This window comes from Microcebus murinus, chromosome 13, assembly GCF_040939455.1.
Source record: "Microcebus murinus isolate Inina chromosome 13, M.murinus_Inina_mat1.0, whole genome shotgun sequence".
NCBI lineage: Eukaryota > Metazoa > Chordata > Mammalia > Primates > Cheirogaleidae > Microcebus > Microcebus murinus.
The window spans coordinates 57,240,325-57,730,825 of NC_134116.1; the positions used below are offsets into that span (position 1 = coordinate 57,240,325).

General features: G+C 38.9%; 2 protein-coding genes, 1 long non-coding RNA gene and 3 pseudogenes across 4 annotated transcripts; 4 read left to right on the forward strand and 2 right to left on the reverse strand.

Annotated features, from left to right (window-relative positions):
• Window positions 1-15,126: 15,126 nt before the first annotated feature.
• RGCC (regulator of cell cycle) lies at window positions 15,127-28,053 on the forward strand. The gene is made up of 5 exons (XM_012765007.3): window positions 15,127-15,352; window positions 15,820-16,005; window positions 24,442-24,552; window positions 26,357-26,419; window positions 27,673-28,053. The coding sequence occupies exons 1-5, from the start codon at window positions 15,313-15,315 to the stop codon at window positions 27,678-27,680; spliced, it is 408 nt and encodes a 135-aa protein (XP_012620461.1). The 5' UTR covers window positions 15,127-15,312; the 3' UTR covers window positions 27,681-28,053.
• A 55,552-nt stretch (window positions 28,054-83,605) lies between these two features.
• On the reverse strand, window positions 83,606-411,887 carry VWA8 (von Willebrand factor A domain containing 8). The gene is made up of 45 exons (XM_076009415.1): window positions 411,580-411,887; window positions 389,328-389,405; window positions 372,600-372,730; window positions 369,017-369,127; window positions 352,481-352,648; window positions 347,593-347,757; window positions 347,182-347,231; window positions 346,349-346,457; window positions 344,247-344,351; window positions 334,388-334,519; window positions 332,309-332,443; window positions 332,142-332,219; window positions 306,906-307,066; window positions 304,532-304,645; window positions 294,882-295,050; window positions 293,306-293,383; window positions 287,088-287,203; window positions 280,488-280,594; window positions 277,428-277,534; window positions 272,142-272,213; window positions 255,911-255,987; window positions 236,243-236,318; window positions 234,045-234,180; window positions 231,543-231,662; window positions 225,700-225,905; window positions 223,995-224,146; window positions 207,790-207,898; window positions 205,908-206,046; window positions 203,586-203,785; window positions 197,467-197,577; window positions 196,462-196,526; window positions 195,902-196,027; window positions 194,730-194,839; window positions 193,898-194,052; window positions 187,221-187,416; window positions 177,255-177,336; window positions 172,074-172,278; window positions 131,484-131,592; window positions 128,179-128,335; window positions 121,934-122,042; window positions 109,081-109,206; window positions 106,350-106,508; window positions 92,427-92,525; window positions 91,352-91,590; window positions 83,606-88,696 (listed from the first exon to the last, which is right to left on the reverse strand). Exons 1-45 carry the CDS (start codon window positions 411,734-411,736, stop codon window positions 88,588-88,590), a joined length of 5,715 nt encoding a protein of 1,904 aa, XP_075865530.1. The 5' UTR covers window positions 411,737-411,887; the 3' UTR covers window positions 83,606-88,587.
• On the forward strand, window positions 94,599-94,971 carry LOC142874964 (large ribosomal subunit protein bL35m pseudogene; annotated as a pseudogene).
• LOC105871597 (AF4/FMR2 family member 4 pseudogene) lies at window positions 101,084-102,361 on the forward strand (annotated as a pseudogene).
• On the forward strand, window positions 128,276-250,268 carry LOC105871599 (uncharacterized). 2 transcript variants are annotated; one of them, XR_012922446.1, is made up of 6 exons: window positions 128,276-128,363; window positions 169,649-169,702; window positions 171,722-171,804; window positions 195,925-196,065; window positions 231,547-231,584; window positions 247,663-250,268. It is a non-coding gene; the product is annotated as an uncharacterized LOC105871599 (long non-coding RNA). The 2 variants fall into 2 exon arrangements; XR_002225028.2 differs by lacking the exons at window positions 195,925-196,065; window positions 247,663-250,268 and having other exon boundaries at window positions 231,547-237,405.
• Window positions 382,516-382,627, reverse strand: LOC142875326 (uncharacterized; annotated as a pseudogene).
• Window positions 411,888-490,501: the final 78,614 nt, after the last annotated feature.

Consider the following 490,501-nt stretch of genomic DNA (forward strand, 5'->3'; position numbering starts at 1 on the left):
TAGATGAGAATAAAAATATAGCTCCTAGAATATTTGTTAGCATCATTTCTATTCGTGAAAAAGTGAAAACAATCTAAATGTTAAAAATGGGGGAATTGATGAAATTGCAGTTTACCCACATAACTCTTAAAATGACAAACAATATTTAAAGACATAGAAACTGATCGTATGGTTACAGGTTATGAACAGTATATAAAATATGACCCTATTTAAAATATACACGCCAATTTATGCTGAAGGAAAACACTGAAAAGATATAAACCAAGGAGAAAAGAAAGGCAGCACAAATGATTAGAGTGCCTCAGGAAGGCCATGGATAATAGAGTAGCAGAGACAGCAAGCAGAGGAGGGAAAAAACAGACACAAAAATTAAAAAGTGAGGAAACTATTGCTTTGAAGGAATGAAAAATGTAAACCTGAGTCAAATCTCAAGATTTGACTCAAGATTAAATCTAGAATGAAGATTAAATCTAGAATCTGAAAAACATCCAAAGCAGGAAATTTGTTACTATTATAGCTGAATTGAAAGATTTCATTGCCCTGAAGAGCATATTCAGTGAGACCAAATAACATCAGAAAAGTATGTGCTAGATCTAGGGTTCAATCTATGCCTACTATGTGCCAGACACACTGTAGATGTGTCTTATTTAATCCTCTTCATAACCCTGGGATAAGTGGAGTTGGGAAAGCTCAGGTGGTCGAGGTCACATGGCCATGGCAAAGTGGAGCTGGCGTTCTGAGTCTTGTCTGGGGTTTGCTAGTGCACCATGGCAAGAAATACATCTATTAAAATGGTAAAAAGCAACATAGAAAACAGTTGGTAGCAATAATCTTCTGTGATTCTGAACTTAAGTCCCAACAATGGAGGAAAAGCCTGGCAAACTATGGTATAATATGAATGCATCATCAGTATCTCAACAAATGGCAATGTTGTTGGCCATCTCTGTAGGTCAAGTTGTACGTATGAAATATCACTAAGTGGATACGACAGAACCCCAGATGGTCTATGCACACTGATTATAGCTCTTCATATGCACGTGCTTATGTTGACAAAGACAGGAGGTGAATTTATGCTGATACATGTTGATGGGTTATTGAATGTATACGAGGCTTCTGTGCAAGCCAAGGCCACTCCCTTCTATTATGCCTTTTTTTTTTTTTGAGACAGAGTCTCACTATGTTGCCCGGGCTAGAGTGCCGTGGCATCATCCTAGCTCACAGCAACCTCAAACTTCTGGGCTCAAGCAATCCTCCTGCCTCAGCCTCCCAAGGAGCTGGGACTACAGGCATGCGCCACCATGCCCGGCTAATATTTTCTATATATTTTTTAGTTGACCAATTAATTTCTTTCTATTTTTAGTAGAGACGGTATCTCACTCTTGCTCAGGCTGGTTTCGAACTCCTGACCTCGAGCGATCCTCCTGCCTCGGCCTCCCAGAGTGCTAGGATTACAGGCTTGAGCCACTGCGCCCTGCCTATTATGCCTTATTTAATGTAAAAATGTATTACATTGTTATAAATATTATAAATATTTTGAACAATTAGCATTCCTTTATTCATTAAAGTTTATATTCCTTTACATATTTACGTGTGACTTCCACGACTAATAAATAACAATTTTTGAATTTTGACAAATTAAAATTCCCCGTGCATAGGAAGATTGATTAAAAACTGCCTTATCAATTTTATCTAAAAATTTGATTAAGTCATCCATCCAATAAACAAATTCCTCTTAAGTGTTTTATTTTATTTTATTTTTATTTTTTTGAGAGAGAGTCTCATTGTGTTGCCTGGGCTAGAGTGTTGTGGTGTCAGCCTAGCTCACAGCAACCTCAAACTCCTGGGCTCAAGCAATCCTTCTGCCTCAGCCTCCCAGGTAGCTGGGACTACAGACATGTCCCACCATGCCCGGCTAATTTTTTCTATATATTTTTAGTTGGCCAATTAATTTTTTTGTATTTTTAGTAGAGATGGGGTCTCGCTCTTGCTCAGGCTGGTTTCAAACTCCTGACCTTGAGCGATCCGCCCACCTTGGCCTCCCAGAGTGCTAGGATTACAGGCATGAGCCACCACGCTCAGCCTCTCATAAGTGTTTTAAACATCTGAAAAGCTACTCAACACATATAAATAGCCCAAAGATCATACAGTATTCTTTTATGTCTAGCTTCTTTTGCTGATAATATTTTTGATTATTAATCTGTGTCATCACATATATCAATACTTTCTTCCTTTTTATTGCTGAGTAGTGTTCCATAGTATGGATGTACCACAATTTGCTTATTCATTCACTTGCTGATGGGCATTTGGGTAGTTTCCGGTTTGGGTTATTATGCATAAAACCATGATTAGCATGCATGTGCTAGGTAGGCTTTGTGTGGATATGGGCTCTCATTCTTATTTTGTTCTTATTCTCTTGCCTTCTCAGAGTTATCTACTTGGAGTTACAATAATTTGATCTGATTTTACTTTTTGTTTTTCCTAAGGTTGGAGGAATCTTATCAGATTATAAAGGTAAAAAAATTAAATAAAACAAAACAAAAATTGTATCTTCTGTGGTTTCAAGATCTGTGTGGTTTTGGTTGAGACCTCAATTCGATTTTATAGTCCAGGGTAATGCAAACCTGAGGCATTAGCTAAGTGCCTCATAAGCTTAAGGCACCTTGTGTTATCAATGGGAATTTTAAGTCTAGGACTTTCTCATAGATTGTAGTTTGTTGAAACTTGGTATCTTCCTCAGAAATGTATTGGTTTAGGTTTCACATGGCTGACTTTGCCAAACTCATTGTCCTGCCATTATGATATATTAACCTTGTTTGATATTTTGATTAAAAACATATCATTGCCTTATGAGTATCTCAGTACAATGAATTACTAATTATAGAAGTTTTCTTTTCTAGAAGAAGAAGGACCAAGTTAATTCTCTTCTTTGGGCTATTTGGCTAGTTTATCATTTTAGAACACAAAGATTTTGACTGTCTCTTATGCAATACTGGTGTTGATTGACAACTGGATCCCTTTCTACCTTGTTATTAAGTATGCAGCTGGTGCTGATTAGTGTTATCTGCTTTTGGCATAGTTCTTTTTCTGGAGTTGTTTCATTAATTTCTGGATTTTTTGGTGTGTGTGTTCACTTATTGCTTACACAGATTTAAAAAGAATTATGCTTTATAAGCCAACATGTACTTAAAAGGAGATATAAACCTCCATATATATTAATATCTATAATAAGTTTTTCTAACCACTTTTCTATAAATCTTATATTGGCTTTTCTCTTTTGAGTATCATAATGAACTCATAGATGCTCACAGACTCATCCGGTTAATTAAGATCATTTATACCAATGGTTCTCAAAGTGTGGTCTCCGGGCCAGCAGCTGTAGCTTCCCCTGGGAACACGGTAGAAATGCAGGTTCTTGGTCTCTCCTGCAGACCTACTGAATCAGAAACTCAGGCAATGTGTGTTTTCATGCCCCCAGGTAGTTCTGACACGCACTCAAGCTTGAGAATCATTACTCTGTCTATGGAGGTGATGATACTTCCATTGTCATTACGTGGCCAGTGGGAGTTTAATCTGAGTCGCTCTACACCAGACATTTTTTTTTTTTTTTTTTTTTTGAGACAGAGTCTCACTTTGTTGCCCAGGCTAGAGTGAGTGCCGTGGCGTCAGCCTAGCTCACAGCAACCTCAATCTCCGGGGCTCAAGCAATCCTGCTGCCTCAGCCTTCCGAGTAGCTGGGACTACAGGCATGCACCACCATGCCCGGCTAATTTTTTGTATATATATTTTTAGTTGGTCAATTAATTTATTTCTATTTTTGGTAGAGACGGGGTCTCGCTCAGGCTAGTTTCGAACTCCTGACCTTGAGCAATCCACCCGCCTCGGGCTCCCAAAGTGCTGGGATTACAGGCGTGAGCCACCGCGCCCGGCCTACACCAGACATTTTTAAAAAGCATCTTTTCTTTCTGGAAACAAGAAGATATTCCAGATTCAAAGTGATCTCTTTTCCCCCTTCACACAGACATTTAATCGGCTGCCAGTCTCCAAGCAGTCTTTTTTCCTTTTAGTGAAATCAGAGAACAAATTCCTAGCGCTAGTGATGCTCACATGTACGGGGTAGGATGCAAAGAACAGCTGCTGATGTTGGGCCACATTTCACGAGAGCTTAAAGGCTCTGTACTCACACGGATCCCGCTGGCCCTCGTTCAACACAAGTTACTGTATTCCACTTAGAGTGTGCGGTTTTACTGACCACTAAAATTTTCTGCTACCTTGACAACACGGAGCTTAATTTCGTTGTTTCTTTCTCACGCCATGTTACCCAAACCTTTGATGTTTAAAAAGTTATTAAGTTAGATGACATTTCCTTCTCAAAAAGTCCTCTTTCCAAAAAGCATGAAAGTATCATTTGGGGAGAGACGAGGACAGCTGTGCAGTGAGTGCCTGTCCCTCACTCGGGGGGTGACAGGATGGGGTCATGAGCAGGGTTGCTTCCACAGCCCTGCGAACCCGTTTAGCGGGTCTGTTTCTCATTATCGGAAACATGTCATTGCCTTATTCATATTTCATTACAGTGAGGATGATCATCTAGAAGTTTTCTCCACCCGAAGATTCTGGAAAAGGATGCTGCTTAGAAGGGAAGTTTGCGTTCTTTTACTTCCCTACCTCAATTCCAAACCAAAGCAGATGTGCATCTAACATAAACTCTGAGTGTGAGGATGGGGGTAATATGGATGTGGACAGGGGAGGTCAGGTACGGATCAGATGAGAATTTGGCCCATTATGAAAAATTTTAGATTTCTGAGTATCTTTTTTTATTCTGACAGTGGTGGAAATAATCTCTTGCATTAATAACCTATTAGTTTTATTGTATTCTAATAATATTGGACTATGTTTTTGAACTAAGTGGTGTTTATTTGAAAAGGTTTAACTAACACCACTTATATGATAATCAAGCGTGTTGAGTTTACCATCCCCATTGGAGCAAGGAGGAAATTTACATTTGCTTTCCACGTAGACTTACAAAGCCCATCTCCACATTTAGGGGTGTCAGAAATGCACAGAAGTACAATGAAGAGGAAAAGATACACCTGTATATCTTCGGAAGTGATGGCCAGATTCAAATTTGCCAGAAAAATGACCCCCTGAGTGATCGTTGGAGACTCAATTAACCTTTCCATGTTTCATTGTCTTGGTTTACTAGTGTTGGCAAAAATTTTCTCTTCCTTAACTCATTAACAACACAGAAGTAAATGTATGAGACAGAGCTTCATTTCTGGAAGACAATGTAATAAAAAAGCCATATGTATAATTATTTTTATTTGCTAACACATTAGTAAATAGATTTGTAAATGTAGACATTGTACATTTGTGGCACACTGATAATTTATAAAGGATTTTGCATGTGTCATCTAATTTAAATGTCCCTAAAGCTAAAGAAGTCAGGTTGATTTTCTAATCTGATATATGAGAAACTTGAGGCTCAGGAAGGTTCTATGTCCTGACCATGGGTACACGGCTAGTTTAATGGCAGGGCAAATGCCACAGTCCAGGTCTTCTGACCTCTAGTTCGCTGAGTGCTCTTGCTGTGAACCAACTGCATCTCTACTGTTACTACCTAGATAGGTGTGTGTGCTATCATTCATTCATTCCACAAATGAAAATTACCAAGTGGCAGGCACCAGGGCAGAGAAACACTGGTGGCATACGTCACAACTTGCAAAGCTGCCTTGGGTTGCAAAGGAAGTGCTAGCTGATTTGTACCATTTGAAAGTCTTTTTCCCCCCCTCTGTGATGTTAGGATGCTACACAGGGCTGGAAAGGTTTAAGTCTGTGTTTTCCATCTTCCCCACTGAGTTAAGTCTGTGGCTAAACCACTCTGAAGTTCCTCCCCTGTAATCAGGTAAGCGAAATGGCCTCCAAATGGGCTGTAGGCTGTGGGTATGGTGGCGTGGGGACAGCCTTGCTGAGACAGCAGAGAAATCAGGGCAGACTCTGGGGACACCTCTTGTCTTTTTGTTTTCCAGATGGTGGCAGCAGAAAGTTGTAGAACTTGGCTATGGCGAAACTCCTGCTTTGGGGCTTTCCAAGAAGTACTGTGTTTGCTTTGGTTTAAAATCACATTAAATTGCTTTTCTTTCTTTAAGAGTTAAAAGTTGACTACATACCTACCATATGATCTACACTTTCTACTCTTATGTGTTACCCAAGAGAAACAGAAGCACCTGCCTGTACTTGTATACCAGCTCTATTTGTAATAGCTCAAACTGGAAACAACCCAAATGTCCATCAACAGGTGAAAGGAAAAGCACATAGTGGTATATCCATACAGCAGACTATTACTCAGCAATAAAAAGGAGTGAACTATTGATACACACAACAACATGGATACATCTCAAAATAATTACAGAAGGAAGTTTATGCTGTATGATTCATGTAAAATTCCAGAACATGAAAACTGATTGATAGTGATTGACAGTGGATCAGTGATTGCCTGCGAGGAGGGGGGGGCAGGAAGGGATGGGGAGGGGACAGGAAGGTGTGGAAAAGGATCACCAGGGCTCAGAAAGAAACCTGCAGGGGAGGGGTTGGGTGTGTTCACCACCCTGTGAACGTGTGTCGAAACTTATCACTTCATGCACTCTGAATTTGGGCTGTTCACTATTAGTCAATTATATTGAAAGAAACCCATAAAAGATTGCACTGAGATATTTTTTGTTCTTTAAAAACCCCCTGCCTTCTCCGCCATGCTGGATCTTGTTTAAGGAGGGCCCTAACCTCTGGAATATTCTGCTTACATTCATACCTCATTTATAATAAATCCCTGGTGGTCCCTGCCGGGAAGCAGGCCCAGTGCCAGGAGTTAGGGAGGCAGTGTGGGAGGGGGTCACCTGCGGTCACGGAGGGGGCCAGCTAAGGAGTCAGACAGGTGTGGAGCGAAGCGCTGCCTCCCGTTAGCTGGGTCATGTCGGGTGCGTTCTTTGCTGTTCAAACCTCAGTTTTCTTTTTTTTTGTAATAAAAAATTTTGTATTGATACATAATATTTGTACATATTAATGGGGTATATGTACCATTCTGTTACATGCGTAGGATGTGTAATGATAAGTTGGGGTGTTTAGAGTATCCATTACTTAGTGTATTTATCATGTCTATGCTTTGGGAACATTTTGAGTCCTGTCTTCTAGCTATTTTGAAATATAAAATACTCAGTTTTCTTACTTGTAAAATAGAGATCCTAATACCGACTTCATGGGCTCGTCACAAGGACAGGAGAGGAACGTAAAGGGTCGGAGATGTGTTAAGTGCCAGGGTTACTTCTCATCCCTCCTACAGACTGTGCCAGGACTCCTGCCGGCCAGAGAAACCCTGGCTCTCCTGGGACTCTTTAGCATGGTTAGAACAGTGGCATTTGGGCTTGAAGGTAGTGATTTTGTGGGCCTGGAAGCAACGAAGGGTGTGTGCTTGCTCTTGAAAAGGGAAACAGAGCAGAGCTTATGAATACAAGATGATCAGGGACAGGAAACTGCATAGCGGCTTCCCTTTGTTAAAATGTTATTGCTGAGGTGTGTTTTATGTACAGTAAAGTGCATCATAAATCTTAACGGGTTTTGACAAATGTATATACACCTGTTGCAACAATCACCCAAATGAAGACGCCGAACATTTTCTGAGCATTCCCTCGTGCCCTTTCCACGGGGGTGCCCCTCCCTGGAGCAGCCCTGGACTTGACTCACAGCTCCACAGATTAGTTTTGCCTGTTTTTGGACCAGGATTCATATGCATAGGATCCTACAGTATGCACTTCTATTAGTTCTCTAGTTGCTGCTGTAACAAATTATCTATCACAAACTTAGTTGCTTCAAATAACACGAATTTTAATAAAAATTATGATTTAATAAATAATATATTTTTTTGCATTAGAAGTCCAACAAGGATCTTGCTGGGCTAAAGTTAAAGTGTTGATGGAGCTGTGTTCTTTTCTGGAAGCTCTAGGGCAGAGTTCGTTTCCTTGTCTTTTCCAGGTTTTAGAGGCCAGCCACATTTCTTGGCCCATGGCTTTTTCTTTATCTTCAAAGCCGGCAACTTTGCATTGCATCACTACCATTCTGCTGTAGTCATGACCCTGCTCCCACCCCCAACAGCCAGGAAAGGCTTTCTAACTTAAACAACTCATGTGGTTAGATTGGACCCACCTGGACAATAATATCCCTATGTCAAAATCCTTAACCTTCATCACATGAGTGCCAGGTACGGTAACATAGTCACAGACTGTAGGGATTAGGCTAGACATCTTTGAGGGGCCATCATCCCACCCTACTATAGCACTCTTGCAAACATAATGTTTCTAAGATTCATGCATGTTGCTGGGTGTCTCAGTAGTTTGTTCATTCTGTTGCTGAGCAATATTTTCTTGTATGAATATGTCACAGTTGTGTGTTCATTCTTCTGTCGATTGTCACTTGGGTTTTTACCAGTTTGGGCTCTTATGACTACTCATTTTTACATTGTTTTTCATTTCCCTGGGGTAAATATTTATCATGTAGGAGAATTGCTAGTTTATAACGTAATTGTGTGTTTGACTTTTCATGTGTTTACTGGTCATTTATACATCCTATTTTGTGGGGTGTATTTAAAATTCTTTCAGGTTGTTTGTCTTTTTATGAATAGTTTGTAGGTGGTCTTCCTGTGTTCTAAAAACAAAGCCTTTGTTGGAAATATGTACTGTAATATTGTCTTCTAGTCTGTGGCTTGCCTTTTGCTTTTTGTAATGATGCCTTTGGTGAGCAAAAGTTATTTGTTTTTTTTTTTAATATTGATGAGGTCTAATTTTGCAAATTAAAAAAAATAATTAGTGCTTTCTATAACCTGTCTAAAAAAAATCAAGGCCATGAAGATATTCATCTCTGTTTTCTCCTGAAAGTTTTATAGTTTTAGCTTTTACATTTAGGCATATAATCTATTTCAAATTAATTTTTGCATGAGAGGTATGATAGATATTTTAGTAAATTTTTTTCTGCACAGATATCTAGTTATTCCAGCACCACTTATTGTAGAGGCTTTTCTTTCCTAATTGAATTACATCGATGCCTTTCTTATAACTCAATTAACCAAATACATGTGTACCTATTTTTTGGACTCTATTCTGTTCCATTGGTCCATTTGATTATCCTTGGCAGATACCACACTGTTTTAATAATTGTAACTTTATAGTAAGTCTTGAAATCAGGTAGTATAACTTTATGATGCTTCTTTAATTTGGTTACTGTAGTTTAATTTTGGGCTTTTGTCACAGTTATAGATAATTCAGGGGTCCTCAAACTACAGCCCACAGGCTACATGTGGCCCACCAAGGACATTTATCTGGCCTGCCGGGTGTTTTTGCTGCCATTGCCTGTCCTGCTTAGCAGCCGACTTGTCCCGGCTCCACAGTGCACATGTGTGGAATGTGCGCTGCACTCTCCAACGGCCCTCCAACAGTGTGAGGGACAGTGAACTGGCCCCCTGTTTAAAAATTTGAGGAGCCCTGGATTAAATTGTGTCTTCCCCAAAGATATGCTCAAATTCTAACCCCCAGTACCTGACAATGTGACCTTATTTGGAGATAGGGTCTTTGTAGATGTAATCAAGTTAGGATAAGGTTGTACTGAATTAGGGTGGGCCTGGTACAATATGACTGGTGTCCTCATAAGAAGAGACACAGACAAGGACACTCAGTGGGAACACTATGGGAAGACAGAGGCAGGGATCAGGGAGATGCATCTACAAGTCAAGGAATGGCAAAGATTGCCAGCAACCACCAGAAGCTAAGAGAGAGGCATGGAAAAGATTCTCTCCCCAAGCCTTCAGAAGGAACCACCCCTGCCAATATCTTGATTTCAAACTTTTAGCCTTCAGAAGTCTGTAAGAGAATAAGTTCCTATTGTTTTAAGCTATCCAATTTGTGATGCTTTGTTATGGCAGATCTAGCAAACTAATACAGTCATGGAAACAGAACTCATCCTTGCTTAAGCAATAACAAGATAACTGTCTATTAAACTTACAAGTCCACACTTGAGAGGTTCCAGATGAGATTTATATGCAGTATTAGGTATGAGGATTAGTTTCAATAGTAAGGATCAGAAACCCTCAAAACTGTGGCTTACACAAGTTGGACATTATATTTTATTTCTCTCTTGTGTAGGTGTTGGTAGTTCAGGGTTGGTTGATATAGCAGCTCATGACATCAGGGATCCAAGATTCTTCCATCTTTTTCCTGCCATCTTCAGCAAGTGGCTTCCACTCTATGGTGTGAAATCTAGTGTCATGTCTGCCTTTCATAGAGCAGGAAGAAGCAAGAGTGAGGTTGCCTGCCCTCTTCTCTCAAGGAGACATTCCGGAAGTTTCACAGGATACCTCTGCTTATACCCTGTTGTCCAAAATTTAGCCACATCACCACTCTTGCAAAACAGGCTGGGAATACAGTGTTTATTTCAGGAATGCATGGGTCTATTCATTACTGAGCAGCAAGGGAAGATCCGATATTAGGAAACAATTAGAAGTTTCTTCCATAGGGTGTATGTAGAGGAATATCAGGTACAGAAGACCTATAGGGATGAGATATAAGAGACTTGAGGGAAAAAAGAAATCAGATCTCAGAATAAAGATTCAAAAGTTTGTGAATATTAGTTACAATTCTGAGAGAGGATGACATGGCCTGGAGCGAGCGTAGCATGAGAAGAAAAGGTCAAGGAGAGACCTGTAAGGAACCACTGAGTTTAATGATCATACAGAGAAGGAGAATTCGGCAGGGGCCAGAGAAGAAGTGATGAGGCAGTGAGCTGGATACTCAGGGCAAGTTTCAAGGGGAGGAGAAGAGATGTTGCTATGGTCTGAGAGTGTCCTCCAAAATTCATATGTTGTAACTTAATTGCCATGTGATAGCATTAAGAGGTGGGGCCTTTAAGGAATGAGTGGCTTCATTTCCTTCTTTCTCTTCTGTCTTGTAAGCACACAGCAAGATTCACCAGACACTGAATGTCAGTGCCTTGATGTTGGACTTCCCGGTCTCCAGAACCCTGAGAAACAAATTTCTCAGGCTGTGGTATTTTGTTATAGCAGTACAAATGGAGTAAGACAGATGCCAATTAAGATAAAAAGCTGGTCTTTAAAAACAAAAGAAGTTGTGGTTATCCTGTTTCAAATCAAAGAGTACCTCCAGTCTTTTTCTAGAAAAAGATGTGTGACCGAATGACCTTCTAGAACTTGGAATGTGTGTAAATGCCACAGTAAGAATGTGATGGTTATTCAGGCTCAGGGCCAGGCACAGAAAGACAAACATCACATGATCTCACTCATATGTGGAATCTAAAACAGTTGATTTCATGGAAGTAGAGCATAGAATAGTAGTTACCAGAGGCTGGGAAGGGTAGGGGGAGGAGGGAGCCCAGAGAGGTTGGTCAACTACAGTTACAGTTAGACAAGAAGAATAGGTTCTGATCTTCTATTACACTGTAGAGCAACTATGGCGAATCCCAATGTAGCGTGTATTTCATTATAGTTGGAAGAGCAGATTTTGAATATCATCTCACAAAGAAAGGATAAATGTTTAAAGTGATGAATGTGGTCATCACTCCGACTTGAACATTATACAATGTATATGTGCATCAAAACATCACAGTGTACCCTATAAATATGTACAATTATTATGCATCAATTATAAATAAAAATTAAAAATTTAGGCTCAGGTCCGGTGAAAGCTCCTTGTCCCCTTTTAGTGAGGGACAAAGTCACACCTGAACAGTGAGGTCATTCATCATCTCTGTCACTATAGTCAAGTGTCTGGGAACAAGAGCAGGCCCTGGGACAGAAAATGGAAGCCAGACCGAAAGCTCGAGGGACAAAGAATTTAATCTTTGCTTTTGTCTGCTTCTAGGGGAGGAATTAAGATGAACACAGAAGTGGACTTACAATCACTGCTTCATAAAAAAAAATAAGGAAATATGAATAAAAAAAGAAATAAAATAGATGGAAATTTTAATGTTTTTTTTTTTTAAAGAAGTGGACTCACAAGAGGCATGTACAAGGATGTTGTCTGCAGCATTATTTGTGTTAGAGAAAGACTGGAAACAACCTCAGTGCCCCTCAACTGGTGGTGAATCTACACATTGTGCTGTAGTCTGTCAATGGACTTCTGGTTGGCAAATAAAATCGATAAACTAGATCTGTGTGAATCAACATGTACAAAAACAATACCAAATGAAAACACAGCAGGTTGCAGCATGAAAGCAATTATGTAAATTTGAAAACCACATAAAAAAATACTATAAGTTTTTTATGGAAACATAAATATAGTTTAGGTATAAAAACATGGACTGGGAGAGTATTTGGCAAATTCATGGTAGTGGTTGTCTCTGGGGAAGAAGGGGACTAGGACAGGGAAGGGTGTGACCCAGGGGATTTCAATTTTATCTGTATTGTTCTATTTTTCTTATTCAGAAAAATTTTAAGCATATTAAACGGTGGTTAATTTAATTGCTTATTAGGGAAATGTAAATTAAAGCCATAGTAAGGAGCAGGAGGAAGGGAGGGGAGAAGAAATAAAAACCCTAGTAAGAAACCAGTACACACCAGAATTGCTAATATTAACAAGTCTAATACATCATGTTGACACAAATACAGAGCAACTGGAACTCTTATACATTGCTGGTGGGAGTGTATATTAATTCAACCACATTGTAAAGCTGTTTGGCAGTATCTTTGCACTATCATGCACCTATCCTGTGATTCTGAAATTCCACTTCTAGATGTAAACTCAAGAGAAGTGAGTATATATGTGCACCAAACGAAATGTACAAGGATGTTCATAGCAGCTTTATTTATATTAGCCAATGGCTAGAGGTAATCAAACCAATTTGGTTATTCTCCTAGATACATACCACAGAGATTTTTAATTATATACAGAAGGAGACAGGTGCAAGAATATTCATTGCAATGCTATTTACCATAGCAACAACAACTCAAATGTTCACTGTCAGGAGAATGGATTAATATTGCAGTAACATGGATGAATCTCATGGAGATTATTTTAAGCAAAAGAAGCCAGGCATGAGTGAATACATACAGAACGATTTTGTTTAAGGAGTTCTAGAATAGGCAAAATGAATTCCTAGTGACAGAATTCAGAATAGAGGTCATTTATGGGATGCTATTGACTTGAAAGTGGCATAGGAACCCTTTTGGGTGACGATAATATACTACATCTTCATCTGGATGGCAGTTATGCAAGTGTAGACATAGGTAAAAATTTGTCAAACTGCACTCAAGATTTATGTACTTTATTGTACATAAGGTATGCCTCAAAAAATATCTGAAGCAAACATGAAAATATGTTAACATGTGGTGAGTACAGAGAGTGTTATTACCCACTTCTATATATTTTCCTGTATATTAAAATATTTATAATTAGGAAAGAGAGCAGATACTAGTCCTCTGTAATCAAAGTGACACCCATAACATAGGAAGTGACATTTTGAGTTGGGGCCCTTTGCCTGGCCATCTCCCCAATGCATGAGTGGGTCCCCTTGAAATGGGGTGGAGTTGACACCGGCCAACCAAACTCGCCTGTTTGGAGACTAGGTTATTATCTTCATTGTCACTCTCTCAGCTAAAAAGTAGGGCTGTTTGTGGGCTCTTTTGAAGATCAGCTTGACTGATTCTGTAGCTAAGAGGGACACTGAGCTATCATGCAAGGGCTGAGCTGTCTACTACCCTGTACCCAGCTCTGGCCAAGGAGGGTACTTTTGGAAGGTACCTGCTTGCCCTCAGCTCCTAGGTTGGCTGCTGCTCTGTTAGCTCAGGGCATCACCAGTGGGTGCCATGAGCAAATGGAAGAGAATGAGGGAGGGAAAGAGAGAGGGGATGGGTGAAAAGAATTTAAAGAAGAATAAAGAAAAGAGGAAGGAAAAGATAAAAGGAAAGATGCAGGTGCCTTGCCCTGTTGAATCAAGGGCCTGAGATGTCTGCTTTCTTATTTGGAGCCACCGCTTCCTGGCTGCTCAGTTCCCAGGGAGGGTGCGGTGAATCCGAAAGCGGCTCTGAAACCAGGCAGACCTGCCTATCACCAAGTGACTGCAAACTACTTAACCTGTGCCTGTTTCTCACCTGCAAAACAGGTGCAGTAATTCTGTCTCTCAGGACTGCTGGGGTGGTTGGAAATGGTGCATACCAGGTCTGGAAACTTACGAGGCCCTGGGTAACTGGGTAAGATGCCTGCTTCCCTCTGAGGTCAGCCTGGGGGTCAGAGACACCCTGCGGAGCTGTCCGGCAGAACTTTCTGCGGTGATGGCTACTGAGCACTTAGAATGAACGTGTCTCGTGTGACTGCGGGACTGAATGTTTGACTTTATTTCGTTTTACTTGCTTTACATTTAAATAGTCACCTGTGGCTAGTGGCTATTTCGTACTGGTCAGCGCAAGGTCTAGGGCGTTTGCCCAGACGGCAGTCACTCTCGGCCACGACTGGGTCCCCGGCAGGCCTCTGGGCAGGGTGACTCATTCATGTGGACACTGCAAGGCGCAGGGGACTCGCGACATCACGTAGAAATTTCTTCCTCTAAAAACCCGCTCCTGGCTAAAGTCTGGGGCTGGCGGAACGGCGATCGGGGATGGGAACAATTAAGGACTCCACCTACTCCTGTCCGTCTCGCCCCCGCCCGACTCCGCCAGCCCCAAATCTTGTCAGTCCCCTTGGGGAAATGGGGCGGGGACCGCGTCCGCGACACCCGGCGGGGCCTCCCCGGCTCTGCTTTTCCACGTGCATTTCGCAGCAGAGGAAACGGGGCGGCGGAGGTTTAGGCCGGAAGCAGCGGAGCTCCCCACGAAGGGCAAACTTTGCAGATCTGGTGACGCCAAACACCCTCCTGCGGGGCAGGTTGTCAGGGCGCGCGGTGAGCGCGGCGGGTAAATATTTGGGCTGTAACCCGGGCTCCTGCCACTCGTCGCCCCTGCGGTTCCGCGGCGGGCGCGTGGCGAGGGCGGTGCCTCGGGGACAGGGGCGTCCCCGGAGGGCGGCCGGCACCGACCCGGCGGCCCGGGCTGCAGCGGCCCCGCCCCGGCCCCGCCTCCACCGCCGCCCCCGCCCGCGGCTATAAGACGGCGGGCTGGCGGGAGGCCGGGGCTGGCGAAAGGGCGGGTGCGCGGACCGTGCTGGGAGCGGCGCGGCGAGGGCGCATCTGGGCGGACGACGGGACCCGCAGGGCGGGAGCGCGCGGGAGAGCGACCCGGAGCCGCGGCGGAGCGCGAGCGCACGCACCGTCCCCGCCGAGCCGCGCCGCGTCATGAAGCCGCCCGCCGCGCAGGGCAGCCCCGCGGCCGCAGGTGAGTGCGGGGCCCGGCGTCCGCGCGAAGCCCGGCACTGCGGGCGGTCTCGGGCCGGGCGGGCTCACCTCCCCGCCGCCCCGGCCGCGCGACGTAACGGGAGCGTCCTGACTCAGTCTTCCCACCGCCCACGGGGCGCGCGCCACCCCGGGGGCACAAGCGTGGGGACAGGTACCCGACCGCGTGTGGGAAGGAGTTTGGCTGTTACGACGAGCTGGGGGACCGCAGGCGTGGCGGAGGCTCAGTTTCCTTACGGGTGACGTGGGCTCGGCCACAGGACGCACCTCAGAGGGCGGTTGAGGGCGGGATACAAAGACTGCAGGCAGCAGCACTGCGTGCCTGTCACTTGGCACGCGCGCAGTGAATGTCAGCTGTCCTCAGGGATGGTGGCGGCCCTTCCTGGCCCCGGGAGGGAGCGATGGCCACCCCCGACCCCCATCAACTGAGCCCACCGTCCCTGTCCCCAGCCCCGGCCTTGGACTCGGCGGCCGCCGAGGACCTGTCGGACGCGCTGTGCGAGTTTGACGCGGTGCTGGCGGACTTCGCGTCGCCCTTCCACGAGCGCCACTTCCACTACGAGGAGCACCTGGAGCGCATGAAGCGGCGCAGCAGCGCCAGCGTCAGCGACAGCAGCGGCTTCAGCGACTCGGAGAGTAAGTGTGAGCCCCGCGCCCCTCACTAGGAGGATGCCCCAGACCTCCCGGCTCCCAGTACCTGGCCCACTGAGGCCTGGGTCTCAGTTTGCTTGTCTGTAAACTGAGGCACGGGCTCCAGGAGCCAAGCCCTAAAGCTCAACGCAGCGGGCCGAGCGGTAGCGGGTCCCTGAGGCTGATCACGGGAAGGCCGTTGAAGGGCAAGTCGCTGGCAGGTGTGTCGTGAAGCAGGAGGGTTTGAGCAGCTTGTCCCAGCTCAGTCAGATGGGACTCCTGGAACCCGAGCCAGGCTTTTCCGGTTTCTCCTCCTCTCCACCTCTCCTCTCTCAGCATAACTTTGCAGAGCCTGTGGAACAAGTGTCACTGGAGTGGGAGGGTGCGGTGGGGACATGGGAGGGCACAGTACAGAAATATTTGTGAAACCAGGAAAGGTTTCATAAGCTGCTGTTCTTGGGATATTTGAAATTTCTCCTTGCACTTTCTCCTGGTCCTGAGACTTGTTGCTCCCAGACTTGTTGCTGCATTGCATACAGTTTTGCAAGAATCCCCGGCACTTTTGAGTTCAAGTATTTTACAAAGTGTAGCTCTTGTAACCACGTCCATCACCCAGGCTGGAGGGGGAGCCAGAGAGCAGATGGGCATGGGGGCTTCCTAGTGACTTTTCTCACGGGGAGACTACCCCATGGTCTCTTTGTCCTAAACAACTATGTAGGAGAGAGAGAGAGGGGGAGAGAGAGAGAGAGAGGGGGGGGGGGGGAGGGGGAGGGGGAGGGGGAGGGGAGGGGAGGGGAGGGGACTCAAATGTTTTGGAAGAATTATGGATACCTGTTTAGGTATCAAACAGCAAATTTAGTCATCTTTTAAAATTACATGATTGTTGGTTTTCAAATCTTGGTTTTCGAAGTGAATTTTAAACTCTTCTGTGATATTCTTCAGCCTTTAATCCCTAAGTGGGTTATAAGCATGAATGTCAACCCCTTTGCTCTCCTTGACTCTGGAAGTAAAAGTAATGGCCTTTCCTTGTGATTCTCCTGTTTTGAAATCTGGAGCTTTCCCTGTTACTGGGCAAAGACTCAGTGGTACACTTGAGCGCTAGCTGTCCTCCCGGAAAGGGATAAAATGGCAGTTGCCACCCTGGTGGTGGTTTGAGTCAGAAGCCTGAGTTCCAGCTTCAGTTTCCTTGGCAGCAGCGCCAGAGGTTTACACCAAGCTGCAGCTTTTGAGGTGAAAGGGGAGGGAAGAGTGTGTTGTTAATTTTCCACTTAGGATTTTTGGAGTTTGTTCCTAATGATCAGGCCACTCATTTTCAATTTCAAAGGGAAGTCTTAAAAGTTTTGAAAATGTGTCTCAAGACCCGTGGCCAAACTTATCTATGTCTTCTTCTACTGGGGCGTGGAGCAAGTTATTCATCAAATACAAATTCTCTCTCCTATGGAAAAGAAAGCTGGGACAGTCTGTCACTGCTGCTCTGTGGCATAGAATAGCTTTCTAAGTCACAGCCTCGCTCAGCTAGAATGCAGTCTGAACTCGCCCATTCATGGCTGAGTGCAGCTTCCACTGGGTGGGATTTCAGACCTAGGATCTGTTTTCAGGGGCCTCAAAGAGAATGTCCTAGAAACACATTCTTAACAGTTTGGGGGGAGATATTTGAGATAGAGTTTGTAGTTTTTCTTAGGGTATATGTGTGTATTTTGCTTTCTGTTTTTGTTGTTAACTGTGAAACTAGCCCTTGGTTTGGTGGTTAGGGAAGTCATGGGAAGGGGATAAAGAAGGCTCAGATGACATTTGTCTTTACTTTAAATGTGTAGTTCATCCCCTGCAAGACTGGTTAGAAATAGTCTTGGCAGGGGCTGTGTGTATCTAAATAGTAATTTCTTGAGAAAGCATAATATGTACAACTTAATTGCTGCCAAGAACTGAGCACAGACATTTGTTATACTCATTTGTCTGTTTTACACTGTTCTGTGGAAGAGAATGCTTGAGAGAGGTAGATCCTAGATCCTACTGAAATTGAGCTCACCAAAAGGGAGACACACCAGGGTAATGGTAATAACAGCAGCTCACTTTCACCAAGCTATTATGGTCTATTAGCTCTTACTATTGGTGATCCCTTTGCTGTTCTTTGAATGTGTGATCTCATGTGATCTCTATCACAGTCCTAGAAGGGAGGCACTGTTATCTGCATTCATCTGATAAAATAGCAAAACCACATGGGCTTTCTCTCTAAGGCTTTGCTTTATCACCATGGATGGGTGGCTAGAATGGGAACCAGGTCTTCGGGAATAGACCAAAGTCCCATTGAGCCCAGATCATGTGCCAGTTTATCAATGGTGGTTGTTTTCTGAAGGTGTCTCTTTGAAGGGTCTTCATCTAGAAGGGTCAGTGGAGCCCAGGCTGAGCCCTTATAAAGGCCTTGCGTGACAAGCAGGCCAAAGTATCTCTAGCTGCAAAATTGAAAGGATGCTATCTAATCGTGAGATTAGAAACATTCATAAGCTCATGATTAGGAAGAAGATATTTTCTCTGTTTCATGCTTTCAGAACAACACTAACATGCACATACCAGCTGTATCACACAGATCAGACACATGGGAGCCAGTATCTTGCATGAGAATGTGATATATGAAACTATCAACCAATGTTTCTTGGGTTTTTGCTTTTATAGGTCTGTTGAAGGCACACCAATCTTGCAAGGTAGATCAAAATAGTAATTCTGTTCTTTAAAGAACACTTCTTTTTCTTATTTTTTTTTTAATTAGGTTGCTTACATCCAAAGGAAAAAAATAGACATTTCTTCTTCTACCCAAAGGAGCCAGTGACTTAGGAAAGAAAAGCAGATGTTTAAAAGGAAATATTCCTTGCTATTCCCACTTCCAGAGAGGCCTCCTAAGACAGGAAGAGGACCAAAATAACACTTGCAGCATAATGGCACACGAGAGGTGGGAGTCAAGTGGTAGTTGTTCAAAATGGGGCTGTTCCTGTCCCGTAGACTTGGGTTCCAACAGGTAACGTAGAGCACTTCAGTGGGAGTCATTTTATCTTCAGCAGTAAAAGGGCAATGCAATTAGGAGTTAGGGCAGTGTTTTTTTTCAAACTGGATCAGCAGAGGTGCTTTGGAAATTGTGAATATCTTTGGTTGGAATTTATGTTTGAAAACATAGCTTCTTTACAGTACTTTCAAAACTGTAAAAGTACACCCCATGATTTCTCACATTTTTAAATGAAATTTTAACTGGATATATTCCAAATTTTAAGCAGCTTGTTAATTTGTTTCCACAGGTTGACTTTATAAGACATTTATAATGTTGACTTCACTTTGAAAAGTGGTGTGAACTTATATCTTTGATGTATTGGGGTTTCACATACATTTTTCCTTCGAAGGGGAAAGTGTTTTGCTACTTGATAGAAAAGGTCTGGGTTGGCCGGGTTGGTGGCTCACGCCTGTAATCCTAGCACTCTGGGAGGCCGAGGCGGGAGGATTGCTCAAAGTCAGGAGTTTGGAACCAGCCTGAGCAAGAGCGAGACCCTGTGTCTACTAAAAATAGAAATTAATTGGCCAACTAAAAATATACGGAAAAGAATTAGTCAGGCATGGTGGCGCATGCCTGTAGTCCCAGCTACTCAGGAGGCTGAGGCAGTAGGATTGCTTGAGCCCAGGAGTTTGAGGTTGCTGTGAGCTAGGCTGATGTCACGGCACTCTAACTGGGGCAACATAGTGAGACTCTGTCTCAAGAAAAAAAAAAAAAGAAAAGAAAAGGTCTGCGTCTACTGTGTGTGCTAGGGCTGTTAGGATATTGGAGGACCAGGCTAGGGAATGAGGGACTGTTGGGGCCTGGCTCTGGGAGAGGGGACCTTATGGGCCCTCAGGGGACTCGCATGACAGGAGCTACTGAGACTAGAACCTGAACTTGTTCAAGCCATGAATGGATGAGGCCAGGTAGGAGCCCTCAGGATGCCCTGGTACTGTGTTAGGGATTCCAGGTGGGTGACAGGTCTCACTCTGATCCCTGGCAAGGTGTCTGGAGGGCTGGAACAGTCGCAGAAGAGGAGCTGGGACAACAGTAGAGAAACAGACATAAGGGGCTCTTTTTAATTCCATCCTACTTTAGTGAGGTTGTCAGAGTTTAGCTTTTAAGGAGGAGGATTCTATACACACCCCTGTCCCCCCAGCCATTCCCTGTGGCACAAGGGAGAGAGGTCCAAGGCTTTCTCTTTCTCCGTTAATTACTATGGTTTGATTGCTGTGAACGTGTGGGATGGTTCTATATTTACAGGCGCTCTGGGCATGGTTTACTCTCTGTGGTTTTACTTCCTTCTAGAGTAGCACATTGACATGTGCTAACCCTAAATTACCTTTCTCCCAACTCCCCAAACTAAGAAAACACACCTACCTTTTAAACCAGCCTCTGTATTCACAGCATAGTTTATCAAGCTCTGTGAGTGCTCCTAAAGTTAGATGGTTGTATATTTAATATGCTTTTATTTCTTTCGATGGTGTCTTAGAAAATGTGGTCCTACAATTTGAGGTTCCTGGCTTCAGTACACTAAGTGGACTGGCCTAGAACAGTTCTAAGGGGGATTTGAGATGCTCATGAGATGGGACTTCGGAGCTGATTGAAGTAGAAGTTGTAGGTCCTAAAATGTCCAGCGCCACCCCCTGCCAGGGCTCCCCAAATCATCACCGTTATTAGTCCCTTGAGCCCCTATTAATAGCAGCACCTGATGCCCGGGTGGGGTGATAATACGTTAATTTGCTATCAGCCAGTGACACATTGCTGCCATTTCATCAGACTAACTGCCTGTTATTTTGCAAGGAATACAGTTCAGCAGAGTGAACAGAACAGGAAGTCAGGCCTTGCTCACCTTTTAATCTACCTCAGCGCTTTGCATGCGAGATTTTGTTCATTCTAAGTTCTTGAAAGTCCGTTGAAAGAAATTCTATTGGGGAAGGGGTAGAGAGAGGTCTAAAGCTTGGGGTACCTGTATGCTGGGGGTTTGTCCTTGGGTGGTTTGTTCTAGGAGGCCTCTAGAGAGAAACTTAGGAATTTTTCTACTCTCTGAAGAAGAGAAAGAAGCCTGAGCCCAGAATCCTGATTCTTTTTCTTCTCTACGATGACCTTTTTCCTCCTGAGCATGCTAGTGTCCATTTTGGCAGAAACTTTAGAATGAAAATCATTAAAACTGTAGGCATCATACACAGAGTGCCTACGTTATTATTCTCCTCTTGCCAAGGAAGAAATGGGGTGACTTGCACAGAGTCATGTAGTTTGCATGTGGCCTGTCATGCTGCACTCTTGACGGTGGCTCTTGAGGTTGGGGCTTTTGGGAACTCTTGAGGTTGCTGTTTTCATCTTTTTCATAAATGGCAGGTAGAGTATCACCGTAACAGGTAAACTGTTGGCAGGTTTGGCTCAAGGATGCTGGGGGTTCATTTCCTCTTGACGGTTGAAGGCTGAACATTTCAGAAGCTGGAATCGGGTCTGCCCCAGACGTGTACCTCGTGGAAAGAGATGGAATCCCATGTGGCAATGAGCCGGGCGTGGGCTGATGTGCGTGTGCGTGTGTATGTGCATGTGTGCGGTTGGCTAGGGCGGGGCCGGGCAGGGAGAGGGGAAGTGAGCATGCTGTGCTGACGTGCCTCTGTGCACGTATGTTTATATATAAATACATATGTGCAACTACCATGTTTTTCCCTTTCCCTCCTGCATTGTGGAAGTAACAGTGAGTCTGTCTGTATATTTTCTGAGTTTGAGAAAAATTCTTGGATCAAGAAAGCATTTAGTATTTAGGGCAGGCTCTAAGGGGTCAGAGGGAAGCCCAGGCGATATCCTGGAATGATGGCTGATTCTCTACAGAGTCTCCCCAAACCACTCGCATTACCTTTAGTTTTCTTGAAACTTCACTGGATTCCTTTTTCTCCTACCATCCTCTTTTGCAATGGCCTTTTCCATATCTAGATTGTTCCTTCCCCAGAAACGCAATAGCGTTTGGTCTATTTGCCAATGAGGTGAACATACCATGGTGTTCCCCCTCTCCCCCCAAAGGATGAGTATATGTGGATATAAACTTGCTGGAGATGAAGTCCAGGGCCAGGAAAGGCCTGTGGTACATGCAGGGTGGGGTGCAGGGCGGGGTGGCATTGGAACTCGCTCTGCAGTGCCGGCTGCTCCTGGCAGATAGAGACCAGAGGTGTGGCTCCCGAGATCTGGGCCAGCTAGTCTCTGGGCCAGGGTTGGGAGCAAAGCTCACAAGTGTCCTTCAGAGCCAAAGATCATGTGCCAAGGGCATTGTTATCATTTCCTTCTGGCTTGGGAGTCTGGGCACGAGGTCTGCCCCCCAGGACCCTGTGTGGTTTTCTTGCCCCTAAATCTCGCCTCATCTTCTCCCCACAAGCTCCTGAGGCTGTTTGTAGCGATTCTCTTGGCTGTCGCATGGTGGCAAACAGTGCTGCCCCGTGGGTCTGCAACGTGCATGGCACTTTCCTGTACAGGGGAGAGGCTTTCCCTTGGGAAGACCCACTGAAGTCTCCCCACTGTAATACACATAAGAACGACCAGGAGTGTTTGGCGTTTCTCAAATGTCATTGATCGCACAGCTCTTATTTTCAAAGGACCAGTATTCCGAGGCATGTAGTTTTGGGGAAGTGTGGGAATAAGGCTCAGTGTTTGGATCTCAGTAGGGGTTCCTCAAAACCCTGAAATGACTGTGGTCCTCTTAGGCGAGCTGGGCTGGACCTCAGGAGCAAGAAAAGATTGCGAGCGTTGGTCACAAGGATCTTAGGGGCATTTTTGGAAAAGTGGACGAGATGGATGTGCAGGCCAGGAAGATGAGGTGGCAGCTGGGTCACCTGGTCAGCAGAGGGAGGTGGGGAAGGCAGCCCGGGCAGGCACCTGAGACATTGTAGCAGCCACACAGGGACGAAGCTGAATTCTCTTGGGACCAGAAACCTCCGCTTCTGAAAATGCTGATTCTTTTGATACTGAGCTTATCTTTTGTGACTTAGGAAAGTCCATTTTGAGTTAAGGGGACAGAAGAGAGATGCTTTTGTCCCCTGCTGAGCTGGAGGTCATTGGCTGAAAGAGCAAGGATCTCAAGGAGGGGCTGGCCGGGCCCCATCACACCTGAAGAGCGTTTCCAGGGCTCACCTGTGCCACGACCTCGGCTGGCTTTGTGTGTTGTTTTAACCAGGAAGGCTGTCCCCGCACAGCCTCATTGGCCACATCCTGCTTCCGCTGTCTGCTCTGCCAGCGGCTCCTTTCTGTGTCACCGCTGCACAGCGGGGCTGGCTGCGGGCTGGTTTCCTTCCTCTTGGCAGGACTTAGAGAATCTCAGAACTTCAGAGCTGGAAGGGGCTTTAAGGATGATTTAGTCCATCTTCCCATTTTGTTGACAGGTAAGCCCAGAATACCGTCTTGCTCAAGGGCACCTGTGTACTTAGTAGCTGAGCTGGGTCCCTTGACTCCCAGCCCAGCCCTGCTTCAGGGACCTCACCCTGCTGTCACTCAGGTGTTTGGGCATGCGAGAGGGAGCCACGAAGTCACTCCAAGTGTCTGTAATAGATGGACCTCCAGGAGAAGGAATCTCTGTCTTTGACCTTCTAGCTTATCCCCAGATTGCAAACCTCTCTTGAGCAGGGAGAGAAGATTATTATTATTATTATTTTTTTTTTTTTGACAGAGTCTCACTCTGTTCCCCGGGCTAGAGTGCTGTGGCGTCAACCTAGCTCACAGCAACCTCAGACTCCTGGGCTCAAATGATCCTTCTGCCTCAGCCTCCTGAGTAGCTGGGACTACAGGCATGCGCCACCATGCCCGGCTAATTTTTTTCTATATATTTTTAGTTGGCCAATTAATTTCTTTATAGTGGAGACGGGTCTCGCTCCTGCTCAGGCTGGTTTCGAACTCCTGACCTTGGGCGATCCTTCCGCCTTGGCCTTCCAGGATTACAGGTGTGAGCCACTGTGCCTGGCCGAGAGAAGATTATGAACTCATAGGATACCTTATGTTTGTATTTTGGGGATTCAGAGGACAAGAGGGCCACTTTTCACACAAGATGATTCTTTTCGCCTAAAATTCTTGCCCTCCCCGTACCCCACCAATTAGGCAGGCATCGGCTTAGCCTTCGGTGAGACACCTGGTCAGCAGGCGCTTGTGTCTGGTCTTGGTGATCCTGTCATACCCTTCTCTTTGTAGGGAAGCAAAGACCTTCGGTGTACTTGGTTGAAGACACACACACATACATACACACACTCTCCCCTGTCTCAAATCATTTTGGGGTATAAATATAAAATCTGAAAATCAACCTGTTTTCTTTACTATAGATTTGCAACTTTTGCTTCTTTTGGAGACAAACTGTTGGGTTATCAATAGGCCATAGAGTGATGAATCTCTAGCCTAATGAGTACTATGTCTAATACGTGTGCTTTCTTTCATGAAAGGTGCGGATTCCCTTTATAGGAACAGCTTCAGCTTCAGTGATGAAAAACTGAATTCTCCGACAGACTCTACGCCAGCTCTGCTCACTCCCACCATCACTCCTCCTCGGAAAGGTGAGCCCATTAGCTGGGCTGTGAGTTTTTTCTTTTTTATTCCCTTCCTCTTCTCAGTCCCTTCTCTCTCCCCCTAACCGATCTTTCCCAAATGTGCAAAACAGACAGATAAGACTAATCTCTCAGTACAATAGAGTGTGGGATGGAATTTGTTGTTTCTCAGCATTTTGGTCAGGGTGAAAACAAAATCAGGTAATTTAGGGCAGAAAACCTGAATTCACAGCGAGGAAGGAAACTTGTAGAGCTTATTCTCTGTCCCATGGTGTGGCCGAGAGTGCAAGTGACAGTGGAGTCTCCTCCCAGACTGGTTGGTTCCAGAATTTAAAACTCAGCAGTTCACCTTTGCAGAAAGTAGGATTGTTTTTATTGCGTTAACTATTTAACCAATGCTTTCCAGTGACCAATTTAGCAATTAAATGGCGTGGTCCTTATGAGACAAGTGATGATCTAACCGGATTCGAAATAGCAGCTCCAGCCTGTCTCTACTGTGGTATTAATAGACCTAAAAAGTTTTGCAAGATGCATGAGCAGTTTCTTATTTTTTTGGAACTGGTCAAGTGTCTCCAGCTAGAGAGCTGAATGTTCTCTTATATTGGACAAGCGCCCTTTTGAAAACAAAAGGAGTTGTTTTTTTTTTTTCCTTACGAAAAGTTACACTTGCTGAAAATAGTTGCAGAATGCCATAAAAATGGAACATAGTTAAAAAGAAATATGATGATTCCATCTCTTTCCGCACTCTGGCAATAAGACAGAACTTCTTGCTTTTTCAAAAGAGACATTTTAAAATTCTCTTCTCGGCAGAGCCGTGTTAGCGGCTACTGGGGGTTCTGCCACTGTCCAGCCCCCCATCTGTAATGGATCTGTTGAATTCAGAGACGGAGCCATCTAGAAAGTGGCTTAAAACGTGCCCAGATTTGTTACCTGATCCTCAAGACATGGGAATTAAAGAGGGGGGAAAAAAATTTCCCTGGTGGCAAATTGACTTGAAAAGCTAAGAACAATGAGCCATTTGTAGCCAGCAGGGGCTAATTAATAAAACTATCCAGTGCTGGATTTCAGGAAAGGCAGGAATGATGAACTCCACTGAAAAAAATAAGATAGACAGAAAAACTACACATCTCAGGCTATGGAGAGAACAGAGTCAGGGTGAGGGCTTGTTACCTTGTCCCGGCCTCGCAGCCTCATACGACTTTCCCTGTACGGTTTTGACAAGCAACAGTCGCCTGTCATGCATTTCAGACTGGAGGGACTCTGCGGCCTGCAGTGTTGCCCTGGGGTGATAGCACAAGCAGAGAACATGCCAGAAGGCACGTGCGGCAGGAATGAAAGAATCTGGGTATCTGTTTTGCTCAGTGCTGTGCTCACCGAATAATTCTGACTGATAACTCAAACCCTACGCAATCAAAAAACAAAAACTCTGTATCTTCCCTTCCTGCAGCTCACTCTCCCCCAAACTTTTAAGACAACTAAGGAAGATTCTTCTCCCAGGTTAGGGGGAGGGAGGGTGGGATGCCAGTAGAAGGAGGTGATGAACTAAAAAAGGAGGAAACATTGAGTCTAGTCTGTAGAATCAGTTTCTGAACTGATTACTGAACTGGTTTCTGAACAGTTACTGGAACTAGACATTGGAGCAGACGCAGAGGGTAGGTACAGGACAATCTTTAGTAGTCTCTGAAGATAAAGAGATAGATGTAAAATGGAAATAGTCCATTCCTAAGTTCTAGGAATTCCATAATCCTGGAAAACATGGGGTCATCAACTGTCTTTGACATAGGAACTGAACTCTCTCGCTCCTGTTTTACAGCAAAATTAGGAGACACAAAAGAGCTAGAAGACTTCATTGCTGATCTTGACAGAACATTAGCAAGTGAGTACATGCCTGGCATTAAAAAAAAAAAAATCAAACAGAAAACTAACCAACACCTCTGAAAAAGTGCTGTAATGCTAACCAGCTTGCCTAGGGGCAGACGGTTTCATCATAAGACTCCTTTAGGTTTAGAAACAGGACCCTAGTGGCTTGGAAAGAAACTCTGAGGATAAGCTTGCATTAAAGTAGACCATGTGCCTTTCCAAACAGTGAGAACAGGTCACTAGCAAACAATGGTGCTTTGTTTGAGAAATTGAGAGTGAGCAAGATTGGAGTTTTACTATCGTGATGGCCTGCAGGCTTTGCAGAAAAGAAATGAGCTGATGAAACACACAAGCATTACTCCAACTTGAGCCAGAGGGTTCCACCTCAGGGGCCAGGGTAATTTTCCCAGGTTAGATAGATCAGGGGCTTGGTAAGGTCTGATCTCTAAGAGATAATTGGCTTGGGGGAGACCTTGTAACCAAAGACCCATGCTGATTACTAAACAGCCTGGATTAAGTATACTATATTTGCTTCCCATTTGGGAATGACATTAATGGTAACCCATTTTGTGCGACCGAAAATGTTGCGAACTGAAGACATCAGATTATAACTGCAAAGGAGTAGGTCTAGAGGAAGGGACGTTTGCAATATATATACACGCTCTATTTCAAAAGGATAGGATTATAAAAGCCAAGAGGACCACCTTGAGCTTCTGGGATAGAAGTGTCAGCAACTCTACTCTTGTTGAACGGCAGAGTGGGCCAGGAGAATTTCACCCAGCCCTTTAATTTTTCAGTGAAAGGGTTGATTTTCTGTAAGAAGTATTTTATGCTATACTTTGCTAAAGAGCCAGGTAAACTCTGAAAAATTGGATCCAAAGCTGGTTATTTAACAATAACTCTGCTCTTAACACTCTATCAGACAAACCTAAATGTCAGATAGAAGGTCTTTGCATTATGTCTATTGAAGATTTCATTGCCCCTTTGTTTACATGCTGCACCATCCTACATCAGAAGACCAAGGCCTGTTTTGGCAGAGATTATGATACTAGCAGCACGATTTGTATTAGACCCGTGTAATAAGCCTGTGTAATTTATGGAAATTGCAGTGGGCCACCCCCGCCGTTCCAGTTCGTCAGACACACATTACGTGGGAGGGTCTGGCATTAAGTTTGGTGCTTTGATGCATGTCTAGATGGTGTGATGTGGTTAAGCACAGGAGTTGTGAGGTGCTGTGAGTGGATAACCATACCTGTCTCCCATTTACAGGCATGTGAAATGAGTTTTGGGCGAAGCTTCAGAAAGCTCCGAGGACCTGGTAAAATCGGCTACTAGAATTTGCTGCCAGAGGGGACAGAGATGTGTGCTCACCTTCCACCAGGCCATTCTCAGGCTCACCTTACCATCAGCCCTCGAGCCCATCTCTGGGCAGTTTAAACAGTGACGCTGACTTTGTTTACCTCCTCGCGGCACATTAGAACAGATGATCCATGCTAATGTTGTATTTTCTCTGAAAACGTAGCTTTCCTGTAATTTAAAGTGCTTCTATGAAAATATTTGTAATTAATTATATATAGTTGGAAATAGTCATATGCTTTTCCCATTATAATATATTTTTGTATACAAATAAAATTTGAACTGGAGTCTGTATTTTATAAGCTTCCTTGTCTTTTTCTTTATTTCTTTCAATGTATTTCCATTTAAATGATATTCTTGTGGGCATATTAGGCATCTTTTTTTATGGTTTATTTATTTTTATTTTAGCATATTATGGGGTTACAAGTGTTAAGATTACTTATACTGCCCATGCCCCCCTCCCTCCTCGAGTAAGAGCTTCAAGCGTGTCCATCCCCCAAACGTTGCACATCTTACTCATTGTGGTTGTATATACCCCTTCTTCCCTCCCGACACCTGGCATATCAGCCATCTTGATTCCTTAGCAGAGACCCTGGGTGTTACCTGATTGCAGCAGACAAGAGGATGGGACCTTAAGGAGGTGTTCCGCTGAGCTCGTTCAGTGCTCCAGAGGGACATGATGGCAGGTGGGAAATTTTAATTTGAGGATTGTGGTTTTTCTGGAAGTTAGACTTCTCTTCTGTCTTCTCCCTTCCTTTGCAAATCTTGGCACCTTTGTAGGTGGCATGAGCTCTTTCTTTGAATTAGGGGAAATAACAGGTGTACTTACAACCTAGGACGGGGGTCCTCAAACTTTTTAAACAGGGGGCCAGTTCACTGTCCCTCAGACCATTGGAGGACTGGACTATAGTTTGAAAAAAACTATGAACAAATTCCTATGCACACTGCACATATCTTATTTTGAAGTAAAAAAACAAATGGGCAAAAACACCCGCATGTGGCCCGCGGGCTGTAGTTTGAGGACGCCTGACCCAGGACTTAAATTCCTGAGGGAAAGTTGGAGACTCTGGAAGACTTAAAAAGGTGGTGCTTCCATAAGATGTATGCACCGAGGAGGACCGGATGGGGTTGGCCTTGATGGAACGTCCAGTGACTTCAGGTTCAAGCCTTTGCACATAGAAACCGATAACACTTCCCCCCCCACTTGCCTCTGTGGGGGCTGAGGAGAGGCATAAAAACAGAAGAGTTCATAATTTTCTTATCTGTGCTCTTCTATCCTTGAAACTTCATCTAAAATAAGCAGGTATTACTTTATAAGCAGAATTAAATTATTTAAAAGCTTTAATCCCTGTATACCTAAAGGACATACATTGAAAACATAACTACTCTTCTTATGTCTTTAAAAGCTAACTATTTGATTTGTTTTTTAGGGAATTGGGAAATTAAACTTCATTTTCTTTAACATTTTTATTTTCTTGAAGCTTCCTGGAAAGCATTTGGGTTGAACTCAATTATTTCCTTTGTTTCTTTTTTTAAAATTGAGATCTAATTCACATACTGTAACATTCAATTCAGTGGTTTTTAGTATAGTCACAGATATTGCAATGATCACCACTATCTAATTCTCTATGTCCATGGATTTGTCTATTCCGGACCTTTCATATAAATTGAATCACGCACTATGTAATATTTTGTGCCTGCCTTCTCTTACTTAGCATAGTATTTTCTAAGTTCATCCATGTTGTAGCATGAATCAGTACTTCATTCCTTTTTTATGGCCAAATAATATTCCACGGTGTGGATATGCCACATTTTGTTTATTCATTGGTTGAGGGACATTTGGGTTGTTTCTACTTTGTGGCTAATGAGTAACACTGTTATGAATATTCATATACAAGTTTTGGGGTGGACATATGTTTTCATTTCTCTTGGGTATATAACTAGGAGTGGAATTCCTGGGTCATATGTTAATTCCGTTTAACCTTTTGAGGAACTGCCAAACTGTTTTCCAAAGCAGCTGCACCATTTTACATTCCCAACAACAATGTATGAGGGTTCCAGTTCCTCTACATCCTTGCCACCACTTGTTACTGTCTGTTGTTTAGAATACAGCCATCCTAGTGGGTGTGAAGTGGGATCTCATTGCAGTTATGTTTTACATTTCCCTTATGACTAATGATGTCTCTTCTTGTGCTTATTGGCCATTTGTGTATCTTCTTTGGAGAAATATCTATTCAAATCCTTTGCCCATTTTAAAATTAGGTTGTCATTTTAATGTTGAGTTGTAGGAGTTTTAGATGTATTCTAGAGATAAGTTCCTTATCAGTTATATAATTTGCAAATCTTTCTCATATTTTGTTGGCTGTCTTTTCACCTTTTTGTCTTTTGAAACATAAAAGTTTAAAATTCTGACGAAGGTTGGGTGTGGTGGCTCATGTCTATAATCCTAGCACTCTGGGAGGCCTAAGTGGGAGGATTGCTTGAAGCTAGGAGTTTGAGACAAGCCTGAGCAAGAGTGAGACCCCGTCTCTACAAAATATTTTTTTTTTTTTAAGGAAAAATATAATCTGGTTTACTAAGTTTTAGAAAAGAAGACACAACAAAATGGAACTCTTTATCTTGAACAAGAAAATAATATTTAAAGTACAGTAAAATTTTAGATGCTACTTTCTACTGGGGACACTGTCTCTACAAAATATTAGCCAAGAGTGGTGGCGTGGTGGCGCACACCTGTAGTCCCAGCTACTCAGGAGATTGAGGCAGGAGAATCACATGAGCCCAGGAGTTTGAGCTATGATGATGTCACTGCATTGTAGCCCAGGCCACAGAGAAAGACCCTGTCTCACACACACACAAATTTTTTTTTTTTTTGAGACAGAGTCTCACTTGTTGCCCAGGCTAGAGCGAGTGCCATGGCGTCAGCCTAGCTCACAGCAACCTCAAACTCCTGGGCTCAAGCGATCCTCCTGCCTCAGCCTCCCGAGTAGCTGGGACTACAGGCATGCGCCACCATGCCCGGCTAATTTTTTTTCTATATATATATTAGTTGGCCAATTAATTTCTTTCTATTTATAGTAGAGACGAGGTCTCGCTCTTGCTCAGGCTGGTTTCGAACTCCTGAAATCCTCCCGTCTCGGCCTCCCAGAGAGCTAGGATTACAGGCGTGAGCCACCGCGCCCGGCTCACAAATTTTTTTTATGAAGTTAATTTTTTGTTGTTGTTGCTTGTGCTTTGGGTGTCATATCTAAGAAACCATTCTCTAATCCAAGGTTACAAAGAGTTACCCCTATGTTTTCTTTTAAGAGTTTTATATTTTTAGCTTTTACATTTAGGTCTTTGATGAACTTTGTGTTAATTTTTGTATAGAGTTTGAGATAGGTGTCCAACTTGATTCTTTTGTATGCGAATATTCAATCGTCATAGTACTATTTGTTCGAAAGACTATTTTTTCCTTATCGAATTGTGTTGGTACCCTTGTTGAAAATCAATTAACTATAAATATATGGGTTTATTTATAGATTCTCAATTCCCTTCCATTGATCTATATGTCTATCATTGTTCTAATACCGCACAGTACTGATTTCAATAGCTTTGTAATAAGTTTGAAATTGGAAAGTTTGAGTCTTTCAACTTTATTCTTCTTTTGCAAGATGATTTTGGCTGTTCTGGGTTCTTTGTATTTCTATATAAATTTAAATATCAGCTTGTTAATTTCTGCCAAAAGACCAGATGGGATTTTTACAGGGATTGCATTGAATTTATAGATCAGTTTTGGGAATATTGCCATCTTAACAATATTAATTTAGGTCTTCTTTAATTTCCTTCAACTGTGTTTTGTAGGTTTTTTAAAAAAAAATTTCTTAGAGACAGATCTTGCTCTGTCACCCAGGCTGGAGTGTAGTGGCATGATCATAGCTCATTGTAACCTCAAACTCCTGGGCTCAAGTGATCCTTCTTCCTCAGCCTCCTTAGTAGCTCAGACTGTAAGCACACACCACCAGACCTGGATACTTTTTAAAATTTTTTGTAGAGATAGTGTCTTGCTATGTTGCTAAGGCTGGTCTGGAACTCCTGGCCTCAAGCAGGTGGTGTGTGCCTGTAGTCCCAGTTACTTGGGAGGCTGAGGCAGAAGGATTGCTTGAGCCCAGGAGTTTGAGGTTGCTGTGAGCTAGGCTGATGCCACGGCACTCACTCTAGCCTGGGCAACAAAGTGAGACTCTGTCTCCAAAAAAAAAAAAAAAAAAAATGAGCCCTTGACTTGTTTTCTAAACTTGATTTTTCCCTTACCTGGATCTGGTTCTTGTTCATGCTTGGAAGCCTTTATCTGCTTTGGACAAATCTTTCTTTCTCATCAGGACTCCAGTGGCTGTTAATTCTCACTGTAACTTTATTATTATACTCTTCTGCAGTTGAAAATCTAACTGCATTTGGCGCCTCTTTCTTTGTGAGCTCCAGGGAGCTGGACTCCCAAAGTCAGGAGTGTTGGGTGTGAAGCTTTGTGGCGTGTAGTGAGGATAAGGTCAGTGGTTTGAGAAAGAGAAATGGATTCCTTTAGATAAGTGTGCGTGTGGGTAGGTGGGGTGGTGGTGTACTTTGTACTGTATCAACCTCTGTTGTATGATGACTTAGGGACAAGTGGGCTGTGAGTCACAGCTTGGGGTTCTGGGAGTGTTGAAAAAAGTGTTTTCAGAGTTTCCCAAGATGTGGTTCAAGGAGCACAGTCCTAACTTGTTTTGAAAAATCAGTATTAAGGTCATGTATGCTTGAAATGCTGCATGCTATATACTCCTCTTAGAAATTTAATACGCACATTAGTGTGTAAATTACTTAGAGGATAGTGTAAGTTGCTGGACCAGAGATACAAAATATAGTGACAAAATCAGATGGCAGTCTCTTTCCAACAGTCCAGGGCTGAGCAGAACAGGGTCAGGAGGGTGGCTCTCTGGTCCAAAGTGGCTGCTCCTACTCTTGTCCTCACATCTACATTCCACTCAGCAGAAGGGAGAAATGGCAAGTCAAGCACAGGCTTATTTCTTTCAATGACATGGCCAGAAGAGATGCATCACTTCTGCTCACATCCCCTTGTTCAGATCTTAGAAGGTCATTGCCAGCTGCAAGGGGGGCCGGGCGGGGGGGAGTCTCTAGGCAGATATGTGCTCAGATAAAATTTGAGAGTTCTCCCTTTTTAAAGAAAGAGGAAGAGAATGGGTATTGGGCGACAATGAGCAATGAGTCATTTTTGCCACAATATGTTGAAGGTTTTGAGAGATCCTGCAGCTAAGAGACCTGTTATTTGTGTGTGTATGCGTGTGTGTGTGTGTGTGTGTGTGTGGGTGGATGGGTGGAAAGCTACCAATAATCCACAGCATATTAATGTTCCTTGGAAGATGCTTTGGGAAATGCCATCATAGGTAACCTCACTTCACCTCCTCCAGGACCTGAGTGCTGGGAGGACGGCCCTTGCAAACCATGGGATTGTTATCTGGAGAGTGTCAGCTAATGGGCTTTTCTGGAACAGAACGAGACTGGATATTGGACGTGCAAAGCTGGTATGTTTTGAGTTTGGGAATTCTCCATTCTAACTTCTGGAAGGAACCGCCAAAGCAAAACAAAACAAAAAATTGTGGACACACCCAAAACTGAGAAGCTCTAGTGCCAGCCCAAATATTCATGCACAAGCCAGCCTGTGGAACACCTTTTCCCGGGGAGATGATGACAGAGGTGGGCTATGTCACATCTGCCCCCATGTGTGAGAAGGCACGTCAGAGCCGAGGGGCAGTCGGTGGTGACGGGTGGCCTATTGGCAATCAGACTGGGCAACCAGAGGAGGCTTCTCCAAGGAAATGTACCTCTGGGTATGGGATAGGGAGAGGAAGAGAAAGTGTGGGATTTCAAGCCAGACCAAGTTCAAATCCCAGCTCTGCCACTTAGTAGCTGGGTGACCTTGGGCAAGATCTGTAAGCTTTCAGAGGCTCTGTGTCCTCATTTGTAAAGTGGGGGTGTGAGCCCTTGTCTCCTGGGGTCAGCGCAAAGATCAAATACAGAACGTGAGAAGTGTCTGGCACTCCTCCTCCTCCTCTTCGTAGGACAAGGACACTGGGCTGCTGTCCCCGAGGCAAAGTTAAGCTCCACTTGCAGTGGCTGCAAAGGGCAGTTCCAGCCCCATTATTCCTTGTCTGATAGAAGAAAGCGGCAGATCTGGTCTGATGGGAATTTTGGGAAGAGTGAGGCAGAGGAAGGACACCGGACCAAGAGCCAGGAGAGGCACTCCAAGCCCCCGCCCTGCCGTTCACCTAGCCCATCCCCTCCCTGGGCCTCAGTTTCCTCCAGGTTAAGCACAGGAGTGGGGCTAAGTGCAGCCCACACAGCGGGTGTGCTCCGGCCCCTTCCTCAGACTTGCCGCTCTTCTCTGAAAAGCGGGTGGGATTGTTCTTGGTTCTTCAGGATGTGTTTCTTCCACACCCTTCTCCAAAATGTTTTCCTGTGTTCATTTATTTGGCTAAGAAGGTCTGTGGTGAGAGACACCAAACAGGAAACGGCTGTCATAGCTGCTGTCTGCAAGTTTGTTTTTTTTTAAGGCCTTCTCCTGCAGAACTCACCTTCTCTGCCTGGCTGGGTATTAAGTGCAGGGGAAAGAGGAAGGGGAAAGGGAAAGGAAAGCATTTTTAGAAGGGAACATTTTCTTTCAAGTTCAAAGTTCACTGGAGGTTAAGGATTACGCTTGTCCACAGTGGCAGCGTTAGGTGGCTCCTTCCCACCGTGGGACTTCTGTACACTGAGTTCCCTCTGCCTGGAATGCCCTTCTGCTCTGCTCTGCTCTGTTTTTCTAGTTGTTTTTTTTTTTTTTTTTTTTTGAGACAGAGTCTTGTTTGTTGCCCAGGCTGGAGTGAGTGCTGTGGTGTCAGCCTAGCTCGCAGCAACCTCGAACTCCTGTGTTCAAGCAATCCTCCTGCCTCAGCCTCCCAAGTAGCTGGGACTACAGGCATGTGCCACCATGCCCGGCTAATTGTTTCTATATATATTAGTTGGCCAATTAATTTCTTTCTATTTATAGTAGAGACGAGGTCTCACTCTTGCTCAGGCTGGTTTCGAACTCCTGACCTCGAGCAATCCTCCTGCGTCGGCCTCCCAGAGTGCTAGGATTACAGGCGTGAGCCACCGCTGTTTTTATAGTTAATTCCACTCCTTTAGTGTCAGCTTAAGCATCACCTCCTCAGAAAGCCCCAGTCTTCCGATGCCCCAGTCTAGGTTGGTTTGTTGGCACTGTGTTCTTGTAGAGCCTTGCTTATGTGTGTTCATCTTGGTTTTCAGTGACATGTTCAGTAGTGTGATCTTTTTGGTTAATGTCTCCCTATCCTCCTGTAATTGTGCCACAAGCCCCACGAGGGCAGTGGCCTCACGGCTGGCCACCAGGTCCCCAGTGCCTAGCATGGCGCCTGGCTCACAGCACACTCTCCATCCATGTCTGATGAAAGAATGAGCGGAACTTCTCACCTCGTCCACGGCCCAGGCAGGCATGACGTGATGCCTGTGGGGTGCTTGCTGGCCTTGTCCCCAACTGGGTCACTCTCCTCACACAGGTTTCTCCTCTTCCCTTTCTCGGGGGCCTTGTTACCACCCAACCAAAGCATCTGAGAAATTGGCCCCGGGGCCAACACTGGTGCCCCGAGACCCACAACAGCCCTTTCCCGGCTGGGGGAGAAGGGGACCTGAAGATGGAGAGAAATTTGAGGCCAAAGGGAGTGAATCTCTAGATGGTAGGACTTTGGGTACCCTGACTGGTCCTGATCCTAACACAATATCAATAACCTTTTCCTAGAACACAAAGACTCTGAAGTCAGCAAAATGTCCTGAGCCCCACTGTGGGGAGAACACTGTGCTAGCACCTGTGGGCACGTGCACGTGGTATGCATGTGTTTGTGTGTGTGTGCACACGCATGTGATGAATCAGAAGGAACAGGGGACAAAGACATGGCCCTGACTTGGAGGACCCACAGGAGAAGGCAGGGCCCCCAGCGGGGCTGGAGCTGAGTGGCTCACCAGCCTGGCCTGCCGGGGGCTGACCCTGTTTGGCAACACAACAGCACGGGATCGCATTCCTAACTGGGGTTTCACGTGTCACTGGGAAGGGCCCATTCCTGTGTGCTCCCGGGAGGTGTGGGACCCGCTGTCTCAGGCCCAGAGCCAGAGCCTGTTCTGGAACCAGAAGAGTCAGGGCTTGGCTGGGGATTCTGAGCCAAAGGAAGTCCCCACCCAGCCAAAAACAGGTCTGGGAGGGGCAGGACTGTGGGGCGACTCCTCCCTTGTTGAGGGTGTCTTGAGGGTGAGGCCTGGAGTACCAGAAGGAGGCCTGGAGGGCCCTGGGTGGGGAAGGGAGAAACAGAGGGTGACCACGCCATTACGGAAGGGACTCCCAGTTTGGGCCTGGCCCTGCGTAGGGAAGCAGGAGGGTGGAGTAAGTTCTTGGGACAACTTGGGCAGCTAGTGAGGAACTTGGGAAATAGGATGAGGTCTCTGGGAGGTGAGCAGACTCAAAGGAAAACGGAGTTCAGGGTCATTGTAGAAGGTGAGTCGGTAGCATGTCTTCTAGACATGAGAGCTGCAGGCGTCTGATCCCTCCTCCCACCGCTCTCTCTCCTTGGGCATCTGGTTAAGCTGCTTCATTTTGGAGTTGAGAAAACCAAGGCTGAGGACAGAGGGTTAAGCGAGCAAACACTGCATCTCTCAGTCAAAAAAGTTTCAGGAAGGTGACATCAAAGACGTGAATGCGCTACAGGGAAAACAGCTCCACGAACCAAAAGTACAATTAGCCACCATAATCTCAAGTGATCTGGGACTAATAGAGAGATTAGCTGTGTCCAGAAGGACTTTCGCTTGCCAATTGCTCGTGTGCAGATAAGACAGGTTGCGTAAGGCGGAGGGAGCCTGGAGTGGCCAGACAAGGAAAACATATGGGCTGGGAGGTCACCTTGAACCCAGGAAGCCCATTGTGCTAAGATTAGAGGTGGCCCTCACAGAGGTTACCAAACAGGTTAGGGCCACGACCCTATGGTCCCACGCACATAGGAAAACAAAATATGGGATCCTTTTTACATTCTTAAATCTGGGTTGAGAAACTGAAGAGATTGCTTCTCTTTGGCAAGCTGCGCACTGCCGTTTTTTTCAAGCCCAGCCAGACTGCGCACAACTGTTTGCAATTTGTGATCTGAGATACCAAATTAGTAACTTTTCCTGCGGGTGAATTCTGTGTTTTCAATCCCACCTCATCCTGAGGTTCAGAATTTGTCTCCTGCTGTATTTAGCCCTGTTTTGAAAGGCAAAACTGTTTGCCTTCCCCTGGGAAGAAAAAGAAGAGACAGATTCATTCACATATTCCGAAAGGTCAGATTAGCATTTTCTCCTGGTGATTAAGACTGCACGCTAGACAATCACTGCTTTATTTCTTTTAAGATGATCGACACCTGGCCTCTGTGTCTTTCCTTGGAGCGTAGACACTTCTTTATTGAGTCTCTTATTGGCTGTACCATCTAAGAGAGACATGGAGAATGTGGAGACGGAGGGGTTGGGTGATAAGACCCCCCACTTCAAAGGGGTAGGGTTATGTACCGGTCGTCTGGAGAACAAGAGGCTGAAAGGCAATTTAATGCTACTCAAAAAAGGTCACCTACTTTCCATATCACCAAGGATGGAACAAGGGATCCTGGGCGTAAGTGACTACACAAGATATCTAAGTTGGACACACTTATCTGTGGGGAGAGAATGAGAGGGTTGGGTTTTACTTTCTCCTGGGGCTTTTTCATTTCTAAAGGATAGATTATCATTGGCTCAAAAGGATCCCTTTCCAAAGGCAGGGCGTGGGCCTGTGAGCCCCGAAGGCTTTTGCTGTCCTGGGGCTGTTCCTCCCAGGCCTCTGTTCCTCATTGCAGACTTCTTGAACTACTCCACTGTAGGGAACCGAATGCTACTTCCACGGTGGAACTGCGCACACAGAGCCTGCAGGGCAGACTGAAGATGAGAATGTGGTTTGGGTCTACCTAAAGTCACTGTTTCTGCTCCATCTCGTCCATGCAATAGAATAAGATGACTGTCACATGAAACGCGCCCTTTCCAAGGTAGCATGATAGTGTCAGAGCTCACACCGGGGTTTCCGAGGCCAAAGACATCGTGTTCTGGGATTTAAATAGACAAGTCTAGCATTTAAGGAGCGTGAAGTCATTTTCAAAGGGGGCTACTTAAAAAGGGATGTTTATGTCAATGCGATGTCAAGGAAATCCACTCCAGAGCTTTTAAAGAGGATCTCTGCATGGCAACACCAGTTGACAACTCCCGTGTGTGGCATTTCCACGAGAGCTCTCATTTCATTCTCAGAGCAGCCCCGCAGGGCAGGCACGGGAGGAAAGGAAGGCTCGGTCACAGCAGTGGCAAGTGGCCTCGCCCCACCCCCAGGCTCACCCTGGTTAGTGTTTGGGGTTAGGGGTTAGGCACAAGCTCTTTCTTTCACACAAGCGGCTTCCACGGAAAGATCTGGGCCAGTTGATCTCCTGCCACTCAAGGCTCAGAGGTTGTCCTCCCTGGGACTTTGATCAGACAGAAATCTCACAGACTTTGCCCCTTGTCAATGAAACCCAGTGTTTTCACTCATATCCAGCCAATGCCTGACAATCTGAGAAGCGACCAGGGTCAATGTCTCTGCAGTTAACTTGTGACTTCCAGAGAAGGGGCTGAGGAGTAAAGCACCAGCCACTGTTTGTGGCTTCCCAGGCTGGGCCCAGGGGATATATGGAAAGGAGAAAAAACAAATTTACCTGGAGAAATGCAGAGAAACAGCTTCATCAGGAACTGAGCAATTACAGACAGCTAATGTGGCCGCCACCTAGCTTGGTCCTCAAGACGGCCAAGGGTATTGCGGATGGGATGAAGGCCAGTTGGAACCATGGCTGCCCTGTTAGCCGTCTCAGCACCCTCGGTATCTCCTGCTCAGCACCCATTTCATCCTCTGCTTCCGCCTTGACCAGGTTAGCACGCCCTGGCTCTTCCAGTAGACCACGAGCTGTCGGAAGGCGCAGGGGCACGTGGCAGATGGAGGCTTGGCTGAACTGAGCTGAAAGGAGTTCACGTTAGAAGCAGCTGAGAGACACTTCTTGGGCACAAACCGTCATCATAAAGTCCTGCAGTTGGAATATAAAATTAATAGCTCCCTCTTTTTATTTTATTTTATTTTTTTTGAGACAGAGTCTCACTCTGTTGCCTGGGCTAGAGTGCTGTGGCATCAGCCTAGCTCACAGCAACCTCAGACTCCTGGGCTCAAGCAATCCTTCCGCCTCAGCCTCCCAGACTGCTAGGATTACAGGAGTGAGCCACCGCCCCTGGCCTAGCTCCCTGTTTTTAAACCAGCCTGAAATAATGGGAATAAAAGTGGACCATGAACGAGGAGAACTGATTCAATCCCGGACTCTGCTGCTTTTCTAGCGGGGTGATTAGGGGCAAGTTATTTAACCCACTCCAGCTTGAGTTTTGGGCATAACATTTGTGTCCTAATTAATCTGAGTTTTATTCAGAGAAATGAATGAGATCACAAAGGTGAAAACACATTTGTAAATGGGAAATATAAAGAAGATAGTTTTTTGTGCTATTGAAAAAATATAATGAGTACTCCAGTTATCATAGCAGGCCTAGAGTTTTGTCTTGTTTTTGATGTAGTCTTATAGACGGACACATATACACACTCACACACCCCTTTGTAACCAATACTCAAATCAAGATGGAGAATATTAGCAGCCCTGGAGGATCATGTTAGGACCCTTCATAGTCAATATCCCCCAAAGGTAACTCTAGATTGGATTTTCCTATTCTCCAGTCTTGGGATTTTACCCAAAGAGTCTTCTTTGTTTGGTTTCTCTCTGATGCTCCAGCTCCTCCGCCCCTACCTTGCAGTTCTGTGATGCCTACTGGGATCTCCCGCCCAGGAAAAGTTACACCATGAGATGACAGATGCAAGGCCAGCCTCAGGGTCCACAGACCTCGGAGTGAGCGCAAACTGGAAGCCCCTTCTCACCTCCCAGGCTGGATGCGTGTGTATGCCTTTGACACCTCATTTCCATAACTTAGCATCATGTTCCTATCCATTCCACATCCCTTGGTCCCTGGCACATAGTAGGTGCTTGTGAAACCCGACTGAGTTGTAGAGTTTTGTATAGGACAGATTATCAAATTTGGGAGGTACTAAATCCATTACCTGAATCATCAATCAGTAAAGAATTCATCTCTAGGAAACTGGTCTTTTCAGCACCAAAACCTGGAGCAAGTTTCTGAGGTTCTTGCAAACTGATTTTGGAAACTAATTTGCAAGACATCACCCTCTGCTTCAGTGGGAGACATCCTGAGTGAATAGCTTTCCGATATGTGCAAGTATTTATCAATATTTTTAAAGAAAAGCAACCAAACATCAGGGAGCCCCAAAGCCACCAGCCAATGTTACATAACTTGGATTGTCAGAGTGGCATCGGCTGCTGTGACAGGAGTGGCAAGAACCTTGGAAACTTGCTCCATGTTTTGGTGCTGCAAAGACAAACTCCCTGGAGGCGAATCCCTGAGCCAGCAGCAAGACCAACTGAGCAAGTCCTTAACTGTGCTAAACTGGCTTAGAAGTAGGCCTGGCACTTCTTATGTTTTGCTTGCTCAGCTCAGCAGATGGGGTTTTCCAGGGAAAGCTGCTAAGCTGTTTCCGTGCCTTCTCCATTTTTTTCCATCCTTTGACCCAGTGTTAACTCACCTGGAGATTTTTTTTTCCCCACCTGCCCATCACCAGCTCAGCTCAACCCCATTCACAATGAAGTGGAGCCATCACCAAATCCATTACCATGTCCCCTGGCCTCTACCTCCCTGTCATCTGTTGGGTCCATGCCTTTTTTCCATCCCGGCCACCAGTGCCTTAGTTCAGCTCCTTGTTACATCTCACTGGGATCAGCGAGAGTCTTGGTTCTCTTCACTCTTCAATCCACTGTTGACATTACCCCAAGTGTGACATCTGACCACGTCATCATCACCTGCTTAAAACCCTTCTATGCTTCCCCACTAGCGTAAAGATAGATTTTTAAATATCAGCTTCATTATAATGCAGAGAGCTCACCCTTTAAAAGTGTGCAATTCTGCAGTCTTTAGCATAGCCACAGTGTTGTGCAATGTCACCACTATCTAATTCCAGAACATTTTCATCACCCCCCCAAAATTAACCCTGTACCCAAAGCACTCACTCCCAACTTCTCCTTCCTCCCAACCCCGGGCAACCACTAATCTACTTCTTCCTCTGTGGATTTGTCTATTCTGCAAATTTCATATAAATGCAGCCTTTTGTGTCTGGTTTCTTTCATTGAGCATAATGTTTTTAAGGTTTGTCTATGTTGTAACATGTGTCAGTACTTCATTCCTTTTTATGGCTTAATAATATTTCATTGTATAGATATGCCACATTTTGTTTATCCATTCATTAGTCGATGAACATTTTGATTGTTTCTACTTCTTGGCAATTATGAATAGTGCTGCTATAAACATTTGTGTACAGGTTATGTGTGGGCACATATTTTAATTTGTTTTGGGTAACCACCTAGGAGTGGAATTTCTGGGTCACATGGTGTTTAAGGTTTGGTTTCAACTCCTTACCATGAAGCCAGGGCCCTGCCCATTTGAAACCTACACTTGGGTTCCTGCCACTCTCCTGCCGGGGCAGACAACCGCAACTCTCAGAACACACCACACCCGGATGCTTCCTGCCATCCACCCGCTGGGCATGGCCTGCTTCTCTCTCCCCTCTGCAAGTGGATAACTCCTTCAGAGCTCAGTTCAGGCCTCACCACCAACCGGGGAGTCTCCAACAAAGAAAGCAAAATCCCTGCTGTTACAGAGCTCATGTTAGAGTTGGGGGAAATAGGTAAAAAGAAATAAAACTATATATGAATAGTTTTATTCATGTCCCTGTACTATTTCCCAAAAATGTATGCTTCCCTTTCCACGGTGTGGAATTATTGCTGTCCCAGCAGGAATAAGGATTATATTTTCCAGCCTTCTTTCTATCCAGATGTGGCCATGTGACAAATTCTTGTTAGCTGGATGGGATTAGAAGAGATGCGTGTCATTTCTGGGGAGGGACTTTTAAGAAGTGGATGAGTTTTCTCCATGATCTTTCTTCCCCTCTGCAGTTTGGGTGCAGGGGACTTTGAGGCCACACGCATGGCCGGTCCATGAGATGGAAGGAGCCTGGAGGCCTGAATCACCACGTGGACGAGAGCCACACACTCACTGGGAGCACCACACTAAGGCTGAGAGAGGACTGAGAAACTAACTTCCGTTGTCTTAGGCCACTGAAATGCTGGGTTCATTTCATAAAGTAGTTAGTGCTTCCCTAAGACAATGGAAAGTGAGAGGATTTCCCCATCAGCTACAATCAGACAGAATTCATATTTTCCAGAAACCATTGGATGTGCACTGATATTTGCTTCTGCTTTGGTGCCTTGTATGTAAAGATCCTCTAAGCTAAGTCCTGAGAATGTTTCCATCCATCAGAAGTTTTCCCCAAAGCACCCTTAGCAGAGCTGGCCAACTGAGAGGGAACGTGGATTATTGGGGAGGGTAAGGGAGGGGAGGCTGTATTTGGCTTTTATACTAATGATTCTCCCCCCATCTCTTCCCAAGTGTCCTCACCTAAACACATACAATGTTCTTGTCCAGCTGTTTCAAGGCAGAAGCACGTTTTCTATTCCAGAGTTCTGGAAATGAACTCTCCAACACTGTCTGGCAGAGACCTCGGCAAATGGAAGCATAACCTGCCCCCTGGGCCCCAGTTCCCCCCTCGAAGCCCATCTCTGCACGTTGCACAGGCTCAGCTTCCTGAGCCTGAAAACCAATGAAGATTCCATGTGGAGACACGGGAGAGGGTTCCATCTCGCCTCCAAGAACAAAGCTTCCCAACTCTCGCTTTGATTGGCTCTGCTCTTTGCCCAAATTCTCTGTTTATAGCAGATTTCCTAGGCCCTCCTCTTCCTCCCCTCCTCCCTCACCGTCTGCTCATCTCTGCCTCGCACCTCTTCAGAAGGCCCTCCCGCCTCCCCCAGTGTAGGATCCTCGCTTCTGGGTCTCTCATTTTTCTTATAGGAAGCAATTGTGTTTCCCATTTTACCCCCTTTGTCCTAGTAACACAAATGACCTTTCTCTGGACCGGCCCTCCTTAAGCAAAGTAGAACAGGAGGGTTATAAATAACCAGAAGGTTGTTATCCTAGTGGGAACTAAAACAAAAAATGCCTATTTTCTTCCTTTCTGTCTTTTATATGCCCCAAACATCTGCCAAACAGTATAAACTCCACATATCCTTATTGAATGGAATTGAATCGAGGGTGCTTGGAAACATACTGAATTTGCCAAAAGAAGGCACAATTTATTTTGAAAGTAGAGAGTTGTGATGGCAACCAGTACCTTGACCAGTCACAGGAAAGGGTTTAAGACGACGCACCCAATGATGCAGGAGGAAAAAGCTGCTTTGCGCCATGTGGCGGCATCTGACAGATACAACAGGTGCTCCTGGCTCGGCGCTGGGGGACTGTTGCTTCACGTCTCAGTTCACTGGCCACAGACACCTGCCGTTTTGCATGTTCTTGCTCAGACCACAAAAATCCCCATCGTTATGTTTGAGTACCCTGGAGTGGTTAACTCCACACTGACCCCAGCACTTTCCTTCCATCTCCAAGGTGGGACCAGTCTTTTCAGTGTTTTGAGTTCTGTAGACATGAGACGTGTGATGCAGGGTTCCTGCTCCTCAGCGTTTGCAGGGATTGGGCAGCTTCCAGCTGCAGATGTGTAGTTTCCCCAGCAAATTATTATAGCTACACTTCGTTGAGCTTCACTATGTGGCAGTAATAAAGTGCCTAAGCACGTTCATACTTTATCTCGCAATAGCCACACAACAGTCCTATGAGGTAGCTACTATCCTCGCCCGAATTTTGCCCAGGAGGAACCTGAGGGGTTAAGCAATTTGCTTAAGGTCACATGGTAAGGAAGAAGCAGGAGACAGGTTTCCATCCAGGTCTGTCGGAGTCTGAGGACCCAAACTCTTAGCCACCGTGTTTCACAGCAGAAGGTGGAACTCCTGACTGTTATGAGTGACATAAGAGTAAAGCTAGAATGTAAATCTTTTTTTTTTTTTCTTTTTTTGAGACAGAGTCTCGCTTTATTACCCAGACTAGAGTGAGTGCTGTGTCATCAGCCTAGCTCACAGCAACCTCAAACTCCTGGGCTCAAGCAGTCCTGCTGCCTCAGCCTCCCGAGTAGCTGGGACTACAGGCATGCGCCACCATGCCCGGCTAATTTTTTCTATATGTATTAGTTGGCCAATTAATTTCTTTCTATTTATAGTAGAGACGGGTCTCGCTCTTGCTCATGCTGGTTTCAAACTCCTGACCTTGAGCAATCCGCCCGCCTAGCCCTCCCAGAGTGCTAGGGTTATAGGTGTGGGCCACCGCGCCCGGCCTAGAATGTAAATCTTTACTGTGGTGCATCTCTGGGCCCCCAGCTCTGTGGCTGAAGGTTCAGGTCTGCTTGGCAGGTGGCTTGGGGAGAATGAGGGGGAGGAGGAGTTGTTTGTGGTTTTCAGGCTGCATTTAGCATGTTCTAAGGCCACGGATGAATGCTCTTTTTCATGTTTCAGATGAATGGTGGTCCCCTCAGTGATGACAGAATCCCCCAATCTCCCATTTAGAAGGAACCTAAAAGCATGTAGCTCAGACTTCCACCTCCAGGAAAAGTTGGACAAATGACCCTCTGGACCTGTTTCCTCATCACTACAACGGGGCGTGGGGGTGCAGGGCAGATGGGTGGCCTGAGGGTTTAGGGCCTGGCTTAGGAGGCCACAAGTCTTCAGCCTCTGGTATTCCTGGGATAGAGAAAGCCAAGGATTCCCTTTTCTCTCCAGGACGATGTCCTTTGCCTGCTGACCCATCCAGGCTGGGTCTCTGTCTCCACTCTCTCCTCTGGGACAGATGAGTAGGAAAGTGCTGGAGGACTAAGTGTTGGGGTTTTGGGGTTCAGGTTTCAACAGAGGTGTTGAGAAAGTAACCAGGAATAAAAGCTATTCATGATTAGATGTTGGTTGAGGAATCCACTCTTGGTAAATTAATTTTTATCTTCCATGTTTGCATTTTATTTGTTTTACCTTCTTTACTGGTTGTGGTAGGTGGATTTATTGGCTTGGATTTTTCACCCTTCCCTGTGTGCACACTGTCCTCCATGTTACTTTGCAGTTGGTCCCACTGGAGCTGGAGCTTACTTACTTGTTCCTCACCTCTGGGTTTGCCACATGACTTCTTTTGGTCCGTGGGCTGTAAAACTGGACTTGATATATCTTTGCATGGTTGGGCTTACTTTTTCAGGCATTTGTCATCATCATGAAAAGAACGTCCAAATCTAGCTTACTGGCTTGAGGAGGATAAGAGACGCGTGGAGAAAGTCTGATCCCAATTTGCAGCTTAGAGTGGCCAGCCAGGCCCAGCCTGAATCAGATCGCCTCCAGCCAGTAAACAAAGGCATGAGCAAAACATCGTGTTACCGTGTTATCGTGTGCTGCTGAGATTTGATGGTTGTTTGTCATGTTGCAACGGCTACTGATAAATTAGTGTAAGTTTCTTTTGATGCACTCCAATGTTCTCTTTGCTGAATGCATAAGTAAAAAAAATTTCCCAAACCTTGACTAGGATATCTGCTGGCGTCTAGATGCTCCCAAGTCCAGGAGGCCATCTCCAAGTCCTGGGTAGGGACGCAGCGGGTCTAGAAAGGAAGAAGGACTGGGGAGATGCTAATCATTCTGGAATAAGAATCTGTTATTACACCTTGAATAAATAGTTTGTTGTAAAATGAATGACTCCATTCTATACTCAGGTTAAAGCTGTAGAGTGTTCGACTCTGATGAAGTAAATTGAGACTGCTTGGGAGGGAATTTTTGGATGTGCCTGGGGTTTGCACAATCTGAAATGTGGGACAGGGACAACTCCTATAAACCACAGACTGGAAAGAATCGAGCACATTCTTCTGCTTCCAGGAAGGATTATATTTTTAAAAACAGTATTTATGTTCTATGACAGAAATGCATACACATTTTGGAAGGTACAGAAAATAATAAAGAAAATAGAAATCATCTATAATCCAGCAACCCAACAATAATTACAATTGGCAATTGTAATCAAATTAAAATTTTCCCTGAGTTTTCTTAACGCATTTTATCCTGTCTTTTAAAAGAAATACATAGCATTATATCTTAAGAATTCTTTCATGTTGTTAAAGACTCTTTGTAAACGGTTTCAACGCATGCTACTATTTTGTAGATGGTTGTCCTGTTATTTATGTCACCAGTCTCCTAATGTTAGGAATTTAGTTGTTTCCAATTGTTCACAAGTACAAACAATACTTAAATATTTTTGCGCACAACAACTTCTTGTTAGTATTTATTACCTTCTTAGAATAGATTTCTAGACACGTAAAATGAATATTCTTAAGACTCAGGATATAATTTCTGAAGCTAATTAAGCCAATTTACACTCTTACTCTTATGTGCGACAGTTTCTGTTTCAATTCTCCTTGTTCTTTGAAGATACTTTTTAAATCTTTGCTGTTAGAATGAATTTTTTTTTAAAATGGCATTTTATCTTAATTTGTGTTTCTTTGAACTGTGTGTCTACCCCACGCTGCTCTGGGGTGGCTGCTGGGGGTGGTTTCACTCAACCCCATGGCTAGTGACCTCAAGTGCGCCCTTGGCTTTGCCTGGCAATCGGACTGCATTTTCCACTTGCCCAAACTGCTATTTCGCACTTTCTCCTCTTTCCTCCAACCTCCTTTCCCCTCCTCACTCTCCACGGATGGACGACTTTGCTCCATATTTCATTGAGAAAATCCAGGCAAACAGAACTTCCACAAGTTCCCTCCACCATCCTGCTTGAAGGCCGTCTCCTCTGCCCCCCACCCTCCTTCCTGCGGCTAGACCGTCTCTGCTGCTTCTCTGTATCTCAGTATCTTAGGGTTGGAGGTGCTGAGGTTCAGGCCAAGGCTTAGTGCATCTCCTCTCTTTACCACATTCATTCCTTTCTGATCAACTTAGTCTCATGACTGTAAATGCCATCTATATGCTGATGACTCTGATTATATCCTCTTCCTGAACTCCGGATCCACGCACCTAACTGCCTGCTTGCCACCCTTTGCCACAGGGTCACAAAATTAACACGTCCAAACAAACTCCTGATTCCATCCCTACCCCAAGCATGCAGTCTTCCTCTGGCAAGCTCCCTCCTTCCACTTGTTAAGTCCAAAAACGTTGGCGTCAGCTTTGGTTCTTCTCTTTCTTTCATACTCCCGATGCAATCTGTCAAGGATCCTATTGGCTCTACCTTCAAAATAATCTGGGTCCACCTCTCTTTGCCTCCAGCACAGCTCGCTGGGCCAATCCGCCATTGTTTCCCTCCTGGATTACTGCAAAGCCTCCTAGCTAATCTCCATGCATTCAGCCTTTCTCACGCCTTCTCTGATCACGCTCTCCCACAGCTTCCCATCCATCCTGCACAGAGCAAGGCTGAGGTCCTTGCATGCTCCAGCCCCACTAGTCTCTGGCCTCATCTCCTCCCGCTGCCCCCTTGCTCAGTGGGCTCAGCCACGTGGATCCTTGCTGCTGCCCAATGCATGCAACAGGCGCCCGGGTCAGGGCCTTTGCGCTCACTGTTCCCTTCCCTGGGTGTCCTTCCCCGGCTGTCTCATCGCCTTCAGCCTCCTTTCCCTCAGATGTGGGCCTGTCTTGGGTCCTGCCCCAGAGAGGGCCACCTTGGAGAGAGGCCTTGGCAGAAAGGAACAAACAACCAACCAGGTGACAGATGCACATGTCAAGGAGACTGCAAGAGAGCGCCCCACTGACTGGGGGTATCTGCTAAGAATCCATGCTTGCCCACCCACGAGAGAATGGCCCGGCTTTTAACACCTTCTCATCCCAGAGAGAGCAAAGCCACCTCGGACATACAATACCTGGCGAGGGGGAACCTTCCTTCCTCTCCCGTTCCTCTCCTCCTCCCTCTTCCCATACCCGGGAGGCATCAGAACTGACAGTCCTGCACGGCGAGGGAGGAGTGAGAGGACATCTCCTTCCTATACTCCAGCCTTTCTGCCCATAACAAGGCCGAGTGTTAGGTAGGACTCATATCTGTAGGTGGTGGGGGTCGGCCAGGGGGGTGGCTCCTAGGGGCGGAGAAACTGGGGTCCAATCAGGAGCAGGAACGGCAGAAAAGAGCATAGTTAACGGAAAACCAGGAATCTGAGGTCCTGAGGTTTACGCAGCAGCTGTGGAGTGGAAGTGGGTCAGAACACCTGATAATCATCTGGTAACATCCACGCCTCCTGTAAGCCTTGCCCCCGCCCCGGGCCAACAAAAGGAAACCAGCTGGGCGTCCTTGACATCTCTCTCCACTCTCAGGGACTGACCTGTTCCTCTCCCTGGCACATACTTTCATTTTGTATAGTTTTTTTTTTTTTCTTTTCTGTAATAAACTGTGTGGGATTGCTTTGTATTTGCGATCACGCTGTCATCGGCTCAACTCGGTACGAGCACCCACTGGTGACACTGGGAGCTGAAGACCAGGGAACACCAGGACAGACCTAACGTGAGCTGGGGGAGGGGAGAGGGCTGTAGCTGGGATTTTAAATGAAGTTGGTTCTTTGACTGTTACAAGGTACTGGACATTCTATTAATAATCTTTCACCGGAGGGGCTTATGTCACCCAGCAGTGGACAGAGCAGTCCTGAGGCCTGCTTGAGTTTTCAGCCAGGGTGGGAGAAGAACTAAACCAACAGGATGGTAGTAAAGGGAGGCTGGTTTACAATTCCGTGTCGTGAGGATTGCGCACTCTGTGTACGTGTATAAAACATAAGGCGCATGATAATTCCATCCACAAAAGTCATTCACCTTCCTTGTCTCTGCTAGGGGTTGATTTTTCAGTCTCAGCCCAAATAATCAGCTTGTATGCACTTATATGTTAAAAGAAAAAAAACCAGCAATCCAGTTAAAGGTGAGTTTTAAATTTTCTTTGCTTTATGTTTTGGCTTCTAAGGTAGAGTCAAGAGTCGTCTAGAAGCTCCTAGCTGGGGTAAAAAAAATTTCTGTGAGTAGACCCGGGGAAGAAGGAAGGACCAGGAAGAAACAAGGGAAAGACAAGTGAGGAAACAGAACGAGAACTGAGAAACTAGACACAAAACGTTGTCTTTTTCATGGAATTGCAAAATGCCACTAATATTGCCACAGGGCACCCCATTTAGAACGTATATTTTATTGAGATTTAATCTATGCATATCTATTATTTAGTTATTTATTAATTTTATTTAGATTTATATTCCTGGGGGAAAGATGGCAGGTGTTAGGCTGAGGTCTGGGTAGGTGACGGTCCTCTTAACAGCTATGACTCTGGGAAAGGTCCCTTCCTGTGAAATTTAAGAGGATTTTTGATGAGGGAAGAGAAGGAACCATTAGAAGGTTTAAGGACCTCCAGAGAAGGCAATTTTACACGTGCAATAGGTACACCTGGGTGAGACATCTTCTCTGCATCATGTATCTGCAAAGCAGGGGTGACATGGCTTCAGTGGCTGCGTGACATTTCCCCCACCCCCCAACTTTGTAGACTTGGAACTTAATTAGGAAATTGAGCTTCTGGAAGAATTTGGCCTCCTTCTATTTATTCTTAAAATCCACCAGTCAATTAAAAAACCTCATTTGAACTTCCACTTCCTGCCAAGATGGAATAAGAGGGACGGAATTGCCCTCCTGCAGGCCTGTCTTAAGGGATAAGAAAAACCAAACAGGGAGGCCGAGGCGGGCGGATTGCTTGAGGTCAGGAGTTTAAAACCAGCCTGAGCAAGAGCGAGACCCCATCTCCACTATAAATAGAAAGAAATTAATTGGCCAACTAATATACATAGAAAAAATTAGCCAGGCATGGTGGCACATGCCTGTAGTCCCAGCTACTCGGAAGGCTGAGGCAGCAGGATTGCTTGAGCCCAGGAGTTTGAGGTTGCTGTGAGCCAGGCTGATGCCACGGCACTCATTCTAGCCTGGGCAACAAAGCAAGGCTCTGTCTCAAAACAAAAAACCAAAAAAATGAAAAACCAAACAGTTTTTTCTGCTCTGACACACCACTCAGCATAATGCTTCTGACACCAGATTCTCCAGTGGACACCAGCTGGGTGTCCTATAATTCAATCTGACACTATATTCAGATAGTTGAAGGCTCGGTCCCACCAGATGCCCCCTCCCCCGCCCCGGACTTCAGATGCCAATTGCAAGTCTCAAGTTATAACCTGTACTTTCCACCAGTGGGCTAAGTACACCATCTCCTCCTTGAGTTGGATTAATTTGCTAGAGTGGCTCACAAAACTCAGAGAAACACTTTCCTGACATTCACTCATTTATTAGAAAGGATATTACACAGGATACAGATGAACAGCCAGATGGAAGGGATGCATAGGGCAAGACACAGGGAAGGAGGGCAGAGCTTCCATGCCCTCTCAGGGCATGCCAACTTCCAGGAAACCCCTTGTATTCAGCTATCTGGAAGTTCATACGAAGCCTTGTCATTTTGTGTTCTTATGGAGGCTTCGTTATGTAGGCATGGTTGACTGCATCATTGGCTATTGGTGATCAACTCAGCCTTCAGCCCCTCTTCCCTCCCTGGAGATTTGGGCGGGGGACCTGAAAGTCCCAAGCCTGTAATCATGTCTTGGTCTTTCCGGTGACCAGCCCCATCCTGGAGCTATCCACAGGAGACCGAGAGGAGAGAAAGCTGAACAGAGAGAACTCTGGAAGTCTGCACAGGGGTCCCTTGAGTATTAAGGTGAGTACTGATCACTGAGTACTGAAGCATATACGTGAAGAAGAAACTAGCCAAAATGGGTAAAGAACAACCTGGAAAGACTCGAGGGAGGGTCTTTCCAATAAATGGTCCCGGAACAATTGGGTATCCATGTATACAAAGAATAGACCTGAATGTAACTACAAAACTTTAGAAGAAAACAAAGAATCTTTGTGATCTTGGGTTAGGCAAATATTTCTTAGATAAAACACTAAAACCAAGATTCTTAAAAGAAAAATATGGGTAATTTAGACTTCATCAAATTTAAAAACTTCTACTCTTTGAAAGACACTGCTAAGAAAGATTTGTGCACAAATGTTCACACCAGCTTAATAGGTAATGATAAAAAACTGGCTACAGGCCAGTGTCCTTTTCATCTACATCCTCACCAACATGTGTTATTGTCTTTTTTAATTTTAGCCATCCTAGTGGGTATACAGTGGTATCTTATTTCCCTGATCACTAATAATGTGAAACATATTTTTATGTGTTTATTGCCCATTTATCTATCTTCTTTGGAGAAATGTCTTTTCAAATCCTTTGCCCATTTTTAAATTGGGTTGTAATCATATTTTTTGAGATATAAAAGTTTTTTTTACATTCTAGATACAAGCGCCTTTATAAGAAATATGATTTGAAAATATTTTCTCCCATTCTGAGAGTTGTCTTCCACTTTCTTGATACTGTCTTTTGAAGCACAAAGTTTTTGATTTTGATGAAGTCCAATTTATCTGTTTTGTTTTTTTTTTCTGTTTCTTTTGCTTTTGGTGTCATATCTAAGAAACTATTGCCTAATCCAAGATCATGAAGATTTGCATATATGTGTTCTTCTAAGAGTTTTATGGTTATAGTTCTTACATGTAAGTCTTTGATATATTTTGAGTTAATTTTTGCATATAGTATTAGGTAGAGGAGGTATGTTCTTTTTCTTGATTATGGTGAGTTTCACTGGTGTATATACATGCTAAAACTTAGCAAATTATACACCTAAATATGTGTCATTTATTGTATGTCAATTATATCTCAATAAATGTTTTTAAAAGAGTTATGTTTAATGATATAACAATAATACATATTTATAATAGAAATTTCTTAAAAATAGAAAAATAGAAATAAAATCACCAATAGCCCTATATTGACTGTTAGAACTTTGCTGATTTCCATTTTGTTTCAGTCTTTTGTTACCTTTATTTTTTTATTTTTTTTTATTTTTTTTTTTTTTTTGAGACAGAGTCTCGCTTGTTGCCCAGACTAGAGTGAGTGCCATGGCGTCAGCCTAGCTCACAGCAACCTCAAACTCTTGGGCTCAAGTAATCCTTCTGCCTCAGCCTCCCGGGTAGCTGGGACTACAGGCATGTGCCACCATGCCCGGCTAATTTTTTTATATATATATTAGTTGGCCAATTAATTTCTTTCTATTGATAGTAGAGACGGGGTCTCGCTCTTGCTCAGGCTGGTTTCGAACTCCGGACCTCGAGCAATCCGCCCTCCTCGGCCTCCCAGAGTGCTAGGATTACAGGCGTGAGCCACCGCGCCCAGCCTGTTACCTTTATTTTTAAAATCTTAATCACATTTTAATATTTTTCAAGAATACTAAGAATATTCATAACATCAAATAAATAATGAATATTTTATAATTTAACATTTATTTAACATTTAGTTAACATAAAATTAAAATTTAGTGTAAAATACTCCATTAAAAATTAAAAAATTAAAATTGAAATGAAATAAGATCCCATATTTCATAGGTCGTAGAATAGGAAGGGACTAGGGTCTTAGAGAATCCCAGCTGGGAAGAGACTTAGTATCCTTAGATTCCTTGTATTATTTAATTTTTTAACAATGTGCACATTACTTTTAAAAATATTTTGATTTCCATTGAAAAGACATCTGACCATTTTTCTGTCTAGATTCAGAAAGAGCATCTATGATTCAGACATGTTCTTACTCCTGGGTGTTCTCACAGCTGCTGTTCAAGGATGCTCTTTTGTTCTCTTGGCTTCCATTGGGGAATTTTCCTGGAGGCAAAGTAAGTGAGGGGAGCCCGCAAGCCACTCCCAGGCAGTGCATGGCCTGGCTGCCATCACCTCGTGCTGGGCACTGTGGAGTGAGGGTGAGAGGAAGTCCTCTGGGAAGTCCTCTGGACAGTCTAAAATAACTTAAATGGGCCAACTGTGCACATGCCAAGGTGGTTCCAGCCTGCCCCAGCTGGGACAGTTCTCACTGTGTGCTACTTTCACCTCCTCAAGGTCTCTCTGGGCAGCTGGTGGCTGCGGAGGAGAGGCTGGGGCTGAGCCTGGGAGCCACAGGCCACGAGATGGACAAGGACATCTTCTTGCTTTTCCCTTAAGCTCTTCACATTTTCATGTTTTATAGAAATCTATTTTCTAACAATATAACAGCAGCTGAATTTCCAACCAGAAGCAAAGAAACACATCATCTGAGAGTTGGAATTGAAATAGATTTTAGATTCGCAGTTCAGCAGACAGTAACTGTCTTAGTCTGCTCTGGTTGCTAAAACAAGGCACCAGGTGGCTGGCAAGCAAGAGCAATTTGTTTCCCACAGCTCGGGAGGCTCTGGGATCGGGGTGCCGACACAGGTTGGGTCTGGGAAGGACCCTCTTCCAGGCAGGGACCGCAATCATCACATGGCCGGCAAGAGAGCTGTCTGGGCTCCCTTTTATAGGACACTGATCCCATTGATGAGGGCTCCACCCTCACGACCCAATCTCCTCCCAAAGGCTCCACCTCCCAGTACCAGCCCCCTGAGGCTAAGGATTTCAACATATGAATTTTGAGGGAGGGCCACAAACATTCAGGCCGTAATGGTAACTGAAGGCTCCATGCCAGGCCCTGTGACTGGGGTTGGGGCCAGTGACATGGATAAGATTGACGAGGCCCTGCTCTCAGGGATCACACAGGGACTCAGGTCATGCAGCACAGGGAGGTGGCCCAGGCTTGCAGGGCCAGGGAAGGCTTCCTGGAGGAAGTGGCATCTGGGCAGGGATTCGAAGCGCAAGCAGGCATAGCTGGGAGAAGGACAGAAGGAAGAGGGTTCCAGCTCAGGACACAGCACGAAAGTGGCAGCCAGAAACCAAGACACTTACCATCTCTGTGCCTTAGGAAAGTCGATAAATGTTCCACCCTGTCGTACGCGCTGTCTTGTGTATGGGTGGGAGATCCTGCGCTTGCACTTGGGTGACTAGTTTGAGGCCACACGTGATGGCTGTGGTCTTTCTGGGGAGGTCCCCGAGGAGCAGGAGTTCTCCAGGACATGGGGCTGGGCCTTCAGCCAGTTCTGTTCATGTTGAGCTTCTCACTCCACTGCTGGCCTCGGAGGACCTGGGGACAATTTTGTCAAGGGAGATGGCAGGTTTGTTTACATACTTTGACACAGTTTGGCTGATCAGGTTTTTTAGTCTCCAGGCAATGGGGTGGGGTCTGTTACACGGAGGGACAAAAAGAGAGTGTTGGAGCCGATAGCCGGGAGCATGGCCCCGGAAAGAGACCAGACCAGCAACAGTGGAGGTGAGCATGAGTGTGCCTGGGGCTGCCCCTGACTAAATAATAATACCTAATGCTTATTGATTATTTATGTGCTACACATATATTAACTCCATAGATGAGAAGATTATTACATGGGGAAACTGAGGCGCAGAAAGGGTAAGTAGCTTGCCTAACATAGAGCTAGTTAGCAGCAGAGCCAGGATTTGAACTCAAGTTATCTGGCACTATCCTGCCTGTGACGAGGATGGAGATGACAGTGGTGTTGACCTGCACAGTGTTAATTGTGCCCCAGCTCCTACTCATGCCAGGCGTTGCTCTGAGTTCGGGAGATGCAGCAGGGAATAAGATCATCAAAGTCCTCACTCTCATGGGCTTATGTTCTAGTGGGGAGACAGATACAAAAAGAAGTAGATAAAAAATAATTTCAGAGAGTGACAAGTGCTATGAAAAAAACTAAAGCCAGGGGAATGTAACAGAGCACAAAGAGAGACGGTCCATGAATGAATGACTGTGTGAATCTTGGGGCCTGGAGGTCAGCAGGAAGCTAAGGAATTAAGACAGGCCCCTGTCATTCAAAACGTTTGTGTCCTGAGGACTCTTGCCCAGATAGCTGCTGTGAGGTCAGCCATGCCAGAAGTCACTTCATTCATGCCGTTTTTATTCCTTAGAGACCGAGCAGCCAGCCCAAAGTTGTGGCAGTCTTAATAAATAGAGGAGTGTTTTTTAAAAAATCGTTTTCCCATTTGTCCGGTGATGTCAGACTTTTAGTTTGGCCGTTCATTCTGCACGCATTTTAACATTCAATGTGTTACTACTTATACTTGCAAAGAGATCCCTCAGGAACCAAGACTCTTAATGTTTGAATTACAAGCAAGCTCCCCTCTGCTGATATCCCGAATGACTGATTCTTACGGAGGTGTTTATTCTTCTGGGATGGGCCGTGAATGGAAAGGGGAAATAGCACAGCTTTCATGCAGTTCAAAGTAAATATCAGAGAAAGGTCAGTGTCTTTGCATGCATCCTCTCTTTTCAAAGGAAACACGTGGAGCATGAAAGCACTTTGGGAGTTTTACAAGACCAGCACTATTGGCTCCTAGACTGGCCCCAGGAGCATGAAAATCTGCAGGACAGGGTTCTGACATAAGTCATGGTTAACTCTGGGCCACTGGAGGGAGAGCAGGGAATAAGGAAGGCACGGTGGCCAGGTGCAGCAGACACCTCAGTGCCTGTGAAAGTCCCCAGTGACTAGGCAGAGGGGACAGTGCACTGCAGCCTGGGACGCCAGCCCGATGCAGGGTTCTCGACACCCTTTCACTCTTCCCTGGGCCTGTCGCAGGTCACTTCCTTCTGCTCCTCCTTCCTCTTGCCCTGTCTCTGGCCACTGCCCCGTGGAGTAGGGCAGGGTAACTACAGCCCGTGGGGGTAACCAGAGCCGGGACCCTGGGATGGAAGGGAACAGGCAGGACGAAGGTAGGCAGCAGTGGCATCAGCCAAACCATGGAGTTACAGCCAGTCCCACCAGCGGACTGAGCAGGGGCTGGCAGGATGGTGGCACGGTGGCTCAGGTGATGCGTACAAATGCCCGGGCAGGGCAGCCCGTCTGGCCTTCCTGGGGAGCAGATGAGGGGCCGGCTGGTGTGGAGCAGAGTGGACAGGGCGGCTGAGACCCAGCTCGTTGGTAGACCGCTGCGTGGGCTAGGCAAAGGGTTTAATCTCTTTGGGCCTCTGTTTCCTCCTCTGTCAAAAAGGATGAGTATGTCCTTCCTCACATGATTGGGCTCATGCCTTAAATGAAGTAACCGGAGTAAAGGAGGGCTTGAGTCTTGGCGATGGTGTGCCTGGATGTGACGCCTGGCGCTCTGGCAGTCGTGCTGTGACTGAGAGAGCAGTGGGATGAGCCCAAGGGAATGATGGGTAGAACCAAGGTCCTCGGTAACTTTGCCGAGTCACCCGACCAGCCCAGCTTGGAGCCTCCTGCCTGTGGGTGTCTTGCTGTGTATAAGCCAGTGACTTGGGTTATTCTGTTACTCGAGGTCACTGAATCACCTGGTGCCAGATCTGTGACCTGGGGGACTGCACCCCTGGGGCCACTTTTAGTTCTCCCTCTTGGTCCCGTGAATCCTTACAGAGTTCTCTGCATTAGTTTCCTATTAATCTACTACAAATTTAGTGGCTTAAACTAACCCAAGTTTTTCACCATTCTGGAGGTCAGAAGTTTAAAATCAAGGTGTTGGCAAGACCGCATTCCTTCTGGAGGCTTCTGGAGAATTCTATTGCTTGCCTTTCTTAGCTTCTAGGGCCCCCAGCATTCCTTTGCCCTCTCATAAGGCCCCTTGTGATTGCGTGGGGCCCAGCCAGATAACACAGGATAATCTCTTTATCTCACAACGCTTAATTTAATCCCATTTGCAAAGTCCCTTTTACCACGTAAGATGGCACATGCATGGGTTCCAGGGAGGAGGACGTGGGCATCTCTGGGAGGGCATTATTCAGCCCGGCAACCTCCCTCACCCAAAGAGGTCCATGTGTCCCCCTCCTGGCTCATGGAGGCTGCTCGTTCCTGATGGTGTCCCCTCCAGGGCGTGACTTGTGTGGACCCCAGCCTAGCATAGCCCACCTGGCTTTTCCTACCAACCAACTGTGAGGCCTTGCCCGAGCTTGGCATCCACTCCAAGCCGGGGGGGTGGGGTGGCGGGTGGCTTATTATTTAGTCAGAGTGAGAGCAAGAGAGTGAGAGAGCAAGGGGGGGGGTCGTAGAGACAGACTAATACAGAATAAGCTTTAGCTACTGCAAAGGGAGAGAAATAGAGACTTTGTATTTTCTCAGTAGCAGGGAAGCTGAACAAGATGTTGCCAGAGGTCTACCAGATGGATGAAATGAGAGTCAGATTGTCCTTAGAAACTCGCTGCTTTTGAAGACCCTCCACAATGTCAGAGCCCCAGCAGCTCTGAGTGGATTGGGGTGTCTTGGTGTCTCTCAGGGAGTGTGAGCACTGGAGTTGGACCCCAAAACCAAGAGGCCACTGATCTGCTTCTCATCCATCCTGGACACATGTGCTGGGAGAACTCAGAATTGCAGGGTCAGTGTTTGGGAGATTACTAGCTGTTTTTCTCCTTTATGCCACATGCTGGGCTTTGGGCTGGACCAAGGGGCCCCATTTGTGAATCCCAAGTGTGTTCTCTAAAGCCCTGCAGTTCTCATACGTCACAGCGTGGGGTTGGTAAAATGGATATGGAAGAGAAATTGTTAGAGGCAGAAGCAGTGAGGACAGAGCATTCCAGGGACTTTCATCTACACCATTGACCCCAGAAAAGGACAGGGTGGGAAGATGCGCTAAGGCTGGCTCTGAACGGCCGTCCCGGATGGCCTGGACTCGCTTGTGTTGTGCTGGCCTCTGAGCACACAAAGTCCAGGCCTCATGGTGACTCCACCTTGCTCCACGTCCACACCCCGCCCTCTGCACAGCTCCCAGGGGTGGGAAGATGTCCCAGCTTTGGAGTAGACCAGCCCCACCAGGAGAAGCAGATCCTCGACCCAGCAGATGGCGGATGGAGCGACAGAAATCATGTTTGGAGAATAAGCTACGTAGAGAGCAAGGCTAGGACATCCTTTTGCTGGTCTAGATTCCATTGACGACCCCCTCTCACTCTTTGCCTTGCGAGTCCCTAGTGAACTCTGCACTTCCAAAGAGTGCGCTGCTTAGTAGCAGAAAGAGGGAGAACTAAAGTGAGGAAATGGAGGATTTGTCCACTGAGGAGTACGCAGAGCTGATGAGGACGCATCGCCAGAACTGGCAATGGTGGCCCGAGCCGGCACGTTCTGGCTGCTTGTGACCACTCTGCCACACTGGAAGTCCCTGTTGCCCTGTGAGGCCTCAGCTTTCCCAGCTGGGTTACAAAATCTAGGCTCTTACCCCACAGGAAGTTGTGGCACAGCAATGGGATAAGGCATGGGACAAAAGAGCTCCTGGGAAAAGCTGAGAATGTTGACCCAAGAGCCTGCCACTCTCGTGGGAGCGGCTTGGGCACAGTCTTTGCTGTCTGGCGCCTGCTGCCTCCCAGCCCCAGAGCCAGCTTGAGTCCCCCCGCAGACCACACGTGTAGTCCGTGTGGGGACGCCTCTCGGAGGCACCAGGATTTTCAGACATAGCTGGACATAAAGGAAGAAAACCCACAGTTGGGAGGCCCAGTGGACTGAGGAGGCCGCGCTAACGCTCGGCTTGGGTGTTTGCCGGTGTCGTGGTTAGAAAGGCATCCTGGGCTTGCCTGTTCAGTGGCTTGGGGTGTCTGTGCCAGGGGTGGTTGGGGACCCCACTGAGGATTTCCTAGATCTGCAGGGTCTGATTCATCCTGTGTCAGCCTGAGGTGATGACAGATTGGTCTGGTTTCAGGCAGAAAACAACAAACCAGTGTTTGTAAGAGACGAACCCACTAGATGCTTCGGGAAGCTTTTCAACATTGTGCACCGCCCCCCTCGCTGTGTCTTCTTTCCCACACTCTGCAGCAAAACAGCCAGAAACCCACAGGCTCCAAGGAGTCCCTGAGGAAGGGGACGGTGGTGGCGAGGGCTGGGTTCTTACAGAGCCAGGGTGCAGCGGAGAGCGGGCACACATGCACACTGTGACACTTCAGTCACCACAGTTAGAAAGGTGACCTGTTTCTTGGGCTCTGAAAAAGGGGAGGTGGCAGAATCAGGTATCAGGGCTCAGAGAGTGACCAGTGGGAGGCCATTCCGCCCACGGTGGCCACTGGCCAGGGACACTGGATACTTCATATATGCACAAGGGGCAGGTTTGAGGTAAGGTGGCCTAAAGGAGTCCCCCTCACTAGCCAAGAAAATGCAAGGTCCTTTTTTTCAGTTGGGGTTCATAATTGCAATCAAAAACAGCTGTCCCTGGCTGATGAAGCAGAGAGAGATTTTATTAACAAGACATTGGGCAGTTCACGGTGTCCCATGAACCCCAGGGCACCCACTTTGGAAGTTGCACAGCCAGGCAGAGCACCCCAACTCCTGCCACAGAGCCTGTCCAGGGAAGATGCATTTGCTCTGCTGCAGGCCCACTGCCCATCCCCCAACTCTGGGTGATACCCCAACACTGGGCGCTGGCTGGAAACAGAGCCCTGCTACCCTTAGAAACTGGACATTGTGCCACCATGATCAGCACTGTCCATCGCCTGAACACATGCTGTGCAGGGAGACCTGCACTTCTTGTAAGAGACAGAGGCCAGGCCACTTATGTCACCTACCAGCCATGGGGCTGGAGAAGCCAGTGTTTGGCGCTTTTGTTACTATAGTGAGAGGTAGGGGAGTCTCCATGGTGACCAAGTGGATGACAACTGTCCCTGAGAAGGCATGAGGTGAGAGGAACTGACTACAGGGGATCTGAGTCTGCTTCCTTGTGGAAATGGCCTCCTTTGGAAGCTAATTACTTACCAGCTCTCTCTTCTGAGGGTGGCAGACATGGTGTTCACACTTAAGGTCAGTCGTCTGTTCCTGAATATCAGCTGTTCTATGTACTAATGCTAACCAGGAAAAAATTCCTGTTATTTTATTTTCTCCAGCTTTATTGAAGTTTCATTATATACACATTATATATATTCAATATATAAAACTGAATATATCCAATAAAAATTATATAGGTGTATAATTCAATGATTTGATCTATATATACATTGTGAAATGATTATGGCAATCAAATTAGTTAACACTCAGTTACCATTTGTGTGTGTGTGTGTGTGTGTGTGTGTACGATAAAGGACACTTAAGAGCTACTCTCAGTAAATTTCAAGTAAATACTACAGTATTATTAACTCTAGTCACCACACTGTATGTTAGGATCCAATGTTCCTGTTAGTATAAGATTCTTGTCAAAATAATGATCCTGTTATTCTAAATGGAAAAAATTATAATGCATACATCACTAATCTACTTCCTAAATGTAATAAAACATGGTAAAACATCTACATCTGTAATAAACTGCCACATTAGGATGTAAAATGCTTAAAACATAACTTAAAACACCAATAATCAATGTGGTGTTGGCGGCTGCTTTGTACAAAGTGGTGCTGTGACATTGTCAGCACTGGCAACTTCCGAAATGCTTGTCCCCTTTGCTGACGTTCAGCATGCTTTACAAACCTTCCACGTGCAATTCTGACGTTCTATTAGTTATAATCACAATGCTTCTCAAGACTTTATTGACACATGGTTTTGTTGAAAATGCAGTGTGTTCAGCAAAAGAAACAATCAACAGAGTGAAGAGACATCCTGTTGAATGGAAGAAAATATTGGCAAACTATTCATCAGACAGGCGGCTAGCATCCAGAATATTCAAGGAATTCAACTCAACAGAAAAAAACCAAAAACAAATAATCCCATTAAAAAGTGGGCAAAGGACATGAATAGGCATTTTTCAAAAGAAGACACACGAACGGCCAACAGGTATATGAAAAATGTTCAACATTACTAATCATCAGGGAAATGCAAACCAAAACCACAATGAGATACCATCTCACCCAAGTCAGAATGCTATTATAAAAACACATAGAATAACAGACATTGGCAAAGATGTGCAGAAAAGGGAACTCTTCTTATACGCCGTTGATGGGAATATAATGTAGTACAGCCACTATGGAAAATAGTATAGAGATTTCTCAAAAACTTAAAAATAGAACTATCATTTGATTCAGCAATCCCACTACTGGGTATCTACCCAAAGGAAAAGGAATCAATATTTCAAAGAAATACCTGTACTCACATTTATTGCAGCACTATTCACAACAGCAAAGATGTGGAATCAACCTAGGTGTCCATCAACAGATGAATGGATAAAGAAAATGTGGCATATATACACAATGGAATATTTTTCTGCCATAAAAAGAACAAACATTTGCAGCAACCTGGGTGGAACTGGAGGCCATTATGTTAAATGGAATAAGCCAAGCACAAAAGACAAATATCACATGTTCTCACTCACAAATGGAAGCTCAAAAATCTGATCACAGGAAGGGTAGAGAGTGGAAAGACAGAGAACAGAGATGGGAAAGGGTGATGGGGGAGGGAGAGGATGAAGAGAAGTGGGTTAAAGGGTACAACATACAGCTAGATAGAGGAAATAAATCCATTGTTTGGAAGCATAGTAGGGTGACTATAGTTAAACCAAAACATACTATACTTGGTAGGGAGACACCCTAAATACCCTGAATTGATCACTATGCTTTATATACATGTAACAAAATTTCACAGTACCCTCATAAATTTGTACAAATAGAAAAAAGTAGTGTGTTCTGTTTCAGCGGTGTAAATATAAATTTAGATAAATTTTGGTAAGAAATGTTATTGAGAGAGATCACGTATATCCCCTGGAATTTGGATTTTAAAAACCAAAACGCTGATTCTTTCTTATCTGGCTTCTTGGTTGAGAACTGGGGATGCTAGGACTAGTTTATGGAATCTATATAGAACTTAGGAAAACCAACAAGAAAAAAATAAAACAACTCCATTAAAAAGTGGGCAAAGGACATGAACAGAAACTTTTCAAAAGAAGACAGAATAATTGCCAACAAACATATAAAAAATTGCTCAACATCTCTAATCATCAGGGAAATGCAAATCAAAACCACAAAGAGATATCACTTAACTCCAGTGAGAATGGCTTTTATCAAAACGTCCCAAAACAACAAATGCTGGTATGGATGCAGGGAGATAGGAGCACTCATACACTGCTGGTGGGACTGCAAATTAGCACAACCTCTGTGGAAAGTAATATGGAGATACCTCAAAAAACTAAAAATAGAACTACCATTTGATTTAGCAATCCCACTACTAGGCATCTACCCAAAGGAAAAACGTCATTCTATAATAAAGACATCTGCACTTAAACATTTATAACAGTACAATTCACAGTTGCAAAGATGTGGAAACAACCCAAGTGCCCATCAATACATGAGTGGATTAATAAAATGTGGTACATGTATACCATGGAGTACTAAGCAGTCATAAAAAACAATGGTAAACTTGCACCTCTTGTATTATCCTTGATGGAGCTACAGCCCATTCTTCGAAGTGAAGTATCACAAGAATGGACAAATAAGCACCACATGTACTTACCAGCAAATTGGTACTAACTGATCAACACTTAAGTGCACACATGGAGGTAATATTCATTAGCTGCTGGGCAGGTGGGAGGGGTGGAGGGGATGGGTAAATTCACAACTAATGGGTGCAGAGTGCACTGTCTGGGGATGGGCAAGCTTGTAGTTCTGGCTTGGGCAGTGCAAAGGCAATATATGTAATTAAAGTGCTTGTACCCCCATAATATTCTGAAATTTAAAAATAATAATAATACAAAAACCCACAAGGCATCCTGCGAGAGGAATGTATTATGGGGAGTGTCTCAATTTGAAGAACGTCTCCCAAGTGTTGAGGACTTTTCACATATTAGCACTGGTTCTTACTATAACCCTAAATTTACAATAACGCCTAATTTCACATGTTGAAATGCCAAGGGTTTCTCAGGGCTCCACTGGGGCTGGTACTCAAATCCAGCTCCATGATCTCCCCACAGTACAATTCTGTTTCTTAATGTTTCCTCTTAGCATAGTGGAACAAAGCTGAAAAATTCCAAAGGAACTTTCCCAAAGTAAGAAAAATAGGAAAAAAATTGAAGGTAATAAAATTAGTCAAGTGTATGAGGCATGGGCTGTGTCGCCCAGGCTGGAGTGCAGTGTTGCGATCATAGCTCAGCCTTCAACTCCTAGGCTCAAGGGATCCTCCTGCCTCAGCCTTCTGAGTAGCTGAAACCAGAGGCATGTGACACCATGCCTGGCTACTTTTTAAATATGTTGTAGAGATGCGATCTTGCTATGTTGCTCAGGCTGGTCTTGAACTCTTGGGCTCAAGTGATCTTCCTGCCTTGACCTCCCAAAGTGCTGAGATTACAGACATGAGCCACCATGCCTGGCCAAGCATGGATTTTTTTAACCTTAAATTTCTATTGCTTATCGATCCCACTTAGCATGTTGCATTCCATGTTCTGTCTAGGACAGTGGGGTGACAGTGTGTGAGCTTTGAAAGCAAACAAATGTGGGTGCGAATCCTAACACCATCGCCCACTAGCTGTGTGACCTTGGCACTTTATCCCTCTGGACCTCAGGCTTCTCACCTGTCAGACAGTGATGATAACATTTGCCGCACAGGATCATGGTGAGGACTTAGTGACAAAGTGGATGGAAAGTGATGCTAATTTCTGGTTCAAGATGGTGAACTGAGCATACTCGTTTACTTTTGCTGCCATCCAGGATTCCATAGAAATTGCAGAAAAGCTGTTAAAAATAATAAATTCATAGCTTGCTGGGCACGATAGCATGAATGTAGTCCTAGCTACCCAGGTGGCTGAGGTGGAAGGATTGCTTGAGCCCAGAAACTTGAGACCAGCCTGGGCAACATAGTGAGACCCTGTGTCTAAAAAAATTAGAAAGTGACTTAAAAAATTCATAACTATGCCAGAAGAAAGGGTGTCATCAAAAAATTGAGAGAGTTATTAGAAGATGGATAGAAAATGGTGTTGGAGTGGGGTAGAAAGTGGACTCTGTTTCTCATTTCCTTTCAGAGCTGCATTTCTTGAGAGTTATTTATATTCATACTTCTTTGTCTTGTGTTGAATCTAGGAACGTCTACAATCCGGATTCTTCCACCAGGATTCCATGGAAACCGTTCTTATGAGGGCATCTCATGACCTCCCTCTTGCTAAATTCAGTGGTCATCTCTTTGTTGTCATCTTAGGCAACCTGTTACCTTTGTCACGGTCAGCCACTTCTTCTGGAAACGGTGTTTTCCTCATTCCTCTGCCACCTCAGCCCTCTGGGTTCCTCCACCTCACTGGTGGCTCAGGCTCTGTCTTTTTGGCTGGCTCCACTTTCTCTGCCTGATCCCCGAATGTCCCTGGTCCCCGGGACGAGGTCCTGGCCCCTATTTTTGTCATCTTGGACATTCTCTCCGTGAGCTCATCCATTCTCACGACTAAACACCATCTACGTCCTGCTGGTGCCTGCATTTCTGTCTCTAGTCTAACTCTCTTCTGGGGCTCCAGATTTGTATACTCAATTGTATTTAAAAAAAACCAAAAACCTTTTTATTGAAAGATAATTTCAAACATAGGGAAAGGTTATGAAAATAAAAATAGCACAAAAACACCTGTATACACTTTACCCAATTTACCTTATTAACATTTTATTCCATTTGCTTAATTTTTTTCTCTATGTTCCCTCTGTGTGCATATGGATATATAGTATATGTGTATGTATACGTGTATGCATGTATATACATAACCATTACATCATGGTCCCTTACTCAAACACTTCATTGTGTTTAGAGGTGAAAGATATTCCCTTACATAACCATGGTGCAGTTTTTAGTGTTTTTAGGGGTGAAAGGTATTCTCTTACATAACCACAGTGCAGTAGCAACCTCAGTCCATTTAACATTGCTAAGATACCTTATCTAATCTACTGTTCACATTTCAACTTTGTCAGTTAACCCCAAAATGTCCTTTGTGGCATTATTTTTTTTCTGTACTGTAAATGCAGGATCTAGTTTAGGGTCAGATGCTGCATTTGATTGTCATGTCTCTTTGGTCTCCTTTAACCTGGGCTATTTCCACAGCCTTCCTTTGTCCTTCATGACATTGCCATTTTTGAAGAAGACAGTCTCCACTTTTTTTCTTTCTTTCCTTCCTTCCTTCCTTCCTTCCTTCCTTCCTTCCTTCCTTCCTTCCTTCCTTCCTTCCTTCCTTCCTTCCTTCCTTCCTTCCTTCCTTCCTTCCTTCCTTCCTTCCTTCCTTCCTTCCTTCCTTTCTTTCTTTCTTTCTTCTTTATTTTTTGAGACAGAGTCTCACTTTGTTGCCCAGACTAGAGTGAGTGCCGTGGCATCAGCCTAGCTCACAGCAACCTCAAACTCCAGGGCTCAAGCGATTCTGCTGCCTCAGCCTCCCGAGTAGCTGGGACTACAGGCATGCGCCACCATGCCCGGCTAATTTTTTATATATATATTAGTTGGCCAATTAATTTCTTTCTATTTATAGTAGAGATGGGGTCTCGCTCTTCCCTAGACTGGTCTCAAACTCCTGCGTTCAAACGATCCGCCCACCTTGGCCTCCCAGAGTGCTAGGATTACAGGTGTGAGCCACCACCACTTCCTAAGCCTATTATTTGTTTTTTTGAGACAGAGTCTTGCTCTGACACCTGGGCTAGAGTGCCGTGGCGTCAGCCTCACTCACAGCAACCTCAAACTCCTGGACTCAAGCAATCCTGCCTCAGTCTCCTCAGTCTCAAAATCCAAATTCTTATACATAAGCAGAAAAACAGAGCTAGCTGGGACTACAGGCATGTACCACCATGCCTGGCTGATTTTCTTTTATTTTTAGTAAAGACAGGGTCTTGCTCTTGCTCAGGCTGGTCTCAAACTCCTGACCTCAAGCAATTCTCCCACCTTGGCCTCCTAGAGTGCTAGGATTACAGGTGTGAGCCACCACACCCAGCCAAGTGGGGAAGTTTTAAAGAGATAGAAAACATCTTCTGCCCTGTTTTTTGTTTTTTTTTTCTTCAGGCCATTCCTTCTGTTACTGTCATACTCCCTGCTGGCGTCCCTTTCTCTCTCTCCAGCCCCAGGTTGTTGGGTGACCCATTCATGATTTGCATCCTGCCCTGGGCAACCGGTTTCTGCCCCCTCCTGGAAGGGTGAGGCTGGTTATGTCATCATGGTAGGGATCTGGCAGGAAAACAAATTCTCTCATGAATATGAATCTTTCTGGGCATAATAATAATAATAAAAGTCTTCTTCGCCACCAGGGCTGAGACTTAAGAAACAAAACTTGAGTAAGGACAGAAAACTCATCCTGCCACTATATACTTCCTGCCTAAGCAAAGGTCTGTTTAATGAGGATTTTGTTTGTCTCTTGGCTCTTACCTGGGCCTCAGATTGTGTGTAAGAGAGAGAGAGAAAAAAAAAAACTGGACACACACACACACATACACACAGTGTCACCAACCACTATTAGAGTCATGCAACTAGGACTCTTGCTTGGGGTCCTTTTCTAAGAAAGCTACTCTGTCTCTCCTCCAATTGCCCCCAACCCATGGGACAAGGAAACCGGAGGGCCAAGGAGATGTGTTCACTGGAAACCATGTCTTTCTTTCTAGGCCCCACCCCAGGCACTGAGGCCCTGCACCTGCTTTCCTGGGTTCTGGGTCCTGGGTTCTGGGTCAGTCCTCCTGCCAGGGACACATTGTGGGTGTGGGCTCCCTAGATCCGAGGGGGGTGCAGGGGCAGCTGCTGGGGGGAGGATGGGAGAGGTGCATGCAAGGACAGAAGCGGGTGGCCAGGTGAGGGGGGCCCCACCAAGGGCCAAGGTGAGAGTGGACCCTACACGTCCCGGTGTATGGAGCCACGAGCCCTGCCGGCCTCGCCACGTGACTTTTTCCAGAGCGGTTGCTCAACAGCAGCCCAGATTCTGGGGCTATTTCCCCACTACATTTTCTCATTGTTGAGCAATTGCTCCTGCCCAAAGGATCATCCTCCCAGAACTCGGATTCGAAAGTGGTTTGTGGGGATGATTCACGTGGGGCTTCATCATGGAGAGAGCCGTGGTTTACAGTTTGGTTTTGTCTGTTAGGCAAAGAAGGAGGTTGTGAGACGCGGGAACAAAGTTCTCACCAAGTCTCCAAAGAACACCGGGCCTAGGCCCCGCTGTGGTCTCAGCTTAGCGTGCGGGAGGGGGCCGCTCCATCTGCCTCGGAGCTGTCCCCAGGCCACCAGGCAAGAGGGCTGGGGATTAGCAGCGGCAGCAGCCCTGGCCCCTTTCTGGTCCCTTCAAACTTCCGTCTTTTTGCAGCTGTGGACCTGGTTATGTTAGGCTTTAGTTTTTTCGCTCTGTTACCTTCTCGATCTGGGTCCAAATGGGAAGTCTGTCCACACTCGCTCTGCCATCTAACACGTGGGCCCCTCCTTGTCACAGGCTGGCAGACACCTCCCACAGGGGGGGCTCCAGCCCTAAGTGCCAGCCCTGCCAGGGCTTGCTGTGACCACACTCCCCGCCTGCCTGTGTCCCCTGCCTCTGGTCATGGCGCGCCACCCTCCAGGCTGGAAAGGTTGGCTGAACCCCCGGCTCCCCGACCCCTAATTGGGACAGCGGCAGCAAGTGGCTTAATCAACTTTACGCAGCTGGCAGGGGGCTCCAGGGGAGGCTGTTTAACTCCCTGTCTCTTCCCATCTCCTCCTGGGCCAGGACGCGGAGTGCCGGCGGACCATGCATTGGCAATCCTGCCTGAGTCAATTCTTGAAGCTCCAGGTTAGACTGGTCCTTCCCGGCAACCAGACGCTGACCCACTGGGCCTTGGGCCCTTGCCCAGCAGGATGGGATGGGGGCCAGTGTGGCTTGGGCATTGGAGGGCGGGAGCCAGTCAGCGCATTTGCTCTCCCTACAGCCTGGCTTACACTCCCAGGAGGACCAGCCTTTGACCCTACACAGCAGCCCAGGGCTCTGCAAACAGCCCTAACCCCAGAGGGGCTCCAGGGTTCCACCGAGGACTCCTGCACTCAGGGTGTTTCTGCCCTGAAGCTCCAGTGGGCCTCAGAAAACTGAGGGCTGCCTCTCAGGGAGCAGCCACAGGCATTTCTTGTCCTTGGCCAAGTTCCTTAACCCTCTCTGTAAAGTGGGGATGGCACGAGTCCTTTGCACCAGAATTGGGAGGATTAAGTGAGTTTACATCTGCCCAGCACATCACAAGCTCTTAGTAATTACTGGTGAGTACATTGCTGCTTCCACTCATCCCTCCCTCGTGTAATTAAGTGTTTGCCTTCTGTCTTCCCCAGCAGTGCCTCACTCCGTATCTGAGAGGTGTACCGTCCGCCCATCTGACCGCAGAGCCCAGAGGTCAGCACGTATTGTTGGATGGATGGTTGAATGAATGAACGAATTCGTTGCTACGAAGATTAAGCGAGATACCGTGAAAGCTCTAGGAACAGAGTGACCCTTCATCTGGGAAGGGCGGTGGCCGGGCTGTCAGTAGCTGGAGCTGGGGCGGGCCCAGGGACAGGCGTGAGGCCCGCATTGCAGCCTCTGAGCCCAGCAGGAGGGCCCAGGTCTCCAGGTGCTTCCGAAGCAAGTCGGTGTGACCGCAGCGGGTGGCTCCTTACTTCTGACTGCTGTGTGTACCTTCTGCCACCAACAGGTGTGGGTCGCAGGCCACCCCAGAGGGTGGAGAACTGGGTGCACCCACCTTCTGGCCCCGTGGCCTGTCTGAGGGGAGCCGCCCTCCTAGGTCTGAGCAGTGGTGACGGCCACCGCGGGCCCACAGGGAAAAGGCCATCTCTTTCCCGCCAGTGCGAACTCTCACATTTACATTTTTGCCAAGCTGGGAATAACAATAGCATAAACACGCCTCAGCGGCCCTGTCCCTCTGTGGAGGGAGAGGAGGAAAGAGCACAGCCCAGTCCGGGAAACAACGTCCCTCTGTTAGCAGACACGGGCTTCTGTTTAAGTCCCCAGGGCTCCCACGGTGGCAGGGGAACGAGCTGGGGCCGCCACCAGCCTGTGGAACCGGGGCCCTGGATGCCTCCCCGCGAGGAGGGCTGGGGGCTCTCCACCCCCTGCCCTGTGCGTGTGGCCGCACGCCCTGTCCCAGGGCACAGAGTGTGCCCGCACGCCCCGCCTTCAGAACAGCCTCCTTTGCACTGTCTGCTCAGGAAGCAGAAAAGGTTAAAATTTCCATCTTCTGTCTTAAGGAGATTCCTGCTGGGACTTAGTTTCTGACAAGGGTCTTTTCTTTCCCCTTCCTGGGCGGGGTTACAGCTGAAGCCTCAAAGCAGAAAGGCTGACACAGTGGGACAGGCTTGGTCACCCCGCTGGGGACACCCCTCTTCTCCTCCCTCCCCCCAAATGTGGCTGTGGGGACAAGCAGCCCTGTCCAAGGGACAAGGACAGCCCTTCTGGCCTCTCTCCCAGGCACAGCTTTGGGAGCAGCCAGCCTCCCCACCCAGCCTCCCCCTCATGTGGCTATGGCGCCCTTTCCTGCCTCCCCTGAGGGGCCAGACACCCCTCTGTCCCTGGCTCTATTTCCTGTCAGCCTGCCTGCTCTCAGTGCATCACCCCACGGCCCTGCTGCTTTCTAAAGGGACAGTTCATTTCTAAAGAAGCCCTTGCACATAGCTGGGCGTTCGTGGAGCTGCACCCTCAGCAGGGCCTGGGCAGCCTGAGCTCTCAAGTGAGAACCTCTGCGCTGCTCAGGCAGCCGCCGGCCTGACGACTGTTGCCCGGGGACCTCGCTGGGCACCAGCGCCTGCGGGTTCCAGGAGGACGTTTGACCTTCCCGACGGCAGAGCGGAGCCAAGTCATCCTTTGCATCCTCAGCGAAAGGGGGAGAAGTGCAAGACTGGCAGCGCCAGGAACACGCACATTGTCAGCCGATGTAAATCGTCCCACGGGTATTACAGCTTTCACTGCAGTGTGGGCATCCCGAAGGGTGTTTCGCCTCTTTCAGAAATAAAACAAAGAAAAAAAAAATGGAATGAGAAAAAAAAATTCAAAAAACAGATAAGAATCTCCGGTCAAGGCCTGTAAAACTGAGCCCTGTGTTCTCAGCGAGAGTCCATGGGAAAAGCAGCACGATGTGTAGTCTATCTCCTGTCTCCAGCACACGAGACTGTCTCTTGATTTTTTTTTTTTCTTTTTTTTGGAGACAGAGTCTCGATTTGTTGCCCAGGCTAGAGTGAGTGCCGTGGCGTCAGCCTAGCTCACAGCAACCTCAAACTCCTGGGCTCGAGTGATCCTCTGCCTCAGCCTCCCGGGTAGCTGGGACTACAGGCATGCGCCACCATGCCCGGCTAATTTTTTCTATATATATCAGTTGGCCAATTAATTTCTTTCTATTTATAGTAGAGACGGGGTCTCGCTCTTGCTCAGGCTGGTTTTGAACTCCTGACCTTGAGCAATCCGCCCGCCTCGGCCTCCCAAGAGCTAGGATTACTGGCGTGAGCCACCGTGCCCGGCCTGTCTCTTGATTTTTTATAACCGTAAAAATAAAAATTTGAAAAACAGGAAAAAAATTTTTTACAGAGTCCTGTTACTTAACATGCTACAGTTATTTGTTTGGATGGCTTAATTTTTATTTTGCTGAACTACTTACGGTTTAAGTACAATATACGCATTTATGGAGTCTTAATAACAATCACGATTGCAACACTGCTGGCAAATTTTATCAAAACCCTTTAGACAGAAAAACTGAGGCTCTTAAAGGGAACCTCCCCCAATCATTCCCTTGTTTCTAATTTATGGAGCACAGTAAGTAAACGTCTCTTTCGGAAGGGATTAAAGACAAATTAGAGGAATAAATAAAGAGGCAAATAAACAAATTAAGCACTTACTATCGAACAGCTCAGCGGCTCCCAACCCAGGGGTGGTTTTGCCTTTCAGGTGACAGTGGCAATGTCTGCAGATGCTTTTGGTCGTCACAGCTTGGGGGAGGAGGGCTGCTATTTAGCTTCCAGGGGGTAAAGATTAGAGATCCTACCATGCTCAGAACAGGCCCCTACACCAAGAATGATCTGGTTTAAAATTCAGTGGTGCCGAGGTTGAGAAACCCTGATGTAGAAACTATGAAAAGTATAAAAAGGCAAAAGGCACAGTTACTGTGCTTCAGGAATTTGCAAGCTAACTCATTTTCAAAATGCCACATAATGGAAACAGCCTTTAATTTTCCATATTTCTTTCCCCTGTTCTGGCCCATGTTTCAGATTTATGGGAAAGCCAGGAGTCCCTCCATGCTTCTGAGCAAGGCATTCTGTCGCTGGGGGGTCCGTAGTGCTTGCCCTTGTTAGGCCCTGTGGGTGGCGCCGAGGGGATGGGCATGTGGCTGTCATCCGCGGCTCGCAGATTCCAGTGCACTGGAATCTGCACTGTTCTCGGGAGAACAGTGAACGACTAGACCTTCAGATGGCCCACGGCTCTGAGGCCACCCAAGGACGCCAGGGCCAGGAGATGCGGCTTTGCTGGGGGAGGTGACCAGAGGGGCAGCTGGTACACAGAGTGGCGCTGTGGCTGCTCCAAGTCCAGTTGGCGTTGGGAATCTGCTCCTGTGTGTCTGTTCGTGATTCTCTCGCTTTCCTCCGGCTTGTGGCCCCACCACGTCTGTCCCTGCGGAACTAACCCCTCACGGCCAGCCGGGCGCTCTCTCCTCTCTGCCACACGCCGCAGGTGGCCTTACCTGTGGGAGGCGTTCCCAGGCATGGCCCAGCCCAGATTAGATTTCCCCAAATCTATCAAGTGTAGTATTGTAGTTGAAAAGGGGAGTCCTTGCTCGGAGAGCTACGTGTGAAGTGCGTCCAGGTGAAATGGCACGCTGTCTGGGGTTGGCTTCAGCGTGACCTGGCGAGCAGTGTGCAGACAGCGGGCGAGTGACGGGAAACTAGGCGGGCCGTGAGCCCTGGGTGATGGTCTCGGCGGGTTACTCTGCGTCTCTCCCTGCTTTCGTAGACATTTGAAATCTTTCATCAAAATACCTGTAATCCAAGCTTAGCCCTCAAAGGCATGGAGTCGGTGCCGGCTGGAGTGAGGGCTTTCCCGTTTTCTTTTGGAGAGTGTTACTTTTTCCATTTCTGAGTGCAGGCCTGGGTTTGGAAGGAGAGTTTTTAATATCTTGTGTTTATCTGGGAGATCGGGGCTCCTGCCAGGGGGTGGGTGGGAAGGTAGCAATGCCAGCGCCAGGGCAGGGGGAGGCAGTGAGGACGGACTTGTCTGTCAGGAGTTGCTGGGCGGGTGAGGCTCAGGCGACCCTCGGAGCTGCCCTGGGAGGCTGGAGCGGGAGGCTGTGCAGGCATGTGGGGAGGCCGGGTCCACATTCAGGTGGCTTCAGAGCGCCGAGCTGACCTGCGGCTGGAGGTGGCCCTGGGCCGAGGGCGGGCCCAGCTCAGGGCTGCAGCGGTGTGAGTGGTGACGACAGGCGGTGACTCTGAGGGTCTGAAGCCGAGGAGGCCCAGGTGAGGAAAGAGGATATAAGTGTGTGCGTTTTAATCCCACCCACAATAACCAAGAAACAGGCTCCCGAGGCCTCACGAGGTGACGTCTGCCCGATTCCTCCCGTGTCCCCTGCGCTCACACGTTGTGTGGCACGTAAAATCTGAGGTGACCTGAAGACACGTGTGTACCACGAGGGACACTGCGGGCAGGCCCTCCAGAGGACCCTGGCAGGGAGGTGGGGACAGGGGCAGCCGTGGCCCCCACGCCTGGATTCCTTGGGACCCTCTTTCCTCAGAGAGCCTGCGCTTTGCTCGGCAGGACAGGCGTCAGCAGCTTGCAAGGAGCAACCGCTTCTCATTTCACCTTACCCTGATCAAGTTTTTGGGTTTTGTCCACAGAAGCATCCGGGAGCAGGATGGCCGAGGAGGAGTCACGGCCACCGCAGGCCCGGAGGGGCTCCCATGCGGCACGTGGCTGTCCGTCACCCGTGGGGCAGCTGACTGAGGGGCCTCAACCAGGGAGAGGACGGTTAGTCTGGAACAGAAGTGGGATCTGTTTCCACCTCAGTCTGCCTCAGTCTCTCACCCTCCTCTGGCTCCTGGCTGGGAAAGGAGCAGGGCTCAGCTCGCATCTCTCGCCTCTCTGCCACATTCCACACGACAGCGGGCATGAGCCACACATTCTGGGCAGGGCTAGGCCAGATTGCCTTAAAAATAAATCTTTGCAGTACGCCCCACCTTCAAAGCAGGGCAGGGCATTGGGGGGATGTGTAGAATGATGCCAGGTGGACTCACAGTGTTTTCTTGGAGTTTGATTGATTTTAGTTCTGCGTGAGAGAAGAATGCCCTGCAGCCTGTGTACGGTTCACTGTGACTTCTAAGGACAGGGGCGTCTCTGCCATGGGTGCCGGCTCCCCACACACACGCCGGGGTTGGTCGGCCTGGAGTGCGGCCTGGGCAGAACTGCCCCGTGTGTGCAGGAGGGCCAAGACGCCTGCTCTGATGCCTTTTCCTTCTCCCTGCTTGAGGGAGCCTGCTGGTCCCTCAGCTCTGGTCTGCTCGTGGGTGTGTCCACAGTGTTGACTCTTGTCACTACTGGGACCTGGGTGAGCTCTGCTAGTTCCCAGGATGTTCAAACAACGAGACCGGAGGAAAGAGTCCACCACTGTGGAGAGTCAAAGGATGACACGTGCAGAGGCCTGGCGATGGCTCAGGGACCTCCGCTGGAGGCACGTCACGCCACGGCTGGGGCTTCGTGCTGTGAGGGAGGAGCGTGGCCTTGGAGGAGAAGGTGGGGCCAAGGCTTACCCCTTCTGCTCTACGGGCTTGGCTTTCATGCCGCCAGTACTGCAGGCCAAAGCCTTGGAGTCATCTATGATTCCTGTCTTTCTGTCACATTCCATATCTAATCGTCAGCAAATCCTTTGGCCCCACCTTCTAAATATATCCAGACACTGACCACTGCTCCTCTCTCTGCTACCATCTGTCATGTCTGAATTATCCCAATGGTCCCTCTGGTCCCTCCCCACTGGCCCCTCTGCTGCCATCCTTGGCCCTGCATAGTCTACTCAATGTGGCAGCCACAGCGATCCTTTCAAACAGCAGTTCCGAGTACGCCACTGTGCAGCTCAGAACCCTTCACTGGCTTCCAAACTTACATCGTGTAAAATCCAAAGTCCTTACTACGGTCTTTAGGGCCCACCTGCTTGGTGACCACTGGCTCTCTGGGCTCACTGTCTGCTACAGTGTTCTTGACAACGAGCCAAACTGGCCTTTCTTCTGTTTTCTAAGTTTGTGAGACACGCTCCCACCTCAGGGCCTTTGCACTTGCTGTCCCTCTGACTAGAATGACCTTCTCCATAGGTGCACACCTCACTACCTGGCTTCCTTCAGGTTTCTGTTCAGTTATTATTTTATCAGTGAGGTCTGTGTATGTTACTTAAAATAGTGTCCCCCGACCAAATCCTAATCTTCTTTTATTTTTATTCTCAGAGTTTATCAAGACCTACATGTTATATATTTACCCGTTTACTTGCTGTGCACAGGAGCCCTGAGCAGCTGGGAAAAGGCACTGCACGGACCCCCAGGTTTACTGTGATTACTCAGTTGCTCTCTTGGGTTGATACCACAGACCGCGGCGTAGCCTCTGGGTTTAGTCTTCTCAGAGCCACTCATAAACCACAGAGGGCCTCCTAGCCAGCGCCGGCCTGAAATGCAGGTGGACAGAGTGGTGTGGTTAGAGAAAAGGGTTCTTCTGCCTTGCGCAGGCGGGCTGTGGTCTGAGACGGCTGTGGCTGCTTTCGGGCTTGTTGAGCCTCTCCCGGCCTTGTGCACGAAGCTGCGTTCAGACCCTCTGTTACCTACGGGGGTGACATGCTAGTAATTAACACGTCACCACCTGGCAGAGAAAGGACACCGAGGGAGAAGAACACTTGGGAAAAGGAAGTTTTGACAGACAAGAGTGAAAGGGAGGGTTTGGGGTATGAGGAATTCACTGTCGGCTCAGGCTGGGAGTAGCCAGAAAGCTCTTTGGGTGAGTCATTGAGCTGCACTGGTGTATGCTCTAAAGTACGGTTAGGCAGCCACTGCGCCTTCACTACCACTTCCTTCCTGTTCGCTGCTGATAAAAACTTTTCCTGTGCACCTACTAGTGCCAGGTAGTGTCAGGTGCTTTACCACATATCTTGCTAATTATCTCCAAAGAACTGTGGTAAGATAAGAAATGCATTTTATAGTTGAGTGAATGGAAGCATAAGAACTTCTTTAAGAGGAGGTGATATCAGTGAAAATGTTGCAATAAGGACTTCCAAAAACACTTTCCTCCGTAAAAGCAATGAGAACACTAGCAAAAATTGTCAGATTCAACTTTTTCAAAACTCCGGAAATTAACCAAAGACTTACAGCTATCTGGGGAGCATTTATTCAAGAAAAAAATGGCTTAATCTCAGTGAGAATAGTGAGCTTTGTGGTGTTTTAACTTGCTCCATTAGAAATAATAACAGATTTAGTAAAGTTGTAGGATACAAGATCAATATACAAAAATAAATTATATTTCTGCGCACAAGCAATGAGCAATCTGAAAATGAAATTAAGAAAATAATTCCATATATAACAGCATTTATACTTAGTAATAAATTTTAAAAAGAAGCACAAGTCTTAAATACTGAAAACTGCAAAACATTGGTGAAAGAAATTAAAGAAGACCTAAATAAATGTGAAGACATCCTGTGTTCATGGATTGACTCACCAAATATTGTTAGATGGCAATACACCCCAAAGCAATCTATAGATTCAATAAAATCTTTACCAAAATCCCAGCTGAATTTTTTTTTCAGAAATGACAAACTGATGCTAAAGTTCAAATGGAAATTCAAGAAACCCAGAACAGCCAAAATAAACTTGAAAAAGAAGAACAAAGTTGGAGGACTCATACTTTCCAATTTAAAAACTTACTGCAAAGCTACAATAATCAGGACTGTATGGAAGTAGCATAAAGATAGACATGCAGATCACTGGAATAGAATCGAGAGTCCAGAAATAAATCCATACATTTATTTATGGGTCAATCAATTTTTGACAAGGGTTCCAGGACAATTCATTTAGAGAATTGTCTTTTCAACAAGTGGTGCTGGGAAAACTAAATATTCATATGTAAAAGAATGATGTTGGGCTGGGCATAGTAGCTGATACCTGTAATGCCAACACTTTGGGACCAAGGTGAGAGGATTGCTTTAGGTCAGGAGTTTGAGACCAGCCTGGGCAACACAGTGAGACTCCATCTTTACAAAAAATTAAAAAATTAGCTAGGCGTGGTGGTATGCACCTGTTGTTACAGCTACTCCGCAGGCTGAGGCAAGAGGATCGCTTGAGCTCAGGAGTTCGAGGTTGCAGTGAGCTATTGTCACGCCACTGCACTTCAGCCTGGGCAACAGAGAGAGACCCTGTCTTAGAAAAAAAAAAGGAATGAAGTTGTACCCCTACTTCACACTATCTACAAAAATTAACTCAAAATGGCTCAAAGACCAAAATGTAAGGCTAAAACTATAAAATTCTTAGAAGAAAACATAAGTATAAATCTTCAAGACCTTGGATTAGGTAATGGTTTCTTAGATATGACACCAAAAGCACAAGTAACCAAAGAAAAAATAGATAAATTGGACTTCATCAAAATTTAAAACTTTTGCATTTCAAAGATCACTATCGACAGAGTAAAAAAACCCATGGAGTGGGGGAAGCATTTGCAAATCATATATCTGATAATGGCTAGCATCCAGAATACATAAAGAATGCTCACAACTGAACAATAAATAAATAACAAATTAAAAATTGGGCAAAGGATTTAAATAGATATTTCTCCAAAGAAGACATAGCATCAAGCACATGAAAAGATGCTCAATATCATTAGTCATTAGGAAAATGCAAATCAAAACCACAAGGTTCCACTTCACAAGCACTAGGATGGGTATAGTCAAAAAGACAGAGAATAAGTGTTGGCAAGGATGTGGGAAATTAGAACCCTCATATTCCTGGTAGGAATCTAAAATGGTGCAGTTGTTTTGGAAAACAGTTGGACAGTTCCTCAAAAAACTAAACACAGAGTTATCAGATGACCTAGCAATTCCGCTCCTAGTTATATACCCAAGAGAAGTGAAAACATCTGTCTGCACAAAATCTTATATGTAATTCACAGCAGCATTGTTCATAACCAAAATTCCATCGGCTCATGAATGGATAAACAAAATGTGGTATAGTCATATAATTGAGTATTATTTGACCATAAAAAGGAATGCAGTAGTCATTCATAATACAACATGATGAATCTTGAAAACATTATGCTAAGTGAGTCACTGTGTCCTCTGGGCACAGCTCCCTGAGCATCTGCTTGTCACCAGGGGGTGACCTGGACACAGATTCATGTTCAGTGTCATACAGACATCCTTGTCACTGCCACTACAAAGATACTGTTACGGAGTCAAGCTAGTATGTCTGATTCTCTCTTCTCTTGGGATGAAATCCTTTCCAAGTGGTTCCTTACCTCTCACGTAGATGGATTAGGGGTGGCCTGTGCTGCTGCCCTAGCAGATATGGCAGAATTCCTGCTGGGGCTAAAGCCGAGATTCCTCCTCTGCCATCCCGTTATTATTGTGGGTATTGATAAGAGCCCTGGAAATCTCCTTTCCCTGAGGCATTTTTAAATGGGGTAGACTTTCTCCTCTTCAACCCATCTGCCCACCCACTCATTTATCCATCCATCCATCCATCCATCCATCCATCCATCCATCCATCCATCCGTCCATCCATTTATTCATACATTCCATTTGACTAATCCATGCTGTGCCAGGCTCTTTGTAAAGTGACTTATGGAGCACAGTGTTGCCTGGGGTTTGGGAACATGGGCCAAGTGATTTTTTTCTAAGTCTTCTAGAGATACATGAGTGTGAGTGTCTCACTGGGTTGTGTGCAGGGTGGAAGTGTTTGGGCAGCTTCACAAGGGCTGAGATGATTTAGAGCTTCTCCACCAATCCTTTCCTTTCCTTTCCTTTCCTTTCCTTTCCTTTCCTTTCCTTTCCTTTCCTTTCCTTTCCTTTCCTCTCCTCTCCTCTCCTCTCCTCTCCTCTCCTCTCCTCTCCTCTCCTCTCCTCTCCTCTCCTCTCCTCTCCTCTCCTCTCCTCTCCTCTCTCCTCTCCTCTCTTCTCCTCCCCTCCCCTCCCCTCCCTCCTCTCCTCTCCTCTCCTTTCCCTCTCCTCTCCTCTCCTCTCCTTTCCCTGTCCTCTCCTCTCCTCTCCTCCCCTCCCCTCCTCTCCCCTCCCCTCCCCTTCCCTCCTCTCCTTTCCTCTCCTTTCCTTTCCTTCCATTTTCCTCTCCTCTTCCTCTCTCCTCTCATCTCCTCTCCTCTCTCCTTTCTCTTCTCTTCTGTTCTCTTTTCCCTCCCTCCCTCCCTCCCTCCCTTCCATTCCATTCCATTTCCTTCCTTCCTTCCTTCCTTCCTTCCTTCCTTCCTTCCTTCCTTCCTTCCTTCCTTCCTTCCTTCCTTCCTTCCTTCCTTTTCTTCCTTCCTTCTTCTCTTTGCCACAGAGCAGTCATTTTCAACAAAATGACTTGCAAATGTGAAGCTGCTCCCTGAGGATTCCTTCTGCACAGCACAGACCTTTCATCACCAACCCAACTTGTAATCTTGGGTAAAGAAAGTTTTCAGCTCATTTTCAAGGAGAAAAAAAAAATGCAAGCAAAACAAAACAGCCACATCATGAAGTTGCTCCACGTAATGAGGCTTGCTCTGTGGAGCTGTCGTTACCCTGGGTCTAGGCGGGCCTCCCACCTCCCCTCTGGCGGGTCTGGGCTGGGGTCAGCCGCTGGGCTGGGCGTGAGGAGAAAGCTGCTCTTCAGGGCGGGACCTTGCCTAGAGATGCTTGGCTGGCTGGTGGCAGCCGAGGAGGGGGCCTGGCAGCTCAGCTGCCTTCCAGACATTCTGCATTCGGGCTCTTGCTCGGACTACTCTCACCCTACATTCCTGGGGTTCCAGGACTCCTCTTGGATCATGGGAATCTTGGCTCATGGGAACTAGTTCTGCCTCCCAGGCCCATGGTGCCTCCCCATCCCACAGCTGTTCATTCAACAAAAATGTGCTGATGACTTCTTCAGGGCCAGGCCAAAGATGTGGCTCCTGCCCTTGTTCCCCCCATGATAGGATAGGCGGATACGGACACGACTTGGGACAGCTTGCTGAGCACCTGTGACTATTCTTCCTGCTCCAAGACCGCAGAGGCTGGCCTCAAACACCAAGTGAGCTATTTCTTCATGCTCTCGTGGTGGTGCTTTCTGTCTTCCCAGCTGACTGTAAACACCTGGAGGGAAGGGTATCAAACATGTTCTCTCAGTTTCTTAGTGCCTTGCACGGTGGTGACCCACTATGTCCTTGAATTAAAAAACTGTCTATCAGTGAGGAACTGCTTCTTCAATCCAAATTTTGCTATAATTTCTTGGTGTTTGTTTCAATCTGGGAGCATTAGGCTAAGAGAAAGAGAACAAACAGAACCTTCTATATTAGTTTTGTTGTTATGCAAGTCTGTGGGGGTCTCTGCTTCATCTTTCACCCAGTGTCTTAGCTTGGGCTGCTATAACAGATTATCATGGGTGTCTTGGTGGCTTAAACAACAAACATTTATTTCTCACAGTTCTGGAGGCTGGGAAGTCGCAGATCTGGTGTCTGGGGAGGGCCCACTTTCTGGTTTGCGGACACCTGCCTTCTCATTGACTCCTCACATGGTAGAGAGCAGAGAGCGAGAGACAGTGAGGGGACTCTTGTGTCTCGTCTTATGAACACACCAATCCCATTCATGAGGGCTTCAACCTCATGACATAATTATCTCCCAAAGGCCCATCACAGCCGGGGTAAGGATTTTGACATATTAATTTTGGGGGACACATTCAGTCCCTAATGCCCAGAAACCCAGGCTCATGGAGGGTCTGCCATCTTAGAGCTATGTCTAAGACATGTGATTTTCTCAGTCAGCCCAATTCTAAGAAAGAGAAGAGAAGCTGGAGGGATGCACACTATTGACACATCACTTCTGCTCACAGCCCGTCGGCCAGAACCAGTCACATGGCCCTGACCTAATTACAAGGGGCCAGGGAAATGTGGGGGGTGTTCAGTGAACAGTGACTCTGCCACACTTCCTGAGCTGGCTTAGTGACAGGGGGATGTTGGCAGGACACCAGGGCATCGCATGGATCTCTAGTAAGGAGGATACATCTGAGCCCCAAACAGAACTGCACCCAGGCATTGGAGAGCCAGGAGCCATGGCCATGCTCTTAGGTCTCCAGGGTGTCATGTTCACTTCCTTCTCCTTCAGTCAGCAAGTTGGATTTTTCTCTTCTCCTTTAGGGTAGACTGGTTATTCTTGCTTTTTAAATAAAATGGGAATAAGAACAGTACCTGTCTCATGGAGTTGTGAGGATATGATGAGTTTATCTATACAGAATGTGCAGGAAGTGTCTTGCACATGGGAAGTGCTAGATAAGAGTCCGTTATTGTTATTCTGTGGAACAATAATCATAGTAATACTTATCATTGTCCCTGCACACCCCAGAACATGGCACCCCAGGTTTAGCCTTGTAAGACTTCCCCCAGCCACCCTCTGGGAGGGACTGTCAGAGACCAATTCTCTTGGGAGAAATCTGAATACCCAGCTGCGCAGATTCTCCCTGGATTTAAAGAAGGGGTGCAGGCCAGGAGGACATCTCGGATGGATGTTTCTATTACAGTCTTTATAGTGAAGGCAGTTCCAATGCTAACAGCCTCCTCCAGGGAACCCTGTTGCAGTGCAAAGTACTTGGCCATTCCTAAGAAAGGCCATGTCACCTCGTCTAGAGACAGACTATGGCAGGGCCTGGGAAACAAAGTTCTGACCAGGAAACAAATTCCTGATCACAGCCACATCTGCAAACAAGGCACAGAGCATGGGCTCTGCACCACCCTGGAGGAACACAGAGTCCTGGGAGCTGAATGGCCTCACGTCATCTGCCCCTGCAACTCCATTCCTCTGCCTGGGGCTTTTCCTTTATCTGGTCCCTACTTTGTCTATCACAAGAGGCTGTCTTGGCCCTGCATCTGCTCTGAAGTGTTTGACCAGGATGTCCTGGTTCTCAAACAAACTTGGTCAAAGGGATACTCACCTCCTGAGGTCCGACTGCCCTCTGTGGGTCTAAAACCAAATGTCTCTTGCCTTTGGGGCGGTGATGACAAAGGAGCCCCTTCATCCCGTCCAGAAGAGAAGCGGAAACACAGCAGTGCCTGGTGCGGAGCCCCAATTCCTACTTCGGGGGTGGGAACTGCCCAGGCTGCTGTGAGATCACCGTGGTCTTTGGCCACGCACAGATGGCAGTTTTGTGTGTTGCCTGTTCCACCGTCCTCTGCCAACCCACCAGCAGGGTTTGCGGAAGGATGCTCCTTCGGAAGGAAGCAGCACTGAATGCACTCTGAGTTGAATGGGAAACCATTCCAATAAACACGTTTGTATAAAACAAAACCCAAACCCACTGCCCCTTGAACTGGATAGCACTTTTGGTTTATGAGGTGCTTTCATTATTTTATTCCAATTCTCACAGGAACCCCAAGAGACGGGATTATTTATCCTCATCTTAGAGGTAAGGAACATGATGCTCAAAGAGACCAGAAAACGTGCCCAAGTCACGGGGTTAGGAGGGCAGGTCCAGGATTCCACCCTGATCCTGCGGACTCTGAAGCCTGTGCCATGTAGAGTTTGGGATTTCTCGGTGCCCACAGCCTGGCAAGATGGAACTTTACTGAGGAAACTAGGGCGAGTCTTATCACAAATGTCAACTTCTCTCTTCCTTCTGTGCCCATCCCTTAGCTCATCTGACTTACGGAATATGTTCAGGGTGTCAGCCATGTGGCCTCTATTTACAGAAGATGATGTTCAAATGACAGGACAGATTAGACTGTCATGGGGAAGAGCTACAGTGGTTTTAAGAAGGAAATTGATGTCATAGGTCTTTTTTTATAAGCACTTTGTGGGTGGCAGTAATGAAGGGGAGGGCGGCAGTTGGTGGAGCAAGGATTGGGAAATGCAAAACTGGTTCCTCTCAGAAGAGGAAAAAAGAGAATCATCATAAAGAAGCTATTTTTTTTTTTTTTTTGAAGAGGCCACATTCGTTTTTCAGAGACACTTGGTCTTTTTCACACCAAGGAAATAATACTTAAGGGCTTTTAGAAATAGTTATACACAGCTTCTTCCTAAAAGCAGAATCACAGACACTTCAGAAAGCTTCTTTCTGGCTCCATGGACATGTGCTCAGTACTGTCGCTTGGCAGGAGGGATGGATTTCCATTTGGAGTTTGACAGGCTCACACTGATCTCAGTTCAGTCTCGACCAGGATGGAGCTCGGGGATTCCGAAGCTCTCTCCACAGGAACTTCCCCGTGGCTTGGGTGCTGCTCAGTGGAGCCCGACTCAGGCCCTGCTTGTGCAAGGGAAGGGAAGTGGCTTGCAAGAAGGGCTTGGGGTGTAAATTCTTTTCCTAGAGGTCCACAGCATGGGGCAAGAATTCTTCTCTTGGCAAACTAAATTAGAAATAATTCAGTTATTTCTAAAGACTAAATTAGCTCCAGGGGCTGTGGGGTAGGTCTCCTAATTTAAAGGCCTTGCCCTTCCTCTGGGCAGGGGGCCTTTCACTGAAGCTTGGAAATTATCTCCCTAACATGGACGCTGTGTCTGCCTCTGTAACCCAGAGGTCAGAAATGCACAGAGCTTCCACGGGATGGAGGGCAAAAATATAAATGGAAAACTGTGTGTTTCTAAAAAAAAAACCAAAACCAAGACTTAAGAGAGAACCCAGCCGCTGCCCATCCAAACGTGGCACAGCCTTCAGCGAGAAGTGCTCTCAGGAGGCCCAGGCAAGAATGTCAGCCCTGATGTGCGCATGTCTCCTGCCCAGACATTGTGTCTCTGTCGCAGCTCCCAGTCCTCTGCGGGGGGCGATGCTCCCAGCAACCCCCACCCCCCTCTACCCCCTCTCCCCATGCATCCCAGCGGGTTAGGGAGAAAGCACATGTGAATGAAAGAATTTGAACCAAGACGTGCATGATGGATACCCTCTCAGGGCCGTTTCTGTTTTAAAAGAGAAGCCCCTTTTGCAGGGAAACACCACTCTGGAGACAGACGTCAGATGTCGGGGGGCAGGGAGCCAGGCCAGCTGTGGGGAGCTGTATTCCAGCCAAGTGACTGAATATCTGCTTTCATGTGGTTTTGTGGCACTGCTACAATCTTCCACCTCTGCAGAGAGTATACCCGTTTCTTCCAGTCGCCACGAAAGGTCACGGAGAGAAAAAGAGATTCTTCAGTTCTGGCAACTACGTATTTAATATGCAATCTTTGTGCCTGAGCCCGCGATGAACGAACATGCATATTCTATCAGCCTTGAAAATAACTGCTCAAAAGTGTCAGAGCCCTAAAGGAGACTTTTCAGATAGAGATCCCTTCTTTGTCAAGTGCCAAATAAACAGCTTTATTATCCAATCCATGTGTCCATTAAGGAAGCCCTGGCCTTCCCCGGATCCCTTTTATTTTTGTGCATAACACCCAGGAACCTGAGCATCCCGGCTTGCCAAAGAGGGCCCTGATTCCTCAACAGCCTCGGGCTCTGTGGGAACCACTCCCAGGAGCCAAGGCCAAGGCCAGTCTATGAGGCTGCCTTCTTGGCTTTGCCATTTGATTTCCACTGGGCCAGTGAGTATTCCTTTTTGGGCCATTTTCAGGGCTGAATTTCACATGGGCCATAAAGTCTTTTGTAAAGGAAAATGGATCAACCAGCCTTGTTGAGACTCACTCTATTTCTAGAGCCCTGATGATGGGAAACTTGATTAGTGGTGGAATAAAGACATGGGCAGTCTCATTAAATTAGTATGCGTATTTATTAATACAAATACGTTGCACTTGAAAATCAATGCAAATTTAATGTCTTGTCGGAGTAAATATACTCATTTTTCTTCAAGTTTCAATCAGTAAGGCTTCATGTATGGCCATGATGTCATGAGAGCAATAACACAAAATGCTCTTGACAGGCTCATTATTTTTTCCTGTCATACTCTGGTCTGCGTAAGAAGCAAACTCGCTTCGGGATGTTCAGAGAGACATTGTTTTCGTCCATTTCCAGGTCAGACTCCAGCTACCATTACTAAATGCTCCAGAGCTGCATTTCATTTTAATACATCATTACATTCTGAAACTCCTCTGTGGAGTCTGAATTTATTGACGCACATTCTGCTTGTTCCTTCAGGGAAAGACCTAGCGGCTCCAAAGTACTTCCACGGAAGCCGCTGAAAGGTGAGAAGACTCAGGTGTCTCTGGCACCTGCCAAGGGGGAGGACCCAGAGAGGTGGCTGACGCTCCTTAGTGCTGACATGTCCCCGTGATGAGATTTCTTACAGCAGAACATGACGTTCTTGCCATCCTCGGGATCCAAACCACTTCAAAAGAGCGTTCTACTTTGCTCTGAGTGGCCAAATACCACAAGCACCACTCGATTTTAAGATTATGTAACCCTGGCATTCCAAAGGCAACGTGCACGGCCTTGCAAGAACAGACGCGGCCTCTGTTTGAAGGCAAACGCCCCAGACAGCGCTTCATCTCACAAAAAAAAAAAAAAAAAAAAAGAGTTGTCATATCATTCCTAACTTGAGATGTTTGCTTGGCAAGCATTTTTTCCTCTCTGGAGGAGATTTTTGTTTACAGGATTTAACAATTAAAAACACAATCGTGCATTGTTCAGCTACAGCACAAAGGTCAGCTCTGGGCACACAGTAGTTTTCCAATTCCTGGGTTTTTTTTTAGTCCCACTGTGCAGACTGGCAGGCGTGTCATGCTATTTTAAGGCAGCAAAGTACAAAGTATGAGACAATAGACATCTTGTGAATTACTACAAAGCAGAAATATCTGTTCGGCTGATGAGGGAAAGCCCCCCTTGTCTAATGATGTTTGTGTAACTTTTTGTCTGCATATTCAGTCAATGCTATTTCGTTAGGGCAGTTGCTATAGGTGCCAAAATCTTCTGTCTAATGGGAGGGTTCTGGAGTGTGTAAGGGTTCTGAGACGAAGTTTTGCTCAAGTCATATGGCTCTTGTGAGCTATACGAGGGAACAAGCCAATTCCCCGTGTGAGATAATGGAACACGGGATTTTAGTGTTAGGGATCATTTTGTCCAACTCCTTTAATTCATAGATTTAATTCAATTGCCACCCACAAGTGAGTAGCTGAAGTTTACACAGGTGGTTAATAGCTACGCAGGCTCCAGAACTTCCTTTCTACAGATGAATTCTATCAAGAGTTTGTAAATTCTCCCCAAGAATGGAAAATTGGAATTCTCTTCTGTTATCTGTAGTACTTTTGCCACAGCAAGTCTGAGGAAAAAAGGTAAAGAAAAGGCAATAGGTACAAACTTTTTGGCAGAACCCTGACCACAAATTGGACTCTTCATGTAAGTCTTTTTAAAAGCCATATATGTGAATGGGAAGAAAAAAATTCTTAAGGTGAACATTTTATTTCTTAAAAAGATGAAAAAGCTATGTACAATTTACTAAATACAAGTGGACATTTGGACTATTCCTGAGATGCAACTGCAGAAAAGTTGTCCAGGCAGGAGAGGCCGGCTTAGAATTTGGGGACTATCTATGACTGCAATTGCCGGAAACAGAGAGCAATGCAACAAGCAAGCGACTATTCCTGCTGGTCCCTTCGTCCCTGTATGGCTCCGCTCTATTCACAGAGGAATTTAATTTTGCCTGATCTGACAGGCACAGGAAGGAGCCAGGTGGAGGGAGGGTGGAAGCCTCCAGAATTGGCCTTTCAGGAACACTGACAATGCTGTCTACTGAAAACCAGTTCTAAATGGTTTTCAAAGCCCTACAGTTTGTTTAGAGAAAAAATCTTGCTGGCATTGATGGATTTTTCCTCCTCTGAAGCTCACAGGAAAGTGTGTAAAGAATTAAATGATTCATTCCAAACATCTGATGGGTTTCCTTTAAGTACTCCCGCTCTGATCCACTTCTTGTGGGTGAGCTCAAGCTGCCCCATCTGTGATGAGGTCATTTTGTCGGGCACACAAAGGATTCCAGGGGGAATATGCATCATATACTGTGGCTATTCACAGCATTCATTCCTCCCGGCTGCTCACGGTAACAATGAACCTTCTCAGCGTTACATGTGCTTAGTAAGGGGACAGGGGTTAGATGCCTTTCAATGGAACCCCCCTGAGGCACACAATGCATTTATTATAACGTCCTGGCCCTAAGAAGGGCCTGGGAACAGCTTGGAGTGGCCCATAATTAAGTACATTTAATAATAAATGCATACACTTCTTAGGTATTGCAAGAAGTGAAAATAAATCTCACTGTCCACTCCCCTTCTCCCTCATCTTTCCCTTTTACAAATAAGAAAAGCCAGGAGTTCTTTTATTTTTTTTTTTTTAAATAACAATTGCAAAGGATGTCTAGCCAGTCTGGAAAAGGAAATTAAATTACTTGAGAACATTTTTTCCATGTCAAGAAAATGGCTTCTGCTTACTCAGGTAGTTATGCACGGGGAGGATTTGTTAAGAGGCTGTTCTTTTAACCACTCTTGGATTCTACTTCCAAAGGCTTTCAGGGGCAGTGACCCACTAGCAAAGGGCACCCTTTGGGGTTAAGCTGCCAGTTGGATGGATACTTCTTCAGTCCACTGCTGTGCCCAGGAAGGAAGCAAGAAATGTTCCCCTGGCGGTGTTCCATGTCCTCTGTCCCCACACCTCCGAGTGCCTGATTGTGTGCAAAGTTTTTAAATACAAGGGAAAGGAAGCAAGCTCTGTGAATGAGGACACAGTACAAGAAGAGAGGAGAAAAAGGCAGCAGGAGTGCGACATGTAGGTCTGCACGCTGCAGCACAAGGTGTGGGACTGCAAGAGCGCCAGGCACGGAAGGCTCGGGCGCTGGGAGCCCACTTTGCCCCTGCCTGGCTGAGAGCACGGCTGATGTTCTTGAACTTCTCTAAGCCTCAGTTTTTTATTGTAAAATGAGATGTTAATAGTACGACGAATAGTTACTCAATAGTCTAGTATCATGAATCTTGGGATCGTGACAAGCTCTCTAAGCCTCATTCTCCTTATCTGTAAAATAGGGTTGAAAATATCCATCTCACATGTTTTGATTGTGAGGACTGAATGAAATGTTTGAAATCACTCAGTGTATCCCTGGTACACAGCAAATAATCAGTAAATGCTAGCTGCTGTTATTATTAATGCAATTACATTTTTTAAGGTGCTTATTGGATTGAAATTGTTTGCATCATTGGATGATTCAATACACTGAGTAAGCAAGTGGCTAGAGAAACAAGAAAGCCATGCAAACTTACTGGGTAGTACTTCGTTAGAAATCTGACTGCTTTTATTTCTTTGACAGCTAATGATAGGGAGATGGGGTGGTGGAACAAATGGGTGTTACCTTTTCTTCTGTCCTATAATTAAATAAAATGAAATTATGGACTTGTACAATTTCAATATACACGAGTGAACAGGATAACATTATTAACAAGACTGGTTTTACCAACTTAAGACCAGTTTTTCTAACTCATTAGTGCCCTGGCATTTCTGATTTTGCCATTAAATGAAGGAGTTTTTTATTAGATGGTTGAAGACAGAATGACTTCTGCTGAAACATTCGATTTTAAACAAAGTGATACTGAGTCTATCAAAAATAAAGGTCAGCCCAAGAGTGGGTGGGAATAAGGTACACTTTGAAAGAAAAAAGAATGAGGCTTGAAAAATAGGTTTGTTTTTTTTTTATAGCTAGAGAAATCTCCAATCACTATTTAGTTCAAACATACTGCCTTGTTTTTACTTTGCCATAGGTAATTTTTAAAAATTATTATTTTATTTATAATTGACATATAACCATACATATTAATGGGATATATGATGTGGTGTTTCAATGTGTATCATTGAAAAAGTATCATGATAAAATTGTACACATTATCATGATAAAATTGGGGTAATTACCATATTGCCTTAGGTAGTTTTTATATGAACGTTCTCAATAAATAATTTTTCTTACACGCATATGTTACTTTGAGCATTACATCTTGGACACCAGAATGGAGTAGTGTGAATCTTTTGAGAAACACTTAGAAGAACAAGAAGAAACAGGAAACTTGAGGCAAGACATCTTTCTTTTTCTGTTCTAGCAGCAAGGAGAATAGGATATTCGTTATTTATTTTTGAAAGAGCCTTTGAATAGTCACGTGGGAAGGCAAGCACTCCAAGGATCATTTGATTCCTTTTGGCATTGGCCAAGAAAATGAAATTATTGAGAAAATCCAACCTTCTATAAAATACTGCTGTTGGAAGGACTTTTCCTCTATAGGTTAAATCCTATAAAATCATTGTTTGCTAGGCGATGCAGAGCAAGGAAAAAATAAAAGTAATTATCAGAATGTGGTATCAAAGGCTCAGTTTGATGGGGTTGCTTGTCTTATCATAGGCAACCAGATGATGTGTTAAGGCAAAAAGCAAGGTATTCTTTTTCCCTCAGGTTTTTGGAAGTGGACCAAGCACCATAGTTCTCAAAACCACCTTCCTTTAACCCTGACCTTTTTTAAAATGCAGGTCAACTTGCTTCCTCTAATGACTTCTAAAGCCATCAATGGTTGTAGATTTCCAAGCACAAGTTTCCTTCTGGCTGCTTTCCTGAATTCTGATGACTGAGCAAATGTAGGAAGAAGACCCAGGAATGCCAGAATTATCCAGTCACTGCATGGGCTCACTTTACCGATGCCTTTTTTCTTTAGAATACTCTTTATTCCTGTCTTATTTAAAATCCTGGGGTCATCAGGGTGGATGAAAGACACTTCTTAAACACTTGACAACATGGTGGAGGTGAAGATCTGTTGTAAAATCTGAGGGATGTTCTTGGTATCCATGGCAACGAAAGACCGGCCAGCGGGTAAAGTTCTCTGAAGCCTGCCAGGGTGGAGAGGGAAGAAAATTACCATTGCAAATTGGGGTTCCCCTTCCACCTCCTGCCCTGGCAAATCACAGCCTCTAAACGGTTTCTTAGGAAAGGAAGTGTTTACTTTCTAATACCTTGCTCACTGCGGGAAGCTGAATTGGCTGTCACTAAGCAATGAATGGCTTGGAAGAGCAACAGGGAGAGACACAGTGAAAGCAGTGAACCGCAAGTAAGGTCTTTTCAGTGAGAAAAATCAGCAACTTCGAAAAGAAAAAATTTTCTTCCTTTTATTACTGTTGTTTCTTGGTATTTCATATTCCCTTGGTAGAACGGAGCCTGAGGGACTCATCTGGGTCCAGCAAATGTGTTGGCCTCACACTGTACTTCCAAGAGCTTTTCCTTCCTTAGAAAATAGGCCTCGAAAAATGTGGCCCAGCCAAACCCCAAGTGGTTCTTTCTCTCTTCCTTTTTCCTTCTCTCTCTCTCTCTCTCTTTTTTTGCTCCACATCATGCATGTCAAATGCAATCTGGATTATCCAATTGCTGCTTTGATGAAACTGAGGTTATATAGGCTTATGATAATTTTTTCCAACTAATTTTTAAAAACTTATAGCAGGTTTTGGTTTGAATCATCCTTAAAAATAACATGCCATGGAAGTTATGACAATTTTTTAAAATACCAATTTATCATTTGGAACAAAAGGCCATTTCCGAAGGCAATAAAACTGCAAGACACAGTTCTCTTCAAAAGGATGCCTCCTTTCACTATGCCAACAAAGTCTGGTTTTGGAATGACATTTAATAAAAGTCAACCATCCTGTGTCGTATCATACATTTGGCATGCCCGGTAGACCAGCTAATTCTGCAACATATCTTTTGCCAGTGATGTTGGACCATTTCCCTAGGAAACCACAAGGGTATTATTGTGCTTTCCTAAGTATTCAAACAGGATCTGTTCACTAGAAAGACAAATTAGCTATTTCGACTCAACCGGTATTTGTTGAGCTTGCTGTCTGCCTAATACTGGGCTGATGCTGAGGAAAATCTGGGCAGAAAAGGCATGGTTTGCGTTCAAGGACACCGAGCTTCAAGAAGGCACAAAGTGCTAACATGTAAAACTAAGAAAAATGTACATTTGTAAAAAAGTGACTGTAATCACATGATATTAAGGTCTGTTCTCAACCTTACTGTGCAAGCCTGCAGCAAGGCAAATGGAATAGAAAGGTTGTCAGCATTTTGGATACTAAAACATTTCCTAGTTTATATAGCATTCTACACCACAGAGTAAGACAGGTAAATGAGGGGAGTAATAATAAAAAGGTAGGCCCTTTGTGCTTTGGGCAGTTTTTGGGGTTTTTTTTTTTTTTGCTTTTTTTGGGAAGGAGCTATACTGTATACTTTCACTTGCATTTTCTGTTTCTTTTTTGATATGGGGGGTCTCTCTCTGTTGCCCAGGCTGCAGTACAGAGCCACAGTCATAGCTCACTGTAGCCTTGAACTCCTGGGCTCAAGTGATTCTCCTGTCTCAGCCTCCTGAGTAGCTGGGACTACAGGTGTACAACACCACACTCAGCTAATTTTTAAGTTTTTTGTAGAGAAGCGGTCTCGATATGGTACCTAGAGTGGTCTAAAACTCCTGGCCTCAAGTGATCCTCCTGCTTTGGCCTCCCCCAATTCTGGCATTACAGGTGTGAGCCAGCATACTTGACCATGTTTTCTGCTTCTTACAGGGGGTATTGTAAGCAGAGAAAAATCATAAAATCATAAAATGTTTTGTAAAAATCATAAAATCATAACATGTTTTGTAATTTAAAAAGATAAACATTAGTGTGTTCAAGTTATGAAAGTATTTCCAGATCTCTCCTTTCAGATCATACCCAGTGGTATTTATTGTCTGACCATAAATTTCTCTATTGAATATTCTGTATATTCAGTGTGGCATCTAACTATATATCTATGTATATTGTCTTATGTTGTCCCTAAGTGTTTCACCTACCTTGTCTCCCCAGTAAAAAGGGATATATATGTGTGTCTATGTATGTAGATACAGGCATATATATGTGTAGCCTTACATATACAGGACTATATCCCTTCTTATTAGGGAGACATATCTATGTAAATATAATATATGTGAGCTGTCTGGAAAGTATCCCGCTGTGTAACTGTTACTGTTATATTAACAGTGGCTGGATACTTCTGGAAAGCCCTTGTTTATGTGTATGTATGTCTACATATGTATGTCTACATATAATACATATAGGCTTATATACAGAGAGACACACACATTATACCTTATGCTAAGAAAATAGTAGATGTTCACTACTTCGAATATGATTTGAACACAAAATGATTAGACTGAGCTTGGGACCTTAATGTAAAGTGCCAAATATATAAAATACTATCTAATTTACTAGTGGACAAATCAAATTGCTATTTATTTTACAATATAAACTAAAAAGTAATTAATTTGAAGTTATTTTTGTTTATCCAAACAAAAGCTAGCACATATCCCCTCAACTAGATTATAATGAGCTCCTTGAGGGCAGTGACTCTAGTTTTTCCTCCATCTCCCCACTTGCCCCTCACTATGCTAAGCCCATGAAACACTGAGTTACTACTCAGTTTCTCTATACCTGCTTTTTGCTATATGCCAAGATGACACTTACCTGGTTGCTTGATCACCTAAAGATCCAATAAAAATGGCAAAAGCATTTACTTGAGGGTTACATGTTAGGATTTGTGCAAACTTGGCAGGATGTATTCCGTATCGTGACAGATTCGCATCACTCAAGACTATGACAAAGTACTCATCAGCTTCTTCTTTGACAATTTCCTTGATGGCGTGTTCTGTCCCCTCTAACGTGTGGTCCCCACTCATGCAGAACTGAGAGTGGGCATGCATTGTCTAGAGGTAAGAGATGTTGCACAAAAGCCATGGGTGAGACATTTCTATGACAAACATGATGATTTTTCTGTTGACCATGAGAATGCATAAATACCAATTATTACACATGAGTAATATGTCTCCAAGTTCTATTTAATTTGTACATTCGAGTAACAATAGTTCATAGTAATATTTGTATTTGGTATAGACTTTCATTAGAAACAGGAATCATTCCAAAACTACCTCAGTTGGCACTTACTTTTAAAATTCAAGCTTTCATTTAAAGTAAGAATATGTTAAAAAATGTAAAATGTGGTATCACACTGGAGAATAGAGATAAAACAGGAGAAAGATAAGGAATGGGTTGAGTTACCAATAAACAAAGTTATAATACTAAATACTGTATCATATCAATAGCAACGGAGGACATTTATACTTTAAAATTACGGTATGTGTGTTTATATCACAAATATAAGTACATGAAATAGAATTTATTATTAGAAAATACCAAGAAATACATAATATTGAGGATAGAGAGTATCCTAAAAGGAGTCATTCTTTTCCTTCTACTGAACATGTAGGGGCTGAGAAGTATATAGGACATATGAGGGGACCCAGGTTGTAGACTGTAATCTAATACTGAGTACCATAAAATATGTAGGGAACAAATTTTAAATTGCATATGATGGAGAAAAGTATTTTAGGGCACAATGGGTGTTTTCTCAGTTTAATGCCTGAATGCTTATGAAACACAATCTTTTTCTTTCCTGTATCTACTGTTTCTTCAAAGAACCTTTTTAGTCTTTATCTACTCTGATAGAAGCTTTCAAAATATAGAGATAATTGAATGTATTTACCTTCAGAACTTCTAGTCTTTGCTTATTGTCCTTGGGGATTTTGTTAATTGGAACTAGGCCAATGTTGTAGCCATCTCCGGAGTGCCCAGTGATGTCATACTGTATGTAAGAGAACCAGAGAGTTAGAAACCTCTAGCCACTGAAGAACTGTCATTGGACCTACAAATGTCCAAGTCTTTTGACTGCTGTGGTCCAAAGTTGCTCAAGACATGGCCACAAAGAAGTGCAGTGAGATAGATGTTTATCAACACAGGCAAACAAAATCCAGATTCCTTCATTTCTGATTCATGCTCTTCTGTGATCTCTGTCCTCCAGCAGGAGGCAGAAAGTATAATGAGGCTTTTAGGGTCTGCCACGAATTTCATTCTTAACTTTCAGGGCAGGCTTAAAAAAATTACACACACACACACACACACACACACACACACACACACACACACACACACACACGTGATGGGCAGAATTCTAAGATCCCAGTCCCCTGGTGGATATGCTCTTTATGATCTTCTCCCCTTATATGTGGACAGGACCCATAAATACGATGCGATATTACTTGTGATTATATTAACTTATAAAGCAAGAGGTCGTGCAGATGTAATTAAGTTTGACTTTGAATTAATTAAAAGGTAGATGATCTGCATGGGTCTAACTTAATCACATGAGCCCTTTAACAATAGAGTTTTTCTTCTGGCTGCTGGGGAAGGTGGGGAAGCAGGGGAAGATGGGAAGATCTGAAGCATTAGGGGGATTTGACATGAAGGAGTTGCCTGTGGCTGAGATGGAGGGGACCACAGGGCAAGGACCTGACAGCGGCGTCTAGGAGATGAGGGCAACCCTGGCTGAGACCCAGCACTGAAACAGGGATGTCTGTCCTACAACCACAGGGACTGCACTCTGCCAGCCATCTGAATGAGCTGATTCTTCCCAGAGCCGCCAGTAAGAACCCAGCCTGGCCGACACCAGGATTTCAGTCTTAGAAGCCCCCAAGCAGAGAACCCAGCTGAGACCGTATAGACTTCTAAACTACACAACTAAGAGTTAATAAACAAATATAGTTAAAATAACCTGCTATTTGTGATAATTGTTATACAACAATAGAAAACTAAAACATAGAGTTTTCTTTTCTTGGAAAAAGTACATTTATTGTAAAAATTATAGAAAAGCACAAAAGAAAGTAAAAATTACCTTTAATCCCATTACAGATGGTTAATGTTTTGTTGGATACACGGCTAGGCTTTTATTCATTTTTGATCTATGTGTAAGAGGTTGCACATTCACATACAAACAAACCTACATTGATAACATTTTTAAATAAAAAGGATAATGTTGGCCATGTAATTTTATACTCTGCTTTTCCACTTACCAGTGTATGACATATCTTTCAATTTAGAAAGTGCCTTTTTAATTCCCTATCTTGCTATGTACACGAGTAAGTCCTGTCTATTGAGAAAAAGCTGAAGCTGGGAGTTGGGTGCAACTCTTTTACAGAATCTGGAAAAAAGTTTTGGGCCTGAGATAAACTGAAATCGAGGCAAGGTAGTTCCCTTCAACTGTTGGGTTTGCCAGCAGATTCCCTCTTCCCTCCTCCCTCCCACTAAAAATTTTTGTGCTGCTGATGTAAAGATTAGAATAGACCTTGGGGCATCTGAGCATCTGCAAAGAAAATCTTGACTGTGGGTCTAGGGCAAAAGATTTTAGGGAGCACTTGGAGTACTGTGGGATAAAATGTTTAAGAATCATCGATATACCAACCAACCATCAACCAACAGACGGCTTCTGAGCACCTACTGTGTACAAAACACTACTCTAGGTGTTGCAGGGGAATGCAATTATTTCTTTTCATGTCTGTTCCTTTTAAAGTGATGAGTTCTTTGAAGGTAAGTCCAGAGCATATTTATCTTTGAATTTTTAGTATCTATGAGAGTGCCCAGCATGTTTAATGCACAAATGCTTTAAGAGAGTTTGCAATCAAGTTGGGGCAATAAGAAGCTTTCCTTTTGCATGCGGGCTACATTTTTCTACAAATAAGCTGTTTGGAAGCTGGAATGCAATTTTTTTTCCCCTTAGCAATCATGGGATAAATGGTGGTTAGCCCAAGCCAGCTGACAAAAAAACAACCCATAACATAACTGAAACCATTGTATTTAAAATGAAAAGAAATAGGAGAGCAAGATGGCTGCCTCTGCTCTTGCTGGTGCTGTGAGAGCAGTTTCAGATGTCCTGACGCTGCCAGTCAGAACCGTAACACACGTCAGTACACTAAAAGGCAAGAGAAAGACTGTGAAAGCTGTTGACTATAGGTTTCTTTGACTTCACTCTGGCCTTTGGATAAGGAGAAAGGCTGGTTATAAGAAAAAACTATGGAAGAAGACACCTGCAAGAAAAAAACGCTTGAGGGAATTTGTGTTCTGTAATAAAACCCGGAGTAAACTCTTAGATAAAATGACAACGTCTTTCTGGAAGAGACGAAACTGGTATGTTGACGATCCTTATCAGAAATATCATGATAGAACAAACCTGAAAGTATAGACCAGAAGTTTTATGATTTCCCAATTATTAAATAAGTATCTTTGCATAATGATGTCTTTGCAAAAATGAATAACTATAAAATCTGATGTAAGTTGTATCAATTAATATGTAAACGTGCAATGCCAACATTAAACTTATGAAAGTTTTGAAACTTAAAAAAATAAATAAATAAAATGAAAAGAAATAGATCATTTCTGTTGAAATCATTACTGTGCAAAAATGAGAAGTCAGATAGGGGGTTATCTGGAGAAGATGAGCTCCATGGTAGGCATGCTGAACTTGTACACTAGGGGACAGATGTGGCCGCAAGTGAAGACTTAGCAGTCATTCCCAGGAGGGTGACATGAATGGAGGCCCATATATGATGTCTAAATACATAAAAGCTATAAATCTAGCTATAAACTGTAAAATAAAATAGGATAAAATGCACAAAGATTTTAGGGATACTCTGAAAAGTGTGAGAAATCATCATTATAAAAACTTTGAGCTAGTCAGAAAAAATTCTGATCTAAATGTTAGGTGGTTTGATAATGACAGTGACGCTCTTGTTTATTGACTCCTATGGTTCGTCCATGGAAGCGTGCTCAAAAGTTGGCCCTGACAAGTCTGATCTGACAATGGTCACGGCAGGAACTGTTTGTAGCCAAGAAGAAAGTTCTCCTAGGAAGGTGCCAGGCAGGCTGCTTACATTATGGGGTTGGTGAAGTAATCTGTTAAACAGGGTCTTACACCTGAGGAAGATCTGTTCCCTACATAGCAGTAGGTTTCTTATACTGGGCTGAGCTAAGAGGGCTATGAATGTATTTGACTTTTTCCTCCCTTTTACCTGATGGTTAGAGTTCTTACTACCAGATGACTATAAAAATCTTTGGCCATGTGGTCTGTTCACAGGGTCAATGTTAACTGGTCACTGCAAGGAAAAAAGTTGCTAGTTAATTATTAAACAAATAGCAGTCAACAAATAGAGTTGGATGCTTATCAAAACGAGATACTGGCTGATTAAAACCTTCAAAAACTGCTCATCTCTATTGATATGGGGGGAAAAAGAAAAAACCTTCAGAAACATTTAGCAGCTGTCCATCTAACATTTTATTTATTGATTGATATGTCTATCTAACATTTAAATACATGCCCAGGAGGAAAAAAGCATACTATAATTTTCCAGGCAAATGAGACAAAGATAGGTGGTCTGCAGACTTCCTTTTTTCCCTCCTCCCTTTGTTCCTTTTTTCCTCCTTTTCCCCTTTTCTTTATTTGTGGGAAGGGAGTTCTATTTGCAGCAAGATCAGTCTTTGTCTGTGCCTAGAGAGTATTGCAAAAGCTGGAGAACACACCTAAGGGAAAGGATGGGGCTTATAAAATGGTTTGCAGGCTCTGGTTTCTCATCTTCCAGATGGGCTTGGGGATTATTCTGTGTCTAAAGTCAATAAAATGATTGAGAGGAATCCAAAGTACATACAAATGTGGACCATTCCCTGGTGTTACTATAGATCATTTTTAGTTTCCATTAAAAACAATACTTCTCTGTCACAATTATCTAGTATCTGCTATCCAAGGATTCCACCATGTTTTGCAAATAGTAATTTGCTAATCACTCAAAACTCTCTGGGTTCAAGGAAGAGGTACACAATCTCATTCTTTTGCATCCTCTAACTCCTAATTCTGCCACTCACCCAGTCTTGTTCCTGCTGTGACCATCGTGAAATCTGATTTGACAGGGCCTTAATTAAGCGCACTTCCATGGACGAACCATAGGAGTCAATAAACAAGAGCCCCACTGTCATTGTCAAACTACTTAACATTTAGATCAGAATTTTTTCCGAATAGTCCAAAGTGTTTATGATCATGATTTCTCCACTGTTTAGAGTATCCCTGAAATCCTTGTGCAGTCTTAAGTTTAGCATTCGACACAAGTATTAAGCCACAGTAGTAAAGAAAAGCCTCAACTAGAGAAGACCAATTTGAATACTTTTTTTGCTAGAAACATGTTTAAATGCCCTTTTGCTATATTTTCTATAGAAAATCTCATTTATTTAGAGAAAGGTATAACAAATGAAAACAAATGCTGAGTTTCAGTCTAAGATACAAAGATTTATCATCAAATAACAAGAATAATTTATAATACTTAGAATACAAAGAAAGCTCTGCTTAGAACAAAGTGCTCTTGGCATTTTTATGAATAAGATTTATGTGGAAGTTTCTATGAAGGATGATAACCAGTTGGTAGGAGAGGCTATGCTTTATTATGTGTCCACATTATAAGTAGCTATGAGACAATCCTATGAGGCTATTTCTGAAAACCAGTACGTGTCAGATTCTAACCTCCTTTTAGAAATCCAAACACACCATTCTGAGATGGCATCACTGAGTGTGGGCTGCAAAGGATTAGAAGACAAATCTGTAATTTAAAAGGTCAAGAGAAGTGCCAGCAGAACCCTAGGGTGTCAGTTAGCTAATAACTTATAGTATTAGCTGGCTAATCTTTCTTCATATCATAGAAGTCAATGTGAAAAGAGCAATCTTCTGAAAGGTCAAGGATTCTAGACTTGGCTCTGACATTAACAAGCTTTTTGACTTAGAGCAAGTCACTTAACCTCTCCAAACCTTGTTTCTACCTTGTAAACAATGTTGGCTTAGAAGATCTCTAACACTGTATATGCTTGTAAATCACTTATTTAACTTGTCTGACAAATAGGGGTAAACCTGTTTTACCATCTCACAGGGCCACTGAAAGGATAGGACAATACAGTTAAAGACTATAATGTTTAATGCTTGCATAGTTTGTTGCAGTTTACAAAGTGCTTCAATATATCTCATGTCATTTTGATTCTCTCCACAGCCTTTGGGGTGGGTGTCATCCCCATTTCGCAAATGAAGAAATTGATGCTTAGAGAGATTAACCGACTTTTTCAAGGTCATAGATCTGGTGTTGGCAGAAGTGGAAACCAAACTTAGGTGTTCTCATTCTACATCCAGTGTTTTTCACTACAGAGAAATAATCAACATTCCAACTATTCTCCCCTCTCATCTCTACTCAAGCTTCTGAATGGTTGGCTTGGCCAATATTTCTACATCAACAATTGAATCAATTCTGAATTCTTATTTAACTTTGAATGGACTCAGAAAAGTATGCACATCCTTCTTTGGTCCTATCTCCATATAGCAATAAAAATTTATTAAAAGCCTTAACCTGTTGGCTGGTCTCTATTTCTAAACCTGTGAAACATTCCTGAGGCATTGGGGAAAGGTCAATTACAGACAGTAAACTAAGCTCTTGATAGAAGAAATTTTCCCAGTAGGTGCTGGTTTGTGAGTCACATCTTTCCACATCCTTCTGGGAGTTAACCCAGCCTTTCTGACCAAGATATCTTTGAGAAAATCTTGTCTATCACACCTCCTTGGGGTGGTGAGGTGCCAAGGGCAGAAGACAGAGTACTTTATGTAAATGCTACCCTTGCTCCTGAATTATAGTTTTTAAAAATGCCAACTGCATAGAAATAAAATGGCTATGAGAAATAGGGATAAAACATCAACTAAGAGCCCTAAAGCAGGAGTCAGAAGTTCTGGCGTTTCGCTGTAGCCATGTGACTGTGGGCAAAGCATTTAACCTCATTGCATCTTGGTTTTCTTACCTATAAAACAAAGAGGTTGGTGAAAATAATTTCCAGGATAATTCGTATCCCCCAAAGTTCTATTAAAATGCAATGGTGTGTCCAGGAATTAGAAAGAAAAAGCCTGCTTCTCTTAGTTTTAGGAACACCTATGCCTTGTTTTTTTCTGTCAAGGGAGGAGTGAATCATCTAAATCTGACCAAGGATCAATGACACCTTTTCCAAAAAGAAAGCCCTCAGAGTCTATAAAGAAATAATCAAATATTGGCCCTAGAATAGTGGCTTTCTAACTCTTTCCTTCCTTTTTAAAAATTTTAGCAATGGAACTCTTTCTTCAAATGAAATATTGCACAAAAGCCCAGCTTATGGAAACATCGCGCACTATCAGTACACGTGGAATTGTTCCAGTTGAATTGGAGATGAAGAGGGATGGGGCAAAAAGTGCTGCCCACTTTCTCCACTTCCTAGACAATCTTCAAGGGCTCCCTGTTACACTGTCAGAAAACCACTGCTTTAGAATATGGCTTTATGCCTTCATAGAAACAACAAATTTGAGGTCCTTTCCTTTTTTTCAAAGTCCAACTTATGAATAACTGAATAAATCTGTTTTCTGGTGCCACTATTTGAATGTTTAGCAGAGAAAGTCACCTAACTTTTATGTCATTGATTGCTTTGAAAAAAATTAAGGCATTAAGAGCTTTTGAAAAGGAGGTCTATTTTAAGATTACAGTAAAAACATTCCCATGGGCTTGGAGAAATCATGGGGAACAAATTGGAATGAAGGTAAAGGACAAAAACACTTCCTGATTAAAATAAAATGTTTCACATAATCATTACTATTCCACCTTTTACTCCAGTGTTTAAGCATTCTATAAACATTAAAAATTATGCTGATTATAAGATTAGAGGAGTTTATGCTGATTATAAGCAAATGATGTTGCTCTAGTCTTAAGTGACCTACTGTGAATGTTATTTCTGGGGATAACTGAATTCAGTTGCTAGAACAATTATGAGAAACTTTAAAAACTCCAAATGGCTTAGAAATACATCTTGCCATTGAATTATCTTTCCTTCTCAGTAATTCTTGCTTGAGGGTCCCTGTGGTTTGGCACAGGTCATGATAATGTAGACTAGCAAGCAGAGGCTGACTTCAAATGAGGCTGCTGGGCCTAAATTGTAATGACCCACCACTCAGGAGCTGAGCCCGAGCCAAACAAAACACAGAGCAGTTGCCAAGAGAGACAGGGAAGAGTCCAGATCACCAGACCAGGCCAGTGGCTTCTGAAGGTTTCAAAGCAAATGCAGACTAGACACCTTTACAACTGACGGATAACTGTAGGGAGACAGCGTTAAGAACTGTCTGGAACTGGGAGGGAGGGAATCTCAGATCACCCTGCTGAATTCCTAGAGATACCACATGTGATGTCATTCTGGGCTACAGAACATCAATTTGTCACCAGGAGCTCCTCAAACTGTCTTCTGCTCATGTATTGTTTCCTATTTTCTGAGTAAATCAAATCCTTTCATTAGTTATTCCTAGTCCTTACATGTCTTTCACAAATGAGCAAATTAAAGTACCGAGTTGAATATGATCATATAACTTAAGGAGATGGAACAGAATGCACGGTACATGGCCACTTGGTGTATAGGCATCAAATATTTCTGAGAAGAAACCAAAAAATCCATTAACAGTGGTTGCCACTGTAGAAGGGGAGCCTGAAGCTGAGAGGGGGTGGGCAGAGGCTTACTCGTCACTCTTACTCCTCTTGTACCTTTTACATTTTGTATTATGTGTACACATTACCCACACCCCAAAATACTGACGGTCGGCCCTCCCAGCCCTCCCTATGTGCAGATGTGGAGCCTGGGGATATGGAATGCTGATGGGAACACTTGAGCATCTGAGGATTTTGGTGTCCTCAGGGGGTCTTGGAACCAATCCCCTGTGGATACCAAGGGACGACTCTCATTACAAACAGAAAAAGCTCTCACAGAATGTAAGTAGCTCCATCCCACTTCCTCTTGCCCTCTACAGAGGAGGCCTGGGAAGCTCTGGCAGAGATTAGGTGGCCTGTATCCACTCAAAATCTCAGACCTGTTAGCAGGGGTGGTAGGAAGATGTTACAAAGTCTCCAATGTGCCTGATATAGAAGAAGGGCCTGTTAGGAGTTCTGGAAATACAGGGGGTATTGGAACAAGTTAAATGACACCATGAGAAAACAACCAGACACATCCAGGGCAGGGGGCATTCTATAAGACAACTGGTCTGGACTCTCAAGAAAGTGACTGTCATGCAATAAAATAAATAAATAAATAAATAAAAAATAGGCCTCAGTCAGCCGCCCCGGCCCGGGCCCGGCCGTCATGGAGCGGGGCGGGCGCTCCGCCTGGGCCGTGTGAGGCGCGTCGCCGCCACTGCCGTTCCAGGCCTGCGGAACCCCCGCCGCCGCCCCCGCCGCCCGAGCCCCTCGCCCCGGGCAGCCTGTCGCTGCCCCCGGTTAGGCTCGAAGGCGCATCTGGTGAAGGTGCAGGCCGGGCGCCGCCGCTGCGCAGCCGGGAAATGGTTCGGGCCTAGAGGAGCCGGGACTGGAGGGAATCTAGAGCAACAACAAAGCTGAGGTCAAACTGCCATAAGGATGGACACCAAGGAAGCTGTGTTTGGGACAAAAAGAAATCAAGATAAGCAACATGAACCGTGAAGACCGGAATGTGCTGCGTATGAAAGAACGGGAAAGGCGGAATCAGGAAATTCAGCAGGGTGAAGACGCCTTCCCACCTAGCTCTCCTCTCTTTGCTGAGCCGTACAAAGTGACTAGCAAAGAAGATAAGTTATCAAGTCGTATTCAGAGTATGCTTGGAAACTACGATGAAATGAAGGATTTCATAGGAGACAGAGCTATACCAAAGCTTGTTGCAATTCCCAAGTCTACAGTACCACCGACAGCAGATGAAAAATCTAACCCAAATTTCTTTGAACAGAGACATGGAGGCTCTCATCAGAGTAGCAAATGGACTCCAGTAGGACCTGCACCCAGTACTTCTCAGTCTCAGAAACGGTCCTCAGGCTTACAGAGTGGACATAGTAGCCAACGGACCAGTGCAGGTGGCAGTAGTGGCATTAACAGTAGTAGCCAGTGGCATGACCGCGACTCATATAGCAGTAGTGGGAGTAGTAGCCGTAAAAAAGGCCAGCATGGATCAGAATACTCCAAAGCACGCTCTTCCAGCCCTGGAAAACCCCAGGCTGTTTCTTCACTAAGCTCCAGTCATTCCAGGTCTCATGGGAATGATCACCATAGCAAGGAACACCAGCGTTCCAAGTCACCTCGGGACCCTGATGCAAACTGGGATTCTCCTTCCCGTGTACCCTTTTCCAGTGGGCAGCACTCAAGCCAGTCTTTCCCACCTTCGCTGATGTCGAAGTCCAGTTCGATGTTGCAGAAGCCCACTGCCTACGTGCGGCCCATGGATGGACAGGAGTCCATGGAACCAAAGCTGTCCTCTGAGCACTACAGTAGCCAATCCCATGGCAACAGCATGACTGAGCTGAAGCCCAGCACCAAGGCACATCTCACCAAGCTGAAAATACCTTCACAGCCACTGGATGTAAGTCACACTTAGCATTGTGATTGTGTGAAGCAGTAGACTGTGAAATTAGGATTGAACTCGAACCGCCCTTTGCCTTACTAGTAAAGAGTATAAAAGTTTAAAGATGAAAAAAAAGTTTAAAGACTTGTGAGTGACTCTCAAGTGGATCCATTGAGCTTTTAGCTTCCCCTCTTGGGAAATATGGCATTCATGATTTTAAATATCAAAATGACAAGTCAGTTATAGAATAAAAGCATAATCCAGCAGTAAAAAAATAAATAAATAAATAAAGAGGTGAATGAGACATTACAACCTAAAGTAAGGCGTGGACGTTGATTGGATCCTGGATGGGGGCAGTGTGGGGAGCAGGGACAACTATAAAAGACAGTTTTGGGATAGTTGGGAAAACTGAATTTGAACTGGACATTATAAGATAGTAGGGGATTACTGAAAATTTTCTTAGGTATGTTGATGGTATTGAAGTTGTATTAGAGAACGTCCTGACTCTTAGGAGAAGTATAATAAAGTATATGGAGGTAAAGTCTTATGCTGTTTATGTAATTTACTTTCAAATGATTTAGAGGGGGGAGAAAAAGTACTGTAAATATTTGGAGAAGACATAAAGCAAGTAAAGGCATAATGTTAACAACTGGCGAACCTAAGTGAAGGCATATGGGTGCTTATTTTACTGTTCTTTTAACTTTTTTGTAGCTTTAAAATTTTTCCAAATAAAACAGTTTTGAAATAAAGGGGAAAGTTTAAAAATAAACCAAACAAAAAAAAAGGGAAAGCAAACAAAGGAAGAGTCCTGGGCTCTATCTTACTCTGTCTCCAATTAGCCTTCCGACTTTGGGGAAAGTCCTTCATTGTGTCTGGGTCTTGGTTTCCTGTTTGTGGAATGAGGAACTCCAATAAGTGACCTCCAAAGTGACCCTGGCTCTAAAGTCTGTGGACATGACGAGGAATTTGCAGGAACAGGTTTCATACGTCTCCCTGGGTCACCCTGTTCCTCCAGATACTCCCCAAACACCAGTTTTCCTAAAAGAGGTTCAAAGAGCTTCTTTTGTGAAGTCTTAAGATCTTCTCCTTTGTTTGGGAAGATACAATGGTTTCTTAAGACTTTTTTTTTTTTCCTTAAAAAATGTTCTAATAGAACTGTAGTGAAGGTGAGGGCTATGTTTACAAGTGCAAGAAAATGCACAAAAGCAAAACCATTAAAACACTTCCTGCTAAAAATCTAAGAGCATAAAAAAAATGATAAAGCTACTTCAAGCCCTGAAAAAAGTTTACTTTATCTTGGTGTCTTGCTACAATTTCATCTGGATTTGTCAGTCAGATATTACTATGGTTACCTTCTCAATATATCTGTGGTTACACTGGTAAAGACAGAGGAAATTCCTTACACTGTAGGGGCAACTGAAGACAGTACAGGACAGTACTGCAGTAGGGATGATCCTCTACAGAGGAGTGTGTGAAGAGGTTGTTTGCCTCCACACTGTTCATACAAATTTGTGTTGCAATGTGGAGTTTTCATATCTCCCTCACTTGGCTACAAGCTCAACTTTGTACCTAGTAGAATGCTTTACTCTTAGCAAGTGTTCAACTAATATTTGTAATTTTATTGAATTTCATTGACTTCCAGCAGGTCATATGGCAAGTTTGGTTTGTAACTATCAATAGAAAGCAAAATGAAACAACTTCTTGTGAAATGATCATTTTCTTGATATTGTTCCCTTTTGGCGTGACACATCCAGTTTCATTAACAGCTTGTCCAGATGATAGACTTTTAAAAGTGAGAACTGGACAGCTAGGAAGCTCTCTGTACACTCCACTGTGTGAGATGCCATGAAATACTCAGCCCACTTTGTGATGATCACACCATCTACTTGGAGGCATCAGAATGGCTCTCTGAACCCTCTAGTAGCTTTGCGACCTTCTGCCCTCTGTCTTATCTTTTACCCAGTCCTAGGGACCTGTGTCTTGGTTAATTCCTAATTTCTTGGTTAACTCCTAATAAATCTTCTTTCTAAAAACTTGGAAGAAGTAGCTTTACATGTCAGAGCAGTTCTGTTCTCAAAGATGTAGAAATCCTTTAACTGGAAATTTTATTTTAGATAACTATGAATTTTCCAATTTTAACAGTGGTATGTTTGCTATGGCCCATACCAGGTTAAAATCTCCACATAGCTCAAAAAGAGCTGAGGAACAGTGAAGTTCAAGATCCATAAGAGAAGCAGATGGGCTCACCCAAATATTAGCAGACCCAAGGGTTTTAAAATATCAGGTGGGATGTGGGTATTTTTGCTGATACAGTGGCTGTCTAACCACCCATTGGTCACCAATGGTCAGAGATTTAAGAATTATACTCCACCTTATATTAGAAGGGATCTAAAATATTTTTAAATAAATATTTTCTATAAACCCATAGAACATTAAAAAGGAGCAAAAAATAAAAATCAAGAAAAAGGTACATCTGAAGTGAGGGAGGGAGGGGCAGGGGAAGGAAAGAGCTGAACACCAGTCTGCGAGAGACATAACAAAGTTGTCATAGCTGGTCTTTGATTTTGGCTCTGAGCTTCCTGATAATGAAAACCAAGGGGGAATCTCGAGCAGTTCCATGGCTTTCACTAATTGCAAGGGGAAACACATTCCAGTTCTTCAAGGGAAACAAAGCTACTCCCCACCGTGAAAGTCCATGTCTTATTTGTATTTGCATCCTGTACTGGTACTGAGCCTGGAGACCCCTAGCCACCCTTTTCTTATCACTTAATTCTAAAAGGAATTTCTTGAACAGAGCTTCATACAAAGGACCCTGGGGAATTCAGGGAGCAGAATTCTTAATGACAGGACTATAGTAAATGAAGTGACGGGTTTCATCAATCTGTTTCTTGCTGTATGCTTCATATCACAGAGAAATGGCTTAGGGAGGCAATTCTGGGGTACAGGCGGGTGTCAAGCATAATAATGCTCTCAGACTGCTGATTTCTGAAGGACGTGTTTGATCCAGAATAAAATCTAGACTACCTATGGATATAGACTGTGTATCCTTTACACATGTCTGCACATCCACCATTCCCCTCAACTGAATTTTTGATAATAATTACATGGCATGTGATTCTACATTCAGGGTTTTTTGTTCTGGTAAGGGCTAGAAGTGCAGGTGCTCTTTGTGGCTGGGATTAAGAGCAGATTAATAGGTTCATAGTGGGCAGTAACACAGCAGTGTAGGGAGATCCTTCTCCAGACTCAGACCTCTGAAATGGAGAATGCACAGAAAACTGAGCAATAGCAAAATGGAAATAGCTTAAATGGGAGGCTGCATTTCTCCCAGGGTAATCGGCCTCACTGTCAGCTGGGGAGACATCTATGACCATAACCCATGCCCACGTGGGAAGGGAAGGTGGTGCTGACACAGTGTGCTTTGAGGGTAGACTCAAACCTCGGAAAGCTGGCTGGTTGGCAAGTGGGCAAGAGTAGGTTGGGATGGGGAAGTAGGATAAAGACAGGAGGCTCTGAGAAGTCTGGGAACAGACTTACGGTGCTTCTAAGCAGGTGGTTTTCCCCTAACTTTATTTCTAACATCATATAACTTGTGAAGTATAGTGCTTTCTTCTGTAATCATTGATACTTTAAATTATGGTACTATTTTCTTTCTTCTTCTTCTTCTTTTTTTTGAGACAGAGTCTCACTCTGTTGCCCTGGCTAGAGTGCCATGGCATCAGTCTAGCTCACAGCAACCTCAAACTCCTGGGCTCAAGAAATCCTTCTGCCTCAGCCTCCTGAGTAGCTGGGACTACAGGCATGCACCACCATGCCTGGCTAATTTTTTCTATATATATATATTTTTTAGTTGGCCAATTAATTTGTTTCTATTTTTAGTAGAGGTGGGGTCTTGCTCTTGCTTAGGCTGGTCACGAACTCCTGACCTTGAGTGATTTGCCCGCCTTGGCCACCCAGAGTGCTGGGATTACAGGCATGAGCCACCATGCCGGGCCCATTTTCTGATTATTAAAGCAGATAAAACAAAAGCTTCATTTTCTCTGCACTGATAAATGGGCTGGTGAGAAGATGAAGGTTTTTGTCCACTCTGGATAGAGTCTGCATTCATCTATCCAGCATCATGCCCCGACTCAGGCTGACTCCTGGGCGGATATGGTCAATGACACCTCTCATTACCCTTAGTTCATGCCATTACCTTGAACTTCTCCTCATAGTTCTCAAAGGCTTCCATGACCATACACACAGCCTCCATTGAGCGCTCAAGCCGGCCGTCCACCCCGTTGAAGCGGTACATGCTTCCAGACACATCCACCACCAAGCTCAGACGCTTAGGTTTCTCCTGCGGGCTGCCCAGCTGAGGGAAGGAACAACAGAGAAGCCTTGTGAGCCAGCAAACCACCCCTGGCTGCTGTCCTGCGGATCTCACCTAGGTCCCAGAGTGCTAGCCAGGAGTTGGGCAGATCCGCCATAGGCTCGGCCCCATGCATGGCTTCCTGGCAGCTGGGAAGGTGTCCACGGATTGTATTTCAGAAAATAGAATTTCAGACTTATGCTGGTAGTTGGAGCCATATGGAAAAGATTTCCCTTTGGAATATAGTTCTTTCGAAGCCCACTCTAGTCTTGTAAAGTCGCCTTACTGAGGCTGCTGCCCCAAAAATAACACGAGGTATTAAAAATAATAATGTGGAAAGATATAAACTGCAACATGTCACCTTCACTTTGTGCCTTAGAGTCGGTGACTTTAGCAAGAGTTTGTGCGATTTCCAAGGGAAGCCCACATCAATTTCACTCGTACCTGTTGTGTAGTGACCTGAAAATAATTTTCAACACAGGCCACAAGCAAAGTCAGATTCCTGAAACAAAGTTATAAGATGGGTGGCAAAGAAAGTAAGGAAATTATTTTCAAAATGTCTTTTTGTCTTTAACAAGCTTTAAGTTTTCCTGTCCTTCCAGTTACTGAACTATGGCTTCTCTTTTCTTGGCAGTTAAAAGCATGAAAGTGGTATCTAACTGCTGTCTAGAAACAATTGTCAAAGTAAAATGTGAAACAAACTTCCAGTTTGATTTTGGACCCATGAATGCCAATTTGTAGATTATTTTAAAAAAAAGTTTGTCAGTTTATTGACAAAAATAGAGAAAAATTCCTGATTATTCTGTTATTATATACTTGCTGACATGTATGAAGATTAATGAGCAGAGTTAGTAGTTTCGAGAAAATACTGTCAGTATTAAGAGTATAATGGTTTGAGGCAAATTCAACATATTTCTTAAAAACTTGTTGAGTCTGCCCAAATTAATAACACTGCCACATATGCTTCTATGACTACTCACAATTTCAGATGTATCCAAAGACATTTGTTGACCACAATGAGTCAGTAAAGAAAGCAGTTGTTGACTCATACCAATGACACAGAAATAAGAACTCCCCAAATCAACACCAGATCCTCTAAATAAACATCTAAATGCAGTGACTCTCCTTCCCCCCACCACTCACTGTACCCCCGGCTCTCAGTGGCTGCTCAGCAATTCTGGTTATTCAGGAAGGGAGGGGATCATGGAGCTCTCCAGGACACTCAGTATTTCATCCTGTTGCTATATATATATATATATATATATATTTTTTTTTTTTTGCCATTGTACTGGAAATATTTTTAAATTATGGCTGTGTAAAACTTTACATATTATAATTATAGTTATCTAAGGGGACTTCCTTATTTCCTAAAATTTTCTTCAGCTGTATGATGGACACAGCTCTTTCAACTACTAGAACAGTAGAAAACTACCAAGATGCTCTATTGTTTTCACCTGAAGGGTCCTCTGGGATTAACAGACATACAGGGCTTCTTTAGTTTCCCCTCCAGGGCACCTTCTGTGTCCTGGGAGCTGATCTGTATGGACAGTGGTGGGGCTTAGAAAGTGATACCCCAAAATATGGTGCTTTGACATGCTGAACATAAGCTGCCTCCCAAGGTCTCTCTGACCCCACCTCCCCCGGTCCCCCAATTTTCTCTCTCTTCCACAGCACAGCATGAAGTGAGGAAACACTGAAGTCTGTCAACACATCTGGACAGACTTGTCACAAACCATTGTCTCCTCCGGAGGTCCAACAGACTTTGTCCCAGGACATGATATGTTCTTCAAGCCCATTGGATTCCACTAAAAATCATTTACTACCCTGTAAAATCATCTACACTTCCCCAATTTCCTGTCCCCCTAAAAAGAAGGGTATATAACAATCTGTACCCCATTGAGTGGTGGGGTAATCACCCTGATTGTCTTACTGTCCATGTCAATAACTTTGCATGCCTTTTCTCCTATTAATCTGCCTTTTGTCAGTTGATTTTCAAAGAACCTTCAAAGAGTGAAGGGGAAGTTTTCCCTTGGCACCTACATCCATATTAGCCACACTCTTGGCTGCTGGCTTTCAGTGGGTTCTGCTGATCACTAGCAGGTGATCAGAGGGTTGGGATATTTGCTCCCTCAGCTCCTTCTCTGCTACTGGTGATGGGATAGCTCTGCTACCAAATGCCACAGCACCATCAACTACTTTCTCCAGGTTCCAGTAACTGCTCTCTCTCTCCCTCTGCCCTTTTAGACACAAGGATGAGTTAGACCCTTACTATTGGTAGGGCTGCACTGTTTATTTTTGGTTTTCCTAAACTCCACCCTCACCTTTGTAAATGGTCTTTGTATTGAGTGTTCCTTAAGTTACCCAATTTTGGCATGTCTTATGTTTCTTGCCAGGACCTTGACTTGTATAATAAGTAGTATAATATTTTTGTTTCTTCTTCTTCTTTTTTTTAATAATGCTTTCCTTGGTTGCCATATTCAGAGTTGATGATATTTTGACTCAACTCAAGAAAGCAGGTTTCTGTAAAGAAGGCCAAACCATGCAGGTCTGGGGCTACTAGTTCACCATTACTTACTTGTGGCTCGAGCTCACCCCGACGTTTGTAGATGGTTTTTTCTCCAGTCAGCCCATCAATGATCTTGGCATCATCTAGTTCCCCAGTAGCTTGGTGTCTTAGCCACTGTCTTTCTTTACCTTTAGCCTACAAGGACACACACACAGAGCCTTATTTTAATTAGGTCTGCAGGATCTCTGACACACTTTGTGCATCAATAACAGAAAACACACCCGGGATCTTTTCAATAAGTGAAGGTTCTGTATGAACACAGCTGCATAAATGGACTAGTTTCTGCTCTGCTGACAAAGAAATGCCCTTTGTGGGATTTTGTCAGTTTTAATTCTTTTAACATATGGAACAATAAAATGAACTCACTTAAAACACACATGAACAGGAAAATGGTATGCAAATGAACCCCTGGAGATACGTTCACTATCTGGAAATGTAATGGTGATGGATTTCTTATGGACTTTCTGTCATAGTGCTTCTAGAAAATTTATTAGTTAACAAAATAATCAGCTTGAACTTGTTAACACTGTCTGCAAGCCCAGAGAAAATATGATCTTCAGAGCTCTTTCCTTTGGAAAAGAATTTGTTACTCCAGTTCTCTGTGACTTAGTGTGCAAATGGAAACAGCTGAAAACAATAGTATGTGAACATTTTGTACCCCACATGTCTCTCTGATCTTCTATACTCAGAAATCTTCTGAATTACTTTCCTAAAGCTATTTCTACATAATATTTTGTCACAATAACTTACAACTATGCCAGATGGGCTAAGACAGTAGTAAAATTATAAAGAATTATCCCAATCAAGGCATATGTTTATTATATGCCTTGGTTGGGATAAGTGGAAAGAATAGCTAAAATATTTTTATGCATGTGAAGGAGCTTAGGAAATGTCATCCCAAAATATGACTCTTTGGTATAGAGTATTTTGAATTAAACACCTTTAGAGATCAACAGGCCTTGGAAGGGGCTTTCCCTCCTTCTTTATGAAAAAACAGACCCATCAAAAGAACAATCTTCCCTTCCCCTCCCTGTTATCTCAATATATTACAGAAAAGAAGATCAAGAGTGCAACCAGACCTGGCCCAAATAATTTTAAATATCACACCTGTCTCTAAGGTTAAATTTCTAAAGAGACTCATTTACAACTCGATCTGTTCCCCCCACTCATCCATTCTCCCAAGTGTCTAGTCATTTTCTCTAATAACCATTTTTTGCCCCTAAACAGGATTATATATATTCCTCCCATCCAAGTACTAACTAGGCCTGACCCTGCTTTGCTTCTGAGATCAGATGAGATTGGTCATATTCAGGGTGGTATGGCTGTAGATTAGATTACCTATATTCCTTACCTTCTCCTCCCCTCTAAAATGAGTGAATATAAACTTCTGGACTCCACTGGTATATTGGATAATCACTCTGTTTTTCTCCCTGTGTGCTCAGTAAGTAAGCCAGTAAATAAATAAATGAATGAATGAATTTCATATCCAGGGAAGTATTCCATTATGCTATTCTATACTCCTAAGACTTAAATTTAAATTGCCAAAGCATACCACAGACAATTGTGTGCTTTATGCTAATGAGAAAAGAGTATTTTACATGCAAATGACTTAGTGGATTACCTTGCAAATATAGTCATAAAGATCCCACTGTAATAAAGTGATCTGGAGTAACTACACTTTGCTATTTCAGATATTCCTATATTGGACTAAGTTATACTAGGACGTTTATCATTTACCAGGAGAATTAAGTTTTTCTTCAATTCCCTGTAGTAGGTTTGTAAGATAGAAGTCTTACTGGTTAGCTCTAGTTGTTAGCTTTCAAAGCTACTTTATAAGACTGTGAAGTGAACAAATGTTAACTTCCTATGGGAGGTTTGTGAAGTCCTCGTGATCAGCCTTAGAGCCCAGAAGGTACCATAACAGGCTAAAGGCACAAGAACCCGGCGCGGCAGATGGGGGGGACGCAAGGGGAAAGAGGCATGGGTGATGAAGAGTGATCGAGCCAGGATTCAGCGAAGGTTTGCTGAACCACAAGTCCCACAATACGGTGGGAGTCTCCCTCTGGTACACATGCTAATAATGTTTGTAAACATGATAAAAGGGATTCCTGTTTAGGACACGTGTTCCTATCATTGCCCTTGGTAAGGCAGTTACAGAATTATAAAATACTTACTTTTCCCTTAGAATATTATTAAGTTTTCGGTCTCTGGATTCACCATCATCTAAGAGTCTAGGAGTTTTGGGGTCTTAATTTGCTTGTGTTGATGTTGCTTCTTTTCCCATAATGATTGTCACACCCCTTACGGTACTCTCTAGCTTGAAGACTTTGTTTCCATGATATAGGCCGATAAAAGAAAAGTGGGAGTAAGGCTTTTCCCAATGAATCTGTTATCTTTTTCTTCCTTTTGTGGGGGTCAACTTTGCAAATTTAAGTATAATGTACTTGTAATAAAGTACATAAATCTTAAGGACAGAGCTCAATGAACTTTTACAACGTGAACACACCATTTTAACCACCCACATCTACCAAGTCTCCCCAGTGCCCTGCTCTGGACTTTACCTTCCTCCTGTCAAAGGAGATCCCTATTCTGATCTCTATTACCATAGATTAGGTTTCTCTGTTTTTGTACTTTATAAAAATGGAATCATACAACATATACTCTTTTGTTCCTGGCTTCTCTGGCTCAACATTCTCCCCGAGAGTTATTAATACCATGTTGTGTGCAGCAGTACTTTTATGGGGTGTCCCAAAAGTTGCCATATACAGGGAAAATAGGAAATTGTAGCTAAATGTACCTTTATTTATAAAATATTCATTACAAAATTTTACAACATTTTTCCTGTGTATGGACACTTTTGGGACACCCTGCATTCTCTTTCCCCCTGTAACAGTGTTCCATTATATGACTTTGTCACAATTTACCCATTCTACAACTCTGCTGCTTTCAGTATGAATAACGCCTCCATGAAGATTCCTGAACATGTCTTTTGGAGCAGGTATGTGCATGTTGCTGTCAGGCAGAGTCACAGAGTATGGACATATTCAGCTTCAGTAGATACTGCTAAACAGTTTTTCCAAAGTGATTTTTCCAATGTACATTCCCATGAGCAGTGCATGAGGGTTTCATTTGCTTATGTCCTCACCAACATTTGATATTGACAACTTAAAAAAATCCTTTTCAGCCATTCTGGTGGGTGTATAGTATACGCCCTTCATTTAAAATTTTTTTTATAGATAAATGAATTACTTTGGGCACTGCTTGTCACTGATATTTTTAGGAACATGAGCCAGTAGTTTTTGTTTTTGAGAAGTAAAGCTGTGTATCAGTCTTTTGATCCAGAACTACTGGGTACAAAGACATTTTCATAATAGCGCTGTTCATTAGGTTTCAAGTATGTAACTTGCAGATGAATATGGGCAGAAAATTTATTTTCTATCCTCTAGCCAGCCCACCAATACTTGGAAACTCAAAACAGGAAGAGGACTGTCAGAATGGATGCTCTTGGGGGCAATGGGCTGGAGGGGGAGCTCTTTAAAAAGTTACTGAAGGCTGAATAGAAATATTTATTACTTTAGACTGTGAATATAAAGGCTTCTGTATTTTATGGGACTTACTGAAATATTTCTTTAAATAGTAAGTTCCTACTGTATTTAACTTTATGCTTTTATTTATAACAAAGGGCCAAATATGTTATTTATTATATATTCCTATTGCATGAAGTAAAGTATCCTTGTAAATAATCCATCTGTTTTATATTATACGATAAATTCATACTAATGAGAACTCATTAAATATAAAGCTAGGTTGCACTAGTAAAAAGTCTATGTTATAGACTTTTTGAAAAAGAAATACAGTTTTACTACTTTCACATAAAATACCCAGAGAATGATGTATCCTGGTTAATTCATTTTTCTGGGAAATATGTAGTTAGCCAAAAATTATACACAACACACACACAGAAACATACACAGACACACATACGTAGCACTGAGGGCAGTAGAATAAATAAACTTGACAAAAACAAATTATCTTGTGGTTTATGACACTTTGTCTTGTGATTTCAGCACTGAAAGCACTCTGATTAATCTTAAGTCTTCACTTATATGAGTTATGGTTAATCAAGAGTTTCTTTACCTACAAATTCTACATTCAAGCCAATATGCTCTTATTCCTTCAGAATTTGTTTAATGAAGAGATTAGGAAGAGTTAAGCAGTAATTTTTATAGAAAGTATATACAGTCTACAGAATAAAGCACAGAAATACTTGGGTGAATGAATAACTGTAAACAGTGTTTGGGAACAGTGTTTCTCTTATGAAATATTAGCTCCCATTATTTTAACATTTCTCTATGCTCAACCAACATATACTAATTATGCTACTAATCTATACCATTAGAACAAATAATTATTGGACTAAGGAAAACTTCTACATAGTATTTATAAAATAACAAATATTAAGTGGAAACAAAAAATTTACTTTGTGGTTCTCAATATTTTGACATAGTTGTTACAAATATTTGAGTAAATATCTGTTTAAGTTCCTGAGCGAAAGAGTATGGCAAAGAAAAGATATGCATCTTCTTATCCCAAGGAATTCTCCGTTGTATGAAATAACGTCTCATGGCGAGGGAAAACGAAGATTTGTGTACTTCACAAAGGTGATTCTCATTAGAAGAGACTCTAATGGATGCTCTTGGATGCTGATGTGGAGCTGAATCATTACTTTGCATGACAATTTCCTACCTTTTAAATAGTTTTTATGAACAAAACCAATTTCAGGCTTTTCTTTACAGAATTAATTATTTTGTAACTCAAAGGATCTGTGAAGTGCACATTTTGGTGTACATCTGTAAGAGGCATCTTAAACGTAAATTCAGAACTAAACCCTGGATTCCACCCCTCGAGGCCTGCTCTCAAAGCCCTCCCCATCTCCATTAAAGGCAATGGGCCTTTCCTCCAGCTGTGCAGGCCCACACCTAGGAGCCTCCTTGACTTCTCTTTCACCCACACCAAGTCCACTGGCAAATCCTCTCAACTTCTGCAGTATCTGACCACCTCTTACCATCTCCATGTCCAACGTCCAACGCTCCATCCTTAGCCCAGCCCGCATTTTCTCTCCCCTGGGCCATGTCAATGGCCTCCCACTGGTCTCCCTCCTTCCATGCTTGCCCCCGCCCCCATACAGTAATCACAAAGCAATCAAAGGAGTTTTTGTAAAATATGTTGTCATTTGCAAGAAATATATTAAAAAATACTGGCATGATAACTTTAAGTCTTTAAAAAGCCTGACAGGAACTTGTATTTCTCTATTTTCAGGAATGAAAGAGTATTTGCCTCTCTCATATGTAACATGAATTATTCCACTTTGACTTCATTCTATTCCTCCTCTATACCAACTTAATTAACCAAAATCTTGATTTTTGGTTAATTTTAAAAATAATGCAAGAATTTAAACTGTTTATTATTAAATTCATGATTTTTAATATTGTACATTATTAAAAAGAATTATTCTTGCTTTTGAGTTTTCTTTTAAACTTGTTTAGCACAATTATTTAGTCCTGATTCTGTATTTAACTATCTCCAATGGTCATTACTGGTCTTTTTATACCACAAGGTTCTCATTCTTAAGGAATTGATTCCTCTTTTAATTGGCTAGAATATTCACATGTGTATAGATGTGTGAACATACATGTATATACATATTTCAAAATTATTTTCAAAAAGGGTACTTACAAGTCTCTGAATACTTGAAAATGTCTTTCTGTCACCTTTGTACTTTGGCTGAGTATAGACTTTTTGGGTCACAAGAATTTTCCCGTGAAAATGCTATAGACATTATTCTACTATCTTCTGGCATTCAGCATTTCTGGGACAACTAATGTAAAATTAATTTTTCTTTCTCTGTCAATAGCTTGTTTTTGTCTGCTTGTATGCTTTTAGGATACTTTCATTATTTTTGCAATGTTAGACATAAAGCTGTGGTGAGGTACTTAGCTCTTCATTAATTTTGCCTGGTACTCAGTGAAGTTCTTTTGATCCATAGACTTAGGCCTTTCTTCACTTCAGTATAGTTTTGTCACTACTTTGATGACTGTTTATGCTTCTTTGGTAATATCATTTGCCTATTGAGCATGGGTTTACTGAGCACTTACCCTGTGCCAGGTACTGTCCTACCTAATGGGGTGACTCATGGCTCTGATGTTAGCTCTCCACTCTGTTTTTATCGATCAACTTCTTATGGTTTTTACCTCTTTAATTCCTTTATAGTCTGGAATAACTTTTCAAGTTTGTCATTCACATTAGTACTTAGACTGTAGACTGGATTGTGTCTGTTCTTTCTACTTTTCATGTAGATTTAAGTTTGGCATTGCATTTTTAGTTTTTAAATATTTTCCTTATTGATTTCAACTCCCTTATTATTTCTGCTTGCTTCTTAGCCAGACCTTTTTGAATCTATGTCTTATGTCACACGCTTTAAGTTTCTTTGAATTATGAGAACACAAAGCAGATGTTTTCTAAAAATTGTATGTTTTCAGAAGAAAATATTCTAGCCCAGCAGCATCTTCTTTTGTATCTTGAATGCTTGTTATTCTATTTCAATGAAGAAACTTCTCATATGCCCATGCTGTTTTATTTTTTTCTGTGTCCTTATTCTCCAATGATGAGATGGCTATACAAAACCGTTCAGGAAGAGATTGCACGGATTCTCCTTGGTTGCATTCGCTTTCCACTTCGTTACTACTGGAATTCTCCTTGAGGATTTTAAAGTGGTGTTAGTTGAACTAAATCTACAATGCCAGCTGAAGAATTCAGTGGGGAAGGAGCTGGAACTGTGGATAGTCCCAGCATGGGAACTTCATCTTCACATCATTTCTTATTTGGGTTTGGAAAAGCCATTGCAATGGGGCCAACTTCTGGCATTTGGCTTTTGTTTGATCTAATGTTCAAGCCAAGTATAAGCTGGGGCTTGTCTGGCCTCTTTCCCTGTGCTGTTCTCCTTCCAGCTTCTCACTTGAAACCCCCCTCCTCCCTAGTGCCGCTGCTGTCACATGCTGCTGCTTGGCAGGGACAAAATGGAGGTCAAGGGGCCTGCTTCTCACCAGTTGTAGGGCCCTCTTCTTTCCCCTGCTTCTCTCAGCAAGGGGTGTTAATGAGATTTTAGGCCTCTTGCACTTACTTGCTAGTAATGCTATTTCTCAGGAAAGTTTTTGAGTAGCCTTTGACAGGGGTCCCACCACTCTGTACTTAGCAAAAATTCTTCAAAGCTTCTTGCATGTCACCTGTACCCTTCCTTAATTTCTACTGTCCTGTGGGCTCTTCACTGTTTATAGTTTTTTACTATTTTAATCATTTTAATAGTCATCTGGCAAAGACTGTACAGCCCCAGAGTCAGGACTATATTTCCAGGCTGCACTGGGTTGAAGTTGTCCTCTCATGGCCACCACATGCCGAGTGATGAGCCATTCACATGCTAAGAAAGAGCATCTGGTACTTTGCTGCTCTACCCTGAAATGCAGATGTTCTTTGACGTGGCTGTTTTCACCCTTCCCCTCTCTTTGCCCTATACTCTTGCCTTAGTCAACACATCCTCTCTCTTGTCTTGGGCTCTTCCCCTATACAGATGACCATGACAGTACACACATATGAGCAAAGTGGACTCTCAGAAAAACGTCCAAGTTCCTTACCTGGCACCTGCCTGCCTCTCAGCCTCATGTCCTTATTTGCATTTCCCACTGGCTGGTATCTTGCCTGTGGCCTGCCCTCAGCTCATTTCTGAGATCACACAGTGTCATGCCTTTGTCCATGCTGTGCCTTCTCCTGGGGCACTGTTTCTACCCTCCTCTGTCTCGTTAATACTTGTTTGTCCTTCAAGACTCAGCTCATGTATTCTTTCCTTCAAAATCTATACTTGAACCCCTTTCTTCTGGGCTTCCATCACAGCCTAAGAATCCCTCTATCTAGGCACTTGCCATATTAAACTGAAATTATCTGTTTAGGTATCTTCTGCTCTGCCTCTCCAGATAAGAATTTTCTTACACAGGGGCAATATCTTATCAATCTTTGTGTTCTCAGTGCTAAGCACAGTGCATGCCACACAGTCAGTGTTCAAAACATGATTTATGTGAACAAAAGCTCATTTTGAGACACTGGAGGGGGAAAAAAAGGAATATAATTGTTGGTTCATAGCGATATCATGCTAGCCAAAGCAATCAGAGAAAGGCTAATTTAGTTTAGCCTTAGAATGAACTTACTGATTGCAGAGCAGAAAAACATTGGAGAAAAGATATGATTAAAATCAAGTGGTTTTCTGTGGGAATGGATGTTTTCCTTTGTTAGAGAATGCGGCAATCAGAGATTGAATTTCTGAACCAAATATAATGGAAGTACTTATAGACTCTACTATTCTAGTAAGCAAACTCTTCCTATTGATTCAGAAAAGGGAAAAAGTGCAATAACTCAAAAGAAGCCCAGGAAGGTCAATGGTGACAGCTGTCTTACTGGAGAAGAAAGACACGTGCTGTAACCCGGGCACATGTTGGAGCAGATGTTAACATGGGCAGCAACAGCATTTCCTGCTCCTCAAATCTCAGCCCAGTCACCCGGAATCAACGCGTGGGCCTGAAGCTGTGCTTTGGAAAGTCATCTCAAATGATGATTTGCTAGTTCCTGGCCAGAGTTTGTGCTGCTCACCAAGGAGAAACACCCATGGTTACTGGGATTATGCAGCAACCTCAGAACAGCTGGAGCATATTAGTCAATCAGAGCCACACAGGACTGGCAGAAGATGGCAAAAACGGGACCAAATCAAAGTCTTCTTGCTTTTGCTACAATCTAAAATTTCACATTCTACGTAAGGCCCTGTCCATTCTTGGGCAGTAGCTGTGTTTTTTTTTTTTTTTTTTTTTGAGACAGAGTCTCGCTTTGTTGCCCAGGCTAGAGTGAGTGCCGTGGCGTCAGCCTAGCTCACAGCAACCTCAAACTCCTGGGCTCGAGCGATCCTTCTGCCTCAGCCTCCCTGGTAGCTGGGACTACAGGCATGTGCCACCATGCCCGGCTAATTTTTTTTATATATATATCAGTTGGCCAATTGATTTCTTTCTATTTATAGTAGAGACGGGGTCTCGCTCTTGCTCAGGCTGGTTTTGAACTCCTGACCTTTAGCAATCCACCTGCCTCGGCCTCCCAAGAGCTAGGATTACAGGCGTGAGCCACAGCGCCCGGCCTAGTAGCTGTGTTTTAAACTAGCCCTATCTCCCTAAACTGAGGACTAGAAGGCCCACCGAAGAATAATTCCCCTATGAATTAAAAATAAAGATTCAATAAGAGAAACACTTGAAAATGCTGTGTTGGCATTTGGATAATGATGAAAAATGTCTGAGTATATTTAAGAACTATACTTTTTTATGGAATTGCAGAGTTGAAAGGTAACAGAGACCTAAAAAATAACTGGGACTTGAGCTTTAAGCTCAAGCACCTGCTTCACTAGCCATATAACCCAGGACAAGCGATGCTATCTTTCTAAGCTTTGGTTCTCTAAATCATTTATAAAGTGGGGGCAAAATATTTATATTTCATAGGATTATGAGAACTGAGATAATTTATGTCTCATTTTCCACATCTATCAGATATAGAAAATAATACTTATTGGTTTTTATAGAGATTAAATAGCACGATGAATGTAATGTACTTGACTGGGTCTCTGGCCTGTTGTACCGGCTGATGAGTAGTAGCAAGTACAGTGAAGGCAAAAATGAACCTAATCCTTCTGCAGAGAATGCTGTACGCTAGGCACTGTTTTAAATGGCTTACATGGATCATCTGAGTTAATCTTCATTAATGCCACATTCATTACCTGTCATTCCCATTTTGCAGATCCAAGCTGTCTGGTTACAGAGCTGGCACTATTAGCCATTAAGCAGCGATGAAGGAGGTGATCTTGATGATGATGATGATGATGATGATGATGATGTAAGGCACCTAGTAGAATGCCCGGGGCCTGGTAAATGCTCAGTAAATGCTTGCTATTATTGTAATTCTGGTATCATTTGTAAAGATTTCTAGAGATGGAAGTTCTATATCCATTTTAGTTACTCACTCAAAGATTAAATCGCTTTTATCTCCTTTCATATATCTTAAAACTCTTTCTTGGTATTATTTAAGCCTATTTTCTCTTTTTTAGATTTCCAGAGAAGAAGAGAATAAAAACTTCCCTGAAATAATTAGTTACTCTCTTTGAGGATACTTAGTAAGTTAGTAACCCCAATTCCTTTAAGGATTTTTTTTATGGGTGCCACCTTCTTGTTTTCAATCCATTTAATCTTATTTGTTGCTTTTCCCTGAGACCTTTATAGTTTTCTTTTATTTCTCTTTGAAAGCTGAAAGCAAAACTGGCCACTGTTTTTTGATACTGGTCTCATCACTGTGGTGATTACCAAAAAGAGTCATTCCTTACTGCTAACCCTAATTCTAACCCAGGCTTTGCGTGTGCTACTGTGAGAAGTAACAGCAGTGGATATGATTTTTCTTTTTGCTGACCTTAGAAACAAAATGCCATTTATCTTAAAGGGTTGATGTAGGATAAAATGTGATGATGTTTATATAAGTAACTATAACACTGTGCCTTACAAATACCAATCAAGACATTAATTAATACCAGAGTATTAGTTATACTAATACCATGAGGAATCTGATGCCTTCAATTAAATATGTATTGTTACATCCCTGTCTGGTACTGTCAGTCCTCTCCAGACCTCTGTCTGTCCACAGGGTAGAACTCAATGTTGTCTGCATGTGCTCAGGGCATCCAGGGCTATTCGGGATCTGGTGCCTGTGACTCTGCCAGCCTCCTCTCTTGTCCTCAGTCTCCCACCAGGTTGTGCTCTTCTTAGCCAATCTGAACACCTTGCCCTCCGCAGCACTCATCGTGCTCTCCCGCACCCCTGTACACTTACACATGTGTTTCCTCTGTCTGGATTGTCCTCACTCCCAACCACCTGGGAAATTCCTCAGTATCTTTCAAGAGTGAAACCAAGCATTACATTCTCCAAGAAGCCTCTCTTCATTTGTCTCATAGTACCATGTACAAACTTTTCTAAAGAATTTAGTAAATTGTTTGTCTTCTTTGAGTTCCTTCTTTGAGGGAAGGGGCTATACTTTATTTATTTTTCTATCCCTAATGCCTGATGTGCATCAAGAACTTAAGAACTGAATGAAAGACTAAACTGCATTCATTCTCTAGTCCTAGTACAAGCACCATCTCCCACTACCTTCCTCTCTTCTGAACCATGCAGTTTGGCCCTATCCGACTCCTGCCTTGCCCTGACGCTCAGAGCCCACCTGGCAGTTCCCAGGTGCCTTCAATGCCCAGGGCAATGAACATTTGTCAAGTGAGTGGCTATGGAAGAAAATCCAATCATTTAATGTTATGTTGTTCACACAGTTTACATAAACTCTTATGTTGTTTTATCCTACATAACTGCATTTGGAATTTTTTTTCAAGCAAATCATTTAATCTTTACATTCCTCAGATTTTGAAATTAGGTATCTATCTATCTATTTAGAGACAGAGTCTCACTCTGTCACCTAGGCTAAGGTGTAGTGGCGTCATCATAGCTCACTGCAACCTCAAACTCCTGGGCTCAAGTGGATCCTCTTGCCTCAGCCTCCCAAGTAGCTGAACTACAGGTGTGTGTGCCATGATGCCTGGATGATTTTTCGATCAGTAGAGATGGGATCTCACTCTTGCTCAGGCTAGTCTCGAACTCTTGAGCTCAACCAATCCTCCCACCTTGGCCTCCCAGAGTGCTAGGATTACAGCCATGAGCCACTGCACCAGCCTAGCTAATTATTATAAAGATTTTCCCTCTTGGAAATGATGAAACTTCTCTTAATTTTCCTGATACAATTTAGATCTTTTGAAAAATGAGGTTTTCCTGGAGTTTTAGATTAAACTGCATCACAGAACTTCTAACTCCCAATACCTAGCAAAAAATATCAATAATAAAACTTCCCTCAGAAGAACAACTACAAACAAGAACCAAAGAGGGAAAAGGTATGAACTGAAGGCAATCAACTTCAAACTCGTCATGGAAAGGAACATGAGATTCCAGGGCAGAGTGGAAAAGCACGCCACAGCCCGGCTCTGAACCCTGCCCCTTTAATTCTGAAATGAGGCTCTGCTTTCTCTTTAGATAAAATAATTTGATTTCACTTGTGATTTTAGGGAATACTTACCTCTTCCTTAATTATTTGTGCAAATTGACCAGAGCACGATTTCAGATGTAAAATCTCCAAATAAATGGTCACTGGTTAGGAAGCACTGAAGAATCTTAATCATTATTTTTAGGGACAACAGCAATATCAACTGCTTCTGAGGCACCAAAAGTTGTTTTGGGAAAGGGCAAAAAGGCAGGCCATGTGAGAGCAGGGGGAGGGCAGGAGGAGGAGGAGCCAGGGGGCAGAAAGAATGCACACCCTGGATGAACCTAAATGTTCCCCTGTTTCTTCAATGACAGTAATGTGATTTGTAGGAAGAGAATTCTATTTGTGAATTTCCAGTAGAGGTGTGATGCTCATAGATCTTATATGAAGGGACTCAGGAAGCTGGGTGTGTGTCTACTAGGGTTACTGGTAAAATTACTGCTTCCTGGACAGGAGGAGAGGTGAGGTTAAATATTTTTCTTTGGAGAACTCAACTAGGAAAGCTATGGGATGAGTCCACAGTATTATACAAACATTTTAGCACTGATTAATTTTTTCTGACTGGCTGATTAGGGTTCAGATGGCTCTCTCCAACAGTTTTGGGATGGGTTGAGCTTTGGGCCCAGATTACTTTCTTGGTCTATAAGTGGAAGATTACCTGTAAATTATCCAGGATGATTCGGAGGGAGTGCACCTGTCGCCGAACAGCACCCGAAAACCTTTCGTAAGTCGCAGCGTCATATTCACTCATTTGGATCTCCTTTAGCCTGAAACCAAAAGAGCACAGAAATACAACAGCTTGTGCATGTGGGTCTTTTACTTTCATTCACCTCCTGCTAGAACTTTAGCAAACTCCTTGGCAACTTAGAATGACTCTGAGAAAAAGCAAGAAGTGATGTGTCCAGCTATGTTTATAGATTCAAAGGAGAGGAATGTCCAGTGTTGTGCTGGTAAATAGTTAACAGTTGGCCTTCCAGGATTTGTTTTTTTTAAGCCTTGACTTGTAGTATTTGCTGATTTTCATGATGTAAATATTGTCACCACGATCAATGTCAAGCTACTGACACTGAACACTGAGTTATAAATGTGCACAGTTGGGTCTCCGGAGAAATGTGCATGAATTGGCTCCACAGCACACCATTGCTATATCCCAAAGACACGCTGTGAGGTTGGCAGCTGATCAGTTCATGTGGCAAATTCCTAAGAGAGTTCCCATGGGTTGCTTTTTAAGACGAAGGTCGTCTAGTTGGTTGGCCAAGATAACAGTGCAGGCCCAAAGAACATAATTTAATGTGTTGCTATGTATGCTTATACAAGAGTTTTCTAAAATTGCTGACAGTGTACCTTAAATAGGAAAATTACATTTTAATATTATGTGGCTCTGAAATTCTGTCCTCCCAGTATGCTGCTCCTTTTTATCATTTTTCATCACTTGCTTTAGCTACAGTGCCACCAGTGCACTGACAGTCCCCTGCACACACCACACACCATCGCCCATGCCGTGATGCTCCCACAGGTGCCTCTCTCCCACCTGAGTGCCCTTTCCTTGCCTCTTTGCCTGCTAACTCCACTTACCCTCTAAGACTCAAATCAATTATTGTCTCCTCCAGGAAGCCTGCTCTGACCCCTAGGTCTGTCTTCTGTGCTCCCATCTCACTTCATTCCTCCGTTAGAGCACCTACGATCTTTGATATAACTGCCTGTCTTTTATCTCCCCAGCTGGGCTCTATGCTCATGTGGGTCAGGGCTGAGTCTCTCTCATCTTTATATGTATAATGCCTAGCATGGTACCTAACATGTAACAGGTGCTCAAAATAAGCTGAAATGAATGACTGAAATAAAAATACGACCCAGGATTATTTAAAATTCAGCATCTTACATTAACTATAAGTAGAAAGTTCATTCACAGGGTGACCGCTCTTGGGTTTTACAGAGTTGTACCCATAATACACTAATTGAATCACACATTTTCATAAATTTCTATGAATATAAAAGGTGCTGATACTAGGACAGGGGATAATGAATGCATATCTCAAAAGCCTAAGCATAACACAATCTTCTAAACCACTGTGTGTGTGTGTGTGTGTGTGTGTGTGTGTGTGTGTGTGCATGCATGCAACATTGGAGGTGTGGATCTTAGGTGTATAGCTGAAACTCTTATCGAAAGTATATTTTTATCTCCTTGGGCTAAAACATAAACCCCAAATACTGAATGGGAACAAATGGTCTCAATTCCTTCTGTCAGGCCAACCACTGGGAAGAAGGCATTCATCATGGGGCAGAGCACTGGAAGCGTATTACAACTATGTAATGCTGGGCCTACCCTACCACGGGGCAGATTTGCGATTCCTGCCCTATCACCCAACTGGACTGGCTAACACCAACTCAGGTTTCAAGACTCAGCTCAAAGGTGACATCCTAATAAGTCTGGCTTGATCCTTTGGATAAAACTGACCATTCCCCTTTTATATACCTTATATAGACATCTACATGGAACCTGTATACTCAATGCTTTAATAGATAGGTCTGTTTCCCTTTATCATGGTATTTTTCAAATTTTCTTTTCCAAAGTAGGAAATATGGTTTACATTGAGATCTAGTACACACAAATGCATGTGTGTGTGGGTGTATAACTGAAAAATATGTTCATTATATGTGACGTACTCTGATGTTTTCTATTCTATTCCTTTAGTAGAAGGACCACGTCTTATTTTTTCTTTGAATCTCCAGTACCTAGCAGAATGCCTGGCACACAGTGGCACTCAATAAATGCTGTCAGATAGCACTTTGAAAACACTATCAAAAGGTAAATATAGACAAGGCCATTATAAAATCTGAATGGTTGTATTGTGAGTTGACATGCCAAGGTGCTCTTCTAAATCCAATTAACTCTCTATCCTGAAGAACTAAAAGGAACACATGTATAGGACTTGATCTTCTAACAATCCCTCTTATGTTTAGTTTTGGCAGTCTCTGAAATCTATGAATTTTCATTAGATTAAGTTATGTCTTAAGTATCAAGGCTGATAGAAGCTGGGCACAATGAGCACTGTAGGATATGCTACCTACCCACTTCATACCTAGGAAGTCAATATGCTCTTTCCCCAAGGAGATTAGAACTGATTAGAAAAAAATGTGGATTTAGCTATACTTGGGGGGAAGGGAAGGTGAGACAGGGATGGAGGAGAGAATGTATACACATACATACATGCACGTGTATACATACACACATATGTACATATGTACACATATCTATACATATACACGCATACAAACATATAGATACATATCAAGGAAGGAGCCAGGCAGTTGGCAAGTCACCTTGAGCAGACAGACCATTGCGGAGAAATCAGAATTAGCTCCCAGATCATGCTGCACCCAAAAAACACACCACATGCTGTTTCAATTATGAAGAAATCTGGAAATGGTATTCCAGATTGTGTCAGCTTTCAGAAAGATCACCTACAAGGTGTTCAAAGCTGATAACAAATTCTCAAAGATGAAGACCAAAGCAGAGAATGGAGAAGGAAAATAGGAAATTTTAGCCTTTGGATCAAACAAGATTCCCACTGCTAATACTCTCAAGCCCACAAAACTAGCTGAAAAATAAGTCTTTCTGCTTCTTTAACTGGGATCAAAACTGCAGGGCACAGCTGCTTCGCATCCTAGTAATCTATGTGGACTAACTGTACGTTGTTGGCACAGTATATTTTTAAAGGGTATATTTATTGTTACGTAAGAGTCTGGGAATTTTAGCTCTCATTTTACTTTTTCTTATAGGTCAGACTTAAATACTATAATTTTGAATCAATTACGAGGAAAACAAACATAAGCTGAGATTCACTGTGTGAGGCTGATTAGTTTTGCAAATGGTAGTGGATGCGATTTCCACAGCTGGTGCCCACCCTAAATGCTTTTCTAAGTGTGTACAAGTGCCTCACTGTCTATTTCATTCATTTTTCACTGGTGTACTGTTTCTGTTCGGCTTCATGCATGTCCTGTGCTTATCTCCCCCTGTTAGTCTGCCTGAGTTAGTATATTCTGGATATGTAGGGGCTTGTCTCTAGCCTCACACCAGATCCAAACGGATGCTAAGGAAATGCTATGTTGATGATGCCAGGAGCCCATCTGGAGTATCAGGCTCTGCAGGGCAATAGACTGGACCTTCCAGCTGATGGCTGGGACTGCCTCGTTTCAGCCAGTCTCTAAATTAAGTACTAAAGGGTGATGTTATTTCTTGTGCGTATGCATGTATTATTCATTCTGCAAACACGTATAAGTGTTTGCCATGTACCAGGTTCTGCATGCAGGTCCTGGAGCTATACTAGGGCACAAAACAGATAGATCCCTGCCCTCAAGGAAATTATAGGCTGTGGAGAGACAATCAACTAATCATACAAATCACAAAATGTGAAGGATTGATAAGCGATATGGAAAGGAGGTAAAGGCCACTATAAAAGCATTAAGGGTGGGACCTAACCTCATTCTGCATATGCCTAAAGTGGTAAAATAGCTTTAAAACTAATTACTTGATGATGGCAAAGAATTATTCCTTTGTAAAGATATGATAATAGTATTGTGGGTTTGTATTTTTTTCAGTTCTTATATTATAGAGATGCACGCTGAAATATTTACCATGAAATGACAGAATGTCTTGGATTGGCTTCAAAATAAGTGAGGGGTGAGGACTGGGAGTGGAGCCAGATGTTTCTTCTTGAAGTTGGGGGGGGGTCAGGTCTGTAGATTCATTATATATTTTTCTCTACTTTGGTTTTATGTTTGAAAAGTTGAAGGAAAAAAAATTAAAGAAAAATCTTCAGCAGTACTAAATGGAACAGTCTTCAAATGGGAGAGAAGTCCTGTTTCTACAGGAAAGCAGAAAGCAACATTTTTCTCTTGGTGTTTTTCTGTGCCTCTCTCTTTCTCAGGATTTCCATGTGTTTTTATTTCCTCCTCCCTTTCCTCACACCCTTGCCCACCTCTTCTGTCTTTCAACCCCCTATGGTATTCTCTTTTACTTCCACTGAGATTCTTCTCTGCTGTACACAAGAGGTGTTTGGTTTTCTTATTTGCTCCCTTCCCCACATCCTCTCTTTCCTCTCTGGCATCCACTACATCCAGTTGCCTTATTAATGCAAGATGCCCCTTGACTTCTTCCCCTGTGGGCCAATGGCCCTTCAGAGAACCAGGTTCCTGATCCCCATATGGCAACTGGAGACGGGGTTGCACACTTGTGTCCACATTCCACTGCAAGGCCCTTCTGCCTCCCTGTGAACGTGTGTGTGCCAGAACACTCTATCCACTTGTCCACCTGTGCAAAAATTTAGACTGGACAATTACTTGGGAGGTTTTGAGGGTGGCAATCATAGGAATTCATGAGTTGGGGAGGGGACAATGACGCATATCTAATTGGCTCTTTTCCTAAATGGATACTCCATTATTCATATGAAATGTAGGGTAGTATTTTAATTCTAACAAGACTTTTCATTATAGTATTCCTCCCACCTTATTTTGAGAAGTTTCAACTGCTTTCATTCCTAACATAGTTTCTGTCCTCATAGCCTCTCTGGAAGAAAAGAGAGTGAGGCCCCCTAGCTCCAGAAGAGCAAATTCTGGCATAAGGAGGATAAAGAAACTGTCCAGGGAAGCCAGCAGACGGGCTGAGAGCAACACTCCTGCCTCTAACGCACACAAGTTATTTACCTGCTGGGCCCGGGAGGGTCCCGAGGCTCGCAGGCTTTCCTGAGGGCGTGGCAGGCGGGACCTGCATTTTTGTCTCTATTGTTCTGCGCTGTTTACTTGCAGGATGTGAAAGTACAGCATGTAACGTGATACCAGATGTTCTATGTGGGAGGAATTTCATAACTCACATACCCTTGAGCATACTTTTTCCAACTGCACCCAGCTCCCTTCATTGAGCACAAAAATGTCAATCTACTTCCCAAACCACCACCAGGTCCCTCTGTCTGAAAGGAGACACTGCTGGTTCTTTGGCATTTCTCACTTTTAGCTGAAGAACACACATGGATGTCTACAGAGAGCATTATGTGGATTCTTATTTTCTAGACGGGTCCAATGAAAATGGCCAGGACAGCTGTGGAACGTCTAATGGCCACCACAGGCACGTGGGCCTGCATTTCAAGGCCTCCACCTGCTGGCGAGGCCTCCCCACCCAGCCTCACTGCCCACTTCTCCCTGGAGGGTACCCCTTAACCTGGCTGGGCAAGCTGGCTGCCTCCGCCATAGACACTGCGCTCATGCTGCCCTGGTGCCTCTGCTCACCTAGTTTTCTCTTCCTGGAATGTTCTAGCTCTTCTTTTCCCACTTCCAAAACCTGGGTGAACTCAGGCCCCACCTCACACCAGCCCACTGCCCTTCCCCTCTCTGCACTGTTGGAGGACACAGCCTCTGTGTCATGTGACATTAACACTCAACAGGGTCTGTGTGTGTGTGTGTGTGTGTGTGAGTGTGTGTGTGTGTGTGTGTGTGTGTGTGTGTGTGTGCACTAGCCCTGTCTCCACACTAAGCCATAAGATTCCCGAGGGCCGGAAGAACGTCATGTGGAGTTATCTGAATTCCCTTTGTGGCCTATACAGATAGACGTGGATGGAGTGATTTAAACTTTAACTTCTCTGAAGAGAAATATCTTTGGTTTTCCTTTCTCACATGCCTAATTCTTTCTTCTACACAGTCATATGTGATCAATAAATTTCAAAGAGCCTGAGTAGGAAGAAGAAGGGATTTCATTCACTTGGCTGTCTCCATTAGGGAGAGGGTGTGGTTATGGAATTCAATGTGTGGTCCAAGTTGCTGCGCGAGGCAGGAAATCAAACGAATCCTGGTTTACCCACAATCCACTGACGTTTCACCCCAGCAGCCAGCGCTGTTCCAGGGACCACTGACCTCCGCTGAAACGCCCTCTGGCCCATCTCTCTCGCGGCTCTCTTGACCTCCTCCGGAACCGCGTCTTTCTCGGCCTGAGACACTTGGTACACTGTGTGGCCTGCGTCCAGCCGGTAAGGACCTCCTTTGCCACCCAGACCTGCCGTGTCTCTTCCCCCTGGAAGGAAAGCATGGAAAGCCAGGCGGTAAGTCTGAACCTGACCACAAAACTCAAGTCAGATCACAGCTTTAAGACAGTCCTGTAAAGTATATTCAGTATACTTAACTAGTAATTAAATATTCAAATGACTTTCTGGAAACCTAGGTGTTCCCTGTTTAGGATGTTTTTCCTTATTTCTCCATTCATCCGAATCCTACCTGTATTTCAAGACTCAGTCCAAATTCTATGACAGCTTATCTGATGCCTCTACCTCATAGGGAATCAATATTCTTGTGTACAATTTGTTAACCTTTAATATTTATTTTGTTTTCTCACCAACTACATGATGGATGGGATCATATTTTAATTATTTTTGTACCTATGTACCTATAAGTGTGTCCTGAATGTCTTAGATACTTAGTATATATTTGCTAATTAAATGAGCAACTCTTCTCTTCCCTCTTGTTAGCTTATTTTTCCTTAAAATACTGAGTGACAACTAGACTACAAATACTGTTTCTTCTGGCTGGCAAATTATAAAAATGATGCACAGAGAGGTTAAGTGGCCTATTGATGACCTTTTATCACTGCCTTAGCCAAGATTACAAGCCAATTGTTATATCAACTTTGACTTTAGCTTTGAATGATATTCAACAGATAAACATCACCAGCTGCAGAACAGTCTTTCAATATAAACTCAAGTTTTACATGCTTGTAAGTATATAACACTGTATGAACCATTTATGCTGTAAATATAAATCAAATGCCTAGCAGGCCAGTTAGGTACTTATAAGATGTTCTGGGGATACTGGCTAACTAGAGAGTATTACCTTGTCTGAATTTGTCCAAGTTCAAATTATTTTAAAACATGGTAACCAAAGAAAAAATACATCTATTGGCTAGATTTGGCCTTTGGCCTACCAGTTTGTTACCTCTGCTATAATGATTAGGCTACTAGGAACTGGTTTCTTTTGTTCATTCATAGATAACTTGGGAACTTAGAAGCGAATCCAATATTAGAAGGGCAGTATAGTACACTACAGCATGGAGTAGTAGTATTGTATACTATTGCATAGTTAAGCCAGACTGCCTGAGTTTGAATCCTGGTTTCAACTCATTAGCTGTGTGTCTTTGGGGAAATGACTTAACATCTCTGTGTCTCAGTCTCTCATCTATAAAATCAGGATACCAATATTTAATATGTTTACTTCATGGGATTATCATTAAGCTAAAACACTTAGAACACTCTCTGGCTCATAATAAAAGCTATATAAAGGACTACTTTTACTATTATTATTTAAATAACCCCTAGTCACACGAATTAAACAATTTCTAGTTTCATAAAGTAGACAATTTGAAAGCTTTTCTCCTCTTCCTCCCTAGCTTTAATTGTCTAATAAACTAAAAATGAGAACTCAGTATGAACTGCTTCCTTTATGAAAGTCCAGGTAGGGCATTTCCTTTTGGGAAATACCATGAGAACAGCCTATTAATTACAGTATTTTTATCTTTTGGTTGGAGCGTATCTTATTTTACTTGTACTCAGAAATGAGTGGTGGAAAATCCCTTCTTGGATGTATGTGATTCCCAGCTCTCACTCAGGGTCAGCCTATAGACAGACAGAGGGGCGCAGGAACTGGAAATTGACAGTAAGATGCGGGTGGAAAAGTAGTTCCTGGGACCTGATTCCCATCACACAGGACGTTATCCTTAGGAATGGGTGGATCGTGAATTAGAGCATCACTCTGGTGAAAGGAGGAAAGTGGAGAAACTGTTAGGGCTGGTGTGGCCAGCATGAGTCACAGGGCCCTTGGGAAAGTCATACTAGGGTGGAGAGGGCAGGAGGGAAGAGTTCTTCGTGAGCTCCACTTCCCAAGCCTTTAATTTGCACTATTTAAATGAAAATGCTAGCAGGACGTTCTAAGACTGCAAGGCATAATCTTCTTAAAGCTAAGCTTGGACATCCCAAAGCAGTTCAGAAGATGGTGGGGAGGATGGGCAAGGGAGGGCTTTGGTGAAGAAAAGGGAAGCAGATGACCTCTTGGGCCAGAGCTAAGTTCAATGTACAGAATTCTGAGGGAGAGGGATGATAGAGGGAAAAAGAGAAATTGAAGCCAAGGGCCTTGCTCAATTGAAAAATAAAAGGCCAGGGGAAGCAAATGCAGGGTCTTCAGTCTGGGCATTGGCTTCAGAAGCAAACGCGAGGTAGTAAATTCAAGTTGAATAACAAATGTGAACTTTCACTCCAGAGTGCTGGGACCTACATCTGGCCAGCTCCTTCCACAATGCATTCCATATGGATTAAATCTTGTTGGCCTGACACCAACTTATAGATCAAAGGACATTTCTAAAAATAGCCTTACTTTAAAGCTCTTGCTTGATGAATAAACAGAGCAGGCGAGAAGTCACAGGCCTATTTGATAGTGCATTGTCTCAGCACAGGAACTTGCTAGGCTGTCAAGGCCAAGAGGCGCAGACCATCCTAAGGGAAGGTGAAGTACAGAGCTGCGATAAGCTCAGACAGTGCGCACACAGTCTGGCCCTATTCCTGTGGCCCAGCAGATGTGTCTGCTCCAGCTGGCTGCGGAGGAAAAAGGAAGACGACAGTCCTGGGAACAATGCTCTAGTCGGGCAGCCAAGAGGAAGGAATGGACCACGGCCATCAGTTCAAACTGCAACCAGCTCTCTTATCGCAAAATCTCTTATCCTTAACATACTCACTGAGATGTGGCAGACAAGGACCACATCTTTTAAAAGTCAGTTGCTCAAGAAAGAATTTCCTGGAGATTTCTGGCATAATCCCAAGGTCATGGAATTTAAAAGAAGGGATTAACACTTTAATAAATACATTCTTCATGCCGGGTATTACGCTCAGTGCTTTACAATCTTAATCTCATTTAATCCTCACTACAGCCTTGTAAAGCAGTTCACATCATCCCCTTTTAGGTGGGAATGGTCTTAGGTCATAGGGTGGAAGAGTTTGTGGGTCTCCAAATGCCAGGCTCTTTGCATGTCTTGATGTCATGCTGGGCAGAGGGCAAGAACACAATCCAAATGAGTAACGAGGAGTCTAAGACGGAAAGCTGAGCCTGCTGGTGGCACTCTGGCCTGATGGGCTCGTGAAGCCTTCGGAAGCCGGACCCAGGAGAACACCCGTGCCACCAACCTGTTCCGCCAGCCCAGGTATTGCCGCCTACGTGCGGCATGTTGTCAGGGTCCTCCTTTCCGTGTTTGGGGAAGCTCACATCTTCACCACTATCTCTGTCAATTGTGATCTACAAATGAAGAATAGAGACGTTATCATTGTCCTATGACCAATACCAGGAACTGCATGACAGAAAGATTTCTTTTTCCCTAAGTCCTTAACCTAAGTCTCATAACCTTAGGCCATAGGACGTGATAGATGCTGTGAGTAGCTGGCAAAAATTTTAGCAGATTGAACATCCATTCAGTTAGGAAGGAGATAAATTAAATTTAAAAAGTTACTTTAAACAGAAAAGAAAAGGAGCTGCACTTTGGTTATAGCTCCAGAATTCTCCTGATGCAGAACATGCCATTAGCATTTTATACAAGGCATGACACCTACCAGACATAGGGAAAATGGATCTCACCAGACAGATATTTCCCCAGTGGTTTAAAAGGATCACCATCTAACTGATCTGAGTCAGTATATATACATTTACCTATTTTCATTTTTCAAGAAATCCCATTACTCCAAGAAATGCCATTTTATGTTAAATATATGGAAAAGAAAAACAAAAAATAATGTTATGTATGCCTCAGTGATAGATTTATGTTATACACACCCACATATACTAAAAACTGCTTCTTTATTTTTTGGACACACTCCAATTTTATTATGGTATTTTGTAGCTTTCCTAATTCATCTTTAATTTAAAACTGGATTTACTGTTCTTGCAATTCCAACAGAAGAAGCGGCATTTTAGCCCTCCTCTATGAGAGTCTGTAGCTCATTGATCCCTGTTTCCTGTTCACTACAGAGTCACCAAAAGGACTGGTAACCACACAGGAATTCGAGTCTTAGTAGTCAGGCGTTCAGGAGGTCCTACTCTGCAATAGAAAGAACTCAAAGCTTTCAAGCATTTCATTACACTATTAGCCTGTTCTCAAATGTAATGATTTTCAGGGAAGGCAAGATCAAATTCTTATTTACATGTTCAGACAGACTTACAGCAAACATACTGGCAGGACATCATGTGAAGTAGCATGGGGCCTTAAAAGGCATGGAGGATTGGTCCCTGCCCTTCCACTACTTATGTTGGAACAGGGGACCTTGAAAATGGGCCTGAAGTCAGTCTGTAGAGCTGACCCATTCCATATTCCCACACGGTTTTTCATTAGTAATGTTGGGATTAATGAAAGTAGGTAGTCATTTGAAGTCTTTGCAAACAAAAGGGCCATTAAGAATGAAATCAACATAACTTCCATTGTCTTAGGTCTAAGTTGGTTCATTTCAAATGTTATGACATCGGAAAGAGATTTCTAATTAACCAGACTTTTCTACAAATAGCTTTGGCAGCATTAACAACATTTTTGTCATAATTTCAGCATACTCCAAGAAAATTCAGTAGTCAGACATGACAATTGGTATAAATTCCACACACATAATCATACTCTAAAAATAATTTTTTCTCCTTTTTTTCTTACACTAGTCAGAATAGCTAGGAACATTTAGAGAACAAATGAACATTTAAATTACTTTCCCCAGTACTTGCCACCATTTTCCAACTTGTCCACAGATACCATAGGTAAGTAGTAAATTAAAATATGTACACTGACTACAGGAATTCCAGGAAGCACTAACCAATAAAAATCCCTATGTTGATGAAATGTTTATATTTGCACTGTCCAATATGGTAGCTGTTAGCCATTAGCATAACGTGGCTATTGAGCACTTGACGTGTGGCTTGTATGATTTAGTTAAGTAAAATTTAAATTTAAATAGGCACATGTGGCTAGTGGCTATTTTATCAGATACCACAGCTCAAGGACAAGCTTGCCTTAGACCTGGAGATGCTGTTTGGAGATCTTCACAGCACCCTACAGATGTCTTCCATGAGAAATGGAAAAAACAGAAACCATTTCAAAATTGGGATAGGGTTTTATTCTGTTGCTAATTTAAGAAATCTATATAAAAGGTATGACTACAGTCTTTTTTTTTTTTTAGCAAACATAATGGAGTTTATACATTGAGATACATTTCTTATTTTTATACATAAAGATACATTTATTACAATAATGCTGCTGCTGCTGCCCCAAAGACTTCTGGACTATTTCTGGAAGGATCTTTAGGATCTACAGCACGTTCTTTTATAATATCTTTTTTTTTTCTTTTTTGAGACAGAGTTGCTGTCACTAGGGCTAGAGTAAAGTGGCATCATCATAGCTCCCTGCAACCTCAAACTTCTGGGCTACAGTGATCCTCCTGCCTCAGCCTCTCAAGTAGCTGGGACTATAGGCATGCACTGCCATCCCTGGCTAATTTTTCTGTTTTGTGTAGAGATGGAGTCTCGCTCTTGTTCAGGCTGGTTTCAAACTCCTGGCCTCAAGCAATCCTCCTGCCTTAGCTTCCCAAAGTGCTAGGATTACAGGTGTGAGCCCCTTCGCCTGGCCTTTTTTAAAAATATCTTTTGATGGTGGCATTTATACGTTCTTTCAAAATAGATTTGATTTTCAATAAACAGCCACATGAAACTTGGAATTGATTTCTGTTGTAAGCTATTTGCTAACTTGCTATGTTACCTTTGGCAAATTAACTTCTCCGGGCCTTAACTTTCTCACTGGAAACTAAGGGGGTTGAGCTAAATAATCTACCATTATACCCAGCATTGATATGCTGTGACTGACTCAAGAATTCCAAATCTGGTAAATAAAGTGATTAAGGTAGGGTTTTTGTGAAAACCAGGTATGGTCATACAATAATAAGGCAACTGACGGGTCCTAACTTACAATGATTTGACTTATGATTTTTCACCTTTACAACTGTACGAAAGAAAAAGCATTTAGTAGAAATTGTACTTCAAGTACCCACGCAACCATTCTGCTTTTCACGTTCGGTACAACATTCAATAAATTACATGAGACATTCAACACATTATAAAATAGGCTTTGTGTTAGATGATTCACCCAACTGTAGGCTAATGCAGTATGAGCACATTTGTGGTAGGCTAGATTAAGCTACGATGTTCAGTAGGTTAGGTGTATTAAATGCATTTTGCTTATAATACTTTCAATTCATGACTGGTTTATTGGGATGCACTCCCATCATAAGTCAGGGAGCATCTGTAGTTTGCTTATAAGGGTTGTGACTCTACTACAGGCTAATTCTAAAAGAGAAGTTCCAAAAATCGTCTAAGCAATGACAGGATTATTGGAAAAACTGTTCTGAACACTATTACTCATTTTGTGTGTGTGTGTTTGTGTGTGTGTATTCCGGTACATTGTTCACAAGTAATAAAAGAGCTTCAGAAGACGTATAAAAGGCAAATTCCTATGTGTCTACCAACTTTACTTTTATCAAATATTAGTTATCTCCTTTAGACATTTCACATGATCGAGCTATTCTGCTGCAAGAGAATCACCTTTTAAGAATAAGTAGTAAAAATGATGGCATAAGACAAAAGAAGAGACCCTTCAAATAGCCTCTCTCAGTTGCTTCCAAAATCATGCTTTTGACATTGCAAAGACACCTATAATGGCCATCAGGGAGGCAGAAAACAGGCTATAAAATTTCTGCACAGAAAGGAACTGGCATGTTCTTTGCCACCTGTGTGTTTTGCCAGGCATCCGCTGGGAAATGGAGCTGTTGATATCGCCAACAATGAGGCAGCTCCATGCCAACCCCAAATGAAAGTCCAGAGGTGTTTCAAAATTGACAAATTCTTGACAAAAACAATCATCAACCAAAAACTGATTTATTCCAGAGAAACACAAACCATAAAATTCCAGAGATGTTTAACGAAAAGCAAGGCATTTGGAGGAGTTTATCTAATTTTCTGTCATTTTATGAATACCATTATACTCACTCACAGAAATATATTTTTATAGGTGGATGGGAGAAGTACATCTGCCGAGAGGTTTCCAAAGCCACTTTAGGACATCTCTTACATGAACTGACAATGATTCATAAAAGGTACAAGTCAGAAAGTCTAGGACAGTCCAGGATAGAAGCTGGAACAAATAGTAGAGAAGGCCTATCATTTGAGGAAGCTTACTTCCTGGGAACAGACACATGCTATAGAACCACTGGCTATTCAGAAATTTGATAAGCTGCTGTTTGCTTTCATGTTATGTGTTGAGAAGCAGTTGGAATGTGTTTCCCTTGAGAGCTGGTTTCATTTAGAAAGAGCTCAAGTCAGTCATTCCAATTACTGAAATAGACACTACTGCATCCACTTAAAGGGCTTAAAATTTTCCCCAAGCCAGAAAAGACTTATAACTTTTGAGACAACCTGACATGCAAGGTGAGGCCATTGACTTCTCATAGCAGACACACTCTACTTCCTTTAGGTAATATGCTATAATCTTAAGAATCATTATCCTCTCCTATATGAATTAAAATGGAAAAAGCATGGATCTTGTAAATTACAACTCATAAAAATGTTCCAGAGTAAAGCCAGCACAGGGAAGGACATGACTCACTGAAACCCTATAATTCGGGGCAAGGCCCATTTATTTTAGGCTGCTCCTTGAGCTCATTATTTTTAAAAACCATCAGTAAAATGATATAAAAAGCCAGGATATACTCCTAGAAGAAAAGTTAGCTCTTGGAGATGTAACTGGACAACACAGCTGGAGACTAGATGTGGCTCAGCAGACATTTCTAGTCCTCTACCCCACATTCTCGCCCTCTTTCTTCCATTTAAGCAGAAGTCAGAAGTATCATGGTTGGCTATAATCGAGCACAATAATCCCTCCCCTTTGCCAGCGATTGGTCTAGGGGAGGCCATGTGACCTGAGATGTAAGAGAAAGTCTGTCCAGAAGCTTCTGAGAACAATTTTCCTCCCAGGTTCAAGAAGAGAGGATTTTAAGAAGAGCTTCTCACTGTGCTGAATGCACAGCTCTCCTCTTCCCTCCAAAACACACACACACACACACACACACACACACACACACACACACACACACTTCCTGCCTTGGGACACAGTTGAGTGAGGATGTGATGGTGTAGAGTTACAGCCTCCACCTGGGGACCACGTGGCAACAACAGGGTGGCAGATCGGAAGGATGACATTGTTGAGCTGCTGAACCAGCCCTGGAGACACTCTAATCTTCTGCATAAGTAAATAATAAATGTCCTTATAGTTTAAGCCATTGACAGTTGGGTTTTCTGCTACCTGGTTTTCTGTTACTTGCATGCAAACTAATTGATTCCTGTATTAAGGGATGGATGAGAGGCAGCAAGGCAAAAGCTATAGTCTTGACTTTTCTAAGAATGTCCTACTTCTAACAAGAAGACGTGCTTTGAATTTTCTGACATTAAAAAGCGCCATAATAATATCAGCACAGAAATCCTAATTATTGCAGTTGCCTACTGTGTTCTTGATTGATTAGCAGGCAGTTGAATGTATTTATTCATTCATTGTTTTATACAAATATTCCTGTGTATGTTTGTGGTGCACCTACTAATCACTGGGATACAGAGATGCATGAAACAGGATCTTTGTACAAAAGGGAACAAAGTCATAGCACAAGGAGATACAGCTCATAATAAGGGCCTTAACAATCTGCCAAAAACATAATATTGTCTGAGGTTATTCTTATCCACAGGTTAGAAATTTCTTCCATTATATTAAGATACAATGAAAGTCACATTAACATGTCCCTAGGAGTGAGAGTCTTTCATTTGAAGTCAGCTGGTTAAAAAAAGAACAAAAAAGGCTGACTACCACTCAATTTTCATAAGTAAACTGTACCTTCTATAATGCTAATGCATAACAAAAATACCTTTGTCCCATAGGTAGCTTCTGTGTGTTCCATCTTTAATCTCTGACAAAGCTACCAATTATGAAATTTATCTTCAGTTCTTCCCTGGCTTGGTGATATTTGCTTTCAAATACTCAATGACCTTCTTCCCTATTTAATCTCTCACCACCTTTAAAAGCAGAAAAGCACCTAACTTTTGGTCCCTCATATCCACAAATTACACTGTAGCTGTTATTTACTCATACTAAATAATTAACCTTAGAGGTCGTTCATATTTTCAGTGCCTTCATTACTAATTGAAAAATAAAGTCTTTTCCTTTGTTAGGAGTGTAGGAATCAGCAAGCAGGCAGAGGTGGTGAGATGGGGTGGGGGGCATATGAGGCCTCCTCCTGGCCCTAAAGACAAATGCCTCTTGGGGTGACTTGGACATTATAGGTAAGAAGCAGAACGGATGGTCCATGGTCTGTTCTGTAGAAGCCCTGTTTTCTAGTGTAGAAAGGGCTCTTTTCCTTTCTCATGGGCTTCTTCAAGTCAGCTAGCAGCCCCTCCCTCCTGACTTTGGGCTGGACCCCTTTGCCTACCTCCCAAACCAAACCCAACTCAGTCTTACCCTCTTCCTTCTTTCTGCTTGAACACTCCTAGAGGCTTATGCATATTTTGATTTCTGGCACAAATGATATGATTGGTAAATATTTTATAATATTTGAAATGGTAACCCCAAACAACCCCCCTCCTCTATTCAGTGTGTTCTGGAACATATCCTTATGTTATCTCTGTATCTGAGTTTACAAAGTCCTTGACAAAGAACTGCTTCACTGGGATGACCCTCTTCACTAAGGGCCATTAATATGTAACAAAAACACCCAGCCCAATTAAAATGAGTACAATTTTATGGATGTCACAGACTTGAACTAAAAGGAGGGTAAAATGTCAGTCTATTAATATTTTACTTTACCTTTTATTATCTGATGTGGCAGTTGGCACAGTGCTTATACATACAGCCTTGCACATAATAGGTGCTTAATAAATACATATTACATTTGTGCATGGGTGGTTGGTTAGTGACAGAAGGCTGAGTTTCATCTTCTCCACAAGCTATCATCAGGGTGCCAGATGGGACTCTTCCTGGCTCTGCCTGCCAGCCCATAATTCACACACAGTGGGACCATCTTCTAACAGAGGCAGGAAGCACGTGTCCCTGTTGGCTCTGGGTTGTTCTTAAATCCCGATCTTGCATTGCCTTTGGCTTGACTCTGATCCCCACTAAGGTCTCAGCTCAGTCAGTTTCTGCCCAGATGGTCTCCCTGCCACGGCCTCAGGGTCTATGGGTGGCGGCCTGTCGCCTTGCTTCCTGGTCCCAACAGCGCTATCTGCATAGCTGTCCAAACTAAAATTACAGGGTTGCAGAACTCATACAAAGCAGCTTCTCATTTTACTTAGAATACCTTCTTTTTCTTCTACTTAATTCAAATGGGAACAAAATATGAAGATGGTTTTTGGAAAATCTGGGAATATGGAATGCAGAATGATGGACTCAAGAGGATGTGATTCATGGGTTAAGATGCTACATTCTAAACAAATCTTTAAGGGAAACCAAATGTTGTTATCACGATGCGTAGGTGAGTGTCAAAAAAAAAAATGTTAAAAACCCACAAATAATCGGCATGGCAACAGTTTACTGGCGCAGAAACACACTCCTCCCGCCGCCTCACTCCAGGCGCTTGCTCAGCATTTGCTCACACAGAGCAACTGCTAATCACATTCAGAGATGGCAGGGGCGGGGCAAACTCTCAGGTCTTTATATATTCTACCCTTTCTATTTTTGCCTCTTTTATTTTTAAGAACCTTCAAAAGGTTAATGTTCAACACTACAGTAAATTAAGGCCCAGCCATCAGACCTCCGTAGCCAAGGAAAAAGTTAGCAAAGCAAGGCAACCTCAACTACAGCAAATAGTGTGCAAACGCTTTGGTTTCGCTATAGACAAGGTGGCCTTGGCAAAAGACATTTAATACCACGTACTGTTATCATTATTGAAGCCAAATGATCTCTCATGGCATTTCTTGGCCGGGTGACTTCAATCTTATACTGAAGTCTTGTGCTTTCCCCAAAACACAAAACCTATCTGGCCATTTTTAAAGCTATTCTGGTTTGCATGCTAACAGAATTCACTGAGGCAGCTAGGAAAAGGAATGGTGGGTAGAAAAGCCATTCCTACCACTACAGTGGGTAGAAGCAAGGGGGTGTTTAATATGACCCAGATTCTAAAGATTCTTGAAGTACCCACCACATCTATGTGTAAAAAACGAAGCAGGAGGAATTCTTTTCTGAAACAGGGAGACACTGAGTCAGTGATGAAAAGGTTATCCCAGCATAGTCCCCGTGGAGAGGTTTTTCTAGCATCAAACCCTGGCAAATGGTTTTTCCATTTTCTTTGTTTTTACTAAAGTCACCCATCATTTCTTCCAGCTATGTTTCATAGATTATTGGTTCACCATCTCAGTCTACAACAATGTTTATAAACCCACTGCCTACTCATGTTTACCCTGAGTTTCCCCAACCATTTCCTCAAGGTACCTGGAATTCCTGTAAAGCCTGTGTTGGAATGTCCGACGATAACAATTTTCCTTTGCTTCCAACAGGCTCAGCACTGTCACTTACGTGTATTTTGACAGTCAATCAAAACTATTAATCAGAATACAAAATCATGACATAAGGAGAGGCTGTAGGGAAATAAGCAGTCTGCACTGCACATGCGCAGCTCCGGATAAGGCGGCATGTTGTCCAGCAGCTGAGAGCACTTGCGGTGTTTTGCTCTGGGGCTCACTGTGCTCTGGGGCTCACTGCTGCACTTGCTCAAATGGGCCCAGACTGCAAAACAGCACTTGGAGCACGGGCACAATTCACACAGTAACTGTCATGTATGCTTTAGTTATAGTACATTTATGTGTATGTGTATAGATATGTCCACACCCACATTTTTTAAAGAACATATTTCAGAGGGTAAATAGCATTGCAATGAATCGGTGCTATGGATATGTAGGAAGATGTGGCTAGGTATGTAAACTGGCATTGAATCTAGGTGTGAACATCAGAGGGCAGGGACTAGGTTTTATTCTTCCTATCATCTTCCACACCGCACTGTCCTGATGTATCATAGAAGCTCAGCAAATATCTGGTGACTAAATGAATAACTGAATTACTGCTACTGCCACTGTGGTCAGGTCACAGTCACAGAATGGCTGCAGTGGTGTATATGCCACCACAAATATATAGAAGCCTGGTAGTTGCTCTCCTGGAACTTAAGGGGGCAAGTTAGAAAGCAGAGACTTTGGGGTAGAAGAAAATAATAGTATTGGATCTCGCTTTGTGAAGCATTCTTTCAATATTAGGTTGTGAAGGCTCTTCCTATGTGAGCAACAAATTTATAACACTAAATACCAATGAGTAAAGTGTTCTAATTAAATTTAGGGCACAGTTGAGATGGGACAATATCATGTGTCCTGTATCACTGTTATTGAGCTACATAGTAATCAGAAACAAACAATTCATGTGATGATTGTAATTAATCAGGGTTTTATATAATCGGACTTATGTGAGTTGGTTATTTTCTCCTTTGTGTTAGTTCTCCAGTTTAACGGTATGAATCTGTTACTCATTTATATCATGAAACTTTTGCTCCTAAAAAACCAAAGCCCCTGCCTCTGCCTCCTGTGGCTGCCCTCCTTCTCCCTATACCCCGTCCCACTCCTCCCCCTCTGTGCCCCATCTGAGAATTCCTTCAGCAGTGCCAGTCCTAGGATTGAGGGAGCCCAAACTTGAGGACATGAAGCTCTGTGTGTTTAGCCGTGGGCACACGGCATGGTCACTAGGCAATGATGGGGATCATACAGAAGGGAGAGGAGAGAATGTAAAGAAACTGTAGATAAACCCAAGGTCTTGGGGCTGACCTGGGTGAGTAAGGTGGCAACCAGACCTTCCTCTGCATCCTCCCAGTGCCTGCACTGTCTTCTATTGTGTTACTATAATTCTTTATGACACTCAGGAATTTTCTCACGTCTGTCTCCTTCCACTGACATCATTGTACCCCGGGACTTAATACAGTGTAATAGTCTAGTTGTGCAGCCATGCAAGGCAGCTTAACAGAACCCTGGTTTTCAGAAACACACTTTATAACCCCCCCCTTTGACTTATTTCGATGTGTCTTAATGTCATTTTTAGGGACAAAGACATTTAATATGGATAGAGAATGAGGTTAGGCATTTGTGAGAGACAGATTTCAAATGAAGCAAAGTGCCCGAGTGGAATCAGTAGTGCTTGAAAGGGTGGAGGCGTACAGCAGAGCTAGCACTGGGCTGACAGTTAGAACTTGGACTGTAGCCCAGCGTGGCCCCTAACTCTCTGTGTGATGCTAGGCAAGTCATTTCACCTTTCTGGGCCTTAGTTTTCTCATCTTCTAAATGAAAAATCAGACTAAATTCTTTGTAGCTCTAAATAGTTTACTCAGGCCCTTATATACATTTATTTCAGTTCTAGTTTATAAGTTATCAGGGATCAATTTGAGTAAAATACAAGTTAACTTTAGAGAATATTTTGATATGATTATGTAAAAATTTGGCTTTTCTTCAAATTGGTTTACTAAGAATTTAAAATTAAAAAATAATTTTTTTTGAGAGGCAGCTTGATGTCATGGAAGAACCATTTTATTGAGAATTAGAAGACTGGCTTTTGATCCTGGTTCTGTAGCTGACTGGTTAAATAGTTTTGGCCAAAATGACTTATTCTTTTAGCTTTCTTCATCTAGAAAATGAGGGGGACAGCTGGCAGAAATGTGATTTAAGTATACTACACAGCTCTACTGACTGATAATATTTTATGCAGTTATTATAATATGAAACCTGTATACTGGTCTAACCAAAATTCCACTATAAATTTACTGGGGTACGTGTGTATCAGATATTGGGATAGGAAATAGGAGCAAGGAGATATTAAGTGTGCATCATACAGAGGGATGAGGAAGTGAAAGAGAGAGAAATAAATCATGAATTTCTGTGGATGAAGTAAAAAGATAATGCCTAAAATGGAAAAAATCAGGAAGAAACATAAGTCTGCTATTTAGAGATATTGGAGCAAAAAATAAACGGGCAAAAAGAGTTGAAAGTGTTAGCCTCTGCACTATTTTTCATAACAAGCTTATAAATCTAAGTTTTAGAACTATGTACATATATAACTTAGATAAACCTTCAAGTGCCTCCCTTTTTCCCTTGCCTGTCAGACTACCTGCATGCCTGTAGTTTATTTAATAAGCACTGCCTATGATCCAGGCTCACCTGCATGCTAAGGACACAAAGTCCAATGAGACCTAGTTCTGTACTTCATGGAGTGTTCAGCCAGGGCTGGGAGGAGATCTGTACTCAGTAATCAGCGCAGAGAGTGCCTGGCTGGGTGTCAGCACGGCATGTTTGCGCAGCAAACTGTAAGGGTCCCTAACCCAGGCTGGGGGTCAGGGCAAGAATCACGGAAAGCATCCTGGAAGAGTTAATGTCCAAGATGAACCTTAATAACAGTCAGACAGCACAGGAGGCTGGAGATTTCAGGCGTAAAGAACAGCAGTAGGGGTGCTGAGTTGAAAACAAAGATATTGGCCTGGAGTGGTGGCTCATGTCTATAATCCTACAGCTTTGGGAAGCTGAGGCAGGAGGCTGGCTTCAGGCCAGGAGTTTGAGACCAGTCTGAGCAACATAGTGAGAGTCCCTCTCTACAAAAAATTTAAAAACAAAACAAAACAAAAAACTAGCCAGGGATGGTGGCATGCACCTGTAGTCCCAGCTACTCGGGAGGCTGAGGCAGAAGAATCACTTGAGTCTAGGAGTTTGAAGCTGCAGTGAGCTATGATTGCACCACTACACTCCAGCTTGTGTGACAGAATAAGGCCCGTCTCTTAAAAATAAAAGATATTAAGCAATAGTTTATATAAGGAACACTTTGTGTTCGTAGCTCTTATGATGATGAAATGCCTCATCCTAAAATCCGCCCATTCTGCCAAGTCAAAGTAGAAGAAACCAATCAGAGCACACAGAGATTTATGTGAAAACCCCAATAACCAGAGAAGAAGCTGAGGTTCATCACTCCTAAGTTTGTTCTACCTTATTGAAGAACATCAGGGAGATATGTGTTTATTATTGTGGTATCGGTTTGCCAGTAATCACTAAGTACATTTATAGAAAAAAAACTATCCAACTCAGTCTTTAAGTGTGGCTAAACTCTTATAATTTTTATTATGTAAAGCTCTTCCTCCCTGCCTGCTTCCCCCACCGTCATGCCATGTTGTAATAGTACATGATGCAGTTGTTGTTGTTATTGTTGTGTATTTGCTTCTTTTTAAAGAAACCTGTTTTTAAACATAGTTTAATTGTAATGATCCTAAAACTGCAAAGTAGTACCATGCATGCCAGCAGCCTAGAAACCAGATGACCTGAGTTTTAGTTCTAATTCTGCCACTCAGGAGCTATGAAATCTTGCACAAGTTTCAAACTCTCAGAATGTTGGTTTTCTTATCTATTAAATGGTAGTAAGTACATTTGGCCTCATGGAGTTGCTCTGAGGTCCAAATCAGATATGAACCAGTGTGTAACTCTAGAAACAGTGCTTACTCTCTCTGGCTTTCAGTTTCTGCGTCCAAAGAATGAGGGGGTTGCACTCAGACACAACCCCTTATGTCATTTCCAAATTGAAATCTATTTATATCATGTGAAGATGTTTTGAAATAATTTAAAGCACCACTCAAATATATGATGCATTAAAGACTTATTATTAAATAAAACAGAAGAAAGAGAGAACTTAGCTTTTTTACTATGCGTTTTTGTAAAGTCCTACCATTTCTATGACTATTTTGTTAATGTACTTTACAGCTACCAACCAGCTGAAACCACGGAAGTGAATATGGTTGCCTGAAATGAGAATTGAGAGTGAAAAGGGCTCAGGAGAGAAATGAACCGGCAAAGGAGACTGAGAAGGAGCAGACAGGACAGGCAGGAGGGGAGTTAGGGGGAAACTGGATTTTCAGAGAAGACTGAGCATCAGTAAGGAGGGAGTGTGCTGAGCTAATGCAACTCAGGGCCAAATAAGATGACTAAAAAGGGCCCGCTGAATTTAGAACATGGAAGTTGCCTGTGGTATTAGCAAAAGCAATTCTGCAGATGGGCAGGAGGGGGGAGAAGCCCCCCCGGAGTGAGAGATGAGTGAATGGAGGTCTGAAGTAGAGTCAGCGCATGCAGATATAAGAGGATTTACTATGGAATGGATTAGGATTATAGGAATTAGAGTCATAGGAGGTGAGGTCTGTGGGGTTCAGAAAAATATTAGAGAATGTCTAAATGCTGATGGGAAGGATCCACAAGGGAGAGAGGATGAGATGCCTGAGAAAAAGGAGTCAAAGGATGAAAGGAGCCTGAGTAGGGGTAGGGGGAGCTGGTGCAGCTGCAGACGGGCTTGCATTGCTGAGCTTGGAAGTCAAAGGAGATTCCTTCTAGTACCTTCTAATTTCTTTGCAAAGCATAAGACTGGAATATTGTCTAAGAATTTGGGTAACAGTGGTTTGAGGTTTGAAGAAAGTGGAGACTGTAGGAAAGTCATTATGGGTATTAGGCTTAAAAGACACTTTTTCATCTCAAATTTTTTTTTAGATTAACAAACATGTTCCTCTTGTTTGGAGATTATTAAGTACTAGAGGTGCTGGGTGTTAAAAAAAAAATAAGAAAGGTAGATCAGTGAAACCTAATGCTATATTTTTGACAAATTGCAAGTATCCAGATGAGAAGAAAGCCATGTTACACGTGATACCTACCAGAATTTGTCTGTGAATTTCCCAAACAAAAGATGCTTTCATTCCTCAGGGCTCTCACAGCTCTCTGTCCTTCTGTACATTGTCCTTTGTGTTGCATCAGTCTCATCCACCCAAGTATGCTTCATCTACCTTGCTAACCTGTAGGCACCTTGAAGGCAAAAGCCCATAGCCCATAGCTGAATTACACAGTATGTCTTTCCAAAAGTGCCACCTTTGAAATGCTTATATAAAGAGGAAATGTTATCTGGTTTATACAAATTGGCTTTATACACATTGAGGAAGACTCTCATGGCATAAAGGGAGGTGTCTTTGTAAGAACAAAGGGTTTCCAGAAACAGCAACATAACAAATGGGTGGGCCACACTTGGAAGCAACGTGTGGGCCACATCGCCACTCTATTTTACAATTTCAAGAGAGCCCTATATAGCCTAGCAAAGAAAATCGAAGGAAATGAAACAACCCTCCCCCACAACCTGCTCCTATTCTTCTTAGACACAAAAGACAGATAATTATCTAAAGTGTTTCTCAATATGAACGAAATGGAAACGTGACCTTTGAGTCTGTGACTGAGTCTATCCACATCAGTGTTTTTAGCAGGAGCAAAGCAATGTCTAGAGAATGGCTTAGGGAATGCTCACAGGAGCCAGCTTTTGCTCTCCCTCATGTTACATAGACCATAAATAAAAAGAAATAGTTTAATAGGCAGCCAGACCTGAATGGCTTATAGTCACCCCTAGGGAGTGGTAAAATTCTCCTGCTGGTAGACTTACATAAACCAAGATGCAATGAAATTTTTTAGGATACTCCCTTTGCTTAATAAACCTGAATGTTTTAAACATGAAAGATGGCTAGACTAAGAGGGAAAATAAATCAATCTGGCAAGAAAAGGCAATCATTCAGAGTGTTGGTAGATTAACTGAAACATAGGAAATCAAATTCAGTGATTTAAAAATCATATGCTTCCTAGCTTAAAAACCCCCACTTCTAGGTTTTTGCCCATTTTAAAACATACTAGAAAAGCTTTATCTTATTAATAACTTAGTGCTAAAATTGGGGCTTCTGTCTAATCTCTGATTTGTTTGTGTTCAAAATAGAAGATACAATAAATTTTAAAGATTTATCTGTTGTGTGATGGCAATTAAAAAAACCCACTTTATCAGATAATAAGTCAATTAAGTTAATTCAGTTGTTCATCCCACTAATGATGAAAACTTAGAGGCTTTTTTGGAAATTGATAGTTCCAATTTATTAAGGCAAAGTACTCAAACAATTAATTGTCCTGATTAAAAATAAAGACACAAGAGCAATCAAAGAGGACAAGACAAACAAAAACAGCGGGAGGAAAGAAGATTGGGGAATCAGTCTAAGTCCTACTCCCCTTCCTGATCTCGGATAACCGTTGGGCTTTACAACTTGCTAACACAGAACAGCTCACTTTCTGGTCTATATACTCCTCATTTATGCACACTTTGAAGATCTTCAAGTACCTGCTTGAATGAAGATAAAACATGAGGAGGACTGGCAGGAGACCTAGGTTGTTGCTTGGGGACAAGATATGAACAACAGTGCTGAGGGTGTTTTCTGGGGGAAAGAATGTACCAAACACTTAGAGTAAGGATTGCAGTTCTTATAGTAAAAAGGGAATCTTAAAAACTAATAAAACAAAACAAATTAAATTTAAAATATTAAATTTATGATGAATAACTAGTTTCCAAAGCAATGAGAAGAGTCAACAGTTTATAAGAAAATGACAATGCTAGTCCCAGTCCAATATTTTACTTTGAAATCTCTTTAGAAATTTAATGTTTGGGTCACCTGCTTAGGGTTATACATGGCACGTCTGGAGTTGATTTGAAAGTCTGCCTCTATGTGTACTGGCTCAGCTTCTTGGCAAAGTGTTATTATAACGTCTAACTTTTTGGCCAGTACTACCGAGGTGCTGATTATTAGTTTTAAGATGACTGCTCTGTTCTTACTTATTAAAAGAAAGCAATTTTCATCAATCTTGGGATATTCTAAATACTGAGGCAGCCAAGCTGATTTGTATTCATAATGTGTGGTGTTCTAGAATGCATTATAAATTCATAATGCAAAGAAGATCTGTGAAAAAACAGTATGTGGGAAAACTATTTCTTGGTATGCACATGTTTTATATGATCATATATTCTGAATTTATATTTCCAAATGCCAGAGGGATCCTACAAATCTACATTCTAAATAAAACAAATGAAAATAAAATGATTAATAACCAGTTAAGCATATGTCCTGCTGTGTCTAGGACAATCCCAGTTAATGCCTATTGTCCCAGTATAATTTTTTTTTCTTTTTTTTTTTGAGACAGAGTCTCACTCTGTTGCCCGGGCTAGAGTGCCATGGCGTCAGCCTAGCTCACAGTAACCTCAAACTCCTGGGCTTAAGTGATCCTTCTGCCTCAGCCTCCCAAGTAGCTGGGACTACAGGCATGCACCACCATGCCCTGCTAATTTTTTTCTATATATTTTTAGTTGTCCAGCTAATTTTCTTTCTATTTTTAGTAGAGACGGGGTCTCATTCTTGCTCAGGCTGGTCTCAAACTCCTGACCTCGAGCAATCCTCCCACCTTGTCCTCCCAGAGTGCTAGGATTATAGGTGTGAATCACCCAGTATAATTCTTAAAAGCACCCTTTTTAATCTCATAAGCAAAATCATATGATCATCCTATAATAATTGAACATGTAGATATAACTCAGCCCCCTTAGAGGAGTTGATTACTCCATTTAAGTATTGAATTAAACTCTGTTTCTTGGCAGCAATCACCAAGGGCAACACTGGGTTATACACATCTCACCGTTTGATGGAAGGAAGCATATGTGGCCTATAAAATATGTTTATTCTAAGCCCATATTAATAGCAACTTTTTGAATGTAGACTCTATTGAATTTTGGAATAAAAAATCTAAAATTTTGAATTTTGTCTTCAAAATTCAGAGATAAATTTTTTGGGATCTATTTCTTATAGTGACTCTTTATTAAAAGTTAGAGCATATTGGCTAACAGACTTGAACCTTAGGTGTGAAACTATTAGAATTCTAGAGGAAAATGTTGGAAATACTCTTTTAGACATTGGCCTAGGCAAAGAATTTATGAAGGAGACCCCAAAGGCAATCACAACAGCAACAAAAATAAACAAATGGGACCTGATCAAATTAAAAAGCTTCTGCACAGCCAAAGAAACGGTCAAGAGAGCAAACAGACAACCTACAGAATGAGAGAAAACTTTTGCAAGCTGCACATCTGATAAAGGGCTGATAACTAGAATCTATTTAGAACTCAGGAAAATCAGCAAGAAAAAATAAAACAACCCTATCAAAAATGGGCAAAGGACATGAACAGAAACTTCTCAAAACAAGACAGAATAATGGTCAACAAACATATGAAAAAATGTTCAACATCTCTAATCATGCAAATCAAAACCACAATGAGATATCACTTAACTCCAGTGAGAATGACCTTTATCAAAAAGTCCCCAAACAACAAATGCTGGCGTGGATGTGGAGAGAGAGGAACACTCCTACACTGCTGGTGGGACTGCAAACTAGTTCAACCTCTGTGGAAAGCAATATGGAGATACCTCAAAGCGATACAAGTAGATCTACCATTTGATCCAGCAATTCCACTATTGGGCATCTACCCAAAAGATCAAAAGTCACTTTATGAAAAAGACACCTGCACTCAAATGTTTAAAGCAGCACAATTCACAATTGCACAGCTGTGGAAACAACCCAAGTGCCCATCAATTCATGAGTGGATTAATAAAATGTGGTATATGTATACCATGGAGTACTACTCAGCTTTAAGAAACAATGGTGATATAGCGCCTCTTGTATATTCCTGGATATAGCTGGAATCCATTCTACTAAGTGAAGTATCTCAAGAATGGAAAAACAAGCACCACATGTACTCACCAGCAAATTGGTATTAACGGATCAACAACTAAGTGGACATATAGGAGTAACATATATTGGGTGTTGGGAGGGTGGGAGGGGGAGGGGGTATATAGAACCACAATGAGTAAGATGTGCAACGTTTGTGGTATAGACATGCTTGATACTCTTACTCGAGGGGGGAGGGGGGCTTGGGCAATATATGTAACCTTAACACTTGTACCCCCATAATACGCTAAAATAAAATAAATAAATAAATAAAAATAAAACTATGAAAAAAAAAGTTAGAGCATAATGCACAATTTTTAGCTTTTTCAGGTACTTCTATAGGCTGTGGGCTTAGGTGGTCTTGACAGCTGTGGCCACTTATCCCCCCAGATGCTGCTCAGTCTCAAGTTAATCCTGGTCCCACTCTCTTCTTAGCACTCTCTTTGTCTACAGTGACCTTTTGCCTTTTCTCTTGGGAACAAACCCCTTACCTTACATTCCTCTTCTAACGGTTAGGTCCCAGTCTGGTTTCCTATTGCATGAATCTATATGCTTAGGTTCCTGTCTTGTCCTTCCTCTGCTTAGGGACATCTTTGATACTGAACTTTCCAACCTAGACTCCCAGCTATTGCCAGTCATCACACTCCTGACTCTTTATGTTGTTTCTGTCCTTGCCAGTAAAGACAGACATTAAGGACTTTTTAATCTTTGAATAGCTGGCACTTAGTACAACTCCTGGTGCTCAGATCCTTAGCAAATAGCTGTCAAATGAATGAATAATGATTGAGCGCCGCAGCTTCCCTCTCACTGACTTGCACTGAGCTTCCTTCCAAGTGCCACTTCCACTCTGGCTCTTTCCACTGTTAACAGGGCTTGGAGAGCTAATGTTGTCCACGTATGTTAGTTTTGGATGAGTTAACACAGGCACAGGGCTTAACGAATACTGGGATAGCTGGCTGTCCCCAATAGGGAAGCTGCCTAGCGTTGTACAGGGTGGGTCTCGGCTAAGGTGGTGTGAGTGGGGCTGACATTCACACGATGCTCACGTCGCCAACACCTGGCTCTAAGGAGGGCCGCCTAAAGAAAACAGCATTTTCCCCAACTAGCCAGTTTGTCCAAAGAGGGACCTTTCTGTAATCCACCCTCTCAGTGGGAGAGCCTTTTCTAATTTCATACAGTGGCTCATGTGTGTTGGAAGAGGCCCTAGTAGGGCTAACACTCCCGCAAAGAAACACTGTGAGTGAGTTTTTGGCAAGTGCAGTTCTCACAGGCAGTTCTCTCTCTCTCTCTCTCTCTCTCTCAACGTTCTCACGTTCTTCACAGCATCTGTGAAGGAACGAATCTACTACTTCCTTTCTTGCTTCTTATTACAGATAAAACCCAGTATCTTTCTCCTGTAAGTTCATACAGATAGACTTTGCAGAATCCAAAGGCAAGAACACTAGCATGGAAGCTGAGTAACCCAGATTATTTTTTATTGTGCCATTATATGAAAGCATTCTTCTCCTAGGGAAGTGAGGTGAATGCACTTAGCCTTGGGAGAACCCTTGGAAGGCTCTTTCAGAGGATTTCCTCACGTGAGCCGGATGTCAAACCTGGGCATCTTGCAGTGAGGACAAACAGAGTGTAGATAGGTGGTTTGTCTTGCCCACACACACTTCTCTAGGATGACCAGATATTTGTTTTGTCCAGTCTTGGCAGATACACGTACATTCAGGTCCTTGAATTACATTGCTTAGTTCAGTGTCATTTCATAACAACGCTGATGAGAAAAAAATACAGACTCCCAGCCAGGACTACCATCTGGGTGCAGTTTGCACGTTCTCCCCATGTCTGCTTGGGTTTTCTCTGAGTACTCTGGCTTCCTCCCACCCCCCAGAGATGTGCATGTGAGGCAAGCTGGCATGCCTACGCTGTCCCCGTGTGAGCGTGGGGGTGTGTGAGTGAGCCCTGTAATGGGCTGGCGTCCTGCCCAGGCCTGAGTCCCACCTTGTGCCCTGAGCTGCCAGGACAGCCTCTGGCCATTCCTGATCCTGAAGCAGAGTAAATTGGGTAAACAGTTTTCTTGTTTTTATTGATCTTTCTTACATGTATGAAGAGCTTACATTTATTTCTACGTTTAATATTAGATGTGTTTTGGGTCTTTATTTAGAGGTTTGGTGATGTTTTTGTGATCAGAAATATGCTGTAGGAACTTAACTCTTGTTTACATCAACTTGCCTATGGTAAAATCGGTTTCCTTATATGTCATTTCACTTAAAGTGGCAGTTTCCAAGAACCTAGTAAGAATGTTAAGTGAGGACTTATCATATTACTGCTACTCAAAAATTTCCTCTGATGTAGTTAAGAGCACAGACATTGGAACTAGTTTGTTTGGATTCAAATCCCAGCTTTTGACACTTACTAGCTAGGTAAGGTACTTCATCTGTAAGACAAGGATGGCACCTACCTCATAGGTCACTGTGGGGGTTAAGAGGGGTTGATATAATAATTACTTGGAATAGTGTCTGGCCATACTAAATGCTACACGAGTTAGCTACTATTACTATTATTTTATTTCCTGAGAGTGAAAAAGCAAAAAACATTCATTTTGCGGTAGAGATGAGCCACATATGTATCATGTTCATATCAGCAATGGGGAAAAATAACTCAAGATTTTCGTCAAGGATATTTTTTGAAGTTTGGGTTGTACGAGAATCGTACACTCTGTCCAATTCACATAATAACACTCATGATGTGCTGTTCATTCATGACCTCACTCAGGAAGTTCAATGTTGCTGCAAATATTACAAATACCAAACTGATGTTTCCTAACTAACTCAGTGCTCTGCCCAGATTGTGGCAGGCGCCTTTTATGGCTCTGGCAGCTGAAATAAGAACTTGATTACTTCTGAAAACATGTTTGCTCTCAGCTGTAAAAGATGTGGCATGAAGGTGACTCAAAACATTTCTAGCCACATGACTGCTCCAAGCAAGACTTGAGAGAAATGGCTACTTTAAAAAATGAGAATAAAATACGCCGAAGTGCCAAGGAAAAGGAAGTTCTCTGCCTAAAATTAGGATTTGCATTTCCATCTGTTATATTGGCTTGTTAAATTTTTAAAAAATTTAAAAATCAGATATCAGATTTGAGTTTTCCATTTATTTACATGTACCATTTTTTCCTCTCACTGAAGCCTCTTACCAAATGTTTCCTGATTTTTGCATTGCTATTACCAGAGTTAGCATTTATTTGGTATTGACCTGACAATGCAAGAGAAATATTACTGAGGAAAAAAGAAAAAAAAAAAACATTGCTAAGGAAAAAAAAAATTGTTCAAGATTTGTTATTTCTAGAATTGAACAGTGGAACCTAATCTGGCTGCTGAGTCATATTCACTCATTCATTGATTGATTTATTATTTCAACGAGTACCGATGATGAGTGCCTACCATGTGCCTGGGCCATACACTGGAATGACAATGTGAAGTACATACATGATCCCTGCCCTCATGCTGTGTATAGTCTAGGCACTTTATATATATCACTTCTAATATTCATAATTCTTCATAGCAGGCATTATTTCTACTTTGTAGGTTAGGACACTTAGGCTTAGAGAATTAAAGCAATTTATTCATTGTCACATAGCTGTTAATTGGTGGAGCTAGGATTCAAATATCAGTCCATCCCATTCCAAAAGCCAGGTTTATTAGATTCTTCTTGCTATATTACACTGGCCTTAAACAATGAATGTGTTCTTGAAAGTTACATAATTCAATGTTTTCTAAAATATATCATGTCTTAAGAAAGCAAGGAGTATGTCCGAAAAACAATCATTTTTCCTTTTAATATATATCAGATTTATAGAAAGGAATGTACATCAGTAAACAGGACACTGGATCAAAGGGCTAGCGTATCTTTCAGAAGGTTAGTAGAATGCAGTATTTACACATGGTCTGAACTGTGTGATACCAGACAATTTTGAACATGACCTGCAGACTCAGTGTTTGCCTTGGTGGCTCACATCTGATAATGCCACTTACTGGCCATAAGGCATTGGGCATATTACATAATCTGTCTGAGGTTCTGTTTCTTCATCTATAAAATGTGACTGTCACCATTTATCACATGGGGAGTTACAAACAGTAAATGGAGGAAAGTAGGTGGAAGGCTTAACAGCAATGGGCAGGCTTCAGTCTCTTACCTTCCCCCACATATGACAGCCCCAGCTTTTCTTACAATGGTAGTAAAACACATCTATATTTAGCATTTACAGAGAAAAAAATTGCTCCAATGGACATGTCCCAGAGCATGAATATCAAACCTAAAATATATGGAAATGTCCTACAACATGGTAAAACCTAGGATATAAATGAAGATTAAAAGATTTTAGGATACACTTTCTGGATGACTCAGGTATAGGGTGACTGAAGAAGGGGTTGAATAGATAATCCCTAAACCACAAGTAATATTCCACTTATGCAAATTAGGTAAGGATAAACACTCAACATTAATACATATAGAGTATATCTACAAATAAGATTCTCTTAAACACATGAGAATGTATTCATTTAAAAGACTATTATTTAAAAAATATAAAATATCAAAAAAATTTAAAAGATTATTTGAAATTGTTGCCCTGAATTTATCTGTATTAATATTTATTTCATTCATGTGTTCAACAAATGTTTACTGGGTGTCCAGTAAGTTCAGGGCACTGTGCTAGCATTGGGCATACAGCAATGAACAAAACAGCAATCTTTTCTCCCTTCCAAACCAGTTTTGAAGCCACATGTGCAATCAGTCACACTATTTACTGATAAATAAATACCACTAAGAGAATTCAGGTCTGATTGACTGAAGCCTTAGCTTATTATAAAACTAGTCCTGGGTCCCAGCAGTTAGGAAAAAACAGTAAACTATGCATGTCTAGGAGAATCTACATAGTTAGCAGAGGATCGCTCTCCTAACACAATAGAAGAATGCCTTTGGACTATGTCTACATCCTCCAAGTAGAGTGTCTCACATTTCCTGAGCCTGATCACTGTTAATTACGATGATAAAAAAAGATTTCCTTTTTTTAGCCTTGGAAAAAATCCTATCCAAATAATTTTTGGAAGGTTAAGATCACATTATTTATCTGGTTCAGCTTTTAAAAATATTTCAGATTTCTTCTGCCAAAAACCAAGCCCTCTTTCCTCGTGGAGAACAACTTGGATTTCTGAAACAGGTCTTCCCTTGACGTTACTTGGGGGGTGGGCATTATTTCCCCAGAAAAGTAAACAACGGAATAAAAACAAGGTGACTCAAAGGATGAGGAAGTATGTTTTTCTAGAGAACAAAAGATCCTTTCACAGTATGTCAAAGACTTAACTGTGAACTTTCCTGAATGTAAACATTGTTCAAATGGCAAAAGGAATTTCATCTATGTCTATAAAAGGTCCTACACAATAGTCTTTGCGTGAAGCTACATTTGGCAGGCGGTAAAATAATCTTTTCTTCAAATACTTTGCATACAGACCTACAAAACTTTTATCTTCTCAGGAGAAACATAATTATAATTACCTTCATAATAGTAATAATAACAAATATTTCAGAGTACTGCCAAAGGCAATTAATGCCATAAATTATAAACAGCATCATTTATGCTTAGAGTCTTCAGGAATAAAGAAATGCTTTAACAGATAGGTTAAAATATTAGACTGATGCTTTCCATTTAGCATAAGAATTTAAAACTTACACGGCAGTAGATTTCTTTAAACAGATTTTGTTATGATCACAGATGAGGAATACTAATATTTTAAACTGAAAGGAATTATGAGATATCAGTTAGCTAAAATAAATATTTAACTTTTCCTATTTTAAGGTTTTATTCTTCACAAACATTCTAGTTCTAATAAATCTAAAATGGACTGATAATTGTATTTATAATATTTAAGAGATATATGTTAATGAACCAAATGATATAATTATTATGGGAATGCCAAAGGTCTTTCCTCACCCCTGCAGATTTTGCAGACATTTTATTTTCCCTATTATCAGCCTAAATCCTACAGTAGCCAACCCCTGAGGTTATTTCTCCCATCACTATGGGATGATTGTGCAATTTTAAGAAATGACCTATAAAGAGTACAACTATAGGGTCAGAGGATGTTGAGATTTTATTTGGGGTTTTCTATTTTCAAATACTGAGTACAAAATTAGCATGAGATGTTCTCCAGGACCCTGTGGGGTGGGGCGAGAGTGTGGGGGAGATGGGAAGGGACAGTGGCAGGGTCACTGTGCCTCAGAGATCAGCATCTGTGTGACATTCCCTCTTGCACCCCCATGACCATCGATCTCAGCAGGGTTAGCTCTTTCTAGTAATCACAAAGAACACTGGAAGTCAAAGGAATGTTTCACTCAGTCAAATCCTTGAGAAAGGGGCTTGCTGGTTCCTCAGGCTCTTGGGATAGTGGAGGGCACGGAGGAGCTCCTGAATGGTTTATTCCACATGGAAGAAAAAAGGTGGAACATTTGGAAAGAATAATGGTATTTTCTAGAGCTACCCCTGGCCAGAATGAGCCCACCACTTCTGGAGGAGGAGTGTGAGCAATCAGGTTCCTGGAAGGGACTGGGCCGGCCAGAGGAGTCGTGAAACTCATACTCTAAGAACAGTAGGAAAGAATGAACTACCAAATTCCCTCTTCCCCAGTTCCCCTTACTGAAGGAAAGGAAGAGCCCCAAAATGTCTTTTCAAGTTCTAGTTTATTCTAGTTCTGCCATGGAGTAAATGTATCCTCCCAGGTAAGTCGCTATGTCTTTCTGGGGCTCAATTTAACCACCATGGCTGCCTTGTGATCTCTGGAGTTCCTAAAGTTAGTGACAATACCAAATATTTACTGAGCACCAACATTTGCCATATACTGAAAGGTTCTATGCAAGAATTATCTCATTTAGTTTTACAGCTACTCTTTCAAGTCTTATCACTCCCATTTTATGTGAAGAAACCGAAGCTTGCAGAAGTGAAGTTGCTCATGTCACCAAGCTAGTTCAGGATTCAAAGGCTGGTCTGTCTAATTCCAGAGTTTTTATTTTTTTATGAGTTATGCCATACTGTTTCCACTCCACAATTTTCTCCACAATAATAACCAGGCATAATTTTTTTTTTTTTAATAAGCCATTAGTTTAGGACTGGAAGAATAAACTAGACACCATCTATACCTTTTCTCCTTGTAGGAGAGGAAGTTTGGCTTCTTCCCCCAGCTTCTGACTGCCATGTTTCCCTTCCTGACTGGCAAACACCAGGATGTCCACTGGGCTATACTTTACAAGTGAGCAGAGTCATTTTGCATTAAATGTGCAGTAGGCCCCCTGGTTCTTCCTACTTCGGTGAAGTGAGCTGACTGGTTTAAAACTTACCTCTTTTAGGGGGACACGGCCAGTCTTTCTCCTTCTGCTCTGGGCTTGCATCTGAAAGGGGTAGAGAGGCTGGGGCTTCTGCAAATATGCCTTAGAGTCTACAAGAGGGAAGCAAGAAGCCCTGGTTTGGCCTCTAGGCACCAATTTTTCTTTCTTTCTTATTTACTACTCCTGCACTGAGGGATAGTGGGAACTGGTTTATTTGCTACTAAATTAATATAAATATATTGGTACTTTGTGCCTGACTTGGCTAATCTTGAATTTAAAGTTCTTTTGGTTTGGGATCCTGAGGAAGGAAAGTGTAAGCAATGGGTAAGACATTTCTAGGTTCTGGCCTTCTCTCATCCGACATCCTGAAAACCTCAGGCTGCTTATGACTAGAAAATAGATCGAATCAGAACTTAAAAACTACCCACAAAGGAAAACTCAGGACCACATGTCTTCACCACTGAATTCTACCAAACACTTAAAGAATTAATAGCAATTCTTCACAACTCTTTCAAATAACAGAAGAGAAAGGAACATTTCTCAGCCAATTCTATGAGGCCGGTATATTATCTTGATACCAAAACCAGAAAATACCATTACAATAAAAGAACACTACCACCCCAATATCTCTTTTTGAATACAGATGCAAAAATCCTTAACAACATAATAGCAAACTGAGCCCAGCAATAAAAAAAAGATTATATACTATGACCAAGTACGCTTTATCCCAGGAATGCAAGGTTGGTTTAACATGTAAAAATTAATTCACGTAATATACCATAGTAATAGAATGAAGGGGGAAAAAACCATGATCAACTTAATGGAAGTATAAAAAGCATTTGACAAAATTCAACACCCCTTCATAATACAAATGCTCAAGAAAAACTAGAACAGAAGAGAACATCATCAACCTGATAAAAGGCATCTATGAAAAAACTCACAGCTAACATCAAACCTAATGGTGAATGACTGAATGCTTTCTCTCTATAGATGAAGAACAAGACAAGGATGTTCATACCATACCCATTCAAGATTGTACTAGAGAGTCTAGCCAGGACAATTAGGCAAGAAAATGAAATAAAAGGCATCCGCATTGGAAAAAAAGAAGTAAAACTATCTCTATTTGCTTGTATAAATAGAAAACCCTAAGTAATACACTAAAAACTATTAGAACAATTCATCAAGGTTGCAGGATACAAGATTAATAATAAAAATCAATTGTATTTCTGTATACTAACAATCAACAATCTAAAAATGACATTAAGAAAACAATTCCATTTATAATAGTATCAAAAAGAATAAAATAGTGTAAAACTTAAACTCTGGAAACTACAACACATTATTGAAATAATTAAAGAAGACCTAAATAAATAGAAAGGCATCCATGTTCATGGATCAGAAGACTTAATATTGTTTAGATGGTTATACTCCGAAAATGGATATACAGATTTAATTTAATTCCTATCCCAGAAATTGATAAACTAATTCTAAAATTCAATGAAATGGGAGGGACCTAGACTAGCTAAAACAATGTTGAAAAAGAAAAACAAAGCTGGAGGACTCACGTGTTCTGATTTTAAAACTTATTACAAAGAAGTAGTGATCATGATAGTGTGGTGCTGATGTAGGGATAGATATATATACCAATGGAATAGAATTAAGAGACCAGAAACAACCCCTCAAATTTATGGCCAATAAATTTTTGACAGGGGTGCCAAGACAATTCAATTGGTAAAGAACAGTCTTTTCAATAAATAGTACTGAGATAATTGGATATCCACATACAAAAAATAAATGTGGACCCTAACCTTACACCATGTATAAAAATTAACTCAAAATGGATCAAAGACCTAAATATGAAAGCTAAAACTATGAAATGCTTAGAAGAAACACAGAGGTAAATATTTGTGACCCTGGATTAGGCAATGGTTTCTTAGGTATGGCACCAAAAGTACAAATAACCAAAGAAAAAATTGATAACTTAGACAGCACCAATATTAAAAACTTTTGTGTTTTAAAGGACACCAATAAAAAAGTGAAAATAAAGTTCACAGAAAGAGAGAAAATATTTGCAAACCATACACCTCCCAGCCTGAGCAAGAGCGAGACCTTGGCTCTACTAAAAATAGAAAAAAAATTAGCCAGCTGTAGGGGTGCGAGCCTGTAGTCCCAGCTATTGGGGAGGCTGAGGCAGGAGGATCACTTGAGCCCAGGAGTTTTAGGTTGCAGTGAGCTACAATGACACCACTGCACTCCCCGGAGTGACTGAGCAAGACTCTGTCTCAAAAAAACAAAACAAAAAACCATACACTTAATAAGGGATATAATGAACTCCTACAACAGTAGAAAGACAACCGAATTAAAAAATGGGCAAAGGATTTCTCTAAAAAAGATATACAAATGGCCAATAAACACATGAAAAGATGAATTCAACATCATTAGCTATCAGGGAAGTGCAAATCAAAATCACAATGACATACCCCTTCACACCCACTAGGATGCCTGCAATAAAAAGACAGACAATAACAAGTGGTAGCAAAGTTGTGAAGAAATCAGAATCCTTAAACACTGCTGGTCATACCCCTGCCGGACCTTGTAAAAGCTTTAAATAACCAAATTAATTATACATTCATTTATTAATTCACTGATTCATCAAGAATTTGTTGAGCTCTGACCAGGTGTCAGACTTCCAGGTGGGTGCTGCAGGTGCCAGCTAAGTGGGACATAAATTCTGCGCTAGAGGAGCTTGCCCTTCTGACACATATCAAAGTAAGAGATCACAGCTTGAGCAGGGCACAGGGATGCCAAGGAGGGGGCGCTGCGTTCTGCTGGGGATGGATAGACGGGAACCAAGGAACGCTTAGAGAAACGTCAGCTCGCAGCCTTGAAGGATGAGACACAGAAGTGAGTGTGGACATTCCGGGCCTGAGGGTGCATGTTTAAGGACGGCGTGGACAGTGTTTGTTCTAGCTTCATTCTTCTCATTCTTCTTATAACCAGGGAATTTTCTTTTGTCACTCATAAAATGCATAAATAATATAAAAACATTTTGGGCCAGATTATATTTTTCCCCCAACAATTAATATAGTTATGTTGTTTATTGTTGTGATCTAAGCAACATAAAATATATGTATATGATATAACTTTTGGAGAAGAGTCGTACTTGTTACCTCCCTATGTCTAGATAATATTTTGAGATATTTATTTATTTATTTCCCTTTGTTTTCCCCTGATTTAAGCAGATTCCATTTTTAATTATATTAGAGTAGATATGTAATGGAGTACAAAGCAGAGGCCCATCTTTTTGGCTTTTGTATTCTAAATCAGGAGTTGGCAAACTGTTTCTGTAAAGAGCCAGAGATAGTAAATACATTAGATTTGGAGATGATACTACTAAATTCTGTCCTTGTAGTGCAAAAGCAGCCACAGATAATACATACATGAAGGAGTGTGGCTGTGTTCCAATAAAACTTTAGTTATAACACTGAAATTTGAATTTCATGTAATTTTCACATGTCATGAGATATGATTTTTTTCCAATTGTGAAAAACGTAAGAAAAAAATTCTTAGCTTGTGGATCCTACAAAAACAGGTAGTGCAATTTGCCAGCTCCTGTTGTAGGTGTTTAAGATCTTCGGGCGAACCTAAGAGAGTTTTGTAGAGCAAGTAAGGAAATTTAGCAATATAGGCAAAGCTTGGAAGAGAATGTGGCTTTGTTTCTTATCCCTGCTTCTATCCTGGTAAGAGGAAAGAGAGATCTATGGGTCCTGGAATGCTTTGCCTTTCTCCTCAATCTGAAAAATTCTGAATTTGCTGCCAAAATTCAAATTAAGGAGATTTCATTTGGAAATCTGGATTTTGGTGTTCTCTTGAAAAAATGGGAGGAAAAGGTCAAATTGGACCTGCATTCTCACATGGCAGCAGCTAGATAGTGGCTGCCCTCCTAGGTGGGGCATGACTTCCTGTTCACCTGAGACCCTCCTGGCCTGTGTCCCCATCTACATTACCCATCTGACACCTGTTAGCAGCATTTGGTCTAAACTCTGTTGGGCGGAGACTTATCTGTTTTCTTCTCTAAGGGCACCTCCTCCATTAAAACCAGTCTTTTGGCTCTAGGGAAGCCACGTAGTAAAGAGGAATAAAAACACGGACTTCTGAGTTAGACCAAGGCTGAAATCTCAGCTTTGTTCCTTGTTAGCAGAGTGAGTCTTGCTTACCCCCAACCTCAGAATGGGAACAATGATACATACACATGAAATGGTGCTTGTTGTGATTATGTGAGAGAATGTATCAGAAGTAGATATTAATAGTATATACTAAGCAGTTAATAAAAAAGTGAATCATCAGGATGAGGAATTCTTTGTTGTATATCTTTTAATTTTAGACCCTGTCTTCATCGTTGCCTTCTATGGAAGGTCCTAAAGAATGGTCTTACAATTTACCTCATTTCATAAAAAGTGAAATTAAGGCTCAGAGAGCCACACATTAGTGATGGGACCAGAAGGAGGCTCTGGATCTCCTAATTTTTAGCCTGAGGAAATTTTTCTGTGTCACTCTACTTCATTTTCAGTCTGAGTTTTTTTTCATAAAAGCCTTTATTTCGACAGTCACAAAATCTTCCAAAGAAAAGAACACTGACTCAAGATTTAAGGCTAGCCTAGTGACCACGCTTTTAAGGTATAACTTATAAATATAGTGAAATGATAAGAATCCATCATTAGTTGTTGAAGTTCTCTAATATTTATCTGAAATGCTCCTGTTTTTGTTCTAAGCTCACCGACACCCTCCTGTGGTCAGTAGAAATAATAATTCCAGCTAAATGAACCAGAAAAATTTGGAGTTATTTAAAGTTTAATGGTTAAGTGTGACAAGATAGATAAGTGTCAAATAATAAAAAGTCACCATAATTATACTATTTTAGGCCCTGGCCATTGCCTAGAGGAAAAATTGTCTATCTCTGACCAAATTTTTAACGAGACTGATAGATTATAACGGATGCTTATCTTAGGCTTTGTTCATAATACATCTACCTGTCATAATAAAAAAAAATTCAACATATATGGTGGCTGTATTATCTTAGATCTCTGTAGATTTCCTACAATATGCATGACTATGAATGACAGAGCATTCTCTGAGTGTCACTAGTATGCATAGAAGGGCAGAGTCCTATCATGGGATAGTTAAACCTGGAGGCTCCTCTAAACTGTCTCCTATCAAACATACACTTGGTAAGCATATAACTCAGTTGGTGGAAGCAGAAGTGTGGGGACATATTAGAGGGAAGTGGATAAAGTCCAAATGTTTGGGGGGCTCTGGACATCCATTCAAGTGTGTGCATTACTTTAGTGAGTTGGTTAAACAGAAGTAGGTTAGGATGCTTCTGTTGTATTAACAGGCTGACCTAAGTCAACAGGCAGTGCTAAATTGCCAAAGAAACAGAATATATATCAGTAGAGAAAATCAGTGACAAAAGTAATTTAATTTACTTTTTGAGCCATGAAGTAAGGAAGGTATTCAAAAATGATGGGGGCATGTCAAAAGAACAATGGAAGTGGCTTGAAGCAATTCTCACCAGGTAAATCTGGAAAAATTTGAGCATCAAAACAAATAAGGGCAACGATGTACTATATATAACCTATTAAGTAAGATTGAATTTATGAGACCCTACTAATAAAAACAAACAAAGAAAGAAGGGAGGGCACTTCCTCATTTTGGAATGCCAACTACAAAATGTAGAAATGGTGGAATCATAAAAATCACTATTTTGCAACCACAGCAGTAATAACTGATTCAAACAAAAATCATCAATGGATGATAAAAATAATAAATGAAAGTTTGATGAAGCAATATATTTATAGTCTCAAAATTTATGCCCACAACACAGACACGTTAATTATAAAGGGAAAAATTAGTAACTCTGCAGTGGAGAAATACAGTGGGGACAACACCTTAACCAAATGTTCGAAGTTGACATCATGGATAATGGGACAGATCGACATCACGTGTCACCTAATAGAACACATTGAGAAGAACATAGCATTTCTGTGATATTCCTGCCAAAGATGCACAAAGTGGATCAGGAATGAGAAAACCAGATGTACCCAAATTGAGGGATGTTTTACACGATAACTGGCCTAGACGCTTCAAAAATGTCAAGGTCATGAAAATCAAGGAAAGATGAGAAACTGTTCAGATTGAAAGACACCAAAGAGACAAGTTAAGTAAATGTAACACATGCACCTTAATTGCTTCTTTTTGCTATAAAGGATGTGATTGAGACATCCTGAAATTTGAATAAGGTCTGTGGATTAGACATTAATGCTGTCTCAAGGTTAACTTCCTGATTTTGAGGTCTGTACTGTGGTTATGTGAGAAGAATGCTCTTGTTATGAGAAAATACTGAAGTGTTTAGAGGTGATGGAGCATTATGTCTACAACTTACTTTCAAGTGATTCATGAAGAAAAGAGAGAGAAAAAGATTTTTAAGAATGTAATTAGATTTTGTGAAATAAACAAGGTTAAATGATGAGTGAAATTATAAACAGAGTTTGTAGTCTTTGATGATGGAATGCTTTTTTTCTATTATGAAGTTGAAGAATCAAGACTCATTTTGTAATGAAAATTTATTGCAACTTTAGAAAAGTCATATATATAAATTAATATAAAAATATATTGATATAGTCTAGCATATCTATCTATCTATGTATCTATTTAGATATTTCTTGAGCTGGGCTTAGGTGAGAAGGAGAGCTATATTCAGAGTCTTGAAGTCTGTTACTGTCTTGTTTTGAGAGCAGTCAGAGGCTGATCCCTACCATCAAACCAGAGGCATAAGAGAAGATGTACATGTGATTTTTAAATTTCTGAATAATTATGTTCTATAAAAGAGGAAAAAGTATTTTACTTTAGAATTAAGAGAGCCACAGTTACAATAAGAGCTACTATCTATTGTTGTGAAATAGTCCTTATATATTGTTGAGAGCTCTATGGGTTAACCCAAACCAGACTAGAACATACGAATTTGTTTCTGATATTATGCCAGATTTTTCTCTTTCTGGGCAGTGACTTACATGTAAATATGAAGGCAGAGTGGTTGAGGTAATGATGACTCACAATCAAATGCAGCACTTTCCCCTTTGGCTAGCATAAAACCTATTTAAGTTTCAGATTTTCCTACAAAGGCTCTGCAGATGTTGTTCTTTATGGAAAGGATTATTCAACCCACACCAGCAATGTGAATTACAAAGGACCCTAACAGCCTGTATTCACCTCTTAAAACAAACATCTAAAAGGAAAAAAAAAAAAAAGAAAGAAAATTATCCAGTATTAGCAAGCTCTTTTTCTTAGGGGGAAAACATCACTGTAATGTCACCAGAGCATTGTCAAGGAAAACTTGACAAATTTTATTCAGCATCCTACAACTGGAAAGGCTTGTAAGAAGACTCAACCAGAGCAGTTATTTCTGCTCTTCCTGTAATTAAAAAACTAAGTATATATTTCTGAGATGCTCATTCTTACATCTATGCCTGTGGTCACATGTTTTCAAATGCCTGGAATGCCCTTCCCTCTCTTTCTGAACTATTTAAAAAAATCATTTTAAAAGCCCAAACCAAGCTCCAGCTCCTTTGCTTGTGAATGTCATCTACATAGACACCTCTCCTCTGAACCTTCGGCACAGGGCCCAGTTTCCAATTGAACACTGAACTACACAGTGTTTTTTACTACACGCTGTTGTTGCGTGACTACACAACAGCCTCATCTCCCAATTATATAGGATAAGCTCACTGAGGGTAAAAACTAAGTTTCATATTTCAGTATCCCCTCATAGAGCCTACGTTGGTGGGTAAGAGTAAGTGCCGTACTAGAACTAGCTGGCTACATAAATCTCAAGGTAAAGATCGGTGGACAGGAGCAAGGGTTGAAACAATTCTGGAAAGCAGATCAGTAACGTCAGCCATCATGATCTTGTAACAGTGATGATATATTCTCAGGGAGGAGGCAAAGGTATGGTGAAAGAGTGTTCTAGGATGGCAGATGTGCAGCAGGCCTCGAAGCAACCACTCCTAAGCAAAGGGGGAACACAGAGGGTTCTAGAAAGAATGGGTATCATAAAAAAAAAAAAGAACAAACTAATAATAGGCCGATAATATGAAAGGTGTTATAGGTCCAGTGGAGAATTTGTAGAACTATTGGTGCTATATGCATAAAGTAGAGCTAAGAATTAGTGAAGAGTACTTTAGTATATTTAGTACATTGCTTAGTGAGGAAATGAAAAATTACATGCAGTAAAACTATATACTAGCATATTAACTACACAGTAATATGTATTATCATACTAGAAATATATATAGTAATATGTGAGTATAGTAACATATACCACTCATATGGTCACATATATTATCGCATGTAGCAAAATATATCACCATGTCTTCTGCTTTCTTGGTTTACTCCCTCCTTTTGGTGAGAGTATGTCATACAGTAGCTTCCTGAGAAAGAATGTAAGTTTCTAAGATTGGCACATTTGGTATTGGTTTTAGTCTATTTGCACACTTGATTAATAGCTTGGCTGGATATAAAATTCTAGATTGGAAATCATTTTCCCTCTGATTTTTCCTTTAGTTTTCCATGTCACCCTATGGAGAAACGCAGTGCCATTAGGATATCTATCACCCTTTATGTAACTTGTTTTCCATTCCCCTCAACTTGGAAGTTCTCAGCATTGTTTCTTTATCCATGGGGTTTAAAATTTCAGGTGAACATGCTGTGGTATGTGTGTTACATCTGTTAAACTGAACACCTGTTCTTTAGTGAAATTTTTTAAAGTTATTTTTTTTGTTATTTCCTGCCCTTTCATTTTTTCTTTCTGGAATTCTTATTAGTGAAATAAAACTTTCTCATATTTTGTGTTTTCAATTTCTTTGTCTTTTGGGAGAATTCCCTAATGTCCAACCCCTTCTACTGAATTTTTTATTTCTGCTACCACTTTTTAGTTTCCAAGCAGTCTTTCTTGTTCTTTCAAGGTTCCTATGTTAAAATAGTGTCCTGTTTTTGTTGTATGATCACAATATTTTCTCTTACCTCTTAGGGAATATCAGTTGTCACTTAGTGAAATATTTTTCTGCTCTTCGCATTACCCCCATTTTTTCTTTTTTTCTTGTTTACTTTGACTTTCATCTTTTGTATGAGTGACTACCATTAATATTTAAGAATCAGGCACTGGAAAAGTAGACTCAAAACTTTTTTAGTATAAAAGTGGGGCTTGTCAACCAGGTTTTATTATAAGGTTACTGGGAGGAATTTCCCAATGTCCACATCAGAAAGGCTTTTCTCTCAGGTGTGTTAATTTTCAGAGAGGATTTTTCCAATTTGCTGCCCAAGGAGTACAAACACGGATGCTGGCCTCCTTGGATCTAAGTAAGAAAATCAGACTTTTACTCTATCTGTTAGTTGTATGCTCCTCCCCCACCTCCCCAACTGTACAAATCTCCATTACAGCTCCTGCTTTTTGTAAGGAGCTGTAAAGCCAGCTGATCTAGGAGAACAGGATGGGGGAGAAAATCTGGATGTCTAAATGACCTCTATACAGACTTTTGGCTAATCTTCCAAATTTTAGAGCCACCCCACACTCCAGCCTTCAGAACTACATGGTATCTTCAAGTCCTAATGCCAAGAAAAACTTTAAAAAAAAAACTAAGAAAGAAAAACTTGTAAAGACATCTTTAAATTTGAATTGCTCTTTACTATTCTCAGGACTCAGGCTAAATGATGTATATTTTGCTGTGTGTTTTCTGGTCCTGTTCTAATTTGTCTTTTGAATAAGGCTAAACACTATAATCCTCCACTGACAATTGTCCTATCATTGATTTCCTGCTTTTCTTCAAGCTGACAGGTTTAGGCAAAGACCATTTTTTCAATTCCTTTTTTGGGCCTGACAAAACTTTTTCCAAACAGGATTATAAATAAGGCTTACATTTTAACACTAGGATAGGTGACAAATTATGTAACTCATTGGGTCACAATTTAATATTAGGTATTTGGGTAAGATGGTTTCATTTCAATTTGGCTTTGTCTCCATGTAAGTATTAAAGAATTCTATAGCCCAATATTAGTTTAAATTCTAAGTTTCTAATTTTTATTATTTAATGAGTACTTACTTTTTACAACAATGTTGCAAGGTTCAGTGGTATTAATTTTATGTTATAATTAGAAGGTGAGGCTTTGAAAGAATAAGTAATTTGCCAAGGATCACATACAAAGTAGAATGGTAACTTGAATCTAGGTTTGATCACTATAAATTTCATGCTCTTAAACAATAAGCTTTACTGCTTATGAATAAAATCATAATTTTATCTGTAACTATAACAGTATGAAGATTTTATTTCTATAGCTATTGTAATGTGTTATTTATATGTATGTATATATCTAATGAGCTCAGGACCATACAAATTCTGGAGCTGTTGATAGTCAACCTATTTATTGCATTTGACATTCCAATTTATAACAGTATATTACAGAATTAATTTGTTTTCCTTATATTTTTAATAAATATTGCTAAATTACCTTTTTACTTGTTAATCATATTACTAAACAGTATATACTGGGGATACAGTATGATATAAAATAATGACTCCATGGCCTGCTTGAGAGAAGGGAGCTAAAATATTCCTGCCAATGATTTGAAAAGGAATTTCTTAAGGTTAGACCTTTTCTAAAGTATGAAAGCAAGACAATATTTCAATTTTTAATATTAGTTTAAGACTTAATAATACCCACAATTTTCATAGTTTATAGGGGTATCATTTTTTGCTGGATATGCACTAAGGTTAATGAAAACTCATAGCCTCCCTAAAATCATACACTTGCTGATTTACTGTCTTACAGAGGTGGTTGTTGATTTAATTTTAGTTGTATTTAGCAATTACTGATAATGTTGTGATCCAATGGAAGCATTACTGAAGGAATATAAAAATAAACTGGCAGTTTCTCTCTGAAATACAATCTACATAAGAAAGGAGGCACCTATGCATGAACCCGTGAGTGTCATCCCACTTGAGAGCACACTTTCCTCCAATTCTTTGCTAAAACCAAATTCCTGCTTCAAGAAGAGCATTGTCAATCTGTAATTGGGACAACTGCAGGCTTCCGCATTTCCCCAAAATAATATGACACCATCTTATCAGTGTTCTCAGTACCTCTTTCCCTTTTCTTTTATCCCTCTCTCTCCACATCAACATTGCCTTTGCTTCATTTCTGAGAGGCCTTGCTCTTAGGTAACTGTCACAATTCTCCTTGGGAAGTTAGCTGTTAAAGACTTAATACAGTGGCAGCTGGAGCCAAATTGTATCAGCTTGTGAGAGATAACTGCTAAACATTCGGGAATTTTTCTAGCAAATTGTTAACCTGTGACAGCATGAAATCAGCCATGGAGGGAGTATTTACATCATGGAAATTGGCAAACGTTATTAACAACCTCCCACTTCCCATGAAAGTTGATTTATCAGCATGCCACTAGGTATTACACTCCCCAGGAAATCTTGCATTTTCACTAGGTACTCCTGAAAATATTAAAGATTCAAAATGAATTTCCATGGCCGAGATTGCTCTCATAGGAACAAACAATGGAAAAATCACTAGAGACACTGTCCAAGTGTTAACCATATAGGCTAGACCACTTTGCTGAAAGCCAGCTCTATTGACAAGGCTAAGAGATACGGTCGAAGTTATAAACATTCAAAAAAGGCATTACTTTCTGGGCCAAGAAAGATTCCCAAAGACATATGTACATATGACAATCCTACAAAATATGGATCATACTGTAACAGTGACCCACTGAATCTGACGGTTAAGTATTTTCAGAGTTACTGACCACAGCAAAGAATGAAGCTTAAGAGTGGACCATGCTCCTTAAAAAGAACAAAGGACTGCATATCTCCACAGAGGATCTGAAGATAACTCAGTCTATACATTGAAAAACTAAATTTACTAATAGAGAGTCAATTAAATAATCTAGTAGTTTCCAAAACTGAAAATAGGTCCTAATATCTTACTAAGATCTTAAAAAACTCAAAACTGCTGTACTAGCGGTTAAAGAAAAGGCCAAGCTTAGTCACCTAAGCACATCAAACTGCATTTATTTATAGTCCTAGAATATTCTCTTTAAAAAGAAGAATGGATTAATGGTGTTTAATATAAATTAGTTATCTTTTCCATGTATTTCTTTCTATGCTTCTATGCTTCTTTTTTCTTCCCTTCAAGTATTGATTGTGTGCCTACTGTGTACCAGGCACTATCTTAACTACAAAGAGGAATAACTTCTGGTCTCACACTGTGTTTCAGAAGATTCTATATATTTTTTAAAATATATAATTAAGGAAGTACTATTCAAAGACATCAAAGAGATTCCACCAGTAAAACATGGAGAATTTACTTTCTGATTTGTTTACTGAAATTAGAAAATAACATTCGAAAACTGTAACCTTTTAGCCTTTTGCTCTCACAAGAATAGTCACCAGGAGTCTTCTAGAGAAGAGGATTTAATTTCTGAGGAAATTGCATTGTAGCTTTAATAGCCTTCTTGTGAGAAACACAAATGTAACTAAATAAAAATATGAAAATATATTTTATAGAGAACACCATTAAATATTGCCAAAAGGATTTTGGCTTATAATGAACCCATGCTTCTAAAATTATGGAATCTAAAAGTAATTAATATGGATTCTTAAGAATAGACTCTTACTACAATTATGGAAATACTTTGAGTTTGTTGTTATAGTTGTTTACTATAGGAAAAACACATGTTCCTGTCAAAGCATATAAAATTAATGAACACATTTTATACACAGAGTTCAATAAATACACTCTTGCAAGCTGTACCCATTAAAGAAAAATACCAATAAATTCACTGAACAAAAACTCAAAGCAACGATGGCTTCAAAGCTAATAACTCTAGAAGGCTGAAATGTAGCAAACACATAAAGTGTAGTGATAAAGCATGTAACTACATTATCTAAACATGGACGTTTTTTGCTACCAGGCAGAGGAATCAGAGAAGGACAGGATCAATTTGTGGTGGATGGCTTGGCAGGCTGTTTGCCCAGCCTTCACTCTGACCTAAAAGAGCATTTCTTGTCCACCAGGAACCACACGAGACAGGAGTGTGTAAGCCTCCCATGCTGGTAGGCCTGGGGCGGAGGCAAACTACTGGAGTACAAAGCAGGCCTGTTAATTTCCACAAAGTAAAGTTATTCCATTTGGCCACTAGGTGGAGATCAGGTTACTCTGCCAGTGACGGGAAGCAGCTTGCAGCCAGCAAGTGGTAAGTAAGTAGGGTTCTGAGAACCTATTCTGTTTCCTCCTTACTTCTATGAAAGGCATTTTCCAGGCTCCAAAATCAGGACCAGACCTATGCTGAATAAAGAGTATGCAAATGAAGACTAGCTGGAAGGATTGAACAGAAAGACCAAAATTTGCTTGTTATTATCATTGCCCATTTAGATTTGTTGTGCAAACTATGAGTAAACAATAGGATGAGCTGGTCTAAATAAAAGCAATTAATTAAGCTGTTTCATTATTTATCAAGCCATAGAAGGAAGAAGAAAAACATGACAAAAAATTAAAACAATAACAGACTATTAAGAGAATTAAACTTGTCTGTATAAACATAAAGATGCATACTCACAATTTGTTTCTAAGTTTGAGTATATACATAAATATTTTTAATATCAACCAAAATGGATCAAGGAACCTTAGAGATTAAAGGAGAATAATAGATAACATCTACTCTAATTTTCTAAATGAATTTCTGAATTATATAACTTTATTACTAAATAAGTCTTATTTCTGCCATATCTGAACTCTAAACTTGAAGATATAAAGTTATACATGTGGTGGAAAATATTTGGTTTGGAGAAAGTTCAGGTATTACACTGCATAATGTAACTGGATATTTTGATTAGTCTTTAAATGTTAGATACTATAATTCTGTTCATTTCTAACTTACTAACTATATATAGTCATTCAATAAATACTTATTCAGTTACAAATGTGGGGATAAAAACAGACAATTTGTGATAGTTTAAAGGAATTATTCTGTTTGTTATCAAATAATTTCAATTGCTAGTAAAATTTAGTATCTAGGAGTATGAGCATAAACTAACATAATTGCTTATTATGTACCAATCATTGTGCTAGAAGCTGGGATTACAAAGAGGCACAACATAGTCATAGAAGTTACTAGAAGAGAAGAGCTACATGGTTAAAACACAAATAGGGGTAAATTTTTGTAGCAATCAGGAACAGTTATCAAATTATCAGTAAAAGCTCTTTTCAAAGTTCTGTTGTAAAAATAAACTTAATTTAGGCCACCAATCTTGACCATAGGGAAAACATGACCTTTGATCTCTACACATATGAGAAATTCAAATAAACTGTAGAAATTCAAACACAATAGTATTTACTATTAGGTGCCAATGACTGTAATGAGAACAGGAGCTTAATTCAAAAAGAGAAGAAACTAATGTTTACAATAAAGAAAGAGGCCATAATTAATTAGTTTTATAAATATTGCTATGAATAGTGACCAACATTCAGTCTGCTGCTATAATAGATCCACTGCACTTAATGACATGCTTGTTTTTGAGCAATACATTTGCTTTGGCTTAATTAAATTAATAATTTATACCCCTTTAAAAGGATTTGAGGTTGCTAGTCTACTTTGGTTTGAGATTTTTAAAATGTTACTACAAGCTTTTAAGGATCTAAGAGAAATATGTATTATTTATTCACAAATATATCTATTTCTCTTTTAAGCAAAATCACAAAAATAATCATATAAATAGTCATTATTAATAAGGTATCAATAAAATAGTTTGTAGAAATTTCTTGTGTTGCTAATTGCTTCTTCGCAGAACAACATGGCTAGCAGAAACCTACCTTTATTTCTGTGGGATGAGAATGAAATGTAAACAGAAAAGTTTTGTTCTAAAGATTAAAATAAATAAATTGCAAATAAATCCTTTTATTATATGCTTTCGTATATATGGGTACACAGTCTTCCTCATTCTTCAAACTAGTTCCAGATGATAACTAGATCAGGTGATGACTGAGTCATTTCTGGAGTTGGGTTTCCTTACTTGGTGACCTGTTCTCACGCTTTTCTCCAGTGGAGGGGTGGGTCTCCTTATTGCGACTACTAAATTTGCATTATCTGGAAATAAGGAATTTGGCAGAAAAAACACTCTATGGATGTGCAATTTTGTTTACCTTCTCTAGTTCGGAGGTTCTGGCCTTGTAATAACCTGCAGCACTCTAGATCCTCCATGTTTCTGTTTCCTAGGTAGCATGCACAGATGCTGACAATGAGGCAGTAAAAGTGAGAACAGCTGCAAAGGTGGTACTGGAAACTGGTTAATGCTTAAGGTAAGAAAATAAAAGTTGATGATTTTATTCACATGTTGTGATGTCAGCAACCTGTACATTTAAACACTGACAGGAAAGAAGGCCATATTTTTACTTTGTCACTATCTAGATGATTTATCTATTTGTATTATAAGTCCAAAAATTATTTTAGCTATTGAAGCAACTGTATTTGAGTCATTGGCCCAGAAGTTTTCCCTGACTATGGCATTTGGAACTAAATTTATACCTGAATGTGCACCACTAACAGGTAAGGTCAATTCAAGTTGTACCTGCATATGTCTGTCGTCTTCTTGGCCAATCATATTTCTCCATTCCATGAGTGATCGTTGCAGATGTTCAAGTCCAGTTTCCCAAAGCCTGATGTGACCTCCCATATCAACAGTAACAACGCCACCTTTGCCCCACTCAGCTAGCAGCGCATCTGTGTCTGAAATGGTAGACAGCCACGTAGTGTATGGCGAGAGAGATTCTGATCTGAAAGAGGAATCCAAAGTGAAGACGAGAAACCATCAAAATAAAGCAGGAGGGATCATACTTCATATTTGCTCTGCTGTTTACTGTTTAAAAAACATGCTCACACCATTCATTCTTTTATACCTGCTCTTGCCTATCTCACACATAACACATGTTATGAGGATATGTGTTATGGGTGAAAGAGAGAAGACGTGAGAGCATCCTGGAGTTTGTAAACAAAAATGAGGCAGGACAATAATGATTACAAAAAACAGACTATTTAAAGGAAGATACATTTATAATTGATCCCACTATATAACCTTTTGGTAGTCTAGGTAACAAAGCTAGTTTAAACTGATTTAAGGTTCACTGAACTTGCTTTAAATAATTTATTATGAACTGAATGTTGGTACACATTCATATACTGAAGTCCTAACCTTCAATATGATGGCATTAGGAGGAGGGGACTTCGGGAAATAATTCGGTTTAGATGAGGTCATGAGGGTGGAGCCCCCAGGATGGGATTAGTGCCCTCATAAAAAAAGACCAGACAGTTGGCACATGTCCCCTTTCTCTGTCTACCTCGGCCCCATTCATAGTAGAATACAGCAAGAAGTCAGTCATCTGCAAGACAATCCTCACTAGATACTGAAGTGGCCAGCACCTTGATCTTGGCTTTCCCAGCCTCCAGACTGTGAGGATAAATGTTTGTCATTTAAGCCACCCACTCTGCAGTATTCTGTTATAGCAGCCTGATCTAAGACAGAACTCTAATAATAAGTACATTAAAAGATAAGATACCAACAGAACCATCTGTAAGAAACACAAATACACAGTAATTTATGGTTATTTTCCTGTATTTGTGGAGCCCAGATGACACCAGCTTTCACTGTTGGGAAGAAAGGAACCCTAAACCAACTCATACCTCACACGCCTACAAGAGTGGAATCGCTCCTTAGAGTCTAATGTCAGTGCTGAAACCATTGTCTTGTTTGTACATTTCAATTGCATTTTTATTTGATATTTTGCCTTTTATGGCTTAGAAAGTTTTATGACTCTATAATAAGGAAATTATATATCTCATATATTTCACACCTATTTCCTTTATAACATATTTCTGATATTTACATGTATGTGTATATTAATGTAGTAATTTTTAGGAATGCAACTTTTGTCTGTAAGAGTCAACTGCATACTTCCTTTACCTGAGTATAACTATCACTATACAAAAACAACAAAGATTATAAATTCCAATTATCAGTGTTGGCTCTCTAAATGCATCTGATATTTCCCATATAAAATAAATAGCTTAAAAAGATGGCCTGATCAGATAAGAAAACATAATAGACTATCAATGTAGATTTGGGAAAAACACAAAACCGTTATATATTAAGCAGATTCTCATAATATACTAAAGAATAAATCAAGACTATTGTGACCTTTTTTCAGTCTGCCTTAGTTGGTACTAAACACAGAGTGACAAGAACAGCTACTCTTGGACACAGAAGTCTTAGAACTTGTTTATATGATGAGGAAGGGAACAGTAGGATGGGACTGTGTGTTTCAGAACTGCTTCACATGACTCCTAGATGGGCTCAAAAAGGTAACATTTGATATAATACATGATTTATTTCATGGTGCTCTCTCAAAACATATTTGCTTTAGGGCTGGTGTGGTGGCTCATGTCTACAATCCTAGCACTTTGGGAGGCGAAAGCCAGAGGATTGCTTGAGGCCAGGTGTTCCAGACCAGCCTGGGCAAGCTAGTGAGACCTTGTCTTTACAGCAAATAAAACAATTCGCTGGACCTGGTGGTGCATGCCTGTAATGCCAGCTACTCGGGAGGCTGAGGCAGGGATTATTTGAGCCCAGGAATTGGAGGCTGCAGTGTGCTATGATCACACCACTGCCCTCCAGCATCAGTGACAGAGTAAGGCCATGTTTTAAAAAATATATATATCTGTACATTTACTGTAGCAAAAAAAATTAGGAGTTACAGTTGATGAAGTACAGAACTATTAAAGAGTAATAAAATTTACCCATGTGAAACTATGATGTTTAAAGTTCTGCCAAGAACACTCAAGTTGTATGATTCTATTAAGCACTGTATCAACTGGTTTACTCTATTTAACTCTCCTCTGCAAAACTTTAAATTTATAGGGGCAGTTTCTTCAATATGTCATAAAAAAGGGACTGAAGAAATCACATTTACTACAATTTGCATGCCAAGTCTAGAATCTCTTCTTCACGTTTTCCCCCTAGGTTGTCAAAGAGGATTTTATTTATTTTCTATTTCAAAATATACATGTTTTTGTTATATGGATACCTTGTACAATGCTTAAGTTAGGGCTTTTAGTGTGCCCATCACCAAAATAGTGTTCATTGTACCTAAAAGGTAAGTTTTTATTCCTCACCCCCTAACCCTCCCTCCCATCTTGGTTTCCAAAGTCCTTTACATCTTTTTATGCCTAGGTGTGCCCATTGTTTAGCTCCCAATTATTAGAGAGTATATATGCTGTTTTTATACACAATATATATTGTTTTTCCATTTCTGAGATACTTTGCTTAGGAATAATGGTCTCCAGTTCCATCCAAGTTGCTGCAAAAGATATTATTTCATTCCTTTTTATGGCTGACTAGTACTCCATGGTGTATGTATGTATATGTATGTGTGTGTGTATGTGCCCTATTCAATAAGTGATGCTGGGAAAACTGGATAGTCACATACAGAAGAATGAAACAAGACTTCCATCTCTTGCCATATACATAAATTAATTCAAGATGGATAAAAGACTTAAATATAAGTCATGAAACCATAAAAATTCTAGAAGAAAATGCAGGAAAACTCTTTCAGACATTGGCTTAGACAAAGAGTTTATGACTTTCTTTTAATGTTTCCCTTATACATGATAATGTAGTTTTAAATGAATATTTAGAATTATAATAGAGTGAAGCCTAGATTTATATATACAGCCATATGTGGAAATAAGGTAGTATCATTTTATAAATGCAAATAATACAAAAAGTTGAGGAAAAATATGTGGGTGCAAAAGTACTGTATTCATTTTGGCCCTGTGGTTACATGTAGTTTTATTGTATTTTCTATTATTTAAAGTTAGTCATCAAATGGAAAATTCCTGATATGTACAAGAATGCTAAATTTAAGCAACTAGCAAAAAAACCTGAAGTTCAGCTAGGTCGTTCCCTTGGATTACATATACACCAAAAAAAGCAATAGTTAATCTTGAGAAAAACTCAGGATATACAGACAATGAAACAGACTCTAAATCACATGACACTTGAAATATGGCAAGTCCAAATTGAGACGTGCTGTAAGTATAAAATACATATTGGATTTCAAAGACTTAGAAAAAAAAAAGAAATGTAAAATATTTCATTAAAATTTTTATATTGAATACCTGTAAGATGACAATATTTTAGATATATTGGGTTAAATAAAATATATTATTAAAATTAATTTCACCTGTTTCTTTTTACTTTTTTAATGTGGCTACTAAGAAACATAAAATTATATATATGGCTTGCTTTATATTTCCATTGGACAGCACAGCTTTAAATCAATGAATTATGATGACCAGCTGGCACTGGGCTGTATCCATAGGTACTCTTCCAGATGTTCTTTCCATGGCAAGCATAACATGTGGTTTATACAGAAAGTTAAAAGAGAAAAACACTGAAAGAAAAAGCTAGTAAGGGAAAAATTAAGAGAAATGTTAGAAAAAGTTATTGATGATTTAGAAATTTTTTAGAAAGATGTTCTTTGCATTTGTTACTTGAACTAAGAGCATATTTTAATTCGCATACAGGTAAGATGAATCAGGGATTTCCTCAAATGAATAAACACCATTTTCTATTAAACCAACACATTAGCATGTTGCACCAAGTCATAAATGTTGGAACAAGTAAATCTATTTCTTTGAATAATGATTTCACTTTTCATATTTTAAAAATCTGATTAAAGGGTCCTAAGAAATGAAGCTGTGTTTCTGAGTTATTTTGTACTATCATGCTGAGCTATTTTATTCTGGAAGTTGGAGGAGGGGAAAGAAAGGTGGCCTGGTGATATTTTAGGGGACTGACAGGTTCTGCCGTCCCTGGCCTTCCTCTGACATTGGGAGAACCTCTAGGCTCCACTGCTTGAGCTTTTAGGCAAGGCTTTAACCACCGTGTTGTGCAGGCTCAGTAGCATGTGAGGGTGTTTATCAGAGGAGGGGATGTATCTCAATCTAGATCAAAGTAGAGTGGAAAGATTAGAGGAAGGAGGCTTTGACCCAGTGAGCTAAAAAAGGAAAAAAAAGAGAAAAACCTGGTTTAAATAGAACAAAACAGGCACCAGCTTAGGTTGAGAGAGGGAGACAAGGCATGGATGCACCCAGAAAGGGACAGGCTACAGGTAAGGACACCTGGGTTCCTCAAGGGCAATGACCAAGCATTATTGTTTCTGCTTTTATATCCTGAGTCTAGCTAGGTTAGATGCTTTGATTCCGTTGCTAGCCAGTAACAAAAGCAGTGAAGAGTAATGAGTCCCATTCTAAATTTTTGGAGTCCTTTGGCTATTGTATGGCCTTCATGCCTGCAAATGTATAATAACATATTTAAAAATACTATTAAATAAATGCTATTTAAATTCCTTTGACATTTCAAACATTTTAACACACGAAGTTAATAAGTATTAAAATTTCTATAATACTAAAAATGCTATTTCAAATACAAGAAAACTTATTACAATAGATCAAACAGAAGAGGACAAAGACTTGAAGCCTGTTAGATTTATAACTATGTAAGATTTGAACATTTTTCCAAAATGAAAATAAAAATGCCAGTGAAGCATGCGGAAGAACAGCAAGATATAAACCAACTGTAACTGGGGGAAAAAAGAGCTTGCTATTTAAGGAAGCAAAAAGCACACATTTATTGGTATGAATTCCCTCATTTTTTATGACATACCAAGCTAAGAACAAAGGTGAAATGGATTACCTGGGAATAGGAATATATCGAAGTTTCTTTGATTGAAGATCAGTGACTTCTATATAACCAGCTGTTTGTGGAGGACTAACATCTGCAAACAAGTCATGACATGAGCCAAGCATGAAATTACTTGAAGATACCAAAATAGGACTAAAAACTGCTCAAATGCTGCTAGAAGTGGAACAAAGTTATCAGTAGTCTCGGAAGAACTCTGGGACCCACTTGACAAGGTACTGGGTGAACCCTCATGGCTAGACTCTGAGAATTATGTTTCTCTTATGGAAACATGAAGATTGTTGAACAGAAGCATATTAGGCTATGATTCTCTTCTGTCAGGAGAAAACATAAATTATTTTCATTGTCTGTGATAGCTTCCCAAGATGAGCACTTACAGTTTATTTGAAAGTATTCATCATTTGAATTTTGTTTTTCCTTCTTAGGAAGTAACAACACTTCAGCATGATATGGTAGAATCAGTACCCACTTTGTAATCAAACTGACCTGGTGTGAAGTCTTGGCTCTTACATTTCCTAGCTGTGTTATGTTGGTCAAGTTATTCCCCTCTATGAGTCTTGTTATCCTTGTTTGTATTAATAAAATAGGGATAACAATAGCATCAATAGGGATAACATATAAGAATAATTAAGGATAATAATAAAGGATAAGTAATAAATAAGGATAAATAATAAAATAGGGATAACAAATAAGCATTATTTTGAGGATAAAATGAAATTAGCAAAGACAGAGCATTAGTAGTTGCTCAGCACAAAGTGTCCGTCATAATTAGGGCTCTATAAGACAGAGGAAGGTGATGGGAGGATGAGACAGCAGGGTGAGGATCTGGGATTTGGTTCATAATCCTGAAAGATAAAATCTCAAACACGGTAATCCCAAATGTTGTAATTCTAAAAGATCAAAATCCCTAAAGTCTAAAATCCTGAAAATCACTATCACAGGATACATAGCTACATCATGTTAGGTGGAACTATTACCTTGTTATTATCTTTATTTGGAAATTAAATATGATTTGAGATGCATATGGGTGCCAAGTGGACAAGAGGTGGTGGATTTGTGAACTTAATATTAGGTGTCAACTTGACACCTAATATTAAGGAATAATAAGGAATACCTAGAAACCTGGTAAAGCATTATTTTGGGCATGTCTGTGATGGTGTTCCCAGAGGGGACTAATGTGGACTACATGGGAAAGATCTGCTCTCAATGTTGGCAGGCACCATCTAATTAGCTGGAGCCTTGGAGAGAACAAATATAGAAGGTAAATTGATCTCTGAGAGCAGGAACAGACTTTTCTTCTGTTGCCTTGGCTATCAGAATTTCAGGCTCACTGGCCTTTGGATTCTAAGAGGTTGTTCATCATGATGTTTCAGATGAGCATGGTTATAAAGCTGGGTACACACAATTACCAACCATAGTGACATGCATTTATATATTTCCCTTTCTGAATACCAATTTCTTTACAAATATGATTCATCTTATCATAACTATTCTATCCATGGGACTGTCATTAGTATACCTGAGTGTTTATGCTGGAAAAAACTTATATGATACTATTGCTTATTTTATTGTATAAAGTGGCCTAGGAAGTGTTCTTTTGTGTTTTTATATGTTTTCCAAATCAATTCCCTCTAAAAAAATGTAGATAAATATCTTATAAAGAATTTCAAATTTTTTTCCCCCTTAGAATTATATTTTTGTGATTTTGATATTTTGGGATTGTGATTTTAGCCTCTAGGAATTTTGATCTTTCAGGGTTTCAATCTTTGGGATTATGGCTTTCAGAACTATGTCTTTTGGGATTATTATAGGCTTCTAGGACTCTAGATCATGAAGAATGTGAAAAGTTGGGGATAGGAGAAGATAAAGAGATATAGGGACCAGAGCCTGCAACCCCAATTCTGGAGTTGGTTTCCCAGCAAATTCTTGGGCTTTACTGACTTCTATTCCACAGCCTTGAGTACCACCATCATTCTCAAAATCACTAGTTGCCACCATTGTGTGTTAGGAACTGTGCTTAGCCTTTATAGAGATAATGCTTTTAATACTGACAATGACAAAGACTTATGATTCCTGTCTGAGAGATGAGGAGGCTGAGGCTTCTGTCTATCTATGGGTCTATCTTTTGTTACAACTTCTGATTAGAATGAGATATCCAGGATGTCCACAATGAATTTATCAAATGTAGTTTACAAAATATAAGAAACCTGGCATTTTTACTTCATGTTTGCAGTTGAAAATTTTTAAATAGACCATCTGAATAACTCAACATATCTCTTTATATAAATGCATTTGGGCTTACTTTGCACCAGACATCGCACAAAGCACTGGGGATACAGACAAGAAGAGATGTGGTCCCTGCCTTTTAGGAACTTTGGGGACTTGGAAAGGATTCCAGAGTGGGAATCACAGCTGTAGGGCCAGGTATGAGCTGCAGATCTAAGCAAGGGGTAGTCCCAGAAAGCAGAGGGCTCAGGAGGAAAGGAAGGCAATGTCCAGGGATGGGAAGGGGTAAGATATAGTAATTTATATAACTATAAATTACTGGATTGGCTGTCCCCAGGTGGCCATCTGTATAAAACAAACACACTTATCATAAGTCATGCACCATCTGCATTGGAAATGCTGCTGGGATATAAAGTCAATCTTGGATAAATTTTGCATGATCTATCATTTTTGACAATTCCTGTTGCTAGAATTTAACTGAAGTAGGTTGAATTATTTATAGATCAGGGTTCTTTGCCAAAAATGACCAGTTATTGAAGCTGTTAGGATGACTAGAGCTGCCTAGTTAACCAACTTACACGTTGGCTTGATACTTACAGGCACTTTTTAAAATAAGTGGTGGTATTAAGTTGAGCTACTGCCATCAGCGGCTTTTAGATTGCCTGTGAGAGCAAAGTAAGCCAACTTATTTTAAAATACCTTTTTTTTCTACATCTTTCTTTTATTTCACTGTTTAAATTAATTTCATGGCATAAAGTGGGTGAGAACATGCAATAATGGCTGTGTCTCCTTTCAAGAAGGAGAAAGCAAGAGTTTAGTATTAAATATTTTCATGTACCAGGAAAAAGAGTTTGTGGTTACAAAGCACTTTAAGGGAATATTAAAGATGGCAGTAGTGGTAAGCGTTTTAAAAATAATCAAAAGTGATATTTACTGATTTGAAAATAAATCATCTCAAAAGACAAAAAGAGTTACAAAAAGAGCCTTATGGCTATCCTTGAACAGAATACATGATTGAATTAAGGACGTTAAAACTGTGGCCAGGTTTCCCTCCAAATTTAGCCAAGTCCTTGTCTATTCATTTTAAATGTTTCAACACTGCAGAGAGGATGGAGGCTCAGTAAATTTCCATTACATTTATAATCCAGGTGGATTTCAATGATAGGTATAAACTGTATTTGGGGATTAGTTCACTAACCATTAAAAAGGGAAGTCATTGCTGCAGTGTTTATCGCATAGCTCCTTTGAACAGCGGGGACAGTTTACATGCACGGTGCCAAGGTTAGGAGGAGGTATAAAAGCTGTCAGGCAAAACAACCAAGAAGATTTTCAGAGGGAAGGTGAAATTATATTAAAGAAATTAATTACTTCTAGAAATGTAATTTGATGTACACCTGTTAACCATTAGGTTTAATGTACTTCTGTGTTTACAGACTAAAACAGTGATACGTGCCCTGCAATGGTGCCAATACCAGATCTTTGGTTTTAGTCAAAGTACAAAAAAACAGTGTACTGCTTTCAATCAAGAATCATTATTTTTGTGTTTAAAGAGCTAAGACCTGTGATTTTAAAAAAAGCTAACATTTAATGAAAAGAAAAACGACTGGAAGAAAGCAGTAAATTTCTCCCCATCTGTATTAAATAAAAATTACCCCATCTTTGTGAAATCTCATCTGTTCTAATCTGAACTGGTCAATCCTTAGGCCTGTGCACTCCCTTTACCATGCTCTTCCTTCCTTCCTTCCTTCCTTCCTTCCTTCCTTCCTTCCTTCCTTCCTTCCTTCCTTCCTTCCTTCCTTCCTTCCTTCCTTCCTTCCTTCAATTCATCCCATGTGATTCAGACACTGTCCTAAGTACTTTATGTTCATTTTGAATATTTTTAGAAGAAACACTACTTAAACAAATGAAGGGAAATAAAACTCCTAGCAACTAAGAGAAAAATGGCTAAAGAGAAGCAGGGTGGGGAAAGAAAAAAATGGCTAAAAATATAAATATGCAACTCTCAGAAGAGTAAATCACATCATATAAAAGGATGCTCAAGGCTCCTTGATGGAGCTTGGATAGTGACTCATGCCTATGATCCTAGCATGTTGGGAGGCCAAGACGAGGAGGATCACTTGAGGCTGGGAGTTTGATGCCAGTCTGGACAAAACAGGAAGACTGTGTCTCTACCCCTAGCCCCCGCAAAAAAAAATTTAAAAGGATGCTCAAATCACCAAAGCAATCCTGAGCAAAAAGAACAAAGCTGGAGGCATCACACTAACTGATTTCAAAATTTACTACAAATCTATAGTAACCAAAACAGCATGTAACTGCCATAAAAACAGACACTTAGACCAATGGAACAGAATAGAGAACCCTATAAAATTCACGTATTTACGGCCAACTCATCTTTGACAAAGGCACCAAGAATATATAATGGGGAAGGGACAGTCTTCTCAATAAATGGTGCTGGGAAAATTGGATAACTATATGTAGAAAAATGAAACCAGATCCCTATCTCTTATCAAACACAAAAAATCAAATCAAAATGTATTAAAAACTTGAATATGAGTATTATTTTAATGTATTAAAAACTTGAATAAAAACCTGAAACCGTGAAGCTACTAGAAGAAACCACTGGGGATATGCTCCAGGACATTGGTAAAGATTTTTTGTGTAAGACCTTAAAAACACAGGCAATAACTGGGATTGCATCAAGCTAAAAAGCTTCTGCACAGCAAAGGAAACAATAAAGTAAGGAGACAACCCACAGAATGGGAGAAAATATTTTCAAGCTATCCACCTGCCAAAGGATTATAACAAAAACATATAAGGAACTAACTCAAACAACTCAATAGCAAAAAACCAAATACTCTGATTAAAAAGTGGGCCAAAGATCAGAACAGACATTTCTCTAAAAAAGATACATAAATGGCCAATAAATATATGAAAACAATATTCAACATCACTAATCATCAGAGAAATGCAAATCAAAACCATAATGTGATATCATTTCACCTCAGTTAAAACAGCTTGTATGCAAAAGACAGGCAGTAACAGATGCTGGCAAGGATGTGGAGAAAGGGGAACTCTCATACACTGTTGGTAGGAATGTAAACTAGCACAGCCACTATGCAGAATAGTATAGAGATTCCTCAAAAAACTAAAAATAGAGTTACCATGGGACCCAGCAATTCCACTACTGAGCATATATCCAAAAGAAAGGAAATCAGTATGTCAAAGAGGTATCTGCACTCCTATGTTGATTTCAGCACTATTTACAAATGCCAAAATAGGTAATCAAATTAAGTATCTATTAATGGATGAATGGATAAAGAAAATATAGTACATATACACAATGGAATATTATTCATTTTTATTCATTATTATGAATTTTATTTTATATAAAAGAATGAAATCCTGTCATTTGCAGCAATATGGATGGAACTGGAGGCTATTATGTTAAGTGACATAAGCCAAGCACAGAAAGACAAATATTGTTCTCACTTATATGTAGGAGCTAAAAAGGTGGATCTTATAAATGGATGCTCAAATGTACTAGAAATCAGGGAAAGGTAAAGTGAAATTACAATAAAAGGTCTTACCCCTACAAGAATAGATGAGCATAGGGAGCATGAGATCATCCCCTATGCTGCTGGAACAACTTTGGTAATTCCACTCCTAGATATACCCAGACAGACAGGCACAGGATATTCATTGTGCCATTATTTCTAATAGCAAAAATTGGAAAGAATCTAAATGTGCATTGACAAAGAATAGATGAATAAATTGTCGTATGCAAAGCAGTGAAAGTAAAAGTAGAGCTATTAATATGGATGATAACAAAGATTCTTTCCTTGACCAAACTCTCATCAGGCTCCTTTGAATCCTCTTCCCAACTGGGCCCTGACTCTTGGGTTTGTATTAGTCTCTGCATTGTCCAATTGTAGCAAGAATCCTACTATGTCAATTTAACCAGAATCCCTCGCCCTTGATATTATATTGGGTTCCTCATTCTCCACCATACCCCCCAGGTGATGCCTAGTCACCCTGGCCAGCCTTTAGCAAGAATTCTGTTAGGTCTATTTAACCAGAACCTCACCTTACCCTGATGCTTCCTCTTAGTGATTTTCTATCCCTTAATCCCCACCCTGCTCCTTTGCTATAAATTTCTACTTTTCTTTGTTTGATGTGAAGTTGAACCCAAGTCTCTCCTACTATAACACTTCACTGTATTAGTCCCTACATTTATTGAGATGGTCCTGAATAGAACAGGATCATTACATTTAGTTCTGTAACAAATGTCATGCATAATTTTTTCTTTAACAATGAATCTCAAAAACCTGATGTTGAACAAAAAAAGATCAAGTTACAGAAGAATAGGTACGGAATGATACCATTTATACAAAGTTAAAAACAAAAACATTCTGTTCAGTTTTGGTTAGCTAAAAAAAAAAAAAAAAAAAAAAAAAAAGAAAAAAAAATAAAAACAAAAACAAAATAATATTATAATAATATACCAAACTCAAATTCAGGACAGAGATTGCTTTTGGTTTGTCAAAAGTGGAAGGGAGGAGAACACAGGGGTCTTTGACTATATTGGTACGGGTGGTGGGTGCAAAGATTCTCATTGTATTTTTCTTTAAATTTTTGGCATATTTTGTGAAAAATTAAAACACATGTAGAAACATAAACACACTCTTCCTGTCCTTAAATAGGAAGTGCTTTATGAGACAGTATAGCAAGGGCTCCTGATTTAGAGTTGGACAAGGCCTTCTGAGGAAGTGACATTTATACCAAGACCTGAAGGATAAGAAGTTGGGGGTGGGGGGCAGGAAAGGGTACAGAAGAAGGTTGGGAAGGAACTTTGTGAATTCAAGTTAGCTGAAAGACAGCCAGAAAGATATGTAATGGACAAATTGTGCTGGATCTTTAGGCCAAGTTAAAATTTCTAAACTTTATCCTAACAATAACATGATCTGAGTCATATTTTTAAAATAGGTATTTTCTGAGCAAAACAATTTTGAAAATGAAGAACAAAGAGGGAACATCTACCTGATTTCAAGAATTATAAAGTATAAAACTATAAAGTAATCAAGAGAGTGTGATATTATTAATATAATAAAGGTATAGACACACAGATCAATAGAACACAATAGAGAATCCAGAAATAGACCCACTAATATGTGGTCAGTGGATTTCCAGTGGAGGTCCAAAAGCAATTCAACAGAGAAAGGACAGTATTTTTCAGCAAATGGTGGTGGAATAACTGAATAATCCTTATGCAAAAAAAGAGAGTCTTGATCCATACCTTGTACCATGTAAAAAATTAACTCAAAATGGATGATAAATCTAAACATAAAATCCAAAACTATAAGTCTACTAGAAGAAAAGACAGGAGATTTGCCCTCATCAAAATAGGAGAAAATTTTGGAAAGTATATATCTGACACTGGACTTGTATCTAGAATATTTAAAGATACTCCAAATTCATTAATAAGAAGACAAATAACCCAATTTAAAAATAGGCAAAAAATCTAGAGAGACATTTCACTAAAGAAGATGCATATGACAAAATGTTCAACATCATTAGGTGCTGGGGGAAAGCAAATTAAAATCATAATGAGATATCACTATATACTCATTAGAATGGTGAAAAGATGACAATACCAAGTACTGGCAGGGATGTAGAGCAAGAGGATTCTCATTCATTGCAGACAAGAATGCAAACTGATATTGCCATTTTGTAATACAGTTTGGCAGTTTTATTATATGATGCAAAAATGCCATTCCTAGGTATTTACCTAAGTGAAGCAAAAACTTGTGTTCACTAAAAAACCTGTGCAAAAATGTTTATAGTGGCCTCACTCATTACTGCCAAAGACTGGAAACAATCCATATACCCATCAATTAGTGAATAGATAACAAACTGTGATATACCCATATAATAGACAACTACTCTACTCTGTTTCAACTACAAAAAGAAACAAAATACTGGTATGCAAAACATAAATGATTTTCAGATACATTATATGAAGTGAATGAAGCCAGACTCAAAAGACCACATGTGGTATGATTACATTTATGTGATATTCTGGTAAGGGCAAATCTAGAAGGACAGAAATCAGATCAGTGGTGTGTTGGGGGTAGGTGGAGGGGTTGATCACACAGTCATATGGGAGAGGCTTTTGGGATAATGAAACTCTTCTATATCAGTTGTGGTGGCAGTTACACAATTGTTTGTATTTGTTAAACTTATAGAACTACACACTAAGGAGGGTGAATTTTACTGTATATAAACTAGACCTTAATAAGAACAAATGTACACTGTACTTTAAAAATATCATTCTGTTTGATATGTGAAGAACAGGTAGGAAGGGAATAGTGTGGAAGAGGTAACACCGTCAGGGAGCTATGGCAATTATCTAGTGCAAGATGATAGTGCTTTGGATGGGATGTGACAATAGAGCTGGAAACAAATGGGTACATACAAGATTTATTAGCAAGGCTGTATCAAAAGGACATGGTGATTGATGATGAATCTGATGTGGAGGATGAGTGTGAAGAGGCCGAGGTTTCTGGGTAAATGAAGGTACACTAAGCTCTGGTACAGAAGTTATTGTAATTCTTGAAATGCACTGCCAAGTCCTTGCACCTTTCCTGGGGCTCCCTTCTCCTGGACCAATTCCTTCAATTGATTAACTCCTACTCATCTTTCAAGAGTCTACTCATAATTCCCAGTCTGGGTTGTAAGTATCTCTTTCGTGTTCATGTATCACCTTGTGAATCCTCCTATCATAGCATTTATTATACTGTACTGCAATTGTCAGTTTATATAGCTACCTCTTCTACCATAAGAAAACATTTTAAGGAAATGGTGATTTATTTTCCATGAGTTTCAGTTTGGACGGACCTAACTTTAAATGTTATTATAACCAGGAGTTTTCAAACCTGGTAATAGACTATTACAATATTAATACATTTAGCATTATATTTGTGAAGTCCACACTTATATAAAAAATGTAAATACAGGATAACATATTACTACCACTATGATGCAAAAAATAACAGTCAACAACTCAATTATGAAAATTTTTCATAATTACCCATTATGATGAATGCCAGTGTGATTCAATGAGAATGGTTATAGACTTGAGAATAGAAAATTATGGTGCAAATCTGGGTTCTGCTGGCCACTGGTGGGGTGATTGTGGGCCAGTTATATTAGCTCTGTGTTAGGATGTTTCCACATATAAATTAGAAAGCACAGTAACAACAGGAGCGATTTTGAAGATTAAGAGAATTTATATAAGGAGAAATGATCAGCATAGGACTTGATATGTTATGTAGTAACAAATATAAGTTGACTTTGAGAACACTGAAAAGTGAATCAGTCTGTATAATAAGTTCTTCACCTTCAGTCTTAGGAGTTTAAGACAAAAATCAGGCCCCAGTTTCTATTCCTAAAATCCTAATCGTTTCTAAAAGCCTCTTTGAAAACATGTTCTAAGTAAAGTTATTGTATAGATTGCAATGAGAATGAAGATGAGTTCTAACAGCAGTGGCTGTAATCATATACTGTAAAAATGAGTGAGAACTTTCTGAATACACATAGGTCTTTTTAGTTCTTTCTAGACTTGTCAGACGATTTGTCTTTACAAATATGAAATAAGAATGATGGGTTAAGTATCCCCTACCAAAAGCAAGCTACCTATAGCTACCTTGGTAAATTAATAATTGGTAAATTTCTTACCTTTTGGGTAGACATCTTTTAGAGGGACTTCTCCTGGAGGCAAAATCCTGACTACTTGATTACTATCTAAAAGAGTCACACAATTGCTTTGTTTTGGAGTCCCATTTTTCTTTTTTCTGCCATAGAATGCCGTATCAGTGACATTTGGTTTATGCAAAGATGATGGCCTCTTCCAAGAATAAACTTCACTGGGTGACTGATTTTAAAAAAGGATAAAAAGAAAAAAAGGGAGATTAAAGCACTGAAGTACCATATAAGACATTCACCACAACTTTAACAATCTAACCCTTTAAGCATACTAGTAGTAAACAGATGTTTCATAAGTATAAGAAAATTAAATTCTTCCTCAACATTTTTTAATGGGGTACATGACATAGCTGCTTCACCAATAATCACAATTTTTCTGGTAAGTGTGAAATATACAAGTTAAATTTTTTATCTTGACGTAAATTACAACTAAAAAGAGGGAATATAGCAATATAGTTAGTTTAAAAATATTAAGGCCAGGTGTAGTGGCTCACGCCTGTAATCCTACCACTCTGGGAGGTGGAGGTGGGAGGATTGCTTGAGCTCAGGAGTCTGAGACTAGCCTGAGCAAGAGCAAGACCCATCTCTACTAAAAGTAGAAAAAGTAGCCAGGTGTTGTGGTGTGTGCCCATAGTCCCAGCTACTCATGAGGCTGAGGCAGAAGGATCGCTTGAGCCCAGGAGTTTGAGGTTGCAGTGAGCTATGATGCTGCCACTCCCACTATATGGGAGTGATAGAGTGAGACTCCATCTCAAAACAACAACAACAAAACCCAGGAATACCTATGCAGCTACTATTTGGCATAAAGAATAGAATATAACTAGCATTTTTGAAGCCTTGAAGTGCCCCTTCCTGATCACATCTCTTTCTCCCCTAAGTTTAACTCTCCTAGAATTTTGTGTTTTTTTTCTTTACTTGACTTTAACATTTTACCATGTATGTATTTATCCTTCCTAAGATCATAAAGATATTTTCCTATGTTTTCTCTGAAAGTTTTAAGGTTTTGTTTTTCATAATCGAGTCCTTAACCTATCAGGAATTTATTTCTGTGAATGGCATGAGGCAGGACCCATGTTCACCCTTTTATCACATAGACGGCTAATTGTCCAAATACAACTAACTTTTGCCCACTGCAATACTATCATAAAACATAGTTCTATATATGCATGCATGTGCTTCTGGGCACTATATTCTGTTGTACTGAATATTTTTCTACCCCTAAGTATAAAATCTTAGCTACTGAGATTTCATATTAATAATAAGCCTTGAAATTTAATAGGGAGAATACTGCTGCTTGGTTCTTCTTTGGGGATGTCTTTGTTATTGTTTGCCCTTGCATGTCCATAAAAATGTAAGACTTGCATTTGCTCTGCATCCCTGTGAGTACTTGGTATACTCAGTGCTTTTCGTAATAGCTTAGCCATTCTAATAGGCATGTTGTAGTGTCTCATCATGGTTTTAATTCACATTTCTCCAGTGACTAATGATGTTGAGTATCTTTTCATGTACTTATTTGCCATCCCTATATCCTCTTTGGTGAAGTATTTGCTCAAGTCTTTTGCTCATTTATTTTTCACATTTACCTTTAATTTTATTTCTATATCTACCTAAATATATTGAAAACTATGAGTTTACACAAATATATCCAATTCTAATCCAACAACTACAGGGTTCATTGTAGTTTTCTTTCTTCTAGTGTTTGTAACACCCTTCTCCAATAGTTAGAAACCTGTTTTCATTATTCTTAATATATTTTTCACTATCCTTTTTTTTAAATTTCAAAATATTAAGGGGGTACAAAGATTTTTTGCTACATGGATCACTTTTGTAATGTGCGTGGGTCAAGCTATAGGCATGCCCATCATCCAGACCGAGTTCATTATACTCATTAGGTTTTTGCCCTCTCCCTCCTCTTTCCTCCTCCCTGCTTGATTTCCACTGAGTTTTACTTCCCTCTGTACACATGTGTGCTCATTGGTTAGTTCCAATTTAATGGAGAGTATATGTGGTATTTGTTTTCCCTTCTTTAGATACTTCACTTAGGATAACAGTCTCCAGTTCCATCCAAATTGTTGCATTAATTCATCATTTTTATGGTTGAGTAATACTCCACGATATATATATATATATATCACATTTTATTAATCTACTCATGAATTGATGTGTACTTGGGTTAATTCTGCATCTTTGCAATTTTGAATTATGCTGCAATATACATTCAACTGCAGGTGTCTTTTTGATAGAAAGACTTCTTTTCCTTTGGGTAGATACCCAGTAGTGGGATTGCTGGATCAAATGGTAGGTCTAGTTTTATTAATAGTTTTTTGAAAAATCTCCATACCATTTTCCATAAAGGTTGTACTAGTTTGCAGTCCCACCAACAGTATATAAGTGTTCCTTTCTCTCTGTATTCATGCCAGCATCTATTGGTTTTGGATGTTTTAAAAAAAGTAACAGGCATTACTAACAGGGGTAAGCTGATATCTCACTGTGGTTTTAATTTGCATTTCCCTGATGTTTTGTGATGTTGAGCATTTTTTTCATATATTTACTGGCTATTTATCTATCTTCTTTTGAAAAGCTTCTGTTCATGTCTTTTGCCCACTTTTTAATGGAGTTGTTTGTTTTTTTCTTGCTGATGTGTTTGAGTTCTTCGTAAATTCTGGTTATTAGCCCTTTATCAGATGTATGGCTCATAAACATTTTCTTCCATTCTGTAGGTTGTCTATTTGCCTTGGTACTTGTTTCTTTAGCTGTGCAGAAGCTTTTTAGCTTAATCAAATAACATTTATTTATTTTTATGGTTACTGTGATTGCCATTGGGGTCTTATTCATAAATTCTTTGCCTAGGCTAGTATCTATATTATTTACATTTTTCCTACATTTTCCTCTAGAATTCTTATGGTTTTGTGCTTTACATTTAAGTCTTTTATCCATCTTGAATTAATTGATGTGAGGGGTGAGAGATAGGGGGTCATGTTTCATTCTTGTGCATATGGTTATACAATTCTCCTGAAACCATTTATTGAATAGGACACAATACAAAAAGAAAACTATAAACCAATATCTCTTATGAATACAGATGTAAAAATCCTCAATAAAATACTAGCAAATAGAATTCAGCAGCATATCAAAAAATAATAATAATACACCAGGACCAAGTGGGCTTCATCCCTGGGATGCAGGGATGGTTCAACATATGTAAATCAATAAATGTAATTCACCACATAAACATAAGCAAAAAAAGGAGAGACCATATTATCATTTCAATAGGCATAGAAGAAACATATCTTAAAATTATAAAAGCCATACATGACAAACCCACAGCCAACATCATGCTGAATGGGGAAAAGTTGAAAACATTCTCTCTAAGAACTGGACCAACACAAGGGTGCCCATTGTTACCACTACTATCCAACAAAGTGCTAGAAGTCCTAACCAGAACAATCAGGCAACAGAAAGATTTAAAGTATATCCAAATTGGGAAAGAGGAGGCCAAACTATTGCCCTTCACTGGCGATATGATCTTGTACCTGGAAAACCCCAAAGATTTTACCAAGAAACTTCTGGAATTGACATATAAATTCAAAAAGTCTCAGAATACAAAATTAATGTACATAAATCAGTAGCATTTCTATATACCAATAACAGTCAAGCTGAGAATCAAATCAAAGACAATACCATTCACAATAGCAACAAAGAAAATAAAATACCTAGGAATGTACTTAACCCAGGAGATGAAAGATCTTTACAAGGAGAGCTGCAAAACACTGAGTAAAGAAATTGTAGCAGACACAAACAAATGGAAAAACATATTATGTTCATAGATTGGCAGAATCAACATTGTTAAAATGTCCATATACCCAATGTGATTTACAGATTCAATGCAATCCCCATCAAAATACCAATGTCATACTTCACAGACCTAGAAAAAATAATTACGTGCTTCATTTGGAACCAGAAAAGAGCCTGAATAGCCAAAGTACTATTGGCAAAATGAACAAATCTGGAGGCATCACAGTACCAGACTTCAAAATATACTACAAGGCTATAGTAACCAAACAGCATAGGTATTGGTATAAAAATAGAGACATAGACTAATGGAACAAAAAATACAGAACCGAGATATAAACCTACTTACCTACAGCCAACTGATCTTTGACAAAGCAGACAACAACAAATACTGGGGAAAAGAAGCCCTATTCATTATCTTTAACATATTTCATTATCCTTAATCTATTTACTTCTTGCTCAAGTTCATTATATGTGATCCACCTCCCACCTCCACCACTAACTTTGCCCTCTGGGCAGATGCCTAGTCATTCTGCTTGGGTCCTGACAGACCACACTGGGTTACACGCACACAGTGACAGCCTCCTCACCTTAGTTGGGCTTCCACGTCCCATGCCAAGCTGCCCCCTCACAGGGATGCCACCTTTATCCTGCTTGGAACTTGATGCCCATCACCAGTGGTCATTCACCACCACACACACAAAGACACACCATGGATATCCTTACCCTGTTTAGGCTCTGATTTATGATACCTCACACTAGCCTACTGTTTGCTCATTTTAAAAACTGGATTGTTTTCTTACTGTTGAGTTTTAAGAATCTCCATATATTCTAGATACAAGTTCTTTGTTGGAAATGTGGTTTTCAAATATTTTCTTCCAGCCTGTGCATTGTCTTTTCATTCTCTTAACAGTATCTTTTACTGACCTCAAGTTTTTAATTTTGATGAAGTACAGTTTATCATTTTTTTCTTTATGTATCATGTCTATGGAAGTACTATGTTTAATGGAAGTAGTAACAGTGGGTACCCTTTTCTAATTCTTGGTAAGAAAAGGAATGCTTTTAATGTTTCATTATTGATGATGATATTTGCTATAGGTTTTTCATAGCTATTTGGTATTAGGTTAAGAAAGTTTTGTAAGTTTATAATAATTTAGGTGTCACTGATAATTGTATAAGAAAGTTATATAAAAAGATATGTATATCCCATTGTTCATAGTTTTACAGAGAATCCAAAGAAATTCACATAAAAGCAGAAAGGCAGTGTGGTGTGACAGAAAGGATGTGGGTGAGAGGGCTACACACTTGAGATTGAATCCCATTACTTATAATCTTTGTGGCTGGAGAATATAACCTCTGTTTCTGTTTTTTCATCTGTAAAACCTTACAGAATTGTTGTAAAAATTAACTATCATGTCTAACAGTGCATGTCTAAAAGAATATACAGAGCCTGACTATTGTGTTGGGGCCTAAAAATATGATTATTATCATAATGGCTGAAAGGCTGCCTAGGTGACTCTAATCTTCTATTTAACAAATACTCATTGAATATCTTCTACGTGGTAGGTACCATACTAAGTAGCAGGGCTGTAGCTTTCATTTTAACAAGGTCATTAGTCTTACAGGCTATAAAGGATTTCTATAGGGTAAATACAAACAGTGTCTTATACTCAGCTTTTCTAACCTTTCTATGGTAACATTTTATTTCTATACTAATTTCTTCCATCAGAGGAAAGTGATTAAAAGATCAGTTTTTAAAATAGTTCCACCTTCAGGAACAAAGTTCCAATATTTTTACTACTCCATAGCAACAAGCATTGTAGAAAGCATATTAAACACTCTTTTTTATACAACCAGGGATACTGTAGACACTGTATTCCAACAATATGTTTCACTTTGAGTTGTATAATATGATAGAAAATGGTTTTTACTTGGTAACTAGAAAAAGATATGGCAAAGTCCTAAGCCACATATTATCCATTGGGTTTTGGATTTCAAATGCCTTATATCCTGAAGGACCCACTGTTCATTAATTACATTAAAATTTTGAGGCATATGAGATTGGTGTACTATCAAGCAGAGCCCATATGTCTATCTTTAAATGATTCTATCATTCTACCTCAAAGTTACAAAGGAAATTATGAAAATCAAATGTTTAATCAAAACACATGGGAGCTACATTTAAGGTTATTAGATGGCAACTTGGACTGAAATAACTTTAATATTTCATTTTCTCACATTTCCATCAGCGGTAGATGGTACTCGGTTTCATCTGACATCAATTACAAATAGCCTCTCCTTTATAGATAACAGTAGATATTAGAAGGAGGGCCCATCGAAGAGAAAAATAAGTTGAGACCATTAGCGATTATAGTACAACCTGGGTGCTGCAAAGATACGATAAACAGAGCAAAACTCAATGGAAAGTGAATTGATGTTCTTGAGTGTTGAAAAACTTAGTCTACAGTAATGCCAACCCAATAAGTTTAACATCAAAAAATTCTAGATGACTTGCTACTTTATTAGTCTAGTGGCAGATTCCACAAGCACTTATTAAGATGACATGATAGAAAATCACCATCAGTAGGTTAAGAATTTAACTGTGTCACACAAACTTCCACATATGGAGAATACTCATTTCCCCTTACTAAGTTATATTATTGTATTATATTTTAAAAGCCAATTTTTTTTAAATAATGAAACTATATAGGTAGACCATATTTTTTAATGACTGATTTGGAATGCAAACTTGATCTAAAATGTTTACCTGAAAATTATTATGTTTTTAATTACCCCTCAAACAAGGTCAAATTGAGGGTAAAAATATATATTTAAATATTTATAAAATTGATGCTTACCATGAGATCTGGAAAACCAATAACTATTGTAGCATAACTGTTGTCATCTGAGAGAATTCGGTTGGGAGAGGCAATCTTTTGTCCCACAGCTGAACTTAGATTTTCAGATGATAGTTGATCACTTGAAATTTTATGAGGTATGCTGAACTCTGTTTCTGAAAAGTGTCAGACAAACATTAGATACTACATGCCCTTAAAATGCTCCAGAAATTAATTTTTTGCAAGATTTCATTCTCAATAACTCAAACAGAAAAGAACAAGGTAAAAAAGAGAAAATATTTTAAATTACATTTATGGGCTTTTGTTTGAGAAAACATTGTTTTTACAATGAAGGCATCTTCCCAAAGTTGTTCCAAATATTTCTGGAATTCAAAATTTGATTAGCAATAAATATTACCATTAATAGCTCCCTACAGAAAAGAAGTGAAACTGATACAACCCAGTGTTGGCAATGGTATGTTTTAGATTTTTTCATAAAAACTATTTACTCCCCAAAACTGTGATGAATTAATCATTTCCTGATGGTCTGTGGAAAAAAGAAAATATGCTATCCTAAATTAGACTTGGAACCTAAATGTATTTTATATTTATAAAAATTTTGATTTGTTAGTTAAAAAAATTCGAGGACAGATATCAAAAGAGTGAGCTTCCTTATGATGATTTGAAAGATGGTAGATTCTTATTTACTATTTCTAGTGTAGTGACTAAGTTTTTTCTTTTGGTATAAACTTAATATAGGGTGGTGTTATTCTTAAATGATGCTAGAAGACAGTATGTATACAAGCATGCACCCACACAGCACCCACATAAACACAGAGAACATAGTATTTACCTTGTGTAACTCCAAACCCTGTGCTAGGCAGCTCCTCTTTCAACACATACAACTGGCAAACCCCACTGCCCTCAGATTCGATGTGCGCAGGCTTAGTTAAAAGATATTTCCTGTAAACATACAAAATGTGTAAGTAAAAAGTTTTTCTTCTTCTAGTAATGGTAAGGCCAGACTAAGAAAAATTAGATCTCCCCAGACTCTTTTTTATAGTATAATTTGCAGTGTCAGTTTCATGATGAATTAGCAAATAACTTCTCCACATTGTGGTAAAGAGCAGTGTACAATAACAATGCAGTAATAAATGTGAAACAAAAATCCAACACTTCCTCTAGGAGGAAGGGCTGTTTAAAAAAAAAAAAAAAAGCAACTCTAATGGGGCACACCCTTATTATCATGGAGCCCTCTCTTGAAATGACTCTTTGATGAGCCAGTAGGGAGTAATGTAACCTGTGATTTGTGACCAGCTAAGGGACAGAAGGCCTCACCACTTAGTCTCCCTGATCTACTTACTTTTAAGATTTCTAAATTTTAAAAGATTTCTAAAATACAGATGTATAGCCAGAAATCCTGCTTGTTAGCAGAAGGGCATAAGGTGCCTGTGCTTAGCGAGCCCATGTCATATACGAGAGAGGAGGACTCAAAGCTTACTGTGCACTCTGTATGTGCCTAGTGCCGCACGCTGCCTTCCATCAAGGGTGTGGTCTGACGGGGAGGCAACACAAACATAGCATAAACAAATAAGAACACGCAAGATAAAAAGAGAAAGAAACTAAGGTATGAGTTCTGTGAAGTCACAAAAAGGCATCAGCTTTAGGATGAAGACTGTGGTTCTTTGAAAAAAGGATAAACTGAAAACTTACTTTGAAGTATCTCCAGTTTGGCAAGAATACAGTGAATTCTCAATGTGTTAATAGGAAAAAGCCCAAATAAATATGAATCATACATAAAAGTCATTATTTTTTACTGTTAATTTCAATGTCATACTCTGAGAAGCGACTAATTTCATTTTCTCCCCCCTTTTCCTTCTTGTAACTCTCACCTGTAGAGATGCTGCCAAATAATGACATTGTTAAAAGACAGATGCAAGGAAAACAGAACTGTATGAATGTTGGATAGTTGACAAATAAAGTTGAGCACACTCTATGAGATGCTATACAGATCCACCCACTCACTGATTTGTTTCGTTCTCCACCAGAAGCCACTTGTCCTCAGCTACAAGGAAAACTGTCTTGAGGTTGATGGGAAGTGAGATGGTGTGAGTTCTCCCTTCTAGAACATCCAGCACAGTCAGGCTGTTCCTGAAAAAGGAGAAGAAAATTGTATCTGAAAGGAAATGGTGAGGATAACGGTTGAGTGACCATGACATAATCATTTCATGATATATTATGTAACCCTAAAAAGAATGTTTTTAAGAGTAAGTAATAAGATAGAAAAATGTTAACTGAAAAAAATAGGCATAAAAAATTCTAAGCTATATTAGAGTGTGCATAAGAAAAAATAATGAAAAGTGACGGCTGCCATGTTAATACTGGCCTTGTCATGGAACTGTGAGTGCTGCTAGCTTTTCTTATGTCTGTTTCTCAATATTCTATAATGTGGGAAGAGTTACTTTTACACTAAAACATTTATAATTTGGTTATATTAGTTTTATAATAAACAAGTATAATTAAACAGGAAATAGAATAGACAAAATAAGGACTCTAGCTTAGATCTTCAACAATGAAGAGCTCACCCTTTTTCTTTGTAGAATACTAGCCAGTTTTTGTGCGAAAATTCCTTACACATTTTATAAGTTTCCTAAAGACAAAACAAAACAAAATATTCACGTTAAATTTGTCAGATGTAGTCATGTCTCTCTTTAGTTGCTTCTCCTTAAAGTTCTTCAATGTGTAAAACATGTAATTCTCAAAGAAGCTGTTAGTCTACTCTTAGACTCTTATGCTAACATGGATTAAACTATATTTCAAAATTTACTGTGAACTATGTACTAAAACCTCTTCAGAAAAATTTTTTTAAAAATAAGACCAAATACTGTTTAGCAATAAATATGCTATCTGGTGGTTAACCATGGAATTTATACTACAACATAAACATACAGGAAATATTATACTTTGTTTATTAAATTTGAATACACTTATGATATATATTTAAAAAATCTCTTTTTTTCATGGTCTTTTAAGACCTAAGTATGCTGGGTATACTACCCACAGGGAGAGGGTAAGCCTTGTTTTATATCCATTACTTTTTTCTGAATGGCAGAATAAATTCTCTTGGGTTGGCCTAACGTGTATATACTAGCTTAATTTAGATAATAAACCAAAACATTTATTTGCCTATTAGGGGAAATCGGGTAGCATACTCATGGTTTTGTCACATAAATCCAAAATAACTATGTAACTGGAAAACAGGTTAAATTGACTGCATGATTAGAAATTTATTATGAATATCATAATCAAATAGTTCTTAATGTTCTATTATTGTTAGTTCAGTCCTGGCAAATCTTTATGTGAGTATGATGGACATAAAAATAAGCTATTTATATTTCATTACACATGTTTCTATATCTATATCTTTGTATTACATTAATATCTACAAATGTATAATATTAATAAAAGCATTCTCTTATGCATTATAGTAAACTGAAGGCACTAAAAGAGATGGGCATGCATGCATCTTTCTGGTTAGAGAGCTAGAGAAACTCCTTGGCAATTTGCTGGACAAATTCGGTATTCCTTACAGCTTCCTCCTTGTTCCACCAGGAAGGTTTCTTAGATATAACCTCTTCTAAAGGAAGGACAAGACGATGAAGGGCCCGGCCAGTGGTATCTAACAACAGGATGACATTACTCTGAAAATAAAGAGAACAGTGAAAAGCTCAAGATTTGTTCCTTTTCTAAAAAAGCAGCAGCTGCTTGGCAATCTGAGAGGGAAGGTTATAGTGATAAACCAAAGTGAAGACAACAATATTGAAATACTTAAGAGATATCACAAAGACACTAAATAATTTTCCTTAATACAGAATTTAGAGTTTTAGGTGGTTTTATGAAAATATTTCTAATTATGTAATGCAGGAGGTGTTCTCTTTGGAGATTTTATCTTAAAACCATTTCCTTCTAAATATAAGCTAGCTGAACCATGATTCTGTTTTATTATATAGTAACAAGGAAATTAAGAGGATTGATAATTTTCAAAAGTTCATTTATTTTTATCAAAATTACATTTAGAGAATGCTCTGTTGAAAGTTCTTTTACATCATATATAATCTCATTTATCCTTTTCATAAATCCAGCTTCAATTAAAAAAATAGGTACAAAATAGATATAAAGATGGGTTAGCAAGAAATATGAAGGACTCCATGAACCTAGCTAGTAATGAGTGTTTCTTCATCTGGAAATTCACTAAGCTTGAAGGTCTTTCATAACTGGTGCTGTAATAATGTACAAACAAGAGATTTCTTCAGCATTATTAATCATGGCTGTGCAATGAAGTAATCTCTCAGTGATTAGGATCGTTTTTTAAGAAGAGAAATAAAGTGTAAGCATTGAAATACATGAACAGAAACACATGAAATAAGAAATTCAAACTGAGAAAGCCAGAAAAGATTAAATATTTTAAAGGATACAAAGAAGTTGGTTGTTTTAGTTAAAATATAAAGACATTTGAAGTTTACCAGGTTTGCAAAAAGGCACCTGTAAGTTGTTTGCCAGGCCTCATTGTTAGGCAATTATCTTATCTTTCTTTCTTTCTTGTTTTTGTTTTGCTTTGTTTTGTTTTAAATTCAGGATTCCTTTAGTGATTCTAACCCTCAAAGTTTTCATTTCAAGAAGAACTTCCTTTGGGGAAATTAAAGTCACAAAGCAGACAAAGAAGTAATATATACCTTAAAAAATATAGAAAACAATCAAATATGAATTGTTCATTTATTCATGATATTTATTGAGCAGCTTATATTGAAAGCCAAAGGAGAATACAACAATGAATTAATCATGGCCCTTACTCTCTATTATGTAATCCAGTTAGAGAAAGAAAAAGAAATTTAAAAAGATTAATGATTCATCTGCAAACATAGCACCTCAATGTGGTTTCAAATTTATTTTACAAGCTAATTTTGTTCAAGTGCTCAAGAATTAAAATAGTATTTGCACAACATAGCTTTCTTCACACCATACATTCTGAATTTTGGCTATATTAAAAAATTTTACTAAGCATGTTGACAAAGCTTTAATTTTTCCACAAACATCACCCTTTGAATGTATCATTCTGTATAATATGCAATTCTCCATTAAGAATGTGTGTTAAGAATACACATTTAGAAATTAACATATAAGAAGTATTATTCACTAGCACTTGAATGTTTTGAAAATGGTAGTGATATCTTAGAGTTTTCCTTCAGACAACATGTAAGTTAAAAATTTACAAAGTCTCCATTCTAGATTAAATCTTTTATGAGTAAATACTTTTTAATGTAGAAAGTCTCTCTTATCTGATAAATATGTACAACATTAATATGAATTCTTAGCACCTAAGCAATCTGGGATAATATTAACTTTTCTAAGCAAAAGAAAGTTCTAAAAATAAATGTTTTATCCCCAAAAATGATTAGACAAAAGAATAAGCAGTTGATTAAAGAGATATGGTTAACCAGATATGGTTAAGCAGAAAAATAAGTTAGTATAGTTTTCCATTTTCTTCCTTTTTAGGGTCTAATACTGATACGCTCATAACTTGGCATAAGTGAACTGAAAACTGTATCTTACTAAGTGACAAAAAACATGTATATATTTCCAGCCATGGCTGTATTTAGAATTAGTTTATAAGCAATTGGCAACATGAAGGAGGTTCTGTTGCTCCATCCTTTTAATGTTAATGGTTTCCTTCTGTAAATGACTAATGATAGATTCTGTCTGAGTTTAAAAATAGAATTTTGCGTCACACATGAGTACATGTAACTGTGGTTTTGGCACTCCTTTAAGGGGGGCAGGGAGGAGAAGCGAGTGAGCAATTTTATTATGTTTGTATTTGACTGGGAGAAAAGTAACCTCTGGATGACCTCAATGTCCCAAAGTCTGAAATTCTAAACTTTGTACAGATGTAATAAATAATCTCATGGGAGGGGGGTGGGGGAAGGGGAGGGTCTTTATTTTTAGGCATGGCCAAGTTTCCCTTTCCTCACTTAAGATTTTATTTTAGCAAGGAATTTTTGAACAAGTTCTTAAACTAACTGGGGAAATGCATCTGTAGCAAAGCTTTATTTTAAAAAGACATGTAATAGGTGAATCCACGGAAGTATTTCTCTAATAGCTTAGATTCATTTTCAGTTAGGACAGAATGAGGAAGAAGGAATTGATGGCAGTCTACTCTTTTTTATTCCACTAGAATTATTTATCAGTTGTTAAATTTCACAGCTTTGTGTTGTTCATATGGAATTCAACAGATCTGATATCCTAACAGAACCAAATTATAAAATAGATAGCTAAGATATCCTCTCTGGGAAAAGAGAAGGTAATTCAGGAGACAGGTAGAATAGAAGTATCCAGATAAGCTGTGCTTATCTTCCCAGGTTGCTGAAGCAGCTTTCTGGAAAACTGTTGAGACTGTGGCCAAAGGAATAAGTAAGGTAGCATATAAGAACACCAGGAGAGTAGGAGCTGGCCATGGAGGTCAAGCACAGTTTTACAATGAAAAACACATTTTCGTTGATGAAAGTCATTGTAATCGAACACAGTATTAATCAGCAATGTTGCCAAATAATTGGATCTATTGAGAAAATAAAACACTTGCTGAGAATCTAAAAATCTGGTACTTTTAAAGAATTTGTATATGTAAATATGACAGCTAATTTGACAGCTGAAAATTTGGCAACACTGAATAAATACTCCAAATTTAGATTCTCATTCAAATTTGATTCAGTTACTGAATTATAAATCACCAAAGTATCATTTGCTTTTTATGACAGATTGTACTGGCTATAGAATTTAACTCAATGGCATTGATATTTTGTTGAAAATCCAGAAAGTAAAACCTTCATTCCAATTTTCCAGACACAAATTTTTATAAGCAATATCTAAATGTTTATAAATTCTGCTTCTAGGAGAAAGTAAAAGTTAAAAAATGCAAAACCAAAACCTGAAAAACCCTTATTGACTCAGTATTCATGAAAATTATATAGGCAATGACTAAAGTAAAAGTTGACACTTCCTCAGGGAATTACTGACATGTTATTTATGTAATATTTCCTTTTTGATTAGATTAAAGTCTAAAAGTATTCTTTCTTGGTAACAGTTTTCTCTTTAAATTCTTATAAGAATATTTCTTCTAGTATTTAAAAAATATTCCCTATTATGAATACTTTTAAATTTTTCAAATTAATCTTTTCCCCAAGATCTGTAGTGAGTGAGACAGTAGATGAAGATTAATTCTGTCTGGTAGGGTCAATCCAATTTTGTTTGAATCACAGTTCTGCTGTGTATCTGCTGGACAAGCTACTTGAACTCTCTGAGCAACAGTTTCCTTATACGTAAATATGGATATCAGCTATCTCACTGGGCAGTTAGAAGAATAATATGAGATAATGTACGTAATCTCTCACTTGACACATTGTCAGCATTTAACAGTGGATCCTTTCCCTTGGAGATATTCATCTCTTGCCTTCCAGAATACCACATTCCTCAATTTATCCATCTACTCCACTGGCCACTCATTCTCAATCCCTGTCATTGATTCCTCCTCATTTTCCTAATTTATTGATATTCTACTGCCCCAATGCTTAGTGCTTGGACTTCATTTCTCTACCCACCTTCACTCCCTTGGAGACTTCTTTCAGTCTCTTGGCTTTAAGCAACACTTATATGCCAATGACTCCCAAATTTGTATTTCCTGTTCTGGCCTCTCCATTGACCTCCAGTCTTAACATCTACTTGGATGTTTAATAGACATCTCAAATTTAATCAAACATCATCTGATACTCCCTCCCAAATGGAATCCTTTCCCATCTCAGTTGATGGCAACTCCATCAAAGTTGTTCAGGCCCCAAATCTTAAAGTTACCCTTAACTCTACTCTCTTTCAACCCATACATTTGAACTGTTAGGAAATCTTGTTGGTTCTACCTTCAAAATGCATCCAGAATCTGTCATTACTTATGAGCTCCACCCTCCTCCAAATCACCATTATCTCTTGCCTCAGTCATTGCAAAAATCTCTTAACTAGCCTCCCTCATTCTTGCCTTAGTAGTTATAGACTCTTCACTACAGAGCAGCCAGAGAAATCCTTTAAAAACATAAGTCTGATCATGCTAGTCCCATGCTCAAAACCCTCTAATGCCTTCTCCTTTCATTCATAGTTAAGGGTCACAAACTTCAATGGCCTGCATGATTCTATACCAGGCGTCCTCAAACTATGGGCTGCAGGCCACATGCGGCCCGCTGAGGACATTTATCCAGCTCGCTGGGTGTTTTTGCTGCTGCTGCCTGTCCTGCTTAGCAGCCGACTCTTCCGGGGCCCACAGTGCGCATGTGTGGAATGTGCGCCGCACTCACCAATGGCCCTCCAATGGTCTGAGGAATAGTGAACTGGCCCCCCTGTTTAAAAAGTTCAAGGACCCCTGCTCTATACAATCTGTTTCCCACTGGCCCCTCCACCTCATCCCCATCCCAAGCCACTGAGTATCCTCTTTACCTCTTACTACCCCCCTCATTCAGTATTCCCTACCACAATTCTTTAACAATGAAGAGGCATGTTCCAGACTCTAGGGCTTTGAACTTACTATTCCCTTTGCCTAGAACTCTTTTCTTCCAGATATCTCTTCTCCTCCTCACTTCCATCAAGTCTTTGTTTAACTATCACCCTCAACCAGTTAGGCAATCCCTGCCTACTTTATTTTAAATTGCAATCTTACTCTCTCTTGCTTCTCATCTTCTACCCTAAGTTATACTTTAATTGTTTATTTTGCTTATTGTCTACCTTCCTGCACCAGAATATAAGCTTCTGAAGACAAGGATTTTGGGGTTATTGTTCAATGTGGTATTCCCAACAGTAGGCACATGATATATATTCGTTGAATGAATAATATGCTTAGTATAGTACTTGGTAAATACCTGGTAAATACATTAGACTCTTTTCTATTGGTATAGTACAGATTAATTCAAAGCTTTAGAATTCTAACTAATTGAAATGCAACCTATTCTTTTGATGTGCATCTTCTCTTTGGAATTATTTTTAGCCTGACTCTGGGCATCTGGATTTTCCATTAGTGCAATCTTAGTGATGGGTGGAATTGAGCACCATTAGGTCTAACGGATCTCTGTGTATTTTATTTAGTGGATCTGTGTGGTTATCTCTACGTAAAAAATGTCATTCAGGTCTCAGATAAAATGTCATCTCCTACGATGAGATATCTCAGTACTCATTTTACTACTATTCACCTTCCCACCTCCTGCTACCCATCCCCACCACTCCCTCAGACATGACCCTGTTTCTATATATAACACTTATCACTACCTACAATTGGTGTGTTTATTTGTTGGCTTACTTGTTTATTGTATATCTTCTCAAAGAGAGTGCAAGCTTCACAATAAAGAATCATCTGGACCCAAATGTCAATAGCATTGAGGTTAAAGACCCCTGACTTACCTGTTTCCAAACTTATAGGTCATGTTGACACCTGTGCAGGGAGGAAGATGTTAGCCTTTGTGGTACAGACAAAATAGAACTCCTGACCCGTCCCTCTAGCCCTCTCCTGGACCTTTATGAAAGCGCGTACTTTCAGTCATAGGTCGCTATAATCACTCTTGCCTTTTCCTTCACGTTAGATGCTCTTCACATAATTGTAGTGTGTGAGTAGCCTGATGTGCATTACCTGCTGCTCATGGAGAATCACTTGACCCTTGAGGGGACTTCCCAGCGGTGCCACTGTCACAAATGGGTGCCAAACTCCACTGGCTGTTCTTGGGAAGATGTTAAAAAAGTCCACAAAGTAGCCACTTTTCCCAGTCATATTCATAAAGTATAAGGAAACAGGATTGCATGCAACTACATAGAGAGTATTTTCCTCATTTTCTGAAATGACAAAAAGGTGTTCATTTTGTGGTTTGCAACCAATTTTCTGAGACAAGTAGGTCAAGAGGCCTTGTGAAAATTGAATCACGAGGTTGAGCACACAGTTGCAACTCAGCAGATGATTTGTAGATGGATTGGCCATGAGAAACAACTTAGTTCTTACCCTAAAAATGTAGATAAGGCCACACCTATCTACTTAGGAAAATTAATTATCTATTTTTCCCAAAAGAATGCCTCTATATCTTGAGCTAACACTATTAAACATTTAACAATCCTCAATATCAGGAAATTGTTTCTTGTATGACAGCAAAGTGCTTTGTGCTCCAGTGAAGATCTGTTCTCTTGTTGGTTCAGATGGACAACAGTTGGTCAACACCATCTGTTTGCTAATCTGGCATTTTCCAGACAGTTAAGTAATCCCATTTTTTTACAATTTTAGCTCTATGGATCTTATTTTCCAAATTCTTGTTCACATTTGAGTATTTCTTATTACAAAAATTTCTTTTCAATCTGGGTACCTGCTAAAGTCCATTTTCTGAATGTCAGTGCTTCTTCAAATTTTAAGTGTCTATGAGTCACCTGGTGACCTAATAAAAATGTAGATTCTGATTTAGGGGGCCTAGGGTGGGGTTTCAGATTCTGTCTTTCCAATAAACTCCTAGGAGATGCCAATGCTGCTGGTTTCAGGGACTCCTTTTGACTAGTTAGGCTCTGGACTAAGTTCCTCATAATCTTTTATGTGGGCACCTTTGAGGTAAGGGATTAAGCTGCTTTTGTATAATAAATGCTTTCAACATCACCCATCACCCAGGTGTCTATTTTACAGTGGTCATATTTTCTGATCCCCAAATTAAGACACAAGTTATGACAATGAGATACAACATTTATATATGGGACTATCCTGGAAAATCTGAAACATTTGTATAAGTGTGTGTATGTGTGAGTGTATACCATGTCTATAATATTATATATACATACAATATTATAAATATGTATATTATATATATACACACACTAATATAGTAAATTTAAATAAACAAGCTAATATTGATAAGAAACACAAGCTAACTGAAGGGCTGAAAAAGACACATATTATTTAGAAAACAATGCAAACTGTGAGTTACAGTTCCAAATATTAGATAAAGTTACAGAATTTATAATTTATGGATCTTTCCAAATGTTTCCATTTATCAACACAAATAAGCTCTAGTCAACATTTATTGAGTACTTTTTTGCATACTGAAGGGGACTGAGAATATAGTAAAAGTGTTAGCTGAAATGTATTACTTAATAACTTATTAATTGTTCTCTCTTATTATAGGCATTAAGTACAGTTCAGTCTTTGGCTATAATCCACATATGGATTATATACATAATCTATATGTGTCTTTACCAATCTTTTCCAAACAAACCAAACCCTGTACATTCTTAAAAGCACACATTTTTATTTAAAATAGCTGATTTGGGGAATAAATAATTTCCATAGAAATAGGCACAAACAAGATACTGATATTTGCCTTAACAATTCCCATTTTAGTCAAGTTAGAGACTGTCTCCCCTCCCCCAGCCACCACTTCTGTTTATATCACCTTAGTACCTACATTAATAGAGGAACTTCTGCCAAAATGTACCCAAGGCCCACTGCATGAATCAGTAGGTAATGGCAACAGTCCAGAAATGTAGATGCCAAAAATTCACATGCTTTATTTGCCATTCTTTATAATGAAAAGTTTAATGATTGCAAATCACTCCAGCCCTACTTTTATGGTTCATGTAATCATCAAAATGGAATCTCAGCCAAAAAAAATTCAATGTTCCTCTTTTTTCTTTTGCCCTTCTATTTTTAGCACATGCCTGGGTGTGTTTAACTTTATGCTACAATTGTAATGAGAAACAGACATATGCATACAAACTCAGCAGTGCTTATGTGGATTCCATAATAGCATTGTGTTAGGTTGTTAGAGGAAATTATTTTTAAATTATATATAATTGCTATACAATCCAAGAAAGATAGTTACTGAGTCTATCATAGACTTTTTGACGTCTAGAGATTATTTTAATCTCCTTTAAAAAAAAAAAAAACTATGCAGGAAGGAAAGATCAAAAGAATAAAGTGGCATACCATGTGATGTAGCAATGTCACAGATTAAATTAATTTCATCCAATGGTAACCTCCAGGAAGCACATTCTTCAGTAAAGTTTAGAGATCTTTCTTCACGTCTTTCTATTGGATATTCCTGTATGTTTATAAGTACTGGACCCTATAATAAAGTAGTTATCTCAGTTAAGATATTTGGGTAGTCATCAAAATGTAGAAAAGCTCATGTCCTTCCAAAATATAGAATTTAAATTCATGTATTCAATAGCTTCAATTTTTTGACTGGCACAGTACTTATGACAATAATAATACCTTATACTTGCATTTATAAGTGCTTTCACATGTGCTATCTTATTTAATTTCTCACTTTTTCTTTTTTACTTACAAAATTTACCAGATGTAAAATCCCATAGGATTTCTCATTACTTCATTCCTTCCTAAGCCAAGAGCCAGTTTTGAACTCCAAGTATATGGACCCAGAGCTGTCCAAACCAGGAGAATCATTTGTAAATGAATGAGCCAGAGCCTGATATATTTCTATTGTGAAGAAGTATTCTTATATCATTATATATAAATGTAATCGCTGAACCTGACTCTTTTAAATTAAATGTAAAAAAAAGTGACATTTGAAATTAAAAAAATAAAAAACTCAGACTTACTCATAACCAATAGTGTTACTTAAGAAACGTGGAGTATTTCACACGTAGCAATAATTATTCAATATAAACATAAGCAGAGGAGCTAATTTAATAATGTCATGGATATTAGTTCTGGATACTTAGATATGACTTCCTGAAAGAATGCTATATTGTAACCAAAATTTCAATGATCTGCATGCCCTACAGTCCCTAATTAATCAAAATGTTTCAGCTAGATATTGGTACACATGCCCCTTCCCCCTTTCTATCTAGTCTGTATCTCAGGGGGCTAGAAAACTAAAAACTGCATTTCCCATACTCCCTTGAGAAAGAGCTCTGGAAGCGATTTAACTTCTGCCAATTAAATGCACTTGCATGAGATTTGGAAGGCAGAAGAGAGGTAGTGGCCACCTTCCTGCAGTGACAGCAGACCAAGAAGTGCTGACAAATAAGAGCAATCAGATTCTATGCTCTATTGCAGGGGTTGACAAACTATGGCCTGCAAGCCATGTCTTACCCTCTGCCTGTTTTTGTAAATAACGTTTTAGAGAAACACAACCACAGCCCTTTGGTTATGTATTACCAAGGCTGCTTTTGCGCTATGATGGCAGAGTTGAGTAGCTGTGAAAGCATCTGTATGATAAAAAAAAAAACTCAAGTATTTACTGCTTGGTCCATTAAAGAAAAAGTTTGCTGACCCTGCTTTACTGTGCAGCCCCCACCAGGAGGGAGGGCAGAAGCAGAAAAGCTGATCGTGAAACTATGAGTCCAGTGTTACCCCCGACTTCTGTTCCTCCTGCCCTTTCTAATGCTTTTCTAAACACCTACCTTCCCACAGTAATTCCCTCTCTGCTCGAAATACCTAGAGTGATTTCTATTGCAACTAGTGACGGATACTCCTTTCCTTTACCTTTTCGCACAAAGACAGCACCTATCAACAACACGTGGCTGGAAAGAGGCCAAAATTGCAAAAGCACAAAGTTTAATCCCGTTAGCAAACACAAACTAAAGACACATATCACAGACTAACCGTCCTAGGAAAATATGTCATACCTGACTCACCTGAAATACAGATTAACTCTTAAAAATTCTATCTGGCCATTAGGCATTGTCTATTCAGAGGCCAGGCTGATTTGAAAGTTAGAGCAGGAGCTAAAATAACATCAGAACAAATCATTTCTGAGATTGTATGGATTTTCTCCAGGGAAGAAGATACAGAAAAATTCATAAGATTCAATCTCTTGAGAGGAAAGAACAAAGATATCAACCTTTATGTCTACATGATGAGTTTCTGCCGGACACAAGAGTTTTTGCATTCCACTTCTTGCCTGACCAATTGTCCAGTAGCCCATGAATGTCTGCTCTGGCAGAGGCAACCTGTCAAGAATGATTTGCAAAGTAAATATTTTCTCTTGTTTCCAAGTCATAGGAAAAAATAACGAGTCATCTATTGTCAACCACACAAATACGGAGAATGCTTTACTTAGAAGTGAATTATACTTCATTTTATTAAAAGACCAGTCTATATAATTACGTTTAGAATATACTTTAGGACAAAAAAAGATTCCACATTTCAGAAACTCAAAAGATAAGGTAAGGTCCTATTTTTACCCTAATGACAAATATAATTAAAGTTTATATATTTTTCCCTTGAATTGGTGAAAGATTTAGTAATTTTAACATCTAAATTCCTGGTAGAGTGTAAGAAACATTTTTTAAAACTTTAAAAAACATTGGAGCAATCTGTCAAATTTTTCAGTCTATTCTTTTACATTTGGAATCCAATAATAAATAGCATATGACACTACTAGTTCTATGTTTGTAAGTTGTAGAGGGCAAGTTTTGACTTTATTTTGGCATCTTAATTATTTTTCACTTTGCATTGAAATATAATATACATACAGAAATGTTCACATAACTGTGTCACTTAGCTCTGAACACAAGTGTTCAAGTAAAATGTACCTATAGAAGTACAGTATCATCGGCACCCAAAAGTACCCATAGGATTGCTTTTAGTTGCTACCCCCACCAAGGGAGCTACTATCCTGACTTCTAATGGAATCATTCTGTGTTTAGATTTCTTTTTATTTGAAACAATTTTTAAATAAGGTGATGATTTGCCAAAACAAATATGGTGATGCAAAATAGCAATTTTTAAAAAAAAAACCTTCACTTTTTACTCATACTATTTTTTCTTTGAATCTTTGAAAAAGGAACTATTGATGTCATTTCAGCCATTAGAAATGTCTTATTCAATGATAAGTTAAGGCAAAAAATGATTCAGAGTTAAAAACTCTCTAAAAATAATACACATATGGCTACAAATTGAAATGTATGTTTGGAAAGAGTTTGATGATCATTAAAAGAGTACATATTTATATTTAGAAATCATTTTATTTTCAGTAAAGTGCTTGTCTGACATAATATTTCCATATGCTTAATAAGACCATGTACAGCTAAGATGTTTTTTGCATAAAAGAATAGAACCAAACATTCTGATGGAATATGCATTTTGGCTCTTTGGAATGTTAATGTTTAACACAAGAGGAAAGAAATTAAAAAGAAATTTATATTGAAATTCTTCTAAGTTATATTAATCTGTCAAAAGGACACATGTGCTTTTATATTTATCATCTAAAATACATTTTAAATACCTGGACAATTATCCTAATTGGTGACTCACTTACTTCCATCTTTTGAAAACCAAAAAAGAGTATGTGTGTATGGAGAGGGGCCTGAATTAGAGGATTTACTATTATTGTGTTCTCTCTTTCAAATGTAATAAAAATACATTTCTGTATCAACAGGGCAGGTCTGAAAAACAACTCATAGACTGAGATCTCTCACTCCTAATTTAGGAAATAAACTGTATTTTCACTTGCTTTCAGCAGTTTACCACGGGGGAATTAAGTCTCTGAATATAGAAGGAGAAACATAAAGGAAGTATGAGATACACTTAATTTCCCTCTAGCACATAAGATATAATGTAATAGAATGCAAGAGACCTGGGTTTTAGTTCTAGTTCTTTTATTTACCAGCTATGCAAACTTGGGAAGGGAAAAATCAGCTAATTCCCCTGAATATTAGTTTTTTCATTTGTGAAACTCCTTACAGCTTGGGGAATCTGTGATGGTTGAGGAAGTAAGTAGAGGGAAGTGTCAGTGGTAGGTTCGATGGTCTTGCATAGCCTTGGTGCTCTGAAGTGAAAATAAATAATCAGAATGAAAACATCTACACCTTGACTTTGGTCAATAGAATAGGTGTCTTGAGGAATAGGCATCCTTTATTAAAGCATATAAAAAGAAACTCAACATACATCTAAAATTAGCTCTTTGAAGAAAACAGAAACAGTTTCACATCTTGAAATCTAATTAAAGGTGAAGAATTGTTTAATAAAAATGATCCTTGGTTGATACTTAGCCCAAAAAAGTGAATCTAATATATCCTTTAATAATCTTATAAAAATATTATACAGATACTTAAAAAAAAAACAACCCTTCATGCATTTGAGAAAAAGTAACTTTGCTCAATTTCCAGTCTTTACTGACAATGCCAGGGATGTTCATAAAATCTGGTTTGAACTTGCCAACTCATTCTAAATAACAGTCATGGAAATTATAGGCTGCCTGGCTCTATATAAAAATAGCACTGGCTGTTTGGTTGGCAGGGTAGGAGAAGGACCTTCAGGTACCCTATATAGAATCTATTCTGGAACCACATAACAAGATGCTATTGGCAGTAATAACTATAACTGAAAGACACATAACTCAGTGTGTCCTGGAGTTGCACGATCAAACTGACTCAATCCTGCTCCTTGGTAACATGAAGTGTTGTTTCTAGATTTTTACTGTGGGATCTAGGCTGGCCAACTGAGGTAAACCAAAGCCCCTCAATTATTTTCCATTACTAAGCCCTCCCAATAAGCTCTGGAAAAATTTGACCATTACTAACTTTCTCTCCTTCAGGAAGTTAGTAGTCAGGGAAGAGGGAAAGCATTAGTATTTAGGTACATGAGCAAACTTTGGAATTTGAAATATAATCAACATCAATTTTGGGGTAACTCTAAATAACCAGTTAGCAAAGGCCCTATATTCCATTAGTGAAATCTGTCATCCAACTCTGACCAGGCTTAAGTTTTTATATCTGATTTGATTAAAACAATAATGGCATTTTCCATGGTTTCAGATCCTATCACTTGTATTGTTTAACTGTGTTAAAGTCCTAGCTGGAATGATGTGTGGATTTGATTTTAAGTGGGAGGAGGATGAGCTTCAGGCCTATAAATAGCACTACTTTTTATCTTCAATGTCATTCATGAATTTATGTTTTTTAAAACAACAGAGTATTTCAATTCATATGTTGTGATGTTTCTTAATCCCTTGTGGAAGTGATAATAAAGATCTGGATGTAAAAGTTTTGACTAAAAGCAAGGTGAGTATCAAAATTGTGACTCAGGTCAAATTATATTACTTGAGCAAGTTATAGAAAGGGACAAAAGCTTTTCTTTTTTTCCTAAAAATGCATATAATTCATAACATGATGCAGATAGACACCAAAGTCAAGTAATATAATCTGAATGACATGCAAGAAATTTGTCTAAGATTGCTTCCATAAAGAGGTGAGCTAGGGTTTTAAAGAGTATGTTTTGGCAAATTTCTGCCTTCTCTGAACATTTGCCAATACTATTTCTGGAGCATGAAAGAAAACACATGAAAAAGATTTGGATCTTTCTAGGGGCATTATGCAATTGGAAGTTGTTGACATATCTATTATCAACAATTCCTAAAACATTTCCTTACCACAAGAACTACTAATTTTCACGGGAATAATGGAAAGCTTCAGGGTTGTTCCACCAACTCTCAAAAATTCAACAATTACTACCATCTTTGAGAAGAATAAGAACAACTCCAATTTTAGCAGGACTCATCATTCCTAATGTTTTGAATCTAACCTCTGGCAAAAATTTAGTCAGGTTGTCCAACTGAGTTCCCTGGAGCCTTTCATGGAATGCCCTGACAAATATTTCCAGCATTGATTCTTACCCCTTCTTCTTACTCTACAGACAACCTACGCCTTAGCCACCTGGAACTGTTACTTGCCATTCCTGAACATTCTATGCATATTCATGCTTCCACAAGGCCATTACCTCTGCCTAGAATTCCTTTCTGCTACTGCCTCCTTGGTGAAATCTTTCTCATTCAAAAGGGCCGATTGAAGATTGAAATGTTAACTTTTCTTTGCATCCCTCTCCTATGCTCCTTTCTGGGCCCAATGAATTCCTTACTCTTCTGGTTTTCCATATATATTTGTATATATGAAACTCTTAGAATAGAGTTCTATAGAATCTGTAATTTTCAAATTAAAGACCTGAAAGAAAATAAAATTTTAGGGAAAGCAGGTCAGAACTGAATCTATGAAATCCTTTATATTTTTATATTTACTAAAAGGAAAAGTACACTTGAAAGAGAAAATACAAAAACCCCTTTAAATAATTTAAATTGTTATTACTAATTACTATTATGACTACTATCAATTCCTAGTAATACTCTCTCTTATTTGCTAGACAGAATCCTTCTTCCCTACAGTCTCATATGTAGCAGGCAAATTAATTTACTTTGTTGCAAATGATATATATGTAAGTATGTGCATGTATCTTCCCTTTCTGCGCCTGGTTCTGCAGGCTTACACTTTATAACTTAGACTTGTATAACTCTGTCACCTCAGTTCTGCAAAGACTGCAGAAATGTAGAATAATTTGGACACATGAGATGGAAGAAGATTTGGGGAAACTTGCTATTCTTGGCAGGCACTTCTCAAATACACTCCCCAATACCCAGAATGACACTGTGCAGCTTAGTGCTGTTGCCCAGCACCACTCCGTGCCAAAGCAGATGTTGTCAGCTTGCTCCACACATCTCTGGCTTTCTTCCTCCTCACAGGAGTTGCCAGACTACAGTTTTGGGGCCTGGGTTTCCCTTCCCTCATCTCTCTTCAAGTTTCATTGCAAAAATGTCTTCTCTTTTTCTGCCATCTGCTTTATCAACCACATCTTTGTATTTTTCTAATCTTACGTTCTTTTCTTTTCTAATCATCCACAACAAGAGTAATTGGGATTGAAACTCTCCCAGTTGTTGAAAATTCTCCCAGAAAAAAATTTCCTGTATTTCCCACAAGAGTCCAGGACTCATAGGATGAAAACTCTATTGTGGATGTAGCACTTTGAATATAACATAGCACACTAAGGTTGGTAGTTTTACATGTTTTCCTTACTAGATTATTAATTCATTGAGGGTAAGACTTACATCTTACTCATTCAAATCTCTGGCACTTAGAACCCATTGATTCTGCCACCTAATTCTCTCTCGCTCTTGTCCTCTTTTTCATTGCCACAGCCACAACGTGACCCCTCACTCTTTATCACCTGGATTACTGCAACTGCTTTGCAACTGGTCTTCCTGCTTTCAGGTTCACTGCCTTTTGCTTTATTGCCTTTAGAAAACCAAAAGGAGGGCCAGGCACAGTGGCTCATACATGTAATCCTTAGAACTCTGGGAGGCCGAGGTGGGAGGATCACTTGAGCTCAGGAGATTGAGACCAGCCTGAGCAAGAGCCAGAGACCCCGTGTCTACTCAAAGAAAAATTAGCAGGGGGTAGTGTCCTATACCAGTAGTCCCAGATAATCAGGAGGCTGAGGCAGGAGGATCGCTTGAGCCCAGGAGTTGAAGGTTGCAGTGAGATAGGCTGATGTCACTGCACTCTACCCAGGGCAACCAAGTGAGACTCTGTCTCAAAATAACAAAAACAAAACCCCAAAGGAGTCTTTCTAAATTACGAAGGTATCCATGCTGCTTTCTGGCTTAAAACTCTTCTATGACTTTCCCCAACTCTTCTTTCCCTTTCAGCCTCAATTCCCAGCGTGCTCTCACTTAATCTTGAGTTGTAGTGACCAAATGACTTGCAGTTTCCAAAATGCACCAAGTTTTCTTAAAAGTCCTCCACTTGAAGTATCCTTTCCTCTTTTATTTGCCTGGAAATGCCTAGTAACATTTGAAAGATTCAACTTCTTTAGCTCCACTGACTCTCCCCCTGGGCAGAAGGCAGCAATCCCAACTGTTTGTTCCCTCTTATGTAGCTCTAGTTTTTTTTTTTTTTTTTTGATACTGGGCTCAAGTAATCTTCCCACCTCCTCCTCCTGAGTAGCTGGGACTGCAGGCACCAGCCACTGCACCCATGTACAAGTCACTTTACCTGACAGCTTTCCCAATTGACCATGACCTCCTTGAAGGCAAATATTGAGTCTTCTTCACCTTTATAATTCTTTCTCTCTACACAGTGTTTACCATTAAGTGCTCAGTAAGTGACTGTTAAATGAATGAATGCTTGGTCATATTAGAACTGCCAACATTTTGACCTAGTTATTTTCTCATTTTAATGGCAAGCTATCAACTATCATGGTAAATATTCCCATTGCATTCTGACTAGGTGTCCTACTGTTTCCTTCACTTAGAAGACTCTCAACAAATGATGCAGTCTACTTTGCAGGTATATTTGGAAGAGACAGCTATAGGTGGGAATAGGAGATTTTCATCCAGTCAGGTAACAGGCTTTCATAAAAACATTACTTACAAATCCGTAAGGGATCAAGAATAATTCCAAGACTGCTAAAGATGTATATATGAAAGAGGATTCACAGTTCTTAAAAATTTCTATGTAGATTGAGTATATTTTTTATCTTTTTGCATCCCCATAAAGGAGCCAAAAGCAAATGAAATGGCTGGAAAGTTACTTCATAATAAACCAAGAGAATATAAGGAAAAGAGTATGAAAACACAAAAAACCTAACACCACCCTTCTGCTAATAAATTTGAGATGTCATTATATAGACATTATTTTTGAAAACTAAGAGCTCTTTTATAAAGCTAAATCATTATGCAGAGTAGAACTGTACTACTTAGATCTCCATGATCAACATCATTAACTTATTTATAAAGACTATGACTACAAACAGAAAATTATAGCATATAATAGTGTAGAAAAATGAAGAAAAAGCTCAAAACTATAGGCAGAGGATATTTTACCTTAATAAGATAAACAGTAAACTGATCATCATTCTGACTTTTTTTTTCCCCCAACAGATTCTCGCTTTGTTGCCCAGGCTAAAGTGAGTGCCGTGGCGTCAGCCTAGCTCACAGCAACCTCAAACTCCTGGGCTCAAGCGATCCTCCTGCCTCAGCCTCCCGAGTAGCTGGGACTACAGGCATGCACCACCATGCCCGGCTAATTTTTTCTATATATTTTTAGTTGGCCAATTAATTTCTTTCTATTTTTAGTAGAGACAGGGTCTCGCTCTTGCTCAGGCTGGTCTCGAACTCCTGACCTTGAGTGATCTGCCCGCCTCGGCCTCCCAGAGTGCTAGGATTACAGGCATGAGCCACCGCCTGACTTTCAAAGAGAATAGTATTAAAATTATTCCAAAGAGAGACCCTGGCTAGGGATATGCTTTTTGTTCTGTTCTGTTTTCTTTTCTTTTACAAACACTTGTGCTGAGGGCTGACTTTCAATAGGTTGCAGAGAGGGAGCTGATCTGCTACATATGAAACCCTGACCCAGAAGCAGGCTGTCTATGAATGGTTTATTTAGTACCAGGTTTGAGGATGTTCTTTTTGATGACTCTGATACTTGAGGACCTCATAGTTGTTCTCTGTTAGAGAAGCAGCAGCTGCTATTGACAGCCCAATAATACAGAATAAGTCTTTAATACAGAAAACCAAATTCTGGATAGATATCCTTTCAAAGACAAATTGAAAAAGATGAAGCTACTCTGTCTGTAAATATGCACACCTGGCACTGCTCTGAAAAGAAGGATAAATACCAAACATGATCCTGTAACACACACTGACATGAAATGCAAATGAAAACACAATCTCAGTTACCTTCATTGGGAGTACTACTAAAATATGCTGAGAGTGGCAGAAAAAGTAATGAATCATTACTGATATAAGGGAGAAAATTTACTAATCAGCATCCCTGTTCAATTAGGGCCAGTAAATCACAGACTCTATGATGTGGAAGGAACTATGTGAGGATGTTAAAGACTATTTAATTAATTGTTCCAAGTTTGAATCCCCTCAAGTAGCTCCCCAACAAGGTTCGTCCAGATTTGTTTAGATCCAGTCTACAGAAGGTAAACCTTTTTCTCCTGGGTAGTCCATTCCATCTTTGAATATAGGAGCTATTGACCCCAGGAAAAAAATCTAAGTTGTGATCGACTTGGAAGCAACTCACAGTGCACAAGTAATGCACTGTGATTCATGATTATTCTGCTAAAGCAACAATATTAATGATCATAATTTTGAGGATGGTTCTACCAAGTAAAGGATTCTATACAAAAAAAAAAAAACTTCAAAAAGAAAAGAATTGCTCCACTCATTTTGGAGAATTTGCAAATGCAGCCACTTTTGTTTTTAGAAAAGCAAATCCTTATTGTAGGAGAAAAGATTTAAGATGATTGCCTTGCATGTAATAGAAAGGATATTTTTATTTATTTCTGGAATCAAGGACAAATTATATTAACTTGAAGGAAATTATGATTAAAACAGTGGGTCTAGTCATTAATGCAAATGTTATATGTATGTCTGATACAAGTCCTCAAATGATAGGAAACAATTTGAAAGACAACTCTAAAGTTTCCATTATCTTTGAAATCTTGATATCCAATGTTGTACTGCATTGCCTTTATCAAGCAAATAGTGGAATAAACATAAAGATGTTAGGTTTTGGAACCAAACAGTTCTGTAGGTAAATTCTCCACCCTGCCATTTATTAGTTGTATAATTTATTAAGTTATTTAAAGTCACCTCAGCCTCAGTTTCTTTTTTTTTTTTTTTTTTTTTTGAGACAGAGTCTCACTTTGTTGCCCAGGCTAGAGTGAGTGCCGTGGCGTCAGCCTAGCTCACAGCAACCTCAAACTCCTGGGCTCAAGCGATCCTTCTGCCTCAGCCTCCCGAGTAGCTGGGACTACAGGCATGCACCACCACGCCCGGCTAATTTTTTTGTATATATATTAGTTGGCCAATTAATTTGTTTCTATTTATAGTAGAGACGGGGTCTCGCTCTTGCTCAGGTTGGTTTCGAACTCCTGAACTCAAAGGATCCGCCCGCCTCGGCCTCCCAGAGAGCTAGGATTACAGGCGTGAGCCACCGCGCCCGGCCCAGCCTCAGTTTCTTAATCTGTAAAATAGATTCAACAAATACACATACCCCTAAAACCTAATAGATCATAAAATAGGAAAAAATTACTTACCTAATAGAAAAAACAAAATTGTTGAGATTAGGTGAGTTAATATTTGTAAAGTGCTTAGACTGCTCAGTAACATGTTAACTATTTTTATTTATTTTTATTTTTGTTGCTTTGAAAATGTGTTGTTTACCCTCACTTAATATGTTTATATTGACAATGACCAATGCATAAACTTACTTATTCTGTGGTGAAATGCCACAGAAATGCCTGGTTAACTTGAATTCTCACTTGCCATTGGTGAAGGTGCCAATCTTCCACCTTTGGAGTGGGCATTACAGTGTGGCATCAGCTTTGCTGTGCTGGAGGCACATGTTCCAAGAAATAGTAATTTCAGAATAGAATTTGAAATTTTTTTAATTTAAGTAAGAAAATAAAACCAAAAAAGCCAGTGCCCAGAAAGTCAGTGAACATTTAAAAAATAAAATAGAAAATAATACATTTGTTAGAAAATTAAAATAGTACAGAGCATAAAGCTTCCTTTCTTCTTTCTAGAGACTCTCTCAAAGACAACCACTGTCACCAGCTACCATTGTGCTTGGAAATAAGTTAAAATGTGAATCTATTAATAACATTTACTAAAGATATCGGCTAATATCATCCTAGATCTTGTTAATTCAAAGTTACTCTATCTTGCCTGAAAAATGAGATTAAAAATTTTTTGAATAAAGCATTTGAAAGCAGGGAGAGAATGCATAACAACAGAACATCTTAGGAGTAATTATAAAACTCCAATAGGGCTTTTTAACCAGCTATGGGACACTTTTAAAGTGCAGTCACATATAATAGTCATTTTTAGATGTGCAGTCTGTCTGGCAAGAGCATTTTTATGAATATATGTCTGAAAAGGATAATGATGTTTAAACGTATGCATAGAGACACAAAGCATTAATATTATATTTTTATTCCTTATGAGAGTACCTCATATGCTTTATGAATCTCTTTATTATATCTAGAATATTTTAATTTTAAAATCTCAAGGAATGAGAAGAATGGAGAAAAAAGGAATGGGAAAGAAGTGTCAGACATAATTAAATCTAATTCATGTTAGATAACTTTCTTTTCAACAAATAAGCTTGGGAATGAATTTTCTTAAAAAAAGAACCTTTTTAAAGGGTTATGTCTCTTCTATTAAAAATAAAGATTCAGAAAAATAAAAATGATTAGAAAAATATTTCTCAGTGAATGCAATAACACATACAATCACAGGAAAAGGTCTAGAAGGATTTATCAATGTTTATTTCTGCATGGTAGAATTACAGGAGCTTTTATTTTCTTTTTGCTAGTTTATTTAAACAATAAATGAGACATCCTTCTTCATTTAGTAAACATGCTTTATAAAAAGCCTACATATTAAAACCTTTTTAATTTCCTCAAATTTTTTATTCTGTTTGACTGATACAAATGAATGATTGATACATTGTCGCTGGCTTGCTAGTTACAAATAGGCAATACATGCTTAGGGGCTGGCGGAGCAGCTTAATAAACTAAGTAGCATTTAAAAAAGAAATCAACAGAGTTGAGGGCAAAGCATTTGGAACAAGGAGGATGATCACTTAAATATTTTATAGACGTGCCTCTCCTAGGGAGGACAAGGAGAGAAAAATACCCAAAGGTAACTTCAGAAGGTAGATACAATTTCTTTGAATGTTTGATTTATACTAAAAATTACCATAATCTTTGAGAAGATTCCATAAATTCCTTTTGTGTTCCAAATCAGGAAGAAAGGATGGCTAGTATACTTCTTATATATGGTAGCCATAAAAATTTTCTAGGGATTTTATTTTTCTAAATGAATTATCTTGTGTTTTATTTCATGATTCTCCATTATGTGACACAAGAAAGAAAGCTTAAATGGGTATGAAGAGGTCTCTGAAATGATCTTTGTTCTGCCAAAAGCTTTTATTAATCTACTTTTTGGCTTACTTTTCATTCTGAAATATGGCTAAAACCCAAGAATCTGAATCTGTCATAACTCTCTGAAGAATAAGAATTTGTAGGCTGGATGTGGTGGCTCATGCCTGTAATCCTAGCACTGTGGGAGGCTGAGGTAGGAGGATTACTTGAGCTCTGGAGTTCAAGACAAGCCTGAGCAAGAGTGAGACACCAGACCTGTCTCTACTAAAAACACAAAAATTAGCTGGGCGTTGTGGTGCATGCTTGTAGTCCCAGCTACTTGGAAGACTGAGGCAGGAGAATTCCTTGAGCTCAGGAGTTTGAAGTTGCAGTGAGCTATGATGATTCCACTGTATACCTGGGGCAACAGAGCAAGATTCTCTCTCTCTCTCTCAAAAAAAAAAAAAATCAGGAGAATTTATATATTATATATAGGTGACATCATGGATGATTTCCAAGTTGATTACTTAAAATTAAAATCCCAAGGTCCTTTTAAATCAACACTATTGATAATTGTCAGTATCCAAATAACTCTGATTTAGAAGTTCCCTATAAATCTGCCTATTGATCTGCTTATATCATCATTGGAATTGTACATCTATCCCAGCTCTACCCCTGCTTTCTAACCTTAGGCAAGTCATATAACTTCTCTGTGCCTCAAATTCCTCATCTAAGGAAAGTGCTTGGAAATGTGCTTGGCACTTAGTTATCTATAATATCATCATCATCATTATCATTAAACACAATAATTATAACATGTTATAATGTATTATATTTAGAAGTAGAGTATTTGCATTTCATTGTAGAGCTATAAAATGACAACATGTTCATCTTAAGAACTGTTAGGTAAAGAGTGGAATACAAATTTAGGATAAATACTGTATTAGATGCTTAAAAGGGAAGTTTAGAGGGGAAAAAAACCCAGGTTTTTCTTCCTTTGAAATAAATGTTTCCCCAGCATCGCAGAGTTCATAAGCTATTCTGAAACACACTTTTTAATTTGGAAGTGCTAATGTGCTAGCAGTATGTTTATTCCCAAATAAAAGAAACTTCAGAAATAAAAGCTCACTTGAGGGAGAAACAAGCAAATTTTGCTTTAAAGTTTATATCCATATTTAGAGTTATCTATATTTAACTATAGCAGATAATCTATATGCCTTTGGTTGTATATTTAGACCTAATTCTGTTATGATATATATGTATTACATATATATTTCCAGCAATGACATTTAAAACTCAAGAGTTCAGATTTTAAGCTAAATTCTCCCATCTCTGCCTACAAGACTGACGACGTGAGATTAGCGCATATGTGTGCATGCAACACACACACACACACACACAACATCAACTGTCTTGACTACCATGTTTCCCCCAAAATAAGACCTACCCATAAAATAAGCCCTAGCAGGATTTCTAAGCATTTGCCCAATATAAGCCCTACCCCAAAAATAAGTCCTAGTGATGAGCGTGGCTACTCAGCATATCTGCATAACCCATGCATTTCGTGGCAGAGCGGTAAAGACTACAAGCAGCCCTTCTCATCTGCCCCATGAGAGCTCTATTGCTCAACATGAGAGATTGGGGCCAATGGTTCTAAAGGAAATAGAGTTGTAAGAAATTCAGGATGGAATTCAGGGTTTGGAGAGTTATGATGATGTTCAAGAAGATGACGACTTAACTATATTTGAATAAATGTAGATTGTTGTGCCATACTTAAAAAAATAACACATCCCCTGAAAATAAGCCCTAGGGTGTCTTCTTGAAGAAAAATAAATATAAGACCCTGCCTTATTTTCAGGGAAACACGGTAGTTGATTTTCTGTAGGACAAATGTCACCGAATTATATTCAAAGCCCATATAAAGCACAGTATTTATATTTAAAAAAATAATTTCTCCCAATATGCCTCCTTATTTGGTTATGTTTGTCACCTCTTTGGCATGTCCTTTTCCATGTATTAGAAATTTAACTTAAAGGAAGACAAATTAAAAAAACTCAGGAAGTATTAAACTAGTAAAAAGGGGCAAATGCAGTATGGGAGTGTAGGTAACTAACTGTGATACAAGCACTAAGGTCTGGGAATGTATTTGTAGATCAGGAAGAAGGGTTGCACTATGGCAGGATCAAGTATGGTAAAATAAACCACCCAATAAGACTCAGTCTACAAATACCAGGCTTAGCAGAGGTTTATGAAGACAAGTTAAATTCACCTCATCATATTGGGCCTTTAAAAGCTGTGCAGAGTCCAGCGAGATAGGCAATATCACTGCACTATTTAGTAGAACAAAAGGGAAAGTGATAGCATCTCTCTTTTGGGAATTTCATTAAAGAGCATGAAAATGACATCACCACTCCTGAACAGTGAAGGTATTAATATATTCTGATTTCAATTGGGGAAGAAGGTCCCATAGATCACTATACAAATAGAGGCTTAGTACCATCTCTGCCCTATGTAAATTTCCCTAGTTAACAACAACTGCCTTATATCTCTTTTGATCTCTATTTAGAGGGTGGCCAATTATCTTTCTATCCCCATCTTTAGTGTGGGTGTGATCATCTTGTTCTAGACTCAAGGTAATTTTTTTCCCATCCAATAAGCACTGTAGTTGGATTAGAGAACGTGAACATTGGCAGGTTGTAGCAGGAATTTTCATTCAGGGCAAAATGGTATTAATAGCAATTAAACCATTTTATCCTTCTTCCTTAAGACCTGAAATCTAATGTGTACCTTCTCCACTAAGAGGGCACCTGCAGAGCTGGGCAGAAGCAGACTAAAAGAACTGACTTAGCAAAAAGTCTGGAAAAGTCAAAGTCAAATCATGAGACTGCATGGGGACAACTTTAAATCTTTACTATCAACAGTGTGCCCCTCTGGGTGGAGGAGAAGGAAAGCATTAGTATCATATCTTTTTATGTTTGTTTTTGCAGATGAGAGAAACATTAAAATTACATTAAAATGTAAATGATGTTAGAATACGAAGGAATCTTATTGATGATCTACAATGAGAAGAACCACTAATGTGGCCTCATAAGGACAGTCTTATTTTACATCTCTTTTTACAGAGTTATTGTCAATAGCTTCCCCCTTCCATTCTCAAAAAGATGGTAAATTATACAGATATGCTATTTATAAAAAATGTCCACCTTTTACCAACAGGGAACCCATTTAGTTAAGTAACTTTTCTACATTCAAATAACCAAAATGGAACTGTGAGCTCTTTGAGGGTAGGACTATGTCTTTTCATTTCTCCATGTCTGACCCAGGTATAAAGGTTGAATGCATGATTAACTGCTAAATTCCTAGGCCATTACTTTGTTCACTTCATCATGCTACCCTCTCTGAGTACTGATAATTCTATAGAAAGAGTGCCAGGGAACCTATGGATTACATGAAAGGGCAATAAAACAACTTCACTACATTTGAACTGCCTAAGTCATTGCAATTTATAGATGAGGGAAAAAAAAGATGCTTTGAATGACTCTGCAAATTATAGTTTACTATTATCTCCACCCCAAAGAAAAAGTCGCTCATCCTTCACATCTGCTATAAGTCTATTTTTAGCTGCATGCAGTGGGTGAACAACTAGTTGTTTCCATCCCCATCTTAAGCATGAGTATGACCATCTTGTTTCCAGACTCAGTGTACGTTTACTTTTGCTCATAAGTAAGCACTGGAGTTGGAATTAACTTGCCACGGCAAGAATCAACATGCTATGGTAAGAAATTTTCACAGTTTAGAACTGAGGATGACAATGAGTAAGTGAAACCATTTTATCTGCCTCCCTTAGAAACTGAAATTGACTTAGAAACAACAATTTTCTTATGATAGATCTTGCCAATTAATATGTATTTTAAATTTTATTTAAAGTTGTGCAAGAGTACAAAAAAGTTATTTTAAAATCTTAAGTCTAGTTTTCCATGAAACTAGAACTTTATATAAATTTGTTAATAGTAATAAAAACCATCTTATTTTCAACTAAAATTAAAGATATAGTTTATAAAAAGGAATTAAAAAACATGAGTACTAATAGAAGTTTGCATATTAAAGATAATTTCTTGAACTCTTTAATATAGAAAGATATGTCATACCCATTAAATTATTGACCTAGTTTCAAACACCCATAAGGATTGCTAACAGTCAGTAAAATAGTATTGCACAGAATAGTGTATGCATTCACAACAGAATTTTCATTTTTCTTGAAAAAAATCTACTCACTCATTAATAATATAAACCAAAGTACTGATAATTTCTAATATAACTCCATCTCGTGCTTTTACCATAAAAGGGAAATATTTGTTTCTCTTTATAAGAAATTCCCAATACTTTAATAATTTATTTTCATTGGCATGTGTTCTGACAAGTTTTTATAATGACTTCAAAGAATAAGGATGATATATACATTTAAGATGAAGACACATATATATATACACACATATATTGTTGGGCTAATCACTGATTTATATTTAATGAATGTTTTTCTACAGAAAGATAATGCCTCCTATATGAGACTAAAGTCAAACAATAATTTACTTTAAAAGTATTTATTGTCCCTTATGAATTTATTATTGACTCTTTTTATAGACAAAGGTGGCATTTGGTGCATTATCAATAAGTTATGCATATTTAAAACAATTTTCCAGTGAATTTGTGTTGACTTAAATACGCTACTAATAAACTCTGTCAACTATCTTTCTGGTCAACAACATGTCTGTAAGATTCTTAACTAAAGTTAAATATCCTGTGATTATTAAATAAAAGGTAGGCAACTGGCCCACATGAAATGACCCCACTTGTTCTTGCTATGAAGCTGACATAGGAAACCAAAATTAAGTTAATATGATTATAAATTTAGAAAACTATCATAAAACTATATGGTGACATAAATGAGAACATCTTACCCCAGTGTACATTATCTCTTTATGTAGTTTTCATGTTTATACGATTTTGCACTGTATTACAAAATAATAAGACTCACAGTAGTTCAACAAACGGACAGAGACTCTTAAAGAAACAAATATTTCCCTTTATTTGATTGTATTACATCTACTCATGGGATAGTCATAATAATCAAAATTCTCAATTTACGGCCTATAAATAATGCTATTTAACTGAAAACCAGCCAGCAAATAGTGACGTATAGTTGAAAAGCTTACTCATGGTAAAGTAATTTCCACAGCAACTCAGTTTACTAGAGTATAACAGTAGATTAAGAATTATCAGCCTTTATAAAGCAGAAGAGTAATGCTTGAGAATATTTTATCAACAGTGAGTTTGCCTTACTCCTTTGCCAGCTGCACACTGGTAGGTTTTGCTCCAATAGGTATCCCGTATTTGTGCAAAGTGTTAATTAAAATCTCCCTCATGTCATTGTTGTAGGAATCAAAGTCAAACACATTCCGAACCACACTGGAGAGACCTTCAGTGGGAAATTTCTGTATTAAGAAAAAAATTCCTCATTATGTATGTGATAAAATATACAACATTATAAAGATTTACAAAATTGATAGAACAATAATGATCAAATGCACATTAGCAGAAATTTACTGGCCTTGTCAGATAACCAGGCAGTAGGAATACAGGAATACATTTTTCTCTTTTAATGTTTGATCAGATGACTTAACAATATATTTCTTTTTTGAATAAATGCTAGAATTTGAGGAGAAACAGCTTCTCTCAAACGTTATAGCAGTGCCTAGATCCTGGCATTCAGTGATTGCCACTGCTTTCTGAAATCTCCTGTCTTTAAAAATATGATTGGCCAATTTAAAGATGTTCGTTAAGCAAAGGAGAGTGTTAAATATATGCACAGAGTATTAATAAAAGCCAAAGGCTATGAATAAATGGAAAAAAAGATAAAGGAAAAAGAAAAGAAGGGAAGAAGAACATAAAAAGTACAGGGAATAGAAAAATAGGGACTAGCAGAGGGAAAGAAAATAAGGATTACTACAGCTAAATTTATACTGGTAGGATCCTCTACCAGTTCTGCTTTGATCTTCTTTAGATGCTGGGATCTTAGCTGGTTGAATTAGACTTACGGTTTCATAGGCAGAATAAAGCTTTCTATTTTTTTTCTTTCCAACTATATATTTTCTAATTGACAAATAATAATTACACACTTATGGGATACAGAGTGATATTTCGATGCACGCATACATGATAGAATGATTAAATCAATCTAATTAACATATCCATCACTTAACATACTTTTTTGTGGTACAAACACAATATACTCTCTTAGTAATTTTGAAATATGCATTACATTATGATTAACAATAGTCACCATGCTGTGCAACAGGCCTCAGTGACTAAAACCCTGTACCCTTTGACTAACATCTCCCCCTCATCCCCCAACTTCCAGACTTTCTGTTTTTCTTTCTAGGGTTTTCTTGGAGCGTTGGGGATGGGGCAGAGATCAAAAGTCATTAGGTTGTGACTGTTAGCCTGAAGACCATTATTTGTTATGAGTAGAATTCACTTTTTTTTTTTTAACCAAGGTGGACTACACATTGCCCATGGTCACAAGACATTTAATTCTTCTGCCTACATACTCTATCTCATAAAACTTTCTTGCAGTATTTACAGGTATATTAATCAATGCTGTTAGTTACTGCTCTGCTTTCTATCTCCATGTCATTTGTTCCAAAATAACAATATTTTCCACCCAGATACCACATGCTTGTAAAAAGCCAAACCACAGAACAGGAAGGTTTCTCCTCTCACTAAACTCTCTTGCCTCACCTTCCCCCTAAATATATCCGTCCACCAAATCTCCTACCTCCTTGGTAATAACCATGGGACAGAACCTTGCCAAAGTTCATTCAAAGGCTAAACAGAGAATTTTCATTGGCCTTCCAGATTTATAACAGATTACAAACACTTCGTATTATGTCATCTGAATCATTATAATATTTATGGAAATTGAAAGACCTGAAAAAAAGAGATTGATGGTTTCTTCTAAATGTCTATGCACAGGTGTGTGCCATACCTGTAAATGTTTTACTATGTTGACAACTTCCCTGGTAGAATAAGGATAGTTAATAATCCCCTGGTCAGCCAAACTCCTCAGCTCTCCAAAGGCAGCCACAAGCTTTTGAAGGATGGGCTCAGGCACATTTGGTCCATACTGTCTGAGCATATTGAGCTCTGAGTGGGGTTTGGGGTTATCAACTGCATGGCAGCTAAAAATATCACCTATAGGAGAGAAAAGATTCACATTCAGCATGCACCTAATCCATTATAATGCCACAGGAAAAAATGGCATGGTTGTTTATAGAGCCATTGGTTGCTCATCAAAGCACAGAACATCCATCCAACAACAGGATGGTACAGAGAAGAAAGCAAATGACTGAAACAAAATAAAAGAAAACTGGGTAACATATGGTCTAGTCCGTATGGATTTATTTTTGTTAACAAATTTATATAATACTTGAATACATGCTTACAGGGAGATATTCCAATATGAAGAGAAAAAGGGAAAGTCTCCTTTATATCTCTGCCAATGCCACTCACACCCCAAAGGCATCCAGTTTTAACAGTTCAGTGCATATTTTTCCAGATCTGTATTAGTACTTTTAAAAAATGCATATATAAAAACAGATATAGCTTAGTTGATTTATTCATTTTCCATTAATGGAAATACACTCTTCATATGGTTCTGAAACTGCCTTTTTAACCTTAACAAATGTTAAAAATTTTCAAAAATTATATACATCTATCTCATATAAATGCTTATAGATGTATACTCGAAAGGGGGGAATTGGTATTATCACTCTCTAAACAATTTATATCTTGTGCAGATTGCTAGAATATACTTTAAAGGTTAGTTTTAGAAAAGTAAACCTGTAGAGATACTGTCTACATTAAAATCAAGAAAAGGAATGTGGTAACATAATATTTCATCTGTAATCTAAGCAACTGGGAATGTACTAACAGATTTATAACAGATTACAAATACTTCATATCATGTCATCTGACTCATTATAATATTTATGGAAATTGAAAGACCTGAGAAAAAGAGATTGATGGTTTCTTCTAGATGTCTATGCACAGGTGTGTGCCATACCTGTAAATGTTTTACTATGTTGACAAATTCCCTGGTAGAATAAGGATAGTTAATAATCTCCTGGTCGGCCAAACTCCTCAGAAAAACAATCTATGCTCAAAAGGAATGAATTTCCCATGTTAAAAGTATAAGTCTCCTGATTCATATAATGCTATTGATTCATAATCTAAGAGACCAATACATTCTAATCTAATTTACTTTCGAAGGAAGTGAAAGTAAATAGACTTACATTATTTAATATGCTCATTTTAGAAAATGAGCACGTGTAGTCAAGTAGCAACAAGATCTTACTTTGGTTTAGAAGCCATTTAAACAAACAGTTGTTGATGTGTTTGTATGTGTTTATGCATGTATGTATTTAAAAGTAACTGAATAAAATGAAAAGCCATAACTAAAAACTTTCATTTCCTAGACTATAGCTTTTCAAATACAAATGTGAAGAAAAGCTTTTGCCTTTTTTTGCTGAAAATGAAATTTAACACTAATATAAAAAGTTAACTGGGAGAGGGGGCATGGGCAATATAAGTAACCTTAACACCTGTACCCCCATAATATGCTAAAATAAAAAATTTTAAAAATAGTTAATTGACCCTTCATTTGTTCATTCATCAAATTATTATTAAATGTCTTCCATGCACCAAGTGCATAGTACCTGCCCCAGTAGGTACTTTATATATATCAATGATCAAAAAAACCAAAATCCTTATCCTCAGGGAGTTTATATTCTGGCATAGGGAGGTAACAAATGATAAATATAAATATTAGAAAGGGTATGTTTCAAAGAAAGAAGAACAAGAAACATGGTATAGGATAGTAGAAATGATGACGTGGGGAAGGGGTGGGGGAGATGAGTCAGGCAGGCCTCACTGCGAAGGTAACATACCTGGGAGTTAAGTGAATGTAGATACCGGGGAGGAGAGAATTCTAGGCAGTGGGTACAGCTAACGCAAACACCCTAAATTAAGGCAAGCATAGCTGGCATGGGGAAGGAAGAGGCAGGAGAGCAGAGTGGCTGCAATAGAATCAGTGATACACAGAGCAGTATAGGACACGAAGTCAGAGAGCGAGGGAGACAAATCATATGGGACATTGTAAACTGTTGGAAATACTTGTGCTTATGCTCAGAGTAAAAAGGGAAGCATGGGAGGATTTTTAACAGAGGATTGGACTGCTGTGTTGAGAACAGACTGCAGAATGTGTTGGAAGACTAATCTGTTGTGAGCAGAGGCACTGACCACATTGACTATCTTTCCAAGGATGTTGTAGAGCAAAGTGCCTTGGAAGATAGAGATTGTCTGTTGTTTCTCTCGTCCCTTTTTCTCCCTGGAACAAGATTAAGGCATGCTCACTGATCATTATAAAAGATTTGGGGCCGGGCGCGGTGGCTCACGCCTGTAATCCTAGCTCTCTGGGAGGCCGAGGCGGGCGGATTGCTCGAGGTCAGGAGTTCGAAACCAGCCTGAGCAAGAGCGAGACCCCGTCTCTACTATAAATAGAAAGAAATTAATTGGCCAACTAATATATACAAAAAATTAGCCGGGCATGGTGGCACATGCCTGTAGTCCCAGCTACTTGGGAGGCTGAGGCAGGAGGATCCCTTGAGCCCAGGAGTTTGAGGTTGCTGTGAGCTAGGCTGACGCCACGGCACTCACTCTAGCCTGGGCAACAAAGCGAGACTCTGTCTCAAAAAAAAAAAAAAAAAAAGATTTGGGCTACTTAAGCACAGGGTTCCTCTCCTGGGAAGCATCTCACTACACTGGAAGAATCACCTGGCCATCTATGTGTTGTACCATGGGAACTGGGACTTGAGAATCCACACAAATGCTGACATTCTGACTCCTGCTTTTGCTGTGAGAAATAATCCCTCATTTGTCTTCTGCTATGAGACTGTGGTAGTTTACACCTGGTTAGCTTCAAAGTAGGCTAAAATCTACAATCCTTCAAAGTTCATGACCCATTAGGGGACTACTAGGAGTAACCCAGGTGAGAGACAATGGTGGCTCAGATTAGAATGGTGACAAATGGAAGTGATGGGAAGTAGGATAATACTGAATATATTTTGAGCCTGTAAGAATTCCTGATAGATGGATTGGAGTGCAGGGGAAAGACAGAAGTCAAGAATGAACTTTGGCTTGAGAAGAATAGAGTTGTCATCAATAGAGATTTAAAAAAAAAAAAAGACTATAAGTTAATCAGTTTTAGGAGGAAGAATAAATTCATTGTGGATGTATTAAATTTGAGATATAGGAGCTATAAAACAGGCAGTTGGATTTATAATCATGGAGTTCAGGAAGGAGGTCTGGGCTGGAGACAAACATTTGGCAATAAAAGTCATATAAGTGGTATTCTAAAACATGAAACATTATAATTTTACTAAGGGAGTGAGTATAGACAGGTAAAAAAAGGACCAGGGCCTGAGCCCTGTGGCATTCTAATAAGGATCCAATAGAGAGAATAGAGACTGTGAAGTAGTGGTCATTAAGGTAGGAAAGAAACCAAGAAAGTACTTGAAGGAATACTTGAAGTCAAATAAAAGAGAATGTATCAAGGAGAAGAGCATGATCAACTGGACCAACTGTATTAAATACTGCTGATAGATTAAGCGAGAAGAAGACTGTGAATTGACCTTTGGATTTAGCAATGGAAAAACCATGGACAATCTAGACAAGAACTGTTTCCATGGAGTGCTGGGAGGAAATATCTGATTAGAATGGATTTAAGAGAGAATAGTGAAGAAATGGAGATAGTAAGTACAGACAACTCTTGAGTATGAACAATTGTTGTGAAGGGTTTTGCCACAAAGAACAGAAAAATTTAGCAGTGGTTAGCAAAACAGGTCCAATTAAGAGTTTTTATGTGGTTTCTCTGTTTTTATTTTATTTTTTTAAGACAAAGGAAATAGCTTGATTGTCTGCTGATGGGAATAAGCTACCAGAGAAGGAAATTGCTGATATAAGAAAGGGAGGGCAGAATTGCCACAGTAGCATCCTTGAGAAAGTAGGATCTGGTGCTCAACTGGAGGGACTGGCCGCAGTTGGGAGTGTGAACAGTTTGCCTGTAACATGTGGGAAAGCAGAGCAACGTAGGTGGAAGACTTGCTGGCGGGAGTCTGTGGACATTCATTTATAATTGCTTCCATTTTTCTAAGTGCAGTAGGAAGCCAGGAAAAAATAACAGAAGTCTGTAAGAAGAATCAGTAAACTGGATGCTAGTTAGTGATGGGAAGTGATTGTGACTGTTAGAGAAGTTTTGTGCTTGTTCTAACCACATTCAGCTGCAAATGTGTAAGCTCAATGTAGTCAGAGAATTGGCATTAACCAGGCTGAATGGTCCCAGATGCATAGGACAAGCTGAGGGAGGGACAGGAAAGCTGAAGACATACGCCAGGGAGTAATAAATGTGAATGATTATGGTATCAAAGGTAGATAAGAAAAAAAAAACCTGAATAAGGGAGAAGAAAATATATCAAGGGGGAGGTAAGTGAAAGGTGATAGCATCAATGGATTGGAACTTCCAATAGGTTTGAAGGATGGTTGGATTTAGGATACTAGAGAGGATAGTTTGAAAGACTGGAGGTGGTAGGTACATGGATGAGATGAAAATCTCAAGGACATATGAGAACAGAACCATGCAACTGAGATTTAGAATAAAAGTTTCTGGTACTGAAACCAGGCTATGTCCATGGGAGTGAGTGGCTGAGGTATGGTGCAGGATAAGGCCACTAGAATAAAACATCCGAGGAGCCAAGAGGCCAGAGAGTTGGAAGGGTCACACATGTGGACACTGCAACCATTCCAAGAGGACTAGGGTAAGTAGGGTTAGAGACACTGACAGCAAACAAAGAGCTAAATCACCAAGAAATGACGAGGAACAACTAGGGGTAGATGACAGCCACAATGAGTGGCTGTACATGATACAATCTGATGACATGAGATATAAAGCTGGGGGGGTTAGGGAAGAGGGAAGGAGAATGACGGAAGCAGCAATAAGGAACAAAGACTCTACACTTTCTCTAGACACAAATGTGGGAGAAAAAACTCTGCTGCTTGAAAGGACTTCAGTGGGAGGAGGGGGTTAGGGCGAGGGCCAGAACTTCAGCAGAGCTTTAACAGACAGTACAGGTTTCAGGATTTGGGGGTGGATGGAAGATGGAGACAGAACAGGAGTATGTATTCTTATAGGCAATTAAATAAACGTGATGAGAGGTGACTTGGGGGATAAGGGGTGACCTATAAAGATCCTAAACATAAAAATAACTCCAACCTCTTACATAAGAAACAATTCCAGCTTTAGTTTGGTATGTTCACATTACTACACTAATACATGAATTGTTAATAACTTTTAAAGTAATAGCTGTACATAGTAAAAATTGTAAAGATAGTAGAAATGAATATATTATACCCCCATCCCTGACCTCCACTACAAACAACCACTTTTACCAGTTTCTTGTGTCCTCTTCTGGAGAAATTCTATGCATGTACAAGCATGTACATGTATACATATCCCTCCAGGAAAAAGGCTCTGGAATCAGATAGACTTAAACAGAAGCCCAGCTCCATCACTCATTAGCTCAGTGACCACCAAAAAATCTCTCTGAATATCAGATATTATCTGTCTCTAAAATGGGGGTAAATACTCTCCCAAGGTGATTATGATGCTGGCAACAGCACATGGTAAGTAAGCATTCAATGACAGCCATTGCAGTATTGTTACTAATATTACTATTTCTGTTATTCTTATCTTTTTTTTTTTTTTTTTTTTTTTACCTAGGGTACCGAAGAAATCATTGCCTAGGAAAGGAAATCCAGGTCTGTTGGCCAGAACAATCATCCTAAAATCGGGATGAATCACTACAACATTTTCTCTTCCATTCACATTAGTAGAATCTGAAAAACAAAATTTCTATTTATTCTTTATTGACATTTAATAATATATCAAGTTACAGCCTTTAAAGTCACATAAGTAGTCATACTGTTCATTTAGAGAAAGTGTTAAGGTATCTGGTGGTGATAACTTGGTGGCAGGAAAAAAAAAATTCTTTTCTAAGAAAGTTTGTTCAAAAACAAGATTGATAAAACTTTATGTAAATTCAACATACATCTTAGAAGCAAATGTGCCCAAATGTTGTCCTACGATACTTAAGCCTGGCTTGAGATGTTATTATTCCTTAAAAAAATAAAACAGATAAACATCTATAACAAGGGATAATCCAAGGATCCTTAGTTTTTACCAAATCAGTAGCTGCATCCATCTGCATACAGCCCGCCATTGTGCAGCCAAGGCACTATTTCTATTTAGATCATGCACTCTGCAACCTAAATACATAGAATAAAGGTCTTGAAAACCTATCAACTCATCACTACAGTGTTGCTTTTTTCCAATCAGGGGATTCAACCACAGTTCTTAAAATAAGTGATCTCAAGTTGACTTGAGCTTTGTTTGTGCAAATGTTTAAGGTATTAAAAGAAGTGAATATTACAGTTTACTGGCTGGTGTACATTTCAGATGGAACTCAAGTCCAGAAAATAATTTGAAAGAATAAGTTTTATTATGGTTATGTTAAGAAAAACCACTTGCTATCTGGATTTATTATGTTTATATAATTTTTTACTGTTTTAATTTTTTTTTTTAAAGGCTGGTTAAGTGAAGCAGTGGGAGTGGAGAAGGAACAAAGGAATCTGTAACCGGTTGTGATCAATTAGTTGTAAACACAACTACACTTGGACCAACCTGGATTTATTATATTTAAACTTCAGGCTTAGGTTGCCCATCTTCAAAACAGGAGAGTTGTGAAGTACCTGCAGTTTTATTTGAGATGAGTTTGTGAGAATCTACACTCATAATTTTTTATTTTACCAAAATGTTATCTTTTAATGTGCCACATATTTATGTGCTAATACAACCAATAGTTTTGATCCTCACTAATTTTAGTAGTGGCAAATAACAAGGGTATGTGGCCGCAGGCAAAATTTAATTAGTTAATTGAAACAAAATGACAATAAAAATGAAAATTTTAAAAAGCCAAGAAATTGAAAAACAGCCCTACAAGTGATGATTTATGAAACTATGTTCATAAAAGCTTCAAGTACTCTTTTTAAAATGTCATTTACAATCACACTTGAGTTTAAAAATTATGATGGCTATTCCTCAAAAACATATCAGAAAATATAAAAGGTTACCAGGAGATAATTACTCCTTAACTACAATTTTGTTTTGGCAATTCTTTCTTCCTTTCCATTTCACTGTCCTCATAATGCCTCTAAAAAGGGCATGCAGAATTCTACTTCTGAGAGTCTGAATGACCTTTTTTAAGAGAAAGTACTCAGGCTTGCTGGAATTTTCCTTTTCTCATAAATTCACTGTGAAACTCAAATATTAAAATATTTTTATTAGTGCTGAGTTTATGCTCAGAAATGGCAATTCTGTAATGATAATGTCCAAGGAGAACATCTCTGTGGTGATATACTTGTACCTTTTTAATGGGGTCTTCCTTACATGCTCTCTTCAAATATTGAAGATGTTAGTTTTTAGTCTCAACTTTTTTGGTTACCTTGCTATTGGCTGTATATTTTCAATGGCTAGTTATAGATTTTTCAAGTTTTTTCAGGACACAGAATTTGAAATTAGAAATTAGCAAATGTTATCATATTGCATTAGACAAACTTAATTTTCCTTATAGGTTAAATATATTGATGAGATTTCTCTGTTCTTCATTTTTTCCTAACAACAACAAAAAGGGTATGTGGTGAAGTGAAGGGAAAGAAGACAATCCAAAACAGAGACTTCTTCCTGAGGTAGAGATGTGTGTAATATACACACGTACACAGATTCACACACATACATAAGTATATATATAAAATAAAATGTCAAGCATTTTTTAATTGTGCTAATAAGTTTTCATATTTTGAATAGAAACATGACAGAGTTTTTAAAAATTCCAGATAACAATGAAAAAAAGCAAATCACACACAAATAATTGAGAGGTGAGTGTAAGGATTCTATGTTAGAATTCTTGAAGCAGAAAAATATGAAGCTGATTTGTCCTAACACTACTACTAAAATTTTCAAAGATGCTCTCTGGCTATAAAACTGACAAAGGTAGATTTGGATGTATTAATTTTTATAAATGATTGTCAATATAGACAATTTAAGTTATATTGAAATTATGCTTATTGCCTATAAAGAAGTAGCAAGTTAAGTTTGTGACTTGATAACAGAGATGTAAAAATTACACATATTAAAGGAAATAGCACTTATTTTGTACTCACTTGCAACAATGCGTCTTCCATCTGCTAGAATCATTTCTCCATTTTCTACTAGAGTTTTTAAAATACAGGTGACATTTGTTGGGGCTTTATCTGCTTCATCTACTACCAGAACATGACCCAACTTTACTGCTTTAACCTTTTAAGACATAAAATTTATCATAAATAATAAAATGAAAGCAAGTATTATTAAAACTTCATTACTTACTGCTTTGGATTTATAACAGCTGGTTTTATTTAAGTTTTGAGTATACTATCACAAACACAAAAAAAGTCTGTAGTAGAGCTAGAAAGAAAATTTTTGGATCTGCATCAAAAGCTTCACAGAGTTACTAAACTGCCAACTCTACAACAATCTTTGTATTTCACTTTAGTAATATATTAGGTTATTAAGTATGAAATGTCCGATTTCCTGAAGTACTGAGTGTGATAGTTGATATCGCTGACATTTCACCTTTGACACTTCTTGTTTTATCTTTATTGTGAAGGTACATCTTCATTCTTTTAAATGCACAGTTTGGCTTGTGATTATCTTTCAAAAAAATTTTTAGAGCAATTTTTGTAAAACCATAGATAAGTCACAAATTAGAGTTATTTTCTAATATGAGTTCTGTCATGGGACCAATGCAGCGTAGACGGCTTGAAATATCAAATAAGTGTTTGGGAAGGATGTGGCTAATGAACGCACAGTATGTGGATGGTTTGAGAAGTTCCATTCTGGTCATTTTAATCTTGAAAATGAGCCATGTGGGCGACCTGAGACCAAGGAGGATAAAGATGAGCTGAGAGCTGTAGTGGAAGCAAATCCATCTCAACCTATGTGTGAATTAATTAGCAGCAAGGGTTTGATGTTACTATTCCAACAACACTGGACCATTTGAAACAAATCGGCAAGATAAAGAAGCTGGTTAGATGTGTACCACATGAGGTCAATGTGTATCAGAAGTGAAATCGTCTTGAAGCTTGCCTTTCTTTGCTGTCATGACATAAAGGCAAACTATTTCTACACCGTATTGTTATATGTGATGAAAAATGGATTATTTTTGACAATTGTGTTTGGCACAATGGTCGAATAAAGATGAAGTGTCAGAACAGTCCAAAACTGAATATTCATCCAAAAAAGCTAATGGTGTTTGTTTGGTGGTCCAACCCTGATATCATCCACTACTGCTTCATGAAACCTGGTTACAGCAGATGTCTACGGCAACCAGTTGGGTGAAATGATGAGGATGCTTGTGATTAAGCAGCCAAGATCTGTCCGGAATAGATGGTAACATCATGAAAAGAAAGATAAAAGCTAGGAAGAACTCTTAAAAATATTTTTGAGGAGTAGATAAAAGAAGATACTCAATAAATTTAAATGTAAACCTAAAGATTTTTTTAATAATAAGAAGTAAAACATAAAGTGTACCACGTCATAAAATTTTTCTGATTGTGTAGTTTGGCAAATCATTTTAAGAAAATACTGTTTGAGAAACGGGTGTTACTTCTACCACAATTATTTTATACCATATTCTATTATAAAAGAACTGATAAGAATTTTGGTTTTTTTTTTAGAGTAAAAATAAACTGAACTTTAAAAAAGAAAACATGTAGCTTCCATCCCCAACCCCATCTTTATTCAGGGAAAGCCAGGCCCAACCTAGGAGAATTGGGGCAGAGACCTTGAAGACTCCAGTCCCCAGGGTCTGCATCACAGAGGTTCCCATGATGGCCTATCCCTGCCATTGCTGCAAAGGAATCATCTGCACAGAGGGACGTGCCTGGCAGGCTTTGGGTTTTGTGTGGGAAGCTGAGCACTGGATCTTCCCAGCTGCCCAAAATACCCTAATATTTTATTAGTTAGAGGTATTTTTAAAAACTTTTCTAGAAACATTACCTAATTTCAAACTCTACACATTTAAAAACAGCAGCAAACTTTTTTTTTTTTAATTCTGGAATAGAAAAGAAATCAATAGAGGATTTCTGTCATTCCCTAAACCTCTTACTCTGAAGAGAGAACAGCATAAGCAAACGTGTAATTTTCCCAATAATTTACATTTAAATATCTACTCCTGAAATGACTCATGAATAAGTGCTTTCCAGTTAAACTGAAATATATTAGAATCCATGAAAGACTTCCCCCTCCATTCCCAAAGGCTAAAATACAACCATCATTCAAAAAACACACTTGAATATATTCATATAATTGGATTACTAACCAAAGGTGAGTCTTCATACACAATAAGTCCATCTTTAACTGAAGGCTGAAGAGTAAGAGTTTGTACTGTGGTGTCCCTAAAGTTAAAAGAACAGATTTTATAATTAGTAAGAAAATAAACTGGTGTTTGAGTATGAATAAAAAAACAACACAAAAGCATTTTTAAAAAGATTTTTGTTCATCATCCTGCTTTTCTCAAGAAAAATAAAAACAGCAAGTGAAATTCCTTTCAGCAACAGTATTTTGTAGATTTAATACGATATAAATTACAAGGGCTTGGGAGTTAATCCAGGTTTATGGATTCTCTAGGTTCTTTATTTCTCTCTTTTTTCTGGTAATTTCCCTTGTGACCATTCCACACCTTAAAATCACCTCCTAAGAGTGAAAAGGAGAAATTAAAAATTCATATTTATATAATGTTTATGTTATTTAAAAATAATTTTGATGGCAATCTTGGTAATGACTGGCATGCTGATATGACCAATTAAAGCAAGTCTATGAACTAAATGTTCGGGCCCAATCTGCCATCGTTAGGTGCCAAAGCCAGACTACCTTACCCTACTCCAAGAATACCGAGGAGTCAGTTCATAGAATTTTGAACATTTCTGCTGAGATTAGGGCAATCCATTTTATTTTCTTAAACCTACCTTTTACTATTTACTTGACCCTTCTCTAGATCAGGATTTTCAAAACTAGCAATAATGAGGTATCCTGATATTATAACCCTCCTTACATGATGAGATATGGAGTTCACATCACCTGTAGATATTCTTGCCAAAAATGTACAGAAGCTACAGGTGATAGGTAGAGTCAGACATTTTTAAGAGATCAATTTTATATCTTTACTTTCTGCACATATTCTATCTTAAAACTGAAAAATCTTATGTCCAGCTTGAATATGTCACACAGAGACTTAGAACTACTTTTAAAATGTGGGTATCACCTTTAGAAGAGTTCAAAGTTGTCTCTTCAAACTATGCTACCACTTATTCAAAGTAAAATGCAAAGCTGCCAATTGTGTTGTTTTGAGAATCTACTATGTATAAGACTCTACTTGGAAAGTGAACTTCAGACCTTGGTACTATAATATACTTGTGAAACATATACCCAAATGCCAAATTTTACTATAATCTATTAAAATTATAAAATGTTTATCTATTTTTTTTTTAAAATAAATATCACATGACAATAAAAAAGCAAATTTAAGATATCACTCAAATCATTTTTTTTTGTTTTAGCAAAACAAATATAATCAAAATCAGTCAACTGCTTTGAGAGGCAGTTGTGGGGTAGTAGAATTGAGGACTTTGGAGTCAGATCAATTAGGATTTAAATTCTAATTCTTGCCCCTTATTAGCCATAGGATTTTGGTAAGTAATAAAGCCCACCCAAGAACTCTTGGAAAGTGTCTAGCATAGTATCTGGCAGAGAGCAGGAGTGTAATTACATGTGAGCTTTAGATGTTATTAATATTGCTGCTGTGACTGAAAATTCCCTGCCTGTCTTATTGCTACTTGATCTTCAGGTTTTTAGCATAAATGGTATTTCCTGGAAATCCCTTCTTTGACACTTTGCACACCAGGTTAGGTGCCCCTGCTTTGTGTTCCCTTTGAGACCCTGATATCCCCTATCACACTACATTAACATTACATTTTTAAATATCTATCTTTCTATATCTACTGTCAGCTCTAAGAGTACAGAACATATCTACATTTCCCTCATTCTGTTCCTAGCATCTAGTAGAAGCCTGGCTCACAGGAGGAATTTAATAAATGTCTGTTGAATCAATGAAATAAACAAAAAATACTAAAAGGTAAAAAATCAACATTGTAACTACAGTACAGTATATACTATATGGACTTCCAAATTTATTGGATCATGGAACTTTTTTTTTTAAACAGAGAATCTGAAACTCACTCTAGTTAATGGATTAGATTAAGGCCAATTCTCTTAGAGGTAAGGAATGGCCCTTATTCCCCTATAAGCCTGTATTGGAAAGTACAGTCATGTTGAGAATGTATACTTGAATAATGAAGGTATTGAGGAGCTGATGGTTTATGTCCATAATAGACTCCAAATGAATTGAATTTAGACTTATCATCATAGTGTAACTTCTATATCAGAGTCCTCATTTACCAGGTCTTGAACAGGCATGCTGGCAATACAATTAGTGACATTTACAATTTCTAGACTACCTGCCTTATTTGCATCTAGCTTGAAAGGCTTAACTTGACCAAGCGGTGATTGGTTTCTTTCATTAATTCTTGGGAGTTCTGGCCCATTGCCCTTCCTGATCCCTATCCAAGCTCCCACCCCCACGATCCTAGCTCTCTTGGGCCTGGTGGCTGTCCCCATAGTCTACTGTTTCCTATGGCCCTAGCCCTACACTTTACAGAGAATCCAATATTATTTGTTTATCTTTGCTAAAAGTCAAATTAAACTGTGTCTAAAAATAAAGCTCTGGGGGATAAGAAAAGTGAAAACACATTGTGACAGTTTATTGGTGTTTATTAACTGTTAGTATGAATAAAATATTTCTTATGTAACATAATGATATATAGTCATTTTTTGTACTTAAGGGTCTTCTAAAGCTATTGTAGAACATTGTTATTTTTTCGCTAACAAATTAATTTTTAGAGTTTCAAAGAAATCAAGAACAAAGTTTAATTAATCTGACTTATATTCACTGTTAATATTCTAGCAATAGAGAAAGGGGGTGGGTGAGCAAGGAAAAAAGATAAGTTCACACAGATTTTTATAGCAATATAATGAATTTCGCACCTCAGCTCTCACATATTTAATGGGCAACAACATGACACCTACCAGCACCAAAAAGGAAAAAGGAACTCTCGCATCATTGTCAGTAGAAAGGAAATTCAGTTGTTACCTTAATAATTATCGTGCTTCATAGCAGGCTAAGAACAGTAAATTCAAGATGAAATTCTATTTTTAAAAAGAAAGTGAAATAGCTCTATAACATTCGAATTCTGATAGCATAAAACTTGTCCAAAGTTATCAAAACACTTTTGTGCTAGAAATAAAAACCATAGGTTTCAGGGAATAAGCACAAATCAGACGATTTCCAAAAGAGACTAAAATGAGGATAAATGCAAATGGGAAATACGGCTTGCGGTAGAGTAGTTTGTGAGAAAGAGAAGTTTATAGGATAAGAGTGGTTTTATTCTTTTCTTCACATTTATTCTTTTGTCTTGTACATCAAAGAAGACTAATAAAATATGTAAAATAATATTGAGCTTAAAAAATTGGTTGGCTTACATTATGGTAAGTTACCCTGATTATGTAAGAGTAGAAAACAATTGACTATTCTGTGCATAGTACTTAGCATAATAAGAAAAAAGCTTGATTTCCAAGATATCCTATAAACATAAACTTAGTTTAGTTTTAGTTTATAAACTTCAACTTAGTTTAGTACGGGATAAGTGACTGGTGTTGCAAGTAGCATATGACAATATAATGTTTCCTTTTCAGAGAGTATTTGATTAAAATACTCTGTATTTATGAACATCTTGGATCAAAGATATTAATTATCCACACAAATAAGCAATGATCCTAAAGGAATATTTTATTTGCTACATTTTCAACTCTATTATGACTTGTTCTTTTCAAAAACAGCTATGAAGTATAAGCTAATAAAAGTTTAGTGTCAACAATTTCAACAATACTAGGGAGAAGAAAAGTTAAAACACATCTTAGTTACATTTCCTTAGCAAAAGATTTAATAAAGAAATGACTTTCGGCCGGTCACAGTGGCTCACACCTGTAATCCTAGCACTTTGGGAGGCCAAGGCGGGAGGATCACTCAAGGTTAGGAGTTCAAAACCAGCCTGAGCAAAAGCAAGACCCCATCTCTATTAATGATACAAAGAAATTAATTGGTCAACTAAAAATATATAGAAAAAAAAATTAGCTGGGCATGATGGTGGCACATGCCTATAGTCCCAGCTACTCGGGAGGCTAGGGCAGGAGGATTGTTTGAGCCCAGGAGTTTGAGGTTGCTGTGAGCGAGGCTGATATCACAGCACTCTAGCCTGGGCATCAGAGTGAGACTCTATCTCAAAAAACAAACAAACAAAAAAATTATGACTTTCCAGTATATAAGATTTACCAGTAATGCTTGAGGAATTACAATGTTCAGCTAATTGTTGACATTTATGTTATCATAGATTGTTCTCACTTTTTACTATCTTATAATCTACAGTTGTTTATCAATTAAAGCCTATGTAAATAAAGGAGACACACACAAAAATTGTGCTAAACTCTATTCTTTTTTAATTTTGTGATTTTAAAGTTTAAAAAAATTTTTTTTTGTAGAGATAGGGTCTCAATATGTGGCCCAGGCTGGTCTTGAACTCCTGGCCTCAAGCAATCCTCCTGCCTCAGCCTCCCATGGTGATTATAGGAGTGAGCCACTGTCCCTGCCTTAAACGCTTTTTTAAAAATTGGAGTTATTAATGTTTCATGGTAACTTAAAATGATTCCAGATGCAATAAAAACAATTAAGTTGTGTAAAGACCAGGTTTTTGTCAAAATAAGGAAAGAAAATTGGCCTCTAGAGTACAATCTGTTCTGAAATGTTGTTTGTAAAGGTACATTAAGCTACTATCTTCTAATTTATTGAGGAACAAAAGATCCAAAATAGGGATGTTTACTTTGAGGATGATATTTTAATGAGTTGTATTTTAACTGATTTATGGTTAGCTTGGTTAGCTTTCTTTTAGAAAAACAGTAATAGTTAAACCTAAGAGTAAAGGAAGAAAAGAGACACTCAAGAGTTTCAAACAGCTGACAAAAAATCTTCTCTAACTTTATACTTCATTAAAATAAAAATGACTATAGGAATAGTCCACTCTATAATAAGAGCCAGACATGAGAAAGGAAAGACAAAGGAGGCACTGAACAAATATGTGTTCGGTATTTTAAAAAGTGGGATGATTATGAAATTAGAATTAAATGGTAATTTTTACCACTAAGATATAAATCTAACATCATTGAGCAGTAAATGCTGTCAAAAGATATTTTTTAAGTGAAGAAGAATTCATGGTATCATTAAGAATATCATTTTCACAAGGCTTATTTTAAAATAAGTAATAAAATAAAGGTAAAGAGCACTAAAATAATTACCATTAATAAAACAGAGAGTAGTACTTAGACACAGGCAATGCAAACAACTTTAAGAATCTGAATAGCAGCATATCATCTCTCTACTTCTACCTACAAAAGACAAATTTATTTTGCTGTATTGGGAAAGAAATTTCCTCAGCCCCACAAACAGAAATAGTTACTGTTAAAAGCAGTGGTACCATCCAATAATAATAAAAAAAAAAAAGACCCAAAATAAGCTATGATTACTGCAGTGTTAAAAGCCAGCATTAGATTAAAGCTGTATCGTTCCAGTTTGGTCAATCACTTAACTTCTTGAAGCCCAAGGTTACTCATCTCTACAGAGGAAATTAACGTAGAACATATGACGGAATACAACAGAGTAAAAATTAAGGAAGATAAAAGGAGAGTGAGTGAGAGAGAATATTATTATATAGTGCTTCAAATGTTTTGAATGGCTTTGAGGGAAAAGTCTTTTTATTAAGATAAGCAAAATATTATTTCTGCCAAAGTGACTGAAAAGATTCCAGCACTTAAAATAGTTGTTTTGGAGAACAAATAGTTTATTGAGTAGTCAATCACTCATCACTAATATGCCCAGATGCAAAAATCCTAACAAACTAAGGAAGACATTAGGGGGATAATATTTATAGAAGGAAGTATACTGTGATGCAACACTTTGCTCTTCAGAGGTAGGTTCTTGATAGGAACAGCTGGTAGAAAACAGCCACAGCAAAACAGTCATCTGACGGAAACTAAATATTTCCAAAGATGCTTAGTTTGCAAAATCTACTTACCTCTACTAAGTCTCCTAATACTACCTTAATATCTAAAAGAAATTCTTCCAAAAGTCAAAGCCATGCTGATAATCAAGTCTTTAAACAAACTCTGAAAATTCTGTAAGTTGTCTAGTCTTTAGAAATAAAAACAAATCTACTAAAATGGTATATAGAAAATTGGATCTTTTATCTTGACTCTGAAAACTAGCTTTCCAGCTTGGTAAATTTTAGGGACACAAAATGACCTAGTTTTTTTTTTTTTTTTAATAGGAATTTTGTTTTCCCTTTTCCATACACAAAGGAAAAACAATGTTCAAGTCCTTTATTTGAATAGGAAAATGTATTTTCTAATAAGTATTTAAAAAGGAATAGAAAAATTTAATGAAGATAAAAATATAAAGTTGAATGAGTGTACAAAGATAAATACAGAGATGCAAGCAGGGGGTGAGGCTTATGAAATTGTGTCCAGTGGATAAATCTTTATCAGAAGACATAGTACATAGTAATTTATAGTTTTAAAAAGACTTTAACAATTGAGTAACAACATAAAAGTGCAATAAAAAGTAAAAATTAGTAAATGAACACTTTCTCATATTAGAACTTTTCATGATCTTTTATTCAACAAATATTTATTGAACATCTACTAATGGGTACTGCTTTACATTTAATCTTAGCCAAAAGGCTGAGAAGCAACCATGGGTACTGCTTTAGATATTGCAGAAGTATCACTGAACAAAACATGTAAAAATTCCCTTCCTTGATGACATAAAACTCATATTATATTTAAAGGAACTTATCATGCTAATAATACACCACCCTTAGTACAGTATGAACTTGATTTTATACAGATTAAATATCAAAAGATATTTTATCACAGGCAATTCAAATAAATATTTTTGATCATCAAGACAAATGATAAAGTAACCTGCTGTTGTTTGAGTTTATCAGAAGAAGCATAGTCTCCATGAAGTTAGTTAGGCATGCCTCTTTTGGTTAATAACCCAAAATACATTTTCATGCAATACATATTGTCTAAGACTTACTTTATAAATTGCTTTTTGTACATAGCATGATATTATTTGATGTACTATAATCCATAAATCATTTATCCTAATTTCTAGTTTTTCATCAGTTGGAAAAAATTTCTAATGCTCTGGTTTTAAGTTTACCAGATTTTAATCATATAAGTCAAACAGAAAATAGTATGTAAATAAGTATTATATTTGAAAAACTCTTATCTTAAGAAAGATATCTGTGTTTAAGTTTTCTACAATTTACTTATTAAGTTTTTTTGACAGATTTTCTTAAAGAAAGATACAACTGTATCATAAGAAAAACAATATATTTTGCTTTTAGCAGTAAAAGTTATAGTTCATTTCAAACTCAGCCTATCTCCCAGTATCATTTTAATGGCAGAGAAGAACAGACACCTCTGAGGAATCAGAGGGCAGAGGACTGAAGCAACCCTCTGAGCACATTTCTTTGTCATCTTATGTTTTATCTTAAAATTTGATATAAATTTTGAAGGCTATTCCCAGTTTGTTTCAATACAAAAACATCAGTCACCATTAGGAAAATAGCAGCAAGGAGCTACTGTCCTGACCCAGCACTTTCAGGAAACTGAGTTGAACTGAAGACAGCTGATGCTGCTGTTCTAGTATCTATCACATTATTTCTTGAACCCCAAATTAAATAAATGAGTAGTTATAAAAGGCAATCGTTTTTTCACTGCTTTATGAACTATGTCACGGTAATTACCATGGAGAGCCTCCAGAATGACGCCAAAAAGGCAGTCTGTGCGGGATTTTTTGACTTCTGCTGGTAGGCATTTCAATAACTACACCTTTTAAAGACATCACATAACTTATGCTATCTTGGGACTGAAAAGTTCTCTCATCTCCTGGGCAATCCCTTCTACTTTTTCAAGATAATGAGGAGGATGTGGTTCAATTGTCCCATTTTCTCATTTGAGGTTAAATATTGTTGCTATTTATTTAAGGTTAGTCAGAACGTCTCCAAAACCACACCAAAAAGAAAAAAGAAGTACTCAATACATAGATGAAAGGTAAAAAGAAAAAAAAAGAGAGAGAAAAGAAAAAAAAAAGGAAAGAAAAGGCGTATTTTAAGACACTATTGTTCAGTGCTAAATCAAATGCCAACCTTCTCAGTGAGGCCCTGCCTGACCACCCTATTTCAAACTATACCCCCTGCTCTGGACCCCCTTCCCTGCTTTATTTTCCCCCATAACACTTATCACTAGCTGACATACTACATATTTTAATGATCTTATTCTCTTTTGACACTAACTATAGTAGAAACATGAAGCCGGGGCTTTTGTTCACTGATGTTATCACTCACATTTAGAAAAGTAACCAGCATACAGTAGATATTCCACAATGCCTGTTGAAATAAATGCATTTCAGCTTCATTCACATACCCTAAAGTATACTGAGATACTTAATTATCATGTTTCTTTCTGTGCACCTTTTCTTTTTTGCTGGAAAGTTTTCTTTTCCTTTCTTCCCCCCTTCCCTGACAAATTGTTAAGGCCCATTCCTTAAACACTCAGCTCAAATGTCACCTTCTCTTAGAAGAATTCCTTAATTCTATGTCCTCCCAACTGAACTAATTGTTTATACAAAGTACTTTACACTTAAGAAACTTTTTAGTTGCTCACATGACTATCTCCCTCAAAAGGTATTGTCATCTATGAACAAGGATATAACATCTTTTTGTATATACCTAGTGTCTGTCACTATGCTTCATACCTTAGAGGCATGCAATAAATGTTTGCTCAAAGAATGAATGAATGCATGAGTGTATTAAACAAATATTATGTACTTCGAAAGTATAAAACAGATTATTAGACATAAAGGGTTATAAAATGAATAATTCAGAGACCCTGCTCTCAGGAAGCTCACATGACAGACACGGAGACATATACAAGACAATGAAATATAATTCACATTAGAAGGTGATAAGGGCTATAATGGAAATCAAAACAAAATTCAGTGGGGACTCAGAGAAGGCAATTAATCCTGGTGGGAAGAAAACAAGGTCCTGATGATTGAATTTGATTTTAACTGGCAGGGAGGGGTGCAAGGTGCTTCCAGGATGAGGAACAAACATGTAGAAGTTGTGAGATACAAGAGAAGTTTAAGGGTACACCTAGTTATCCAGCATGTCTAGACTGTAGTTGCATGGATGGAAGTAGAGCTAGGTAAGTAGGCTAAGTTAAGAATGTATAGAATCTGAATTTCATTTCATGAAAAATATGAAGCCATCAAAAAACCAATCATGTATCCATTTTAGAGAGAGGACTCTTTAAGTGGACTTCTCAGAGATGGATAGGAGGGAAGAGACATTGCATTTATTCAGTTGTTTAACAAACATTTATCGAACATCTGCCATACCCCAGACTTCATGCTGAAAGTAGGCGGTTCAAAGAATAAGCCTGCCCTCAAGGACAGCTCACTGTCTAGTAAGGGAGACAGAGATGGAAACATGTAATTGTGATAAAAAAAAAAATGACAAGTACCATAGCAGAACCTATTGTAGGTCAGTGGCTCTCAACCATCAATAAAAGTTTTTGAGAAGACACATTCTAAAACATACAAAAATAGAAACAAAATACAATGAATCAGAGATGGAAAATAATATCTTAAAAACACTCTTAGATTTTACTTGTTAATAATACAAAAAACTTTTTGTTTTCATTAAAAATTAAAGGATATTTTGGGAAGAGCAATGTGATTGATACACTTTATTACTTGTGTGATTTAAAAGTCTAGTCCTAAATTTAGTTTATTTCACTATTTTGTTTTAATGGCTAACATAACTAAAAAAGAGCTCAACAAAGACGTGTAGATTCAAATGGAAGAAGTTGCAATATTGAATGTGCTCCCTATAGCTCAACACACATTTGTCAATCTCATTTATCAAACATAGGAAGGTTTTTTTTTTGTTGTTTTTTTTAATACCCCACTTTAAAAAACACTTTGTGTCATGATGGAGACTCAGACTTTTGGGGGGAGGGGGGGAAATGGGCATTTATTGAAACCTTAAAATCTGTACCCCCATAATATACCAAAATAAAAAAAATAATTAAAAAAAAAAAAAAAGAAGAGAACAGACCCAAAGGACTCACAGGGAAAAAAAAAAAAAAAATACTTTGTGCTAATGGTGACACAAAGAAAGAAAACAACATCTGCTTGTGGAAGAGAAGGAGAAAGAAGGGTCTAAGAAGTTTTCCTAGAGAAAATGAATTTGCATTTTAAGGAAAAGTATGAGTTTTCCAAGTAGACTTGATAGGAAATTACAGGCAGCAAGAGCGCTGCACGTGGCAAGCTACGGAGCCATGGATATGTATGTGATACTTGGGAACCACCCGTGGCTTAAGCACACATGGGAGAAAAAGGGTGGAAGACAGACACATGAAACAGATGGTGCTCAAAGGACAGAGTGAGGACTTGATGCTGTTGGCAATGGGAGCCATTGAAGGGTTCTGAGCAGGAGAGTAAGGGATCAATTTTATTGGCTGGAACAATGTGAGGCATAAAGAGGAGAGATTAGAGGTTGACTTTTTAACCAGAAGTCTACTGCTAAGGCTAAGTCCAGGCAACAAAAAAAAAGATGAGGCATAGATTAGCTCCCACTACTACCAGCATGCTGAAACTGATAACTCCATTCACCAGGGAAAGACTGCAGCTAGGCTTGGTACCTTTCACTGTTGGCTGAAGTCCTATTCCAAACTGTCACTTGCTCAAATTCTCACAACCCTCTAGTCACTGTAATCTGAAGGGTTGGCTATTACTTTTCTTACAGATCCATCCTACCTTGGGTCAATTCATCTGCTGGGCCTCCAGAATAGACAAAGTTGCTGAAATGCCAGAATGTCTTACCGCAAATCATATGACAATTATGAAATTATCATTGCTGCTAAACTTATCAATCTTAGAGTTCTACTCCTCAAGTAGTCTTACATTACTTCCTATAACATTATCCTTTAAATATTTTAATATTCCTTTCATTTTAGCATTGATATTTCTAGTTTATTATTTGTCCATTGCACATCTCACCACTACAAAGAAAGCTTCATGATAGCAGTCACCTTGTCTGTCCTGTTCATTGCTGTATTCTCAAGGTCTAGAACAGTATTAGAGACACAACAGGTGCTCGGTAAAGATCTGTTGTAGTAGTTCTCCTTTGCCACCAAATGAGCCTGTCTCCTAGCTGCTGCAGTATTGACTTTTGAAAGCTCACAGCTAAACCTTTTCCTAGAGAATTTCCCTCTACCAGTGGGAGCTACCTCACCCAGAAATGCCTGGGAGGTTATAGGTTCCTCCTTCCCAGAGGGAAGTTGATATGGATGGCAAAAAAGCTGGTCCTCTTACTTCCAAGGTGGAATAACTGAGCAGTATTACCCACACTCCAGAACTCCCTGTGAAGAGGCTGAGATCAGACTTCAGCTAAAACCACCTCTTTTCGCTGGCCTAATCCTGACTGTTTCACTTTCCTACAGGTTTCATCTGAAAGCTCTCCCTCTAAACTCACTTCCACAAACATTGCCATCTCTGGCTCTGCTTCTAGGGAACCTGACCCAAGTTATCTGTTGACTTTGAACAAATGAATGAATGAATGAAGATAATGTAGAAACAATCCTTAGATTTTCTAGCAACGCTCCTAATTCTTCCTGCATCAACCATTATAAACACGTCTCGATTAACAGAAATTACAGAGTTGGGAACTGAGCGATCTCATTACTACGCAAATCTACTTTCTAATTTAAACAGCTTGTGTCATCCCCTTCTCTCATTTTGTCACTGCTGCCATCAGGTGAAGCGTCTGACTACGCACCAGTATCTGTCACATAAGGAATGGCACTTCATAAAGCTCAACAAAAACATTTAAAATCTAACTGAATAAGAAGATAGCTGGGAGGTATGTGGCACTGGCACAAACCTCTCTCTGCTTACCTAAGGACACTGTCAGAAACCTGCAGCTGGCCCTGACTGGGAAGGCCCAGACACAGGAGAGCAGGTTGAAGTGGCTGGGATATGACATAAAGCATGTTAAGATAATTTGCGATTGGAACAATTCTGAGTATAAATAAATATAAACTTTTTTTAATCCCTCCCCTATCAGATTATCACTGACTTTGTAATGTAAATCAATGTAAAATAATATTTTTTTAATGAGAATTTGTTTACAAGTAAAAAAGGATAGGAAGGTTATAAACTAAACTTATAATAGTGATTGACTTGAGGCAGGGAGATGAGATTGGAGGTTGTGGTTAAAGGGTACCTCTCAGCTATAATTATAGTGTTTTATTTCTACAAAAAAAGAAGAGAATCAAATTTGGAAAAACATGAACAGTTGCTAAATCTGGGTGATAAATCTGTGTCATATATTTTTGTTTACGTTTTTTGGATTTTTAAAGTTTTTCTCAAACTAAAAAAGTACATAACACTTGAAAGGAATGTAGCTGTTCTCTAGTGGCAAGAGATATAACAAAACTAAAAAAGAAAAACACACGCTGCATCAGTGGTTCTCAAGCTTCTTAAGCTTGTGATTTAGAAAATAAAAATGAAGAGGCCCACAGAATCCTCATTGTTTCCAGTTTTCTTTTCCAAAACAGCCTAGAGCACAACACTTGCTGGCATCTCCAGTTTCGGGAGTCAGTCTGTAGCTCTGACTCACCAACCTCTATAACCCACAAATTAGAAGCCAGGATAATGCAACTATTCGGTGGGGGCACCGAGAGAAAGGATATTACTGAAGTAGTGTCAGCCTGGGAGGAACATCACATAAAAGACCACAGGAATTAATTTGGTTACCTTTTCTATGAATCACCCAGAACAGAACAGAAAACAGGGCTATTAAATTTCCTGATGACACACCTCATAGGTGTGACTGAGGATCAAAGTTAGTTTAATAATCTGGAGAAGTGGTCAAGAAAACAGAAAATGAGATTTAATAAGAATATTACTATTGACAAAAATGGGAAAATATAGAAAAACTGGCCAAAAGTAAATAATGCAGAAAAAGACTTTGGGATCAAGCTGAGCAAGGATTGGGAATATAATGCTAGAATTTAAAAAAAATCAAGCTATTAGACATAGAGTGAAGTGTAGAATGTAAGAATTGGTTGATCAACAGTTCCACCACATGGATAATACTTTAGTGAGGTACTCACTGAAGGACTATTCTCACTAACATACTATTTTATTCAGCACAACAAAGTCCAGCGGCAGCACAGTGCAGTGGTTAGAGCAGAGGGCTAAAGGCAAATTGCATGGAGCTGGCTGTGTGGCCTCAGCCAGGTTGTTTAACCTCTCTGTGCCTCAGTGGCCTCACTTCAAAACAGAGACAGTAATTGTACTGACCTCATAGAGTTGTGGTGAGCAGTAACAAGATACAGTTTGAAAACAATTTAGAATAGTACCTGGCACACAGTAGCTGCTGTGTAAATGTTTGTTAAATAAACAAAAATAATACAGGAATTTAAAAGGATTTAGAGATTATCCAGAGGAGTTAAGAATCATTACAAACCTAAATATCTATATGGAAAAGCTAGAGGCACTGGTATAATTCATTTTGCACACACACACAAAAAAGAGGCAGTAGAAGGCATTCTTACTGGGAAAACTACTGTCCAATTGCCGATAAAAATGTGTCTTAAACACCTTTTTCAAATTCACAATGGGGAAGATGAGACAGAGGAGCACCGTGGACGTTTTGAGCAGCAGCTGACATCAGACATGTCTCTGGTTCTCTATTGCTCTCATCAATGCTAAGAATGTTGTGATGACTTAATAATAATTTTTTCCATAAGACTTCAGAAAAGCTTTTACTTTTTCTATTTTCTGCCGGTACTTCTATCTGCCCTCTGGGACTTTGTGAATTTCCAAATGTATACTGTCACATTCGGTTTTCTTCAGCCTGAGGAAAGCCTCATATGCTGAATTATGCTGTGCTTTGTAAAGCATGTCATCATTCACTCTGGGATATTGGGTTTTAAGAGGGCCAATAGTAGAGTTTTACACTGAATTTGCTAAATGTACTTCATTTGGTTTCACAAAGAAAAAAATATATAAAAGTATAAGAGAGGAAGAACAAGTGTTTTTTTTTTTTGAGACAGAGTCTCGCTTTGTTGTCCAGGCTAGAGTGAGTGCCATGGCGTCAGCCTAGCTCACAGCAACCTCAAACTCCTGGGCTCAAGCGATCCTTCTGCCTCAGCCTCCCAAGTAGCTGGGACTACAGGCATGCGCCACCATGCCCGGCTAATTTTTTTTTTTATATATATATCAGTTGGCCAATTAATTTCTTTCTATTTATAGTAGAGATGGGGTCTCGCTCTTGCTCAGGCTGGTTTTGAACTCCTGACCTTGAGCAATCCGCCCGCCTCGGCCTCCCAGAGAGCTAGGATTACAGGCGTGAGCCACTGCGCCAGGCCAGAACAAGTGTTCTTAAAATAACCACCCACGTTGCTGTATTTTACTACCTCAGCTGGTTAGAGCACTTATTTAACACAAAGGTCTAATATATATGGACCTTACTCAATTTGAAAACAAGCATCAGTGCCTCTAGCAAGGGATGGCTGATCATAGAGAAGCTTAAGCTGGAAGGTCCAGATGAAATTAGCAAACGACACATCATTTCTACAAATATTTATTGGGCTTTCACTGTGTATTGAGAACCACACGAACTACCTGCCTTATGATCGGTGGGCCATACATAAGAGAGTTACTCTTAACTTCTCTTTTCCTTCATGTTCCACATCATTATCAAGGATTCTAAAATTGGCCTTTAAACCTATTTCAACATGTCCCTTCTTTCCATTCTCATTGGTAGTATGTTTGTTCAATCTCACCAACTTTATCTGGATTAGTGAAATCACCCCCTAGTGTTTTCTGTGATTGAAGTCCTGCCTATTTTCAATGACCACAATGCTCTTTTCTCTGTTCTGCACTTGGAAAACGCCTACTTACCTTTTAAAACCTTTTTAAGTGCCATCTTCTCCAGTTTAGGTACCCCTCCTCAAGGCTCTCATATACCGGTACATGTCTTTTTCATAGGTTATATACAATAACTGTGTCATAAATGTTGGTATATTTTTCCTGCTCATAAGTAAGCTCCTCTAGGTCAAGATCAATGTCATAATCTACATGTCATCCGGTGCCTAAAACAGCCACTGGCAAACAAAAGGAGTTTAATAACTACACACTAGATGAAGGAATTAACACATAATGAATAAACCAGACTTCTGCCCTCAAAAGTTCCCTATTCAGTTGGGGAGGCATGACTGGAGAAAGGAGAGGAGATGGAAATATGATATAGAAATCACAATAATACAAATCAAAGTTAGATAAGAAAGTAGGGTATGTGTCAAGAAACTAAATCTTATTAGTTTGCCTAAATGTTTAGGTGTCCAAAAGTGCCAGACACTTGGTCTATTGTACATATTCTCTCATTTAATCTTCATAACCATGAAAGGTATTAATATTTTTATTTCAATTTGATAGGTAAGGAAATGAAGACCTAAGGAGTTCAGGGCCACACAAAAGTTAGTGATGACAGTATTTGATCTCTAAAGCCCATCTCTTTTATTACAATGGTACAAGCTCAATCTCATGGAGTTTCCAAGGAGGGAACAGTTATACACAAAGTGAAAAATCAGGAAAGGTTCCATGTAGAAGTAACAATAGATAGAATCTTATAGGATTGGGGGAAAAATGGGGTGCATTTTAGATGGAGAAATAAAGACATACATGGATACAAGTCCAAAACTGTGAGAACTAGAACACTGAATGATCCAGTCTGCACTAAGCTGAGCATACATGAAGAAAATTCCACTGAAAGAGAAAGGCCTATCCTAGGAGACCTGGGAACTCTATATTTACAATGGGTAACTAAGAGCATAGGTCTTGCTAATGACTGGACCTCTGCTGTCATCCCCATACACGAAGGATAGCAAATTGAAAAAAAAAAAAACAAATCTGGCAACATAAGCATTTCAAAACCCTAAGACAATTCTGATTTTAATACAGACATGCAGTTTTATCCAAAGACAAAATATAGTACAAAGTTAACATATTCAAGTATCCTCTTTAATGTCAAATTAATATGACATTGTAGAAAAGCAAGTAAATGGATGCACTTCACAAATGTGAGCCATATATTATATATTCTCTTTGGTTTGAAATGTATAACATCAAAGTAATTATATCTATTAATCTTTTAAATTACCTAAGTCATACCTTTAAGACAACGTATTGATTTTAACTAAATATATAAATTACCCAACTTGCTTTATGAAATCTGATAATCAAAACATAAGATGGCTATACTTAAAAGTACACTAGTTGTGTGTTTTATTCATGTATGCTCGGTGACAGTTTTACTTATCAAGATTATGTTTTGAATGGCTCTTATAACTAATTCTGTTCAAATGACATCTATATACTAAATTGAGTGTGACTGATTATTTATCCAGTAACATCACAAATCCATTAAAAGGAATCTAAAATAAACAAAGACCTTAAGTGGTTCATCCATAGATCAGAAATGCCCTAAACATTTTTTCAGACTACTATTTTTAGGTCTTTAAAACATGTTTCTCTTAAAGCTACTTTATGAGCTTAAACTTTATAGCAAATGTAGCCCTAACATTGTATTTAATAAAGGAAAAATTCACTACCTTGAAATTAGTGGGGCTGTCAGTCTATTCAGTGTCAATTCTTTAACACTGTATATTTTAAACAGAAATGGAGGCTTTTTACTTCCAATTTTATATAATAGGTATCTAATATTGTCAAATAGAGATATTTAGGGCCTCGGTTAAAATGGATGTAATTTTATTTGTAATATTATCAATCAATATAGCAATGAGTACTATAAAATATAAATATTTGGCTTGAAAATTTTTATTATATTTTGAATTCAGAACATTTTTTCATAGATAATACACATACACTTTTATCTAGCCAGTGTCAGAATTACCACAGAATATACATTAGCAGCATGAAACTCTTTACCATTTATGAATCATTTGTTGTTTTGTGACAAAATGCTGGTTTTAAAGATGTTTTAGGCAGGAAGTAAGACATGGTATCTTTAAAGCTCTAAATTTTAACAAGCATCTTGAATACCATCTTCTTGTTACCTAGTCAAAAATATTTGAACATAGAGCCAAAAGAGATATTAATCATCTTGTCTGCTCTTCTTAGAGATGAAAGAACTAAGACCCAAAGAAAGACTCAAACATAGATAGCCTCAAATGCATTTGTATCATAAATTTAAAGGTTGAAAAGTAATGATTTAAGCATCCATATCAAAAGTTTAAAAAATAGCACATGAAATCCAAAGAAATCAAAAGAAAGGGTATAATAACAATAAAATCAGAAATTATTGAAATAGAAAAGAAACATAAAAGGGAGTTTCAACAATGCCAAAAGTTGGTTCTTTGAACAGACCAATAATATTGTTAACCTACTGGCAGAACTAATTGAGAAGGCAAATGGCCAATATCAGGAATAAAAATGGGGATACTATTACTGAGCCTAAGATGATATTCTAAACAATTTTACACCAACTAATTAGAAGGAATAAGTCCTAGAAAAACAACATTTATCAAAACTTCTCATAGCTAATAAACTTAATAAATCCATAAGTAAAAGGCCTGTTTGTAATGATTATGGTGGTAACATACATCCAAGATTACTAAATACAAATTATATATTTTTGCCTCCTTTTTATCCTGATTGTGTTAACCATAAAGTAAAATCAGAATTGACTGAGGCAGTTTAGCTTAATATATCTTTTTGAAAAAATACTTTGTTGTTCAAAATAAAAGAATAGAGAAACTGCTGCTATGATATGAAGGGACTCTTGACTTCCTTCTTTCCCAGTCATTTTTATCACCGCTCCCTTGTAGGTTATATGTCATTTTTCTCTGGCAGTTTTAAAGATTGTCTCTTTGTTTTCAGCAATTTGATTATGATGTGCTGTGTTGTGGTTTTCTGTTCACCCTGCTTGAGGTTCATTGAGCTTCCTGGATTGGTAACTTCATGATTTTTATGAAATTTGAGACTTTTCCCACTATTATCTCTTCAAATATTGGTTTGTCCTTTTTTTTCTCCTCTCCTTTGAGACTACATTGCTTATATGTCAAACTGCTTTTTTAGGATTGTCATTTCTCTACTAAGAATTCTTAATTATCCCTTTATTTTGTTCATTATTTCCCCTTTAAATGCTTGAATATATTTATGACAACTTTTTTAGTCCTTGTCTGCTAATTCTATCATCTGCCATTTTTGTGTCTACTTCTACTGACCAATTCTCCTGTTTCTTTTTATGTCTAGTAATTTTCTATTGAATGCTTGACATTATGAATTCTATATTGTTGAGTGTTTGGATTTTGCAGTCTTCCTTAGTTGGGTGTTAAGTTTTGTTCAGGTACACAGCAATTTACTTTTGAATCACCTTGATCTTCTCAAGGCATTTCTCCCTGCTTCCCCAAACATCCATTCCTTTTTATTTTTAAAGCCATTCTGTATGCAAAGGAACTTCCAAAACAATGTTAAATAGCAAGCATCCTTCTTTTTCAAGGCTTATTTTTAAACTCTGTAAGAATAGGTATAGAGTAGCTCTTATTTTAGGGATAGATTAGTCTTACTTCTAAAGCGTAGATAGAGGCTATCTTCTGAATACCAGGGTTCTCAATAACGAAGGTTCTCAATCATGTAGGAACTCTGATAGTTGTTCAGTTCACAGATCCCTGGTAGCTTTTCTTTTCCCAGTATTGTTAAATTCTATCTGGTTTTTATAGTTCTTTACTGTGGTAGGGCTAATCTGGTAGCATTATTCTGTCACAGCCAGAGGAATAAATCCCAAAAGGGAGTTTTTGACCATATCTCAGCTTCCCTTTGATTCTTTTCTCTTTCTCTTTTGACCTACTAACTCTACCTTCTATTCTCCTATAATTCTCTCTCAAGAACTGACAATCATTTAGTGAAAGGACTCAAATCAGAAACTATTTCTTGCAACTCAATTCAATGTTCTTTCAACTACACAATATTTTTTATCTCCTGGTTTAAAATAATAACAATCTAAGATAGTTTTAAGATGCTTATTACTGGATATATTTCTTGACTTATATCTCTGTCTCTCTCTTTTTCTCTTTTGTTTCTGGTAGATCTGTTGCCTATATTAATATTTTATTATTTAAAAATTGGAACAGTTTTAGTGATAAGCTAAAAACAATTCATGTTGAGAACATCTATTTGATTAAAAGCTATCCCTGAACCAGCATTCTGACCACACAAAACTAAATAATGTACAAAGTATTTTAAGGAAGGCAAGTAGACAACTAATAACATACTTCTTCCATATTTCTGGGTTCCTTATCTCACACCCGAGATTCATATAGTTTGTTTCTCCTTGCAAGCTATTGTTAGGAAACGGGCTTAGTTTCTACATGTTTTTCTTCTAACTTAAGAGCCTTTATGTTGATGAGCTCTGCTCCTAGAATGTAATGTGCATCACTCTCTGTCCACAAAATATTAATTCATGTTTAGAAAGCATTAGTCACTTTAAAAATAAATTTTGCTTCATTTTATAACCTTTTAAGGAGAGAAGCGTTAAAAGAAGGAAGAACAGAAATGAAAGTGGTTTATAAAATAAGCCTTTAAGAAAATATTTTAAATTGTACTAGGAAAAAAGAAATGATTACATCAAATTTTGAGAGATTATGGGTCTAATACTCTTACCTATGCAGTTGGATATATTCTCGGGGTCTGTTGAGCAGGTGAAGGAATCTGTCAACAATCTTGTTTTTTCCTACACCCTGTAATTACACAAACAAAAAAAAAGGCTTTTGTTTGGAGGTAAGTTTATGCTAAACCAGAAGAATTTTCCTATTTCTCAAAGTTGTACTATTTTAGTTTATTGTTCATGTAAACCAAACTGGCAAACATATACAGTATATCTCCTATGACATAAAGGTTTTTGAAAAAATTTACCTCTAAACATACTATTTCTAAGCTATTCTTTTTTTTTTAAACAGAGTCTTACTTTGTTGTCCAGGCTAGAGTGAGTGCCATGGCGTCAGCCTAGCTCACAGCAACCTCAAACTCCTTGGGCTCAAGTGATCCTCCTGCCTCAGCCTCCTGAGTAGCTGGGACTATAGGCATGTGCAACCATGCCCAGCTAATTTTTTTCTATATATATTAGTTGCCCAATTAATTTCTTTCTATTTATAGTAGAGATGGGATCTCGCTCTTGCTCAGGGTGGTTTCGAACTCCTGACCTCAAGCAATCCGCCCGCCTCAACCTCCCAGAGTGCTAGGATTACAGGGGTGAGCCACCACGCCCAGCCTAAGCTATTCTTATTTAAAAGGAAATCCATAAATTAGCCTTCTACATCTTTATTTTTTTGTTTTATAATTTTACACTGAAGATTATTTCATATTTGAAGAAGCCATCAAATGTGATCAAGTAAGTATAAAACAATGATTTCTCTAATCATATCCTTAGAGGTACGGTTTTCAGTTACAGGAAGATAAATATAATACTGCATTTTTTCTGCTGTCATAAAACACTCATTTCTTCTCATTGTATCCCACTTTCCAGTCCTTTAAAACCCTGGAAACCTAAAATTATAACCAAGGTATATTAATAAAACTCAAGTATGTGTGCTCTTCCTAGAAATGCCCTCATTTCCTTACCACTTATTGATGCTGAGAGTTGCTGCCCTTTTGCAGAAGACAGACTGTTAAAAATGGAATCCACCCCCAAGCTATTTCCCTATATTAAAGATTTCACTTAAAGGTGGAATATAATTAATGGGGTGTAAATCTTTTGACAAGTAGAAGAGTAGGAGTGTGAGAAGTGTGAGAAGAGTAGAAGTGGTTAAAAAGCTGAGTTTTATATCATATGTGATAGCAAAAATAACTGTTACTGATTTCTTACACAAGTTGAGCAACCCTAATCCAAAAATCAGACACCCAAAATGCTCCAAATTCTGAATCTTTCCGAGTGCTGACATGATGCTCAAAGGTCATGCTAAATGGAATGCTCAGATGCTCAACTGGTAAATATGTCCGAATATTCCAAAATCTGAAAATATCTGAAATTCAAAACTCTTCTGGCCCCAAGCATTTTGGATAAGGGAAACTCAGCCTGTGCTGTGCCAGGCCCCATGCTAAGTATATTCATGTGTTATTTCATTTAATCATCACAACAGCCCCATGAGGTAGGTAGTGTGATTATTCTAACCTCACAAATCAATAAATCAAGGCTCAGAGAAGTTAAGCAACGTGTACACAATCACACAGCTAATCATAGCGGAACCAGGACTCAAATTCAGGTCTGTGTGCTTCTGATGCTCACACTGTTAGCCCCTACATTATATATTTCTTTCAGTTGGAAATTGATTTTAGTAATCTGAGCCTTAAATTATCTCTTTCTCCACTTCTAGGATCCATCCTAAAGAAATAATTAAGCAGATTAGGGCAATGCATAGAGCACAGCAGCAATAGCAGGAGCCCAGTTAAGCAGACATTATTACTGATATTTTTACTACATGCACAAATATCTCATAAAAAAAAAAGCATTCTACAAGCACCAAGGATAAAAATTCAAATGAAGTGAATGTCTATTTATTGAATGCCATGGAGGGCAGGGACTACACCTATTTTGTTTATCACTATATTCCGCAGAGCCCAGCACAGTGCCTGACACAAAGAATGCATTCAGTCAATATTTGTCAAATGAATGAATGAACGTACGGAGTTTGGGAAGTACTGGAAAAGGGCTGTAACTTTTGGTGAAATACAAACTGTGTCCACGTTAATAAAGATGCTGAATAATGGAATCTGTGATGCGTTATGGACTTACAAAAGCTGGGCAAATTTTATAAACGATCCAATTTATTTCACCTAGAAAATTCTGATTCAAGGTTATTAGATCTCAATGTCAAATTGACAAATTCACTAAAATAAGAACAATGGATCACTTCATCCTTTAGGAATCTTTTCAGTATCCCACCGGATTCCACCTAAAATAGTTTTAAGCCTCACACAGAAGCACAAAGAGGGAAATTTACATTTGCACATCTTTATGTAAATTAAACAGGTACATAAGCTTTAAATGGCATGCTGCAATAAACATAAAATTTTAAATAGAGAAATTCAGATGAGTTAAAATATCTGTGTTAATTTTTCAGCTCTGTTGAATTCAGCGATCCTAGAGAAAAGCAAACATCATAAATGCATTATAATGTTGGAAATACAAAGGATTTCCTGAAAGAAATAAGTCATGAAAAGCTATTATCAGGGAGTTCCTCCCCCAGTCCACATTCACAGTGACTGAATCAGCCACACCTCTTTCAAATTCCTCCTGAGCAGTGCACTGTTTAGGAGTGATGGGCTGTTTACAAGTCCCGTAAATGTAGAATGAGATGTGGAGTCCCAGCAGCCACTAAGGAGCTCTTTTACAGTGTCTCTTTAAATGTTAGAGTCTCCAGAAAGCCAACCTCAGCTGTCTTCTTGCTCCATATACTCTCTGGGAAATCTCACCCACTCCCATGACCTCAGCAATCACATACGGCTCTCACTTCTTCCTTAAGCTCCATTTGATATCCCCATCCCTAACTGTCCATGGAACTTCTGTACCAGATGTTCATACTGAACTCATTACGCTTCCACCCAAACCTACTCTTCTTTCTTTTTAACCCCAATAACAGCATTGCCATATACCCAGCTACTCAGTGAAAGAATCTTAGAATATTTTTGACTCCTCCATTTTTTCCCCTGACATCATTCAAAATGTGACTAATATCTTTGCAGTCCCTACCTGCAAAACTTTTAAGTTTTTTTCCTTTCCTTCCATTGCTTGGTTTTCCTTCCTTCCCTTCTTCCTCTTCCTTCCTTTACCCCTCTACTCCCCACCTTCCTTGTCTAATTCATCAACTATTTGAATACCTAATGCTACCATACTGTACCAGCTGAACTGGACACAATGGTAAATAAAAACCTACAATCCCTGGCCACAGTCACAGCTTAGAGTTTAGTGTGGAACCCAGACAATTAAGCAAATATGAATATAATAGATATAGTGTTATTATATGGGGCTCCCAGATGCTTGAAGATTTAACCTAAGGGCTCAGAAAAGCCCATCCCAGATTTATGTTTAAATTGAGATGTAAAGGAATTAAAGAGGTACAGGGAAAGAAGAGAAGGGGGAGTGTTCCAGGCAGATAGAACAGAATGTGTCAAGACTTGTGGGTAATAGTGAGCTGGAGAGCTGGATAGGTTTGTGAGATGTCACAGGCTAGAGAGGAGTGAGGAAGGGAGTGATAAGAAACAAGACTAGAAAGGAAGGTGACGTCTAGCTCTGAGAAAGCCTTGGAAGCCACTTAAAAGAGTTTGAACTGTTTCCTAAAAGCACCAAAAAAGCCACTGAAGCAAAGGAGTAATAGGATCAGATTTTCAGTTTTGGAAAATCACTCTGATCTAGCAGAGAGTAAAATGGAAAGCAGTTTGGAAACTCCTTTAAAAATTCAAGCTCGAGGTGATGACAGCCTAAACTAAGGGGTCGAGAGAAATGGATACATTTAAGAGATATTTAGGAAAAAGGACTCATGGGACTTGGTGATGGACTGGAGGTGGGGTATAGACTGCAGGAGAAAAAGGGAGGAGAAGTGGATTTGCTGGGTGGGGGGGGAAGTCTAGTTACAAACAGGCAGTTTAATTTTGGGTATGTTTACTTTGAAGTGCCTGCTTCCCATATCTGCTCCTTCCTCTCCAATTCACTGTCTCAGCTCAAGGGTAGCTCATCCTCCCCTCCAGATTTCTGGAAAGGGTTCAAGTTTGTTTCCTACCTCCAGACTCATAACAGGACAATCCACAATTTGTTTAGTTATTTTTCTAAAATAGAGATTTCGTTAGGCTGCTTCCTACTTCACTTTAAGGAGCTCTGATAATTCCTTCGAGGAAATGCTGAAAGCAAAATCTAAGAAAGAATTTCTGTAAATATCCTGAGTAAAATGAACCAGTTATTGTGACTTGTTCCTTCTAATCAGAGTTTTTGCCTAGAACAGAAAATCCTCAGGATTATTTTAATTGAATAAATACAAAAATAGTGTCTTATTTTTCCATTGTAAGGTTATACGTACTCATTTTTCTCACTGGGAGATTGAGAAAATAAAACATCACCCAATGTGCACCTCCTATAAAAAAATCTGTTAACATTTTCATTTTGTTCCTGTGCATATTTTTCTTTACTTGCTAGTAATTATTCTGTATAAAGGATAACTTGTATCCTTTAATAACAATTAATATGAAATGATACATTTTTACATCATTAACTCTTTTTGCAGGTAATAGTGAAAATTTAAAAAGGGAGAAGAAGCCTGTGGAATCAGAGACCCTAAAAAATATAAATTATCTCATGAGAATGATGCTTACTTGTATCATTATTGTTCTGTCTCATTGTGTTCTTCAAGACAATGGACTGGAAAGAAGTAATGAAGGGATGAGGTAGAAAAGGAAGGTCAAGAGAGCCTGAGTGCAGCCATTTTGACCCATACGAACCCTAACCACCCTGGACAAGGAAGTCGCCAGCAAGTTACTGGCCCAGGCCCACCCGAGGATGGATGAATTACTACGCCGGATGCCTTACAAACTGTGCTTACCTTTCTGTGAAAGCAGTTTATGATTAACCTTTATGGCCTGACTATGAGACAGTGTTGGTCACACATGGGTTTTTTTTTAACATTTAAAAACATTACCATTAACCCGTAAGGTAACTCCTTCTCGGGAGAGGACCCCTACTCCGTCTGTGGAGTGGGGTCAGTTGCCTATCTCTGTCTCAATAAAGCTTCCCTGTAGCTAGTTGGCTCCCTCTCAATTTCTTTCTCACACAAGGCTAAGAACCCACTTGGCAAGTTCAGGGGGCTTTCCTCCCTTCCTTGTGATGCCCCTCGCCTCAGAAGGACCCTCACAGAGGCGAGAGTCAGAAGGCCTTTTAACTCCAGGGTTAGGAGAAGTAGAGACTTAAACTCCACAGACAGGAATCAAACTGAGGATGGGAATTAAATATGTTTCCAGTTTCTGTAAGAGAAATGCTAGGGACCATGACTGTAAGAACTTTGAAGGATTCTGGGATTCTTATAACATTCCCAGATTTGTTATTTTAGTGACACTGTTTCTTCAGAGAGATTAGCAGTAAAATCCTTTACAGAAAAGGAGCTTCTGGGCTTTTCTTCCTGGACAAAAAAATAAAATATAGAACTTAGGAAACTCTATCCATGTTCCATGGGAAGAGAAGGAATTGGGAGAAGGAGGAGAAAGGAATGGAGTAGGAGAAAAGGATGAAAAAGGAATGGAAAACAGGCAAAGAGTAAATTAGCCTGGGAATGGGATTTGGACTAAATGTTGGTACTTAAATGTTGAGGGATCAGTAACAGGCCTTAAAGGATTCCAGCAACAGCAGGTAAACTTGTGAGCTTGCTATGTCAGCCCTCTGTGAATCTCTCTCAAACACGTTCCTATCAGCCACTGTCTCCAGAATAATGACCTTCCCACCTCCACATCTTTGCTCTTACGGTTTCTTCTGACTACAATAGGCCATCCTTCCCCATCTATCATCTTCCATCCCCTGCCCCAGACTTCTGATGAAATGTTCTCCTACGTTTTGTCTGCCTGCTCCATGTTTTTCTCTCCTATGGCTTCCTGAACCATTCTCATCACAGTATACTTCAGTAATGTGCCAGATGCCTTGGCCAGTAGACACTCCTTGAGGCCAGATCATCCCCTTATTCAGGTCTCTATCACCAATGACTCGCACATGACATTCAGATAATAACTATTAAAATTTCAGGAAAGGAGAGGAAAAGAAAAAAAGGAAGTTATGTGAATCACTCTTGCTAAAAGAGGTAGAAACCTCTTCCAAGAACCTTCTGCTCCCTTTGTGCAAAGAGGAGGAAATCACCATTTATGGAGCCCTCTGGCACATGCATAAATGTCATCACAGTGCATAATCACTTGAATCCTCATGCCAGCCCTGTGAATGGGAGGTTATGTACCTGCTTCGGAGAGAGGTAAACTTAAGTTCTAAGAAGTTAAGAACCTTGCATGCAATGGGATTTTGAAGACAAATCCATTCTGACTCAACAGATTGGGCTGCATTTTCTATTTCATCATGTTGCAAAACAGGATGTCAGAAGGCATCCTCCCTGAACTAATTTGCATGAAAGTTTATGTCTTGATGTCATGGAGCCAAAGATCAGCCAGTCCAAGCTTATAACGTTGCCTAGAACATGTGTCTAGGAACTCTGCATGGTATCCAAAGTTCTGGAGAAAGAACAGTGAGAAAGCCAATCCAGATCTTCTCTTCTGCAGTAATTGTTTTTTGTTTATTTGTTTGTTTTGATACAGTGTCTCACTCCATTGTCCCAGCTAGAGTGCAGTGGTGTGATTATAGCTCACTGCAATTTTTCTGCAGCAAATTTTTAAATGGACTCCAAATGAGTGCCACTTCCAATGTTCAGCTTTCCCACATGCTTTCTGGAACATCTTTACTTTGGATCTTTTAGTTCCTCTCAATTCTTTAATAAAGTTGGTTCAGTCTATGTAATATTTAGAGATGTTCTTTGCATAGTGCCCTAATTTCCTTGTTAGAAAAGTTATTATATGAATGTCATTAATAAATACCAACTAGTGAAAAATAACAAACTAATATTACAGTAAATCAGGAGAAATAAATTCTCATTGCATTTTTATTTTACTTAAAAATTTCCATCAAATGTTAAACCTTCTAATTCTTTGCTTAACATGCCTGAAAATACATTATACTAGGAGTTAAGAGACTTAGACCATAATCCTTGCTTATTCCCTCTCAGATGGCAATTTCTGCCCCTATCTGAACCAAATAGATTTGTTCATTTTTATAAAGAGGGCATAAACAAGCTAATCTCTAAACTCTATTTTATAAAAGTATTCTTTAATCCTGTGACAAAATAAGAGATCACTGCTATAAGATTACTGAAAATTTCTTATTTTCCAAATTCTCTCAATGAATACATATTACTTATGTAATCAGAAAAACTATTATTAAAATTGAATAGTAAATAATTCTAAACATTCATATAAATGGGTTCCATATAACAGAGCCAACAGAGAGTACTCAGAAAGTCAGATGAGAAAACATATATTCAATTACACTACTTGTTTGCACAGCTCTAAAATACACTAACTTATGAAGCTTCCTGTCAAAGTCATATCCTCCTTTACACACAGGAATAATAAAATCTACATCCCTGTAATTTCCCTTTGAAATACTGTGTTGCTAAAAATGGCAAAGATATACTTTTGGTAAGTGTGGTCAGCCATTAGGTACAACCAAAGTAGTCATGACAAATATTACAGGAGGAAAAAAATCAATGTGTCTACAAGAAGAAAGTACAGATTCAAAATAAATGCCAGAAGAATATTCACAAAGAAATACTGGATAGACAGAAAAAAAAATGGCAGAGAGAATGTGACAGAATTGCACAGAATTTGCAGGTTGTCATTCATGTAACTCAGCTAACCAAGGGGTTTGAGAAGGGACAGGAAATAATTTAAAATAAAGATGAGAGGCACTATATTTGATGAAACAAGTATTTCATAGCATTGGGACCCGTAGGCCACTGGAGATACTAGGAGCACAGCACATTTAGTTATCAAATTCCCTGCTGCCGCTACCAGATGGGGACACAGGCAAGAAAATTACTGGACAAACTGTTCAGTACCTCTACAGATATTAGACAATTATGCTGTCATAGCAACATGGTATATTTCTGATGGTGCTCTGGTAGCAATCTGCCAGGGCTTAGTTCAAATTATTAATTAGTAAAATTCACACGTTCTTTTAATTTTGGCAATAAAATATTCACAGTATCTCAATATTAAACAATTCAACAAACACTTACTAAACCTCTACCAGGAGAAAAATGAAATCCATGATCACAGTAAGCTTAAAATTAATAGATGGAATGAGATACAAAGAATTGTACAGTAACAATGTTCATAGAGTCCTACTTGGTTGGCATTAAATATATATTTATTGACTTTCACAGTGTATAAAAGAGTGGAAAAAAATCAAATGCTATAAAAAGTCTGAAAAGAACGTAGTAGTTGTTCCCAGCCTGGAAAAAATAGATATGGTTTAATTTCATTGTGTAAATTAATCAAGAAATTAAATTTGCTTAATAAAGTTTATTCTAAAAAATATTTGTTCAGTGGAAGTTTGTCAATAGTGGTATAATTCTGAATAAAATATGTATGCTCATGAAAACAGGTCAATACCTCTTGGGATAAAGATAACAAGAGAGTATATTTTTCCTCTTTCAAAGAGACTTGGCAGGCATATCAACTAAATTTAGTGATCAGGCTTTGGATATTGCTTGGAACAAATCAAATGTAAAATAACACTTTTGAGACAATTGACAAAAACTGAAAATATAAAGGATATCAGATTATATTAAGGTATCATTGTTAATTTGTTAGGTGTAATAATAAAATTGTGGTTATATTAGAGATAAATGCTGAGACACCCATAAGAAAAATGATATACAAAAGAATATGTATTAAAAATGACATAAAATATGTTAGGGGAATAGACCAAACATGAATGTACAAAATGCTGTTAATCGTTGAAGTTGGGTGATGGGGACAGGGAGTATATTACATACTCTACTTTTTCTAGAATGTATACAAGTTTTGCATAATAGAAAAATTGTAAATGTCCTTTAGTCTATATGTAAGTCATAGTCTCTAGCCTATTATAAACACTCAACAAAAGTTAGTTATTTTATTATTGTTGTTATTATTACTATAAATAGTATAGGAATTCATGTGGTGTAGTGAAAAAAAGCATGAGCTTTGGAGATCAAACTCCTAACTCTGCTATGTGATCTTGAACAAATATTTTAACCTTTTTGAACTGATTTGCTTATTTGAAAAAGGTGGTAAATAAAAATGTTTACTTCAAAGGGTTGTTATAGAAGTAAATGAGATGATATAAAGTGCACTGGAAATTGTAAAAACATACAAATATTACCATTTTTAATCCTGCTCGCAAGAAACTTATTACCAATTATAGATGAAATCAAATACAGATCACAACAATTTCAAAAGAAAACTGAATCAACATAGTGAGAAAACACTATAAAACTTCAGAAGAAAACAAAATGATTTCCATTTGGGAGAGATTAACCAATGCTTCGTAGAGGAGAAGACATCTGAGTTTTTGAAAATCAGCAGGATCTTTGCAGGCAAAGGTAAGGGGGAAGAGGCACTATAGGAAGCAAACAAGAAAAATGGCTATGGAGGAGAAGGGGATGTTGAATTTAGGAAGGGTGAGAAACTATACTTTGAAAGAACTAGAACTATAAAAGGAGTTTGGAGCCAGATATTTCGTGGTTTTGAGTATTGTCCTACGAAGGGGATTTTTTATGGGAGGCAAGGTAGAGCCATTTCCATCTTTTAGAAGAAAAATAAAATTATGAGATTCTTTCTAAGATTTACCTCACCGCTGATAGATCAGAAACTGCCATGGAATTGAAATGAGTACCTAAAGAATCAGAAATGTAAAAACATGAAGAACATGAAAGCCAAGGTTAGAGAAGGCATCCTGTGTGAAAATCAGCCAGAGTGCTGGCTTTTTATTTGATAAGGAATACATAATGCATTAGAATTTTGGTAAGGGCAAAACATATAGACTGGAACACAGCAAAGCTAAGTATAAAAACTTTACCAGACTGTTATTGTTTGGTAAAATGACACAAAAGGCTGGCTTAATAAAAAAGTTGACAAACTCCTAGCAAATGATTTTACTGAACTATATTCATGTAGAAATGATTATAAATTATTCATTGTGCCTCATTAAATATAAATTAACTTTTAATGACTTGCTTTGAATTTTTATATAATATCAGAAACCAAGATATTATGATATGTAAATGATTAAATTTTCGTTTCTAAAAAGAAAAAAATGCATATTTTAAAAATAATTCTTCTGTAAAGGCACTTGAACATTTTAGAACACCACATTGCTAAAATATTTTTCCCCTCAAATATCTGATAAATGCAAGTCTCTCAAAACTCATGTATTCTGATACAAAAACAGAGATTTATTCTTAAGGACTTTTTTAGACAAGAAGAAAGGAGGTCCTTTAGGCTGACTCTATAATGTCAAATTTTCACAATAAATATTTTGTATATCAAATGGAATACGATTCAACAAGTCAAAAGCAAAGCAGATATGGGAGGTGGGGAAGGCAGGAAGTTTATTCTTAAACTACAGCTGGGACAGAAAAAGCATCACTAGCTAGAAAATAAATAGCTATCTCTCTTTTTGTTAAATAGAAAGTCATGCTATGATTAAAAACAAACAAACAAAAAAGACCAGCATGAAATTCCTAATTGCATGAAAGGTATATATGTTATAATTACAGTAGGTTGAAAATAATGCGTGTTACAGCATACTAAAGTGGTTCTGCAATATGCAGCACTGTATCTTACTTAAGTGACCATCAAACATGTATAATTTGAGGGCAGCCTATCCCATTTGGCTCAAAGGCAGTAATTCTGCTTCACTTACTGGAAAGACTATGTGCTGTGCCACAAAATCCCACACAGAAAATAAAAACGATTAAAAAAATTAATATTATTATAAATAAGACACAGCCACTTACTTTATTTTGCTATGACAAATAGTGTCTATGGGACTGTTTTTAGCCTCCCAACAGATGTCTAATATCATAGATTCTTAGGAAAGATAATATTATGTGCAAGGAAAAGGTGAGATTGGTCTAAATAAAGATTATATACCTTGAGATACTTCAAAATCAACACTAATTTTTCATTTCCTCATTGTCAAAGTTGCCACTGGTAACGGAACAATCTTCTGAAATATCTCTAGAAACAATTTCAATTGTTGAAAAGTTTCTTTCATGGACTTCAGCCAGTTTCTAGATGGCAACAGAAGGTTATGTGGACTGTATCTATCCACAGGCAGTTGTATTAAAAGCTTTCATTACATTTTATTGTATAATTATACCAATCCACTATTGGCTTCTCTGTCAATATTTAATCCCTAAAGCTTCACTTCCAATTGACTTTTTATTTTTGAGTAGTTATCACTTAATGTTTTAGAAAGAGAGAAAGGAAAGAGCCTGATCAATTGCTACAAATGATAGTTCACTTAGTTTCAAAATAAATCATATGATTAAAATATGCATTTTCCCAGGTGGCTGTCATTTTGTATTTGTGTGAAAACATCAGTAACACTACCCTAGGAGAGCTGAGAGTCCATAGTCCTCCACCTACCACCTGCCCTTTCCCTTGCCTGTCTTTTCTTTTTTTAATTGTCTTGTTTTGCAAGATGGAAGTTGAGAAGGTACATTAAATATTGAGAGGCATGAAATACCATTATCAATGAAGCAGATCATTTTCAAAGCTATTGAATAAGAACCTGAGTTACTATAACTTGAAAAGTACACATTCTTAACAAAAGAACTCTTGTAGATCATCAGGACTCAGGAAAGCACAGAGAAAGAAAGCACACAACCTTCACACCACTTCTTAGCAAAGCACAGCTTTGCAGAGTACCATGTTTGCCAAAGAATACTACAGGTGGCTTTGTACCCACCTCATACCTCCCCCAAATGGAAGCAGCCAAGAGTCTAACCATAAAATCTTTCTAAGATCTTAGCACAGAGATTAAATCTATGCAAACATGTTTGAAAAAAATTGAAGTTAGCCAAAGTATTCAAACAGTTCTATTTAGAATTTAACCAGCCACCTTGGTCTAACTGCCACTCCATGGCCTGGTAAATGCAAGCATGTGCAAAGTTATGTACCATTTAATTAGCTAAATACTAATCAGGACTTAATTATAATTAGAAATTTAAAAATAATTAGCTTTTCATTATTCTGTCTTAGTGATAATGCTGCCAGTCTCTGATCCTATCATGTGGCACCAGATCTAGCTAAATGGGCTACTTAACTATTTACTCCCCAGTACGTAGTCCCTAGATTCTATTTAACTCATCTATTTCCTTCACTAAAGAAATGTAAGCTCTCAGAAGAAATTCAGTCAATTTGTCTCAGAATCCCCTAAAAATAATCCAACTAAGCCTGAATTTTAAGTTCAAGTTATTTCTAAAGCATTTTGACTACTCATTAGGAATTTATTTTAAATAGTCCTCTAAAATCCAGTAATTCATTCAGCAAAGATTTGCTGGATGTCTACCTCACGCAAGGCATCAGAAAGAATGCAAAAATAATGAAGATTCTTCTCAAGGAGCTCTCTTTTTCATAGAGATGGCAGGCAGACCAATAAGTCTAACAGAAGTCCATAAGAAATCTATAAATCACTACCTATGACAGTTCAGAGAGTGGAGTCAAACCTTTAAGCTGTAGTGTTTGGGAATACTTCATTAAAGAAGCATATTATAGAATATTACATCTAGAGGGACCCTAGAAAATATTCATTCCAACTTTATAATTTTACAAATAAGAAATAAGAAAAGAAAAGGCCCTTTTAGGAGGAATAGCAATTTAATCAATACCACATAGAAAGTTAAAAAACCTTTACAAGAAGGTAGGTCTTTGGATTCCCAGCTTACTTCCTCTCCATATACCACACTGTGAATTGAAGGGCTTCAGACAGGCAAAGAATAGGGGAAAGAAGAGTTCAAGTGCTCTGGCCAAGATATATTGGCCAGAGGCTGGGATATATTTGGGAAACAAGAGAGTTTAATTTACCTAAGGACGAGAGTTTGAGGGGAGGAATGAGACTGAAAGCACAGTGGGACATCACATGACGGTCTAAGATAGTTATGACTTTTTCACTAGAAAACACAGGTAACAGAATTTATTTACAAAATCTAAGTGTTCCTTCAATGTTGATACTATGATATGACACTAATGGTCTTAGAGGTTTATAATGAAAAAACAGAAAACTCTTCTGATATGAAAAAGGCCAGCTAACTGTAGCAAATTATACTGAATACAAGATTCCTTTGTCAACTCTTCTTTCTCCAATGTGGAGGCTGGCAGAACAGGGGTTGAACTGCTGACCACAGATAAAGTTTGTGAAAGGACTGACAGAAGTTTGTATAACCCATGGCCCTGCCTTGCTGCTCCTGAGGATCCTCAACCTGCAGGATATACCCAGCTGCCTCCTGAACTAACTCCAGACAGGTTTGAAAATCATTGGGATTGCCCATCCCCACCAGATGCAACCAAGTATCTATAGAGTCGTAGCTGCTTTTTCCTCCACCCCATTCACCCCATTGCCTAGCCCTTGGGTCCCTTCTTTGGGACTGGAAACAGATGAGAGGTAGCATATTAGATTTTACAACACCAACGTTTATATAGCACTATAGAATTTTTTTTTTTTTTTTTAGATAGAGTCTCGCTTTGTTGCCAGGCTAGAGTGAGTGCCGTGGTATCAGCCTAGCTCACAGCAATCTCAAACTCCTGGGCTCAAGCAATCCTGCTGCCTTAGCTTCCTGAGTAGCTGGGACTATAGGCATGTGCCACCATGCCTGGCTAATTTTTTCTATATATATTAGTTGGCCAATTAATTTCTTTCTATTTATGGTAGAGACGGGGTCTTGCTCTTCCTCAGGCTGGTTTCGAACTCCTGACCTCGTGCAATCCGCCCGTCTCGGCCTCCCAGAGTGCTAGGATTACAGGCATGAGCCACCGCGCCTGGCCACTATAGAATAATTTCAAAACACTTTCACAGCCTCTTCATTTATCACAAAGCATAAGCAAGTTTCTATTTCACATCACCCCTCACTCCACATAGCTCTCCTTAATCCTCCAGACGTTAGAATAGGCTCCCTGTCTCTCTGAGTACTGGCGGGGTTCTAATGTCAACTTTTTAACCTAGAAGAGCTTCCTGAAACCCTGACTCTATTACCTGCTCAACTATAAGTACTACCTTTGCCAAGAAACTCCCACTGCATTCCACCCACCAAACTCTTAGGGCATCAATACCATCTGAGATACTTCAAAACCACTGGCATATCATATCTTAACTTCTAGGAACCTTCCTTTTGAAAGCCTATTCCTCTAAAATTTATTCCTCAAGCCCAAGCCCTATATATTCTTGATCTATTCTCTTTGCTGTGCTGGTCTGCTGTGGCTGAGATGCCAACAGCCTCTGTGTCTAAGGCCACTCAGGTGATGACAAAGGTTCTGAAAAGGACACACTGAGTGTGCCAGAGTTTAACTTATAAAAAGCTCATGAAGCACTATGGGCTATATAAGACTTAAATGTCCACAGAGTCATTGTTTTTCAAAGTGAGATGAGACCCTGACATCCTGGGTTTCATTTTCAAAGACCAAATACTGACTGTTAACTAATCTTCATCCTCCCACTCTGGTATATACTCTCATCAGGAAAAATGCCTTATGAGAAAGAAAAGTAGGTAATACTTTTCAAATAGTGGGGAAAAAAAGGGCCATGAAAAATTTATTGTTCTACTTTTAATTCTTGTTTAGAAAAAATGAAACAAGAGAATATTAAAGTACTTTTAAGCTATACAGTGATATACAGATTTTATTTTTAGTTGGCAGAACTGAGTCCTGTGTCAAAGTACTTTCCATGTGTTATCTCAAGTCATCCTTACATTGGCCTAAAAGAGTATTCATTATTTTCATTCCCAGATTAGACGTCAGGAAACTCAGTTTTAGTAAGATAAGCAATTTGCACAAAGATACACAGCCATATGTAGAAGAGTTGAACCTCTAGTTAGCTAACTTCCAAACCTATGCACATAACCAGTAAACCACTCAATTGGCCCATTAAAAAGAAAATGAACACTTTAAAATAAGATTGAATGGCTAAATATATAAAGAATATGTATGGTTTTTGTAAGTACTAAAAAAGAAGAAAAATAGAGACCAAACTACTTTGGAGACCTTGTTACTTTTAATTTAAGGCCAATTTAAAAAACCAAACATGCTGCTTGCTGTGGATCTGATAATTCAATTAAGAAAAATTATCAGAACCCTCTAAGTATAAAATATCCATCTGTTCCCTCCATAAACATATACGGAATATCTACTATGCAGCAGGTACCATGCTAGGAACCCAGGACAGAGATGAACAGGAGAAACATGGTCCCTGCCCTCGACGAACATAAAGACAAATTGGGAAGACAGCCATTCTATTAACACATGCAAATACAGTACCATATGACTAGTGTAATAAAAGGGAGATAGATGGAAATAGAAGCAGAGGAAACCTAACTTAGCTAGGGACAAGGGAAAGCCTCCCTCCTATGAGTTAGGGGCAGGGTACATGGGAAGGGGTCAAGGAAATGTTCCATACAGAAGGAAGAGCCTGCACCAAGGACCAGAGCAGTGATAAGAAAGTGAAGGAAGCTCAGAGTGCCTCAGGCCAACGCAGAGAGATAGGAGGGGCCAAGGCTTAGGACTAGAGAGGTAGGCAGAGGCCAGATCTTGTAGGACTGTATGCCATCCTGAAAACTCAGACTATACCTAAAGGCAATGGGGAGCCAATTTAAGCAAAACAACAAGAGAGATTCAATCATATTTTAGTTTTACAATCTGGCAGCAGAGTGGAAAGTAGATCACATTGGGCCTAAGGTGGGGGTAGAGCTATGGGAGGAAACTATTTCTGTAACCCCAGTGATAGATGCTGATAACTGGGGCTAGGGTAACAGAGTAGACAAGAAGAGTAGATACTAATGAGGTAGAATTGATAGAACCTGATGGGGATTGAATAGGGGCAAATTAAGCCTTGAGGTAATTCTGAAGTTTAGAAGGTAGTACACTCTTGGCCTTTAACTAAACCAGTCATTTAATTTGGAAAAAGAATCATTTCTAAAAACTAACTCTGACAAGAACAAACCTACTGTTTTTAAACAATTGCTACCATTTATTCATTAGTATATGAGTTCCAGCCATAACTCACCTGGTTGCCAACCAATAATAAGTGTTCTCCAAGAAGAAAGTCTTTGAGCATATCTTCCATCACTATCATGTGCTAGAGGAAAAAGAACCAGAGGTTGTGTTTTGCATAATCAAGTAAGACAATTAACTATAGATATCATCATGGAATGTAAAACATTATGATAAACAAAATCAAATGTTTTGATTTTTAAAAAAAAAAACACAAAATTAATGCTGTCATTATAAGTTATATAACCAATTAGGTCACTGATACTGAAAACTTAAAATAGTCCACCTGAGCAAGACTAAGCGACTGACCAATATTTCGAAGAGTTTTTATAATTCAACTATTTTTCACTTATTAAACTAGGTAGAGTTGGCTTGCAACTTAATATAATGTTTAAATTGACACTTGCTAATGTAAATATTACAAAGGCTTCCTAAAATAATTGAAGATTGCCATGGACCATTTTACACTGACTTGTTCCTAACCATTACCTTTAAAGCTATGTATAGCTTTAGAATTAAAAATATATTATTTACTTTCTACTTGTTTTTATTTGAATTATGATACAATATGATAAAAGAACAAGATTAAATTTGTTCATAATAGCCACAGAGGAAATAACATCACTCTCTTTTATTTTGAGATACAGGACACTCATAAGTAGGTCACAAAGACTCATTGGGGTTTTGGGGGGAGACCTACATTCCAGCACAATTACTATTCCTAGTACTTTCTCTTGATTTTCTCTATCAAGTCAATAGCAGTCTCATTAAGTACTTAATGAGCACTAAAGTTCCCTATTTGTAAAAAGGCAAAGTAACCCCTTCACATCTAATATACACTGCAGACATTCTTCTAGTGTGCCACCTGATTTTCCTTTTTTAAATTTAGTTTATGGTATTTTTTTTAATATCTTGAAATTTTTCTTTTTACTTATCTAATTTAACAATATTTTCTTTCAGATTTTCTCTCTTACGAAGAAAAACTGAGAAAGTTTTTTCGCTCCTTCAAGAACAAATGAGTATTCCCTGATGTTTGTCTTGGTAGTTTTTAAAATGCATTTTTTAGAATGCTTTCAGATATACCAGGAAGCTAGAGTTTTAGCAAGGCTTGAAGTAAGGTGAGCATATCCATTTATTGTCCATTCTGGAACACTTTTAAGAATAAAAAGAAACACTATTAATAATTATGCGAGGACAACAAGTATAAACAGAGACTATCTTAAGTGAACTGAGATGTATGGTTACCCTATAAAAGGGAACCCTAGCACATCTGAGTTCTGGTGGTAAAACAGTCTGGAGACTTCTTCCTTTTCACTAAGATGAAAAGTCAGTGCCAATTTCCAGACAACACTAAGTTCTTCCAGGAATAAATGGGCTAATCTGCATGAGGAATATATAGAAAATTTGGAATGAACACTTGCATAGCCAGGTAAAAAAAGCAATGTAAAATAATTAAAAAATATTTGTATTTTGTCTTCTTTACTATTCTCATGTCCTCCTACTTTGTGCCCTCATTATATCTAACTAGATTATTCAAATTAACAAACATTAGCTAATGCTAAAGTCACTGCCAACATAATTCTTCTCTTAATCTCTTGGCTCACTTAGCACTGTAGACAATTTCTTCAAAGCCTCTTCCCCTAATTGTCTGTTTCTCCTGATTCCCTCCTACCTCCCTAACATTTCTCTCCATAGTCCTCTGGGCTGGATCTTCTTGTAGCACTTCCTTAGATATTGATTTTGGCCACAGTGCCACCATTTGTTCTCTCTTTCTACCTTTTACATGCTTCCCTTTGTTGTCACAGTGTGAGGCAGAACAGGTTTTGCCTATTGGTACCCGGGCCCCCACCTGAGGGTTGGAGGAGGACTGTGTGCAGTGTTGAGTACCCACATGTCAGTGTTTGAGGACCATGCTCTGACTCTCTGCTCCCTAAATTTTCTCATCTATCTCATGGCTTCAACTACCAACTCTACACTGATCTTCAATAGCAAGACTTTCTTCCTCAATTCCAGCCTGTATTTCTAAGTGACCATTAAGCCACTGGTCATTCCCCAATCTCCAAAACTCAACGCATCTAAAACTCAGCTTATTACTCAGCTTATTTCCTCCACTTCATTCTTTATCTTCTATCTTTTTTTCCCAATTAACAGCATCATTTTCTACCACCACACCAAACCCCAGCTGCCTGCGCACCTTATTCCTCCCTTACCAAGATCCAACTAAACACCAAATCTGAGCTGTAAAGCCACCAAATTCAACCATAGCTATCTTTTCTTTTCTTTCTCCACAGCTTTGATTCAGGTTTCTATCATCTCTGGCCTAGATTTTCATTAGCTGATTTAGCTTCTCTAACTTCAGTCTCTCCCTGAACCAATGTGTTTTTACGGTACTGACATATCATTTCTTTCTTCAAAATCCTGTCACTTTATATTTCCAAAATTCCTTAAGTGACTCCTAATAATTTAGGAACAAAGGTCATTCCTTACATTGTTAATCTAGTCTCAGCCTCATGTCCTACAACTCTCCTTCTCCTATAGTGCCCCAGTTATGGACACAATTTAGAAAAATTTTCTATTTACTCTCCCACCGGACTATGAACTCCTTGAGAAAGAATCTCTGTCTTTCATCTAACAAAAAACTCCACTGACTCTATCTCCTAAACAGGCCTGCAATGTGTCTCCACTGTGGTCCTACTGTCATCTCCTTAGTTCAGATCCTTTATAACTTTCACCTGGACTATTGCAATAATGACCTAACCAGTTTCTCTTTGCTTTGGTCTAACCCCTAGACAACATTAAAGAGTAAAAGCAAAGTTAGCAAAAGTACAACTGTGCTTAAAATCTTTCAATGACTTCCTCATTCTTCTAAATAGAATACAAATCAACAAGGCCCAGATGATCTGACCCTTTCCTAGTTCACCAGCCTCATCTCTTGATACTCTTCCATTTGCAGCTTCAACTGCATCAGTGACAATTATTAATATAATAGTTATACGTAGCTCCCTAAATGAGCTACCCTTTCATATAACCAAGTCTCTGCAAATGCTAGTCTCTCTACCTGTGGGACTCTCCTACTTTTGCCCAGTTAACCAATTTTCTATGATCATTCCAATCTAAGCCCTTCATCCCATCATTGCTAGCATAGTAACCTACACATACTTTATCACATTGAGTAGCAACTATATGTACTCACTTGTCTGTTTCCTCTATTAGACTATGAGCAATTTGAGTCCTAGAGTTACATATGCTTGTGTATATATTTTAATCTGTATTTCCTAATACCTTAGGAGAAGGCCTGACACATTTTAGATATTTTAAAATTCTTTCAGATCTAAAACTCCTCAGGCTTATTAAGAAGCTATTAATCTCTCTTTCGTCCAAGTTCTCCTTACTGCTGCAAGTATAATATTCCTTAATGAAAGATTTAATAAAATAATACCCTTTATCATGAACATTCAAAATCATATTCATTCTTTCATTAATCCACACAACACATTTACTTAGCAGTTACTATGTGCCAGGTACTTTGTTATTTGCTGGAGATAGAAAACAAAGAAAACACAGGGTTTTGCTTTAGTGATATGAAAAAACACATTTAAAAAAATCAATTTCAACACAATGTGGTATGGGGACAAGAGGGTATAGAACAAGATGGTGTAGAAACACCTAAATCTGCAATAAGCACTGAAGACTGCTGTTTCAAAGATGAAACAACATAAAAGGAAATAGTAATATACACAATGGAAGCAAATTTAATCAAGCTACTGGCCCTAGAATTGGGATAGCTAGAAAATTTTCATTAACGGTTAATTCAGAATGTTTTATGAAGAGAAAGTACGCTTAGAGACAGCTTACAAAAAGTCCCTCAGGGCCACTGTGTAAAGTTCACAGCAGCCCTGCAGTCCTCAATGTCTATGTCAGGAACACCATGGCAACAGACATTGTGTTCAAGGGCACAATGGTTCTTTGCTGCTTGCTACTGAATTTCCTACATTCTTATATCCTGTGAAGTCTTTTCAACCTTTGCTACCATGGAGTTTTTCAAATTGTCACTTATAACAGTATCCTGATGCTTTTTTTTCTTTGTTCCTTTCCACTACATGAATATAGTGTGATACCATCAATGCTTGGAAACAGTATATTTTCCCTACAGTCATGTTTTTGTCTTTATTTGATAGGCAAGTTTTTTTTTTTTCCTCTGTTCTGTCTTATAAGTAATTTTTTTTTCTGTTTGGTTGTCTACTGATTGTTCAAGAGCATTCTCTGGAAGGAAAATAAAACTTATATAATATTAGTTCATTGGCTATAGAGTGAATAAAAGCAAGCCCAGCTTATACCTTTTTCTATATCATAGATAATAGTCACAGTTTTGAAAGATTTCAAAAATTTTTAACCAAGATTTTTATTGAGAAAGAAGAATATTTGTCTAGATACTTACACTGTTAATATAATTTTGGGATATAAATGATGGTACTCATTAAACAACAAAATTGGGGAATGGCAGATTAAACAAGAAATTTTACTTTAATTTTGCTAACTCCTTAACACAGTAAAAATAGTAAAGCCAAATTCTTCTAACATCATTTGTAATTTATAAGATTATTTACATGAAGATTAGTGACTAAGTATTATAGAAAAATTTAAGTATGTTTTTTATTATAAAAGAAACATATAACCACTTGACAGAAAATTTGAAAGAGAAAAAGACTTTTATATTGGGGATAATTTTCTCTAAAAAATTCTTATTAAACATCTACCATAAAGCTTTCTAGGTATAAATTTATTTCTATGCCTTAACTGAAGGCCCATAATTATTGTTTATAAGTGTGGGGAATTCTCTACATTCATCCCTTAAAAAAAAAAAAAAGAAAAAGGAAAGAAAAGAAAAACACTAAAAACTTTCAAGAAAAAGAAAAGAGTATGAGAAAAAGATGCACAGGACATAACTCTCTTTGAACTACTGAAATGATATAACAAGCAAGGAAAAGAGACAATGAGTAGCTCTTTTATGTTTTGAATTTAATAATGTATTCATGTTATTTACCTTAAGTACAGTATGTGTACATGTGTGTATATAAAATGTATTATCCTAATCATAGCAACAACTCCTCCAATTTTCAAGCATCTCTGGAAAGGAAAGAGTTTTGTTTTATAATGTCTTAATAAAATATGTTCAATACTTTATTATGCATTATCTAAATTGAACTTAGGGAATTACAAAAATAATTACACATTGATTTCCAGAGTTTACTATCACAATGTAAATGATTTATCTAAGAATACAAAGCAATGCTCTTACCTGAATGTTGTCATAGAACAGAACATCAGGCACTTTCATTTTCTCATGGGCATTATAGATTGGTGCACTAACAGCACCAATCCTCAGAGATCCAGATGTGATTTCACCTAAACATTCCACACAAGACAAGGATTATTCAGAGCACTGTCCTCAGAGAAGCCAAGCCTCCTAACATAGAATGCAATACAGCTTCTATAATACCTGTGGGTTCTTCAAGGAATTTCAATCTAACATCTAAAGAAATAAGCTTGAAGGTGGTGATAAAGCATCATAGCTCTACACTCAGCTTGTTTGGTCAGAGACTATAACATATACATAAGCCAAATAGCCATTAAAAATTTCTGAAATACTTTGAATATCATTTTCTAGGGCTCATCCATTGAAAAACCCTATAAGAGAATCCCCCAGAGGTCTAGTAAAAAATACAGATGGATCGACCTACCCCAGACCTGTTATATTACTATTTTCAAGGGTGGTCTAGCATATCTATGTTTTCAAATAAGCACCAAGGTGGTTCTGACACTGAGCTAAATTGGACACCTCTGTTCTACACAATTAACCTGTAATAATTATTATCGTATTGTGCCCTATTTGCTGTTAATAGGTTGGCCTAGAATAGATTATGAGCTCCTTGAAACCAGGAAATTAAATAGTAAGTTTCTTGAAATCAAGGAACATATCTCATGTGTATTCCCTATGTTAACCACATACACTTGTTCACTGTCTGACATGTTCCAAGGTCAATAACATTAATAGCAGTATTGTAGTAATTGCTAATGATCCCAATAATAGAAGCTATCATTTACTGAGGACATTCTATGTACCAGATCACAAACTAGGAGCTTCATCTAGTTTTTTCTCATATAATTTCATATAATTCTCTTACTAATGAGGCAAGAATTATGAGGATACTAAGAAGAATACACATTAAAGTAAGTTGTTTAAAATCACCCAGGGTACAGCTTGAAGCAGTCTGACATTTTTTCTACCATGTAATGTATATTCAATCTTTTGACTCTGAATAATATTCCATCCTGTGGAAATACCCAAGCAAGCAGATACACAATTACAATGCCTTAAACAATTCATCCATCTCTTTTTTTCCTACTTCAAATAAGAAAATTACAGTTTGCTTCTCCTCTAGAATGCTATTTTTGTACTAAAGCATTTTGAAAGACAAGGGGGGAAAGCAACATTTGCTTCTATGGAATACTGTGAACAATTTTGAGCTAAAAATAATTAAACTGTCACCCTGTTTATGAGTGCTACACATTTGCCAAAGCACAGTAGATCTTAACAATAACCTTCAATAGAAAAGGAAAACCATGAGCAGTCACACTGAGAGTTTACTATTTATTTACTACCATTAGACCTCTGAAATAGACATAAAAGTGTAAAGGGAAAGAACAGAAATGTGTCAGTGAATCTACTATATACTTGTATGTTGCCTGAGATGACACATATAATTTCAGATTCAAACAGCATCTGATGCTATCTATGGTTTAGTTTATTGGAACATATTCACTCAATAGATTTGGGGCTTTAAGACAATTTAATTCACTCAGCCAATGTTTATTATTAAAATTTCAAGCTCATAAAGGGTAATGCACTCATAGAATGGTGATTTCTCTAGGAGAAATCTGGCTATCTTCTAAGACACTCACAGGATGGAATGATTTTGGTAAATTTGTCAAAGTCCTCAGCCTAGCAGGCTCTAAACCTGATTTTGTCATCACAACTAAATGGCAAATCTGACTTTCAGGAGAATATTAAAGACATATGTTCTGGTCTCTCCCTCTCTCTCTCTCTCTATATATATATTCTGATATAAAATCAGAATTGCAAACTATTACAGCAAAATGAAAACTGCAACTTTCACATGGACTATGTGATACACTGGTTGCGACAACCAGTATATTATTTGGAGGGAGACCTGCATTAGAAAGCGAAATCCTCATCAGAAAGCCGTTTTGTGAGGATAGACCCTGACCAAGGAAAGTTAATTAAATGAATTCTCCATGAGAGATTGCCTTAACATTGAATGGAACCAGAGAAGTAAAATGTCTCTTCACTTAGGTGCCTTATCACCTATAGAAGGCTTAGCTGGGCACTAATAACACTGGCCTGTAACTGAGACCACACAATCTACAGTCTGAATGGCAGTCTTTCTTTGGATATGTTAATACACTCAATCAAACAACATTATGAGATTACAAGTCCCAGAGTTACTCTGTCTCTTTGAGTTGGCTCTGCATATCTGTATTCAGATCCATTGGTATGCCAAGTCTATAATTTTACTCTAAAAAGTCATCTTATTTCGTTAATACCAAGTTATTGTCTCTGTGTAGCCTTGACTATTAAAAACATCTACTACAAAGAGAGCCACAATAGTCTCCTTCGGAGAGTGGTCACACATTGGATGTTTTGATAAAATAGGTAATTACATTTTAAAAAACTGAAGCACTTTCAAAGTGCTCTAATTGAAGAATAGGGGACTTTTACAAGAAGAGCTAAATCTCTCCAAAACTCAAAATTATATTTACAGTTTTCTAGAAGAAAACTACCATAAAAGATAATACAGGTAGAAATGGAAGGAGGCTTGCAATGGTATTCTGATTATTATTTTAGTCTGTAATGACCTAGAAAAGTTTCCCAAACATGTACCATAGGATATTAGTGGCCCTCAAAATATGTTGTAGAAAGAAAACAGAATTCTAGATTCATTGGTGAAATACATTTGGGAAAAATACAATCATCGAAATTAGACAAGTTGTTTTACAGCAAGAATTCTCACAGCCTTTAATATGTTACTATCAATTGTGACTTAAGGGAGGGGGAACTGTATCTAGTATATACGAAAATAAAGTAAATACTCTCTGATTTAACTTATAAGTGGTTTTCAAACTTCAAAACAAAAAAATACTAACAGATTCATTTCTGCAACCTAACACATAAAACAAAATGGATGCAAACAAAAATATTTTTATTGAATTTAAAATTATAAATAGCATCAAATGTTTAATGTTTATTATTTCACTTAAAAAAGAACCAAACACTTACATTTGTAATCCTTCAGTTCTGGTTCCACATTGTCATTAGTACTTATTTCTATTGAAGCATCTGCCAGATTTTTTTCTAATGCTAACCTAGCAAGGCTTGGTAGAAACCTGGGGGGAGGGAGAGAAGAATGGATAAAGTCAAGGCATTCTGTGATTCTTAACTATCTTTTAAAATACACATGCACCCCTTTACTAATTACATCCAATTAAGGAAGATTAGTCTGGACCTGTGAAATCCAAATCATGCAAAATTTTAGAATAAATATAAACTTTATGTATGAATTGTATGTTTATGGCATCTCCTTTAAAGTAAAGCTTATTTGTAACTAGCAGTACTCATATATGTACATTTTGCAGAACAATATTTAAAATAATTTGCTTTCTTTAGTGGATTTAGTATACCTCATAAATCTTGTTTACTATTTAACTGGCTTATCAAATTTTCTTAAATAGGTAAAACAACACTCTAGCCTGTTCTAAATTGGCAATCACACATTCAGATCAGCGGAGGTGAATTAATGAGGTTTTCTTTACTTTCTAACACAAATTATTGAATGAATTTAAGATTATCCAGCCTGGTTTATCCTTCCATAGAAAAATATTTGCTCATCTATTCTATATGTATGTTGTCAAAACAACAATCTGGTGAGTGACAGACATTCTTCAAAACAAACAGATTATGAGTATCATGTGCTTGAAACATGAAACAGTTTCCCACCACACAAAGTTATATCTAGAATTCATGATCCCAAGTGAGCCCAAAGAAATGATTTTAAATCACGGCTACCTGTACTATACTACTATAAACTAATCATTATATGAGACAATGTTCCAAATAAACATACCAAGAACATATCACCTCTAATTTAGGTTCTCCACATTTCTAAATCTTTGGTGGTATTAATAGTTCGCACAGTCTTGAGCCTAAGCTCCAGCAGAGGAGAGGTTGATGTGAGTGAAATAGCCAATAGACAAGCATGTAAAAGAATTGTCAAGATTCCTGTCCCTATGATATTCCAATCTGCATATCTGACACTACCTCTTACCTACTGCTTCATTTTGGTGCTAGGTTAGGATAAGGGAATTTATACAGCTCTAGGTCAGTAGCTCTTCAGTTCAGTATCAAATCCAACTTAACAGTTGCTCATCTATGACCTTTCATCATAATTCTTAGATCATTAGCTTGCTGTTCAAAACTAAGCCTTCACCTTATCTTCCAGCCCCCAAACTGGGCTTTTATCCTGTTTCCTGAGTCCTTGTCTTGGACCCAGCCCAAACTTCCTCTCACCACTACCCCACAAACTAGAGTCTGGTCTGGTAACATTAGGCCCGGTAGCTACATCTCCATTATTCCTATCAGACCACCTTGACTGGCAATGACTGCTTTCAAGGTTAGGCTTGTTTGCTATTCCCAGACATCCCTGACATCTACATGATCTGTCTGTCAACACATCCTGACATTAGTCCTGTTCTGCAACATTTCTAGATTGCCCTCCAAAGCCTACAAATGGCCCATATGCCTCCCTTACAAAAGCAGTGGCAGGCATTGCTTGCTAATAATAAGGCATTCTTTCCTGCTGATATTAAACATGCTTCACGATTATTCTCAATCTAGCACACAGCACTATCAAATAATCAGAGGTAGCATGGAAGTTGAAATATATGTACATCTAGAACCTAAATTCTAAAAAGATATTGGCCCACTCAACAAATAAGGAGAATGAAGCATATCAGGTGGTGTGAGGCCAACCCTTATTATATTCCTAGATTTCAAGGGATTAGTTAACCCCCTCCTTTCCCATTTGCTCACTGATATTTTCTACTTATTTTTTCTTCTCTTTCCCTGATCTTTGGTAAAGTAAGTAAATAAATGAATGTATGAAATATCAGTCCTTCTATCCTACCCTCCCATAACCAAAGCAAGCACACATCGTGTTTCAAATATTCTTGGTGTACTTATCACTATTATGAACATCCTGGTGACTTTTATATTTATCATTCTTTACCACAAGCAAAAAATGAATTGGAAAGCCTGTAGTCTTGTCAGGGCTTGGTTATAAGAAAAACCAAGGAAAGATTCAACTATATTCTGGGAAATCCAGAAACAGAAATATAGTAGTTACCATAGGCTAACTCAAATAACTGTGTCTCTGTCACAGGAATAGGATTGGCTCTTTAGATTAAGGAATAAAATAGCAGCAGGAGACAGCAGTATGCTGTAAGGGCAGGGAATGCTCTCAAATTACCAGCCCTGAGAGAAAAAGACTAATAGGAAGAGTGAGAGAAAAAGATTTGAGAGGCTCAGTGGACATCAGGCAATCTTTGAGTTCTATTTAGAATGTGTAATTAATTAATTAATTTATGTTGGTAAATCTTACATTTTCAAACAATATTGGAACATTTAAGATAACTTATGGTTCATCCTATTTATAAATTTGTTATACTTGTGCATTAATTTCTCAAGAAAGTTTTGTTAATTGAGACATCTGAAGTCCTTAAAAGGAAACAGAATATATAAAATATATTAATACAGTTTCAAACATGTGAAAGTATTTAATTTAGCAAAGTTTTATAAATGTGATGAAATATTTTTCAAAGGCCCTTTAAAGTGAGTGTTAATATCGGACAGACTTACAGAGTTAGTTGAATGAACAGAAAAGCCTAAAGATCTATATTTTTTTAAATTATAGCATTAAAAAATTGAATGTCAGTTTTTAAAATAAAAAATAAATCTCTGAATAGTTTTTCCTACAAGCAAAATCATTCTTCAAGAAAACAAAAAAATTCATATCAACAATGACCATTATAATCACTTAATACTGTTTATGATGCTCTATTAGGCTTGCAATTTTTAAAAATTAATTAGCTAACAGTTTAAACAATGAAAATTTTATATAGATGTTATTCATTTTATACCACAAGGGAATTTGTGAAAAATGTATATAAACTAAGTTTTTTTTTTTTTTTATTTCAGGATATTATGAGAGTACAAACATTTTGGTTACATTTTATGTCATTGCCTCATCCAAGCGAGGATTAGAGCCATGGCCTTCCCCTCTACAATGCTCACCGTGTCCATTAGTTGTAAACTGAGTTTTTGATAAATAGAATACTTTGCTCATAACCTTAATACTAAAGACAGTTAAATCTTCATTTCTGATTAAATTCTTATAACTCTGCCCAAAACTTCTATGCTAAAGAATTATCATCCCCAAATTTTCCAGAAGTAAATAAGTTAATGGAATACGAAATATTTGAATGAAGTAGAACTCTTAATACAGGAACTTCTAATTAATTCTTCTACAATATAAGCATTTTGCGGATACAAAATACCTGAAAATTTCCTCATCTTCTAAATTTATTTCCCTGTGGTGTCTCAGGTTTTCAAATATCTAGAAAATGAATTATGTCTCAAGCTCCAAGAGTTGAAGTCCATATTATAGGCTATGAGAATGAAGTGCTTAGGGAGTTGTTACTTCAGATAAAAACTGTTGCAATCTAGATTTAATTGGCATAAACAAATAAATGAATAATATTTTAAAAACTTAATAAGAAAACAAACCTAGTTAATATTTAATCAATTTAATGTTTAATACATTTAGGCTGGATAATTTCTTTTGACTTTGTTTGCTTAATAAAAAATGTATGATATAACTTATATCAATTTTTGTTTTAAAATTTTCCACAAAATTCAGTTCTTTTTCACTGCTTCAATATGGAATGAGGTCATTTAAAAAATAAATAAAGCACTTTATGCACCAATAATATTTTGGTTTCTTCCTGGCATTGTGTTATTCTGAAGAGATAGTTAATAAAAAGGATTTTAATGTTATAGCCTTGCTAAAGTCAACAGATGATGCATAAAAAAGATAGCTCTTTTACTATTAATTTATAGCCAAAAGGGTCAGGAGGTGATAAGAAAACAGACTTTTACTGTGGTCAGTTGATAAAACTGAAAAAATTAGTTGATTATTTGATTCATTGAAAAATGTATGAGGATGAAAAATAAGCATTTTTTATTTTTTAATTTTTAAACTATTAAATATCTCAGTATTTCAGAAAATTACGGAGAATATTACAGAAAATTACAGAGAATATTAAGTATTCGATTCATCCCTCTTCATTTCTAAAAGTAACTCTAACCCTAAAATTGGTGTGCATTTCTTGTTCATATTTTTAAATTTTGCTCTGTAAGTATGAATGAGTAAAAAATATATTGTGCTGTTTATTGTATTTAACACTTTATACAAATGGCAACATACACCAAATCTTCATCTGCAGTTTGCTTTTTTCACTTATTATTAAGTTGTCATGATACACAATTGTGGATATACGTAGTTTACTTAAATTATACTACTATACAGTATTTGATCTCATACTGTCCATCAGTAGGGAATGAATATATAAATTGATATATTCATTCCCTACTGATGGACAGTTTGTTTCAGTTTTTCATTGTTACAAACAATAATGCAATAACATTCTTTTATATATCTCCTTATATACACAGTTAAGTCTATCTCTGAGGCAGATATCAATCAAGAAGCAGAGCTGTCAAATCGGAGTATTAATATATTTAGGCATGAAGATACTGTGAGTTCAACTCTAAAGTGATGAAAGTTCCATCACAACAGTAGTGATGAAATTCCATTCCCTTCAACTCACAAAAAATTTTAAGTTTTATAAGTAAAAATTTTTAAAGTATAAAACCATGGCTGATTATTGCTTTACATTTCATCTCGTTAGTAATGAGGCTGAGAAGTAGTTCTATACATTTAAAAAATATTTGGTCTTAGAAGAGATCCATTAAGTTTTATGCTTCAAATAGAGGAAATATGGAATCATTCTGAAATTACTTTTCCATATTGAATTGAATATCTGTCCAAAGGAGATAATAACACATCTGACAGAAACTCATTTCTTAATTCTCTCTGAGCTTTATTTAAAATGTTCTCACATTTTCTATATAGGCTGTGTGAATGAATTATTAATAAACTAAACTTTGGCAGCCTTCCATATTCTTAGCCACTTTAGGTTTTCTTCAAACTTTGATCACTCTTGTTTATTTTTTAGATCAAGTCTCACTTTAGTATTTTTATTTGCTTTTTTAAATAAGAGAAACTAAAAGGATTTTTTTTTGTTTTGGGGGTTTTGGTTTTTTTTAGAGACAGAGCCTTGCTCTGTCACCCATGCTAGAGTGCGGTGGCATCATCATAGTTCACAGCAACCTCAAACTCCTGGGCTCAAGGGACCCTAGTGCCTCAGTCTCCCGAGTAGCTGGGACTATAGGCTTGCACCACCGTGCCCAGCTAATTTTTCTGTTTTTTTTAGTAGAGATGGGGTGTAGTTCTTGCTCATGCTGGTCTCGGACTCCTGAGCTCAAGTGATCCTCCTGCCTCAGTCTCCCAGAGTGCTAGGATTACAGCATGAGGCCACGGTACCCAGCCTGCAAATTGAAAGTTGATTCAACTACCAGGGTATATCTAACAGACTGTAGAATGCTTTGGCTATCATTATTTCATTCTAATAAAACTAAAGTATTATTTTCATTTAGACTCCCAAACTGTGTATATTACTTAGCATTCTGTATTTACTTCTATGATCTCATACCTATAACCAAGTCCCGATAAAATATTGTGTAGGTAATGAAGCTATCTCTCTGTATGTTCTTCAGTTCATAACTGAAAAATAAGCAATTGAAGCATTATTTTTCCAATTTTCATTTGGAAGTTTAATATTCTACTTAAAAAAATAAGGAAATCAATTTTTTATTTCTCATAATTATTAGTTTTTCAAAGAATTATTCTAAAGACGTTGGAGAGGAGAAGCTTAATTTACAAGAAGTTTAACACAAGAAGCTTAATTTAACTACAAGAAAACTTGTCCACTAAACTGAAGAGTCACAGAGGGCAATACAGATTCTCTTAAACTGAAAATAGATTATCTTTCAATTTCTCTTATTAAGGAATGAACAAACAAGAAGCATAAGCACCATAAAGATAATTACTAGAGTATATGAAAAGAATCTGAAAGACATCTTTGGGCTTATTGGCTATTGTTCTTAATTTTTTTATTATTCTTTCAAAATAGTTACATGTAAATGTGATCCTTTAAGAAAATTCTATAAGCCAATGTTTTATAATCACTTCCCAATTGGTATGAAAACTGTTAGTGTAGACTGAAAAAAATGTTAGTTTTGTTAAGTTTAGCCAACAAGGCAATATCATCAAGCACGGAAAGTTCCAGTACAAATTTGAGAGGCGATAAGTGTATTGCTTAAGAGCCCTAACTCAAAAGACACATGAACCAGCATTCAAATCCCAACCCCACTATTTTACTACTGCAGGACTTGAATAAGTGACTTAGACAGTTTTCTCATCTATAAAACAGCTCTTAAAATTGTTGTTATGCCTAAATAAGGTAATATAACATACTAAAATAAGTTCTAATAACTGAGGGTAAGGCTGAAATATTAAATAGCTGTATATTTAGATCAATACCTTTTTAAGACCTGTGAATATAGACAATTAATTAAACATATGTTATAGTTTTAGCAAAGACCCAGAGACTTGAATTGAGTGAGAAAGGAGAAGGCGCTTACCTGGAAAGGCAGGCTTTCGTAACAGCACTGTGAAGACTTTCGTTAGGGTACTGCGACAGCCGACGAGAAATGCGTAACAGTTGTCTGGTAGAAAGTGATGCCGCCAATGACTGTGCCTAGCAAAAGGCAAAGACAGCCTGTTAGGAGTCTTGTTTCAGCTTGCTAAAGTCTCTGTAGATGAGTATCACAACAGAATTCATTATTTCTGAAGGACAAGGTCAAACTTAAATATGTATTGTTAATGAATTACAATTAAAAATAAACCAAACCGGCCGGGCGCGGTGGCTCATGCCTGTAATCCTAGCTCTCTGGGAGGCCGAGGCGGGCGGATGGCTCGAGGTCAGGAGTTCAAAACCAGCCTGAGCAAGAGCGAGACCCCGTCTCTACTAGAAATAGAAAGAAATTAATTGGCCAACTGATATATATATATAAAAAATTAGCCGGGCATGGTGGCGCATGCCTGTAGTCCCAGCTACTCGGGAGGCTGAGGCAGAAGGATCGCTCGAGCCCAGGAGTTTGAGGTTGCTCTGAGCGAGGCTGACGCCACGGCACTCACTCTAGCCTGGACAACAAAGCGAGACTCTGTCTCAAAAAAAAAAAAAATAAAAAAAAAAATAAACCAAACCAATTTACACTTAAAATATCCTTGAAGATAGGTTTTTAAAAAATCTATAAAAATAATTTATCAGTTAAATTCAGTTAAGTTATTTTAGTTGGGCTAAGTTCGGCGGGGCAGGGCGTTGGATGCAGGAAGGATGTACATAATACAGGTCACAACTGAGTTACAAATAGCCTTTATATTTGTTCATTTTGTTTTCTGCTTACACAAAGCCAACCTGTTAAGATATCCTGAAAATGCTTAGAGCATTGAGCAAATTTGTGCTTTCTGAAAAGGAGTTGTGGACAATTCAGGCTGCTGACTACAGAGGTGTCAACCAGTTTGTCACATGGATTGCATCTTGCTGTTTGGAATCCTTCCCCTATACTGTCAGAATAATTTCATTTTGTTTTCCTACACTTCCCCAAATCCTACTAATAGAGTTGCTAGTATAAAACTCAGGACATGGTAAGTACTCTACAAATACTTCTTCACAGAACTTGAAATCTGTTGAAATTGTTTTGGCTGCCAACATAATGTAATGGTAAAGTTTATAGGCTTTGGAATTAGACAAATGATGCCCCCGTTTATTAGTTGTGTGACCTTGGCAAATTCCTTAACCTTTCCGAGCCTCAGTTTCCTCTCCTTTAAAATGGCAATAATAATGCCGTCATCTTTAAGGTTGTTATAAAGATTAAATCAGAAAATGATTCTAAAATGCTTAGCATAGGTCAGATAAATACAGGTGCTTGACAAATGGCAGCAATTATTATTAAATCAGTTAGCCTCTTCAAAAATGAAAAAATCTAACAGAGGAAAGCAATGAGATCTACACATTTGCATAAGTGTAATGAATCAGATAATTACTGGCTTAATTTCTAACTTAGATCACCAGCATTATGAGGCAGTGATTTTCACTAAAAACCAGAGAAGAGAAGCACTTTTGAAGCAACTGGACCTTTGGTAGGACAGAGCAAGTCAAAGTGAAATGTCACAGAGGTGGAAGAGGGCTGGAAAGTGGCACTGAACACCTGAGGCACTGGAGAAGGACTCTATGGAATTAAACAAAAAGTTCAGAATGGATGAGGGGAGAATGCCAAAGACACACTGTACATTTGCTTATTTCAAAGTTTTGCCTAAGGGTCATCTCTATATGTCTCAAAGATGAAAAAAATGAATTGATTTCTCCTTCCTCGTGTATTTCGCAGCTTCATGGGATGCTAGTCTGCTGTTATTAGTATTATATTTCAACTACAACATTAGTATCATATTTCCTTTGGGAACTAGGTTGGGAGCATGAGCACTATTTATGAGATATCCTTTTTTTCTATTAAAAACACATTCTAAGTTTCAAATAACTCATTTATAAGCAAACATTTGGTCAATCTTTGTTTTCAATAAATTTGCATTTTCGACATGGAGACAATATTTAAATACAAGAAACCATAAATTAGAACTCAAAGTAGCATATAATTTAATGCTAAAATAAGTGGAGCAGTTGACAACTGCTACAAGAGCTTAAAATGTTCAAGTGGGCAGGAGAAATGCTATGACCAAAGGCATGAAAACAAAAGGAATAGAAATATTAGGTCATTAAATATGAAATGTCCAATTAAAAATCAAAAGTGTAGTTTATTGTATCTCAAACAGGAAACAGTACAAATAATCTAAGTATGCACCTAAACTAATGAAACCGTTTTGCCATCTTAACAGTAGCTTGTTAATGCCAGTGATGAAGCCTGGAAAGTGAGTGGCACAGAGTGGTGATCAAATCATGACAGGCATTTTCCACAGCTTGTTGAGAACTGAATATTTTTCCTTGCAAGAAGTGGTCCAAAGCCTAGAAGTGGTAGTCAGTTGGTGCAAGGTCTGGTGAGTATAGTGGATGACAGAGGGTACCCAAGTCCAGCCTTTCTAATTTGAGCAGGATTGTTTGTGCAACATGTGGCCAAGTGTTGTCTGGCAACAGGATTGGCCTGTCTCTATTGACCAATCTCAGCTACTTAATCATCAGCTTCCTCATCATTTCATCCAATTGGCTGCAGTCCACATCCTCTGGAATCACTTGACTAGGTTTCATGAAGTTGCAGTGGATAATACCAGCACAGGACCACCAGCAGACACCATTAGCTTTTTTGGATGAATATTTGTTTTGGACTGTGTTTCAGCACTTCATCTTTATCTAACCATTGTGCTGAACACTTGTAATTGTCAAAAGATTCCATTTTTCATCACATACAACACTACGGCATAAAAATGGTTCGCTTTTAGGTCATGACAGCAAAGAAAGGCAAGCTTAGAGATGATTTCTCTTCTGAAGCTCGTTTAATTTATGCAGAACCCATCTATCTAGTTTCTTTACCTTGTCAATTTGTTTCAAATGGTCCAATATCATTGGAATACTAACATCAAACATTGTTGCTAATTCACACATAGATTGTGATGGATACATTTCCACTAAAGAAAGTGGAAATAATTTCACCGCTTTCAGATCATCATTATCCACCTTGGTCTCCGATCACCCATGTGGCTCATTTTCAAGACTAAAATTACCAGAACAGAACTTCTTAAACCATCGACGTACTGTGCGTTCATTCATTAGCCACATCCTTCCCAAACACTCCATTGATATTTTGAGCTATCTATGCTGCATTAGTTCCACGATGGAACTCATTCGAAAATAAAATCAATATTTGACTTATCCATGGTTTCACAAAAATTGCTCTAAAAAAAAACTGCAACATAATCATGAGTCAAAATGTGTGTTTGAAAGACTGAGGATGTACCTTCCCAATAAAAATAAAACAAGAAGTGTCAAAGTGAAATGTCAGAGATAGCAACTGTCAAACTTAATATTTACACTTAAGAAAATCAGACATCTCATACTTAATAACCTAATATGTGTAGAACATGAGGAAACCAGCCCAGCTTCATGACAGGGTCCTACTAGAAGTCTTGCTCTCAAACAACAAAGACCTGTGAAGGACATTTGGAGGAGTCTGGCCTTATTCCTAAAGGCAATAGGACTTTTGTTATATGCAAAGCAGTAACATGATTTTAGAAGATGATTTATTATTGGCCTAATTCCTAACTTCAATCAGCAGGAGTATGTAAAGTAGTTGAAGGACAGAGAAAACTGAAACAGGAAACAGAAAGCTACCTCAACAACCTGCCTATAAAAGTATAAAGTCCTACAATAAGGGTATGGCAACAAGAATGGAAAGAAAGGATGCAACAAATATTTCAGAATGTTGGCAACTGACTAGATATGAGAATGAAGGAAGAATTGAGGGTAAAATTTAGCCAGTATGATTAAAAGTATTGAAAGTTAAAAATAACTCAGAAATTCCCATCCTTAATTCCCAGGACCATGAAAAATTCCTACTTCAATCATAAAAAAAGTTTAACAAATGACTCCAACCAGAGGATTCTCATGACAAGAATCCTATTATACCTAAGGCAACTTTCTATGGTATAACATTCTAATCTCTCTCTAAGCATGACACTGAATTCAGCCTCCACATTTCATTCCAGTGATCAATAAGGATTTCTCATGAATTTGAACAACACCAACTCTTCTATTTGATAGCACCAAAATGCTTTGAAATAATATCCAAGGTCAAAAAAATCAGAGCTAAGCTTTACTTTGAGCCATTTAAGTGCTGAATAAAGAGTTTGGGAATCTCTGCTCTCACATTATTATCAATTAAAAAATGAGAATGTACTTTAATTAAAAAATTCCTAATATATTTAACATTAAATTTCTCACTGCAGTTTTATCTTGCAAAAAAAAGGGGGGGGTGAGGATTTGAAGCACATTTCCTTAGTTACCATGGTTATACAGTTTAAGAGCATACCTCAAAGAGTTTTTCTAATGTTAGCATGATTATTAATACCTCAGTATAAAAATATGAAAGTTCTCATTAGAAATTATGAAAAATTATTTTTCTTTTATTCCTCTCAAAGAAGTATTTCTTTTATGAAAATGTAACATGTTCTCAGGGAGAGTAAAATTTTAATTAGTTAATCAATTTATTCATTCATTCATTCATAAAAGATTTAAGTGTCTACTATGTGCTAGGCACCAGGCTGGGAAATGGGAATAAAAGAATGAGTGAGTAAGACCTAGCCTCAAGGAGGCAGGCACCAGTGTATTCAAGGGACAATAAAGCTTACTGTATAGCTGAAAAGAATGACTAAGGGGGAAAGCAGTTGGAGATGAGGTCTCAGAGGAAATTAATAGGGAACCTGTGACATCTAGAAAACGGTCCTCCACAAAGATATCCACATCTTAATCTCTGGAATCTGTCAATGTTACCTTCTATGGTAAAACCGACTTTGCAGATCAAATTAGATGAAAGATTTTGAGATGAGGAGATTATGCTGGATTATTTGGATGGGCCCTAAATGCGGTCCTATATACCCTTATAAGAGGGAGTAGGGAGGAGATATGACACAGACACACAGAGGAGAAGGGGATGTGAAGATGGAGGAAGAATTGCCATAGTGAGGCCACAAGTCAAGGAATGCTGGCGGCCACCAAAAACCAGAAGAGGCAAGGAACAGATAATCACCTGGAATCTTCAAGGGAGTGTATCCCTGCTGACTCTTCCATTTTAGCTCACTGATACTAATTTTAGCCTTTTATTGTCCAGACAAAAAGAAATTTCTATTGCTTTAAGTCTACCAGCTTATGGTAATTTGTTACAACCACAATTGGAAACTAATAGATGAATGAATTATTGGTGAAGACAGCTATGAAGAGGACCTAACAATATTCCAGGAGAAAGATGGTGAAATCCAATACTAGGACAATTACTGACAATAGGTAAAAGAATAGATGACACATCAAGATGTTAAATCGGTGAGATTTGCTTTCAGATTAAGTGAAGACAGTAGGAGAGCATGGAATCAACAATGATGTCAAAGTTTCTAATTTAGGAGACAGATTATTAACAAAGTCAGAATTGAATCAGGAACAGGAATACATTTAAAGAGGAAAGATAGTTTAGTTGTGTAACATGAATTTATAGTCATCTCAGAGGATTCTGTTGAAAAGAGAAAGAAACTAACATTTATTAAGCAGCTATTGAGGAGGAGATTCTTTACATCCACTTTTATGTTGAATCACTGAGGCCTTTTTATGAGGTAGGAGGGCACTGTTCCCATTTTACAGATGAGAACACTGTGACTCAGAATTAAAGAGTGACAGCCCTTTATCTTCCCAACATGCCGTCCTGGAATGGAAAAATGAAAATCAATAAAAAAAAAAAGTGAAGTTTAAAGCTGAAGATAAAGATGTAGGCATTAACTGGGAGGTGGTACTTGAAGCTATAAGAATAGATGACACTGCTCAGCATAGGAGACAGAGGGAACAGAGCAGAAACCCCATGAATAATACCAAGCACTCCTCTAGAGCTACAAGCTGTTTTCTATAACATGAGCCAGTAGGAGCTAGAAGAAATGTTAAAATCACTAAAATCAAAGTAAAACATATGTATAGGACAAAGCATAGCATAAGGTATAAAACGTCAGCTTAAAATATAGATTTTAAATCATTGAAGTCTAAGAAAATAAAGCAGCAGAATGTCAATTCAACATGGGAAATGCCCGGACTTACCGTTGGATCCTGTGTCTCTCTAAGTTTGTGTGTAAACGATAATAATTTATCCAAAGCTTCCTGAGGTATATTTGGGACCTGTTTTATGAGAGAATTAAGGAAAAACAGAAAGAATAAATTGGGACATCAGACCAATCGACCAGAAATTATGACTACTTAACAAATAATATTAGAAGTACATTTTTAGAAAGTTAATTATCAGTTACATATTTAACTAAGATAAAGTTGCTTATTCAAATTTTCAGGAAACACTGAAATCCCCGCTTTCTCTTTAGGAATCAGGTAACTAAAAACAAGCCGCTCTTCATATACAATTCTATCACCAGGATGAAACTGAAAGGACCCTCTAACTCAATCAAAAATTGGCATATGATGTATCCATAAAAAAAACTTTTCATATATTACCATTTCCTCTTTTATTAGCTTCAGTGTGATATTTTAAGCATAAACTTAGGCATTTTCTTACTGAAACCAAATTCCTTTACTTAGTAGCAATCTTACATATGTCTACTAAGTGACATAAGGAAGGCTTGTGTAAAGAATGGACACCCACAGTGTTCATTTTTCCAAAAATACATACGTGAGGGGTATAATCAACATATTGGTGAATTATGAAAAGCAGTCACCCAAAAAACATACATTGATTGCTCCCAACTATAACAAACTTTAATCAAGCAATCAAATTAATTGGACTATAAGCAATTTTTATTTAAGCAATAACAAATTTAAGGCTTTAATTTAAAAAGATCAGAAAGAGATACTAGCATAATGACTGGGATAATGTGAACATTTCAAAAAAAATATTGCTCAGAGTTTCTTTGGTCATTTAAGTAATTTGAATTTTTTAAAATTCTAAGTTCTATTCCATATATACTTAATCTCATTTATTCTTGAAATTGATGCTATTATGTAAGATGTAGTATTATCCCCATTTTCAGAAGAAGAAACTATGATTAATTTACCCAAGATCTGGAAGCTAATAAGTAGTGAATTTGACATTTACAGCTAAGTTGTTGAACTCTAAAGCCTATGCCCTTATTCACAACCATGCTCATAAGAAGGCCTAAAATTAATCAGCTCATTCTGGTATTTCAAAAGAAATTTTTGTATTTTCTATCAAATTTAAGAAACCATAATATATCTGGCCTCCCACTACAGTAGGAACTTAAAATAGTCATCTTTGGCTGAATATAAAAAGAAAAGGAATTCCAAAACTGTGTCTACACAAGGAAGAGGAGAGACAGCCCACATCCGTGGTTCCCCATGTGTGTTCCCCAGACCAGCAGCATGAGCATCACCTGAGAACTTGTAACAAATATACATTTCATGTACCATCCTACATCTACTGACTCAAAATCTATAAAGATGGAACCCAGAAATCTGTGTTTTTGTCAAGCCCTCCAGATTCTGAAAAATGTTAAATTTTGAGAAGCATTGACCTATACCATTATATGAGAAAATATGGGAGCAAATGGAAAGTAAAAGCTAAAAATGTCTAACTCTGCTCCAGCATGTATCAGAGTACCTTAAAAAGAGAACAGGCGTAGAAAATACGCTAGGCTGGCCTCACTCTTACCATTTCCTTAATCACTTGGATTTCTTCACTTTTGACAAGCGGTTTCATGTAATGGAAAAAGAACATGGTTAAGAATTCTGGTCCCAGCCACTGCTGTGTAGTGCTTCCAATAACAGGGGGCTCTGCCAAGGCAATGATCCTGAAGGAAGGATGGATAGGAAAAATGGATCTACAAGGGAAAAGAATTAAAAGAATTTACATTAGTAAGACATTCTAAGAACCTAAGATGAATAAACAAAATAATCACTTACTGCTAATAAATGTACAATATTCATTCAAGAAACTCCAGCCCTGGCACAAACCACTGCTTTTGATATGTTGTTATGCTATAACAAATTTTCTCCAGAATCTCTTGAAATAAAATCCTATCCAGTTCATATTCATTACATATACCTTCTTTATTTATTTAAAATCCCTTCAAAATCTCCTATCTTGTTAGAAACCCACTCTATGTCAATCATAGAAAGACCAAGAAGAATAATTCAGGGTGAAAAGACTTTTTACAGTGCAGAAAATTTAAGCACCATAAGGGGTTAGATTGAATTTAAAATTTAGATTGGCAATAAAAATACTTAGGTCTTAAAAAGGCAGGAAAAAATGAACCTTTATATAATTCACTCTTTTGTCATTGTATCTTTTTTATAAGAAATGTTATGATATTTAAAGTGATCTCTTTTAGAAATCTATGCTAGGAAATCTGAGGAAGCACATAAATATTCTAGGATACAAAGAGGAATAAGATAAGACTTCCCACAGTTTATGAAATTACTTGAGTTGTTTTTGGAGGGCTCTAAAACCCCTCATCATGATCTAATCATGTGGGTGACACTGTTGGCTTTTATCAACACTACTCAAAAACTGAGTAGAAATATGCTTTTAGAGGGTGATACACTTCTTGCTAAGAGAAGAAGAGATGAAACTCAATCACTTGCCAAGATCTTCAGAGAAACAAAAATACAGGTACATAACTGGCATATTGCTATTAACTATTATAACAGACCCAAATAGTTAAGTGATTAGGCAGCTAGAATACCAGGAGGTAGGACATGTATGAAAAGAATCAGATGAGTCCTCTGAAGAGCTAAGACAAAGTCCCATCTATTCGGTGGGCAAGTTCACCACGTTCCTGACTACATGATCTGTAATTTTAGAGGCCACATCATAATTTGTAAACCAGAGAAAAGCAATTTTTAGAAATGGCCTTATGAAAGGCCTGAATGAATTCATAAAAGCTACTCAGTATTATTTCATTTCTTTAGGTAGGGAAAAACAAACAAACAAACAAAAAGACATATTTACAGATGTTCCAGCCAGGCCTGGGAAAGTGATCTGTTCAAAGTCGTTGTTCTGGGAAAATAGAGAAGGATGACAACATGGACAGTGCCTGAAAGTCCTGAGGATAATATGGTCACTCAGGATTGCTAGTAATTAGATAGTCACAAAACAAAAACTGGACACAGAAAATCCTGTGATGGGAAAGCTAAAGGGAAGAAGTTATTCTGTTTTCTTCTGCTGCTAAGTGGTTTGCTATCATCTAAAAATTTTTGTTCAAAGGCCTAGCAACAGATGCTGGATTCATCCTGATCCTCTTCAATCACATCTGGGACAAAAGATAGCAGGTGAAAGAGAGAGCGAGCCTGGTGTGGCTGCACAAAATTAAACATGCAGATGTAATTTCTTACTTAAGAGAGTAAGAAATACAAAACCAGAGAATAAAGATGAAATTTTATCTCAGGCAAACCAAAAGGGGAAGTCCAATTTACATCCTTAAACCAATAGATCAGACCACATCTGAGCTGTAAAGTTAGGACTAGAAGAGCAACGAAAAGGAGAGCAAGGCAGGTAGTTAAAATTTCAATAAGGTGATGGTCATTGCCTGGGACATACATTGTCTGTGACTTGCTTTTTATCAATAGTATTGACTCTAGCAGGGTATCTGAGTGAGCAGGCTAAATTTGAAGGAGGCAGTCTCTGAGACGGCTGATGTATTAGGCAGAAACATGCATGCTGATTATAAAAACAGCCACCAAACTACTGAATAACAGGATGAGAAGGGCCTTTTTGTTTGCTAGGTTCTCCCCAAAGGCTTCCTTACATACAAATAGGTCATATGGAAAGTCATTTCCTGATGATGCTAGGTTACTCAAGTCTGAAAGTTAGAGAGCAAAGGCTCTGCCATGTACTTCAGAGCAATTTGACAAACTGGTCAGTATACAAAAGCTGAAGAAGTGATATGTAATCGAAAATTACAAAACCAGTCCCATTAAAATTTAAAATCAAGGTTAGTTTAATTTTACTACAGTTTTAACAACAACAAAACAACAAATGAAACTAAAGATATCCCTTAATTTCAGATAAATAGATATTATTTCCTAAAGATTGAAGATCAAAAGGGCAAAAAGTGCTTTTAAAAAGATTTTAAAAGATTTAAAAAATAAAAATATTGAGGTCAATGTGTCTGTGGGCATAAGTTTAAGTTTTTAGAGAGCAAAATACTTTCCAATGCTTATCAGCAGTAAAGAGGAATGAACTATTGATACATATAACAATATGGATGATCTCAAAATAATTAAGCTTAAGTGAAAGGGCCAGACAAAAAAGAGCACATAGTGTGTGATTCCATATACATAAAACTCTAGGAAGTACAAGCTATATATAGTGTCTAGAAGCAGATCTCTGAGGATGGGAAAGGAGGGTGAGAAGGGACAGGAGTGAGGATTACACAGAGGTGTGAGGATACTTTCAGGATTACAGATTTGTATTTATCATCTTGATTGTGTTGATGGTGTCACAAGTATATGCAATTATCAAAAATTATCAAACTGTGTACTTTAAATATGCATAGTTTATTATGTTATATATCAACAAAGCTTTTTTTTTCCAACAAAGCTTTTAATAAAACAAAAAAAGACTTTGATAAGCTCCAGTCTTTTGAAGGGAATTAAATAGTACATTTTTATGGGATTTGTGTATTAAGGAACACAAAATAATGATATAGAAGATTTCTATAAAGACATCAATCATGAACAGCATTTTGTAATTGGCCTTCTATACTATAATATCAATACTACTGTTCCAATTCATAACCTAGTAAAAGTTACACAGTTACACACATATGTACACAGCTCATATTTCCCCTTTTTTCCAATGCAGTGTGGCAAACTGCACTGATATATTCCTTATGCATATTTATACCAGCCAAGGTCTAGTGTAATATTTGGAAGAGGAAAGATGCTAAATAAATAAATGTGTACAACTCTTGTTAGTAACTATCACTGAGAAAAACTTTTCGAAGATTTTTGGTGTCAATGACAAAGGTAAGTGATAAAAACTGAAAATCACAGTGTCCCACCCTAGTCTATTAATAAATCTCATCTGGAATGAATTTGTGAGAGAAGGTACATTCTCTGTACCAAAAGGATAAATCTAAAACATACAATAAGTAATTATACCATTCATAGGTAAAGAGGTTTTAAATGGTTGTCTGACCATGAAAACGCTCAGAAATATTTTCAAAATCAGACTTTGCTAAAGCCTTTTGTTTTGACAATCAAACACAAAGACTTAGGCATAAAATCTTGATATATCTTAAGTTTTGTTAAAAATTTACATGGCCTCATTTGCTAACAAAGAGATGCGGAGGTTTCTGGAAAGCTAGGAGAGAATGCTTGCATACTATCTTCAAACATGGGTAAGAGTAAAAGCAAAAGGGTCTAGAGAATCTGATTAAGGACTGTGCTCAAATATCCAATTATGGTTCACCACTAAGACTGAAAAATTATAAACTGTCTTCAATGTTCAACAGCAACAAATAAAAATAAAATATTCCATAAAAATGCAAAAACATTAGAACATATATAACTAAGACTAGGCCACTACTCTTTATTGTTTCCCTGAGATAACCAGAAGCCCTTTCTTTGTGAAATAAACTGTTAATAACTCACGGGGACTCTCATCCCCCTCATCTATTCTCTGGCTAGTAGCAGGAAGAGACACATTTAGCAGCCTATAGTATTTGTACTTCCCCCTTCCCCAAAGAAGTTTTTCTCATCAAAGGAAGCAGTTCTATTTTGGTCCTTATTTCCTGAGAGAAATGCAGGCATGGTATCTGGTGTGTGTGGCCATCATGCTATTTCTAACAACCATGTCCGCAGCATTCCTGGTGTCTTGCAACAAGAGAAGCCCCTAACATTTCTAAAGGCATGTTAGGCATGTGATTACCTGCAAAGAATATAAAAGCCTATAGAACATTCTGGAAATGATCAAGGTGTATGAATTTGGTGAAGAATTAGTATACAATACAATGAAGGTCAGCAAAGGAGTGGAATATAATTGTTCAGAAACTGGGTTTCATACCATGAAATTGAAAGGGTTGGTGGCCCACTGCTAGCCCATTATGATTATGAGCCGATATTGATTATGAGACCCTATGCCAAAAGACTTTGCCATTAAAAGGCATCAAAGTATTCCTAATCAGTAGATTCATATAAGGAAACATTGCTAGCTGAGAAGGTCACCTAAACTGTATTAATACAATGACCTTTATAGTAGTTTTCTATCTGAAAGCAGAACAGGTATCTAAATTTACCAAACTGCATCTAGAGGCCAAGAAGTCCCAAAATCTGACTTGGCCTTAGGAAGGGCCATAGGAATGTCAGAGATTTCACAGAGGAGGTGACTACTGAAGGGATAGCAGAAGTCTGCCACACTGGTCCTGAGAAGTGAAAAAATGAGGCTAAAAAGGCACACATGTAAAAGATATTAGCCCTGAATCCTGTAGCAGATGGAAGCCACTAAAGGATTTAAACAATGAAGTGATCACTTTTATGGATTAGATACCTTAAACTTCTAGTTCTAGGTGTGTGGAGAGACAGTGGTTCCATTCACTAAGTTTTGGCACTCAAGAGGAACAGTGGGTTTGCAGAAATGAGCTCAAAGATTCTCTGGGACATGTAAGGGCAGATATCCAGTAGTCAAATGGCACTTAGAAAACTAAATTGGAAACAGCTTTTAAGGAATGCTCAGTGTATCAATGACAGGTAAAGACATGAGTGACTGAGATTGCCTAAAGAAGAGAAAAGGCTAAGGCAAAAACCCTGGGAGATGCCAATTTTAATAGCTTTCTGAAACCTTTCCCAACCTCTCAAGACACAGTTACTAATCACTTCCTTTTCTGTGTTCCCACAGCATTTTGTACGGACCTCTAGTCTAACATTTAGAAACTGCATTGTAATTATTTATTTACATATCTGTCTACCTTCATGAGTGGTATACCACAGAAGGCAGCAACAACATCATCTAAGAGCTGGAACTCAAACACTTAACCTAAAGGAAACAAGTAATACTAATGATTAATAACAAACACTTGCATATGCAGTCAGTCTATAGATAAGAATTACCTGGACTCTATTCTGGGCGCCCAGAGAGTGACTGAGTCCATGGATTACCGTACCTTTATGATACTCAAGTTCAACAAAATCACACAACTGCTGTATTCAGAACAAGAGCTTTAAAATGAACTCTGAAGAGGTATTACTCTACAGATTAGTAGAAATTGCTCTTGGAATCTTGATCCCTCGGAGGTAGGAGATTTATTTATTTGTGTAAAACTATGGAAACTGTTTTTTCTGTTAGGCAGCTGCAACTGCTATAACACAAAAGCACCATTCCCACTCCACCCCAAAACCCTTCCCCTTAAAAAACAAAACAAAAACCTTCCCTATCATTCTACCTTTGACCTTTTTCTCGACCTTAAAATCTTCTACAAGGAAACAAAGAATTAATAAAAATAAATAAAGTAAAAGCTGAGTTTGCTTGAGGACTACAGAAGTAATAATCACTTTGTTGAACTTCGGTGAGCAAGTACAAAAATGAAAGAATAGATAACATGGGTCATGAGTTTCTAATTTGTAGTTCAAATGCTAGTGCCAAGAGTGACATATTAGATATGAACAGACTATAAGATCAACCCATGAGAGATAATGGGCAATATTACTTACAAGAACCCACAAAATAAAGTAATTTCCTCACTGAGTACAAATTTCCTGCTTTTTATATTGTGTTATATACTTTAAGTCAAGCTGTCAGCCCCACTACCCAATAAACACAGTCTTGAAAGAAATACTGTTAGATATTAGAGAAATACTTAAAAGAAAAATCTAATCTACTGTAACTCTAAAAGAGGATATTTATTCTGAGAAAGACAAAAAAGGGTTAAAAAATTAAATCAAGATTAACCAAGAAAAGGTAAAGAAATTTACCAACACTCCATACCACCAGAGTGAAGCAGATTCTGTAACACAACAGTGTAAACAACAAAATAAAGGAAAAAACTATTTATAATCATAGGAAAATAGTGTGTTTCTCAGGTAAAAAGGAGTACAATATAAGAAGTATGGATAAGGAAAGGAATTAGGCTTTCAACTGTTAAAAATATTTTAGACAAGCCAGGAGAATCATTGGTAGAACATCTCACTGCTGAAAAGTTAATGAATGCCCAACAAATTGACAGAACATAAGAGAGAGAAGAAGAAAAAAAGAAGTTCAGCCCAGGAGGTTGAACATACATCTAAATAATAAAAAGTACAGAGAGAGAGAGACCAAAGGAAACTTGGTAAGTGGGAGTAGAGAGAGATCTACGATGACATAGGAGCTACAGGTATAAAAAGCAACAAGTACAAGCAGGGTTTGTCAGAATATACCATGGGAGAAAGACAAAATTGATAGAAGATGGAATTTGATAAATGCCAGATGTGTGAGTATGCTGAGAGGAGATTCAGACAAACAGGGAAGTGTTTGAGATGAAAAAGTGAAACATATTATAGAAAATAGGGTCACTTCCTTCCCAGTGTTCCCATACCATTATTGTACACAGACCTCTAGTCTAACATTTAAAACTGCATTGTAATTGTTTATTTACATATCTGTCTCTCTTCATATGTAGGTAAGTATTAATTTCAGGAGAAACACAATGTGCACAATAAGAGAAATAACTATGATATACTAAATGGCTTAGCTGGGTACAGTTTTTATGCTGTCATAATAATGTAAACATCAAATAAAGTCGCAAACAAGATTATCATATAACTCTAGGAAGAATACTGGATGGAAGTATGCATGAGTAGTGAGATGGGAGGTAGTGAAAGAGGGAAATCTTAATTTTCCATGTAGAAAATCAACAGCTTAATCTCTAACACTAAAAAATAAATCGGGCATATCAATGAAAGTATATTGTTTAGTGGCATGGAGGTAAATATGAAAAGAAACAACTAAGAGTTGAAAGCAGTAGCCTCTGAAGCATGAGAAGTGGGAAATAGAGACTGTCATGAAACCAACGACAGGAGATGGTATTTTTCATAAAATGCTTTGAAAAATTACCTGGCTCAAGTTTCATGCAAGTTTAACATTGGCAAAAATCCAAACAAAAATGTAAAAAGTGAAGGATAGCAAGCATTGCTACAATCTCTCTCCACCCCCTCAGAGTGACCTCTGGAGCTAGAGCTGAGACTGGTTTGTGTTTGTGGGAGAGACACAAATCAATAGTGATTAAAGTGAGAAACTTTCAGAAGAAAAGACTATTAACCACTCTGCACTAAACTCAACATGATGCCCAGGGCCACTCTGTTCCTGAAAGTGGTTTCACTTGTAAAACTGCTTGTGACCCTTAGGGAGAACTTGGGTACTTTTTGTAGAAAAGGGTTGTCATTTCCCTGACATTTGGTGACAAGTACCGAGCTCCTGATGTCCTAAGGGAAACTGCTGGGCAGGCTTGCTGCGAGCTATTGCTCAATTGCTTTGATTCTTCCCTCTGAAAACATGAACTGTTCTCTGACTAGTGATTCACATGCAAATAATGTACAAAAACTGAATGTTATAAACTGAAAGTACGATGTGACTTGCCTCCCGAAACACTTGACCAAACTATTTCCTGGTCTAGAGTAATTTGATAATGTACATCTCAGAACTATAAGTAGCTGTGTAATCAAGTAAAATTTATAATAATTTATACAGAGATAGTAGGAATTTAACATTTCACCTCTAAGAAAAAACTCCAAGAAAATTTTTAAACAAAATTTTGCTTAAAACATAAACACAATAATAAATTCCCTTAATTGTCTTTTGTAGAATTTTAATGTTTTAAATATGGCATTAAGTCCTTTGGGGGGAGGGGAAAATTCATTTAAATGGGATCAGATTAAGTGACAAGGAGTTTTCCCCAATGTATCAACCACTAATTATGTTAAAATATCTGTGGAAATGTAATGAGATGAAAAATAATCTATATTTGCCAAACCTCCTCTAAAGAAAAGTATCATATGTAGCTGCAACAAACATCTTCCTTCAAATTTTTAATTTTGAAATTTTTCAAACTCATAAAAAATTTTAAAGAATAGAATACGTAAGGCTGGTGGCGGCCCCCTCCCTTCCCTAGATCAAAAGGAAAAGGCTCCGGAGACCAGACCCGCCAAGGACAAAACTGGCAGACCCTGCCGAGAGGAACCACACCCAGATGTCCACCTGGATAGGAACTTTTCGGCTCTTGGATTCCACAAATACCTCCAGCCCCTCCCCAAAATCCCCAGCTCTTCCCGCCAAAAGTCCCTAGCCAGGCCCAAAGGGTATAAAAGGTCTCAACCCCTTCAAACAGCGGCGAATTCTGGGGCCCCCCTCTCTTGGGGCCCCAGAACCTCATCCATGAGTGTATAATAAAACCACGTGGTTTGGCCCCCACTGTTTCTCTCTGTCTGTCTTTTCACCACCGCTGAAAAACCTTACAGAATACAAACACCCATATATTCTTGACCTACATTTTGCCAATTGTTAAGATTTTACCACATTTGTGTTCTCAATCTCACTTGATCTTTCTCTTTCTCTGTGGTGTGTTTGCATGTACATATACACATCTTTTTTTTTTTTTCTGAAACATTTATAAGTCAATTGCAGGCATTTTTTTTTTTTTTACTTTATCCCATAAGTATTTCAGCAAACATCTCCTGTGAAAGGAATATTCTCCTTCATAACCACAATACCATTATGATACTTAAGAAAATTAGTATTAATTCAATATCATAGAGAGAGAAAGAGAGAGAGAGAGAAAGAGTCCATATTTAAGCCTTTCTAATTTATCTTTTATAGCTATTTTCATTTTGTTTCCTACTCCAGGATCCAGTCAAATCTCAAACATTACATTTGGTTGTTACAGCTCTGGAAGGAATGTTTAAATAAGCCATAATGGGTAATCCCACATAAAGTGGTGTACCCCATCAAGTGGCGTACCCTAGAAATACTGATGACACCCAAGGAGGGTGACCCAGTTAATGGTGGGCCCAGCTTTTGTTCTGCTAAGGGGATACAAAAGTACAAGGCCAAAACTGAACTAGGAGGGCAACTGAGGAGGGAGTACCTTCTTCAAATCAAAGTTCTTATAAAATGTTTAAACATTTATTTGAAAGTAAGGCTGAGAGTACAGAGTACATCTTGGACAGCAACCTCACATTTTAAAAAGTGCCAAACTACTAGCATGTCCAGGACACCAAATTATTACACTGTTCAAAGGTATCTTGGCTTGACTCCAGGTTTATAAAAATAATAAACAATGTTTTTTTTTAACTTAAAAATAATAACAATAAGAGCAATGTACCCAGAATTACCTCTTCTGTAGCTGCTCATCAGACATTTGCAGCTCTTCTTTTAAGCGCATATACCTGTCTTCTCTCAGCAGCCTAGAGCCATCATAGAGGCTCAACTCTCGATCGTGGATTAACCTAATGGGATAAGAGCAAAGTCAGAAAACAAATGAATCAGTTTTGAACACTGAAGTTATTAAAGATACAGTCCGTCAGCCAACATTTTAATTATACCTATCATAGCTGGCAATTGAGTCTAACCATTTTGTAAGATAGACTTTGCAAAATTTCAAGCTAGCTAGTGCTGTTATACTTGACAAAACTGTTGGTTTCTGTGCTGGGGGCAGTAGTCATGAACATTAGATGTGGACAGGGAAAAAGAGGAGAGGTGAAAATGCAACAGGAGGAAAAAAAAAAGAAATGGAGGAGGAGGGAGAGGAAAACAAATAACTGAAGGAGTGACTCAGAATAAGCATGGGTACATATTAATGGACAAGGCAGCTGGCACAAACTCCTTGAGTCTAATGTAACTCTTTAAAGGATAGTATCAAAATATTTCTAAAAAAATTTTTTTCTATCTTGGGAATTATGGATTTTAAATACCAAAAATCTTCATAATGAAATAACTACATTGCTTCTCTTGTCAACTCTGATGGTGGCCTAACTATCCACACCACAAACAACACTGTCTTCCAGATGTTGCAAAGGTCAAAAAGCACTGTTCTAGATCTTGCACCAACCCCTCAGTCTCCCGCTGCCCATGTTAGAGTTGCCCAACACAGCCTCCATTCTGAGGGAAGGAGAAACTATATACTTCAGAGGACAGGAGCCTGGGCAGGGAAGCCAGTCAGGCCTGGGTTCAACTCCAGCTCTACAACTCACCAGCTCCATGACTAAAGAGGGGGAGAACCAGGCCATCTCTCGAAACTTTTATCTTTTGTAACACTGAGGTAGTAATGCCAACTTCATACAGTTGCTGTGAAAATTAAACAGCGAATGTAAAAACCGATGCTTAATATACAGCTGTTCTCAATCTTGGCTGCACATTAAAACCTTCTGAGAAGTGTTTACACCAGAATTTGTGGAGGTGGGACCCAGGTATGAGGATTTTTAAATTCCTGTCCTGTAAAGTGATTCCAAGGTTGAGAACCTGAGAAGCACTGGCTTAGCACAGTGCTCATCACAGAATAAGTACTCAATGGCAGCTATGACTGCCATTGACTACTATGACTACTCAGCCAAACAGGCAAGAGACAGCCAATAAAAGGGGTCCAACTATTATTGTGTCTGCTTTTGTCTGTTTCAGAGAAAAAATACTGTAAATCTATGGAATGTTTATGGTAAATCACTGAAAGTTTGTGATTATTATTTTTAAATAATCTAAAATCTAATGAGGATTAACACAACATATTTGGAATCTTTAATTACACTTGGTATTTGCATCTTGTCAGAAACAAAAAACTTTGAGTAGTCAGTTGGGGAAATGACTTATTCCACTTATTTGACCTTTCCCAATAACTCAAAGTTAAAAATGAAATGTCTGCAAGTTATAGAACCACGATGAAACAAAAAATATCAGTATCAGTAATCTCCTAAAAGGACACAGGATGGGAAAAATTTTCTACAAAAATTACACATGAAGAGTCTTCTCTGAACATTAAATTCTGGAAAAGTTTTAGGAATGTGTGGAAATTTTTCCCACCTAAACTGAAATCAGAAAACATAGCTACAGAGAAATGCTCGAGTTTATAACAACAAAGTGAGCTTTTTTAGTCTACATAAAATATAATCAAAAAGCTATTACATATTTTATATTAAAAACATCTTTTTCTCTCTCAGAAAAATGATTCCAATGAGATCAGCCAATAATTAATATCTATGATTCATAAGGAGTTTTTAAATAGTAAAGCTGTGACGCTAAAAAATTATAGAAATTTCAGCTGTGTGTGAACTTTTTGCATATATACATCTAAAGTCTTTCAAAATTACTAAAGTTTTTCTTTTTGCAGTTCTCCCATACAGAATTTTGCTATGGCAATGGCTTTTCCCAAAATGTTCATTATTTAGAGTTTTACTCCATTGTGTTTATAGCAATAAAAAAATCTACCATTCTACTTGGATATAGAATCCCAAGTTTCTCAGGATCTACATAATTAAGTTTTTAAAAAAAAGTTTGAGGGGAGAGGAGGGGATGGGTACAATGTACACTATCTGAGTAATGGGATGCTTATAGCTTTGCCTCAAGCAGTACAAAAGCAATCCACGTAACCAAAACATTTGTAGCCTTGTAATATTCGGGGAGGGGGGCAGGAGAAAGGGGTGAGAGAGTACCATGTCTGGCGTGTTATGTGTGTGTATGAATGCGTGTGTTTTGCACTTTTCGGTGTCTCATACAAACCTCTGCAACACAGCAAGTGTGCCTGCATTGACCCTATGGATGCCGTCCAGCAGGACCAGCTTGCCGTCCAGAGCAGCATTCACAAGGGGAGAGGAGCGCCAGGCAGTATCTCCATTTGGAAGAGTGTACCTCTGCTGTAGCAGGTCACGAGCTGTCATATCCTAAAACCGATCCCCACCACCCACCAAAGAATATGCGGAATTAATTTTTAAGACATGGATAGTAGCTTATTTGGCTTTATAGAATCACCTCTCTCTAAACATACATTTCATACAATAACTGGGAAGTCATCTCTAATCCTAAAAATGAAGATCTCCAAAAACCTTTTTTTGGTCATTTGAAGATTTTTTCCTATTACTCATTTACCTAACATAGTAAGTGTGAGGGTTTTTTTCCCCCCTTCTTTTTATTTAGCATTTTCCTCCTGTTTTAAAATGTTCATTTATATAATGGCAATAATTTCCACCGAACTTTAACAGAATTCAACTCAATCCATTTATTCTTGCAGGGACCAAAATGTGTTGATTCTGTTTTAAAATGAGAAGCCATTCAAACTCACTATGCAGAGAGATGCTATGAAGAGACGCTTATCAATAAAGTGCATTTTCTTGCAGTTGATGAGTTTTCCTGAAAAGCCATGCTAAGAACCATCACAGTGACTTTTTATATTTACAGAGGCTTGGTAATGGAGGAAACTGAGAACAGTCATCAGAGAAGGTACAGGAATTGAGAAACAATAGCATGGAGCTTAACATGCAATTTTTTTAAAGCACACGCACAATGTGCTAACACTAAAATACTGTAACAGACTTAAGCAAACTATTATAAGTTGTGACATATAAAAGTTTATCTCCTGTAAAAAAAAATTTGGAGCTATGTAATATGAACAAATTTTTCTTATATGTGTTAATGTGGAAGACAATAGTTTCTTTTCTGTTATCAACTGTAGATATATTTTGTGCCATTTACAGCAAACAGAAGTTAAACTTTTACAATAAAATTTAAAGTCTTTGGTAAATTCTTTGCTATTCACTCCAAATTTGAGCAATAGAAAAACTAATGAGTTTGCTTATATTCATAATGGCAACAAATCTGTATTGGAACCAAGATTAAAATGTAAGTCTTAATTATTACAACTCTTAATATCAAAAAAGTACTGATTTCAGAAGTATGAATCGGCTTATACTGAATCACAAAGACCCTGGAGAAACAATAGCATTCAAACTCAGCAAGTTCCCATAACCTTATAAGGGGCTGGCTTTGAGACATTATCAAAATTTGGCCTAACTCTTTTTTTTTTTTTTTTTTTTTTTGAGACAGAGTCTCTCTTTGTTGCCCTGGCTAGAGTGAGTGCCATGGCGTCAGCCTAGCTCACAGCAACCTCAATCTCCTGGGCTCAAGCAATCCTGCTGCCTCAGCCTCCCAAGTAGCTGGGACTACAGGCATGCGCCACCATGCCCGGCTAATTTTATATATATATATATATATATATCAGTTGGCCAATTAATTTCTTTCTATTTATAGTAGAGACGGGGTCTCGCTCTTGCTCAGGCTGGTTTTGAACTCCTGACCTTGAGCAATCCGCCCGCCTCGGCCTCCCAAGAGCTAGGATTACAGGCGTGAGCCACAGCGCCCGGCCTGGCCTAACTCTTTTAATAATTTTATTTAATCCTTCAACGATGAATTTTAAATGCTATGCAAACTGAATGAGCAGTGTCACTCTCTGATGCCAATGACAGTTACAGCAATCAAGATTAAATTCATCAACATCATCATTGTTTACTGATACAGTTCATGGTGGAAATGAGCTCATTCCCACTCAAGGTTGTATAACAGAACAGTAAATGATCAATGCATAAAAAAGAAAAATAGGACAAAACCAAAATAAGTGTCTGTGGGGCATTTTCATAGTCAAATGATAAAGAAACATCAAATATTATCCACACATATTCATGTGTACATGAAATATACACATATACATGCACATCTATACACATATACTCATAAAATCTTTTTAAAGTTAACATAAAAATAGTTCCATTTATAGAAAACTCTTGGTACAGACTACTCTAGAAAAATATTTGCCATAGAGTTATATCACATATTATACTAGAAAATTAAACAGAAAACATGCTTTAGCACAGTGGTTCAAAACCAAAGATACATATCAGAAACTGCTGCGGAATTCTTGGGCCATCCATAAGCTTAAGGCCCCATCATCATGAAGACTCTGACTCAGCAGGTCCAATGTGGGGCCTACCGCCTGGTTTTTTTTTTTTTAATTAACTATTACATCGGTGATTCTGATATGCCTCCCAGGTGGGAAATACTGCTTTAAAAGAAATTAAATTAAAATTCATTCATTTATACCTCTCCTTATTCTAATATGACTTCTGAGATTGCACAAAGATAAACAAAACGCATAACAAATAGCATAAATTAAAAGTAAACAAAAAATGAGGGAGAAAAAAAGAGTAGGCTTTATCTCTTTTAAGCACTTCTATTTGAATCAGACAGGAGGTAGCATGATGAAGGCATTCCACTTATATTTTCAAAGAAATGGATGAATTTTAATTTGGAAAATATCAGCTCCAGACTGAAAATGGCTGACATCCTGGTCCAGTTGATCTTGGGAGTCTTTTGCTTGGGCCCAGGAAAAGGAGATAAGGAATGCTGTGACTCTAGCATAAGAGGTTCAGACTCCTAAGGAGCTGAGTGAGGCTAATAGCAGCTGGCAATATTTTTTAAAAATTTCAGTCAAAAGAATTCCCCATTCTAATACCACCATATCCCAAATCACCATTCTGTGCATCACATGAAAAATCACTACTTGGTCATGATTCTAAAGTACTTTCATGTCTTATTAACTTGCACAATGTCTACAGTACTTGCCTTATTCATGCAATTAAACATTTACTAATAGATGAAAAAAATAACTAGTACAAATGTTAGGTAGATAGTAAGGGGTTTCAGGTCTCCTAGGGATGAAAGTGGGTGCCTTGTCTTAGTGCTGCCTTGAGCAACTGTCCCACCTGGGAAGAAGGACAAGGGCAGGCCCCAGCCTCCATCCTTTGGTGCTGTCTCACCCTAATCCGTCCAGAGCCACTGCCATACCTGGGGGAGGAGGAAATGCCCTACCAATCTACCAATCAGAACTTAGCATGCCAATTGCAAAAGAATGCAGAGGACTTTGTAGCCCACAGGCCAATTGGCATAAGTACTGGAAGGTGACTTAGGATAACCTAAGACTAGCTATCATGTCATCATCTTAAATCTACATTGCGGTTCATCCTCCAAATGGGCTTTGAGAGAGGCTCATGGGAGATGCACATACACAGTAAGATTCAGGTCATATTACTCCTAACTGTCCATCAAAGTGGTTCCATGATGACACCTGAACCATGGGGAGGTCCCTATCTGGACACTATAAAACAAGACCTAGATCATAAACAAGGTCTCTTTTACCACAACAAAGGGTCTGGTCATCATCTGTGGCGTATGTATCTTGCTCTATAAATCTGTATCTTGCTCTTGCTCTATAGTCCTCCCTTGCTCTCCCTCAATAAATTTCACCTCATACTTGTCTTACTTTGGTGTGTCTGGTCATTCTTCAGACAAGAGCACACCAAGAACAGAGAATACAGAATGAGATTGCCACACCCAACACACAGAACTCTTCTTTTCCAACCTAGCAGTTGGAGACTCCCTTATATTTACTAAAGTAAAATGAAATAATTATTTGTTGTTATCCAAGAACCTGTAACAAATCAATATGGCTCAATGCTGTTAATGCCAACCACAGCTATAGACCAAAAGTATTCTTCCTTTTTTCAATCTTTAGAGGGGTAGAAAATGAAAAATATGTGGCATTTCTTAGAAGCCTAGATCACTTCAGTTTTATCATTTAAACTCTCTGCCTATCATAATGTTAAGAACCCTCTTTCATTTCTAATATATCTTTGCATTAAAATAGAAACCCTCCTGAGAGAAAGAAAAACATTCCTTTTAATACCGGCTGTTAGTTTTCATGATTAAGATTGAAGGAGCTCAGAGAATTTCAGCCCAAACGATGACTCCTTTGTATAAAGAGTATTTTGAATTAAAGGCCCTTAGAGATCAACAGGCCCTTGGAAGAGGCTTTGCCTCTATCTGCATAAAACCAGAGGGACTCATCAAAAAGAATAATCTTCTTCCCTCCCCCATCCTGTTATCTCAATATACTGCAGGAAAGTGGATGGAGACTATAATCAGACCTGGCCCAATCCATTTTAAATATAATACCTGTCTTTCAGGTTAATTTAATTTCCAAAGAGACTCATTTATAAGTCAATCTGTTTCCCCCATCCATTCATCCTCCCTAGTAACCATTTATTGCCCCTCAACAGAATTGCTTATATTCCTCATTTCCCCCCTCCCCTTTAAAATGAGGGTATGTACACTTCTGGACCCCACTGGAATACTGGGTAACCACTCTGCGATTCTCCTGCTGCACGTGGTAAATAAATTTGCAATCTTTTTCTGCCATATTGTGAGTAAACCTTCAGGAGGCAAAAGGGAAGTTTTTCTTTCTCCTTCACCAGATCCTACATGGAAAGATAAAAATTTCAGCTTTTCCTTAAAGAGATAGTTGGCTCTACTTTCTCCAAGTTACAATCAGAAGTTATTTTCTATTATGTGAAAATGTAAGGACACTCAAGTAAAATGGAACCTTCACAGAACAACTGAATCTAATTAACAGAACTTTCCCAGTATAGTCTGAATGGGTCAATGATGTAAATTAATTCCAGGTAATAAAAACACCTTTTATAAAATTAATAAAAGGCCACAAGGTGAGAACTGTGGTTGGGGTCTAAACTCTGCAAAGGGATAGGCAGTTAGTTTATACATATAACTATTACTGAAAATTTGGCACTTGTCCATGAGGCTGAATCAGAAGAATGAGGACAAATGGTTTGGGGAGGAGGAAAGAGAAGTTTTATTACTTTGCCAGCAAAGGAGGAAAAATGGTAGACCTTCTCATCTCAAAATCTAAATTTCCTCAACATTAACAGAAATACAGAGCTTTTAAAGAATGGGTTTTCAGCTTCAGGCAATTACTGTTAACTACAGTTGATGATTCTGATCATCCCATCTCCACTGAAGACAATCTGGTGACCTCTGCCCAGGACCTCCTTTTACCAGGTCCCAGCTGGGCCATCTCCTATTGCACAAATAAACAAAAGACTTACCCTGCCCCTCCCAACCACTGGCCTGAGGCAGGGATGCAAACCCTAGTTCTCAAAAAGGAGTGGAGGATGTTTGTTTTAAAGAGAGAAAACATTTTCACTGTTTCCTCCTGTTACATATTTTCCACTCCCAGTATTTCCCTTCCATATCTATGGGAGGGATGACTACTCTGTTACTTCACCATCCATTATTCCCTAGCTTTCCTACAACTGCTTACTACTGAGGAGTCACATAGCTGATGGTCATAAAGATTCTTATCTTTCTTTGTTGCTCCCATAGATAAAATCACCCTTGTGAAACATAAGGCTAGTTTTTGAGGTATCTTCCAGGTCTTACATTCCAGTGGACTGGATGACCCACCCAGATCATTGGTCCATACCAAGGAACTGATTCAACTGATCTTGTGACTCCCACCCAGAAACTGCCTCAGCACAAGAAGACAATTTCTATACTCTATGATTCTATTCTGAACCCAGCCAATCAGCATACTCAATTGCCTAGAGCTTTACCCTCCAAACTATCTTCAAAAATCCTTTCTCCCAAATTCTTGAGGAGACAGATTTGAGAAATTCCTCCTATCTTCTCACATGGCACCTGCAATATTAAACTCTTTCTCCTCTGTAATACCTGTTATCTCAGTGTATTGGCTTCTTCTTGAGCAGCGTGCTGAAACAGTAATAAGCTAATGTTTAAAACAGAGTAATGCCATTTTCAAGTGTTTTTGGCTATACAATATTTGGTTTTTAGAACCATGAAATTACAGTTTTAATATCTTTATTTTAACATACACTATACAATGGAGTTGTTAATAATAATAATATATATTATTTTTCCTTATTTGTCTTATCTATATTATCATCCCTATTAGCAACTGGAAAACTAAAACTAAAAAAAGAAGTGTGTTTATTCTATAAGGGCATTTTGAAATTTAAGAAAGATGAATGTCCCCATTTTTGTATGTATTTTTCTTATCCTTAAAATTCTTCAACTTAGAATAAAAATAGCACTAATGATATCACAGAGACTGAACCATTTCCTCTTTCTGCATTTCCTTAAAAATTTTAAAATAACAGGACATGAAATCTAATTTCTTTAAGGCTACTATTGTCTAACCTTCAACATCTCACCTTCATTCAGATCCCTGGGAAACATCTATGTATTTCTGTGTTATTTGGAATTATGCTCTTTTGATTTGCAACTGAGGAACCCCACTGAAAATTAAAATGTCCTGTTAAGATGAGAAGCATAACTCCATGAAATGTATCAGAGAATATAGATTTGAACCTTAAAGCAATTATATGCTTTAAATGTTCTTAGTACCTTTCAATGGTCTAAGCTAATTTTTCTGGAAATTCTCTTGAGAAATCCAGATATATCTCATTAGCTCAATAAAATAATTGCACAAAGTAGTTATGTGGAGAATAGCAAAAACAAGATTAGAATTAGTTTTCCAAAGCATAATGTCACTCAGATAGAAAACTGAAAATATTATAGTAAACTTTTAATGTATACAGAAATTTGAGATACTTCTCTCTTTAAATATGAATGCTGATATGAAAGTAAAATTTTACATTATAATGAACTTGTAATTTTTCTTATAGAGAAGTAAAATAATTATAGCAAAAGTGGGATATCAAAGTATATATGGAGTATGACCTCAACCAGGTTTGTAAAAATACACATTTCCACCACATATATGAACCAAAAAGAGTTTCAGGAAGTATTTAAGTTGGCTTGCAAAAATATGCTTAATATAATGTATTATAAAATTTAACATAAATTGAAACAGAAGTAACAATAATTATAGCAGCTAATAGTTACAGAAAGCTTAATATATATAAGTACTTTACATATATTAACTCATGTAATCCTTGTAACCCTAAGAGACAGATACAATTATAGTCTTCCTTTTACAGATGAGAAAACAAGTATGAAGAAGTTAAACAGCTTATCCAATCAAGGACACACAGCTAGCAAGTAGAGGATCTGGATTATCCTCAAGAATATTACTATAACAAACACAGCAACAAATTTCATTATAAGAAATTCTATAGGGAAAGAGCTGGTCTGCATTAATAAATCCATGGGTAGATTGTATAGTAAATATAGGATTGTATCAATGACACAGATTTCAGGCTATAACTTCACAAATCAATTAACTTCTAATAATTCTCAATCAACTTCTTTGAGAAGAGTTAAAAAGTAGTGACTAAAGCTGACCACTCCCAGAAAGGACTCCAAATATAGCTAGTCTACATTGCTATTTTAAAATATCTCTAAATATATACATAAAAGATTGAAATAAAAAATGCTGTAGTTAGTAGTAAGTAGATGTGATTCTTCATTCCTTTATTTCTAAATTAAAAATACAAACAGTGGGCATTTAACATTTTTTTCATTGGGGTCAATAAGGTTTAATGATGATGTTGTTTTTCAAAAGAAACTAGTTAAAATTCTGTACGCTTATCTCAAATAAATCTTGCTTATCTTAACTAAGCAAAACTTATCTACCAAAAAAATCCTACTAGTAGTATAAACACTAAAAAAATCTGGAATTTATGTGAATAAAACATGCCAAGACTAGCTAATATAAGCCATCAACTTTGCAATAATGGATTGATTATGTCCATATTTATTAGTGGCAGAATACTACATAAATATTATCTAAGCACTGAATATTAATAATTTTTAGGTCCTGGAATAGAAACAAAGCCATTATTTACAGAGTCTAAGTATGTTCAAGTGAACAGAATGCAAGGCATGCTGCCAACATTCCTAGGTGTCATTTATGTTTATCTCAAAAAGGCCTCTTGTTACATATATTGTAAAATTACTTGCAAACTCTTTCATGCTTTTTCAAGTTCTTCTTTTAAAGAACTTTTGTTAACCTGTCACATATAAAGTAAATGCTCTCTTTTATATATATGATAGAGATATTGACTGAAGTTACTCTGCTATTGATAGGAAGAAACTGATTTTATATTGTTTATAGCTCTATTCATTATAACCACTGGGATCTATTTCAAGATTATGTGTTCTAATTAAAGATTTACTTTATGAACATAGAACAAAATTCTCTGTTTGAAGCTAACCAAAAGTCAAACCCTCAACTTACTAAAAACCAACTCGACTAAAGCATATATTAAATAAGTTGCAAAATAAAATATAATGCCAAGGTTAGTATAGGTGCACATAATACATTTTTCAATGAAGATACCCTCCTACTATCCTTCCTATACTACAAAGGCTAGAAAACTAGAAACATCGTTTCTTAACATCTTTGAAACTAGAGTTCTCCACATGACTCATGTTCTACCAAGTATTCTCCTGTACAAGAGACTGGGAAGATGGCAGGGAGTGATCAGAGCCAGGGGACAGCCAGCACCAAGACAGTTGTTCTTCTAGGGCAGCAATGGCTAAACTTCTCCTGGCGCTATCATTCCTTACTAGGTAAAATCTAAGTTCCACTTTCTGTCTCTCCTAGAAATTCTGTAAGCTAGCTAATACTCTGTAAAAATCTCTCAGTTTTAGATATCCAGAATGGATACTATTATCCACAATGAAAACCACAACTTAAGGATGATGCTGTTTAAAAAGTAAATCAACTGATTAAAGCTTGTAAAGAAAATGATCACAAATGACAAAGTATATTAAGAAGGGTGAGAAGAGTTTCACAATGGAAGGCAAAATGCAGAGATGCAATAGAGTAAAACCCCAGCACATACAAACTAAAGAAGCATATTTTTTCAAATGGTACTGCAAACTTTGCTGCATTTTATCACAAGTGTTTAATTAACTGTTAGAAGAACATGTGGGAAAGTAGCAATAAATTTGTGCTTTAATATCTGCAATAATATTAATATTTGCCTTATAATAGTTTCTAATTTTTCTTTTCATTTTTTTTTTTTTTTAGATTGTTGCCCAGGCTGGAATGCAGTAGAGCAATCATAGCTCACTGCAGCCTTTTAAACTCCTGGGCTCAAGCAATCCTCCAGCCTCAGCCTTCCCAGTAGCTAGTACTATAGGAGGGTGACACCACACTCACCTTATAATGAATTAGTTTTTAAGAAGCACATAATAAGATATAAAATCAAGGTTGATGTACATACTGACTACCTGTTAGGTATTCAATAAAGACGCCTGGAGCAAGTATGGCATTTGGTCACCCTCAACACCACTCAAATCCTTGCTAGTCAGCCAAAGTGGGAGGTAGCACATTTGAAAGGAAGGGTACAGAATAAGGAAGTGTGTGTTTCAATTCCAATTCTATAACTTCCTTATTAGCTAATAAATGGGGAATATGAATGAAATATCTTTAGAATTAAATAAAATAATGCCTGGCACCTAGTTGGTACTTGACAAATGACAGCTGAATCTGAATCAACTGAAGAAAGAAAATACAAGTATGTTAAAATTTAAATATAAAAATAAGTCTCCATTAACAGCTCAGGACAATAATGGAAGTGATATAACAACGCTGCACACAATGAAATGACAGAAAATAGTCTTGTCTTACAATTTAAAGTAAAGGTAATATTAAAGCAGGTAGGAATAGTAAAGAAAAGCTGACAAAGGAGGTCAGAGTTAAGATGACCATTTAAAAAAGATCTAAGTTTTTCAAAATGTATTTATTCATTCACATATATAAATACAGAGAGAGAATGTGTGCACACCTACTGCAAGCAAGTCACCATTCCAGGTGCTGAGGAGGATACTGTAGTGAAAAAGATAAACATAGACCTAACGCTCCAGTGGGACGAGAACAAAAATAGACAAAGGAAACAGACAAAGGAAAAATACACAAAGGACAGAGAAGGAGAAAGAAGGAAGAGAGGGAGAACATACAAATAAGAAACTATCACATAGTGGTTGACACTACACAGAGAATAGTAGGCAATGTGATAGCCAATGAGTCAGTGGATCGAGGATGCCCTTATCTAAGGATATTCAAGTTGAGATCTGACTGCCAAGAGGCCATGTGAAAATCAGGGGAGGACTATTCCAGGCAGAGGGAATAGCCTGTGAAAACAACTTGTAGCAGAAAGAAGGTAGACACATTTAGGAGACTGAAAGTAGCCAGTGAAAATGAAACATAATCAGCAAAGGGTCCAGCAGAAGGGAGAAGGCTAGAGAGGCAGGCACAGGCCGGGGCACATAGGGCAGCGGTTCTCAACCACGGCTGCCTGTTAGAATTTTAAAATGCTGCAGTCTGGTCCCCCCTTATGCCAATTACTTCAGACTCTCTGGTGGTGGGATGTGGACACTGGAAGTTTTTCAAAGATCCTTGGATGGTTGTAACAGGTAACTTCATTAATGAAGGGCTCATAAGCCAGGGTAAAGAGCTTTCATTTTATTCTAAGTATGATGGGAAGGCACTGACAGACACCAAGCAGCAAAATGAAATGATCTGATTTAAATTCTAAAATGGTGACTCTCACTACTCTTTCGTGAATGGATTACGGAATGCAACATATTCTAATTAGATATCCACAAATGTTCAGGTGACATAACTGATGTGTTCTTATAAATCCTGTATAAAATAAAATTGTATATGCCAAATGCATTTTCCACCAAAGTCTCAATAATAAGTCCTAGGATGGTGGGTTAGAGTTATTGGAAATGTCCATGGTTACAGCGAATCCTGCAAAAAGCAAATGATGGAAGACTGATAATGGGCTATGAGGAGTGAAAAAGATGGGGAGAAGGCCAAAAGGAGAAGGCCACAGCCTCAATACTTGACAACCTATTTGATTGGCTTCATGTATCCCTTTTAGCACATTCCTCACAAAACTGAAGCTACTTTCTCTGAATTGCTCCTCTGTGGGAGACACTGTGCAGCAGGAAGCCAGACACCTGTTCACTAGGTGGGAAAAAGAAGAGTTGAATGGAGTCAGGGAGAGTCATTAAGGAGAAATGTGGAGTCTATTGCCTGAAGCAACATAGAAAAAGACTTGCTAAGATTAAAGAAACAGGCTGGTTGAGCTAGCAAGGCAACATGCCCACCTATGTGACCGCATAATGATCATTATTCTCCTTCTGCACAGAAGCTGCCTCCTTGCAGCTACCTAAATTTGGGAGAGCTTGAGAGCACTTTTGGAAATGAAAAGGAAGCATCACAGGAGCTGGGCTGGCTAAGGCTCCTCTTCAAGTTGTTAATCTTTTAAAGGCAGTCAATAGAGTGTGAAATCAGGATTTTAGCAGCATCCACCACCTCAAATCCCGAGATATTTTCCCTCCAAGTTTCTGGAGGCATGATCTGAGCTCTTTTAGAGACCACCTTTCCCTTCTTTGACCATTTTTGGGTCTATCTCTGTGTTTCTGACAAACGCCTTTCACTTCAAACAGCTCAGAAAGCCCTGTTTTCTACTATGCCACTGGCTTGTCAACCAATAATAAAGTTCTGTGCATTCAGAAGGTAGTATGGATCCTGAATAATTGATTTTTTAAATAGGGGAAGAATACAAAAAGAAAGCACATAGAAATCATAAAAGGCAACTAGGTAATAAAACTGAAAGATGTGTATTTACTTTTTATTTCAGGAATAAAATACATTCACAAAATACATTGTACTTAGAAAAATTTGTAAATTTAAAATAAAATCAGAGTTATATCCTTCATTATTTTCTTTTTCAATATATTTCTCATAAGAATGGATACTTATAGATATACAACTTCACCACTAACCTTTGGCAAACTCCTCACATTTGCAGTCATCTTCAATGACTATAAAATCCTGAGGACCCTTAAAAGATTTCCCTAAGACCCTTATCAAAATTACTATAAATTAATTTAAAACAAAAGTAGTAACAAATAGATATGATTAAGCATATCAATGTGTTGTTACTAAGAACACTACAATTTCACTACGTAGTGTATTATGTTTGGAGTTATTCCATATTCCAGGTGTCCTCAAACTACAGCCCACAGGCCACATGCAGGTGTTCTTGCCCATTTGTTTTTTTACTTCAAAATAAGATATGTACAGTATGCATAGGAATGTGTTCATAGTTTTTTTTTAAACTATAGTCTGGCCCTCCAATGGTATGAGGGACAGTGAACTGGCCCCCTGTTTAAAAAGTTTGAGGACCCTGCCATAAAGAATCCCCAAATATGAAATTCTTTCCCTCTTCAAGTTTACAGATCATCAAGAATAGTAAAAGAAATACCTTTCAGACTGGAGTTCCTTATATGGCAGGATTCCTTACTTTTGTTTTCTTCCTTGGGCTAATGGACTTGGCTTTATTATAATGTTTATTTTTATACACATGCCCAAAGGCCTCTTAGTGTGTTTTTAAAAATCCAATAAATACTTCATGATAACTAAATTTGTTAAGATAACAGAAAAGATGTCCATTATTTAAAAAGTATACTGTTTCAATTAAATAAAAGAGTCAAGTACATATTTTAATAGTAATATAGATCCCAGGTGCCAGGCCCAGCCCAGTGGACCCTGGCATCAGACAAGTCCCCCCCTGGACTCTGGGGTCAGATGAGGCCCATTTCCCTGAATCCAGGTGCCAGGGTTAGACCCTGCAGACTCAAGCTCAAGGTCTACCACAGTACCATGTTAGGTCCCACTGACCCAGGTTCAGACCAGCAACCATGAACCCTGGCTTCAGTCCTAACCCCTGATTTCCCTAAGAACCATATCAAAATTACTGTAAATTAAATTTAAAACAAAAGTAGTAACAAATAGATATGATTAAGCATAACAATGTGTTGTTACCAAGAAAACTACAACTTCACTACATAGCGCATTATGTTTGGAGTTATTCCATAGAGCAGGCGCCCTCCCTAACAGACTCAGTTGACAGGCCCACCTACCTGCTGACTCAGGCACTAGGCCAGCTGACCCAAGGACTCTAGCAGCAAGCCCACCCAAGGATCCTGCCAGATGGATTGCCCAGAATCTCTGGCTGGAGTGACTAGTTAAAGGGCCTTTCCTACCAAAGCCAATCTGTAAATACTGGAAGAGGTGTCTACTTTTTCAAATGCACAACAACCAATACAGTGCCATAAGGATTACTAACAATCAGGGAAACATGACACCACTCCAGGAACAAAACACCAGTAACCAACCCTACATAAATGCAGATCTATGAACTACTTGACAAAGAAAGACATGCTCCTGAACTATCAATGGGTCAAAGAAGAAACCAAGAGGGAAATTTAAAAAATCTGAGACAAACAAAAATGGACACACAATACACCAAAACGTATAGGATGCAAAAGCAGTTCTGAAAAGGAAGCTATTAGCAATAAATATCTACATTAAGGGGAAAAAAAGAACCTGTTACATCTCAAGAAATTAAAAAAAAGAACTAAACCCAAAGTTCACAGAAGGAAGGAAATAAACATCAGAGCAGAAAGAAATGAAGTAGAGTAGAAAAACAATAGAAAAGATTAATGAACTGAGTTGGTTTTTTCAAAAGATAAAATTGACAAACCTCTAAGAAAAAAAAGATAGGAGACAAAATTATAAAAGAGCAGACATCACAACTGATACCACAGAAATACAAAGGATCCTTATAAGAGACTACTCTGAAGGATTACACCAATAAACTGATATATTACAGTAAGTTACTGGTATAAAAGTAGACACCTAGAAAAATAGAAAAGAATAGAAAACCCAGAAATAAATGCACATATTTATAGCTAACTGATTTTTGACAAAGAACATAAATTAGGGAAAGGATAGCCTCTTTAATAAATAGTGCTGGGGAAACTAGATATTCATATGCAGAAAAATGAAACTAGACCCCTATTTCTCACCATATACAAAAATTAGCTCAAAATGATTAAAGAATTAAATGTAAGACATACAACTATAAAATGACTAAAAAAAAAAAAAAACTAGGGAAAATGCTTCAGGACAATGGACTGGGCAAAGATTTTATAGGTCAGACTTCAAAAGTACAGACAACAAAAGCAAAAATAGACAAATGAGATGGTATCAAACTAAACTGTTCCTGCAGAGCAAAGGAAATGATCAACAGAGCATAAAGTAACATTTGGTTAGTGTAGCTTTGTAGGATATTTTGAAGTCAGGTAGCATGATGCCTCCACTATATTCTCTTTGCTCAGTATTCCGTTGGCTATTTGGGATCTTTTGTGATTCCATAAGAATTTTAGGATTGTTTTTTCTATTTCTGTGAAGAAAATATTGATATTTTGAAAGAGATTACATTGAATCTATAGATTGGTTTGGATAGTATGGTTATTTTAACAATATTAATTCTTCCGATCCATGAACATGCAATGTCTTTCCATTTTTTTGTGTTCTCTTCAATTTTTTCATCAAAGTTTTGTAGTTTTCATCTGAGACATCTTTTATCTCCTTGGTTAAATTTTGAATTTATTCCTGGGTTTTGGTTTTTTTTGGGGGGGGGTAGCTTTTGTAAATGGAATTGCTTTCTTGATTTTTCAGCTAGTTCATTACTGATGTATAGAAATGCTAATGATTTTTGTATGCTGATTTTGTATCCTGAAAATTTACTGAATTTATCAGTTCTAAGAGCTTTTTGGTGGACTCTTTAGGTTTTTCTATGTATAAGATCATGTCATCTGCAAAAAGGGGCAATTTGACTTCCTCTTTTCCAATTTGGATGCTTTTTATTTCTTTCTATTGCCTGATTGCTCTGACTAGGACTTCCAGTACTATGTTAAACAGGAGCGGTGAAAGGGGGCATCCTTGTCTTGTGCCAGTTCTTAGAGGAAAGGCTTTAACTTTTCTCCATTCAGTATAATGTTATTTACGGATTTGTGATATATGGCCTCTAGTATGTTCATGCTATTCAAACTATTTGGAGTAAAGAAATGAGTTGTTTACCAAATATATCCTGGATTAAGCTTCCAAATGAAAATAGTATGTATTCAGTTCTCAATAAAAGCCATGGATTTTTCTTCCTCAGAAACTGCCACAAAACCTTCCCAGTATAACCATATCTCCCAATTTGATCTGTTGTTTAAATTATGTATTTGTTCAATATCTTTTCTTCTTAGAATGGCAAGAGACTGGCTTTTAAGTAATTATCTATGGCCTATAAAACTGCTTCCTTATACAACTTCTACATAAAACAACTAGCTTTCCTGTGTGTTTTAGGTATAAATACGCATTCCATTAGAAAGACATCATCAAGTTTCCATCACTTCTCTTTTGAAGCTGGAAAATATGGATAACAAAGTTTGTGGTATTTTTACATAAAAATAAAGTGTAAGCACTATATGAAGGTTTTTTTTAACATAATAAGCAAAGAAACTAAACTAGCTGTCTAAGTAAGATTTGTTTATTATATATGTTTTACTTCATTACTTATTTTTTAAAAATGAAGAAATGTTATAAGCATTAATATGCATAATAAACAACTAAAATAGTAACTTACAATTAGCTGGGTATAAACTTCAATAACAGTTTCCAGTAGAGGTAACATACTACAGAGAATCATCCATATTTTATTGTTTCTAATAAAATATACTCATGAAGTAAATTATTGGGATAAGGATTACAGTTTGTGGCTTTATAATTTAATTTGTAAAATTCCCTATGTGTGTAATTGCCACCTCCTTTTTAATAACTTGATGAAACTTACTGGAGTAACTATTCCATACAAGGTATAATATGTATAGTTTTACAATTATGAGTAATACTATCATTCATTATAATTTCATTAATCTAAAATATGCAAATAACATTACATAGTTATTGATCCTCTTATAGTATGCGTCTGCTATATAGGCAAGAAATTCAAAATCTTATTTGATGAAAATGTCCCTTCAAATTAAAAGGGAAATTTTATTCTGCTAACTCCGTAGGCATTGTGATAGTTAATTTTATGTGTCAACTTGACTAGGCTATGGGTAGCACATATATTTGGTTAAACATTATTTTGGGTGTGCTTGTGAGAGTGTTTCTGGATGAGATTCGCATTGAATTGGTAGACTGAGTAAAGTAGATTGTCTTCCCAGGCATGGGTGGGCTTCATACAATCCCTCTGAGGCCTGACTAGAACAATAAGAAGAGGTAAGAAAATCTGCTCTCTCTCTCTCTCTGCCTGTTTTGAGCTGGGACATCAGTCTTCTTTACTCAGACTAAAACTGAAACTATTGGCTCTCCTGGTTCTGGGGCCTTCAGACTCTCACAACTATACCACTGGCTCTCCTGGATCTCCGGTTTGCAAATGGCAGATCATGGAAGTTCTCAACCTCCATAATCTCATGACCTCATTCCTTACAATAATCTCTTTATAGGTTCTGTTTCTCTGGAGAACCCTAATACAGACACTAAATTTTACTCTGATGGACTGTAATATATTTTTAGTTAAAAAAAATCTACAGGCCGGGCGCTGTGGCTCACGCCTGTAATCCTAGCTCTTGGGAGGCCGAGGCGGGCGGATTGCTCAAGGTCAGGAGTTCGAAACCAGCCTGAGCAAGAGCGAGACCCCGTCTCTACTATAAACAGAAAGAAATTAATTGGCCAACTGATATATATATAAAAAAAAAATTAGCCGGGCATGGTGGCACATGCCTGTAGTCCCAGCTACTCGGGAGGCTGAGGCAGAAGGATCGCTTGAGCCCAGGAGTTTGAGGTTGCTGTGAGCTAGGCTGACGCCAGGGCACTCACTCTAGCCTGGACAACAAAAGTGAGACTCTGTCTCAAAAAAAAAAAAAAAAAAAAAAAAATCTACAGAAAGGAGGCAGGAGACAAAGCAGTATCACTATCAAAGAGAAAGTGAAGAAGACATGGAGACAGAAGCCTTAAATTGCTCAAGTCAACCATTTTAAAGTTCTGATGTGATCAATGAGAGACATTGTTCTTAGAAAAGAAATTTTATAATAAAATAAAATTAAAGGAGTTGAAGTAAGTAAATTCTTAAATAGCCTCATGAAAGTTATTCTATGTGGGAAAACAAAAAAATACTAAGAAGACATGACAGAATGATGACATACTGTAGCAAATAAGAAAGCAAAAAAATAAGAGGAGCTACAGAATCATGTAAAAAGTATCCAGAGTTGAATATAAACCACTTATATTCAAATATCTTGAAATTTACCACAAATATCTTGAAACCTTCATGAGAGAAAGGTGCATAGGCGAGGCAAAGACAAGAAGCACAGCTATGAATACAAACATACAGCAATGAAAACGAAGGAGAGAGAATAAAAGAAGTAAAGATATTTTCACTGTATTTGGATAAACAAGAAGTGGAGATTGTAGATTAGATGGAAGAGGGAGAGAAGGGTTTGGTTTGAGTTTAACTATACGAAGAAAAACTTAGCTAAGGAGTCAAAGATGATCCTGAGATTTCAACACATTTTTAGACCATGATTATTGTCATTAACAGTCCCATAAATTATTTGCTCTTAAAACTTTGACTAGATTTGACTTGGCTTTTAATCTAACTAGTACTTAATTAGAAGAAAGAGATCTCAGATCTGGCATATTTATGATGGTATAGAAAGAAATCTGGAAATATGCCCTTCTCTGGTTGTGAAGGAAAAGAAAAACTTGTCATTTCTTCAACAGTATGAAATTACTGACTTCGACACTAAAAAAAGAATACCGAGTTAAAAGAATCTGACCTAACACTTGAGCCAAATGATTTATTATTTTTATAGCCTATTATAAAACTTACTTTATGCACTGCCACAAATTTGTGTTAAAGCTCTGTTTTCCTCTTACTTCATATGAAACTCAGTTCTAAAAATAGTCAAGTCTAAAAATAAGGCAAAACCCACAGATTAAGTGTAGCTTTATACATGTACAAATAACAGGGAAGTCTCCACATCTTCCAGGAAAACAGATGGTGGATCTACTTGTTCCCACTAAATGCTCTATGTTGGGTCAAACCTCTGAAACTTTTTCATTAATGTAAACTATATTATTGTATAAACCAAACTGATTCTTTTATTTCAGCATATTATGGGGGGACAAATTTTAAGGTTTCAAATAATGCCCTTGTTCCCCCTCCCCCACAAGTCTAAGCTTCAAGTGTGACCATCCCCTAGACAGTGTACATCTCACTCATTACATATGTATATACCCACTACCTCCTCCCCCCTCCCACCTGCCTGATACCCAATTAATGTGATTCCTATGTGTCCACTTAAGTGCTGATCAGTTAATACCAATTTGCTGGTGAGTATATGTTAAACTGGTTCTTTAATTCTATTAATTCCTCTGTCCCTGAGAGATCAATGAGCTTTACTAATAAATATGTAAATGAAGCAAAAGAGTCTTATATTTGACCTCAGGAGTTGATTGGTTTCTAAAATGAAAACAAATTGATTAACAATGCACAAATATCAATACAGTGCCTAACATATGCTTTGATTCAGTTCGTGGAAAGAAGTCATATGGGGAAAAAAAGAAATAAATTCACTTCTAAAACATGTTATATTTATTATATTTCTCTATCCCTTTCCAAAATCTCTACTTCCAGGAACTTCTTTTCTCTAAACATTGTCTCTAAAGATTAGCAAGCAGAAAAGTAAAATGGGAAGAGAAAAAAGGTTTTCAGAAAATGTGATTAGTTTGTTTATTTCTGTACCATCTTTCAATCCTTGCAGGCATTTAAAAAGGTCAACAGGGTATGTACAAAAGACAAGTAAAATATTTTATGGGAAACTTAAGTGCCTTTCAAATTATTATCACCCATGTTTTTCAGAGAGAGGATTGATATGACTAAATGACCTCATTCTCTGACAGAAGCAAGAAGAGATTGACTTTTTAACTCAGAAGTAAATCAGGAAATAGAATGGCCAACCATCAAGTTTAATGGAAGCATCTTACCACCTTGTTTATCTATCCATCAACAAATGCAACAGGAAAACAAAACACATTAAAATAATACTTTTGTAAGTTTATTGACCTTCTCCAAAAATATGTAAGAAAATCTGTTCTCAGACTTTTAAACTAATTCTTTCACATATTACAGTAATATCTTCTTAAGGTTCATCCATGTTGTTTTATAATTTAAAAAGAGAGAAAAAAAATAACAACATCAATGGCAGGACACTTCAGGTAGTTTTCCAATGCAGCTAAGAGATCTGAATTATTAGATATACACATACTCTTTTGTTTGGTTTTTCTTTTGAAGAACAGGAGGGTGAAGTGAACATTTAGCAGCTCAAGCATACAGTGTAAAGATTACATAAACTGACTATGGAAACCTAAAATAGAAATAGTACTGTTTGAAAAAAACTGTTGAAGCATAAATTATATCCAGTTTTGATTAGTATGGGAATATTTATTTTAATGTGAAGAAAATATTCATGTATATAATTTTACAGATAATACTAACATTTAATTGGAATGGAGTCAAAGAAAAAAAGAAATATTTTTCTCAAAGTCTTCTCCATAAGATTTTAAATCAATGGCACCTAGGGAAGGTAAATTATGCTTTGACCTCTAAGTGGAATCTAAGATATTTATAATCAATCTTAACTTGTTTTGCAAAATATATTGATGATTTGGGGAATTTTTCCCCCTGTTGTTTGGTAGAAAAGCATTTTCATTGGAAATTAGAAGATTAATGGAAAATAGGTTAATAAGATGATAAATACCATAGTCAGATCGTTTCTAATATGAGCTATGCACAGATGACCTAGCATGCTGAGCCAACCATCTATCTTCTGATCTTTGACAAAGACACCAAGAGACGTGGTTATGTAAGAAGGCAGTGCACTCTTTACAGTATTTTCCATAAATTTAATTCGAGATATACCCTATCAAATATCCTTATTTCCCTTTAAAAATCTAATAGACTTATAGTCAACTTATAAAAACTCATTTGAAAACATATTTTCTATGGGTTCTAAGACTTGACCACCTGCTATAAAATGTAGAAATTTATTTTTTTTCCATACATATTTACCTTTCAAAACTCAGGGTGGGTATCCCTACTAGTTTAAGTCTCTTCACCTTAATTCATGATTTCATAAACTTGTATCATATGCTTTTCCCTAGATTTCCTCTTTTAAGATCATAGAGACTCTCAGTAAACATTTGAATGTTTTAAGTTCTTTGATTAGTTATTTAATTACCTTTACCTTGATACCTACCTACCTGCCTTTCTTGAAATATGACAATAAAAACTGTACCAAATAATAGAAGTATGAATCCACTACAGTTTTGTACAAAGACAGTAAGCTTCTCTTTTGTTTCCAAAACTACTTTTAATGCAACTCAAAATCCTAAATGGTATCTTGGTGCTCTGAATGAGTTAAATTACCGAAAGGGAAGAAAAAAAATTAATTTCATGGAGAATTCTCACCTATACTTTACAAAGACTCTTCTGCTTATAGCCCAAAAGTTACCAGTAGCATGTAATTACAATTCCTTCCAAACTCCAGCTAATTCAATCAACAAGTACAAAGTACCTTAAAGCAGCAGGAAAAGAATCTCAACAGAATCATGTGAAATATGAGCAGCTAGCAAAATTTTCTTTGATCTAAGATCATGACAACTAACTGGTTTAAATGCCATTTTTCAGAAATAAGAACATTATTAAAATAAACATTTTTAGTTTTAGAAACAATTAAAAAGTATAAAGAATAATCTAAAAACAAAAAAGCTATCTTAAAATGTAAGTAAGTAGTATCACATTTACTTCCAAAAATATTCAAAGAATAAAAACAGAGACTATTTTGCTATAAGTAAGAAACTGCCATAACCAGCCAAAGACTGACATACAGAATCAAAAAATTAGCAGGATAAAAATGTTGCATAAGGGATCATTAAAAAAAAAAATGACAGAAAATTTCACACTGTAATAATACCAGCTGTAAGTATGCCTTTTTACCATATTATATACAACATGTACATCTACCAAAATAACCTCTTCAAAAACACTTAGGGAGACAAAAGACTTGTACACTGAAAATCACAAAACATTGCTAAAAGAAACTAAAGAACACATAAATAAATGAAAAGACATTTGTGTTCATGGATTGAAAGACTTGCTGTTTTTCTGAGACAAGATCTCACTTTGTAGTCCAGGCTAGAGTGCAGTGGCTCAATCATAGTTCACTGTAACCTCAAATTCCTGGGTTCAAGTGATCCTCCTGCCTTAGCATCTTGAGTAGCCAGGACTACAGGTGTGCCACCGCACTCAGCTAATTTTTTAATTTTTTGTAGATATGTGGGTCTTGCTGCGTTACCTAGTCTGGTCTTGAACTCTTGGCCTCAATCCATCCTCCCACCTTGGCCTTTCACCCTTGTGATTACAGGGGTGAGCCATCATGCCTGGTGGAAGACTTATTAAGATGATAATACTACACAAAGTGATCTACATATTCAATGTAATCTCTATCAAAATCTCAATGGCTGTGTGTGTGTGTGTGTGTGTGTGTGTGTGTGTGTGTGTGTGTGTGTGAGAGAGAGAGAGAGAGAGAGAGAGAAGAAACAGAAAAGTCCATCCTAAAATTTATATGGAATCTCGAAGGACCCTGATGGTCAAATGGTCAAAATAACCCTGGAAAGAAAGAACAAATTTGGAAGACTCACACTTCCTGATTTCAAAACTTACTATAGGCCGGGCACGGTGGCTCACGCCTGTAATCCTAGCACTCTGGGAGGCTGAGGCGGGAGGATTGCTCAAGGTCAGGAGTTTGAAACCAGCCTGAGCAAGAGCGAGACCCCATCTCTACTATAAATAGAAAGAAATTAATTGGCCAACTAATATATATAGAAAAAATTAGCCGGGCATAGTGGCGCATGCCTGTAGTCCCAGCTACTCGGGAGGCTGAGGCAGAAGGATCACTTGAGCCCAGGAGTTTGAGATTGCTGTGAGCTAGGCTGACACCACGGCACTCACTCTAGCCTGGGCAACAAAGTGAGACTCTGTCTCAAAAAAAAAAAAAAAAAAAAACTACTATAAAACTACAATAATCAAAACAATGTGATACTGACATATGGACATTGAATAGAAAGCCCAGAAATAAACTCTTGCATATATGATGAAATGATTCTTAACAAGAGTGCTTAGGCCATCCAACAGAGAAAGAATAGTCTTTTCAACATCAGTGCTGGGAAAACTGGATATCCACATGCAAAAGATTAAAGTTGGACCCTTCCCTTACACCGTATACAAAATTTAATTCAAAATGAATCAGAGACCTAAATGTAAGACCTAAAACCATAAAACTGTTAAAAGAAAACACAAGGGAAAATTCATGACACTGGACCTGGCAATGATGTATTGAAATTAACACCAAAAACACAGGCAACCAAAGAAAAAATGATAAATTGGACTTCAACAAAATTAAAAACTTTCGTGCATCAAAGAACTATCAAGATGATAAAAAGATAACCCACAGAACAGGAGAAAACATTTGCAAATGACATATCTGAGAATAGATTTAATATCCATAATGTGTAAAAATTATATACAAATAAACAACAAAAAGTCAGCCCAATTAAAACATGGGCAAGGAACATGAATAGGCATTTTTCTCCAAAGAAGATAAACAAATAGCCAATAAGCACATGAAAAGATGCTCAACATCATTAGTCATTAGAGAAATGCAATTCAAAATCACAATGAATTATCACTTCATGCCCATTAGGATGAAGTTACAAAAAACGTAACCAAGAAAACAGAAAATATGTGTTGATGAGGATGTGGAGGAATTGGAACCTTCATGCCTTGCCCATAGGAATGTAAAATGGTACAGCTGCTACAGAAAACAGTTTATTGGTTCCTCAGAAAGTTAAACATAGAATTACCCTATGATCCAGCAATTCCACTCCTAGGTGTATACCTGAAAGAATTGAAAGCAGGGACTCAAATAGATGTTTGAACATGATTGCTCATAGCAGAATTATTCCCAATAGCCAAAAGGTTGCAAAAGCCAAAAGGTTGCAAGAGCCAAAAAGAAACAACTCAAGGGTTCATCAACAGATGAATGGATATGAAAAAATGCTCAATGTCACTAATCATCAGGGAAATGTAATTTAAAATCACAATGAGATATCACCTTACCCCTGTTAGAATGGCTTTTATTAAAAAATCCAAAAACAATAGATGTTGGCATGGATGCAAAGAGAAAGGAACACTTATATGCTGTTGGTGGGAGCGCAAATTGGTACAATCTCTACGGAAAACAGTATTGAGATTCCTCAAAGAACTAAAAGTAGAACTACCACTTGATCCAGGAACCCACTACTAGGTATCTACCCAAAGAAAAAGAAGTCATTTTTGCAAAAAGACACCTGCATGCAAATGCTTATTGTAGCTTGATTCACAGTTGCAAAGATGTAGACTCAACCCAAGTGCCCATCAATTCATGAGTAGATTAACAAACTGTGGTATATGTATACCGCAGAGCCATAAAAAATGGCCATAAAAATGATGAATTAATGTCTTTTGCAACCATTTGGATGGAACTGGAGACTATTATTCTAAATGAAGTAGAATGGAAGAACAAACACCAAATGGACTCCCTATTAAATTAGAACTAATCAATGAGCACACATGTGCACAGAAAAAAAAAAAACTCAGTGGAAATCAAGTAGGGGGAAATGGGGAAGAGAGGAGGGGCAAAAACCTACCTAATGGGTACAATGAACACTATTTGAGTGATGGGCACACTTACAGCTGTGATCAAGCATTACAAAAGCAATCCATATAACCAAAAATATTTGTATCCTCTTAATATTTTGAAATTTAAAAAAGATCTTTCTGAATTGATATTTTAATCATTAGCATTTCTTGAGCTTTGGTAATAAAATTTTAGATATTTTGAAATTTTAGTTGTTTTAGGGAATATGCTTTGAGAACCCAGAGAGTTTGAGAGTTCAGACTTGTTATGATTTTGTGTAGTTCAAGTTTAATCCTACTTCCCAGACAACTTTTTCTGTCATAATTACGTTAATTCTCATGAACTAAAATTACCATTCTGACTCATTTAATAAATGTAAAAATTAGAAAACCTCAAAAAAAGTAGTATATACCTACAACAAAATATTATTTAGCCATAAAAAGGAATGAAATTCTGATATATGCTACAACATGATGAACCTTGAAAACACTATAGTAAGTAAAATAAACTAGACAAAAAGAACAGAAATTATATGATTCCACTTACATGAGCTACCTAGAATAGGCAATTCTAGGGACAGAAGGTAAAAGAGAGGTTACAAGGGTCTGAGAGGGAGGGGGAAATCGAGAGTTACTGTTTAATGGGTACAGAGTTTCTGTTTAGGCTGATGGAAAAGTTCTGGAAATAGGAAGTGGTGATGGTTATACAACACCATGAATGTACTAAATGTCAGTGAATTGTACATTTAAAAATGGTTAAAATGGGAATTCTTGTGCTATGTATATTTTATCACACACAAAATAATCTATTCAGTGAATACTAATTATCTCCAACTGCAGCTGGAATCTACTTTGTTTAGATTTCCAAATTACCAGTAAATGTACTCTGTGTGTATATGCATAAAGTTCATAAAATCAATATTTTTTAAAAATTGATACATAATAGATGTACATTTTTCAGGGTACATGTGATATTTTGATATATTCATGTAATGTAAAATAATCAAATCAAGGTAATTTGGTTATCAATTATCTTATACATTTACTTTTCTTTATGCAGAAACATTCAAATTATTCTTTCCTAGCTATTTTTAAATATATAATAGATTATTGTTCCTTATAGTTACTCTACTGATTTATCAAACATTCAGTCTTATTTATTCTATCTACCTGTATTTTTGTACCCATTAATCAACCTCTCTTCCTCCCTACCCCCTACCTTCTTAGCCTCTGGTAAATGAATCTCTCCTGAAAAACAGCCCCTGGTGTGTTATGCACATCAGATATCCTAGAATGCACTTTCAGAAACTCCAAATAACTATAATGGCATTCTAATTTAATTACTATTTTAGTATATTTATCTACATCAGAAATTTTAAAAGTCATGACTAAACAGGAAAATTCTCATAAATTCTACTGATGAACTAAACATGTATGTTTATAGTCCGCGAACTAAAAGCGAACATTGTACCTGATAGAGCATAATCGGTTCTATGTTGTATCCTAAGGTATCAGCAAAGTTCTTAGCGATGACTGTTTTTCCACAACCCTACAAATGGAAGCACAATTATTCAAGGGATAAGTCAAAATAACCAAAAGCCAGGAAACAAAAGTTTTCATTCAAACTGCCATTCTTACCTTTCCTCCAATTAAACATATATCCTTAACCATGTGAGACTGCATCATTTCAGCCTGTAGCTGCTTATGGCTTAAAGTCTGTATGAAACGGTCTGATGCACAAGGTTGACTTAATGGCCTGGTCCCAGCTGGTACCTATAATTAAAGAGAGGTAAACATAATATGCATATGCTTTTCTCAAACTATTAGTAACTTAAAGCACATTAACTGTTATTCAAAAGGCTTCCACTAACTCCTTGCTCAGTTTAATTCTATACTGTTTTTGAATAGTATAGAATTGAGCAGCAACTATTTTTTCATTCACAAATCTGGTCATTATTATCATCAGATTTCCAAATCAATCATTCCTCTGAAATTAAAGTCCCTCATGTTGCCAGTTATGTTCATAAGAATCATTGACTTTCACTACAACTATTAAAAAAAAAAAAAAAAAAAAAGAATCATGTCGTTTCCATCCTATTTATAAATTATAATAATTATGTCACTACTAGAGAAGGAAGCTTTTCCCCCAAATTCTAGTTTTAAGCACAGAATTTAAAATCAGTCCACTAGAATTTCCAAAGTCACCAATGACCTCTTGATTTCTAAAAGCCATGTCCACAAATCCTTTTCACTCTTATCTTGGTTTACCACTCAGAAGCATCTATTCATAAAATCTCTCCTCCCATCCTTCATACCTACTTCTCCTTTTATTTTTTTGTCCTCTCATTATTTTAGTCCCCTGAGGGCCATGCTCTGCTGAGGACTCTGGACCAGATCATACTATACACAACATGAATTCTAAAGAATTTTAAGTTTGGAAGTAATTTGCATTTAAGAAAGATCATCCTGGTACTAATATGGAAAGCTAACTGGAAGGGACTGGAGCCAATGAAGTTAGAGAGCCATTATCAAAGAGAAGCAAATAATGAAGTCTTGCTCATACCTACTGCTTCTGAATGTACTATTAATATTTAAACTGCCCCAAACATCCTATACACTCATGGGCCACTGGAAAAATCCTATGTCATTCTTTAAGACTTAGCTCAAGTCCTTCCCCATCTCTGAAGCTTTCTCTATTCCTTCTCCTGACTTCCAGTATTACTCCCTTTTCTATATCCCCATAGCCATTCCAATGCAGTCCTTACTCATCTGCCTGTACACCAAACTATAAAGGTCATTCATCTTTAGGAGACAGAAAGTGTAGTGGGAAGTGTCCCTCTGCCTAGAAATCCCAGCTGTGCCACTTCCTAGCTGGTGACTGACTATGGGTAAATCAATTAACCTCTTTTACATTTCAGTTGTCTAATCTATTAAATAAAGCTAATAAAACTTACCTCTAGGGCTATTGGAGAACTTAAATGCATAATATATGCAAAGAGATAAATACAATAACTAGCACACAGTAAACAGACACTCAGTAAATCTTAATATAGAGCCTGGCTCATAATAGACATAATCAATGTTTAGTTCAATGAATAAGTACAGTAACATGAATAAATATTAATATATTAAAACAAAAGAGCTTATCATGAAATTTGCTCTGCCACAACATAAGAAGGCAAGAATTATTCTTTTTTACATTCACTTTGTGTTTTTCAAGCTGTGTTTCCGAGTTTTCCATAACCTCTTGGCGTTCTTAGGACCCAAAAAGAAAATGTTAGAAAAAAGGGAAGTAGAGCAAGTAGATGGAGCTCTATGACCAAATATCATTCCCTTCTTCTAAAAACTATTCAACAGCTCCTCTTTTAATAGTTTTGTGTAGCTAAGAAAAATTTTATTTGAAAATAGGGTTCTCTAGCCACTAAAATATGTTTAAATACACTATTTCTTACCAAGGACTCATAGTACAAAATGCTTTCATTAATCAGCCCTTGATTTGATTTTCCCAGAAGTCTTTGTATTTCTGATGAAAGGCTACCCTATGTTTCTCCTGAATTGTTTTTAGTTCACAAGCACACATGACTCTAGAGACATAGAGATATACATATATAGATGTGGTAATATCAAGCCAAAGACTGATATCATAAACACAACTTAGGTCATAAAAACAGGCAGAACAATGTACATCTTGGAAAGAACAAACCTGTGATTCTTTACCTTAATGGTCACCTCTTTTTCTGCAATCCGGATAGTCACAAAAGCTTGGGAGACATGGTTTTCAGTTCTCCTCTCTACTCGTACAATCTCTTTAGGAAGCAGGGAGCTTTCTGAATCTTGGAGTTCAAAGCGCTGTCAAATTACAAGAAATCATGTAATTTACTTTTCATTTTAGTATTAGGGTTAGCTACCTGGAAGATTCCTCCTTAATTTAAACTAAAGTCCATTCCATGTTATAAAAATAGAGGTAAAAAAAGTTAATGAGAATTTCTTTCCATTTCTCCTAATACTTAAGTCAATTATAAAACAAAATATGAAAATAGTTCCTAAAATTTACTAAATGACAGGAAATGGAATCGCTGAATTTCTGACCTGGCAGAAGTTTGTAGCTTATATTCCTTGACAATCAAAGATTCCAGTTTCCTAGAAAGGGATGATGAGACTCTTGAAAACATGCCGAAGTAAAACATGGCCTATGTCTATTGATTTCTTAAATCAACTGAAGTTAATGTGTTGCCTGAAATTCATGACAAAACAGAACTTCTTGGGCACCATTCTGCTGTCTGCTATGTAGATAGATTAACTGATTAAAATATTAATACATCCTAACAATCAGTCTTCCACTGCATCTGGCACAGTGCCTTCTATGCTGTAGGGTTCTCAGTATTTGTCAAACTGGCTTAAAAAGGCTAGGACCACTGATTCTTTCTTGGTGTGGGCCAATTATCAACATCCTAACGTTGACCACATCTCCTCATACCAGCTGGTTGTATAAAAAGATGCCCACAGAGAACACAGGTGAGTATGTGAAAAATGAGAATATTAATTGAAAATTAAGTCTTATGTTCTACGTTTAGCATCAAGCTCATAAATTCATTTTTAGTATTAAATAGGCAGAAATTACCCCCCCCCCAAAATCCTACACTAGTTTTTGGAACATTATCATTATAGTAAAAGAGCAGAAAGTCAATGAAAGGATAATCATTGTATTCAACAGAATGACAGAAAACCAGAAAATAGATTTTAGGGGAAGAAAATCATGTTCAAGATTCTAAACATAACAGTCCAGCTCAAGTCTTCATTTTGGTGTCATAAGTGCTTGAGACAATCACTAAATCCTTTCCCAAACCCTAAGAAAAATTGTGTATTTGTGCTACCATAAAAAAAGTTATACTTTATATAATTTATATATGCGAATGTCTATAGTATCACACAATTTGACAAGAATTGTATCCATGTTGTAGATAAATAACAATTACTGGCACCTTAATTTCATGCAAAAATGCTACATTGTTATTTATAAGGAATATAAATAATAGGAAAGAAGGAAATAGGAAAGAAGGTCTAGCCAAGTAATTAATTAATTAGAATTTAGAACCAAGAGGCATTAAATTCTAGGGAACAAATAAATGCGCTTAAAGGTATGTTTTTACCCCAGCTATGGTAATATTAATCTAACTTGATATAGGATTGATGTCAGAACGCTCATATTCCAAAAATAAACACTAATGCCCTGAACCACTTGCTATCCTGGTTATATCCTTATAAATAATTCAAGCTAAAATATTTCAGTAGAATAAAAATAGTAGGCTAGAATATACTAAGATAGTAAAAATAAAAAGAAAAGGAAAAAAACCTCAAGTTGAAAAGTAAATTATTATTTGCTCATATAAGAAATTTAAAGAACTGTTGATCAGAAAGGTAATTCAGAACTCTAATAGACATATAATTACTTCAGGTTACACTTAGCAAGAAGTAGAAAATCATAGCTTATTTAATTTACCACTTTATATTCATGAGTATTTCCTTCAAGTTCTCAAATTTCAATTAAACAGTACTAACATTTTCTGACATATTTCTTTAGGATTATATTATTTAGACTGTGACTTATAATTAAATAAAATGAAACGTAAATCACATGGGTAAATCACAAGGCCTCCATATTCATTTTCACAATTCCCAATCCTGTCCCACCAGGCTATCTATATTTTTTATATCTTTTCTAGGCTGTTGAGCACTGAAAATAAAATTCTCTATACCGTGTTACCTGAACAAAAATGTGGCTGTCCTGGGCTCTTTTCACAAAGCCCCTCAATAACTAATATGAACCATTACTATTCTCCTCAGGAGTCGATCTGAGCCCATTTAGCCCTCTCTCAGCCAGCAATCTAGCTGCCTCTTCCACTTAGAAGGAAGCCTTCAGACACATACTCCTCTACTCCTTACAAGAATGTAAGCCCCAGTAGGACAATATCAAATGTATTGATTTGGCTCACTCCAAATCTCCTGAACCTAGAATCACACATAGGACATAGTCAATGATCAATAAAGGTTTGTTAAATTAACAAACATATGAAATTCTTTTTTCTTCATCCTTACAATCATTGATATTTTCAACAATCCTTATTTCTTTTCCCACTGCCTCAGTGGAAAGGACCTCTGCTTTAAGTATGAGTGGATGAAAAGCCACCAGAAGTCTTTCTTCATCTCAGATTAGGGTAACTCCATCATTCTAGTTCCTGGATGTAAAGTATGTTCTTCCATCTTTCCAAACCAAAGCACAATGGTGCTCTGGAAATGTCCTTTTCCACCTCAGCCAGGCCATATTTTTTTGTCCCTTCTGCCTATAAAAATGTTTGTCTCCCCCATCCCAAGAAACTAACACTCATTTCTTGATCCTATATCATCCTTGAGTGACCCATCATCTTTTGGCATCTACTCATCACCAAACCTATTTTACAAGTAGTATATTAATATAATCACTGTTTCACCTTCTTCGTCTCCAATTTAGTGTTCAGCCCATTGATTTTTTTGTCTTACATTCCCACCACTCTACTAACATTAATCTTAGCAAGTTCATCAGTAATATCCTATTTGCCAAATTAAATAAAATAGTTTTCTTCCTATTTCATTGTTTCATCCTTTGTCTTTTTTGTGAGTTCTTCATCTTCCTGAACCGTACATATTAAGGTAGTTCAGAAGTGAACCTTTTGTATCTTCTATCTACATTCACTCTTTAAATAATCTCATCCAGTTTCATGACTTTACAAACCATGTATATGTTCATCACTTCCAATTTTCTCTTTCCAGTCCAGAGCTAATTCCTGAACTTCTGACTTGTATATGGAACTGTTCTCTTGAAATTTCTGGACAGCTAATAGGCATCTTGAATTAAATGTGTCCAATACTCAGGTCTGATCTTCCTCCCATATTCTCTATCTCCAACTTCATTATTATAGTTGCTTAGTTCAAAATGTTTGAAATTATGCTTTACTCTTTGTCTCAATCCTACATCCAATCCTTCAGCAGATCATATTGATTCTCCCTTCAAAATATAACCCAAATCCAACTACTTCTTACCAACCTCACAGCTGGTCAAAGACATCACAATTGCTCAACTGGATTACTGCAACAATCTACCAACTGGTTTTTCCCTGCCTTCACCTTTATACTCTACAGTCTACTCACTACTTAGCTGCCAGAACAAGCCTGTAAAAAAGATCACTCAAATGAGACATTCCTCAAAGTCTTCTCTTAATACTCCATCTCGCTCAGCCTGAAAACAATAGTCCTGTCCATGGCCTACAGAGCCCTACATGATCTGACCTCTCTTACCTTCTTTGGACTTCACCTCCTACACCTCTCCTTCACTCACTCTGCCCCATCACACTGCCCTTTGCTTTCCTAAAATACTCTAGGTGTGCTCCTGCTATGGGCATTTACACTGGCTATTCCCTCTGTCTCAAACGCTTTCTACCTACAAGACTTCTCTCCTTCAGATCTTTATTCAAATGTCATTTTCTCAGTAAGAGGATCCATTCCTCAATTGACACACTATATACTTATTTACTTACCTGGTGATTGTCCTTCACTAAAAAAATAAACTCCATGAAGGTAGAAACTCTTGTCTGTTTTGCTTAGTGCTACATCTCCAGCATAACACTGCCTGGCTAATTGGGTGGATGGAAGGATAGATGGAATGAATAATCTTTTTGGAGTGAATAATCTGAAAGTCTTCATGCAACCAGACATCTCTGCAGCATTTGAAACTGTTGCTAATGCTTTCCTCTCCCGCTCCCCGCACCATAGTTTGTGGTTTTACTGCAACTTCCTTTCAAAATAAATTTTATATCATCTGTGACTCAGGAAATCTCTGTCTTCCTATCAAGCTAAAGAAACAAGAAATAGGACAGTGATTAGACTTTTAAGTATCAAGGAGTTTAGAGCCCCAGATATTCAATATGCATCCCACCATGCTCTAATTGTTTTAATAAAACTGGTCCAAACGCTCACATTTTTATCGTAGCTAGTTTTGCAGTTCAAGGATCAGGTAAAGCCCCGTGATCTATAAAATTGAGGGGTGATGGCTCAGGGTTAGGACCTTTCCTTGGTGACACTGAGTTGGTTGAGCTGGCCTACAAGAAGAAATCTACACAGGGGGACCTTGGAAGTGCTAGCCACCTTGACGGCCTCCACCCTCCCCGCCCCCCCCACACGCCCCCCCCCCCCCACTCCTGCTCAGCCTTCAGGTAGTGGCATGCTCAGCCAGTAGTGGCTCTCCACCTAGATCTCCAGGCACCGGATCATGCTGTACTTCGCTTGCAATGTCATCGCCCGCAGCCACCAGTGCCTGTCGACCCACTGCCTGTCAGGAATGTGGCTGCAGTGGAGGGCAGTCAGCAACATGTTCTAGCATGTTCCACGGTTGTGCGAATCCTGGAGGCTACGGGCTGATGCTGTATCTGAAGCTCACCCACCTCTCGGGGCTCCCTGGCGACTTCTACTGTTTTACCCTTGAAACAGTTTTTCCCAATGCACCATTAGAATACTCCCTGCTATTCTACTTGTATCTCTCTAACTGCTCTTCTTTTGCCTCATTTGAAGGTCTTTCCCACTATCCAATCCTTAAATGTTCAGTCTTCAGCCAGTTTTTCTTCTCATTATACTTGCTCCCATTCAGTTCTTTAATCCATCCCCATGAATTCAACTAATACCTGTACATTAATGACTCCCCAAGTATTTATCTTTAGTATCAAAATACCTCTAGAACCAGATCCATATATTCAGGTCTGCTAGATAAAATTAGAAACCTCAAATTCAAAGGGATCCCACTGTATGGAATTATTTAGCCCCCTACCCCAAATGTGTTCCTTCTCTCAACTTTCTCATGTTAGTTAATAGAATCTCTATTTATTCACTTGCCCAAGCTAGGAATCACGGACATTCTTGATTTCGCACTTTTTCTCATAGCCTCCCAACTCACCTTATATTTCATCAGCTAGTAACATCTGTCATCCCACCTCTGAAACATTTTTCATATCCATTTAATTCCTATTTCACTGATCTACTTCAGGTTGTTATTGCTTTGACCATAGAAATTCACCATTATGCTAGACTGCTATAAAATCATTATAATATTTATTAGAACATCTGATACTCCTCAGACATTGACTGTAGGTTCCGCTAGAGATCTGACTGTACCCATTTCTGTATCCCTACATTTCTGCATGCATGTCATCATTTGCCAAATAATGAATGCTCAATTGATGTTTGTTAAACTGAATGAAAACACTAAATGCAAGATCCTTCCAAGTTTCTTAGCAAAAACTCTGGCTCAGTTTATATTACCAATGGATAAGTGGCAGTATATCCTTTCTAAATCATGAAGGGAACTTACTAATTTAACAGGCCCAAGAGCCAAGGCATGCTACTAGAAGCCTGGATGTATTTGTTACTAAACTGTGACAAAGGCACACCATTCTCAAAGTACAGGAGATTCAGAATGAGAGTATTTTATTTAAGATATCCTTAACTAAAAGCTAGAAGTGATTTTATGACTACGGAAACATGTTTTTAGAGTATGAACATCATATGATAAGTACCATCTGGGGAATGAAAGTCATTCCAGCCATTTTTATAGCTTGTTCAGAAAAAAAGGTGTTCTGAATTTTAGCTGACAACATTTTCAGTGAGTAACATTTTTTCCTTAAAAAGACAGTCTAATCAAGTGATTACACTAAAAGTCAAATAGATATCTAATTCAAATACAACTATTCACTAATTTCTGTGACAATCTAGGAGAGAAGATAATTATCATTTATCAAGGAAAAATTATTATATGCAGATATGTACCTTCTTAATTTGCTATTATAATAGATATTTCTATTTCTTTAACATTTTTTCCAAATTCAACAATATTTCCTTAATTTTCACCTCTCTTATTCAAAATTACTTGAGGATATATAATATTTTATTCATCTATGAACATCAGCTTAAGATAATGCTTTGAGGAAAATGTAGAAACTTAGAATAAGAAACAGACCACAAACGCTGCCCCAGAATAGATCTCAACGAATTATACCAAAGAGAAGACTATTCTACAATTAGGGAAAGATATTTAAGATTCTGATAGGCTTGGATATATCAGTGTGTAATGATTTTACAAAAAGAAAGTTCTTCATTAGGTTGAGACAAATAAACCTAAGCCCTCCCACTTCACTATCTACTGAGTTAGAACTGTCCTAATTAGCTCTTCATATAATTAAGGTAAAAAGTTAGCCACACTCTTTCTCATCTTATCTAAGTAATACCAATCTTTTTTTCCTTTTTTAAAAGCTCTACAATCAAATTTCAAATAATTTCTGTTGATAATATAAACACTTAATAATTTTTCTATGTTTCCCTTAATTATGAAGGTCAAAATAAAGGCCAAGAGAATGAAGCAACACTAGCTACTTTGTTCAGAAAATACAACTCTTTAAAGGTATTCTATAAGTTTATATAATTTGTATGATTAGTTTTGAAATTGGAAACCAGAAACACATCGAAGTTTCTTTGTAAAGACCTTTGTTCGTAACTGACTTATCTAGACACTGAATATCTTCTCTCAGTTATGCCACCAAAAAAAAAAACACAAAACACTTTAGATTGTTTCCTTTCATCAGTTTTTTCCTCCCTGAGTATGTGCCCTTGTTCCCAAGGCACTGCGCGTTGTGCTGAGGACACTGAGGAAGCTGATCTGGAATCACAGCCTTTGATCTTAAATACTAAGTGCTCTACTTCAACAACCACTGCAAATATAGCTCCGATGTTGATTAAATCAAAGATAAGTTCCAGTTCTAAGAAGAGGGTAACTTCCTGATTCCATGACACTATGAATTAATTTCATTTCAAAATAGATCTTAATATCATCCCTGTTCTTCCTCCTCTTCTTCCTTTTCCTGCTACTGTTCCACCTCCTGCTCCTTGTCTCTCTCCCTCTCCCTCACACACAGAGAAGACCTCTTTCTCTTTCATCAGTGGCTGCTATTTCCTGCTTCTATTTTCTGCTGTCTCTTCTACATGGTCATTATTGACCATTATTTTCCCCTTGTTTCTTTATACTTTTCTTTTAGTTTTGTCCTTAACTATACTTCTCATTATGTATGAGAAACAAATTTTTACTATTTTTATTATTATTGTTGTTATTATTATTGACATTGCCAGTCAATGAAAATATTGTTTCTCCGGGCTCTCCGGCTAGATGATCTAGAAATAATCTGACTGAAATAATTAGAATCACATTCTACTCTTCTGAGTTCTTCTCACTATTAATCAATTCATGGAGGGTACTTCTGTACTCCCAAAGACTCTGTATAGATTTGAGTGTAAGGGAGAAAGAAATATCATTCCATACGCTTAAGCTGTCAAATCCCGGCCTCCAGAAAATTAAAGTCCTTTAAATAAAGCACAACAGCTTCGAGTTCTCATTCTACCTATTCCTTGGAAATCTGCACCTCAAACCAAACTGTAAAAGAAAAACAAAAAACTGTCTTTCCTAAAAAAAAACCAATTTGAGTAAACCAATAAATACCAAGAGTCAACACTTTTAAATATATAGTTTTAAAACACCACATAGTATGATTGGCCATTTAGAAAACATACTGTTAACTATACTATCAGAAAATTATGCTGTACATATTTTAAAAGAAAATCGTGCCCCATGTATTATAAGGTACTTATGACAAAAATGTGAGAACTTCATTAGTTTGAATGATAGTACTTATAGCAATTTCCATAGTTTTATAAAGCATATGTGCTTTTCAAGTTAATAATTTAAATTATAGACAGATAAATTTTAACTTAGTATTATATTACATATTTGCTTTTAAAATTTATTTTTATATGCGCTATATTGGATATTTACTTTTTAAAATTTTTGATTTTGAAATAATTTCAAATTTATAGGAAAGTTGCGGGACATATTTGTACAGAGAACTTCTATTTCGCCTTCATCTGGATCTCACAGCAATTAACATTTTAGCACATTTTTTCCCTCCCTCTTATTCCCCCCAACCCAAAACACTTTATCCTTGATCTTTCTCTGACCAATTTAAAAGCAGGCTGCAGATATGATACCCCTCTACCCCTAAACATTCCAGTTCATATTTCCTGAAAACAAGAACTCTAGCCAATGTCATCACCATATAAGCCTCCAAATCAGGAAATCAATTTAATACAACGCTACTTTCCAATCTACAGACTAATTCAAGTTTTACTAATTATGCCAACAATGTCATTTGTTCCCATCTGGTCCAAGATCCAATGCAGGAACATATGATGCATTTAGCTGTCATATCTCTTCAGTCTCCTTCAACTTGGAACATTTCTTCAGATTTTCCCTACCTTTCATGGACTGAATGATTTTAAAGAATATAGGCCTATTGTTCTGTAGGATGCCCTCAACCTAGGTCTATACAATATTTCCTAATGGCCAAACTCATGTCATAAATTCTCGACAGAAATTCCCCAGAAATGATACTCTTCTCAGCACAAGACTTGGGAGACACACAATGCTGATTTGTCCCACCTGATCAAGTTGGTGTTTATTGCAAAAATACCACTTTCCTGCTTTGTGGTCAGCTGAGTATTTGGAAGGGAGATAATCAGAGATTATGCTAATATCCCATCCCTCACGGAAGCTCCATCTGCCAGCTTTAACATTCTTTGATGACACCTGCCTAAATCAACCACCACTGATGGCTACCAAATGATGACCTATTTATATAATTCTATTTGTATAATTCCTTCTACAATAGGCATTTTGCACTAAGGAAGAGATTTTCATTCTCTCCCGTTTTTTAAATTTATTTATATCAGTATGGACTTACCGATTCCTAGTTTATACAATGGGTTATAATCAATTACAATCATTATTTGTTTTTATGTTCACGCTTTCCCAGGTTTCAGCTACTTCAGGTTGGCTCGTCTGTCATTTTGATATGATAACATCATTTGTTAAACATTGCCTTATTTTCTGGCACAATACGATAGTTCAGGCTCATCTTGTGTGTCCCTTGGCCTGATCTTTAAGTCAGCCTTACTTCCAAGGAGTCCTCATTCCTTTTAGGAGAGCATGGTATTTACAAATCAAAGACCAGGCACTTAGTCTGATCATTGCTATTGAGGCATCATAGTTTTTAGGCTTTCTCAGGGACAACTAGAAAATATATATGTGTATACACATATACTATCTACATCTACTACTATATCTGCCTGTTCATATATATTGAAAAAGAAAACATGATTCATAATGACATCTCCAATTCCAATCCAACACCAAGGGTTCTCTCTTTCTCTCTTATCCCCCCCCCTTCCATGTTTATAAATCCCTTCTCCAACAGTGAGAAACATAGCTTTTATTATCCTCAATAACCTCTTTGTTCTACGTAACCAATCTCCCAACCACACCACCCCTCCATGCTTGCTTCCTTCCCCTCAGTGCTTTCTCATTACTGGCATGCCAATCCTTCCACTCCTGGGAAAAGAAGAAAAGGGAAGGCAAGGGGAAGGAAAATGGGAAAAGGAAGCAGATACTTACTTTTAAAACACCTTCCACAGCCATCTTCCCTTCATGCCCTAGTAAAATAGTGTATGGATAAAGCCACTGGATTGCATGCTTGATTGACATCATGGGAAAGGAATCCTATTAAGAAGCAAAAATATGTAGGAATGAGCAACATCTAAAATAATTACAGAAAATTTATCTGAAATGTACATTTGACATTAAAATTGCCTTATAAAAATAACCAACAGGTTTCTGGTATGTCCTAGAAGTCTACAAAAGCAAATATTCATTATTTCCTGTTCTCTTCCTATCCCATAACCCTTTCCTAGGTAAGCTTACGACGTACTCTCATCTTTCATCTATCATCTGTGTTGATGGCTCCCATGCTTCTATGTCTAGTCCTTACCTCTTTCTTAAGCTGCAGACCTGAACTCTCAATTGTCTATTACACGTAATTATATGAGTATCTCACAGACTCTCACTTGAAACCAAACACATTTCCCTACCCTATTCATTCCAAAGTACCTCATCCTTCTTTATTCCTAGAGTTTATCTCATCCACATTCACCCCACTTTGCAGTTATATAACTTTAGAAAGTGTTTGTTATCCTTAAATACTTCCCAAAATCAAATTGCACTCTCATTTCTGTTCACCTCACTTTAAAGTTTATTGACAGAAACAATTAAGGAAATTTCAGAAGTGTCTATTAGATGCTATTATAGAATTATTATTAATATGGTACAGAGTATGATATCAGTGTTCATGTTTTACAGAAGAATATTATTTGAAATTGCATACTGAAGTATTTAGGAATAAAGACTGCCGTTTACTTTTGAATGGTTCAGGAAAAAAAGAAAAGAAAAGGAGAGAGTACAAGCAAGCAAATGTGGCAATATATTAACAATGGGTGATTATAGGTGAAGGGATTGTAGGTGCTTTACTATTTCTGAACTTTTTTTAGATTTGAGAATTTTCAGAATAAAAAGTTCTAAACAAAAACAATAAAAAGTATAAGATTTGATAAACAGGAGAAGAAATGCTGTTCTGGATGTATAGAACAATGTAAACAATACCTAATTCCCTGACTCAGGAAACATAAAGAAATGAACAAACACACACAAGAAAGTATTTAAAAATAAACGTCTCTTGCTGAAGACAGTATCTCCACTACCTTGGAAGGTCCCTCGCAGCAGGGTCTCACTGAGTATTACAAATGCCTACTTGTTCCCTGTGCATCCAGGTTCTCTCCAGCCCTCCTCACCTCCAACAAGGGTGTTGTCCTCAAACATACATCTGATCACTTCACACCCCACCTACTTCATAATGTTTGATTAGCCACTTCTCCCACATCATAAAATCCAGGCAACTTCATTCACCATGAAAAACATTTCACAGCCTCTCCCTCCACCACACACACTTGTTCTAGGTATAAAACATACTCCCATTCTCCAAACATACCAGGCTCATTTGTGATTGAACACCTTTGTCCATGCTTTGCCCTCTGCCTGGAAGGCCTTTCAATCACTCCAGACACAACTGCCATGCCCATTGTGAAAATGTAGTGGACAATGTCTCTATCCTATCAAATTCTCTCAGATCTGTTTATATTCTTTCTGTGTGCCTCTCAGCTTCCCCTTCCAACTGCTAGGTGCTGCAGGACTTTTTAAAAAGATTGCCCTTAGGCTCTAGAAGCCAGCTTTGCTTAAATGCTGGGAGAGCCACTAGTGCCTAGGAATTTGTGTCCCGGAAGATGACCATTACCCAATGACAGGCGGGTGCTAGAGCATGAAAGCCCCAGCTCCCCAGGCTCAGGCTGGGATGGCTCTGAGGCCTAACTCACCCTGCAGCACACCTCTTACTTGATTAGGCTGAAGTCCTCCTTCCTTCTGTGTAACTTCTACTGAGATTGCAAGTCTACCTCCTACTCCAAAGCTGTAAGTTCTTTAGGGACTCAGAACATGTCATTGGTCTCTGTACAGTTTACTGCACTGTACAACAAATTAGGTCTCAGGTCTTGCAATATTTATATAGGAATGTGACAAGGCAAACTGAAGTGATTAATACCCAATAAATAACTTTCAAATTTTCTTTGCTACATTTGGGCATACCAATTATTAATTTATTTTATACATACCAGGATTTGAACTGCATCTGGTAAACTATCTAAAGGAAAATCTGGAAGTCCAAGAGTAGATGATTCTTGTGAACAGAGAGTTGTGGCAAAGGACAAGAGCTGAGAAACTCTAGGGGGAAAAATGATATTAAATTTTATTTTGATAGTTTTTAAAAAACAAAATAGATAAGTTTGTTAAATGTAAAATAGGTGGGCCAGTTTAATTAATCTAAAAAGATGATCTGCACTATTCTTAAAGAACAATGGCTCTATATCATAATATTCCATTTAAAAGTCAGGCACTGACTAGATACATGCATATATATCCTATATCCATTATAATATGTGAGGTTTTTCATAACCTAGCCCAAATCTACCCCACCAGCCTCATCTCCCACCTTTCTCAATCCCAAACTTAAACTCTAGCCACTAGGAGCTTTTCATAGCCCTAAGGACATGGCATAAACTCTCATATCCCATGGTTTAAAAAAATCTCTTAGAATTATTTGATTCCATTCTCTATCTGGCAAAAGCCTACTCATTCTTTAGGACCCATTTCAAATACTAATGCCTTTGTGAAACTCCAAAGTCCCAACCACCAATAGCCCCAATATTTTAAATTATGGCATTTACTATACTATGTTAAACTAAGCTATTTAGAAATCTTTCAACTTGATTAGATGTTGAGTTTTTTGCCATCAAAGATAATATCTTATTAATTTTATCACCAGCACTTATCAAACCTCCTAACACTGAAAAACTTCATCAAAGAATAGTTGTTAAATGAATCAATCAATGAACAGGCAAAATAAATTCAATGTTAAATGTCCAGAAATTTATAAAAATATACTTACTTCTCAGCAGAAACATTAGCTCCAACTGAATATAATAGTTTAATTTGGTCCTAAAATAACATAGAAACACATCAAATTAATAAGAATTGTAACTGATTAAATGTAAATGTTATATAGACACAATCTAACCTTTGAAATTAAGCAGACATTAAGTAATTAATAGCAAAAAATAATTTCTTGATACATTCATTTTCTAAAAGAAAAGTCAGCCTTTAAAAAAAAAATCTCTGAGACAAATAATGGCACAATAATTTTTCTCCTAGTTTCCAGAGATTTTCTTTACACTCTTTTTCTTTCCATTAACTTCTGAGAAGGAGATCTAAAAATATAGTAACATTTTTATGGAATTGAATTTCTTGTTATAAATAGAAAAACTATTTTAAAAAATTGATTATCCTTGGTCATACTTACCTTGAAGGGTAGATAATAAATATCTCTGGCTTGAAATCGAGAACGGAGAGGGGGGTCTAATGGATTCCCAGAATACCTCGGCACTGGCAATCCCAAGGCGATTACTCGGAAATTTTCACTGACTCTGACAATCTTCCAAGCATCCAACTCTGTTTTGGTATGATCCTATAAAAGTCAGAGACCCCCCAAAAAAACTATGACATAAATGATACAGTTTATAACTGAAAGAGCTGCCAGGCCAAGGAAATTAGGCCCTGACTATTGAGCAAACTATTTGAGAATATTCTCAAAGCCAAACTGTCAAGGAAGAGAGCAAAGGAAATCACAATCAGGATGTCAGGATAGGCTCAGAACATGAAGACTGGTGTTTGAAAAGAAAAGCAGCTAACTCCCCAAGGAACAAAGGAGACCTGGGTCAGATCTCCAAGAGCTAGTCAGTAACACAGAGGAATAGAGTCAGAAAAGTAAGGAAAATATACAACTAGAGTATCTCCATTACCTTGGATGGTGCCCTCCACAGCAGGATTTTTTACAACTACAGGTTGTAAAAAAAAATAAAAAGAGTCCGAGAGGGACAGATCACCAACAGAGTGGATTTCCCATGGACCTTAAATAGGTAATTATGTTTGTGGGTATATTTCTTTTGCAAGGCACATTATTAACTGTGTAATGACTAACACGTTATGAAAACTTACTACGTGATAAGAACATTCCGTGGATTTTTCTAACTTTCACCAGAATCCAACTAGACACCCAATCTCCTTTGAGTACGAATGAACAAACTTAAGTTCAAAGGACTCATATAACTTGCCCATGGTCCTGCAACCAGTCTATGGTGGAGCTGAGAGAATGGCAGCAGTACAGGTTTTGGAGTCACAAATCCTGGCTCAATTGCTTGATGTACACTCTAACTAAATGACCAAGGGCATGTTGTTATAACTTTGGAGTCTCAGTTCCTCTCCTCTAGAAAGTGGAAATACCATCATGTACATTATTATGACAGCTATGAAAACTAAATGTGAGAATATATGTGAAAGCAACTGGTCCATAGCAGGCACCTGTTAAATGCCAGGATCTTCAGAGGGCACGGCCCATGTAGTGTAGAAACTCTTAACGTGGCACTCATGGCCTTTCCTGGCAGTAGTCCTACCTGACTCTCCCTGTCTCAGCAACCAGTACATACCCATCCCCTTGATCCGTCTTCCATGACCCTGTGCTCCAACCTATCTCATGACTTCAGCCATCCACACACACGATGCTGCTTTACCAATATTGCTCCTTTTGCCTGGAACACCCTTTCTACTTTGCACAGCACAAACACAAGTGTCATTCAAAGCTTAGCACAAACACCTTTATAAAAATGAGCCCTTTTCTGACTCCCTCCCTCTTTAGACTCACTTTTGTACCCTTCATTGTATCCTACACAAGCTTCTATCATTATACACTTGTGCATTTACTTCTAAACCAGATTGTCTCATGTTAGCTCCAAACTCTTGAGAGGACTTTTTACCTCTAAAACATAATAGGGAAAATGTTTGCTGACTGATTGTATAAATTTTAACAATAATAAATAATTATTTCAATCATATTTTGGTATGAACCAAAATCACAAATCACACATTTACTTTATAGACACCATGACACTATGTCACATACACTAGAAAATGAAAGTTTAGATCTAGCCCTGAGAAACCAAGAGTACAATCTACAGAGAGCTAAATATTTCTATTTTTCATTTACCCAAAAATGATAGACAGAATATAAAGTTCATACAAACTGATTGTATCTGTTTCCCTAACAAAATTATACTACAATCACCTCTATGAAACTAATAACATTTTTGAGATGTTAAAATTTAAAATATGAAATTTAGCTAGAAATAAGTGGGACTTAAATTACAGTGTTGGAATCTTTTTGCCATAGAAATTATCTTAAAATGGTAGTGTTTTTGTGAAGGGATCTTGTCTCTATTCTGTGAGGTTCTCATGGGACAGATTCTATGAATACAGAAATAACATTTACCAATAAACATGTATTTATACTGATATTTACTTTGGGAAAAAAAATACTAGGTCCTTCTTAATAATAATAAGCAATTCCTTGTGTACTAAAATCCTTTTGACCCCCATATCCTGAATTCCTAAAGTAATATACTTAATAACTTTGCATAGAATTCCACTATAAAAATAAAGAATGTATTGAACTTTTTTTTTTTTGAGACAGAGTCTCACTCTGTTACCCAGGCTAGAGTGTCGCAGCATCAGCCTAGCTCACAGCAACCTCAAACTCCTGGGCTCAAGTGATCCTCCCGCCTCAGCCTCCCAAGTAGCTGGGACTACAGGCATGTACCACCATGGTTGACTAATTTTTTCTATATATTTTTAGTTGGCCAATTAATTTCTTTCTATTTTTAGTAGAAAGAGAGTAGAGATGGGGTCTCGCTCTTGCTCAGGCTGGTTTTGAACTCCTGACCTTGAGCAATCCACCCACCTCAGCCTCCCAGAGTGCTAGGATTACAGGCGTGAGCCACCGCGCCTGACCTTGTATTAAACTTTTTTTTGTGAAGTAATTCCTATACTTTTAAAAAATGATTCTGTATTCTGAGCAGTTTTTTCAAAGTCATTTACTATAAATGGTGGATACTAATATAATCTCTAGAAACAAACAGTTTTTTGCAATTAGAAAGTATCTAAAGAGAAAAATGTTCTGCATAATATCCACCAACTTTAAAAAATAAAAATAGCTTTCATTTCAGCAAATTAACCATAACAATATGAATAAATGAATTTAACTTTCTCTTATTGGTTAAAATCCTATATCTCCTTTTAATTATCTTAGAATGGGATGATCTGCAGATAGAGCCAGAAGAAAATGACTATATTGCACGATAAAAATACCATCTAGAAACTACCATAAACAGCAAAGAAACACACCGCTAAAAGGGTTGCAAGATGAGTTACAGAGAAACAGACTCATACAGCAGGAGTCAGAAAAAGATGTTCCTGGCCCTGTCAGCCATGGAGCCTCAGTTCAATCAGACTCTCTGACGTCAACATCTATCATTTAGGGCCTAGTATGTTCTGGGCTTGTGTTAGCACCCTGGGAACAAGATCAAGAAGTATAGGCCGGGCGCTGTGGCTCACGCCTGTAATCCTAGCTCTTGGGAGGCCGAGGCGGGCGGATTGCTCAAGGTCAGGAGTTCAAAACCAGCCTGAGCAAGAGCGAGACCCCGTCTCTACTAGAAATAGAAAGAAATTAATTGGCCAACTGATATATATATAAAAAAAAAATTAGCCGGGCATGGTAGCGCATGCCTGTAGTCCCAGCTACTCGGGAGGCTGAGGCAGAAGGATCACTCAAGCCCAGGAGTTTGAGGTTGCTGTGAGCTAGGCTGACGCCACGGCACTCACTCTAGCCTGGACAACAAAGTGAGACTCTGTCTCAAAAAAAAAAAAAAAGAAGTATAAGACACAGCTCCTGCTCCTAAGCAATCTGCAACAAACTAATAAACTGAGTAAGATTAGCATATATGTATCACTACAGAACAGGTGTGAGAGAGACTGTAGGTCCTAGGATGTAGAGGCAGAGCAATCAGTCACAGAAAGCTGGGTTAGCCACAAAGAGCTCCCAGTATGGTGCAGCTTGAGCTGAATCAACAAGGGCTATTTTCTCACCATCTGTGATATTACATGACCCCATCTCCCAAGCCTCTGAAGAGCCCCACATCCTCTAGTTGTCACCTTCTTTATATGCACATGTATCACAGCATTTAATCATTTCATTGCACTTATTCATTCATTCAACAAATAGTTACGGAGTGCCTACCATGTGCCAGGCATTGTTCTGGGAGCTTGAAATAAATTCAGTGACCCAAATCCCTTCCCTTGTAAAACTTATATTCTAGTAAAGGAAGGCAGACAATGAACTAAAAATATAATTAAATAGGATGTTAGAAGACAACATGGAAAAAAAATAGAGCAGAGCAAGAGAGTACAGAGGCAAAGGGCAGACAGCAATTTTAAATAGGAGGGTCAGGACAGGCTTTATTGATAATGTAACATTTGAGCAAAGACTTGAACAAGGCACAGACAGGAGAAGCCAAGCAGATATCTGGGAGAAAATGTTTCCAGGAAAAGGGAAGTGCCTGTGCAAAGACTAGAAGGCAGAATGCCCACTTAGTATGTTTAAGGTATAGTAGCTGGAATAATAGGGGAGGAAGATAGGAGATAAGGCAAGAGGTAGTGAGGCCCCAGATCTTAAAAGGCGCTCTAGCAGTTGGAGTTAGTGTATAGGAGTGTCCCAACCTGATGCATATCTTAAAACAATCATTGACTCCTGTGTTGATAACAGTGGAGAAGCAAAGATGGAAACAGGAAGTACAATCAGAAGGTTCTTACAGCAATGCAGGCATAAGATGCTGGTGGCTTGGATTATCAGCATATCTTTTAAAATATTTTATTCATTTCTGTCAATACCTACTGGACTTTTAGTTTCCTGAGGTTAAGAACTGAACTTTATTCAGTTCATATTGCTGGTGCCCAGCACTGTTTGGAAGTCATTAGGCTTTTAGTAAATAGTTGTTGAGAGAAGGAAGAGAAGGGCACAAAAAGGAGATAAGAAGAAAAACAAAAGGAAAAAAAGTGGGAAAGAGAGAATAGTTATTAGACTGACAAAAAAAAAAAAAGACAGTAAAAATCTGGGACGTGTTCTGACATTGAAAACAGAAAAGCCTTATAAAACTCCAAACTCATGGTGGCAATTTTACAAAGATAAGGGCCTTCTGAACATCTGTCCTGATTCCAATAGAACCATGACTTACACAACAAAATGGCACTACCCACACACAGCTTGACAACAAAGATAAGGCAGCCAGTTTTTCTTCTCTTACTTGGAGAAGTTTGTCGTAGCGCTCGGCAGACATCAGGAAGCGTCCATCTTCAAGCTGCATCTCCCTATTTTCCAGCAGGTTGTTCAAAACAGGCAGAACATTCCTCTCCGCCTTTTCCAAGCCTTCCAAAACAAGAGTTCGGCCTTCTGTGGCTGCACGAACTGCACACTATTTCCAAGAAGCACAAAAGCAAAATGAGAATATCGAAGTTGCAGAGCCTGACCTAATTCTACTTACAATGCCCATTAAACTTGCGGTTCTTGTTATAGGGACCAGGAATCAGGAAAGCTGGGTTCCAGATCTTGTTTTGCTTTTTCTGCCTGTATTATCTTAACCAAGTGATTTTACCTCTTTGGGCCTGTTTATTCATGTAAAATATTGTATAAATTCATGTAAAATAAAGAGACTGGAAGAGAAGACCCCTAAGGTTCCTTTCAGCTTTAACACTTTAAATTATATACCCAATGAAATAAAAAACTAACAGCTATCTATGTGCAAGTGACATAATTAAACAAGGGAACAGATTCTATAACTGGAAATGAGAAATGAAGATAGCAATCTGCCCTACCTATCCCACAAGCTTCTTGTGAGGATCAAATAAATAAGCTAGGTGAGAAGGCTTGGAAACTGTAAGGTTTGTAAACATGAGTCATCCTCAAAATGAATTCAGGTTTAAGTGTGATTCTTGATGCTGACAATGTTACACATTTAGCAAAACAGAAAAAGGGTCAAGTTTTACACTGGCCTACATCAGACTGACTTAACTGGTACTATAAGTCTTCCAATAAATTTTAAAAAAATTATTAATGGAGAAAAATAGAAAATAAAGTAAACCCCCAAGTGATAAGAGACAGGAAAACCATAATACAAAAAGAAAAAAATCACTAAAAACATGAAAACACATTCTCCTTTAACTGATAGGTCCTTAACAACATAGAAAAAAACTGCATTTTGGTCAAAATGCTTGAAAACTCTATTTAAAAAGGAAAACTTCAGTCATGTTTCTTCTGAGGCATTCAACAACAAAGGATTAAGGTGCTCAATTTATATTCTCACTCCTTTCTTAAAAAGTCTTCTCTGGTTTCCATGACACTGCATTCTCTTAGAAAAACTGTTTTTCCTTTTCGGCCTGTCTATTAAACATAGGTGATGCCCAGAATTACATCCTTAACCCTCAGCTCTTCTTTCTCTACAAGGTACTTCCTGAGAAATCTTATTCAATCACACAGTTCCAACCATCACCTTTATGCTAATGATCCCTCATCTCATGCTCCCCCAAGCTTTTTTAGAACTATGCAGTCCCATCACTTGGATGTCTCCAACCAGACCCCATAAGCACCTCTAGCTGCCCTGTAAGACACTGAACATATCCTATTTTCCCCTAAAACCTGCTTCTCTTCTTCTACTTTGTATTTTAGGTAGGAGTACCATTCATTCATGCCCAGACCCTTGATTCCTATCTTATTCCTACATTTAATTTATCACTATATCTAGATCATTTAACTTTCTTAATATTTCTTGAACTCATTCCTTTCTCCCCCTCCCCTACTCCAGGCCCTCCTTACCTCTCAGATCTTCTCCCTAGGAGTTTAAGTTTTTTAATTTGGCATATAAGCCTATCACAATTTGGCATTTACCTACCTCTCCAACATTGTCTCTTGACATTAGTTGCATCACATGCAGTATTTTTGTGACAATGAACTGGCTACAACCTCCTACACATGTATATAACATAATGCTTTACTAGAAAGTCTGTCTCTACTTATACCAACCCCTTTCCTTAATTTTCCCTATAGTAATTAGTCCAAAAAGATCTGATTGTTTGAAGGTGGGGAATATATCTCTATTTTTTAATATTTCATATCCAAAGAAATTCCTGTAGTAGCAAAGCTGTACATTTTCTAAGTGTAGAAAAGAGGCATTGCTAAATCAATCTTACATACTGCCTTCTTTTAATAAACTGTTAATTTTATACTGTATAGTAGAGCTTAGTTTATTTCAAGTGTGTTTGTATTATTGTAAAAGAATAAACTTTTGTGAAAGCCATATTAGACTCGAAATGATTATCTATGTTAAGAATATAAATTCATGAATGATCCTTCAAATCCATCATTACTGCAAATATTTTAATTCTCTTCTACCAAACTAGTCATCCTATTATCATAGCTTTATTTGAAAAAAAAATGCATGGAAGGGACTAGTAGCTCCTAAAGAACAATAAAATAAGAATCTCATTTTTGCTAGCTGTGTAAAAGACAAAGCCATAGGCATAGTTTCTGGGACATTAACAGTCAAAATACAAACTACTTCTTACAAAAATTCATGTTTCAGGTAAGGTCTTAATTAAGCTTTTGTTCACAAGAATATATTTACTCCAAGAAAGCGTAGCTCAGAGTAAAAAAAAAAAGACACTAATTAAGTTATCATAACCTGTGGCAATACCATTTTTAAAAAGCTAAAATTTTTATCAATCATTGCTACAAGACAGAATAAATACTGTATTTGACTTTTAAAAACTCCATAGGGGTGAAAATGCATGTTCTCTGAGATAAAACTAAAATATACACATTAAAATTTAGTGATTCACCAACTGTGGGCCAGGGAAAACAAAGTCTTGACAACATAGGACCACAACAAACACTGCAGCTCTGCTTTATTCACCTCAGGTATACTTTGGTCTTCTAAGCATTGAATCTTTTCAGAGGAATTAAAAATAAACTATGTAAAGACGTCAGAAACAGAAGCCAAATACACAAAGTATTCCTTTCATCTACTCTAATGAAGGTGCTGTGACCATAAAGTTGAGACAGTTGTGATGGATGGAAAAAAGATAACACTGTCTAATGATCTCTTGAAAATTTGATCAGTTTTGCACCTCTTCTCCAGAGTAAAATGCAAACACACACACACACACACACACACACAGAGTAGGGACCCCAAGTGAAAAACCTCTACTACTAAAGAATGATAAAAATAGAAAATGATCCATTTGGCAAATGCTATAGTAATAACTGTTGGAGGCAATAGTTATTTTACCATTAATGAATGGCAAATGAGGGGGTAAATGTATGATGAGAAACAGGATATTTTTATAGACTCAAAATATCTCCCCACAAGATACTGTATTAATGACAATGTGGAAAATAATACAACACTGGAGAAACCTGGCAGATAGCATCTTAACCAAGTGATCAAAATAAATGTGACCAATAATGAGATGTATCAATTTCACATACTATTAATAGGCTCCTAATACGATGCCCTGAGATGGGCACATCACTTCTATGGTGTTCTTGCTAAAAAGGCATAATTTCAAGCAATTCATGGGGAACATCAGACAAACCTAAACGGAGCAACATTCTGCAAAATAACTGGCCATCAAGAGGAGACAGGAGAGGGCTGCTGTGGGGACTCAGTTGGAGACAGTGAGGGTGGCAGCAGTTTTGTTTTTTTTTTTTTTAATGATTCAAAGACTTGAGCATGTTCAAATGATGAGGGAGAGGAGCTGGCAGAAGAGTACAAAAAAGATAGTGTATAATTACTGAAATAAAACTAAGGGAGCTGCTACTTTATAGTTTGGTCTATCTACTGAGTAGGAAAGTGGTAGGGCCTGCAAGTTTGTATCAGGCTCTTCTATTTATGCTACCTAATTTAATCCTATGACAGTCCTCTGAAGTATACAATATTTTACCCAATTTTTTATAATGGAAGAGAGGTTATGCAGTTTGAAAATGGCAGAGCTAAAATTTTAGCTTGTCCTTAAATTAAGTGACAGAAAACAAGTAGATGAAGAACTAAAAAGAGATCAATAAATAGAAAGTTATTAGTTATTTCAGAGAGTCTAGTTTTACTAGGCATAGGAATTTGCTGTGTATCTATTTAGATTAAAAAAACAACATCCATACAAGACATTTCTGCATACACAAGAGACTCGATACAACTTAAGATATACATGACCCTAAAGTAGTACATGTTACCATAAAGTCTTCTAGAGAAGAATAAAATCACATTTTCCCAAACTAACATTGTTTTTTAAATCATTGTCAACTTAGTGAAATCTCTAGAACTGAACAGCAATAAAACTAGCCACCTGCCTAAGTTTAACTGGAAAGTAAGGTAGTGAACAGAAAAAATTCAATAGTCTTTTAAATCAACATAACCCATTATTGCACGATGATCCCCACATGACTTAATCAAGAACTCTGACGCCCATCTTTTTGCTAAGTTGTTTTCCACATATAACAAACTCTAATTTAAGCTTCTCTGTTGTTTGTTTTACTTGCAAACTTACGGAGTTTGGGGTTTTGCTTTGTTTTTTTAACTTACAGAAATATTACCAACATTCTTTTTTTTCTTTCTCCTAACAAATATTAATGTAAGAAAAACCGATCAGGCAAATATCCAGTTTCTGACGGTGGCTTCTAAATGTCTCTAACTTTCCCTTAATAACCCATTAGACACATTGCCAGGAAAGTTCTGTAAGAGAAGAGGGATAAGGAGGCACTTTCATTTTAAAAATAGAAAGATAAATAGAAAGGAAAATCAATAAAACTGGATAAGAATAAAAAGGCATGCTACAGTATATCCAGAAATTTAATATGTGAATAAGAGAAATTCTTGGAAATGAAAGTAAGGGGTCAGAGAGATTTCACATTAAACTCTATTGTACTGTTTGAAACTTTTTTCTCTTTTGGCTAGGATCACATGTATAATCTTTTCTATATAAAAAAAACTAGCCAATGAAATTGATTACAATTTTTAATATATGAGAAAAGTGGCATTTCAAATTAGTAGAAATTAGATTTTTGGGAAAAAAATCAAATGAAGTTAAAAGTTTAATGGTAAAAGTAAAACCATATAATTACTAGGTGATAATATAATTGACTTTTAAAAAATAATTTTGAAGAAAATCTTTCTGATAATTCAAAGACAGATACCATTAAGAAAAAGATTACTAGATATGATTACATTTAAATTTTTCCATAAACCAAAAATATCATAAATTAAAAGGCAGACTGAAAACTTGGATGAAATGTTTATAATAAATGTAACAAAGACCATATGAATATCTTTAGTATAAAATAAATGTTTATAGATTATTAAGAAAATACCCCTATAAAATACAAATGAGCACCATAATAAAATATATTCACTGATTATTAGACAACTATTTTAATACAAGGTAAAACATGATATTTTTAGACTTTCAACTTGGCAAAGATTTAAAAAGATCAAAAAAAAAAAAAAAGATCAGCCTAAGCAACATAGTAAGACCCTGTCTCTACAAAAAATAGAAACAATTAGTCAGGCACAGTGTCATGTGCCTATAGTTTCAGCTATTTGAGAGGCTGAAGCAGGAGATTGCTTGAGCCCAGTTGTTTGAGGTTGCAGTGAGCTATGATGATGCCATTGCACTCTACCTCAGGCAAAAGAGTGAGATCCTATCTCAAAACCAAGTCAGTAAGTGAATCAATCAATAAACAAAAAAGAATGATAATATCCAGGGTTGATAAGGTTAAGAGGAAACAAGGACTGTCATTCACAGTTGGGCTGAGTGTAACTCTATGAAGGATAATTTAGCAAGATGTATAAAATATGTAAATGGATATGTTAATTAACCCAGCAATTCTATATCAGGGAATTTATCTTAAGGAAATAAACAGATAAGGGTACAATGGTATGTAGTATGTATTATACAGTCATTAAAACACTGTTTTATAATTGCAAACAAACCAAAAAATCCAAATGCCAATCTGTAGAGGATTGGCAAAACTAGTGATAAATCAATATGAAGTAATAGCACACAGCTATTAAAAATATAGCTCTAACTTTACCTGTAAAAAAATACATAATATTTTGTCTACTTGAAAACTTATAACTTCCTCTCTAAAACTGAGGACATGGGGAAACAGAATCAGAGGACTATACTAGTTCTTACCTAATTACTGAACCTTAAATATTTAGGTTATTAAGTATGAAATGTCCAATTTTCTTAAGTACTAAGTTTGACAATTGGTATCTCTGACATTTCACTTTAACACTTCTTGGTTTTATTTTTAGTGTGAAGGTACATCCTCATTCTTTTAAATGCACACATATTTTTTGGCTTCGGATTATCTTTCAAAGTTTTTTTTTATAGCAATTTTTGTAAAACCATAGATAAGTCACAAATTAGTGATATTTTCTAATATGAGCTCCATTGTGGAACTAATGTTGCACAGACAGCCCAAAATATCAACGAAGTGTTTGAGAAGGATGTGGCTAATGAAAGCACAGTAAGACGATGGTTTGAGAAGTTCCGTTCTGGTGATTTTAATCTTGCAAATGAGCCATGTGGGCGACCTGAGACCAGGGTGGATAATGATGAGCTTAGAGCTGTAGTGGAAGAGAATCCATCTCAACCTATGCGTGAATTAGTAGCAAGGTTTGACGTTACTATTCCAACAATATTGAACCATTTGAAACACATCAACAAGGTAAAGCAGCTAGATAGGTGGGTTCCGCATGAATTAAACGAGTGTCAGAAAAGAAATCATCTCAAAGCTTGCCTTTCTTTGCTGTCACGACATAAAGGCAAACCATTTCTATACCGTATTGTTAGATGTGATGAAAAATGGATTATTTTTGACAATCGCAAGCATTCAACACAATGACTGGATAAAGATGAAGTGCTGAAACACAGTCCAAAACTGAATATTCATCCAAAAAAGCTAATGATGCCTGCTGGTGGTCCAGCACTGGTATTATCTGCTACAGCTTCATGAAATCTGGTCAGTTGATTACAGCCGATTGGATGTACCCACAACCAATTGGATGAAATGCTTGTGTTTAAGCAGCCAAGATTTGTCAATAGAGAAAGGCCAATCCTCTTACAAGACAACACTCAATGACATGTTGCACAAACAACGCTGCTCAAACTACAAAGGCTAGACCTGAAAACTCTCTGTTATCCACCATATTCACCAGACCTTGCACCAACTGACTACAACTTCTTCCTGGCTTCAGACCGCTTCTTGCAAGGAAAAATATTCAATTCTCAACAAGCTGTGGAAAACACCTTTTGTGATTTCATCACCACTCGCTCCCCGCGCTTCTTCACTGCTAGCATAAACAAGCTACCATTCAGATGGCAAAACTGTGTTAATAGTTTAGGTACATACTTTGATTAATTGTATTGCTTCTTGTTTGAGAGATAATAAACGAAATTTTTAATTTGAAATTGGACATTTCATATTTAATGACCTAAATAAATAGGCTCCAGCTTTTATGAATCTTGTTTTTAAAAATACTTCATTCATAAGCCCATGGAATGAGTTGGGGAAGATCCTGACCATGTTCTAGAGATGGAACATTTGTTCTTCCCATTATCTCTATTATAATCTAGGTTCATCTGTAATGAGATGTGAGGAGAAGCCACTACAAATTCACACTGTACAACTTCAGCTGAACCTTCACTATTATCTAAAAGTTATACCTTCTAAAAGTAAAGCCTAGCTTCCAATGCCTTCCTTCTACTCTTTCAAATGACCTTGCCCAAAACTTTACTGTGATGGTTAAACTCATGTGAATTGAGATTCTGTGACTTTCTTCCACTCCATCACACCGTCCCTCTGTGTCTTCATCTTTCTACTCTACTAAGATTTCTACCCTTGACAAAATATCCTCCTCCCAGCCCTCCAAGACTAGTCTAGTCCTTTCTACTTTGAGCTTAGTAGCATTCCCTTCCCACCTCCCCCAAAATCTTCTTTCATCAACTATACCATCTCTTATCTGCATTTCCAAATCCCTTTTCTTCTACAAACATATCTATACTTTAAGAAAACTTACAGTTCCCTGATACCATTTAATACCCTCTCTTTATCCTTTCTTTTACATTTAAGGCTCTTAAAAAGGGGGCCACATACACATTCCCTCTAATAAACTTCCATCTAGCTTCCAATATTCTTATTTTACTAAAAATACTCAAAAGCACCAACAATCAAACTGCCAAAATTCATGGCTTTTTCTTGATCTTCATATTCTTCTGTTCTTCAACTCTCTTCCCCTGATCCTCTCTTGTGCTTCATCGTCTATGGACATTACCACGCTGGCTTTCCTCCTGCCTTTCCCTGGCCTTTCCTCTGTCTCTTGTCCTCTAAAATGCAAGCATTTCCCAAGGTTCTTTTTCCCTCCTCTTTTCTCACTTGATATTTCTCTGGCAAAGATCTAAGTTATTCTCACAAATCCTCATTCATTGAGTACCCATTTTATAGCAGGGGCTGTGTGCTATGTTAAGTACACCAAGACTTTTTCATTTTCTTTATTGCATTATTCTTGAGGACCATACTGTGTGGAGCCAACCTGTCTCCTAAGCTCCCTACACATCTCCTAAATGCCTTTTAATGTCTCCAAATGGACATTCACACTTAACAAGTTTAATCTATCGAGCTTGTGACTTCTTACCTAAACCAGGCCCTCTTCCTGATGACTATTTCAATTAAACTTTCACTTTTAAATTTTTTAAATTATTTTTTAAATCTTTTTTTAAATTATTTTATGAAAAACAGAAATTTATTTCTGAGAGTTCTGGAGGTTGGAAAGTCCAAGCTGTGGTTACACACTTAGAGAATAGGTACGGACCTCGAATCAAAACACTGAGAGTCTTCTCCTTGATCATCAAGTCTACAAGCCTAATGCAAATTACCTAGAGTCTCAGTTTCTTTGTTCATTAAATATTCATAGGGAGCAGAGAGCCCAGGATATGGAACCTCTGAATTTGAAACTTCTATGATTATAAGGGCATTTCAACTATGTGTGCTTAGGCCTTTAAAATGTTCATAAAGGAATTTTTTATCCTTTCTATAAGGTATAGGTTTCCATATGGCTATAAGCCACAGGCCTTTGTGTGTATACAAGGTAAAGTGCTATACACATCTCTAGGGTATAGGCCTCTTTAAGTCTACACACAAATACACATACACACACACACACACACACACACACACACACACACATAAAGTATAGACTTCTAATAGTCTAAAAGCTGCAAGCCAACATGTGTCCACAAAGTGTAGGCCTATATGTGTCTATAATGTTTAGACCTATATGTGTCTATGAGGTATGAGCCAATGCATGTACATTATGAAGATCTTTTCCTGTCCTTCAAGCTAAAGACTTTCCAAAGAACTAATTTTCTCAAATAGAAAAAATGCAGCAAGATTCTTCCGGCCCAGCCATCTCATATCATAGCTTTAATAATTCAACACATGAACATGAAGGATTTCAAGATAAAAGTAGGTGCATGACCTAAATCAAAAACTGTCTACGCCCCTGTTCTAGATTTGCTTCTGATTTGACATAAGACCTTAGGCAAACAATTAATCTGGATGTCTGTGTCCTCATTTACTAAATGAGAACATCCTCAAGGGGTATTGTACAATGTAACAATTTTAGAGTCAAAGCAGTCCTGGAAAAAATTTAAAGCTATTGAAGCTACTAAAATGTAATTATTAATGTAGCCATAATTTAATAATAATAGATTCCAAAAAGCTTCTGTGGCTACAGTATAAACGTACTGAAGAAGCCAAAGAAAAATAGAAAAATCTACATTTCATTTTCTTCATTTTAAATTATCAGAATAGGATCAGATTGATTTTCAGTTTCTCTACCATTTACTTGCTATGGATGACTTACATTAGTCACTTTATATCTCTGAACCTCCATTTCTTTCTCAAGCTAGGTTCATCATGATGCTTCTCTCACAGACTGTGTGTTGAAGATTAAAAGAGGTAAACCTCTGGTAACTATTATGAGTCCTATCATCATCACTGGTCATGGTAGTTGTCATTTTCATAAAAATCATCACTGAGTTTTTTTAGGGAAGTAGCATACTATGGTAAAAAGAACCTGAGCTTTGAAATTGGACAGAGGCTGGTTGAAATTCTACCTCTAATGTTTATCGGTTGTATGATCACTGCCCTCTAAGCTTGATTTACTTAATCAGTAAAATGGGGAAGTCATCTTGCCCCTAAGGATGTTTTGAGGATTAATGCAACGATGTAAAGCACCTAGCACAACATAATATCTCCCAATAAAAGTTTCCTTTTCATCTCCCTTGACTAATTATTTATTTACTTGTTTATTTATTTGTTTGTTTGAGACAGGGTCTCACTCTGCCTCCCAGGCTAGAGTACAGTGGTACAATCATAGCTCACTATAACCTCAAACTCCTGGGCTCAAGCGAATCTCTTACCTCAGCTTCTCAAGTAGCTAGGATTACAGGTGAGCACTACTACAATTGGCTAATTATTAAATTTTGTGTAGAGACAAGGTCTTGCTATGTTATCCAGGCTGGTCTTGAACTCTTGGCCTCAAGCAATCCTACCACCTCAGCTTCCCAAAGTGCTGGGAAGGCATGCGCCACTGCACCCAGGCATTACAGGCATGAGCCACTGCACCCAGCCTCCCTTGATTTTTAAAAATGAATCACATAAATCTGTCAGTTTACACTGTGTAAGTACATGGTGTTATGATAGCAACATAATAAGGAATAAGAACTCACAGTCTGAGTTCTAACACAGAGTTAGATCTCTAATTGTCCAACTGCTAATTAAGACATATTTCAACAATGTATTAATTTATGCTAGTGAAAAGTTACAAAGAACCTGGATGACCAATAAGAGAAGGTAGAAAAAATAGGAATGTTAAATAAATAACAGCATATCCATTTGATGAAAGAGACGAAAAATCATATTTTGAGGAATTTCTAATGTTATAAGCAGATGTTCCTGATAAAATGTTTTTTAAAATATATACTATAAACTTTATATACATGGGATACCACTTTTATAAAAATTATTCATTAGGCATGACAAATAGATATGCAAATAGACAGAAATACAGAAAATAGTCACACTGTTGTTCTTGGAGGAGAATACAAGTAATTTTGAAATTCTTCCCTGTGCTCTTTAGCATTTATTATGCTATCCTTCTTTACTCTGTTTATTTTGTTTTCCCCCACTAAAACATAAGCTCTATGACAGAGATTTTTGTTTCTTGTGGTCACTGCATCTAGAGAGTACCTGGCACAAATCTGTCATTCAATACATATTTGTTAATTAATAAATACAAATATATATGTGTATATATATGTGTGTGTATGTGTGTGTGTATATATATATATATATATAAATATATATATATATATATCTGTAAAATGAGCATTTGCCACTTTTGTAATCAGAAAGAATAAACATCACTTTGGGAAAAAACAATAAATTCCCTAGTTTATTAACCTAACTATGGCCTTCCAAGGTAGCAATTGAATTTAATCACTTACTTTATCATCAAACATGCTTAGTCCTGAATAAGAATGAGCAAAGGGGTAAATGGCCATGACTCCCAGCTCAGGATTTGAGAGTTTTGCCACAGTTTTCCAGCTGAAATGCCAAGTAGTAATAACTCAGACATCAATCATAGGTGTATGATAAGTGCATACAATGTCAACCACAGTGAAAACCCCAAACTTTCTCCCCACCTGACAGCCACAGGTATTTTTTCATCTATGTTGGCCCACCTAGGTTACAGGTATCATCTGATGGTAAATAAAGACAGTGCCTCTTCCTTGAGCCCAAATATCAAATTCAGTGAAGGAATTTTTAAATAAAATAAATGTAAAGCCCTTTCAGTCTAATAAACATATGACTAGCTGGTAATCAATTGGCAACTTCATCTATCTAGAATTCAAATAGGTATTATACATTCTGATGCCTCATAACAGATGTCAAATAGGCATATATCCATGGAAAAAAAAGGAAAAGCTACCTGGTCTCATCCAAACCCTATTTATTCTCAATTTACTTAAAATTTTAACAAAGTTAATTATCTAAAGGGGAAATTTACCATCAAACATATCTGTCAATTATGTTCCAGACAGTTTTTTGGTGCTCAGAAATGAGTAAGATAGTTGTATCCCAGTGGGGAAGAGAGACAATAAACGTGAGCAAAGAAATAAGTAGGTAAATTCAAATAGCGATAAGTGCTCTGCAGATTATATTGTGTAATATGACAGCATGGTGCAGCACAGTATATGTGGAAAGAAAATCAGCACAACTAGAGGCTACTTTAGCTAACATATCCAACGAATTTATAACCTGAATTATGAGAAGGCAAGAATATAATATACTGGGAGATCATATATATGAAGAAGAGGAAATATCAAGTACAAAGGAAAGCCACTGTAGCTGGAGCCTAGAAGACAAGGGGAATAGAATGAGAGGAGATGACAGGTATGATGGGAAGTTTTTGCATGGCTTTAAGAAATGGATAGGCTCTGATTATGAACTATACAGTAGGGAATATTAACTGCCAGGAAATAAGCTGGAAGAAAAACTATGGTAATCAGAGAAAACCTCAAAAAATAGTCTGAAACAATTTAGAGAAAGGACCAACATTTCTACACAACATTCTACCTCAATCACAGGTTCTGAAGGTATCAGCGGTACTACAGTACAGTAAATAGTGTTCATCATAATGAGTAGGCTTCACCAAGAAAATGTAAAGTATAAAATATTCCCATACATTTATATGACACAAAATATTTTTTAAATGGTATAAGTTGTAAAATATATATCATCTGAAAATATGCTTTTTAGGATGGCAAAAGAAATATATCATTTTAGAAAGTTTCATCTAAATAATTTACCTTAATGCTCCAAGAACAAAAATTTTTAGCTAATCAATAAATTTAGTTACCTAAAACAACTCAATTTCTAAAAAGCCAAAGTTTTAAACTGTCTTTAAAATTATGTCTTTAATAAAAACATTAAAAAATCCACTTTCTCTTCGTATTTGTATTACAGCAATCAAATCAGCTATAACATTCATTTTAAAAATATCTTTTAAAATCTATATTCTAAAGATGTGCAACATTTGGGGGATGGACATGCTTGAAGCTCTTACTCGAGGGGGGAGGGGGGCATGGGCAATATAAGTAACCTTAACACTTGTACCCCCATAATATGCTAAAATAAAAAATAAATTTAAAAAAAATCTATATTCTACTAAACAAAGCCAGTTCTTTTACTGTCATTTAAATATCTTCCTATCTCCTCACCTCTACTTAGGCCATCGTGTCAATTTCTATTCCCTTTACGCAGCTCATCACTAACCCAACTCAAATCCCTTCCCTCACTCTTACCCTCTTTGAGTGAGGAGAAGAAACAGGCAAATTTCTTTAAAAACTTTGTTAGCTGGGAAGTTGTGGGGCATACACAGCCTCTGTGAATATCTAAATAACATGGGAACAGAAATTTAAGCAATTAAAAAGTGGCATGCTTAAAAAAATCCAGAATTTTAAATTTTAACATTTGTATTAAACATAACATTCCAGATTTTCTGTCGAGCAGCCTAAATATTAAATTTTAAATATATCAAAAATTTAGGGATTATTAGATCATATGTTTTAGAAAACTAACCCAATATGAAATTTTAAAAATTAAACATGCTTGATCAAGTGACTATTCCAAACAGCTTACAAAGTTCAGTGAAAATGATCCTGTGAATTAATATCTACCTGCCCTTTATCAGAGATAACCAACTTGAGAAAGAAATTAGGACTAACCTGTTACCTTTCTTACCTAGTAAAAAATGCAGGTTGTTGACTGTAAAAATAAATATAATCTTTTGAATATAAATATATTTTCATCATGTGGCTAATATGTGGATCACTAGGTTTGGAATACTTGTCACTAAATTGAGAATCAAAGTCAATAGACCAGAAATAAAAATCCAAGTTCATATTTCAAGAGGCACTTATACACAAAGAAAACATGGCAGGAGTTTTTAAGATGTTTAAAATAATGAATGCAAGAATCTCTTTGCTGTAAGAGAGAATTTTCTACTCTAGGACTGGAAAGTCAGAAAATTACCAGTAGTAAATGTTACCTATTGATATTTATAGGTAATATATGTGAGTACAAACAGCTCTTTAAGAATTCCCCAATAAAATTATATGATAAAAATGTCTGATAACTATCATTTGTTTTAAAACTTGACTATTAACTATCTTAAAATTATAACTTATAATTTAATATTAAAAACTTCAGGGATTTCGTTTTTTGGTTTTTTATTTTTTTGAGACAGAGTCTCACTCTGTTGCCCAGGCTAGAGTGCCATGGTGTCAGCCTAGCTCACAGCAACCTCAAACTCCTGGGTTCAAGCAATCCTCCTGCCTCAGCCTCCCTAATAGCTGGGACTACAGGCATGTGCCACCACGTCTGGCTAATTGCTTTCTATTTTTTTTTAGTCGCCCAGCTAATTTCTTTCTATTTTTTAGTAGAGATGGGGTCTTACTCTTGCTGAGGCTGATTTCAAACTCCTGACCTCCAGTCATCCTCCAGCATTGGCCTCCCAGAGTGCTAGGATTACAGGTGTGAGCCACCACACCCAGCCTAAAAACTTTGAATGTAAAAGATAAGACAAACAACAAAAATGGCTATCTATACAGTCCAATAAAGAAACTAAGAAACTCTCCAACCTTTTAATCTAGAACTATTATTACGTGTTTTGGTTTTCATGACATTGAATTTTATGAAGAGTGTAAGGTGTTGTCTTATATTCTAGATTGGTCCAATTGTTAAACATTTTTGGCAAGAATACTATATTGGTAGTGCTATATAGCTCTTATTAAATCATATCAGGATCGCATCATATAAGCTCCTCTCACTATTGGTGATTCTGTTGCATGAACTGGTTAAGGAAACAAATGCCTGATCTCTCTATTGTAAAGGTATATTTCCCCCCCTTTGTAATCAGAAGTAATCTATAAAGTGAATCATCATGTAAATAAAATATTAACAGATTCCTTTAAAATGTATTTGTGTGTGTGTGTGCTTTGTCTACAAAGGATTACTTTTCAATTGTGGGAAATCTGAGCTTCTCAGATTTTCCCGCTAGATGATGCTAAGTCTGATCAACATTATTTAAAAGGTGGTGACTGCCAAATCTCTCCATTTTAAGTGCATTTTTTCTTTTGATATTGACAAGTAATTCATGAGACCATGTGACTCTCCTGTCCCTCCAAAACCTTCTACTCAGTGTTTTTGGTTTTTTTTTTTTTTTACAAATATACTCTTTTAATTATAAAGTAATAGTGTACCCCTAGTAAATCTTCAAATTTAAAGAACTATGAAAAGTCCCTCCCACATCCCATTACAGACCCTGAGTCACATTTCTGTAACATAGTTTATGTATACTCTGCTAACTGCCTCTTATTAAAGAGACGTCGTTAGTACGACATCTTCCAGCACATTGTTCTGGAAGTTTACAACAACATCTATACAAACATATATGCATTTCTTCTCTTCTTTTTATCACGCATGAGATCATGTTATATACACTGTCTTGCAACTTCATTTTTTTCCCTTACTATATCCTGTACTTCTTTCCTATCAGCGCAAACATATTCATCTCATTCTTTTTAACGGCTACAGAATATTCTACTCACCATTATTTATTTTATTAGTCTCTTAAATGTACATCATTATTGTTCCCATTGACAGTTTCATACAATTTCAAACAATGCTATAATAAATATCCTTGTACATATAATCTTGTGTGTTTTGCATGCATATACTTGGAAAAATTTGCTAAAAATGTAATTACTGGGTGCCAATGTATGTGTAATTTCTTTTGTTTTGATAGATATTGCCAAATTTCCTTTTCAGATTGCTTCGATTTCTGCTTCCATCTACAGCAGTGCTGTTTCCTCATCCCTTCTTCCTCATCGACACTGAAACATTAGCAAATTCTTTAATGTTTGCCAATCTGAGAGGTGAAGGAAAAATAGCACCTCACAAGTGTTTTAATTTTTATTTTTGTAAATAAGAAGGTCAAGCATCTTTCCATGAATTTTTTTGGATATTTGAAATCTTTTCTCTATGACATACTTATTTATAGTCTTCATCCTTTCTTCTGTAAGGTATTCCTAAGAACAATAGTTAATACTTTTAAGTGATGTACTTGAAGAAATGTATAACAAATCTCATTATAACATTCATAAAATATTATTTTAGTTGGCAATCTGCACCCAACACCTAAGGCAGTTTCTGGTAATACTGCCAGAAAAAAGCTGTAGTTCCTGGCAGTATATATTTAATTTCACTACATTTAATACACCTTTACCCAAGTGACCTATAGATTTCAAATACTTCAATAAATGTGCTAGAGAATTTCCCATATTAAAACGTCCTTTAATTCTTTTTAAAAAAAATCAGATTTCTATAGGCAAATAGTAGGAAGTAATTGAAAACTGAGAAATCAGCATATTGATCTTTAGCTAACATTTTAGAACCATTAATTTCATCTAGGGTTTCTCATTTTAGTACTAAGCCAAGAAGACATTTCCAAGAACAGAGAAACCAAACATCTAAATTAAATCTTTCTGGAGAGAGCACAGTACATCTATCTTTTTATGAGCTACTCTCTTTCTACTTTAAAAATCAATTTTGTATAGACCTGGAGTAAATAGTCACGGGCTGGAGTGCGATAAGAACTTGCCTGATCAATGTAAAAAGCCGTGCCTGCACGGATCTCTCGTCGCTGTTTGAGATCAGTTTCAGTGGTATCCCTTGACAGGGCAATGTATTCAACCTCCCGTTTGGTCAGCTCCTGTAGAGAATGAAATTATTCCAAAAATAAAATCAAATTCCCAGCATGTGATTTGGAGCAAGTTACCTGAGAGTGCCACTGCCCTAGAGAAGAGCATTTTAAATGTAATTCTGCATTAAAATCTTTTGACTATCAGCTTTGAGAAAAATGCAATATATACATGTTTAACCAAAACATGTATATATTTCCTCAGAGCTCCACTTCAACCACACTCAATCTGACTTAAGCAATAATAATCAAAATTAGATCTCACAAACCTTCATTTCTTCTGTGGAATTCTTTTCAAATACCATGAGCAATAATTTGGCAATATTACTTATTGATTTTCCCACAATCTATAGCCATTTCTATAAGTAATGTTCATTTTTTTTAAAAGGATGACTTTAATTAATTCCACTGACCAATGTTTACAGAATATATACAATATGTGAGGGACTTCACCAAGTATGAGAATAAGGTAAAAATACCAATAGTCAGGTCAACAGAAGAAAGGGACATGTGCGTAGTTGAAAAAAGAGAAGGAAAAGAAGGAGATGGAGGAGACGGAGGAGGTGGTGGGAGGAAGAGAAGAAAGAAGAAAAGGGAGAAGGAGGAGAGAAAATTTTATTTCACCAAAAACAATCATGAGATTTGAAAGGGAAACCATCTGGAACTCATTTTTTTCTTAACAATTTATCCATCCTTAAAGTCATTTTCCCTTACATGTAACCACAATATTCAAAAAGTTTTTAACATTATCCTTGGTTCTACAATACTGAATTAAAAACAATGACATTCTTCAATCAAATAAGGCATACAATAAATTTTTACTAAACAAGGAAAACAGATTAAATTACTAGCATATAAAGCAAAAAGTTGAATGAATATGCCATTAATGGCAGAAGAGGATATTGCCACACAAGAGGATTTTTTTCTCCACTCTATCTTCATTTGATGTTGGTAAAAATATAAAAGGACTGTCCAGAAAGTATCCAGCCACCGTTAATATAATGAGAATGGTTACATGGTTGGATACTTTCTGGACAGCCCTGCACAATTGCTGTCATTTAGTTTTTGTAAAATGTATTTGCTCCCATGCTGTCATAACTTTCAGTATGTATGGAAAGGAGTAAAAAATGCTCTATTTAACACACAGCATAGTGGTGAAGATGTGGCGATACCAAAAGATGTTTTCCTAAATGACAATGAATTGTCCGAGAAAGCACAAGTTTGGCGTAAAGTAGCTGTTTCTCTTGTTAGTAGATACCTACTTGTTGTTTCTGGAATATAGCACTAGTACCTTCATGTCTGCTTCATTTATTGGCTGAATGTGATCTCCTTCACTGAAAAACACTGCCATTCACAATAGGCTTCCATTGGTTGGCAAAGCTATGTATGTCTCTTATTGTTAAACTGCAGAACAGTTACACCCTGAACTGCTACGCTGAGGATAATGCACTCTTATCCTCAGTCTCAACAGTTCCCTCGGACTCATCAGCCACAACAGGCACTGAAGTCTCCCCAGGTGCTGCTTCACAGAAGCGGTAGGAGCTTCACAACAGCACCATGAGCAGCAGCTGGGGGAGGCAGTAGTGGTCTGTCTTTGGGAACAATCTACAAAAAATGGCCAGGCATGGTGGCTCACACTCCTAATCCTAGCACTCTGGGAGGCCGAGGTGGGAGGATCAATTGAGCTCAGGAGTTTGAGATGAGTCTGAGCAAGAGCAAGATCCTGTTTCTACTAAGAATAGAAAAAATTAGCCAGGTATAGTGGCATGTGCCTGTAGTCCCAGCTACTTGGGAGGCTGAGGCAGGAGGATGGCTTGAGCCCAGGAGACTGAGGTTGCAGTGAGCTATGATGATGATGTCACTGCACTCTAGCCAGAGTGACAGAGCGAGACTCTGTCTCAGAAGGAAAAAAAAAGCTCCTTTTATGTGAGTTAAATATAAAGTAAATACAACTATCAAATTATTTCTATTTAATTTCCCATTGGTTCAGCAGGTTGCCCTCAAATTTCTGCTTTTAAAGATCTCATCTACTCTGGCTATGGTTCTTAGATCTAGTGGCAATAATAGTCCTCATTGCAGAAGTTGCAAGGCACATCAGGCTAGTATTGAGTTTTCTTGTGTGTATTTCCACAGCCTATGGCTGCCTCAGCTCTATTCCATAATTTAAAGTTTGGTGTGTGGTTCGGTTTTTTTAAAAAAGATATAGACTTCACACTTGCGTTGCATTTTTGAACCAACAAGTCTCCTACAATCTCCTAGTTCCTCTCATTTCACATTCCCAACGAACTTAAAAGCCTTGCGAGAAACAAAATCTCAGTGAGATATTATGGTCTTTGAAATGAGCAAAGTAAAGAATGAGCATCTTAAAATTAAAGAGGTTCTAGACCTGGAATTCTCAGAAGCTCACCCAGCATTCTTAGATCAGAGACTGTTGCTATATCTAATAGTAAAGTGAAAATGATACTACAATGGCATGTTTTACCTCACAAACTGGTTCTAGTGAGAAATAAAAGATATGAAAGCAATGGGGCTAGCGGGAGTTAGGTTCTGATTTGTCCACTGTACTTTTATTATTCCTGCACCACATGATTTTTGAAGTGCCAAAGTACATTCACCACTAAAATAAGAATATACAAAGTAGATGTCAATAGCACAGAGATCAATCCTTTAATAAAAAATAACATAAGAAAGCTTTATTAAGGTTTTTCTCCTCATCCTAAAAAGTATCTTCAGAACACAACTTCATCTGATGCCATTCTTCCTTGAATCTTTAGAGCAATGCCTATTATCGCTAATAAAATATTAGAAAAGTCTTGTAAATTTCCTTATTTGGGTTGAGATTTAAACACTTCAATTCACTTAACAGTTCTCAAAAAACTGCAAACATTTAGGAGAATAACATGTCAGAAATGGGAAAAAATGTGGAATTTGAAGCCAGTTCCATTATTTACTAGGTGGATAAAGCTTGAGTGAGTTACTTAACCTCTGTGAACCTGTTTGCTCATCTATTTAAAGAAAAAAAAAAGGAGAGAAAGTAACATATAAAAGATGGCCTACAAACCTTAGGCTCTCTTTAAAGACTACATAACTTCAAAACATCAAGGGGATTGTTTGGCTTTTTAAAATGTGAACCTGGGATAATGGAATGTTTTCTGAATAGTATAAAACCAAGTTTTGTTTTGTAATTTCAGAGTTGCTGATTTTATCCTCTACTCATTGCCTGAAATTATATTTCTTTTCTACTCGAAATGGAAGACTCCTAGTTACAGCAAAAATTTGCTAATGTTATAAAAGGCAAAGGTATATTTTCTTCCCAAATAACTTATGCTAAATCCTTTATAAACGAATCACCTTTTTGATGTTAGCATTTTTTTCAACTAATGACTAATCCTGATATCTTTATAAATTCTTAATCTTAATTTATTTTATATCATAGCTTATGAAAGTTAAGACCCTTAGGAATTGACAAGAACTGATCGCTCACCAAGTACTGCATAGCAATAGAGCGTCGAAGAGGCCCAGGAGGTCCTATCAGGAAAACATCTTGCCCCAAAAGGTCCTTCTGCATTATCCATCTTAGATGCTGAACTACAGATTGAGCCAGAGAGTCTGAAACTTAAAGAAAAAAAAGAGACAATGAAAAACAAATTAGACTATTACTTATTAATCTCCAAGTAATGCAGACAGTATGTTTAAATACATACATATAATATATACACACGTGTATTTATTTCTAGACATATATATAAAAAGAGACATACAGATAACTACTGACTTTTCATACTACATTACAATAAAACCGCTATTACCAACATTAAAACAAGACAAAGCTTATGATATCAAAAGAATTACATATTCTACACTTGAAAGGTTATAAGAACATTTGAGCAATCACCAATAAGTAATTCCTAAAGAAGTGAAAGTGATTTTCAAGGATGAGTTGAGGAATTGATATCTTACTTTATCATAATTTTTTAGCCTAATCCTTTTTTGTTCCAAAAAGGAGATGTGACCAAATCATCCCAATTTATGATTATTAGTCTTGCAAAATTTGAGAAAAGTATATTATAACTTAAGCTGGCATGGGTTGTAAGATCTCCCAAACTTCACAGTTAGAAAGTCTGATGTAGACTTGAAACTACTTCTTTAGAATTTAGAATTTAAGTTGATTCTTCTATACAAACTCATTTGGGAATAGAAGACTACACCATACAATGCCTTTCCTACTATTAAATCACCTATCGATGTGCTCATCTTCTACCTAAGCATTTTCTAAAATGTTTAAATTAACTTGTGTTTCCCCATATTTAAAGCACCAAATGACCCAGCAAGTCCAGCTGTAGGTATACAAGAAAAACTCTTAACCTTATACATCAGTAGACATACAGAATACTTGGAGCAGAATTATTCACAATAAAACTAGAAAGAGGTGAATGGATAAAACACACACAATGGAATATTATACAGCAACCAAAAAAAAAAAAACCAGAAAGAACCCAACAATATGCTTAACCCTTAAAGGTATAATATTAAGTGAAAAATTAAGTCACAGAATAAATCACATGATAATATTTTAATAAATCTCAGTAAACTAGCAAACAAATTCTTTAGAAATACATATATATGTGATAAAACAGTACTTGAAAAAAAGCAAAGGAATGATAAATTCATAAGAATTGGATGCCTGGAGATAAGGGGGTTGGCATGGAATCAAAGACATTCTCAATGACTAGCTCTGAAAATATTGGTAATATTCTACTTCTTAAATTGGGTGTGGGTTACACTGTTGCATTTTGATGCATTTTGTATATATACAGATACATATATTACATAAAGTTTTTGTATATACTGAATATTCCATACTTTCTAAACTTTAATTGTCCCATGAGGTCATGAAAGAGTTCAGAGATTTAACTAAGAAAGTTTGCCTAGGACTAAAGCTGTCCTTTTTTTACCCTCCTTTAATAGCACTATATTGCTAGGGTAGTTACTTCCTCAAAGTAAGCTAACATCTAATCACTGGAAAAGATAATTTTTTGATTTTCATTATCCTAGTGAGAAGATCAGGGACAAGGCTTTGGGCAGACTGGTTGGTTTACCATGTCACTGGAATCACACTAAAAAATATTATAATTTTCTCAAAGCGAATGCCTATATGTCTGAAAATCAAGAGACTTATTACCCAAGTGGAATTGCTCGGCTTCTCCCCTGTTCTTATGAATCCTCTAAATCTTGCTTGGGGGCATATTACACCAAGGAGGCAAAAAAGAGGCTCCTGGAGAGGGAAGCTTGAGAAAAATTTTTAGATATTATAATAATTTGTGGTCTTCAAAAAGGATTCAGTACATAACAGATATATACAATATAGCTGTAGGCTGGGTGTGGTAGCTCAAGCCTGTAAATCCAAGCACTTTGGGAGGTTAAAGCAGGAAGATCACTTGAGGCCAGGAGTTCAAGGCAAGCCTGGGCAACACAGTGAGACCCCCATCTCCACAAAAAATTTTAAAAATTAGCTGGCCATGGTTGTGGACACCTGTAGTCTCAGGTACTTGAGAGGCTAAGGGGGGAGGAGTGCTTCAACCCAGGAGTTTGAGGTTACAGTGAGTTATGATCACACCACTGCACTCCAGCCTGGATGACAGAGCAAGGCCCTGTCTCTTAAAAAAATTATTATTATAAAATATAATATATATGTGATATTAAAATTTCATGGGGTTAGGAAGGAATAATTACAGCAGGAAAGTGTCCTTAGAAGAGCAATAATGAAAAACAGATTGAAAATTACTGCTTTAAGACCTACACTTTTGAGGAATCAAGTAGTTTCATTAGGCTACGATGTAACTGGCCTGAGCCTGGAGAGTTAACCTCATTTATGACTACCAGATGTCTTTTAACTATTTTCTTTTCTGCTTTAGGCTTAAATGCATCTTTATGATACGCAGCCTACTCCTCCTTATTTCAAGAAAACATGAGTCACACTTAAAAGCACGCCAGAAATAGAAACAAGATTTAAGACTACATTACGAACATCTGCAAAACAAACTGCCAAACCGCCATGCATAACCTAATATAAACATGGCCTCGTGCATGAGAGAAATCCCCAACTTCAATGTTTTCAGGCACAAGATGCTACCTTCCAGGAGTCCACATAATAATAAACTGATGTAAAAACAATACCAAAGAGCTTGATCCTATATTCTATGATTTCCTTTTCTTTGTAAAAATAAAACATCTGGTTCATGTGGGGCTAAATTCCTGACCCAATTCCTAAGCAGTATTTGTTTTTAAAAAAAAGTATTCTATATTTACCCACCCATATTCAAGGTTTTTAAAATAACTTTATTAGAGTAACCTAAATTATTTTTCACCCTTCACAGAATCAAATTTGTCAGATATATAACATATTAAAATTAAAATTTCAGAAAATTAAGCATAGTTCAGATTCCATGATAATAAATCCTTCAAAATTAGTGGTGTTTTTTCTTAGTATCCTGAGAGGCAATATAATATAATGGAAAGAAAAAGGCCTTTGAAGCCAGACAGACTTAGTTGTAACTTTTCATCCTGTCCTTTATCAGTGTCCTTGGACAAGCATTTTGACTCTTACGGGCCTAAGTTTCCTTATTTTCACAAGGGAGATAATAATACCTATCAAGTATGGTTATTATCAGGATTATACGTAAAGTACCTTGTGCAGTCCCTCAGCCAATGAGAACAGGAATGGAGGATATTTAAGCTCTGTCCACACCTGCAAAGTTCTCTCTCTTGTGTGGACATCCTGGACAGCAGAACGCAGTGTTGAATTGGTGGCTATGAATGGGCTCCTGGCTCTACACTCAAATTACCTGATGGACCTAGAGCCCCCACTGAAGAAATAAAAGAGAAAAGTAACCCAATACTTACCATACCCTAATGAGTAAAGCCTCAGGTACTTTCCCATGACACTTCATTTTATTCACTATAATCACCCCACAAACACACACCATGGAATACTACTCAGCCATAAAAAGGAATGAAACAATGTCTTTTGCAGCCACTTGGATGGAACTAGAAACCATTATCCTAAATGAAGTATCTCAGGAATGGAAAAACAAATACCACGTGTTCTCACTTATAAGTGGGAGCTAAACAAAGGATAGATATGATCATAAAGAGCTGTTCTGAATACTATTCAGAAAAAAAAGGAATAAATTGTTGAGACATGCAAGGTGAAAAAAAACCTCAAAATAATTATGCTGAAGATAAAAGCCCCCCCAAAATTGTATTATGTTGTATGATTCCATTTGTATAAAATTCTAGAAGTCCAAACAAATCTATGAAGCAAATCAGTGATTCCCAGGCAATGGAGGAATCACGAGGCATTATAAAGGGGCGCAAGTATGCTTTTTAGGGGGATGAATTTATTTGATCAGTATTTGGATTATGGTAATGTTTCCTGGTTATATACATATGTCAAAACTTATCAAATTGTAATTTTAAACATGTAAAATGTGTAGCTCTTGATTTAAAGTGAGAAAAAAATATGTGTAATTTATTGCATGTTAATTATACCTAAGTAACAGTTTTTAAAAAATTAGAATTATATACATTCAATGTTAATAGTATTTATATTTAGGCTTATGGATGATTTTGGTTTATCATCTATAGTTTCAAAGTTTTCTGTGTTGATCATGTTTTGTGTAATTGGAGCAAAAAGTTATATTTCTTATTTTTTGAAAAATCATGTTACAAAGTAATAATAGGTATCCTGGAAGTAAGGAAGATCTGACACACAGAGAAAGGAGCAATATCATCATGGGTGACATGTATCAGAATATTCTGACTGATCAACAGATCACAATAATCACAATAATGCTCAAAGTTCAATTTGCAACTCAGATACAGTGTTTATCTATTAGATGTTGCTAAGTTATGATTATTTAGTAAAAACATCTTTGGTGGCCTTAGTGTAGCTAGTCACATTCAATACAACAATAACCGAAAGCATAAAATAAAACCAAGGAATGATCTTTGGTTATGAGCACATCTCAGAAGAACCAAGAATTTTCAGGTGCTGTCAAATGAGTCCAAAGGTCTTAAACATAAATCATGAACTTTTTATTTTTAAGAGTCAGGTTGCAGGAAAAGCAGTTAGAACTTATAAAGTGGATGAATTCTTTATTTTAATAAGTTTTACTTTAGGGCCAGGTGTGATAGCTAATGCCTGTAATCCTAGCACTCTGAGAGGCCTAGGCAAGAGGATTGTTTGAGGCCAGGAGTTCTAAGCAAGAGCAAGACCCCATTTCTACAAAAAATAGAAAAATTAGCTGGGTATGGTAGTGCACACTTGCATTCCCAGCCTCTCAGGAGGCTGAGGCAGGAGAATCACTTGAGCCTAGGAGTTTAAGGTTGCAGTGAGCTGTGATGACACCACTGCACTCTGGCCCAGGTGGCACAGCAAGACTCTGTCTCAAAAAAGAGTTTTATTTGAAACATGAGATTTTTATTAGCTATTTTTAAAATTACAAATCTAATGCATGCTTACTATGTAACAAAGAAAAAATACAAATGATCTTTCTCAACCCTTCCCATTGCCAGTTCTACTCCTAACCAAACACCCCACAAGAAATTCAAAGTTAAGAGCCTGAAGTGCATACTTCCTCACTTTTCTCTGTACACAGACAGACATAAAATACACTTATAAAAGGTGTTTCAAGTTCTTTGGTATTTTTTTTAAACAAACATGGTATCATACCTCATATGCCACTCTGCAATCTACACTCTTTAGCTTAAAAATAAGCACATGGATTCTCTCTAGGTCCAAAGATATAAGTCTAATTTATTCTTTTTTAATAGCCACAGAAGATTCCATAATGTGGGTATAAAATAATTTATTCAACCATTCTATTGATGAACTCATATTAGTTTTAGTATTTAGTATTTAGTACCAGAAACATCAAAATGATGCAATATATATAGTGTACATATATATCGTGTACATATGTCCTTTTTTAGGTGCTAATTTTTTTCCTTAATGGATGGAACATAAAAAGAAACTGTTATATCAAAAGGTATGTAAACTTTATATTTTAATAGCTACTCCAATATTACGTTCCAAAGAAGTCATATAAACTCATACTTTTCCTAGCAATGTATGAAAATGCTATTTCTCTGAAACTGTATAGGTACTGGACATTATAATACTTTTTAATTTTGGCTCAGGTGATATATGAAATTCGCTATCTTATTGTATAATTTGCATCTCTCTATTAAGCAGAGTGAGAATATATGTTCATATACTTATTGGCCATTTAGATTTCCTCTTCTATGCTGTGCCTATTTGAATCCTTTGCTTAGTTTCTACTAGATCACATGACTTTTTTCATCAATTTGTCAGATATATATGTATGTTAAGTGTATTAATTCTCTACCATATGTTTATACACTAAAAATGTGATTTGTATGTTAGAGGTTTACTACTTCAATTCACTTTCTCATTTAAACAATATCTTTAGTGGTGACTAAATTGCCACATGGATCCAAAGAAGCCTATTTAACATAGTACATAGTTCAAAAATTGTACATCTGGCCATGGAGGGCATTGGGGTAATGTTCATCAAAGGATAGAAAATTTCAGTTAGATAGGATTATTCAGGAAATTTATTATACAATATGATGACTATAGTTATTAACAATGCATTATATACTTGAAAAGTGCTAAGAGAATAGATTTTAAATGTTCTCAGCACAAAAAAAGTACTTGAAGTAATTGATATATTAGCTTGATTTAGCCACTCCACAATATATACATATATCAAAACATGTGTACATCATAAATATAGTCATGTACTACATAATGATGTTTCATGCAACAATAGACCACATATTAAATTATGGTCCCATAAGATTATACAGGAGCTGAAAAATTCCTATCATCTAGTGACACTGTAATGTTATGACATCATAGTGCAACACATTACCTTCTCTATGTTTAGAAATACAAATACCATTATGTTACAATTGCCTACAGTATTCAGTATAGTAAGTAACATGCTGTACAGTAAGTAACATGCTGTACAGCCTAAGAGCAATGGGCTGTATCATATAGCCTAGATCTGTAGATGGAGAACCTAGAAGTATATTCTATGATTGCACAGTGATGAAATCACCTAATGATGCATTTCTCAGAAGGCACCCCTGTCATTAAGTAATGCATGACTAATACATTAATACAATTTTTGTCAATTATAAAATAAATTAATCAATTTCTTAAAATTGTACATCTGCAACAAAAATTGCAGAAAGCAACAAGAATTACTAAGCAGAAAATAAAAAATAATAAAATGCATCAAAAATGTTTAATCTTTGAATACGGTGCTGGCAGAAAGAAGATTAAAGAAAAATTAGGCTCTGGATAAAGACTGCTATAGAGACTCTAGGGGATACTTCAGGGCCATTCAAGGACTTTGAAAGTTGATGGGACTCTTCTTTTTGAGGGCTCCATTGTTAAAAATACATCTAAAGAAATCTCAAAGGTAATCCTTTTCTCAAAGTAAATTTTTATGTAATGAGAGGCAATTAGTGCAAAGATTGAAAATAAGGCACTACCTTAAGTAGTGGATGCCTTCTCTGATTTTTTTTTCTAAGCTCTCTTTTAAGTAAAGGCATCTTAGGTAATACTTTTCCAGAGACCTTTTGTGTAACCTTTGTCATTAATTCATTAAAACTGACAAACAGCTGCAATGATTGTTCTACATTTGTACAAAAATCACAATTTTCCCATACTATGCTGTCATTTATGATGAATTTCTCAAACCTCAAAATTATTTAAAACTACAGAAAAGAAAAATCTCTCATCCTATTGATTTTATGCCAAAACTCACCATGTTAAATTAAGAGCATAGTGTTGTATAATAATTCTAAGAAATCTTTGTGGACCTTAATTGCTTGGGTAAAAGTTCAGTATGTACAGTAAACCTTAAATGACCTCAAGTACAATTGGTCCACTGACTACAAAAAGAAAATTATATAAGGAAGCAGAAATATAACTCTGAGGTCAGGTTTAAAGTTATCTATTGAAAACCTACTACCCTGGACCATCACCTCATAAGGCAAACCCTGGAAGAAATATTATCTTTGGTACAATATACTATAACTTCAAGCACCAAAACATGAAAGAATCCCTTTTTAAAAACTGTCAAATTCATCTAAGCCTTAAGATTCAGTTTTAACACAGAAAGGCAAAAAAGCTCCATTTATCCACTTTAACAATTGCAGGTGAGAGACTCAGGACTAAGATGATAAATGGGAGTTATAATGGTCAAGGCAGGAGGTAACAAGACCTAGATAATAAAAATACTGAAGAGCAATCCAACCCCTGTGTCTATGAAGTGCCAGGTGCTAGGCTACATTCTAGAGCTAGAGAGATGCCCTATTGTGCCCAACACTGTGAAGACAGAAATGGTTTGAATGAGCAGTTGATAACTGACTATAGAATTCATTATCACAGGTGGTCAATGAATTAAGAAATTCTACTTTGATAATACTTTTGTGTGGGTTTCCACTGAATTTTAGACTTTCACTTAAGAATATTTCCAGTTGGTAGCATATATCATTAACAGGATTTTGACCATTAAATATATGTTAAATATGAATATCAGGGCTCATATTTCAACATTGTGACTTTTATTTCTTTACTACTATAAGACAATAGTGATTTTTAGTGCTCTGAATAATAACTTTGATAAAGACAGAAATAAAACAACACTGCCATGCCTCAACTCACTTAGTATTTTTTAAATTCCAAAAGAGTTTTCTAACATACTATTCTTCTTTCCATCCCAGGGATTACTCTAAAGAAAATCAAGAGTAGCTACTAAGTAGATAGAGATATTGTAGCAGGCTGTAAAAGGAAAACCAAACTGAAGTTAGGAAATCTAGGCTTTGCTACTAATTAGTTAGTGTTTTGACCTATTTCTTGTAGTTCTACTTTTCCTGACAATGAAATGAGAGTTTTAGAGAGAATAATAATTGCTAAAGTTTCTTTCTTCAATAAAAATCTATCATTTTATATTTCATTTAAAAATATTAAATATCCAAAAGCTAAATTAGATAAATTGAAGCATAAATACACCAAGAAAAGTAATAGGGTATCAAACTTCAACAAAACACCATTTTCAAAGTATTTTAAAATATTTTTTAAACTCTAAAAGAGAAATAACATAAAGTCCATCAAAATTCTCTCATAACCCAATTCCATAATATCTAATCAATAATGTAATAACAACAGTGAAACCAAAGAACTATAATTTTACCATTTTGGAAATAGTCCCTGAGAGAAGGATAAAAGTTCAAAAAATACAATATTTGAACATTATATAATAAATGAATGCACAAAAACAGGTTGTATAATTGTGCAATATAATTTTTCTGCCCAATCAATATGTAGCAACCATATGACGCTTATGTGGATACTTAAACTTTTGGTTGACTTAGCTCTGCCACTTTTATTTCAAGGTAACCAAACCCCTAACAGTCTTTTCCTTACATACGGACACAGTTGCTTATAAGAAAGATGAGTAGAAACAATGTAACAATTGCCTACTGGGTAAAACACGCTAACATCATCTTGGTATATAAAAGATAATAGATAAGGATACTTCCATTGTGACAATGGTAGGGATAATGTCGAATGGAGAGCACGCACAGAAAATGCAAACTAGGATCTATAGACTACCCAACTGCTTTCAATATAAACTCTCTTCAGATAAATTTCAAAGAGTAAGCTACTAATAACTAAACAAGAAAGAAATGAAAATGTTTATTACGTAAGCAATACATAAAAAATAATAAAAATTTTAAGTATGTAAACAAAAAATATGGTGGTGGTTTTTCGGTTATTGGTATTTTAGGTTTTTATGGGGGTTTTGGCAACAACTTATGAGAGTGTTGCTAAATTTAGAAACTTGTGCACTTTAAGAACTAGGGGAATGGTTGCATAAGGATGCATATTTATTGAGCACTAAATGCCAGGTACTATCCTACACAATTCACATTAGCTATTCAACTTAATCCTTACAATATATCCATGAGGTTGAAACAAATGTCCCCATATAGTCAAGGAGACTCAAAGCAGGTAAATAACCTACAGAAGTTCACACAGCTAGAAAGTAGTACAGTCAAAATTGTAAACATAATTTCCACTCCGGGTAGTCATTTTGCTATAGAACTCACACCACATGTAAGTTTTCTATTGTCTATCAAGAGTGGATATTATTCCTCACCTCTTAAGTTTATTGTAAAACATTAGCTCATTCATAATAAGACAAGCCTAGAAATCAGGAAAAAATGCCCTTTTATTCCCAATTATCAGGTACCCATGGCATGTAAGGTATTTTTTTTTTTTTCCTTTTTTTTCCTACAGATGTATTCCACAATTCAATCTGGGCTGCCACAAAGACAGACAGAAAGCGCAGGGATTTTTCTTTCGCATCCTAGTGCAAACCAAAAGCATGTAAGGTATTATAGATCCATTTTGTTAATTTTTCTCCAGACAAGTATAACAACTTGTTGAAGAATTTATGTCACTAGTCTCACCTCCAGAAAAGAAAACCTGTCTATTACAATAATACCCATTAAATAAAGAACATTAAAAATAAATGTTCCCAACTCCCACTGGTAGTTAGGAAGAAGTGAACTGCAAGAGAATTTCACCTGCAACTTAACAACTGGAACAAACCAGTTAATCTATAAAAAAAATCACAATTTCTTAAAACTCATCATATAGCTAAGAATAAAAAGAAACCTAAATGAACTAAATTCTATAAAATAATAAGCCCTTTCAAGGAGAAAGATTCACAGCTAACTTTCACCCCTGGTGGAATAACAGGAATTGGAAGAATCTGCAATAGATGTGTCAGGAAAAACGAATTAAACTTTTAACAAACTTATAAAGGCCACATATGGGCTAGCATAATGGATTAATATACTAAGAAGTCCCAGTCACAGAGAAAACCTGCACCTACCCACCTATTCTTTCTCCATAGTCCCTTATCAAATGCACAGCGATATACACTAAAAACCAGATTCAGAGCAAAAGCTGAGAGATATCCTTCCTGAAGCATGCTGGACCTTTCCTTAGCGTAAGGCAAAAGCACATGGTAGGGGGTGGGAGAGAAGAGATGACAGAAATTCCTTCCAGGTGCTTGGGTCTTTATCCACTGTAAGGCAGGATAAAGTATTGAGAAAGGACAGCTGAGATACATCCTTCTCGGGCACTACTGGCCTTCACTGAAGCAGCCTCTGGAGGCTGAGGACAGGACAACAGGACAAGGACATCTGAGTTGCAGCAAGCAGAAGAAAGGACTGAGTGGCAAAGCGAACTCCCCAGCAATAGAAAAGTCTGGCTGCTATACAACAAAGAGAGATTGCTTATGGTTTGCATAGTCTATGAAGCTGGAGTTAGAAGAGGAGCTAAAGTAAATAAAAATAAAGAAGCATTAAAGCTCAAAAAATCAATGAAATAAATGGACAAACAATAGAGAAACTCAATAGTTCAAAGCTGTTTCTTTGAAAAGTTAATATCACTGATAAAACCCTGGCAAGAATGATTAAAAATAGAAAGAAAAAATACAAATACAAATTTCTCAGTATCAGTAATAAAAAAAAGAATATCACTACAGAGTCTATCTATAGATATCACTACAGATTCTACAGATATGTAAATAATAAAGGCCATCTTATAAAAAAAATTAAGTCAATGAATTTACAAACTGAGATGAAATATATCTATCCTTTTAAAATAAAACTCTTATAAAGCTCTTAGAAAAAACATGGCATATCTTTAAATTTTGAACTGGGTTAAGATTTCTAAGATACAATAAGTACTTACCATAAAAAATAATCTCCCCTTTAAAAATACAAGATAAAAAAAATAAAAAGAAATAGATAATCAATAAATTGGATGTAATCAAAACTCTGCCAACCAAAAGATACCAATGAGAAAATGTCTACTCAAGTAGACTGAGAGTTTTCATAATACATATATATGACAAAGGACTTATATACATAATATATGAAGAACTTTCACAAATCAATAATAAAAAGGCAAACAATTCAATTCTTTAATGGAAAATGACTTTAAGATACTTCACAAGAGAAGATATACAAATTGGTGAATGAGCACAAGAAAATATCTTGAACATCATTACTCTCAGAGAAATGAATATTAAAACCACAATGAAAATCAACTTTTTCAGCACTCTGGAAATTAACAAAAGACTTTCAACAATCTGACAAGTATTTATCCAAGAAAAATGGGTGAACCTCAGTAAGAACAGTGAGTTTTATAGTATTTTAACTTGCCCTAATCCCATCCCCATGTCCACAAGTCTGTGATTGCCTTGAAAACTAGCTGCCTGGCATAGTGAAAACCAGCAGCCTGGCAGCCAATTAAGGTGACAGAACTGAGTTGAAGCTGCGAAAGCCCTATCCTCAGGAAATTGTCCCTACTTGACCCATCTGGCAGCTTCTTGTAAAGTTCCATTCTTAGAATTTGTCTTTATTTAATACACTCAGAGCTCAATGTGTGCAAACAGCACTAACCCAGGGCATTTGTCAAAAAAATCAACAACAACTGTTTAACATTACAGCTGCCTGAGGCAGTGAAACCAGTTGGAGCTAACAAGAGTATGACCGAAAAACTTAAATAAAAAAAAAAAATGGGAATGAGATATTCCCAGGAGGTTTTGAAAAGTTCCAGTGTCTGCCTGGGAATCTGGAAGAACAAGCACATCTCCAGGAAAATCCTGAAGAGCCTTATTTCTCAGCTTTGGCTGACCTTGAGCATTTACACAGCAGAAAATAAAGGTTGAGGCACAATCATAAGCTGACTGCAGAGCACTGAAGTCATACCCAACATGCACACAGAAGCCCTCAGCAAAGGAGGAGACTTATTGGTTCTGGGCATTTAAGAAATCTCAGTCCAATCATTAACTGACCACTAAGCTAAACAAGCAGAAACATCCATGGCTGCACATAACAAAGAATACAGATTTATTATATTATTTAAAATATCCACTTCTGACAACAACAACAAAATTACCACAAAAAAAAAAATGGGGTATGGCTCATATACAGAGAAAAAAAGGAGTTCATAAAAACTGTCTCTGAGGAAGCCAGACATTTGACTTAGTAGATACTTTAAATCAGCTATTATAAATATGTTCAAGAATTAAAAGTCATCTCTAAAAAATTAAAGTATGACAACAATGTCTCATCAAATAAAGAATACCAATAAAGAGATAGAAACTATAAAAAGATCCACATAGAAATTCTAAATTTGAAAACTACAATAAATGAAAAAAATTCACTGGAAGGACTCAACAATAGATGTGCGCAGACAGAGGAAAGAATCAGCAAACTTGAATATGGGTCAATTGAGATGATCCAGTAGAAGGAACAGAAAGAAAAAAGAATGAAGAAAAATGAACAGTTTTTGAGACTTGTAGGGCACCATCAAATCTATCAATATAAACATAATAGGAGTACCAAAAGGAAAAAGAGTGGGAAGAGGGAAGAGATAAATAATAATGAAGAAATAATGGCCAAAAATCTTGCCAAACTTGATGAAAAACATTAGTCTGCACATCCAAGAAGTTCAACAAACTCCACAGGGAATAAACTCAAAGAAATCTGCACTTAGATACATCATAGTCAAACTATCAAAAGCCAAAGAGAGAATCTTGACTGCAGAGAGAAAAGTGACTTGTCATGTAGAAAGAATCCTTGATAAGATTAGTAACTGACTTCTCATCAGAAACTAGAGAGGCCAGAGGCAGTATGTAGACATATTCAAAGTGCTCAAAGAAATCACCAATGAAGAATCTATATCCAGTAAAATTTCCCTTCAAAATACAAAGGATAAATTAATATATTTCCATATTTAACAAAGAAAAATAACTGAGAAAATTCATCACTAATAGAACTGTCCTACAGGAATTATTAGAAGGAATCCTTCTTTTAGGCTGAAATCACACTAGACAGTAACTCAAATCCACGTGAAGAAAGAGGATTATCAGTAAAGAGAACTACATAGGTAAATAAAATGACAATATAAGCATATTTTTGTAACTGTTTTCTTTTGATTTAAAAGACAATTTCATAAAGCAATAATTATAAAACTATATATGGACTTTTAATGTACAAAGATATAACTCCTATGACTATAACAGCACAAATGAGGTGGGAAGGAACAGAACTATCTTGGAGCAAAGCTTTTGTATACAAAGCTTTTGTATACTAATGGTAACTAAGTTACCATTAATCTGAATAAAATCATTTTAGGTTTAAGCATCAACTGTAATCCCTAAAACAACTACTAAGAAAATAACTGACACAAAAAAAAAACATAGTAAAAGAAAAGTGGGATGCTAGGTGTGGTGGCTCACGCTTATAATCCTAGCACCTAGGAGGCCAAGGTGAGAGGATTGCTTGAGGTCAGGAGTTCAAGACCATCCTAAGCAAGAGTGAGACCCTGTCTCTACAAAAGACAGAAAAAAATTAGCTGGACATAGTTGCATGCACCTGTAGTTCAGCTACTCGGTAGGCTGAGGCAGGAGGATCATTTGAGCCCAGGAATTTGAGGTTGCAGTGAGCTATGATGATGCCACTGTACTCTAGCCCAGAAGACAAAGAGAGACAGAAAAGAAAAGAAAGAATGGAAAGAAAGAGAGAAAGAAAGAAAGGAAACAGAAAAGTGGAACAGAGTGGAGAAGACAGATTGCAGAGCCATTTGGGAGGTAGAGTTAATGGAACTTTGTATTAGATGAAAGTGAGATATTCCATTCCCCCTCAAGGAACTGACAAAGATTCTTTGCTTGACCAAACTTTAGTCACATTTCTAAAGTTTTTCCAAGGCCCATCCTTGCACTTCCTTGTAAAATCCAGTTTTAGCAAAAGAACCTTGCTAAGACAATTTAGCCAGAACCTCCCCATTCTTGACAACTGAGACCATTCTTCATCAGGTTTCTCATCTTCCACCATCCCCCAGGTTATGTCTGATCACCCTGGCCTGTCTTCAGCAAGAATCTTGTTAGGTCAGTTTAGCCAGAATCCCCTCTACCCTTGATGTTTCCCCATGCTGCTCCTTAGCTATAAATTCCCACTAGCCCATACTGCTGTCAGAGCCAAGCCCAATCTTTCTCCCCCACTGAAAGACCCATCATGATGGTCCTGAATAAAGTCTTACTTATCACTCTTTAACAAGCATCACTGAATAATTTTTTTCTTTAACAGAGCAGATAGTCTAGTGGAAGAATCCGAAGAGCAAAGAAAAAGTTATTCTATAATACATCATGCCCAATGACTAGAACACAGAATAGGAAAAGAAAATGGCACAAGATGAGTCTAAGACTAGATCAAGATAGCTAAGAATTGACCTTTGTTCCTAAGATATTAAAAAGTCGTTTAAAGAATTTTGAGAAAAGAAATGACATGATTTCGAGCAAGGAAGTCATTAGGGAAATGTAAAACAGAACCACAATTACATACCACTTCACATGCATGAAGATGGTTGTTATCAAAAAGACAGACAATAACAAGTGTTAGTGAGAATGTGGAGAAACTGGAAACCTCACACATTGCTGGTGGGAATGCAACAGGGTGTAGCTGATATGGAAATCATTTTGGTAATTCCTCAAAATGTTAAACATATGCTACCATATGACCTAACAATTCCTCTTCTAGGTAAATACCCAAGAAAATTGAAAACATATGTCCATAAAAAACTTGTGTATATGGATGTTCATAGCAGCATAATTCATAATAGCCCAAAGTAAAAACAATCCAAATGTCCATCAACTAATGAATGAATAAACAAAATATAGAAGATCCTTATAATGGAATAAAATTTAGCTATACAAAGCTATGAATTACTGACACATGCTACAACACCGATGAACCTTGAAAACATTATGCTAGGTGAAACAAGCCAGACACAATGGCTACATAGTATGATCCCATTTATATGAAATGTCCAGAATAGGCAAACCCATAGAAGCAGAAAGTATATTAGTAGTTGCCAAAGGCTGAGGGGAAGAAAGAGAAGAAAATGGGGAATGACTATTAATGGGTATGAGGTTTCTTTTTTGGGTGATAAAAATGTTCTTAAGTTAGATAGCAGTATGTTTGCACAACTCTGAATATACTAAAAACCACCAAATTGTACACTTTTATGTGGTGAATTTTATAGCAGATGAATTATATCTCAATAAAGCTATTATAAAACATAAACCATGATGAGTTACTTTTTTTACATCTAGTTGCATGAGTAAAATAAAAAAGACTAGAAATACCAAGGCTGGCAAGGAAGTAGAACATCACTGTTGGTCAAAAGTATAATGGTACAACTTTTTTGGAGAATTGTTTTGATAGTGTGTTATAAAGTTAAACAGGCATTCGCCCTATGACATATCAATTCAATTCCTAGTTTTTTACTCAAGAGAAGTGAAAATTTATAACCAAAAGAACTGTAGAGGAATGTTCATAGCACCTTATTTATAACAGTCCAAAAATGAAAGCCATCCAAATGTCCATCAACAGAAAGAATGGATAAACAATTTGTGGTATATTTATACAATGAAATACTATTCAGAAATTAAAAACTGATAGGTGCAGCAATATGGATAAACCTCAAATTCATTCTCTTGATGGAAAAAAATACACACACACTCACTCATACCGTATGATTCTATTTATATAAAGCTGGAGAACAGGCGAAACTAATCTATCATGGTAGAAAAGAAAACAATGGTTTCTAAGGCAGAGTAAAGGGCAATAAGCACAAGAAAACCTGTGAGGGGTAATTAATCTTGGTGGTAACACAGGTTTATAAAATTGTCAAAACCAACCAAAACAAACATTTAAGAGCTGTGTACTTTATTATATGTAAATTTTATCCCATGTAATAAAGAAACAGTAGTATGTGAGACTAATAAATGTTTCTCTTGAAATATTCATGTGTGAAACGATAGGATGTCTGGGATAGGCTTTAAATGTTCCAGGACAAAAAGTAGGAATCAGGTAAAAGAAGATTGGTATAATATTAATAAACGTTGAAGCTGGATGATAAATACCTTGGGTTTATACTGTTCCCTCTAGTTTTGTATAAGTTTGAAAATTCCTATAATGAAAAGTTAAAAGTTATTCATTCACAAATTAATGAATTATTTCTTACTGTAGTTCTGTGGCACAAGTTCTGGGTTCTTGGGAGTCTTCAACTTGTAGGATACATCTCCAATATTTACTGTATCACCTAAAAAGATAATAAAGAAACAGAAGCATTATAAGAAACAAAAGAGAAAGCACACTCTATGCCTTTGGCAACAATGACTGTCCTGACCTACAGAGAGAAATGTTATACAAATGTACTATACATCTATCTAAGTCAAGCACTATGCTCTAAAACTTCCATCCAAAGTATATGCCCTATAAAGGAGAAGTGAGACATCAATGGCATTCACATTTTAAATGCTAGGTTAGCAAAAAGATGAAGCACAATAAAACACATAATCAGCTTTCTGTTTTCATTAACAGCAATGTTAATATAGGCAACAATAATACAGAAGAAGGCATTTTAAGATCATCCAAACCATCAATAAGATAGAATCTTTAACACATATCCTCAATACTTTTTTACATCTTTGTATGTCCTTATTTTTACTATACTTTCAAGTTATGCTGCAATCTATGCTCAAAATTGAATATTTCTAGGTGCATAAAAAGAACAAACCCCCTGTGGCATAGATGCCAACTCCTACATGAAACAAGCAAAAGAGAGCAAAAGTTCTCAGTAATTTCTACACAGTTCTGTTTGTTAAAGTAAGAATTTCTGGTTGATCTTCTAAAGGGCTGAATTAAACTGAATAATCTCTCTCTGCTTTGCTCTCTCCAACAGCAAAGTAGGCATAGTGATACCATCTGCACCTGGAACTTCATTTGGAAAGCACTCAAAGACACTCAGAAAAAGTAGCTGTGCAAAACTTACCTTTCAGAAATGCCAGTTTAGAGCTAGTGAGGTATCCTAAAGTCTAAGACCTTAAATCATGACAGTAGTAAAAAGAGCCAACATTTGTTGAATGCTTGCTATCTTCTGAGTACTTTACACATTCCCAAAAGAACCCTATGAGACAGAAACTTTAGAAACAAGGAAATTTATAAATCTTTGAAAGAATTTTTGTAGATAAAGAAATTTATTACGAATAGGTGGTAAATTGAGAGAGGAAGAGAAAAACTACATATGAAGCTAAGTCCTTGACAGATCCAAAATTAGCAGCCAGAAGGAAGCAAGGCAATAATCATTGAGGGCAAAAATCTAACGACTGCAAACCTCTTCCACGACCCACCAAGATCTCCCTTCTTCTTCCCTGACTAATCAACCCTTTGTCTTCATTCAGTCTATCATAAGATTCTCAAAGCATCAATATCACCTGGGAACTTGGAAGGCAAATTTTTCAGGCCCCATCCCAGATCTACTAAATCAAAAACCCTGGAGTGGGGTCCAGCAATCTGTGTTTCAATAAGCCCTCTAGGTGATTTCTAATGCAAGTTTGAGAAGTGCTGGTCATTTAAATTCTAATACCCTAAAAAATCAGGTGGTCAGCAGGGTCTCATAGTACAAATTTAATTACTTCCAGGTATTGGCTGACTGGTCATGCTGTCCTATTTTCCTTAATGCAGGAAAGAAACTATAAATTAACTACTTTCTAAAGCATATTTTCTTTGAAAGAATAAGCTTGCTTACAAAATTAAGGGCGATAGTATCTATTGGCTTTTATTATAGAGTAGTTATAACATAAAGAATTATACCTACGGTATTTTCAAATAAGATGCCTTTACAAATGTTATTTCACTTCCTGAAAAGACTATAAATATCTGGCCTCCTGACAAAATAGATACTGAGCAATTAACCTGAATACAATAAGAACATTTCAGGCACCATTTCTCATTATAAACCTTGCCCTCAATGTTAGGTCTGACTGACATCCTTCTAATAAGCAGTCTAGGAAAAGGACAAATTATACAAGTCAATGAGAACTTGACAGTTGGCTGTTCATTTCTTAAAAAAAAAAATCAAGGTAAATTTACACCACACACTTCTAATAAAAATAAGTTCAAAATGTACTAAACAAGTAAAAACATTGAAAACAAAAATATAAAGGAATTAGATATAGGAGCATGTTGATAACTTTGGCAAGGACTTCTGAAATAATAAGCAAAAAAGCAAAGGAAAAGACAAAATATTTTACATTAAAACTTTATAACAAAGATACCATAAACAACATTAAAATATAACAGATAGAAACTTATTCAGAATATAAAAAGAGCTCCTACAAATCAATAAGACAATTCAACAGAAAAATGGTCATGTCTTTTTGCTGCTGCTCTTTGCATTGCCAACATTAGACTTTGAACATTGCCATAAGTAAACTGTTCCTGCAGCCTTTGGAAACATTTCTGCCTCACGATTCAAAGTCTTGGGCAAGTGGCTTTAATTGGTCAAGCGTAGGTTATTACACACGGCCTGCCTGCCAGGGTGCAGGTAGGAGGAAGCTCTAGTGTGATTTCCAGAGTAGAGTCAGAGCCCTGTTTCCTATCAAAACTCATACAATATGGCTCACGCCTGCACTCCTAGCACTCTGGGAGGCCAAGGCGTGAGGAATGCTTGAGCTCAGGAGTTCAAGACCAGCCTAAGCAAGAGTGAGACTAGGGGGTGTCTCTACTAAAAGGAGACAAGGAGAAAATTTAGCCGGGCGTACTGCCCTGCACCTGTAGTCCCAGCTACCCAGGAGGCTGAGGCAGAAGGATGGCCTGTGCCTAGGAGTTTGAGGTTGCAGTGAACTACAATGATGCCATTGCACTCTACCCAGGAGACACAGAGAGACTCTGTCTCACAAAAAAAAAGATACAGTCAGAACTTGTAAAAATTTTTCTTTTAAATGTCAATATTTACAACATACTGGAAATGTCATTCTTTGCAACTATTTATACTTATCAGAATAACTTTAGATATCAACCTAAAAATATGCAAAGGGTTACACATTTGCAAAATCCTTTTAGCAGATAAATGATAAAAATGTTTGAAGATTACTATTACTATTTAGTCTACAAGACTTCTATTTTTTTCTTGGTGTAGGGCCTATGTTTTCATATCATTTTATCCCTGGTGGCAAAACCAACATCTCAAGCCTACTAGATAGTCAATAAATGTGTGACAAATGAAAAAATGATCATAGATTTAATTAAATACTGTTTTCTTAAGTATTGTTTTTAAGCTCTGACTAATGGTTTTCTGTATTCTTTGAGCACATCCTACCTACTAATATGCTCGTAAGTCAAGCCATTAGTTTATTTAAATAAGGTATTCTCTAAAGGAGAATGAAAGTACTTACAAGAAAATGGGCAATATAATTTGGGCAGAAGAAGCTAATGTATGTCTTTCTTCAAGTAAACTCTTTTGGTTAAGCCCAATCATTTTTTATAAAAAGAAATTAGTTAATGATATAAGACACTCTTAATGGAAACTATCAAAATAACTAGAATAATGAATAAATTAAAAAGTACAACTGCTATATAATATGCTGCTGAACATTTAATTGCACTTATAAAAAATAATGCAAAAAAGCAACTACACATAATTCAAATTAACATAGATTCCTGTGCAGTACACAATGTCACATAAATCCCATTACAGATAAGTTTTACATTTTATTCAAGCACTACAAGTATAGACTTGAAAATTTAAAACCCTGAAAAGAATACAAAAGATAAAACTTTCCAAATGAAACTAAATTTAGACCACACTTAAAGTAACAGGGCTTGATTTTATCACCTGCAATAATCATTAAATAAAAGGATTTCCCACAGGTATGCAGGAAAATAATTTCCATATTAAAATTAGTAATTAATAGCTCCTTTTACATAACATAATCTATCACACAATCCTTTGGATATTACTCACTTTCTAGGTCATCTTCAGTGAACAGCTGTTGTGTTTTATATGCCCAATATTCTTTCCCCTTTCTTTTGACAGTAGAATCTCTTGCTCCAATGGAAAACTCATGCCACTGGGTTTGAGTGCCATTCATCTTATCCCCAACGTTTACCGCTGCACCAAAACCTCTAGGAGTGAGTAAAGTGCATAGGCCTACCCACAACATTCCACACCCTAACTATAATGATTGTTTCAGAGATAGGTTTCAGAGATAGGTTTCAGAGATAGACCAAATCTAAGTTTGGCCAAAAAGAGTTCTCTACAGGAAGAATCAACATTGTTAGAACATCTATACCAGGAGTCCCCAAACTGCGGCCTGCTGAGGACATGAGGACATTTATCCGGCCTGCCTGGTGTTTTTGACACTGCTGCCTGTCCTGCTTAGCAGCCGACTCATCCTGGGCCCACCGCACACATGTGTAGAATGTGCGCCGCACTCTCCAACAGCATTCCAATGGTCTGAGGGACAGTGAACTGGCCTCCTGTTTAAAAAGTTTGAGGACCCCTGATCTATACTATCTAAAATGATTTACAGATTCAGTGCAATCCCCATTAAAATACCAACATCATTTTTCACACATCTAGAAAAAATAATTCTATGCTTCGTACAGAACCAGAAGAGAGCCCAAACAGCCAAGGCAACCCTAAGTAAAAAGAACAAATTGGGAGGCATCACTTTACCAGACTTCAAGCTATACTACAAGGCTGCAATAACCAAAACAGCATGGTATTAGCACAAGAACAGAGATATAGACCAATGGATGAGAATAGAGAACCCAGATATAAAACCATCCTCGTGTTGCCATCAGATGTTTGATAAAGCAGATAAAAACATACAGTGGGGAAAAAAATCCCTATTCAGTAAGTGGTGGGAAAATTGGATAGCCACATGTAGAAAACTGAAAAAGGAATATTCATCAGGTGTTGGAGAGATGGAGGGGGAGATGGGTATATACACACCTAATGTGTGCGGTGCACACCATCTGGGGGATGGACATACTTGAAGCTCTGACTTGGGTGGCACAAAGGCAATATATGTAACCTAAACATTTGTACCTCCATAATATGCTGAAATAAAAAAAAAATTTAGAAAAAAAAAGACTGAAACAGGATCCACATCTCTCACCGCTCACAAAAATTAATTCACAATGGATAACAGACTTAAATCTAAGGCAAGAAACTATAATAATTCTAGAAGAAAATGTTTAAAAAACTCTTCTAGATTTCAGCTGAGGCAAAGAATTTATGAAGAAGACCCCAAAAGCAATCCCAGCAACAACAAAAATAAATAAATGGGACCATATCAAATTTAAAAAGCTTCTGCACAGCCAAGGAAACAATCAATAGAGCAAACAGACAACCTACAGAATGGGAGAAAATATCCACATGCTATATACATACAATAGGGCTGATAACCAGAATCTACAAAGAACTCAAGCAAATCAGCAAGAAAAAAATCAAACCACCCTATTAAAAAATGGGCAAAAGACATGAAGAGAAACTTTTAAAAAAATAGACTAATGGCCAAACATGAAAAAATGCTCAATATCTCTAATAATCAGGGAAATGCAAATCAAAACCATAATGAGATATTAGCTAACTCCAATGACAATGGCTTTTGTCAAAAAAATCCCAAAACAACAAATGCTGGCATGGATGTGAAGAGATAGGAACACTTATACACTGTTGGTGGGACTGCAAACTGGTACAACCTCTGTGTAAAGTAGTATGGACCATAAAGAAAAGATTCATGTTTAAGGTGATGAATATCCCCATTACCCTGATTTGATTATTATACCTTATATGATAGAATCAAAATATCACATGTACCCTGAAAATATGTACATTATGTATCAATAAAAAAAATGAAAAAAAAAAGTTCTCTGCAGGATTTTTGTCAGTCCTGACAAGAAAAAAGTTCTCCCTTCTTTTGACACTGTGAATGGTAAGGACAATGAAAGTCAGGGGCTGTCAGTAAGGCTATCATTGCTAAACTTGAAGAAAGCCTTTTAGACATTGAAACCAATACAGCAAAAAGTAGATCCAATAAATGGAAAGTAGAAGGTGAAAAGACTAAGCAGAAAGGTGGAGAGAGACCAAGCCTTAAAGATGACATCTGAACATCCTTTATCCAGCCTGGCCTAAAGTCACTGGGCCTCCTACTTATGTGAATCAATCAATATGTTTTTTTCTGTGCACATTTCTACCACTTAAAACCAAATGAGCTGGGCATGGTGGTGCACCTGTAGTCCCAGCTACTTGGGGTGTTGAGGCAGGAAGATCAGTTGAGGCCAGGAATTCAAGACTACAGTATGCTATGATGGCACCTGTGAATAGCCACTTCATTCCAGCCTGGGCAGCATAGTGTTGCCCCCCCATCTCTTAAAATAATGAGACCCCCATCTCTTAAAACAAAACAAAACAAAACAAAAACAAATGATTGCTGACTAAAACAGCAATTCTTGTGAGGTAAAAGAAGTCAGAGCAAGTATAATGATGCCCATTTTACAATTGAATATATACACTCAAAAAAGAATATTAATTCTGAGGTTAATTTTAACCCTGAGGACATTTTTTAAATGAACATTTTAATCAGCATAATACTTACATTCATAAATTTTCATCAAGTAGTTAAGCCAAAATAATTATTTGCTCAACATTTATATGGTACATTTTCATTTTTATTTGATTTAAAATATTTTATATGAAGGTTTATCACTTTTTTGGTTCCATATAGAATTTTACCAATTATATCCTCTACAACTATATGTTTTCCTTTGTGACCATTAGCATGGAATGAATACCAGAAAGATTTTATTCTTTCTTTTACTCAATGTTTAATCATTAGTAAATTTTGCAGTAAATAGCTTTGTTCATTTTATTTTGAATTGATCATTTCCAATAATTCTTTAAAATTTTAATATGACTAATAGCTTTTATTTCAGGAGAACCCATGAGAAATTTGAATATGCTCCTCAGATATTTTAAAACTGTTCTATTGTCAAGATCTTTACCAATCTCAAAAAAAAAAATATATATATATATATATTTTTTTTTTTTTAGATAGAGTCTCACTCTGTTGCCCGGGCTAGAGTGCCATGGTATCAGCCTAGCTCACAGCAACCTCAAACTCCTGGGCTCAAGTGATCCTCCTGCCTCAACCTCCCAAGTAGATGGGACTACAGGCATGAGCCACCATGCTCAGCTAATTTTTCTATATATTTTTACTTGGCCAATTAATTTATTTCTATTTTTAGTAGAGACAGGGTCTTGCTCTTGCTCAGGCTAGTTTTGAACTCCTGACCATGATCGATCCTCCAGCCTTGCCCTCCAAGAGTTCTAGGATTATAGGCATAAGCCACCACACCCAGCCTCAATTATATATTTTAATATAATGAAATATATTTCACTATATATGTGGTAGCCCTTCTCCTAAAATATGGTTTTAAAGCCCTTAATCCTTTCAAATTAGAGACTACAGAAGCTGCTAATGAATGTACATACTTTTAAGACATCCAACTCTATGAAATATACTCAGAATGCAATGATCTGTAGTGTTAAGCTAAATCTGGCCTAAGGCTGACTCAGTACTTTGAGTCCTTATGTGATAAGCTGCAACCTAACTTAGTACACGCATTAACTGAAAGCCTAACTTAGGAGTATACTTTTGTAACAAACAGCTGAGTCTCTGCAAATCTGAGCAGCTAAGTTTCAATCAATCACAGACAATTAACAGATCAGAACCATTCAAATAAAGCAATGTTGAGCTGTAACCAACCAAGCTGTTTCTGTACCTCACTTCCATTTTCTGTCCATAGACGCTGCCTGTCTATGTTGCAGAAAGTTCTTGGAACCTTTTCTGGTTCTTATGACTACCCAATTCACAAATCACTCTTTGCTCAATTAAACTCTGTTAAATTTAACTTATCTAAAGTTCTTACTTTAAAACTTTGGTGTCAGAAGTGGGATCTCAAGCAGACCTCCAGCAACCCTCCAGGCCACTAAGTGACCAAGCAAAGGTACCCACCAGGGCCCATTGTATCTGTTGCTCTCTTGCAGCACCTAGGGTCATAGGTTGACTTCCTTCCTGATTCAAGCTCCACAGACTTGTGTTTTTAGGTCTCCTAGTTTATTTGAGCAATTTTTAGACGGGACTGGGTCCAGGATCAGATTTGCTCTGATAATTAACTAAACTGGATCCAGTTAGAGGCCTCAGGTATCTGTCTGGTCAGACAAAAATTGGACTGGGTTCAGTAGGTAAGTAAAATTACAAGAAAACAGGAAATAGTGGGCTTATCTGAATCCGGGGAGCATAGAATTCCTCCATCTTGAAATCTGTGTTTTTCTAGAGAAATGAATGAACCTTACCAAAAATAATTTAGAGTTACAGCAGCTATAGAGGGGAAGATTTAATCTAAACAAAATTGTTTATCTATAGGGTGCTTTGGAGGGAAAAAAAGGTGGGGGGGGGTGAGATCCTGAATGCCTAATAAGCAATAGGATGTGTTTTTGATTGACATGCAGGGGTTTCTAAAAGATACAAGCAACTAATTGATAAGAGAACATATTTTACATTGACTAATGACTTCAAATGCACTTTCCTTGTATCTTTCTCTCTCTCCTACCCTGAATTTACTAACATTTTCACTTCCTTTCCCATCTCAAAGACAGGGAAAGAAGTTATTTACAGAAGTTGGGCCCCCAGGTCAACACGGTGTGCTTCTTATACCTTGGTAAAAATGTTAAGCTCAGAACAATAATGAAAGATATCCCAGTGTGGCACAGAAGATGCTTTGTCTGCCTTATTTCTTAATAGGCTCTACCATCAATTCAGTTATCTAGTTAGAAAACACAAGCTAGGTTGAAAGGCTGCCTATTTTTAGTAATTTGGGATTGATTTTTGGTAAAAAAAAAAATTACATTTATAAAGGAAATCTCCATTTGTAAAAGTATCTCACTTCACCTAAATCACTAGAAACTTACAATGAAAAAGGGAAAAACTTAAATCTGCATTAACAAGCCTCACCTTGGCCCCTTTTGTCTTAACTGGGCTTCCAACTCAAGCCTTTCTTTGTCTCAAATAATGGTATTTAGGCCTGAAATCTAAGCTCTGGGCCTTGGAGATGTAAATTTTCTGCCTTGTTTTACCAAATTACTATTCCTTTGGAAATGCAAGTTTAGGGTAGAAAAATTTTAGATGGTTATTAAAAATGGGATGAATAAAATGACAGTGATGGGATTAAAACAAAAGTCTTAATATAACATTATCAAGGGTTACATAGACCAAAGGGAGCCCCACCTGATCCCCCAAAACTACAGGCCCCAGACCAGTCCACTCTAATTTAGAGAAATGTAAAAAACCAAAGGGCAGAGATTACAATGAGAAACCTAGCTAACAATTGCTTAGGGCAACAATCAGGCAGAGAAATCAAGAAAAAGAGCAATGATCCCTTGATTCATAACCCTCTCTGGAATGGGTAAAATGGTGGGGAGGGGGGTAAAAAAAAAAAAGAGAGAACCTCAGAATAAAGGGTTTTTGGGAAAGATGAATGGGCCCTTAGAAGACAAGAAGATGGTTTGTCACAAGATCTGCTGGGTGTGGTTTGACCTCTCGCCTCCTCTCCTGTGATAAGAGTTAATTGTGAAATGGTTGATGACAATTGTTGCTTTTGTAATATCTGTCTTTAAGCAGAGGGAGAGAAACTAAAAAAGCCTTGCCCTGTATTTTGCTGTTTTTCAAGCACCTTCAGCTTGAAATAGTCAATATACCAAAGTAATATATTTGAGACGGCAATTCCTGAATTCTTTCAATGGCTAGCTTTAATGAACAAGTCAAACATGATGATTGTTAAGAATGAGTAAGTTAAGAGAACGTAAATAGCATAAAAGTTTGTAAATTAACTTGTAGTTCCAAAAATATTTTTCAGACACACAGGAAGAACACCATGTGAACACAAAGGTAGAGCTGGAGGTGATGCACCAAAAAGCCAAGGAATGCCAAAGATTTTCATTAAACACTGGAAGCTAGGAGAGAAGCACGGAACAGATTAACCTACACAGCTCCCAGAAGGAACCACCTCTGCCAACACCTTGACCTCAGAAGACTTCTGGCCTTCAGAACTATGACACAATAAAATTCTATTCTTTAAGCCAAAAAAAATCTTTTTCAGTAACAGGAAATCTGAAAGTTATGTTAAATCAAGTAATAGATATTCATGAAATGTCTGAGTCATTTTTAAATAAATTAAAATATGAAATATTAATTGCTGAACATACATATAAAGTACATATACTTCATTATCTTACTTTTAAACAGTATAAAGAATATATATATATGGGTCTGTCGGTGAACATGAAAAAAGTTGTTCTGAGGAAACATATGTTTCTAGAAATTCTGAAATGTATATTCATAAAGTGTTGGTATATGAGACAATTCAAGATTGCTTACTTCCTGGATTTTCACTAGAAATTAAGGTTACTAAGAGTTAAACATTCTAATTCATACATAGTAATTACAACTAGAAATAATAAGCAAAATAACTCCATATGTGAGGAAAGAGATATGTTTTGGATAAGTGAAGTTACGATGTATGAAAGATGTGTTTTTGTTAAGGGAAAAAGTAATTTTTGTCCAAAAGTAGAATGTTTACTTGTTTCAAAATGAGAAAGAGGAAAAGTATAGGACAAATAATTGGAGAGATATAAATAACTGAAGGGATATTAGAATATTATAGGTTTGTGGAAGATGAATCTTGTGAAAGGAATTTTATGTCATCAAGATGAAATTATTAGTGTTTCTACAAACTGAGCACTGATAGCAAAGTACACTAATACAAAACTAGAATTTGGTCCCCTGTGTTAAAACAACAAGGTTTTCTTAGAGTATTGATCTACTCTGTAATAGGACACTGTGAAATATTTTTCTTTACCATTAAGGTAACTGAGCTAAGAAACAAAGATTCTGTGTTTTATCAAAATGATTCTCTTTGTTTAGTGCTTTATTAGGTATTTGATTAGTTAAGAAAACTGAGTCCTTTCTATTACAGAGCTTGTAACCAGCCCCATGAACAAATTTCAATGACCTGTATATGGTTTTTTATAATCCTCTCCCTTTACTTTACCAGCTGAGTAGTTTTCCAGAAAGAATGTATTTTCTGCAAGACAAAGCAGCTGAGATTCTGAAGGCCCTAGGGCAAACTTCCTGATGCCAAGACTCACCAATCCCCTCTACCTGCCCCAAGGCATGCAGATCCTCCCTACAAAGCCCCAGATCTCCCTTATTGGAGGATCTCCCTTAGTTGGAAAGACAGACTTGAGGCAGCTTCTCCCATTCCGCCAACAAGAGTTCTATGTATTAAAAAATTTCCTTTCTTACTTGGTGATAGTTGTCTCAATAATTGGATCTTTATGCAATGAGCAACTAGACCTAGACTGAAACCCCCTTGTGGTTTTGACAATAAGATAAGATTTTTCCTAGAACTATGCAATCTTCTGTATTTGCTTCTGAAGTCTTTATCACTCTGGTTAAATGAATGTCTTATTTTATAATGACCTGTGATCCTATTTTGATCAAGTGTTTTATACCTTTGATCTTTGTAACAAACTTCCCAAAATCAAATTCTAAATTGTCTTTCCTTGACCTCATATTAACTGGGATTTTCCAGATGAGCATGTAGAACATCTCAAAAGATTTGTCTCTCTTCTTACAAAGAGATATTAACTATTTGGGTTTACTTGATATATTAAATTATATGAAAAGCATTGTCAAACCTTGAGTTATATTTGCATGTATGTGTTATTAATAAGTCTTCCAGAAATTGTGTGAAATTCCTAGAAATCTATTGGACCATTGGACTTGGTAAGAATTTCCAGAACTCTAATGAAGAAACTGAACAGTTTTATAAAATTGCTAACCCAACACCAAGCAGAACAAGAATTAATAAAATACCAAGGAAATGCTTTGGCAGATTTTCCTACTAAATCATCCAATATTGAAATTAAGATATGCAATTTGAATAAACTCCATTAAGACTAATTCAAGTCAAATTACTTATAACCAATTTAACAAATAGGGCTATGTACCTGAATTAGAGAAACAAAACTGCTAATTTAAAAGAATATAAATTCAATGTTAACTTAGGGAGGACCCAGATGGCCACCTGTTCCTTCCTAAGTTCTTAAAGCTTCCATTATTAAAAGTTCTACACTCCATAGCTCACCATAAAGTAAACAAAATAATACAAAGTACAGAAAAATACTGGTGTGGTGACTGTTCTAAAATTTCTAAAATCACTTATAACCAATGTTTGCTTTGCAAACCCATAATTATAAGACAAGCAAAACTACAGGTGATACATTTCTGCTACCTGATGGACATTTACAGTGGGATTTTATTTATTCATTCATTTGAACATGTTCAAAATGTTCTTTTGAACATTTACAGTGGGATTTTATTCATTTGTCACCTTCAATGAAATATGAATATATCCTTATAATATTCTACATTCTCAGTTTGGATAGAAGCTTCCCATGCAGGAAGGCCAATGCTACAATGGTAGCTAAAAGGTTGCTTGAAATGTGTTTCCTTTGTAGGGGCATTCCTGTAGAAATCTCAGCAATAAAGGTACCCATTTTACTGGACAAGTTATAAAGCAATTAAATAAGGTGTTACAAACAACAACATTACCATTGTCCCTGTGCCCCTCAGTCTTCTGGAAAGATTCAAAAGGCAAATGGCATCTTAAAACTGAAATTGGCAAAGTTAACTGAACTAATTGGTTGCCTTGGTTAAAGTATTACCATTGGCCTTGATGATAACCAGATCCACCCCCAATGGAAAACATAAGTTGATCCCTATGAAATAGTCACTAGAAGACCTGTGCTCCTAAGAATAGAACCTCAGTATCTCCTACTCTCTTAAACACTATTGTGACAAAATACTACAAAGGTTTTAATGCATTATGCCAAAGGGTACTTTCACCAGGTAAAGGAAGCTTTTCGTGATCTACGAGCTGAGAACAATCAAACGTTTTCATGATCTAGACCTGGAGATAGGGTCTTCTGTAAATGACAACAGAAAGACTGCCCTTGAACCCATAGAAGGGACCATCTCAAGTTCTTCTTACCACCCACACTGCAGCAAAACTTTAGGGTCTCTCTTGAACCTTGAGTCTACGTCTTACATCTCAAAAAGGACTCTTCAGACTCTTCGAACTGTATGTCCATTAGATACCTTAAGGTAAAGCTGACCAGAGAATTTTCTCTCAAGAAGCAAATGGAATCCTAGACATGGACAATTTTCCCAACATCACAGATATTCAGACTTCTCTGCCACCATGAAAGCCTTATCCTTTTTTCCTCATTTTTTGCTGTCTTCATCCTTTCCTTTTATCTACATGAAAATCCATGGGATCATAATTTGTGGATGGCTTTAGCTAAAGCTATGCTCTAGCAAAAAAAACAGAGCAACTGTTAGGTTTACAAAGATAAGCTAATTTCCACGAGGAAAGATTTCAGTGGGATTCCTGGCAGCTCACTCTTGGCAGTAATGGGGTACCAGTAGTTTAGAATTTGAAACTCATCTGTAAATTTGGGGAAAGTACTGGACATTGTGGCAGACTTCCTGGGGGTTAAAAAGGTTAGAAGTCACACTCCAAAAGGTGGATGATAACATAAATGTTCAACCAAAACACTTAATGGAACATCATGCTCCTATAGATCTCATTTTTCCTCTGTTGCGGCTTGTATATGGTATTGAACAAAACTGAATGTTGTACCTCTCTTTCCCGATTTTCCTACTACAAAAGCTTAATTTAAAAGGTGTCTGAGGCCAGGCACAGTGGCTCATGCTCTTAATCCTAGCACTTTGGTAGGCCAAGGTGGGAGAATTGGCCAAGGCCAGGAGTACCAGACCAGGCTGGGCAACTTAGCAAGACCTCATCTCAACAAAGAATTAAAAAATTAGCCAAGCCAGGTGCAGTGCCTCATGTCTGTAATCCTAGCACTCTGGGAAGCCAAGGCAGGAGGACTGCTTGAACTCAGGAGTTCAAAACCAACCTAAGCAAGAGCGAGATCCCATCTCTACTAAAAATAAAAAAATTAGCCGGGCATTGTGGCATGCACCTATAGCCCTAGCTACTCAGGACACTGAGGTAGACAGATGTCTTGAGCCCAGGAGTTTGAGGATGCAGTGAGTTATGATAATGCCACTACACTCTAACCAGGTGACAGAGCAAGACTCTGTCTCAAAAAAAAAAAAAAAAAATTAGCCAGGCATAGTGGCGCAAACCTATAGTCTTAGTGACTCAGGAGGCTGAGGTGGTAAGATCACTTGAGTCCACGAGTTCAAGGTTACAGTGAGCTATGAGTATGCCACTGAACTCCAGCCTGGGTAAGAGCAAGACCCTGTCTCTAAAAATAAGATAATTTTTTTTTAAATGGTGGCTCATACTGCTGTTTTTTTGGACAGTGCCACCAAAAACATTTTTAAACATTTCTAAAAAGAAAAGAACACATGATATGTTACAGGAGCAGCTAACAGTTAGTTTACAGGCATCCTAAATGGTAGATCGTAAATGTGAATTTCCCAAGGTTTTCTAATATTTATGTTTCTTTTACTGGGTGTCCAGGTTACTATACCTTGTCTTACCAGGCTAATGACAAAATTATATACCTCTATAAAATCAGACCATTATACAGCAAACTATATTCCTTAATAGCCATCATACCCCAAACACAGACTATGACCAATTGTACTTAAATACTATTGAACTATATTGCCTGAACTTTGATTTATTTGATTTTTGACTGGTTCAGTTCATAGGGGCTCCTGTGACATTTTGGTCTTTGGTTATTATTCTCCTGAAAGTCATCATAACAGTCCCTCTGGTCTGCGAAATCCTCTTCAAGCTTTTTGTTTGTTTGTTTTTGAGACAGAGTCTCACTCTGTTGTCTGGGCTAGAGTGCCATGGCTTCTGCCTGGCTCACAGCAACCTCAAACTTCTGGGCTCAAGCGATTCTTCTGCCTCAGCCTCCTAAGTAGCTGGGACTATAGGCATGTGCCACCACACCCAGCTGATTTTTTTTCTATTTTTAGTAGAGATGGGATCTCGCTCTTGCTCAGGCTGGTTTTGAACTCCTGAACTCAAGCGATCTTCCCATTATGGCCTCCCAGAGTGCTAGGATTACAGGCATGAGCCACCACGCTCAGCCTCCTGTTGAAGTCTTAAATATTTGTATGCAGCCATCCATTGAGCATTCAATGATCTCTCTTTGACTAGATTAGCAAGAACATAATTATTCAACTGATGTGACATCATGACTTATGAATTCCATAGTGAAACCAAGTAAGTCCATTATGATGGTGACAGAGAATGGTATCAATGCCCAAGGTTTTGGTCAATCTCTCAAAATTAGGAGGCTGAAAAAAAGGGGGGAATTGCTAAATGTGGCCTGAGGATTCCTCTGTACTTTGAGTCCTTAAATAAAAACCATAACTTAATTTAGCACACAAATTAACTAAAAGTCTAACTTAGAAGTATACTTTTGTAACAAATAGTGGCATCTCAGCCAACCAGAGCAGCTGAGCTTCAGTCAATTACAGGCTGCCAACTGCTCAAACTGAGTTCAAATAAGGCAAACGCTGAGCTATAACCAATGAAGCTGTTTCTGTGCCTCGCTTCCATTTTCCATTCATAAATGCCGCCTGCTCACATTGTGGAATGGAGCTCTCTGAACCTCTTCTGGGTTTGAGGGCTGCCCAATTTGCAAATCATTCTTTACACAATTAAACTATTGAATTTATTTTGCCTAAAGTTTTTAACAGTAGCTTTGACAAAGTTAGTTTAGTTCAGAATTTCTCAACAGTGGCACTATTGATGTTTGGATAATTCTTTGTTGTAAGGGGCCGCCCTATGCATCATGGAATGTTTACAGCATTGCTGGCCTCTACCCACTAAATGCCAGTGGTACCCCTTCCCTCCTGGATCTGACAACCAAAAACATCTCCAGACATGGCCAAATGTCCCCGTGGGAGAAAGGAATCACCTCAGGTTAACAGTCACTGTCACCATTTTTTATATACTAAACATAGACCCAAGAAAAAACCAAATGTATCAGCAATTTCCACGTTAATCTACGTGACCCTAATACAAGTCTTCTTGTTGAATTAAAATTTACAATTGTTTTGGGATTTTACTATTAAATTCTTTAATACATGGCAGGGTCAGAATATCTTCAGGGTCTAAATAGTCTGCTGCAGGTTCAAAGTAGTTAATTTTCTCAAGGTTCAATACCTAGTAAATACAAAGCTAAGACCATATGTCCTAAGCCATACTAATTTTCCCTTTGCGTCATATTTTCCAGTTGAAGTCAGAGTTCTATATTTCTCCTCCCCAAAACCATTTATTACTATCTAAGTTTATTGTAGCCCAAGAATACAATCTTTGGGGAGGGAGCAGTGGGAAGAGGGTTTCACTCTGTTTCCCAGACTGGAGTGTAGTGGCGTCATGATATCTCCCTGCAACCTCAAACTCTGGGCTCAAGCAAGCCTCCTGCCTTAGGCTCCACAGTAGCTGGGACTATAGGCACACGCCTCCATGCCTGGCTAATTTTTCTATTTTTTTATAGAGATGGAGTCTTGCCATATTGCTCAGGCTGGTCTCATACTCCTGGCCTCAAGCAATCCTCTAGTCTTGGCCTCCCAAATTCCTAGGATTACAGGCATGAGCTGCTGCCACAAGAAATATATTCTTAAAAATCACAAAAATTCATACTGATGGATGTTTACTGCACTGTTCATGTATTTTAAATTAGACAACCTGAATGTCCAAGAATGGGAAATTGGGAAAACAAATTATACTGATAAATATATAAACTTAAAATCTATTTTAAATGATCATGTACAGCAATATTTATCACTATGTTAACATGTTCACAATAATGGATGGATAAATTATAAAATATACATGATCCTATTTTTAAAAAGAAATATGTATTTTATTTTTTTTATTTTATTTTATTTTTTTGAGACAGAGTCTCACTCTGTTGCCCAGGCTAGAGTGAGTGCCGTGCGTCAGCCTTGCTCACAGCAACCTCAAACTCCTGGGCTCAGGCGATCCTCCTGCCTCAGCCTCCCGAGTAGCTGGGACTACAGGCATGTGCCACCATGCCCGGCTAATTTTTTCTATATATATTAGTTGGCCAATTAATTTCTGTCTATTGATAGTAGAGACGGGGTCTCGCTCTTGCTCAGGCTGGTTTCAAACTCCTGACCTCGAGCAATCCGCCGGCCTCGGCCTCCCAGAGTGCTAGGATTACAGGCGTGAGCCACCGCGCCTGGCAAGAAATATGTATTTTAATAAACACTTTACATACATATAAAATCTGATAGGATGAACACTAAAAAGTTGATCATTATAAATCTGTCTGGGAGGATTATGTTTTAGGGGATTTGTGTGTTATTTTTGCTTTTCTACAATCGACATAGATTACTGTGCAAAATTATTTTAGAGGGGTTTTTTTTAGAAAGAAAGGTAAGAGATATGTCCCTCAGAAAAGGAGAATGTGAAAGATTGGCGGTAGAAGAGAAGGGAGGTCTGAGGGAGAAAGGAGTGAGGAGGATTTAGCATCACCATAGGGTGTTGGTTAAGAATGGAAATCCTGAAATTAAACTGCATGGCTCTGAATCCTGGTTCTTCCACTATTAACTGTTTGATACTGGACATGCTGTGCGATACCTCTGTTCCTGCAGCTTCCTCACTTTATAAAGTGGTGCTACTATATTATCTCCCTCACAGATTTATTATGAGGATTTAGTGTATTAATTTTGTAAAGCACTTAAAACAGCACCAGCCTATATTAAATACTTCATAAATGCTAATTATCATTATCCAGGAGAAGAAAAAATTAACATTCTAAGAAAGACAAGATAAGGAAAGAGTCATCTCAAACAGACTGAGAACAGGAGACAAAATCTATTTTTAGGTATATAGTGGACAGTAAGATGAGGGTGAGAACCAGATGGGGAAGACTTTCCATTTCAGCACTGAGTGAATTAGAAGGGAAGTGCAAACTGCTTTTATATCTTGGGCCAAGCTGTGTTGTCTCCCAAACGTCAACGAATGGAAATAGAGCAGGATACCATATTACATGAGGTCTAAAGAGCTTGGGATAGCTGGGGTGAAGTGAGGCTCATTGTGGTTTGCATTTACATTCCCCTAATGATTAATGATGTTAGCATTTTTTTATATATTAATAATTATTGGCCATTTGTATATCTTCTTTTGAGAAATGTCTATTAGGACCTTTTACCCATTTTGAAGTCAGTTTATTATTTTTTTGCTATTGAATTGTTTTAGTACTGTAGGGAGAAAGGAGATGAAGAGAGATTGGTCAATGGGTACAAAATTACAGTTGGACAGGAGGGATAAAATCTGGTGTCCTATTGTACAGTAGAGTTCCTATAGTTAAAAATACTGTATATTTCAAAATAACCAGCAGGAAGGATTTTGATTATTCTCATCACAAGGAAATGATAAATATTTGAGGCACTTGATATGCTAAATACCAAAATTCAATCATTGCACAATGTATACATGTATGGAAAATTACACTGTACCCTATAGTTTGTGATATTTAGAATCATTTGGCACTTTGGGGAGTGCTTTTCTCTTGGAAAGGGATTTGAGCATTGTTGATGAAGGTATCAGATCCTGTAGCACTCCTTGTTTTTTCTCTCTATTCTTGTTGGAATGAAGAGAAGTAATTAAAACTTTTGGCTTTCTCAAGACTGTAACCCTAGAGTGATGATTATAGCTTCTAGACAACATGGTTGTGATAGTTATAAAAACTTTGTTGTGTTATTTAATCCCTGCAATTGGCTAGGTCTCTCTCTCTCTCTCTCTCTCTCTCTCTCTCTCTCTCTCTCTCTCTCTCTCTCTCTCTCTCTCTCTCTTTAGTGGGAAACTTTCCTTTATTTAAAAAGGAAATTTAGCCAGGCAGGGTGGCTCATGCCTGTAATCCTAGCACTTTAGGAAGCTGAGGCAGGAGGAGTACTTGAGGTCAGGAGTTCTAGGCCAGCCTGAGCCAGAGCTATACCCCGTCCCTACTAAAAATAATTAGCCTGGCATCATGGCATGGGCCTATAGTCCCAGCTACTCAGGAAGCTGGGACTGAGGCAGGAAGATCACTTGAGCCCAGGAGTATGAAGTTGCAGTGAGCTATAGAGCTGTGGTGACGCCACTGCATTTCAAGCCTGGACAACAGAGCAAGACACTAAGGAAAGGGTGCTGGGGGGTGGGGGGGGAATATGAGACCAGACCAGAGGAGGAAGAGGAGATGAGACCAGATGAGGAAGAGAGGACAAGGAAGAGGAGACTAGACTGGATGAGGAAGAGGAGACCAGACTGGATGAGGAAGAGGAAACCAAATCAGAGGAGGAAGAGAAGACCAGATTGGAGGAGGAAGAGGAGACCAGACCAGACAAGGAAGAGTAGACCAGACTGGAACAGGAGACGAGATCCAACCAGGAAGAGGAGACCAAACCAGAAGAGAAGACAAGAATGAACAAGGAAGAGAAGATCAGACGGGACGAGAAAAAGGAGATGAGGATTTTGGAGTATTTCTGTAAACAAATTTACTTCATACACAGAGTCATAAAGAATAAACAGTGAATTCCTTTAATAATAATGGTGTTAAAGGAGAACACTAAATATGGCATGGCAGATTTATACAGTTATATTTCCAGGTTTATCATTTGATCTACAGTATATTTGAATCTATTTACCGTTAGAGTCCTACTGAGCCAACTTGCTTGGCTCCAACTGTGAAAATACTATAATAATTCGAATTGAATATTCTTAGTAGTAAACATGTTAACCTCTTTGTTCCTAAAACCAAGAGACAATACCACTAATTGAAGTGTAAAACGATATAAAGAATTTACAAAGTATAGACACTTATACGATCTGATAGCAAAAAATAAAGAGCAGTGCATTTGGGGGCTGCAGGTTTTTTTTCTTTTTAACATAAATGACCTCTCTTCCTTCTTCTTATCAGGCTTAAGAAAGGTTCTATCTTGAGAGCCAACAAAGTAATAACAGCCTCTCCTACTCCTTCTCTGTATAAACTTTTAAGGTATAAAGTATTGGCAAGCATCAAAGGAATATAAAGATAAATAAGACAGACAAACAATCCAAGAGAAATAAAAACCACATAAAACTTGAATCTATTATTTATGCTCTTTTGTTGCTCTTTTTTCAAACTATTTAACACTAGGAAGCAATGTCAACTACATGCATGGAGGAGATGAGGTCACATGTAGAGTGCAGCTGAGAGCATCTTACCAACAAGGCCAACTGCTATTTGTGGTTTTACATTTGTCTATGTATGACCTCTGGTTCAGAATGGGACACTCCAACCCTGATGGCCTTACCCTTATGTTTCAGGGTAGCCAAGAGCTTGCCTTCTGTTCACCTTGCTCACAGCTGTTCTTACTCGAGTCCAAATCTCTGGTGAGTTCCCAACTGCATTTATCTAGGCTTTTATCTAGGCCATTTATCAGACCTTCAACTTTTGAATCTTTGCAGCAGCAAGGCAAATGAAGTTAACATAATTTACTTCTTGTGGTCTCATACTGCCATAGTTAATGATGGAATCTAAGAAGTTAGTATGTTGTCTGTAATGTACCCATGACTCTCATATTTGAAGAAAAGCCTGTACTTTGATTTGCTAGACATAACAGAATTTTGAGGACATTTACAACTAACCAACCAATACCTATATAATACAGACTTTAAAATTCACACCCGCATGTGCTTCTAATGTTTTTACAATCAACATGTACTATTTTGAGGACATTTACAACTAACCTACCAATACCTATATAATACAGACTTTAAAATTCACACCCGCATGTGCTTCTAATGTTTTTACAATCAACATGTACTATTTTATGTACAAAGAACATTTTTTTTAAAAAGTTCACATCAATTAACTCTGCTACACTTACCTACCCAGATAGTTCTGACAGTCCTGAACCTAAAAAGAACTGGTATCATTTCTTCTAAAGGCAAGGAAATTAATTCCACATAGCTAAAGTGTATTATATATACTAAGAATAACAGAAGTTAACTTTTATTGAACATTAATATGTATCACAGACTGAACCCTCACAACTCTATTAGATATACCCTTTTCCTCATTTTACATTTAAGAAAACTGGGACACAAAGTTAAGTAACCTGCCCTCAAGTCCCCATAGCTAGACAATGCAGAAGTGGATTTCAACCCAGATTGTTTAACTCCAAAGCCCAAGTTATAGATTTAACTACATTTCTACCCTTGACCCCTGCAAAGCTGCAACAAACAAATGAAAAACACCAATGAATAAACAAATAACAAATGAACAAACACCTTAGAAGTCACAATAATTGAGAAAAGGCAAAATTTGAAATTGCAACTCTATGGGGCGTAGCATTTGTTCAATGAATGAATTAAATACATGAGACATAAACTCACTCATGTCTTGGCAAAAAAAATTGGTGGGGGGAAGGCAAGAGGAACAACGAAACCTACAATTTCATAGTGCAAACCTCCATTATTCTAAGCAACAACATTGACGAAATCTTGCCTACAATCACTTCACCAATCAAGAGAAGCAACAACAGACATCAATGCCTACCACCTAACTTCAACACACGACAAAAAAGAATTCCTAAAACCAGCTCTGGTAGAGCCAAAAAAACACTAAGCTTAGAAATGAGAGCATGTGACTTTAGTGTACTCGCTAGTTGTGTGATCTTCAGCAAGTCACTTTTCCCTTCTGGGTCTAGATTACGTCAATTGCAGAGTCAAGGGTTTTAACTAAATTAAGGTGTAACTTTCAGCTCTAAGAATATGTGAAACTTTGAGGAAGGAAAGCTCCTGCAAAACTTGGAAAGCCTCGTGGATACATTTCAAACACCGTGAACTATGGGTTCTTTAACTAGAATGTACACTTCTAAGCCGCCACAAGCCGTGGCTGGAAAGCAGAGACGGGCTTCCAAGCCCTTGGGACCCAGAGAGCAAGGTCAAGTCCGGCTTTCCAGTAGCTCTCAAGGGCTGCTGCATTAACCTCTGCGTGCACTGTGAGCCAAGTCAGTATTCCTTCTGGGGGCAGAAGCAGCGGCGGCGGAAGGGAAAATCACTATTCCGGGTCATCAGAAACATTAGTCCAGACGCCTCGGGTGACCGAATGGGGCTCAGAGACTGCAAGCGCCTTGCCCCGTGTTACACAGCAGTCAGCAGCTAGGTCGGGACTAGAACCCCGATCTTCCGGCTCCCCGCGGAGCGAACGCTCCTTCCACGCTCAGCGGAACGGCAGGAAGCACAGGCGGCGGCGCGCGGGGGGCCGGCCGCGAGCGCAGGGGCGGCGGGACAGCGCGGGCGCCCCAGGTTACCTGCGTCGGCCCCGGCGTGCAGCAGTCGAACCTCCGGCCGCTGCCTGTCGCCGCCCGGCCGGCCCGGCAGCACCTGCCGCAGGAGCAGCCGCACTCGCCGGGAGGCCGCGCCGCCGTGGCCGCCGGATGCCCGGAGGAGAAGGAGCCGGGATTGCATGAGGCCGGGGGCACCGCCGGGACGTCCCGGCTAGGGGGTCGGGGCGAGCTGCGAGCCGGGCCGGCAGCGTGAGGCGGCGGGGTCGGGAGGACAGGAAGCGGCGCTGGGCCGAGTCCGCCGGAAACTCCTTCCCCCGGCGCGGCCGGCTCCGCGGTCTTGGCCCGGCTCCGCGGGGGAAGTAACGTGGGGCGACGGCGGCGGAGAGGGGAGGTCGGGAGGGCCTGGGCGCAGCCATTTTGGCCCGCGCCAGCCCCTGACCACCCTGACCGAGAAAGTCGCCAGCGCAGGGCCACTCGAGGGTGGACAAATTGTACTAAGCCGCACGCCTTACGAACCGCGCTTTCCTTTCTGTGACAGCAGTTTATGATCATGCTGTATGGCCTAACCTCAAGACAATGCTGGCCACCAGCAGGGTTTTTGAACATTTAAAAAACGTTACCACTGCCCCATAGGGGGTCCCCTTCCTGCTCTGGTAAAGGCCCCTCCTCTGTGGAGTAGGATCTATTGTCTATCTCCCAATAAACTTTCTGTCGCTAGTTGGCTTACTGTCAAAGTCTTTCCAGCTCGAAGCCAAGAGCCCACTAGACGCATTCAGGGGGCCTTCCCCCCTTCATTGGGCGCTCCCTGCATCAGAAGGAGCCTGCAGCACGCCCAGCCCAGAGAGCAGGCGCGGGCCGGCTGGGCTGCAGCTCCGGGCCCCACTCGCCTCGCCACCCCCGTGCCTGTTCACCCGGATTCACTGGGCCTGCATCCCTCCTTCCCCTATAGACCCATAAACTCTCAGTTCAGAAGATGCCAAAGGGTTTTAGTAACATTTGTCGGTGTGGCTCTTCAGATACTTGCGCTAAATCTTTTCTTAGTCAGTTTTGTTATAGTGCGTTTTCCCTGAATGCTGCTTCAAATCCTTTTCCAAAAATTCAAAAAATATGCACGAGATTATGGGAACTTTCGCCTATCTTGATTCATTGTAACCACACCAGTGTTTCAGTAGCACATTTGAAAGCCTTACCCTTTGTCTTTTTTGTGACGCTTGTTTCTTTGTTTTATTGCCACTTCCTAAATTCTAAGTGGAAAATTCACATCTTAATGATCTATACAAATTGCTCAACATCAGAAAGGACCCAAATCAAGCATTTTTTCGGTCATACTGTAATACAAGAGTTATATAAACATAATTTATGTCTTTAGTAAGAGAAAAGTAGGACACTGGCTAAGGCTGACTCCTTTCATACATTCCAAAAGCGGAAGGGGTTGTACCACAAAGCAAACTAAGCCTAATATAATTAGACTCATCCTCAAAATGTCAGAAGTGAATTGACAAAGGCAAAAAGTTTGAATCGAGTTATACAAAATAAACATCAAAGAATGCAGAAGGCCTCACTTTGAGCAAAAGGCCTTGCTAATTCTAGAGCTGCCACTGTCTTTAAATATATATTGAGCACCTACCAGGTGCATGACCCTGTGATAGGTTCTGAGAAGAAAATGATAGAGAGGAAGGAGGCTATAAAAGAGAAACAAGGCTAGGTGAGGAAGGCTTTGTACATCTTGCTGAAGGGCTTGGACGTGAGGAATGAAGGCTGAAACAGGCCTCTAGCCTAGTTGGGGAGATAGTGAAAATAAAGGTAACAAATATTTACATAATGTGTTACAACAATGGTTTCATCTGTATCTTCTCATTTAATCCTCGCAGCAACCCTATGAGGCTGTTGGGAGAAATGACATAAATTCAGGATGTAAGCTTATAAAATACTTTTCCCACTTTGAACACATACTATGTTCCAGGCATTGTGCTAAACACTTTAATGATTTATCTCATTTCACACAACAATGCTTTGATGGAGGTGCTATTATTATCTTCCATTTGACAGATAAAGAAACTGAGGCTGGAAGAATTAAATACATCAACGCATTTCCAATTAATCTCACGGGGAAACTCAGTACACACCTGAAAGAATGGAAGAACAATCTAAGGCAATTTAGCAAAATGACTGATATAAGCACTAAGAGCTTTTAGAGTTAAGAAAATAGGGAGATCAGTACGGGTTAGAACACTCATTGAGCAACTGCTGTACAACTAGTACTCTGTTAGGTACTGTGGTGCAATGGGCACGAGTCAAGTATAGAAGACAAACATACAAAGAAAGAATTACAATGCAGTGTGACATGTGTAGATTTTGGCTCAAGGTACTCTGGGGTAGAGTGCTACACCTGGGAGGGTTCAGTGAGCCTTCACAGAGATAATAATGTTTGAAATGGTTCTCGAAGGATGTGCAGGAATTTGTCAGGCTGAGAAAAGGGCAAGTCAAATCTGGCAGAAGGAAGATCTCATACATAGACAGAGAGAGCTGAAAGTACCTGGCACGACTAAGAATCAGAGAGTGATTCAGTGTGTCTAGAGATTGAGTACATAAAACAGTTTGTAGGCCAGGCGCGGTGGCTCACACCTGTAATCCTAGCACTCTGGGAGGCCGAGGTGGGCAGATTGCTTGAGGTCAGGAATTCGAAACCAGCCTGAGCAAGAGTGAGACCCCCATCTCTACTATAAATAGAAAGAAATTAAGTGAGCAACTAATATACATAGAAAAAATTAGCCAGGCATGGTAGCGCATGCCTGTAGTCCCAGCTACTCGGGAGGCTGAGGCAGCAGGATTGCTTGAGCCCAGGAGTTTGAGGTTGCTGTGAGCTAGGCTGACGCCTCAGCACTCATCCTAGCCTGGGCAATAAAGCAAGACTCGGAAGGAAGGAAGGAAGGAAGGAAGGAAGGAAGGAAGGAAGGAAGGAAGGAAGGAAGGAAGGAAGGAAGGAAGGAAGGAAGGAAGGAAGGAAGGAAGGAAGGAAGGAAGGAAGGAAGGAAGGAAGGAAGGAAGGAAGGAAGGAAGGAAGGAAGGAAGGAAGGAAGGAAGGAAGGAAGGAAGGAAAAGTTTGTAGGGATAAGACCAGAAAGAGAAATTGGGGCCATATTGTATGCCAAAAGAAGGAGTTTGCATATTAACCTCCAGAAAATAGAAAAATGGTGAAGAGTTTTTAGAATGACAAATCTACAATTTGGAAGAAATATTTGAGCCAGGAAAAGGTAGCACTTGAGCTTCACTTTGAATGATAGTTTGCATTTGGATAAACACAGAAGAGGAGTATAGAGGATGAATAAAGCCTTGGAGTGCTGACGAGCATAGTTAATTTATAGGAGCAGTGAGACCAGCCAGGTGAGGTGGGTAATCTTTGAGAAGTAGTAGATGTTGTCAGAGGGGGAAAGATTATAGGAAAAGATTATAGAGTGAAGAATCTTGAATGGCCGGGTGAAGAAGTTGGACTTTATTTTAGAGGCATATTGGACAGCCACTGGACATTTTGATCATGACACTTTAGGTGGTGACATGTACTATGACTTGAGTTAGAAAGACAGAAAGCATCAAGTGCTAGTTACATGGAAGTAAAATTAGCCTCTGCTTGCAATGGTGAACCCCTGCTGGTGGCAGTGAGGCTGAATAGGTAATAATGGACCTTAGCAATGTTTTTAAAGATGAATCAAAGGCGTTTGGTCCATTACAACCTCATTAAAATTTCTCTCAAAGTCTCACTAAAATATCTAATCACATACGTTTTTAAACTCCTATACTACCAAAAGCTGGTATTGACGGTCAAACTTTTTCCAGCATCTGGGAGGAATATTTTTTACCTACCACATTAATGTAACTTGATGGAAAATGCAATTAATAATGCATTCACACTATGTTCAACTGAAAGAAGGTAGGTACTCCATTCCTTTCCATAAAGAATGAAGAATCTTCATCCCAGGGATGCAGGGATGGTTCAACATACGTAAATCTATAAACGCAATTCACCACATAAACAGAAGCAAAAACAAAGACCACATGATTCTTTCAATAGATGCAGAAAAAGCTTTTGACAAAATTCAACACCCTTTCATGATACGAACACTTAAGAAAATAGGCATAGAAGGGACATACCTAAAAATGATACAAGCCATATATGACAGACCCATAGCCAACATCATACTGAATGGGGAAAAATTGAAATCATTCCCACTTAGAACTGGAACCAGACAAGGCTGCCCACTATCTCCACTTTTGTTCAACATAGTACTGGAAGTCTTGGCTACAGCAATCAGACAGGAAAATGGAATCAAAGGTATCCAAATAGGGGCAGAAGAGATCAAACTTTCACTGTTTGCTGATGATATGATATTGTATCTAGAAAACCCCAAGGATTCAACCAAGAAACTCCTGGAACTGATCAATGAATTTAGTAAAGTCTCAGGATACAAAATCAATACACAGAAATCAGAGGCATTCATATACGCCAACAACAATCTAATTGAGAACCAAATCAAAAACTCAATTCCCTTCACAATAGCAACAAAGAAATTAAAGTACCTAGGAATATACTTAACCAAGGACGTAAAAGACCTCTACAGGGAGAACTATGAAACACTGAGGAAGGAAATAGCAGAGGATGTAAACAGATGGAAATCCATACCATGCTCGTGGATTGGCAGACTCAATATCATCAAAATGTCTATACTACCCAAACTGATCTACAGATTCAATGCAATACCTATTAAAATCCCATCAGCATTTTTCACAGATATAGAAAAAATAATTTTACGCTTCATATGGAACCAAAGAAGACCCCGAATATCAAGAGCAATTCTAGGCAACAAAAACAAAATGGGAGGCATTAATATGCCAGATATCAAACTATACTACAAAGCTGGAGTAATTAAAACAATATGGTATTGGCACAAAAACAGGAATATTGACCAGTGGAACAGATGTGAGAATCCTGATATAAAACCATCCTCATATAGCCATCTCATCTTTGACAAAGCAGACAAAAACATACGCTGGGGAAAAGAATCCCTCTTCAATAAATGGTGCTGGGAAAACTGGATAGCCACCTGTAGAAGGCTAAAACAGGACCCACACCTTTCACCTCTCACAAAAACCAACTCACGCTGGATAACAGACTTAAACCTAAGGTATGAAACTATTGGAACTCTAGAGGAAAAAGTTGGAAACACTCTCCTAGACATTGGCCTGGGCAAAGAGTTTATGAAGAAGTCCCCAAAGGCAATCACAGCAGCAACAAAAATAAATAAATGGGACATGATCAAACTACAAAGCTTCTGCACAGCCAAAGAAATAGTCATGAAAGTAAACAGACAACTACAGAATGGGAGAAAATTTTTGCATCCTATGCATCCGATAAGGGACTGATAACTAGAATATACTTAGAACTCACGAAAATTAGGAAGAAAAAATCAAATAACCCCATTAAAAAGTGGGCAAAGGACTTGAACAGAAATTTTTCTAAAGAAGACAGAAGAATGGCCAACAAACATATGAAGAAATGCTCAACATCTCTAATCATCAGGGAAATGCAAATCAAAACCACAATGAGATATCACTTAACCCCAGTGAGAATGGCCTTTATCAAAAAATCTCCAAACAATAAATGCTGGCGTGGTTGCGGAGAGAGAGGAACACTCCTACACTGCTGGTGGGACTGCAAACTAGTTCAACCTCTGTGGAAAGCAATATGGAGATACCTTAAAGCGATACAAGTGAATCTACCATTTGATCCAGCAATCCCATTGCTGGGCATCTACCCAAATGATCCAATGACACTCTACAAAAAAGACACCTGCGCTCGAATGTTTATTGCAGCACAATTCATAATTGCAAGGCTGTGGAAACAGCCCAAGTGCCCATCAATCCAAGAATGGATTAATAAAATGTGGTCTATGTATACCATGGAGTACTATTCAGCTCTAAGAAACAATGGTGACATAGCACATCTTATATTTTCCTGGTTAGAGCTAGAACCCATACTACTAAGTGAAGTATCCCAAGAATGGAAAAACAAGCACCAGATATATTCTCCAGCAAACTGGTATTAACTGAGTAGCACCTAAGTTGACACATAGGTACTACAGTAATAGGGTATTGGGCAGGTGGGAGGGGGGAGGGGGCGGGTATATACATACATAATGAGTGAGATGTGCACCATCTAGGGGATGGTCATGATGGAGACTCAGACTTTTGGGGGAAGGGGGGGAAAGGGGCATTTATTGAAACCTTAAAATCTGTACCCCCATAATATGCCAAAATAAAAATAAATAAATAAATAAATAAAAGAATGAAGAATCAGAATGGAATTGGAGTTTCAAAGTCATAACTGGCAAATTGGTAAGAGAAGAAGACAATATAACCCCAGGTGCTTGTTTAAGGGCTTATAATAAATATGCCAATAATATAGTTTCTTATTTGACTTTTACACTGTTAGAATGTGTAAATTTATTGAATTTTGAATACATAAATAGCATATTTTCCTACAGATTGATTTATTTATGGGTATATTACAGCAAGATGTATATTTGCTATATATTACAATTGCCCCAGGGAGAAATTTGCCCTTGCTATAGCAATAGCAGAAACCAGAAGACAATGAAGTAATGCCTTCAAGATTCTGAAAGAAAATTATTTCCAGGCCTGGTGCAATGGCTCACACCTGTAATCCAAGCACTTTGGGAGGCCTGTTACCAAACATTTGGCACTTGTCCCCGAGGCTGCATCAGAAGAATGAGGACAAGTGGTTTGAGGAGAAGGAAAAAGGAGTTTATTAATTTACCTGCAAATGAGGAGATTGGCAGACTCCTGACCAAAAGTACCAACATCCTGCCTCTGAGCAGAAGTACAGAGCTTTTAAAGATTCTGATTAATCCCATAATCCCATGTTTGGGTAAAACAATCTCATAACCTCTGCCTGGACAATTCCCTGGAGCTATTTCCAGTGTCACAAAGAACAAAGGACAACACTCTCTTACCCTTCCTGACCACTGGTCTGAGGCAGGGATGTAGGTTTTAATTCTCAAAAAAGGTGAGGGGGTTTTGAAGAGGCAGAAAACATTTTACCCTTTTCCAGGCCAGTTTCTCTGTTACAGGCCAAGGTTGCTTGAGGCCAGGAGTTCAAGGCCAACAAGACCCCATCTCTAAAAAAAAAAAATTATTTCCAAGAATTATATACCCAGCCAAACTATTAATTAAGAGTGAGAATAGAAGAGATACTTTTTCAAACATACAAAGTTTCAAAAATAATTTATTTCCCATATTTTTCAGGAAGAAAAGAAATAAGCCAAGAAGGAGAAAGATAGGGAGCCTTGGAAAATAGAGATCTCACAAAGAGGAAAAGGGAATCCCTGAATGATGGTGAAGAAAAATCCAAAGAACACAGCCATGCGGCAGGCCAAAAGGCCACCAGTCTCCATGGTATCATGTCTGAGGGGTCAAAGGGACTTCTTCAGGATCAGAGTCAATAGGCATTGTGAAGAAAATAGAAAACACTACCTCATGGGTTTGAATTTATTGAGTTAATGACAGTTACATGAAACACAAAACAAATAAAATATGAATTTAAAAGAAAACGATGTGCAGGAAAGGGAAAGTGTAGCATACTATGTGGCTTAACTGTAACTGGCATTTACATAGTCGTAATAATGTAAATATTGAATATTAAGCTAGCCAAAATTATGCCATAGACATATTGGCAAAATAGGAGAAGAGTCACAGGTGAGGGCAAGGAAATAAGAGCTAAATATCCATCTTCCAAAGAGAAAAATCAATAGAGAATAATGCCTGAAGATGAAAAAAATCACAAAGTTGCAATGTAAGCATGTTATTTGAGCTATTGAGGTAAATATCAAGAATCAGCTAAAAGAGTTGAAAACAGTTGTGGGAAATTGATCAATGGGGAGGGGTATTCAGAGGATGGGTTTTCTCATAACGATCTTTAAAAACCTAAATTTGGAGAAAATAAAGGGAATAAAATAAAGGGAATAAATATTTTGCCAATATTTACTCACATAAGTTTGTATGACAGTCTCTGCTTCCTTGATGCCTTACCTACAACAGGGTATCACAATGGAAGGAAGGAAGAAAGGAAGGGAGGAAGGGAGGGAGACAAGGAAAGAGAAAAAAAGAAAACAAAAGAAAAATCATTGTTCATTCCAAAACTGACATCTTTTATATTTATCCCTTTGATTATCAGTAGGATGAACTTTTTTTTTTAAGTTTAAAAGTAATTTATATTTTTAGTCAAGTAAAGCACTGGGAGTGGAGAAGGAACAGAGGAATCTATAACTGGTTGTGATCCATTAGTTATAAACACCACTGCACTCGGACCACCCCGTAACTTGCATTTCTATTATTATTATTTGTCTAATTCTCCTTTATGTATTTTCTGAAATATTTTTCTAATTGAGTTTAAGAACTCTCTCCATATTAACACTTTTTTACTGAGTTGTCAAAACTTACATTGGTTTTTCCCTCCATCACACTTTGGCAGCTCAAACTCTTGTGAGCAAGTAGATTTAGCTAATGAAGAAATATCAAGTAGTAAGACTATGGGCTTTGGAACCAGGCGTATCTGGGCTCCAGGCATCCTTCATCACTTCAGTCCTGTGACATTAGGCAAATTTTCCTTTCTGCACCTCAATATCTTCATCTGAAAAACAAATATAATAAATACTTAGTAGAATGTTGTGAGGCTTCAATAATATATATAAATTGCTTAGCAAAATATCTGGCACACAGTAGATATTCAGGAAATCTTACCACTGTGAATGACCAATCTGCAGAAATTAGGAAACTCAATAATTTAAAGGATTTTAAATGGGTATTAAATGTAAATTCAGTGTTTGAGGAGAGTGGATCTAGAAGTCTTGATTAGTGTGATAAGTATCTTCCATTATATCTGAAGAGGTATATAAAAGGGCACATCGGTATTCTATTCCTTTTCCTCCAAAGGAATAATTTCTAGGTTTTTCTCTCTGTGAGTCTGTTATATTTGCCTGCTGGCCCTCTTCTTTTGCTTCTTCTAATGGAATGTAACTCCTGCATCTCCCAGACCTGCTAAGGCTGTCAATCAACTAACCCCACCTCACCACACACACAGGTTGGACATGCGACTTGGACTCAGTGCTTCACTCAGCACCAATCAGAAAGGTTTATCAGGGGTGGCCATGGGTGCAGGGACTCTTTTTACTATTTTTTTAACTAAAATTATTGGTGCTTTTTTTTTATTTTGAGGCAGGGTCTCACTCTGTCCTCTAGGCTAGAGTGCAGCGATGCAATTATAGCTCACTGCAACCTCAAACTCCTGGGCTCAAGCATTCTCCTGCCTCAGCCTCTGAAGTAGCTGGGACTACAGGTATGTGCCACCATGCCTGGCTAATTGTTTTTTTAGTTTCTGTAGAGACAGAGTCTTGCCACGTTGCTCAGATTGGTCTCCAACTCCTAGTCTAAAGCACTCCACCCATCTCAGCCTCCCAAAATGCTAGGATTACAGATGTGAGGTACTGCACCCAGTCTTTTTTCTACATTCCTAATGAGTCTCAAGAAATTAGCAAAGGTTGTTGGTGACTGCCATTACTCTCACTAGTACCAGACTCCATGATATTATATAAACCATGGATAATGAAGTTGGTGAATAATACAAAGACAGTTACACTGTTACATTTGGTTGTCATCACAACTAACTTTGGCATATTTAATAGATAAGACCATTAGTTGTTTTTGGCCGGGTGCGGTGGCTCACACCTGTAATCCTAGCACTCTGGGAGGCCGAGACAGGTGGATTGTTTGAGCTTGGGAGTTCAAGACCAGCCTGAGCACGAGTGAGACCCCCGTCTCTACTAAAAAAATAGAAAGAAATTAGCTGGGCAACTAAAAATACATAGAAAATATTAGCTGGGCATGGTGGCGCATGCCTGTAGTCCCAGCTACTCCGGAGGTTGAGGCAGGAGGATTGCTTGAGCTCAGGAGTTTGAGGTTACTGTGAGCTAAGTTGACCCCCAAGGCACTCTAGCCCGGGCAATAGAGTCAGACTCTGTCTCAAAAAAAAAAAAAAGGACCATTAGTTGTTTTTAATTTTTAAAATTTATTTAAAAATTATGTATAATACAATGTACACTATTTGGGTGATGGTTATGCTAAAAGCCCATACTTCACCACTATGTACTATATCCATGTAACAAAACTGCACTTGTACCCCCTAAATCTATAAAAATTAAAAAATATGTATAATACATATAAAATTTACTTCCTTAACCATTTTTCAGTGTATACTTTAGTGGCATTAAGTACTTGCACAATGTTATGTTACCATCACAACCACCCATCCACAGAACTCTTTCTCGTCTTACAAAACTGAAACACTGTACCCGTTAAATAATAATTCCCCATCCTCCTAACTCCCAGTCCCTGCCAACCACCATTCTACATTTTGTCTCTACAAATTTGATTACTGTAGGTAACTTATATGTCTTAGCCAGGGTTTTCCAAAGAAATAGAACCAATAGAATGTGCTTTGAGAGAGAGTGACAGAAAGAGAGAGAGAGAGAGTGATTCATTATAAAGTATTGGCTCATACAATTATAGAGGCTGAGAAGCTCTAAGGTTTGCAATTGACAAGCTAGAGACCCAAGAGAGCCAATGGGGTAAGTTCCAGTCTGAAAGCCGGCAGATTCTAAACCCAAGACAAGCCTATGTTTCAGTTTGAAACTGAAGGCAGTAAAAGGTGGTGTTCCAGCTCAAGCAGTGAAGCAGGAGGAGCTCCCTCTTACTCCAGGGAGGACCAGCCTTTTTGTTCTAGTCAGGCCTTCAGTTGAGTAGATGAGGGCCACTAACACTGGGGAGAGCAATCTGCTCCATTCAGTCTATTGTTCAAATGTTACTTCTATTATATAATGTATAATTATACACACCCAGAGTAATGTCTGACCACGTATCTGGGTGCTTCCATGGCCCAGCCAATTTGACACAAAAAATTAACCATCGCATCATACAAGTTGAATCATGTAGTATTTGTCCTTTTGTGACTGACTTATTTCACTTTACATAATGTCCTCCAGGTTCATCCATGTTGTAGCATGTGTCAGAATTTCCTTTTTAAGGATGAATAATAAATAGTCCATGGTATGTATACATTACAATTTGTTTATCCATTCATCTGTCACTTTGGGTTGGACACTTGGGTTACTTCCACCTTTTGGCTATTGTGAATAATGCTCCTATGAACAAGGGTGTACAAATATCTCTTCTAGCTTCTGCTTTTAATTCTTTTGAGTACATACCCAGAAGCGGAATTGCTGGATCATATGGTAATACTATTTTTGACTTTTTGAGGAGCCCAACATATTGTTTTCCATAGCAGCTGCACTATTTTACATTTTCACCATCAGTGTGCAAGGGTTCTAATTTCTCCCCATCCTTGTCAACACTTGCTATTTTCTGTTTTTTTGATAGCAGCTTTCCTAATGGATATAGGGTGGTTATTAGTTTTTTATATTTAAATTTTAGTCATTTGTGTCCATTTTTGTCACTTACTAGGTTTTTGTCATTACCTCTTTAAGACCATAGACCCAAGAGTCAGAGACAATGCTTGTTACAGTAGGTGGCTAATCAGTACTAATTAGCAGTAATTTTCAAAAGACCATATAGTAAATAGAGGCTAGAGAAGAAATAGGAAGGGGTTAGGATTGGGCAAAACAGAATCAAAATAGGTGGCAAAGAGGAAATAGGCATGGATGTAGGCAATGTGGTATGGAGAAATCTTTTTCTCAGAACTAAATGGTAATAATAAATAGTCATTTATATTTTTGGGTGAGAGTAGGAGGTAAGAGGGAGGAAAAGAAAGAGTTTATTTCCTCATCATCTAATATGACTTCATACCATACACAGTGACCATCACTGGAGTGTAGAAATGTTAGCAAGTATATCTAGTATTACACTGAAGTGTGAATCTACCTCTGAGAACATAAATGACTCTTAACCCTTTTTCTAAACTACTGATTCTCCACACGCTCTAACCCTTTATAGCCTTTTTCTCAATTACACAAGAGACACTAAAGTTTAATTGTAAATGAGTATCTAAAATTGCCATTGTGAATTATTTGTGTTATGACCAAATTGTGTGTGATATCTTTCTTTTTAATTACTGTACCATTTGAAGTAAATCATTCCTTGGGCATCGTGCACTATGATTATTCATAAAAGAAGATTAACTTGTTTATGAGCATTTACCAAATGTTTAGTCAGAATATACAAAGGCCTCTAGGAGCACACAGACTAGATATGAGGAAGGGAAAATATGTATTGGTACACAACGTAACAAAGAAAAAGATTCCTAGACAACATATGATTGAATTTAAGGAAATCATTCCATGCATTATTATTAATTGACCACTGGATGCTACATACTACACTGTTCACTGGGGGACAAGTAATAGAGGTAAATAAGACAGTTTCCTGCCTTCATAGAACCTAGGATCTATTTAGGCTGGATTATATTTAGAAGTTTGAGTTTGCCGTAGGTCAGTCCTCTTCAAACTGTGCTTTGGAGATTGTCATACAATAAGGAATTTGTCTGATTTTTGTCCTGGGTTCCCGGCTCTCAGACAGGAGTATCTTTGTTATTCATGAGCCTTCGGGAATACTCTTGAGTTTATGCTAATAAGGTGACTCATGATGGAAATCTAGGTAGCTTCAGGATAGAGGCTGGTTGTTCCAGAAAGACCAACCATGTGATTAGAGTGTTAGGGCTTTGAACCACATGATATCAGCCCAGCCTCTTGACCTGGGGTGGGGGGGTTCAGATGTTGAGCTCAGTCATGTGGTCAAAACCCCCCAAAAATTCTGGATCTCAAAGTTCAGTGGAGCTTCCTGGTTGATGAACACACCAATATACCAAAAGGGAGACATACCCTAATTCATTGGCAGAGGGTGTGGAATCTCTGCAAAATTTGGGAACTTCCAAGACCTCACTCTATGTATCTCTTTATTTGGCTGTTCCCAACGTAAAGAAATGGTAAATGTTTGAGATGACAGATATACTAATTACCCTGATCTGGTCACCATAGATTATAAATATCAAAACATCACCATGGGCCCCATGAATATTTACAATTATTATTTGTCAATTTTAAAATTTTAATTTAATTTTAAAAGTTTTTAAATTCTATTTTCCATATTAGCCTTCTAGGTTACCATTATTGAGTGGTCAATAAGTATCAATGACTGTTATTTCTGTTTTACAAATAAGAAAACCTAGGCTTAGAGGGATAAATAACTTACCCATATATTCATGTGAAGTATTCAAGGATTTGACTTCTGTGAAGAGAAGCGTAAATTGACAGCCATCATAGAAGAATTATCAAGTGGCTAACAATCTTGGAAAATCAAAAGATAAGGACAATCCAAAGCTAACTTAAAGGTTATAATCCAAAGGAAACCAGATTTTAGAGATATCAGTAACCACAAAAGAAAAGGTGACTTTACATAAAAAGGACACAAAAGCATTTGAAGGTCAAAATGTGATAGGAAAAGTGAGGGTAGGAAAAGAAAGATAACCTAGGAAGATTAGTTTAATCTTAGTTAAAGCTTTAGTTTCCTCATCAATAAAATGGGGATAATAACATTTAGCTCAGATAACTAGTGATCATGAGAGTTCCAAGTTAGCTGCCTAGCATTTTTTTTTTTTAGACAGAGTCTTGCTCTGTCACCCTGGGCTAGAGTGCAGTGGCGTCAGCCTAGCTCACAGCAACTTCAAACTCCTGGGCTCAAGCGATCCTCCTGCCTCAGCCTTCTGAGTAGCTGGAACTACAGGTTCGCACCACCATGCCCAGCTAATTTTTTCTATTTTTAGTAGCGATGGGGTCTCACTCTGGCTCAAACTAGTCTTGAACTCCTGACCACAAGCCATCCTCCTGCCTCAGCCTCCCAGAGTGCTAGGATTACAGGCAGGAGCCACTGCACCTGGCCTGCTGCCTGGCATTATCCTTGGCATATTTCAGGTTTTCCACAAATGATCATTCTCTTTTATGTCCCTCAGTATGCATTGTTAGAGCAAGAGAAAAATATCAGTGACCCAAAAGAGAGAGACTCAACTATATCTGCCTGTTCACAATCTACACAATTTATTAAGATCCTTTTACAAAGTAAGTGAAATCCTGCCAACGTGGCAGAAGTAGCCCAATGTGTTTCATACCCCTACCTATAAGTTTAGTATTGCTGGAGAAGGGTCATGCTAAATCACAACCCACAACCACTGCATAATAAAATTTAGTATATATTACAACATTGCAAAAAATCTTTGCATTTATATTTAATATTTATATACATAAATACCAAAATGAAAGTATAGAAACATTTTTATTTGAAACATATTCAAGTCCTACACTCAGATTATCATGGGCAGCTTCCGTACATGACTAAGAAGAACACTGAATAATTATGTGGGACAAGTTTTGCAGGAGAGACCATTTGTGCACTGTAGGCTGTGTAGCATCCCTAGGAATACTAGGAATGACCCATGTCATTGTGACAACTCCAAAAATCATACATTTCCAAGCTGCATTGTATAAGGTGAAACTATTCCAGTTGAGAGCTATTGCCCCAGAGCTTCCTTTGTTGGGTACAGGGCAGATGTCTGGGACCAAGAGCATAGGTCTCTCTGTTTACGTGTGTACAATTATGAGCCTCTCTTGGCTGCCTGTCACTGTTTCTAGCTAAATCGTGGTCATCGCTGTTCTCTGTGAGATTGTTCCAGTGTGGCTCCATAAGGGCTGTAGGCTAGGTTCTTTGAGGCTCCTCTCAGCACACAGTTTCCATCCAGATCGGACCACCCAGCTGTCACTGGCCTTCTTTCCCCTGCTCAGCTCCTGCCCCCTGTGGGGAAACTTATTAGCCCTCGCTGATGGGGTTGCCCTCTGGAGTGGAGCAGCCACAGGGCTCTAGTCTGGATGTGTGCAACAGAGCGCCCCTGACGAACAGGAAACCCCAGCAACCTTGCTGAGTAAGCTGTGGGGAAACGGCTGTGTCACTGCTGGCCCCAACCCCTGGGCCTCCCTTGGGACCTTACCCCTTCTCTTGGCTTTGGGGAATGAGAGAGACAGAGTGCATGAGAAAATTGCCTGTTTTCTCCTTTTAAAACCCACAATATTAGTGATGCTCTCTCTCCCCTCCACAGCTCTATTCCTCATATGCTACAGAGCTAGATGGGGTGACTGCTAGTGACAGAGGGCAATACTGCCTGCTCTAGCAAACTGGGGAAGGTATCTAGTCCCAGTCAGGCAGGATTCTTTAGAATGCGGAGTCATTGTGCCTCTTTGTCCTCAGCTCTGGGTCCTGCTTTCCAATTCTAGGAAGAGAGGAAAAATCCTTCTTAACATCCTGTTACTATAGATAGTTAGTTGCCCCTGGGGAGGGTGCTGAGGGTTCAGGGTAGGACACAAACAAATATTTCACCATATACCTGTGCACTGTTTGACTTTGCATCACGTGTATTTATCTATTTATTCAGTTAAGAGCTGTCTCATTCTAAATGGGAGGAGGAATAAGTTAGTCTACATGCATCGCCTTGAAATGATGTATGTGGTGTATTGCTAAGTTAGCAAAGCAAGCTGCAGCATAATGGGCCTAATAGTAATTATGTTAATAGGTGTAGAACAGGCATAATATTTAATAGTAAAAGGAAAAGAAATGCACAGTCCCCATTGCATGCTTATGTTGGTACGTGTTTCGCAAGTGTGAGGAAAGGTGTGGAGGGCCACATACCCATCAGTTAACGTGGTTATCTCAGAGAGGTGATGATGAGGTAAGAGAAAAACTTGTATTTCCTTTGTTTTTTTTTTTTTTTGAGACAGAGTCTCACTTTGTTGCCCAGGCTAGAGTGAGTGCCATGGCGTTAGCCTAGCTCACAGCAACCCCAACTCCTGGGCTCAAGTGATCCTTCTGCCTCAGCCTCCCAAGTAGCTGGGACTACAGGCATGCGCCACCACCTCTGGCTAATTTTTTCTATATATATTAGTTGGCCAATTAATTTCTTTCTATTTTTAGTAGAGATGGGGTCTTGCTCAGGCTGGTTTCGAACTCCTGCCCTCAAGCAATCCACCCCGCCTCGGCCTCCCAGAGTCCTAGGGTTACAGGCGTGAGCCACCGCGCCCGACCTCCTTTGGTATTATTTTAAATTACAAAAATAACACATGCTTGTTGTAACAAAGGCAGGTTCGGACAAGCGTGTGTTATTTCTGTAACTTGAAAAAGAAAGGAGGGGAAGGGAGAGAAGGCAGAAGAGAAGAAAAAACATATTACGCCACATGCTGTCAATCACGGTCCCAACAAACTAATCAGCAAAACAAACCTGTAGCTCTCATACACAGGCATGCCTGACACCCCGAGGCAGGCTTATTTTTTTCCCTCCCTTTGTTCTGAAGTTCCTGTTTCAGAAATAGACAACACACAGGCATTGGTCACACTCTCTCAGGACCAGCTTGTAAGTTCTTCATGGGGGGGGGGGCCTCTTCTCTTAACTTTCAAAGATGTATTGGACCCCGTATGGTAGAATAAACTTATCATTGTGTTTGTAAATAAAGCAAACAAAACCAAAATTTACACGGCCATCTGTGGTTAAGGAATTTAGTCTCACCCAACATCTATTAAATTCTTTCTTGAGAGGAAAACGGGTTAGAAGGAAAAGGCATAGAGGAGCTGGCAGAAGAGGTTATAGAAGGCAACTGAGCACTCGGGATGATGGGGACAGGAACCCTCCTCACAGCCATCCCCACGGTGACCCAGCCTGGGCTTCCCTGAGCAGCAAATCACCTGCGTGTATTGCTTTCCCGTTGAAACAATGGACACTGCACCCCTTAAAAAATGCCTAATAGTACAAATCTTAGTGTCCAACTTAAGTTGAAAAAAAATATTTATGCAGGTCAGACAGGCAATGATTTAAAAAAAAAACAACCAAAAAGCCTTGATAATAAAGACAAGAATGGGGTAAGAGAATCATATATTCCTGGGGGTATGTAAAATGTTACAGTTATTCTGGGATGTAACTACATGTTTCAAGGGCCTAGAAACATTTTAAACCCCTCTAGGACTCTAGCTGGAGGAAATAAACAGAGATGTTATCAAAGATTTGGTATGAGGATGTTTTGTACAGCATTATTTATAATACTGAAATATTAAAACTAATTGTTCAACAGGAATGGCTAACTAAATTAGAGCTATAATTTACACGGTCATAAAATCTTCATAATATGTTTAAAAGGATAGAAGATAAAACTATATATCAACATGATTCTAATTTTTTAATGTATAATAAGGATATAAAAATATAGATTACATTTGAGTGGTCAGTTCATGAATAATTATAAAATTTACTTTATCCTTTTTATGTTTCAAAATATTTCTGCTATAAATATATGTTCATTTTATTATTGAGGAAAGTAAAATGAGGGAAAAAAACATCAGCTGTATTCCCACACAAAGAGAGTGAATTCTCCTTGACACATTTAGATCTATGAATTTAGGACAACCTATTAACTGACCAATGGTGGGTAATTGAACAGTCTATTCTGAATTCATAGATTTCCCTAAGGTCCTAAAAGATGTACCTGTTTAGCTACCAAGGAACCATTACTCTCAGGAAAAAAGAAGACTCCCAAGTAAAAATAAAATAATATTTTTTTCTTTCTCATATTTCTCTTTTTCTTGAGAGAAACTTCTCTATACACACAAGAATTTGACAACAGTTTGTGCCACTTATGCATCTAAAGAACTGGCACTTTGAATGGGATTCTGAATAGAATTTGTACAGATGGAATGTAAATATCACCCTGAACTGAATTGGCCCTCATCCTGTCCAGCCAATCTGGAAATGTCTTCTAAGCTGTTTATTGCATGCGTCTAGAGCTCAGGAGAAAGTGTGGGCTGAGATGCAAATAATAGTATCATTAGCATATGCGTGACAGCTGAAACCATGGGAGCAACTTCCATCTAAGTCAGTGATTCTCAAATAGGAGCAATTTTGTCCCCTAGGGAACATTTGGCAATGTCTGGAGTCATTTGTGACTTTCATAATTGGGAGTAGGGTGCTACTGGCATCTGGGTTGAGACCAGGGATACTGCTAGACATTCTACAATGAACAGGGCAACCCTTTACAACAAAGAATTACCTGGCTCAAAATGTCAATGGTGCCTACATGGTATAATCCTACTCTAAACTCAAAACTGAACTCAATCTTTTCCCCTCAAAACTTGTTTCTCCTCCTGTGTCCCCATCCCAATCATAGTAGCCCAGTTTAATCTGTTAACCAAAGTAAAAACCACAGGTCCTCCTTAAACTTTCTCATACCTTTACTTCTCATAACCAAATGATAACCAAATCCCATCACATTGACCCCGTTCTCATCTAATCCTTTCCCTCTTCTCAATCTTTCCACTGTTGTCCTGGTTTGGACCTTAATCATAATTCGGTTTGCTATAAGAACTTCCTAATGATTTCCTGTCTTCAATCTTGTCACCCTCTGATCTCTTCTCCACATCATTTCCAGGATGATCTTTATAAAATGCAAATCCAATTATGTCACTTCACTGCATGAAACGTTTGACTGATTTCCCTTTACCCTCAAGATGAATTCAAAACTCCTTATCAATTACATAAGCCCTTTAATGATCCTAACTTCTCCTACCACTCACTCTACTACATTATAAACAAACTCTTAATATTCTGTCTCCCCCAATAGACTATGGGTACCCTGAGGGAAAGATCGGTGTCTCTTATCTTTGGACTCCTTATAGCTAGCACCATTCCAATTTCTGTTTATTGAACTAATGAAGGAGATCACTCTGAGAGAGAGAAAGAGAGAGAGAGAGAGAGAGAGAGAGAGAGAGAGAGAGAGAGAGAGAGAGAGAGGAGTGGGAAGAACAAAGAACCAAGGACAGAATCCTGGAGAGCACACAGGTTTAGGATAGGAGATGAACTCAGGTGACCAGAAAGCAGTGAGACACGTAGAATCAGGAGATCACACAGTCAACAAAGCCAACGGTAGAGAAGATCATTTTAAGGAAAACCAGATCATCAAATACTACAAAGAGAAGTCAATTAAGATGAAAACTAAAAATAGTAGAACACATCAGAGAATACAGTAGTTGGTTGCAGCCTTTACCATAGTCATTCTAATGCCCTGTGAGCCTAGAGTCAAGTACTTGGTGCTGGGCTTGGAGTCACTGTTGGTCAGTAGGACCAGCAGTTGGGAAGACTAAGTAGACACCGAACAGAAGGAGAATGAGAACAAAGTGAAACCTGCTAGTTATCTCTGCACCTGTCCATCAGCATGACTGACTGCCACAGTCTTTCAAGAATAATGACTTCCGCTTTATTTCTGCTTTCCAGATCTCAGGCAAGTTCTTCTTTTGGCCAACACTAACCTAGAACCAAATAGGGAAAGGGATTCCAGGAAATGTAGCCTCAAATAAGAGTGTGTGTACCAAGTTGATCACACACAATTCAGCATACATCCTTTTGTTTAAAAAAATTAACAAATAAAAATCTTCATGTATATGCACCCACATGTTTACCACTTTCAGTATGTACCATACCCTCCTATAGATCTGAATTTCTATCCGGTAATATTTTCCTTCAGCATAAAGAACTTCATTTAGCATTTCTTGTAGTGCAAGTCTGCTGGCAATGAATCTCTCAATCTTTGTATATCTGAAAAGGTTTGAATATCCTCTTCCTTTCTGAAAGATATTTTCAGTGAATATAGAATTCTAGCTGAAAATTTTTTTCTTTCAGTGAATATAGAATTAGAATTGAAATTCTTTTTTCAGCCCTTCAAAGTTGTCATCTTACCGCATTCTCAAATCCATTTATTCTGATCGGAAGTCAGTTTTATTCTTATAATCATGTGTGTGTGTGTGTGTGTGTGTGTGTGTGTGTGTGTGTGTGTTGGCAAGTGACAGAAAGAGAGATGTGTCTTTTTTCTTTTGGTTACTTTTAAGGTTTTTCTCTTTATCTTTGGTTTTCAGCAGTTTGCCATAATGTGAATAGGTATGATAAGTATGATTTTCTTTGTAATTATCATGCTTAGAGTTTGCTGAGATCCCTAGTCAAGATTGACTTTATTAAAAAAGTCAAATATGGGAAAATTTTGTTATATATGCATACATATACTCACACACACACACACACACACACACACACATCTCCTATTCATTATTCCAATCCCAGCCTAATTTTCATTTCCTTATGGAAGTCATCTCTAACTTTTCTAAGTCAACTTCTCAATTATCTTATAGTATCATGTATTTTTCCTTTATAGCACTAAGCACCACATCAATCTTACATTTGTTTGTGTGATTATTTGATCAATATCCATCTTCCCCCAAAGTGTGGATTCCATGAGGGTAGAAACTACATCTTTGTGGCTGTTTTATTACATTATATTTCCAGGATATATCACAGTGAATGGTGCATAGCAGGAACTTAGTAAATATTTGTTGAATGAATGAATGCCTGAATAAAATAAATGAGATGACACTTTAAAGCTCTTAGCATAGTGCCTGACTTGTAATAAGCCATCAGCAAATCTTGGTTATTATTTGTAATAAAAACTCCCAAATGCATTTATCATAAAATTGCTTTTTCATACCATGCAACTATTATTCCTTGGATGCTTTGGAAAATGGTGGTATAGACTATGTTTTAGGAATTTTGGCTGGGGAAGAAAAGAAGGGGGTGGGGAATAGCTAGACAAGGATTCAAGATCAATGAAGGGTTTCGGTTTCTTGATGAAAAAGGCTTTGAGTGTCCAGACAGGGCATCTCAGAGATATTTCGCCAAATTATTTCTTTTTACCTGGAACATTTTTAGTAATAAACAAGTTACACTTTATAGCATCTTAAAGGCACTGTACAGTCTCTTACAGCTCCATTGGCTTTAGGAGTGTTGTGATAGTTTCTGTCCAAATCCCCTTGCATTGGAGGTGCACAGGGGCATGCATTCCCCCCGCCTCCCGTAGTCAGAAGGAGATTGTGCTTCTACACAATGGGGGAGAGTAGAATAGGCTTGATGCTCAGCTAATCCAAAAGAACATCTCTCAGTTCTCAGTTGCCTGGTTTTAATGGTAAATCAACAAATACAGAAGCTTCAGGATCATGGTAACCAGGGGCTCAGATGCCACAGGAATGAGGTTCTGGTTCATTGCACTAGACAAACCACCTAGACTTGCAGAGGTGAGCTTAGAGGGATTCTAAAATGGAAAAAAGTTTAGTATCCGTTACAGTCTTCAACTCCACTGCAGCTATAGGGACTTTGGTTCTTCTTGGTGACCTTTTTTTTATGTTTCCCAGGATATAGGACCAGCTAGAGTCCTGGAAATGAAGGTCTGTGAATATGATTACTGCAGAGTGGACTGTAGTGGATACTGTAGTATTTGGCTCAGCATCTCCAGGATGTAAACAGTCATACTTCAGGTTCTGGGAATATTGGCTTTAGATGGCTCACAGGCGTGTCCCTAGCAGGGCAGTACTCTCCACCACAGGTATCTGTTCCCTTTCCTGGAGAGCATCCTATGGCCAATGACTGGCTACTCAAAAGATATAAAGCACCAGCCAGTTTGCCTCAACAGGGAACAACATTGGGAGGCCATTCGCCCTCCAGATTTGGCCATAGGACTAGTTGAGCTCTTGCCCTCTCATTTTCTGTTCAATCTGCCTTGCTTGCTTCCTTAAAGGTGTATCTCCTGAGAGCATTTCCCAAAGAAACTTCTACACACAATTCTCCATCCCAGAGTCTGTTTTCAGGGAATCCAATCTATGGTAGAGATAGTTGGACGACATCACTGTTGTCATGGACTTTGGGATTCTTGGTATGGCACCATGAGTTGTGGCACTAGAAGTCTCCAAGTGACTTTGTGATTAGAGGACAGGGCAAAGAAATGTGATACAACCCTTGTAGTTGCTCAGAAGTATCTGGAGAGTCTTTATTGAGAAGATAGGGTCTTGAATAGGCAGTAGGCTTAAGAAAAGAAAAATTTTAGGTGTTAATGAGACCTTATTTGTTGGAAGACGATGGTAAGGTCTCAGGGAGATCTAGATTATACTTCTAAGAAATCAGTCCAATTACTACATGTGTGTATCTTCTAAAATTAGACTGTATTGTGCTATATTGAAATAGTTTTGTCATTAGAAGAGAGTTTCTCAAAATGTGGTCTGGGATCACTTAGATCAGAAAACACCTGAGAACTTGTTAAAGATGCAGATTCTAGGGCCCCACCCCATATTTACAGAATCAGAATCTTGGGACTTAGCAATCTACATGTTTAGCAAGCTTTTAAAGTATTTCCAGAGTGCTTAATGAGTACAAGGTTTCTTTTGCAGATGATGAAAATCTCCTGGAATTAGATAACAGTGATGATTTCACAACATTGGGAACATACTAAAAACCACTGAAATGGTTTTGGTTAAAAAGGTCACTTTCATGTTGTGTGAATTTATCTCAATAAAAAATAAATAAAACTAGGGGGACAGAAATCGCATCAGTGGTTGCCAGGGGCTACAGGTAGGTGGAGGGAATGAAATACAAAGGGTCAGAAGGTAATTTGGGGAAGTGGGGGAAATTTTCTATATATTGATTGTGGTGGTAGCTGCACACATAGTGGCTAAAAACTACAGAACTATATACACAGAAAGGTAAATTTTACTGTACATAAGTTATTCCTCAATAAACCTGACTGTAAATGCATATACATATTATATATATATATATATATATATATATATATATATATATATATATATATATATAACGTCCAAGAGATTTTTAGAAACTCTAAAGTTTAAGAATTACTGCTCTGAAGTCATGGTTTCCAAAGTGGGGACACATGTCTCCAGGGTTCTAGAAGATAAACCACTGGGGTACAGGAAGAAAATAACAGAAATCCTATTTATATATTTTTTTAATGTAAAGATGAGAAGGAAATTATGTTTTCCTGACATATGGAAATCCACTAAGGAACTTTACTAATATTTACTAATAGAATGGCCTTGTTGCCCCCACTCCATCTGTGTCACATCAGGTACACAAGATGTCCCAGGGGAAGACTGGGAATTGCATGCCTTGGTTGACCTTTATCATCTCATTCATTCACTTGCTTTCAGCATATTGCCACATACTGCAGTTTACATGGATTTATGACTTAAAATGTTTTACATTAAATAAAGTAGTGCTCAAGAAAAAGGATAAATGGTTTTTTAAAGATCTCTGCAAAGAAGCTACTGATTGAAGGTGATACTCATAATGCAAGCCAAGGGGACATGAAATGGCAGAACTGACTTTTTCCCCGGAGCTCTGGCATCAGCCACACTGGGAGGGGAAACAATGTTGGTCTGATCAGATCTGAACTGAAGTCAGCTAATGAGTGAAAAATGGATTAATTACTTTTCAAAAGAAACTTGTATTAGGAAGAGAGCACTCTGAAAATAGAGGTTTGGCAATGTTCCCATTGTTAAATGATTTAATTGCCTAATCAATAGAAACATGACTCATACTAAAACCTCCACATCTGCACACCTAAAGAACTTGGGAAAAAGACTTTTTTCTAACCGATTTCAAAATCTTCCAAATGAAGCGATTCAGTGGGCTTTGAACCCATTTGTCAAAAAAAAATTTTTTTTTTTTGAGACAGAGTCTCACTTTGTTGCCCAGGCTAGAGTGAGTGCCATGGCGTCAGCCTAGCTCACAGTAGACTCAATCTCTTGGACTCAATCAATCCTCCTGCCTCAGCCTCCCAAGTAGCTGGGACTACAGGCATGTGCCACCATGCCCGGCTAATTTTTTTTTTCTATATATATTAGTTGGCCAATTAATTTCTTTCTATTTATAATAGAGACGAGGTCTCACTCTTGCTCAGGCTGGTTTCGAACTCCTGACCTCAAACAATCCTCCCGCCTCGACCTCCCAGAGTGCTAGGATTATAGGCGTGAGCCACCGCGCCAGGCCTGGGAATTAATTTTTAAATATAATGCCTTCCAATTAATTTGCCAGGACAACCAACTGGTATCAGGGAAGACAGAATTTGGCCATCTGGGTTTCAACAAAAACTTTTGCATAACTAATATATAGCATTGAAACATGAATATTATTCATTTAATCAGTGCTACAATGATGCTCTTCTTCCATTTGATTCTGTGCATCTCTGTAAGATACTTTACCATTAAAACAAAGTGTAGTTATGAATCAAATTAGAAATAGGGATTTATATCAATGTTTCACAAAATGTCAAACCAAAATATGGCAAAACAGTGCAGCATATTCAATCTCATTGCCTTCACTAAAAAAGAAAACAAAACTTATTACAGTATTTTAATGAAGTTATTCTTTGATGTTCATTTTTTGGCTTCTTCTTTCTTCCTTCTCCACTTACTACTTCATTCTCTCACAGTTCATTCTCTCACAGTTGCCATGTCTAAGGAGAAGATGTCCAAATTTAAGTCCCTAGCTCTCAGTCTTGTATTTCTATCTCTTGAATTAGACCTTCTACCTGGTTCTTCTACAGGTCCTTCAAACACAACATGTTCAAAACAGAACTTGATCTCCCTCCTCCTTCTATCCCCACTCCTCCACTGGTGTCCCTCATCCAGGGTTGTGAAACCTCTGCATTCTTCTTTACATCTTTCTCTAATGGCCAAATCTTTATCCTTCGAACTTTCTGGATTTTGCTTTGGTCTTTCTCTACCTTTCCATTTGTATGTTGAGTTCCCTGTAGTTTTCTGCCTTATTTTATTCCCAATTCTATGCCTTTCTTATTCTTCTTTACTTTCTGCCTTCCTTGTCACCAAAAGAAAGAACATTTTTTTGTTTGTTGTACTTATTAAATATTTATTGTACTAAAGCATGAAATGGAACACTTTCTACTTCCATTTTGAAAACCTGCATTAAATTATATATTTCTGTAGGCCTTGATTGATTTTGTTGTTTTTTTCTGTGAGTCAGCAGGTTTGGATATTTAAAAGACAAAAAGAAAAAAGGAATACCCACTTCAGAATTAGTAAATTAGTGTTTCCCTATGGCTTTACAGAGTTCGGGCATGGTCACCTCCAACTCCTGATGGAGAAAAAATTTTAGGTAAGCATCCATGTTATCAGGAATCTAAGGTTAATTTTGTTGTTCTTGCCAAAAGTGTTACTTTTAAGGAAAAGATTTCACTGGAAGGAAAAGCACTGTAGCTTGAAGGAGGCCTTCTCAATGTAAAAGGCAATCTTGAGATTCGTACTCCTTGTTAATCACTCTTCATCAGGATTTGTTTCAAAATGTACATATGGCCGGGAGCGGTGGCTCACGCCTGTAATCCTAGCACTCTGGGAGGCCGAGGAGGGCAGATTGTTCAAGGTCAGGAGTTCAAAACCAGCCTGAGCAAGAGTGAGACCCCGTCTCTACTATAAATAGAAAGAAATTAATTGGCCAACTAATATACATAGAAAAAATTAGCCGGGCATGGTGGCACATGCCTGTAGTCCTAGCCACTTGGGAGGCTGAGGCAGGAGGATTGCTTGAGCCCAGGAGTTTGAGGTTGCTGTGAGCTAGGCTGACGCCACGGCACTCACTCTAGCCTGAGCAGCAAAGCGAGACTCTGTCTCAAAAAAAAAAAAAAGTGTACATTATATATGGAATATATAATGTTAAATATGATATATATATTTGAATTAGGCAAATATAATATAAAGTTTCTCTCATAAAAATTACATTGAAGGCCGGGTGCGGTGGCTCATGCCTGTAATCCTAGCACTCTGGGAAGCCGAGGTGGGTGTATTGTTCAAGGTCAGGAGTTCGAAACCAGCCTGAGCAAGAGCGAGACCCCGTCTCTACTATAAATAGAAAGAAATTAATTGACCAACTAATATATATAGAAAAAAAAATTAGCTGGGCATGGTGGCGCATGCCTGTAGTCCCAGCTACTCGGGAGGCTGAGGCAGCAGGATTGCTTGAGCCCGGGAGTTTGAGGTTGCTGTGAGCTAGGTTGATGCCACGGCACTCACTCTAGCCTGGGCAACAAAGTGAGACTCTGTCTCAAAAAAAAAAAAAAAAAAATTACATTGCATAGATTTTTTTAAAAAAGTAAATTATGTGTTTGGCACTCATTTTCAATGGAACTTATAAAACTAAAGCATTAGAACCATGGCAATGAGTTTTAGTATTCGCCTTTTGTTTGTATTGTGCTATGTAAAGCAAAGTTCCTGTCTTACTTGCGCCAAATGTGCTCTAGTGGGGCTGCTATAAAAGTGTCCCTTTCTTGCATCAGCTGAGAATCTCCCTCCTCACTAGAAATGCCTTTGCTTCGTGCCAATGCAGACCCTCTGCCACCCGGAGCGACACATGTCTCTCTTACATGGGCTCCTGCTTCTTACCCCTCATCACTCCTGGTCACTTCTCTCCTTGTTCCAGCAGGGCCTCTCTCTGCTTGTTACTGTGCCCCAAACTGGTAATGGATTGGACTTAATTCTGCAGCACTGTATAATTGTCTGCCCTCAAAGTCTGGTAGGAGAAATGAAAGAGAGTAATGTAAAATGCCAAGTTAGGGGGATATCCCCAGGGGGCTGAAGGAGACCCGTGCGACCCAGGCTGAGCATCTGGGAAGGAGCCAGACAGGTGGGATGGATGGAGGGCTGGCTCAGGGCCAAGGCTCAAGAGGAGACAGGAGCCAGATAGTAGGAGTTTAAATTTTGTTTATTTATTTTTAATTTTTAGAGACAGAGTCACATCTCGCTCTGTCGCCCAGGCTGGAGCGCAGTAGCCTGATCATAGCTCACTGTAACCTGGAACTCCTGGTCTCAAGCGATCTCCACGGCCTCCCAAAGTGCTAGGGTGACAGACGTGAGCCACCAAGACTAGCCAGGAGTTTACATTTAATCCCCCAAATATTAGGGTCCTTAATTCAGAGAGTAATGTGATTAGATTAGTCTTACTCACAGGATGGAGAATGGATGGGAGGTAGAGGGTAGGAGCAGGGAGAATCATTTGGGTTGCAGGTGAGAGATGATGAGATTCCGAATCCGGCCATGGCCATGGGATGGAAATAGTAGACAAACCAGAGAGGGATTTAAAGGTGGAAAGGTTATGACATAAGGAATGATGGGACATGTGGCTCAGGGAAGAAGAATAGGAAAGACTTTTGAGAGAAAGGGGGAGAGAGGACGGAGGGGAATACAGAGGGGAGAAAATGGAGATGAGAGATAGAACTAGAGGAGGGGAGGGAAAAGGAAGAGGAAAGCAGGGAAGTTTCCACTACTGTTCTTCCCACCAGTCCCAGCGGCCTGAGTTTGTGTTTGCAAGGTGATTCAGAGGGGCTGTGAAAACCAGAAAAATTGAACTTGGGATGGAACAGGGGAAACCTGTCCAATCTTTCTCCTCAAACTCACCTTGGTCCCCTTTTTTGACAGTTTCTGTTCCCATGGTTGGGGTCTTTAATTAGCCATGCTGAATTGGACTGTGAAGGGAGATGAGTAATCTATTTATTTAAAAGTGTGTTGATGTGTATAATGTCTCTAAGTATATTTTATAATTGAAAAAAAAAAGTAACTCCTTACAGTTCCAGATACTTTACCTTTTGTGGTTCACCCAGAAAAGTAAATGCCATTGTTTCAGTGGGGAATATGTTTTGAGTTGCAAACAAATGTCTTACAATTAGCTTTTGGATGGAAAAAAATCTGTCTTTGAGCCCAGTACTACCATATTAAGTATATACTATGAAAAGGAAAATCAGCAAATGCTTCAAATGCTCTCTTAAACTTTGGCTTGTTCCTGCTGATTACTCACTATTTGAAAGTACATGACAGTTATATTTAGAAGGAGAGTGAGAAATTCAGTCAAGAATGTTTTCATACATCCATAAATATTTGGCACAGTATAGATAATTTCCTGCATTTACACGGAAAGGGAGTCTCAAAGGCCTTTTGCATATATTATTCTTTTAATAAGGTATCCCTGGGTGTAACTAGATTCCAAAATAGTGACACCCCTGAAAAGGAGGGACCGATAGGGATCTTCACTGAGTTTGGCAAAGTGCCATTTGGATTAGCTGTTGATAGGCCACGTTTGGTACTTTTCAAACTAGAGTATCCCATATTTGAGGAATATATTGGCATTAGACTTTAGCGTGATTGTCTTATTAGGCTGTAGGCCAGGCCACACTCTGTGGGCGGCAGGAGGGTTTCCTCTGAATGGAATGGCCGTCCCCACTGCCAGGCCTGTGCGGGAGAGGGAGAGCTCTGTGTTGGGGGAGGACCTGAGAATACAAGAATCAGGCCTCACACGTTCTCTTTCCTCCACCGTCAGGGGTCAGTTTGTCTTGAAGGGGAGGCAAAGCAACGCTGAGGCACGTCTGGCGATTTGGAATGGGCGCCCAGAGGTGGTGAGCTTGTGTGGCAGACGGGGGAATGTGCACCGCTCAGAACTCCTTTCCAGAAGGACTCATTGCTCAGCTGCAAGAGACGTGTCAGCTGACAGCCTCCAGCTGTCAGGTCCTTTAGGTCTACCTTAGCTTTTGAGTCAAGGTCATGCTCTCCTCCCTCTCCTCCAGGTAGCCCCAGTCCGTGAGTAGGCAAGACTGTAGTATGAGGGTCTAGCCCCTTCTGCCCAAGGCTGGGCTCCTTTAAAGACAGACTTTGATCTGGAGTTCCCACTGGATTGGAGATACTTTGTCAGTCTGCGATCTCCTCCCAACCCAGTTCATCTCTTTCATTTTTTTTTTTTTGAGACAGAGTCTTGCTTTGATGCCCAGGCTGGCGTGAGTGCCATGGCGTCAGCCTAGCTCACAGCAACCTCAAACTCCTGGGCTCAGGCAATCCTCCTGCCTCAGCCTCCCGAATAGCTAGGACTACAGGCATGTGCCACTATGCCCAGGTAATTTTTTCTATGTATATTAGTTGGCCAATTAATTTCTTTCTATTTATAGTAGAGACGGGTGTCTCGCTCTTGCTCAGGCTGGTTTCGAACTCCTGACCGTGAGCAATCCGCCCGCCTCGGCCTCCCAGAGTGCTAGGATTACAGGCCTACATGGGTCTTATTCTCCAGTAAACTTAATGCAATTCCCACATCTGCTTCCCAGAGGACCCAACTGCTCACCCTGCCACGAGGAACCAAGCCAGAAAAGAGCCTGGGAGTGGTCACTTTACAAGGCCCCAGGGTGAGTCTGGACCTGTACGGCAGTTACGAGTTGTTCTCGGTGTCACACCTTCTTTCTAATACCCTTTTTTTTTTTTTTTTTGAGACAGAGTCTCACTCTGTTGCCCGGGTTAGAGTGCCGTGGCATCAGCATAGTGCACAGCAACTCCTGGGCTCAGGCAATCCTCCTGCCTCAGCCTCCTGAGTAGCTGGGACTATAGGCACGTGCCACCATGCCCAGCTAATTGTTTCTATGTATATTAGTTGGCCAATTAATTTCTTTCTATTTATAGTAGAGACGGGGTCTCGCTCTTGCCCAGGCTGGTTTCGAACTCCTGACCTTGAGCAATCTGCCCGCCTCAGCCTCCCAGAGTGCTAGGATTACAGGCGTGAGCCACCACGCCTGGCCTCTAATATCCTTTTGAATGTCAGAAAATCTCATGAGAAGTCCCATGCTGGTATCCACCATGTTGTGGAGAAGTAAGGGGGAGCTGCCTACCACCTGGGAGGGCCTTGACCCCTCAACAGTGCTGTGGCACATGATAAAGGGGGACCAGCGGGCCCAGATCCCGAACACACCTAGGCTGAAAGGGGCTGGGGACCTCTCCAAAAGAACTGCCATCACTCTGAGGGAGCTTGTCCCTAGTAAGAAGGCCAGAAGTGGCATATGTCAGCAACACCTAGTTCCGCTTCACTGAATTCGCCCCATCAGAACCCAAAAGATGAATAGATTTTATCATCCTATTTTATAGATGAAAAAACGAGGCACTATTCTAGAAGTTAGGTTTTCTTTCCACGATCCCTTTGTCATATTCGAGATTTGCAAAGCCGCAGGACAGAGAGACAGAGTCACTGAGGCTGTAATTATCAAAAAGAGTTTTATTGTCTAGCTCAAGCTGGGGTCCGAGCCCCCAGAGTGCCAGCGCAGTGGCCTCTTCTCTGGGCAGGGACCCTCCTTTGTGTGCTAGTGACCCTTTTATAACTAAATTGTTTACACGCTGATTATGCATCTGTCTTTACAGTGATTCTTACTTCATCCTGCCCCTGATAGGCTCTAACCTGTTCCGGGTCCTAGCTGAGAGACTCCGGTTTCCGTGTTCTTTGTCTTTTTCCTCTGCATCCCATAATGTACTCATAATACCTTCCGGTTAGCAAACAAGCAGTAAACAGAAGCTGGAAGGTGTCCATTGTCCTTATAGCCCAGTATCTTACACCTTGACGCCCACCTTTTCAACACAGTATGGCTGTTGGATCACCATTTCGTATGAAATAATTGAGTCTAATGAAAAAGGGCATCTGAGCTGCCCAAAATAATTTAATGCTTTAACAAGGGTCCTCAACCTACGGCCCGCGGGCCACAAGCGGCCTGCAGGAAGGACATTTATCCAGCTTGCTGGGTGTTTTTGCCGCTGCTGCCTGTCCTGCTTAGCAGTCGACTTGGCCCAGGCCCACATTGCGCATGCGTGGAATGTGCTCCGCACTCTCCAACGGTCTGAGGGACAGTGAACTGGCCCCCGGTTTCAAAAGTTTGAGGACCCCTGCTTAGGCTTTCACCATTAGATGCCTTTAGTGTTATCAGGATGCTCGTTTGTTTATTTAAATGAGACCACGGTAAACCGCGGTAAATCTTATAAGGGATATGAGAATCTGTGTTAGTATAAAAAGATACATATTTTCCCCCTAATTTTATTTCTGACTCTCAGCCATTTTATGGCTGGGCTTTTTGTGGAAAACTTTAAATGAGCAGGCATTTTTCTAAGATCTTGATTATTATCTTAAAAGAAAGTTAAGGTTAAGATCGTTTTTCCTACAAATTCTAAACTTTTTGAACCCAATTATTTGTGCTTTGTTTGATCCATGTAACCCTTCTTCTATGATCTGGGTTTTCTCCTCAGAGTCAATATTTCCTACAACAAGTATTTTCTTACATATAGCTATTTCTTTATCTTTTTTCCTCTCTGGTCAATTTCTGATGCATACTGCTGCCATTGTCTTTTATTTTTAAATGCTTTGCCCTGCTATGCTAACTTTTCTTGCTAGCTTCCTTATCTTAATATCTGCATTTCTGTTATTGTGCATTTTGACCTATACAGTAAATCTTTTTTCTTCTAAGCCATGGAAAAGGTCTGCTCAATAGTAGCTTGCACTCTGATTTTTTTGTTTTATAAAGGTTGTATCTTCTTTTCTTTCTTATTGAGTCCCTCCGGGATTTTTATTTTTTCTTGTCCCACATTATTTCTTATGCAAAAACAAAAATAAATTTAAAACATTTACCAATTTCTGCTTTTGTTTCAACCAGTCAGCCCTTCCCATAAGAGTAAAATAGTCAGAATTCCTTATTATGTATTCATCTGGTACAAATTCTGAGCTGCCCTGGGCAAGTTGACTGAATGGTTATTGCTAAGCCTGCTTTGTAGTAGTAAGAATAATTACCCTTGGATTTCTTTTTCATGCTCAATTTTTCCCTGGACTTTATTTCTGGGCTTTGTATGTTTTCCAAGGGAAATGAACAATGATTTTACTGACCTTTATTGTGCTTTAAGCTCTTTACACTAAGCTCTGGGTCTGAAGGAATTTTTCTTTTATTCTCTGTACCATGGGCCAGGAAATATTTTAACCAATGTTTTCTAGAACTTTTATTTTCTGGCTGTTATGCTGTGTGAATAATTTAGCAATTTCCTGCTACCTGTCACAACCACAGAAGGCGAATGGAGTAATAATATTGCTCTATGATGATATTTGGATCTGACCTCTAAAACTGAGAGAAAAGAGAATTGAAGCTAAATGGGCAAGATTCATGTTTATTTTTGTCTGAGTTACTTATTAACACATGACAGGAACAGTTATATTATGAAATGCTTCATTATTAATTATATAACACTGTTTTTCCTGGAATACTAAAACCTTTATACTTTCCTAGTTTGAAGCATAATTTCTAGAATGGTTTTTACCAAATGACTGTTTTGTTTTTTTTAATGACTATTCAAAATTCTCACACAGCTTGATGAAGTAAAAAAACATCTTTTGGCCAGGCATGGTGGCTCACGCCTGTAATCCTTGCACTCTGGGAGGCGGAGGCGGGAGGATTGCTTGAGCTCAGGCATTCCAGACCAGCGTGAGCAACAGCAAGATCCTGGGTCTACTAAAAATAGAAAAATTAGCCAGGCCTCATGGCACACTCCTGTGGTCCCAGCTACTCAGGAGACTGAGGCAGCAGGATTGATGGAGCCCGAGAGTGTGAGGTTGCAGCGAGCTATGATGATGTCACTGCACTCTACCCAGGGCAACAGCGACACTCTGTCTCCAAAAAAGAAAAACAACACTTGTTTATGTTGACCAACACTATATATTATAATTTGAAATGTGTGCTTTCATAGAATCATAGACTTTAGACCAGGAGTCCTCAAACTACGGCCTACGGGCCTCATGCAGCCTGCTGAGGACATTTATCTGGCCCGCTGGGTGTTTTTGCCACTGCTGCCTGTCCTGCTTAGCAGCCGACTTGTCCCAGGCCCACAGTGCGCATGTGTGGAATGTGCGCACCACCCTCCGATAGCCCTCCAACGGTCTGAGGGACAGTGACCTGGCCCCCTGTTTCAAAAGTTTGAGGACCCCTGCTTTAGACAGAAGGAAAACCAAGAGATTGTCTAGTTTAATTTCCCATAGAATGCTGAATTCTCTTCAACAGAGTGGTGAGATAGTTTGGGTTTTGCATTTATTTTTTGCTTGAATGCCTCTATTATAGAAAGCTGTTATGAAAGCTCATTTTAGTTAAACAACTCTAAGAATAAGAAAGTCATTTAATTTGAATCTTAATCTGCTCTAGAACTTCCGTTTGGTACTAGTTTTCCCTTTTGGAATAACTCATGCCACAGCTGCTCTGCTCTACGTGGGACCTTTATATGTATTTAAAGATTGAGGTAAACATCTCCTGACTTTTCTCCTTTCCAGGTTAAACATTGACACTTCCTTCAGCAATTTTTTATGGTTTTCAATTCTTTCTCCACCTCCCCTAATTCATGAATGACCGTCTTAAATGTGATGTGCAAAGTTATATCCAATTCTTGCTTTAAAGTATATCTTCAAGAAAGCGAAAAGGCAACCCACAGAATTGGAGTATATATTTGTAAATCCTATATCTGATAAGAGACTTGGACCCAGAATATAGAAAGTATTCTTACAACTTAAATAAAAACAAACAAATAATCCAATTAAAAATGGGCAAAGGACTTGAATAGACATTTCTTCCAAAGAAGAATAAGCAAAAGGCCAAAGAAAAATCTTTCAAACAAGTTAAGCAAAAGGCCAATAAACAGAAGAAAAGGTACTCAGCGTATTAACCATTATGGAAATGCAAATTGAAACCACAGAGAGATATTGCTTCACACTACTAGGATGGCTGTAATGAAAAAGATGACAAGAAGTCTTGGCAAGGATGTGGAAAAATTAGAACTTTCTTATATCACTGGTAGGAATATAAAATGGTGCAACAACCACTTTGGAAAACAGTTTGGCCATTCATCCAAAGTTAAACAGGGCCACCCCATTGCCTGTGCCAGGCATAATGGCTGCAGCTGCCAGGAAAGTGTTGGGACAAGTGTGGCTCTTCTCATTCTCTCTATTTGGCAAATCAACTGGGTCTTCCAAAACTGGTGATCATATGTGAATTCTAGAGATAGAAATCTGTTGAAGGAAAAAGGAAAGCTATCATTTAGTGGATTGAAGGGAAGCCCAGATTTCATTTTATTTCTGGGTGGAAAAATTTTAAGAATACTAAAACAACTAAATTCATTTCCATTTCCCAATGTAAGTTCTCATCAGCTCTAGACACCCTTCTGCAGCATAAAAAGGTTTGTTTGTCCTGTATGTGCTCTCAGAGAAATTCCAGTCAAACAGAGAAGAGCCCCCCGACCTCATTCCAGCCGGAGCTGCTGTACTAGTAGAGTTGGGAAACTTTGTCAGGTGTATGAACATGTCCTATATGTGTGTCAGCCAATAGACTCCCAGGCAGGAAGCCTCATGATGAATTCCTTCCTTTCTCCTCCCTCTCTTTCTTTCTCCTTCCTTACACCCATAAAGTATTCAAAAACACCCAAAGTGAAAGGCTACAAGAAATGAGACAAAGAGGCCTTCCAGAGTCTCCCTGTGTTGCACTGGGTAGAGTGCAGTGGTGTCATCATAGTTCACTGCAACCTCAAACTCCTGAGCTCAAGCGATCCTCCTGCCTCAGCCTCCTGAGTAGCTGGGATTACAGGCACGGGCCATGGATGTCCGGCTAATTTTTCTATTTTTAGTGGAGACGGGGTCTCACTCTGCTCAGGCTGGTCTCAAACTCCTGAGCCCAAGCAATCCTCCTGCCTTAGAACTCTTTGAAATCTTTGGTTTGGGACCATACATAACATAACATAAAATTAACCAGTTTAACAATTGTAATGTATATAATTGAGTGTCATTAAGTATATTCACGATGTTGTACGACTATCACAACTATCCATTTCCAGAACTTTTAAGATTGTGTCAAATAAACAATAACTTCCCATTCTCCCTTCCCACAGTCTTGGTAACATCTATTTTACTTACTATCTCTACAAATTTGGCTAGTCTAGGTACTTCATATATGTCAAATAATACAATATTTGTCCTTTTGTTGGACCAAAACATTTTTGCAGAATAAAAGAATGAATGGTTTCAACCTACTTAAGACATTCGAAATTCTCCTGGCTATTCCTGCCCTGCACTCAATGTTTAGCCTTCCTGATTCTCAATATCTATCTAATCCTTCCAATCATGCCCATTTCTCTCACCTCAGCCATAGTCTATTTAATTAGGACACCTGCCAGAATCCCCTCGTGGTACTCCAAGTTTGGGCCTCTTCTGCACACTCTGCTCAGATGCCACTGTACTCTGCACATATAATACAAATAACGAACATCCATGTAGCACTTCCTTGTTTACAAAGTACTTTATTGGGCATATATCTTATTTGTTCTTCATAATGTCGTTATGAGGGAGATAGTGTGTAGTATTTGGTAAATGAGGAAACTAAGAATTAAAAACGGAGTGACTTACCCACATTTAGATGGCTAGCAAATGCAGGACCAAGAGTCTAGAGTCCCTGGGCTTTTTCATATAGCTCTAGGCCCTGCCCCCAAAGTCTGTCCCCCTCCCTCTTTTTAAAGAAGCTCAACCACTGGGTAGGGCAGAGGAGTGGTCAAGGATGGGTGTGTGTGTGTGTGTGTGTGTGTGTGTGTGTGTGTGTGTGTGTGTAAGGAGGAAGCATTGGGAGGAGGCAGAAATCAAACCATTTTGTTTCCATATAGGTTCTGAGTTTAGGTTACTGTTTCCCCTTTTCTTTTCTTTTTTTTTTGAGACAGAGTCTCACTTTGTTGTCCAGGCTAGAGTGAGTGCCGTGGCGTCAGCCTAGCTCACAGCAACCTCAAACTCCTGGGCTCGAGTGATCCTTCTGCCTCAGCCTCCCGAGTAGCTGGGACTACAGGCATGTGCCACTATGCCCGGCTAATTTTTTTTATATATATATATCAGTTGGCCAATTAATTTCTTTCTGTTTATAGTAGAGACGGGGTCTCGCTCTTGCTCAGGCTGGTTTTGAACTCCTGACCTTGAGCAATCCTCCCGCCTCGGCCTCCCAAGAGCTAGGATTACAGGCGTGAGCCACAGCGCCCGGCCTGTTTCCCCTTTTCAAACCTGTGGCCAGTGTTAAACAGCCAGCTTCTAAAGCCCACTCTCTTGGGCCTTACCCTGTTTCCTCTTAAAATTCTAGAACCAAAGAGGTTGCCTAAGATGGCACACATAGCCCATGCCTTGTGCCGCAAGAGAAAAAGCACAGAGGCCACACAGTTGAGTGGGAGGTGACTTTGTAATCCTGTCACCCATCCAGCTAGGTGTGTTAACCCTCAGCCCTTCCCTCGGAGGAGGCTGATAAGGCATAAAAGGTGAGTGTGTGGTTAACATTTTTGCACATTTCGTAACATAAATTACCTTCTGCCTGTAGGTATAGGTTAGGTTATAATGATAGCATTTACCCAAATTCCTTTGGGTAAATGAATTTGGAATTACTCAAAGGAATTTGGGTAAATGCACTTTTGCCCCAACCAGCTCACCTGTGAGTTTCCCTGCAAAGACTCCTCCAAATACTTCTGGGAGCCCCCAGAGAATATCTTTTATGCACTTGCAAACAAATCTTTCTCCACTGGGTACCACCATCTCACATTTGGCATCCACCAGCTTCCTGAGGCGTCAGCACCTCCCAAAGCAGCTGATACACAAGCCTTTGAAGTGCCAGGATGCTGCACTGTTCTGTTATAAAGCAGGAGAGAAGGGCTCTTATGTGTGACACTCTCAGAAGAGGTGGAAGGCTGAGCTTGTGCTGTGGAGTTACGCAAGGTTAACTATGTCCTTTAATTTTCCTTTTACAGACTCCCTCCTCCCAGTTACCCAATATAAGTCCAACGGGTTTGGGGTCAGGAAACAAATTTGAATATAAGAATTCACATTTCAGATTGATATTTGAGTATCAGTGCTGTCTCCATGAAACCCTTTCCTCTTGCAACTACCAAAGCGTTCTGCCTGGGTCCATCTCTTACAATGTCTAGCATCTGCTTCTACAGGATGAGTTTCCTCCAGGAGGCTTTTTGGGGCTCAGGAATCTGCTTCTCGAAGGCTCACCCCAGTGTTTTGCCAACAAAATGTACAGACACATCTGATTTTCAGTCTGCCTGCTACACGGATGCATCATTTCCACGGTGGCCTTTTCTCAACCCAGACAGAGTGCTGGTATATAGTTAAGAAGGTGCCCCAGCTACAAATATGTGAAGCTTGATAAGAATGGTAGCTAAAACAAACAGGGTTTCATTTGTGTCTCGTGACAAAAAATCCAGAGGGACCAGTGCAGGGCCAGTGCAGTGGCTGAAGGAGGCCATTGAGGACGAAGGAGGAATGACACAGCAGCTGGCTTCCACTTAAGCCTCCTCCCCCAGAGCTACCTGCATCCACCTGCCACAACTTGTGTGTGTGTGTGTGTGTGTGTGTGTGTGTGTGTGTGTTGGGGGTGGGGGGTGGGGTGCTTAAAATCTGCATTTGGTCCAAGATAAAAGAAGCTTCTCCATTATGCATCCCAATGGCACCTGTGTGGTATCATTAGATATTTTCCTGGCAGCAGCTGTTCTAGTGGACTCTGCTCACTAGAGTGAGTCCCCTGGATTCCACCCCCAAAATAGCCCACACACCTTCAGGTCTCACCTGTCTAAATAATGACACGAAGCCAATTAATTAAATGGACAGTTTAGGACCTTAAGAGTTTTAATAAAGTTTTTCAGTGTGGCCCCTAGCAAGCCACTACAATATTTTAGGACATTACTTCAATCAACTTTATAGCATGTCAGACTATTCTCTAGATCAAGAGTTCATCTGCTATTCCAGTGTTTCTCAAAGTGTGTTTTATAGAACACCAGTCCTATCGGATGTTCTGAAACACGCACACGTTGGGGATACTGCATGCTATGTCTGACTCCTAGAGCTACACAGTGCACAGTGGCATTTGAAAGATTCTTAAAAGTCATGCTGTAAACAAACCTGTTTACTTTAACTCACTGTTTCCCAAGTTTTTTGAATAAAAGAACCCTTCTAGGCATAATGAGTATGAACATCTTAAGGTACTGGGTTCTATGGAACATATTTTGGGAAACACTGACCTACCCTATTTCTTAGGTTAAACTAGCTGTGTTACCCTATCAAGTTACCCTATCAACCCAACAGCTTATCCAGTTGAGTTGTCAAGCATGAAATGTCAATAATGTAATACACATAATGCCATGTGAGCAGTTTAACATGATTCCATGTGATTCCTTTTCTCTTTTCCCTTTAATAAGAAGACCATAATGTAATTTCTTGCATATAAGATTAACTAAGAAAAAAAAGTGTTTTAGGTTTTTTTTCTTTCTTTTTTTTTTTTTTTTGAGACAGAGTCTCATTTTGTTGCCCTGGGTTAGGGTGTCGTGACATTAGCCTAGCTCACAGCAGCCTCAAACTCTTGGGCTCTAACTATCCGTCTCCCTCAGCCTGGCATAACTGGGACTACAGGCACATGCCACCATGCCCGGCTCAGTTTTTCTATTTTTAGTAGAGATCGGGTCTTGCTCTTGCTCTGGCTGGTCTCAAACTCCTGACCTCAAGCAATCCTCCCACCTCGACCTTCCAGAGTGCTAGGATTACAGGCATGGGCCACCACGCCTGGCTAATATTTTAGTTTTAATATATGGCAGAGTTTTTGAAATAAAGGACAGTCTGGCTTCATTAAAAAGAGGAAGATAACTTTGCACATATTTAAGGCACGAAAATAACATTAAAAGAACTTAAACTTAGTAGCATACACACGATAGTAAGGGGAGGGAAACCAATGGCCGTGGGGCAACATGTGGCTTTCTGGACCCTTGAGTGTGGCCTTTTGACTGAATCCAAACTTCACAGAACAAATCCAGATCCCCAAGGGCCACACTTGGGGATCTGGAGGGCCATATGTGGCCTTGAGGCCGCGGGTTCCCCACCCCATTTGGCGAACCAATGAGAACCGAAAAGAAATCAGTAGCTTAGACATACAGCTAAGGGGGCAAAAATTAAGAAAAAGAACTATCGGATTGTGGCTGATGACAACTTTCCACAAAAAGGTAAGCAATTTCAAAGAGTTAAATAATTGAACAGAACCCAAGTTCAGATTATATGCTTCATTAAAATTCGTGGTCAGTGAACAGAACACTGTCAAGTGCCTCCAGGCCGGACGAGTTTTCTGTCATGTCCGCACAGACACATGCAGAGTCACGGTGAGGAAACGCCTCCCAGGGATAACAGCCCAGTAGGGCCGGCCTCCTGATGTCCGAGAAGCAGGGGAGGCTGCGGCCTTGAATCTCACAATGTCGGCCTGTAGGGGGTGACAAGTTAGGGTTCCTCTGGTAATGCTGTTAGCATTTTGCAATGAATCACCACATCATAATCATATTTCACTCCTACCAGGCGTTCTTTCTGACTTAAGGGTAATCAGTAGCTTCTCTGATAGGGTTGGACAGGGTTAGCCTACATAATTAATCAGAAAATGGATGGCTCTTAATGCCTGCCTCAGAAATAATAAATGTCATCACACATATATATATAATATATATTAGATTTTATGTAAACTTTTAATTGACTTTTAATGGACATTTTACATCAAAATTCCCTAGAGAAGAGTCCAAAATTTCACTTACAGTTCATTCTTAGATCTGCTTATTAGTTGCAACAAAATACTGGTGCCATTTTGTTATTATTATTTTTTTTAAAAAAGAGAGAGAGGCTATTATAGAAAATGTGTAACCATAGTCCCAGCTACTCGGGAGGCTGAGGCAGGAGGCTCACTTGAGCCCAGGAGTTTGAGGTTGCTATGAGCTAGACTGATGCCATGGCACTCTAGCCCAGGCAACAGAGTGAGACTCTGTCTCAAAAAATAATAATAATACTAATTTTTAAAAAAGAAAAGAAAAGAAAATGTGTAACCCCATGAAATGAGATTTTTTTTTTACTGAGAAACCTTTCTGATTATTGCAGAAATGAGTATGGGAAGCAAAGTAAGGGGAATTTAGGTATATGTATTAATAATTTGATGGCTTCTAGAAGAAAGAATGAATGAATAGCATAGAATACTATGTTAGTGTCAATTAAAAAATTGCTTCAGAGGTAGAAATTTTAAAATCTAATATTGCATGTGAGAATTTAAGGAAGAAGGGCTTGGAAAAAGAAGAGATCAATCTATAGTTCAGAAATAGCCTATAAAATAGGAGTTCTTCTAGAAGTGGAAAAATAACAGCACTGTATGTGCAACAGCATTTGTTTCTAAACAGGTCTTAATGACGTTTGACAGTCAGCTCTTGCCAGGTCTATAAGCAGAATGAGGCGAACTCAGCCTAGACATGAACATGGAGGTAAGTGAAATCTGGCACTCTGGGATTGATATTTGTTTGTACATTTATTTGAGAAGAAGAAGAGGTATACACAGTACACACATGTCCATAGATATTTTTACATTCTATAAAATAACACAAGCAGTTTACCATGTAAAAATAGTAACAATGACATTCTACACATCATATTGACAATAACTGGCAGTCTGCTTTTTATATTTACTGCTAAGTAGATACTTCTAAGGATTTCCTTCCTAACGTTTTTATGAGATGCTTGTAAACTCCTGTTTTGTTCCGGATGCCTGTGTGTGTGTATGTATGTGTGTCTGTGTGCATGTATGTATTGTGTCTGCACGTGTATGTGTGTGTGTGTGTATGGTCTCAGCTAAGTATTCCATGGTTTTTATAACTTTTAACTCTAAGGTTTTGACACTTCCTCCTGCCTCCTAGATTCCAAGATTGTGTAACTTAGGTTTCTGGTATGGGGAATAGGGGTTAACCTCAGTATATCAGAGTAGGGTTTCTCAAGCCTCTCCCCAATATGAAGAGGTTATATAACCTTCCTGATAACTTCATGCTAAACTACAGAGCATCCCATGCTCCCTCCTCCCCCACCACCTGAGTTCTTCCTTTCCTCTGCCTCTAGTACTAAAACTGGAATATGAATGCCATCAATTTCATCTATTTTGATTGCAGAAACTCTATCTCTGCACTCCTCTCTACCTCCTTTTTCTATCCTAATTCAAAATTTTGTTTTCTAATTATTGCACATCCTTTGTATTCATAAGGACTATATCCCCTAATCCTTGCTAACCTGCAGATGCACAAGTACATCATAGCGTGTATCAAACCCCTAACATGAAACAGTCCCTGAGTCTACAAAGAGGAACAGTATGCAATTCCGTCTGTTTTCAAGAGGTTCATCTGCAGATACAAACAATTCAGTTCAGCAGATAAAGCACTATCTAGAAATTGGGGCAACAAATGGAAGTTGAAGCAAATAGTATCAATGAGATTCGATATTTAATAACAGATATCCCACTAGGAAGACAAAGCATGGAATCGAAATTTAGGTACAGAAAATATTTCAAGATTCAAGCAGACATAGGGAAGTCTATTAGGAGGTGGCGAGGGTAGCAAGGTACTTCGAAGGAGATTAAGATGCAGAGTTTTAGTCTGGAAGGGAAATAACAAGAATAAAATTGAGTCTCATTTCTTTAGGGACTGGAGTACTGGTAAAAGCAAAACAAGGACTCTCACGTGGAAAATCAAATCTGTGACCCAATTACCAGAAATAGTCCACAAGGCAGGGGTTTTGTCTTGAATATAGTTTTAAAAACTGGAGCAAGCCAGAAATTCCATGTCATTCTATAAATCTACTTGCACAAGTATGCAAACATACAGATGCAAGGCTGTTAAATGCAATACTGTTGGTAATAGTGGAAAACTTAGAAACTAAATACTCACCAGTGGGGTTCTGGTTACATAAATGATGGTATATCCAACCAAGGAAATATTTTGCATCTCATAAAATTAATGAGGAAGCTAGCTCATATGAGATGATATGGGAAGATCTCCAAAATGTGTTATTAATTGAAAAAAATTGAGGTACAGGGCAATATGAACAGTTTGATATTGCTAGTGCAGAGAAAAAAAAGATACACAGTATCTCGACAACACACATACATGCACACACACCTGTGTATATGTATTAGTGTCCATTCAAGAAAATAAAACCATTCTAAGTATTTCAAACCAGAGAAGATTTAATACAGGTATTGGTTAAAAGTTATTGCTGAGCCAAAAGGGGAAGGTAAGTTTACCCAAAGGTGAGCAATTTTAGGAAACCAGTAATACCTAATGGAACAAAAGGAAATGTTATTTAACTAAAAGTCCACAATTGCTGTGGTGCTAAATCTGCCGGAGGTGCTGTCTAGGATAAATCCTAAATTCTCCACGTTCCAACCACACATCTCCTTTATGTGCTTTTTTTAGGGGGCAAATATTTTATTAGGCTGAGGGATGGTCTTAAAATGGCAGTCTACTGGTTATATTATTAGATGTTTAATAGAATTAACACATTGTGTCAAGGGGAAGGATCTTATAAACATTCTTTTGATTTCTTTTTTGTTTTTAGATACACTTCTCTTATTATTTTTTTTATTTTTTGTAAAGACAAGGATCTTGCTATGTTGCCCAGGCTGTTCTCCAACTCCTGGCCTCAAGTGAACTTTCCCCCTCAGCCTCCCAAAATGTTGAGATGACAGACTTGAGCCACTGCACCCAGCCATTCCTCTTGTTTTGTAAATGTGGAGTGATTTAGAGCTTTGCTCAACTAGTTAGGGAAGGGGGATGGAGAGAATGCAGAGGGAGTCCGATGTATTATTAAAAACAACCAAAGCCAAGATATTTACAACAATAATCTACAAATGATTTTAGTTTAACCTGAAAAAGAGGAGTTTATTTAAAATGGAATGAGAAAAATGTTGAGTTTTTTTTTTTAGATCAACTTTCCAAATAGAAATGGGTAGCATATTTTTAAAAGAGACATGAATATGACTTCTTTATGAGTCAATTTCATTATGCAGGTCTCTATATCTGATTCTCTCAGCCTCACCTGTCTCTTATTCCAGCTCCTACCGTGGCAACCAATTCCACGCAGGCTCCGGTTTCCTGCCAACATAATTATACATAATGCTGAAATTGTTCGCTTGAAATTTGCTAAGACAGTAGGTCTTAAGTGTCCTCACCCTCGCGCCCGGCATGCACACACAGTGAGACAGCGTGTGGCCTTCTGCACACAGGAGCCTCAGGCTTTCCAGATCAAGGCTTCTCTATTGACGCGGAGGCATGCAACAACCTACAAGGGCAGGTGCAAACTCTTGATGGTTTGGATAAACGCTTGTCCCACTTTACCCTGGTCTGGGAAGCTCTGAAAGGCGGTTCAGTGGTCCTCTGAGAAGGAGTGAGCAACCAGGAAGGCATCTTCCAATTAGCTCCCCCTTCTCCCTGCTTCTCTGCTTCACCACCTCCCGCCTCCTCACTCCTCTCTCCTGAACCACACTCCTCAGGAGAGTACTTGAACTTAAGTGCAACATTTGTTCCACACTCTGCTTTAGCAGGCTTAGCCCAGGCTAAGACAGTTTCCAACATACAACACTATGGTTCTGATGAAGGTCTAATTCAGTGACAGCTCTGAGGAAAACACATTGAAAATATTATCACCGGAGACCTGAGCTTGACGGTTTTGTTACAATTTGTATGGAACACAGAAAAATGGAAAAATTCCACAGCAGGCAGGAGGGACCCTGAAACCAGAGATCCAAATGCTATCAGGACTTTCTCTACCTCTCTCATGTGCTTTGTTTCTGTCTGTGTCTCTCTGTTTTCCTGCCTCTGTCTCTGCTTCTCTGCTGTACATGGAAAGAAAGTGCCAGAGGTGGGCAGAGGGGATTCTCACCCCTTTTTCTCCTGCTTTCAAGTGGAGGCACTTCTATTAAGGGACACTCCCTGCGCTCTCTGCAGCCCTGCTCCCCTCCCCAAATTCTCCCCAGGGAAGGAGTGATTTCAAGCTGATTTCTGAATTTGGGGAAAGGGCCTAAATATATGCGGTTCAGCTGCTTCCTTCCTTCTCTCCTTTTGGGATCAGTCTGCCTGCAGGAAGCACATATTTTTCACTCCTCCACACAAGGAGTTTGGAAGAGTCAGATCCTTATGGGTCTTGGGGAGCCAGCACTTGTGTGACTGTGCCTATGACGGGTGGGTGACTCTCTTCAATACAGGGACGGAACCTAAGAAGACCCACATATCGTATTCTCTGCTATGATCTCCAGCCGGCTTTGATATTTGATAAATATGACATCTTGATCTCTAGTTGTCTGTCCTGCATCTCCAATTGGTTCTTAGCTTCGATATATATTAATATATAAATAAATATAGAAGGGATTTTATATATTGACCCTCCTAAAACTGCACAGCCACCAACATCCTCCAGGCTTTATATCTTATAAGCTTTATACTCATAGAGAGATGGTTTTCTTTTCACTTCTACTTCCAACATTCCTGGGGAAAGCCTCTAATTCACCTAGAATGAATGCTGAGTAGGGAGGCAAGAAAATAAGATGAGCTAAACTTGGGTCGGATGCTCATTGATGGACCAAACACCTGAGATCAGGAGGTTAAGTCAATCTGTAACTTGACATCTTTGCCTGACCACAAGTATCCACCGCCATGGACACAGGCCACATGCAGCCCATCAAGCTGGCCAGTGTCACCAAGATTCTGGGCAGGACTGGCTAGCAGGGGCAGTGCACACAGATGCATGTGAAAATCATGGACTACACAAGATACTCCATCATCAGAAACATGAAGGGCCCCAGGCAGGTGGATGACATGCTCACCCTATTGGGGTCAGTGCAGAGGCTCAAATGCTACATGGAACTTGCTTCTGGGGCCTGAATAGATTGACCACATGGAAGATCTGCAACTGTTAAAGCTCTAAGTCAGGTGGGTGGGGTGCCCAAACTAAGAAATGCTCCAATAGTCTCTAGTCCATATTATTGGCATGGCATTTATTACATTGAATTATCATTGCTGTTTTACCTTATTTATCTTTGCCTCTTTAATACCTTTAATAGATGCCCTGGCTTAAGGCCTGGATTAAAATAGGCATTATTTAAAATATGCAAAAACAGGTAGAAGAAAGAGAGAGAGGGAGGGAGAGAGAGAAATAGACTTGTGGCTAACATCATTTGTGCTTAGTGCTGGCTATTCCTACTGCTACACTTTTCACTTTGTGAAGGTATAAAATTTGAATAATACAATGCAAATGCAGAATATTATTGGAAAGTCACCTGCAAAAAAGTAAAAACAGAGACACAGGGTGGGCTTTTTGTTCATTTGTTTATGATAAGGTAGTCATGAGACTAAGCTACAATCGCATTGTTACATCACTTCATATATAACATCACATTGCCTAGCGGTGATACAGTCTCAAATTCAGTGTGAACAAATGGCTCAAATAATGGAATAAATAATTCAACAAAGCCCTGGTTCTTTGGGGAATGCCATTAAAATAAAATACCCAGGATGGAGACAATAGTAAAGATGGAGTCAGCAGAGGTGCTGCCATTGAACTTTCAACTTCTTCAGGAAGTTTGTATGCAAGATGGGGGGCTATCAGAGATGGGAGTAATTGGGGTTCAAGGGGGTATTAAAAAACTGATAAATCACATAGGTGCTACAGTAATAGGGTATTGGGCAGGTGGGAGGGGGGAGGGGGGCGGGTATATACATAGATAATGAGTGAGATGTGCACCATCTGGGGGATGGTCATGATGGAGACTCAGACTTTTGGGGGGAGGGGGGAAATGGGCATTTATTGAAACCTTAAAATCTGTACCCCCATAATATGCCAAAATAAAAAAAAAAGCAAAAAAAAAACTGATAAATCTTTTACTGGAATTTCAAAGATGTTTTCTTCAAAACAACTGTAAACAGGAGCATGTCTCACTAGTGAATAATGTGATACCCTAGCACATAATTATTTATGAGGTTCTCATCACAATGGCACCTAAACTCTTCAGAGATATTTGATGCATGGTCTAGAGGCATTTGGAGCTTTATTAGACTCAGGGTGCATTGATAAATGTAATAAAGGCAGATGTCTAATGGATTCACGGTAAGAAAAAAAAAGAAAGAAAGAAACGAGAACTCATTGCCAAGGCACTTGCAAATGTTCGATTGTTTCATACTACCCGAATACCAACCTCAAGAGAAATACTTCTAATAGAGCATAAATAAATGGGCTAAAAGTTCCTGGTCTCTGAAGGGGATTAGTGCCAGGAAATAAAATGGTAACTTAGGAGAAGTAAAAATTAGTCATAGCAGACTCTTAGACCTCCCTTTTGATTTATTTCTTTTTTCCTTTTTCTTTCCATTTTAATGCTTTTTATTCTGCTATTCTTTCCTCAGAAGTTCTTTTGTTTATATTCAGAAAATCCAGATAGCCAGGAATCCTTGGCATAAATCACTTCCTTTTAAAGAGATCTGTGTGGTTGCTGATATTCCTCGCCTAGTCTATTTCACTAAGCCACAGACTATCTATAGAGAAGGATTTTCACACAAAATGAATGTTTTAAAAACTTAAAACACAGCTATATTTGGATCTGTGAACTATAAACAGCAGGAAACCTGCAAGATTCTAAAACCTGCTATTTCCCTCTTATTATCTCTATTTTACAAAGCTCTGTGTGTTCCATCTTCAGAAGCTATCTCCATTCCTCTAGTTCAAGAAAATTTACCTTAACATATTGCTAAGACTTTGGATCTTTCCGACTTTACCCACAGATGTCACCCCAGAAATGATGCATACCACTCAGTTCAATTTGCATCGTTGCACAAAAGGGACTCTCCCTGGAAACCTTTTATGCACTTCTAAAACATAATAACATTTCAAAGAAATGAGTTCTTTTTGAGATAATAACTGCTGTTAACTCCCCCACTAGAGCTTGCTGAAGTATTTGACAATTAACCCAGCTTACCACTGGCTTGAAATGATTTGACAATGATTTAACTCTTTGGGGAAAAGCTCGTTTTTAACTTACTAAGAAGCACTTTTCTTTTTCAATGTACTTCAGTGCATTTAAATTTCATCTCCATTCTTCCTCTAGACCTATCCTTTAAAATACAAATCCATTTTTGGTTATGTGTGTCTGTGCTTCTTAAAACCAAATAGAATCATTGTACTGTGGGGTGGATTGTATGCCCCCAAATTCATATGTGAAGCCCTAACCTCTAGTACCTAAGCATGTGACTGTATTTAAAGATAGGACCTGTAAAGAGGTGACTAAATTATTAATAAAATGAGGCTGTTAATGTAGGCCCTAATCTAATATCACTTGTGTCCTTATAAGAAGAGGAGGTTTGGGCCCACAGAGATACCCAGGATGCATGCCCACGGAGGAAAGGCCATGTGAAGGCACAATGAAAAGGTGGCCACCTGCAACCCACAGAGAGTGGCCTTAGGAGAAACCAAACCTGCTGGCACCTTACCCTCCAGAATTGTGAGAAAATAAATGTTTGTTGTTCAAGCCACCCAGTCTTAGGTATTCTGCTGTGGCAGCTGCAGGGGACTAATGCACATAGATCCTCTCTCCGCTGCATCCCTTCCAAGGGGTCCTTCCAGCCTTTGCTCGAAGCTCTTCAGTGCCAGGGCAGGTGCCAGACCTCTCTACCATCTAGGGCAGCCCTTTGCAAATGTGTGTCTGTTCTGAGTTACTAGGATTTCCTGCAGTAATCCCACTGCCTGAAACGACATCACGATCACACAGGGTTATCCCCTGATCTCTATAGAAACCCAGTGCTTTCAATAAAATTACGATAAGTTGATTTCAGATGGCCCTAAATGATTGAATGTCCAAGCAGCATCTCTAAACTCTAAATCACTATCTACATACACCTAGTTGCTAAGCCCAGACGCCTGTCTCCAACACATCATTCAAGGCTGGCTGTTCCCTTCCTCGTTCTCTTATGCTAGCAGCCCTAGCTGTCACATTATTGGTTTTCTTGTCTCTTAACTTTCAGTAATCACCACCAAAAACCAGTGATCTCATGAACACTGGAGGGGTAGCATATGCTGTGGACTAATCACCCACTTGTCACCACCTTATTTTTATTTGATGAGATTAAATTATACTGAACAATAAAGCCTGCCTTTTTTAAAAAGGAAAGAGACACCCAGGGATGGTTTAGGTGCACCAGATGGGAAACACAAACCCTTCGCCTTGTCTGTAATGTGTTGCACCAGCTTCCCAACGAGGCTCTGTGTCTCTGCCCTTGTGCCACTACAGTCTACTCAAATCATAGCAGCCCAAGGATGATCTTAAATTCTAAACTCTATTTGCTCCCTCCCATTGGCTTTCCATCTTATTCAGGGTGGAATCTGAGTCCTTACAATGGCCTGGAAGGTTTTCATGCTAGGGCCCCCTGTGAGCTCTCTGACAACACCTCCAGACTCAGGCTCATGCTTCAGTGGTCCCTGGCTGTCCCCAAATGCTCCAGGCTTCCACGCTGTGGCTTTTGCTCTTGTAACAACTCCCTCAACTTGGAGATCCTTTTCCCTAGATACCTGCCTGAACCTTGCTCAAATGACATTTTTTTCTTTTTTCAGCCTCTCCCAATCCCACCAGTAACACGAAGAATATTGATGACAATAACAGCAGTAATAATAAGAACAGTCTTTCCCATCATTGTTTAAAGTTGGGAAGAGACACAATTTAAACAGCGTAAATACCATATTTGAGGACATAGATGTTCTTTTCTATCTCACATGTCGCATCCTGGGGAACTCACATGCTAAAAAGTATCTCAAGGATACTGATCAATTTCTTGCCATTCATTTGCAAAGCTAGTTCTGATCTTTTTTTAAAAAAATACTTACATTTGCAGGATTAATACTGAGTGAGTGAATTGGTATCACTGGATTGTCCAATGTCCATCTCTTTTCTTCCTGCATCTAGGTCAAAAATTTAATCCTTAGCTTTCTGACTTCTTCCTAAAAGAATGGTCATTTGTATTCCAGAACACCCTCTGCTCACAGACCAAGTCCTCAGGGAATATCTGAAATAATCCTAATGGCAGGTGCTCTCAGCAATGCTGCAGCTACTAAATGTCTTGGGGCCCTCAAATGTTCACCTGAACTCTCTCATAGTCGCCTCTAAGGACTATGTGTCCTGCTTCATTTGTGCTTCTTTGGACATTTAATTGGAACATGCATCACATTGTACTGCACGTATTTCTTTGTCTGAGCTACTTCATATTCTCTGAGCCCTTTAAGGACAAGGTATTTAAAAATTATTATAAAATTAATCATGCTGAAAAGTCCAAACAGTGCACAAGTGAAAAGTCCCTCATGTCCCTGTCTCTTCACTTCTACCCCCAGAGGTATCCCCTGTTAAATTTCTGAAATACCTTCCTGAATTTCTCTATTTATAAACAAGTACATATCTATACATAGCAGGCATGATTATTTTCAGGACACGACATTCAGCAGTGCAAAAATGTAACTTTTAAAAAATATTAATAACATCTTAATCTCTATTTTTAGCACCAGTTCTGTCAAGAAGCAGAAAATGTAATGTTTGTCAATTCAAAGGAGACTCGGGCATTTCGGGAGTTCTCAATCGAGAAGCTTCCACTCTGTTCTTCTGGCCCAGATTATTGCTGCTGTTGCAGTCGTTCTAGATTCCGGGAGGTGGACACAGGGCGTTGTGGAGGAGGTGGCCAGCCACTGGCCAGACTGAACGTGTTGGCATCTGCCGCGGTGCCCACCGCCACGCCGGGCTCTGAGCTGCTGCTGCTGCCGCCCATCTGCCCTCCATCTTGGCACCTGGTGCAGACCAGGTGGCTGAAACTCCATCTGCCGATGGTGTTGCCTCTTGTCGGCCCACAGGTCCCAACTGGCTGTTGATTCTTCACGTGAAACCTGAGGCTGCTCCTGGGACCCCAGCCAGTGCAGCTGCCCCAGGCCCATCTGCCTGGCACACCTTACACTTGCCTCTCCTTTTTTCTCCTGTACCAGGAGAGGGAGCTTCATGGGGGCCCTGGACAGGAAATGGGGCACAATTCCTTGACCTCTTGGCCCCCCTCCCCCACACTCTCTGGGGTTCAGCCCAAGGCAGCCGTGTGTGCTGATCCTCAGCACAGTATTGTCCCACCGGCTCTCCTTTCTCCTCGTCTCCTTTCTCTCCTGGAATATTTTTATCTCATCTAAAGCAGGAAAACTGGCTCTTAGATCAACATTCATTCTTTCCAAAGCGATTTGTTTAACCCATTGTCTCTGCCAGGAGTTTAAAAAGTCTATTTTGAAACTAAAAAGTGGAGAATTAAAATCTTGTATTCTCTGGTCAATTGTGGCCCTGCTTTCCCGAGAGCTGGGATGCTCGGGTTGCTGCCTGCAGTGGGTGGAAGGGTGCATAGGGGCAATGGCGCCGGTGGGATGGCAGTGGGGACAGGAGAGCAGCAAACACTTCAAAGGACTATCCACCCCATTTATAGATATCCTTTTATTTTTTGGCCCCCAAAATGTAGTCCTTCTATACTTACTATTCTTACTAGTTTGCACTTTTCACTCAATAAAATGTCATGGATATCTTTAGAAATGAATACGTATATGTCTATCTCATACCTTTTCACACTTGCATAATGTGTCATTCATTGTCTTGCTATACTATTTTTATTTAGCCAGTCCACTATTGATGGACATTTTGGTAGTTTCAGGTTTTGGCTTTTCAAACAAAGCAACAATGACCACTCTTATTAGGCACATATTTGCTTATTTATATGAGATAGCCATAGTATATTTTTCTAGAAGTAGAATTGCTATATCACAGAATATATCCATTTTACATTTTGGCTCATATTGGCACACTGTCCCTAAAAATGTGTACCAATTTACACTTCTACTAAAAGTATATAAGAACATCATTTTCCTACAACATTCACCAACACTAGGCATTTGTCTAGCTATACATTGTTCTTGGTTTCTTTGGGGGTTCTTTTTTGTGTGAATTGGTCACTCATTTCCTCAGACTATTTTTTTTCCCATTGAACATTTGTGTTTCTTATTGATTTACAAACAGTCTTTATATGGGAAGGAAATTAGATCTTTGATTGTTTTTCTTAACATGCTTTATTTTTAATTTGGTTATGGCTTTTTTCTCTATAAAGTTTAACTTTTGTATGGAGTAAAATATTTGAAATCTATTCTTTTCTGCCTTTAGTGACATATGAGGAAAAGTTTATCTCATTTTAATAATAAATTACTATTAACCTATCTTATTATAATACTTTTTTATTTTTCTATTTCACAATTTAATCTATTGGAATTTATTCAGGTGTAAAATATAAAGTGAGAATATAATGTTATCTTTTTCCAAACAGTTCAATAGCTTTTATCGAATATCATGTATCTTCCTATGGAGTACTTTTTCAGACAAAAGTACTAAATTTAGCTACATGATATGGTCTTAATAATTTTGGAATTATCCAGGACAGGGGCTTCTCTTCCTCCTCTTTTCCCAGTATGTCTGACTATCACTTCTTCCACAAAGTAGGCCAATGGGGCATATGCTTGCCTTTATGTAGGTCTGGTGAGGAGAGGAGACCGAGGCAAATGACCCCAGTTGGCTCTCCTTCCTCCTGAAGGATGGGAGCTCCTACAGAGAAATTCCAGTGGGTGCTCCCCAGAAAGGCCCAGCTTGTTAGAGGCACAGGATTTCTGCTAGCAGTGCTGGGCTTCTTGCTAAAGCTGATCTAGGTGCTATCAGCAACTCAGCAGGCCAAGTGTGGAAAAGTGTGCTACTTCCATGGTATCACAACCCTGAGCAACTCATAGCCTCCCCTTGGGAAAGTTGGAGTCCTCAGCCTAATGCATAGTTCTTCCTCTTTTGCTGACACTTAAAAAAAATGATTATTATTATTTTTTTTAATTTTTATTTTTTAGAGACAGGGTCTTTCTGTATTAAGCAGGCTGGACTGCAGAGGCTATTCACAGCTTACTGCAGCCCTAAACTCCTGGCCTCAAGCAATCTTCCTGTCTCAGCTTCCCTGTAACTGGGGTTTCTGGAGGTAGCAGCTGGCAGCTGACTCTCTGAACAGAGTAAGCAGGGGGTGATGCTTTATCACCCCCTTCTGTGGGCCTGAGCCCCAAGTTCAGCTTAAAGTTCCTTCATGGTAAATTCTAAAGCCTCCAAATTACTATGGCTATGAATGTTATAAGGAATGTTTGAAGATGAGCATTGCCACGGAACAAGGCAAAGCAGAGCAGGGTCTGCAGCAGACCTGGAGTGCCTGGGGCGGGGAGGAGCTGGCCAAGTTGGTCAGTCACTGCAGGTCTCCACCAGAAGGTGACATTTGAGCAAAGAATTGGAAGAGGCGAAGGCATGAGTCATCATGAAGGTTTCTGAATAAAGAACATTCCAGGCAGAGGGATCAGCCCTTGTGAATGTTCTGAGGTGGGGCGTGCCTGGCACAGTGAAGGCACTGGGAGGGGTGTGGCATGAATGAGAGGGAGCAGAGGAGAGAAGAAGGGAGAGATGAGGAGGGGGCTGGAACCTCCAGCGGCTATTTTCAGATTAGCTTGAGGCCATCATGCCTCATTTTTATTGTGTTTCTCTCTTCCTACTCCAAATTCTTAACTATTCAAAAGTAATCCAAATAGCACTAAAATAACTCACTTAAGCAACTTCTACTGGGTAGACCAAATTGACAATTAATGTTTTCCAATACAGACTAGGCTGGATATTTACAGTAAAATAATCCAATGTTATATTATAATATAAATACAGTTATACATATAAAACATATATAGTATATAACGTATATTAATAAGATCATTAATTATAAACTAAGTAAGCTAAATACATTCAGACGAATATGTTTATTATATGACAAACATAATTTAAAAGAATTTACATAAATATAATTCAATAAAATAGAATTTCAATGAATAATTTTGCTATATTATAAATTCACTAAGTTAAACCTATTTAAATGAACACTACTCTTCAAAATTCTAAACATGTTATTAGGGACAGAGAAGAGAAATGGGCTAGATAGAAATACTCCCGTTATGTATGGCTTTTTCTTAACATCTTTCTCACAGAACAAACAGATAAGCAAATTAAAAAAGAAACAAGGAAATGACAAGAAACAATGCCTGCTGGTATTTTGTGCTTCCCCAGGAATTTTTATTTGCTTATTATTCGAAGGGGTGCTATTGTCTCAGAGCAGAGTTTAGAACCAGGAGTAAAGCTAGGCCTATATAAATACCACTGGATCTTTGATTTTAGCTCTCTGGGTAGCTTTAAGCACATGACTTCACTTCCAGTCCTGGCCTTCCTCTTCATCAAAATAGAATAACAATATTGAATGAACTCTCTGGGACGAAGTGCTTAAGTGTTGCTAGCCTACAAATTTTGTGCTAAAAGCTCTTAGAAAAATAAGAGAAAATGGTAGCTTCTGACCAATTTCAAATCTTTCTGATCATCAAAGCTTATGTAATTTATTCAGTAAATATTTATCAAATAATGAGTTAAGTAGAAGTAGAAGAGCTTGTCAAGAGTCTAACAGGGTGTGGTTGGACAGGTAGGGGAACAAAAAAGTGCCAGAGGAGCTAAGCCAGACAGAGTTTCAGGAGGAAGCAAATGCCCAACAGCCTTACCTATTGCAAAGAAATTGGTGTGTCCAGTGGATTTGGCATTTAGAAGTTCACTAGTGACTTTATTAAGAATGGTGTCTATTGTGCGTGGTGTTTTAGAACTTAGAAAGCAGTCTCACATGCACTTTGTCATTGTATTAAGTTATGTCTGTTGAAGTTCTGGGGTGATCCCTGAGATCCTGATTGGAGCCTCACTACTATACAGGACACATCAGCAAGATCACGGCTGCAGTTTGAATTTGTTGAGTCGAAATAGTTAAGCAGGACCTACTATTCCTTCCCACCCTTACTTACATCACTGATGTGTATGAGAGCCGGGAGCTTCCTGGGGGAAAAATGAAATCTTGCTTCCTCCTGAGTTGTAGACATAGAGAAGCACACATGGAGAACCGATGTGTGGGTAAGTTTGAAGGCAGGAGTTGTGATGAGAAGTGGCAAATTACCACAAGAATATGAACCCTCTGGTAGAGAAACCTCCATAAAAGGAGTCAGACACAAAGATAAAGACGATCTGAGAGTCAAAAGAGAGTCCAGGCTGTTGCTACAAGGAGGTGGCTACAATATGAACGAGTCTCAACCAAGCCAATTGAGGGAAAAAGTTGTGTGTGAACCCAAAGAAGGACCTTAGTAAACTCTGGAACCCCCTCTCCACCCAGATAACTTTGCTGTGGGATTCCTCTAACAGAGCAATCCTCAGGTGGAAGAGAGCCATGCACTTGAGTATGGCCATGTGTCCTGATGCCATGAGCGTCAAGAAGATCTGCACCTCGGGAGAGTGCTGTCACCAGCACCGCCTCAGCTCGGCAGAGATGTGCCACCACCCTGGCTGCGGACCCTGACAAAAGCAAAGGCAGCAACAAATTAGACTGATCGTAACTTCTTAGAAGTAACTTCTAGGGCTCCCCCAAAACTCTGGGAGAGCCAAGCAGTACTTTGGCTGAAGTTTCTGACTGATTGGATGGGGGCCCTTAATGTAATTAAAGTTATAAAGAGAAGACAATGTAGTTGACTATTGCTCAAACTTTTAGGGAGGGAAAGATTTTCTGAGATTTGCAACAATAGAATTCTCAAATTTTGTTGTCCATTTCATATTATGTCAGTTTTATATTTAAAGTTTTCACTTACATTTAAAATTCAGTATATAAATTGTATATGATAGCTTCTAACCAATTTTTCATATTAGTTGTTATAGACCTTTCCTTATTTTAGATTTTTAAGCTTGATTTCTCTCTCTTTTGGCCCAATTATGCTGGGGGTCAAGCAATTTAGCTAACACAAAAAACCAGCACTTGTTTCAGTTTGACAGTAAAATTGCTTCCTAAATTTCCAATATTTATCTCTCTTTATTTTTCATAAAGTCTAGTTTTTTCCACCTCTCCTGTGTTTCTCAGTGTTTTTCTAAATCCTTTTGGTATAAAAAGGGAAGGAAATAACATTTATTTGAGCTCCCTATTAAGTACAAAGTTTTAATATAGATTACAATTATATTTATCTTTTAATATTGTATTCAAACTTTAACTTTTGTTCAGAAACAATTTCAATACTGTTATCTTTTTGTGTCCTAGATTTCATCCCAGTAAAACTTTACTTAAGGTACTTAACTACCTTTGCTGTGAGAGTCATTGAAATCACTTAAATTTATTGTACCCCTCTACGGCCCCGGTCTTTTGTAGCTTTTTGGTAGATGTAGAGTGTATTGAAATATTGAAATATTCTTTCAAGTTCTATGTTTGCAAAAGACTCTTCTGCCTTAAACACAAACGAACAATAACCAAAACAAAACAGGTAATATCCAAAAAAACCAGTGGAATGGCATTGTAATGTATTTGAAGTGAGAATCAAGTATTTTTAAGAGATCTGTGATAATGTTATCCTTATGGCTTGGTTATGTTCTCTCTCTTATAGAAGTTTAAAAATCTTTTAGTCTTAGAATCTTTAAAGGATAGCTCTCTCTTCTCTTCAGCCTTTTCCATTAAATATCCCACATCTTTACAGTTCAAGAATCTGACAAGTAGGAATCCAAATAGTCCTCCACTCAAGAATGATTTGTTGTTTTTAACTTAGGAGAAATTGTTTTCAGTGATATCTACCAGTGTGCTTTCTATCATAATTTTTTTTCTCCTTTTCTCTGGCAACACTATTCACAGATTAAATTGGAGCGATCTGTTTCTTTAGGCCTATAGGGGTTTTATTTAAATTGCTTTAAATTTTAAACCATCTCTCTTGGGATTTGATTTTCTCTTACTGTTGAACTTTTAAAGATAGCTGCTACTCTCTTAGTGGGTTTAAAATAAAGGAGGCACCTCACATTATTCATTTCTTCATTACATGTTAATTCAGTGGAGCTCAAAATGGCCAGGTGACAGCCTCAACTTCCAAGGCAGTAGAAGAAGCATCGTTGTAGGCTTTGAAGGAAGTACTACTGCCCTGAGAACTATGACCTTAGACCAGCAGAGCCTAAAGTTGCAGGGATGAGGGCAAATATTTGCCAGTGACAGGGGTGACTTCCATTCCACACCTTCATTCCTGGGCCTGGTATTCTGGCTGTGGGAGAAACACCACCATACATTGGTCACTTTGGTCACTAGCTCAAAGAATACACTTCATCCTATAGGAAAGCACTCTAACCTTGTACCATTTCGGCATTTTCCACGGGGCTGCTAGGCAATGGGGACTTAGTGTCAGCGTATACCATGGGCATGAACCCGTTGTACCACTTCTTTTGCTGTAAAAAGTAGTTCCTTGGTAGGAAGCAATTCCAAAATTGATTATTTTCATTCAACATGTTCAACTCCCTAAACTATCAGAATTTATTTCTGTGTATGGTAAGTTTGATTTCTCTCTTCTGTATATAGTATGAAGTATGATTCTAAATGTTCACGTATATGAAAAGGTGCCTGATGTCACTAATCAGCAGGGAAATGCAAACCAACTGCAAGGAGATGTCACCTCGCACTTGTCAGGATGGCTATTATCAAAAAGACAAGAGATAATAAGTGTCAGTGAGGATGTGGAGCAAAGGGAAACCCTTGTATAATGTTGGTGGGAATATAAATTGGTACCACTATTATGGAAAAGAGTATGGAGGTTCCTCAAAAAACTAAAACTGGAACTATCATATGATCCATCAATCACACTTCTGGGTATATATGCAAAAGAAATCATATCAGTATCTCTCATGTTCATTGCAGCATTATTCACAATAGCCAAGATATGGAAACAACCTAAGTGTTCATCAACAGATAAATGGATAAAGAAATATATATATATATATATCTCCACATATCACGTATATATGCAATGGAATATTATTCAGCCATAAAAAGGAAATCCTGCCATTTGTGACAATATGGATGAACTTGGCAGACAATATTATGAGTGATGTAAACCAGACACAGAAAGACAAGTATCATATAAACTCACTTACATGTGGAATCTAAAAATATGTTGAATTCATAGAAGCAGAGTAGAGAGATAGTTTCCAGGGGCTGTGGAGGTGGGGAAAATGAGGAGATGTTTGTTAAAGCAAACAAACTTTCAGTTATAAGATGAATAAGTTCTGAAGTTCCAATGTACATCATGGTGACTATAGTTAATAACACTGTACTGTTTACTTACACTTTGGTAAAAGAGTAGATCTTAGGCTTTCTCATACCCCAAACATACAAAATAACTATGTAGTGATGGATGTGTTAATTAATTTGATTGTGGTAATCATTTTACAATGTATACATATATCAAATGATCACATTGTACACCTTAAATATATACAATTTTTATTTGTCAATTAAAGCTGGAAAAAAACTTAAAAATGAATTGTTTACCTATAATTTATCAGAGAAAATGACCTAATTTATACTCAGTTCTGTTTCCTGTCATCATGTTAAAACAAAACAAAATACAACACAACACCATAAATGAGATGACCAAGAAGTGTGAAATGCTCTGATTGTTTTTAACATCATGAAAAGTGGTGATCCTTTTCCCAGTTAGCAGCCTAAAACTTAATTGTTTGCCTAAAATGTATTAAATAAATTAGCTAAATAATCCTCAAAATATTCAAAAGTAGAAAACTTGAAATGTAAAAAAATTCTCAAAAAGCACCTTTATATTTACTATATATTATGAAATCAATTTTGGATAAATATACATTTTTGGTACATGATTTTTTGGATGAATTAATATTTGGTTACATTGACAATTTATATGATGTGCCACATATAATTATACAGATTATATATAGATATGTAGACTTGGTTACATTGATTGATTCTATTGATATAGATATTAGAATTTTTTCTTCAGTTAATAAAACTCTGCTAATAGTTTACTATGCAGTCTTTCAAACCTTTTTATATACATTTATATATGAACACACACAGATTTTTGGTATTTGTTTTAAACTCTGGTGGGGCAAAGGCAATATACAGAACCTAAACATTTGTATCCTGTAATATGCTGAAATAAAAAAAAATTTTTTTAAATATGTCAAACTAATTTATAACTTGTTTTTAAATATATTAGGGACATCTTCCATGTTAATGGATATGGATGGATGTAATCGGAGATTTAGGAATTGCATTGATTTTATAGCTCAATTTGGGGAGAATTGATATATGTATAACATTAAATATTAATATTTCTATTTAAGAATGAGATATATTTATATCTTCTTGAATGCCCTTTGGCTAAGTTTTATAATTTTCTTCATGTAGGTCTTATAATATTTCTATTTAACCTGGGCATTTTCTATTTTATCTTACTGTAATAAATATCATTTCTTTTTCTTTTTTTTTTTTTGAGACAGAGTCTCACTCTGTTGCCCAGGCTAGAGTGAGTGCCGTGGCATCAGCCTAGCTCACAGCAATCTCAAACTCCTGGGCTCAAGCAATCCTGCTGCCTCAGCCTCCTGAGTAGCTGGGACTACAGGCATGTGCCACCAGGCCCAGCTAATTTTTTCTATATATATTAGTTGGCCAATTAATTTGTATCTATTTATAGTAGAGATGGGGTCTCGCTCTTGCTCAGGCTGGTTTTGAACTCCTGACCTTGAGCAATCCACCCGCCTCGGCCTCCCAGAGTGCTAGGATTACAGGTGTGAGCCACCACGCCTGGCCTAAATATCATTTCTTAAAAGTACAACTGCTTGCTGTTATTGCTACTTATAAAAAAAAAAAAATCTGTAGCAGTAATAGAAGGCATTTGTCTTGTCTCCCCAGCTTTAGTGGAGAATTAAGTGGTTAAGTGGAATGTTAAGTATGATATTTGCTATTGGTTCTGATTCATATCCTTTTCCAACTTGGAGAAGTTTCCCTCTTTTCCTAACCTATGCATAGTTTTTATGGTAAATAGGTGTTGAATTTTATTAAATTCTTTCTGAGGGTGTCTGTTGAGATGAACCTTGGAATATTCCTCTCAAGGAATTTGAGTGTGAAAGTCCAAATCAAATTCCATCATCATCTTTTGGATCTTCATTCCTGGATTAGTGGTGTGAAATTATTTGTTGTATAAAATTGTTGTATTTATTAAAGAAAGCCTTTAAATCATTTTGATAAATCTTAAAATTAGAGATAGTTATATATTAATAACAAACACCTGTTGGTTGACTGCACCTATTATTTAAGTTAATTTAATTGGATCAATGTATAGAATTCAATTGGGTCTTATAGAAGTCAAACTGAGAATAGAAAATGTAGTAAAATGAAATTAAGACAGATTGTTTCTATGTTTCTTCCAACAAATGGTAAAGCCACTTATAAATTCATGTACAAATTAAGAACAGCTCTATGATCTTTACAGAGCATCTGCCAAACTAAATTATAAATACTTCAATTAAACTTTGAAATTATATTGGAAAATATTATATTTATGCATTATGGTTGACAAAGATGAAAAATCTTTAAGAGTGTTTAAACACTTCTAAACTAGATATAAATAAAGTTCAAGCTCCTAACTCTAACACCCAGGAGGATGGGACAAAGGGAAGTGTGGCCTGTGTAGAGAATATTTACGAGGACTAAATGAGCTGATCTCCAAATACCCGTCTATAGACTGAAGCCACTTAGTTCAACCCTGATTTTCCTGGCACATGGCATCCCTCTGAGATGGATTTCTCTGAGTCTGAGGACCATGTTGAGTGAATAATAATCTAAAAACTGAGCATGGGTGAAGTTAAATCATTGAGCGTCTTGGATACCACATGGAAGAGCTTGAACTTAATTCTATAGGCAATGGTGGGTCCCTGAAGGAATAGGGGAATATCATGGGAGTACATATTTATGCCTAGAACCATCCCCCTGGAAGATGGCATGGGAAATAATGTTATGTCATGGACATAATTAAAATTCTGTTCTCTAGTCATTCTTTTTCCTTTCTCTAGGTCTGTCTGTCTTGCTTACACTTTACCTACTGCTGATCATCCGTGATACTGGTGAAGATGGTATTCAGAAAGAGCACGGCGAATAAAGAAGAAATAACAACAACAACAACAACAAAATAGTCATGAAATTCAACATGGTCACTCTAGGCTACCCTCAGATAAGTAGGGTCATCCTATGTGAGAATTCTGGCTTTTTAATTGTTAGCACCATATGCTTCTAGATTGGTTGCCCCAGATCACGCTCCTCTTTATAAATACTTCTTATTGTTTTCCCATCTTTGCCAACTTCTTAGAGCCAATCTAGAAATGAATAAGGAACCAGGGCAGTATTCCAACTGTGACAATACCTGTGGCCAATCAACTGTGTCTCTTACCTCCCTACCGTGGGCTCCCAGGTTGTTTCTAGCGACAGACCTCTGCTCTCTGTAATTTTGTGGGAAGATAGAGAGGTAAGCGAAGGCTGGTCATGGTGGTCTGCGTGGTTTGACAGCAGGACTTGTGGAGGTCCCCACAGATGTTAGACACGGTTGTGGCTGTGGATTTCAGGGTCCCAGAGTGATGAAGTCCATCAGTGAATAGATACAAAGGAATCGGTTCACCTGCCACATAGCAGAAGCCATTTCTTCGTTGGCAAAGGCAAGACTAAATTAGATCATCCAAAATTTAAACATCAACAACATTGCTTAAAAAAAACCCTCTGTACCTGAAAGGCCTTGTCTCATCATGTTGGTACAGAAACAGCGGGACATCTGGTTGGCCAGCAGAGCAACTCAGGGTGTTACAAATTGGGAGAGCTGTTGCCCAGGAAACAGTCTTAGCTTTAGACAGGATCACAGAAGCTGAAAGAAAAACGGATCCAGAGAGGTGGTGGCTTGAGATTTAGAGGTCAGGGTAGAGGCCTGTGAAAAGGGAAAGGTGTACACCTGCGTCTAACTGCTTTTCACGATGGGGAGTGGAAAGAGCAGAGGTGTTTAATGTTCCATGGTCAGGGCTAGGGACTGGAGCCTATGTGGTTAACAGAGGCAGAGAGAAGAGCTCAGAGAATAAACTATAATCCCAGCTGACACGGGATCCCAGATCCCAGGAAGGATGAGAAAGGCCCTCTGAGCACTGTGGCTAGAGAGATATAACAAGACTCCAGAGGCTGATTCCCCTGTTATGATCTGAATGCTTGTATACCCCCAAAATTCATATCTTGAAATCTAATCACCATTTAGGAAATAGGGCTATTGGGAGGTGATGAGGTCACAATGGTGGGGCTCTCATGAGTGGGATTAGTGCCCTTACAAAAGAGGCCCAGGGGAGCTGGGTCATCTCTCCTGCCATGTAAGGACACAGGGGGAAGGTGCCGTCTATGAGGAAGCCGGCTCTCAACTGACACCTTGTTATTGGACTTCCCATCCTCCAGAACTCTGAGAAATAGATTTCTGTTGTTTATAAGCCACCCAGTTTATGGAATTTTTTTATAGCAGCCCAAATGGACTAAAACCCACCCAAGTCGTTGGTCCTGGGGGATACCCATGAGTTAAAGGTACAGGTAGGCAGCAGCCTCTTGGAGGCATAGACAGGGCTCTCCTTGTATTGTATTCATCGCCTCCCCTCCGACTGACCACTGTGGTGACTAAACAAAAATCAGGGCAACATTGGCCCTTGTGGTCTTTTCCTCCTCTGCTCACTGGGGGTGTGATATGGTGTGGGGGGGACACACCCACTCATATACTCTCAGGATGTTTTATTAAAGCACAGTCGGAGTGGTGGGAGCCTTCCACCAAGACAAGTAAAGCCAGGAGGTCTAAGCCCAGGATTGCTTGTTCTTTCTTCACTATAGTCTCAAGCTCTTTCTGTTTTCCCCTTGAGATTTTCTCTCCCTCAGGAGCGCTGGGGTTGACCGGCCTGAGAATCTTTTCCTAACCCAGGAATCCCAGAGGTAGGCAGCTCAAACCAAGCAGTGCAATCTGGTGTTTAAGAGTCTGGACTTTGGGGCTAGGCTGCCTGGGTTGAAATCCCAGCTCTGCTACTTACTGGGTGTGTGACCTCTGTAAACTATCTGTGAAATATAGAAATAATAGCTCCTAGCTCCAGGGTTGCTCTGGGGTTTAAAATGAAAGGCAACGTATAAAGTTTCAATAGCAGTTTTTGGCTCATAGCAGGTATTATCTTAAAGTGTTAGCGTTTAGATACAGGGATAAAGCACTCCCTCAATAATACTTTATTAAGCATCTGCCATGTGCCAGGCACTTAAGTACTGGGAGTAAAGCAGTGAACAAGACCAGGTCCCTGCTTGTATGAGGCTTAAAGTCTAGGGTAGAGGCAGCTAGTAAACCGATGAACAAGTAAAGAGACAATGTTAGGTGGTGAATTGTGCAATGAAGAATATAAAACAGGTTGAAGTGATGGAGAGTGGCTTGGAAACTTCTTTAGTTTGAGTGGTAGGGACGGCCTCACAGGGGAGATGACACTGAATGAGAGGGAGCGTCACAGGCAAAGGGAACAGCTGTGCTGGGTCTCCTGGGCTGGACAGGTCTGGGGAATATAAAGGACGATGGGCTGGAGTATAAGAGAATGGAGAGTGGTATGACAAGAGATCAGAGAAGCAGGCAGAGGACAGATCACAAAGGAACTTGAAGATTTTAGTGTGTCTGCAAGAATTTCAGATACCTCTTGGGTGGTATGTGAAGCCATTAGTAAATGTTAAGCCGACAACTGACATGATCTGATTTATGCTTGTAAAAAATCATTTGTTCTGCCATGTTGAGCATGGGTTGTACAGGAGAGGCAATGGTGGAAGCAGGAAGACCAGTCAGGAGATGGGCGCAGTGGTCCAGGTAAGAGATCATGGTGATTTACACTAAGGTGGAAGTAGAGAGGGCCACAGGTGGACAGATACACTTCAGAGGTAAAGTGGATAGATTTGATATTGCTAATGGATTGGATATGGGGGTTGAGGAAAAAAGGGGGCTCGTTTTAGGTCTTTGACTTGAGCTACTGTGTGAATATCGATGCTTATTATTGGTGTGGGGAAACTGGGAAACAGGTTGTGGAGGAAATCTATTTAGGATATATCAAATTTAATATACATATTAGTGACTAAGTGGAGATGTCAAGTATGCAGATGAATATATGACAATGGAGTATAAGGGAAGGGTCAGGGTTGGAAATATAAATACAGATGTCATCAGCACACAATTGGAAGCCATGAGACTGAATGAGAGTCCCTGGGAGGAAGGTATAGACAGAGAAGAAAACGGCCCTGAAATTGATCTCTGGGACACATCCACGTTCAGAGGTTGAACAGAGGAGGAGCCAGCAAAGGAGACTTAGAAGGAGTGGCCAGTGAGGTGGGAAGAAAAACAAATGAGTGCAATAGCATGGTTCTTTGTAAACATAGAAGTCAAGAGAAGGAAATATTTCAAAAACCAGGGAGTGGCTAAGTGTGTTGAAAGGTCAACTGTTGTTGAAAGGTTAAGTTATATGAAGACTCAAAAGTGTCCATTACATTTGGCAACATGGAAAATGCTGGTGACCTTGGCCAGACTGGCTTCTATGCTGGGGAAGGGACGGAAGCATGGATTATAGATGTGTTAAGGAGAAATCGAGGAGAGGGGGAAGTGGAGTCAGTGACTGTATTCTTTGGACTGCTCTTTCATCACCATTAGAGTAGTAAGGAAAGAGGGCAAGGAAAGGCCAGCTTGTTTTTCAAGGGGGAATGGGCAGGAAGGCCTGCCTCTAACCTAGCTCAGCGCAGCAAGGGACCACATCATGGTTTGGGACAGAGCCTCTAGTAACTCAGATGGACACTTCCCCTTTCTGCACTTTCTTTATCTCTGAAAGCCCTTTGGGGAGGGCTGGTCAGGGCAAGGTGTGATCCAAGCTTTTTTGCCACAATCTATTTGTTTCTTTCTCTATTCACTAATAAACTAAGTGAAACTAAGCTACAGTTATCTTTTATACTGTCAAGAGACTGACTATTAGAGTATTAATTTCACAAATCACCCCTTCATTTGGGGGGGGGTGTAGGTGTTTAGTGCTAATGACCCTGTACCTTCAATCCCAGCTTTTGGAAAGCTTTTAATCTTGTTAATAATATGTTTAAACAAATTAAACAACATGACTAATTCTGTGGTCTAGTCACTGACTGATTGCAACAGGAAATTTCTCTTCAGGAAAGTTCACTCTGTAGGTACATTCATCTGATGTCTAGTCATAGATAACGTGCGCTTTAGACTGTGAGGCAAAGATATCACATTCTAATCATAGGCCAGTCGAACCTGCAATTGGTTATTCACTTTGATTTCATTATCCAAAGCAATGCTTTAAAAACTAGATGGTGAGAACCTGTGTTTGAAATAGGTTTCCAACCTGGTCCCCCACCCCCTTCCCAAAGGGTAAAAACCTGCTCCAGCTTGTATTCTTGACTCCACCCTGGAGGAAACTGTTAATTTCTAGATCTTTTAAGATGCCAGAGTGGTTAGTCAGAGGATTTCTAAACTTGTTCAAAATGCGTCCTCCTCTTCAATCTTCACTTCTATGATTTCCTGCTGCACTCCGGAAAGACAGAAGGACAGAAAGAAAAAAGAAAAGAAAAGAAAGCAAAAGAAAAAGTCCTTTAAAATGGTATCTGTGCTCTCTAGTTTTGAAGACTTAATTTCAGGGTATTAAAGATGGAAAATAATAACTTGTTATAATCGAACCTCACTTGTCTTCTGGGAGTTGTAAGGATTAATTAATCAATCAAATGATGAGCTCCCTGCTTGCTATTACCATTATGTTAAAGATGTGAACATAGAAAGTCTTTGCTGCTGTATTAAGCCCTTCATAATCCATTCTCTGTTCATTTCTTCAGTGTCATCTCTTATTCACCATCTCATACTGCAGTTAACGATCATATCACAATTCTTTTCAAAGCTTGAAAGAACCAGCAGAGCTCTCCTTTGCCTCCTGGTCTTTATAAAGAATTAGTTTTTCTCCTACTAGGAATACTTTTCTTCCACTATTTCTCTCCCGACTCATCTTGGTCTAGTTAATGAATGAGTGTTAGGTTTCACTGTAGATGTCACTTCTTCCAGGAAGCCTTCTTCACTATGCAAGATTAGATTAGGCATCCCTCATCCCAGCCCCAGTACCCTTGGATCATAGCACCTATAACACCCTATTGTAAAGGTGCCTGGTGCAGACATCTCACTGGTACCAAGCCTCAGGTGTAGAGGCTGCTCGATACATATTTATTGGATGAATAAATTGAATAACGATGATCTTATAAATAATAAATTTAAAAACATTTCCATTTAACACATTTAAAAAAGATACAGTGATAAAGTATTAAATGAGCCAGGCATGGTGGCCCACGCCTGTGCCTGTAATCCTAGCATTCTGGGAGGCCGAGCTGGGCAGATCGTTTGAGCTCAGGAGTCTGAAACCAGCCTGAGCAAGAGCAAGACTCCGTCTCTACTAAAAAAATAGAAAGAAACTAGCTGGACCACTAAAAATATATAGACAAAATTAGCCAGGCATGGTGGCGCATGCCTGTAGTCCCAGCTACTCGGGAGGCTGAGGCAGAAGGATCGCTTGAGCCCAGGAGTTTGAGGTTGCTGTGAGCTGGGCTGACACCATGGCACTCTAGCCCGGGAAACAGAGTGAGACTGTCTCAAAAAAAAAGTATTAAATGGACTTTATGAACATTAAATAAAATATTAAATAAACTGAACTTTAACTTCAGTTTGACAGTTTGTAAAGTTCTGAAAGTTTCACGCCTGTGACCAGAGACAGTTGGCTTACGAGAACTGTTTAACATGATTTCTGGATAACCCAAAGTTAATGACTGACACAAAGTTGGTGTTCAATAACTTTTTATGGGTAGAGAAATTAAACTTTAAGATGCGAGGTACTTTCTTGAGGACACAGAAAGCAGAGGTGTAATTCAACGGTTTTGACGTCCTAGTCAGTGGCACTATAAGGTCGTCGTCCTCTCTGACACCCGCAGTGCACACTCTCCACTATGAGCACGAAATGCAAACAGCACCGCTCCCCCAATCCCCTATACTCCCGGCCTGCCCTTACCTCTTCCCAACCCTCGGCAGCCTCAGTGGGTGCGCTGTCTGTGTGAACGCCCACAGGGGCGGGCGTTGCTCAGGGCAGAGGCAGGACTGGGCAGACAGTGGGGCAAGGGTTTGCTCTGGGCTTAGGTACAGCTGGAACCCACTGTGGCAGAGGCATGAGGCGACGCCAACTGGGTCAGGCCACGCTCCTGAAGCCCTGGCTCACCACCTGCTTGTGGCCCTCCAGGTCCCTCCCTGGGCTAAAAAGGCAGAGAGGTGGAGGAGAGGAAGGGGCGCTTCAGGAGGAATGGCCAGGCCCCGGGTGGGTGGGACAGGAAGCAGAGTGAAAGGAAAGCAAAGGAAGGAGAGCATTTAGGAAAGGGGGCGTCGTCGTGTGCAAGAGGCTACTAAAAGGGAGGGACAGGCTGGACTCAGCCTGTTAAGGACCTTTGTACTGAGGACAGCTGCTGTAACCTGGGGCAACGGGAAAGAAAACACACTTTAGTTCTGGATTCCAGGCCAGGTCATAACGACAGTTAACAGTGTGTGTCTCGTCCTTGCCGTCTTTATTCTTGGCTCTGAAGAATCTGAGTTCTTTAAGCCTTATTCTTTAACCTGTGCACCAGAACATTCCCCGTCGATAGCCTTCTCTTTGGCATTTCAGTCTTTTCCCCTCCACTAGCTTCTTCCCACTTGCCTAAACACGCGTTTGTTTCCCTACGTTAGAGAACATCAATAGCCTCGCACCACTCCAAATTTTACTGCCCAAGTTCTTGAAGTGTGGTCCACTGTCCTTCTCGCTTCTCCTTTTGCACTTCGCTGTCCTAATTCTTCTTCTGCCTCTCTGATGGGACTTCCGTGTGCTGAGAACTCCACATCCCAGCTCTACTTCTTATGAGAGCTGTGACTTTGGACAAATTGCTTAATCCCTGAACCTTAGTCTCCTCTTCTGTAAAATGGGGATAATAATAACCTCATGTGGTCGTTCTGATGATCAAAACTAAAGTGTCACTCATTAAAAGGGGAGCTTTTAAATTTTGTTATGTGCAAAATTTTGTAAAATGTATGGTTTCTATTTCCAGTAGCCTCTAATTTCAAAAAGTATATGACCTCCTGCATTAATAATGAGAGGTAATGCTCCCTAAATAACTTCTATGACTTCAAAGTAATAATTGTCCTCCCATTTCTTTTTCGGCTGGGGCTTTTGTGTTTGTAAAGAGCACCTATATTATGCCAGGCATTTTTAGTACAGTATTTCATTTAGTCCTGAGAACTGTGCTCATTTTAAAATGGGAGATACGACTTGCCCAAGGTCTCACGGCTAATCATAGAAGAGCAGAAGTTTCGGCGCAGTTCTCTTAAACAGCACATCCCAGGCCCTTTGCACTCAGTGCTACTGTACCTCAATGACAAAGTGCCAAACCTCACTCTTCTTGCTTTTATTTCTTCCTTGCTTGGTTTTCCAAGAGAAAAATACTCCTAACTCTGAGAAAGCCACTACATAAACTTATTAGTCCCTTAACCTGGCGTGGTTTTGCTGACGTTCCCTGCTCTTGTCCCCTGTTCTTGAAGGCCAACACTGACCATGGATCTGCTGCCCCCTGAGCTCTCTCTCAGCCTTCTGCACTACTGATTGCTTTCTCCCCGATGGGCACCCAGCTTGGAGCTGAGCTGCCTGTGTTGGCGTTCCCTCCACGTCCACTGGCCCCAGATCTCAGCACTTTGCTCTGACTTGATTCCTGCTATTCAGTTGTTGACAGCCCTGTCCCTAAGATCTAGAACTCAGTCCTTGAATCTAAAGTGGCTGGGGCCCTGCTACCCGCACGGATGAAGTCTGCTGATGTATTCTCAGGGATCACAAAAGCTAGATTTCCCCATCTTTTGCTCTGCTCCCTTGGTGGGAACCCCACATTTTTACCATTGCTTGAATCACAACTAAACCTATTGAATTTTACCTTAAATGTAGACCCAATTCTTACCCTCATCTGGCTTAGAGGACTGAACCCTTATGCCCCTGGTATTTTCCCATTTTTGTCTTCCCCATTACTACCTTCTTCCCAGGCCCGATATATCTTTTTTTTCTGGATTTAAGGATTTATATTTTTGTAATTTTATTTTATTTTATTTTTTTTATTTTTTATTTTTTTTTTTTTTTATTTTTTTTTTTGAGACAGAGTCTCACTTTGTTGCCCAGGCTAGAGTGAGTGCCGTGGCGTCAGCCTAGCTCACAGCAACCTCAAACTCCTGGGCTCGAGTGATCCTTCTGCCTCAGCCTCCCGGGTAGCTGGGACTACAGGCATGTGCCACCATGCCCGGCTAATTTTTTATATATATATCAGTTGGCCAATTAATTTCTTTCTATTTATAGTAGAGACGGGGTCTCGCTCTTGCTCAGGCTGGTTTTGAACTCCTGACCTTGAGCAATCCGCCCGCCTCGGCCTCCCAAGAGCTAGGATTACAGGCGTGAGCCACAGCGCCCGGCCTGTAATTTTATTTTATGTTAATTTCTCTGTTAATGTAATTATGAACAGTTATTAATAAATTTCTTCTCTCACAAGCAACAAATGCATATTGTGGGGAAAAAAAATAAAGCACATCTAATAATCCTACCACACATCAAACAAAAACAAGAAAGGACAAACATGTGGGATTATGGAATCCGACTGCCCATCAATAACCACTAACCACATTGGGGTATACTCTGCCACATTTCTTAATTTATACTTGTATATAACATTTACTTTTTTACACACTGTGTTTTAAAATATGCCTTTGCACTTGTTGTCTTTTTAGCAACTTTAGAGATCCATATTTATGGTAAACATATTTTAAATAATTTTTAAGTTATTTTCCTCTTGATATTGTGTGACATGAGGGCAGGAGAGCAAGGTAAGACCATTTGTGTAATTTGCACACCTGAGTTGTGGTCTGTAAGAAATAGAGAACATCACTGCACTCTGCCACATGAAGAACCATGAAGGCCATTCTCGCTAAGACAGCAGGGCTAGTCTAGCCAACGTGGCTAAAGAGTAGTTTGGTGTGCTATGGATCCTCTTTTTGTGTGTTCCATATTACTTTCACAAAGTGGAATGGGGGCTGAAATTTCCATTTCTTGCTTCAGGTGCATTAGTACTCAGATGTAATCTGTTTATGAACTTGCTTCAAGTGCAATCCTGAAGCAGCACGTCTTAACCCTATTATTTCTTTGGGAACTTTTGTTAGACTCTAATATGCTCCATAAAAGATCTGGCTGGGGCAGTGCAAGAGCTCTTCGCTTCTCCAGTTTGAGAACTCTGCCTGTATTTTAGTGGGCTGCATCCCATACGGATGATAATCCATATCCTTCAGGTGCTGTGTCAAGAGGGAAGGAATATCCCCTGTTTTTATAATCTGTGCTGAGAATGGACCTCAGGCTGCCCAGAAGCATGAACACCAGAACTGACCGAGAGACACCAGTGTGGTAGATAGTTCCAGAACTGGCTGCACAAGTACATATATATTTCATTTCACATGTTCTTCTTACAATGCTTTTGATACTTCTCCTCCAGATATGTGGGGGTCTGTGTTCTGTACCTTTCAGTCTAGGCAGGGTTTTGTGAAGGTTTCAACCAATTCATTTGTTGGAAGTGATGCTATGTGGCTTCCAAGGTGAGTTTATGAAAACGATACTGCTTTCCTCTAGCTCTCCTTTTCGACACACATCTTGGGAGCCCTGATCTTATATGTAAAAAGGCAAGTTAGCTACCATGAAGCCACCATGCTGGGAAGAATAGTGGAGAAGGCTCTTAGAGATAGAGAGGGATACTCAAGGCACCCCAGCTGTGCCAGCCCTCAGCTGTTTGAGTCTTTCAGCATCAACTGCCAGACCTGTGAATGAGGTAAGAAAATATATAGGTCCCTGGAAGAGTCAAAAGTATGTCCCCTGCAGACAGGTGGCTCCATAGGGCATGAATTACTTCAGTGGAAAACAAGTGCCACGAAAGAGAAGTTCAAAGTAAAACATTATAGAGCATGCAAAAAAATAAGCCACCACAAATGTGACTCAGCAAGTGCAGCAAATGAGAGAATTTACACAGTAGCAACTATAGATAATTGAGCAATGCAAAAGACACTTCTAAATAAATGTGTCTAACATGTTTAAAGGGATAAGGGGAAAAAATAGACTCTAAGCCAAAGTAAGATGTTATGAAAAAAGAATGGGTAAATTTGAAAAAGAATGAACATTCTAGAAATACAAATAAAAGTTCAATAAATATATTAAAAAGTATACTGAATATAATTGCAAAAAGAATTAGTGAATTGGATAAGAGATCTGAGAAAATTACCCAGGACCAGTACAGAGAAGCAAGAAGATGGAAAATATAAAAGGAAAATTAAGACATGTAGGATAAAATGAGAAACTTCAACCCACATCTAATAGGGGTCCTAAAAGGATAAAATAGAGAAAAATGCATAGCATAGGGGCGAGGGGAAGTAATATTTGAACACGTAAGGGCTGAAAATTTTCCAGAATTAAAGAAGGACTTGGGTCCTCAGATTAAAACGCATACCAAGTCCTGAATGAGGTATCCAAAAACAAAGTCCACCTAGACACAAAGCAATAATGCAAAGATCAGCTGAAAAAAAGAAAATATTGAAAGTTACTAGAGAGATAAAAATCTATAGAATGATAACAATGAGACTCACTACAGACTTCTATTCACCAGCAGCAGATGACGAAAGATAACGGAATGATCACTTTGAAATGTTGGCATTAATATTATGTCGATTTAGAATTCCCCATAGCTGATAAAATCATGATTCAAGAGTGTAAGGGAGGGCCGGGCCGGGCGTGGTGGCTCACGCCTGTAATCCTAGCACTTTGGGAGGCCGAGGTGGGCGGATTGCTCAAGGTCAGGAGTTCGAAACCAGCCTGAGCGAGACCCTGTCTCTACCAAAAATAGAAATAAATTAATTGACCAACTAAAAATATATATATACAAAAAAATTAGCCGGGCATGGTGGCGCATGCCTGTAGTCCCAGCTACTCGGGAGGCTGAGGCAGTAGGATCACTGAGCCCCGGAGATTGAGGTTGCTGTGAGCCAGGCTGACGCCACGGCACTCACTCTAGCCTGGGCAACAAAGTGAGACTCTGTCTCCAAAAAAAAAAAAAAAGAAAAAAAGAGTGTAAGGGAAAATAGAATGAACTAGTGATATACAAAGATCCAGAAAGTTTTACTCACAGATCTTTGGTGAAAGAACTCCTGGAGAGTGTACTTCACCAAAACAGAAATTGAGCAATAGAGTTGTGGCTGAGAGAGTGAATTCATTTTCCTGCTCCTTTGCTGTCATGTAACTAAGTTCAGGCCACCAGGGTATGTGCAGATGAGAAGTATGTCACTTCTGGGTCTAGGCCTTAAGAAGTTGGGCTGTGCCCCTTCATGCTCTTTTTTTTTTTTTTTTTTTTTTTTAGACACAGTCTCGCTTTGTTGCCCAGGCTAGAGTGAGTGCCCTGGTGTCAGCCTAGCTCACAGCAACCTCAAACTCCTGGGCTCAAGCAATCCTCCTGCTTCAGCCTCCCTAGTAGCTGGAACTATAGGCATGCATCACCATGCCCAGCTAATTTTTTCTATATATATTAGTTGGCCAATTAATTTCTTTCTATTTATAGTAGAGACGGGTCTCGCTCTTGCTCAGGCTGGTTTCGAACTCCGGACCTCAAGCAATATGCCCGCCTCGGCATCCCAGAGTCCTAGGATTACAGGCGTGAGCCACCTCGCCCAGCCTCATGCTCTCTTCTTCCTTCCTTGAGCTGGAATTCCCTAACCAGCTTCCACAATGTAGATTAGGGCAATGCCTTAAAAGATGGAATAGCAACGTGGATAGAGCAAAGGAGTCACCGCCAACAACCTGGACCACTTATCCTGGTACTGTTTCATGAGAGACAAACATTGTGTTTGAGAGACAAACATTGTGATGATGCAGGGGAAAGGATTTCTTTCCTATAAAAACCTTTCTCCCTAATTGATATGCATGATAAATGAAAACAGATTAAAATAGACTACTAAAAGGTAGACTCTCAGAATGGGTCAAAAATATAAAAATTCAAGAGTTATTTATGACACACTTAAAAACATAATGACTCAGAATGGTTGAAAATAAAGAGATGGAGAGATATACTCAGCAAAAAATAACAAAAAGAAAGCTATTGTCATCATACAAAATAAATTTAAGGGGAAAAAATGGATAGGTGTCATAGTCTATTTGAGCTACTAGGATAAAATACCCATACATGGGTGGCTTATAAACAACAGATATTTATTTCTTACAGTTCTGGAGGCTCAGACGTCCAAGACCAAGGCTCTGGAAGATTTGGTGTCTAATGAGGACCTTCTTTTTGATAGTTAGCCATCTTCTCACTCTAACCTCCCATGGCAGAAGGGGCAAGAGGTCTCTTTGGGCCTCTTTTATAAGGGCACTAATCCAATTTATAAGGGCTCTGCCCCCATGACCAAATCACCTTCCAGAGTCCTCACTTCCTAATACTATCACATTGGGGATAAGGATGTCAACATATGAATTTTGTGGAGACATAAACATTCAGACCATAGAAACAGGCAAACACATAATGGAACTTAACTAGGCAAACTGGATTAAGTCCTGGTTCTGCAATTTATACAGCAGAACCTTGGGCAAATTGCTTTGTTCTTTTCTAGCTTCAAGTTTCCATCTCTATAAATGGAAGGTGATAATATTGTTTTTTATTTTTTATTTTTTGCAGAATTGTGAGAATGAAATGAGATAACGTATGGGGAATGGATTTTCTATCAGCCATAAAAATATAATTCAAACTGTATCACATAATTAATCCATTTAACAAACATTTATAGAACACCTACTATATAATCAGGAACTAGGAGGATGAAGATAAGTCAGTCATAATACTTGCCACCTGGGAGATTACACATAAAAACTGAGTTCAATAAAATTTTCTAAGGCATTATAATTGGGGGAAGGGGATGCATTTAGTGTAGAGAGGGTGGCCACATCTAACCTGCAGCAGGGTCAGAAGTGATTTCATAAGGAAGGTGACATTCCATGTGAGGGCACAGCATAAAAATAAGTGGCCTGATAGGTAACTGTGTGCAAGGAACTGAAGGTATTCAATGAGACTGGAGAAATAGGCATTGGCTCAGCTATCAGATCTTTACCCTGCAGGCAATGGGGAACCATTGGCAGGGATTGTCCAGGGAACGATTTGCTCAGTTTTGTATTTCAGAAGGCTTCCTTTGGTCATAATGTGAGAAATGGCAAGGGCAGAGGTACAACCAACTTGGAGACAGCAAGACTAACGAGGAGAGTAATGCAATGTTTCCAGGGCTCGCAAGGGTCCTGAAACCAGGCAAGAGCCCTTACATGGAGGGAAGGTGACAGACAAGAACCATGGGTGCGTGGATGGCAGACAGTGGGAGGGAGGAGGAGGAGCCTGGGACAATTTTCAGGTTTCTCATTTGGGTGACTAAGACGATTGTGGTGACATTTACTGAGAATGAGACTAGAGAGAAAAAGCCAGCTGGCAGAAAAGTTGACTTCTGTTTTAGTCTCGTTGAGCGTAAGGCCTGTGGGACTTCTTGGTAGAGATTTCTGGTAAGGACTTGGCTTTACAGAACTGGAGATCTGGGGCAGGGATGGGAATGTATGGGTTATCAGCAGGTGGTCGATGGCTGAAGTCATAGGAGAGTCTGGATAGGCCACTCATTGTGCCCAGGCAATATTAGAAACAAGCTAAGGGCTGACTATTTCGGCACCCCCAACTGGTAAAAGGAGACTGAGTAAGAAAAGGTTAGAAAACACGGAGAATGAAGAATAAAAATCTGGTTAACAATGACAAACACTGCAGATAGGTCAAGTGAGATGAGAATTGGAAAATATCCAATGGCTTAGGGAACTTCCAAGGCCAACAGGTGACTTTTGTCAGCGTCGTCTCGGTGGGATTGTAGGCACAGAAGCCAATTTGCAGGAGCCTGAAGAGTGAGTGGGCTGGGGGCAGACTGCTTCAAGCAAGTGTTTTTGCTCCTTTGGTTTGTTTTTAAAATTGGTGACTGCATTTGGCATGTTTAAGGGCTCCGAGAAAATGCTGACAGGAGGAGCCTCCGAATGCAGGAAAGGGTATAACCTGTGTAGAGTCAGTCCCTCTTAGAATTAGATGGAAACCGTCTTTGACGCCTATTAATAAGGCATGATTCGAAACGCTATTTGGATCGCTTTTTCAAAGGACACGAGGAGTCGCCTTTGCATTTATCCAGCGCTCCCTGCTAGCTAGCCCGCGCCCCTAATGTGAACACAGTGCTAAAACTGGAAGGCGGATTGACTCCTTAGCAGGTTTTCTTTCCACGAAACTGTTAACCATGAAAAACGAATAAAAGCAGCACTCCCTCAAGTTTAACCTCTCCTGCAGATGGTAAGCCATCTGCATTCTTTTTTAACGCCACAGAGAATAAACCATCCCCGGCGCAGCTCGCTCTCGAGGGCGGCCGGAGTGCGGTCGTCTCCCTTGCTCGGCTGCTGGAGCGGGCCACTGTCCAGTGTGATTTCGGTTGAGCCTCAGCACCCAGAGGAGGGGAGGCGCCTGCAGCGCGGCAGCCGGCGCGGGGAGGGAGGCGGGCGCGGGCTGCAGGCGCTGGGAGCGGGGGAGAGGGGCGCAGGGAGTCGTCTCCCGGGACTCGCGGCCACCGCCGCTCCCGTCGCCAGCGCGGCGGCCCGCCCGGCCCGGGCTCTCCCCGCGGCTCCCCGCGGCTCCCCGCGCACAGGGCAGCGGCCGGGCGCTCGGCCCCCAGGGAGGCCGCTCCTGTCCGCGCGGCCGCCCGGTGCCAGTGACCACCCGGCGGCCGCTTTCGGTTCCGCGCCTTATAAGGCCTGGCAGGGGGGTCACGTGCGCCCCGGGCCGCCCGCCGGGAGGAGGGGAGGGGAGGGGGAGGGGCGGGAAGCGGGGAGGAAAAGGGGAGGGAGCCGGGGGCGGAGGAAGGAGCGAGGGGCGGATTCTGCTGCCGTGGGAGGCAGCGGTGGCTGTGGGGAACCGACCGCTCGGAGCCGCGCAAGGGAGCGGGACCGAGGAGGAGGAGGAGGAGGAGGCGGCGGCGGCGGAGGAAGGGACCGGCGCGGGGGCGGGAGAGCACGGCGCGGCGGAAGCCGGAGAAGGCGGGAGGGCTGGTGGCTGGCCCTGGGCGGGAGCCGGGGCGGCGGCGGCGGCCGAGAGGGACCCGGCGACAGAAGCGCATCAAGCGGCCCCGGCGGCAGCGGCGGCGGGGGCCCGGGTCCGCGCGCCCGGGCGGCCGGCGGGCGCGGGCAGGCGCGATGGAGCCGCAGCACGTGCGCCCCGCGCCCGGTGCCCGCAGCCCGGCGTGGGAGGAACCGGTGGGTACCGCGCCCGCGCCCACCCCCTCTCGCTTCTCCTCTGCTCCCCCCTCCTGGGCCCGGTTCCGTTCAGGAAATGGCCCGGGATGAGGTTCCCAGCTGCTTCCCAGCCGGGACAGCGCTTCCTCCGCCGCCCGCTCCCCCTCGCGCGCCGCCCGGAGCGCCTTTGTCCGGCCGCCCGAGGCTCTCCCCGAGTGGCTGCAGGCGAGCCGCTGGCGGCGGCCCTGGGAGGACCGTTTCTGTGTCTCGGCGATTCTGAACTTTTCAGTGGCGTTTAGAGCGTGGGGCGCAGGGAGGGCGAGAGGAGCCCGGCCGCGCGGTCGGCGCGCGGGGCCGGGAGGGGACCGGGCTTCCCTCGCGAGCCGCGCCCGGCCGTCACCTGGGCGCGCAGGTTCCCACTGACCGCCGCCGGGGAGGCCGGTCGCGGCGGGAAGCCCGGGACCACGCCTCCGGCTCCGGGTCGCCGCTGGAGCCCCGGGCTTTCCCGAGGGCTCTGGGGTTTTGCCGGGGACGCAGCGGAAAGCCAACTTCGCTTTCGCCTGGGATTTCGCTGCACACGCAACGCCGAGGTTGAGTAATTTTAGGGGCCGAGAGGAGAGTGTGTGCCTGGTGTGTGCGCGGGGATAGGGAGGAGGAGACCCGGGGCTTTGGATTTGTTCCCTCAAACTCCTTCAACTTCCTTCTGTCTTGCAATTCAAGCAGTCAGAGCCATCTCACGTCCCTCCAGGGGTTCTACCCAGGAATCCCCGTCTCACTCCGAGCCTTGTAATCCTGTGTGGGCAGCCTTTTCCCGGGCCTCGGATTTTGGCTTCTCCACGCCCTGCCTCGATATTGAAATTCTACTCCGCCTCGGTTGAAATTCTGAGCCGGTCTGAAAATTTCAACCCGCCTGAAATTTCTGGCCTCGGTTGGGTTCCGGGCAACGTGTTCGGATGCTGTTTGCCCAGGGACCCCGCGAGTCTGCTCGGGCTGGCCCTCTGCCTGTGGAGAGTTCTAGGTCAGGTGCCAGGGCTGGTTCTCCTTTTTCTTTTCTGATATGTACACTCCCAGCTCCTTTGCCCAGGGAGCGTTTCTCTGCCTGTTTCCTGACCTTTCAGAAGTGTCCTTCGACTCCGATCCATCTGCATCTGCAGCTGTCTTTGCTTTTTTGAATTTGAACATGTTGTTAGGTTATCCATCTGCTCATATTTCTTCTATTGTGGTCATCACTGGGGATTAAGTTATTCTCGAACTTAAAAATACAATCCAATTTTGAAGTTTAAATCAAAGATCATTGAGAACTAAATTAAGTGACCTGTTTTTTAAACTTTCCTATATGCAGTCTCTTCTGAACCTGGATACTTTTAAGAGCGAACACCAATCACAGTGGAAAATACCCAGTTATACGCATTTTCCTTTAGGATGCTGATCCCAGAACTACTTTGTCCCTAGAATTAGGATAAACTTTTTTTTTTTTGCTTTACTTCTCAAAAGTGACAGGAATTAAAGTGCTCATTTATTTTCCACAGAAAACATTCAGTACAAGATTTGCCACTGGCCCTTTTAAAACTAGGGCCCCCACAGAAAATGTGTGAATGCACTGTGACACTCTTTAAAAAATCAGGTTTATTTTCTTTAAATACTGAAGACCTTTTTATCTGCTCAAGAGATATTTTTATCCAGCACCTATTATATTCCAGGACTGCTGGACAGCAGTTAACTACTCGGAGAAAAATCCTTATCCTCAGAAAGCTAGCATTCTTAACTAAACAGAATGTCTTGTTTCGTATATGTTAGTGGAGTACATTCAGAAAGTCCAAAGAACAGATTCTGAGATCTCCAGGTAGGTGGCATAAAATGATAGTTCTGACAAGTGATTTTATTACAAAGCCTAAGAACTACTAAAAGGAATCCTCCTTGAAGTTCTTAAAAAAAGACAGTTATCCAGATTACCAAAAAGTGGCATATACGAGATAAAGGAGGCATACATTAGGGAAAAAAGATTATTTAAATGTTGAACCTTCAGGCATTTGGAGCTAAGGGAGGAACATCAGCTTAATCTAACTAAATATGTTTTGAAGGGACACAAAATCCATTAAAATAAGGGGTTCTTGGTCTTTTTTGGGGTCAGTGATCCGTTTAAGAATCTGATCAACACCAGGGACTCTCTTCCTATCAAAAATACACCTATGTGGCATATACACACACACATTTTAATAAAATTTTTAGGGAATCACAGACTTCCTTAAAACCAATCTGGGGCTCCTCAAAGACTCAGGTTAAGAACACCTACTTTGACTTGAACTCTATTAAGTTTGTAGTTATTTAAAATCTGCTTTTGAAATGCAAATATTGGCGACTTAATACTTTACCATGAGAGTATGCTCATTTATGAGGGCTATCTGGAAAGTATCCATCCATTGTTAATATAATGAGACCATATTACATGGCTAGATACTTTCCAGACAGCCTTTGTATATTCATGAAAAGGAATGTTCGATATTGAACAATATTTAATACATTTGGTATTAAATCTGTTCAGTAATGAACAGATCCTGTTGCATTATCCCTTAAGGGATAATATATGGGTGTATCTACATAACAGTAGCATACATGTAAGGATTTACTCTCCTTTTACTCTCCATTTTTTGATGGGACCTAAAACGTGATGGTGTGATTTTGCATGGGATTGTTTAGACAGAAGAGTGAGTAAACAATCTCAGGGATTGATGCTGACAGAAAATAAAGACAACAGCACTTCCTCCTTAAAATGCACCATATCTGGAGCTGAGAGGCAGTTGGTAGACTTCATGACATTCTTTGTGTTTGGAGATGAAGTTTTTAGTTAAGTGGGAGCATTTAAGTAAACTATCAACTTTACTATTACTCTGACTAGGCATCGGGCCTAAAGAAGATAAATGTTAGCATTTAAGTTTCTGTATATTTTCTTTAATGCTAGCTTTGAAATGCAATCAAATCTTCGTGGAAATAGAGGCATTACCTAAATTTCTAATAAATTATGGAATATTTTATTGGTTGGAATGGGTGGGTAGGAAGATATTTAGCCAAACAATCCTGACTCATAGATAATATTCTGAGGGGAAAATGGCTAGTTAGAATTCTATCCCAAACTTAAAAAATGCGAGAATATTTACAAAGTAGGGTTTTTGTTTGTTTTGAGACAGGATCTCCCTCTGTTGCTGGGGCTAAAGTGCAGTGGTGTCATCATAGCTCACTACAACCTCAAACTCCTGGGTTTAAGCCATCCTCCTGCCTCATCCTCCCAAGTAGCTGGAACTACAGTAGGCTTGGGCCTCCATGGCCAGCTAATTTTTCTATTTTTTGTAGAGATGGGTTCTCACTCTTGCTCACGTGGGTCTCGAACTCCTGGTTATTAAACAATCCTCCGGTCTCAGCCTCCCAAAGTTCTAGGATTACCAGCATCAACCACCATATCTGGCCATAAAGTAGTTCTTAGTGGAAGGAGGCTGGAGTACACATTACTGGAGTACACATTACTTATTAAAATTTGTTTTATTTCCAAATGATATTATACTAATTAGTTCTGATAAAACTATCTGGGGCTAATAGAAAATTAAGAAGGAAGGAATTTCATAGGAAAAGAGGCCAAAATATAAATGAGAGGTTATAAACATTCATGCATTCGGTCTACATAATGAAAAGTTTTTGCCTCAGGTACAAAGATGACCATGTGTTTGTGCAGTTGATATCACAATTAACCCCCAAATCTTTTTCATTCAAGTAACAACTAAGGAAATTTTAATAGG

What these genes read in the sequence shown, in the direction of transcription:
- RGCC (XM_012765007.3), top strand. Translation starts at nt 15,313, where the DNA reads ATGAAGCCGCCCGCCGCGCAGGGCAGCCCCGCGGCCGCAG. An exon ending in CGGCTTCAGCGACTCGGAGA is followed by an intron (nt 16,006 to 24,441) that starts GTAAGTGTGAGC and finishes CTTTCATGAAAG; the next exon opens with GTGCGGATTCCCTTTATAGG. An exon ending in CATCACTCCTCCTCGGAAAG is followed by an intron (nt 24,553 to 26,356) that starts GTGAGCCCATTA and finishes CCTGTTTTACAG; the next exon opens with CAAAATTAGGAGACACAAAA.
- VWA8 (XM_076009415.1), bottom strand. Translation starts at nt 411,736, where the DNA reads ATGCAATCCCGGCTCCTTCTCCTCCGGGCATCCGGCGGCCACGGCGGC. An exon ending in CGGCTTTTTACATTGATCAG is followed by an intron (nt 352,649 to 369,016) that starts GCAAGTTCTTAT and finishes TCTTGGAAATAG; the next exon opens with TGTGCAGTTCGTGCAGCCAC. An exon ending in TATTATTGGTTGGCAACCAG is followed by an intron (nt 255,988 to 272,141) that starts GTGAGTTATGGC and finishes GTGTAATTACAG; the next exon opens with GGTGTAGGAAAAAACAAGAT.